At 51.1% G+C, this 572,057-nt stretch overlaps 8 protein-coding genes across 14 annotated transcripts in view; 4 read left to right on the top strand and 4 right to left on the bottom strand.

Moving 5' to 3' along the window:
• The first annotated feature begins 40,635 nt into the window (after window positions 1-40,635).
• RPP25L (ribonuclease P/MRP subunit p25 like) lies at window positions 40,636-44,080 on the top strand. Of its 3 annotated transcripts, none has more exons than XM_075932802.2 (2): window positions 40,636-40,794; window positions 42,283-44,080. In XM_075932802.2, exon 2 carries the CDS (start codon window positions 42,292-42,294, stop codon window positions 42,847-42,849), a length of 558 nt encoding a protein of 185 aa, XP_075788917.1. In that variant the 5' UTR covers window positions 40,636-40,794; window positions 42,283-42,291; the 3' UTR covers window positions 42,850-44,080. The 3 variants fall into 3 exon arrangements, with proteins under 3 accessions (XP_075788917.1, XP_075788918.1, XP_006123037.2); XM_075932803.2 differs by lacking the exon at window positions 40,636-40,794 and adding an exon at window positions 41,330-41,857; XM_006122975.5 differs by lacking the exon at window positions 40,636-40,794 and adding an exon at window positions 42,176-42,197.
• Window positions 44,081-73,193: 29,113 nt separating this feature from the next.
• On the top strand, window positions 73,194-82,352 carry ENHO (energy homeostasis associated). The gene is made up of 2 exons (XM_089779474.1): window positions 73,194-73,673; window positions 80,624-82,352. The coding sequence occupies exon 2, from the start codon at window positions 81,280-81,282 to the stop codon at window positions 81,457-81,459; it is 180 nt and encodes a 59-aa protein (XP_089635600.1). The 5' UTR covers window positions 73,194-73,673; window positions 80,624-81,279; the 3' UTR covers window positions 81,460-82,352.
• An 11,160-nt stretch (window positions 82,353-93,512) lies between these two features.
• On the bottom strand, window positions 93,513-311,454 carry DNAI1 (dynein axonemal intermediate chain 1). The gene is made up of 20 exons (XM_075932798.2): window positions 311,303-311,454; window positions 289,848-289,922; window positions 286,218-286,316; window positions 283,413-283,493; window positions 280,305-280,431; window positions 278,493-278,572; window positions 275,941-276,066; window positions 273,039-273,098; window positions 269,934-270,068; window positions 262,353-262,437; window positions 257,490-257,607; window positions 255,171-255,214; window positions 222,285-222,532; window positions 197,930-198,019; window positions 192,838-192,925; window positions 189,078-189,157; window positions 181,147-181,295; window positions 180,345-180,444; window positions 153,523-153,708; window positions 93,513-93,778 (listed from the first exon to the last, which is right to left on the bottom strand). The coding sequence occupies exons 1-20, from the start codon at window positions 311,333-311,335 to the stop codon at window positions 93,674-93,676; spliced, it is 2,109 nt and encodes a 702-aa protein (XP_075788913.2). The 5' UTR covers window positions 311,336-311,454; the 3' UTR covers window positions 93,513-93,673.
• Window positions 311,455-311,567: 113 nt separating this feature from the next.
• FAM219A (family with sequence similarity 219 member A) lies at window positions 311,568-462,586 on the top strand. 4 transcript variants are annotated; one of them, XR_012905012.2, is made up of 7 exons: window positions 311,569-311,827; window positions 403,970-404,069; window positions 442,904-443,006; window positions 451,987-452,067; window positions 452,473-452,527; window positions 455,906-456,136; window positions 461,598-462,586. XR_012905012.2 is itself a non-coding variant. In XM_075932801.2 (6 exons), the coding sequence occupies exons 1-6, from the start codon at window positions 311,768-311,770 to the stop codon at window positions 456,062-456,064; spliced, it is 525 nt and encodes a 174-aa protein (XP_075788916.2). In that variant the 5' UTR covers window positions 311,568-311,767; the 3' UTR covers window positions 456,065-462,586. The 4 variants fall into 4 exon arrangements, 3 of the variants coding, with proteins under 3 accessions (XP_075788916.2, XP_075788915.2, XP_075788914.2); XM_075932801.2 differs by having other exon boundaries at window positions 311,568-311,794; window positions 455,906-462,586; XM_075932800.2 differs by having other exon boundaries at window positions 311,568-311,827; window positions 455,909-462,586.
• Window positions 462,587-497,436: 34,850 nt separating this feature from the next.
• LOC142829779 (N-acetyltransferase 8-like) lies at window positions 497,437-498,563 on the bottom strand. The gene has a single exon (XM_075931196.2). The coding sequence runs from the start codon at window positions 498,229-498,231 to the stop codon at window positions 497,542-497,544; it is 690 nt and encodes a 229-aa protein (XP_075787311.2). The 5' UTR covers window positions 498,232-498,563; the 3' UTR covers window positions 497,437-497,541.
• A 28,870-nt stretch (window positions 498,564-527,433) lies between these two features.
• On the bottom strand, window positions 527,434-529,185 carry LOC142829778 (N-acetyltransferase 8-like). Its single transcript, XM_075931195.2, has 2 exons — window positions 529,023-529,185; window positions 527,434-528,757 (listed from the first exon to the last, which is right to left on the bottom strand). Exon 2 carries the CDS (start codon window positions 528,746-528,748, stop codon window positions 528,059-528,061), a length of 690 nt encoding a protein of 229 aa, XP_075787310.2. The 5' UTR covers window positions 528,749-528,757; window positions 529,023-529,185; the 3' UTR covers window positions 527,434-528,058.
• Window positions 529,186-541,607: 12,422 nt separating this feature from the next.
• LOC142830021 (N-acetyltransferase 8-like) lies at window positions 541,608-542,297 on the bottom strand. Its single transcript, XM_075932861.2, has one exon. It carries the CDS (start codon window positions 542,295-542,297, stop codon window positions 541,608-541,610), a length of 690 nt encoding a protein of 229 aa, XP_075788976.1.
• A 13,828-nt stretch (window positions 542,298-556,125) lies between these two features.
• Window positions 556,126-572,057, top strand: part of SPMIP6 (sperm microtubule inner protein 6) — a 22,884-nt gene continuing 6,952 nt past the window's right edge. The window contains exons 1-4 of one of the 2 annotated variants that reach the window (XM_075932796.2): window positions 556,126-556,484; window positions 564,573-564,720; window positions 569,607-569,719; window positions 571,616-571,691. In XM_075932796.2, coding sequence (XP_075788911.1) covers window positions 556,350-556,484; window positions 564,573-564,720; window positions 569,607-569,719; window positions 571,616-571,691 — 472 coding nt within the window. In that variant the 5' untranslated portion in view covers window positions 556,126-556,349. The remainder of the gene's footprint in view (window positions 556,485-564,572; window positions 564,721-569,606; window positions 569,720-571,615; window positions 571,692-572,057) is intronic. The other variant, XM_075932797.2, reaches the window with a different exon arrangement.

Here is a 572,057-nt window from a genome sequence, read left to right as displayed (position 1 = left end):
AGGTGGAAGGAGTGTGAAGCGGGTAGGATCCCAGAGATGTCCCCCCAGTGTGCTTGTGAGGGTATGTCTACACTACCCCCCTAGTTCAAACTAGGGGGGTAGTGTAGACATACCCTGACATAGTGGGGGTACTTGCTGGGCTGTGGTGACCTCTGCTGTCTGGAGCAAGACCCAGCAGAAAAAACCTTATTATGCAAAGGTGACTCCATACCGGTTGAACCAGCCAACCCTCCATGGGGAGAAACAAAGGGAGGTGGAATGCTGCCCTGGATGGGGGCAGGGCTTGGAGAGGGGGAGTTGGTTCCTGACTGGAAAGCAGGGGAGAAGGAGCTGGGGAGGGGGCTGGGATTCCCCTATCTCAAGGGGGGCACTGAGGCCTCTTAGCTCCCAGTTCCTGTAACTAGATTACATCTGTGCTGTGCTGTATCGTGGAGAAGCAATAAACCACCTGTATTCTACCAGCTGGTGGAGTCTGTTCGTGCCATTACGGGGGTGCAGGATTCGGGGGACCCCAACACGCCATCACAGTGCTTTCCAGTCCGCTGAGCCCACTTACCTGCCTTCTGCGCCTCCCCACCACTCTGTTCCACTGGGCCAGAAGCTTTCGTTGTCTCCCCCAGCAAAGACACAGAGTTGGGGTAGCAGCCCCCCAGCAGAGTAACACAGAAGCTGAACCCACTCCGCTCTGGGAGGGCTAGTTACAGGAGCATGGCCCCAATATGACCAAACCCCCAGATAAACCCGTCTTGCTCTGTGTAAACTGATTATACTGAGCAATGAAAGAGAGATATGCACACTGGTTGCGCCGTCTCCCCACCAAGGTAGCAATTATTTATGCTGGGTTTGGTCATAAACAAAGGTGATTATTAAGTATAAAAAGTAGGATTTTAAGTGACTGCAAGTGAAAACAACAGACCAAGTTAGTTACTAAATGCCAATAAAACCAAACCCACCAGCTAAGCCTCATACACTACGAGAAGCTGTTCCAAACCACATTTCTCACCCTAGTTCTTATCTCAGATGCTATTCTTCACAAGCCAGAGCTGAGCTTTTTCTCTGACCTAGGCCCAACAATGTTCCACCACCTCTCTCATTGCAGTTCTTTCTTCCTCCTCCCCTGGTGTTCTTGTGTATCCTCATAGGGTGGGGAGGCAGTTTCAAAAGCTGCTGAAGACAATTGTTGGTTGCTTCCTTCCCTTGTATAGAATTTTCCCAGGGTGGGAACCCATTCTCCTTTTCCCACCCCCTGGATGAGTGCAAAATTCAAGATGGAGTCCAACACCAGGCGGCATGGTCACAAGTCTTTGTAGGCCCAACCACAGCTTGGGCTTAAAAACAAAAACCATTCACAGATCCTTGTCCTGAGCACTGGGCCATTAAGTTCCTTAAGTATGACTAATGGCTTACATTTCTAACGTTGAATGCCAGAATGATACATGCACACAAATAGAATATACACATTCAGGGGATTACATGTTCTGTTTACTTGCCCTATTTTGCATACAGCACATTTGAGTTACGCATATTCAAAATCTTATTTCCGTAAAAATAAGGGAGCGAAGCATCACAGAGTGGAGCCGTTGTCCCAAGCTCAAACCTCTGTGGTGGGTGTTTTTAAATGTCTCTCTGCTGCGTGCTGGTGCATTTCCTCTTGTCCTGCTGGGAAAGGCCTGGCCCATGGGAATGTTGGCCAGGGAGTGCCTGAGAATGAGACTGGCTCCCTGAGCTAAGGGACAGGACAGAGGGCATTCAAATGCCTTCCTCTAGCCATTGTATTGGCAGCACAATGGATGGCAACAGATTTCATGCTTGGCTCAGCGAACCCCTAATCTCTGTCCCCCTCCATGCGCCTCTCCAGCCTATTTCTTCTCCAGCCTATTTAAAAACATTTGCGGAAAATCATGCCAGTCTAGACATAGCCATAGGGTATGTCCACGAGGTGTAACAGTTAACTCGAACTAAGGACTTAGTTTGCGTTAACGTTTGACTGCCGCGTGTAGCTGCGGGCAGTTAGTTCGGACTAAGGGGATTTAAAAATGATGCCCGGACGGGAAGATGCAAATAAAGCCCGGGATATTTAAATCCTGGGCTTCATTTGCAACTTTGAATGCCTACATTAGCCTCCCTAGTTCGAACTAGGGGGCTAGTGTAGACAGACCCATAGACTCATAGAACACTAGGACTGGAAGGGACCTTGAGAGGACATCGAGTCCAGTCCCCTGCCCTCATGGCAGGACCAAATACTGTCTAGACCATCCCTGATAGACATTTATCTAACCCACTCTTAAATATCTCCAGAGATGGGGATTCCACAACCTCCCTGGGCAATTTATTCCAGTGTTTGACCACCCTGACAGTCAGGAACTTTTTCCTAATGTCCAACCTAAACCTCCGTTGCTGCGGTTTAAGCCCATTGCTCCTTGTTCTATCCTCAGAGGCCAGGAAGAACAAGTTTTCTCCCTCCTCCTTGTAACACCCTTATAGATACTTGAAAACCGCTCTCGTGTCCTCTCTCAGTCTTCTCTTTTCCAAACTAAACAAGCCCAGTTCTTTCAGTCTTCACTCCTAGCTCATGTTCTCTAGACCTTTCATCATTCTTGTTGCTCTTCTCTGGACCTTCTCCAATTTCTCCACATCTTTCTTGAAATGTGGAGCCCAGAACTGGACACAAGACTCCAGCTGAGGCCGAATTAGCACAGAGTAGAGCGGAAGAATGACTCCTCGTGTCCGGCTCACAACACTCCAGTGAATGCCTGGGTTTGTGTGTCTCTAGACTGACAGTGTCAGCCCTTACCTGACTCTGCCCCTTTGGGACTGGCTGGAGAGCCATGGCATGGAGTGAGCCACCAGCATGATGGCTAGGACTAGAACACTGACCTTGAGATGGCTCCCGAGTCCTTTCCAGTCTGACCAGGATGGTAGGTTCCTTTGGATGAGTCTTTCCCGGCCTGGCCCATCCTGCTCCCAGCAAGTAGGCGCTGTGGCGATGCTATTCGGTATTTGGGCAGCACCTTCCGGCTGGGGAGAGCAAAGCACTCTGCAAGCACAGGAGTGGTGGTGGTTCATGGCCAGTCCCATGTCGGTGCCTCATTGCGCCGCTGGGAGGTCTGCAGACAGAGCCTGTGGGGCAAGCGGAGAGACTGGAGGACACGGAGTTTAGTCCTGCGCTCATCAAAGGCAACTGCAAAACTCCCCCGGGGTAGGAGCATGCCCAGGAAGTTCAGGAGCCCTGGCCAAAGGCACAGAGGGGGTCAGAGGATCGTAAAGCAGCCCGAGTCCAACGAGAAATGAGACACCCTGGATTGCCGAGGGAGGGGGCTTGACAACCAACTCCCCGGGGCTGTGGGGAATGCCCCCTCTCTCCGGCTGCTCTCCAGGGCCCTCGCCGGAAGAGATGCCTCCGTCAAACCTGTGTAACCCCCAAGGAGATGACTTGGATTCCTGGGGCTCTGTCGGCTGGCAGCGCAGGGAGAGGCTGGCACACTGTCCCTGGTAGGGAGGGGGAGCCCAGGCAAACTCGGAGTCCGCCTGGCAACCCATAGGGAGTGAGATGCCCCTTCCGAGGAGTTCAGGAGAGGGGAGAAGCCATTTTTGGGGCGTGCGTCTGGAGCCAGCCAGGGCAAGGGCAGGGCTGGCTGTGTGGGGGGCAGGTTCGCCCCAGGCCTGCATGCAGGGTGCCCCCGGAGAACTGGCCTCTGGGGACCCAAAAGCAAGATCCCTCTGCTGGGCTTTTCCTTTCTCCTCTCCTGAGTCCCAGTTTGTGGAGTTTGCTGGGAAACTTCCCCAGCCAGGCTGAGCTAGCCCTCCAGCTCCCTCGGTGAGACCAGTCACCGCATGGGCAGCTCTGCTCTGTGGCTAGTTCAGGGCTGCTGCCGGCTGGGTGGGTGTCTGGGCGCTGGGCTAGGAGGCGACGGTTTGGATTTTAGTACAGCGCTGTAATCTGCCCCTTGAGCCTGCACCCCTTTGTGGGGAGGGGAGATCCTGGGACGGAAGCCGCCTGATCCCTGCCTGAAGAGGATCCCTGCCAGCCGAGACCAGCCCTCTGCAGTGACTGAGGAGTCCAGAGTCATCTCTGAACCAGACGATCAGGCATGGAGTTTGTGAGTGCACCATCTTCTAGCTGGTCAGTCAGGGAATTTGTTTTGGGGACCCCCTACTCCCTGAACTGTGTCCTCAAGCCAGGGAGTAAGGCTTTGGGAATTTCACTGCATATTAAACCTGTGGAGGGATTTACCACCTTCTCCCGTTTGAGAGACGTTTGGGCTGTACTGAACCCCGTCAGCCACCCTGCGGAACCACGGCAGAGACGAATTTTGGGGTCCTCGCTCATCAAGGGCCCCAACAAAGTACATGTACCCACAGGACACTAATCTTACATTTGCTACATCAATTCACGTGACTGGGACAAATTACAGGAATTAGCCACGTGGGCACCGGGGAACTTAAAAATAGGCTACGTCTACACTGGCATGATTTTCCAGAAATGCTTTTAACGGAAAAGTTTTCCGTTAAAAGCATTTTCGGAAAAGCACGTCTAGATTGGCACGGACGCTTTTCCGGAAAAGCACTTTTTGCAGAAAAGCATCTGTGGCCAATCTAGACGCGCTTTTCCGCAAAAAGGCCCCAATCGCCATTTTCGCGATCAGGGCTTTTTGCGGAAAACAGAACTATGCTGTCTACACTGACCCTTTTGGGCAAAAGTCTTTCGGAAAAAGACTTTTGCCTGAACGAGAGCAGCATAGTTTTTCCAGAAAAGCACTGATGATTTTACATGAGATCGTCAGTGCTTTTCCGGAAATTCAAGCGGCCAGTGTAGACAGCTGGCAAGTTTTTCCGGAAAATCAGATGATTTTCCAGAAAAACTTGCCAGTGTAGACACAGCCATAGTGTTTTGCTCTGTGATGTTCTATTTGTCTCCTGTTTAATAGAATTATTGCGTTGAACCTATTGAATGTGTTTGTGTTATTTCTTGGAAGTCTCCAGCTATCTGGCAAGTACGTGGGGATTACCCTGTGGTTGGAATTTTCCTCCCAGGCTGCCCCGGTGGGGAATTTTCCTCCCACTGACCTGGCAGGAAGGAGTGAGGGGGGCAAAGGCACCCCCCAATAAATTCATAGGGAAAAATAAAGAGGATACACCCTGCTGAGTGGGTGGCAGGATCCAGAAGAACCCAGGCCTGTCCATCAAAACCTGTAAGCAGATTGGCATTAAAGGAGGTAACCGGGTGGAGAGGGGACGCTCCACACAAGTCCGAGCGGGGGGGACTGGAAAAGTGGAATTCCCTGGCCCATGTCACTGAGGTCAGGTGAGATCAGTGGTTCTCAACTCATGGCCTGTGGGCCTCTTGCAGCCCAATCGGCACGCCCCTGCGGCCCAGGGGACCGCCCCAGAGCCATACAGCCAGGGTGGGATGCGGCCCTCACTGGTGAATTGGTGGAGAATCACCAGGCTAGAGAATCTAATGGTCCCGTCTGGCCTTACACTCCATGAATCGATGAACCCGATCTCCTGCCCTGTCCGGTAACCACGAGGCGGTGCTTCCCCCTGGCTCTACGGCGGCACGCTTCTCTTCTCAGCTTCCCTGCCGGCCGGCGAACGGGGCAGCCCTCCGCAAACGCAGGCACCTGTTCCGCCACGGAACCATGCGCTCCTTGGAGCCAGGTCTTAGGAAGGCAGACTGTTCTCAAGCCGCCACGGCACGGCTGGCGCTGAGCGGCGTGTGGAGCTGACGGCACCTAATGAGCAATTAACTGGTTTTTTTTAATCCCTTTTAAGAAGAAGAGGAGCATTAATTTGGCTTCTGCCGCTCTGTTTATCTAATAGCATCTCTGATTGATTAGTGTCTTTATAACCTAGTTCTGCTGTCTGGGCTGCACCGGGAGACGGGCTGATTGATGGCCAGGAGACAGCCCGAGGCCGGCTAATGCAGCTGTGTGGGCTCAGAAGCGGAGTAATTGGCTCTCTGGTACTGGCTTAGGCATGAAATGAAATGCCTCCCGGAAGTCTGGCCTCCTTGTGTTGTTGTTTGTTTGCACAGCTCCCAGGGACGGTTAAGTGCCCTGCTAATTGCTGGGAGACGGCAGAGGACTCATTAAGCCCCACAAAGACGGAGCAGGAAGGCGCAAGCCGAATTCTGACTCATGCTAGCCGCACAGCGGCGGAAACAGGGAACGTGGCAAAAATGGCTTCTCACGGCACGTGGCGCTATCCGAAAACCGCCAGCTCCCGAGGGAAACCGCCCCTCCGACAGACTGCACAGGGTCTCCTCTCCGCCCTTTGGACCACTGACCTTATTTAGTTCTAGTTTATTTTGTCTTACAGGAGCACGTGGGGCAGACAGGAACTAGCGTGCTCAAAGTGGCAGCTAGTCCATGCCCATCTGATGCTCTGGGCACAGTCATGGGCAGCCAGCCTGTCCCATCCAACGTGCAGCTGTAGCTACTCTACTAAGTTTAATGCGCCAGAGCGAGGGCCGGTGTGTCTACACGACCGGACGCTGTCCCTTCCGTGCCCATGTTGACGTACCCACACAACGCGATACGCTGCTGCGCCCCTACGAGCCTGCAGACAAGACAAAGGGGGAGGAAGCGTTATTTCCCCTTTATACCCACGGGGATACGAGGCCCCGACAGCTGCCATGACTTGCCGCAGACCGAGCAAGGCAGGTACGCCCGATCCCCTGAATCTCCGTCCAGACGACTTCATCTGAGCTCACTGAGCTCCACCACACTCTGACCGCATCCGCCCATGAAGGATTTTGAAATCTGTCTCGAGAGCGACTTGGAAACCTTTGAAACCCTCCAAGTGGGAACATTCTGGGCCACACATTGCGTTGCGTTGCGTTGCGTTGCGGGACGGGGGAGGCGATCGAAACGGTTTGTTCCAACTGCACATGAGCAAATGCTACGTTGCGTTCGAGCAGAACGTTCGTCTCTCCATGAAACGTCGTCTCCAAAGCCTCCGCTCTAAACAGGGGCGTTCCAAATGTGGCGGGGGACGAGACGTTCCCGCGCTGTTAGCACGTTTGTGGCCATTTGGTGCCATGTCCGCCAGCCCAGCATGATTCGGGAGGCAGCTCATTCGCTGATGGAAAATGGCTTCCCAACCAGCGCTGGGGACCAGCATCTTCTGTGACAACAGAGCATTTTGTTCCAGGGCCTCTGCCCAGGACAGGACTGGTAGGTTCTAGTAAGTGCTACACATGAGAGCCGCTTCCGCATGGCACAAACCATCCTACACCTGGTTCGAACTGGTCCCGTGTTGACAGACTCTTGTTGGCTTCCTACCTGTTGGGGCGGTGAAACACTGGAATAAATTGCCAAGGGGCGTGATGGAATCCCCATCGCTGGAGATACTGAAGAGCAGGTTGGACAGACACCTGTCAGGGATGGTCTAGACCAGTGGTCCCCAGTGCGGTGCCGGCGGGCGCCATGGCGGCTGCCAGAACATTTATATGTGCCCGCCCAAACATCTGGGCTGGCCCCGCCCCTGGCACACGGCACATACGTAGTGCCAGTCCCGGGCGCGTGGCACATGGGTGGCTCCTACCCTGGGCACGTGGCACATGTTCAGTGCCAGCCCCAGGCGCATGGCGCATGTGTGGCCCCACCCCCGGATGCCCAGTGCGTGAGCGGCCCCGCCCCTGGGTGCCCGGCAGCCGTGAAAGGTTGGGGACCACTGGTCTAGACGGTGCCTGGTCCTGCCATGAGGGCAGGGGACTGGACTCGATGACCGCGCGAGTCCCTTCCAGTCCTAGTGCTCTCGGATTCTGTGACTCGGCAGGAACGCCGAGGCCCACTGCGGTCTGAAGAGCATCTTCCCACTTCTCCTTCGAGCGGGTCCCTCCGCAGGCAGGGTCTGTAGACTCCAAGAGCAGAAGGGATCGTTCGTGTGCTGATTACCCCAGGCCAGAGAACCTCCCCGAGTCACGCCGGGATCAACCCCCCCCCACGTCTGTTCGAGCTGCAACAGACCGTTATAACGGGGATGTCCAGGTTTGATTCACAGCCTCCAAGTGACGAGGAATCCGCCCCATCCTTGGGCGAGGTCTTCCAGCAGCGCATCCCTCTCCCTCTTAGAAACGTGTTCCTCATTTCCCCTCTGCAGTGTTCCGACTTCCACTTCCCCCTGCTGGTCCTCGCTCTGCCTTCGTGCCCTCTAGGGTCAGGTTTCCCCTTGTTCACCCGTGCACACGGACGCTGGGCGAGCTGGGCCCAGCCACGCACGTGCAGTTCGAGGAGCAAGGTGCATGCCACCCTCAGGGCTGGGGAGTAGCCCCCTGCACCCTGCAGGTGCACAGGGTCAGCTGTGGGTCAGCTCGGTCTCACACGGTGGTCCCCCGTGCACCAGCCGCGGAGCCGAATGACGGGACGGCAGCCTGTCGAGGGGCAGAGGGGAAGCCAGGGACTTACCTGCAGCCCTCTTGTATTTGCCTCCTCTTGGCAAGGAGGGAGCACGCAAAGCTACAGTGCCTCCCTGCGAGCCCCGGGCTGGGGAGAAGGGGCCAGTTGGCGGATGTGACAGCTGACCCTGCTCCGAGAGCGGAAGCAGCCTTTGGGGGGGGTCTCCGCTCACAAACAGCCCGCTGCAGTGGAGTTTTATAAACAGAGCCCCGGTTCACTCCCCCCCTCCGCCCCCCGCCCTCCCTGACCTTAAAGACCTGCTAGTCCAGCCCGGCTGAGCTGTTTGGGGGAACAATAACGACGTTTCATAACAACCAAAGGGCCCAGGCTAGGGCTGGACGAGCGTAACCCTTCTAACGGTTCACCCAGAAGTAGGAGCTTAGCGGTTTCACGCCGATTCCCAGCCCTGCTCCCAGGGAACCGGGCCACCCCGTATCAGACACCACAGCACGTGGCAGCAGCCAGCCCCCGGGAGTGGGGCCTGGAGCAGGGCCAGGGCCAGGAGCCAGTACGCACCAGGAGCTGTCTTATACGCTGGCTCCTGAGGAGCCGGCTTCTGCCCCACACTGTGGGCTCTGGATCAGCGTGGAGCAACAGCCGGCTCCCTGGGAATGGAGCCAGCAGACGGGAGCTGGTATGTGATGGGAGCCGGCTTAAAAGTGGCTTCCAAGGTGCACCGGCTCCCAGTGAGCTGGCTGCCACCCCGCGCTGTTGGCTCTGTACCGGAGTTTGCAGCCGGGGGTGGCAGCTGGCTCCCCGGGAGCAGAGCTGGGTGCAAGGGTGTTGGTAGAGCTGTAGGGGAGCCCAGGCCTGGAACAGCTACGGGGGCTGTGGGGCTGGGCTCAGGGGTGTTGGTAGAGTGGGTAGGGGGCAGGCCTGGAACGGTTAGGGGGGCAGTGGGGCTGGGCATGGGGGAGTTGGCAGAGCTGGGGGGCAGGCCTGGAACAGCTACGGGGGCTGTGGGGCTGGGCGCGGGGTTGTTGGAAGAGCTGGGGGGCAGGCCTGGAACAGCTAGGGGGGCTGTGGGGCTGGGCGCGGGGTTGTTGGAAGAGCTGGGGGGCAGGCCTGGAACAGCTAGGGGGGCTGTAGGGCTGGGCATGGGGGTGTTGGCAGAGTGGGCGGGGGGCAGGCCTGGAGCAACTATGGGGGTTGTGGGGCTGGGCACGGGAGTGTTGGCAGAGCTGGAGGGCAGGCCTGGAACGGCTAGGGGGGCTGTAGGGCTGGGTATGGGGGTGTTAGCAGAGTAGGCGGGGAGCAGGCCTGGAACAGCTGTGGGGCTGGGTACGGGGGTGTTGGCAGAGCTGGGGGGCAGGCTTGGAACAGCTACGGGAGCTACGGGGCTGGGTGCAGGAGTGTTGGCAAAGCTGGGGGGCAGGCCTGGAACAGCTACGGGGGCTGTGGGGCTGGGTGCGGGGGTGTTGGCAGAGCTGGGGGGCAGGCCTGGAACAACTACGGGGGCTGTGGGGCTAGGCGCGGGAGTGTTGGCAGAGCTGGGGGGCAGGCCTGGAACAGCTACGGGGCTGTGGGGCTGGGTGCGGGGGTGTTGGCAGAGCTGGGGGGCAGGCCTGGAACAACTACGGGGGCTGTGGGGCTAGGCGCGGGAGTGTTGGCAGAGCTGGGGGGCAGGCCTGGAACAGCTACGGGGGCTGTGGGGCTGGGCACCGGAGTGTTGGCAGAGTGGGCGGGGGGCAGGCCTGCAGCAGCTGTGGGGCTAGGCGCTGGGGTGTCGGCAGATCTCTCTGTGGGGAGCCCAGGCCTGGCAGAGACGGGGGCTCTCGGTGCCCTGCCGAGAGCTGCCAGGCGCGGTCCGTAGCCGGCTCCCGGAGAGCCCCTGTCAGCCTGCGCCGCCCGGCTCCCTTTGCCCACAGGCAGCCTCCACCCCCGGCTCCGAGGTCTCCTCCGCAAGCCCGGCCGGGCCCCAGCTGCTCCCTGCGCCGCGCCGGGACGCCGGGACGGGATGTTGTTTTGATCCGAGCAGACTTTCTGCAGCTGCAGGTTGACAAACCCAACCCGAGCGCGTTTCGCCCCCGTCCCTTCCCCCCTCCCCCCCTCCGGCTCCCTGGGCGCTCCCCCTCACTCATAAAAAATTAAAACTCTTGATATCATCTCGCATAAATGTGCCTTTCTGGCCTCGTCAGTCACCAGACACGTCCCACAATCTGCGCAGCTGGAGGAGCGCGCCGAGGACCACGATGACTTCATCCTGCCTCCCACCGAACGGGGTTACCCAGAGTGCTCTGGGGGAGCAATGGGGGGGGGGAGAAGACCCGCAGCCATGCACACTGATCCCGTCCAAGCGAGGCCGCTTTCTCTGGCCACGTTGCCTGGGGAGCCCGCCCCGGCTGTTTGGCCGGAGAGCGACCCTGGCCCCCGTGCGCCGGCCTGGTGCAGAAGCTGGCCTGGAAGAGCGGAGGGCCGACGCGCACGGGGCATGGGGGGCCGTCCCCGCGGGCGCCCGCACGTCAGCTGGCCTAGGCAGCGGCACGGCAGAGGTTTACGAGGGCTGACCCTGTGCGCCGAGTGCCTGAGGGAGGGTAAATCCCTCCCCGGCTAGGAGTGCAGGTGCGCGAGGCCGCCGGAGGGGGATAGCCACAGATGCAAGGGAGGATCCGGGGGGAAGGAGGGAGCAGGACCTCGGCACCGAGCCACGTGTTGCGATACACGCAGCCTTCCGCTCGAAGGGAACGGCGCCTCCCGCTGGCACCGGCAGCCAGGCGAGAGCCGTGGGGGCCACAAAGCACCGGCCACGCCAAGCGCAGCTGCTAGAGGCCGTGACCTGGGACAGCACCAGACCGCTGCGGAATGGCAGCCCACGGCCAGGCAGAGGGAACACAGCACGTGGCTTTCTCGGGGTCTCGTTGTACCTGGCCGCTGGCCAGAGGGGCCCCCGCCTTGACTGGAAGGGGCCCCCACAAGCTGCCTTTCCAAAGACCACGCCAGGTCCTGCTGCCACAGCCCCCCCTCTGCCAGTCAATCGCCAGGACTTGGTGCCGGTTTCCTCCCCGGCCCCGTGCTGCACCCGCTCAGCTGCGCTGCCCCACAGCACACGGCTCGGCACGGGGGACAGGGTCACGGCCTTGCTGGAAGGCGCAGCCAGCAGGAGTGTGGAGACGGGCGTATCCCGTTCCCGTGGGCTCCTCCGAGAGCCGGCCCACCTGACAACATCCCAGAATGCACCTGGTGTGGCGGAGGAAGCCCCACGCTGAAGAGAAGGGATTGTCTCACGATCACCAGAGCCGCCATGAGACCTCCTCCAGGCAGCCTCCGGCCCTGCGGAGAGGCCCCGTCAGCACTCGGCTGGGCACAGGGCGCCGGCACGGGGTCAGCGTTCGGTGATGAGCGTGGCGTGGGTCTGGAGCTCCTCCAGCGCCATGATGGGACCCAGAGAGCCGGCTCCCTCGTGTGCCACAGAAGGCTCAGAGGGGTCTCACAAGCGCCCAAGAGCACAGCTCTGGCTATGTGCCGAAAACTCCCCCGGCAACCAGCACCCACTGTCAGAGGATGCTCCTGCGGTCAAGAGCTCAGGGAGAGCCAAATAAGGACTAGACCTCTGCGCAGGAGAAGTATCTCGGAGGCGCTGGTCCCCTGCTGTGCTCTAGGCCACTAGAGTCTTCACTAGAGTATTCACGGACTCCCGGGACCGGAAGGGACCTCCAGGGTCCAGTCCCTCACGGCAGGACCAAGTGTAACCCACCCACCTGCTGGGTGTGCGTCACTGTATCATGGCGTGGCTCTGAGACTACCTAGAGACGGGAGGCGTTTGCTCCACAGCCTTAGCGGAGAGCCAGTCGGCTTTTCGCTCACGCGGTCGAGGTTCGTGCCCGAACCTCCAGGGGTTTGGTTCCGCCTATTGGCGTTTCACAAGCACCATCCCTGACAGGTGTCTGTCCAGCCTGCTCCGAAAAATCTCCCGATGGAGATTCCACAGCCTCCCCCGGCAATTCACTCCAGTGCTCAAACGCCCCGAAAGGAAATTTTTCCTAACGTCCAACTTAAACCTCCCTTGCTGCAGTTTCAGCCCGTTAATACTTCTTCTATCATGGAGAACCATTTGTCTCCCTCCTCCTCGGAGCACCCTTTTACGTAGGCTTCTGGAGATGAGTTCTGCAGACACCAGCCTGCAAGGAGCTCCCTTGGTTTTTAGCTAGAAAGGAGCCAGGGCGGCAATGTGAGGCTCAGCCGCTTCAGGCCCAGAGCCAACTACTCATTAACAGCATGAGGAAGCTGGTCCCCCTAAGGATGGTGAGCTGCAGTTGCATTGTGGTGCACCCTGCACCTTCTCACCCACCCCTACCGGAGACAGGACTCTGGTCTCGCTGTCCCTGTGGACCGGTGATTCCTGGAGAGGGGGAGGCATGTTTTCCCAAAGGCCATGGGACGTGGTGAGCCGAAGCGGGACGTGCGGTGCAGAGCAGAGGCTGAGGAGCTGTGGGCTGGGAAGCTGGTTCTTGCAGAGCTCGGGTCAGAAGGGAGGCAGCGGGACCCACGCAGAGGGACCAGGTGCCTTCTGAGCTGCGGAACATAGCGGTGCTGGCAGCTCAGACTGACCGACTGGAGGGTGCGTGAAGGTCTGCCCAGCCCTCGTCGCCCGGGCTCTCAGGTGAGAGAATGAGGCGGTTTTCTACTGGGCCGGGGGTCCATGGCTGCACTCGGGAGCCGGTCGGGGAGAATCGGGCCTTTGATCTTTGAGTTCCACACGGAAAGCACATCGCCGGCGGCAGAAATCGGAGGGGGATACATTCCTGGCATGGAGTGGCCCGACCCCAACCTGACCCATAGCCCTTTGAAGCTGGAGAGAGGTTTGGATCAAGCCCCACATGCATTTCTTGCCCCTTTGCTTGGGGGCTTTGCCGAGAGGCGAGGATGCTGGGAAACATTCCCTGGGGCTGGCCCCCAAATATCTGAGCAGCGGCGCGTTGCTCGCCCAAATGGGAAATGCGAACACATCAGCGGCCTCCTCCCGGAGCGTCATGGGTGAGATCTGAACACCCGGCTTCTGCACCCCAGCACGGCTCTCCGCACCCTCAGTTAACCGAGGGGCTCGACTCGCTAGTGACACGCAGGGGCGCTGATCCTGTCGGGCCCAGCCCCGCTTGCAAATGTGTCCCAGACAAAGTGCAAATGGTCACGTGTAACATTCCAGACTCCCCCTGTACCCGTCAGGCCTGGGAGCCATCTGTTCCCGGGCGAGACAGGATACTTATGCAACTCATCAGCACAGCGCGCACTTGGAATTTCAGCCCTGGACGAGTCATGCCGGAGCCATTCATAACTTATTCAGACCAGACGAGGGGGGGAAGTCCCAATTCGTTCCACATTGCAGGCACCTGCAAAGAATGTTGCGCTCGGCTCGCAAGGGGGGGAAACGAGGCAGAAGTGATAAATAAATGATGGATTACACAGTGTGTGCTCATCCCAACGCGCTTCCACAGGACGGATCTGGCAGCCAGCGGAAGGGAGGAACCATTCAGCAAGAACCGTGCCCGGGTCCTTGGGGCTGAAGGTGGCGCCACGGGGGAGCAGGCAGGCGATGCCGAGGTAGAACAAGACAAAGGTTCCGATGGTTGGCCAGGTGCACTGTCCTTTGGTTAAACCAGTCCGCGATGTAGGTGATTCCTGGATGAGTCTGAAGTCTCTCATCACAGCATCCCTAACACTTTCGACAACCTCGCAGAGGCCAGGACACCCCTTCCTGTTCAGGTGGAGGACGTCCGCCCTCCATTAATCATGCCTTTATCGCTTCCCAGCTGGACAACAGCAGTGCAGTACACCCGGGCATGAAGCCATCTGCCTGTAGGAAACTCCAACTAGAACCGGTTACAGCCGTGCATCTCCCTGGCAACATGGGTTACCATGAGCACATCACACCTGCTTTGTACCCTGGCTTCCTGTCGAATAATGAGTGACGTTGAAGGCCTTGGCTCTGATTATCCAGGAGATAGGGATGTTCCATTTTGGTTAATTAACTAATCGAATAGTCGATGGGATTTCCAGCGACTATTCGATCAGTCGATAAGGGCACCTCTGCCTTTGAACTGTAGCAAGAGCGCTGCCGGGATCTTGTATATTTCAAAAGGAAACCCTGCAGGGATCACGGGAGTCCCCGATGGCCCCATGCTCCCTGCAGCACTGAAATCTACATTTCACAAGCAGAATCGCAGCAGAAGCGGCGCCAGCAGAGACTGCTTCCGTTCCTGTTCGCACTGTTTCCTGCTGTGCCTCTACCTCTCCTGCCCCCTGTGGAGACGGTGCTGGGGGAACCGGTTGTTAAGCCGGCTACCCCCAGCACTGGCTCCTGCTGCCCCCCTTGCTGCCTCTGATAAGAGGCAGCAAGGGGGGGAAGCAACTAGACGCATCACTAGTTGACTAGTCGCTTACCTAGGGTACGTCTACACTACAGAGTTAGTTTGAACTAACTTAGTTCGAATTAGTTAATTCGAACTAAGCTAATTCGAACTAACGCATCTAGAACTAAAAACTAGTTTGAATTAGCATTTTGCTAATTCGAACTAGCATGTCCCCATTAAGTGGACCCTGAACCGGGCTTAAGGATGGCCGGAAGCAGTGCCGGCAGGGCATCAGAGGAGGACTTAGAGCGTGGAGATGGTGTCTCAGGCTAGCCGAGGGCTGTGCTTAAAGGGTCCTGACCCCCACCCCGGACGGACAGTTCTCAGGGGTGCCCCGCTTGAAAACCAGTCCTGGCTTGGAGTGCCCGGAGTGCCCACACTGGGCACATCACACCACTCGGCCATCAGCCCGGCTGCACTTGCCGCAGGCTGCCATCTGGGGAGAGGGGACAATCGGGGGGCTGCAGGAGAGCTTCCACCCCCAGAAGCCCGCAGAGCCAGCCCAGTCCTCCCCATCGGGGGCTCGTGCCCCATTCCTCCCTCACCTCCTTCCACTTACCCTTCCCTAGCCCCTCTTCTTGATGTACAAAATAAAGATAACGTTTCTTCCAACATTGACTCTGTCTTTATTGAACAAAACTGGGGGAGACTGGGAAAAGGAGGTGGGAGGGGGAAGAGAAAGGCTGGGAGAGGGGAAGGCAACTACAATGATCAGGGGTTGGGAACAGGTCCCAGATGAAGAGAGGCTACAGAGACCGGGACTGTTCAGCTTAGAAAAGAGGAGATGGAGCAGGGACAGGATAGAGGTCTCTAAAAGCAGGGGTTGGGTGGAGAGGGTGCATTGAGAAAAGTTCTTCCTGAGTTCCCATAAAGAAGGACTAGAGGACACCAAAGGAAAGGAATGGGTAGCAGGCTTGAAACTAGTAAGAGAAAGTTGTTGTTCTTGACAAAGCAAATAGTTAACCTGTGGAACTCCTTGCTGCAGGAGGCTGTGAAGGCTACAACTAGAACAGAGTTTAAAGGGAAGTGAGATCAAGTCATGGAGGCTGGGTCCATGGAGTAGTCTTAGCCAGGGGGTAGGAGTGGTGTCCCTGCCCAAAGTTTGTGGAAGGCTGGAGAGGGATGGCACGAGACAAATGGCTTGGTCACTGTCTTTGGTCCATCCCCTCCAGGGTCCCTAGGGTTTGCCGCTGTCGGCAGACAGGCTACTGGGCTAGATGGACCTTTGATCTGATCCAGGACGGCCATTGTAAGCTCAGGGCTCAGGGTCGGGGGTCTCAGTGGACCCCCTTGATTTTCATGCACACCTGCTCCTGGGTGGCCAGGCTGGCAGCTCTCCTGTGCCTAGTGCGGAGATCGTGGACGAGGTCCACGATGTCTGCACTAGCCCAGGAAGGTGCCCGCCTCTTGCGGTCCCGGGCAAGCTCCCGGGAGCCGCCAGCCTGGTCCCTGGAAGAGGGGGAGGCCTGGGGGACATTGGGTGGGTGGCTCTGTGCCGTGCCAGGTGCAGGGTCTGCTGGCTGGGTGCTGGCAGGCTTGCACCTGGCACGGGCACCGTAGCCAGCCCGTGCCCCTTTAAGGGCTCCGGAGCCGGGAGGGGGGCAGTAGAGTTTCCCTGGTGTTGGCCAGAGTGGCCACCAGGGAAACCTGGGGAGGGCTAGCCTCCCACTAGTTCAAATTAAGGGGCTGCACACCCCTTAATTTGAACTAGTAAGTTCGAACTAGGCTTAATCCTCGTAAAATGAGGTTTTCCTAGTTTGAACTAAGCGCTCCGCTAGTTCGATTCAAATTCGAACTAGCGGAGCGCGAGTGTAGCGCCTATGAATGTTAGTTCGAACTAACGTCTGTTAGTTCGAACTAACATTGTAGTGTAGACATACCCCTAGATACCTAGGGACCCGGATCCTGCATCGCTCGGTGTCTTTTAATCTTGGGTGTCTTTCGAAAAGAGACAAAGAGAAGTGGTGGGCTTGATGCAGAAATTACTTGGTGACGTTCTGTGGCTTGTGCCCTAGAAGAGGGCAAACGAGATGACCACAGTGGCCAGGATCGTTAAAACAATGCTGAACGCTCCGGGCTCTCGGGGGCTGCGGAACGAATTCTGCAGGGACCCTCCCGAAGCTGCCCACTTCTCTTCCAGCTGCACGGCACCTGCCTCCCAGGAGCCATCAGTAATAAACACAGAGGATCGATGCATTACAAATAACATTTGAAAACCAAAACTCTCCTCTCGCTGTCCTCGGGGGGGAACAGGGGAGAGAGAACCGCAGGGGCGAGATGTGAGTTACGTTGCTTAGCACACAACTGGAAGGTGCACAGATACTGCCGTGAGGAAGCGGGGGTAAGACCTAGAGTCACCTAGACACTACGGTGCTGGGTCCCCCAGTTCATCGCTGGGGTGAGTTTCCATGCAGCCCAGTGCTATGCTAATCTCCCCTAAGCCTTCCAGGCTGACAGCTGTGGTTGCGGGTTGGATTCTCTGCCCGCACTGGGGTGAATTTCCTTTGTCATTTGAATGCTCCTGATTTTGTAGAGTCTGAGAGCCCAGCAATGTACAGCTCTGACCACGATCCTTGGCCGCTTGATGTCTCAGCAGGCCCACTATCGGCAGACTCGGCCCCCCAGCTCAAACACCGAGGCTACGTCCGCACGACGAGTTTTCTCGGCAAACAATATGCTAATGAGAGACTCATTTGCATGAGTCGCAATCTCATTTGCATATTTTCTGCCGGTCCGTTTGTGCGCTAGGGGTTTTTGCACAAAAACAAGCAGCGTGGATGTTTTCTTCGGGCGCAATTCTGCACGAGCCTGATGCCCCCGAAAAGGAGGTGTACCGATCTTGCCGAAAAAGGGGGGGGGTTGCGCAAAAAGAAAACGTCCACGCTGCTTGTTTTTGCGCAAAAACCCCTAGCGCACAAATGGATCAGCAGAAATTATGCAAATGAGACTGCAACTCATGCAAATGAGTTCCTCACTAGCATATTTGTTTGCCAAGAAAACTCATGGTGTAGATGTAGCCAGAGAGACCCAGGTTGTCCTCATAGAGTCCTTCACAGCCACCAGTTCCTGGTGCAGGTGGTGGAGAATTAATTTCGCATTCAGCTCAGAGGGGGAGCCACGATAGACTCTGTAAAACCAGCGAGTCCTGGGGCACCGAAGAGATGTCTGTGGGCACAAGCTTTGGTGGGTCAAAGCCACTTTGTCGGATTTCACAGCGGGAGGACACGTGCACACGTGCACAGCTGCGCGTGCGAGGGTCGGTGAGTGCGCCCTCATGTCCATGCAGGTCAGGGGGTCTGGGGGGGGCATGAGCCTGGGGGTTCTGATGAGGAGGAATGAGGACAATCTTGCGGAGAGGGCACCTGTCCTAGACCGCGCTCTCTTTCCGGTGAAAAGCAAAAGCCCGAGAGACAGAGAGCTCTGGAGCTGCCTCATTGAATGCCACATCCCAGCGGCCGCTGTGCCTCCTTCCTATCTGTCCTCCCCCGCCCCCCCGCCCGCCCCCGGACCAGTTGCGGAGGAGCTGCCTTGCTGGGGTCTCTCAGCAGCAGCCAGCCTTTGACTGAGCAGCTAAATCATCTTTAAACCTCTTTTTCTCTTGTCCTTTGGGGGAAGGGATTTCTCTCCCCACCTGCTCTCAGAGTGACCTCCAGCGGCCAGCGTGGGGGGATCCGATGGAGCCCCACCCCATCACATGCCCAGTTCATTACTGCGGGGGAGGCACCGTTCATACGTATGGCCTCTCCAGCCCAGACAACTCATGGTAGCACCGGGAACGCAATGGTAGAGTCCTGGCTAGAGAGGCAAAGGCAACTTCTAAACTTTCTTCTCGAGCTGACGTAGCTGGGCCGGGCCGCGCGGTGAATGCAGCGGTAATGAATCGTAAGTAATAATGGGATTTCGGGGTGCCCTTTAAACAGGGCACCGCAAGCCCAGGCCGGAGGTAAGGGCACGCGGTGAAGTGGAATCCACCCTTGCAGAAAGCTCCCCGGCGTCCGAGCGATCGCCTCCCCTAGACAGCCGGCCCCCGGCTTTGCTCTAAAATGCCGCCTTGGCGCGGCCTGGGGGATGCAGCCTGTCTGGCCCACGGGGGGAACTCCAGCTCGGAAACCGCAGGGCTGCGGCCCACTGAACATGACAACCAAGCACAATATCTGAGGAGAACGCGCCTACCGCCTGCCAAGCGCGTTCAGCTCAAGTCCTACAGCAAGGGGCTAGAGAACCCTAGAGCACTAGCACGGGTAGGGACCTCGAGAGATCGTAAAATCCAGTCCCCGGCCCTCCAGGCAGGCCCAAGCACCGTCCAGGCCATCCCTGAGGGAAGGTGCCCTGGGAAAAGGCTTGTCTGGGACTTGCACCCAGGCCCTCTTGCGCCCAAAGCGAGGACCATGCTCCTAGCCCCAGAAGCCACGCCTGACACAGGCACCCCGAGACAGACAGGCAAGGCTGGCTGGCCAGAATGGGGCCGACGTGGCCTGTGGAATCATCCTGACTCTACAGCTGAAGGCAGAGGGGTGCAGAGCCCCGGAGCCCACTCACTTCGGCTGTCTTGGTTTTAGGGTGCTGGACGGGGTCGTCCGGGTGTCTCCAAGTGGGCACCCCGAAACCGCAGCCTCCAAATACACTAGGGCATGTGAGGCAACGGGGTGGTCAGCTGTCTGAAGCCTCCTGGATCCCAATTCAGGGCACCCTAGGGAGCCAAGCGCCGCCGTCCTACGCAGACAGCCCTGCCTCCCTGCGCTTGCTGCACTCGCATCTTCAGAGTGCAGGCACCAGGCGCCCAGGTGCAGGCAGCTGCTGTTACAGTCACTCCCGCCCTCGTCGGCTTTGCAGCACGGAGAGAAACACACGATCTGGAGGTGTTGCTACCCCCAGCGCTTGTAGATGCAAATTTTCCCCTGGCTCCCTTCGCTGGGGTCAGCACCGCTCAACAATAGCCCTAGTTAGGACATAAAAATGGCCAGACAGGGTCAGACCAACGGTCCATCCAGCCCAGCGTCCTGTCTGCCGACACTGGCCAACACCAGGTGCCCCACAGGGAGTGAACCAAGCTGGTAATGATCAAGCGATCTCTCTCCTGCCATCCATCTCCACCCTCTGACAAACAGAGGCTGGGGACACCATTCCTTACCCAGCCTGGCTAATAGCCATTAATGGACTTAACCTCCATGAATTTATCTAGTTCTCTTTTAAACCCTGTTATAGTCCTGGCCTTCGCAACCTCCTCAGGCAAGGAGTTCCACAGGTTAACTGTGCGCTGTGTGAAGAAGAACTTCCTTTTATTTGTTTTAAACCTGCTGCCCATTCATTTCATTGGGTGGCCCCTAGTTCTTATATTATGGGAACAAGTAAATAACTTTTCCTTATTCCCTTTCTCCACACCACTCATGGTTTTATAGACCTCCATCATATCCCCCTTAGTCTCCTCTTTTCCAAGCTGAAAAGTCCCAGTCTCTTTAATGTCTCCTCATACAGGACCCGTTCCAAACCCCTCGTCATTTTTGTTGCCCTTTTCTGAACCTTTTCGCAAGCCAAGAGATCTTTTTTGAGATGAGGAGACCACATCTGGACGCAGTATTCAAGGAGTGGGCGCCCCTGGACTTATATAAGGGCAATAAGTTATTCTCCATCCTATTCTCCATCCCTTTTTTAATGACTCCTAACATCCTGTTTGCTTTAGCTTTTCCACTGTCACGGTGGCTCCGGTAATGACACAGCCGATGGATAAAGCGGCACCCTGGGATGGATAAATGATAAGAGCCGGCGTGACCTGCCAGCGCATGGACGGCAGCTGCTCTCTTGAAGCCAGATGGGCTCGCGGCTCTGGCCAGCCCGAGGTTGTCTTGGGTCCTGCTCAGCCCCGGGTGGAGCGGCCGCCCAAGTGCACTGGGTGTTCCAGCGGCTGCGCTGACCCCGGGTTTATTCCAGGGCTCCTCTGGGAAGGGTGAGCCACAGCTGGGGCATTGCCTGCTGGCCACGTGACAACACATCGCCTGCCTGGGAGAGCCAGGGCTGGTCCCTGCTCCTCTTGAGGACGTCAGTGACCGGCACCTCAGGCCTGGCTAGGATCTGAGCAGAAAGCCCCCAGCCAGGACTCTGGGATGCTGGGAGGTTTGGTGCAACATGCTGCTGTTGCTGTTTCATTTCCTGCAGAACCTCCTCCAGGAAATCCGCTGCTTTCCCATCACCCCTCCCACTCGGCCCTTTTGTGTTTGAGTCGAGGAAATGGTTTTGGGCCTCACCTTTCAAATACCTTGATTCCCTGCAACCGAGGAGTCTAATCCAGCAGAAGCCTCACCTGAGACAGGTAGATCTGGCTGCATGCGACGTCCACTCCGCATCGGAGCCTCCCACACGACACCAGCCTGCTGCACGGATGCTAAAGACCCCTTGCGACTCATAACAAAGCAGGTGACTGCCCGGCTGTCCCAAGCCAAAACTTTGTCCTCCTAAGGTTATACTGGTTGGTTAGTTCCTGCCACCCCAGAGGCAGCTGCATTTCAGAGAGAACCGGAACGATATGTTTCTGGATCCTTCATTGGGGTCAATCAGCATGACTCCTGAAAGCTCTCCCCATCGACGGTAGCCGAGGGGCATCGGCACTGGACTTGGAGTGATCAGAACCACCAGAGTGTTGCATTAACATTGTCGTCTGCGTGGTGTTTATCTTTGCCTGCCAGAATCCTATCCTAGCCTCGCCTTCCTTCCTCCCTCCCGCCCTCCCCATCACGGTAGCACCCCAGTGCCCGAAAGCAAGTTAACAGCCAATCTAAACCCCGACTTTCCTCCTAGCAGGTGGGAGAGGCAAGGAACACACCGTTCCACCCAGCCAATGCACCAGCTAGTAATGCAGGACCAAGGCGATGCAGGTATTCAGGTGCTGCTAGTACAAGCCAGGAGCAAATTATTACTTCCTTGGAACTGGGCAGGAAGGGAAGAGAGGTGATTCCTTCCCTAGAGCCACCCTGCCCTCCACGGCCGCTTTGCGTGACTTCGTAGCTTGCCGGACACGGATCTGCTCTTGGCTCTCCACAGCGCGTGACGGGTGGCCTCCGTCCCATGGCATCTGTTTCTGCGCTGGGGTTGGCCAGCTGGGAATGTGGCGCTTGGCCCCGCTCACTTCCTCGTGTCTCGCCATGAGTAACAGGCGCGTCAGCGGCCTCAGCAGCACAGTCTGGGTGTTAATCCCCCCTCGGGGATTCTGTCGAGGCTGACAAACGGCCGGCGCGCCACCCCCACATTTCACGGTGTCTCCAGAGAGCTCCCTGACAGAACGACAGCCCTGTAACATACAGCCGGCGGCAGGCCGCTCCGGGTGTAATCGATAGGTACCTGTTTCCGAGCCCTGCGCCTCCGCACAGAGGAACCCTGTTTATGAGCATCGGGTCTGACGCTCCAGCTCGTGCCAGCCCGCTGCTGGGGATGTTTGGCCTGCCCAGCTCCGCTAGTGCCCCTCACTCTGAACCCCGCGCCGCTCCGCATAGCCCTGTCACTGCCACACCCCGCCCCGCCTTGCTGATGCCAATGCAGCCCCCCAGCGCCCCCAGTCCTGGGCTCCCCACACACGGCTCAGGAGAGATTTCTGCCCCCACGACGCTCCCAGGCGTTCTGCTGCCCGACGCCGGAGAGGTCTGTGCTGTGACACAGGGAGGTGATTTTTATCCCCCCTGCCCGCGAGGAACCTGCTGCCGCTCTCTCCTGGTTTGCTACCAGCCCCAGGCACGGGGACTATGGAGAACGCCTGCCCTCGTGGGGCCTCTCCCTCAGCCCAGACACCGCCTCTGCTTCCTGCCCTGCCTCCATTTGCTCCCTCAAGGACACACGTTCTGTGGCGGGATCGCCCCCAGGGCCTGCCATATCCCAGGTAACCCCATTGCCCCGGGGTGTCCTGTTGGGGATCCCCTTGCCCCACTGTCCTGGGTCATGCCCCACCCACCGCGTCCCATCACCACCCCACGGCCAGCGTGCGGAGCAGCTCCAGGCCAGCCCTGACTCCCTGCCGCCCCTCGGATAAATCATCTTCATCAACATACAGCGAGAGGGAATTTCCCCCGGCCCTGCTGTCGGATTGATCCCTGCACACCCCTGTCCACACCCACGTCCACCCAGGGGGCGCTGTTGCTCGGGCAGAAGACGGCAGTCTATGGCTATGTCTACACTGGCGGGTTCTCGCGCCAGAAATATGCAAATGAGGCTAAGCGTAGAATATCGCCGCCCCTCATTTGCATACCTAATGAGCCGCCATTTTGCGGAAGAGGCGCTTGCACCAGAAGGAGCTGTCGACACTGCCCCTTCTTCCGCAAGAAAAACCCTCTTGCGCAACGCCGCTACGCTGATTATTTTCAGGAATAACGGCGTTGCGCAGGAGGGGTTTTCTTGCGCGAGAAGGGGCAGTGTAGACAGCTCCTCCTGGCGCAAGAGCCTCTTCTGCAAAAATGGCAGCTTATTCGTTATGCAAATGAGGCTCGGCGATATTCCACGCTTAGCCTCATTTGCATATTTCTGGCACAAGAACCTGCCAGTGTAGACATAGCCTGAGTGCGTCTACACTGCACGTTCAGTCCTACGCTCAGATTCAGGTTTAAACCCAACCGCCCACCCCTTCTGTCCACACACAAACCAGCGTGCCTCAGGCTCGCAAGCACTCAGGACCGAGACCTAGGACTCTGCAAGGAGGGGCTGGCCCCCAACCCAAGTCCCACTGGGTATGTCTACACTGCCACCCTCGTTCGAACTAGTCTTGGTCCAAGCCTTGTCCTTTTGCAGTGTGGATGCGGGGCGAGCAGCAGATTTGAATCAGAAGGTCTGGACAGAGCCGTGCAGGCCCATCAGCCTGGCTGTGAGACCCGGAGCCAGCGGTTGTAAACCCAGGCGTGCTGCAGTGCAGGTCTGGAAACGCCGAATCCACAAGCCGGGGTCCCTCCGACCCGGTTTACCATGCAGTGCAGACACGTCGCAGGCGGCTAATTTTGCTCCCTTCGCCACCAGTGTAAACCCTGAGAAAAACGGCAGCTGGAAACGGCAGCGGATTTGCTGAGCGGCTGGAGGTGTCACACCTGGGCACTGAACCGACTGTCTCTGGGGCCAGGCCTTTGAGCTGCAACAGACCCAGCTCAGGTCCCGGCCTGTAACATAGCGACAAGCGTGTATTTGGCAGGCAAACTCTTCAGAGCACTCTGTGCAACACGGACCTAGCAGGTTGAGAGAGCGAGCTCGATTCACCCAGAGTATTACTGTAAGGCCTGCACCTCAAGGCAGGAGAACCTGTCTCTTGTCAGCCCCTTGGCAATCCCCGAAACGCACGTGTGATCGCTAATCCCAGCTCCTTCCTCCTAGTTTCCTCTGTCCCATCCTACAGCGCGACAGGTCCGCAGCAGCTGGGGCAGTGATGTGTTTCCTTGTGACAGAGTCTCATACCCAGGGGAGCAATACAAATCTTGGGGCTGGTAGCAGTGCCTCATTTTTAGCGGGGAAGCACGTTATTTTAGGGTGTCTAGCCACCTCCCCAGTGGCAGTAATTTATGGGGTGAGAGCTTGGCTTGGCTGGGCCAGGAGATTTGCAGCATTTACATGGGATTACTTCTAGGAGGAGGTTTATAAATTGCGGTGAGAAATCCCTGGAATCTAGTGCTCTCCGGGGAGGCTGCTCCAGGAGCGTATTTCACCTCGCCGCACACTGGCGTGCAAACGGCTAAACAGAAAGCGCCCGTCCTGCTGAGACTAACTCGCCAGGAATCCCACAAATTGGAACGTGCTAAGTTGTGAAGTGTCTGGAAATTGTAACGCCCTGAGCCCGGGTTTCACCCCAAGAGACCGTCCATGCTGGGCGGGCGGCTGTGACCATTGCTTTTTTCACCTCCCGCCACATTTAACGCTGCTTGTGGGGCAGGATGGGCCCCAAAGGCCCAAATAACTAACCATTTGATCAGACACGATGCCAGGGAGCAGCTTGCTCACACCGGCCTCGCCATTGCATCCAACCGGGTTACTCATAGGAGTAACTGCTTGTTAGAGTGGGGGATATGAGAGGAGACTGAGGGGGGATATGACAGAGGTCTATAAAATCAGGAGTGTTGTCGCGAGGGCGGATAAAGAAAAGTTATTCGTTAGTTCCCATAATAGAAGAACTAGAGGACACCAAATGAAATTAATGGGGAGCAGGTTTAGAACTAATTAAAGAAAGTTCTTCTTCACACAGCGTGTTGTCAACCTGTGGAACTCCTTGCCAGAGGAGGCTGTGAAGGCTAGGACTATAACAGAGTTTAAAGAGAAGCTAGATAATTTCATGGAGATTAGGTCCATAAAAGGCTATTAGCCAGGGGATAAAATGGTGTCCTTGGCCTCTGTTTGTCAGAGGCTGGAGAGGGATGGCAGGAGACAAATCGCTTGATCATTGTCTTCAGTCCACCCTCTTTGGGGCACCTGGTGCTGGCCACTGTTGGCAGACAAGCTACTGGGCTAGATGGACTTTGGTATGACCCAGTATGGCCATTCTTATGAGTGAGATATTCACAGGTTGGGCCAATGCCTTTTCACGGGCTAGGTCCTCACTACAGGCGCACTTACATTTCACCCATGTGCTGCAGCTCGTGTAGATAAACTTGATCTAGCTTTCATGTAGCTAAGGAGGTTACCAGCAGGGACACAGGCATCACTGCAAACCGTATACGCCAGCCCCAAGCCCTGGCTAATTACTCACACAGCTGCCTGGTGAGCCCTATCCACTGGGGGATACATAGGACCACAAAGGAGAAAACAGGAGTCGGAGTGAGCTCAAAGGTTAAGAATCCGGGAGAGAGGGACCACAGAGGGGCGGACGTTGCCTGAGGACAGGTCTCTTGGCCAGCATCAGGAGAAGGTCCCGGGACTTGGAGAGAGGCGTGTGTGATGGGTTAAAATCACAGAAGTCCCTTTGGGGTTGTCCCCCAGGGTGCTGATCATGCCACTGACACCTGCCTTCCTGCCCTCTGGGGCTCCCCGCCACCCTGTCCTGCTGGGCCAGATCTTCTGGTCTCCCCCAGACAAGGCACAGAGTTGGGGTTACCGCCCGCCTGTAGAGCAACACAAACACTGAACCAGTTCAGATCTGGGACGACTCTGTTCAAAGAGCTCGGCCCCCAGGAACACAAACCCCAAATAAACGCGTCCTACCCTATGTAAAAGTTTTGCACAGAGAAAGCTTATAAGGTCCACCCGCTTTACCAAAGAAAGAGAGAGATGCACAGTGGCTGTCTCTCCCCTCCCCTCGCCCGTATCAATTATTTACTCTGGGCTTAATAATAAATGTAAGTGTTTGTATTAAGTATAAACAGCAGAATTGAAGTGGTTGCAAGTGAAAACAGTCAGATCGAAGTAAGTTACTAATTTAAAACGAACAAAAACCACATAGTTAGTTGTACGTTCAGAAACTTGTTACATGCAAATTCTGATCTAAACAGATGTTCTTATCTCAGCTCAAAAACTTAGGAGTCAAAGTTGATCTCTTCTCTGACCCTGGATCTACAGCTTCTTCAAAGTTCTGTGTAATGGGCTTAGGGTGGGCCAGGCAGTTTTAAAGGCCAGCTGAAGACATAGGACGGGTGGCTTCTCATTGCTTCAATAGACTTTCCCACAGGGCGGGTACCCCTTGTTCAGCACTCCCCTGCCCATGGAAAAATACCAGGTTCAAGATTCCAGTCCCAGGTGGCATGGTCCCAGGTCTTTCTCGGATCAAGTGCAGGACAAATGCGGCTATTTACAAGCGGCTGGTTTGAATACTGAATCGTTAAGCACCGGAGGGATCACTAATGGCCCTCATTAGCACCTCTGGCCCTAGAAACATAGCCACGCTTGGTATTTGTAACTGCACGATCGAGAGTGATACATGCACAGAAATAGGATCTAACTATTCAGCAGATGGTAACTGTAAAATTGCCATGTCGCATGGCCTGTTTCACATAAAGCATCTTTGAGTTACGCAGCTTCCCAAGTGCCTGATTCTCCCCAGAGCGTTTACAAGGGCTTGTGCCTTAGGAGCTGGACTAGCCGACCGGACAGGCCCGGCCCATCCCCACGTTCTAGGAAGCTGGCGTCTCTTCTGCTTCGGTTCCTGTCTTTCTATCTGCTTCAGGGGAGGCTTTTCCTCCTGCCCTATGGCGATTCCCACCTCTGTCCCGGCCCTTCTTTCCTCTGTCTTCTTCTGAGCTGACCTGGCCTCCCTTGCTCCTCCACAGATGCTGCCCCCGTGTGCCTGCTCCCCTGAGTTCCTAGCACAGGTCACTCCGAGCTTAGCTGCACTCCGCTACCAAGAGCGTCTTTCAAAGCCAGTCTCCCCGGGGTATGTCTACGCTGCATGGCGACCCAGGTCTGTGACCCCCTGACTTGTGGCCAGAGTCAGGACGACTGCCCTGAGCCCTGTGCTTTGGGGGCCCCCATGGTGACAAAATCGTGAGGAAGGGGGCGGGGAGGGGAGGTTGGTGAGTGGGATGGGGAAGGAGCAGAAGTTGGGTGGAGAGCCAGGAGGGTAGGCGCACGGCAAAGAAGAGAGCAACGGGCAGGCGGATGGAGGGTGCCGGTGAGCAACGGGCAGGCGGATGGAGGGTGCCGGTGAGCAACCGGCAGGCGGATGGAGGGTGCCGGTGAGCAACCGGCAGGCGGATGGAGGGTGCCGGTGAGCAACCGGCAGGCGGATGGAGGGTGCCGGTGAGCAACGGGCAGGCGGATGGAGGGTGCCGGTGAGCAACCGGCAGGCGGATGTGGGGTGCCGGTGAGCAACGGGCAGGCGGATGGAGGGTGCCGGTGAGCAACGGGCAGGCGGATGGAGGGTGCCGGTGAGCAACCGGCAGGCGGATGTGGGGTGCCGGTGAGCAACCGGCAGGCGGATGTGGGGTGCCGGTGAGCAACCGGCAGGCGGATGGAGGGTGTCAGGTGGACGGCAAAGAGACTAGCAAGGAGGCTGATTTGCCCCAGAGCCACACCCCGCACAGCTCTAGGGTTGGCCTTACTTGTGTGGCTTTGATATTTCCCAGCCTGCACTGGAGCTCCATGCTTCACTGGAAACCTGAATTCAGAGTTACCGGTCCCAGGTCTCTGAGCCATGGGTCCGGCCCACACGGTACTGGGCAGACTTGGCTTGGGTCTGCGTCCACGCTGCCAAATGACAGGCCTAGCACCCCGATCTCAGCTGGGACTCAGGCTCTGACCCACACACCCTGCCCTGCGTGCACGAGGGGCTCCTGAACCCTGGGGAGGAGAGAACGGCTGGGAGGGGCGGTGCGGGGGAGAGAGGTGCAGGAAGGCAGCTGCTGCTGATCTGAGCTGGAAGCAGAGCAGGGAGCCAGGAGGCTCCGTGGGGCCGGTTCCTCCCGTTCGGCTCAGGTCCGGATTCGCAGCCTGTCGCTGGGGGAAGCAGGCTAACTCCGCCAGGCATTGGTGCAAATCCACACAGGGCGCCGGTGCTGCAGGGTCAGTTCAAACAGGGCAGCAGACAGTGGAGGAAGGCTTCACTGAAATCCTCCAGAGACTTTCCACTGACCTCAGGGTGCTGCGGATCCAGCCCACCGGCCGGAAGAAACATTCAGCTCGGTCATTTTCTTGCATTCAGTGTAACCTTCCCATGCCAGGCAGCTGGGGGCCAGGATCCGCTGGAACTGACCACCAGGAACCAAGTCCTTGCAATATCATCCCCCTCCACACACCTTCTCCTAGGGGCGGCAGCAGTGTCGCAGTGCCCCCTGGTGGCGGCATGGCAGAACTGCCGTTGTTAATCCGAATTGGCCTGGAGATCTTGTCTACACTGGCCTTGTGCAGCGTGAACGACGCGGTGCAGTTAAAGTGGTGCGGCCCCGCCGAGTGTGGATGCACTTGTACGCAGGCACAGGAGTGCCCCTTGGGATAGCTTATTGCTATACGGGGAAGAGAAATAAACCAGACCGATAGAAGGCACTTTTCTAGAAGGACTGTAGATGGTTCTTCGTTCATTGGCCTAATGAGGTAAAGTTGAGCAGCAGGGATGAGCCAGTGGTGAAATAAGACACCTGGCCACAGGTATAACTGTATTCACCTCAGGGGCTGTGCTAGCACAGCTCTAGGGATGAGCCAATCACAGCCCTATACACCAGAACATGCATGACATGCAGACCCAACTCAGCTGAGTGCCTCTTCATGGACTTCAACAGAAAGGCACCAGAAGAGCTGAATTTTGGCCACAGACCCACTGACGTCAGAGACGGAGCTGTAGCCACCGGCTGTCTCATGTCCTACAAGCTCTGTGAGGTAAGGAGTGGCTTTTCATGACATGTGTATGTAGCACAGCACCCCCCAAAACATACACACATGTGGCTACGTCTAGACTGGCATGATTTTCCGCAAATGCTTTTAACGGAAAAGTTTTCCATTAAAAGCATTTGTGGAAAAGAGCGTCTAGATTGGCACGGACGCTTTTCCACAAAAAAAGCCCCGATCGCCATTTTTGCGATTGGGGCTTTTCTGCGCAAAACAAATCTGAGCTGTCTACACTGGCCCTGTTGTGCAAAAGCTTTGCGCCAAAGGACTTTTGCCCGAACGGGAGCAGCATAGTATTTCCGCAAGAAGCACTGATTTCAGACAGTAGGAAGTCAGTGCTCTTGCGGAAATTCAAGCGGACAGTGTAGACAGCTGGCAAGTTTTTCCGCAAAAGCAGCTGCTTTTGCGGAAAAACTTGCCAGTCTAGACACAGCCACAGAGTTAAAGAAAAACACAGTGCTCCAGACTGAAAAGGCCTAAAAATCCACCCAGTCGTTCTGCCCGGGGCTAATGCAGGATGTTCCGACAGGATACTCTCCACTGGGTTTGTCCCACCTCATTTTACAACTCCAGAGCCATGGAGGCCCCACACCACCCTTGGGAGACAAGTCAACAGGCTACGCCTTACCCCCATGGCTGTCTGTTAGCCTGAGATAGAATTTGGGGCATGATTTTTGACACTCTGACCCCCTCAAAACCACGGGGTCTTGCTTCTGCACAGCCAGCCAGCTTTGCTGGTGTAATAGATAAGGAACTGAGGTAACGTGTTACTGGCTTTGGTGGGAGCGTGCCCTGCAGGTATACTTGGGCCTGCTGTGGGGGTGCAGGGACAGGGATACGGGTGACGGGAAAGCTGCTTTCCTGTCTTCTGCTTTCTGTCTGCCGGACAAGAACCAGGGAAAGGGTGACAGGAAAGCCCTTAACCCAGTGTTTCTTAAACTGTGTTTCAGGGCACAACGGTGAGCCGCGAGGCGGTCGGAGGTGTGCCGCGGAGAACAACCGAGTTAAAAATGGCCATCCTTAAAGAGACAGGCAACTTCCCTCCCCCCCCCCCAATAACTTTCCTCATGACTCTATTTTTCTTTTTTCTCAATAACTTTCCCCTGGCCTCTTTCTTTTTTTTTTTTCTCTCAACAAAAAGTCCTTCGTGTTCCTCATGAAAAAAAAAATTGTTTAGTGCTCCTCCATCTTAAACAGTTTAAGAAACACTGCCCTAACCAATGCCAGGAAGATGGAGCTACATAACTGGCAGAAGTTGACTCAATGAGGGAAAGGCGGGGCGGGAAAGACGTGCTGCATAGAAGATCAAACAAGGGTGTGAGAAAGGCATGGATCAGACAAACTGCCTGGACTTAAAGGGCCAGGACAACGTGTCAGCAGGTGAGACCTGTGCCATGTATTGCGCAGGAAGAAGACCCATAGAAGCCAAGAGCACTAAAAAGTTTTACTGAAAACTGAAAAAGTCGGGGGGAAGGTGAGGGGGAAGAGGCTGGGGGGCAGCAGGTTTTGAAAACTGAAATGTTCACACTGAAATCAAAACACTTCCCCTCGGATGTTTTTTTCCGTGAAAAAAAATTGTTACTGGATGTTTAGATTCTGGAGTCTGGGAATCACTGGGCGTCTGGGTCTCCTTTGAGGATGAATGCTGGGCAGTTCACCTGCCCCCTGTGGGGGGAGAGGGGTCGGTGCTAACACTGTGAAAGCTGGTGTGGCATTTGCTCTGATAACGGTTTTGTCCCGGGCCTTACCACGCACACCAGCCGTGTGCTGTCAGAGTCAGCCCTGAGCTTTCCGATGGAGGTGGACAACGATGAATCGGGTAGGGCTTGCAATGGGCGAGTGTTTTGTGGCCGCTGTTGGCTTTTTAACCTACACCTCGCTCTGTGCTGATGTTGGAGAAGGCAGGTCATAGAAACGCCCTTTGCACGGGGCGTTCAAGATGGGAATGTTTGTGATAGTCTTTAGTTGCTGGGGGCGATCGTTCCATAGCTCCAACTAGGGTCTTGATAAGGGACTTCTCATTAAGACGTGAAACGTGCTCCTGATCTGTCGCTGAGCCCGGGAGCAAAGAGAGAGATGGCGCTGTGCTAGGCAGCAACCTGCCACCATCAGGGATGGGTATCTGCACCACACAGGCACCGAGGATCCAATCCCCGGCAAAATATAGCCCTACCGTTGAGAGATGTTACTTATCTCTGAAACACACCTAATGGATCTTTCGGTTTTTGTATGTTTGCAGCACTTGTCGTGTTTGCCTGCTAATGTCTTGTTGTACTGAAATAGAGACATAGCCATACAGTGTCCGTCTGCTATGTATACTGGACAAACTTCTCAGACACTTTGACAAAGAATCAATGCCCACAAAACAGATATCAGACAGTTTCACAAAGAAAAAACAGTTTATTGCCATTTCAACCAGAACGGGCATTGTCTCAACAACCTGATTACCTGCATCCTGCTTCAAAGAGATTTTAACACAAGATTTCAAAGAGAAGCCTCTGAACTGTCATTCATGCTTAAATTTGACACTTTACGAATGGGCCTTAACAAAGATACTAATTATCTTACCCATTACAAAGATATCAAAGGGGTAGCCGTGTTAGTCTGAATCTGCAAAAACGTCGAGGAGTCCTGTGGCACCTTATAGACTAACCGAAGTGTTGGAGCATAAGCTTTCGTGGGCAAAGACCCACTTCATCAGATGCATGTAGTGGAAATTTCCAGAGGCAGGTATAAATATGCAGGCCAGAATCAGGCTGGAGATGACGAGGTGGATCCAATCAAGGAGGATGAGGCCCACTTCTAGTAGCTGATGTGGAGGTGTGAATTCCAAGAGAGGAGAAGCTGCTTTTGTAGTTAGCAAGCCATTCACAGTCTTTGTTTAATCCTGAGTTGATTGTGTCAAACTTGAAGATGAACTGTAGCTCAGCAGTTTCTCTTTGAAGCCTGGTCCTGAAGTTTTTTTGCTGCAGGATGGCTACCTTTAGATCTGCAATTGTGTGTCCAGGGAGATTGAAGTTACAAAGATAGCTTCCCCAATTATCACCCCTAATATCATTATCTCATAGACACTAACCTCCCTCCCTCACCTCACCTCTGTTCTAAAATCTGATTTGTCTATTTTAGATGTGATCACTTTTTTTATTGTATCCCTTTGGTATATGTGGTCATGCAAATTTCCTTCCACAATTTGATCTGAGGAAGTGGGTCTGGCCCACGAAAGCTCATCACCTAATAAACCATCTTGTTAGTCTTTAAAGTGCTGCATAGTCCTGTCTTTTGTTGAACTGAGTGCTGCTGTGCCTAAAGAACCCGCATGCACAGACCTCTGGGCTGCCCACGAGAGGGAGCTGCACGACTGGAAGACAGCAGTTTCCCGTGTAAAAGTGTAGCGCCTGACAACCCAACTCATCCCTTTCCACCTCCATGAGAGTCACTGCTCAGTCAGCCTGTGAGACTGAGCAGAGTCCCAGCCTAGGAAAGGAATCACTGTCCTTCACGGAGAGCTTAGTCGTCTGACAGCCCAGGATGGCCGTCAAATGTCTATTCCTAGAACAAAATCATTGGTGTTCCAAAAGCTACAGGGAGGCTGGGCCTGACTGTGCTAAAAATACACCCAGTTCCGAAATAAAATCAAGTACAAGAAGAGGGGGAATGATGTAATGAGACTTTCAAAAGGCCTTTGACAAAAATCACTCACAACAGACTCCTAAAGAAACGCACTAATTAGCGGTGAGCCAACAAGCAAAGGATTGTCATGGATTCCAAACAGGCTAAGAGGAAGAAATCAAGCTTCTGAAGTAGGACTGATGTTCAGCTTATGAATGTCCTGGGGAAAAAAGTAAACCTTGTGGTGGCAACATTTTACAGACAATATAAAATGATTTTGGGTAGCCAAGACCACAGAAGACTGGGAAGCACTAACCAAGTCAGACGGACAACACAATGGCAGATGAAAGTTTAGGTGGACAAATGCAAAGTAATAAATGGGAAGTTCTTCTTCACAAAGCAAATAGTCATCCTGTGGAACTCCTTGCTGCAGGAGGCTGTGAAGGCTAGAACTAGAACAGAGTTTAAAGAGAAGTGAGATAAAGTCATGGAGGTTGGGTCCATGGAGTGCTATTAGCCAGGGGGTAGAAATGGTGTCCCTAGCCTCTGTTCGTGGAAGGCTGGAGATGGATGGCACGAGACAAATGGCTTGGTCGTTGTCTTCGGTCCATCCCCTCCAGGGTACCTAGTGTTGGCCGCTGTCAGCAGACAGGCTACTGGGCTAGATGGACCTTTGGTCTGACCCAGTACGGCCGTTCTAAGCTCAGGGTCGGGGATCTCACTGGACCACCTTGATTTTCATGCAAACCTGCTCCTGGGTGGCCAGGCTGGCAGCTATCCTGTCCTAGACAGCCACTTTCCTGTGCCTAGTGAGGAGGTTGTGGATGAGGTCCACGATGTCTGCACTAGACCAGGCGGGCTCCCACCTCTTGCGGCCCTGGGCAGGCTCCTGGGAGCCGCCAGCCTGGTCCCGGGAAGAGGCGGAGGGCTGGGTGGCAGCAGGTGGCTGGCTCGAGCCGTGCCAGGTGCAGGGTCTGCTGGCTGGGTGCTGGCAGGCTTGCACCTGGCACGGGCACCATAGCCAGCCCGTGCCCCTTTAAGGGCTCCGGGGCCGGGAGGGGGGCAGAAGAGTTTCCCTGGTGGTGCCTAGAGTGGCCACCAGGGAAAGCTGGGGAGGGCTAGCCTCCCACTAGTTCGAATTAAGTGGCTACACAGCCCTTAATTCGAGCTACTTAATTCGAACTAGGCGTTAGTCCTCGTGGAATGATGTTTATCTAGTTCGAATTAAGCGCTCCGCTAGTTCCAATTAAGTTCGAACTAGGGGTTTGCGTGTGTAGCGCCTATCAAAGTTAATTCGAACTAACGTCTGTTAGTTTCATGGGGTATGTCTACACTACAAAGTTAATTCGAACTATCTCCTCTGGATTTGTTCCAGAAGAGCACCCGTTTGCACTAGCTCTGGAACTAGCCCACGATCTCTCTCTTGCAGCACCCTTTGGAGTAAGCGCTATTATGCCCAGTTTACAGATGAAGACACTCTATGGAATGAATCGGTATCACCTCATTGGTCTAGAAGGGGGTGGGCAAGTTTGTCGGCCTATGGGCCATATCAAGAGATGGAAATTGCATGGAATGTTCTTGACATTGGGGTTGGGTGCAGGAGGGAGGGTGCGCTTCCTCTAGTTCAGTGGTCCCCAACCTGTGGTGGTGGCCGGGCGCCAGGGGGCGTGGCAGTTCGCCCGCTGGGCACCAGGGGGCGGGGACGGGGGCGGGGCCCCCCCATAGCCGCGCGCCCCCCCATAGCCGCGCGCCCCCCCCCCATAGCTGCGCCCGGGGCCGGCGCCCCCCCGTCCTCCACGTGCCCGGGGCTGGCGCCCCCTCCCCCCCAAGCACCGTGTGCTGGCGCCCCCCTCTCCTCCAAGCGCCGCGCGCCCAGGGCCGGCGCCCCCTCCCCCCCAAGCTCCGTGCGCCCGGGGCCGGCGCCCCCCCTCCTCCAAGCGGCTGGAGCCGGGGCCGGCGCCCCCCGCCCCAAGCGCCACGCGCCCGGGGCCAGGCTCTAGTTGGAGATGCACGCTCTGGGGTGGGGCCAGAGATGAGAGCTTTGTGGTGTAGGAGGGTGCACTGGGCTGAGACTGAGTTTGAAAGGCAGGAGGGGGATCAGAGCTTGGGCCGGGAATTGGGGCAGCTCCCATTGGCTGCAATTCCCAGCCATTGGGCACTAAGGGGATAACGCGTGAGGAAGGGGCACAGAGCCCTCTAGCTGCCCCTACACATAAAAGCCAGAGGTGGGACATGCTGCTGTTTCTGGGAACCACAGCATATGCAAGCTCCACCCCCCTCCCCAGCGGGACCTTGAGGGCCAGATTAAAACAGCTGACAGGCCGGATGCAGCTCCCGGGCTGTAATTTGCCCACTCCTGGTTTAGAATTTCCAAGACACAGCGAAGCAGTTGAGTAAAGCTAATAAAAAACCCATCAAGGTAATGTGCGTGAAGCAGGCCGATGGAGCTGTGCTGCAATTAAGTGGCGTGAAATCAGCATTTCGCACAGCACACTGAAGTCCGGGTCTCTCAAAATAATAATGACTCAGTAATGTGGTGCTCAAATCCTAATGTTGAGATGATTCAAGTTATACGTTTGCCCCTAATCATCCCATCATTTGTACAGTTAATTCAGTCTCTGAGCTGTCTACAAACTGAGCTCCCCATAGTCCATCATTGCCACTATTTCACTGTAAGACTCCATTACTCGTAGAAACTAAGATTTCATTACTCTGTGTTTGCTTTGGTAATCAGCAGTTTCAGTGGCAGTTAAGTCTTTAAATAATATATTTCACTGAGATAGTCATAGGTCCTAGAAGCCCTGCAGTAACGTCAGCTCAGACTAAGAGCATGTTACATCTCACTAGCTAAGCAGTTTCACACTGAGCCCAGATCTACATTTAATAATTAATCAACTTAGCTATGATGGTCAGGGTTGAAAGAAATGTGGCACCCTGTGCTGTGTGGTTAGGTAACTACAGCTAACTTGATGTGAAGAGGTCTTCCATCAGCCTGGCAGCTGCCTCTCCAGAACGCAGATTAACTACAGCAGTGGTGTGACGTAGTGGGGGTACCTGGCTGGTTTCTATGCTGCTGGCTCTGGGGTAACCCCCACTGGCTGCCGTGGGTACCACGACCCAGCAGAACAGGATGAGTCACTATGCAAAGGGACCTCTCAACCGGTATGGCCAGACATCCCCCATGGAGAAGAACAAAGGAAGGTGGATGCTGCCCTGGCTGGGGGGCAGGGCTGGAAGAGGGTGGGTTAGTTGCTGTCTGGGAGCATGGAGGAGACAGCCTAGGGAAAGGGGCTGGAGTTTAGGGGCCCAGTCTCCCCCATCTCAAGGGGGCCTGAGGCATCCTAGCCCAGCTCTGTGACCAGATTCCATCTGTGCTGTGCTGTATCCTGGAGGAGCAATAAACTTCCTCTATTCCACCGGCTGGTGCAGTCTGTTTGTGCCATTTCGGGGTGCAGGAGACGGGGGACCCCCAACGCGCCGTCCCACTAGTGGTTACCAACTTTTTCGAGCATACGGACCCCGTTTCAATCTATTAAAATTTCACAGCCCCCCCCCTCTCCCGAGGGGGGGGGGGAAATTGGGATCCTTATTTTTAAACTTTCCACGGACCCCCTACAGTACCACTGCAGACCACAAAGGGTCCACGGACCTCAGGTTGAGAACCACTGAACTACAACAATAGGAAAGTATGAAGTGTCTACTACAGCCACAGGGCTGTAGCTGTGCCGGTGTAAGAGCTGTAGCGGAGATGGTCTCTACGTCAGTACTTAGTTTTGATACATCCAAAGTTGCTGAAGTAGGTGATGATTGAGTAGTTGGTGCTTTTCTTTCTCCATTAGAACAGAACGAATGTACCAGGGTCAAGATCTTGGGCCGTGTGGTGGATGAAAGTGCCTTCTTTCAAATCAAATGTAAAACCAAAAGGTCCTAAACACTTGTCTTCTCTGAAGATATTTTGCTCTGAGTGGGATAGATAAACTCTAATATCCTGGCCAGATTCACACTGGGGGACATGTCACTATTATCATTTACTGTTTGCATTGCGATACCCACAGCCCCACACTGAGTTTAGGGCCCCATTGTGCTGGGCATATCCACACACACATAGCTAGAAGCAGTCCCTACCCTAAGATCTAAATAGATCAGACAAAAGATGAGAAAGGGGGAAACTTAGGCACAGGACGATAAACTGACTTCTCCAAAAATCATGCTGCAAGATGGTGGCAGAGACAGGTATAAAACCCAAATCTCACAGCTCCCCAGCCACTGTCGTCTCCAGCCTGTTGTCTGTTCCCTGGACTGACTCTCCGTTTTTCAGTAGACTCAACGGTCACTTCCTGTCCTAGAGGGCCAGGCAGCAGCCCTAGGAGCCGTTTCACAGCTGGGCCCAGCTCACCCCAGCGGACTTGGAAGTCAGGCTGCTATTTCCTGAAAGGAGCAGCATTCCCATTTGTATGTGTCTGTCCCAGCCCCGGGCCAGCCTATAAGCAGCCTTGCTCTGTGTGGTCACAATCTGTTCTCATGGCAACCTTTGGCGGTACACCTGCCTATATTCCGCCCAAAGTGACATCACAATCAGTTATCATGGTAACCATTGACATCACACCTGCAAATAGCCTTGCCCAGTGATGTCACATCATGTTGTCATGGTAACCTCCGGTGAAGGAGACCCTTGCAGAATTCCAAAGGAATTTCAACGACTTCCACCCCACCCTTAACCGTAGCCTGGACCAGTCCACACAAGAGATCCGCTTGACACTACAGTACAATTCAATGATGGCCACTTTTCCGCCACCTTGTACCGCTACTGACAATTACACTTACCTACATGCCTCTAGCTTCCATTCCAGACACATTGCCCAATCAACTGTTTACAGCCAGACCCTGAGATACAACCGGATTTGCTCCAGTCCCACAGAGACACACACCTTGTTCTACAGGATCTCTGTCAGGCATTCTTAAAACTTAAATACCCACCCAGAAAAGTGAAAAAACAGATTGACAGAGCCAGATGAGTACGCAGGCATCAACTTCTTCAAGAGAGGCCCAACAAAGAAAACAACAGTACACCACTGATCATCATCTACTGCCCCCGACTTAACCCCCTCCAGTGCATCATTAACAATCTACAACCTATCTTGGAAAATGACCCCTCACAGGAGACAGGCCAATCCTTGCTTACAGACAACCCCTGAAGCTCAAACAAATTCTTTCCAGCCACCATGCAGCACCCCTCCATCATACTCACCCAGGAATGCATCCTTGCAATCAACTCCGCTGCCAACTCTGTCCACGCAACTACACAAGTGACACTATCAGAGGCCCAACCACATCTGCTGCCACATCAGAGACTCACACAATGGCACATCCACCAATGTGACCTATGCCAGTGTTTCTCAATGAGTGGTACGAGTACCCTTGGGGTACTCCATAGAACCATAAAACTGGAAGAGACCTCAGAAGGTCATCAAATCCAGCCCCCTGTGTGATTGACCAGGTCGTGTCTGGGCACAGCTGAGGGCGTCTGCTCAGACTGAATTGCTCAAATCCGGGGCTCCTTACAGCCCCCAGACTGGTGACCTCTCCACACAGGCCACAAACCAGTCCCACAGAGCGCTTCAGCAGCCTGCCTGAAGCCTCACAAGCAAAACCCCTCCGACACCCCAGCAATATCCGTGCCCCAGATGGCCCCGGGCCTATACACAGGTGGGGGGTCCTAGCACCTACCCCGAACAAGTTCTGTCCGGTTCCAAGAAACCAGCCACAGATCCCTGGTCAATTTACCCTCTGGATCTTACCCACAAATCACGCTGGGCCAATCCTTTAGAATCTATATCTAAAGGTTTATCATCGCAAGAAAGAAAAGCATGAGAGTAAGGTTGTTAAAGAATAGTACGTTACATGCACCGAATCTCCCAGTCCTCGATGCAGGCTCTAGCAGAGATGTTACAGCTGCTGGTTTAAAAGTTCTTGTTGCACATCCTAGCATCAGGATGGGTTCACAGGTCTTCCGGGCTCTTTGATCCCTGCACTGCTGCCTCTGGGATGAAGTGCCGAGCTGAGAACAAAATGGAGTCCCCCACATGGCCTCTTTATACCTCCTTCCTGACCTCTTCTTGGCTGAAGCCGGTCACCTGGCCCTCAGCCTCTCTCTCCTGGCAGCTCTTAGGTCTCCGCCCTCATGCTTTAGGTGTGTCCTTGGCCCATTGAGTGCCATTGTCCCATAGGGCCTCGATAATTAGCATGTCCATAGGCCAGGCTCTGTCCAATGCTCAACCACATTCAGAGAAATATTCAGCTTCCACACAGATTCTTACCTATACACATAGACACTATACACTCACATAAATAGCGTACACAGGATTAGCAAACAGTAAGCTCCCATTCAACACCCCACATGGCCCCCTTTTATATCATTTTTGGGGCCAGCACCCCCACCTATGGGTGCAGCCATGATCTGGCTGCTTCCCTCAAATTCCAGTAACGTGACACCCTGCTCTAGGCAGGACCAATTCCAACTAAATCAACCTGGCCAGGGCTTTGTCAATACCTAGGGATGGAGACTCCACTACTTCCCTAGGTAACCCATTCCAGTGCTTCACCACCCTTCTAGTAAAATAGTTTTTCCTAATATCCAAGCTGGACCTCTCCCACCACAACTTGAGACCATTGCTCCTTGTTTTGCCATCTGTCACTACTGAGAACAGCCTCTCTCCATCCTCTTTGGAACCTCCCTTCAGGAAGTTGAAGGCTGCTATCAAATCCCCCCTCACTCTTCGCTTCTGCAGACTAAACAGACCCAAGTCCCTCAGCCTCTCCTCATAAGTCATATGCTCCAGCCCCCTAATCATTTTGGTTGCCCTCCACTGGACCCTCTCCAATGTGTCCACATCCTTTTTGTAGTGGGGGGTCCAGAACTGGACACAATATTCCAGATGTGGCCTCACCAAAGCCGAATAAAGGGGAATAATGACATCTCTGGATCTGCTGGCAATGCTCCTCTTAATGCAACCTAATATGCCATTAGCCTTCTTGGCTACAAGGTCACACTGTTGACTCATCTCCAGCTTCTCATCCACTGTAACCCCCAGGTCCTTTTCTGCAGAACTACTACTTAACTGGTTGGTCCCCAGCCCCAGAATGCTTGGGATTCTTCCGTCCCAAGTGCAGGACTCTGCACTTGTCCTTGTTGAACCTCATCAGATTTCTTGTGGCCCAATCCTCCAATTTGTCTAAGTCACTCTGGACCCTATCTCTGCCCTTAAGCGTATCTACCTCTCCCCCCAGCTTAGTGTCATCGCAAACTTGCTGAGGGTGCAATCCATCCAATCTACTCGAGAGAAGTTAGGGGGAGCTACATCAACACAACTGAAAAGTGGAGAAGACTGAATTTTTGTTTTAAGTTTTACAGCGTTTTATTATTTTTGTATTACTGTTTACACCCAAAAATGTCATCGCCCACCCAGCTACAAATAAGTTGTTCAAACAAATGCGTTGCAATAGTAGAAAGAACTGTTGTGTGTCTGGAAACTACAGGTCCCGGGGTCCGTATAGATCTGTTCTTTGTTTTTAAAAAAGGGGCACTTTGTAAAAAGGAAGTTGAGACGCAGGGATCTCTGCCACCAAGGGCCAGGCGTGCCCCTTGGCCGTGGATAATGGGCGCCCGGGCAGGCCCTAGGGCAGGAGACGAACCGGCACAGAGCAGGCCTGGCACCCGCTCGCGGATCTGGGCTCTCACAGAGCCGGGCCAGCTGGAGCGGGTCGCTGCAGAGCCTGGTCCCGTTCACAAGCCGAACCCCGGGCACCCCGCTGACGTCACAAGCCACGCTCGGCACGGACACGCCCACTGACTCGAGCCGCGCCGCCCCCTTCCCGTTCCGCGCGTGGCTTTTTCACACGCCCACCCTCCGCCGCGCCGAGTGACGTCGGAGCACGTCGTCATGGCAGCCGCTGATGTCACGGGGAGGGGGGGGGGCGAGCCTGGGCCCCGTGACCCTCGCGCGCCACCGGCTGTGAGGGCGACCGACGCAGGGCGCGAGCTGCTCACGTGACTCCCAAGAGCGCCGCAGCCGTTACGGGCCCGGCGCCGCGCGCCCCCGTGACGTCACCCCCCGCGCGACGGGGAGCCGCCATCTTGGCGGCGGGGCTGGCGGCGCGTGCGGCGGCCGGGAAGGGTGAGCGCGGGGCGGGCGGCCACTTCCCCCCCCCCCGTAACCCCTCCAGGTCCGGCCCCCCCACGCTCCTCCCGTCACCCCCCCCCCGCGCCTCCGAGCGGGCAGCCCCGCCCCCCGCATCCAGCCAGGCCCCCCATTGGCGAGACCCGTAAACACCCAGCCCGACCCCCCCCCCGGGACCTTCCCACCGCCCTGGGGCCGCCCCCCCCCCGCGGCCCCCCAGGCCCCTGCCGCGCTGGGCCGAGGTTGCTCTTCCCTGCCCCCCCGGCCCGTCCCCCCCCGCCCCCACCCGCCGAGCAGAATCCCCCCCCCCCCGTCCCCCCCCGCCCCCACCCGCCGAGCAGAATCCCCCCCCCCCCGTCCCCCCCCGCCCCCACCCGCCGAGCAGAATCCCCCCCATCAGCGTCCCTCCCTGCCCCCACCCGGCATGTAGCCCTCGGATCCCGTCATCCCCCTTCCCCCCTTTCAGACACTGACCCCACATCTGTCCACCCAGCCCCCCCCCCCGTATCTTTCCCAACTCCTCTTGTTCCAATGAGGCAACGTCCCGTTGACTTAAAAAATAACAGTCCTTCCTTTCCTGCTACTAACAGCTCCTGAGCTCGTTCAGCTCCTGCATTTCATCAGTGATGCTATTTGTTTAGCTTTGCCATGTCTCTCCATTTGGGGCTGCAAAACTAGATCAGTTACTTTCAGATTCTGACTCCCATGTGCCATCCACACACAAGCAGTGCTTGGATTGAAGATAATATACGAAATAGTTTTAATCCAAGCCAACCTGCTATTTATTACTGAATTTTTTAAACTACTAAATTGCTCTTTGTAATGTTTTCTCTTCTTTCTCCTTTGTCTTTTCTAACTCCAAAATGTCAAACTCCAGTATCTAGTAGCAGCTTAGATGGGAGAATTTCATTTAATTGGGCAAATGACATTTCTAAGTGGAGTTACATAAAGTGGAGGTCTTGGGTGTGTTTGGGCCTAAAACTCAGTATGTATTTTTCTGTAGCATGTAGCTAGAGGTGCCTAAAACTGTCACGATCCTTTTCAGGCAAATCTAAGCAACGTGAGTAAGAGGCTCTGTGTGTGTGCATGTAAGTGTGCACAGCTGGACTTCAGCTGGGAGGAAGGGGCTTTGCCCCTTGGGACTGGGAGAGTCTTGGAAGACAAAAGGGCTTGACGCCTTTATCCTTACAAGTGTGAGGCTCAGAGCTTCAGCCCTACGGGGTAGCTTCTGATAGTATTCAGTGCATCAAGCAGTCCTGACAGCTTGTGGCCACTTGAGTTTAGAACCACTGCTATGGAATCTAGCACAGTGAGGGCCCAGTCCACAACTGGGTCGCCTGAGTGCTATGGTAACACAAATTAATAATAAAGTGGATTCTACTCAACTTTTTATCAGTCAGGTAATATAGCCTGTGAAATTAAATACCGTGCCTTTGTGAATAATAATTAGAAGCATGCATTGATACTGGTTCTTCTCATTTACAGTGGTGCATAATGGAGAACTATAAGAAATCCAAGATTGTGGAGAAGCCCTTTCCCATTCCGTTCACCAACCTGCCTTCAGATATTATCGAGATGAAGGTGAAGGATGGCAGCAAAATCAGAAATCTTATGGGTTATGCCATCGGCAAGATGGAGTCGGACTCGGTTAGGCAGATCCTCTTCACTGGCTCTGGCAAAGCTGTCAGCAAGACTATCACTTGTGTGGAAATCATGAAGCGAAGGCTCAAGGAACTTCACCAAATCACCAAAGTGCTCTTCAAACAGACTGAAGAGATCTGGGAGCCCATTGTCCCTGAGGCAGGTCTAGATGCCTTGACAGTGAAGAGAAATATTCCTGCCATTTGTGTCCTGCTGAGCAAAGATGCACTAGATCCCCAGGAGCCTGGCTATCAGGCCCCAGGCTCTTTTGATGCCTTCTGGATCGAAACACTCAAAGCTGAGTCTCAAGCACAAACTAAAAGAAAGCAGGGTGGAGGAAGGGGGGCTGGCCACACAGGAAAGCATCCAAGATCTATTGGAGGACGTGGCGAATTGTACAAAAAGCCTTGAGACGGAGACGTATCCAAAGCCATTTTTAATGGCATCAGGAGTAAAAAAACAAGCCTGCTCAACTGTTGCCACCAAATAGTGACTGAACTCCTTGGCAGAGGAGAGCTGAAACCTAGCACAAGTGGGAGAGGGAAAAGGGGCATGTGGAAACAGGGCCATAGCGTGGCAAATACATTCCTCTCATAACAAGTCTGGAGTCTGTCTTGACAAGTCGTCTTGCTGAAGACCTGCATGGTGATTACTCTGCTGCGTGTGGCTTAATAGTGAAAGAAAGTAGCCCAGAATTGCCCAAACTCTGCTTAATGAAGAATAGGGAATTTGCCAGGAGTCCTGAGGCCAAAACAAATGTGCATTAAATGGAGCTGATTTCAGCTGCCCTGGATGCTACTTGGAAGATGGAACTGGGCCATGCATCTGTGTTAGAGATGAAAGGGTGGAAGGCTATGGGATAGAACTCTGAGTTGAGGATGTTTTTGGCTTTCCCAATTGCAATGGCATTTTATTAGACTGGACCTCCTAACAGAGCCTTTAGGCTCTGTTTCCCTTTTTTGGCTATGTTCTGCTGATCCCTGGATCTCAGCTCTGGCAGTGACTGAATGGGGAACGTTGGGCACCACAGGGATTTTGTGCGGATATACTAATTGGTAGAAATCACACTGACAGAGCTCTGTGTAAGTGTTCGGCACAGTTGTTCATAGTGAATGCTAACACTAAAACTGTGTTCCTTCTGCTACTCCTTTATGATTCATACAGCAGAATTTAAAATAAAGATCCCTCTTGAGTTTTACATCAGAAATTTTGTCTCTGTCCTTTCCTCTTTTTGCCGAAGCCATTAGTAACATTTAGAGGACTGAACTTGAGGCATCGCTCTAGGCAGAAACCTGAGCATGTTCAGCTGTGACTGAGAAGGAACAGATTAATATGTTGAACTTTTTTCTTATGGAGGAATTGTAAAAATACCTCAACGGGTTGTTTTCTCTTTACTAATCTTTTTTAAAACCTCTGAGAGGATTAACATTTGTGTAATCTACACTAATTGTGGGGCAGCTTTTTTAGATAAGTGTTGTTATAGCGGTTTAAAGAGTTTTTAAAATAGCTCTGAAGCTTCAACACTTGACTGAATGAAGCAGAGAAAATAACTTTGCTTCCCTTTTTCATGATGTTTCATTGCACGAGTATTTGTTTCAGTTAAATACGGGTCAGGAAAGAGACTCCACAGTTGTAATTGAAAGATTGAGTTACTTGCAAGTACAAATCTTATAAATTGCTTTCTGGATGATAGCCATACTTTCCATTCTTGTTCAATCATCTGCAAGAGACACTAACAGACAGGCTCCCTTCGGAGCTTGCTACAGCCACTCTTTACTTAAAAACAACAACACTACTGAGTGTAGGTCAATTGAAGACAAATGAGCTTTTGTAAAAGCAAAGATTTACCAACAGGATTGGAGGGACTCATGAGTGAGTCTCATGTCACATCACATGAGACGCTTTCACATTCAAGGACAAGGTTTTTTTTTTTAAGCTTCATGCTCACCAGTGCACAAGGTTGATTCAGACGCCTCTAAAGTTGAGCATATAAATGTCTTTTCCATCATATCACAAGTCATGTTTCACAATACAAGTTGCATTCGCAGTCTCACAAACTCTTTGCACAGCTTATTTTCATTCTCATGCATGACTCACTTGAGCTCTCATCTCTAATAAATGTAAATATTGCCTTGAAACCCCATGAACACGTTTTTTGTGAGGATTTAAATAGTCCCCTACCAGTGTTGTGTTCTGGTACTACGGTATGACAGACAGAATGGATGTGACTCTTCTGTATTTCTTGTCCAAGCTGATTGAAGTTAAATATAGTGTCAATTGTGAAAAATGAACCAGATTTATGAAACTTTCACTTTAAAACAATTAGGATGGTTGATACTGCAGGGAAGGAGATTGTTTTTTGTCGTGTATGGTTTTTAACTGGACTGTTTCACTTTAACGGGTGAAAATTAGGTTTTCACAAATTGCTCACTTTCAGAGGCTTATTGTTGCCTCTCCTGTCCTCCACTACCATGAATAGTTCAATTACATTTTAAATTTACAAAAGCGGCGAGGAATCCTGTGGAACCTTATAGACTAACTGAAGTGTAGAAGCATAAGCTTTTGTGGGCAAAGACCCACTTTGTCAGATGCATGTAGTGGAAATTTCCAGAGGCAGGTATAAATATGCAGGCCAGAATCAGGCTAGAGATGACAAGGTGGATCCAATCAAGGAGGATGAGGCCCACTTCTAGTAGCTGATCTGGAGGTGTGAATTCCAAGAGAGGAGAAGCTACTTTTGAAGTTAGCAAGCCATTCACAGTCTTTGTTTAATCCTGAGTTGATTGAGTCAAACTTGAAGATGAACTGTAGCTCAGCAGTTTCTCTTTGAAGCCTGAAGTTTTTTTGCTGCAGGGTGGCTACCTTTAGATCTGCAATTGTGTGTCCAGGGAGACTGAAGTGTTCCCCTACAGGTTTTTGTATGTTGCCATTCCTAATATCTGAATTGTGTCCATTTATTCTTTTACGTAGGGACTGTCCAGTTTGGCCGATGTATATAGCAGAGGGGCATAATTGGCACATGATGGCATATATTACGTTAGTAGATGAGCAGGATAATGAACCACTGATGGTATGGCTGATCTGGTTAGGTCCTGTGATGGTGTTGCTGGTGTATATATGTGGGCAGAGTTGGCACCGAGGTTTGTTGCATAGATTGGTTCCTGAATTAGAGTTACTATGGTGCGGTGTGTAGTTGCTGGTGAGAATATGCTTCAGGTTGGCGGGTTATCTGTGGGAGAGGACTATAAATTTATTGTAAATTTATAAGGCAAATGTGCAAAGATGGGTCAGCATGATGTGCCTCTTGAAATATGACCGGGAGATGCTAGCTATATCCCTTGACTCAGGTTCTGGTAGCCTGAAGTTCAGCTGATTTTATTAAGGTCTGACCAGTCTGAACTTAAACATATTCAATCGTACGTGCTTTGTTTAAGGATCGTTGTGTGATTAGAAATTATAACAGGAATTAAAGTTACATGAAGCCCGTAATGCAGATTGAGAATTTATCCATGTGATTATGCGATGAGTAACATTTGTTTCTGTGAGAAACTCATGTGACTTGGAAGCTGCTTTTTCAAACACCGTAAAAGGGGAAAAAAACCATCACTGTCCATGAAGTGTCTGTATATCTTCAAGACAGAAGGATACAAATTGAGGCCCTAGTTCAGCAAGGAACTTAGCATGTACCTAACTAGCTGCATGAATAGCCCCACTGGCTTTCCATGTGACTGGTACCATGCTCTAGGCCCCAATTCAACAAGGTACTTAAACAGGAAGAAAACTGGCAGACAAAAAATGTAAATAACAGACACTTTATTCTGGTTGAAATGCAACCAGGCGTCTGCTGGGCGGAGATCGTTGGAAGATTTCATTTGAATTGAGCTAATGCCGTTTCAGAAGATGCAGGCTAGTCCTACCTCTGGACACAGGTCCTGTCTTCCTTAAATCTAAGGAGAAGCTTGTTTTTGTTAATTAGCAGATTGGAGCTGAGTAACAACTGCCAAAGAAGCAAGCACAAGGGACAGATCCAGTGGCGTATGTCTGCTGTACATAGCGCCGGAGGGCTCAAATTACTTTCATTTTCTACTAAAATGCTCTCTTGAAAGAAAGCCAGATACAAAAGTGGCATGTGTAATCCTCTTTGTAGTGTCCCACTTCGCATGGCCTGCCTCTTAATCAAAGCTGCAATGTGGGTTTTATTTTATAAGTAGGTGTTTAAGTTTGAAAATTACCAGATCAAATGACTATATCAATCCAGCCTTTGTGAGTGTTTTCGAGGCTCCACTTGTATTCTCAATGAGGAATTTTGTGTCTTCCTACATCACATAAGCTCTGGGGTGGCGCCAGAACCCAGAGATGGAATTCCTTTGAATTAGTGCTGTTACGAAGCTTTCTGGGGGAAGCCGAGGTTGTCTCTAACTTTCCAGCACTTACACATATTGGTAAACCTGCTATTAACACAGCAGGAAGCCATAAGAACCCCACAAATGTAGCCTCAGAATTGTGGAGCAGCTGCAGGCCCTGCGACCTCATGGCAGAATCAGAGCAGTGAATGTGGCTTCTTCCTGCTGGGAGGATGGAATAGGTTGGCGTGGTCGCTCCGTAATTGCTGCTCTGATTTTTCTTTTTTTCTGCCACACAGGTGAGAGTGTGATTTCAGTTCTGCAGTTTCCTCTCTCCATTGTCTGGCAGGGGCTGAGACAGCTGATGCCTCGGCGAGAGAGGAGAGGGGATGTGTCATCCTTGTCCACATTAGACACAGATAGACATGGTTTGGATTCAAGGTTCTGCCGGTTGATGGCACACTGTGCATGTCAAAACGGGCTCTCAAACTCCTAGAGCAGGCCCAATTTCATAGGCTGCTTTCTCGCTTGCTACCCTCTAACATGGCAACTACAACAGTTGCTTTCATGGGCAATGAAGAAAGGAAGCTATTCAATGGATTTTTAGCTCTTAGTGCCGGGAACAAGGAGCGGAGTCAGTCACTCTTCTGGGACCAGCCAGCTCTCTGCTGACCACAGTTTAAAAACGATTCTAATTAGTATTTGTATTGTGATCAGAGCCTAGCAGCTCGTCACAAACCAGCACCCTGTTGCACTAGGTTCGGCACAAAAAGGCAGGGGTCAGGAGGGAAGGGTTCCGATTTATGATAAGCCTCTTGGGGCACATCTACACTGATGCTGGGAGTGAGCATCCCAAGCTGGGCAGGGCCCCACCTAGTGCTCTGAAAACAGCTGTGTAGACGTGTTCCAACCTGAAGCACAGGTTCGGAAGCTTGCCGTAGAGCCTGAGCTACAATGTCAAAGCAACATCTATGCAGCTAGTTTTAGAGGACTAGTCTGAGTCTGAACCAGAGCTGGGGGACCCCTTGACACACACAAAGTCTGGTTCATAAAGCAGCCAGAAATCTCTCCATCCTGTGCTGATGAGCCTGCAGCTTCCTGCCCTAGGATCCTGGGCTAGGGATGGGAAAGATTCACTGGTAAGCATCTCCCTTAATGGGTGATACGTTCCGGGTAACCAGTGGGGGCTACAGCAGCTCCCTGTCCACCATCGGCAGGGGACCTGGTCTGCGCTGTGCGTCCAGAACAGCCGCTGTCCGTGGTGCTCTCAGGGGGCTGCAGGCAGGCTGATCTAACCTGGCTGCAGTGGGGGAAGGGTGCCCCCATTGGTTAACCAATTAAACTTCCCATTTAACCAGTTAACCAATTAAAGGGAATTTTACATCCCTCGCCTGGCCCCTGAACAATCTGTTGGGTGAGACGTTCGCTCTGGTGTTAGCCTGGCAGGTAGGCCACTCTCCGTGTGCTCTGCATTCTTCTACTATACCTATGTAGCGAGAAGAGTGTTTCTAAGAACTACTCCTGTCCCTCTGACAGATCAGTCCAGGGACACAAACTGTTTAGGATGCTGCTAAGTCTCTCGAGCGATGCATCCCTTGCAGCCACGGGGGCGCTACCGCCAGGTACTATGGCTTGGGGCTACCTCGCTCAGCCCAACCTCGGATGCGTCGCTGTTCGGTGCCTAGCCTGCTTTTGGCTTTTAGGCCTGTCAAAGTCAGACAGGACTCACAGATTTGTCAGACCGCTCTGTTTATTTGCAAAGCTCTGCAAATTTCACCCAGAAAATGTGAGCCCCATACAAGGTTCAAACCCCTTGATTTATACAGTCAAAAGAAAGCCAAGTTAACAGGATTAAAAGAGGGGCAAAACTTCACATGATTAGTGTGAGACTAGTCAAGTATCTTCATTTCAACATCAAGCACACAGCAATCTCCTGTCCATATCTCCCTGGTTATCTCAATTGTTTTCTGCCTAACACCTAATGTTCCTTTTCCTGTTAACTCTGGCTAGCACTCTGGAATCTGCATACCTACAAACAACATTAACATACTTTTCTTCTTCCTGTTCAGAGACAAACAGTATTCCTTCAACTTATTCAATTATTACAGCATAATTCATCTTTCTCTTACAGTGTAATTCTTTCTACTTTCACAGGCCTGACGTCTTCTCGCCCAAGTGCTGCCACTAATCCCTTGCCGTGAGAGCAGCCTGTGCTTCCAGCCAGGCGTCTTCCTTTCGTTTGGATTTCAAAAGTTCCCTTTGCAGCTCCCCCTTTCCCTCCCCTGATGCTTTCTGCTGTTTGCCGTCCTTCCTCGCAGGGGCACCCTGCTCCTTCCTAAAGGAGTCACAAAGGCCCCCTCGAGCAGAGAGCCTCGCCCCAGAAAACAAGGGAAAGGAAGACGGTTTGTCTTGTAATTAGCGGGATGAGCATCTGAGGCAGGGGGTTTCCCGCTTTTCAACCAAAATCTCTGAAATCCCTAGATGCCAAGGGTGGTTTTGCTGTCAGGCCTTGTGCACAATTTTAATTGGGTCGTTCCAGCCTTGAGATAAGTGGCCCTACTGAGCTCGGTTCTGGGGCAGTGCAGGGGTTAATGAACCCTGAAGATGAAGAGGAGAGTGAAGGCAGAGGTGCCATTTTGGGGGGGCTGGGCAGGACTGCAACCCCCCCCCCCCGAATTTTGTACCAGGGTTTATGCACCCTAGCCGCAGACAGAGCTCTTACCTGCAACAGCCTGAGTGTGACTGTGATGAACTGGGAAGCTGGGAGCACGCAGCCTCCGCCATGGGGAGTTTGTTTCTAAACAGCAGCAGGGTGATTAAGGTACCAAAAGGCTCGTCATTCAAGTAAACGACTTTAAAAACGTCAACAACAACAAACAGTCTTGCAGCACCTTAAAGATGTACAACGCTTGTAGATGGTGTCCTGGGCACTCATTCATGGATCTCAAAATCACTGTATTGCTTCAGGCCAATACCAGGCGCCAAATACACAGGGAAGCCTTAGAGCAGGGGTCTCCAACCTTTTTAAGCACAAGATCGCTTTTTGAATTGAAGTGCAATCGAAGATCTATCTCACACCCAAATACTCTGGCCCCGCCTCCTTTGTGCCCCCCCCCCATCCTCCCTCACTTTCACCAGGCTGGGGCTGAGGGTTGGGGTGCAAACTGGTCTTGGATTAAGGGATCTGGAGTGTGAGAGGGGCTCTGAGCTTGGGGCAGGCAGTTGGGGTGCAGGAGGGATTCTAGGTGCAGGCTTGGGGAAGGTGTTGGGCTGCAGAGGTGCTCGGAGCTAGGGCAGGGGCTTAGGGTGCAGGAGGGGGTTCATGACTGGGTAGGGTTTCGGGATGTGGGCTCTAGCTGGGCCCTGCTACCCTCAGGTGGCTCCTATGTGGTGGTGCAGTGGGGCTAAGGCAGGGTCACCTCTGTCCTGGCCCTGCACCACTCCCCAAAGCAGCCAGCAAACTCTCTCCATCCCAAGCCCTGTTGTGTCCCCTCTCTGCTCTGTGGAGATGGGATAGATGCCCAGCAAGCCGGAGGCTCCTGAGGGGACCGCTCCCAGGCAGAGGGCAGGAGATGTGCAGCAGTGCGGGTAGAGACAGATGAAGTGCCAGCACTTGATAGCCCGTTGGCCAAGCCAGTCAGGATCACCTGGCAGAGGCTCCAAGATCTACCAGTCGATCCCGACCGACTGGTTGGTGACCCCTGCCTTAGAACTTAACTTCCTTTACAGGTTTGATTCCTATCACAAAGGTAGGAATAAAACATTGGCTGGATGGCCCGCTACACTTCACATCCTAATGGCTGAAAAACCAAACCATGGGTACTTACGAACAATTTGCAACTTCTCTATCAGCTTCATGTAGCACGGAGACTCTAATTGACCATCCCCCCCCTTTTTTTCCCTTCTCCTCCCCTATTTATTTTGAAACTGCACCTTTGATAACTCCAGTCATCTGAAGAAGTGGGCTGTGCCCACAAAAGCTCATTACACCATCTACAAGTTTTGTTAGTCTAGAAATGGTGTCCCTGGCCTCTGTTTGTCAGAGGCTGGAGAGGGATGGCAGGAGACAAATCACTTGATCATTGTCTTCGGTCCACCCCCTCCAGGGCACCTGGTGCTGGCCACTGTCGGCAAACAGGCTACTGGGCTAGATGGACCTTTGGTCTGACCCAGTACGGCCGTTCTTATGTAGTCTATAAAGTGCTACCAGACCATTTGTTGTTTTTTAAGTTTTTCCAGTTACAGACTAACTCGGCTACCTCTCTGAAGCTTGTAAACTAAGTTTTCAGGCACTCCAGTCAAAAGTTAGGAAACAAGGAGTAAGAATAAATGGTGAGAAGGAGAGAAGTAAATAGTGATATCCCTCTAAGCTTTTACACATCAATCTGCGGAATAAATGTATTTGTGTGCACTGATGCATGTTTGAATGTGCACCAGCAGTAGAAACAAAAAAATACCTCTAGCTTTGGGTGCTCTGCTAACCATCTGGGCAGCATTTCAATCTCTCCTGCGTGGCCGCACAAGCAGAGTTTACAGGAAACCCTGCCGGGGGGTTGGTACTGGGAGCAGGGCTGTTCAACACATTCATAAATGATCTAGAAAAAAGAGCAAACAGTGAGCTGGCAAATTTGCAGGTGATTCAAAATGTATCCAAGATAGTTAAGTCCAAAGCAGACTGCAAAGAGTTACAAAGGGATTGCACAAAACTCAGTTACTGGGCAACACAGTGACAAATTCAATACTGATAAATGCAGAGTACTGTAGTTGGCAAAATATAATCCCCAAAATGCATACAAAATGTTGGGGTTTAATTTAGCTGAACCCATCAATAAAGAGATCTTGGAGACACTGTGGATAGTTGTCTAAAAATATCTGTCCCATGTCTAGTGACAACCCAAATAAACCTAATATTGAGACTTATTGGGAAAAGGATCGATAATAAGACAGGAAATAGCATATTGCCTCTTTATAAATCCATGGTATGCCCACTTATTGACTACTGTATGCAGATTTGATCACCTTATCTCAAAAAAAGATGGATTGGATTTGGAAAAGGTACAGCGAAGGGCAATAGAAATAATTAGGAGTGCCAAACACATTCCATATGAGGAGAGAGTGAAAAGACAGGGACTTTTCAGCTTGGAAAAGAGATGGTTAAGGGGGAGATATAACAGAGGTTTATAAAATCATGAACGGTGTGGAGAAATTGAATCAGGAACTATTTAATTACACTTTCAAATAACACGAGAACTAGGAGTCATTCAATTAAATGAATAGGCAGCAGATTTAAAACAAAAAAGAATTTCTTCACAGTCAACCTGTGGAACTCCTTGCCAGAGGATGTTGTGAAGGCCAGGACTATAACAGGGTTCACAAAGGAACTAGATACATCCACGGAGACTATGTCCTTCAGTGGCGATTAGCCAGTGTGAGCAGAGATCCAGCACCATGTTCTGCACATGCCTCACGGATGAATCATTCAATGATCACCTGTTGAGTTTATTCCCTCTGAAGCAGCTGGCATTGGCCACTGTCAGACATCAGGATACCGGGCTAGACCTTTGGTCTGACACAGCCTGGCCGTTCTAATGTTCTTACTTAGAACCTAGATGCATCTTCCCCCTGCTGTGACCCACTAGCCCCCACGCCCCTCCCAGAGCTGAGCCAGAGCCCACGAGTTCTAACGAGATCTCTCTCTGCAGCGTTAGTAGCAAAGGAAGAGTATATATTATACTTTTACCCCTAACAGTGTCCCTTAAGTGACTTCCCACAGGCTGTCAGCACATGTTCGTATCAGGGCTGAGTGGGTCTAATATTCGTCTTTCTCTTATACAGGAATTCGACAGAGGGCTCCTGCCAGTGAGCTGCTAAATTATCTGCCAGAAAGCTCGTTTTCCAGTGCCTACAGAGCCCCTGGAATCCCAGTTAAAGCCCCCCCCCCATCTGAAATGGAGCCCCTGGGGGTTTGCGTCTTGCCCAATTCAAGGACAACGTTGTTTTGGAAGCTGCGCTCTGTGGTCCCGATACTAAAATGATAAGACCATGTAATAGGCATGGCCCTTCCCTATTCGCCTGTCGGCAAGACTTGTCTCCTCTGCCCCTTGCCTGCATTTCCCATGGCCGTCCTCAAGCCCCCTTCCATCAGCAATACCTCTCTCCCCCTTCAACTCCATGTGCAAGGCCCCTCCTGGCAGGACACCTGTCGGACAAGCTTGCCAAGCAGTTGGGTCTCTGTGACGGCGCGTTGGGGTTTTCCTGTCTCCTGCACCCCCGTAGTGGCACGAACAGACTCCACCAGCCAGTAGAACAGAGGGAGTTTATTGCTTCTCCAGGATACAGCCCAGCACAGATGGAATCTGGTTACAGGGCAGGCCTAGGATGCCTCAACCCCCCTTGAGATGGGGAAGCCTGGGCCCCTAAATCCCAGCCTGTTGCCTAGGCTGCTTCCTCCATGATACCAGACAGAAACTAATTCCCTCGCTTCCAGCCCTGCCCCCAGCCAGGGCGCCACTCCCCTTCTTCCCATTGTTCCGCTCCCTGGGAGATAACTGGTCGGACAGGTTCGAAGCCCCCTTGCATAATGACTCATCCCCTGCCCTGCTGGGCCGTGCTGCAGCCAGCAGAGGTCACTCACAACCCACTGCCCAGCATAGCCACCAGCAAGGTACCCCCCACTACGACACAGACTCCCCGTCAGTCTAGCCCAGTACCCTGTCCTTCCAGCGCGGCCAATGCCCAATGCTTCCAAGGGACCGAACAGCCATGGAGAGCCCCATCCCGTGCTCACTCCCAGCAAGCAGAGGCTAGGGGCGCACACATCCTGGGGCTACAACCCCGACCCCCTTGGCGAAAAGACCTAGTCAATTGTTTGCAGAGCATGTTTGTAACCCACCACTCCATGGTCTAAAACCTGGCCACTCGGTGGTTGTAATCCTCCCCAGTCATACAATCCTAGAGCACTAGAACAGGCAGGGACCTCGAGTCATCGAGTCCAGTCCCCTGACCTCACGGCAGGACCCAGCACCATCTAGATCAGGGCTACCCAACTTTGGAAGCCCCAGGGGCCACAACGATACTCTGAGCACATGCCGAGGGCGGCGACTTAAGTGTGGTCTATGCAACAGAGGGGTCGCCGTGTTAGTCTGAATCTGCAAAAGCGGCGAGGAGTCCGGTGGCACCTTAGAGACTAACTGAAGTGTAGGAGCATAAGCTTGCGTGGGCAAAGACCCACTTCGTCAGATGCATGTAGTGGAAATTTCCACTACATGCATCTGACGAAGTGGGTCTTTGCCCACGCAAGCTTATGCTCCTACACTTCAGTTAGTCTCTAAGGTGCCACCGGACTCCTCGTCGCTTATGTACATGCAAATATATGCAAATAGCTTCTTTCACACTGACGGGCATGAATACAAAGATGAAGGCAGGACTACACAACACGCAGGCCTCATTTACGTCAGTTGTGCTGATATTAATAAAATGCAATAGTTACCTGATTTCCACCCTATGCCAGCACTTTTAACGAGCAATGCCAGTCCAGGAATTTAACTACTGACATGCAGATCAACCCAAACTGCACCTCAGGCTGCAAACAAACGGGCCGTGTGTTGAGTAGCCCTGGTCTACATCATCCCTGACAGGTGTCTGTCCAACCTGCTCCTAAATATCTCCAGTGATGGAGGTTCCACAACCGCCCTAGGCAATTTATTCCAGTGTCCACCTTGCATTTGGGGGCAGGACTGTCTTCCTGTGTATTTGTACCATGCCTGTTTCAATAAGCGGCACTTCTGCCAGCTGTCCCAGTGCAAGTCCCAGGCAGCATGGGCCAGTCGCGGGTCCGTGAATTAGGGAACCCGAGGTCTGTCCCTGGCTCTGTCACTGCGCCGCTTTTAGGAGATCAACTTCTGCGAGGGAGGGAGACAAGGTTTCCCCTCTCTGCCCATGTTCAAAATATAGGCCAGGGCCATGTGTGCTTCTTGTCTTGATACTGAGGGATGCCAAAGCAGAATCCCTACTTCTTCCATCCAGAAGGAAGAAGAAGAAAGTCGGAAGTGGCTGGCCGCCTGGCTAACCGGGCCTTACTCGTACTCCCATTGGAAGTCATGTCAAAATCCCCATTGGGCCCTGAGGTCGGATCCCGTAGGCTGGGTGCACGGGCTGGGGAGGTACGGCTGGGATGGTCAAAATGCTCCCGTTGGCCTAGCTCGGCTCCTGAAGTCACTGGTAATGAATTGCCCTATAACTGGCCTCAGTGGGAGCCGAGCTAGGCCTGGGGTGAGTGGTTTTGAAAACCCCCTTCGCCCGCAGTCTCAGCATCCTGTCCTGCAACGGGTGGGACTGGGCCGCCAGGATCCCAAGGCTGTGCCCAGCTCCGGCCACGCGAACTCGGCTCGTGCGTCTAGCCCCTTCCGCATGGTGCGGAGGCGCCCAGGCCTGGCCCTTCCGAGGCAGCATCCGGAACTCGCCAGACAAAGCTCCCTCTCCACCCAGCAGTCCCCTTCTCCTCTCAGGCTCCCTGGTCGGTGTCTGGGTGAGAAGCCAGCCCACTGGCAGCAACACCGTTAAATAGCATCGCACCGCATCCACCAGCTCTGCCCAGACACAGCAGCCACCAGAGGGCCCACGGCGCCCGATTTTTACACTCAATGCTCGGCCTTCTTCTCCGGCAGCCCTGCTGGGGGGGGGGTTACTTCTGCACTCGGGCTCCTGAACGCAGGAAAGAAGCCAGCTGCGGCGGGCGAGAGGGACAGACCGCCCTAGCCAAACGCAGGCTGCAGCGAACGCTGCCAAAGGACAATGCAGCCCGTGTACCCTGGAAGCTGAGCACTTGGGCAGGCGCCCAGGAGGGATGTAAATGCCGCCCAGCTGATTAGCAGAGTGCCCACAGCCAGAAGCATGTGTTTTCTATTGATGGTGCACAGCCACACATGCCTTGGTGCACAGAACAAAAACTATTCCACACATGGATGGAAAACATGAGAGGGAACATTCAAAGCAGCATTTGCATTTGCCCTGATTCACCTTTTGGGAGGGGTCCCGTCCTTCCTACGCTGCCCATAGAGGCTCTGACAGCCGCCCTAGCTAAGAAGGGGTAGGACTGACCCTCCTTTACAAAGTGCTTTGCAAGTTCTCTTGGGCCTCGGACCATTTCAAATCAACCCCCTTTTGTGCCCATCTCGGCTCCCAGGTTTTACCCCTTTGGGCTCTGAAGGCGCCAGAAACGGTTGGTTTTCTGGACAGGGCGCTAAGAAAACAAGATGAAACTAACCTGTCCCTATGAGAAGGATTCAGCAGGCAGATTAAAACACCCCGCTTTTCACCTCTCTGCTATTGTCTTCCTATCCCAGACTTGAGGGCTGTACATTTCTCAGGATCTCGTCTTCCCCCATTACTTGTGTCTTCTACGGTCTGGATCACCCCAGACCACCGGGCCTCTGGCTGCTTAGGCGTCTGCTCCGATGTAGATAGCTAATCACAGCGAGTGGTCCTGTGGCACCTTAGAAATGAACACAAACACATAGACTCATGAGCTTTCGTGGGAACAACCCACCTCACCAGATGAGCTGCGGGGGGAGTCATAAGAACATAAGAACGGCCGTACAGGGTCAGATCAAAGGTCCATCTAGCCCAGTATCCTGTCTGCCGACAGTGGCCAGCACCAGGTGCCCCAGAGGGGATGGACCGAAGACAATGATCAGCGATTTGTCTCCTGCCATCCATCTCCAGCCTCTGGCAAACGGAGGCCAGGGATACCATTTTATCCCCTGGCTAATAGCCGTTTATGGACCTAACCTCCATGAAATTATCTAGCTTCTCTTTAAACTCTATTATAGTCCTAGCCTTCACAGCCTCCTCTGGCAAGGAGTTCCACAGGTTGACTACACGCCGTGTGAAGAAGAACTTTCTTTTATTAGTTTTAAACCTGCTACCCATTAAAATGTATTAATGTGTAAAATGTTGGTGTTAAATGTGTAGCAGGCTGGTTTTATAATGGGACATCCCGTTAATGTCAGGTTTCTACGTGCTACCCAAGATCCTTACACCCAGAAATCCCAGACATCTCATCCCCTCACGTATCACAGCTGCCAGCACTCCTACCTACCTTGGAGACACTGCTGAGTTCCTGAGGGAACCACAGAGCATCAGTGATCTTCCGGAAAACACCATCCTGGCCACCGTGGCGAAAGAAGCTCTTTACACCAACTTTCCACACGAGGATGGACGACAGGCTGTCAGGACCACTCTCCCCGACAACGCCACAGCTCAGCGGGAATTTCTTCCTTTCTCCTGTCTTTTTCAGTTAAAAATTCTGGGTTCTTGCTTTTTGTTTGTTTTTCCCACTCCAGCTCATCTGAGGAAGTGGGTTTTACCCACGAAAGCTCATGATTTTCTCTATTTTCATTTATCTCTAAGATGCCACGGACCACTCATTGGTTTTAAAGTTACAGACTCACGTGCTGACCCCTCTCCGACGTTATAGCTCGGGGTGGCCAACCCGCGGATCGTGAGCTCTTCAAAGAAAAAACTGCGGCTCCCACAGCTCTTAAAGGGGCAGCGTGAGGTTTTTTTTTTTTTTTTTGCGCTCAACAACTTTTTCCCCTCGGATCTTTGTGCTGTATCCACCACTGTTTTGGCTCTTTGTCTGTAACGGGTTGGCCAGCCCCGTTATAGCTAATCACTGTTGATTTGCACTAACGGACAACCCCTCCCCCACCCGCAAAGGGCCAGAGACAGACTCTGTCGGTTCGGAGCGCAGATGCTTGAAAAAGCCTCTGCAAAACCCCACGAAGCCTTGCCTGGGCGATGCATCTCTGCAAGTGCTGGCATTTGCAATAACACTGCTGCTGCCGCTTAGGCGGGAAGCACCTTTGCAGGCTCCCTGGAGCCGCCTCCTGATGGCCTGGGCTGCCCAGATTCAGAGCCAATGCTCTATGGGACAAGTGCCTGAACCCTAATATTGTTATACCGGAGGGTGTGGATGGATCCCTTTGCCATAACCGGGCAATCACAGACCTTGCTAAGCATGTGGTAGCTGTTTTTCATTCAGCCTAATCAAGGGAGCAATTAACTGCCCCTTTGTCTAGTGATTGCTGACCCCCTAGAAGCTACTGCCCAAATCATGGATAAGGCTGGAGTAGAAAGCAAAGGGTGGGGCAGGTCTGAGCACTGACTGGATTGCAGCTGAGTGTGTCAGCGACAGAAAAACCAGGCGACAGCCAGAGAACTGTGCTAGGGTGACCCTGAAAAGAAACCCGGAGAGAGCTCGTCTTGGGCAGCCCGCTGGCTGGAAGCACGGCTGGATTTCTCAATACGGCCTGTTGCTGTTTGTTCCTTCTCTGTCCAGGGAACCAGACTATTCCCAGGAAGCAAACTGGGCTGCAGTAAAGAACTCCCAAGCTCACCCATCAGTTTCTCCTAGCTGCACCAGCGTGGCCAGGCCTTGAACGTGGGGTAGGCTAGCTGCTTGGGTCAGACGGGCCGGCAAGAACAAGTGGTTTTGAAGAGGACGTGGCCTTTAAGCACCGTAACAGCGTGGGCTGTGTCATGGCCCTCGGAAATTATTGTGATCCTACCCCAGGGGAGCCATGGCAGCAGGGAGAGAAGGGATCTAGGAGGACAACCACCAGTAGGATTCCCACTGATCCACTCACTTGATTCGCCAGTCGTGGTCGGTCATAACCATGAGGGCTGGCCAGCAGCCTGGGGACTGAGGGGTTAGCTATGTCCCTGCACCTAGCCAGGTGGCGGTCAGCCAATAGAAATACAGGCAGGGATGTCAAACAGAGGGATTTCTGGGTTTTCCCTCCTTTGTCTCTGAGCCAGTTTGCTCTCTAGATCAGTTTCCCAACGTATGGGTCGGGACCCAAATATGGGTCGCCATTAGATTTCAAAAGGGTAACCAAGTGTCTCCCCTGATGGCTCTGCCCACCCCTCCTCCCCCTGTTTTTGAATTGCCTTGAGTCACCACGTCTTCCTGAATTGTCCAAACGGGTCCCCATCTGGAAAAGTTTGGGAACTGCTGGTCTAGATACTGAGACAGACAGACAACATGTCTCGCCCCAAGAAAAAGACGCTTCCTAATGTGTAAGTAGGGTAAAGTTTAGAGAACTCCGTCAGGTTTTATTGTTTTCTGGTTTGGGACTTTGGAGCTGATGTCTGTGCCGTTAGAAATGGGTTTTTCTCTCTTTCGTAACCAAGTTTTGGCCCATGGTGGAATCCTCCATGAGCATATTAATTGGTGGCTATTACCATCTAGCCATTCCTACTAGGCTAGTAACTGGGGTATTGTTTTGATAATAAAAGTTTCTTTTTTATTTAACCTGGTATTGGTTAATTGGTGTGTCCTGGTTTTACTGTAGGGCCGAGGTTTCCCTGGTTTTTCTTGTAATACTTGGGTGGTGGCAGCATTTTTCTTACTTCCCAAAGTCCAGGTATTAGGATTTGGGGGGAAGTTTTTGTACCAAAGCCTGCAGAGATCGCATTTTGGGGTGTTTTTGCAGCCCCCCCCTTCTGCATTCTTCACAGAGGGGGGAACAGCCTGGGCATGGTCCGTGGCCAGAGCTCCTCTGGATGGTTTGTCTGGCAGCCGGAGAGCAGCCCTCTCTGCAGTGCAGGGCCCTGCGGGACTGGAGCGCTGAGCTGCAGGGCTGTAATGCCGCTGTGTCCTTCGGGCAAAGGCAGGGCCGGGTCTGAGCGCCGGGCGGATGCTCCCCCGCCAAAGCCACGACTCGCAGATCGATTTCCATTAAGGGCAAGAAATGTTCCTGCTTCTTGCTAAAAATACCCCAGGAGCTGCTGACTTGAGAGGCAACAGCATCTTCTCCGGTAACTGGCTGGCGCCGGGGTTCACTGAGTCATTGTGCGCACCGCGCTGCTCAGCTGCATGGGGGGGGGGGGTGGCCTTCCTGACCCATCCCAGTGTCTGTGCCAAGGATCATCGTCTCTACGTCATACAACCCCAGGGCCGGCAGAGCCCGCAGGAGTCAGCGAGTCCAGCCCCCTGCCCAAAGCAGGACCAACCCCAACTCAATCAGCCCAGCCAGGGCTTGGTCAAGCCGAGACTTCAACACCTCTAGGGATGGAGATTCCACCCCCTCCCTCGGGAACCCAGCCCAGCGCTTCCCCACCCGCCTAGGGAAATAGTTTTTCCTAATATTCAACCTAGACCTTCCCCACTGAAACTTGAGCCCATTGCTCCTCGTTCTGCCATCGAGACCAGCCTCTCTCCAGCCTCTTTGGAACCCACCTCCAGATAGTTGCAGGCTGCTCTCAAATCCCCCCTCACTCTTCTCTTCTGCAGACTAAACAAGCCCAAATCCTTCCGCCTCTCCTCGTCGGTCGTGAGCTCCAGCCCCCGAATCACGTGAGTTGCTACCTCTGGACTCTCAGCCAGAGATCGGTTCATGCGCTGGGGCTTTAGAGGTGGCTGCTCCGGCCGATCCAGCAGCGTGGCTGAGACTCACAGGTGCTTGGAGGCTGCGAGGACACCAGGCAAGAGGAGTCACAAGGAGGAGGGGAAATTGTTCTCCTTGGCCTCTGAGGACAGGACAAGAAGCAATGGGCTTAAACTGCAGCAAGGGGGGTTTAGGTTGGACATTAGGAAAAAGTTCCTAACTGTCAGGGTGGTCAAACACTGGAATAAATTGCCCAGGGAGGCTGTGGAATCCCCATCTCTGGAGATATTGAAGAGCAGGTTGCACAGACGCCTGTCATGGATGGTTTAGCCGGCGCCTGTGCAATGTAGCGGGCGAGCATTCACTCTCGTCGTCACTATTCACTTGGTTTGCTTGGTTGTGTGTGTGTGAGATTCTACTGTCCTGTAGTAACTCTGTGTGTGTGCGTGCCTCAGTTTCCCTGGGCACTATCCGGACGAGGAGGAGAAGGCTGGGCGGGACTCGCTGTGGCAGAATGTTCAGTTTGTCAAGTCCTGAGGAGCAGGTGACAGCAGATAACTCCTTGTGCAGGAATCTGAACCAAGGAGGGAGAGGGGTTGTCTAGAGGGCTGGGCCCAGGTGCGAGAGTTAGTTTCTTCAGCGGGCTTGGGTGGGGGGGCTGAGCAGGGGCTCAGAGCCCTGGCTTTTGGGTCCCCCAGTCCCAAAGATGGATTGTGCTGACGGCTCCTGGTTCCTGTAGGAACAAGCCAGTGCTGCGCTGTGTCCTGGGAACCCATAAACCTTCCGTTCTACACTCTGGCGACGGGGGGTGCAGGCCCCGGGGACCCCCCCCCAACTTCCGAGACAGCTGGGTCCTGTTCTGCTGCTCTGGACTCGTCTCTGTTCCCGTGGCGTTCCTCGTCTTCAGACACGGCCGGCCCTCTGTCGCTCCCCCGCCAAGCCCCGTGCCCGTAGCCCCGTCCATCCCTCTGTGATCACTCCGTCCATCCAGCCCCGTACGCTGTGGGGCTGGCACTGAGGCGCATGTGCCGGATGTCAAGGGCGTGGACTGAAAGCGCTCTGTGCAAAAACCTGACGGCCAGGGCATGTCTCTAGGCCCGCCTTGCTCACACGGGCAGCTTGGCGTTTAGGTCACAGGTCCTGGGCCGGGCCTCTCGGCCGTCCCGCCAAGGAGACGCGGGAGGGGAAAGTGAGGCGCAGGCAAGGGAGAATGCAGTCTGTGCAGCAGTGTCTAAAAAAGCCTGAACTCCCGACCACCGGGGTTGGAGCGCTGCCCGAGTAGCGGCAGGCGACTTTCCTGCCTCATCTGGCGAGCGCCCGGGCGTGCGGCGCGAGCAGCCAGCCCCAATCAATGACACCGGAGTGGCAGGCAGATTGGGCTAAAAATAGCTCCTCTCTCGTTAGCAGATGGGGGGGACCATTCCCCGGGGAGGGTGCAGCGCGCTGTGCCACTAGCAGGGAGGCCCGGCAAGATGGAGGAGGGAAGGAGATAGTCTGGGCAGCGCCAAGGGGCACAGCCTGGGCGGGAGGGGATGAAATTGAGCAGCAGGCGCGTCCTCAGGAAAGCCTCCTTAAGGTGTGTGAGAATAAACTTCTCTCCGTGGGGAGGATGGGGTAGGCTCTGGGCTGGGACATGGGGGGAATCTTGAACTCAGCTCCCATTGGCTCCGTGGGCTAGTTGCAGCATCACCGCGTGCCTCAGTTTCCCCCATACAAGGGGGAATAAATCACTTTTCCTCTGTCCTGTGCTTTCAGGATGTATCATAGCTGGATAGCTGGGGACTCGGCTGGGCAGGACACCCCGGGGGGGTGGGCTTGGCCCTTCCAAACAGCTTGAGCCAACCCCCCGGCACACTGACCTCAGAGGTCCCTCCCTGCTGCTCCCTCTCCCTGCAGTCACCGCTCTCTGCTGCGCCGGGAGGGGGCCAGGCTGGAATCTGGGGCAGGCCGAGGAGGGGCCTGTGACTTGTGTGCCTCCATACTACCCCCAGAGAAACACCCCTCCTGCCTCTTGGGTACTTCCCTGGGCCACACGACTCCCTGCTTCAGGAGTGAGGATCCAGGTTCACACCCCGCCCCGGCCGGGCTTAGGAAGTGCGCTCCGGGGCTCTTTGTCCAACAGGAACATGAACCGCCCCGCGTTCAAGACCAAGGTGAATTTTAACCCCAACCCGCCCAGAGTGATCCCGCGGGCCAGTGGCTGGTCTCCGAGGCGCAGCGGCCGGGGCTGGAGCCGAATACGTACGTTTAGACGAACGTGGCTGGAGGCGGCCAGCCCCTTGCGCACAACGAATGGCCTTTCTCCTCTAACGCGCTGGATCCCGAGGGGACGGACAAAAGGACCCGTCGGCACGCAGCCCCTCGGCTAATGAATATTTCTGTCCTGCCTCTGAATCGCCCTAAGCACAGGGGCTCCCAAGACAACGGCTCGGCTTTTGCCTTCCTAGCTGGGGTGCCGAGGTTCTCCAGGAGATGAATGCAGGCTGCAGCTCACAAGCATTCACTAGTGTCTACCCGTGAAACACCTCTAATCCCGATGGGCACCGGACAGGTCCCAGCGAGCTTCACCAGGGTTCAGCGGAGACACGGGGACTCTGGCAGGAGCTGGCACCGGCTCTGCCAGCATCACAGGCACGTCCCCTTTCTGTGCCTCAGTTTCCTTGCTCAGTAGCGTGGGGGTAGCGATGCCTCCCTGCCTGGCTAGAGGGCTCTCAGCAAACCAGGGTTTAGGGGCTAGCGGAAGAGCAGCTCTCTCCGACGCAAGGCGGTCAGGGAAGCAGGAGCAGCACCGGCTCCGAGGGCGTAGCGAGGGGCAGCGTGTGCATGTCTCCCTGGCCTTGCTAACGAGGGCAGGCAGCAGGAGCAGGGATTAGCCTCCCAGCGGGGCAGAGCGTTGGCATGACGGCGACCAGGCAGCTGTGGCGGCGGAGAGGCTGTGAATGCAGCCAACACGGTCGCTTCCAAATGGCTGCCGGCGTGCCCAGATACACAGCCCCCCCCCCCCAGGAACCCTTAGCCCATACACAGACACCCCCCCCCCCAGGAACCCTTAGCCCATACACAGACACCCCCCCCCCCCCAGGAACCCTTAGCCCATGCACAGACACCCCCCCCCCCCAGGAACCCTTAGCCCATACACAGACACCCCCCCCCCCCAGGAACCCTTAGCCCATACACAGACACCCCCCCCCCCAGGAACCCTTAGCCCATGCACAGACACCCCCCCCCCCCAGGAACCCTTAGCCCATACACAGACACCCCCCCCCCAGGAACCCTTAGCCCATGCACAGACACCCCCCCCCGGAACCCTTAGCCCATGCACAGACACCCCCCAGGAACCCTTAGCCCATGCACAGACACCCCCCCCCGGAACCCTTAGCCCATGCACAGACACCCCCCCCCGGAACCCTTAGCCCATGCACAGACACCCCCCCCCCAGGAACCCTTAGCCCATACACAGACACCCCCCCCCCCAGGAACCCTTAGCCCATGCACAGACACCCCCCCCCCCAGGAACCCTTAGCCCATACACAGACACCCCCCCCCCCAGGAACCCTTAGCCCATGCACAGACACCCCCCCCCAGGAACCCTTAGCCCATGCACAGACACCCCCCCCCCAGGAACCCTTAGCCCATGCACAGACACCCCCCCCCAGGAACCCTTAGCCCATGCACAGACACCCCCCCCCAGGAACCCTTAGCCCATACACAGACACCCCCCCCCAGGAACCCTTAGCCCATGCACAGACACCCCCCCCCCAGGAACCCTTAGCCCATGCACAGACACCCCCCCCCCAGGAACCCTTAGCCCATGCACAGACACCCCCCGCAGGAACCCTTAGCCCATGCACAGACACCCCCCCCAGGAACCCTTAGCCCATACACAGACACCCCCCCCCCAGGAACCCTTAGCCCATGCACAGACACCCCCCAGGAACCCTTAGCCCATGCACAGACACCCCCCCCCCAGGAACCCTTAGCCCATGCACAGACACCCCCCCCCAGGAACCCTTAGCCCATGCACAGACACCCCCCCAGGAACCCTTAGCCCATGCACAGACACCCCCTCCCCCAGGAACCCTTAGCCCATACACAGACACCCCCCCCCAGGAACCCTTAGCCCATGCACAGGCACACCCCCTCCCCAGGAACCCTTAGCCCATGCACAGACACCCCCCGCAGGAACCCTTAGCCCATGCACAGACACCCCCCCCCCCCCAGGAACCCTTAGCCCATGCACAGACACACCCCCTCCCCCACACACACCCTCATGCCCAAGCATGCATGTACACACACACACACACACACCCTCATGCCCAAGCATGCACACACACACACACACACACACACCCCCTCATGCCCAAGCATGCACACACACACACACACACCCCCTCATGCCCAAGCATGCACACACACACACACACACACCCCCTCATGCCCAAGCATGCACACACACACACACACACCCCCTCATGCCCAAGCATGCACACACACACACACACACACACCCCCTCATGCCCAAGCATGCACACACACCCCCTCATGCCCAAGCATGCACACACACACACACACACCCTCATGCCATGCACACACACACACACACACCCTCATGCCATGCACACACACACACACACACACACAAACACACCCTCATGCCCAAGCATGCACACACACACACACACCCTAATGCCATGCACACACACACACCCTCATGCCCAAGCATGCGCGCGCACACACACACACCCTCATGCCATGCACACACACACACAAACACACCCTCATGCCCAAGCATGCACACACACACACACACACCCTCATGCCATGCACACACACACCCCCCTCATGCCCAAGCATGCGCGCACACACACACCCTCATGCCATGCACACACACACATACACACCCCCTCATGCCCAAGCATGCATGCACGCACACACACACACCCCCTCATGCCCAAGTATGCACGCACACCCCCCCATGCCATGCACACCTGCCCACCCACCCTACACCCTTAGCCCAAGTGTGCACACACACACCCGCAGACCTTTAGCCCAAGTACCTTTAGCTCCCCCACATCCTTAGCCTGCGTGCGCTCACACACACACACACACACACACACACACACAGCCTTAATTCTAGTCCAAGCACGCACACACCCACACCCCACAGAGGCTGAGCCCAAGCACACACAACACAGACCCTTAGCCCCTGCGCATTCACACACACACCATGGACACGTTGTGCAAACACACACATTCATCTTATGCCTGACGGGCCAGGCCCTCCCCCAGACTCTGGTGTGCGAGGGGAATGTGGTTCTTGCTTCTCACTTGTGTGCAGCCCCCAACTGATTTTTCTATGGCTCAGTGACACCTTCCCCCCCCCCCCCCAAGCCTCCCAGAGGCAGAGGCTCATGTGCTAAGCCCCAGAGATCCCAGGTTTGGTTCTGTCCGTTGGTGCTACACAGACCCCCCCCCCCCCCCCCCGTTTGGGACCACAAACAGGCCTCACTTCTCCTCTGAAGGAGCGTGGCTTGGCAGGCCCCTACCAGAGCCCTGAGCCAGCCTTGAAGTGGGGCAGGTTTCCCTCCCATGCCAGTGCAGTCCAGGGCCCAGAGATCTCTCTGCCCACCTGCCCCCCCTTCCCTCTGCAGTAGGTGGGCATGTGGACCAGTGCAAGGGCTGGGGGAAGCCCAAAGCCCCAGCTGTCAGACCAGCCCAGGTACCCTCACGGGGCACAGGAGAACACAGACTGTTCCCAACCGCAGACAGGCTCAGCCACCGGCCTTGCTGCACAGAGCCTCTCGGCCCCACGCCCTTAGCCAGGGTCAGCAGGGGCTGGCGGCTTCTTTTAGTCCTGACGGGATGGCGCAGGAGCCTCTGCCCTCGGCCACTAGCCACGTGAGGCTGTTTGGCCAGCAGAGGGTGGCTACGCGGCTCCCAGAGCTGTTTACACTTCCAGAATAACATGGCTAGTTCGTGTTACGGGACACTTACCGCCACGGCGCCTCCTGCTGGCAGCCTTGGGGATTAGCTCTTCACCAGGGGGCCCCCTGCTGGCAGCCTTGGGGATTAGCTCTTCACCAGGGCGCCCCCTGCTGGCAGCCTTGGGGATTAGCTCTTCACCAGGGCGCCCCCTGCTGGCAGCCTTGGGGATTAGCTCTTCACCAGGGCGCCCCCTGCTGGCAGCCTTGGGGATTAGCTCTTCACCAGGGCGCCCCCTGCTGGCAGCCTTGGGGATTAGCTCTTCACCAGGGCGCCCCCTGCTGGCAGCCTTGGGGATTAGCTCTTCACCAGGGCGCCCCCTGCTGGCAGCCTTGGGGATTAGCTCTTCACCAGGGCGCCCCCTGCTGGCAGCCTTGGGGATTAGCTCTTCACCAGGGCGCCCCCTGCTGGCAGCCTTGGGGATTAGCTCTTCACCAGGGCGCCCCCTGCTGGCAGCCTTGGGGATTAGCTCTTCACCAGGGCGCCCCCTGCTGGCTGGTGTCTCTCCATGTCCACACTCCTTGATTCAATTCCAGGCCCACGTCGCTCCCAGACTGCAGCACCCGTCCCTCTGGCCAAGCCCACTCCCATGCCTCTCAGCCCCCTTCCAGGGGGAGGGGTTATCAGTCTCTACACTCTGGGGTCCTCCCCTCCCAGGGAACCCCAATTCCCCTCTGCCCACCTTGTCTCCAGCCAGTCCTCATCTAGCCCCTGCCTCAGGGGCAAACTGCATCTGACATGGCCACTCAGCACAGGCAAGGGGGGTGGACCTGCCCCCCAGGCCTGCCCTGGCTGCCCCCCATGTACCCTCAGGCCTTTCCTCAGCCCTGCTCTGTCTCTAGAAGCCTCCAGCTTCCCTGGCAGCTAGGTCCCTCCTGCTCCCCAGCTCCAGCAAGCCTCAGCTAGTCCCCCCCAGCCCTTATTTATACAGCCCCCAGCTGGGCCATAATTGGCCATATCTGCCTCAGCTGTGGGCTTTGCTCTCTCTCCCCCAGGGCTGGGTTTTTACCCTTAAAGGGCCGGTGTGGGGCAGAGCCCCTGTCACGGTTCGCTATAGAACTGCCTCAGAACTGGGACCCCTGGGTCTAGCCAGCGCCTTGTATTTATTATTTACCCCAGCAGAATCAGCAAACGCCGGCTGCCGGCTAGTGAGGCAGGCTGATTCCCGGCGCATGTCTCCCCTGCTCCCGTCACCCCGGCCCGATTTCTTACGCCCATCCTCAGCACGAGCATTAGCTCCACTCTGTGCAGGGCCCACATCCCCTGCGGTTTGGAAATCTGCGTGCTGGTTTCCAGAGGACAGGGCTAGCAAATGCATTTCCCCCACTGGCCTTTCTGCAAGACGCCGGATACCCCGGCCCAATTCCAGCATGGCTGCTGTTCCAGGCGTTGGACTAGAACGCCTGAGTTGCACTCCCAGCCATGCCACTGACTTGCTGGCTGCCCTTGCCCATGACACTTGACCTTGCCATGGTTTGGTTTCCTCACTGGCGCCAAAGTGGGCTCACTGCCCTTTCTAAAGTGTGCTGAGACCAGGGAGCTGAAGGCACAGAGTGCTGGGAGTGCATGCTATTGGTCGCCCTGTTGCTTATCAAAATCCTTCAGAGAAAGCTCGGCCGCTCCCCAAAATCTGATCTCCGGGGCAGCTGTTGCGCCACATCCTGCAGAAATGGGCTTTGATGGGTGTGCAGGGGGGAGAGGTTCAGGACCCCGGACAGCGTTTCACAGAGCAGGGAATGGAGTCCCTGGCCAGCGCTCTAACCATTGCACCATCCTTCCTGTCTGGCCCATCGCAGCTTTGCCTGCCATCTTGCAAAGCAGAAAGGAGAGCAGAATCAGGCCCCGAGTCTTTCAAATGCTCGGGCCGCGAGGGTTCTTTGCATGACACGAAGGGCTTGGAGATCAGGGTCGCATGTTGCCAGGTGCTGCACTGTGACCACAATCTGGGCCCTACTGCACGGAGCATCTGTACCAACACCAACCAGGAGACAGCCCTCCCCCAGAGAGTGGGGCATGATGAGTGGAAGACAGGAAGGATTATTACCCTCCTCCGACAGCTCGGGAGGGAGGTCCCAGAGAAGATAAGTGACTTGCACAAGGTCACCCGGGAAGCCTGTGGCAGAGCCAAGAATGGAACCCTCCTTAGTCCCAGGCCTGTCCTTCTCTGCAAACCCAGCAGGAAGCCACCCGATGCCCCATGTCATGCCAGGAAGCTCAGGGCTGCAGCCTGAGCCAGCCACAGACAGCCAGAGGTCCCATGGTGAGTAGTTCATGGATCTGCCTCACCAGAGCTTTGGGAATTCCCCTCTAGACTCTTCACCCGCTCTAATCCGCCTGCATCTCTGATCTCAGTCGAAGGGTTTTTCCGGCTGGAATTACTGGCTGCCCAGTTGATACCAGTGGGGATTTTTGAGACACTCAGGATAGAGAGCCACCTGGAAGAGGGTGCTTTGGAATTTACGGTTGATCTTGTGCATTCCAGGGTCTCCGAGGGGGAGCCATGTTCATCTGTAACTAAAGAAACTTAAAAAACACCAGGGCTATGTCTAGACTGGCATGATTTTCCACAAATGCTTTTAACGGAAAAGTTTTCCGTTAAATGCTTTTGCGGAAAAGAGCGTTTAGACTGGCACAGACGTTTTTCCGCAAAAGTACTTTTTGTGGAAAAGCATCCGTGGCCAATCTAGATGAACTTTTCCGCAAAAAAGCCCCAATCGCCATTTTCACGATCGGGGCTTTTTTGCGCAAAACAATTCTGAGCTGTCTACACTGGCCCTTTTGTGCAAAAGCAGAAATTCAAGTGGCCAGTGTAGACAGCTGGTAAGTTTTTCCGCAAAAGCAGCTTCTTTTGCGGAAAAACTTGCCAGTCTAGACACAGCCCAGTGGTTCTGTAGCGCCTTAGGGACTGACAAACCGTATCCTGAGCCTTCGTGGGCACAAGCCACTTCCAAAATATGAAGCTGAAAAAGAGGGGAGAAGGGGAGGACAAAGTCCTTTCTTTCTTTCTTTCTTTCTTTCTTTCTTTCTTTCTTTCTTTCTTTCTTCATGGACACTTTAACTGACAGGGATTTTTCTTTCTCTCTCTCTTTGGGGTTAGGCAGCCCTGGTTCTCTCCCCACCCCCCACCCCGGCTGTCCCCAGCCCTGGCCTGCCCCCTCGCCCCCAGGCCACCAGGCTGAGGTTGGTCCAGCCATGGCTTTCCCTGCTCCTGAGGGTGGGCTAGCCCCAGTTCTCCTCCTGCCTCAGGTGCTGGGCAGGGCCAAGACTACGCCAACCCCGGCTCTGCCCCCTCCCATCCTGGCCACACCAGCCCTGGCTCTCCCTCTTCCCCTCCAGCTGCTAGGGAGGACAGAGGCCATGCCAGCCCCGACTCTCTCCTCCAGCCACCATCAGGGTCCAGGCTGAGGCCTCAGCAGGCTCCACGCTCTCTCCCCAGCTGCCGTGGGGCAGGGGGATGAGGCCGCAGCGTGGCAGCCCTGGCTCTCCACCGAGCACTGGTGAATAGCATTTCCAGATGGCATCAACAAAAATACCGGACACACTCGACATTCCATCACAATCGATATTCCATCACACTCGACATTCCATCACAATCGATATTCCATCACACTCGACATTCCGTCACACTCGACATTCCATCACAATTGATATTCCATCACAATCGATATTCCATCACACTCGACATTCCGTCACACTCGACATTCCGTCACAATCGATATTCCATCACACTCGACATTTTAGCCATAGGGGTTTCTTGCACAAGAAACCCCTGTTCCTGTCCACACTGCCCTCTTGCGCAAGAGCTCCTCATGGGGAGAGGAATAACCCGTGCGCAAGAAGCCCTCTCTTCTGATGCTTTACTGTCAATTTTCTTGTGCAAGAACTTGTGTGCCGTGTAGCTGCTCCACAAGTGTTTGCTCAAGAATGGCTGTTCTTGTGCAAGAAGCCTGCAGTGCAGATGTAGTCTAGGAGTCGGGCTTACGCAGCCCGGAATGTAACACAGCTCCTATTGAAGGAACACCCAAGTGGAAAGAAAGCAGCACATCACAGCAAAGATGTAGGAAACAATCATCAGAATCCTTCATATTATAATAGCTCCAGGGGGTAGCCGAGTTAGTCTGTACGGGATAAACCTAACACACAACAAATGGTCTGGCAGCACTTTATAGATGAACAACACATGTAGATGAGATCATGAGTTTTTGTGGGCACAGCCCACCCATATTATAATAGGTTCACCATGCGGTCACCATGCACCGCGGCCCTGCGGCAGCCACACGCAGCCTGGCTCCAACTCCGGCAGCCACCATCTGCGGAGTCTACCCATTGCAAAGTACTAGACACAGTTCACTTGTGGCCGGTCAGGTTCTGCCAACCTTGAGAACCGCAGCAGCCACGGAAACCCTTCCTGTCCCCTTTTATTACTGGTGTTGTGTAGCTGCTCAGCATAGGTCATTAAAAAACCAGCCTATTGTTCAAACGTTGCAGTATGTGTGGGGGGGGGAAGAGGGGGATGACTTTTTACCTTATCTGGAACTGAGGGCACGACACAGGACGTTGGTACTTGGGGTCAGCCTTAGTAATTAGGGTGTGCGGGTGAAAGTTCCGACTTGACAGCCCTTTTTAATTCTTGGTGCCTGGGAAGGGCTGTTTTATATCCCTTCTGCCATAATATTGAAATATATATGGGCACCCATCCGACCAAGTGCACGTGACCTCTATATTGGTGCACAGGACAAAACTCCCCCTGCTCATGGATGGAAAATCTGAGCGGGAACCCTGGAAGGTGCTGCTGATAGGAACCAGCGAAAACCCCCCAGCTGGGCTATGAATTCTACACTTCGTTTTCACCAGCCATTTGCCAAGTGTAAATGCCTCAGGCACTGTAACAGTCAAACCTCGGCGCGAGACACTGCCCTGGGGCGCGCGGTCTAGGGGTGTGCAATCTCAGTTAACCAGTTAAACGTTAACTTTAACCGATTCACTGATTAAACAGGGATGCTGGGGGCACTCCAGCCCGGCTGCTTCTGGCACAAGAGCCACTGCCACTTCTAGGAGCCATTGCTGCTTCCAAGGCCACTTCCACAGGGCTGCTGGCTCCCAGCCCCATGGGGGGGCCCAACGGGGCTGGAGCAGCCCTCCGCCTGTGGCTGGCCATGGGCAGGGGGCTGCTCTCCAGGTACCGGTTACCCATTAACATCCCTACTCTGTCTGTCTTGCCATCCAGGCAAGCTTGCCTGGGTGACCCCTTCCCCCAAGGTCCACAGCACTATTCAGGGGACTCCCGGTCCCAAAGGACCCGTCACTTAAGGTGCGTCTACACTGCACCGTAACTCGAAATAAGAGTCTCAATCTGAGCTATGCAAATTGCATCTCTTATTTCGTTGCTATTTCCAAACAGCTGATTTCATCATTCGCTGCGGTCTACACAGCGCCAAATTTGGAAATAACCCGCTATTCCGAAACTTCCCTTACTCCTCATGGAATGAGGTTTACAGGGACGTCGGAATAGTGAGCCTGAAGTAACGGGCTTGCTGGGAAGACGCGGGACAGCTAATTCGGGATACTCCGGTCTCCCGAAATAGCGTGGCAGTGTAGACGTAGCCTTAGGGTTGAAGCCAATCCCGTAATGAACTAGCTAAAGAGCTGTGAGCTAGGAAAAGGAAATAAGGAAGTTATTTACAAGGGTAAAGCCAGAAACCATGTGCACCGCCGAGTTCCGATCTTGCATTTCTAAAAGCAAACCTTACAAGTCCTTTGGGGCCAACCCTGGCTCCCCTTGAATCCCTGCCCCACACAGTTCAAGCAGCAACCAGAAACAGCTTCTTCTTGTCAGTGCTTTTTGTTCCCTTCCTCCTGCTGTGAGTTGCAAACTCAGCTGATGGGAGAGGTCATTTGCAGCTGTAGGGCGGGGAGACAGAGGAGACGCAATCCACACAGCTGTCATTGGGCCTTCTTACACTTTGTTGGAGACCAATTTCACAGTAGTTAATGCTTCTCTGCTGTCTGGCTATTGTGGAGGCCTGAAATATCACCTTATAAGACGGGCTATGGAGGTGACCAGTCAAATGAATGCAGGCAGCAACTCACACGCATTCAATGGAGTCTGAACACTACACACATCTTTATACTCCCAATACTTATTTTAACAAAACCAACACCTCAGTGTGCCCATCCCAGCGGGGTGCTTGCCAGGGGTCAGTCCCAGCTGGGGGTCTGTGAAGAGCTGGTCCCAGCTGGGGGTCTGTGAAGAGTGGGGGGTTTGTCAGGGGTCAGTGGAGACAGGAGGACTTCGGCATGAGCAGCCCGGCCTGCCAGTGCCAGACATTCCTGATCACATGTAAGTGTGCGTGAAGGGTGCGTGCTGTCTGCTCTTCCCCAGGGTAGAGAGGGGAGTTTCCTTTCTACCCCCCTCCTTGCTCAGTGCTAAATTCACGCAGAATTGAAAAGAAACACACAAACATCCTGGCCCCAAACGGCCAGCCAGACAGCTGGGCCTCAGTGCAAGGCCTCTGGCACGAGGGTCTCACGCAGGAACAGGGGGAAGGGGTGTGAGTGTGTGTGAGAGAGAGGGGTGTGTGTGTGTGAGGTGTTGTGTGTGTGTGTGTGTGTGAGGGGGTGTTGGGTGTGTGTGTGAGGGGGTGTTGGGTGTGTGTGTGAGAGAGAGGGGGTGTTGTGTGTGTGTGTGTGAGGGGGTGTTCTGTGTGTGTGTGGGGGGGGTCCCGCGAGTCAGCCAGGGGAGAAGTCTGCTGTTCTGCTCTTGACCCGGGGTTGCGGGGCGGGGCAGGTAGAAGCGGGGCCGGGACACAGCCCAGGGCAGTGAGGCCTAGTGAGCGCAGCAGGGGATGAAGGGGGGGGGGGCAGGGCTCCGCATCCCCGGGGACCCTTCGGGACTGGCCCCGGGCCACGCTGCCCCAGCTGATGTGGGAGAGGGCGGGGCCGGCCTGTTGCCCGGCCAATGAGGAGGCGGGTGGGCGCCAGGCGGCCAATGGGAGGGGAGGACGGCAGAGGCGTGGCCGGGAAGCCCCGCCCCGGCTCAGACAGCTGGCAGGAGGGAGGGGTTGTTTGTGGCGCTCCGCGGAGTCTCCCCCCCCCGCCCTGCAGCAGCGCCTGCGTGGGGGGGCCCCGCGCGCGCCGGAGCGCAGTGGGCGGGGGGGGTCCGGCTGCAGGTGCCCCCCGCGCTCTGTGCGCGCGTGGCCGTGACACGCGTGGGGCCGCCCGCAGACACGCCCGGGGGGGCAGGAGCCGGGCGCTGCCCCCCCCGCCGGGGAAAGTTGCGGGAGTGAAATCTCGCGTGGGGGCGGGGGGCGCTGCGGGCCGAGGAGCGGGAGGCGGGGCCGGGCTGGGGGTGCCCCGGCCATGGGGGCTGCCGCTCGATCGCCGCCTCCCCTGCTCCCTCCCCCGCCGCCGCTCCGGAGCCGCCGCCTCCCGCGGGGCTCTGCTCCGGGACTCGCAGCTGGGCACTGAGCCGCTGCTGCCTGCGCACCGGGCTCCCGCAGCAACTTCCGCGCCGAGCCAGGTAATGCACCGACCCCCCGGCTGGAGCAGCCAAGCTCTGTGCGCCGGCCGGCACCCCCCGCCTCCTTGAATGCACACGCGCCCCCCTTTGCATGCACAGACACCCCAGCACCCCTTCCTGTGCACAGCACCCCCTTTGCATGCACAGATACCCCAGCACCCCTTCCTGTGCACAGCACCCCCGTTTGTATGCACAGACACCCCAGCACCCTTCCTGTGCACAGCACCCCCTTTGCATGCACAGACACCCCAGCACCCCTCCCTGTGCACAGCACCCCTTTGCATGCACAGACACCCCAGCACCCCTTCCTGTGCACAGCACCCCTTTGCATGCACAGACACCCCAGCACCCCTTCCTGTGCACAGCACCCCTCTTTGCATGCACAGACACCCCAGCACCCCTTCCTGTGCACAGCACCCCCGTTTGCATGCACAGACACCCCAGCACCCCTTCCTTTGCACAGCACCCCTTTGCATGCACAGACACCCCAGCACCCCTTCCTGTGCACAGCACCCCTCTTTGCATGCAGACACCCCAGCACCCCTTCCTGTGCACAGCACCCCCGTTTGTATGCACAGACACAGCCACCCCTTCCCTGTGCACAGCACCCCCCTTTGCATGCGCAGACACCCCAGCACCCTTCCCTGTGCACAGCACCCCCCTTTGCATGCACAGACACCCCAGCACCCCTTCCTGTGCACAGCACCCCCTTTGCATGCGCAAAGACACCCCAGCACCCCTTCCCTGTGCACAGCACCCCCTTTGCATGCACAGACACCCCAGCACCCCTTCCCTGTGCACAGCACCCCCGTTTGTATGCACAGACATACCAGCACCCTTTCCCTGTGCACAGCACCCCTGTTTGCATGCAGACACCCCAGCACCCCTTCCTGTGCACAGCACCCCCGTTTGTATGCACAGACACAGCCACCCATTCCCTGTGCACAGCACCCCTCTTTGCATGCACACAGACACAGCAGTACCCCTTCCTGTGCACTCGGGTTGCAGTTTGCCTGCACACAGAGACACCCTCGTTCTGAATGCAGGCACGGGCACCCTTTGCATGCCCACAATCCCCCCCCCCCCCCCCCCGTTTGCATACATCCCACTCCTTGGATGCAGCCCCCCCCCCTCCAAAAAACGCCGCCTCAATTTCCAGACATGCTGCCTTAGATTTTGACAGAGGCTCGGGGAAAGCGCCTGGCCGGCTCCCGCCGCCCCTGGTGCAGCGTTTACCCCGCGGCTTGTTTGGGGGCTGCAGGATGGAACCTCTCAAAGTTTCCTCCTTGCAAAGTTGCATAAGGGACCGTGGGGGAGGGGGCGGCTTTGGTTTCCCTGCTGCTCTGGGCTGAGCCTCCCCCGGCCCGGGCGTGCGGGGACCGATGTGCTTGTTTTGCCCTGTGCAGAGTTGGTTGTCTGTGCCTTTGCACTGGCGCTTCCACCTCCCCCCTGTGCAGAGGCACAGCTGGCCGAACCCCTGGGCTGCATGGGCCCTATGGGGACGGGGACTGGCGTTGTCGAGGGGCTTCTAGCAGGCCAGGTGCTGCTGCCGTTGGTGCTGGAAATGCGGCCCCGCTGCAGTGCGTGCGGCCAAGGGGGAGGCAGAGGAGACGGCAGCAGAGGGATGTTTGACACGCGCCACCGACAGGCAGCGGGGGGAGAACCGAAGGGCCAGGCCCGCCCCCATCCCCAGTCGAAAAGCAGCCCCATGCCCATCTTCCCACAGGGCCTGGCCATATCGTTGGCACGGTCTGTGTCCCTGCACGACGGGACGTGTCACGAGGGAGCAGGCTGGCGAGTCGGGTGCCCTGCCCGTGCCGGTGCCCAGCACGTGATGGTTCAGAGGAAGGCGACGCTCCCACCCACGATGGTGCCCTACCCACCACTGGGGTGGGTGTGAGCGGCGGGCGGGCGGGGTGTGAGTGTGCACAAATCTCCGGCTGAGCCCTGTCGCTGGTGCAGTTTCCCTCTGCGAGGACTCGGGGCTGGAGTTGCTTTCCGGAGTGGCCGCCCCACAACTGGCCTCGGAGGCTCTCGTAGCATCAGTGCATCTGTTGTGCCCCCGACCCCTTTCCTGTGTTCTGAGCGGGGCCTGCCTGCCCCCCGTTATGGGACGGTGCCGTGACTCCCTCCCCACTGTGTTGCGGTCCTTTGGGGAGTGAGGAAATGCCCCCTTCTGTCCCTTCCCCAGCGCCTTCCTTCCAGGCCGGGCGCTTTCAGGGCGAGCTTGCTGGTGTGCGATTTGGGGTGAGAAAGCACAGTGGGAAGTCCTGAAAGTAGTGTGATGGGGGCCCAGAGCGGGACCGCCGTGGGGCCCCGCCCTGATGGCATCTCACACCCATGGTTTGGCCTGCACCTTTCCGAGGCGGTTGAGAATGACACGTTTGGGGCGCTGCCGCAGGCTCTGAAACCCCAGGGGATCCCGTGTCTGCCAGGTGTTCGGGCACAGTGGGACAAGGGGGGGTTCGGGCACAGTGGGACAAGGCAGGGGGGTGTTCGGACACAGTGGGACAAGGCAGAAAGTGGCTGAAGGCCTCACCCAGGCCACTCTGTGTCACCGTGGCAGAGAAAAGGTGCCATCGATTTCTCCCATTACGTGTCCTGCCGGGTACTAGTAATTCATTTCTGTCTCAGAGCAAATGCCCATGCAGAAGGCTTGATACATACAGGGCAGGGGCCCAGCCCTTCTCAGCTGGACTGGGCACCAAACGCTGTCCCATTCTAGGACACTTTCACGATAAAAAAAAAAAAAGTCCCCAAATTGACGAGAAGGCAACAAAAATGCCGAGGGGAGTGTAAAGGCTGCCATAGGAGAGAGCAGTAAATCTGGGACATTCCAGCTTGGGAAACAGACTCAAAGGGAGGCTCAGAGAGATCTCTACAGTCGTGCCTGGAGTAGTGGAAGTAAACAAGGACGTTTTACTTACTCCTCCTTTGGTAGCAGGGTTAAAATAAGCAAAGGGAAGTGGGTTTCACACCACGCACAGACCGCCTGTGGAACCTCTGAGAAAACACGAGCGATGAGGGACGACTGAAAGAACTGGGCTTGTGTAGTGTGGAAAGGGGACCTGAGAGTGTTTTCAAGTATCTACAAGGGTGTTACAGGGAGAAGGGAGACAAATGGATCTCCTTGACCTCTGAGGACAGGACGAGGAGCAATGGGCTGAAATTGCAGCAGGGGAGGTTTAGGTTGGACATTAGGAAAAACTCCCTATTGGTCGGGGCGGTGAAACACTGGAATAAATAGAGTCCGTGGAATCTCCATCACTGGAGATATTTAAGAGCAGGTTGGACACACACCTGGCAGGGATCTAGACAGTGCTGGGTCCTGCCATGAGGGCAGGGGACTGGACTTGATGCGTCTCGAGGTCCCTTCCAGTTCTAGGGTTCTATGAACCTCCTTGCCAAGGGTCCGAAAGGCCAAGGCCATAAGGTTAAAAAAAGAGCTAGAGATTCATGGAGGTTAGGTCCGTCAATGGCTCTTAGCCAGGCTGGGCGGGGATGGTGTCCCTGGCGTCTGTTTGTCAGCGGCTGGGAATGGGCGACAGGAGAGGGGTCCCTTGGGGGTTCCCGTACTGTTCACTCCCTCTGGGGTATCTGGTACCGGTCACTGGCCTGGATGGGCCTTTGGTCTGACCCCGTCTGGCCGTTCTTATGTAATCTCAGACGTTTTCACAAGCGTTTTTTCCCCAAATACAGTCACCTGACAGGTTGGGCTTTGACGTAGCCTTGTTAAAAACCCTTTGAAAAGCACGAACTAACCCTTCACACCAAAAAGTCATTTCAGACCGAGAGAGGAAACGTCCTGTTGAGTTTCTGAACGTGGGCAGTCCCTGACCCCTCTAAGGCTCCGGCCTTAGGCCCACTTTTAGCCGTGTTTTTGAAGAGCAGAAGACCATGAAGACCAGTTTCTGCTGTTCGTTCCGGCGAGAGCTGCTGAAAAACAGAGCCAACTCGTCGAGTGTGGGGAGGCATTTGCTCCCCCGGCATTGCCACCCTGGGCTGGGCACGAGCAAACAGAAAGTGGAATTGCTACCTGGTAAAACAAGAAGACTCGGTGGGGCTCGTTCCGTTCTCCCGTCGGTGAGAGGCGGAAAATCAGAGCACACGCATAAAGCCCCCCGGAGCTTCGCTAGCCGCAACTGGGAGGGGTATTTCTGCTTTAGAAGTGGAGTGGCTGGCCGTGTCCCTTTAAGAATGCAACGCCACACTTGGCGGGAGGGCCTGCCGGATTCACACACCCGGGAGAGGAGAAATTGTGTCGGGGGTTCGGATGAGGGAGAGGAGCTCGCGGGCCCCTCCCAGCTGGGCGCCGTGGGAAGGACTGCGTGGCCGAAGCACCGCGCCCATCTGCAGATCCAGAGTTTGTTTGGCTGCCCCCAGGGCGCAGCGCTGGCTTGCGAGAGGAGGGAGATGGGGGGGAGGGGACGGTCCCGTGCCCTGCAGGGGCAGAGAGAGACCGTCTGGACTCCTTTGTGGAGGGAGCCGGGGGGATCCAGCCACGGGGGAGGAGCTGTGTCCTGCCGCCTGGGGATGGGGCTCTGCTTACATAAGGAGGCTGGCAGCGGGTTACTGCCGGGCGAATGGCTGGGGCGAGGAGGGAGGCAGCTCCAAGAAGCTTCCTCATTATGCCTGCAACTTAGAGACAGGGGAGCAGAGTTGGGCCCTAGCCCAGTGCAACAGGGTGCTGGCCGGAGGGGGGGGGGGGGCGTTTGTGCCACCAGCCCGGTCCTGTGCCCCTCCCCCTGCTCTGGCCAGGACAGCCGCGCTCCTGCCCAGGTGGGGGTGTTCCCTGATGTGTCCGGTGGCTGTTTCCCCTCCTGGCTCCAGGTTGGGGGCAGGGAGCGCGGCGGGCGGCCTGGGCTCGGCCATGTGCAGCAGGAATTCCAGGCCTCCGCCTCCCTGCCCCCTGGGTGTTTGTGTGTCGCCATGAGACCCCCCCACGAAGAGCTGCCCCCCAGGCGGCGGCCCCGTCCCCAGGCCCGAAGGGCTGTTGGAATCCAGCCTGCCTCTCCCCGGGGCGCTGCCCCGTCCAGGCACCGAATCTTGGCACTTCCCAGGAGGCGCTGGGCCCGGCAGGGCTCGGCTGTGCAGCTGGGGAAGGAACAGAGGCCGGCTTGTGGAGCGCTGGGCAGAGCTCCCTTGGCGGCATGAAAAGGCTCCGTTGATGAACGGCAGCAGCGCCCCGAGGAGGCTTCCTGGGCGATGGCGGCGAACTCGCAAACGTTCCCCCTTCTGGCTCTGTGCAGTGGCTCTGGCGGAAGCTCGTGACTCTCGGGTGACTTGCTCCGGCCGGCGCTGGGAACGGAGAAACGCCGGACGGGCCGTGGCGCCCTGCGGATTGGAGCCCGGGCACAGGGGCGTAGGCACTGCCAGCCTGGCGCGGGTCCGTGGCGCAGCTCACGGCCTGCACAGGAAGTTGGGAGACCCCCTGTGACGTAGTTGGGGTACCTGGCTGGTTTCTATGCTGCTGGCTCTGGGGTAACCCCCACTGGCTGTCGTGGGGACCACGACCCAGCAAAACAGGATGAGTCACTATGCAAACCAGTGACCAGCCACCCCCCATGGAGAGGAACAAAGGAAGGTGAATGCTGCCCTGGCTGGGGGGCAGGGCTGGAAGTTAGTTAGTTGGTTGGTGGCTGTCTGTGAGGATGGATGAGACAGCCTAGGGAGAGGAGCTGGAGTTTAGGGGCCCAGTCTCCCCCCAACTCAAGGGGGCCTGAGGCATCCTAGCCCAGCTGTGACCAGACTACATCTGTGCTGTGCTGTATCCTGGAGAGGCAATAAACTTCCTCTATTCCACCGGCTGGTGCAGTCTGTTTGTGCCATTTCGGGGTGCAGGAGACGGGGGACCCCAACGTGCCGTCACACCCCCACAGTGGCCTGTCGTGGTCAGTTCCACCCTCGGTTTCAGGTGGTTCTGTTGGAAATGTCGCGGTGCTGTAACCCTGGGGGTCCTGACCCAAAAGCCGGGGCGGGGCAGGGGGCAAAGCTGTTGCAGAGGGGCCATGGGGTTGTCACTCCTACTTCTGCAGTGATGCCTTCAGAGCTGGGTCCCGCGCTCTCCCGCCAGCGTCCCTCCCCCCTTAGGCTCCTGCTGGGCAGCCCGGGTCCGCTTCTGCCTCGACCCGGAGGGCTGCCTAGGGCCAGCTGTGGTGCCGGGTTCTACAGGGACTCTCCATGTGAGCTCAAAGAATCCATCAGCAGCTTGCCAGGGTGGCTCTCTGCCCCGCTTCCGGCCGCAGGGGCAATCTCCGAAGGGCCAGGGAGGGCAGAGCGTGGGGAGCAGATGGGACGCGTGCCAGTGGGGACAGGCTCGCTACAGGGCCCCGTGCCGGGAATGCGCCTTTCTCCCCATTCTGTGGGCGTACGGCCCTGCCCCGTGGCTCAGCCCTGTGTTGGGCCGGCCACATCTGGGGAGAGGACTTTATCCTGTTTGGCACCATCCCTCTGTCCTCCTGCCCAGCCCCCACGTCCATCGCACGCCCCTCTCCTCACGGAGACACTAATCCACCTGCCTCGGAGTCACTACAATTGTGTTAGCCCCCCACTGCAGCCCCTGGCTCCCGCAGGCCGGGCCAGCTCCCCAGAGAGCGCAGACGCTACTCGCCCAGTCGGAGAGGGGAGAGCTGGAAAGAGCCATGAGTCGGACGCTGGAGCCAGCGGGTGGCTCCGGCCAATGAGTCCTGTTCACCTGAGCCAGGTGTGCGCCAGGGCTGTGCAGCTCCCAGCAGGAGGCTGTGGTGCCGGGTGCTGGCTCCACGGGGCTCGGTCTGCAGGGAGCTGTATTGACTCGCCAGCGCATACCATCCAGTTAACCAAGCACCCTCCCGGTGGTGGCAGGCCTCAGTCCTGCCCTGTTCGTCCTCTGGCAGGGCTGGAGGGGACCTCAGCGGCAGGAGGAGCCGTCTTCCCTCGCTCAGTTCATGACTCTTTCCTTGTCTTTCCAGGCGCATCAGGACACGACTCCCTCTGGCCACACAGCTGAGACCGAGCCTGTCCTTCCGCACGGGAAGCGGCCCCGGAGCTCCAGCAGCAGAGGCCTGAGCTCCCCGGCTGCTACGCTTCCTGATCTGGGCTGCTTTCCACTCCCATCTCTCGGGGACTCTGGCGCAACCCAACCCAAGAGTTAGCAGAGATCCCACTGCTGCCACCACCTGCGGCCCCAGTGCAAGCCGATAGCCAGGAGAGGGGAGTGCTGTGTTACCCGTCATGGTGAAGGAGAGGGTGGCCAGGACCTAAAGCAGCCCCCCCGCGGAGAAGAGCGAGCGAGAGGCAACGCCTTCCTCATCCCCACCAGCACATGAAAGCTCCTCCCCAGGCGCGGACCCCTTGTTAACCGTGGGAATGAGCGCTACGGGGACTTGGGGCAGAAACTGCCTGGGGCTCCCAGCCGCCTGAAGCTGGGATTTCAAGCCCCCTTCTAGACTCAGCTGTTCAACTCCTCCTCTGCGAATGCCTTTGGGGGGGGCACAGCCGTCTCCGTCGTTGGGCCGGGGGTCCCTCCCAGGGCAGGCAGAGGCCCCGGAGTCGATGGGCGCACGGGAGGCCTGCCTTTCCCCGGGGCGTGAGCGGCCTCTCCCTTGACTGCCCCCGGGCCACAGCCATGGGCTCAGAGCTGTCCACCGGCGCAGTGGTCGCCATTTCCTTTAACTGTGTCATCGCCTTGCTGATCCTCATCCTCTTCCTGATCCTGTGCAAGGCCTGCAGGACGCCCTCCTGCCCCCGGAGGAGCCCGGATGCGGACGAGACGAAGAACGAGGAGAAGTACCTGCTGCAGCCCTGAGCCTCCGTGGGCAGGACCGCGGGGGGGCTGAGGGCTTGGCGGAAGGAGCCATGGCTCGTCCTCTCCCCTGCTCGCCCTGCCGTGGACCTGACAGGAATTGGAGCAGCCCGGAGGGGCCGGTGTCGGGTCCCTCTCAGCAGCCAGCCCGTGGAGAAGAGAGGGGCCGGGGCTGCCCTCGTGAGGGGCGCGGGGCAGTGACCCGAGAGGAAGCAGCGTGGGGCTCGGAAGGGAGCATGGGAGGCAGGCCGGGCCTTTCCCCGAAAGCTGCAGGATCGCTGCCTCAGGGCAGGCTGGCCTGGGCTCTGTCCTTGGGGCCGGCTAAGCCCCATGTGGGGGGCTCCTAAGGCTGCTCAAAGGGCCCCTTGTTGGGGTTCTTCCAGTCCCCTCCGTTCCACTGCCTGGGTTGCAAACCGCCATCTGAAGGGCGGGGCCTCCGTGGCAGGACGTGTCTTCTAGGCCGTGGGGAGAGCTGCCGCGACTCTGGGAGGGGAGGGCCTTTTCCTCGGCGGCGCGGGGCTGTGGGCAGAGGCAGCCTGGGTCTCACGGGCACGGGGGCCGGGCCACGCAGCTGTAGTGCTGCCCATCCCCGAGCCCGTCTCCGCCCACGGAGCCGGCCACGCCGCGCCCAGCCGCAGCAGCGTTGTCTTCTCCAGCCCGACCGGCCCGCGCTGGCTGCCAAGCCCCAGCCGTCTCACCAGTCCCCGGCCCTGCGGCAAAGGTGGGCCGTGTCTGTTCTCAGCCGCTCCCTCGGGCCGGGCAGGCCAGGCAGGAGGGGGGAAGTCGGAAGGAGAAGCGGGGAGGCAGTCGGGAGGGGGGGAAGCTGAGAGCAGAAGGTGGGAGGCAGTTGGGGGAGAAGCCAGAAGGAGAAGGGAGGAAGTCGAGAGGAGAAGGGGGGGTCGGTTTGGGGGGTAGAAGCCGGGAGGAGAAGGGGAGGCAGTCGCGGGGGGTAGAAGCCGGGAGGAGAAGGGGAGAGGCAGTGTTGGGGGGTAGAAGCCGGGAGGAGAAGGGGAGAGGCAGTCTTGGGGGGTGGAAGCCGGGAGGAGAAGGGGAGAGGCAGTCTTGGGGGTAGAAGCCGGGAGGAGAAGGGGAGAGGCAGTCTTGGGGGTAGAAGCCGGGAGGAGAAGGGGAGAGGCAGTCTTGGGGGGTAGAAGTTGGGAGGAGAAGGGGAGAGGCAGTCTTGGGGGGTGGAAGCCGGGAGGAGAAGGGGAGGCAGTCTTGGGGGGTGGAAGCCGGGAGGAGAAGGGGAGAGGCAGTCTTGGGGGGTAGAAGTTGGGAGGAGAAGGGGAGAGGCAGTCTTGGGGGGTGGAAGCCGGGAGGAGAAGGGGAGAGGCAGTCTTGGGGGGTAGAAGTTGGGAGGAGAAGGGGAGAGGCAGTGTTGGGGGGTGGAAGCCGGGAGGAGAAGGGGAGGCAGTCTTGGGGGGTGGAAGCCGGGAGGAGAAGGGGAGAGGCAGTCTTGGGGGGTAGAAGTTGGGAGGAGAAGGGGAGAGGCAGTCTTGGGGGGTGGAAGCTGGGAGGAGAAGGGGAGAGGCAGTCTTGGGGGGTAGAAGCCGGGAGGAGAAGGGGAGGCAGTCTTGGGGGGTAGAAGCCGGGAGGAGAAGGGGAGGCAGTCTTGGGGGGTGGAAGCCGGGAGGAGAAGGGGAGGCAGTGTTGGGGGGTAGAAGCCGGGAGGAGAAGGGGAGAGGCAGTCTTGGGGGGTGGAAGCCGGGAGGAGAAGGGGAGAGGCAGTCTTGGGGGGTGGAAGCCGGGAGGAGAAGGGGAGAGGCAGTCTTGGGGGGTAGAAGCCGGGAGGAGAAGGGGAGAGGCAGTCTTGGGGGGTAGAAGCCGGGAGGAGAAGGGGAGAGGCAGTCTTGGGGGGTGGAAGCCGGGAGGAGAAGGGGAGAGGCAGTCTTGGGGGGTGGAAGCCGGGAGGAGAAGGGGAGAGGCAGTCTTGGGGGGTAGAAGCCGGGAGGAGAAGGGGAGAGGCAGTCTTGGGGGGTGGAAGCCGGGAGGAGAAGGGGAGAGGCAGTCTTGGGGGGTGGAAGCCGGGAGGAGAAGGGGAGAGGCAGTCTTGGGGGGTGGAAGCCGGGAGGAGAAGGGGAGAGGCAGTCTTGGGGGGTAGAAGCCGGGAGGAGAAGGGGAGAGGCAGTCTTGGGGGGTGGAAGCCGGGAGGAGAAGGGGAGAGGCAGTCTTGGGGGGGGGAAGCCGGGAGGAGAAGGGGAGAGGCAGTCTTGGGGGGTAGAAGCCGGGAGGAGAAGGGGAGGCAGTCTTGGGGGGTGGAAGCTGGGAGGAGAAGGGGAGGCAGTCGCGGGGGGGGGGGGGGCGGGGAGCCAGGAACAGGAGGGGAAGCAGCCACATTCCCACCTACCAATGCACTGGTGTCTCTGCCCTGGGGCAGGGGGCGAGGCCGGGCCGGCTCAGCCCAGGCTGCAGGGGCTGTGTGGTCGGCCACAGGCAGTGAGGGTCCTGCCCAGAGGTAGCCGGAAGCCCTAGAGGTGCCTCTGCCCCGTGTGACAGGTCCAGCCTGGCGGCTTGTGGAGCTGGGAGCAGGGCCTGTGGCTGGCTGGGCGCTGCGGCTGTCCGTGACCAGTGAGGTGCGCTCTGCTCCTTTATTCCCTGGCTGGGCCGGTCTGCCCCCTCTCGGGGGTGCACCCGGCCCCGCTGGCTCATTGCCAGTAGCCCCTGCTCAGAACAGGCCTGCGCTCGGGGCGGGTAGCCCCACAGCACTGGGTGTCTGGATGGCTGCAGCCCCTGAACAGCTGGGCTCCTGCGGGTTCCTGCTGGCGGTCAGGCCAAGGGCTGGCACATCCCGCACGTGGCCTGGCAGCCCACTCAGGACTCTGCAGCTGCACTACGGTGCCCTTGTGGTGGGAGGGGCCTGCACTGTGCAGCTGGACTGTGGTGACCTCACAGTGGGAGGGGCCTGCACTGTGCAGCTGGACTGTGGTGACCTCACAGTGGGAGGGGCCAGCACTGTGCAGCTGCACTGCGGTGACCTCACAGTGGGAGGGGCCAGCACTGTGCAGCTGGACTGTGGTGACCTAGCAGTGGGAGGGGCCTGCACTGTGCAGCTGGACTGTGGTGACCTAGCAGTGGGAGGGGCCTGCACTGTGCAGCTGCACTGCAGTGACCTTGCAGTGGGAGGGGCTGGCACTGTGCAGCTGCACTGCGGTGACCTTGCAGTGGGAGGGGCTGGCACTGTGCAGCTGCTCTGCGGTGACCTCGCAGTGGGAGGGGCCGGCACTGTGCAGCTGCTCTGCGGTGACCTCGCAGTGGGAGGGGCTGGCACTGTGCAGCTGCTCTGCGGTGACCTCGCAGTGGGAGGGGCCAGCACTGTGCAGCTGCACTGCGGTGACCTCACAGTGGGAGGGGCCAGCACTGTGCAGCTTGACTGTGGTGACCTAGCAGTGGGAGGGGCCCGCACTGTGCAGCTGGACTGTGGTGACCTAGCAGTGGGAGGGGCCTGCACTGTGCAGCTGCACTGCGGTGACCTTGCAGTGGGAGGGGCTGGCACTGTGCAGCTGCACTGCGGTGACCTTGCAGTGGGAGGGGCCGGCACTGTGCAGCTGCACTGCAGGCGTGTCTGCGCTGGATCAGCCGGCACCTTGTCCCCGGCACGCTCAGCACCTGGGCTGCACACAGCTGGCGTGCGGGCCGCGGGTTAACCCAGCAGATCCCTGGGGCCCAGCCAGCTCGCTCCGTGCCAGCCAGGGGCGCGGGCTCTGCTCCGTCCCGGGGTGGGCAGAGGCACCGAGCAGTCGCTGCAGCTCCTGGGCCAGCGGAGCCCCGAGAGCTCTGGGGGAAGACACAGACCATGCTCCCAACCCCAGGCAATTCAGGCAGCAGCGGGGACCCCTGCTGTGCACTGGCACCTGGCCACCTGCCAAGTGCAGGCCATTGCCCCAAGTGGGGCAGCGCTCACCGGCCGGGGCAGCCCCTGGATCCCGCCTGCCCTGCCCACCTGAGCACTGTGCACCCAGCCTCGTTAACGGCCAAGCAATAGGTAGAGGCTCAGCAGAGCAGGGGCTGTGGTGCAGCCATCGCCCACCCGGCTGGTGCAATAAGCGAGGGCGTGGGTTATATGCCCAACACAGCCAGGTGTCCAGCAGGGACCCCCGGGGCTGGCTCTGTACCCCTCACCCGGGGGGCACTGGGGCTTTCGCTTGCCCCGAGGCAGCGCGACTCTCTCTCCTTTTGCCTTCTCACGGCGATGCCGCGCCGGCGGGCGGAACCTCCCTTTGCGGTTGTGTTTTTACGAGACTAATAAACCTCTGATAGGAAACAGGAGGAGGCTTCGTGTGCTGCTTTGAGTCGAGCGGGGGGAACCGGGCGTAAGCTTTCCTGGGGGCCGTGGGGGCGTGCGCCAGGCAGAGGGACCAGGGAGAGGCAGCATTACCTAGTGGTGAGAGCATTGGGCTTTTGGAAGCAGGAGGCTATGCATGTTGTGTGGCTCACTCCTTATACTGACAGGGGCCAGCCTCCTGGAGCCACGTGACTCTTGTTACTGCAGTGAAGGAGAAAGGCCCCTGAGAGCCTGCTCATCTTCCCCCCCCAGGAGGGCAGGCTCCCCTGGAGCTGTAAGGCAGACCATGGTGGGTGTTGGGTGGCTCACCACTGCCCTACAGCTGGCTCCTGCCGAGCAGGCCAGGGCTTGAGAGCGAGGCAAGCAAGGATCGGTCCCTTTAATCTTTTCCATTCACATGTGGATTATTTTCCCATCTATGTGTGGAATAAATGTTATGTGCACCAAAGAGTGTGCGGACGGGCACCGCGCGTAGAAATGCAAACCTAGCTGTGGGCGCTCTGCTCATCAGTCATCGGACTCTCCTGAGCGGCTGCACAAGTGCACGGCCTACAGGGAGCAGGACTGTGGGGTCCAGTGGGGTTGGATACATGCCTGAGTGCAGCGAGAGCGACGTGGAGGGCCAGATCTGCTCTGGGCTGAGAGCTGGAGCGGGCAGAGCTCAGGCAACTATCAGCAGCCTGAGGGTGAGTAATCAGGCGGGCTAAGTCCTGGAGTCAGCCAAGGCTGAGCAAGTCATGGCTTTGGGAAAGGCTTTGCCCGCGCCCCTGGCCTGGGGTCAAGCTGAGTCCTGCCTAAGCACAGTGCTGGTGGCAGCCGGCGTCTTGGGGAGCAGCAGCTCGGCCGGGTGGGCGGACAGACAGCTGCTGCGCCGTTCGGGGGGCAAGAAGCGAGAGCCTACTGCGGACAACAGTGGGGGGAGGGGGCACGCAACCGGGGGTGTGAGCATGTGGCTGACAGGAGTGCAGGGCCCCATCGCACATGGGGCTGGCCTGAGTACAGGGGCCCGGCCTGCGCCTGACATGAATTCATGAGCTGACAGGAGTGACTGGACCCGATATGGGTCTCCCATGAGTATACTGAGCTGACAGAAGTACACGGGGCTGACGTGGGACTGACAAGAGGACGTGGGGCTGACAGGAGTATGTGGAGTTGATGGGGGACGGACAGGCGTGCGTGGGGCTGAGGGGGGACGGACAGGCGTGTGTGGGGCTGAGGGGGGACGGACAGGCGTGCGTGGGGCTGAGGGGGGACGGACAGGCGTGTGTGGGGCTGAGGAGGGACGGACAGGCGTGCGTGGGGCTGAGGGGGGACGGACAGGCGTGCGTGGGGCTGAGGGGGGACGGACAGGCGTGCATGGGACTAACGGGGGGCGGACAGGCGTGCGTGGGGCTGAGGAGGGACGGACAGGCGTGCATGGGACTAACGGGGGGCCGACAGGCGTGCGTGGGGCTGAGGGGGGATGGACAGGCGTGCATGGGGCTGACGGGGGACGGACAGGCGTGCGTGGGGCTGAGGGGGGACGGACAGGCGTGCGTGGGGCTGACGGGGGACGGACAGGCGTGCGTGGGGCTGAGGGGGGATGGACAGGCGTGCGTGGGGCTGAGGGGGGACGGACAGGCGTGCGTGGGGCTGAGGGGGGACGGACAGGCGTGCGTGGGGCTGAGGGGGGACGGACAGGCGTGCGTGGGGCTGATGGGGGACGGACAGGCGTACGTGGGGTTGAGGGGGGACGGACAGGCGTACGTGGGGCTGACGGGACGGACAGGCGTGCGTGGGGCTGAGGGGGGACGGACAGGCGTGCGTGGGGCTGAGGAGGGACGGACAGGCGTGCGTGGGGCTGACGGGGGACGGACAGGCGTGCGTGGGGCTGACGGGGGACGGACAGGCGTGCATGGGGCTGAGGGGGGATGGACAGGCATGCGTGGGGCTGAGGGGGGACGGACAGGCGTGCGTGGGGCTGAGGGGGGACGGACAGGTGTGTGTGGGGCTGACGGGGGATGGACAGGCGTGCGTGGGGCTGAGGGGGGACGGACAGGCGTGCGTGGGGCTGAGGGGGGACGGACAGGCGTGCGTGGGGCTGACGGGGGACGGACAGGCGTGCGTGGGGCTGAGGGGGGACGGACAGGCGTGCGTGGGGCTGATGGGGGACGGACAGGCGTACGTGGGGTTGAGGGGGGACGGACAGGCGTACGTGGGGCTGACGGGACGGACAGGCGTGCGTGGGGCTGAGGGGGGACGGACAGGCGTGCGTGGGGCTGACGGGGGACGGACAGGCGTGCGTGGGGCTGACGGGGGACGGACAGGCGTGCATGGGGCTGAGGGGGGATGGACAGGCATGCGTGGGGCTGAGGGGGGACGGACAGGCGTGCGTGGGGCTGAGGGGGGACGGACAGGCGTGCGTGGGGCTGAGGGGGGACGGACAGGCGTGCGTGGGGCTGAGGAGGGACGGACAGGCGTGCGTGGGGCTGAGGGGGGACGGACAGGCGTGCGTGGGGCTGAGGGGGGACGGACAGGCGTGCATGGGACTAACGGGGGCGGACAGGCGTGCGTGGGGCTGAGGAGGGACGGACAGGCGTGCATGGGACTAACGGGGGCCGACAGGCGTGCGTGGGGCTGAGGGGGGATGGACAGGCGTGCATGGGGCTGACGGGGGACGGACAGGCGTGCGTGGGGCTGAGGGGGGACGGACAGGCGTGCGTGGGGCTGAGGGGGGATGGACAGGCGTGCGTGGGGCTGAGGGGGGACGGACAGGCGTGCGTGGGGCTGAGGGGGGACGGACAGGTGTGTGTGGGGCTGACGGGGGACGGACAGGCGTGCGTGGGGCTGAGGGGGGACGGACAGGCGTGCGTGGGGCTGATGGGGGACGGACAGGCGTACGTGGGGTTGAGGGGGGACGGACAGGCGTACGTGGGGCTGACGGGACGGACAGGCGTGCGTGGGGCTGAGGGGGGACGGACAGGCGTGCGTGGGGCTGAGGAGGGACGGACAGGCGTGCGTGGGGCTGACGGGGGACGGACAGGCGTGCGTGGGGCTGACGGGGGACGGACAGGCGTGCATGGGGCTGAGGGGGGATGGACAGGCATGCGTGGGGCTGAGGGGGGACGGACAGGCGTGCGTGGGGCTGAGGGGGGACGGACAGGTGTGTGTGGGGCTGACGGGGGACGGACAGGCGTGCGTGGGGCTGAGGGGGGACGGACAGGCGTGCGTGGGGCTGACGGGGGACGGACAGGCGTGCGTGGGGCTGAGGGGGGACGGACAGGCGTGCGTGGGGCTGAGGGGGGACGGACAGGCGTGCGTGGGGCTGAGGGGGGACGGACAGGCGTGCGTGGGGCTGAGGGGGGACGGACAGGCGTGCGTGGGGCTGACGGGGGACGGACAGGCGTGCATGGGGCCCGACCCAGCACTAACACGCCATCCTGGAGGAAAACTGTTCTGGATCTCAGGAGAAGCTGCCTAACCGCCGGCCATGTTCTCGTCAGGCTGGGGATTTGAAGGTAGCCGGCTGGCTCCATCTCCGGGTGACCGGGGAGCGTCCAGCAGGCTAGCCGATGAGCTAGCGCCCATGCTCTGAGAGCCGCTCACGCGCTACAGCCGGACTAGACAGCACCTAGTACCGCTCTCACTAAACGAGCCAGCCGGGCGCTCAGCCCATGCTAGGGGCGGGGCGGGGCGGGGAGGGAAGTCTGGGGCCCGACTTTAATTCTCAGTCACGTTTGTTGGCACAAAACCCCAGTAGACCCCTTCCTGGCCGACATTCAGCAAACAACCCGCCTCCCAGGAGCTCTTCAGCCCCAGCGCCCGCAGGCCCCGGCGATCACCGCGGCAGCACGGCCCCAGCCTGGTCTCTCCGCTAGTTAACATGCAGACAGGACTACGCGGCTTCCCGTGCTCGCTCAACCAAAGCGGTGCATAATCCCGCTGCCGCCAAGGCGCGGAGCAGCCAAACGGCTCTGCGAGTGACCGCCCGTCCCAGCCTCTACGTCGTTGCTCAACAGCTGCCACAAAACCCTGCCCCCCGCAAAGCCTTGCGAGCAAACGAAACCGCCCCGGATGCCAGCCGTCATCCAACTGGGTCAAGCCAAGAGGAAATCAACACCAGGTATGTGCTGGCCTGCTCCGGCGCCCTGCCCAGAATGCTCACGCCAACGCGTACAAGGGCGAGCCTCTCTAGTCCGGCACCTTTGGGACCTGAGCGGTGCTGAACCAGAGAATTTGCCAGACCACGGGAGGTCAGTAGTGTCTAGCTGCATTACCAACACGTCCCCTGCTTCCTGGGCTCTTAGAAGACATTTGGGGTCAGCATCGAGAGCCAGGACTGAGGCCTGCAAACAAACTTTATGGGAGGGGGGGAAACTTGGCCACACTCACGCTACGTGGGCATCTGGCGATTTGAAACCGTGCCGGACCACGGATGTTGCCGGAGCAGAGCGTGCCGGACTAGGGAGGTTCGCCCACGGGGCAGTGCTGGTTTGCACAAGGCGGGAAGAGGGGAGCCATGTTGCCGTTGAAATCCCCTCCAACAGAAAGGCTCTTCCCTCACGTCGGGCCCTGGCAGCTGCGAGGGAGGGGCTGGCCCAGGGCACGGCTTGGAAGGGCCCTGTGTCGGGCAGGGCTCTCCGGAGGGCTGGGAGGGATGACAAGGCCAGGCATTACTCAGCCCTCGCCCAGACGTACTATTAAGCTGTGCTAAATAAAGCCCCGGTGACTCAGCGCCGGTGGGTGGAGTGACATGAATGCCGGCTGGCGGGCGCCGCCCTCTCTAGCCAGGGGTTGTGATGGGCAGGCGAGGACGGAAGCGCGGCGCCCACGCGGGTTCAATGTGCTGCCGGGTGTGTGAGCGGCCGAGGATCCGCGGGGATCCCAGGGACCGGGGGAGGCAACAGCTGGGGCTGCCGGCAGGGCCCTGTGCTCCTGTGGCCGGGGCTTGCCTTGCTCCGTGCCTCGCCAGTCGGCCTCGTCAGGTTACCCCCACCCTGCAGGTCTCTGGGCCCCTGGTGCCTCTGCCCAGCCCTGGCGGCGTTTCTCTGGGGGCAAGCGTCGCTCCCCTGTGGCGGGGGTAACGGCGGAGCGGCAGCCCTCCACAGCCGCTTGGGACTGGGACACTCAGCTCCTCTTCTGCCCAGCCCTGGCGGCGTTTCTCTGGGGGCAAGCGTCGCTCCCCTGTGGCGGGGGTAACGGCGGAGCGGCAGCCCCCCACAGCCGCTTGGGACTGGGACACTCAGCTCCTCTGCACGACCTGTCAGGCACCGAGGGCCTGGTCGGGGCAAGAGAGTCTCCCTAAAAGTGTGTGTGTGTGTGGGGTGTGAAGCCCCCCCTCTGTGGCCCCCCCACCCTCCTCTTCTCCCCCAGCCGAGATGGAAACTGGAGCATGGCCAGGGAGCCATGGCCCTTCACCTGGCCTGCCCCCTCCCCATCTCCTGGGCCCCCCGCCAGGGCAGGTGGAGGGTTTGCAGCTCCCCAGCTGCTCTGACCCGGCCCAGGCTCCGGGTTCTGGTCTGGCCAGGGGCAGGCCCTCGGGGGGAAGAGGAGGGTCGGGGTCCAGCCCCAGAACAGAAGTGGATGGGCAGGCCCCTTGCCCCCATGTTCCAGCATCCCTGCAGAGGTATTTTGGTTCCTAATTCCCCTTGACCTCCCTGGAAGTGGGAGCCCAAATACCTTTGACCAGTGGGGGGTGGTGGCTTTCACAGGACAGTGGCTGCCGGGGGAGGCACGAGGGAGGGGCGCCAAGCAGTCCAGCGAGTCGCCTCACCTGGCCTGGAAGCCCCGGAGCTGCTAGATGGGGCACCCCACAGGGCGAGGGGCTGTGCCTAAGTCCCTGTCTCTTGGCCCCTTTCCCTCGCAGCACCGAGCCCGACTGCAGGTATTAACCATCAGATCTGCCCTGGTCGCTGGCCTCTTCGGGGCAGCTGTCCCAGACCCTGTGCTTTGAGGGGGGCAGCCTGGGAGGTCCCGGGGGGGGCCTGGCCCCGCACTCACCACAGCGGCGGGAGCTGCAGGAAGTGGAGTGACCCAGCCCCAGGCGGCTCCGCTCTGCCCTCTCCCAGCCAGGTCGCTGGTGCCACCGTGGCAACGTCCCAGCCGGCTCTGCTCCCACGGGCGACGCAGACGGGAGCCGGGCTTGGAGCAGGCGTGGGGCAGGTTGCTCCACTTCCCGTCGCCACGGTGGGTGGGGGGGAGGAGGGGGAACTGAACTCCTGCTGCCACTGCCAGGCCCTCCCTGGTAACCCCCAGGTTGTCGTTTGGGGGAGGGGCTTAGGGAAGGGGTGCAGTGGGGGTGAGGGGCAGGGGAGGGCTGCAGAGGGGACAGAGCGAGGCCAAGGGCGGAGTGGGGGGGTGTTGCCCTAGGCCCTGCCCCTCCCCAAGGACCACCTTGTTAACAATCCCGCCAGACGTTTCAGTTCAGCCAGAGCGAGGAGAAACAGGGTCAAGCCAAGAAACAAAGCGAAGCCCCTACCTGGGTCCGGACAGCCCCACGCCCTCTGTGCTCAGCGCCTTGCAGGCAGAGGCAGCCGGGGGATCTTACGGCTAGAAGGGGTTTGGCTAACGCCTCCTCCGGAAAGGTGGCGGGGTGACATTGAAAGACCCCAAGCGATGGAGAAGCCAGGCTGCCTTGGGGGCGCGTCCCACGCGGGTTCAAAATCTTCCCCGTCTTCCTCCTCTAACGCTGCCGGCTTCGCTCTGAGCCGCCGGCTCTGGTTCGAAGGCGCGCTGCCCGTGGGAGCGTCTCCCCAGGAAGGGCCTCGCACGTCCGGAGCAAGTCGCCTCGTGGTCGCCTTTCTATGCCCCACAGGCTGAGCTCAGCCCCGCGGCGTCTGTACCCGCCCTCGAATCGTTCCTGGGGCTGGCGCCGGGCTCGACTCGTACCCTCCGCACCACAGGCCGTGTCTGCTCCTCGGCCACTTGCCAGGGAAAGAGATGGGCCCCGAGCTGTAGCCTTCCCCTTCCCAGGATGCTCAGCACGTAGAGAAACTCGGCTCTACGTCGGTTCCCGACTGGCAGCCCAGGGCGCTGCTCCACGAGGGCACAAGTGCAGGCACACTGCGATTTGTTCCTTCTTTTCCCAGCCCCGGGACGGCCCGGCCCCTTCAGTTCACCTGTGGAAGCGCCAGTGTAGCGAGGGAGCAGGAGCTCTGCCTCGCAGAGACGGAGGATTCTGGGCGTTCCCCAGTGTGGACTCACCCTCGGGTATTTCCGGTTCTTCCACCAGCAGGAGCTGTGATGCCCTGAGGCTGCCCAGGGGCTCCTCCCCGCCCCTGAAGAGCCAGCCCATCCCGTCCGCCGGTCGGCCCGCACGCCGGGAGGACGGTGCAGCCAGCTCCCTGTGAGCACCGGGGCGGAGGTAGACTCTGGCTGTGCAGCCAGCACCTCCCTCCCAGGAATACCCAGCTGAGAAGGGCAGGGTAGCTCCCGCCCCGCCCTTAGACACCCGGGGACAACGACCCTCCTTCCCACCCCACACGAGGCTGAGGAGGCCCGTTCCCAAGCCGTGATCAATGAACCAGGTGGAGGTGGAAGGAATGGGGAGAGGGCAGGGGCCCCTTGCTCCCAGCCCCACTTCCCTGACCGGAGACGGGCGCCATCACCCGCCGGCTCTGGGCCAGCGCAGGTGGAAGGTCCATGTAGGGGCGGAGAAGGTGGGTGCAGCGCTCAGTGCGGGGCCCGCAGGCTCTTAGGGGTGTCACGGTTCTGGCTGTGTGATACGCCGAGGGTGGTTACCTCCCCCCAGGGCACAGAGCCCGCCCGGCCCGAGTGACGGCTCTGCAAACTGGCGCCCTTTCAACGCGTTTATTTGGACGCAGGCGCCAGGCGTTGCTGCTGCGGCTGAGCAGGAGGCTGGGAGGGATGCGCCCCGCATGGCACACAGAGGAGCGCCTGTCTGCCGCGCTGGGCACCTCCCGGGCGAGGGGACGCGGGCCGGGCTGCCTTCCCCTCTCACTTCTCAGGCTTGTCGGCCGGTTCCCTCACCAGATTGAGCAGCTTGTCCAGCTTCGCGATCTCCACCTCCGGGCCCTTCTGAATCTCTTGGCCTTTCTTTTCCTAGAGAGAAAGCAGCAAGGCACCGCAGTTAGTGGAAGGGTTCCCACCGGCTCGCCCGGCGCAGGGGGCCGGCAGAGAGGGAGCAGAACTCCTTGGCCTCACCGAGCCGGGAGCTGATCCCAGACGGGGACCCCGGGAAGTCTGTTGAGACTCCTTCATCCCCCACATCAAGCCCAAACCGGCCTGGGAAAGGTGGAGCCTGGAGGGTGAGGGCCGGCTGCTGAAGCAGGGTCTGTGCAGTAGAGTCGATTAGGCCCAGGACAGGCAATCCGCTCCTGCGGCCCTGCCACCAAATCCGTCTCCCTGGCTGCCCACGGTGAGCCCGGGCACTGCTGCGTCCACACAGCACAGCTCTCTCTGGGACCGCTACCATAGAGACGGCGGGCGCGGCCGGCAGATACAACCATGCAAGGGTTGGCTAGTGTGGCACATTCCACTCCCGTGGCTCCAACCCGCCGTCCAAAACTACACCCCGGCCACGTGCACTGGGACTGGCTTCCCCTCTGGGTGGTGCCGCTCAGCCAGGCACCAAACAACAGTGTAGGGAAGGAAGGGCAAAAAGTCGCCTGGAAATGGCAACAGGGAGGCTGGGGGAAGGAGAACGTTGGTCAACAGAGTGTGCTTGGCTGGGCTCGGGTCCCACCCCCACGGCCAGTCCTCTGAGGCGGCCATACAGATCCTTTGTTTCCTTCACCCATTCCCGCCTGCGGGCCCGCCCTCCTTCCCCACCACCTACCCTGCTTCCCAGTCCCCGTCCTCGTTCAAACCCACACGGCACGAGAGATCACACGCACTGATTAATGACTGTCAGACTGCAACGCACGGCCCTACCAGGTGAGCTTCTTAGCCCCTGGTCTTAACCCCGCTCCGCCCCCGTGGATGTGTATTGGCCTCCGCAGCTCTAACATCGACATCACAATCTCTGCCGTTTGCGTGATTCCCAGCAAGCTGTGGGATTTTCAGCAAGTTGTTGGGATGCTGCAGCTCATCTGAGAGACGCCACCCTCCCCCCACGGCGCCCTGACATCAGGCCGGGGTGTTGTTCACAGCCAAGGTCCCAAAACAACTTCCCGGGACTGGGATTTCATTGGAGCGCTCCCTCCCAGGTACCAACGGCTTCCCCCTAACACTGCAGCCTTCAGCGGGGGGGTGAGCAAGGTGGGGGCTGGCTCTTCACAACAAAACTTGGCTCTGAGTTGGGGCAGGCGTCTTTGGACCTCCTGTCTCCACAGCGTTCGTTCGTTTCACCAACCAGCTGGCCCAGCACGAATCAACAAAACCCAGGCAGCAGGGTGCTGGCCCAAGGGGTTTTGGCGCCCTAGGCGAACTTTAATGCCTTCCCACATTCAATATAGAGAAAAAAATGAGAAGTTGAGAATGAAATTTGACCTTTGTTTACTTAGGATTCAAAAGGAGCAACGTAAAAATAACCAACATCTGTCTTGATTTTTTTTCACTTTTCATTAACTCTCACACAATTACACTGTGGAGGGTAAAGCGCTCAGGAGCTGGCACGTTAAAGTTGTAACCGTTTTGAGTTGTGCTCAGTGTTTCTTGTCACCGCTCTAAGCAGCTGCATTTCATGTTGCAGCTGTCTTCCTTCTCATGGGACTGTTTCTGGGGAAGTAGGGTTGCTAGATGGTTTCAACAAGAATACCGGACACACTTGACATTACATCACAGTTAGAAAATACTGGGCATCTGTATTTTCTCATTTCTATTTTCTCAATTTGTTTTCCGAACAGAAAACTCAAATACTAGACTGTCCAGTTCAAAACTGGACACCTGGCAACCCAAGGGGAAGTGAAGAAAACCTTTATTCCTGACACTGAAGGGAGTCGCTTTTTGAGCTGTAACCCTTTGGCCTGGGGCCATCGATCGTGGCTCGTGACACGGCAGAACAGCTGTGGTGGGTTGTTGACTGGCCTTCACTCCACTCCACTGTACATCTGGCCAGCGCTGAGCTACTGAGCATGACTGAAGTGCTGAACCCGCCACCGGCAGCACACACGGCAGCTGCTCTTTGGAAGCTACGCCATGAGCGAGGTTCCCGCTAAGCTGCGTGGCAGCACGGCCCTACAGCTGCTGAATGAGCCCTGCCCAGGGGCTCAGGGCTCGGCCTGGCTGGAGGAGGGACACTGCTGAGGGCAGAGCAGCGAGTCTCTCCCAGCCCGTAGAAAGGGGACATGTCCCTGCCTGGCTGCTCTGTCCTCAGCAGGGAGCTGCTGCTGTCGTGGAGGGAGAAATGCCCCTGCCCCAGCCAGGCAGCAACATGTGTGGCACCCTGAGCCCTGGCTGGGTGGGGCTCTTTAAGCAGCTGTGGGGCCGTGCTGCCACGCAGCTTAGCAGGGACCTCGGCTGTCATCATCCTCGTCCTTCACGCCCACTGGCGTATAGGGCAGCAACAAAGGTCCTCCGCTTCTGTCTGTCTCCGGCCAGCCTCTCAACAGTGCCCCAAGAGTGATTCATGCTCTTCATTTCTACTTCAACGCTCCGGCGCCATGTCGTCTTGGGTCGTCTTAATCTTGGCGCTCAGGACTTCCATCTTCATGTCAATAGCTTCATTTCGGCTTTCTCCGCTGGCAGTCATATAAGTCACTGTCAGTGACTCTGGAGGGCCGTCACACACAGTGGAGAAGGAATTCTTCGTTGCTGTTTCCGTAACAAAAGCTTTTTCTAGGTCAGGGTTGTTAGCCCTGAGCCAAACCCCCAATCCTGAAGGACCGGTGAGCATGCTTAGTCTGGCTCCTCTCCCCTTGACCTTTCCGGCTTGGTTGAACCTACCAGGAGCACTAAGCTCCTGCCAGCATTTCTCCTGGGGTCATAAGATCATGCAAGCTGCCCCGCCCCGACAAGGCGCATGCACAAGGGGCAGGACCTTTGCCGTGACACATTTTAACTGTGTGTACATCCACAGACACGCTCCACAATGTGAAGTCAATAACTCGACTTCCGCTGTGGCGATGACGCACTGTTTGACGCGATTTGATCCTTTCGTTTGTAAGGGTGTGTCTAGACTACATGCCTCCGTCGACGGAGGCATGTAGATTAGACAGATCGGCAGAGGGAAATGAAGCCGCGATTAAAATAATCGCGGCTTCATTTAAATTTAAATGGCTGCCCTGCTCTGCCGATCAGCTGTTTGTCGGCAGATCGGGGTAGTCTGGACGCGCCGCGTCGACAAAGAAGCCTTTCTTGATCGGCACAGGTATGCCTCGTGAAACCAGGTTTACCTGTGCCGATCAAGAAAGGCTTCTTTGTCGGCGCATCGCGTCCAGACTACCCCGATCTGCCGACAAACAGCTGATCGGCAGAGCGGGGCAGCCATTTAAATTTAAATGAAGCCGCGATTATTTTAATCGTGGCTTCATTTCCCTCTGCCGATCTGTCTAATCTACATGCCTCCGTCGACGGAGGCATGTAGTTTAGACATACCCTAAGTGACACCATATTAATATCTTTTTAATTACAGGAAAAATCCACATCCGTCTAATGTGGTGTCCCACAAAACCTGGTGCCCTAGGCGACCTCCTAGTTCACCTACATTGTTGGTCTGGTCCTGCCGGGCGCTTTCTGCTATGCCCAGCTCTGAGGACAGTGGCGGTAGCACCCGCGCTGGCTCATGCAGTCTACGTTGAGAAGGCGCCCCGGTGCTAGCACTAGGGCCGTCGCAGTCTGCTCGATCTTAGACACCATTCCACTGAGGGAGGAGCGGGAGCCAGCCCTCTGATTAAAAATAAAAGGCTCAGACAGAGCCCTTGGCAAGTTCAAAGGAAGGGAACATCAGTGTGCAGAAAAGGGGGCAATTTCATTTAAAAACGGCTCTATTTATCTGCACGTCACATGCTGCCGAGAGCATGGCCCAGGCAGGGAAAGGCCATGTGACCATTCTAGTGCAGGCCTCTTCCCTAATCCTGCCGCCCCATTGGACGTCACAGATTCCAGCTGACTCACGGAGCACATTCACTCCCCGGCCTGGATTACACACTGTCAGGAGTAATTCCCTGGAACGGCAATTGAATGGGTGCCGGGGATGTAATTTTAGCAAATGAGCAGATGCCTCTATCGCTTCCCCGCTTTTGACAAAACGATAAACGTTGGGCGAGGGAGGGTGGCGGAGCGGGAGAGATGGCTCAGCAGTAAATGTCAAACTCTATTATCTCTGTTTTGCGTGCGAAGAATGAATATATTCTCCAGCAGGCAGGCTTGGTTCGTATCAATGGGATTTTCTGTGATTACTGCTAGATTAGACTCCAAAGATTTCTGCACGCTGCCTCAGGATTAAGTGTCAGTGCCGGCGTGCGCTGAAAGGAGACTAACCCAGAGAGTACAGGAGAAATACCAGCCGAGCCTCCCGGCCAGGTTGCCTGCATTGTTTGCACTGGTGCTGTCAGTGTGGCTATAGAATCACAGAACATTGGAACTGGAGGGGACCTCGAGAGGTCGAGTCCAGTCCCCTGCCCTTGCGGCAGGACCAAGCTCTGTCCACATTATCCCGGATCGATGTCTGTCCAACCTGCTCTTCAATATCTCCAGTGATGGAGATTCCACAACCTCCCTGGGCAATTTATTCCAGTGTTTAACCACCCTGACAGTTGGGAAGTTTTTCCTAAAGTCCAATCTAAACTCCCCTTGCTGCAGTTTAAGCCCATTGCTTCTTGTCCTGTCCTCAGAGGCCAGGAGAACAATTTTTCTCCCTCCTCGTAACACACTTTTAGATGCTAGGATTTGGTCTATAACAGGGCAGGGCAAAATATGGCCCGGGGGCCAAAGCCGGCCCTCCTAACGCTTTGATCTGGCCTGCGGACCATTGATATCCTGCTGCCCACATTTCCAGGTCGTGGCTCAGGCGACAGGATCCTATTTAACTGGCTCACGGCTGCGGCACTAACGGGCAAGGCTATGAACCTTTGAAACAGTCGTAGCAGCAGGGTCAGGAGTCACAAATCCTTTACTGTGTTTTCAATTCAAAGCCCCCTGCCCCAGACAACACTAGGGGGAAGCTAATCCCCAGTCCTTCCCCTTCCATACCAGGCCCCACCCCTTCCAGGGTCACAGACTAAAATTCATTAAGTGGCCCCCCTGTGAAAATTATTGCCCACTCCTGGTCTGTACCAATCTGTCTCCATCTCAACAGCCAGGCACATCCTCATGAGATGCAGATATCCAGGTACTTCTCATCTGAGGCAGACAATACCTGCGCCCAGCTAGGCCCCGGTGCAGAAGGACAAGCAGCTGGCTGGCCACCCGCAGGCTCAAACTCACCACGAGTTGTGGGACTGAGAGGAAGAGGTTGAAGAAGCCACAATGGCCCCTACAGCTACCAAGACCCCTAACCCCTCTTTGCTACCCATAGAGATCACACCCTTGTAACGGTAAATCTAGACACAGGTTGTGGCCTGCTCAAGGTGGCAGAGAAAACGCAGCTGGTGAAGAACACGCCGGCCAGGCAGAGCAGGCAGGTGTGAAAGCAATACTCCATGGAGCTGGGAACAAGCTGTTCTTGGGGAAAAGAACGGAATAGGCCCTCAGTTGTGGGGCATATGCATGCCACCTACGGCCCTGGGTCAAGGCTGTGGCTGACCACCTGAGTCAGGTGACCCAGGATAACATGACAAGAAGGAGATGCTCCCAAACGCACAGAGCGGTCACTGCGCCAGCGTGTCCATCGCTCCTACATGCACAGACTGGTCACCATGCCGACGCGTCCATCGCTCCCAAACGCACAGACTGGTCACTGCGCCGGCGCATTCATCACTCCCAAACCACAGACCAGTCACCACTCTGGCACGTCCATCGATCCCAAACCACAGACCGGTCACCGCGCCGACGTCTCCATTGCTCCCAAATGCAGAGACCGGTCACCGCACCAGCGCATCCACCACTCCCAAACCACAGCCCAGTCACCAATCCGGCATGTCCATCGATCCCAAACCACAGACCGGTCACCGTGCCGATGCGTCCATCACTGCCGAACACAATGGTCAGTCCAGCTCTCCGCAGCCACTCGAGTAAGCCTGGGGCCGAGCCACTCGAGTCAGCATGGCCGAAGTGACGGCTCTCCAGTATCTCGGAGGGAATGAAACCCACTGGTCTTCTTGGAGGCTGGAAAGTCAGAACATCCCATCATTTGTCCTTCCGAATGTGCTCCTCTGTGACAGCCGGCTGATCCCCAGGGCGGTGGCACTCTGCTGTAGTTAATAAATAGCAGCTGTTCCTTCCCTGCCGGGGAACGGCCATGCAGGGGGATGCAAGCCAGCTGGCTGGGCAGCGTGGGGAAGGCAGAAGGGCAGCGGCTGGCAGGAGAGCATACTTAGGGGAGCAGGGACACGGAGCCGAACAAGATGAGATGGGACCATGAAATGAAGAGCAAACGGACACAGCATAATGCAGTGCAGAAGAGAAGAGCGAGGGGGGATTTGAGAGCAGCCTTCAACTACCCAAAGGGGGGTTCCAAAGAGGCTGGAGAGAGGCTGGTCTCAGAGGGGGCAGGTGACAGAACGAGGAGCAATGGGCTCAAGTTGCAGTGGGGGAGTCTAGGTTGGAGATTAGGACAAACTATTTCCCTAGGCGGGTGGGGAAGCGCTGGGCTGGGTTCCCTAGGGAGGGGGTGGAATCTCCGTCCCTAGCGGTTTTTAAGTCTCAGTTTGACAGAGCCCTGGCTGGGACGCTTGAGTTGGGGTTGGTCCTGCTTAGGGCAGGGAGCTGGACTTGATGACTCCTGAGGTCTCTGCCCGCCCTGGGATTCTCGGATTCAATCAGCTTCCTCCCAACGGACCCAGCAAGCGCGGTTCTATGCCGACAAGAGCACTTCTGCCGCCAGCGGGGGAAAGCCGTGCTGGCCAGGGGAAGTGCATTCTGGGCAAGGGCCACATCTTCCGTTTGGGGAGGCCAGGGTCCTCCAGACATCCTGAGCGGTACCAGTGGGACGGGAGGCTGAGTGAGAGAACTGGGCCCCCACAGTAGGTGAGAGAAAGGCCTGCACAGAGCGATTGTGCGTAGCAGCGAGGCAGAGGGCCAAGGGGTGAGCCTAGCTGGTGTCAGACACACAATAGTGGCTGGGGAGCATGGATGACGGGTGAAGGCCCAGCTGGGAGATGCTCAGCGCCTCTCACAAGCTGACCCTGTGCAAACAGGTTGACTCTGCCCCGAGTCAGAGGCATATCGCTAAAGCGTCGTCCCCAATCATGTCAGGGTGTCAGGTTGGACAGGGCTGTCAGACGGGGCTCTAAGGTGCCCCAATCACGCTTACACGGACAAGGCTGTCAGACGGGGCTCTAAGGTGCCCCAATCACGCCTACACGGACAAGGCTGTCAGACGGGGCTCTAAGGTGCCCCAATCACGCTTACACGGACAAGGCTGTCAGACGGGGCTCTAAGGTGCCCCAATCACGCTTACACGGACAAGGCTGTCAGACGGGGCTCTAAGGTGCCCCAATCACGCTTACACGGACAAGGCTGTCAGACGGGGCTCTAAGGTGCCCCAATCACGCTTACACGGACAAGGCTGTCAGACGGGGCTCTAAGGTGCCCCAATCATGCCTACACGGACAAGGCTGTCAGATGGGGCTCTAAGGTGCCCCAATCACGCTTACACGGACAAGGCTGTCAGATGGGGCTCTAAGGTGCCCCAATCACGCTTACACGGACAAGGCTGTCAGACGGGGCTCTAAGGTGCCCCAATCACGCTTACACGGACAAGGCTGTCAGATGGGGCTCTAAGGTGCCCCAATCACGCTTACACGGACAAGGCTGTCAGACGGGGCTCTAAGGTGCCCCAATCACGCTTACACGGACAAGGCTGTCAGACGGGGCTCTAAGGTGCCCCAATCACGCTTACACGGACAAGGCTGTCAGACGGGGCTCTAAGGTGCCCCAATCACGCTTACACGGACAAGGCTGTCAGATGGGGCTCTAAGGTGCCCCAATCACGCTTACACGGACAAGGCTGTCAGACGGGGCTCTAAGGTGCCCCAATCACGCTTACACGGACAAGGCTGTCAGACGGGGCTCTAAGGTGCCCCAATCACGCTTACACGGACAAGGCTGTCAGACGGGGCTCTAAGGTGCCCCAATCATGCCTACACGGACAAGGCTGTCAGATGGGGCTCTAAGGTGCCCCAATCACGCTTACACGGACAAGGCTGTCAGATGGGGCTCTAAGGTGCCCCAATCACGCTTACACGGACAAGGCTGTCAGACGGGGCTCTAAGGTGCCCCAATCACGCTTACACGGACAAGGCTGTCAGATGGGGCTCTAAGGTGCCCCAATCACGCTTACACGGACAAGGCTGTCAGACGGGGCTCTAAGGTGCCCCAATCACGCTTACACGGACAAGGCTGTCAGACGGGGCTCTAAGGTGCCCCAATCACGCTTACACGGACAAGGCTGTCAGACGGGGCTCTAAGGTGCCCCAATCACGCTTACACGGACAAGGCTGTCAGACGGGGCTCTAAGGTGCCCCAATCATGCCTACACGGACAAGGCTGTCAGATGGGGCTCTAAGGTGCCCCAATCACGCTTACACGGACAAGGCTGTCAGATGGGGCTCTAAGGTGCCCCAATCACGCTTACACGGACAAGGCTGTCAGACGGGGCTCTAAGGTGCCCCAATCACGCTTACACGGACAAGGCTGTCAGACGGGGCTCTAAGGTGCCCCAATCACGCTTACACGGACAAGGCTGTCAGACGGGGCTCTAAGGTGCCCCAATCATGCCTACACGGACAAGGCTGTCAGATGGGGCTCTAAGGTGCCCCAATCACGCTTACACGGACAAGGCTGTCAGATGGGGCTCTAAGGTGCCCCAATCACGCTTACACGGACAAGGCTGTCAGACGGGGCTCTAAGGTGCCCCAATCACGCTTACACGGACAAGGCTGTCAGACGGGGCTCTAAGGTGCCCCAATCACGCTTACACGGACAAGGCTGTCAGACGGGGCTCTAAGGTGCCCCAATCACGCTTACACGGACAAGGCTGTCAGACGGGGCTCTAAGGTGCCCCAATCACGCTTACACGGACAAGGCTGTCAGACGGGGCTCTAAGGTGCCCCAATCACGCTTACACGGACAAGGCTGTCAGACGGGGCTCTAAGGTGCCCCAATCACGCTTACATGGATAAGGCTGTCAGATGGGGTTCTAACAAGCCATGCAACCACAGCGCATGCTTCAGAGTGAGATGTCCTTCTTTCCTTGCACCATGCGAGAGAACCCACAGTCCACTCCACTGGTGCCTGGCAGCCTAGATTTCCCCAGAGGGCACGATGCTGACACAGCTAGGCCACGTGGTCGGTGTGGACAGAGTTGTGCTGGGAAAGGTGGCTGAGTGGCTGTGCAGATGTACTGAGCAGGTCAGAGCCTGGTTACCTACATGGGTCTCACTGTACGGAAGTAAGTCCTAAGGCAAGTCTCAACCCCTGCCCGCCTAGTAAAGCATCTAACAGCTAGAGGGTGGGAGAGTGCCCCAGTGGAAACCAGAAGGCAGAAAAATAATCGCATCTTAGCGAGAGTCTTGAAAAACATGGATGGTTGCAACGGACTGTTACCTGTGGAGAAGGCTGATTTTTCACTAGTGAAAACAGACTTTGCTTTTCCAAGGTGACCAATAAGTGAACTTTGCAGGTCTATGTCAGAGGGAAAATCCTTCTCTGGCAGGGACTCACACCCACTGTAGACCCCTCTCGTCTGCTCTTTCATCCCCATAGCGAGCGAATGGGGTATCCCAGAATGAGGCTTGTCCCAGGAGCTTACTGGGACAGTAATAGAGCCAGCTCTTCCTCTCCGGAGTAGAGTGATGCCGTGGCCAAAAAGGCTAGTGTGATGTGGGGATGCTCCAACAGGGACATCTCCAGTAGGGGCAGAGAGTGTCTGCACCTCTCTATCTGGCACTGGTGCGACCTTTGCTGGAACCTTGGGCCCAGGGAAGAAGGATGTAGTTAAACTGGAGAGGGTTCAGAGAAGAGCCGCCGGGATGATTAAGGGCGAGCAGCCAGGCCTACGGGAAGAGCCTCGAGGAGCAGTCTATTTAGATGCACAAAGAGAAGTTTAAGGGGGGTTCGTCACACTCGAGAAGAGCCTAACAAACAGCCACGGGCTCTTCTGGCCAGCAGAGGGAGGTCTAACAGGATCCACTGGCTGGAAGGCGAAGCTGGACAAATTCAGCCTGGAAAGAAGGTGCATCTTTTACAGTGAGAGTCATTCCATATCACAGAGGCTCCCAACCTTTTCTGAGCCTACAGACCCCTGTTCAATCTATTACCATTTCACGGACTCCCCTGGGGGAGAAAAGAAAAAGAAAAGTGGGCCCGAGCCTGACTTTTAAACTTTCCGCGGACCCCCTGCAGTGCCGTTGCGGACCACCAGGGGTCTGTGGCCCCCAGGTTGGGAACCACTGAGATATCAGAAAACAGTCAGGGTTGAGGTGACTTCTCTCTCACTGACAATATGTAAATCAAGAGTGGATGGTTTGCTAAAGGATCTGCCCCAGGAATTGTTTTGGGAACGTTCTCTGGCCTGTGCCGGGGTCAGATTAGACATTCACAGTAGAACCTTCTGGCTTGGGTGTCTATGAATCTAGCGGTGACATTTCCACAGCGCCTACGTGAGTAGAAACCCAGGGCCACTGAAACTCAGTGGACCTGGAACGTGGGATGTGGTCTCCCTAAGTCCGTTAGGTACTTTTGAAAATGTAACTCTACGTAAAGTAAGCGCATTTCCTCGCTTCTGCAATTCAATGCAATGCAATGGGTGCTTAGGCAACACACGCTTATCTCCAGGTTATGCAAGTGGATTCCTTGCAGGAGCTGGAAAATTTCATCTCCATGCAGGTGGTGGCTCAGATGCTGTCAGATCGGATGCAATTCAAATGCGGTGCATTTTTCTTTATGTAGATGCTTCTATTTCTTTCCCAGTGGCACTATGCTGTTTATGAGTAGGTGAGTGAAGTAAAGAAAATAATTAAAAGCTCTTTCGATTTTGCTCCTGTGTGGTCTGAGGAGCAACCATAACGAAGTTAGCGAATGTGGGGAAGCTACAGCAGAGAAATCTCACAGATCTAATTCTCTCTGGGCCAGCCAAAGTGCTTTCTCATTACAGCGGCAGAATGTGCTATCTACATGGGCAGAGGTGAATGGCGCTAGCTGTTACTTTCCGGATTAGTGCTGTGGTAGTACATGCTGGCAAGAAATGGATTGTTTAACAAGAAGATAGGGAGTGGAACTACCCTTAAATATTCAAGTAATAAAGCACCATCACTGACGCTGTGTAAAATGGTTCTCACTTTCATGACCAGACTCCTCCTAGTAGAATATGCCCGGTAAAGTGAGCCATGTACCAATTTAGCACCATCCAGGGCCACTGTGTGCTTGTGCAGTGGCATAATACTCGTTATGTTCATCCCCAGGCAGCTTTCAAGTGAGCCAAACCCGGGGTGCGGGCATATGAGTGGTGAGCTGGGTAGCTGAGCATGTCAATCGCCAGAACCCCAGAAGTTACACAACGAAGTAACGAAAAGGGAAGCAATGGAGAACCTTGCCCGGAGACATCAAAGGGAGAAGGAGAAGGAAAATCCCACCAAAATACTTTCAGAACAGGGGAACAGTCAGGAATCAAATGGCACAAGATGGTGCAAACTACCAGAGAGGGGAAGCCGCCACGACGCCAGTTGCAGTGAAAGGCCCTATCCGCGACTGTGCCCAAGCAGATCTTGGGGCCACATTTGGGGATTTTGGGGCCACTCACTCAAGACCCCTTGCACTGGATTTTCAGAGAGGCTGAGCACTCAATGCACCCACCCACTTTAATGGCTCAGCACCTCTGAAAATCAGGCCCTGGGAGTCTCAAGCAGAACACAGGAATTTCGAGCCCCCGGGCTTGCAGTGAGTTTGGGTGTGGGGCAGTGTCCTCTGTAAGCTGAGCGCTTGGGCAGCCTCCCAGGAGAGATTCAAATTTTGCACAGCTGATTAGCAGCATGCCCACAGCCAGCTGCAGGTGTTTCTCCTGGTGGTGCACATCTGAACATGTCTTGGCGCACAACACAAAATTTATTCTGCACATGAATGGAAAAAATTGGAGGGAGCATTGGTGTGGGACAGCATCCTTCTTCCGCTCTACACTCACTAGTACAGCCCAGGGGTTTGGGGCCCTTTGGCTGCCCCCAGCCTCCTTTAGCTACATAAACATGGAGCTACATGCACATGCTGTAGGTGGAGCCTCTGCCTGGCTCGGCCCTGTGAGGTGCAGGGCACAAACATCTGAGTGCAGTTAGTTAAGCAGGGGCCAGGGTTTCCTGCCGAGGTGTCCTCACAGGTCTCTGGCTCCGCTGATGATGAGAACCAGAAGGCTGCTTGCGTGTGTGCTCAGTGATGTGAGCCACGTCGACTTGTGCACGTAGTCTCCACAGCAGCCCCTAGAGAGCCCCTAAAGAGCACAAACCCGATAAGGATCGAAAGTGCTAAGCTGTCTACACTGGCCGCTTGAATTTCCACGAGAACATTGACTTCCTACTGTCTGAAATCAGTGCTTCTTGCGGAAATGCTATGCTGCTCCCGTTTGGGCAAAAGTCCTTTTGCGCAAAAGGGCCAGTGTAGACAGCTCAGATTTGTTTTGTGCAAAAAAAGCCCCGATGGTGAAAATGGCGATCGGGGCTTTTTTCGCGCAAAAGCGCGTCTAGATTGGCACGGCCGCTTTTTCGCAAAAAGTGCTTTTGCAGAAAAGCGTCCGTGCCAATATAGACGCTCTTTTCCGCAAATGCTTTTAACGGAAAACTTTTCCGTTAAAAGCATTTGCGGAAAATCATGCCAGTCTAGACGTAGCCAATGAGAGTGTGTCTAGACTACATGCCTCTGTCGATGGAGGCATGTAGATTAGACAGATAGGCACAGGGAAATGAAGCTGCGATTTAAATAATCGCGGCTTCATTTAAATTTACATGGCTGCCACGCTGAGGCGACAAACAGCTGATGTCGGCTCGGCGCGCTAGTCTGGACGCTCCGCGCTGACCTGAAAGCCTTTTATCGATCTCCCCGTTATGCCTCGTAGTATGAGGTTTACAAGGATGTCGATAAAAGGCTTTCATGTCGGCAGGGGAACGTCCAGACTAGCACGCTGAGCCGACAAACAGCTGATCAGCTGTTAGTCGGTTCAGCGCGGCAGCCATGTAAATTTAAATGAAGCCGGGATTATTTAAATCGTGGCTTCATTTCCCTTTGCCAAAAAAACAAATCTACATGGCTCCGTCGATGGAGCCATGTAGTTTAGACGTACCCTGAGTGTTTTGCACTCTCAGCCCTGTTTTGTGCCAAGATCTGTGGGCAGGGGCCTGCCTCTTGCTCACAGCTTAGCTTTGCTTGATGTTAGCCATGATTTTCCCATTGCTAGCTAGGTCTCAGGTCTCTAACCAGGCCTGTGCTACACCGGCTGATGTTTTAGGCCTTCATCCTCCTACACTTCGTAGCCTGACGGTGCCCTGTCCGGTGCAGTGCTCTGCTGCAGGGTGGCTATGAAGAGGATGGTGTGGGTGCATGGGGATGAGGCAGGAGAGCCCTGATCAGAAAATGTGACATTTCAAATGAAAGCTCCTCTTTGCCTGATCCCTGATCCACCAGGCTCACCTCAGAAAAACAGCTGCTCTGCAGGAGGCCGGCGGAGCTCAGTGCAGCTCTGGTAGCTGTGAATCCAGCAGACGGGCCCCGGAGCTGCTGGGAATACAGAGCCTGGGGTCGCGGCCAGGCAGGTTGGGGTGTCCTGGGCAGCTCAGGAAAACTCAGCAACACGAGTCGTGAATGGACTTTGTAAGAGCTTTGGAGCAGCTGGCGGAGAGCCACTCTGCCTGCTCCCCTAATAGCCGCCTCGTGGCAATCTGCTGCTTTCTGGATTCTCTGGGGGGGGGGGGGAGGGCTGACAGGAAGTGGAAGAAGAAATGAGTCTCATCTATAAAATGGGAGAAGCAGCTTAATACCCTTTTAATCTCCTGCTTTGACAAAAATCAATTCTCCTCTAATTGAGATCTCCTTGTCCCAGGGCTCTGCGGCATGGGAGGGATTAGATATGACGGGTGACAGTTTCTTTCTCCCTAGGGCAAAGCAATGGAAAAGGGGTCCGAGAAGGATGTTTACCATGAAGGTGGCGTGCTACTCAATCCAAGGGTGGACTCAGAAGACCTGCCCAGCCAAATCCTGGTTCCAGTGAAGCCCATGGGAGTTTGGACAGCCTGCTCCTCTTCTGAATATGTTCAGCGTCACAGGGCAGAGGATTATCTGTGTGTGTGTGTGCACACCCATGTAACACACTCACGTCTGCATGCGGGCATATGCCCCCCTCCCAGGAGTGAAGTGGCAGTGAAGTGCTCAGAATGAAGCTGGCGGCAGAGTCTACAAGGAGCTCAGAAGTACAGGCAGAAAAGCAGAGCCGCACGAATACAAAGGTTATCACATTCATTCACTCCACAGAATCACAAGCCTTTTGAAGCTTTTCTTCAAAAGATGAAAGAAAATCATGGATGATGTGGTTACTGGATTGTAGCTATGCACAGGAGAGTATCTGTCATTCTCTCACGTATGAACCTTTTCCTGTGTGTTAGGAATTCAGGATTTTTTCCACACTCAGCAAATCCATCAATCTGCGAATGAAAGAAGCCCTGTTTGAAACACCAAGTTTGAAAACACTTGGCATTGGAAAGAATCACATTGTACGATTCTTTCAGTGCTTCGTCCAGATTCAAACTACGCTCTGGAGAGATGTAGGGGCAACTTGTATTTACTGATGGAATTAATGTTTTGTTTTTGCCTTGTCCCATCTGTAAGGTTTAGCGGCTCTTGCTCTTCATCTCCAAGCATTCTTGTCAAGTTCATCTTCCAGGTGGAACCAAACTTTTTCATGCCTTCCGTCAGCATCTCAAACCGCCTTTTTCCAGGCCTTCCTTGTGGTCTTTGGTACAGCTACACTGCAACACTATTTCGAAATAACTAGCGCTAGTCTGAAATAACTTAGGCTGTGTCCACAGAGCAGGCAGTTACTTCGAACTAGTGTCAAAATACTTTAAGCTGGAGGACTTCTTACTCCTACTCCTGTAACCTTCATTGTACGCAGAGTAAGAGAAGTTGGCTCTATTTTGAAAAGTGCTGTGTAAACACTCCCTATTTCGAAAGAAGCTACGCAATTGACATAGCTCAATTTGCGTTGCTTATTTCGAGTTAAGTCCTGCTGTGTAGATGCACCCTTGTCACATGACTACTAACTTTTGTATCTTCCGGCCAACATAATCCACAAAACATCATCATACCTGACTCTGCGTCCTCAGCCGACATTCCCTCAGCTTTTCCATGGTACAGACTACCTGCACCGTGGCTCATCCTGTCTCACTGTGTAGCTTATCAGCTCTCATCTTAACCAGCGGCCACCCGAGCTTTTGGCAGTGCAAAGTAGTTGTTCTCTCTCTCTTGCTGGCTAGGACTCCTGCTCATTCGGCACGGTTGGCCTAATTAGGATCTCATACACTTAGCTCTTTCATTTACTTAGCACATTCTTACTGCAGGGAAATCCGCCAACTCCTTCCATCTACAAGGGCTGTTCATGCAGTTGGACGGCATTCATTAGAACCATCCAAGGGGTTTTGTTGGGTGGCAACCTAATTCACTTGACTGAAGAACGCTGCATGGAGCCCCACTCGACAGCATGACTAGCCTCGGGTGTGATGGGAAAACCAGTGATGGTTATTGTCCAAGACACCATCAGCACCATCAACTCAGAGTCAGACTTGATCCAGACTTGCATAGGAATGGAATGGTTTCTCTAGTCCAGCTGCAGCTCAGTCTGAAGTAGATCCATAATATCATAGAATCCTAGGGCTGACAGAGACCTCACGAGTCACTGAGTCCAGCCCCCGCCCAAAGCAGGACCAATCCCAACTAAATCAACCCAGCCAGGGCTTTGTCAAGCCAAGACTTAAAAACCTCTAGGGATGGAGATTCCACCCCCTCTCTAGGGAACCCAGCCCAGCACTTCCCCATCCGCCTAGGGAAATAGTTTTTCCTAATATCCAACCTAGACCTGCCCCACTGCAACTTGAGCCCATTGCTCCTCGTTCTGTCATCTGCCACCACTGAGAACAGCCTCTCTCCGGCTTCTTTGGAACCTCCCTTCCAGGAAGTTGAAGGCTGCTCTCAAATCCCCCCTCATTCTTCTCCTCTGCAGACTATATGTATAGCTGGAAATGCCTAGAAGAGAACTCCAAGGTTACTTTTTCCTCACTGGCAGCAGCAATAGCAACTCTTTCGTTCAGCAGAGCAAAACTGGAAGAGTGTGAAAAGGAAACACTGGGCCACTGACTCCCCTGGCCATGGTCACAGATGTGCCTGGTGAGACGACCTCTGGGGATGAGTGTGGTTGGAGAAATGGCCTAGGGAGGGGCCACCATACAATGGGGACAAGGGCAAGAGGCCCTACAAGTGGCTACCATATAGGGCCCTGGGCCAGAACCAGGCAAGTGCATAGGGCCGGGTTCCCCACAGCCCTTCCCCAGCTGGGGGGACTAGACCTTTGGACTATTGGAGGGGTTGTCCTCCAAACCAGTGACTGGCCGACGATGAAAATGGCTCACAGAGCGGGGTACCCTCGGCTCTGAGGCAGTGGTAGGGCCACCGCGAGCCTCCAAGGCGCACAAAAACCTGCCAGGAAGCGCAGGATCCAGGGGGCACAGACCAAGCTCCGCCACAGCTGAGACGCTCCAATTTATTTCAAATCACCCGACTGTATTTACAATTTGTTCTCCTCGCTGCGTTTTCTCACGCACCACCACAACGCACCGTAATAAGGCAACCACGAATGAGTTACTCTGAACGAGAGCCTGCAATTTAATGCCGAAGAACCGGAGGGGATGCAAGCGCTGAAAATGAAAACTACAGTTTCCTTATCAGGAGCACTCATTACCCAGGAAGAAATCTTTGCTTCCCCTCCACATGCACGCTGAACAGCGGCGCTTACTCCCCGCCTGCAAATGCAACGAGGCCGCGGCATGTTGGTCTGTAGCCCCTGAGCGCGTAACACCCGCGTTCTCTATTTCAGGGGCTGGATCAGCTCCACACCACTCCATCAGACTGAACTGCATTCGGCCTTTGAGAGGGCGGGACGTCTCCCAGCGAAGCGGAGCCATTTGTGATTTCCTTGAATGCCAGAGCAATCATTCAGCTCTTCTGAGTTCGGTGAATGAACCACTATTTCCTCATCACCAACATCAGCAGAGCAAGCGCCTCTGCCCCCTCCGCCTGCTTTCTCCTGGCTTTAATAACGGGCTTCGCTACCTTGCGGCGCCAGCTGCCGACTTTGTTTGTGACCCGGCGGGTGGCACCCTCTGCGCCCACACCGCTCCCTGAGCCTTTGAATGGGCTGCTGTGGGAGGCCGGAGAGCGACGGCCTTCACGCCTGGCAGACAAAGGGAGCAGCTGGCTTTGGGGATGCCGATCGGTTTTTGGAGTCAGGAACTGTGCTGGAAATCAGGGCTACCCGTTGTAGAGCGCACAACAGGACAGCGGCGCTTGACACGCCTGACTCGTGTGTGTCTGTGCCAGGGCAAGAGACCGGAGTGATCACCGCTGGGTGAAATTGCTGAGGTTTAGTGCCCAAGCATCTGAAGAGACACCCTAGTCCTGCAGCTTTCCAACAACGCTCACAGTGGCATAAACTCATCCAAGAGGCATTTCCACTAGCGTCTTGCACCAGCCGTGTCCCGGACAGGAGGTGGATACGCAGGGTTGCTGCAGCCGTGTGGGCCCCAGGTTATTGGAGCGACAAGAGAGGTGACAGCTGAAGTTGGTCCAATAAAAGATACTGCCTCCCGCTTTTGTCTAGGAACAGGGCTGAGCGTACATGGGAAGAACAGACACAAGGTATTATTGTAGGGTTGCCAACCCTCTGGGAGTGGCATGGAGTCTCCCGGAATCTGCATCAAGCTCCTGCTGAAAGCAAGGCTGGAGATTTTAATAGAAAATAAGAATATGTCACATTGGGGAATTTTTTCCCCCCAGAATAGCTTCAGTCAGCGTCACAAGAACTAGCCAGCAACCTGGGGACTAAGGGGTTAATTACACCTAGCCAGGTGGAGTGGCCAATAGCAATGTAGGTAGGACTTTCAAACTGGGACAAAGGAATTTGGGTTTTTCCCTCCTTTGTCTCTGTGCGAGTTCCTCTGCAGCTATAGAGAGACACAAACATGTCTCTCTCTCTCTCTCTCTCTCTCTCTCTCTCTCCAAGAAACAATTCTTCACTTTCTGTAAGTAGGGTAAAGTTTAGATAAATCTGTTAGGTTTTCTTGTTTTATGGATTGGGTATGGGATCTGATGTCTGTGCACTTTTTAAAAGATCTTTTGGCTTTTCTTTGTAACTAAGTTCTAGGCCCACGGAGTTTCTCCAGGAGTATATTTTGTTACCTTTCTATCTAGTCATTATGCTTGCAACAGGAATATTGTTGTAATAATAAAAGTTCTTTCTGATTTCTTTTTTTAACCTGGCATTGGATAATTGTGTGCCCTCATTTTTACTTTAGGGGTGAGATTTCCCAAATGATCTTTCCCCTGATTTCGTTATTAATATTTGGGTGGTGGCAGCGGAAGTTTTATTCCCAAAATCTAGGGTTTTAAGATTTTGGGGGAGGTTTTATACCAAAGCCTGGTAGATAAGGTTTTGGGGTACACTTGCTGGCCCCCACTTCTGCATTTATTATGCCAGAGTGGGGAAGGAGCCATGACAGTTGGCAACCGTCTTCTGTTGCGATATTTGGGCCTAAAAATTTACCCTCACAATGAGTTCAGCTATTCACAGTGAGTGGCAGCTTATCAAGTGTCTCAGTAATCGATAGTAACAAACCAAAAATCACAGTCGGACTGAATGAGTCCCGACAGAAAAAGGCCTCCTGCTACAATTCAAGGCCTGGGTTTACAGCATGCCTGGTAAACCGGGGCGTGTGGTAGTCGAGGTGGGGGGAGGCGCTGCCTTCTCAAACTGCAAGGCATGGCCCCGCCCACACTCCGCCCCCAGAACACCTGCTGCAGATGTTCTGGGGGCGGAGTGTTGCCACCCTCAGTGCCTGCCTTCCCTGTGCTTCTGGCTGGGGAGGCCGCACCCGTCTGCCCTCCTCCCTCACCTGCTGCTCCAGGCAGGTGGGAGATGTGCCGCACGCCCACCTTCCTCCCTCGCTGATCCAGGGAGGCTGGGGGGTGCACGTGTATTCGCCCCCTCCCATCTCTTGCGCTGCCCCAGCTCCTCCCAGTGGGGGTAGGGCCTCAGCAGAGGGGGTGGGGTTGTAAGTGGGGCTGAGGGCCTTCTCCCCCCAGCCCCACCTGCACCAACCACCCATGTTGGTAAATGAGACCAGAGTCCAAAACCTTGTGTCGGTTTTCCCCAGAGTTCAGAGAGGGATCCAGCAAAATTGAGGTGTCAGAAATCAGATCTAACTGGTGGAGAAAATAGTGGGGGATGGGCCATTGTACCCACATGTCCCTGTTGGGGTCATTTCAAGAAGAAAGACTTTGGGGAGGGGGAGAAACTAACAGAGGGGGAACCGAATCCCCAGACGCTGGCTGAATAAACAACAGGAGGGGAAGGGGTGAACTTTGCCATCCTGCCTGGCAGCCCCACCGTTCTTCCGGGGTCCTAAGCATTCTTCATCCTAATGCTGAGATACGTCCTGACCAAGCTTCAGAGAGGGATCCAGCTGACACTGTCACCTCTTCCGGCTCTGGCTATATCCCCTCCACCAGGTGGGATGCAAGATACGGTTTCCCCTTCACGCGTCCTTCTCCTTCCCTGCCGTCTTCTCTTTCCGGTCTCCTTTACCCTCCTGTCGGTGAGCCTGTGGCTGAAGCCAGGCTGCTAGAGAGACGCCCTGAGCAGCCCACCGCTGGCACGAGTTTGCCAGGTCTCCGAGCGGCTCGTCCGACCACACGCTGGCCAGTGGAGAATGCGAGTGAACAGCCGCACCAATGATGGAAGCAGCATCTGCTCTCCGCTGCTCTCGTCTGTTGCCCGGCTGGTGCGTTTGTCTTGTTCTGTCCTCTAGGGCAGTGGTTTTCAAGCGATGGGTCGCACAACGCCAGGCACTGGTGCGAAGGCAGCTTCCTGCCTGTCTGGCCCTGCGGACCACGCTTGCCTTGGAAGCAGCCGGCAGCAGGTGGGTGGGCACGGGACTCCGTGCGCTGACCTCGGCCTGAGCACTCGCTCCATGCTCCCATTGGCCAATTCCCAGCCAATGGGAGTGCACAGCTGCTTGTGAACTTCCGCCTGGGAGCCGGACCTGCTGCTGGCCGCTTCCAGGGCGCAGCATGGTCCGCGGTAGCAGGAGAGGCAGGATGTTGCCTTAGCACCCCCACTGCGCTGCTAACCAGGAGGCGCTGGAGGTAAGCCCATGCCCAACCCTGAGCACCAACCCCCTGCCCCAGCCCTGAGCCCCCCCAAACCCGGAGCCCCCTCCTGTACCCCTCCCTCCTGGCCCCCCACGCCTGCACTCCAGTCAAGAGATGTAATTATGCTGGGTCGCAAGCATCAGCCATTTTCTTCAACTGGTCATGAGAAAAAAAGTTTGAAAACTGCTGGCCTAGGAACCTGGGGTCGGACTGTGAGCAGCAGCAACAAGGTCTGCCCCAGCCCATCTCCCCGGCCCTCTTCCCCCGTCCCCAGACAGTCACTGCCATTTTGGGCACCATCTCAGAAACTGTCCAACAAGGAGGGGGGGATTCGCCTTCTAAAAGCTCTCCAGCTACAAGGCAGAGAGCCACGGACGCTGCTAAAACGAAAGCCCGACTCGCTACCAGACACTTCCAATGCGATCCCAGTTTTTCCTTTCTCTTACGGCTCTCTGGCAAAGCTTTCAGAGGCTGTTGAAAGTTGTGCTGGCTGGGGCACGAAGCAGCCTGAGGTCTCTGTCCACCAAACCCTGATCCCGTTTGACTCTGGTTAATGTTGCACAGTTTTAGGGCCCTGGCGACACTTCCAGTCCTTCGGGTCCGTGTGTTCCATCTGCATTAACACAGCTGAGCTCATCAGACAGGGTGTTAATATTGATTTTCTTTTACCAGCGTCCTTAGCAGTGTGATGTGCTTGAAGCTGAAGGCAGGGAGAAGAGTGCAAAGAGAAGCACTGGGGAAGGGAGCAGGAGTAATACTGGCTCTGCACAGGCTCAGATTCGGCCACCTTTGCTCGCGCTGACTTCGGTGGAATTACTCTCCGTGGAGTATTACTCAGTGGGGAAAAGAGTAACAGAATCTGGTCCATAGTAACATGACCACAGGCTTTCTACATGAAACCTCACACTGGAATAGGGAGGGGGGCAAGTACTCACTTGAACACCCGCTCAGACTCCCCCCCCCCCAAAGGGACCAGGGCACAGAGAGCAGCTGTTCCATGGCCCCGAGCACAGCCCTGCCCGGAGGGAGCGTGTGTGGAGACCAGTAGAGTCATACAGCCAAGCTGCTTCTCTGCCCCCAAATCCTCTGAAGGAAGGTCTGTCATTTACTACATTTTGCTCCCTTCCGTGCTGTGCAGCAGAAGGCAATGTGCATCCCCCCCCCCAAGTGCTCTGCCGATTGCTGTACAAACGATTCACCAGCAAGCCTTCAGCCATCACTGAAATGCGACCACTTCTGGGGCAAAGCCCAGCAGTTGTTGCAACAGCGCATGGCTGTGCTGTGTCCAGTTCAAACTACAGTGGCACCTTTGCAGGCAGAATGTAATGAACCAAGTTCCAACGTGGCCTGAAGAGCAGGGCTGACACCCCGGCTCTAGCGAGAAGTGCCTTGGGGACCTATAAGGGGCACAAAGAATCAGAGTCCAGCACTGACATTCTCTTCGGTTCTGGGCAGCGCAGGTCAGATCCCCGGGCTTCACTTGGGCTACGTCTACACTGCGAGTTTTCTTGGCAAAAAATATGCTAATGAGGGACTCATTTGCATGAGTGACAATCTCATTTGCATATTTTCTGCCGATCCGTTTGTGCGCTGGGGTTTTTGCACAAAAACAAGCAGCGTGGATGTTTTCTTTCTGCGCAAAAACCCCTTTTCCCACAAGATCAGTACACCTCCTTTTTTGGGGCATAAGGATCTTGTGGGAAAAGGGGTTTTTGTGCAAAAAGAAAACGTCCACACTGCTTGTTTTTGTGCAAAAACCCCAGCGCACAAACGGATCGGCAGAAAATATGCAAATGAGATTGCCACTCATGCAAATGAGTCCATCATTAGCATATTTTTTGCCAAGAAAACATGTAGTGCAGACGTAGCCATGGTGTTTCCCACAAACCCAGCACTCAAGAGAAGCTTAGCCAAACCCACCTCATCCAGCTGTCATCTGGCAGACGCAAACTGGTCCCCAAGCTTCAGGAACATTAGTGTACGTGGAACCACCACCACCAGGCACATTCAAACCAGAGCCCTCTGGAGCTTAGTGCAGGAGCATCTACAGTTTGAGCTATGAAGCCAGCTGGCGCTAGCGTAGGCTGTCGAGCTCCCTTGTTCTTATCTCTCACTGTAGGTGGTCTAAGTGCCACTCCATGGGACAGCGACCCGCACTAGGGGAGTGGGTTACAGATGCAGGGTGAGACGGGGTCTCGAGGAGGGGAGTTTGACACGGTTGGGAGAGTCAGAGGGTCAAAAACTGCTGGAGACGCAGCTAGAAGGCGGCGTCTTTATCCTTAAACCTGTAGCCTGGCACCAAGTCCCTCTCCACACCAGCCCACAAACCGAAATGTAATCAACAGGAGCTTTGTTTCCCTGGCTCGGTGCTTTTCTCGCTGTTGTCGTTGCTCCCTGCAAACAGTGAAATGCCAAGTGAGCGAGCTCTCTTGCAACACCAAGACAAGGGCGCTTTGTGGCTGCCCCTCCTCCCCATTGCTGAAACAACCCTAACCCGCCTGATGCAAGCTCTGGCTTAAGGGAGGGTAGGCGTGTTTTAAAGCATTAAGGGCCTGATCCAACTTGCACTAAAGTCAATGGAAAGATGCGCGGCGATGTGGTTGGGTGTTGGATTCTTAAACTACGAAACTGTTATTCATTTCAGTCCTGGGCAAAGGGCCAGACTGATCTCCAGGAGGGGGAAAGGCAAATAGACCCCCCTCCTCTCCATTCTGCAGGGGGTGGGGACACACACACACAACAGGTTTTCCAAGTTGGGCACCCAAAGTTAGGCACTTAGATCTATACTGAGGCACCTAACTAAGTGGGCTGACTTCCAGACACGCTGAATGCTCACTGCTCCTATTGGCTTCAAAGCACAAGTCAGGACCTCTGGCTATCGGCCCACTAGTTTAGGTGCCTAAATATAGATTTAAGTACCCAGTTTGAAAATTGTGAGCAAAGTGTCTAGACCAAGGGCACCGGTAAAGTAAGTGGCAGAGTCGGGGACTCAGGCGTGCTGACGCAGTGCTCAGATCACTAGGCTGTGCCTCTCTCTTTTTTCAGATCAGACGCTACAGCGAAAGGTGCAAGCCTAAAACTCTAACTCAGAGTGATGCCATTTTACCTCGCTGATCATTTCTCATCGGTGTCAATGACAGACGAGCTACAGCGAGCACTAACGACGTTCAACGTGCTCCCCAGAAATAGCGATAAACTAGCCTCAAGACGTTCAATCCATCAAATATGGACTCTTCCCGGGATGAGTGTTAGAATAAAGGAACGTGCATGATCCTGCCACCCTCTGCCGGGGCTGATGGGGCTGGCAAGCAGCTTGATGGGCACGTTGCCCTACAGGACAGATGTGCTGGCAATACCAGTCTTTGGGCTGCTCACCCAGAGTGGGCTGCCATTCCTGCAACCCCACTGAATGCCAGCCCAGGACGGCACCAGCAATAAGGGCTGAAACGCCCTCCAGAGCCAGCTGTACCCTGCAAACCCCTCCCCTCTCTCCTCCCCTCTCTCTCGCTTTACACCCAGATAAAAGACCAAATCTATTGGGGAAGTTCAGGGTAAAACTCAAGATGTTGTAATTGTCCCCAAGCCCACTGGCCTTGTGCTCAAACAGCCACACGACCGAAGGCTGCATCGGAACGCCGGACGGAACTCGGCGCTTAAAACGGGCCAGCGAGATTCCAGAGACAAGGGGCAAACTGCGGCTGTAAGGACAGAGGCCCGGACTGCAGGGGGCCTGGCCAAGCCGTGGTTGGGGCAGGATCCAAGGGCAATAGTGCTGGCTGGGGGAGCAGCTATATGCCAGCACGATGCAGGAGCCAGCCAGGGCCCGGGTGTAAATCAGAGCAGCCAAAAAGCTGCTTACAGTACTACCTGGCTGCCTCCGTCCCCAAGAGTCATTCCAGCATCCAACATCAGGGAGGGCCTCTCTACTCTCCAGCCGCATCCTCTCTGGTGTGCTCTGGCTGCACACTGGTCACACGGTCCACCTCTGCCGGGGGAATTCCTGGTAGCTGGTGAAGCTGTGCAGCCCACACACTGGCTGGGCGTGGGACATTGGCCCACTAGTGGCACTGAGACCACTTATAGCAAGAATAATGAGCCTGCTCTATGGCCTTAGCTACCAGCCAGCTGGCTTTTAGCGCATGCACTGAGCTCCAGAGGTCCCAGGTTCAATTCCTCCCACAGATGACCTGGGTTTGTTGGCTTTACTGTCACTTTGTGAGGACATAGCGGGCAAAGCAGTCTTCTACTGTAGGGTGGTGGTAGCTGCCGTAAGTGTGTCTTTGATCGGTAGGCCATCAAAACCCTCACTGAAGCTGACAGGCATGCTAGCTACGTTTCATTCCAGTGTAAGGGAGGGAGCAATTAAATTCCCCTTTGTTTAGCGAGAGCCGAACCAATAGAAGCCACAGCCCAAGGTATCAGACTGGCCTGACCGAGAACTAACTAGGGAGAATAGGAAGAGTGAATATTCTTTGTAAACAAACACTAAAGAAATACCTGACTCAGATCATTAATTTCACCTCTTAATGGAAACAGCCCAGCAGGGCCCCAAATATTGGCTAACCACTTGGGTCAAGGGGCAAAAGTACTAGAGCGGACTGAAGAAGTGGACCCAATGCTCAGAGAAATTCCTCTTTGGTTGGCTAGAAGTCCCAGAAAACTTCAGCAAGAAATGGCACCTGACAAGTCTTTGTATTGTATCCAGCCGGAAAATGTTCGCAAATTTCAAACTCTTACGAGATGCAGGAGCGTGCAGGTTTGATAGGAAGTTTCTGCAGACGAAGTTGAGACACCGTGCCTTTGAAAAGTGGATTTACACTTTGCATGCTAACTAAGCAGTTCAGCTGGGACCCAGTCATTTTTAAGACAATCCCGTCTTAGTTTGTTGATCTGCCTCCATTGCAGATCTCTGTTCTAAGCGCCTTGACATCCGGTTTAGAAATGAATTATTAATTGCTGCGTGCATATAATTGAATTTTTCATTTGAACAGAAGCAGCTGAGAGTATGTGGCTAATAATCAATCTCCCCGGTAATGATGTGTGTTTGAGGAAGCAATCGGGCATTAGGAACTTAAAAAGGCCCATCCAACCCCACTGTAGGAAACCGAGCAGACATACTCTCATTAAGCGTCTGGAGTGACAACAGAAAGCGGCGATGACACATCTGAGGCCGGCTTTGCTGTACTGTTCTCGCTTAGCTTTGAATCGCTGACCAGACTGTTGTACCTGAATTAATTCTCCGTGTTTACTGCTGTCCCTCTGTTGTACTGAAACATAATTACTTTAGTGCCAAAGACCAGTTAAATCCATCTGCGTGACTGGCTCTTAAAATTAATGGAGCTTCTTTTCAATAGAGTATTTCAAAATAAAGACTGGCTGCAAAGAAAGCAGTGTGGGATTCATTACGCTTCTAAAGGCCAGAGCTTTCCCACGATAATCTCTTCATCTCGGTGCCCCACCATTTCCGCCCCTGGAACTAGCAGAAACCAGCAACACTTTATTTCAGTTCCAACAAGACAGAGGGCACACTAAATGGAGCAGATATCAGATAATTAGCTAACTGTTAGATTCATGTACAAGAGAGCAGCTATTAGCAGAGGTTAACAAAAGCTGGTGCATGTACATAATAAAAGCCAGACCAAAGGAACATTAGTGGTGCAGAGCAAAGCACTCCCAAATCAGGACAGAGTTAAGGTGGAGATGGCACCCTTAACTCTGCCCCTTGGTGTATAATTACATTGAACTATCTCTGCACCTCACACATCTTGATGCATGTACCTCGCAGCTCTCTGAGAGGTTGGGATGTGGCATTATCTCTATGGTGCTGATGGGGAACTGTGGCCCTCAGAGATTAAGCAACTTGCCCAAGATCACACATGAAATCGCTTGTGACATAGCATGCGGCTGTGTGCAGTGAATGAGGAGAGGGCACTGGCGCAGCAACCAACCTCACCCATGACTAACTTCCCACTGGTGTAGTGAATGAGACAGGGTGCTCTGGAACCCAGACAGTATCATTCGCAACCTGGAGAAATGGTCTGAAGTAAACAAGATGAAATTCTATACAGACAAATGCAAAGTGCTCCACTTAGGAAGGACCAATCCGTTTCACACATAGGCTACGTCTACACTGGCATGATTTTCCGGAAATGCTTAAAACAGAACAGTTTTCTGTTATAAGTATTTCCGGAAAAAGAGCGTCTACATTGGCAGGATGCTTTTCCGGAAAAGCCCTTTTTCCGGAAAAGCGTCCATGCCAATGTAGACGCGCTTTTCCGGAAAAAAGCCCCGATCGTCATTTTCGCGATCAGGGCTTTTTTGCAGAAAACACTACTGTGCTGTCTACACTGGCCCTTTTCCGGAACAGTTTTCCGGAAAAAGGACTTTTGCTTGAGCGGGAGCAGCATAGTTTTTCCGGAAAAGCAGCTGATTTCTTACAGTAGAACGTCAGTGCTTTTCTGGAAATTCAAGGGGCCAGTGTAGACAGCTCGCAGCTTATTCCGGAAAAGCGTCTGCTTTCTGGAATAAGTGGCCCAGTGTAGACACAGCCATACAGAATAGGAAGCGACTGCCTAGGAAGGAGTCCTGCAGAAACCGATATAGGGTCACAGTGGACCAAAAGTTAACAGTGTGACACTTGCAAAAAAAAAGCAAAGACGATTCTGAGCTGCATTAACAGGAGTGTTGGGAGCAAGACACAAGAAGTCATTGTTCCACTCTACTCTGTGCTGATTAGGCCTCAATTGGAATAGTGTGTCCAGTTCTGAGCACCACATTTCAAGAAAGATGTGGAGAAATTGGAGAAGGTCAAGAGAAGAGCAGTAAAAATGATGAAAAGTCTAGAAAACATGAGCTCTGAGGGAAGACTGAAAGAATTGGGCATGTTTAGTTTAGAAAAGAGAAGACTGAGAGAGGATATGGTACCAGTTTTTAAGTATCTAAAAGGGTGTTACAAGGAAGAGGGAGAAAAATTGTTCTCGTTGGCCTCTGATGACAGGACAAGAAGCAATGGGCTTCAACTACAGCAAGGGAGGTTTAGGTTGGACATTAGGAAAAACTTCCTACCTGTCAGGGTGGTTAAACACTGGAATAAATTGCCTGGGGAGGTTGTGGAATCTCCATCACTGGAGATAATTAAGAGCAGGTTCGATAGGGATGGTCTAGACAGTGCTGGGTCCTGCCGTGAGGGCAGGGGACTGGACTTAATGACCTTTTGAGGTTCCTTCCAGTTCTAGTGTTCTCTGATTCTACAAAACTTAACTTTCATTTTCCGCTGTGACTTGACCGACCATGGTGCTTCTGTGTGTTTTATCCGTAGCTCCTGCTGTTGCGGCCATGAGGGGTCCCCCCTGCACACCCACAGAATACCTGAGCCAGATTAAGATGAGAAAGAAGAGAACTTAGTGTGACATGTTCAGGGAAACCCTAGCCAGTCTGCATCAGACCATGAATAGAGGGTCTGGAGGATGAATATTGCAGACTATATAGACGTAAAGAGCGGACAGGAGAAAGGTGCAAGAAAAGGAGAGGGAGCTGCACCAGAATGTAATGTGGTTTCTCCAGAAGCAAACACAGTTGCTACAGACTCTCGCCATCCTAGAGGTTCAACAAACCCCGACTCGCCTCCCTTTGCAGTCTATGGAGACCCCACCTACCTACCCAGTCTCAACATTTCATGTGGCAAAGGGGGATCCCATCTCTATTAGGGATGTGAACAGGTAACTGGTTAACCAATTACATGGTCAGCATCACCTGGTAAGGTGATGCTTACTGGTAACCGGTTAACTGGCAGCCCCATGGGGCAGGGAAGTGGGAGCCCTGCGGGTCTAGGTGTCAGGAGCCACATGGAGCTGGGAGTCGGCAGCCCTGTGGGGCCAGGAACTCAGAGCCCTGTGGAGCAGGCAGCCCTGTGGGGCTAGGAGCTGGGAGCCCTGCGGGCTGCCATTGGGATCCCACTGAATTGGTTAACCAGTTAAATGAAATATTTAACTGGTTGTAGGGTAAATTGAGGCAGTCCATGGTATCTTGCTGAGAACTGACAAACTCCAACCTGAAAGTATTAGGCCAGCTTGGGAAGTAAAACAGTTCAACAGTTACTGTGACCCTGTTACGGCAACCACATTCCAACCACATTCCAAAAGGGCCTCACTTTGATAAGGCCAGTACCAAACAACCAAACAACCGCGCAAGATTGTTTTTCATTGTCTGCTTTGTTTTTAGAAAATAAGCTTGGATCCCAAAGATCGCGCCAACGCAATGCCACCCCCACAGGAGATGCATTATATTTCCGGCCGACAAAATGACCATCAACATGTCTTTGTTTACGTTGGCTTATTTAGCTTGTTAGGAATAACAACCTGGATTAGTGATAACATGTTGAATTGGCAATGGGCGGAGATACTGTGTAACTGTCGTAAACCATTGCCTTATGTCCATATCTCACTTCCGCTGCTAGACCTATCAAATCACTTCTCCTCCGTCCTTCTGCTACCTATATAATCTAATGTATGTTTTGGTTAAGTTAGTGTTCACCGGGTTAACCCCTGATGAGTACTCCACCAGCTGTGTGAACCAATAAATCCTCTGCTTGTTTTCACCTGCACCCAGTGTGTCCAAGAAATTATTCCCTACACTGGTTAACTGATTAAAAGGGATTTTACATTCCTAATTCCTGCCTTTACCACTCCCCCTCATAGGACATTAAGGACAACCAGAGCGTCACGTACACTGACGTGTGAGAGTCTATCTGCCGTCTGTGGAGTTAAAATGGACAAGAATGTTCCTTTCCTTTCTGTAATCTCTGCTCCACACATTTATTACATTTTTAATATATTCACTTTGAACTTGAACATAATTTGTAAGTGGTTTTGTTACTCAATAAAAGTGTTGTTTGGAAAATCATTTTTCTTTATTAGCTCCCATCATACGTTGTAGGTCCCCTGGCAGCAGCGAAAGCATTCATTTGCTATTGCACACTCTGCCGCAACTTGTGGGATCAGAGACAAACACAGCATAATCATCATAAATGTACAACACTAATAGGTGCATCACCAGTGCAGTATTCTTGTTTATACAGTCCCGGCATTCCTAACAAGCTGAGGAACTTCAGGACCAGGGATAGCGCACAATACACCACAACACAGCAGTGTTTCCTGGGCTTTATAGCTCTGCGTGGAGCCCTTCTGATAACACTTGTGTCTGCCTGCTCAAACGCAGCAAACAGCAGCTCCACCTGCTCCTTGGCAGCAATATTTCCCCCGTCTGCTTCACAGATATTACTCAGGACACAGCAGGCAGCTCTAACCATTGGGATATTGTTCTCACTGAGATCCTGTTTTGTGAGTGAACAATGCCAGCCCCCTTTTAACCCACTAAAAACACATCGCCAGCGGTAACCCGCCAGCCAGGAAAGAAGTCCCTGCTAGTAGCCTTCTGAGCAGCTAACTCTCCCTGACCAGCCATTAGTGATGTTGGGGGAGCATCCCCCGTGATCCACGAACACCTACATACCCATTGAAACACAGCCCAGTGTGCTGATATGGTCTGTGGCAAATTGCTCCACCTCAGGTCAGGAACCATATTGCCACAAATCCATCCACTACAGCACACACATTGCCAAGAGCCACCATCCTGCATAGCAGATGATTAGTGACCCTACACCCTTGCATGACAGTGGTTCCCAGAGTGGATTTTCCCACTCTAAGACAATTTTCCACTGATTGGTAGCTGTCGTCACTGAGACGGAAAGGATTAAGCAACTAGGAAGCCAAATGCAACCTTTAAAGACATATTAGGAAAGTATGTAAATTGTAATTAGGCTATTCCTTATAAATGGCTAACACAGAAGTGGGTTTTACCCACAAAAGCCCATGACCTAATAAATCTGTTAGTCTCCAAGGTGCTTAAGAACATAAGATCGGCCAGACTGAGTCAGACCAAAGGTCCATCTAACCCAGTGTCCTGTCGGCCGACAGTGGCCAATGCCAGGTGCACCAGAGGGAGGGAACAGAACAGAGAATCATCACATGATCCCTCTCCTGTCATCCATTTCCAGACAAACAGAGGCTAGCGACACCATTCCTACCCATCCTGGCTAATAGCCATTGATGGACCTAACCTCCATGAATCTACCTATCTCTGTTTGAACCCTGTTAAAGTCCTGGTCTTCACCACATCCTCTGGCAAGGAGTTCCACAGGTTGATTGTGTGCTGAGTGAAGAAACAGAACTCCTCATTGTTTTTACAGTTACAGACTAACACAGTGACCCCTCTGAAACTTTACAGCCATGTTGAATAGACTAGCGCTCCGAAATGCAAACCCATATTGTTAGAGAATTAGAACTAATACTAATGGTGTGTGTTTACTCATCTCTTGTTAGATGTTAACCGTGTAAACAAACAGTGCCTGCCTGGGACTATAGCTATTGATTCAGAGATCAAAAGGGAATATTAACATTTAGATTAAACACTTGGGTAGAATAATGTAGTTGTCTACTTTTCTCTTTGAAGTTTGAACTGTTTATGAACTGCCTAAGGGTAATCACCTTATGCTGATGAATGCAACTAGTTACCTGTGGACACATAGGAAATAGGTAATTCTACTTCAAAGCCACTATTATTCACCTAAGGAATCCCTGATACCCACGAGGTTGTCTGTTGCCAAGAGGCCCTGTCTACACTGGCATGTTTTGTTACCAAAAACTTCCTTCTGTTGACAAAACTGTGAGAGCATACACCATGAGTGGCTGGTGAAGCTTCCACTTGGGGAGGCAGTATCTTCCCACCCCAGGATCCACCCCTTCCCAGCTAAAGCCCCACGCCCTAATTACTATCTCCCACCTTTCTTTCTTGTGCATCCCTGTGTGTGCCTGCTCACTGTGTGCTTGTCCCCTTCCAGTCAAATCCCTGAACCCAAGCAAATTATTTTTGAAAAAACCCTTCACTTTTCTGTAATTTCTTTCTCAACAACATGGATCATGTTTTATATATCATGTGCCAGACATGTAGAAGGTACCTTACTAACAGCACTAAATTTTGGAATAAGAAATGTCAATCACAGGTTTATTAGATACCCTCATAGCTGGCATGCAGGCAACTTCCAAACACCTCTCATTGATCCTGGGGAACACAGAATGGCCAGCACCAGTTAAAGCTCATTGAGAAATCTGGTATCAGGCTGCACCCTGAGCAGGCATTTGCCTCCTGACAGGAAGAAGATGACTAGAATCAGACTGCAAAAGTTGCCACCTCATTTTCACTTCTTCACACAAACAAGTGAGGGCTGCCTGTGTTGGTTATTTCCCTCAGACAATGAACAGGAATTGCCAAGGAACATGCCAATAAAATCCAGGCAGGTTGCTGCTTTAACTCATTCAGCTCCCCCTGCTCTGCCCATCACAGAATCTGAACAAGTAAAAATAAATAAATACATAAATTGCCCCGACTCGGGCCACTGCTGACCTGTGGGAAAGCTCTGGAGGGTGGAGGGAGATCCGTTCCTCCTGGCCATTTATTGTTCTGCCCAGTCCCACTTAGCAGGCCAGCGCAGGGTATCTGCTGCCACCAATGATCCAGCCCTCCTTGCAGCACACACGCTGCATAAGGCTGGCCGGCCTACCTGCATCTTTGACCAGCCCTTTGAAAAGTGGTGATGGGGGAGGCCAGGTTAGCCCTTCTCTCACCAACCCTACCTCTTCTGGCAAACTGCATCGCACAATGGGAGGAGGAGCCATCCCATAAAGTCCCACACTGAAATTCTCCTGTGACCCAGGAGCAGTGGCTACGGCCGGAATAATGCAGAAAGATTTTGAAACTGTAAAAAACACTTTGCAAAACTGCACTTCTCAGCACTTTCCATCTGATGACATCAAAACACTGAACTAAAACCAATGAATTTACATAGACTCCTGTGAGACAAGGAAGTATTATTATTCTCCCTTTTTTTCGGATGGAGAAACCAAGGCATGGGATAATTAAGTTCCTTATTTAGTGTTTTTTTAAAATCAGTGGAAAAATTCCCCTTGAGACCAAGCCTTAAATGACAGATCCAATGTCATACTGGAAGTCTGGGATAGGAAGGCCGTTAAGAAAACCCCAGATCCTCACATTCCTAGCAGAGGGGAGCACAGGCCCCTGGCTGCACTGAGGCGGGGATATCACCCTGAAACCCCCACCTCCCCCAGTACAGGAACTCCACAGTGAGGCTGCACCTGACCCTCATACAGTGTAAGGGCTGGCCCTGCCCCTCTGTGCTAGCCGTACCAGATGTGGCTGGGCAGGCTCAGCCCAGCATGAGCCAAGTGTGGAGAGGGATCCGGGTGTGGGGCAGTCTGGGTGCGGGTGGCTCAGTGGGAAATCTGGATGCACAGGGGCTTGGTGAGGGGTTCTGGTGTAGGGGCAATGGGTCTCAGTGAACGAGTCTACAGCTCACCGTCTCTATGGTGAAACCAGCCTACGAACTTTACGCAGATCTGTAGGGATCTTGATCTTTTAACCATTACTCTTCTCTCTTTTCTTTTTAAAGACATTTTAATTTTGTTAATAATAATTGGCTGTAGGCGTGTATTTGGGTAAGCTCAGAGACATTCGTTAACCTAATGGGCAATATGTCCAATCCTCTGGGATTGGTACAACTTTCTATATGATGAACAAAATTTTCAATAATCCTCATCATATTGAACCTGGCTGTCTGGATGGGAATCCAAGGTGGGATTGTTTTAAGAGAACAGAATTTTGGGTTTCTGGGTAACCAGTCAAGTATTGTAGACGTTGTTTATTGCTGGCCTGGTGGATATATGTATTAGAATAATCACCAGTTGAGGGAGGATCATTTGCCCAGTTTTTTGCCCTGATTGAGCAATCTCAGCATGGAATTCTGGGCACGGTAGCAACCCGGCATCGCAAGCTGTCACCACTTGCTTTTCTGCCAGGGCAACTGTTCTTTCGGAGTCCTGGTGCCGAAGGACTGAGGCACGCACAGCGCAGAGACCCAGGAATGTGGCCTTGCAGCCACTGCCGTCATCCCAAGCCTGCATTACAATGCGATCCCAACCTTAAGTGCTTGTTTTTTGGGCCCAGAAGTGGCACTCCATGTTCTGCAGCTGCTCCATGAATACCACCACTGGCTCGTCACTGGTTCTCAGTCTGTCCCTCAGAAGTCTGCCCTCCAGGAAATCATTCTGTTCACTCAGGCTCTTCAAATATCGGAGGACTGTGCATCTTGTGTTTGTAGTTCTCACGATGACAACAGTACAGAGCTGTGTAGACTCCATGCTTTGCTCAGAGATGGTGGACAGAGGCAAGTTGCATGCGGGTTCATGGGATTTTTCAAGATTGGCATCAAAGTTATAGAATAGCAATTCCGTTATGAGGATGAAAAAAACAACATGATGGGAACTTGACCCCAGTGCCAGTCGCCCTTGCTGTGTGCTGAGCTTGTGTTTGTCTGTTTGGTTTGTTTGTTTGAAGGAGCTTCTAAAAGGTTTGAAATCTAGAAGCCTCTGTTAATTGGCTGAGCCTGTCAGGGGGAGGGGCTACCAAGGCTTGATAAGCCTGTGAGTCAGCGACCAGGGAGCCTGCAAACAGGAGCAGTTAACAGAGAGTTTGGAGAGGGTCAAATAGTCTAGTAGCACCTTAAAGACTAACAAAACATGTAGATGATATCTTGAGCTTTCGTGGGCACAACCCACTTCTTCAGATGTCAGGAGTATAGGAAGTCCAGATCCAAGAATAAATAAGGGAAGGGGGGGGGGGGGAGAAGGAAAAAAATGGAGGGGAGGAAGAAAAAAGAGACAGTGAGTAGATAAACTTTGGAGGGTTAGCCTAGTTAGTCTGTAACAGGAAAGACTTAAAAAACAACAAATAGTCTAGTAGCACGTTAAAGACTAAATAGTTACAAGAGGCTGATACGAACCATTAGTTTGCACTTGGAAAGGAAGATAACCAGCACCACATTCTGCACAGACATCAAGTACCATTAGCATCTTCATTGGTTGGTGTATCCACAGTTCATGTTGGCCTTCATGCCTACAGCATGGCTTTGGAAGCCCAGGTTGAGTTGCATGACCAGTGTTACCTTTAATCCTTTTCAAGGGCATTGTATTCCAGGATACTAGATGGGGAACTGTAAGTGTGACCTGTTCTTTGCCCCCAGATAACCTTGCCATTGGCTGTTTGAAAGTGATGTTGTTCAAACAAGATTTGTCTCACTGAGACATCCTGGTCAGCCCGTATATCTGACCTGTCCTCTTCATTATTTATCCTCCACACTACCAAGTTTTGCATCATCTGCACATTTGACCAGGAAGGGTTTTGTATTGTCTTCTAGAAGTGACTAGCCGTGGGCTCACCTAGGCTCGGTCTCTGGAGGACTCCACTAGAACCACCGAGGTTGGGCGACGATTCCCCATCTCCCCCTCCAATCCAGGTGCTGCTCAGCTCAAGTACCCCCAAGCCCCGCCAAGGTGCAGGAGCTCTGGGCTGCAGTGCTTTACTCAGCAGCATTTCTCCTGGAACACGCCGGTTTAGTTGGGAAAGCATTAGTCAGCCCTGCCTTTTGGTCCCAGTTCTCCAGTAGGAGCTGTAAGAACTCTGCTGCCTGGTCTTTCATTCCACGAGGCTGAATTACAAACCCTCTCCTGCTGGATGGTCTCGCATCTGCCTGCACCACCCAAAAGGAGACAGGGCTGTTCCTGGCGCAGCGCGTTTCTATAAAACCCCTCCAACGGGCTGAGGGTTTTGGGCGTGTGCCAGGGGGAGGCTAAGCACCTTACCCCTCTTTTCCAAAGGCGTTTCCGGTCATTCTGGCTGGGGTGCCCAGCTTTAGGCACTTAGGCTATGTCTACACTGCACATCAGTTTCAAAATAAGCTATTCCGCAATAGTTATTCCAAAATAGCTTATTTCAAAATAGCATGTCTACACTGCAGGGAAGCCTCAAAATGAGTCTGAGGCCGGCTTCCCTAATGTAGCTGTGCTACCTCGATTTAGCACTGGAGAGGAGTGGCCCTGGGGAGGGGCTATTTTGAAACAGCAACAGTGGAGCGTCTACACACACCTTATCTCAAAATAGCTATTTTGGAACAGGCGTTATTCCTCGTAGAATGAGGTTTACAGATTTTGGAATAAGTCGCCCGTTATTGCAAAACTATTTCGAAATAATGGAATGGCTGTGGAGATGCTCGCATTGTTATTCCGGAATAGCGGCCGTTATTCCGAAATAACTTTGCTGTGTAGACACACCTCTAGGCAACAATGCTCCAAGTTAGGCCAGAAATTAGGTCCTGAAAGCCAGATTCAGGCAACTAAATGTGGCCAGATTTTCAGAGGCATTGGGCAACCACATCTGCCACTGAAGATCCCCGTGGCTCTAAGCTCTAAAATACTTCCCCCCCCTTCCCTGCTCCTTGGCCTTTCCACAGCTAAACATAGACCAGCCTATGGCTTGCTCTAAATTATGCCAATTAGGGCAACCCCCAGGGATCATTCTACCTTCTGGCCTCCTCGCTCAGCCCTCTCTCACCCCTAGCCCACCCCAAAAGGACCCATGCAGGTGGGAAGTGGGTGGCATACAGCTGGCTGCACCTGGGAATTGCCCCTCCGTAGGAGACTCTCTGGCTGCACTATTAGGGCAGTTTCTCTGTTCTTAGCCAGTGCCGCACAAGAGGAATGGAACCAGGGGCCAAGATCTGCCAAGGACGTCAACGGGGGTCGAGGGAGCGTAGCCACTCCCAGGGCAGCTCCAGTGTATGTGGAGCAAGCTGGGTGCAAGGCCGTGGGGGTAACAGTCACTGAGCTAAGACACAGTGGGGAGCTACACAAGAGCCTTTTGGAGCAGCCAGTCACGCCGAGGCGAAGGCTAACTTACTGAAGAAACACCCCCTCCCCCAGGCACAGCAAGTTACAGCTCTGTAAAGTGCCTGTGTAAACATGCTCCCAGCACTGGGAGCCATGCTCTCACTAGAACCACCCCGTCCATAGGACAGTTTGGGGGAACTGCCCCGGATCCTGTGCTTTGAGGGGCCCCATGGTGGCTACCTCAGCTGTCCTATGCCATATTGATGCTAGCAAGGGAGCCCAGGGTGGCCTGGGGGATGACTTGGGGAGCATAGCATGGGGCAGCAGCTGGGCTTGGGCCCCTGTTTTCATTGGGGCAGCAGGAGCCAGGGGAAGGGAGTAACACAGCAGCCTGCTCAGCCATCTCCCCTCTGGGTTGCGTCAGTTCCCCGTGGCGGCAGGAAGCGTTGTGTCCCGCCCCAGCCTACTCCCCTGAGCTGCGCTTCCATTTAAAAAGCATAGCCAAAGCCTGAGAGAATCACCGAGGGTGCCTCCAGGAAGCGGCTCGTACTGCCGAGAGGCACTGATCCAGCAGGCTGCTCTAGATCTCCAGCCTCGGCGGAAAGCACCATTCACAGTCCCACCGCTCCGCTGCTCTTGAGGGCTTTTTTCCCTGGATAAAAATAATCCTTTTGCGTCAGTCCCATCCCTGTGATCAGCAAGAGATTTTATTCATCTGTGATTCCTTCTCGCGTCTCATTTAAACAATCCCCCATTGAGCCCGTCAAATTAATTTGAGCAGAAGACATGTATTTGGACAGCCTGCCAGCACAGGTGTCTAACTGGCTTTTCTTTTTTCCTTTTAGAGGAGGCTGGTCTCCCTCTGTCTCTCTCGTACACACACAGACACCCCCCCAAAGTGTGTAAAATCACAGTATGAAATGCCTGGGACAGACAGACAGACACCTGTTAGGGATGGTCTAGGTTCACAGGTGCTGACTTTTCGCTGTCTCCAGGGGATGTTTTCCCACATGCTGCCCCAGACCTCTCCCCCCCCATTCCACCCTTCCTCTAATCGCCCCCTGCTCTGCCTCTTCTTGCCTGTGTTCAATCCCTTCCCTGCAGCTCTGTCCCTGCCCCGCCTCTTCCTGTCTCCATCCCAGCCCCTCCCCCAAGCATACCCCACCTTCCCTCTAGCTCTTCCTCCCCCTGCTCCTACCCTTCCTTCCTGTTCTTGCACAGCTGTTCGGCGGCGGGTGGGTTGTGCCGATCAGAGGGGCCCGCTGAACATCTGTGGAGGCTGGTGGGTGCGGAGTTTTGGGTACCCAGAGCCGGCACCTATTTCTAGGCTTATCTGGTCCTACCTCAGTGCAGGGAATGGACCAGATGATGTCACAAGGCCCTGCCCAGGCCATTTCTATGAATCTAAAGTTGCTGGGAGCCAGGGGTGTCTGTACATTTAGGTGACTACAGGATACCGAAAATATACAAGGAGAGTCTGGAACAACTGTGCTCTGTGGATACCTGCCGGGGAGGTGCAGACAGACACACCGCTACCAGGAAAGGGGGTTTCAAACTGTATCTCCATAAGCCAGGCTGGTCCCTTGCCCTCCAGAGAGCCCCCAGCAGAGAAGGCTGCTGTGATCTCTTGTATGGGCTAAGCAGGAGGCCAAGGGTGCCAATTCCAGGCATCCATCTTTGGCTGTTCTAGCCCCCTCGCAGCAAGCCCTGCCAACTTTGGGGAGGTCTTTCTCCTGCCTGTAGCCACCGCCTCTCCCCTAGAGCAGGAGCCCCTGCCAGGAGCTCCCTCTACCCCCAACGAGATCTGCACCAGCAGAGGCCTAGCCAGACTCGGGAGTGAATCTAGCCCAGAGAAAGCGAGGTGTGCAGAGGGATCAGGTGCGCACGAGTTCCAGGCATGGAAACGCAGAGACGCCGGAAGAGGTGCCGGCTGCCCTGCAGAAATAACTTTGCGCTCTGCCCTCACTCTGGGAATCACTGCAGCTTGCTCTCCACTTAGCGAAGAACAACACAAATGTGACATTGAAGGTCCTTGCAAATTAAAAGACCAACCAATCGTTTATCTTCCTTGCCCGAGCAATTTCTCTGGAGAAGGCGCCTCCGGCATACAGACTAATCGCCACCTGACCAGAATTAGTTACATTTTTCTAGCTGAGGCATGTAAACAATGGAAAATGAGGCCAAATCCTGCCCACAGGTGGAAATAGCCTGTAAGACAGACCCCACGGGCAGACTACCGTGGTTTATGGTGCATGCCAGCCTCTGCAGTAGTGAGGCCCATGCTGCATTCAAGCTAAATAGGAGTCAGTGGAACACTGTTTCAAAAAAGCAAACCTAATTCTGGGCTGCGTTAACAGGAGTGTTGTGAGCAAGACATGAGAAGTCATTCTTCCGCTCTGCTCTGCGCTGGTTAGACTTCAACTGGAGTATTGTGTCCAGTTCTCCGCACCACATTTCAGGAAAGATGTGGAGAAATTGGAGAGGGTCCAGGGAAGGGCAACAAGAATGATAAAAGGTCTAGAAAACGTGACCTAGGAGGGAAGTCTGAAAGAATTGGGCTTGTTTAGTTTGGAAAAGAGAAGACTGAGAGGGACATGATAGCAGTTTTCAAGTACTTAAAAGGGTGTTACAAGGAGGACGGAGAAAAATTGTTCTTCTTGGCCTCTGAGGATAGGACAAGAAGCAAGGGGCTTAAACTGCAGCAAAGGAGGTTTAGGTTGGACATTGGGAAAAACTTCCTACTAGTCAGGGTGGTTAAACACTGTAATAAATTGCCTAGGGACGACGTGGAATCTCCATCACTGGAGATATTTAAGAGCAGGTTAGACAGACATCAATCAGGGATGATCTAGACAGTGCTTGGTCCTGCCATGAGGGTAGGGGACTGGACTTGATGACCTCTCAAGATCCTTTCCAGTTCTAGTGTTCTAGGATTCTGTAATGCAGGGAGAGAGCTCTCTAAAACCCACGGGCCTTGGGAGCTTTGGTACATTGGATTCCCTTTGTGATATCCTTCCTATGTAGGGCCAGATATTGCAGGCACCGATCACCCTCAAGTGATGGAGAAGTCACACAGAAGTGAGGGAGCCTAGAACCTCATAGCACTATTGCGTTCATTGGGAAGGGCAAGAGCTCTGGCTTTGGGAAAGTCAGGCTATGTCTTCAGGAACCTAAAAGTGGCCTTCAAAAGGGACTGCTCCTGACAGACAGGGAAGTGCCATGGAGAGGAGTGTTAATGTAGCCGAAACAACATCTGAGCACTCTCAGTCCTTCATTAACCACATCTCAAAAGGAAAACCAGCAGCAGATAATCCCGCCGGGCTGTGACAGGCAGACCAGCAGCGACAGACAGACCAGCAGCACACAATCCCGCCGGGCTGTGACAGGCAGACCAGCAGTGACAGACAGACCAGCAGCACACAATCCCGCCGGGCTGTGACAGGCAGACCAGCAGTGACAGACAGACCAGCAGCACACAATCCCGCCAGGCTGTGACAGGCAGACCAGCAGTGACAGACAGACCAGCAGCACACAATCCCGCCGGGCTGTGACAGGCAGACCAGCAGTGACAGACAGACCAGCAGCACACAATCCCGCCGGGCTGTGACAGGCAGACCAGCAGTGACAGACAGACCAGCAGCACACAATCCCGCCAGGCTGTGACAGGCAGACCAGCAGTGACAGACAGACCAGCAGCACACAATCCCGCCAGGCTGTGACAGGCAGACCAGCAGTGACAGACAGACCAGCAGCACACAATCCCGCCGGGCTGTGACAGACAGATCAGCAGTGACAGACAGACCAGCAGCAGACAATCCCGCCAGGCTGTGGCAGACAGACCAGCAGCACACAATCCTGCCGGGTTGTGGCAGACTGACCAGCAGCAGACAATCCCGCCAGGCTGTGACAGACAGACCAGCAGCACACAATCCCGCTGGGCTGTGACAGACAGACCAGCAGCACACAATCCCGCCGGGCTGTGGCAGACAGACCAGCAGCACACAGTCCCGCCGGGCTGTGACAGACAGACCACCAGCGACAGACAGACCAGCAGCAGACAATACCACCAGGCAGTGGCAGACAGACCAGCAGTACACAATCCTGCCAGGCTGTGACATACAGACCAGCAGCACACAATCCTGCCGGGCTGTGACAGACAGACCAGCAGCACACAATCCCGCCAGGCTGTGACAGACAGACCAGCAGCACACAATCCTGCTGGGCTGTTGTGACGTAGTGGGGGTACCTGGCTGGTTTCTATGCTGCTGGCTCTGGGGGAACCCCCACTGGCTGCTGTGGGTACCACGACCCAGCAAAACAGGATGAGTCACTATGCAAACCAGTGGCCAGACACCCCCCATGGAGAGGAACAAAGGAAGGTGGAATGCTGCCTTGGCTGGGGGGCAGGGCTGGAAGTTAGGGAGTTGGTTGCTGGCTGTCGGAGGGCATGGATGAGACAGCCTAGGGAAAGGAGCTGGAGTTTAGGGGCCCAGTCTCCCCCATCTCAAGGGGGCCTGAGGCATCCTAGCCCAGTTCCTGTGACCAGATTACATCCGTGCTGCGCTGTGCTGGAGGAGCAATAAACCACCCTCAATTCCACTGGCTGGTGCAGTCTGTTTGTGCCATTTCGGGGTGCAGGAGACGGGGAACCCCCAACGTGCCGTCACACTGGTGTCAGGGGTGGGATGCACTGCACCCCGTGGATGGAGCTCCCAGCGGTGAGCGACAAGGCGCTGTAGAAGCAAGAGCCCTGGAGCCAGGCGTGCTGGAGACAGAGCGAAGCGGTTCCTGGGAATCGTGGGGCGCTGCAGCACTAGACTGGTGAGTCTGCACCGAGGGGCCCAGCGGGCAGAGGGCCTACGCCCGACTCTTGAAGGCAGAGCTGGTGGGGCTGTGCAGAGAGAGGGGCTTGCCTGTGCGGAAAGCAACCAAGGCCCAGCTGATTGCCCAGCTGGAAGAGAATGACCAGCCACGGGGCCAGGATCTTGTCCCCAGGGGAAGCAGCCAGACCCCCCCTGAGAGTGTGTCAGGCTCAGAGAGGGGGAGGAGCGCTGGAACCCACCGGAGAGATGAGACAGCGTCTCCCGGGAGGCCTGCAAGCCGTAGCCCATCTAGGGCAGGGGCCAGCCCAGCGGAGCTGCGGCGGCTGGAGATCCAGCTGCGGATCAGGGAATTGGAAGTAGAGGACCGAGAGAAGGAGCGCCAAGATCGAGAGAAGCAGCGACAGCATGAGCTGGCCATGGCAGAGCGGAGAACCGGCGGGGCACCGGCTGCGCCAAGTGCGGATGGGCCCCAAGGTCCCAGGGCTGCCAGCCACTTGGAGAGGCTCGTGGTGGCCCAATTGAAGGACATGGGTGACATAGACGGGTTCCTCAGCTCCTTTGAGAGGGCCTGTGGACTGCAACGGGTTCCCCCAGCTGACTGGCTGCAGGAGCTCATCCCCGCACTGAGCCAGGAGGCGGCCGGAGTGCTCAGTCAGCTGGAGGACCTACAGCCAGGGGATTACAACCGAGTCAAGGAGGCCCTGCTGCACAAGTTCGGGCTGACCCCCGAGATATACAGGAAGAAGTTCCGGGGGGTACAGAAAGGGCCACGGGAGACCTATGTGGACCTGGCCTCCCGCCTGGCGCAATACTGCCGCAAGTGGGTGTCTGGAGTTGGAGCCCAGACCGCAGAGGAGCTGCTCAAGCTGGTCATGATGGAGCAGTTCTATGAAGCGTGCCCACCCAAACTGAGGCTGTGGCTCAAGGACCGGAGACCAGAGAACCCCCAGGAGGCCGGGAGACTGGCGGATGAGTTCACGGAGAGCCGGTCCGGGTGTGAACGGGAGTCCCGGAGAGAAAGGGAACCGCGCAGAGACCGGATCTCGGCTGAGCGACGGAGGGAGTCAACTACGGGGCGAGACCAAGGAACAGGTCGTCTGCGCCCCAGAGAACCAGCCAGGGCCTGGACAGAGACAGCCCAAAGCCTAACTTGCCATCGCTGTGGGCAAAAAGGCCACAAGAGGGCTCAGTGCACCAGGTCCCAGGACCGGGGACTGTCCAGGGTTAACTGGCTGGGGCGGGAGGAAGGGCAGGCTGCCCCAGAGGCAGGGGCTGGCAGGCAAACCTCAGCTCAGAGAGAGGGGAAGGATGCTCAGTGCACCTCCCCTGGGAGGTCTGATTCTCAGGAGGCGGATTCCTCCGTGTACCGGGTGGGGGCAGGACGGCCCCTGCGGAGCGAGTGCCTCATACCCCTGGAGGTGGATGGTAGGAAGGTGACGGGCTTCTGGGACACGGGGGCGGAGGTGACTCTGGCCCGATCTGACATAGTGGCCCAGGAGCGGATACTACCCCACGCGCAGCTGACCCTGAAGGGCATAGACGGGTCCCCGTTTAAGGTGCCTGTAGCCAGGGTGCATCTGAAATGGGGGGCGAAGGAAGGCCTCAAGGAAGTGGGGGTGCACCCGCACTTGCCCACCGAGGTGCTGATGGGGAATGACCTAGAGGAGTGGCCCCATGAATCCCAGCGGGCACTAGTCACTACCCGGAGCCAGAGCCAGCGGGGGGCTGACAACGTGGGTCCAGGGAAGGACTCCTGGCAGCGTCCTCAGGGTCCCATCCCAGTGGACACGGGGTCCAGCCAGGCTGGGACTCCGGACCCAGGCAAAGGTGGGGAACAGGTCCCGATCCCTGCCTCAGCAGCTGAATTCCAGGCTGAGGTGCAGGCAGACCCCTCCTTGCAGAGGCTGAGGGACCAGGCTGGCCTCCGTGCAGCTCAGCCCCGGGGGAGAGGTGGCCAGGAGAGATTCCTGCGGGAGCGTGGGCTCCTGTTCCGTGAGTGGCTCCCCCCCAGGAAGGCGAGGGCATGGGGTGTCCAGCGGCAGCTGGTCGTCCCCCGAAAGTATCGCCTCAAGCTGCTGTATTTGGCCCACGATGTCCCCGTTGGGGGCCACCGGGGGATCCGGAGCACCCGGCTGAAGCTGCTCCAGCACTTCTATTGGCCGGGAATCTTTACAGCCGTGCAGCGGTACTGCCGGTCCTGCGACTCCTGCCAGAGGGGCGGGAAGGCCCAAGACAGGAGGAACACGGCTTGGGGGTCTCTACCCCAGATAGACCCTCTGGGCTTGCTGAGAGAGTTATGGGAGGGGAAGTCCTCCCTGGATGGAGCTTCGGGGGTGGAAGCCGCCCTGGCTGTCCAGAGAAGGCTCGCTGGGCTCATGGCCCCAGCCCGAGAGACCCTGGCCAGAGATCAAGGCCAGCGGAAGGGTGGGTGTGACCCCCGAGGACAGGCCTGCGTCAGTCGCCCTGGAGCGGGGCGGCGAGTGGACAGAGGGAAGCCAGCTCATGTGGGGCCTCGCCACGGCCGGCCCGAGTCAAGGGGAGCACCCATGTCCCCAGGGCGGGTTCCCACGCAGAGGACCCGAACTTCCCTAGGTCACGAGCGGAGTGACCCTGCTCAGTTCGCTCTCGGAGGGGGGAGAACTGTGACGTAGTGGGGGTACCTGGCTGGTTTCTATGCTGCTGGCTCTGGGGGAACCCCCACTGGCTGCTGTGGGTACCACGACCCAGCAAAACAGGATGAGTCACTATGCAAACCAGTGGCCAGACACCCCCCATGGAGAGGAACAAAGGAAGGTGGAATGCTGCCTTGGCTGGGGGGCAGGGCTGGAAGTTAGGGAGTTGGTTGCTGGCTGTCGGAGGGCATGGATGAGACAGCCTAGGGAAAGGAGCTGGAGTTTAGGGGCCCAGTCTCCCCCATCTCAAGGGGGCCTGAGGCATCCTAGCCCAGTTCCTGTGACCAGATTACATCCGTGCTGCGCTGTGCTGGAGGAGCAATAAACCACCCTCAATTCCACTGGCTGGTGCAGTCTGTTTGTGCCATTTCGGGGTGCAGGAGACGGGGAACCCCCAACGTGCCGTCACAGCTGTGACAGACAGACCAGCAGCACACAATCCTGCCGGGCTGTGACAGACAGACCAGCAGCACACAATCCTGCCGGGCTGTGACAGACAGACCAGCAGCACACAATCCTGCCGGGCTGTGACAGACAGACCAGCAACACACAATCCTGCCGGGCTGTGACAGACAGACCAGCAACACACAATCCTGCCGGGCTGTGACAGACAGACCAGCAACACACAATCCTGCCGGGCTGTGACAGACAGACCAGCAACACACAATCCTGCCGGGCTGTGACAGACAGACCAGCAGCACACAATCCCGCCAGGCTGTGACAGACAAACCAGCAGCACACAATCCTGCCGGGCTGTGGCAGACAGACCAGCAGCACACAATCCCGCCAGGCTGTGACAGACAGACCAGCAGCACACAATCCTGCCGGGCTGTGGCAGACAGACGAGCAGCACACAATCCTGCCGGGCTGTGACAGACAGACCAGCAACACACAATCCTGCCGGGCTGTGACAGACAGACCAGCAGCACACAATCCTGCCGGGCTGTGACAGACAGACCAGCAGCATACAATCCCGCCAGGCTGTGACAGACAGACCAGCAGCACACAATCCTGCCGGGCTGTGACAGACAGACCAGCAGCACACAATCCCGCCAGGCTGTGACAGACAGACCAGCAGCACACAATCCTGCCGGGCTGTGACAGACAGACCAGCAGCACACAATCCCGCCAGGCTGTGACAGACAGACCAGCAGCACACAATCCTGCCGGGCTGTGGCAGACAGACCAGCAGCACACAATCCTGCCGGGCTACAACAACCCCAGCCATTTCCACTTGGATAGAAGCCTACACCTGTGTGCTCTGGGCGTATTTGTGTGAGCTCTGCCACTGTCTTTCCACTTCCATTCTTCTTGCTACTATCATTGACCCAGGGGCCCTCTGTGCTGACTTTTCAATGTGCAGTCCAAGCACTCCGCCGCGAGGGACAATTGAAAGCTGGCCAGGCTTACCTGGCAGAAAGCTTAACTGGCAGAGAAGAATAGTACTTCCAGGAAATCAATGATATAATGGAATTAAATCGACCTCCGTGACGATTTGCTCAACTTTCGCACGATAGGTAGTAAGCAGTGACAGACAAACGCAGAGGGGCGGATAATGGCCACAACCGAATGAAAACGTTCAGGATGAGAGAAGCATGGTTCTTTGCAAGGGAGGAGTTCCAGATTGTTGCAGGAGGGGAAATTGAGGCACACAGCAGTGGAATGATTGGCCCAAGGTCACTCAGTGACAATCTCCTGAGTCCCAAGCCGGTTCTCTACTCACTAGTCCACACTGTCCCCCCATAACCATTCTGCTAGGTTTTGGAATGAAAGCAGCCTCCCTGCTCAATGCATTAAGATGCAGGGATGAAGGGAAACAGGGTCTGGGCTGCAACGTCGTTCTCCCCCAGGTCAGTGCCAGCCAAGAGTCACTGCTCTGGGGCTACGCAGAATGAACGGGGTGGTCCCAGTGCAGTCTCCTGCAGATGTGACCACTGTCACTAGCCGGCATGCGCCAGTTTCCGCCTCTGGAGCAGGCTTGGCACACACTGGCATGGTGGGGGGTTTTGACGTCAGTGAGACATCACCATAAAGTATCTGCAGCATGGCAAGCTCTCCGAAAGAAGCTGTCAGCTGAAAAACATGTTTTTCCACAGACAGGAAATCCACCCCATCAATCAAGTCCATTTGGAGCCACTGCGCAGCCTCCCTCAAATCCATACTCCCCCCCAAGGGAGGCTTAACTCATGCATCCTGCACTCTAATGCAGCCCATCCTGGGTAGCGCAGGAGAGCGGGATCCGTGCACACGCCCAATGGTACAAGCACCCTGTCCTGGGAACCCCCCACCCCCTAAATGGAGACGTCAATTTCATTTTTGCTGGAGGAGAAAGATGCAAATGCCCTGGTGAGTTAAAATCCACAGTCCCTCTCCTGGCTGCTCCAGATGCCCTGCAGTCTTTGTTCAAGGGCATAACGACTTAAAAGTTCTCCCCCTTGCACAGGGTGTAGCCCAATGTACATTTTGCAGGCTTTCCCCCGCTGCTGGTCATTGCTCAAAAGTCCTTGCATTTTTCTGGGCAGAGTTTCCGTCATATGGATCAGAATGACTCCACAGAGGGCAGCGATTCTGAAGAGGGAAATCAAAAGATGGGAAGAGAAAAGTATCCTGTATTATTTCCCCCTTTTGAAAGGGCAACCTGTACCCATCTCTCCAGCGCTGACTCACTTCCTGCTGAGTGCCCGGAGAAAGGAAAGCGACTCAGGCTTTTGTAAGCCAGATAGCTCTGAGATCTGGCTCAAATAGATCTGAAGAAATAACGCGTTTGGAGAAATCCAGCAGGACCTCTCACTGTTTCATATTCCGCTTGTATGCGGCCAGGCTTTAAGGACACAGATGAACGGGAAGGGGGCGGGGCAGAGTGTGAAAAGAGGCTGTATGTACAGTTCTAATGTCTTCAGACAAACAGAGACGGGCCGTTCCAGAGACCAAACTACAAGTGGTTTGTGGGTACTTCCCTGGATCAGTTCACCCAGGGCTCCTGAAAAGGGCCACGGATGCCAAACATGGGTCAAAGGGTGCGTACTCAGGCTACCCACAAGGCACTGCTCCGGATGGCTCTGCACAGAGCACCTCATACAGCACCAGCCAGGAGGTCCGTGGTGCTGCAGGACTGGTTACACCTGCCAATTGCTTTCCCAGATCATGCTGTGAGTCCAGGAGAAAGACGTGGAGAAGAATCAGACGCTGGCCCCAGTGAAGTCAAGGGGAGTTTGGCCATTTACTCGAGGGGGATCAAGCTTTCACCCAGATCTCCAATCAACACATCCTGATGCCCCCCTTCTGCTCTCGGTTCTGTCACTGAGAAACCACTGACGACTGCGGAAGTGGTCTGGATTTGTACCAATATATATGACAGCAGTGATCAGTAATGGAGTTTTTGTTCATATAAACAAACTCAGAAACCTTTTCCTCCCCAGCCCTCTTCTCCAAATTCCCCAAGCTCCTTGCAAGCATCGATTGCATTTCAAGGTGAAACGAGGCTGTACTTCCTAAATCTCTGATTCAAAGACAAGGAGGAAGTTAATAACTCCAATTCAGCCCTGAGAGAACTCTATTGACTCCAGCGGGCACTGAAGGAACTCGGTCTCCTGAGCAGCTCACATCCTGCTTTGTAGGAATTTAGACGCATATGCTTATAATCCAGGGCAAACAGAACCTTTCCCTGCTCAAACCACCAGAGTTGCAGTTTCATAAATGAATGCACTTTGCCCACACCACTGGGAATCTACTTCAGCTGAAAATAACCCACAAATACAGTGGATGCGGTTTTCTGCTGAGTGACGCAAAAAAGGTCGGTCAACGAAACTGACATTAGACAAGTAAAATAAAGTTTGAAGTGATGTGAGGCCAAAGGAGAAGAAAAGCAAAGAGGAAGATTGTTTTCTACCCCTACAGGTGTGGATATTGCCCACGGCACCAACACACAGGCCTGCTTCTCCTCTGACCTCTGCTGGTGCAGATCAGGGGAATGTCCCTCCAGTAATCGGGCCTTCTCTCTCTGTTTCTGGCATGCATTAAGAGGTTTGGCCTTTCTACTGCATGAAATATCCGTGCTCTGCCAGTGTTCCCTGAAAGCTGAGAGCTTGGGCAGCCACCCAGAAGAGATTTAAATGCTACCCAGCTGATTAGCAGAGCACCCACAGCTGCCCACAGCCAGGAGCAAGTGTTTCTATTAGTGGTGCACCTCCACACTTGCCTCAGTACACATACAATTTATTCCACACACAAATGGAAAAAGTTAGAGGGAACATTGGTCTCTGCTGGAGTCTGTCCCACAGTGGACATCTGATCTAGGAACTCCTCTGGAAACCTTCTAGGGCTGTTCTTAGCCCCTCACCTTCCATTTGTTTTAGAACATTCAGTGGGAGCTCAGATAGGGAGTGGGGAGGTAACGGAGGGTTTCCATGTGAGTGCCCACTGTGTGTGTGCAGGAGGGGTGCCCAGGTGGGAGTGGAGGCGTATGGAGCCCTGGGGGAGAAGTAGGGGAGGTAGTTTTGCTTGGGTCAGTATTTACCATTTGCTCCAATACATCTTGATCCTTCTTTCCACCAAAGCGACAGGCTACTTATGACCGAATGGCTCTTCTTACCAAAAAGGTTGATGGAGAGGTGTGATGTTCCTTAGACACGGACAAGCTGTACCCAACCGGGACCTGCATGCTACTGCTAATGCCGTCTGCTCATGCTAGAATTAGCAGAGGCAGAAAACCAAGACTTGGCCTTCCTCACTTACGTTGTGCTGCACCAGTAGAGAACGAAATGCTCAGGTGCAGGCCCCAGATCCTAACAGTCAGCCGGGGAAACCAGATCGGCCCTATGTTACTGAGACATAGGGTCACAACAATGGCTACAGACAGAGGTACCACCAAGGTGAAAGGACGGTAACAAAGCGGAATCCTCTGGCAGCCTTGCGACAGCTTTTCGAATATATCCAGGCTCTTACAGATGAGCCTGCTGTGCAGAGCATGCTCAGCTTTGCGGGGAGGAGACAGAAACAAGCTTTGGACACCTCCTTCATCCTCAAGGAAGGCCCCAAGAGCACTGCTGGAACTAGCATTTTCACAGCCTTCTCTGAGGGGTCTCCCGTGGGTCACCGAGGAAGAAGTTAGCCCGGAGGAGTTTGGAAGAGACCTTACAGCTGCAAGGCTCCAGCGTAGCCTGGTCCTTACGCAGCCGATCACTGGGTTCCAGAATACGGTGGCTGCCATCTGTGACTTGTCAGTTACAGCTCTGTCCTGAAATATACAGATCTCAGGACCACGCAGGGGGTCAGTTCAGAGAAATACCTAAAAGCCCAGAGGATGATTCAGGCCACCTGAACCTCTTGGAATCTAGTGGGAAATTTTTGGCATTTGTTCGTTCCCAGCCAGGTGGAGTGCCAGATCGCTCTGCCTTTGGGACTTACAAGTGCCCCATTGCCACTGTGTCTGAGCACCTCACAGCCTGACAAGTATTTATCCTCACACCAGCCCTGTGAGGTAGGGCTGTTTCATTATCCCCATTTCATGGGCAGGGAATAGAGGTACAGAGAGACTAAGGGTATGTCTACACCACCCCGCTAGTTCGAACTAGCGGGGGTAATGTAGTCATCCGCAGTTGCAAATGAAGCCCGGGATTTGAATTTCCCGGGCTTCATTTGCATGAAGCCGGCCAGCGCCATTTTTAAATGCTGGCTAGTTCGAACCCCGTGCCGCGCGGCTACACGCGGCATGGAGTAGCTAGTTCGGATTAGGCTTCTAATCCGAACTAGCTGTACGCCTCGTGGAATGAGGACTTATCTATGGCTCTTTCTGGGCTCAGGGCCTTGTCCTTTCTGTTACAAGCCCCTAAAACATTATACCATCCTTTTTCTCTAAAAGAAGAGATACAACAAAAATTTTAAAAATCATGGGGGAGGGCTAGACATGGAAGTCAGCCAGACATTTTCAAACCTCCAAGTATTGAGTTCAGGCTTTAGATCAGTTTATAGCTGATCCAAACCAATTTGTGTCACTACTTATTATAGGCCTGGGCATCTTCTGGAAAAGACAATGCATGACTGAACAAATACATGACATTTGAAAGGAACATGATGTACCTCTGGCCTCTACTGCTGGAATTCATCCAGCCAACTGCTCTCGTGTTCTGTGCATTTGGGTCACCGAGCAATTAGTCGGTGCTGAGGAGACATAAAACTCAGCTCAGCCATGGCCAGACTAGAGGGAAATTACTGTAGGGAGCTCTTGCTACAAAGCAGAGCCCGGTAAAACGAGCAGAGACAGGCCAGGAGCAATCCAGAAAAAACAACTTGAGTGAAACATACCAGAGGAAAACAATGAGAGAGAAACATAGGTTGAGCCAGTTTACACAAACGCACTTTCACCCAGTTCTGCACTGGCTGCCAAACAGAGATCCTACAATGCTGGAGCTTCTAGCTAATGTATCCCCCTTCCTTTGGTGAGTGCAGGAAGCCCGGAAAATGAGATTGTATCTGGGGAACAGAGCGGAGATTTTCTTGCTGCTCTTAGCCACTTCCCAAATTCCTCATGTGACTGAAGAAAGGGGAAGAGCATAGAGACAATCTATTGGTTCATAACTGGCAGATAATACACTCAGCTCTGACGACCCTAGGTCGCTGCAGCGCTGATGTGCATCGAGGATCAGGGGACTGAATCTGCAAATTGAGTAATTGCAGCTGCAGATCAGCATGGGCTCTCTACTACACACGCTGCGTGGGCAGCTTTTCCCTACGGCTCTGTCTGATCTGTGCTGAGGAACCCAAAGGGCCCACCAAGCATTTCTCTCCGGCCTGCCCAGCTGATTAGTGCAGTGGGCGTACATACAACTGGGGACATGTGTTCAGCTGCGCCTCCCCCGCCTTGATCCATCCTGCAGCCCAGCTGCTCCCAGGATTCTCCTGACAGCTGTGCAAAGCCGGGGGGTGGGGGGAGAATGCTAAAGTCAGGGTGTCCCCCTGCCCTGTACCCCATCTCTGCAGACCTGAGGGGGGGGACAACAGAGCAGGACAGCTTTCCCTATCTTAAAGAGACAGTGCATGGCTTTTCTCAGAAACATACCCAGCAGCAACTAGCACACAGGCGCTCTGTCACTGTCACACACACCTAGTCTGTGCCACACTGTCTGTGACACTCACAGTCACTGCTGCACACACTCTCCCAGTGTCTGTGCCTCAATGTGTGTCACAAAGTCTGTCTCACACACACACAGTGTCTCTCTTGTGCCCTTGCACACCCTTTTCCCTCTCTCTTTCGCCCCCAGCCCTACCCCTTCCACCCAGGCGGGCAGGAGCTGGCTGTACCATGTACCAAAATCCAGGAAGTGGTCCCTCTGCAAAAATTATTGCCTGCCCCGCATTAGCCAGCTGGTTTCTGTCTCTTCCTCTGGAGGGAGGAATGACTCTTTGTAGGTTACAGTCTAAAACATTCTGAAGCTGGGGACGGCTGTCCTCCAGGAGACCTCGAAGCGAGACATATTAGCAAGGGAGCTGCCCTCTCTTCTCTCTCATCCCTCAGGGCCTGGCCCAGAGAATGCAATTTCTGGAGAGGTCAGCAAACGCACTTGGCTGATAATGATTTTCCTTTCTTGCTTTCTGCTTGCTTTCATTTGACAACTTTCCTTCCGCTTCTTTTCTTTTCTCCAATTTGTCAGAAGTGACAGACAAAGGGCTATTTTATGTATTTTATAAACACCTACACTCTTGCGCTTATGGTAACAAAATACTTTAATTTCTTCATCCAATAGGTAGGAAAAGAAGTCAGAAATGTTCACTAATTAAATAGCCCGACTGAAATCAGATTCCTCTCAGCACTTCTCCTAAGCAAAACCAACCTCTCTGAGCCCTGGTCTACATTAGGACTTGATTTCAAAATAACACCCTCACGGTTGAATTTATAAGTGGAGCATCTGCACAACCAAGCCCGTTATACTGAAATAATGGGCCGCTTACTTCAAAATCTATACTCCTGCTTTTCTCGAGGAATAATGCTCATTTTGAAATACTTATTTTGAAAGAACTGTCATGTAGATGCGCTGGTGCTGCTATTTCAAAATAATTACTCCCCAGAGTAATTCAGACTAATTACTCCCCAGTGCGTCCTGGGGCTCTAAATCGGAGGTAGCACATCCACATTAACGGAGCCTGTCTCCGACTAATTTCAAGCTTCCCCGTTGTGCAGACATGATTAGGGTTCCAGTAGTATTTGTTAAGCCAGGAGTTATTAAATGGAATTTACTAATTTTGAAATAATTTACTAGTGTGGACATGGCCTGATTCAGATTAAGGTTATTATGTCCCTGTTGGTCTTCTCTTTTCTAGACAAAAACAAACCCAATTCTTCCTGTCTTCCCTTATAGATCATGTTTTCTAAACCTTCAATCCTTTTTGTTGCTTCTTTGGATTTTTTGTAATTTCTCCACATCTTTCCTGAAATGTGGCGCCCAGAACTGGACACAGTACTCAAGTTGAGGACTAATCAGCACCGAATAGAGCAGAAGAATGACTCCTCGTGTCTTGCTTACTACAACCCTGCCAATATATCCCAGAATCATGTTTGGGTTTTTTGCAACAGTGTCACGCTGCTGGACTCATGTTTAGCTTGTGGTCCTTGATCCCTTTCTGCAGGGCTCTTTCCTGGACAGTCGCTTCCCATTCTGTGTGTGTGAAACGGATTGTTCCTTCCTAAGTGGAGCACTTTGCATTTGTCCTTATTAAACTTCATCCTGTTGACCTCAGACCATTTCTCCAGTTTGTCCAGATGAGTTTGAATTCTGACCCTGTCCCCCAAAGCACTCGCAACCCCTCCCAGCTTGGCATCATCTGCAAACCAAATAATCGTCCTCTCTATGCCGATTCTAAATAGCTAATGAAGCTATTGAACAGAACCAGACCCAGAATATAAACCCTGCCGAACCTCGCTCATTGTGCCCCTCCCGCATGACTGTGAGCCACTGATAACCACTTGCTGGGAATGGCTCTGAACGCCATGAGCCCAGGGGAGGGATACTTTGTGTGTTGCCCGTCCTACAAACAGGCAGCTCTCATTGGCTGGAAATGGGCCAATGGAAGCTGCAAGATTGTGCTGCGGGGGAGAGGGAGCAGTGTCCAAAGCCTCTTCCCCCCTCCCCTAGCTTGTTCAGAGAGTGGCTCTAAGGAGTGTGCAGGGGCCCGGCAGGCAGGGAGCCTGGCAGAGGCAGATTAGGTTGCTTGGCGGGCCGCGTCCGACCCACGGGTCGTATTTTGCCCTACGTGTTCCATCCCATACCCACTATAAGCAAGTTTGCTCCTTGGCCAGCACTACTCACTGTGGGTTGCACTGGTGGCCTACTGGTTGGTTATCCTTTCCCAAAGGCAAGGAGCGCACAGCTCCTGTCAGGCGGCAGCACAGGTTAAGAGAAGAGATGCAGCGAATAACAGTCGAATCATAAAAGTGTAGGACTGGAAGAGACCTCGAGAGGCCATCTAGTCTTGCTCACTGCATTCAAGGCAGGACTAAGTCATAATGAAACCATCCCTGACAGGTGTCTGTCCAACCTGCTCTTAACTATCTCCAGTGATGGAGATTCCACAACCTCCCTGGGCAATTTATTCCAGTGCTTAACACCCTGACCGTTAGCAAATTTTTCCTAATGTCCAACCTAAACCTCCCTTACTGCAATTTAAGCCCATTGCTCTAATGAGAACAATTTTTCATCCTCCTCTATGTAACGATCTTTTATGGACCTGAAAGCTATTATCACATCTCCCCGCCCCTCAGTCTGCTCTTCTTCAGAATAAACAAACCCATTCTTTTTCTTTCTTCCTAGGCCATCTTTTCTATAACTTTATTCTTTTTTTGTTTGTTTTTGCTCTCTGGACTTTGGCCAATTTGTCCACATTCTTCCTGAAATGTGGTGCCCAGAACTGGACACATACTCCAGGTAAGGCTTAATCAGTGCAGAGTGGAAGAATTATTTTTTGTCTTGCATACAACACTCCTGCTAATATGGGATTTACGCTGTTGACTTGTAGTTAGCTTGTGACCCACTATGACCACCCCCAAAACTGCTTCATGCAGTATGGCTTTCTAGACAGTCATTTCCTGTTTGGAAGGTGTGCAGTGTGCAGTACTTTGCACTGATCCTTAGTTTGTCCAGATCATTTTGAATTTTAATCCTGTCCTCCAAATCACTTGCAACCCCTCCCCACTTGGAACTGTCCACAAACTTTAAGCGCACTCTCTATGCAATAATCTAAATAATTGATGAAGATACAGAATAGAACTAGTCCCGGAACCAATCCTTGCAGGATCCCACATGATGTGCCCTTCCAGCCTGACAATGATCCATTAATAACTGCTCTCTGGGCATGGTTTTCCAGACAATAATGCACCCACCGTGTAGTAGCTCCATCTTGGTTGTATTTCCCTATTTTGTTTATGAAAGAGTCATGCAAGACAGTATTAAAAGCTGTACTAAAGTCAAGATACATCACAGATACTGCCTCCCTCTACCATGGCAAAGAAAACTATTTGGTTGGCTTAACATGATTTGTTCTTGACAAATCCACGTTGACTTTTACTTATCACCTTAACTCCTGGGTGTTTGCAAACCAATTGTGTGATTATTTGCTGCATTATCTTTCCAACCAACTGCTCTGTAATTCCCCTGGCTGGCTTTATACTCCTTTTGCAGATGGGCAGTTCATTTGCCCTCTTCCATTCCTCTGGAATCTCTCCTGTCTTCTGAGAGTTTTCAAAGACACTTGCTAATAACTGAGCTATCTCCTCAGTCAGCTCTGAGTATGCTAGGATGAATTTCATCAGACCCAACCAACCTGAAGATATCTAACTTATCTAAGTCATTTTAAACTTGTTCTTTCCCTAGATTAGTTTTTGATTCAACCTCATTTTCACTGCTGTTTGCTACATTAGATGTTCAATTGCTACTAACCTTTCTGGTGGAAATAGAAACAAAAAAGGCATTTAGAACTTCTGCCATTTCCACATTTTCAGTTACTGCCTTTCCCCTCTGAGTAAAGAGTCTATGCTGTCCTTCTGCTTCCTCTTGTTTCTAATGTATCTGTAGAGTGTTTTCTTGTTACGTTTATGTCTCCAGTTAATTTAGTATCATTTTATGCCTTGGTTCTACTACATTCTTGTGGGTTTCTTTTAAAAAAATATTCGTCCCTTGTCACTTGACTTAGTTTCCTCTTTTTGTTGGGCTCTTTTTGGAGTTCCAGATGACTGAAGATTTCCTGGTTAAGCCAGAATGGTCTCTATGGGAGAGATGCAGTGTGCACATCTTTGGGGACAGCCTGCACTGAATGCAAAATGGCCACCTGCCCCTGAGGACATGGCAGTCCTTAGCAAATTATGATGCAGCACACTGAAAATAAATGGATCAGACTAATAGTGCTGAGCCATCTGGACACGTCCTACTGAGAAAATGGTAATCCTTATCATTTCATCGTTCTGCAGAATGGACTGGACAAGTATATCCTGCTATAGATAGCTCAAAAATCCTGTGTGAAGAATATAATCTTTATTACTTTCAAAACATAAAATGTATCGCTTATAGGACTACATTTGCATTTCTATCCAGCTTTATTGGTTTCATCCCTATTCTGTTCTACAGTGATTTTCCACTTGTGAAATATGTTCCAGTGCCTCTCAGTACAGACGCTGGGTAAACTGGCTTAGTGATTTTTCTAGCACACTGGATACCAGGGCCATGAAGTTCTTCGTACATCATGGCAGGCTGATACTCTACATTTACACCACACGGGTAAATTAAATGCTTCATGTCAGAGAAGCCTGGGCAACATTTTCAATTACACCTAAGTGATTTAGGAACCTACATATGCCTAAAGCTCCTACGCCACTTGGACATTTTTGAAAATTGTACCCCGGGTCTCATGAAGGTCATTTTTGAAATGGGGTTTAAGAGCTTTTGAAAATTCAATCCTATGGCTGATTTGTTCTGCAAAGTGCTAATAAACAGAGCTGCACTCACGTTACTGCAAGCCAAATACGGAGCAATAAATAAAACTTCTGAAACGTGAAGGAAGCGGCACACCTCTCCTGCATGCTCGTGTACAGACAGAGACTGTGAATAGGCAACATGAGCTCGAGTGAAGCCAGGATACCCAAGGAGCCAATTTCAGAGCTGGGAGTGAAACCCAGGAGTCCTGACTCCCTGTCAGCTGCTCTAGCTTTGATGATTAGACAAAGTAGATGAAATGCAATGGAGTTGGGCTGAATTTAGCTCAGTGTCTCCATCCTGTATGTCCAATTATACTACACAGCTGAAAAACCTCCCAAAATATGGAAGCCCTGCCTAGGGATCAGAGAGCAAGGGGCCTGTTTTTAGGGAAACGAAGAGGTTTTGGGATATGTGTGGCTATTATGAGTTATCTGTAAAAAGAACTGGGTAGAGGGCCAGTCATGCCTACAAGGTGTAAACATCCCAGCTGTGTAGAAACCAAAAAGATCACAGACCTGAAAGGGACCTCGAGAGGCTGTCTAGTCCAGTCCCCTGCCCTCATGGCAGGAATACACCTGCGGGAATTGTGCATGTGCAGAATTCATGGCCCCAGTCAAGGCACCATTCTGGGAGGGTAGAAGAGGTGGCTATAGCCGCACATGCTGGGACACTGCTTGCTCTTCTTCCCCGTCCCCTCACAATCAGGAACAGAGGGTGGGGGGGGGGGGAATACACAACATGCGCCACTTACTCCTCTGCCCTCTCCCCTACCAGGGCCAGCTGATGCATGCTTACATACCTAGGACTGTGGGTCTATACAACTGCACGGCAGATGTTTGGGGTCGGGCTGGAATCCAGGTTCAGAGACCTTGCAAGGGGGGAGGGTCTCAGGGCCCAGGCTCTAGACCAAACCAGACATCTACACTGCAGTTTGATAGGCCCGCCACTGGAGCCCCGTCAATCAAATCAGCTGACCTGGGCCAGCTACAGCTGGTCTCACCAAGCAGGGAAGATGCACCCTGGGAGTTCTCATGCCCTGCCATAGAAAGCAGGAGGCAGGGCAATATTTCAATTGTATGGTAGAGTTACCATCTACTCCGGGATTTTCCTCATTTTAATCGGAGTGGCCCAAGAGGGGCTTGCATGGTTCCTAAAACCACTCACAGGGTCTCTGGAGGTCATCAGATTGCAGCACGACAGCCTTTTGTGCAATGTGACAATGTAACCATCATGATGCTGTCATGGCCAAGTGCGTCCTTCGCGAGGCTGCATGAGGCACAAGCTGTTTGCTAGATCTGCAGTGGCCAATGAGTGTCACTAGTCATTAGGGATTTCATGATTCTAAATTAAGAGCTGGCTTTAGACAGAGGACTTGAACCAGTCAGCTGTTGTACTAGCTTATAAATCCTGCCAGATAAACCGCTTTCCTCTTCAGATTTGGAGAAGCATTTCATTCTGTGTTAAACATCCCTTCAAATAGAACAGGGTGAGTAAAGCGGAAGACAGATAACTTAATAACGTCACATCTCATAAAAAGCAGCCCATTGCTCATGTCCTATCTTAGAGTGCCTGAAAAATGGTGCCTGCTACTCCTTAGTCAACAGTAACCGGCCATGCTGTCAGAGATCTTATTAATTTATGCTGCCCTTGCAAATGACACACGCTCTGCTTTTGTCCACGCGGATCCAGTGGAGTTTCACAATAAGTTTGGAGACGCTGCCAGTACTAGAAACAATTGTTTACAAAGGAGAAACGAACAAATCAGCAAAGGAGGAGCCGGGGGTGGAAAACTTGCTGAGAGCCAGACATTCTTAAAGATATTTAGATGCCTACCTTCTGGGGAAAGTAGTGGCAATTACCTTTGAGAATTTTATGTTCGAGGGTCATGATTTCTCTCTCTCTCTGGTAGCATCACAAATATTAGACACGCAGACCCCAGCAGGACTGTGACTTGGCTATTTTTCTTTATGTCATGTTAGTATAGGAAGAGAGTCTCATCTAATTTACACCTGTGTCAGCCTAGCATAAGTCCAGTAAAGTCAATCAAATTCATTTATGCTGATGAGATCAGACTGTCTTGAGTACAGCCAGTGCTTTCTTTGTGACGGTACACACTGGTAGAGCGTACTGTCACCATTTTTTGGGAGCACTCGCTTTTCTCGAGCAAAACCCCCAGCAGGCCCTGGGAGTACTCGCGCCGTGCCGGATGGAAGCCCGCTCAGGACATGCGGCAATTAAAGGGCCCCGACTTCCAAGTGGTTTTTTTTTTTTGGTTCAACAAGTTTTCCCTAGACTCCCACCCCTTTTTTTTTGCTCAGCAACCCTAGTGTTGGCACCTTTTTTGTTTACCAAAAAAGCACTGAGTACAACTAGTTAGTCAAATATGTACAGTCCTTTGGGACCAATAGAAAAGAAAGGGGTTTTATAAATGCAACATCGCCAGCATTAGATAAGATTGCTTTCTTGGGTCTGTTTTGCAAAACCTGAGACTATGGGAGAAAAAAACCTCCATTAAAGAGACCAAAGCATTCAAGTGTTGTAGGGGCTTGGCTGAGAAGGAATTTGCTGTATAAGGCAGACCAGGCCCTGGCTGGCTGAGCTACAAACCTGAAGCCCTGGAATTCATTCTAGTAAGAGTTGGCAGCATTTGCCTGCTGCACCCTGCACTATTAGCCGGCATTGATCCTGTGGGGAAAGGGTTACGTGGGTTTTACGGACTCATGGAACGGGTTCTTTGCTGCCTCCTCTGGATAGAAGTGAGGAGGAATGGCTCTCTGGAGAGAGAGGACATCGGGTTTGAGCTGAGCAATCCTCAGAGAGGATCCCTGAGAGCAACCGAGACTAGGCAGGATTTTCTTTTGTCTCCCTCTGAGTTTTTGTGAATAAAACCAAAACCTCAGGAAAGGGCTTGGTTCTGACCTAGGGCAGGTGTATGTGGCCTGTGTTTGGAACAGAGCAAGGAAATCTCATGCTCACATGAGATTATTGCCTTGTAGGCATCTTTCTAACTTCCACCAAAGGGATTTGAGCTCTTCCTCGTGCAGTGAAACCTTGTCTCCACTGGCATGTTTGGTCACCAAACCCTGCCTTTTGGTGGCGAAACAGGGAGCGTGTTTACACTGCAACTTTTGTTGGGGGAGAAAAAACCAGTCTTGGTGACAAAACATGTCCATCCCCATGAGAGACTTTGGTCTTTTCCTCTCCATTTCTTGTTGACAAAGAGCCAGTGTGAACTCTGCTGCTTGTTTTGTCAAGAGAATCAGCTTCAGACAGTATCCCACAATGCCTGCCGTGAAGGCTGTGCTCAGTGTTTTGTGATCTCTGCTGCCCTGTCGGCCTGTGCCCCTCCCTTTCAGCGCTCCGGGAAGTGTCTGACAGCTGAGTGAGCTGCGCCATTTGGGGAACAAACCAAGAACAAATCATTGGAGTGCTCTTGTTTTGCTGCTGCAGGGGGAGGGCTGGAGAGGCCGCCGTGACATTCCCCAGCACAGAGAGCTCCCAGAGCTATGCGGGAATCCCAAGAAACGCAGGGATCAGCTCGGCCTTCCCACCACACTGCACTATGGGATGTTTACCCACAATGCTTTGCTCTATCTGTCCACAGGGGAGCCAGCCATGTGCCATGAAATGTCGACAATGGGAGGCAGAAAAACCGGTGTGACCGGTTTTCACTTTTGACAGCTTTTGCATGTCAGCAGCACTTTTGTTGCCAAACCCTCCCAGTGTAGCCATAACAGAGAGCAGGGACTCGATTCCCTGACCATCACTAGTGAATACAGACTCCTTCACATGTATCTAGCATCTTCCATCCATACACTCCAGGTGTTCTGCAAAGGCTCTATAACACTATTCTCATTTTACATAGGGGCAAGTTGAGGTGCAGAGAGAGAAAATGAGCTGCATAAGGCCAGCAATGTAGGGGGAAAGTCACACGTGGGTAATCTAAGGTAGCCTAACCGCCATACTCTACCGCTGAGAAGCCAGTAATCTCCGTTTATCAGATTCCACTCCTGCCTACACTCCTGCTCTTGGGCCAGAGCCCAGGTCTCACTACACGGCGATGTGGTGCTTGGCATTTGGAGGAAATAGCTGCTTGCTTACCTTAGGCATCTTACGGAGGTTGGGCGAGAGTTTCAGGCAGGTGACGTGGCCTCGGTCGTCGCCGATAATGATGATGGGATAGACGGGGTTAAACTGGACATGGGTGATTTTATTTTTCTTCTTGGCCACCACAGGCTGGCTGCAGATAGCTTCATATTTATTAATGCTCAGATCGAAGACGTGGGCCTGGGGAACAAAGGCAGCAAACACAAAGGGGATTAGCCAAATGAGAACAGCCTGGTGCCACACAGCAATGCACAGAGACTCACAGAAAGGCAAAGGGTCTACACCCTGCTGGTCCAAGGGCAGGGTGGCTCCCTACAGGTCACTTAGAACAGGGCCAGGCTCAGGGTGTAGGGGCTCTGACCACCATCTCTGGCAGACAGCCCACAGTCTAGATGGACGTTAGCGTGAAGGCCTGATTCTGGCTCCCAAAGGGGCCGGGGAGCTTCCATGGCGAAAACGCCAATTGACTTGAACAGGAGCAGGCCTGGACCTTTGGTAGCCAGCCTCACAGGCCTTTAATCCCCACCTCAGAGATCTGAAGTAACAAGGCAATCAGAGTCTAACACCCGCTCAGTATACAGAGCACAGCACAAGACCTGGAATGTTTTCCAATACGCTGATTATCCTTCACTGCCGCGCTGTCAAATATTTAGGGCCTTACTAACACAATAGAAAGAGATGAAACACTGATTAATAGGAAAATTGTGAGTACAAGCACAGGACAGTAATGCATATTGAATTGGAATAAAGCAGGTACGGCACAAGAAACTGAAACACACAATAGAAACGTGTTTAAGCTCAACCCCCCTAGTGGGACTCTGCTGCTTTAGACATGGCCAGACCTGCACCCTTCTTGTGCACTGGTTGCACTGTGGCAGGGCCGAGGTCCCACTGGGCTTGGTCACGCTGGGACTTCAACACCTCTAGGGATGGAGATTCCACCCCTCCCCAGGGAACCCAGCCCAGCGCTTTTTCCTAATGTCCAACCTACACCTCCCCCACTGCAGCTTGAGCCCATTGCTCCTTGTTCTGCCACCTGTTACCACTGAGACCAGCCTATCTCCTTCCCCTTTGAATCCCCCTGCAGGGAGTTGCAGGCTGCTCTCAAATCCCCCCTTGCTCTTCTCTTCTGCAGACTAAACAAGCCCAAATCCCTCAGTCTCTCCTCGTAGGTCATGTGTTCCAGCCCCCGAATATTTTTTGTTGCCCTCTGCTGGACTTTCCAATGCGTTCACATCCTTTCTGTCATGGGGGGCCCAGAATGTTACACAATACTCCAGATGTGGCCTCCCCAGCACTGAATAAAGGGGAATCATCACTTTGAGATGGCCTGTTCTGCTAGCGGGATGAATCGTACCACGAAGGCACGGGCTGTGTCGGGGGGTCTGCTAGCGGGATGGATCGTACCACGAAGGCACGGGCTATGTCGGGGGTTCTGCTAGCGGGATGGATCGTACCATGAAGGCACAGACTGTGCCGGGGGTTGAGCGGAGCCACAGTGCTGCAGGGACAGTACCACTGTGTGTGAGCAAACCCACTGCCACTCCTCTAGCTCTCTCCTCAGCAGCTGGCCAGCTGCTGGATAGGATGTGGGGGGGATCTCCTCTTCCTTCCCTGACTGCTAGCAGGAAACAGTCCATTTTCAGGTGGGCACAGGGATGACAAAGGTGCCTGACACCTACATGTAGTGAGCAAGGGATGAAGAAGGCAGCTTGGACTCTCCCCTCAGAGGTGCCCCTGTACAAAGACTAGGTGAACTCTGCCAGAAAAGGAGGAAGAGAACCCAGGAAAAGCTAGATCCTAGACCGGGCGTGGCCAACCCATTCTGGGCAAAGAGGAAAGATAGCAGTGGATCCAGTGCAAAGAGCCAGGGCAAAGTTGTCGAGCAAAAAGAAAAAAAAAAGAACTGCCCCTTCTGCCCCTTTAAAAGGAGCCTCTGGTCGCGTTTGGTCAAGAAAAAAAAAAACCTCTACAAAAAAAGGCTCTGCTCCTTTAAGAAAATGCATTTAAACGCGTTTTGAGGCTTTTTGGCTGCCATCTTTATTTCTGCAGCTTTCATGGCCACGCCGGACAGCTCCCCTGCCCAGGTCAGCACAGGGATGAGAGAAGGCACGGGGGTGTTTTTTGACCCATGGGGTGGGGCTTCGTGGCCACTCTCGGGGAGGGGAGGGGGAAGAGCTGCATGTGGCTCGCAAGCCTCGGGTTGGCCATGGCTGTCCTAGACCTAACTCACACAAAGACTCCCATTGGCTGCAGTAGGATGTAGCCTGAGCAAGGAGAAAAAGCCTTGAGATGGGCTGGAAACGTCTGACGTTATCGGGTTGTGATGCGTGTTCACTGCGGGGAGCACGGCAAGAAAATGCACATTTCGCAATGACGCCATTGGGAACAACAGCCATCTCTCCGTGGTGTTAACTCAACAGTATCCTCCAATAACTCTAATTAACTCCCATCCTCACTACCGTTTGTGGAGGCTAATACAATGTGACATTCCTGTGAGAGAAATGAATGGCCTCGCCCTACGCAAGGTCCTTGGCTGGCACTCACTCCACAGAAACTCAGCCAGTGCTTTTTTTGGTTTTTTGCCTTAAGCAAAATATGAAACTGAATATTTGATGCTATTAAACACGGGGGGGTAGAGGGGCAAACTGTGATCAAACTATAGAAGTAGCATGTGCTAGCAACATGATCCATATATTGTTTCAACATTGTGTTATGTTCATAAGCGGAATATGAACCTAAGCATTAAGTTGCCTAAAGTTAGACTGCGGTAGACTATAATTATTCCGAATGGTCTGGAAAGCTTTGTACTAGCTTGCAGTATGTGTTTATCATCACAAGCTAAATATGAATCAACAGTGAGACACTGTTATGAAAAAAGCAACCAACATTCTGGGATGCGTTAGCAGGAATGTTGTGGGGGCACATCTCTGTTTGCGGGAAGATGGATGCTGCGACGGTTGATTTAGCAGGTCTAGCATGGACCCACTAAATCGAATGCTGAGGGCACTCCCATCGGCACCAGTACTGCTTGTTGTCACAAGGAGTATGAGAAGTCAATGGGAACGTTTCTTCCATCAACATCCCTCTGTGAAGATGGCTCCAAAACTCGACTTAAGGTACGTTGACTCCAGCTACATTATTTATGTAGCTGGAATTGTGTACCTTCAGCTGACCTTCAGCTGTAGTGTAGATCTGGCCTTGGGTCTGACTCTTACCCCAATGACACAAGCTGGAGGCTAAGGGACCCAAGAATCAGAATCCATGGAAAATGCTTGCTGTATAAGAAGCAGTCGATGAATCTAGATCCACGGGGGCAAGAAGGAACCAACAATGACTTTTATTTCCAATGGCAGTATTTTGCATCAGCTACTTTCATGGGGCTGCTGAGGCATGCCATTCACATGGCGCTCGGGGGGCCAGTTAGAGCGAGGACAGAGCCATCTGTTGGATGCTGTGTCAGAGCACATGACAATTTATACACACAAATTATTCTGGGTCATGTAGTTCAGTTGTTTTCAGCCTCTAAAAGTATTTGAATGGGGGTGCGGACCCCTCTTTGGAAATCTTATGCATTGAGTCCCCCCAGCGTCCACAGATCACAGGCGGAAAACCACCGGTGGAGCCATTTCAAAATGCCAACCACTTCCATGCCAGGATCCTGGGAACCTGTCCATGCCACCTGGCAGAGGGTTCACCATACTGGAACAAACACTGGCCCTGACACACTGGTGGCATCATATTGATCTTCAAGGTGCCCTGTAAGGTGGCACATGTGAACTGGTGACAGACTGGTGCTGAAAATCATTGTGTACAAAAAGAGTTACAGGCGTGGGCTAGAAATATGTTCTTATGAGCCCGGCCTGCCCTGACAAAGCAATGTGTATTTGTGGAAGGATGTGTGTGTGGGAGGGAGAGAGGAACGAGAACTGACCCATGCAGTTCCCTTTGCAGTCACCTTTCCCCTTTTTAAATCTGATGAGTGGAGCTTTTAGCTGGGTGTTTACTGAATAGAGGAACAAGAACGGGAAAGAAAAAACCTCATCTGCCCAGCTTAGCTGCAGGCAGGAGACAAGAGAGAGAGAAGACCATGTAACCATCATGCTGGGGGATGCAATCTTCACCCCGGGACCTTCCTGGCTCTTCAGACCCAGACAGTGGAGTTTGAGTAACAGAAGGGGAGTCAAATGACCTTTGAACTAGGGGCAGCACCTATTGAGCCTATGAAAGCCAGATCTTTGTGGCCTGAAAGGTTTGGAAAAATATTGTAACTCGCTGAAGTTAAGTTTTAGTCACTAAACAGTATTTGGCTTGTAACCGTACTTGTCTTCCGCTGGTATTTATTATAGCTTATGTCAATCAACTCTTCCTTGTTTTATTACAAAAGCTTCTCAGTGCTGCATATTCAACTGGTGGGTCAGTCCTCCACTGCCCGAACGGTAGGGCCCATGTTCTCTCTTTCTGGAGCAGCAAACTTAAGAACTTCTCTGCATGAGAGGGACTGGACACTGCAGGGAGACATCTCTGGGGAACTCAGGAATTGGGGTTCACTGACTGTTGCTTGCAAGGCCAGGCTGAGGGTGATGGAGTTCTGAAGCGTTTGCTGGCAAGGCAGACAAGCGCTGTGTCAGGCACTGACATATAACACAGCGGCAGCAAATCTCTCCTTTGCTGAGGCAGAGAGGGATTACACAGGGACTCGTCATTCTGGGTGCTCCATGCAGGGTGTCACAAATGTTCAAGCAAAATGCCTGGGACACACACTGAAGAATGTTGGAAACGGGGTGAGGGACAAATGTAATCAAGGTTATGAACTTTCCTCCTATAAAGGCCAACTTCTGTGAGCTCCAAACACAGGGCTCGTGTTCATTTCTCAGTGAGGCCGTGGAAACAAAAGAGCTATTTCAGTTCTGCTAGAAATGTCAATCACACATGCAGCTGGTTGTCATTCTGCCATGGGGGGCTTGGAGGGGGGGGGGGGAGAAGGAATTTTTATTAAACGAGATTATTTTGAAGAGTATCAGCACAGAACTTCCCAAGCATTCCCAGGGCAACCGGTCCTTGCCACCGGTCCTTGCAAAACACAAAGCCAGCTGGTACAAATCAGTGCAGCTCCACAAGTTGATAGAGTTACAAAAGGTACACCGCCTGCACACATGACCCCGTGGCTTAGGCAGATCCCGCTACCCGAGGAATTTAAGCATCTGACCCTGCAACCCTTGTTTATACAACCCTAGTGCCATTGATTGCTTCAGCAGTTCTGTCTGCATATTGACGAGGGTTACAGGAATAGGCTACAAATGTATTTCAGGATCATACATTAACTCCGCATTAGCGCTTAGCTATTCTCTCTAACACAAAGACAGCTCCCCCGCATCAGACTAGTTGTCAGTTTGTTTCTCAAATATGGCGCCTTAGCCTATCGTTCTCTCCTACGCCTGAAACCTAAAACCCTAGGCTCCTTCTGCTCTCACACTGGTGTAAATCATGAGTAACTCTGCCCGACTTCCACAGTCACCTAGATGCGTGTGACCAGACTCTGGCCTTCTATCTCCATCGACCCACAATGGTTGAAATGGTTTGTTCTGCTGTGAAAATCTTTGGTTCAAATGAGTATCTCGGGGTGGCCAAGGCATACCCCAAACCGTCAATAGTCATACTCCTCCATAAAACAGAGCAGCCAGCTGCCATACCTAGGGATCATGTCCCTAGGAATGGTCCCTGGCCTCTGTTTGTCAGAGGTTGGAAATGGGCGACAGCGGAGGGATCACGTGAGGATTCCCTGTTCTGTTCACTCCCTCTGGGGCACCTGGTACTGGCCACTGTGGGCAGACAGGACACTGGGCTAGAGGGACCTTTGGTCTGACCCAGTACGGCCGATCTTATGTTCTTATGCAGTGTGATGTAGTGCGGGTACCTTGCTGGTTGCTAGGCTTGGGCTGTGGGTGACCCCCACTGGATGCTGCCTGTACCACGGCCCAGCAGAGTAGCTGATGGGACAGGGAGGTGACCTGTTCGACCGGTTACCTCCCAGGGAGAGGAACAAAGGAAGGGGGAATGCTGCCCCTGGCTGGGGAGCAGGGCTGGAAGGGACGGTTAGTTAGTGTCTGTCTGGGATCATGGAGGAGACAGCCTAAGGAAGGGGCTGGAATTTAGGGGCCCCATCTCCCCCATCTCAAGGGGGGCTGAGGCATCCTAGGCCTGCCCTGGAACCGGATGACATCTGTGCTGTGCTGTATTCTGGAGAAGCAATAAACTCCCTCTGTTCTACTGGCTGGTGAAGTCTGTTTGTGCCACTACAGGGGTGCAGGAGACGGGAAAACCCCAACGCGTGGTCACACTGACTGCCCAACCGACATCTTGTTGAATGTATTCTCAACAGCCTGCTCTCCTCTGGTGAAGGGCAGAGTGACTGCAAATTAGATACGGTGTTTGAACTCATGACAAGTTGCCAGCAGGGCCCTTCACTGGCAATGTTTGGCTGCTACAAAGAAACCCGTAACAAAGATACATGCTGATTTCTCTTTGCCAGCAACGATAAAACTGCATCCAGTGGCTTACACACATTGCTCAAGTACACACTGCGGTATCCTTAAGCACACGGAATGCGCTGAGTCAAACTGTGACTGTCCGGATGACAGATACAGGAATGTCATTGTCATTTAGGCTACGTCTACACTGGCCCCTTTTCCGGAAGGGGCATGTAAATTTCATGAGTCGTCGTAGGGAAATCCGCGGGGGATTTAAATATCCCCCGCGGCATTTAAATAAAAATGTCCGCCGCTTTTTTCCGGCTTTTAAAAAAGCCGGAAAAGAGCGTCTAGACTGGCCCCGATCCTCCGGAAAAAGCACCCTTTTCCGGAGGCTCTTATTCCTACTTCGAAGGGCGCTTTTTCCGGAGGATCGGGGCCAGTCTAGACGCTCTTTTCCGGCTTTTTTAAAAGCCGGAAAAAAGCGGCGGACATTTTTATTTAAATGCCGCGGGGGATATTTAAATCCCCCGCGGATTTCCCTACGACGACTCATGAAATTTACATGCCCCTTCCGGAAAAGGGGCCAGTGTAGACGTAGCCTGTCTGTATAAATGGATACCCACTTAGTGCCCGGTGAGGGATGTCAAAGGCTACAGTCCATCAATGAGGGGATAGAAGCTACCAGGCATTGTGTGAGACAGCTGTTGCTGTGTTGTTTTGTTTGGTGTAAGATTTCATTCTGTGCATCAGCACTGCTCTTCATGACTACACTTGCCATCACAGAATGAGCTACCCTTCCTGTGATCTAGGATTTAGGAGCCTAATTTGAGATACCCAAGATACTGGGCAGTCATGAAGGTAACGGAGGCTAATGCAATCAAAGAAAAGCAGCTAAAACAGCCGTGCAAACTGTACCACAGGGTAGGCCTAGGGAGTCCAGTGAACTCCCCCCCGCCCCAGATTAAATCCCAGCTGTTCAGTCCAGCAGCTCAGCATGGTGTTTTGGTTTCTGATCTGGTGTCCGATATCAATAACCATCATTGGGCAACCACCACACATGGCTGAACTTTCAGACTGGCTGATGCCTACGACCTCTCTCCCGCGTGGTACTGACGGCAGAAATACTGGGGTCACCAAACCTCACTGGGATCCCATAGCCCAGGCATGTCCAAAGTCCGGCCCGCGGGCCAATTGCGACCCGTGTTCCGGTTTAATACGGCCCCACAGGTAATTTGGCAATATCTATCTTTTATGGCCCCCAACGAATCCATATGTATTGAGATGAATACATTGTAAAATCTCAGTTAATGTCAGTTGGTCTAAATCAGTTATAAATATATTTGGACACAACATGTATACTTGGTGTTATGATCCTGTTCATATTTCTTTAACTTAAAAGTTGACAGACAACCTTTATTACCAATAATATGTAATGTACTTTACAATGTTCCTGACATATATCTCAGCTTCCTGGATTTTTTTTTTCATCTGGCCTTCAGATATGAAAGGCAGAGTGATTTAACACCTGTTTAGATTTGTCATCCATGTGACGAAATGAAAAGTATGCCGTTTGCAATAAACTTTGCATAAAATAGTTAATTTGCATTTAATTTTAATGGTTCAAAGAATGTCAGGCAAAATGGTCGGCCCTCACGCATGTTCACTTCATCAAACCTGGCCCTCTTTGAAAAAAGTTTGGACACCCCTGCCATAGCCCTTACCGACGCTGCAAATTGCTTGTGTACAACGTGCTCTTATTTAAATGACCTGCCGATTAACTAGACCACCTTCCTGCTTGGAGGGAGCGGTAGCCTCCTTGCTTCATACTGTGTTACAAATAAAGGCTGCGTACAGCTGTGCTGCACCACAGATGCGGGAGAACAATTCACACGAACAAGCTGCTTCATGTCAAGAGTGGAGAAGTGCTGAACTCGGACTCCTCCTTGTCCACAGGCACCAACGCTGGGTTCGTGCAGGAGTTACCCAAACTCCTGCCACCCTCCAAACCCAGCTCAGATGTCTCAGGGCAGCTCTGCTCCATAAAGCCACTGGACAAATGGCGGGGTGGTGTCCCAGGAGGGGTGTTAATAACTGCTGGGCCAACATGCTCCAGGCTTAAGAGAGTTGATTCCCACGGCTGGCCGGCCCTGCTGACTCACCCTGGCATCTGGGAGTCCAGGCTGGTTCATGCCTTCTCCACTATCATCATGGGCGATAAAGAATCTGTCACATGTAGCCCCTACTGGCACTCACTTCCTTCCATATCCATCCCCAGTGCCTGCTGCGTAATCCTATTGCTTTTGCTAGAGCTGCAGGCGTGTAGCCCCTTGGAGCGAAGTGAACAATTCTGCGACTGACGCTCAAGACATGACAGACACCAGGGCTGTGTCTAGACTGGCAAGTTTTTCTGCAGCTGCTTTTGCGGAAAAACTTGCCAGCTGTCTACACTGGCCGCTTGAATTTCCGCAAGAACATTGACTTCCTACTGTCTGAAATCAGTGCTTCTTGCGGAAATGCTATGCTGCTCCCGTTCGGGCAAAAGCCCTTTTCCAGAACTGCTTTTGCGCAAAAGGGCCAGTGTAGACAGCTGAGATTTGTTTTGCGCAAAAAAGCCCCGATTGCGAAAATGGCGATCAGGGCTTTCTTGCGGAAAAGCGCGTCTAGATTGGCACAGACGCTTTTCCACAAAAAGTGCTTTTGCTGAAAAGCATCCGTGCCAATCTAGACGCTCTTTTCCGCAAATGCTTTTAACGGAAAACTTTTCTGTTAAAAGCATTCGCGGAAAATCGTGCCAGTCTAGACGTAGCCCAGGTCACCCTCTCGGAGGCAGGCTGGTTCTGCAGGGCTCCCAGGAAGAAGGAACAGTAATTGTTGTCACTCCAGCCAGTAGATCAGACTCTGCTATGTCCAGGAAGCAGAACGGCTAAGTAAGGAGATTCTGGTTTTGCTCCATCACTGCCTCGAACTGAGCCGTGGAGAACACGGGAACTGAGACGCAGTCTGTTCTCAAGCTGGCCACAGAACAAGTTCACACAGTCACTCAGCCCAGTGAGAGACCTGGATCTAGTAGATAGCTGTAAGAGGAGATTATTTCAGAGATGATTTCATGTGCAGGAGCACAAATAGCTGGACGAGGGGAGAAAATCACCAGGACGGCCCTGTGAAAGAGCTTAATGGAAGGGAAGACAGGCAGATCTGAAAACCAGCAAGGGCCCTGGTTAATCAGGTGCAGCAGAGACAGGGCTGCTAGAAATCAATTGAGAGCCAGGTGAGCTGACTTCAGGATGCCATGGGACCTCTTTAAAACCCTTCCCTGTGGGGGAGAGCAGGTGAGTGGAAGAGAAGTCCGGGGCTACGTCTAGACTGCAGGCTTCTTTCAGAAGAACCTTTTTTCGGAAGAGATCTTCTGAAAAAACTTCTTCTGAGAGAGAGCGTCCACACACAAAAGCGCACTGAAAAAGCCATCTGCTTTTTCGAAAGAGAGCGTCCACGCTGAATGGACGCTATCTCGCATGTCAGCTGTGATTACTACGGATGGAGTGGCGATCAGAGCTTTTTCCTCTTCTTGCGAAAGAACTCCCTCTTCCCCGTCCACACATGCCTCCTTCCGAAAGAGCTCGTTCTCAAAAAGGCTTCTTCCTCATAGAAAGAGGATTATCAACGCCAGGAAAACCCCTCTGTTCTTTCCATTTTCTTGCGGAAGAACGTGATTGCAGTGTGGACTTTCCTCAAGTTTTGTTGGGAAAACGGCCGTTTTTCCGACAAAACTCTGTAGTGTAGACGTACCCTGGAGGAGGTAGAGGGAAGTGAGAGCTGGCAAGGAAGGGGACAGAGAAGCTGAAAAACAGAGCGTCAGTGCTGGCAGAATAGACGGGGAGAGCAAGGGGCTCTGACAGGGAGTGTTTGGGCTCCCTACCCCAGTGGCCTGAGAGCCCAGCTGGTTATTCAGCCCAGGATGGCCAGGGCGTCTGCCCCAATACCTGTTTAGCCAAGGGGCAGAACCCCAAAATGTTGGGAAGGGCAAGTGAGACAGACCAGGGGTCTGGGATACAGGAGTGGGTCTGACCCTGCCACAGGCCCCCTTTAGTTATCTTTTCCAAGCTGAAAAGTCCCAGGCTTTTTTCATCTCTCTGTTCCTTACACCTAATCATATTTGCTGCTCTTCTTGGCACCTTTTCCAAGTCAAATGTCTCTTCAGCAATCCCACACTTCCTCTCTTCTATACTGAGGCTCTTCTGCTCCATTTTCAGCCCTCTGCTGGGAGTGGCTGGCACGTTCTTCCACATCACAAGGTGCAACTGAAGAGTGAGCTCACGTTCTTTACGAGGGGGAAGGCCATGCTTTGAAAAGGTGGCCGCCTTTCCCCAGGCCCGCCCATCACAGAGCAATGAGGCCAAAGTTTGCTCCCACTCGTGGGCATCCCTATGGGCATGAGACAGCAGGGTACCACTGAGAAAAGGGCTTGGCCCGTCCTCTGTGATACAGGCAGCGTCTTCTCTTCGCAAGCGCAGCTCGCAGGAAAGCTGGTTTTCTGCCGGACGTGAGACCCTACGCTCCCGAGCCGTGGTTTACGCACTACTTGTGCTGCCGGATCAGCTCAGTCAGAGGCAAGGCTAAGAGGGGATAAGCTATAGGAGCAAAGCAGGTCTCCGGTAGCTTGGCAACAAAGACAATCGATACAGAAATAAAAGGTGAAGACTGATTTAATACCACGCTGCCCTTTATGTCTTGACATATCTCTTACTGCCCGGCTTCCAGCAGCCTCGGGAGGGATTTTGTTAAATCCCCTCCATGGAATGCAAACACGGACAAATCCAAGGAGGGTTCCAAATCCACAAGCGGCTGACCAGAGAGGCAATGCGTTTAGCAACTGGCTGTGCCCAGAGCCCTAGACACAGTCTGACTTCAGCTGGCAAGCGGCAGATCAACGCAGCAGCCCTTGTGCGGAGCAATTGGGGGAACTGCAGCTGGCAGCCTGGTTACAAGCAGGCTGGTTGTGTTATTGTTGCCAGTGCTGGGCTGGGCACTTTTTATATGCTCCACTAGTGAGACTTGACTAGTCTGCCAAGAGAACGTTGTCAGGTTACAAAGAAGTGGGCTGGATCTTCAGAGACCAGGCCAGCCCCTCTGCGAAGTGCAGAGGGGCCAGAAGAGGATTGCTAGGGATTCTCCTATAAAGCCGATGAACCCTGGTTGTCGCAGGAGGGACTGAACCTGCACCCTTACGTCCAAACTACATGGCTCCGTCAACAGAGCCGTGTAGATGAGTGTACTCGAAAAAGGGAAATGAAGTGGTGATTTAAATAATCGCCGCTTCATTTACATCAAAATGGCCGCCACGCTGTGCCAATCAGCTGTTTGGTGGCACAGCATGGTAGTCTGGATGCTCTGTGGTCAACAAGGGAAGCCCTTGTCGACCGCCCCGGTAAACCTCAATCCACGAGGCATAACAGGGCGGTCGACAAGGGCCCACGTCCGACCACGTTGATTCTTACAGGTTATTTGTAAATCAGTTTGTGATGTTTGCCACGTGTGTTGGAGTAAGATCCACTGCCATTAAGGGTAAGTTCCTATTTTTCACACATCTCTTCCATACGAGATTCCTGCTTGCCTTACACTTCAGTACTAAACTGAATTCATTGCCTTTCTGCCTACAGAGGATGTGGAAGGGAACTTGATTTCTTATCTAAAGTAGTGAGCAATATACACGCTGTCCCTGCCTATTGATTAAGGACACAATGTTGTCCCATTAGACCATCAGAGGGGATCTGCAATGAAACAAGGATTCAGAGAAGTGAGACGGCAGGTTTATATAGTTTTTGGAGATGCCAAATCGGGTCCAAGCCCCTCTCCCCCGCCAATGGATAGTGGGTATAAGAGGCAAGGGGAGGCACTGCCTTCCCTGGGTCTTAATGCTCAACCTTTTCCCATCTCTATGCGGACAGTCCCTGCAGACTCCCCCAGCAGCTGTTGCATCCTTGTGAGTCTTCCCCCAGAGGAAGTGGGTCTGACGAAGTGGGTCTTTGCCCACAAAAGCTTATGCTCCAACACTTCAGTTAGTCTCTAAGGTGCCACCGGACTCCTCGCCGCTTTTGCAGATTCAGACTAACACAGCTACCCCTCTGATACTTTCCTCCAGAGTGGATCTATTGACGGAAAAGCAAAAAGCCGTCCAGCTCGCCAGCCCTATTAGTGTCACATTGAACCTGGGAAAGCGCCAGCAAGTGGTAATGAAGCCAGTTAACAGGCAGCTGCCGATCCCGAGACTGCCTCTTTTCTGAACTTACTGACAAAAGCAGCTGTGCATTGCTTGACTCAGGGTGAGCAGATGTCCCGTTCTGAAAGGGACAGTGCTGTATGGAAGCCCCCGGCAGGAATCCCAGCTTTTTCTTAAAAATGGGCAAATTATCCTGCATTCTTTGCCTCTCCCCTGCCATCAGTCCTGGTGGGTCGCACTGCTGGCCACAGCAGACCCTCGGGCAGGAGCTTAGCGCCTCTTCACACACCGCCCCGGCCTTCGATCCTGCTCCCAGGCAGTGTGGGGCTGTCCCGCTGTGTCCCGTGGGTGGGCACTCTCCCCGGGGCCACTTCTCCCGCTGGATTGGCTGAAGCCACTGCAGTCAGGTTCCCTGAGCCCTGGTGCACAAGGCAGCCTTAGGGATTAACCCCTTCCTGCCCACGCTGTAGCCAGAGGACAAGAGGTGGTTGGGTGATGTCCGTGGCTGGCAGTGGCTGAGAAGTGTTAGCTGCCTTTCTATGGGCAGGAAGGGACAAGCTGCTTCTAGCCACACCGGGAAGCGAGGCATAGGAGAGGAGGGAAGAGATGATTTACATAAGAACAGCCAGACTGGGTCAGACCAAAGGCCCATCCAGCCCAGTATCCTGTCTGCCCACAGTGACCCACGCCAGGTGCCCCAGAGGGAGGGATCACAACAGGTAATCCTCACGTGATTCCTCCCCTGTCACCCATTTGCAGACAAACAGAGGCCAGGGACACTGTTCCTACCCAGCCTGGCTAACAGCCATTGATGGACCTAACCTTCATGGAGGTATCTAACTCTTTGTTGAACCCTTCTTAAAGTCCTGGCTTTCACCACATCCTCAGGCAAGGAGTTCCACAGGTTGACTGTGTGTTGTGTGAAGAAAAACTTCCTTTGGCTTGTTTTAAACCTGCTGCCTATTCATTTATTTTGGTGACCCCTAGTTCTTGTGTTATAGGAACAAGTAAATCACTTTTCCTTGTTCACTTTCTCCATGCCAGTGATGATTTTCTAGACCTCTGTCCTGTCCCCACTGAGTCTTCTCTTTTCTAAGCTGAAATTCCCAGAGATTCATTAATCTCTCCTCATATGGCAGCCATATCATGCCCCTGATCATTTTTGTTGCCATTTTCTGAACTTTTTCCAATTCCAAGGGATCTTTTTTTGAAATGAGGCGACCACATCTGTACGCAGTATTCAAGATGTGGGCATACCATGGTTTTATACAGAGGCAATAAGATATTCTCTGTCTAATTCTCTACCCATTTTGTAATGGATCCGACCATTCTGTTTGCTTTTTTGACCGCCGCTGTACGCGGAGTGGATGTTTTCAGAGAACTCTCCACAGTGACTCCAAGATCTCTCTTGAGTGGTAACAGCGAAATTAGTTCCCATCATTTATATAGATAGTTGCAAAGATACAGGCCAAATCATCCATACCCACCCCCAGTCCTTGTGGCTGGCAGCAGCCCCCGTCCCTTCCTCCTGCACAGCACTGAAAGACTGCTGCTGGCCATGCTGTGGTGTGAACCCTCCCAGACATCCAGGGAGCGACCCTGTGATCGTGCGTGCTACCACATGTTGCCTTGAGAAGACGCAGTGCCAGGTCCCAGGAGAGGCAGGTCTGTCTGGGGGCCCAGTCAGGCATGGAGGTAGAGAGCACTGGCCAGGGAGGGTTGGGTCAGGTCAGTTGGCCACCCCCATGCCCATGTGAGACAGGTGGACGGGATTGTGTGTGTGGTCACCTCTCACCACGCAACTCTTGAAGATCAGAAGGTAAATGAAAAGTCTCCAGCTCCTCAGTGTTTCTTTCGAACAGGAGCTCGCCCAACATGATGTTAATTTCAACAGTTGTACAGCATCGTTCTGATTGATTGCCATTGAACTCACTTGAATACACGTAATTTTCCCAATTCAGCCGAGGGAAATACAGTCATCCTAACGGCAACTGTTTAAAAATTGCTTTAAATATTTCATTGCTTTGTTGCTGAAGATTATAATAATCACAGCTCTAAAAAATTCCTTGCATAGATTTTTAGATGCAACAAGCTTTAGTCTGAAATGCCTGGCTCTCCCGACACACAGGTTTTAAAATAAATTCTTCAAAAGAGCACCCTTGGGTAAAACACACAGATTAACTGTAATTACTATCCTACAAAAACTTGCTTCCAAAGTCTTCCTCTCCTTTCTGGCCATGCCAGCTGTAATTCTTCTCCTGTCGGCCCTCTGTTGAAGAGATCCCTTAAGGCAGGGATGGAGCCTTTATTGAGTCGGGGGCCACTGACCCAGAGAAAAAAGGAGAAAAGCCCCCCACCTGGGAAACAGGAAGAAAAGGCACTCCCTCAAGCGTCAGTCCCACTGGGAGCATCAGAGCTTACCAGGGGCTGAATTAACTCTTCTGGGAGCCTGGGGCTAGTATCTTCTATGGGGTCACCATAGGTGCTGGGGTGGGGCTCAAAATGAGGGGTTCCAGGCGTGGGAGAGGGCTGCTGGGGAGCAGGCTGGGGGGAGGGTGCAGGGTCTGGGGAGGAGGGAAGGTGCAGGAGCTGGCTGGGGAGAAGGATGCAGGGGACTGGCCATGATTCCCAGGCAACAGGAGCGGCAGGAGGGGGTGTCTGTAGGAAGTGCTTCCCGGTAGCATGCAGAGCCGAGCAGAGCTGCTTCCTCCTGCTCCCAGGCAGAGCCTGCGGGCAGAATGCGGCCTGCAGCTTGCTTTGATTGAATCCAGCCCATGGCCATAGGTCCCCCGCCCTTGCCTTAAAGCAGTGTTTCTTAAGCTTTTTAAGACCGAGGAACACCAAACAATTTTTTTTTATGAGGAACACCAGGGATTTTTTTTGTCGATCAAAAAAAAAAAAAAAAAAAAAGGTCGAGGGGGAGAGTTATTGAGTTAAAAAAAAAGTCACCTGGCCCTTTAAGGGCGGTCATTTTGAATTTTGTTGTTCTCCGCGGCACACCGCCTTAAAGAGATAACATCCCTTTTCTTCCAGATAGCTGGACAAATGAGTTTCCGTTCCTTTACTTCTATGTAATGAACTAGTTTTAAGTGACCCATCCATCAAATTCAGTAGCTCAGTAAGATATAAAATCATTTGTTTTGCCTAAAACCTTTGGAAACCTATTTTAACAAACAGATGGTGAAATTCACTATTTTTAGGGAGCTGACACACAATAAATGAGTGGTCCCCTTTTCGAAGAGCTCTGTTGTGAACACCCTAAACTGATCTGATTAATGTAAAATAATGATGCTGTGACAGGACATGATTGATTGCTTTAGGAAGGCTTAAAGGAACATTTCAAATACGAAATCACCCTAAAAATACTGAACCCGAGAGGAGCTGTGTCATGTATTCTATCATATTTAATGTGTTCAGCTGACTTGCCCTGACTACAAAGTTTTTGCCACTAAATCTCTGACAAACTTCAGGGTGTATCAGAAAACCTGTGAGTGACATATTTTTATTCCCAAATTTAGTGCTTTTAATTAGGTACCTTCTGCGTGTCCTGTCTTCCCAATCTGGCAGGCAGTGAGAAACATGCTCCATTTTCTTTAGAAAGAAATTGTAGAAAAGTGGTTTTTTTCCAAATGCCGTTTGCTACATTTGGGTTCAGGGTTTGGCTGGAAGGGCCGAGCAGAGAGGGGGAGGGAAGAGAAGAGGGAGACAGGGGAGTGGGAGGGGAGGCCTGGGGCAGAGCAGGGGTGGAGTATGGGTGGGGCCACAAGCAGGGGAGCGTGTCTCCCCAAGCAGCAGTTTCACTCACCCCTTATGCCACCGCCTCATGTGGCTACGGCTCTAGGGGGGGAGTTCTGGTGCAGGAGGGAGTTGAGGTGCGGGCTCAGGGCGGGAGCTCATGTGCAGGAGGGAAAAAGGGGTCAGGCTCTGGTAAGAAGTTTGGGTATGGGAGGGGTGAGGGGCCAGGCTCTGGGAGGGAGTCTGTGTGTGGGACAGTGCAGAGTGTGGGTACGGGCTATGGGCGGGGGCAGGAGGTTGGGGTGCAGGTGCAGGCTCGGGGAAGGAGTCTGGGTGTGGGACGGTGCAGAGTGTGGGTACGGGCTATGGGCGGGGGCAGGAGGTTGGGGTGCAGGTGCAGGCTCTGGGAGGGAGTTTGGGTGTGGGATGGTGCAGAGTGTGGGTACGGGCTATGGGCGGGGGCAGGAGGTTCGGGTGCAGGCTCTGGGAAGGAGTCTGGGTGTGGGACGGTGCAGAGTGTGGGTACGGGCTATGGTCGGGGCAGGAGGTTCGGGTGCAGGCTCTGGGAAGGAGTCTGGGTGTGGGACGGTGCAGAGTGTGGGTACGGGCTATGGGCGGGGGCAGGAGGTTGGGGTGCAGGTGCAGGCTCTGGGAGGGAGTCTGGGTGTGGGATGGTGCAGAATGTGGGTACGGGCTATGGGCGGGGGCAGGAGGTTGGGGTGCAGGTACAGGCTCTGGGAAGGAGTCTGGGTGTGGGACGGTGCAGAGTGTGGGTACGGGCTATGGGCGGGGCAGGAGGTTGGGGTGCAGGTGCAGGCTCTGGGAAGGAGTCTGGGTGTGGGACGGTGCAGAGTGTGGGTACGGGCTATGGGCGGGGGCAGGAGGTTGGGGTGCAGGTGCAGGCTCTGGGAAGGAGTCTGGGTGTGGGACGGTGCAGAGTGTGGGTACGGGCTATGGGCGGGGCAGGAGGTTGGGGTGCAGGTACAGGCTCTGGGAGGGAGTCTGGGTGTGGGACGGTGCAGAGTGTGGGTACGGGCTATGGGCGGGGGCAGGAGGTTGGGGTGCAGGTGCAGGCTCTGGGAGGGAGTCTGGGTGTGGGACGGTGCAGAGTGTGGGTACGGGCTATGGGCGGGGGCAGGAGGTTGGGGTGCAGGTGCAGGCTCTGGGAAGGAGTCTGGGTGTGGGACGGTGCAGAGTGTGGGTACGGGCTATGGTCGGGGCAGGAGGTTGGGGTGCAGGTACAGGCTCTGGGAGGGAGTCTGGGTATGGGACGGTGCAGAGTGTGGGTACGGGCTATGGTCGGGGCAGGAGGTTGGGGTGCAGGTACAGGCTCTGGGAGGGAGTCTGGGTGTGGGACGGTGCAGAGTGTGGGTACGGGCTATGGGCGGGGGCAGGAGGTTGGGGTGCAGGTGCAGGCTCTGGGAGGGAGTCTGGGTGTGGGACGGTGCAGAGTGTGGGTACGGGCTATGGGCGGGGGCAGGAGGTTGGGGTGCAGGTGCAGGCTCTGGGAAGGAGTCTGGGTGTGGGACGGTGCAGAGTGTGGGTACGGGCTATGGTCGGGGCAGGAGGTTCGGGTACAGGCTCTGGGAAGGAGTCTGGGTGTGGGACGGTGCAGAGTGTGGGTACGGGCTATGGGCGGGGCAGGAGGTTGGGGTGCAGGTGCAGGCTCTGGGAAGGAGTCTGGGTGTGGGACGGTGCAGAGTGTGGGTACGGGCTATGGGCGGGGGCAGGAGGTTGGGGTGCAGGCTCTGGGAAGGAGTCTGGGTGTGGGACGGTGCAGAGTGTGGGTACGGGCTATGGGCGGGGGCCGGAGGTTGGGGTGCAGGTGCAGGCTCTGGGAGGGAGTTTGGGTGTGGGATTGTGCAGAGTGTGGGTACGGGCTATGGGCGGGGGCAGGAGGTTGGGGTGCAGGTACAGGCTCTGGGAAGGAGTCTGGGTGTGGGACGGTGCAGAGTGTGGGTACGGGCTATGGGCGGGGGCAGGAGGTTGGGGTGCAGGTGCAGGCTCTGGGAAGGAGTCTGGGTGTGGGATGGTGCAGAGTGTGGGTACGGGCTATGGGCGGGGCAGGAGGTTGGGGTGCAGGTACAGGCTCTGGGAAGGAGTCTGGGTGTGGGACGGTGCAGAGTGTGGGTACGGGCTATGGGCGGGGGCAGGAGGTTGGGGTGCAGGTGCAGGCTCTGGGAAGGAGTCTGGGTGTGGGACGGTGCAGAGTGTGGGTACGGGCTATGGGCGGGGGCAGGAGGTTGGGGTGCAGGTACAGGCTCTGGGAAGGAGTCTGGGTGTGGGACGGTGCAGAGTGTGGGTACGGGCTATGGGCGGGGGCAGGAGGTTGGGGTGCAGGTACAGGCTCTGGGAAGGAGTCTGGGTGTGGGACGGTGCAGAGTGTGGGTACGGGCTATGGGCGGGGGCAGGAGGTTGGGGTGCAGGTGCAGGCTCTGGGAAGGAGTCTGGGTGTGGGACGGTGCAGAGTGTGGGTACGGGCTATGGGCGGGGGCAGGAGGTTGGGGTGCAGGTGCAGGCTCTGGGAAGGAGTCTGGGTGTGGGACGGTGCAGAGTGTGGGTACGGGCTATGGTCGGGGCAGGAGGTTGGGGTGCAGGTACAGGCTCTGGGAGGGAGTCTGGGTGTGGGACGGTGCAGAGTGTGGGTACGGGCTATGGGCGGGGGCAGGAGGTTGGGGTGCAGGTGCAGGCTCTGGGAGGGAGTCTGGGTGTGGGACGGTGCAGAGTGTGGGTACGGGCTATGGGCGGGGGCAGGAGGTTGGGGTGCAGGTGCAGGCTCTGGGAAGGAGTCTGAGTGTGGGACGGTGCAGAGTGTGGGTACGGGCTATGGGCGGGGGCAGGAGGTTGGGGTGCAGGTACAGGCTCTGGGAGGGAGTCTGGGTGTGGGACGGTGCAGAGTGTGGGTACGGGCTATGGGCGGGGGCAGGAGGTTGGGGTGCAGGTACAGGCTCTGGGAAGGAGTCTGGGTGTGGGACGGTGCAGAGTGTGGGTACGGGCTATGGGCGGGGGCAGGAGGTTGGGGTGCAGGTGCAGGCTCTGGGAAGGAGTCTGAGTGTGGGACGGTGCAGAGTGTGGGTACGGGCTATGGGCGGGGGCAGGAGGTTGGGGTGCAGGTGCAGGCTCTGGGAAGGAGTCTGGGTGTGGGACGGTGCAGAGTGTGGGTACGGGCTATGGGCGGGGCAGGAGGTTGGGGTGCAGGTGCAGGCTCTGGGAAGGAGTCTGGGTGTGGGATGGTGCAGAGTGTGGGTACGGGCTATGGGCGGGGCAGCAGGTTTGGGTGCAGGAGGGGGTACAGGCTCTGGGAAGGAGTCTGGGAGTAGGGTGTGAGCTCTGGGCTGGGGCAGGGGGTAAGGAGGCAGCATTTACCTCAGACAGATCCTGAAAGAGTTTATCTCAGGCAGCTCCTGGCACACTCCTCAGGCAGCAGCTCCTAGGCAGGCAAGCCAGGGGTGGGGGTCTCTGTGTGCTGTAGCCCACAGGCACCATCCCCACTGGCCACACTTTCCAGCCAATGGGAGTTGCCGAGTCAGTGCATGGGGCAGGGGCATGCATGGACGTGCTAGCCGCTCTGGGAGTGGCATGAAGCAAGGGTGGGCGGGAAGCTGCCTCAGCCTCACTGTACTGCCCGTGGGGGTGGTGGGGCCCTCGGGCCCTTTTAAATACCCAGTAGTGGCAGGTGGGCAGGGAGACACCCTGGGGGAAGCACAGGGATGGCAGGCAGGGCCAGGGTAGAGAGAGACAGCGCTGAACATGGCTGGGCCCCAGGACCCTGAATATTCCTGGAGCAGGAGCACCATGGGTCTGTATAACTCCAACTCCTCAGCCCTGAAGGGAAGGAAAAGGGAAAGACTCTTCTGCTTAAACTCTAAATACAGGACAAGAAGCAACGGGCTTAAATTGCAGCAAGGGCAGCTTAGACGGGACAGTAGGAAAAACTTCACCAAACTAAACAAACCCAATTTCTCAGCCTTCCCTCACAGGCCACGTTTTCTAGATCTTTCATCATGTTTGTTGCTCTCCTCTGGACTTTCTCTGTTTGTCCACATCTTTCCTGAAACAGGGCCCCAAGAACTGGACACAGTCCTCCAGCTGAGGCCATATCAGCCCGGAGCAGACTGGAAGAATGACTTAAGTCTTGCTTATAACATATCGGCTAAGAAGCCCCAGAATGATGTTTGCTTTTTTCACAACAGCATTCCACCATTTACTGCTATTTAGCTTGTGATTCACTATGACCCCAGATTCCTTTAAGCACTACTCCTTCCTCGGCAGTCACTTCCCATTCCGTAGGCGGGAAATGGATTGTGGAGCACTTGGCATTTGTCCTTACTGAATTTCGTCCTATTGACCTCAGATCATTTCTCCAATTTGTCCAGATCATTTTGAATTTTGACTCTATCTTCCGAAGCTCCTGCAACCCCTCCCAGCTTGGTATCACCTGCTAACTCAGTGTTTCTTAAACTTTTTAAGTCCGAGGAATAATGTTTTTTATGAGGAACACCAAGGATTTTTTTTTGAGCAAAAAAAAAAAGGGGGGGAGGAGTGGGGGGTGGCGGGAGAAGTTATTGATATTGCCCTTTAAGAGCAACCATTTTGAACTCTCTTGTTCTCCGCGGCACAGCTCCGACTGCCTTGCAGCACACCAGTGTGCCATGGAACACAGTTTAAGAAACACTGTGCTAACTCAATCATCACGCTCTCTATGTCAACATTGAAATTGCTGATGAAGATATTGAACAGAACTAGACCCCACTTGTTATGTCCATCCTAGCATGGGAACCACAATTTTCCAGCCAATTATGCACCCACCTTCTAGCAGCTCCGCCTAGGTTGTATTTTCTTAGTTCGTTTATGAAAAGGGCATGGGAGGTTGTATCAAAAGCCATACTAAAACCAAGATCAACCACAGACAGCGCTTCCATCAGTCTACAAGGCTGGTTACCCTGGCAAAGAAAGCTGTCAGGTTGGTTTGACATGATTTGCCTTGACAAATCCATGCAGGCTCTTACCTATCACCTTATTACTTCCTAGGTGTCTACAAACTGACTGCTTAATTATTGGCTCCATTATCCTTCCATTACTGTCCTCAAGCCTGACTGGATGGAGTGACTGAGGCGAGTGTGATGGGTGAGCAGGTGAGGGCACCCACGGTGGTGGGCATCAAAGAAAAAGCACGAACGCTGAACACACAACCAATGGGGCATCAAGAGGTTTCTGCTGCAGCAGGGTACAAGATCAGAGCTGTAGGATAAAGAGGGGCAGCACAGAGCTTGGAACTTGGCATGGAGGGCGAGGGGGAAGGGGAGTCAACCAATGGGTTCAAAATACAGGATGTGTGAGGGGAGGAGAATTTCTGGCAGCAGGATTTTGCTTTTCTAGTGCGAACCCGCAGCCCCGAGCGGGAAGATGCGTGCGAGTCCTGTACAAACCAGGCCAGAGAACTCCCCGGCGTAAAGACTCAGAGCACAGAGCACCCAGCCTGCAAGGTCTTGTTCTCCCACTCCCATATCCTACTGCCGCAGCAGAGAGGAGCAGGCTCGTTAGCTTTCAGAATCACTCCCACTGGGATACTTGCATGAGCAGCAGTTGCAGGATGACGAGGGGTCCTGTGGCACCTTGAAGACGGACAGATTTATTAGGACATCAACTTTTGTGGGGCAAAAACCCACTTTACCAGATGCATCTGAGAAAGGGGGTTTTACCCATGAACGCTTACACCCTAATAAATCTGTCAGTCTTAAAGGGGCCAAAGGACTCTGTTGTTTTTGCAGATACAGATTAACACGGTGACCCCTCTGAGACAAGTTGAAGGATCGGACTGAACGCCCAGTAAGTGTTTGCAAAGCTAGAATGCCTCTGAGGACCTTTTCTGATAAACCTTTCATACTTTTAATCACAGACACCAGTGTTTGCCTCTGATTAATCTTAAGTGGGCAACAGCCGCCTTACAACGGTTTCCAAAATAAATACACGTGCCAGCTAACGCCAAGCCTTCATCCCCATACCCAGAAAAGGATGGGCACCACGAAGGATTATAAACCCCCCCTATCAGCATCGCAGGGAACACTGCGCTCGCGGTAAGACACATGAGGAACCTGATCTTTGAGATTTGTTATACAAAATAATTGTTCAGTAAAGTATGTTTACAAAGGCAGAAAAGGGCAAATTCGCTTGTAAAGTGTCAGGAAGTATGCGTTGATTTTCAGCACCTTGTGTCGTTTAAAATAGCTCAGATCTTGAAAGGTCAATACCGTAAGTAATGGGGAAAGGTGCCTCAGGGAGCTCCAATGTGAGAAGTGTTCTTTGCAAAGCATCGGGAGTAGGATGCCATTGGACTTGAGGGCATCAAAATGTACAGGAGGTAGGTGTAATAGCGCTGTGCCTTCGCTGCAGTAGCGGCAGGAATATCTAGGCCACAAAAATGAGAGCAAATATCTTTGCACTTAATGAACTCTACATTGCTTCGCTTGTTCCAAGACTCAGGTTTTAGATTGGTGGGGTTTGTTTATTTATATTTTTAATGAGATTTCTCCACTGCTTTTCAGTGCCACAGGGGAACTGTTCCATCTTCGCTTTCTTAGCTTGGAGACTATCTAGAGTGCAGGGGCTGCTAACGGTCTCAGCTCTGAAAGGCCACGTCATTATTTTCCATTTAGTTTCCTTTCTTATGTTAAATTGTGAGAGTGACAAGTGCATCTTACTCTTCGTTTGCAATTAAACTTTCAGGAAGGTTGGAAGAGCTCTCTAGACGGTTTTTGGCAATATGTTTCCATCTGCTCTGCTACCATTGGAATTCTCAGATACTGAAATTCTGAGTTTCTTCCAGCTTGACTCTACAGGCGTTCCTTGCTTGTGTAGACTTAGGGTTAGTGGTTTTCTGCAGCAGATTTTGGCTAATTAAAAGTCAAAATGGGATTTTAACATGTTTTTCCTTGAACTATATCAAAAGCAGGCCACCTGCTGAGCCGTGTGCCCTAGTGCTCAGCTCCCCGTGAAAGGGGGAGATGAACCTGATGAGCCCTCCACAAACAATTCTCCAAAATAGGAAGTTTCAGGAATCTTTTTTAAAACAAAAAATGTTCAATTTGCTTGCAGCAAAACCCCAGATCCAGACTGCTGAATGCCCAAACCCAGAGAAAGTTGACCACTGTCCGTGCAATGATCCACGTCAAACCTCCAAACCCAGACTCTCCTGAACTCCATTGTCTTCTAAACTGCAATCCAGAACCACATTCATACCATAAGTACCTGTCTCATCCAAACTAGGGGCATTTCTAGTCCAATAACCAGAATCGTAGAGCACTAGCACTGGCAGGGACCTCGAGAGTCATTAAGTCCCATCCCGTCCTCACGTCAGGACCAAGCACCGTCTAGATCATCCCTGACAGGTGTCTGTCCAACCTGCTCTGAAATATCTCCAGAGATGGGGATTCCACAGCCTCCCTGGGCAATTTATTCCAGTGTTTGACCACCCTGACAGGCAGGAAGTTTTTCCTGATGTCCAACCTAAACCTCCCTTGCTGCAGTTTAAGCCCATTGCTTCTTGTCCTGTCCTCAGAGGTTAAGGAGAACTATTTTCCCCCTCCTCCTTGTAATCCTGAGTGGAGCATGTAACAGCGAGGCTGTGTCCTAGAGAGCTGAATGCGCTGCCTGCAGCACAGTCTGAGGGAAAGGATTGGCTGCTGGGGTCTCTGGGAAGGGGAGGGGTTGGGGGTGGAAGAGCAAGTCAGGCTTAGGGGCACCAGTTTAATAATCCCACTAGAGTACTATAAATCCTAAGGACGGCCCTGCTGGGGAGAGCACGAGCGAGACGCTGACATGAGCCGAGATCTGGCCTTGCGCTCTCTTCCCATTAGAACACGCCCCTCAGCATCCTGCTGTCACTCCTCTCCAGGAGCAACCTGAGGTCGACGTCGGCAGCTAGCGCCCCAGGCGGAAGGCACGATCGGCGCCCCTGCCTGCACGGCCATCAATGTCCGTGATGTAATCACCACACGCCCCGGCGCCCTAGGCAACCGCCTCGTCTGCCTAGGCTCACGGGCTGCCTCTGCTCATCTCGTCTCCCCCTGAGATGCCTGCATCCTGGCGCGACAGGGCCCGGGACCAAGTGGCCATGCTTTGTGCTCCGGGGACCAGCAGCACGTTGCATTTGTGCCGGCAGCCAGGCGGAACTAGGTGCCCAGACTGGAATGTGGCCAGGCCTGGGGGGCTCACGCTGCCCTTGGGGAACATGTGACAGGACCGTGGGTAACGGCATCGTTTCCGTCTGGGGCTTTCTTTGGCAGCGGCTTGCGTAGGGATTCTATGTGACATTGCCTGGCTTGGGAGGTGTGCTGAGTTATCCGCTGCACCGGTGCATCAGTGCAAAGGGCCCTTCTGCTATTATTTAAAGGATAAATTGCAACAAAACCCCTGAAAACTCTGACTTGACGAATTACAGCTGGGAAACCCTAGAGCCAAGTTCTCTGCTGGTGCAACTGGATGGAGCCCAACTGATTTTCTGTGGCAGTGACCCAGCGGAGGAGCAGAGCGCTGGGGTCTCAAGCTGATATCGAAGCACTAATGAATGATGCTTGAGAGCTGCAGGCAGCCTGCCAGGACTGACTTCACAGTCGGAGGTGCTAGATGGGTGGTTAGGGACAAAAACGTGGTTCCCATCAACTCCACATTAGGGTCAGTCTAAGCACTTTGCTGCACATCGTTCTTCTTGGCGCATGATGTGAGAAATACCGATTTCCTGCCATTTCATTAGAGCAAAGCCTCCTTGGCCAGCTCTGGGCACATTACTATCATTGATTTGTTATTATATTTACTGTGCTGCTTCCCTGTGTCCTGGAAACAGAGCCATAGTGATCTGATGCAAACTGTATGAGGTTTTCCCATCTGTAGAATGGGCACAAGAGCATCTACCACAGGAGCGTTGTGAGCAGGGCCGCCCCGGTGGGGTGTGGGGCCTGGGACAATCCCCGCCCAAGTGCCCCAGGTGCAGGGCCCAGGGCAACTCACCCCTCTGCAGGCCCCGCCCTCAGCCCCACTCTACCTCTTCCCCAAGTCCCACCCCTGCTCTGCTCCTTCTCTGCCCACTTGGCCCCTCCCCTGAGCAATGCAGGCTGGGAGTTATTGGGGTGCGGCATCAGCAGGGGTCTCCCCCACTCACCATGCAGGCGGAGGGAGCCAGAGCGGCCCGGGAGCCTGCTCCGCCCCGCCCCGCCGTACTGCCCTTTCCTGGCCCGTTGCACCTCACTTCTCAGTAGCAGGGGCCAGGCCGCTCTGCTTCCCCCGCCATGGAGAAGCCAAACACAGTGGCTGGAGGGCAGCATGGCAGGGCAGAGCAGGCTACCCGGCCGCTCTGGCTCCCACTGCCCCGCTGCTGCCCTGCCAGGTCCCCATAACCCTCTAGTACTTCCCCGTCAAAGGACAGTTAGGGCGGCCACCGCAGGGGCCCAAAAGCGCAGAGCCTGGGGCAGCCTCCCTGATGCATCCTATGGACTCAGGCTGTGAGGGTAAGGAGCCAGCTTCCAATCTAGTGGAAGTAGGTGCCGCTCTCACAGGGGCCTCTGGGCTAACTTCAGTGGGAGCTGACGTGGGTGTGAGGTGGGTAGATCGGTCAGGCCGAGGCGGCAAGAGGCAACGGGCTTGGACCAACGTGGTGTCCGGCGGGGGTAGGAGAAAGCAGGGGAAGTAGCGAGGAGAAAGCAGCCTGGCCCCCCTCCCTGGTTTACATGATCGCCCGCGTGCCAAGTGCTACACACATCCCTAGGCTTCAATGGGAGCGGCGACGGCTTTTGCCAAGGGCTGGGCGTGGGCCCCCACGACGTACAACCCCTGCGCATCCTCCCCAGTCACTGAGCGCCCAGAAGAGAGGGCCGGAAATGGCCCGGGACGGAGAGCGTACGCCCCTTGTCCGCAGCAGTGGCTAGACGCTGCATGCAGGCCGTGTTGCTCCCCACGAGCCTGGCAAAGCCGCGTCGAGTTAGGCAGCTGATCCCTCATGTCCCCCAAGGGGCCTTTGTCTTCAGCCTGTGCAAAGCCCTGGGCTGCCTGTTACCGCTTGCTGGCCTGGGCATCGGGGTGCGCCGGCTGTGGAAATGCAGGAAGTGTTGCTGCCCTTAGCGTCTACGGCCCAGTGCTGTGGGGTCTGGGCTGAGACGGGAAGGAGGGATGAAGGCTGCACAGGCTCAAGTGTTTGTTGCTCCTCTCCCTGGACAGAGCCCCCTCGTCCCTGACTGACACGCAGGGATTCCTACCCCTTTCAGCTCCCTCCCGAATGAAGCAGCCCAGCGGCCGGGAGTTGCTGTCAGATGTGCGCTGTGCTGCCACTTCTCTGTCCAGGCCCTTGGATTCCTCGGTCCCCTCCCTGTGCCAATAAACGGTCCCGTCCAGCCTCTTACCTTCCCGTCCGTGGTGACGGCAGCAAAGACCGTGGAGGAGTACGGGGCCCAGGCAACGTCCCCCACTGCAGAATTCAGGTCAAAGATGAACATTGGGGTCCTGGAAAGCAAGGCCCCGGGTGAAGATCCCGTTCAGTTCCACGCCACCCCGGGAGAAGACATTCCACATGGAGCGCTCTGGGGCTGTAGCCCGGGTAGCTTGTGCCGCTCCGAGCGGCTGAGCCCTCCTCCCTGTTGTCCTGGATCGTCCCCCCAGGAGTTCCCAGGGGCCAGTGTCTCCTCTGCTGCCGAGAAGCTGGGTCAGGGGATATGGGGTCTGAGAGGATAAGGGAGCTCAGCCTGGCTGAATGGGGTGCAGACAGCGCCCAGCCTTCTCTTCCTGCAGAGAGCTGGCTAATCTCGCTCGGGCTGCCTCATGGCTCGGTGGGACCCAGCTGGGATAGGAGAGCCAGGCTGCGGAGGGGGAGTGGATCTCTCAGGCAGCCGGGTCCAATGCCATGTGGGGCTTTGAACCACCCAGGTAGCCACTCAAAACCGCAGTGCCCTGTTTGGACCTGCATGGCCGGGCCCAGCAAGGGGGCTGGTAGCTCTGCTCAAGTTTTTCGAGACGCACTTACGCCAGAGGCAGCACTTCACGGCTCATTCCTGAAGGAGCTGCTGCTCCCGGCAAGCAATAAACCCACCTAACGGTGAAACCGGAACCGGAGAACTTAGCAGCTGAAGCCTGCTGCCCGCGGGCTGCTTGTATCCCAAGCGCCTAAACCGCTCTCCAGCTGCAAGGGTAGGCCACCGCCAGACTTACTTTATGGTGTGGTCCCAGATCTTGACAGTCCAGTCGGAGCTGCAGGAAATGAAGATTTTCATGTGGTAGGGATTCCAGTTCACTGCGTCAACCGCCATGTGGTGAGCATCAAAGATGTCCAGAAACTGGCTGCAGTAGGTCTTTGAACACTGCAAAGGAAGCAGGGATGGGCGAGACGCATCAGACAAGCCCCAGAACCCCCTGGCTTGCCTGGAAGGGGGGTTCTCCACCCTGGAGATGCCTCCCAACTGATTCTTTGGGGAGCAGGAGTGGCGGCCTTTTCGACGGGATCGAAGCTTCCACATAAAACATGAGGCTTCTCTCCTTTGGTGTGAGACACCCGGCCCTTCTGAGTGCACCCATTTCCCGCTCTCCGCTGCGATCCCAGCCCTGTCGGGGAAGCAGGGCTCCACAGGAACATGCCGGGAATTTTAAAAGGTGCTTTAAGCAGCCACCCCTTTTAGCTCAGACTTGACATTTCTGCTTGGCTGGAGACACTGCGACCCCCTCTGGGGGGGAGCGAGAGCGGGGTCATAACCAACCAACCTCGGTTTGTTCAGCAACAGGCGCCAAGGCGTCACTGTGCACATGGGGGAGATGGGCCCGTGTGGCCGAGGCACTGGGTTTGTGAGTAGTTCCGGATGAGAATAAAGCCGGTGGCTGGTCTTCTGATTTGTAAACACCCAAGTCTAACCAGCCTGCCGTTAATCAGCACTCAGACCCGCCAGTGTCCCGCTTGGGGACATTCCCGGGGGACAGCCAGACACTTGGTATCCACTTTGCTTCTACTGACAAGCACAGAAACCCCTTCCTGCCCCACCGATGTACATTTATGCAGAGCGTGGCAGCCCCCAGATGTAGTTAAGGTCAGGAAGCGAGACATTCATCCTTTATGAAACCAGAGGCTCATGCCCCGGATTGGAAGTCTGAAGAGCCAGTTTTAGCCCCTGCTCTGCTGTGTACTCCGTGGGCGGTCTGGGGAGGGGGGTATTTGGACCACCTAACCCTCAATATTGAAACATGGGTGCCTGTCCTGGGCCACTGACAGGCATCGGGAGTCAGCACCTCTAGATCAGCTGCGTTCATTTGTGGCCAAAGCATGGATTAGAGTGTAACTTGACAACCGCAAGTTTGAAGATGTCGTCCCTAAGCCAACAGCAACGACCAGGAACAGTCGCCCGGCCCGTCTCGCAGTGGACTGTGAGGCGAGATGGGTTCTGGTTTGTAACATGCTACGAAGTGCTAGCCGGTATTGCCAGGCTTTCACCGCCGGGGCTGTCTGCACATCGCGAGAGACGGAAGGTGTCCCTAGGTCTACCGTGGCTACACAAGATGGCTCTCCCTGGGTGGGAGTCAGCAGCAGTGGTGGACTTTAGCTTTCAGTAACTACTGAGGTAGACACTGGTTTAAAGGCCCAAAGAGATGAGGGCCATTAAGAAAAAGAATCACGTAAGCCAAAGCACGTCCTTCGCAAGTAGCCCTTCCCCAGAGCTGGCCAATCTTGTCTGTATGAAACAAAACCCACTGCAAGAGACTACCGTGCTGGCTGGTCCCTGCCCACCGGATTTCCCACGGCAGAGCTGCATGTCTGGACATTACCCCAAAGCCTGGCTCCCAGCACGGGCACCAGCAGCCTGAGAATCCGCAGAGTCGAGCACGGTTTTCATGCGACGTGGGGATCTATTGTACAATCCCGACACGTGGCCAAACTAGAGCCTGGGAAAATGAGAGGGAAAGCCAAGCAGGTCCCCCTCACTGAGCACAGACACGGCAGGGCCGGGGGAAGCCAGCGTAGGGAGATTTGTGTGGGGTGACCTGGCTGTTTATTCACGGCAGCAGCCGTGATGCTTCCTGGTTCCTGGGCTGTAAGTGCCACAGCTCCGGGGGAGCAGTTACCAGTGACTGGCAGCCGCAAAGAGCAGAGGTTCCTAGGCCGAACCTACGCTAGAAAAGAGTCGGTTTATGCATGTCGCTCAGAGGCGAGAGAAACCCACCCCCGGGCGGTGGAGTGAGGCCGGCCTCTCCCCCGGTGCGGGCAGAAGAAGTGGGAGAACCCTCTTGTCTGCATGTGTAAAACACTGGCCTGGATCTGCAACACGTGTGCACGTTTTGAAGGCTCAATTTAGGATCCCAGGTTTGCAAATGTAGCCCAGCACACTGCTTGTGAGACTCCTAATGCACTTCACTAGCACCCCAAGAGCTAAGTGTGATCGGCGTAGAACAGGACACTTGCTCGAGCTTTACGGGAATTTAATTCTTGCACTCAGAGACTCCAGTGAATTCAAACCACCAGGCTTAACCCAGCATCTTACAAAGACACGTTCACTGTCTGGGATCTCAGACTTCTCTGTGCTTGCAGGGCTTGCACACATCAGAAAAGAGACAGGATTATTATTAACTATTCTTGTTGCAGTAGCGCTGAAGGCTCTGCCCAGACTGAGTTCCCTGGACACACAAACCCAAGCCTCCAGTCCCAGAGAGACCGTCCTGAGCTCGGAAGGAGGGTCTTCACTGGCTTCCCTCGGGTTATCTGACCTTTGCTAACATGAAGGTGTCCAAATGCTCTGTCCATGAGCTGCTATTTCTGCATGCTGTTATATTGCTGGAATTGGCTTTCACGGTGCATGGTGCATCCATGTGCGTTAGGCTTTATAACACTCAACCATAAGGTGGAATTTGAGTTTGGCTGGTTTTTGTAAGAGACTCTGCTGTAAAGAGACAAACAAGACCCGGGTAATTTGAGAGGTGAGGGAAGCTACTTTATTCAACTTCCGTAACAAATTATTGACTTGAACCACCCTTAGTGCCTCAGAATTTTAATCAACACAACTCTTGACCAGGTTGTCTGTCTCCCGTGGAAAATTAATATTCAGGGAAATATTTTTAGAGAGTCTGTCTAGACAGAAGTTGACACAGTTTGGCTCAAAGGAACAACATAGCTCAGATGCGAAAGGAAAAACGACTGAAGAAAGGACGGTCTCAGTAAAGCTTCGGCCTCTAAGTATGCACCTGCTGCGTTCAGAATCTCCTGTTTCCCTCTGAGTTGGGTTGCTGGAAGGAGCCATGCTTGCCACATGCTTGTCAGGCTCCTTCTGCTCCTTGTAAACATGCCGTCCGGGACCCTGGAGTGCACAGCAGAGATGGAGCCGCTCGCTCCCTGTGTTCGGCTGGCCGCTCTGCCAGGCTGGCTCTAGCAAGCTCTGCCTCCACTGCTTCCTGCCCCAGCAGTGGAAGGCGGAAGAATCCGTTCTCCTTCCCTCCCCAAAACCCATCTCCACTCTCTTTCCTGCTTGAATACATGCCTGGCTGAAGCTAAGTGGGAAAACCCTCTTCAACCGACAGGCAAACCAGAAGGGGCCGGGCAGAATCCCACCTGACTCTAGCAGAAAATTAGTCTCTCCCTTCCTGCTCTGGTGTGGGGCTCTGACCCAGCTGTTTCTATCTGACCCGCATTACTGTCCCTGCAGGTTTTGCTCTTAGCTAAGACAACAGGCGCATAGAGCTAGGAGACGGGAAAGCCCCATTCCCCTAGCCAGGGTAGGAAACCCAGTCTGACTGTACTGTCTCCTGTACTCCAACCCCTTAGCCCTAGCCCCACCCCAGAACCCACACCCCTAGCCAGAGCCCTCATCCTCCCCTCCCACCCCTCAAATCCCGTAGCCACCCCCACTACAGATCACCCATGTGCAGAATGAATGTTGTTCTGTGCACCAATATGGAGGCAATGTGTTGCACATCATCTCCCTATTGGTGCACATAACACAATTCATGTCACACATGGCTATAAAAACGCTGATCACTGGCTTCCAAATTTCACCCAGCAACCCCTGTATTCAGCCCAAGAACCTGTGTTGGAATAAAGCCTCTCTTCCGTGGATTTTTGTTCTCATGGTAAATCACTCTGGGTACATCTAGACGACATTCATCTGTCGAAAGGAGATGTGCAAATTGGGAGCTAATTTGCATATCTTCTTCCAATCATGTTATCGGAAGAGGTTTTTTCCGAAAGTGAAAGCAGTTTAGATGGGGGGGTTTTAAAAAAAACAGCCCCGTTTTTGAAAGAAACCTGTACACCTCATTTTTTAAGGTTCTTTCGAAAAAGTGGGGTTCTTTTGAACCCCCCCATTTAAACTGCTTTCATTTTTGGAAAAACTTCTTCCGATAACACGATCAGGAGAAGATATGGAAATTAGCTCCAAATTTGCACATCTTCTTTTGACAGATGAATGCAGTCTAGATGTACCATCTCATTGGTAAAAAGGTGTGCCTCGTTTCTAATTTGAAAACAACATCCCATTCTCTGTCTGAAACTGTCACCCGCTAAAGTTACAAAAAACTTGTAAGCTGTCTGGAACGGAAAGATGTCGGCAAACATCCCCCTCACGCGTCTATTCACTGAGGCTGCTTATTACACGTTTCAGAATCAAACATGACTGAAAAATGTGAAATGTGACCGTTTTGGAGATGAAGAAGAGGATGCTTGGACCTAAGCTGCAGAGTCTGTTTAGTCTTCCAGAAAGCTGTCCCAGATTTGTTTAGCAAGTTTTTCTCCTATTGAGGTGATGATGGATGTGTTGTGAGGAAGTCACTGGTATTATTAAGTTGTGATGGAAAAACAAAGACTCAGTTAATGCCAGTGCAGGGTTACTGGAACAAGACAGCCGGCAATAGGGTTACAAGACATGGCTGTGGAACACAGAGAAGGAAAAGGAACGTACAGCTTCCACGAAACATGTTAGCCTGACACAGAACTCGTCAATTTCCCTTGTGCAAGCTGATAGTTACGAGTGTCTGTAAAATCCTGTTCAGTTTCTGTCATTTGTTTACAGACACGTTTTGTATCAAGGTAATATGAGAAACAGTTTTTTTGAAGGAGGCTTATAACGTGGAATAAAATGTACAGTTCAAACAGGAAACTATCTTGACAGTGTCAGGCCGATTAGGATTGAGAAAATTCAGATCTCCTTAGAAACCAGCGGCAAAAAATCAAAAAGATTCCAAGTTGTTGCTGCTATTTATTATGCCAGATCCTGAGGTGCTAACTTAGCTTTTGTTTAGTCCTTTCTTGGGCAAAGTCTTCCAGAAAGAACTAAGTAGAATCAAAGCAAAGACTTAGGTTGGATCTCGCTCTTTTTCTAACGTTTTCTAACTACGTCACTGCAGTTTCCCTTGGCACACACTTTGGCTGAGTGCTACTTTTGTCCAAAGACCCGATCTCACAATTCATGTCTTTTTAAAATGCTTGCTCTGAACTCGCAGGATTTGTGTAACTGCAACTTTTCTTTCAATATACAGATCTGAACTAGTCATAAAACAGTGATATGCAAAGAGGCTGATTGCCATTATATGGTCATATTAATGCAGAAACGTTTTTTTTTTCTCTGTGTAAAAAGGGCACTAGCTAGATCAGTGTGTAATTAAGATAATGATTTCTTGGCTTCAGAAATGCTATTAACCACACTATTTTCTGAAATTCACTGTAATTGTTCTGCAGCTAAAAATTAGCATATTATCCTGCTGCTTGTTAGGAGATTTTAACCCATTGGAAACACGAAAGCTTTTGGAAACTCGCTTTTTAAAACAATTTAACAAATAATTTATAGGAGTTAACTCTTGATTCCTGCTTTTCTTGAATATTTGAAGTTAGACCCTTCTCTTTAACTAACACTGCGGTGGAAAGAGAATGACGTCCCATGAATCCTTGCCAACATTTCTGAGCGTTTTGAAAGAAGGAACTGCCCAGATAAGCTGGAATTAGTGGGCTGCTATGTCCCCCTCTGCCCAAAGGCTGGGTCTGTGCTCTGGTAGAGATTAGCACTGTACGACCGAGATCTCCAAACCCAGCCTGGAAGCACAGATTCCAAGTGCTTTGTTAGATCAAGGCCTTTGCCACCACATCATCACAGGGAGGATGGGATCGATGTCCCCATTTTACCATGGGGGATAGCTCAGTGGCCTGAGCATTGGCCTACTCCACCCAGCGTTCTGAGTTCAATCCTTGAAGGGGCCATTTAGGGCTCTGGGGCAAATCTGCCAGGGACGGTGCTTAATTCTGCCGGGAGGGCAGCGGACTGGACTCCGAGGTCCCTTCCTGTTCCACAAGATAGGTATATCTCCAAGACAGAAACAGGAGGGCCGAGATCCACAAAGTCCCAGCTTTAGGCTCTGCTGAGACCCACAAGCTCCCTCCCCGGTCCTCGGCCTGCAGTCAGCACTTAAATGTTTTCAGCAATAATGGATCTCAAGACTCTGAACAAGCCCTCTGCTTCCCCACTCTAGAGCCTGGTCTAGACCAGACCAGGAAGGCCAGCTTACGGTACACAACTCCACCTACATCTAGTGCCCAACTGGAGTCGGCTTGCTTTAAGCCGAGCCTTGGCGGCGTCCACACTGCGGGAGGCTGAGGGGAGCAAACGCTACTGTTGGCTTCCCTTACTCCTCGCAGAAGGATGCGCGCTGGACACCAGTGGGAGCTGCCCTCGGCGTTCGATTTACAGGTGTGTACTAGACCCACTAAATCAGACACCAGAACATTGACCCCTGGAGTGTCAATCTTCTGGTAAGTCTAGACATGCCCTAGGTGTTCAGACGCTTATAGCTGCACTAAGCTCTAGAGCTAATCACGGACCTGGTGAGGCTACGCATTCACCTGCCCCGTTTGCATGGCAGTCGTGCTCCCAGTGGAACAACTTCAACAGAGGAGTGAGGGAGACCACTTCTCAATATCCTACAGCTCAGCAGATGAGGAGTCTCTGCTGAAGGCAGTGGGCTGTAAAGGAGCTGGCCACAGACATAGTTGTGGTCTGGGCAACTCTGCCCTACCAGCCGGATATTAGCTAAGGTCCTCACCCAAACCGAGGGCTCTGCGACTATTATTTTAATATCCTCCCTCCCCACCCTGAAAGCCAGCCTGAGGGAACTCTGCATGTAATGGAAGGGTTGCAAGGACAGACTTCCCTCTCCAGCTATCAGATGACACTATTTGCATTTACAAGACTCTCTTTACAAGAGAGGGCTGGAAAGTTCTACGATTAAAAAAAAAAAAGAAGATGATTAAATTAGCCCTGCCATTTCCCCAGAGTCATGTGGGCTCAGAGGAAGGGCTGCAGTGCTCTTCAGTTCTCTCACACCAGTATGAAAGCACATGGGCCACTCAAGTGACCAATGTCCAATGTTCCTAAAGGGTTAAACAAAGCCCTGGCTGGGATGATTGAGTTGGGGTTGGCCCTGCCTTGGGCAGGGGGCTGGACTCGATGACTCCTGAGGTCTCTGCCCGCTCTAGGATTCTATGATTCTATATTCCAGTAACCCACCAGAGCTTCCCCTGGGCACTGGAGTGCACTCACAGAGATCTGACAGAAGGACGGAAGCTGCATTTTATTGCATATTCCGGGGAAATGAGGGTATGTCTACACTACCCCGCTAGTTCGAACTAGCGGGGTAATGTAGGCATACCGCAATTGCAAATGAAGCCCGGGATTTGAATTTCCCGGGCTTCATTTGCATAAGCGGGGCGCCACCATTTTTAAATCCCCGCTCGTTCGAACCCCGTGCCGCGCGGCTACACGCGGCACGAACTAGGTAGTTCGAACGAGGCTTCCTAGTTTGAACTACCGTTACTCCTTGTGGAATGAGGAGTAATGGTAGTTCAGAATAGGAAGCCTAGTTCGAACTACCTAGTTCGTGCCGTGTGTAGCCGCGCGGCACGGGGTTCGAACGAGCGGGGATTTAAAAATGGTGGCGCCCCGCTTATGCAAATGAAGCCCGGGAAATTCAAATCCCGGGCTTCATTTGCAATTGCGGTATGCCTACATTACCCTCCTATTTCGAAATAGCGGGGTAGTGTAGACATACCCTGACTGAGAAGACAACCCTATGAAATAGATGGTTGTGATGAGAAGTAAAATAGGCTTTCCTGATATGGATTTTACCTTGTAGATTTTCCCTTCTTCGGTGCCAACGAGGAATAAATAATCTATCTTCTTGTGAAAATCAAAGGAAGTTCCACAACCTATTTGAAGAGAAGGAGAGCTGTCAATCAGAAAGACGGCCATGACTTCAAGGATGAGTCTCTTGATTAATGCACAAATTCCATCAGTAAAGGTTTTGAAAAATTAATTTTTCATATTGCACTAAATCAGTGCTTTTTTTGTTTTTAAAAAAAAGTGCCGGTACTCCAGGGAAAAAAAAAGCTGGTGTGAGGCCGGCATTGCCCTTTTAAGAGATACATCCCCAAAACCCAGTTGCCTAATATGAGGCTCTTATACAGACACAGAAAGAATATCCTCATGTTCTACCGTGCCCCGCAGCACCCTGTGACATAGTGGGGGTACCTGGCTGGTTTCTATGCTGCTGGCTCTGGGGTAACCCCCCCCTGGCTGCCGTGGGTACCACGACCCAGCAAAACAGGATGAGTCACTCACTATGCAAAGGGATCTCTCAACCAGTATGGCCAGACACCCCCCATGGAGAGGAACAAAGGAAGGTGGAATGCTGCCCTGGCTGGGGGGCAGGGCTGGAAGAGGGTTAGTGAGTGGCTGTCTGGGAGCATGGAGGAGACAGCCTAGGGAAAGGGGCTGGAGTTTAGGGGCCCAGTCTCCCCCATCTCAAGGGGGACTGAGGCATCCTAGCCCAGCTCTGTGACCAGATTACATCTGTGCTGTGCTGTACCCTGGAGAGGCAATAAACTTCCTCTATTCCACCGGCTGGTGCAGTCTGTTTGTGCCATTTCGGGGTGCAGGAGACGGGGGACCCCAACGCGCCGTCACACACCCCAAGAGGACATTCTATTCAGACTGCAACAATGCTAACTGTACAACATCCATCACGCAGAACCGAAACCAGAGAGGTCTCTCTTCAAACACTCCCGCTGAGAAGGAGGAAGGGTAGGCACAAACCTTACATCAGAAATGCCTTCGTAGTTCATCGCACAGGTAACAGTTTCTACGGTTGGCTGCGCTACCATAAATGCACAAGTTTACTCTGGCATATTTCTACAGGTCAATGACTAGGACTCTCACTCTTTTTCTTTGGGGTCAAACTCCAGCCAAACAATCCAAATCCTTTTAGTGAGTCTCTCACACAATGGCTGCGTCTAGACTGGCATGATTTTGTGGAAATGCTTTTAACAGAAAAGTTTTTCCATTAAAAGCATTTCCGCAAAATCGTGTCTAGATTGGCACGGGTGCCTTTGCGCAAAAAATGCTTTTGCGCAAAAGCATCCGTGGCCAGGCTAGACGCGATTTTGTGCAAGAAAGCCCCGATTGCCATTTGTCAGCGGTCTACACTGGCCGCTTGAATTTGCGCAAGAACACTGACGCACTTTCCTTTCCTTGCCCTCTACTGCGTTCCCACAAGAACATCTCATCAAATCGTCCAGGTCTCAGTTCTTATCTCAGGACTCTCCACGGGATGGGTGCTGGGTCCCGAAATGACAAGTTCACTTGTGGAACTTCTGCTGCTGTCGCCAGCTCAACCACAGAACAAGAGAACTGTCTAGCTCACAGGTAACACCGGGGTGTGTGAGAAACATGGTTCAAAGGCTGGTTCGAGGCAGTGGGATTCATTTCTGAAAGAATTTAGAACCAAAATCTCAGCACTTTCTGGACCCAATAAAGAACCCACCAGGATCTTTGCTTTTCCGTAAGAAAGCACAGTGTATTCGTTTCATACAGGAGTACGGAACTTTCTTTTTCGGTCAGGGGTCACGCACACAAATAAAAAGCAAAAAAGCAAAACAAAACAATAAAACCTCCTGCTCCCAAGTGAGAAGCAATCCTTATTCCCACTCATCTCTGGGCCTGCCCCATTCCGGCCAGTGGGAATAGTTGTGGCTTGTGGCTCCCGGCCTGTGACGTGGAGACTTGCACTGGGCTGGATCAAATTAAGCAGGATCAGACTGACACCAGCACTGTAGATCCTTGTTAAATCTGTCTCCCCTCCCCGCTCTTTTCCCCCGCTGCATCAGTTCCCAGTCTCAGGGTATGTCTAGACTACAGGTTTTTTTTTTAAAAAGTGGCCTTTTTTCAAAAAAACTTCCCCTGCGTCTAGACTGCTGCCATGTTCTTTTGAAAGTAAATCGAAAGAACATGGCAGTTTTTTTGACCGTTAAAAACCTCGTTTTACGAGAAAGAACGCCTTTTTCCAAAAGCGCTCTTTTGAAAAAAGGCGCTATGTAATGCAAACTGTGCTTTTTCGAAAGAGAGTATGCTTGGTCCTGCCGTGAGGGAAGGGGACTGGATTTGATGACCTCTCGTGGTCCCGTCTGGTTCTAATGTCCTATGATTCTATGGGTCCCTGTTCTGTTCACTCCCTCTGGGGCACCTGGCATTGGCCGCTGGTCAATGGACCTTTGGTCTGACCCAGTCTGGCCACTCCTGTGTTCTCTCTCATTGTGACAGAGGCTAAGAACTGGTCGTTATTAGGGATGTTACCTTTCTATTAATCAGCTGTAAGGGGTGGGGTGGGGTGGGGCGCTCGCTCTCCCAACTCGCCTCTGCCTTTTAAATGTAGGAAGAGCCGCCTATATTTCGAAGGCAGAAGCGCAGTGTCCCCAGGGTGGGTGGGGACTCAAGTTGTCCCCACTTGCCCCATGTTCTGAGTCCTGTGCTTCTGCCTTTGAAATGTAGCCCCGGGACTCTTGCTGTATTTTGAAGGCAGAGGAGTGGCAGTTGGGACCTCACCACTCGATTACCCGATAAGCATATGCCTATCGGGTAGTCAAGTAGTCGCTTAGATCCTTATTAGTTTTCATTTCTTGTAGCTACTTGAGGTGAAGCCGAGGTGAGAGGGAGATGAAATGTCTGAGCCAGACTAACTACCTGTAGATAGAAAGGACCTGTGCTTTGGCTGCAATTGGCAAGGTGACTGGGGCACCTGCAGGCATACCAGGCCACACCAGCTTTAATCTATATAGTTCACATACCAGAGCACTGAAGTCTCCACAACACGGACTTCAGTTTGGGCTGCACAAGCCTGCCTAGGGCCCGGGGTAAGTATTCGGGCAGCTAGTCGGAAGGAATTCAGATACAAAATTGCAAAACCACTAACTCTAGTTTGTAACCTCTCCCTGAAACCTGCCTCAGCACCAGATGAGTGGAGGGTAACTAATGTAACGCCGATTTCTAAAAAGGGCCAAAGAGGCAATCCTGGCAATTACAGGCTAACGAGCCTGACGTCAGTACCTGGCAAAGGGGTGTAAGTATAATAACGAAGAAACAAGGAGGAGTTCTGTGGCACCTTAGAGACTCACAGATTTATTGGGGCATGTGCTTTCCTGAGTAAAACCCACTTCATCAGATGAGCTGGGGTGGAGTTTACAGAGGCAGGGGTATATATAAGAACAATGAAAGAAAGACAAAATACCTCCAACCCCAACGAGCGGGTTTCGTTTTGTTGGCACGAGAGCACTTCTGCCGCCAACGAAGCACTCACGTGCACTTGCCGCAGCAAAACCTTGTTATTCACGCAGGAGGGCGGGATTAAGCACCCGGGAACGACAAAAGTTTCGTTAAGAAAGTGCAAGCGTGAACATACCCTTGGATCAGCGAACAGCCAAGGGGGGGACCTTTCTTTAAGCAGCTCTCTGCTCCTTGCCTCCCCAGGGAGAGCTCTCTATTTTAGTTCCTAGGGATGAGTGATTAGTGGTTTGGTGTCACTAATTATCAGGAGGGCGAGAACTTGGGCTCATACCAATTGTTTGCAGCTGCAGTCCCTCTGGCCCCTCCATCGTTGTTCCCTCTACTGACAGCTTGATGACATCTGAATGAACCAGCTCATTCTGCAGGCAGAGGAGACTTCAGATTACTGGGAGTCTTTGCAGGGACAATACAGAGACTGTCATTGTTTGGAAATGGCACATTTTCTTGAAGAATTTTAAAAAGCTGAACATAAACGCATTTGTCATTTAGTGCCAGCAGTTGGCAGCTTGCTCCAGTGATGTTTTAGTTACTATGAGCTTTTCTTCCCTTCCGCAGAAAACAGCCATTAACACTCACGGACTGTAACAGAATCTCATCACAGCTTGTCACCCCAGTGCATATACCCAGGGAGGGTACCCCCTGTACCCCCAAGAAAAAAAGAGGGGCCCTCAGTATGAACAAAAGGTTTAGGAAATGAAGGCCTTCATCAATTTAGCCATTAAAGTCTGGATCAGTTTCTCCACCAGTAACTTGATAATAATAAACTAATATTTGCAGTAGAACCTCAGAGTTATGAACACTGTGGGAATGGACGCCGAACCACACTTCAGCGTTGTTTTTTCAACAGTTTACAAATGAACAGTGACTTAACACAACTTTGAAACTTTACTAAGCAGAGGGAAATAATGTTTTCCCTTTATTTTCGTAGCAATTTACATTTAACACAGTACAGCACTGATTTCCTTTCCCTTTCACTTTCCCTTTTTCTCTTTTTCTTTTTCTTTTCTGGCAGCCTGCTTGCCCCCTTCCAGTTCCAGATGAGTGTGACTGATCAGTTTGTAACTCTGGTGTTAATAATTCTGAGGTTCTATTGTACTTGGCAAGATCAGCTTCTGCTTTGTGTAATGGAGAGTCACGGAGAGACTTTCCCCACCAACTCTCACACCAGTGTAACGGAGAGGGCCCATGTTTGGTATAATACCATATTCATACTGTGATTATCAAAGCCTGCGAATTAGCACCTGAACATGCTGCTTAATATTCACTTAGGCTACGTTTAGACTGCATCCCTCTGTCGACAGAGGGATGCAAATCAAGCACGTTGAAATTGCTAACGAAGCAGGGATTTAAATATCCTGTACTTCATTAACGTAAACATCGCTGCTGCTTTTTTTCGCAACAGAGCTAGACGCAGATCTGTGGAAAATAAACCCTTTTTCGACCGATCATGTATTCCTCAAAAAATGAGGTTTATAGGATCTGTCAAAAAAGGGTTTATTTTCGACAGATGTGAATCTAGACTGCCGTTTTTCAAAAAAGCTCCATTTCGAAAAAAAAGCGACAGCCATGTTAATGCTAATAGAGTGTGGGACATTCAAATCCCTGCTTCGTTAGCAATTTCAACATGCCTAATCTACATCTCTCTGTCGACAGAGAGGTGTACTCCAGACACAGCCTTAGAGAATCAAGTGTCAGAAACACACAGGTAAGTGTTTCCCCCGCAGAGACAAATGCCTCATACAATATTGTTCATACTGTTGTAGCATCTAGGAGCCCTCATCATAGGCACTAAAGAAACACAGAACATGAAGACAATCCCTGTTCTACAGACCTGCCAATCTGGGCATAAGAGAAGAGGCAACACATGATACAGACAGACAGATGGGGGGAAGACAAGGAAATAAAAAACAATAATGAAACAATGAGAGTGCGCAGCAATCTGGTCGAGTCTATTCAGGAATTAGGATATTTCTGCGTAGTGGGAGCTTGTGATGAATGCACTGGGGTAGGAGTGGGGGCGGTAAAAAGAACAAGGAACCAAAGATTAAATTAGTGAGCACCGTGGCCTTAGGATTGGAGGTTTTAGTGCAATGTTCAAATTTCCATTGGGGCACCCTGAGAGCCACGAATGCCTCCTGGCCTTGCACCTGTTCTGGAGGAGGAAGCAGCTGGGTCCGGTGAGGGAAAAGGTCTCTGTGTAGGTTTCAAAAGCCATACATGCAAGGCTGGGTAGTAAGCTCCTTCCAGGCAGCGACACGGTTCTGCAGAGGCCGTTTTCAGCAGCAGGAGTTCCTTAGCAAGTATTTTGAAGTCTAGCTCTGCAGAGGTGAGTTTTAATACTGGTTTGGGTCCAAGTCGTTTGGAGAGGACAGCCCCTGTCACCACACTGGAGGTATCAGAGTCTACACTGAAGGCTTGCATGACATCTGGGTAAGCCAATATGGGTGCAATAGAGCAGGCAAGTTTCAGCTGATTTAAGGCATGCTGGGGCACTGGGAGACCAATGGAATTGGGTGTTTTTTGCAAAGGAAACCAGCGAGGGGCTCCGTTTGTTTCGAAAAACTGGCATAAATCCTGGATAAAAATTGGCGTGCCTGAGGAAGCATTCCAGATGGCATAGAGAGTGGGAAACTGGCCAGTCTTGGACAGCTTAGAGCATGCATGGGTCCATCTGGATCCCTTCGGGAGATAAAATGAAGCCAAAGAACTCCATGGAGGCCCGACTGAAAGCATGTCCTTGAGCTCGACATAAAATCCAGGCTGCCGGAAGCATTCCAGTGCCATTTGGATGTGAGCGGCAGACTGTTTCGCAGTCAGAGCAAACCAATATGTCATGTAGGCAAATTACTACCCACTAGCCCAGTATGTCTCAGAACACACCATTTATAAAATGGCGCCAGGAGGCTGAGGCATTGGTCAGCCTGACAGGCATTACCAGACAGTCATGGGTTTGGTAGGTGATCAAAGAACACTGGGCAAAGCTTGGAGGAAGACCTCCCAGTTCAACAGTGCCGGGCAGCCGCACGCCGAGAAGGGGACAATCCAGTCTAACGCTTCCCTGGCCAGCAGGCTAATAACCAGACTCACCTTCTACAATCAGTTGTGTAGAACTGAAGGTGGCACCCTGAACTGGAGGCAACACTGGTTTATAGAAGCCCACGGTTGCTGTTAATTAGCACCACACTTTTCTGGCAGCTGCATCATGTGACAGGGTTGAGTGAGCTACGTCTGGAGTGTGGCTTTTCCAGCATGCAACTCTCCGACTTGCTCTTGCAAGGTCAGCTGGATGGCCTAGGTCTGCAGCATGGTGGTCCGCCTGAAAGCAGACGGGCCTCTCAAGTGTGGCTAAAGGGTCAGCCAGGCCCATTATGCCACGAACAGCTCCAGGCTCACTCCTCTGGCCTACATGGTCCATGCAAACTCTCATGACCAGGATGTGGACAGTCTGACATAATGGTTGGAGCAGGAGTCTGGAGACAGTTTGGGTCACACAGTGGAAGATCAGAGTCCAGGCCAGACTGAGGGTCAGGTGTCAGGCAGGGTCAGGTTACAAAGAGATCAGAGTAACACAATAGGAGCATGCAGCACAAGGGAAGCGAGGGAAACGTAGTTACATGGACAACTCCTGTTCCTGTGCTTGCTTTAAATAGAAGCAGGGAACCAATCTGAGTTCTATCAATCAGACACCAGGACTGGAGTCGAGCTCCTAGTCTGGTGGTTATTAGCTGGCCAGGGAATGGCAGTTTGGAACTTACTGGCTCCAACGCACCCTGTAGATTGGGGTTTGAGACCTGTGATCCATGGCAATATATTCCGGGGGCGCTGTGTAGCATAAGTCATTCAGAAATTCCACAGAGAAAAGAGACTGCTAAGACTCGCTGTCCCATGTGCTTGCAGGAATACCCAACAATTACAGCAAGAGGATTTAATAATCTTTGCGCCCGTCACAAGCAGGAGTGAAGTAAGCCTCAAATGCGTCCCTTAAAGGAGGAAAACACCTTTAGCCCCATTTTACAAACAAGGCTCGGAGCAGCTGAGTAATTTGGCCCAATGGCACATAGTAAATCTGTGTCCAAGCTGGGAACTGAATGTGGAGCCCCGACTCCTAGTCCTGGACCTTAATCCAACTACATCAGCCAATAAGTTCTTTGCTGTCATTCCCACAGCTACTGATGTGGCAGGAGATGAGGCGGCCTACCCCAGTGACACCCACTGATCTCACTGCAGACCTTCTGCATGACATTTCAGGACAAAGCACTGCCACCTGGTAGCTCAGTATTCCAGAGACAGGCTCGGGTTTTGGGGAACACCCTTATGAATCACCTGCTCTATTTCAAACTGACAGTGATATCACTGTGCCCAACCCCATCAATATGAGAGAGATGAGGCAGATAAATGCTCCAAAATGGAATTCTCCTGGTGTCCTACCTACTGCCTCTCAGGGTGGTCAATTACCTACACCGACGGGGGAACAAAGGCGTTTGCTTCCCTGAGAATATAGCTCTAGAGCTTTAAGCTTTTATGTATCGTCAGGTTCTTTGGTTCACTGTGAAATAAAAGACCGTGTAATCCTCAAGCAAGGTGCCATTATGTATTGTGTGCCAACGAGAAGAGAAGGGATAGTGAGGTTTCGGGACAACCTGCCAAACCGCTTTTCCTCAGCTGTGCCATCAAGAGAAGAAGCTAGTTGAGTTGCTGACCGGGTTGAACCTTCTCTCTTGCTTCCTGGATTCTGCAAATCTGAACTCTTTAGTTGATCATTTCCTAGAAAGTTTTTGGAGTGAAGGGAAAATGGAAAGAGGCACATTCCACAGTCAGCTCTCTGATGAACAGTGGGTGTTCTCAGTGCACAAAGGATCACTATGGACTTCAGCAGCTTCCAAGCAACCTGGTGGAAGACAGTCTCTGTCCTGAGAGCCCATTGATCTACATGCAGGGCCAAGAGTTTGGGGCGCAGACAGGCTGGGCTGTCCCTGTTCACCCCAAGGAGTTTAACACTAAAACCCAACCACAAGTTAAAGTTTCACATGGAACTACTGCGCTGTTTATCATTAACAGCTTCTTTTCATGCCTAAGGCTCATTATAACATTGTTGTTTGCAGTGTCGATGCAGCTGTGCTGGTCCCAGGACAGGAAAAAGACAAGTTGGAGGAGGTAATATCTTTCCTTGGACCGACTTCTGTTGGTGAGAGACAAGTTTTTGGTCTACTCAGAGCTATTCTTCAGGTCTGGGTCTTCCCAACAGAAGATCTAACCTCAGCAGCTTGTCTCTCTCATTATTGTAAGTAATAATACATCACGCGCACTGCTGAACTCTACACATAATTTAGCAAGGGAGAAAATATCCCAACGTTAACATTTACCTTAACTAAAGTCCACGATACAATCCGCCCATCGGAAGAGATGGAGAAGAAATTCAAATTATTGTCCAGGTCATCCTTCTGCCACTTGACCTAAAAGAGCCCAAACACATCGCGCATGGTTGGCATGGGTGACAGTGACAATACACTTGGTCAGACAGAGGTTTCAAAGCAATGACTCTCCTTTCAGCTGCAGCACTTTGCATTGAGCATTAGCCCCACTGGCATCCCCTCCGCAGATGTCTGTGGGCTGGAGCCATTAAAGGGAGCCCTATTCGCATTCCCCTGGTTTTCCTAGACACTTTTATGAGCAGCCAACATCATATAGAATTTCAACCTTCTTATCAGCCTCTGTCCCTCACTGTCACTCTGGGGCTGGCTCTTCCCAGCTGTGATAGCAGAGGAAGGTCTGAGTTCCCCAAGATCTTTTCAGCATTTCAGATCCACAGGAGGTTCTCCCACAGACTGAACCCCTTGGCCACGCTCATCTTCTGCAGAGTGTTGCATCCCTCACCCCCTCCTGCAACCCAATGTCCGGCCTCGCACATCCACCCTGAAACGCTGTCCAATCTCAGACCCCTTCATGCACCCTAACTCCCTCCCCGGTGCTACACCTCCACTCCTAACCACCTGCCCAAGGTCTAAGCCCCCTCCCACACCTCAACACCCTGCCCTAAGCCCTGAGCCTGCTCCCTCACTCCAAACCCCTCAGCCCCTCTCCAGCACCCCCTTCTGCACACTGAACTTCTCATTTTGGGCCCCACCTTGGAGCCTAGGAGAAGACTTGCTCCTCTGCACATATATCTAGGGTATGTGGCCCACGGGTCCATGACTGATTTTTCCTGTGGGTCACTGGCCCCCATAGAAAAAACAGTTCCCCACCCATGAGCTAGAGGGAAATTCACCCGTCAAAAAGTAAATTCTTTCTACTGCTGCAGAAGAGCAGTAAATTCTTTGTACTGCTCCTCATTTATCTGCCTCATGAGGAGATTTGCCTTTTGAATGTGGCTGCTCCGTGAGTGAGATCAGAGCAAGGATAAATGTTTCGAGATTTATTGCAGACATTTCACAGAGACCAAAAGCACCAAGATTGATCCAATTTTCTGATCCTGAAATCCAATAAGAGCGAAGAGTAAAGGATGACCTGTCACAACATCTGCCCACTTACAGCTTTGTGGGCATTTATCAGCGCAGCACGGGTACAACAACTTACAAAGACCTAAGAGCTCCATGGCGTGTTTGTCTCTGTCCGCATCCCACCGGAGATCTATTTCCCAAAACATCGGGCATCAAAAATTAATGTGATTATCGCAGAGCACACCAAATACTTCCTCGTGGCAATCTATTTAAGTGGCTTCTATTTCCAAAAAAGAAGCTGTAGTCTCAATATTGTAATTATGGGTACTTGAGTTTTGGGTATTGCTCCCTTGGGGGGGGGGTGGGAGGGAATGTTGATCCTATAAAAAAAAGTGGTTTGTATTATGAAGCTCTATAGACATGAAACTAAGCAAGAGACTCAAGGACGAGAAATTAAGCCTCTACTGAAAAAGTCTCTTCCCTCCAACACAGTGTTCTGAGGAACTAGAAATGAGAGTTGAAGAAATCCATTGGAGCGTATTTTGATGTGCGCCCTATATAGCCATGAGATGGGACTGGAAACTCAGCAGCATATGGCTTATAATTTCCTTGGACCAGAAGGGCTATCGTATGAGCAGCAGCTATTACGGGGCACAGGCAGTACGTGCCAGCACTGCTCTGTGCTCTCTTGTGGAAACGGAATCGCACAATATGATATACCCAAAAATAAAAGTGCTAATTGCAGTGGAGTCACTTCTCTGCAATGGTATGTACCAACGGCGCTGTTCTGCAAGGCATACAAATTGCTCAGAGCATCCATTTCGCATCCCTCTACTTCGCACAGCACCATTGATGGTGATGGCTGTCAGGGTTGGCTTCTCCCTTAGACCCATTCATTGATGCTAACAAAGATCCATTGTCAAGGCTGTTACAGGAAGCGTGACTGAGAGTACGTTCTACCTGCTCTCTGGCACCCTCTTCATAATCATCCACTCTGATTTAATGAGGCTGATGTCACACTCCCATTTCTGTATCCCATATGGCATGAAAAGTTTATGCCCTAATACCCTAATAAAGCTGGTAAGTTTCAAAATGCCACCAGACTCCTTGTTGGTTTTGCTCTCTATAATGGTTGTCTCTCCTCTGTGAACTGCTAAGCTGTTCTCTGAAATAGTGAGGGGGTGGCAAGGGAAGCTAGTTGCTGACAGCCTTGAAAAATCAGTTGTCTAAAGTTGAGCACCCAGGAGCGGCGGTACCCCACATTGATGCCTGCTTTTGAAAACAGAACCTATAATTTAACCTATCATCATATAGCAAGCTCTTTTTCACTTGCCACTCCATAGGGATAATTTCTCCCCTTATCTCATGTACATCTTCTTCAACCCAGCTTCTCTGGGAAAACAGATAAGCCTCTAAGGCCAAATAACTCAGATAGAAGCAGGAGAAGCAAAATCCTAAATCAAGAACTTCTTAACAGAAAATACCTGCCACTAAATGACTGCTGTTTAAACAAGGGGGCTATTAGCTCAAGGGCCTCTGTGAAAGATCAAACTAGGAGAGAAATGGTTTCCAAGGTAGCCAAGATGAAAAACTTTTAGGATTTATAGATGCAAAACACTTTAATTTTAGTTGGAAGAAAAGTGCAGACCACAGAAGCCATGTGCTCCTTATAAGAAATACTTCTGACAACTTTTCTACATGGAGCTGCTCAGAAAAGTTATCCTGAATTAACTTTTTAAGTTGATTCATTAAACCACATTGAGGCACTTTACTTCTGAAAAGGAACACCCGCCTAGACTGGTTATTCACAGCGTTAGTGAATTCAGTGGGTGTCCCTGTGTAGACAAGCTGATCTAGACTGAAAAGTCAGGTCAACCCCGCTATGCTGGCTTCAAGTTGTTAAGCCACCCAAACTCCCAGTTTAGACAAAGCTAGTTCACTGGAAGATTTCTTCCATCGATCTAACGGCTGCCTCCCCGGAGGTGGATTAACCGCAGTCACAGGCGAACCCCCATGGCGCAGCCACAGGGCTGCTGTTGTGTTTTAAGAGTAGACATGGCCTCAGCCACTTTACGCACTAGCTGAAGTTTCAGTCGCCAGGTGTAATGCTTGTCATTTGCACACTGTGCATAGTTCAGTGTGGGGCCGACCTGCAGATCAATTTTCTTCCGTGGTTCCAACCTGTAACCCCTTGCCCCATGATTAATAATATCTCACCTTACTTGGTGTTTGTACATTTTAAATACTATTGGGCCAAAGCATGCATATCGAGGGCCCAATTCTGTCCCCTGAAGAGCACCAGCACTTTCCACTGAAGCTAGCCAGAATTTCAGAAAGCAGCGTTTGGCACTTAGCTCTTTTAATATCCATTCATAAATCAATCCCTCCAACACTTTCACTGGTTTTGACAGGGGGAAGTGGTGTTACTGCTCCCTGAATCCCATAAGTATTTGCCAATTTAATTTGCAGCCTTCATGATACTCAAACAGAATTGCCTCTGCGTTCCCTCTTTTACCCTGGGTTTGTTGGATCTGAGATTAACTTCCTTTCATTAGCTGCATCCATGCTGGGTGTGTCACTGCAATCATTTTAGTAGCACTCAAGGTGTCTTAGTATGTGCTGAGAAGTTAATTCCTTATGTGAGCATGTGATAACGATCCAGTACTTTGACAGCATGGCGGGCAAAGGTTTGCTTAAGACATAGGGAAAGAACAATAACCACAGCTGAGGTGTTTGCAGAATTCTTTGCTACCAAATTTAAAAGAAAATTTGTCTCCAAAGATAAAAATCACTTACAATTTCACCTATGGTAGCACTTAGAAGCCCTCATTATGGATCAGCCCCTATCTTTGCCAGGTACCGTAAAACCACATATATTTAGTACACGTCAATAACCGATTACACAAATAATAAAAAGGGAAACTATACAAGTATTGTTAAAGTAGCACATAACAACCACCTCTGGTTTGGGGCAGAGAGATGAAATGAAGAAATTTGTACTGTGACCTCTCCAAATCCTTCACCCTTTAAAATGATTTTGGGGTTCATGTTTGTAACTTTTACCCTTACTTTAAAAATTGGTTCAAACTCACGGGTTTAGTTAAATGAAGTTTTTACCAGACCTATAACTGGAAACAGCTCAATAACTGTTAATGTTGTTGTTGTTTTCAACACGGTCAGAGCATGAAAACTTGAGAGTGAAATTGCCTAAAATCTGACTGCAAACAAAACTAATAGTGAACAGCAGCTCAAAGTAATGAAAAGTGTAAAGTAAACATATGGAATAAATGCACAAGAGTCAATGAGATTCAACATTACTGATTAAAATATAGCTTGAGATATACGCTGATATAGATAATGAGATGGGATAACAGTAAAATAAAATATATAAATCTCCATCTCACCAGTATAAAGATCCATCTTTAGCAAGTCACTTCCCTTCTAAGACAATTATTCTCTAATCTATTACAAGGATACTATCAGCTACCTCTGGAGAAGCTGCTGCTTACTACTTTTGAAGACTGCATACCAGACCAAAATGGACCACTTGTCTAATTGGGGATGTAAATTCCTATCATCCTGACAGTGCCCCTTCATAAGAAATGGTAAGCAAGTTTAGAATTTGTTCAATTTAAGGATTTTTGCCACTAGTTTCATTTTCCCTGGTAGGAAAGTTTTTCCTAATGTCCAACCTAAACCTCCCTTGCTGCAGTTTAAGCTCATTGCTGCTTGTCCTGTCCTCAGAGGTGAAGGAGAACAATTTTTCTCCCTTCTACATGTAACACCCTTTCAAATATTTGAAAACTGCTATTGTGTCCCCCTCTCAGTCTTCTCTTTTCTAAACTAAACAAGTCCTATTCCCTCAGTCTTCCCTCAGAACTCCTGTTTTCTAGACCTTTCATCATTTTTGTTGCTCTTCTCTGGATCTCCTCCAGTTTCTCAAGATCTTTCTTGAAATGCGGTGCCCAGAACTGGACACAATCCTCCAATTGGGGCCTACTCAGTGCAGAGTCGAGCGGAACAATGACTGCTCGTGTCTTGCTCACAACACTCCTGTTAACGCAGCCCAGAATCATGTTTGCAGTCTGACTTCACTCCTTTACAGGTAGTCATCGTGACACTTCCCTTCCACAGTTCTGCCAACACCCCCCCATCTCTGAGAACATCTATTAGAACAGACACGAAACCCTCTCATGGAGCCCTGCAATCATGCCGCACTGCATGGCGTGGCTCTTGACCTGCTAGGGCCCGAAGTGCGGGGCATAATGCAGACTGCTACACTCTGAGAGTATGTCTACACTACAGAGTTAGTTCAAACTAACTTTCATAGGCGCTACACAAGCGCTCCATTAGTTCAAATTTAATTCGAACTAGCGGAGCACTTAGTTCGAACTAGGAAAACCTCATTTTACGAGGATTAAGCCTAGTTCGAACTAGCTAGTTCGAATTAAGGGCTGTGTAGTCCCTTAATTCGAACTAGTGGGAGGCTAGCCCTCCCCAGCTTTCCCTGGTGGCCACTCTGGCCAACACCAGGGACACTCGTCTGCCCCCCTCCCGGCCCCGGACCCTTTAAAGGGGCACGGGCTGGCTACGGTGCCCGTGCCAGGTGCAAGCCTGCCAGCACCCAGCCAGCAGACCCTGCACCTGGCACTGATCAAGCCACCCACCCGATGCCCCCCAGCCCTCCCCCTCTTCCCGGGACCAGGCTGGCGGCTCCCGGGAGCTTGCCCGGGACCGCAAGAGGCGGGCACCTTCCTGGGCTAGTGCAGACATCGTGGACCTCGTCCACGATCTCCGCATTAAGCACAGGAAAGCGGCCGTCTAGGGCAGGAGAGCTGCCAGCCTGGCCACCCAGGAGCAGGTGTGCATGAAAATCAAGGGGGTCCACTGAGACCCCCGACCCTGAGCCCTGAGCTTACAATGGCCATACTGGGTCAGACCAAAGGTCCATCTAGCCCAGTAGCCTGTCTGCCGACAGCGTCCAACCCTAGGGACCCTGGAGGGGATGGACCGAAGACAGTGACCAAGCCATTTGTTTCGTACCATCCATCTCCAGCCTTCCACAAACCTTGGGCAGGGACACCACTCCTACCCCCTGGCTAATACCACTCCATGGACCCAACCTCCATGACTTGATCTCAATTCCCTTTAAACTCTGTTCTAGTTCTAGCCTTCACAGCCTCCTGCAGCAAGGAGTTCCACAGGTTGACTCTTTGCTTTCTGAAGAACAACTTTCTGTTACTAGTTTGAAGCCTGCTACCCATTCCTTTCCTTTGGTGTCCTCTAGTCCTTCTTTATGGGAACTAATGAAGAACTTTTCTGTATGCACCCTCTCCACCCCACTCATGCTTTTAGAGACCTCTATCCTGTCCCCCCTCCGTCTCCTCTTTTCTAAGCTGAAAAGTCCCAGTCTCTTTAGCCTCTCTTCATATGGGACCTGTTCCCAACCCCTGATCATTTTAGTTGCCCTCCCCTCTCCCAGCCTCTCTCTTCCCCTCTCCCACCTTCTTTTCCCAGTCTCCCCCAGTTTTGTTCAATAAAGACAGATTCCATTTTGGAAGACACGTTATCTTTATTTTGTACATCAAGAAGAGGGGCTAGGGAAGGGTAAGTGGAAGGAGGTGAGGGAGGAATGGGGTACGAGCTCCCGATGGGGAGGACTGGGCTGGCTCTGCGGGCTTCTGGGGGTGGAAGCTCTCCTGCAGCCCCCCAATTCCCCCCTCTCCCCAGATGGCAGCCTGCGGCAAGCGCAGCAAGACTGATGGCCGAGTGGTGTGATGTGCCCAGTGTGGGTACTCCGGGAACTCCAAGCCAGGACTGCTTTGCAAGCGGGGCACCCCTGAGAACTGTCCGTCCGGGGTGGGGGTCGGGACCCTTTAAGCGCAGCCCTCGGCTAGCCTGAGACAGCATCTCCACGCTCTAAGTTCTCCTCTGATGCCCTGCCGGCACTGCTTCCGGCCATCCTTAAGCCCGGTTCAGGGTCCACTTAATGTGGACATGCTAGTTCGAATTAGCAAAACGCTAATTCGAACTAGTTTTTTAGTCTGGATCCGTTAGTTCGAATTAGCTTAGTTCGAATTAGCTTAGTTCGAATTAACGTTGTAGTGTAGACATACCCTGAGGAGATTTAAAATGCTGGAGGATTCCTTTCGACCATACCAGTAACTGTTCTCTAGCTTCCTGTGTCTTTATTTCTGACGTAAATAATTGTCAGCAATAGAAGTCAGGGAGCCCCACACTGAGGTTAACTTTGGGCCTCAAACGAGGGATGAGCCTCTCAAAATGACATTTGAGAGATATGTTACACAGGACGGTTGGGGGAAAGACAAAGCCTATGATGAGACCAGATATCTGGTTTGGACTCAAGACCTAAGCAAGGACTTTACAATGTTGTGATCGTTTCTTAAAGATTTCTAATCCCATAGCCTTAGGTCACATTACCTCATTAGGTCTCAGAGAGGTGGCTGGGGTCAGATCATTACTCAAGAGTATTGTGGAGGTAGAAAAGCTATCAGGGCCTGGTACATGCATTACTAACAAAAGCAGACAAACCACAGTGGCCAATGTTGCCACAGTCAGGTATTGGCCATGAAACCTCTGCAAATAAAATTGATTTGAAGTTGTTCTCAAGTGTTCTGTAATGGAAATCTAATATTGTCAGGCTACCTCATTCTTTGTTCCCACCTTTGGCCCTCAGAAAATAGTTTCCTAGCTTCAGAAATGAATGTTCTATCCAATTTAAAATTTGTGTTTCACCCGGCACGAATCGCCTCATATCATGTTTAACCACATTGTGACTGCTTTGTTCACTCACTGGACTAGACTTCAATAGACTTCTTTGTACAGTAAATAGGTCTTATGACTCTGAATGGAGGCTGATGGAGCGATGCATATATAAGTAATTAATCTGATTTATGTAAAAACGCCAAAAATATATGCAATAGAAAAATATTCCTACAGTGAAAATCTAGATATCCTTTTAAATGCAAATGTTCCAGCTATGACATTAATGCGCAGATGAGGGAACAGATTGGTAGAGCAGTATTCTCGGATGTGCTGCCTTCGTTTACCGAAGCATACCCTGATGGGTTACACTAAAATTATGAGACATGCCAGAATGCATTTATAAAGTAAACATTCCCCACCTTAGAAACCACTGAATAGATACTGTCTCCTGTGAATGCCTCTTCCCCTGTGTGAATCAGTAATATGTAAATGTCCCTTTATGCTTTAGGGAGAAAAAGCTTCAGACTCCAGGATGTACTTATCTCTCCCCTCTGCTTCTTGATGAATGTATGGCTAATCAAAGGTGCCATTACTTCCCAGTCAACTTGTGCTTCCTTCATCTGTCTGGCAGGTGTAATATATCCTTTTAGGAGCAAACTTGTGGAACTTCTTGCCAGAGGATGTTGAGAAGACTAGAACTTTAATAGGGTTTGAAAAAGACCTTGATAAATTCATGGAGGTTAGGTCCATCAATGGCTATTAGCCAGGGTGGGTAGGAATGGTGTCCCTGCCTCTGTTTGTCAGAGGCTGGGAATGGGCGACAGGGGAGGGATCACTTGATGATTCCCTGTACTGTTCCCTCCCTCTGGGGCACCTGGCATTGGCCACTATCGGCAGACAGGACACTGGGCTAGATGGACCTTTGGTCTGACCCAGTATGGACATTCCTATGTTGAAAGGTCCAAAGCTATCTATGTTAGGAACCCACACAAATATCCTGTCCCTAACAGTTGTCCTTTGCGTCTATGGCTTTCCATCCCAGACAAAGGCGGCCAGGATGGCTCGTGGATTTGGCCTGGGGACATGAGAGCACCTGGCCTCTGGAGAGAGTTCAGAGTTGATGCAGGGGGACACCCAGCTACATGGGGTTGCCAATTTCCAATTTTTCAGAACTGGACACTACGGGCCCCTCCACCACTTGTCGCCCCGCTTCCTCCATCACTCCCCACCCCATGACTCGCCTGCTGCCTGCAGAGCTGGGCTGGGAGGAGCTGATAAAGATCCCATCTGCCCAGCGGGGGCACAGAGGAGCAGAGGGTGAGGGATAATCCCCAGAGCAAGGGGCTGTGGGGAGCGGGGGCCCTGGGAGGCTGAGAAACCCCACCAGGGCATCCTGGGCAGCAAGCTGGGCTGCTGGTCCCGCTTTTCAAACGCTGAGTTCTGGCAGGATCCATGCCCTGGGTGGCACTGGTCTCTATATCACTGCCGGAGCTGGGAGCCAGTTCCTCAGATTAAGCTTTTCTCCATCAGCTGGCCTCTTCCAGGAGCAGCGGCTCTTCCGGCCCCCCCAGCGGTGCAGGCCGGTTACTATGGTAACCGGATTTTTGGTGCCCAGTCAGCAGTACTGACTGGACGCTGCACAGGTCCCCTTTCGACCGGATGCCTGGCAGCCCTAAGGCGCAGCGGTGGAGGGCAAAACTGGATGACTCCGTGGAATTCGGCAGGGTGAAATCAGAACCCTCTGCCGGCTCAGGGCAGCGCAGTCTGTACACAATTTGGAGGACACAGCAAGGCCGTGGCTTCAGCCCTTCCCTTTCAATTTCTTTGGTTTGGAGGATTTATAGTCTAGTCAGCTGTAAGGCCAGGCGCTAGGACGAATGACGCTCAAAAGGAGGCTGGGAGCAAAGCAGGGAGCCAGGCGGGAGAGATTTTCAGCATGCTTTGATAGCCTGAGGTACCAGCACCACGGCATGGAGCAGGGGCTGAGACTGAAGAGGGACCGCTGGCTTCCAGAGAGGGGAGATCTGTCAGCAGCTCTCTTTGGGGGCTGGGAGTGGAGTGCTTTATCCTTGCACATAAGCAGCCAGTGTTTTGTCCTTTCTCGAGCTCAGCTAGTGATAGATGGCAGCCCCTAGCATGGACACGTCTATGCCGCCTCTGGCTTCAGTCACCTCAGGCAGCAAAGAATGTTCTGCTACAAGCCTCCCGACTGTTTGCTTCTCAAGAGAACTCGGCTATGCCATCTTCGCCGTGGCGGGTCACTGAGATTGCTCCAGTGGGTTATTTTGAGGACCCAGCGTAGAGGAAATGCCACTGGCTCAGTTAGCCTGAGGAGAACACTCCTTCAACGAACCTTCCCCCTCAGCGGGGGCACCGGTGTCTTCTTCGTTGACTGCGTCATCCAGAGTCACAAGGCCTTAGCCGCCTCGCTCCTTCACAGGAGAAATTCCATTAAAACCAGTGTAGTGGTCCTCACTCAGGGTCTGGTGCGGGAGCATGGCCCCGGGCTGGCCTGAGAAGCCCTAGGCGAGCCTTCCAGCCTACCCCAGGTCCAGGCTGACCTGAACAGCCCCAGCTAGCTGACTCCAGCCCCAGCTGCACCGGCCAGCCTATCCAGCCCCAGATGGCTGACCCCAGCTGCCAGCTGACCCCAGCCTCAGCCAGTCCAGAGAATGGGAAATGCCGAATGCTTTCCCTCCCACCCACCCTTCCAGGAGAAGAAATCTTTGTACATGGGCCATGGAGCAGCTGGGGAGCTAGTATCTGCTACTCAGTGTCGCAGGCTCACCAGCGATCTCTTTGGACTTCAGGGAGGTTACTGAGGAAGCCGGGAAGGTGAATCGCCGATGCTGCCACCTCAGCTGCCATGGCCTCTGCATAGCGCTTAGTAATAAGCAACACCCAACAACCTGGCATCCCATGGCAGCAATGCTCCAGTGTGCCCTCTCTGCCCGAGAACACAGCTTCCGACCAGTGACACCGAGACGGACACGCGGGAGGTGGCTCCAAGGTGTTCTTGAGAGAGTGATGTTCACCCCTCTGCAAACTGAAAGCTCAGAGCCCTGGCAGTCCTTACGCCTGTGAAACTTGGATTTATCTAAGGGAAACAGCGGCACAGTTATCCACAGAGCAAGATACGGCAGACTCCACTCTCTGGTTGTTTTCTTGGATGCTCTGGTTTGTGAGTGCACATGTACACAACAGAGTTTTACAATGGGTAGTGTGAGAATAAATCTTAAGCAACTACAACTCTGCCGGACGCTTCTCTTTGGTTATTGGGCAGGAATAGGCTTCTAGGCCCTAAATAAAGATGCATCAGGCAAACTGCTTGTGTCTGCATCTGAGGCCAAAGCAGAGAGAGTTGGAAGGATCTTGCGTGCACTGTTGCTCGTAGGAGTAGTTAGAACACACATTGTGTTATAAAGAAATGATGATGCATGATTAAAAGTTTGTACTAAAGGAAGCTTTGTCTTGAAAATAGATAGATGTCTTTTGTATAGGCAAGTGTATCCCTGTTCCACGGGACAACTACGTAGTTCCTGGGGAGGGGGCATGAATAAGTGTGGAATGTGACTGTTTGGTAAGATAAAAACCTGAAGCCTTCGTCAAGATGGTCAAAGAAGCCAGAAGACTCAGGGGTGCCAAGGTAACATCAACTGGGCCCAATACAAGACAAATCAGCGCAAGTCATATAGACAGCCTTGGAGTTAAGAGCAAGCACCTCTTTCAGATAAACACTAGGAAGGAGACACCAACATACCAATGCCAGAGGACACCAGATAAACAGATGCTAAAACAGAACTGATGGGGTCAGGGATTGATTAAGGACTGACACAGCAAAATGTATAGACCTGAATGGGAGAAAAGTCCTGTAAAAGATGGAGCGTCTTGCATGAATCTCCGGGTCTCATCTAATCAAGATCGGGGCATCAGTCTGGACCAAGAGACGCCCCCGCTTCTCTCCTTGCACTTAGCTTGCCTGGCCAGTGAGTTAGTGTGAGCAACAGACTGGTAACTTGAAGCAAAAGCAAGACAGGGTTTGGGTGGGTGGGTGGGTATGTGTGAACATGCATATAACAAAATAATGTTACATTGTCAATAAATGTGGCGTTTTGCCTTATCCCCCTAAAAAGATCCTGTACAATTCTTTCAAGCATAACACACGGTATATTACTAGGAGCCTATTTGTGTATCCCCTGCTAGCACACAGCACTGACTATTGCACTGCCTTGGGTTTATTAGTAGCCACAGAGCAGGAACTGCAAGGACACCAGAAACTGGAGTCTCACTTCTTTGTCCTCATCAGTGGTTGGGGCACCCTAGACATTATAGGCAGCTGACAGGCTGTGGGACAGAGGCCAGCACTGCTCTTATGTATCTGCCCACTTGCAATTCCCGGTTCACACTCCCCATTCCGACACTGCTCCGTTGGACAGGCCAAAGATGAAGTTGCACCCCGTGTGCGTAGGGACTGCAAAGGGTGTAGAGCAGGAAGGCTTGCACCACATCCTGGGGCTGGCTGGTGCTACGGAAATCAGAGGTGGGGGCTGTAATGTGTTTGACAGAAAGCCCCCACCATGGCCGCCCCCCTCCAGCCAGCGTGGCTCCCCCTGTTCTCTTCCTGTGTCTAGAAAGCAGGGCACACGCCCAGCTTAGGGGTTAGCACTTAGGAGTTTTGGCGCTGACAGTTTTGTCAGTGCTAGAAAAGCGCAGTAAGAAAAGCGCTGGTTTGAGCTCACACTGGTTTCTGCAGGCGTCAGAGCATGTGTCCATAGGCAGCACTTGCTTTGCTGAGGAGAAGAGTGCACTGGGGTAGCTATCCCATGATGCACTGCTCCGGGACTCAGAGCTAATCATTACTGTGGCAGGGGTGTATGAGAGTGTGGGAGAGAGAGAGAGACAGATGCCAGAAGCAACCAGTCTTGAGGCAAGAGTGGGGAGACCTGACCTGATCCCCCACCGACCTCCCTGACTCAGCACAGCACCTCCTGTCTGCCTGCCTCTGTTTGCATTGTGGGAGGCAGCAGGAGCATAACGATCTGTTGTGTGTCCTACAGTGAAGCTAAATGGGGGGGGCGGTTCATACCTGCAGGCAGGGCCACTGAGTTTCAAAGGGTGGCCCCTCCTGCTCTGCATTGTGGGACAGCTCCACAGGGCAATCAGACGGGTAAAAGCAATCCAGGGTCTTCACCGGCACATCAGTGCAAAAGCATCGGTGCAAAAAGCAAAAAGCCTCTTGCTGGGGTGGTTTAATGTTGGCGCTGAAACTCTGCCGTGGATTCCCAGTGAGGACACCACCGTGGTTTTTGCCCAGAGACTTGACTTTTTGCACTACAACAGGCAAGTATAGACATGACCTTGTTTTTAATTCACACACATGCTGTCTGGGTAAAGTTCCAACTTGACACAGTTCCTGCAAAAACTTGCACTTAGCTTTATTCCCCTCAGAATTCTTCTGTCCCTGCCTCAACTTCCCTCTCTCAGAGAAGCAATCAAACCTTTTTACACCCTGGTTGGTGCTATTAAGAGTCACCTCGTCTAACTACCGGCCTGGCTCAGGAGAATCACTATTCCAGCTCCTAGAATCTGACTCTCTGCATGCACTTCCTACATTTTAGCTAGAAGCAGTCCTAAATTCAGGATTGCAAATATCCTTCCTTTTAATCAAACTGGCACATTTCCTCAGCATTGTTTTGGGTCCTAACTCAACTGTGCACTTTCCCCTCGCTCCCTGATGAAGGGGAACACCCAGCAAAATCCCTGTATGTGTCTGGGAGGGGAAGCTTCAGTCCTCCCCCACCCCATAGGCATCTGGGGGGATGGGAGCACCAGGCAGGGGGTTATACCCCACCTAGCACCATTCATGTGCCTGGTGACTTTGTCTCTTTTCTGTATGGTTTTAGGAGAAGCAATCCCATTCCAGACACATCCCATTGTCCTGGCACAACCAAACCCTGACCTTGCTTTAAGTTATGATAAGTTATGTCAAATTTGGAGGTCCTAGTTCTTACCGGTTAGGAGATCTTGAACAGACAGACAGACAGACAGAAAGACAAACCAACTCTCCCAAATATTTAATAGATGAATAAGTTGCCCCTTCCCCATCAACTTAAACTGTTAGGCTGAGATTTCTCAGCATCTCAATCCCTGGAGGGGCTTTGAAAATGTGAGTCTTGAGAAATAAGGTAACTCCAACTACTAAGTGAAGAGGAAAAGCACACATCTAGAACATGGACCTTAAAAATGAAAGCCAAGCCTGAAAAAGGCACAATCTGATAATTTTCTGTACTTTAGTTCTTAAGTAACAGAATGGAGAGGGAGATAACAGAGCACAAAACACAAATCAATTGATCTAGCAGCAGCCAGCCCAGAAGGAGGACAGAAAGCCCAGCATTTGTATGCTAGTGCAGAGGGGGGAAAAACCATCCAAGCAAAACTCCTTTTTCAGATAAATGTTACATGATGTTCCAGGGAGAGTTTTGGCACTTTGCAAGAGAATTCAGACTGACAGACTTTGTATCCAAGGTGTGGTTTAAAAATAAGCTACTGTACCAAGTACAGAAACTAAATCTCTAGGAGCTATGGCCTCACACTGCCTTGATGAAATACAACATCGGAGCTGAAAGATCAGAGATTCTGTTCATTAACTTCAAAGACATTTAGGAGAAAAATACTGGCACTTTCCTGCATTTAACCTTACAATGAAAAGGGTCCCAAAAGTGCCGTAAGAGAACATTTTGAAATGAAATTGCTGCAAAGATTTTCTCTAGAGGCTCTGTCTATTCATGGGCAGTGTTTGCTGTCATCTTGGGTTGGCTAGGAGACTTCAGCCCAGCTTGGTGAAGAATGACCTCATACTCCTTTGCCTGCTGGGCTACAACAAAGCGACACCTGGGCATGAAGCCTTCCATGCTTAGCGAACTCCAGCTACTTCTCCTCAGCAAGTCAGGCTCCTGCTGTGACTAGGGATGTATGTGAGTAGTCAAGTAGTCGACTACTCAGCTACTCACATTCCCCCACCTTTGCTGCCTCTATCAGAGGCAGCGGGGGAGGGGGAGAGGGACGGAGGAGACGGCCATGAAACAGCCTCTGCCCGTGGCAGGCCCAGGCCCAGACCCAGGCCCAGGCAGAGGCTGCTCCGCATCCCACTGGCTGTGGGCTGGCCACAAACACAGGGCTGCTCCGCAAACACAGGCTGCTCTGGCAGCAGCCCCTTTCTGCAGGGGGTTTCTGCTCCCCACAGACAGTAGCTGCTGGACCCGGTGTGAGCCAGGACTGAGCAAGCCTGGCTTAGTCCCGGCTCGTGCTGGGTTCAGGAGCTAACCCCGCTGCAGCTCTGCAGTGTAAATGTAATAAGAGTTGCGTGGGCAGGCAGCCCGACTCCTACTACATTTAAACTGCAGAGCCACAGCAGGGGTAGCTCCCGGAGGCTTCCGCCCTTATTGACTAATCGAGTAGTTGATAGAAAGTCTATCGACTACACAATTAGCTATTTACTTGCTTCCTAACATCCCTCGTTGTGACGGATTCGATCACAGAGATCCCATTGGGGCTGTCATCCGGTGTGCTGATCATACCACGGAGACCACATCCCTGCCCTCTGAGATGCCCTGCCACTCTGCCCTGCTGGGCCAGAAGCTGTGTCTCCCCCAGCAAAGGCACAGAGTTGGGGTTACTGCTCCCCAACAGAGTAACACAGACACTGAACCAGCTCAGCTCTGGCAGGGTTCAGTTAGAGGGACTTGTCAGCACCCGAGAGCACAGCCCTCAAAATAAACCCATCTTACTCTGCATAACATTTTACACAGAGAAAGCTCATACAGATGTTTACTCTCTTTATCAAAGAACAATAGATATGCACAGCTCTGGCTTCCCCTCTTCCCCCAACCAGGTAACAATTATTTACATTGGCCTTGATAATAAACAAAAGTATTTTTTTTAAAATGAGAAGTTGGTACCTCAAAGGCTAACATTTATTTGGGCATAAGCCTTCAGGGGCAAAAACCACTTTGTCAGATGCACAGCCATGAAAGCATATGCCCAAATAAATCGTTTTTACCCACAAAAGCTTATGATCCAATAAATCTGTTAGTCTCTAAGATGTCACAGGACTCCTTGTTTCTGCAGATACAGACAAATATGGGTACCCCTCTGAAAAGTGTTTCTTAAGTATAAAAAGTAGGATTTAAGTAACTAAGTGAAAACAGACCGAGCAAAGTAAGTTACTATGCTAAAATCAACAAAACACGCCAAGTAAGCCTAATATAATAAGAGAGACTGTTAAAAATATATTCCTCAGCCCCCTGCTTATTCCTGATAAATTCCTTCAAGTCAGAGCTGATCTTCTCTTTGGCCTGCATCTAAAAGCTTCTTGAGTATTCTCTTGGAATGGGAATGCAATTTTAAAAAGTCATCTGAAGATGATCATTTATTGCTTTCCTTCCCTTAAATAAGATTTCCCCAGGGTGGGAATACTTTGTTTAACTCTCCCCAACCCAATGGAAAAATACCAGATTCAAGATGGATTCCGGCATGATCATGTGTCTTGGTAGGACCAACCACAGTTTGGGCTTACAGGAAAAAGAAAACCATTCACAGATTGTTGTCTTGAGCACTGGGCCATTAAGCCCCTAAGTATCACTAATGGCTCTCACTAGAAATTCTAGATTAGATTTAAACTTCATATTTCTAATTTCACATGCAAGAATGTTACATGTGCACAAATAGAATACACATATGCCAGGGGTTATAGGCTCTTGAATGATGGGTTACTTGATCTGTTTTGCATAAAGCATATTCAAATTAAGCATATTCATAATAAAAATATATTTCCATAAAAAAATAAAGCTAAATGTCACAGCTGTGAACATATCAAACCTGTCATGTGCTCCCGACACAAGCTTCCCATAGAATAACAAGTCAGGTTATTACTCTCTGTCCTTATATTCAGAATGTTCCATGTCCTAGGCCCAGGATATTTAAAAGGTAGACCAACGTTCTGGAATGATCAATAACTTCACTCCTCTGGTCCAGTGGAACTCTCTGAAACAAAGCCCCTCCATGTGGGAGAATGAACTTTCTCAGGGGCTGGTCTGACGCTGCTTTTCAAACATAAACAGACTAACACGGCTAACCCTCCGAGCCTAATCTGTTCTTTTTGCTTATCTTATTCTGATTTATGTTGATTCCCTCTGGCTAAAGAGTCCTGGCCGCCTGCTGGCTCGGCCCTGTCATCCCACCAGTTTATAGCCACCTACTTCTGCCAGCTTTAAAGAGCACCCAGAAAGTCCTGTGTGTTTTACCTGCACCTGACAGCTTTACTGATGTCAGATCTCTGATGGGCTTCTCTCCATACTACTGCTAAGGTCTGGGCCTCTTTGCAAACCCACTAACTTAGCTTTTGGGGTTAGCTTTCCCAGCCTTCTTATCTTTCCTTCTTTTTTCCCACCAAAGTCTGCATTAGCCTAAAAGGAGCAAACCGCAGTTGCTTCAGTTCCTGTCTCAAATAGAAACCAGCCACAGAGGCCATTAATCTGACTGTGGGATTTAATGTGACAGATTTAGAAGGAAATTGCCGGTCATCGGAAAGGTAACAGTTACTTGATGCGGCAGCGGGTTATTGATGAAGCGGGTTATCCTACTCTTAAGCACAGCGAATACCGTCTGCATCAAAGAAGGCTGTTATTGTGCAGCTGTGCTCTGTGGGAGGCAGGGGGAAAGGAAAGGAGAACAATGGCACATGCTGATTGTCATCGTATTTTGTAACTGAACCAATTCATTGGCATCAGTGAAATAAGAGTGAGCATCTTTTTAAGCAGGTCTGGAAATGGCTTGGTAAGACACTAGAGTCACTATAGAATCAAGCATGAGCCTAGACACAACATAGAAATTAGAGATGCAAAATCCCTTTAGGTCTCAAGATCTTTGTTTTGGGCCAAAGTGCCTACCTCAAAGGGGCTTAAGCACCTGCTGCTTGTTGATTTCAAAGAGAGCTGGCATCTAAATACCATTGAAGATCTGAACGTCTCTATAGTCATCTCAGATGTGGTTTATTTCAGAGCCCTAAAGGGTGGGGCTTCCACAATTCCTATGGAGAGGCTATTGCACAAGCTCCTACAAGTCAAGGTTAGGCCATTTCCCTAGATACACTGCCCATTTTTGCAGATTTCATGTGGTTAAGACATCAAGGAGTTCAAGTTTGCCTTGTCCTTTCCCTCCTAAGTATTAGTATCTAGTTTAAACTAAGGCTGCCAATTAATTGCACTTAGCTCATGAGAGTCACTCAAGAAAGTAATTGCAATTTTAAAAAATGTGATTAATTGCACTGTTAAACAATAGAATGCCAATTGAAATGTCTTAAATATTTTGTAGGGTTTTTTACATTTTCAAATCTATGTACACTGATCTCTTTATATTATTATTTTGTTACAAATATTTGCTCTGTAAATATTACAAACAAAATAATATTTTTCAAATCACATCATACAAGTACTGTAGTAAAATCTCTTTATTAAGAGTGCAATCTCTTTTTTAAAAAAATCTAAACTTATATTACATAACTGCACTCAAAACCAAAGTGTAAACTTTAGAGCCTAGAAGTGTTTAATTGCACTATTAAAAAAAATAATTTGCATGATTAATCATGATATCTAACAATAATATAATACCATTTATTTAAGTATTTTGGATGTTTTCTACATTTTTAAATATAGCAAAACTTAAATATAGAATTATGTACAAAAATAACTGCCCTCAAAAACAAAACAATGTAAAACTTTAGCGCCTTCAAGTCCACTTAGTCCTACATTTTATTCAGCCAATCTCTAAGACAAACAAGTTTGTTTACATTTGTAGGAGATACGGTTGCCTGCTTCTTATTTACATCACCTGAAAGTGAGAACAGGCCTTTTCATGGCACTGTTGTAGCCAGCATCGCAAGGTATTTACATGCCAGAAGCATTAAAGATTGATGTCCCCCTTTATGCTTTAGCCAGCATTCCAGAGGACAATGTAAACAAGAAGCAGGTAGCATTGTCTCCTACAAATTGTAACCAAACTGGTTTGTATGAGAGATTGGCAGGGATGGGAGAGTGACAAAACACACACTTTCTACTCATGACAAAATATTCAAGCCAACATCTTTTTAAAAAAAGCCAGGGCCAAAGCAAAAATGGCCGAAGTCTGAAACTTGAGTAGGAGTGAGAATCCTTGCCAAAGAGAACATCTTCTTGGTGGGATGTGATGGATCAGAGGGATACTGCCCTTCTCTACACATCCCAGCCTTCCAGTTAATGAAATTGCCTGTAAAAGGTTCAATCCAGAAATAGTGGGTATCCAGGAAGTGATGATAGGGAGCCAGAAGAGCCAATGGAAAGAGAGTGAGAGATCTGAATTGAAAAACAGGCTCTGCCTGCTTTAGTTCTTTTGTGTGAGTAACTCTGTTGTCCAGCAATAGGCGTGTCTCAGAAAATAACCTAACCTTTGGAACAACAGAGATGTAACTAAAACAGGGAATGTTAGATGAGGTTGCTTTTTTATTTACTGGTTTGAGAACTCTGTGCTGAACATAGCTATCTAACTCTTCAGCTGAATCCCAAGGAAGAAATTCTCTGTATTTTGAATCTGCCTTATGTCAGTTGCTCTGTAACACCTAGCTACCAAGTATGCTTTGCCAAATATATCTCCTTTGTTTTGTTAACAAACTCACCTTTTTAAGACTCTGTTCTGATTCCTGCATTCTAGAAAGCAGGCCATTCTGTGAGCCTGTGCCTGAGACCAAAGGTCAGCTATGAAGAAATTACAGTTTGTTTTCAAGCTCTCTACTAAGGAAGGGGTAAAGGGCTTCAGGTTACCCCACAGGAAGAAATTCCCAAGAGAGTCTTCTTGGACTCTCAAGGGTATTTGAATTTGGGTGGAGGCAGTGTGCCATCCAAGGTCAGGGAATCTGTGACCTTGGGGAGTTTAAGCAAAAGCTTTTAATGGTAGGATATTTTAAGGTCTCTTGTGAGCCTCCACCTTCTGCACCCAAAGTGCCAGAGTGGGGAACAGCGTTGACATGGTGGTAGTGGTGGGAAAATTTTGAACCATGAGCACAGATCTCGGGATTTTAAAAGGACACTCTGCTCCCCCTCCCCCTTCTGGCTATTTGGAAGTCTTGGGACTTTTAATACTTTTGATGCCTGGCTGGGGGAAGAAAGGGAGGAGGGGAGCACACAGAAGGTGCAACCTGCAAAGCCAGAGAGTCCAAACTGAACAGTTTATTTTGGTTTATTTTTTCTAGCTTTCAGGGCAACTCGATAGCTAGGCTAGGCGAGGGCAGGAAAGCAGCTCAGTGCATGCACTTGCGGTCAAGCAGAGTAGCCCTTGAGCAACCAACCTTCCCAAAGTGGCACACCAAGAGGGAAATAAACCCAGAGATCCACCTTCAGGCAGTACCTGATTGTCTATTCAAATCTCTCACTCTCTTCCATCGGCTTTCCTGGCTCCCTGCCAACACTTCCTGGATCCCCACTGTTTCTGGATTTGACCCTTTTCAGGCAATTAATTAACCGAACGGCTAGGACAGTACAGAAGGTCAGTATCCCTCCCCGGGGAGGCTGCTCAGAGAGCATCTGCAGACAGGGTTAGATCAGCCTATTGAACCTACAACACAGATTTTGCCTTTAGGGATCAGATTGTGGCACTTAACCACTGGCTTGAGTGCAGGGGCATGCATACTCCTTTGCGAACTCAGGCAAGGAGTCGCCCCCTGGTACTAGCCCTGAGCTGGGTACATACAAAGTATTGACCTTTTGGATCATTATTTGCACTGAACTGAGTTTTTTCCCTCCTAATCCTGCTCCAAAGTGTGTTTTCTTTTTAGGTGTCAGCCCTCAAGTCCCACTCCTCCATACTATGTTGAGGCCCAAATTAACACTGATAAAGGTGAGTAATTAATGTTTTTCTCCCTCCCTCATCCTACCATTCACCTCAAGGTCTAACTAACATGAATTACTATTCTCAAAGATAGACAATCTTCTTCTTTCTCTTTTTAACGAGCAGACTATATGCAATATTTGCCTTGTGTCTCAGGACAGAAGTTGCCACAACATTGCAAAGTTAAAACAAAGAGTCTGGTGGCACCTTAAAAGACTAACAATTGTATTATGGCATAAGCGCTCGTGAGCTGCAACTCACTTCTTCAGATGTATGAAGGGAAAGAAAAAGAGCCAGCTAGTCGGAGTACAGAGATGGGAGTGTTACAACAGAGCTAATTCAATCTGGGTGGATGTAGATAAGAAGGTGAGCATACCTAAAGTGGAAAATTACTTATGGTAGCGAGCAAGCCATTTCCAATCTCTATTCAGACCCATTCTGATGGTGTTAAATTTGCATGTGAATTCCAGCTCAGCAGTTTCACACTGCAACCTGGTTGTGAAGTTTTTTGCTTGAGGATGGCAACTGTGTCCAAGGATATTAAAATGCTTTCCTACTGATTTTTTTATGTTACCATGCGTGGTATCTGATTTGTGTCCATTTACTCTGTAGCATAAACAATCCACTTTGTCCAATGTACATGGCAAAGGGGCATTACAAAGTTAAAATCACGGGTAGGAAACTATAAGAGCTAATATTCCACCAGCTACACGAATGTAGCTGCACTGCATAGACATTCCGTATGTGTATAGGTGTATGTGTTTTCAGTTCCTCTTTATGGGGTTAAATCCATGTACCAATGTGGTTTTGGCCTTTGTGACTGACTGTATAACCTGAACACTGCAATGCCATTAACCAGAACTTTTGCATTTAGGTTGGAATAGAATGCAACACATGGAAGAGACTTTCTGAATACGTAAGAAGCTTTTACTGTACACTCTAGAAACCGGGGAGCTGATGATAAGCAAGCAAGACTGTATTCTCCCATTTTAAGCTATTAAGCTAGAAAATTCCAGCCATAGCTTTTTGTATTTAATAGTGTATTGTGCTAACACTGGCTTTGTTTTATGACAATCCTTGTGATTCCTGTGATCACACTAATTCCCTGAAGACAAAGTGATAAAAATGAGAGAACTGTCAGACTTCCTATTCTACACCAAAGCCGTTCGCTTCTCACTTTTCCCCTCTAGCTAAAATACATGCTTTGTTCCGAAAAGAAAGCCAGTCAGCTCAGACCAGAGGCTCGGAACAACGCATCTTAAATTTTTGGCAACAATTTCCATTTCCCTTCTAATGCTTATTTCAAAATCCATGGGCCAAATTCTGCAGTCTCTGCCAAGAGCAATGCCTCTAAGGACTGGAGGGATATGGGCCAGAGAAGTGGTACCCATCCTAGCAGTCCAATGAAGACACCAGTACTCCTGCACCTCACAAGGAGTAAGGGAAGCAGAGAGGAGCATTTGCTCCTGTTTACCTCCCGCTGTGTGAATGGCAATGTAAGGTACATCGACTCCAGCTATGTAATTAACGTAGCTGAAGTTGCATATCTTAGATCAACTGTCCACTCCAGTGTAGACCAGGCCTTAGTCTTAAACTACAAAACTCATGTTGTAACACAGTTATTCCTCTGACCAAAGCAGGCAGTGGAGACCCAGGTACTTTTCTCCTTGCCTCTTCTCCATTGCTCCGGGGCCCACCATGGGAGCCAGCTTGCTTCCTTTAGCTCTCCTCCATCTGCGCTCTCAGCCCTTGCTAGGCAGTCTTCCTCAGACCCTGTCAATCATTCTGAGAGGTGCATTATTTTACTTTGGCTCAGTTGCTGTCTCTGTAACCAGGGAGTTCCGACAGCAGCTGGAAGGAGATAGTGATGGGGAATGTTCTGTCAGTGTGATGTAGTGCCAAGGATCAATGGCAAAGGGCCTCACATAAACCTGTCCAACAATCACTAAACACATTTGCTACAGGAACGTATTATGTGAGTTTAAAATTCCAAACCTGTCTGAAGCATTAACTGACATAATACACAAAGTCTCTCTTGCTGTACGGGAAACCCCCACTCTCTGGGAACACCCTGCAATTGGATCCCTTACTTCCTAGACTTTACTCAATGGAAGCCATCACAACGTGGAACCATTACTTTGGGTTAAGTTCTGTCTGGTACATGCCAGAAAACTCAGAGGCAGCAGATGCTAGCACAGGCTCAATTGCACCCACCTTGGCCCCAAGAAAACATCACCATTCGCGCAGACCCTTTGCTGTGGAGGGTTGTTATGAGACAATGCCTCAAGGAAGCGGGCATGGTGTTTGTCGTTATAACTGCCGCCGCAAAAACCTTCTTGTTCAGCCCCAATAGCTCATATTGCTAGTCTCAGGCCTTGTGTACACTACCAAGTTTTGTCAACAAAAACCTTATGTTGATGCCCTAAGTCAGTAAAACGAAAATGGCCAGAGGGCATTCACGCTTGCTCCCTCTGTTGACAGATCATGTTCGCATTGGGGCACCATCATTGACCATGCAAGCAGTGCACTATGTGCATGTATCCCACAGTGCAGTGCTGTGGGAAGGCCGAGTTGATCCCTGCACTTTGTGGGATTCCCTCCGAGTTCTCCCACAGCTTCCTCAGCTACTGGGAGTAGCACCATGAATAGCTCTGTGAGCTCTCTATGATGAGGAATGGCAAAGCAGCACCATCCGTCTCTCCAGCCCTCCCCCTGTAGCAGCAGCCTGCCTGCCGCTGTGTTCCTAGGAGGGCAGAACAGGAGCATTCCAATGCTTTGCTTTTCGTTTGTCCCCCAAACAGAGCAGCTCACTCAACTGTCACATACTTCCCGGAGCTTTGAAAGGGGGGGGGGGGCACGCATGCCTGCAGGGCAGCGGAGATCACAAAACTCTGAGCAGAGCCATCAGGGTAGGCATTGTAGGGTACTGGAGGAAGCCAGTTCTCTCAACAAAACAAACAGCAGAGTCCACACTGGCTCTATGTCAAGGGAGGGGGAAAGAAAACACTTTTGTATGGGTGGAAGTTTTTTGGCACTGAAACTGAGCCTTTTTCCCTACAAAGGTCACATTGCAACGTGCACGCTCTTGCCGTTTTGTTGCCCAGAGCTGCCTTTTGATGACAAAACTTGGTTGTGTGGACAAGGCCTCAAGGAGACTCAATTGCACAGGGGCTGTCACTGGGCTGGTCTTCCCAGAATACAACTGTCACACACTTGATTAATCACTCTGTACGCCTCGCCCACTTCCTGGTGCCTGCTAGACCCTGATCCTCTGTCATTACCTTTGGGAGATACATAAATGTACATGCAGGAAGTCAGAGTGACACTGGTAATATACAAAGGATATGGGCTACTCCCAGTAAAGAAGTTGGTCACTAATCTCAAATAAAGTGCAAGAAAAATAACTATTTAATCAATGTTGCGGTGATATAACTAGTGCCTGTTCTGGCTCATTATTTCATCCAATTCCTACGGACTTCAGTATATTACAGTAGGATCGATTAGGCTGCCCGAAAGTTACCCATCAGTAGCTAGTATTTCACCCTGCATCCCGGACTCACCACTGTGCTGTCTGAACTCAACCTAACTCAAGATCGCGGTCAATAAGAGGTAAAGAACGACTCCCCGCCGAGGCACCCACCTGCCACACGGGGTCTGTGTGCTTCCCGGACATGGCAGAGCTCTTGTAGCTTGGCTGCAAGGGCAACTTCTTCAGGTTGTAGATGGCTACGTTGCCATCGTAGAAGCCCACAGCAAGAAGATAGGGGTGGTCGTTGTGGATGTCAAGGCACATGATGCCACTCTCGCTGCTGGAGATGTATTCCGGGAAGGAGGGGTTCTTCAAAGTGTACAGAAGGAGCATACCCCGGCTCTGCTTCATGAAGTCATCTAGAGAAAGGCAGAGTCACACCATGATGGAAGGAAGGAGGCATGTGCTCACAAAGTCCTTACTCACTGATCTACACGGTACAGTGGCAATCACCCTAGAAATAAACGGAGAACCAGGACAGCACTGGGCTAGATCTCATAAAGACATTTTAAGGGGAGCTGCCTTTCTTATGGAGGGGTCCTCAGCTCTGGAGGCACTTCCCCCTTTGGTTCTCCAGAACCTGGAGTTGGTGGTGATGGAATCTCCATTGCGTGGTCTGATGTTAACTCTGCTCGCTTGAAATGTCTATTTCCTCTTCTTTATTAGTTTTAAGCCTTTTCTTTGTTCCCCACCCCCACCTTCGCCTTAGCACTGGTTGTCTCCTGCAGTTTTCAGTTCTTTGAGAGGCGAGGCTGAGGGAGTAGAGCTTATTTGAGAGCAGCCTGCAACTCCCTGCAGGGGGGTTCCAAAGAGGCTGGAGAGAGGCTGTTCTCAGGGGTGGCAGGTGGCAGAACAAGGAGCAATGGGCTCAAGTTGCAGTGGGGGAGGTCAGGTTGGATATTAGGAAAAACTATTTCCCTAGGCGGGTGGGGAAGTGCTGGGACGGGTTCCCTAGGGAGGGGGTGGAATCTCCATCCCTAGAGGTTTTTAAGGCCCAGCTTGAGAGAGCCCTGGCTGGGATGATTGAGTTGGGTTGGTCCTGCTTTGGGCAGAGGGTTGGACTCGATGGCTCCTGAGGTCTCTTCCCATCCTAGGGTTCTATGAGTCTATGCTAAAAGGCCTGTGTTTGCTCAGGTTTCTTCTTAGAGGAAGGCCAGAGTCTCTGAGGGAATGAGTCTGAGCTATCTGACAGTCGTTCAATGTGTATGGATTGTATTTCCCTTGCAGAGCTCAAGGTGGATGTACTCTAATCTCTATATAAAAGAGGAACTAAATCATCTCCTTTATTCCCTGCATGGGAAAACATTTAATAACCCATCTATCGCACATAGCACCTAACACATTTAAGTACAAATGTAACGGACAAGTTACTGTTGCTTTATTTCCTATTTGTTTCTAACTTGACAGCTTTGTTTTGTAAGTGCAACTTCTCTTGCATCTAAAACTACTGCTTCCCTTGTCCCTTCCTACCTAGCTTCTCCTTTCCATTGTGTGGCCTGATGCAAACTCTTCCTGCTTGAAATGTCTATTTCCTTTTCTTTATTCGTTGTTGGCCTTTTCTTTGTTCCCTCCCCACCTCCACCTCAGTCCTCTTTGTTTCCTGTCGTTCTTAGTTCTCCGACCATTTAAGGGAAATTTTCCTGTGCTCAATGGGAGTAGAAAAGATTGTTGCTACATATAAATGTAACCCTTCCGCTGGGTAGGCCCAGCAGCAACCAGGGCCGGGTTCAATATCTAGGGGTCCATTTCTCACAGAACCGGCTCGAGCCCCCACCCAGTAGCCTGGGAAATTCACACACCCCTGGGCGCCTCTGAGAGGCAATGCTCCCCCACTCGCAAGCACAGAATCTGAGTGTCGAAAAGAAACATTTAATAAAAGAGAGAGAGAAGTCACATGGCATTATCTTGGGAAAATACCACAAACAGAATTCGTAGCCCCCTCCCCCATGAGTAACTGTTCCAGCACAAAAAGGACTGAGCAATGTCTTTTGCCTCTTAGGCTCCCCAGTCCAACAAGGTAAAGGTTCTGTTCACTTACCCAAACTTTCTCCGTACCGCACCTCAAATGCCCCACTTACAGCTCTGTCCAGTCAGTGCAGACCCTGACACATGATCCTGATGACTCTACTCCTTGAGCCTGAGGCTATGCCACCTTTGTGCTGCTCCTACCGGCTACCCGCTGGTTGCTCCCACCAGCCACTCTGCTGGCCACCTGCCACCACTCCTACCGGCCGCCTGCTGGTCATTCCTGCCAGCTGCTCCACTGGCTGCAATGGGTTTGGCTCCCAGCCAAACCAGTGATTTCAGCTCTTTAGCCACCACCTACGCTGGCCAAAGATTGCAGCTTCCACTGAACTAGCAAAAAGACGCCTCATGAAGTCTGCTTTAGGTTTGTCCTTAAAATCAGGCGGAAGGGACAGGTTGAGCTAGTCTTACAGCTCACACCGGGCAGGCAGGAAGCAGGCTGACTCAAGCCCTCAAGCCCTTTCCCCCGCAACTCAGTTCACTCAACTCTGGCAGGGAGGAGACTTGTTCCTCTGAGACCTCTTACAGTGATGGTGTCTCTCCTGCAAGCACTGGTGTCATATTTTACAGTTCCTACATTTAGGGGTAGCATGATTTGTGACCCCCACAACAGCCTCAAATTAGTTACAATACATCACATTCCATTCCAGCACTGATCCTCCATCAGCCCTGTCTGAATTGGATTTACATAGCCACACCTCGGATTCCTTCCTCCTCCTGGCATGAACTGTATTTACATATCAACAGTTAACAGTTAATTATCTTGCAGAGCTAAACAATTGGAGTGAGCACACCCACCCCCAGGGCAGTTCTCTCCTTTTAGCTGGCTGATAGCAAGCAGTATTTCAGCCCAGCTTACGTAAGTTTAATCAGGTCCCCCACATTTAAGAAAGGATGAATTCAAACTGGAACAGATGCAACTACTGTTTAAAACTAATACAAGAAAGTCCTTTTTCACACAGAGCATAGTCAACCTGTGGAACTCCTTGCCAGAGGAGTCTGTAAAGGCTAGGACTATAACAGAGTTCAAAGAGAAGCTAGATAATTTCATGGAGGTTAGGTCCATAAAAGGCTATAAGCCAGGGGATATAAAGGGTGTCCCTGGCCTCTGTTTGTCAGAGGCTGGAGAGGGATGGCGCGAGACAAATCACTTGATCATTGTCTTCGGTCCACCCCTTCTGGGGCACCTGGTACTGGCCACTGTCGGCAGACAGGATACTGGGCTAGATGGACCTTTGGTCTGACCCAGTATGACCATTCTTATGTTCTTATGTAACTAAGAGCCACTAGAATAATCTGCAAAAGTGAGGAGGAGTCCCATGGCACCTTATAGATTAACAGATTTATTGGAGCACATAAGCTTTCGTGGGCAAAGACCCACTTCGTCAGATGCGTGTAGTGGAAATTCCAGGGGAGAAAAGAGTTCCAATCAAGAGTAAGGCTGGAGATAACGAGGTCAATTCAGTCAGGGAGGATGAGGCCCACTTCTAACACCTGATGTGGAGGTGCGAACACCAAGAGAAGAGAAACTGCTTTTGTAGTTGGCTAGCCATTCACAGTCTTTGTTTAATCCTAAACTGATGGTGTCAAATTTGCAGATGAACCGTAGTTCAGCAGTTTCTCTTTGAAGTCTGTTCTTGAAGTTTTTTTGTTGCAGGATGGCTACCTTTAAATCTGCTACTGTGTGTTCAGGGAGACTGAAGTGTTCGCCTCCAGGTTTTTGTATATGACCATTCCTGATATATGATTTGTGTCCGTTTATTCCCCAGAATAATCTGGGGAATGGAAAAATCTACTTTATGAGAAGAGATATATGGTGTTTGGCTTGTTTACCCTAACAAAACAAGGGCTGAGGGGAGGTACAATTACATTCTACTGACACATTAGAATAGGGATGTCAATGAGTAGTCGACTGTACAATTAACTGACTACTCGCATTTCCCCTCCCCCCCGCTGCCTCTGACACAGAGGCAGCAATCAGGGAAGCAGGAGCTGGTGCTGGGGGAGCTGGCTTAAAAGCCAGTTCCCCCCAGCACTGGCTCTGCAGTGCCACCTACTCCCTCTCCCCCACGCTGCTGCCTCTAGCAGGGGCGAGAAGAGAGGAGGAGAGGCAGCCATAAAGCAGCTTCAGTCCCCTGTGGGCCCAAGCTCCCCTTGGACAGAGGCTGCTTCGAAGCAGCCTCCCCCACCCCCTCAGCCTCAGAGGAATAACAGGTGGCTTTTGGAAGATGGCCACAAAGGAAATGATTTCTGAATTTCACCGCAGTTAAATCAACTTGAAGAGGTGAAGACTTATGAAAATTATGAATGGGAGTAAGTCACAAAAACCTGAATTTCAAAGATATAATCACATCGGGGAAGCTAATGTTAAGAAAAAGTAGAGTGAAGAGAACATGCAACAACTGGCGCAAATGGATGGTAACTAAATGTGGTAACGACTCAGATCACATCCCACTCTTCAATAGCACAACAAACTTGCATTCAAAAGTCTTTTAAGGCGTACTATCGCTGAAGGCTGAGAGACGACAGAAGAAGGCTAAACTGCGATAGCTACTATACAATCCTTAACAATTGAAAAAGAGAACCCTGATTTCCTATTAAATATTCCAGAATGTCAGGAACAGGGCATATCCGAGACACTGAAGCCTGATATAAAGCCATTTTATGGATTTTCCAAGTGGAAGGCTTGTAGAATTTCACTGCAAAGCAGTAAACCACCTAGGCATATCTAAAGTTCTGAGCAGTGAAGTTCCCAGGATTTAGGTCACCAGATGAAGCAACTCTGGGACTAACTTAAAATGTCTCTTCCTTTTTGAGACAGACGGTCTGGAGACACTTGCAATAAGAAATGGTTATTTTGATAAGTCTGAATGCCATGTCTGATGGATCCAAGCCAACGTTATTAGAAACAGACGGGTTATTCCATGCCTTGCTTTCAGTACAACATGAGGCAACAACAGAAAAGGAGGAAGGCATGTATAGAGCCCTGGGTGGGCACAAAATCTGTATCCTTCCTCATCCACATCTGTATCTGCAAAAATGAGCTGTGGATAGGATATCGGCATCTACATCTGCCGATGCGGATACTCATGGACATACAGTGGATATCCACAGATTTGCAGGGTTCTAAGCATGCAGAAGACCCAGCTCCCAGGAAGAAAGGATGTGTCTGATGGGAACCCTTAATGCTGGCCTGCACTCATGCCACATGTCTGACCTTTAGCATAGACAGAACCAGTGTATTTGTGAATGGCACCACTTGGAAAGAGAAGATCCTCTTCAGTACATTTCAGAGACCATTCATACCAGTTTCAACCGTGAAAGTTAAGAGTCTGAAAAAAATAACTGGACAGCAACCCTTGTTCTTATGTCTTAATTATACCACAGTCAGAATAGACCCAGAGCTCATCCTCTGGAACAAGTTAGAGTGGTACTACACTACTTCCGTTTGTGCGGTGGCCTTCATTACAAGCCACTCAGAAATGATGGGGGTGGAAGTCACAAGTCCCTACTTAGAAAACCAAAGGGGTAGTGAGAGCCATTGAGCCATTTAAGAGACTGGCTAGATGGAAAAGAAGCGTGAGCAGTGTCTGAGTAATGTTTGTCTTATTTCACCTTTAAAGAGTCTGTCTAAACCCAAAGTTCTCATGTGAAACCGGAACATTACAACCAGAACTAGCTTTCAGAAACTGCTGTTGCTGTCCAACATTTATCTGTGCAGGCATTTCGAAAATGACAAGGGGAGATAATATCTTTATTGGACCAATTTCTGTTGGTGAGAGAGACACCAGCTTACACAGAGCTCTGTCAAGTCTGGGAAATGTTCTCAGAGACCCGAAGAAGTGCTCTGGGTAAGCTCGAAAGCTTGTCTGTCTCACCAACAGATGTTAGTCCAATAAAAGAAGCACTCTGTCTTTCTAATAGCCTGGGACCAACACTACTACAGTAACGCTGCATCCAACAGAGGGGTTTCTAATACATTCATTGTATTGCATAAAAGTGTCCTGACAAGTGCTAAGAGTTCTCATGAGAATCTAAGTGTGTCAAAAAATGAGACGTAAATCTACACCTCTAGAGTCACACACCTGTATAGAATTCAAGCAAGCAGTCAAAGCTCACCTTGATTTCTTGAGAAACATCCTATGTGCATACCAATGAGCTCAATGCAGTTTGATCTTTCACGGACAAGTTGGGTGAGAATCTTTGGACCAACTCCTATTGGTAGAAGGCAAACTTTTGAGCTTCATGGAGCTCTTCTTCTGAGTTTATCTTTCCCAGACCTGAAGAAAAGCGCTGTGGAGTTTGAAAGCTTGTCTCTCTCATAAGAATGGCCATAGTGGACAGAGTATTCCCATGCCAATCTCACGAGAGGTAAAATTACCTTCACACTCCAACTCTTTGTTCATACATCCAACTAGCCCGTTTGCTCTTTTTGTCACAGCATCGCACTGGGAGCTCATGTTCCGATACTTGTCCACAATGATTCCTTTGTTCTTTTCGGAGTCATTGCTTTCTAGGGTACAGACCTTGCCTCCTCGTTCCTAGATGGATTTACATTTGGTGGAATTAACACTCATTTTGTTTGCCAAGCGATGCTAATCACTCTGTATGACCAGCTGGCATCCTTATTTACTGCTCTGACAATTCTGTGTCATCTGCAAATTTTATAAGCAGTGATTGTAAACGTACTGCGAACTCACTGAGACAAATATTGAATAGTGTTGGGTCTAGTACCAATTCTGGTGGAACACTGCTAGAAACTCCCTTCTTTGAAGGCAACTCTTTGCTGTTGACTACTTACTGAAATCTGCCCGTTTGGAAAGTGTTTCAAAATTACATCCCCGACTAGGATGGAATTCAGAAGGCATGAATACTTCCCAGGGTCAGAAAATGCTCATGCATTCTAGGCAATCCAGTGCAGCACTGCAAGAGCTGTAAATTCTGATGCATCAAATTATCTGCTGTGGACAAATTCTGGCTTGTTTAATATGCTAATTGAGGTGTTTGAATATCATTATTTAATACTCCCCCTGGCTTTAGTTACTGGTACTTCCCATCAGATGAATGTTACAGTCCGTGCCTCTGGTTAGAAAGAAAAGAACTTGTAGTTCTGAAGCATGAGGGGGAAGACAGAAATTTGTTAACGCTTCGAACATGTCAAAAGAGAAAAAACTGACAGCTAACATGGCGGGATGGAATTTATGCACCTTTGAGCAGTGCCGTAGACCTAATAGCTGTGCCATGGGCTCTGCCATGCATCAGAGGCCACTTACCTAAATAATGTGGATCAATATATAACACCTCCTTTTAGGGAAACAAGCTGTCAAGGAGCCATGAATCACTCTCTAAATGTTGGCTGGCAAATGAAGATGGGAGACACCGAGATGGGATGGGTGCTCGAGATGGGAGGGTCACAAGAAGATAAGAACAGAGGGCAAAAGGGACACAAAAGTACATTCCTGAAAACAGTGCCTGGCTTGTTCTGGAGTTGCACTCCCAGGGCATGCAAATGAGATCTGCACTTAATTAGGAATCAAGGCTGAAAACCAGAAAGGGAGAAAGAATACTTTACAGCAGGGGTCTCAAACTCCTGGCCTGCCGGCCATACCCAGCCAGAAGAGTTGCACAATCTGGCCTAGGAGTCCCAGGGGCCGGAGGGGAGGCCTTGTCTGTTCCTGTGCCCCAAGCCCTGCAGCTTCCTACCACTGCCTCCCCTTCTCCCCCTCATGGTACCCCATCCCCCAAGGGACTGGCCTCAGGGCTTACTGGGGGTTGGAGCTGGCGCGGAGTGGTAGCAGCGGTCGGGTCCCCTTGCATTCTCTGCGGTAGCAGAAGCTACAGGGAAGCAGAGCATGGGCACCCACCAAGTGACCTCTTCTTCCTTTTGGCTACTGCTGCTGCTGGAAAGATGGGTGCCTGCCTGCTGCTGCCCCCCTCCACGCCTCAAAGCTGCGCCCTTGGGGGGGCGGGGTGCTATGGGGAGGGGAGAGGGCAGAACAGCGGTGGGATGGGGAAGGGCTTGAGGAACAGGAACGGACAGGCCCTCCCCCCTCAGCCTGCCGGGACTCCCAGGACACACTGCACAAGAGTTACAATATGGCTGTCCTGGGAGGCGGGAGGACCCTGTTCAAATCCTTTCGCTCCTTCAGCACAGGGGAGCAATTGAACCCGGCTCTCCCACAACGCACTAACCACTGGGCTAGTGGTTATAAGAGCAGCAGTGCTCTCACCTGCTCACCTGGAGAAGAGCAGGGCTCAGCCTACGCTCCTCCGGCTGGCATCACCCACCGGCAGGCTTAGGCGGTTCCCACCCTTGCACATTGGCTGTTGTGGACCATGACACTCAGCACTGCAACGCCCAATTACCTTCATGGAGCCCACCTTGGCCCTCTATGAAATAGTCACCATAACACCCCACAGGTGTGTCCGGTGATTAGTGAGAAAGCGTGGCAGGGCTTTATCCTTACTCATTCCTGAGTACTGACACGACAGAACATGAGGAGAGGGAGCAGCGAGGAGTCCTGTGGCACCTTATAGACTAACCGAAGTGTTGGAGCATAAGCTTTCGTGGGCAAAGACCCAGAGGTGCCCCAGGACTCCTCGCCACTTTTGCAGATTCAGACTAACACGGCTACCCCTCTGATGGAGAGAGAGGCAGTCCCTGCCCTATAAAAGCTACAGGGAAGAAAGCAGGGGGAGGTGAGTCTACAAGTGGTGTGATCAGGCCTGAGATATTGGCAGAGTGAGGGCACCTGGCTACAGCAATTCAAATCTAGGATGAGGATGGAAAAGGATTTTGACCAAAGAAACAGAACGTAAGAGCAGCCATACTAGGTCAGACCAAAGGTCCATCTAGCCCAGTATCCTGCCCTCCCACAGTAGCCAATGCCAAGTGCCCCAGAGGAAATGAACAGAATAGGTAACCATCAAGTGATCCCTCTCCTGTCATCTATTCCTACCCATCCTGGCTAACAGCCACTAATGGACCTAGCCTCCATAACTCCACAGGCTTATCTAGTGCTTTTTTACACTCTGTTAAAGTCTTGACCTTCACATCATCCTCTGGCAAGGAGTTCCACAGGTTGACTATGTATTGTGAGAAGAAAAACTTCCTTTTGTTTGTTTTAAACCTGCTGCCTATTAATTTCATTTAGTGACCCCTAGTTCTTGTGGTATGGGAACAAGTAAATAACTTTTCCTTATTCACTTTCTCCACACAAATCATGATTATATAGACCTCTATCATATCCCTCCTTAGACTCCACTTTTCTAAGATGAAAAGTCTTTTTAATCGCCTCATATGGCAGGCATTCCAAACCCCTAATCATTTTTGTTGCCCTTTTCTGAACCTTTTCCCGTGCCAAGAGATCTTTTTTGAGAATAGGCGACCACATCTGTACGCAGTACTCAAAATGTGGGCGCATCATGGATTTATATAGAGGCAATAAGATATTTTCTGTTTTATTCTCTAGCCCTTTTTTAATGGTTCGTAACATTCGATATGCCTTTTTGACTGCACCTGTGCATTAACTGGATGATTGAATGCTCTGACTATTGAGCTAGGGGATATGTTCCAGTGCCTGGTCCATGGTAGATAAAAGCTTAACCAATTATTGAGTAAAAAAGCACAAGAATGACTCTGGTTTATTGCTTTGGGCCCCTGCCTGGGAAGTGGAAGATCCTGAACCTAGTCCCCCTCCTCCAGTCACTCTTTGGTTATTTACCTGCACTGAAACAATTTCAACAGGAGAGACTGGGGATGCCTGGTTATTTATAGGGAATAAAGGACCAAATATATTCATTTAACCCAGTCACTCTTCAACATTAAAGTGTTAAATAAGGTTCAGAGCCTGGCATACAGAAACCTCAGCTTATTTCATACCATACTATTGATTTTTAAAAACTTGTTAGTAAAGATAAAGAGAAGAAGGAAAAACAGTAAAAGCTTTTGAAATGCAAAGTATTAAGTCAGGCTTTCATTTTAACAGCATCCCTTGCTCCCTTTAGCTGGAGAGTCCTAGAAGAAAAGGCCACATTGTCTGACACCTCTTAGATGGTCTCAAAGACGGTAACAACTGTTCTTTTTTGAGAAAGAGGAGAAGTGGCTTGAGATGAGCCAGAGCTAAGTCAAGTCATTTGAGAAGGAAAAGCCTGATCAATTGACAGTCTGTTTGATGGCATTAAAGATGGTGCTGTCACCCTCAGTTGTAAAAACATCGAGGAGTCCTCTGGCACCTTAGGGCGCATCTACAGTGCATCCATAGCTCGAAATAGCTTATTTAATAACTTGGCACTATCTACACAGTGCCAAATTTCAAAATAACCCGCTATTCCGAAACGTCCCTTACTCAGAGGTGTGTGTCCCGGCCTGTGGGTGTCTGTGAGTGCAGCACCTGGCAGAGGCATATCACTTCACCCAGCATCACAGGGTGAGAGGGATGCCTCAGGTTGGTGGGACAGAGGATTCAGAGGTCCCACAGTCCAGGCTGCGCCCCCGGTGCCCTGTCACACTCCCCCTCTGGCAGCGAAGAGGAAATTGAACCTGAATCTCCCACATCCCAGGTCTGTGCTCTCCCCCCGAGTGCCGACCACCAGGCACTCCTCAAGCTGCTGGATGCTGACTAGGGCCCAATGCAGCTAGCACACGCTGAGCGTGCCTGCCCCAGCACGTCTCCACATGCCGCTCTTCCCCTGGTCCACGAATCACTCTGGGACTTAGACGTCTGACGTCTAGAGGGGCACTGCTTGTGCATGGTCAGAGGCACCGAGGGCACTTCTACCCTGGACCCCTCAGCTGCCCAGTGAGATTAGGCACCTACAGATTTCAGGGGGAGCACTGTGGAACACTGTGACTTCCACCCAAGGGCCCATCTAGGCAGCCCCTGGAAGTGAGCCTCCAGCCTGAGCTGGCAGACGTGGGGCCGCAAGGTGCGCATCCGCCTTGTGGAGGGTGTTTTGACGTTGCCCACCCCTCCCCAGGTTTCAGAGCCCCCCGCCACAGCTTGCAAGCACCGGCCACACAGCAAGCTTGAGCCCAGTAGCCAGGGACTCTCGACCCCTGGCACGAGGCTCGCTGCAGCAGGCTGCACTGACACACCCTGGATCTGGGGAGTAGGCATCTCAGTACTTACACTAGGCCCCTTCCCCAGGAGCTCAGGTAATTTGTTCTTAGTCAAGGGCAGAGCACCAATGGCATTGGATGCTGCTTTGTGCAAAGCCCTGGTCTGTGCAGCCTCGTCAGCAGTGCCTTACAGCCAGTCAACAAAGGGCAGAGTCCATAAACAGAGCGCAAAGGAGAGATTCCCAGGGAGCTCAGGGCTTCCATCTCCAGCTTGTGGCCTTGTCCTCCGAGTGCTCTGGCGTGGCTCAGAGACGGCCTGAGGCTGGCTTGCCTGGCAGAGTCGTGACTCCCTGGGAGTCCCAGCCACTCTGCCCCCGCCCTTCCTTGCTTTCTACTGAGTCTATGACACCCGCTGCCATACTCCTCAGACATTTGTGCCACTGCACTCTCTTATCTGGCTACATCCTTAAAAACATAGCAGAGTGTAATGGGGCTAGGCCCTAAAGCCATAGAGAAGTCCTCCAGGAGGCTACAGAGGCCCTGCAGTAACCGGCCAATCAGGGGTCAGGGAGGACTACAAAAGGCACTGCAGAAGCAGCGGCAGCTCAGTTGCAGCCCAGACCTGAAGGGAGAAGGTTAAGGGGTATGGCTGGCAGAACCAGGGACAGCTCAGAGTGGGGAGCTGTTCAGGACGCTGTCTCCAGGAGGGGGAGCCCTGCAGGCACCACTCTCCTACCAAGTGTGGAAGCCGACAGAGACGGGACTCAGAGGGTATGTCTAGACTACACACCTCTGGCGACAGAGGCATGTAGATTAGGCTATCCGGCATAGGAAAATGAAGCGGCAATTTATATAATCGTCGCTTCATTTAAATGTAAATGGCTGCCACGCTGTGCCGATCAGCTGTTTGTCGGCTCAGTGCGCTAGTCTGGACATTCCACGGTCGACATCAAAGGCGTTTGTCGACCTCCCCGGTAAACCTCATCCCACGAGTGAAAGAGTGTGACTCGGCCGCAGGGCTGAGTAGCCACAAGACTTTTAGAAGACTGAAACGGTGCAGAAATCTGCACTCGGCCGAAAGGGGGTGCTCGCAGGAGGTGAACGCCGACCCCATTACATGGAGCATTTTCAAGGTTACCCCGCTTTCCCTATTCTGAACCCCTCCTACCACAGTCTGTCACCTTAAAGCACTTCAATTCTTCATAAAGAGCCTTTCCATAGCCACCATTTCTCACAGCTTAGCCCCAGCAGGGCTAGTTTTGCTGTGTGCCTGCAGGGAAGGTTTTTAACCCCTTTCTGCCCACGTTTTGCAGAGCCCCTCACACAGAGGCAGGGCTGTCTTGCTCTCAAGCCTCTCACGCAAGTACTAACTGACTAAGTTCGGTTGCACCAAGTACAAAAACCTAGCTAGGTCAATCCAAGCATCAGAAACACGCCCGTGTAACTTGTGAGGAAGCCAGCTGGAGCGCGGTAACAGTTCACAGAAATACACCCTCAAGTAATATTGGACCCAAATTAAGGCCCATTTTGCACTATCAAAGTTAGACTTTTTCCACTGATGAGTGCCACATCTAGCCCTTCTCCCGGGCCCCCAACTCTCACAGCATTACGGCTAGACAGTCTACCACTGCACAACCAGCTTTTGATTTTCCTCCCTCCCTGCCCCCTGCCCATATTAAAAATATCCTAAATAACCCTCTTAGGGTATGTCTACACTACCACCCTAGTTCGAACTAGGGTGGTAATGTAGGCAACCGGAGTTGCAAATGAAGCCCGGGATTTGAATTTCCCGGGCTTCATTTGCATAAAGCCGGGTGCCGCCATTTTTAAATGTCCGCTAGTGCGGACTCCATGCCGCACGGCTACACGCGGCACGAACTAGGTAGTTCGAACTAGGCTTCCTAATCTGAACTACCGTTACTCCTTGTGATTGGGCTGTGAAACGAGGAGTAACGGTAGTTTGGATTAGGAAGCCTAGTCCGAACTACCTAGTCCGTGCCGCGTGTAGCCACATGGCACGGAGTCCGCACTAGCGGACATTTAAAAATGGCGGCGCCCGGCTTTATGCAAATGAAGCCCGGGAAATTCAAATCCCGGGCTTCATTTGCAACTCCAGTTGCCTACATTACCACCCTAGTTCGAACTAGGGTGGTAGTGTAGACATACCCTTATTGACCTCCCAGGCCAGGTGAGGACTCAATATTTGCCGAGCACTTCAGAGAAATGAAGGATTAGACAAATGCTAGCTATTATTATTTCACAGCCCAAACCAGTAACTAGGCACAATGAGATGAATTAAAACTGAACTCTTGTTCCTGCCTCCCTGTATTTTACTCACTTTAAATTAGTATTTAATACCTGCTGCACTTGTGGGTTTATTTCTTCAGCCATTTGTGCTCAGAATGTGGCACATTTGCTTTGCACGCTTGGCTGACTAAATATTTAACAGTGCCATCAAGTGGCCAAGTGTTTGTTAGCACCAGACTGTTTTCTAGCATGCACGCTGCATTCTAAGGCTACATCTACACTGGCCCCTCTTCCGTAAGGGGCATGTAAATTTCAAGAGTCGTCGTAGGGAAATCCGCGGGGGATTTAAATATCCCCCGCGGCATTTAAATAAAAATGGCCGCCGCTTTTTTCCGGCTTTTAAAAAAGCCGGAAAAGAGCGTCTAGACTGGCCCCGATCCTCCGGAAAAAGCGCCCTTTTCCGGAGGGTCTTATTCTTACTTTGAAGTAAGAATAAGACCCTCCGGAAAAGGGCGCTTTTTCCGGAGGATCGGGGCCAGTCTAGACGCTCTTTTCCGGCTTTTTTAAAAGCCGGAAAAAAGCGGCGGCCATTTTTATTTAAATGCCGCGGGGGATATTTAAATCCCCCGCGGATTTCCCTACGACGACTCTTGAAATTTACATGCCCCTTACGGAAGAGGGGCCAGTGTAGACGTAGCCTAACAGTCCAGACACCAGTTTGGTGGAGGTGGGTACTGCATAGCTACAAACGTGCCTCTTTTGGAGAGCCATATCTGCATGCTATTCTTGCACATCAATCTGTTCTGCCTACATGTGAAGATTTCGGATGTATTCGAGGAACTCAGACCGAGCAGTGAGCTGATGCGCTCCAAAGCTCAAGAATCTGCACTGTTTGTACTTTGACTTTGTGGCCTTTTGAAGGCAGATGATGCCTCATGACACAGCACTTCTAGAGGGAGGCGGGGGAGAAGGGAGAGTAGAGTTTGTGTATGTGTGTGGCAGGGTGAGCTAGGCCCAAAGACCCCTTGCTGGAGACCTAAGTAGCCTGCCACAGCCATTCCAAGAAAGGGCAGTAGAGAAGTCCTCTGGGCAGCCTAGAGTGGCCGCAGAGGAAGCAACCAATCAGGGCCCAGGAAATCCATATAAAAGGAGCTGGAAATCCAGAGACAGTCTAGTCCTTGTTGGAGACAGAGGGCGCTCCTGGCTGACTAAAGGATACTGCAGCACCACGGACAGATCAGGACTGGTGGGGACTAGGGCAGCGAAGAAGTGCTCCTAGCTGGCTACTGGGCTTCAACTTAGATAAGCCCTGAGGTAAATGTGAAGATTTGGTAAAGGGTGGGGAACTGCCTTAGGAAACGGAAGCAGTATAGTTAAAGGGGCATGGCGGTGCATGGCTGATATTCGTAGGACTCAGAGTAGCAGGTAGGCCCATGTTCTCCCCCTCCCCAGGCCCACTGGCTTACCAGATGTACACCAATAAACCCCTAGAAGGAGATCTGAACTGTTAGTAGCCTGGCGCCAGAAGAGTCCAAGAGGGTGAAACCCTCCAGGGAGGAAGGCCTGGGGATACGACCCAATAGCAGGACTGTTTAAAGAGCACAGACACGAGCGCCCCTTCTGATCATGAGAGGCAGGTGCCATGCTGTTTCAATGTGTTTGGTGGGATTTTTTTCAAAGAATCAAAAAACTTTGACCAAAATGAAAATCTCCTGGAAAAAAATCATTTGGATCAAGGATCCGAGGCTTGGAATTACTTTGTCAAAACTGCAGAAGCTTCCAGAAGCCGGCATCCTAAATAAGGGGAAAAGATTCCTGGGAAAGGGTTGCAGACCAAGGTGGATGAGCAAACCTCGCAAACAGGCGACTAAGAGCAAGCAGAATTCCTACAAGGAATGGAAGATGGGAGGGATCAACCAGGAAAGCTACCACTCAGAGAACAGAAAATGGAAGGCTAAAGGCTAAAGTGGGAGCTACCAAAAGCCAAGCAGAGTTGGCCCTTGAAAAGGGAGTTAAAACCAACAGGAAGAGGTTCTGCAGCCATATAAATAAGAAGAAACAAGGAAGAAAGTGGAAGTATGGGGTGAAAGTTAAAGACTGACTAGGCCTGGCCCAACACCTAACCAAATATTTGCCTCCGTTTTTAACGAAGCTAATGAAGCCGGCAGCATAGGACTGCATCCCGTTTCTCCCCAGGGGGCGCCTCTGCTGACGGTTCTCTCACAGGCACAGACTTGGAATGCAGAGCAAGAGCCTCGTGTAGCAGCGGAGACAAAGACAAGGGATGCAACCGGTGCTTGGGTGGGTCCTGAACAGCCATCCGCAGCCATCCTCCAGCAGCGGAGTTACAATCCAATGTCTCACTCCCAGGAGACACACCGGGATAGTGACTCAGCAATGCCCACAGACATGCCTGGACTTGGGTTCTCTGAGCACATACACACTAGGCCCAGCATGGGGCCAGTTTCTCCTCCCTCCACCTATGCACAAGCAACAAGGACACTCAGGGGACTGAAGACTCCAGCAGAGAAGTCTGGCCCAGGTTTCTAGGGTGAAACCTGTGACCTGTGAACTGCAACTTCCAGTGGATAAGAAACTCCTTATGTGGTTGTTGCTCAGCCTAATCGGGTTGAGACTTTCCACTGCAGCCTCACATGCTAGGTCTGTTCGGGACCACACTGATTTTTTGGCCTTTCACTTATAGCCACTTAAAATCTATATTTTGTAGTCAATAAACTGGGCCTGCTGTTTATCTTTACCAGTGAGTTTGCCTGAAGTGTCTGGTAAATCAGCTTGGGTTTACAAACGCTGGTGTAAATCCACTTTCCATTGATGAAGTGGTAACCAATTAATACAATTCCTCTGCTCCTCTTGAGCGGTGCAAGACAGTATATCCCTTGGGTACAATGCTGGGAGCTGAGGGGGGTTTGGCTGGTGTGTCTGAGTGATTCATGCGTGGCTCTGGCAGTATTCATGCAATCTAGCCGACTGCAGGGCTCCACGTTCAGTTGTGCCGAGTGATCACAGTGTTGAGGTGGGGGGTTTGCTGCTTGTCACTAGCAGAGCATTGTGAGGGACACCCCTGGCTGGAGCGGTCCCATGGTCCCAGTACCCTGGGGATCCTGTCAGAAGTAGCACCATATGAATTGAAGAAGATGGGGCTTGCCAGCTGACCTCTTCATCACAGTGCCATGTTACTGTCACAGTAGAGTCTCTCCCGCCTCCTGAGTCCTCCTGAGAGTAACTGAGCTCCAGTGTACAACTACACGCAGCTTTATTTTGGGAGAGACAGTCGTCCCATTCCCCTTCCCCTTCCCTCTCTAAAAGAAATTCTCTGATGAGTGAGATGACAAACTAACTCGTAGTGCTTGTTTTTGCAGGGCTGTAGCCATGTTGGTCCCAGGAGATGAGACACAAGGCAGGTGAGGTAATCTCTCTTGTTCGACCAACTACTGTTGATGGAAGGAACAAGCTTGCAAGCCACATGGAGCATGAAAGCAATGTCTGCACTTCCATATCGCACCTCCGCTGCACAGGTCGCCCCAAACTTCGCAGTTATTAACTAAGCCTCACAACTCCCCCAGCTGGTAGCCAGGGATTATCCCGGCTTTAGAGAAGAGAGAGTAGAAGTGCAGTTTCTGGGAGTTGCTCAAAGGCACACAGTAAGCTAGTGACAGCCACGAAATGCCTGAGTAACCCTTCCTAGACCACGCTGTAATGGAGTGGTGTGACTTGGGGGGGTTAGAAATAGCCATTTTCATAATATTTTCCCATAATCAAGGGGCTGGGGGCTTTGGCAGCTGTTGGATTTTGTTCTGCCTTTGTCTGCTAAGATGAAGAGCCCTCTGATGGGGTGGACTGGCCCCACACGGGAGTGGAAGGGGTTAAAGCATCACTCTTAGCAGCAGAAACCCCCTTCCTCCCGACCCGGCTGAGCATGCTCCAACTGCTGCTGCAGCCTAGCTCAGTCTGAGCTGGCCACCAAGGGCTATGGGCACACTGCCAGCTCCAGTCGAGGAGCAGCCAGGGTCCCAGGTCCCAGGAGCAGGAGACGCCGAGCCTCAGGCAGATTGGCAGTTGCTGCCTGGGGAGCCCAGAGACTCTGAAGACACCCCGACTACAACTGCCGGAGTCATGGTAGGGACTAGCTGGTGTCCTGGCAGCAGTCAGCTTATTTGGGGCAAATTCTCTGCCGACTTACTGGGGGACCCACTCCTCACTGCCAGGGCCCTGGGCTGGGACCCCGTGGAGCAGGGAGGGCCTGTGTCTCCCTACCTGGCCACGCCCTTTGGGGGACACCCTCCTGAACTGCCTCCTACTCATTCTGGCCAGAGGGCTAGGCTTCCTTGGCCAAGGGAGCCTTATTAACTTTAGCCATGGGCCTATCCCACTCTACAACTAGCCCCACCACAAGCCCCCCCATGCCAGGTATCCAGAGATATCTACCGACAGTGATCACATTGCCTTTATTATAAGCTGGGCTAGACTGAGCTGATCAGGGTCACAGGAAGCCAGGGTTCCCAGGCCTTCAATCATTCTCCTGGCTCTTCTCTGAACGCTCCATCAGTCTTCTCAAAGTGTACACACCAGGGCTGGGCACAATGGCCCAGTAGTGGGCTCGCCGGGGCACCACACAAATGCAGGATCTCCTCCCTTCTCCTGCCCAAGGGACGGCTGTGAGTCAACACATCACCTACCTCATAACGGAGGCCCTTAAAAAGCACCTTGCAAGCCCGTCTTCCCCTAATGGTCTGACCCTCCGAATACGCTAGAATCAGGGGACTAGCATGGCAGGAGCAGCAACTCACAAGTGCCTGTAAATAGTTCTTAACTAAGAGCTGGCCTACCAGACCAGTCCTTTAAGGGACTGCCACCACAACCAGAGCATTTAGATTGGATACTGTGACGGCGCGTTGGGGGTCCCTCGTCTCCTGCACCCCGAAATGGCACAAACAGACTGCACCAGCCGGTGGAATAGAGGAAGTTTATTGCCTCTCCAGGATACAGTACAGCACAGATGTAATCTGGTCACAGAGCTGGGCTAGGATGCCTCAGGCCCCCTTGAGATGGGGGAGACTGGGCCCCTAAACTCCAGCCCCTTTCCCTAGGCTGTTTCCTCCATGCTCCCAGCCAGCAACTAACTAACTCTCTTCCAGCCCTGCCCCCCAGCCAGGGCAGCATTCCACCTTTCTTTGTTCCTCTCCATGGGGGGGTGTCTGGTTCAACAGGTTTGGCATCACCTTTGCATAGTGAGGTTTTCCCTGCTGGGTCTTGCTCCAGACAGCAGAGGTCACCACCGCCCAGCAAGTACCCCCACTACGTCACAGATACCAGCAGCGAAAGAGGGTCAGGTTTCCTCTTCTCCCCAGGGGAGGGGGAGTGACAGGCCAAATCTCCCAAGGGGAGCCATAGCCAAAGGGAGGAGATGGGCCTGGAAAAGCAGAGCTCCATGTTGAACAGCCATGAGTCCCAGAAGTGATGGAGCCAGAAGGACACCGGCTGAGTTCCACTGGCTCTCCCTTCCGGAGCCTCCCTCACATCCACCCCTCTGCAGAATCCAGCGCAAAGGTCACTCTGGAAGAGGAGGTGCCGCAAAGGCCAAGAGCATGGAGCACTACGGACTCTGCCACAAACTTCATGTCTCTCCGTGAGCAGGACACCTCGTCTCTCCACGCCTCCATTCCCCACCATGAAGTGGGGACAACAGAACTTCCCCACTTGAAGGGCATGATGGGGAGCTGGATTACACATGGTGACACACTCTGCTGCTCCAGCAATTGAGTTCAGAGACGTACCTCAGACAGATACACGCCATGCATTACGCAACCACAAGCCAACTCTGAAGAGCCCTCCTAGCCAGTGCACTAAACCTGGACAACTCTAGCATCAGGTTAGTTTGCAAACAAATATTTGCTTGGTTGGGAGATTGAGGTGTGGCTGTACCGGCTGCACATTCCCCAGTTACTTCTCCCCCTTAACTCTGGCTTGACCTTCAAATGCAGGGAATAAACTAAAACGAATCTATGTTTACCTAAGAATACAAGAACAGCCAGACTGGGTCAGACCAAAGGCCCATCTAGTCCAGTGTCCGGTCTGCCAACAGTGGCCAATGCCAGGTGGCCCAGAGGGAGGGAACACAACATCCTCATGTGATCTCTCCTGTCGCCCATTTCCAGCCAAACAGAGGCTAGGCACACCATTCCCGTTTATTCTGAAGTGTCCGCGTATTCGTTTCTGTATATTTATTTTCATTGTCAAAGAAGCAGACAGAGGGGGCAGACGGTGCTAGCAATGAACCTTGGCTCATTGACCCAGGCCAGGGAGCTGGGAAGAGGGCCTGAAGACGAGAGGTCACTCGGCACTCTGGAGGAGGGAGAGGTGAAGCAATGCGATAGTGATCTAATTCTGTGCACAGTCTGAATCGGCTTCTCTCGCACCCGGCGCCGTGAGGCAAACGCACGCAGCCACTCAGCAAAGGAAAGCAACAGGCTACGGAACCTGGCAGATGTTTCGTTTTCCTCTTGGGGCTTTCCCATCGGCCCTTCCCCCACAAACCAGCTAATCAGCACACTCTGGCAAGGAAAACAAACAGCTTTCTTCTGGGAGCCTCCTCCCGATGCCAGCGCGCCAAATATCCGGGTAGAAGCGTGAGTAGTGTTGGCATAGAGTCCCGTGGGAATTAACCCAGCGTTGCTCCCATCCGCATAGCTAGAGCACACAGAGGGTAGAGTTAGCGTGTAAGAGGTGTCGGCTCACGGGAGGGCTGAACAGGCAGAAAGGGCCAGTTAACCCGGGGACCAGCTGGAGGAGAGGAAGGGCTGCTAAGCTCCGAATGGCGAGGAGGCCCGGTTGAGCTGGGATACAGCAAGGAAGTGGGAAGCAAGAGAGGTCTGCAGGAAGGAGCACTGCTCTGTCCCCCGAGAGAGGAGGGAAGTGGACAGAGATAAAGCAGGCAAAACACCCTGGGATCCTGCCAGAGAAAACAGACTCTGGCAAGAACCCAAGAGAGGGTGAAGTAGCCGCAGGTAACAGATGAGGCAGGGCTGGGGGTGGTACCAGAACACCCATGCCAGGGGAGTTGCTGGCATGAGGCCACCGGGTGCTGTAGCTCTGGAGAGCCCTGTGGCTCAGAAGTCTCTGACAGACCCCCCTGCCCCAGGTAGCATAGGATGGGGAGGGACAGTATGGGGTGGTGGGGAGAAGTCACATGGGGAGGTCACATGCCCCCCTTTATGTCCCTCCCATTAGTTGCCTCTCAAACATCAAGAAGCAGATTGTAATTGTGTGTGGGCGGGGGGGGCTGCACCACAATTAGGCAGCCCTGAGGCCAGCGAGCCAGTCAGTTAGCGCAGGTCAGCTGCAGGTGTCTAACTGCAATGTAGACAGACTCAGTGTCCTAGGGATGTAAATGAGCCTGATCGAAAGTGCAAATGAAGCACGGATTTAAATATCCCGTGCTTCATTTGCATAGCATTTGCATATTCAAGTCCAATCGCTGTTTCGAAAAAGGGTATTTGAAAGTGAAACTGCAGTCGAGACGCAGTTCTTTAAAAATAAAAACCCCTTGCGTCTAGACAAACCCATAGAGCCCACGTAACACCTGCAGAATGGACACGTCTCTACTGCTGCGCCATCTCCCACTGCAAACAGGGAAGCTGGGTCTCATCTCTAGCAGGGGCGTGTAAATCAAACCTAACCCTGGGCTTCAGTCTGATAACACGTGGCCAGCAGAATCCGGCCCAATACCTGCCATTGTCTGGACTGTGTATGCAACGATTCGAATGCAACGTGCGCAGACACACAGCAGCCATAATCACGTGTGCGCTACAGGTAGTTGTCAGTGCCTAATTATCAGTTGTTTCACGTTATCCTCAAAATTGCTCCACAAGTGTTCACATGCTGCAGGTCATTTATTTATTTTTCACTTAAGCTGGAAATAACAGTCCTGCCCCCATTCGCTCCCAACAACAAATATTTGGGGAAGAAGAGAAGAAACATCACATTTAGCAGCTGAATGCCACCCAGAAGGGATTGGCACAGTCGGGTTTTAGCCTCCTTAAGAAACAGGGCTTCAGACAGGCAAAGCGAGAGTCTGGTAAGTCCAGAGGCCACTACAAAGCCTGCTCTCCAGATTACCTCAGACTGTCTAGCGGCAGTATAACCCGCGCGTCCAGTGGCAGGCAAATCAGCAAAACTCCGGCGCTGACTTACAGCCTGAGCATGCAGACGGGGAGTCCATGAATGCCATGTGTAAGAAACGATAAGAACGGGGTTCAAAGAAGAAAAGGAAATTGCAATTCTGAGCACACGCTGTGCTGAGTGGAAGAGTCAGAGCGCTGCTAGAGGAGCTGTGCAGCATGCCGCCTCCTGGAAGGAGCTAAGCTCCCTAAGATGTGAAGCACAGAGGCAAAGAGCCCAGGGGGACTCGGGACTTGGCTTGACAAAATGTTCAAACTTGCAAATCTTTCCTTCCCGAAACTGAGCTCACTGCTTCTCGAGGGAATTGTAATGCAGGCCGAACCCAGGAAACTTTGTTTAAACAAAGGAAGTCAGTAAGAGGCAGCTAGAACGTGACCAGCCACAAGCAGCAGCAGCTAGCATGCGCGTTCCAGACAGCGTAGCTGTGGGCTCTGTGCTATGGCTCTAGGAAACACCTCCCCTTACGGTACCGAGGAACTTGAAAGCAAAGAAGGAAGAGTTTGGAATCTAGGACGGGCCAAACTGGACCAGACTCTTGGTCCATCTAGTTCAGGGGCAGCACCAATGGCTTCTGAGCAAGGTACAAGGGCAGCTCCTGTGACAATGGGACAAGTCTTGCAGTCGTATGGTGGCTCTCACTCCATCTGGAGTTTTTCTTAAAACCCCGCTTCTGTAGTCATGTTGAGAGAATCTTGGCTTCCAGATATTTAAAAAAAAAGTAACTTTCCAGCCCTGTGAGGAAAGGCTTGAAAACGGGAAGCAATTGTGACCAAAAAGCTCAGAAGACAAATACAAATCAGTCAAATCCTAGAATTAAAACCCTCCTGCGTCTGGGAGCCTGCCTTGTGAATTTCAGCCCTTTGCACCAGCAACACTGTTCAATCTGCCCCAGGGAAAGGTTCCTCCTAGCCCCCAGCAGCCAGAAGTTGCCATATGCCCTGAAACTTGATTATTCCTTCCAATACTCTCTTAGCAGTGACTACTCCAGGTGCATATTCTTGTCCTTCACACAAAGGGGTTAGGCATGAATACGAGCTCACACATTTTTGCAGTGGCCACAAATCAAACATTAATACAGGATACTCTCAGGTAGATTTCAGCTCAGCACAACCACCTTAATTCTGACCCAGGATTGGCTGTAAAATCTGCATACAGTAATTCCTCGTTTAACACGTGCCCGCTTAACACGTTTTCGCGATAGCACGATTTTTTTTTTAGGGAACATTTTTCAAACAACACGACCCGTCCCCGCAATAACACGATTTCCCTTACCGGCTGGCCGGTCGCCGGCAGCTGCAGAGGGCTTCCCCTGCCTCCCTGCAAAGCAGCAGAGGTTCGCCGCTCACCGCGCCGTTCCCCGGCGACCCCTTCTGGCTGGATGCCTCGTGTCCAGCAAGGAGGGGTCACTGGGGAATAGTGCGGCGAGCGGCAAACCTCCGCCGCTTTGCAAGGAGGCAGGGCAAGTCCCGCACAGCTGCTGGCGACCGGACAGCTGGGGAAAGGGAAACCCAGCCGTCGGCTGCAAGCCCCCTCCCCTGTCCTTCCCTTCCCTTCTCCAGAGCAAAACAGCTCCCCTCCCTGCTATAACCCAGGCCCCTTTCTCCCCCAACCTTATGTCCTGGTCCCAGCTGCTAACAAGTGCAGGCTGGAGCAGCGAGCGCACATGGGCTTGAAATGCAACCCCCACCTTTTCCATTATTTTCAATGGAAAAATTGACCCCACATAACACATTTTCACTTAGCACGATCATTTTCTGAAACGTATCTACCGTGTTAAATGAGGAATTACTGCACTTTCCTTTAAGGGACGTGGTAAGAAGGAAAACACTGTCAGTTAATGTGTTTGTCAATCAGCATGAGTTATGTTTTGGTAAAGTGCATGTCACTGCTGTTTCCTGAGCAGAATAGTGTTGATTCTGTTTCACAGAAGGAACGCAGAACCGTACTGATTTCCAGCAGAGTTTGTGGGCTTGCCTTTGAGAGTAATCCCTATGTGCAACGGAGGTGCCGGTCACAGAAGAAGCAACTCGTAGAAGGTACAGAAACTTAGACCCCATGTTTTATCTCACACATGCCTATAGGTTGTTTTCATGCCATACCCCCACCCTAGAACGTCCAAAGAACTGTCACCCGTTCATACCGATTTATGCGGATATGTTGATATGTAACTTGCACTACCTAGGTGCTTATATAGCACCCATCACCTTAATACTGATCCATGACTGAGACCCAAGTCTCTGAGGTCCATAGCAATGCCTTGGTCATTGGTCATGGTGTCTTCTATGTTAGCACCAATGTTTATATCATCTCAGAATGTAGCACCTGACCCCAAGCCATTTGAGTCAAAGGAAATCCTCCCATTTCTTTCATGGGGTTTTGGATCAGGCCTTTAGCACTTTATGTTTTGCGGTATATTTTCCCCCAATCAAATCAGAGGCCAGGTAGATGATGTATACTCAGGGTAGCAGTATGAATGACTCTCTCAATGACTTAATCACCTGCATTCTGCTACAAAGACCTTTTACATCTGCACTTGCAAGAGAATCCTCTGAACTGTCATTCATGTTAAAATTCGACACTCTCCGGGAAGGAATGAACAAATACGCAAACTATCTTACCCATTACCAAGATAGCTTCCCCAATTATCACCTCTAATACCATTAGCTCACAGACGTCCCACTCTCCCCACCTCTAATATCATCATTCACAGACACTTACCTTCCTTCCTCTCCCCCCCACTGCCTCCCCCTCCTGTTCTGAAATGTGATTTGTCCTTTTCATATGTGTTCATTTTTTTAATTGTATCCTTTGGTATATATGGTTGTGACTATTTTCTTCCACTATTTGATCTGAGGAAGTGGGTCTGGCCCACGAAAGCTCATCATCTAATAAACCATCTTGTTAGTCTTTAAAGTGCTACATTGTCCTGCATTTTGCTTTAGCAGTATGAAGTTATTGCTACCACAGAGAATGATAAAACACAAACAAACTGATTGGAACAGCAAGTTTTTGAGTGCTAATATATTTGGCCTGAAAGATATCAAATTTCATTTCAAACTGGTCCCAGGTATCATGTCTCTGAGCCACACAGCAATGGACTCATTAAGAATTCCTGCAGCACACTCCATAATCTCTGGATTGAAATACAAATGCTTTCCATAGCAAAAAGACAGCCCTTTCTTTCCAGGGAATTATTGCAACCAAATGGTTGGGTTAAAAAACAGAGTCACATTGCAAGTCATTCCTGCAGTTTCAAAGATGGGGACTGAAATGAAAGATGCAAATCACTTGCTCACATCTCAGCATGCAGCAGTTATCAGAGAGGAAACCCATAGCAGAATTCAAGACAGATGACTTTGGTACAAGGATCAAGTGACTTCTGAGAACAAACTCCCCCACCATAGCCACAATTCTATAGCAAAGAGAAATGAACCACAATTCTAGGGAAATCCAACCTAGATGGGGCTACCATAAAGGTGGGTGCATAACTCTTTGGAAAACAATTCCCAGAGAGCAGCTGTCAGTGGTTCACAGTCAGGCTGGAAGGGCATAAAAAGTGGGGTTCTTCAAGAGTCTGTTTTGGGGCCGGTTCTGTTCAATAACTTCATCAACGATTTAGATGATGGCAGAGACAGTACGCTTAGTAAGTGTGCAGAAAACACTGTCAGTTAATGTGTTTGTCAATCAGCATGAGTTATGTTTTGGTAAAGTGCATGTCACTGCTGTTTCCTGAGCAGAATAGTGTCGATTCTGTTTCACAGAATTCCAAGCTGGGAGGGGTTGCAACTGCTTTGGAGGGTAGGGTGATAATTCAAAATGATCTGGACAAACTGGAGAAATGGTCTCAGGTAAACAGGATGAAGTTTAATAAGTGGAGCACTTTGCATTTGTCCTTAGGAAGGACCAATCCGTTTCACACACAGAATGGGAAGCGACTGTCTAGGAAGAAGTCCTGCAGGATCTAGGGGTCAGAGTGGACGACAAGCTAAATAGGAGCTAACAGTGTGACACTGTTGCAAAAAAAGCAAACCTGATTCTGGGCTGCATTAACAGGGGTGTTGTGAGCAAGACACGAGAAGTCATTCTTCCGCTCGACTCTGCACTGATTAAACCTCAGCTGGAGGATTGTGTCCAGTTCCGTGTGCTAGAAGAGACCACTGTGATGATGCAGTCTGAGCTTCTCTATACCACAAACCATACGATTTCCCTGCATTCAGTCCTGTTTCAATTGCTGTGGTTATACAATACTGTATTGTTTAGAAAAACATTTCATCTCGATTTAAGAAATGCCAGTGATGCACCATCACAACCCTTGGTGAGCTGCTGCAACGGTTAACTGCCTCCTTGTCCCACAACTTGATCTTGTGTTACCTTTGTCTGTTAGACTGTAACCGTTAGGGGCACTGGCCCCATCAGAGTGGGAAGTAAGTAGGCGTGATATTTGATTTCTGAAAAGCTTTCACGCAGTCCCACATGACTGTCGCACATGCAAACTAGGGAATTAACTGTATGCTGGGTGCAGTTTAAAGATTGTACTCAAAGGTAATTATCAATGGTTTGCTGTCAAACTGGGAGCGTGAATCTAGTGGGTCCGGGGGGGAGGAAGGGAGGGTCGGGTCTATTCTAGGTTCAGTACTATTATTTTCATTATTGCTTATATAATGGAGACAACATGGAATCTCCATCACTGGAGATATTTAAGAGCAGTTTGGGTAGACATCTGACAGGGATGATCTAGAATGGTGCTAGGTTCTGTTGTGAGGGCAGGGGACTGGACTTGATGACCTCTTGAGATCCTTTCCAGTTCTAGAGTCCTATGAGTCAATGATGTCTAACTCTAAGGGTAATTAAGATGCTTTCAAGGAAGGCTGTGGAATCCCCATCATTGAGGTTCTTTAGAACAAGTTAGACAAAACATCTCTCATGGATGGTCTGGAGATACTTGATCCTGCTTCAGCACAGGTGACCTCTCAAGGTCTCTTTCAGCCCTACGTTTCTATTATTGTAGTAATGTCTGTTTCTCCTGCGCATACATAGACACTGTGATCAAGTCATCCATTAACCTTCCCTTTAACATACTGACTAGATTCAGCCCCAGGAGTCTAGTATTAAAAGGGATGTTTTTTAATCCTGTGTTCATTCTTGTGGCTCTCCCCTGAATGCTCTCCAGGTACCAGCATTCTTCTTGAGGTCTGAGCACCAGAACTGGATGCAGGATTCCAGCAGCAGTCGCACCAGTGCCACATAGAGGGGTAATATGATCTTTCTGCTCCTACTCAGCATTGCAAGTACCAGAAGCACCTCCTTTGCCACGGGTCGCTCTGGGAGCTTGTGCCTTCTGACTGCTACATCCTTTTACAGAAGCACTGCTCCCCTTCCTATAAGCACAGCCTACAAACTCTGTTCCTGGGTGTAGACATTTACACTTGCCCCAAGCCAGATGCATGCTGCTTGCTTAGGCCCAGCTTACCAAACAGCCTGGACACTCTGTCTCACTGATCTGTCCTCTGGGTCTGGGTCTGGGTCTGCCTTCGAAGGCCAGAGCCAATGGAACACTCCATTGCAGCACCACGAATGCCCCTCCATGTCAACTTCCCCTGCACCTGCCCAGAGACTCTAGGGATGCAAAATCCCAGTTAATTCAGTTAGCCAGTTATAAACCTTCGATGTAATTGGTTAACTGATTAAGTGGGATCCCTGCCCCCCCCCCACAAGCTTGCGGCTGCTGGCTGTTACTGCCAGCTGCTGTCTCCCCCACACGATGGAGGGGTGGCAACAGAAGCCAACATTCCCAAGTGCAGGGGGGAGGCTTCTGCTCCAACTCCCCTCCCCCATATGGGAGGACCTATGTGGGAGGACCGGCAGCCCCAGGCATGGGGGGTCAGCTTCTGCACCCAGCCCCCCTGTTCACATCCCTAATCACTTCTGCCTGGTTCTGGTAAGCCAGCATTATTGAAACCAACACGAGACCAGGGAAGTCTCTACGTTTTGTACCAATTTCACTTTTGCTTATGGGGTAGATTTTTTAATCACTTTAGGTAAACTGACAGATGCATAGATGCAGTCACGAGTGTATGGAGAGACACTATCGCACGGACGCAGTCACAAGCGTATGGAGAGACACTATCGCACAGACGCAGTCACGAGCGTATGGAGAGACACTATCGCACAGACGCAGTCACGAGCGTATGGAGAGACACTATCGCACGGACGCAGTCACGAGCGTATGGAGAGACACTATCGCACAGACGCAGTCACGAGCGTATGGAGAGACACTATCGCACAGACGCAGTCACGAGCGTATGGAGAGACACTATCGCACAGACGCAGTCACGAGCGTATGGAGAGACACTATCGCACGGACGCAGTCACGAGCGTATGGAGAGACACTATCGCACGGACGCAGTCACAAGCGTATGGAGAGACACTATCGCACGGACGCAGTCACGAGCGTATGGAGAGACACTATCGCACAGACGCAGTCACGAGCGTATGGAGAGACACTATCGCACGGACGCAGTCACGAGCGTATGGAGAGACACTATCGCACAGACGCAGTCACGAGCGTATGGAGAGACACTATCGCACAGACGCAGTCACGAGCGTATGGAGAGACACTATCGCACAGACGCAGTCAGGAGCGTATGGAGAGACACTGTCGCACGGACGCAGTCAGGAGCGTATGGAGAGACACTGTCGCACGGACGCAGTCAGGAGCCTATGGAGAGACACTATCGCACAGACGCAGTCACGAGCGTATGGAGAGACACTATCGCACAGACGCAGTCAGGAGCGTATGGAGAGACACTGTCGCACGGACGCAGTCAGGAGCGTATGGAGAGACACTGTCGCACGGACGCAGTCAGGAGCCTATGGAGAGACACTGTCGCACGGACGCAGTCAGGAGCCTATGGAGAGACACTGTAGCACAGACGCAGTCAGGAGCCTATGGAGAGACACTGTCGCACGGACGCAGTCAGGAGCCTATGGAGAGACACTGTCGCACGGACGCAGTCAGGAGCGTATGGAGAGACACTGTCGCACGGACGCAGTCAGGAGCGTATGGAGAGACACTATCGCACAGACGCAGTCACGAGCGTATGGAGAGACACTATCGCACGGACGCAGTCACGAGCGTATGGAGAGACACTATCGCACAGACGCAGTCACGAGCGTATGGAGAGACACTATCGCACAGACGCAGTCACGAGCGTATGGAGAGACACTATCGCACAGACGCAGTCAGGAGCGTATGGAGAGACACTGTCGCACGGACGCAGTCACGAGCATATGGAGAGACACTATAGCAGCGCAAGCCCTCCATGTTGGTTCAGCATTACCCCAGCTGGGATTCCACAGCTTGAAATATACTGGTTTCAAATCCATAGATTTAAAGCAGTTCAAAACTAGTTTGTAGACAATCTCCCAGGCAACCCCTCTGGGTAAATCTGCCCAGCCTGGTGTGCAGAAAACCCTTGAGAGAGAAGCTTTTGGGAGAACAGCACCACCGTTCTCTGCTTTCCTCTCCTGCTGGCAGGCTTACGCTGGAAGTCATCTCTGAATGCTGCCTAGCCGCCGCTGCCTGCAGGGTGTGAATCCAGGGGATGCTGAGCTCTAAGGTGCGTGTGTCAGAGGAGTTCCGACAGGGAGGTGGAAAGCAAGCCCCGTACACAAAACCCGCTCCAAGGACTCTACATGGCAGTGATGACAGTCTAACCAGTCCCAGACACGACCCAGACAAAAAGCCCTGTCTTGCTTTTCTAGACAAAAGGCATTACCCTGGATTGTCAGTCATGACAATACTAGTAATGTGCCTATTTAAGCTGAACAGGTTTCCCTGTTCAGAGGATCTGGCCGCAGGCCTGCAAACCACACATGTGAGCAACCACACATGTTAACAACTGCAAACCACACGTTAGCAACTCGGAAACATGTTAGCTAACCACATATGTTAGCAACTCGGAAACATCATTACTCCTGCAACGAGGAGTAATGGTAGTTCGAATTAGGAGTTTTAATTCAAACTACCTAGCCCGTGCCGCGTGTAGCTGCAGGCAGGGAGTTAGAACTACCAGGTATTTAAAAGTGGCGGCGCCCGGGAACATGCAAATGAAGCCCGGGATATTTAATCCCAGGATTCATTTGCAAGTTCGAATGACTACATTAGCCACCCTAGTTCGAACTAGGGTGGCAGTGTAGACATACCCTAAGAGACAGTCCCTGCCCCAAAGTGCTTACAATCCAAATAGGCAAGGCAGACAAAGGAACTATTATCACCCTCCAATTTACAGCAGATGGGGAAGCCAAGGCACAGAGAGGTTAAGAGATTTGACTAAGGTAACACAGGACATGTGTGGCAGAGCCAGAACCTGAACCCACATCTTCTGAGTCCTGGTACAAGGGCATCAATCACAAGACCAGGTTCCTTCTGCCCTGCTGACGCTAGCAGCATTGCAAGCCTAGAAGTGAAGCTATTGACCTATTACCTGAAGCATGGCCTTTGTTTAAAAGTGAAGGGTCCCATTTGCTATGGGGTGGTTTCATTGCTAGGAGATGAGGAACCCCCAGCAGAAATGGCCCCAGCCTCTCCCACACTCAGATCTTATTGCCCAAGTTGTCACTGGTGGTCTATGTGGACAAGTAGTTTGAACTAGGGTGGCTAGTGTAGACAAACCCTTACTGTGTACACACACAGCACCAATGGGGCCCTGAGGTGTTAGCTTAATACAGGCAGTCCCCGGGTTACATGGATCCGACTTACATCAGATCCCTACTTACAAACGGGGTGAGGCAACCCCGCACTAGCTGCTTCCCCCCAGCAGACCAGAGAGACGTGGAGTGGCTTTTCTCAGCAGACACCTCAGCTTGAGAATAAAGGACTGAGGGAAGTGAGGTGTGGGAGAATAAAACTGAGCTCTGGAGAAATGTTTGGCTAGAGTTTCCCCTACAATATGTGCCAGTTCCGACTTACATATAAATTCAACTTAAGAACAAACCTACAGTCCCTATCTTGTACGTAACCCGGGGACTGCCTGTACAATAAAATGAGCCTGGATGTAAGTGCAGGTGGAATTGTGCCATGTGGAGCAATTGAATAGTCTAAGCGGATAGCTGATTATCAGTCTTTTCCTGTTTGTGTCTCTCTCCAAGCTACTCAATGGGGTAGTGCGGAAGGAGGGGTTGTGACAGCCCTGGGGGTTGGGTGTGTGCCTTGGCAGCTGCCCCTGCACTCCTCTGAGCAGAGGCACCATGATTCTGACCGGCGTTTGCGCTAGCAGTGTCAGATGAGCAGTCTCTTTAGCCACTCCTACCCACCCACCCTTCCGCAATGTCTGGTCCCCATCTGGCTTTTAACATGTGAGCTGGCACTTGCTGAATGAAAGATCTTATCGGGTCTGTTTGGGCTTCTGTGCAAAACAACAGCAAGAGGAACGTTTCCATGGCTTTTACAGACTGAATTTATTTTTAAAGGAAAAATATTCCCCTGCAGGCTTGGCAGCTCCTCGCTAGCACAGGAGAAACAGAACATGAAATGTACTTGCATTGGCGAAACTGACCGGCCTGTTTACATTGTCAGGGCTAGGCGAAGTACAGGATTAAAAACTAACAGCAGAAGTACAAAGTAAATCAGACTGTCAAATTCTTTCCATTATATTAATCCAATGCAGTGGTAATAGGGCAAGGGAGCCTTAAACTGCATATATGATTTTTATCTAACTTGCGTCTTTCCATCTGAAACAAACCTGTCTCATCCATCACAATGGATTCCATCTTCATCACCCCCACGTGACACCGTCACAGTACAGATACCCGTTAAAGAGTACAAGGATGTATTTAGCAAACAAAGTGGCAGGCAGCCACCGATGTGGTGTTCGCAGCTAAGTCACTGCACCTGTGAAGTCGGTTTTCTTTGCCAAAAGCAGCCATTATTAGCCCCACCATCTGTAATTTCCAGAGAGTGTTTACCTTCAGCAGCAGCTGCTGCGTTTAGCTAGTTAGTTTGTTTCCAAAACTGCATGGAGAACCCTGAATGTCCTACTGTGCATTGAAAACATACAAACAAACACACACACATAAAAATAGTGAGAAAGGAGAGAAAAAGCATCCAGGTAAGGGAGACCAGAGGGATCCTTTGGCTGCTCCAGCAGCAGACAAAGTGAGTCAGATCATCCCACCCATAGTGCCAGCGTGAAGGGTTCCATGATGCAAACTGCCCTCTTCCTGCAGCAAGGACGTGGGCTTTGTCACCCCATGGTGTTGTGCTCCTTGTCCCAGCCCTCTGCAGGATCCGAGATCAGTGGGTAGGGAAAGAGCAGAGCCTGGCCACCCACACACTCCCATCCCCCAGCTCTGTGGAAAAACAAAAGCCAACAGTTCGGGACTGCCCTGGATTTTCCAATTTCCCCTCCTGAGCAGGGCACCAGCCTCAAGAGAAAGGCCTGCGCAGGAGGCTGTGGCAACATGACTACATTGAAATCACTCTGCAAGGGCAACTAGCAGAGCTTCAGCGCCAGCCCCTGGGGAGGTTCTGGGCTAGAAGGCTGTCCATTCTGCAGTAGAGGAGCGATCTTCCCAGAATCGTGAGTCGCGGCAGCTCACAGATCCATGCCCCACAGAATGATCCCAGACACACTAGTGCAGGGTGCGAGAGCGGATCCTGGCCTGTGCAAATTCCACCGCAGGACAAAGGAGCTGTTAGCTCTGGTAAGGATTCAAATTAAGGCTAGAGGATGCTTATATAGAGATGCTTCTATGGCATCCTCCCCCAGCCCAGACGTTAGAGGAAGAGGCAGAGTACAAGTCAATAGAATTTCAAAGTGCAGCTGAGAGGGAGTAGTTCCTTTTTCAATGACAAAGAGTTATCATGAGGGAGAAAAACCTAATCATCATGCAAGGCTGCCCATGCAGCTAGTGGTTTTATTCAAAGATAACAGCCTGGCACCCTCAGGGAACTGGTTAGAGGGCAACACTTGTTGACTATGGCTTTGCTTTAAGCTGCTACCCTATTGTAGACAGCTAGAGCACTCAGCCATTTCAATGAAAACAGATTTCTATTTAGATTCCGATATTCTCTTATGGTGTTTGCAACACGGAAGTTGCTGTCTGATGCTGTCTGTGCTAGTGTAGGAAAACCAGTTAGTTAGTGACACTGAAAAGTCTGCTACCACAAAAGAGAAACTGACCAGTCGGCTTTTGTTTTACAAACTGAGTGAAATGCAAATAATAAAAGCAGCAATAGCAAGAATATGTTTGATTTTTTTAAATTACATATGCATGATCTAAAGTGATGCTAATAATACAAGGATGAGAAAATGCAGGCCAACATTCCAGATTCCTAACTATTGTGATGGTGTCTGCCATCGTGGTAAACACATCTATAGCAGTGCAATATTTTTAAGCTATATGCTATCATTTAACCCAAAATGCCCCTTTTAGACTGCTAAATGATTTAATTTGTAACTTACAAGAGCCATGTCCCACTACAAACAGATCCTTGTACTTTGGATTCCTGTAACAAGAGAGTAAACGTAAGAGAGTATTAATGATCTCACTCCACAGGCGTGCATGGGTTTCACAGGATAAAGCTACGTGGCCTGCCCAAAAGAACATACAGTCCAGGGCTTGATCCTGCAAACATTACCTGTGTGACTGAAGCTTCGCATATGGCTATTGTTCACAGGCTCAAACCCTATGGCTACGTCTACATTGGCAAGATTTTGCGCAAATACTTTTAACGCAAGAGTTTTTGCGTTAAAGTATTTGCACAAGAGAGCGACTACACTGGCATGTGCCTTTGCGCAAGAGATGTGCTTTTGCGCAAAAGCATCTGTTACAGTGTAGTCACTCTCTTGTGCAAGAAAGCTCCGATGGCCATTTTAGCTATCGGGCTTTCTTGTGCAAGAAATTCATGTTGCCTGTCTACACTGGCCTCTTGCGCAAGAACAGTTGCGCAAGAGGGCTTATTCCTGAGCAGAAGCATCATAGTTCTTGCGCAAGAAGCACTGATTTCTTACATTAGAAGGTCAGCGTTCTTGCGCAAGAACTCCCCGCCAGTATCGCCAGCTTTTGCGCAAAATCTTGCCAATGTAGACACAGCCTATGTGTGGACTCACACAACAGGAGAGGACGGCAACACATGGAGAGGATAAGGAGGGGCTGTGCCAAAGATGACAACAATCAGATTCTAGTCTCTAGAGCTTCCCACCTGGTAACTCCCTGCTTTTGATACACTAGTACTCGTATATCTCCCTGCTTCTGTGATTTCCATGCCATGCATGTGACGAAGTGAGTTTTACTCTGTAAAGCTGATGCCCAGATAAATCGTGCCACAGGACACCTGGTTGTTTTTGCAGATACAGACTAACACCACGACCCCTCAGACTAATTTTGATCAGTAAGCGCTGCAGGAGGGCAGGCAGGGCAGCGTTGATTCTCCAGAGCTCCCAGGCAGAGGGAGCTGCAGGGAGACATCTCAGCTGAGAGGGCTGCAAAAGTCTAGGAAGCCTTACAGGGAGGGCTATATAGGTGAAGCCCTTGTAAAGGATTCTAAAGACTTTTAGGCACAGAGGGAGGCTCTGTGGATGCTGATGCCTGTTGAGCATTAAAAAGATGAACTAGGCCTGGGCGAGAGAAGCTGAGTACTACTGTATGTTAGTAAATGAGATCCCAGAAAAGGAAAGTTAATCTGAACATATCGGTGGTGATGTTTTGGAGCGAGAAGGAAGAAGGTAAACTGAGGCAGCAACAGCTTCCCAATGCTAGGTTGGGTAAGGCCCTCTATGAAGCACACCTAGAACCATGCCCGATACAATTAGTTACTTGTGGAAAGAATCCCTATTCAGGATGGTGCTTGAAACCCACGCTTAATGTAGAGCATGCGCTGAAAAGTGCTGTCCTGGAACAGAGCCAGCGGGAAGATTTACACTGCAATTAGGCACCCCCTTACCCATGCTTGGGGAGGTCAGGCCAAGGGGTGTTTAATTGCAGGGTGGATGTTCAGGATGGCTCTGCAGCCTGAGCTCTGGGACCTTTCCACCTCCCCGTTCCTAGAGTCTGGCCTGAAGCCCTGAACATCCTGAAGAGCCTGAATGTCTGTTGAGTATCCCTTTACCTCAAGTCTCAGGAGCCCACGCCAGCTGGCATGGGACAGCTGCTGGTTTTTAACTACAGTGTAGGCCTGCCCCAAGTGTCTTACTTATCCTTTTGCATGTGCAGTTACCTGACTGCAACATGGAATTCTACTCGCACTTCGTCCTGCTCGGGGGGTTTTCTGTGCACAGACCAGAGCCTCTGCTTTCCAAAAACAGACCCATTAAGTCATACAGCCCTTTCCTCCCTCCCCCCAGCCAGTGCAGGACTGACCCCTCCTATATGGTCTCCAGAGATCAGCCCATCTGGCGGGAGGGTCTCAGAGGAAGGACCCTTGTTCTGTTTCTTTAACCTTTTTGCCTGGGTGCACCACATTCAGCCAGCTGTGCTCCTCTTCCCATGGAGTCCAAGCAGGTGTCTGACCATTCAGCATCACAGCAGACGCTGTCTGGCCGAGGCCCCAGCGTGGTTTGCCATGCCCAGGAATAGCAGCGGGGTTGAATTATTTCCAGCCAAGGTCCCCTGGAAAGCACCCGAATGTTTTTAAATGAGAAGTCGGGCTTCCTGCCACGGTCACGGAGCGGGACTGCCGAGTTCTGCATTTCCCGGGGACACAGGCTCACGAGGCTGCAGGTGCCACCGCGCCATTCTTGCCCAAGGATTTGAGAGCTCAGATCTGCAAGCAAAGAGCTCACCAGCAGATGGCAGTAACTGCCAGCCTCTTGGCTTTGTCGTACTGAAACTTCCACAGTGGAAGGAGCGTCCCCTCCTGGTCTCTGTATTCATCCGCAGGGTCCTCGAAATACTTGAAGTCTGCAAAGGGAGGAGAGGAGAGGAAGGTCAGCGCGTGGCACAGAGCCTAGACCAGCGCCTGCAGGGGGTCATCACGGCACTCCTCTCCCTTCGAGCTGAAGGGCAGGTGCCGTCCCAGATCTCCGAGCTTGTGCCCAAGGCACGTCTCCCGCCCGTGATTCAGCATTTAGCCCAGCAGAGCCTGGGTCCCGGGTGGGATAGAGGCGCGGTACGCGCACAGAGCAAGAGACTGGCCCAGCCTAATCACCACAGATCGGGGCAAGGTTGCCAGGTACCTGGCTTCCGACAGGAGCGTCCCCGCTGACCTGGCTGCTAAAAGTCCAGCTGGCAGCGCACCGAGGCTAAGGCAGGCTCCCTTGCAGTTGGGGTTGGTCCTGCCTTGGGCAGGGGTCTGGACTCAAAGTCCTCCTGAGGTCTCTGCCCGCCCTGGGATTCCAGGATTCCCTGCCTGTCCTGGCACTGCACAGCTCCTGGATGTGGCCCTCAGGCGAGCAGCTCCCCTGGCTGGGAACCGGGGCCAACGGGAGCTGCAGGCACAGGCAGCCTGCAGAGCCCTCGGCCTCTCTCCATAGGAGCCAGAAATGCTGCCTGCTTCTGGGAGCAACCTGAGGTAAGTGCCACCTGGCCAGGGCCTGCACCCAACCTCCTGCCCCAGGTCAGAACCCCTCCCACAGCCTAACTCCGTCCCAGAGCCCCCACCCCGGAGCTTCCTCCTGCACCCCAACTCCCTCCCACAGCCCAACCATAGCCCTGAACCTCCTCCTACACCCTAACTCTCTCCTACAGCCCACAGCCCAACCCCAGCCCTGAGCCTCCTCCTACACCCCAACTCCCTCCCACAGCCCAACCCCGGCCCTGAGCCTCCTCCTACACCCCAACTCCCTCCCACAGCCCAACCCCGGCCCTGAGCCTCCTCCTACACCCCAACTCCCTCCCACAGCCCAACCCCGGCCCTGAGCCTCCTCTTACACCCTAAGTGTATGTCTACACTACCACCCCAGTTCGAACTAGGATGGTTAATGTAGGCAACCGGAGTTGCAAATGAAGCCCGGGATTTGAATTTCCTGGGCTTCATTTGCATAAAGCCGGGCGCTGCCATTTTTAAATGTCCGCTAGTGCGGACTCCGTGCCGCGCGGCTACACACGGCACGGACTAGGTAGTTCAGACTAGGCTTCCTAATCCGAACTACTGTTACTCCTCGTTTCACAGCCCAACCATGAGGAGTAACGGTAGTTTGGACTAGGAAACCTAGTCCAAACTACCTAGTCCGTGCCGTGTGTAGCCGCGCGGCACGGAGTCCGCACTAGCAGACATTTAAAAATGGCGGCACCCGGCTTTATGCAAATGAAGCCCGGGAAATTCAAATCCCAGGCTTCATTTGCAACTCCGGTTGCCTACATTACCACCCTAGTTCGAAGTAGGGTGGTAGTGCAGACACACCCTAACTCCCTCCCACAGCCCAATGCCAGCCCTGAGCCTCGTCTTACACCCTAACTCCCTCCCACAGCTCACCCTGAGCCTCCAACCCTCTGCCTCAACCCTGAGCCTCCTCCTCTGCAGCCCCACCCCAGGGCACATTCCCCCCACCCTCCCCGAGCCCTCATCCCCTCCCACACTCCAACCTCTGTCCCAGCCTGATGAAATTAAGTGTTGGGCAGAGGGAGAGCACATGACCGAGGGAGGGGGTGGCGCCTCGGAGAAGGGGTGGGGCGGGCTGGAGCAAAGGTGCGGAGATTTGCGTGGTTAGAAAGTTGGCCACGCTGATAATGCATGGGAAGCGACATGGGAAGGTCACACAGCAGGTCAGTGGCAGAGCTGGGACTAGAGCCAGGTCTCCTACATGGCAAGTGCAGTGGCTCCGGCACTGGGCCACATTTGCTCGTTTTCTTTTGGAAACTGCAGAGCCGTAGGGGACCTCCCTGGGGGTTTGGAGACACAGACTAATGTGTTGCTGTTTCTGGCAGTGGCAGCCCTGCACAGACAGTAAATAAGGCACACACCCCCAGGAAGCAAGGTGCTAAGAACACAGACAGTGAGAGAGAAACATGGATTCTAAGGAAAGGGAGAACCACCACCAAGTGAGGTGAGCAGGTGCAGAGGGGCCATGTCCTCCTCAGGCAAGTTCTAGAGAACATGACCTATGAGGGAAGGCTGAAGGAATTGGGTTTGGTTAGTTTAGAAAAGAGAAGATTGAGGGGGGACATGAGAGCCGTTTGCAGGTATCTAAAAGGGTGTCATAAGGAGGAGGGAGAAAACTTGTTCATCTTGGCCTCTGAGGATAGAACTAGAAGCAATGGGCTTAAACTGCAGCAAGGGAGGTTCAACAAGGACAAGTGCAGAGTCCTGCCCTGGGCCGGAAGAATCCCAAGCATTGTTACAGGCTGGGGACAGACTGACTAAGTAGCAGTTCTGCAGAAAAGGACCTGGGGGTTGCAGTGGATAAGAAGCTGGAGATGAGTCGACAGGGCGCCCTTGTAGCCAAGAAGGCTAATGGCATATTAGGCTGCATTAGGAGGAGCATTGCCAGCAGATCTAGAGAAGTGATTATTCCCCTTTATTCGGCACTGGTGAGGCCACATCTGGAGTATTGTGTCCAGTTCTGGGCCCCCCACTACAAAAAGGATGTGGACGCATTGCAGAGGGTCCAGCAGAGGCAACCAAAATGATTAGGGGGCTGGAGCATATGACTTATGAGGAGAGGCTGAGGGACTTGGGTCTGTTTAGTCTGCAGAAGCGAAGAGTGAGGGGGGATTTGAGAGCAGCCTTCAACTTCCTGAAGGGAGGTTCCAAAGAGGTTGGAGAGAGGCTGTTCTCAGTGGGGGCAGGTGGCAGAACAAGGAGCAATGGGCTCAAGTTGCGGTGGGAGAGGTCCAGGTTGGATATTAGGAAAAACTATTTCACTAGGAGGGTAGTGAAGCACTGGGATGGGTTCCCTAGGGAAGTAGTGGAGTCTCCATCCCTAGAGGTGTTTAAGTCTCGGCTTGACAAAGCCCTGGCCGGGTTGATTTAGCTGGAATTGGTCCAGCCAAGAGCAAGGGACTGGACTTGATGACCTTCTGAGGTCTCTTCCAGCTCTATGATTCTATGATTAGGAAAAAGTTCCTAACTGTCAGGGTGGTGAAACACTGGAGTAAATTGCCCAGGGAGGTTGTGGAATCCCCATCTCTGGAGATATTTAAGAGGAGGTTAGATAAATGTCTCTCAGGGATGGTCTAGACAGTATTGGGTCCTGCCATGGGGGCAGGGGACTGGACTCGATGACTCTCGAGGTCCCTTCCAATCCTAGTATTCTATGATTCTATGATTGATTCTATTAACACAACCCCACATCCGCCAACACCGCTGTCCCGGGTGTCAGGAATGACTTTAGTGGGAAGAGAGAGGGGCTCCATTAGAAGGGACAAGATAGATGGAATCTGTCCCGGGATATCTGTGCCCTGTTGTAAGCAGGCCTACCGGATGGGCTCGCACAGCTGTTTGTACAGGCAGCTCAGACTGTGCCATGAAAGGAAATGGCAGATCTCCTGGAACCAAGATCACATTTAACTCCCCTAGAAAATGCCTCCCCAGATTCCCATTGTAACTTTCTTCGGGTGATGGGGATAGAACAGCTGCATGTTGCAATGTTTTACTTGAGGAACGAACACACGATGAACCTTGGCACTACGGAGGTGCTTTCGCTCGGAGGACCCTGGCCTTTTACAGACTCACTAATTAATCTGTCCTCACAGTATCCATGGGAGGCAGAGAAATATGACCAGCCTCACTTTCCTGACGGGGAATCGAGCCGGTGGACGGATAAGTGATCTGCCCGAGGTCACCTAATCATTCACTGGCAGAGCTTAACATAGGCCCCAGGAGTCCTGACTCCAGTCTCCCTGCCATAACCATTAGGCATTAGAATTAAAGGCTGTCGCCCTCCCTCGGGGACTCTGCCAGTGAGGGGAAGCTTTGAATCCACCTCAGGGCTCCAAAGCCGAGGCTGCGTGGGGTACATATGGAATCAGTGATTTCTCCATGTGTCGTGGCCATACACTTTCCCAGCCAGCGCTATATTTTGGGGATTGTATTGGCCGGCTGTGCCCACGCCAGTGGAAGCAACGAGGGGTGTCTGATGCTGCCGTCACTTGCCTCAATTGCTGGGAGGCCTGTACCTGCTTTCTGTTGGCTGAAGGGGTCTAACCCTGGGCTGAATCTAGCCTGTAGATTTTAGAAGCGACCAAAAGGGTGTTGGCAACTTTGGGGCCACTTCAAGTGGTCCCTTCAGGCAAAGGACAGGCTGCCGGAAGTGGCCTCTCACACAGACGCCTCCGTTGCAGGGACTGCGAGAGTTGGAAGTAACATTTCATGGACTATTGCACTTTACCATGGTGACCCTGGACAGGGTCAGTATGGTACAGCCAGTCTGGAGCACAACCGGGACTCTCCTCAGTGACATTTCTCCCCACTGCTCTTCCTCGCCGTGCCGGGCGAGCTTTCCAGAGGAGTCCTTGCAGCAGGTGTGGCCACAGAGCTCAAAACACCTGAGTAGCCTCTGACTTCTCTGAGGGGTGATCCAGGGCTTGAGCCACGGAATGGCCAGTTGTCACTGATTCGGGCTGGACTTTCTAATGGAGCCAGAGGGCCAGGCATGCGAACCCCACAGACGAGAACCCGCAGCCTGCCTTCTCAAAGGAGCTCTCACCACTCTGGCCACAATGTCCAGCCTGGGTGCGAATGGAAGTCTCCGGGGAGGGCGCCGTACCTTGCGCAATGTCATCAAAGGTATTCTGATTGACCATCCGCTCCACTATTTTAGCTGCCTTGGTCACCTTGGTTACGTCATCGCCCTGCCAAACAGGAAAACATTTTACAAGCAACGTGTTGAAAGAAAGGGAAATTACTTCCTGTGCAGCGCTTCCCTGGAAAAGGAGCTTCAGGGTCTCTCGGGGATAAGCATAGCCCAACGGGTTTAAAAGCCTTTCAATAAATCTCTAGGAATTCAACTTTTAAGTTGTATGCAGATCAACAGCAGCACACAGCATATAGCTAATGGAGTCGGTCACGGGGGGAGGAGGAAGGGGGAGGATTTTCAAAGACATGGGACAGCTAGGTGCCTTGAATGTCCATAAGAATAAAGCTCTTATTGTCTTACAACTGTCTTAGCACAGTGGAAAATTCCATTCTGCAGACGACATGCTACAGGGACACCAGAACATGGAGGGTGATGAACATGTAATGGGGTAGGGGCAGGATCTGAGGGGGAAGAGCAAGATAGGAGTAGGTCTTGGGGAGAGGAATGGTGCAAGGGTGGAGCTTGGGAAGACAGGACAGCACAAGGGCAAGGCCTAGAGGGAGAAGGGGAGGTATGAGGGTGGAGTCTTGGGAGAAATGGACAGTGTGGGGGCTCCAAGGGAAGGGGCTGTGCAGGAGCAGGGGCTCTGGGGGAAGGACTACTGTAGGCCCAAGGCCTCAGGGGGAAGAAATGGTGCCAGGGGTGATAAACTCCAAGCCCCCAGTCACCCAAGCCCTGGGTCCGCCTCCCCTCAAAATGAACAGTTCCTGGACAACCCTGAACACAGGATCTTTCGGCATGTACCTTAGCGATAACAATTGTGCTCTGTCCTAGAGCCTGGCAGAGGAATAGTTAGAAATTTCACAGTATGCATATTGATACGTTCGCAACTTCTTAGAAAGTGCATGGCAGGGGGGTGGCGATGGATAACCAACCACTGCCTTTCTCTAAAATGTGCCTTATCCATTGGAATCAAATGGGCGTTAACACAAATGTAAAAGAGCTGAATAAAAATCACTTCCCCCACAATTCTCGATTCCTGCAATGCCTTCTTTTCTCTGATTATCCAGTCACCACCGCGTCCATCGACTCTAGAGATTCTCCCGAGCAATTCCCTGCTTTTGCTAGCTATGGTTCCACTCCACCAGCATTGGCAATGTTGGGAACCCAAGTTTAGACCTGTCGCTGGCTCTCACCAGCACCTTGCGCTGAACAAGGCTCCTGGACATGGTGGCTAAAATGCTGAAGATATGAAGGGAGCAATTCAACAAATTTGTATGCCACAGGCATATGAAGAACAAAAGATAGGCCATATTGGATCTTCATTGTCCGCCGAGTCAGCTACATTGCCTTCAACAGAGACTAGCAGTCACTGCTTCTCCCTGCCCCTTGTCAGTAAGTACTGCTGTACCCGCAGAGGGAGCAATACCCTGCTGATCCCCACAGAGATCAGTGGGAACATCACCATGTTCTTTTCACTCTTAAGCTTCCCAGCTTCATGTCTGAGATGGCCCCATGAAGTGAAGATCAGCAGAGGACACTTAACTCCATTGTACCAAAACGGCCAGAGAGTTACACTCTCAAGGTATGTCTAGAGACTACATGGCTCCGTCGACGGAGCCATGTAAACTAGTTTCCCCCGCATAGGCAAAGAAGCGGGGATTTAAATAATCCCCACTTCATTAAAATAAACATGGCCACTGCGCTGTGCCGATGATCAGCTGATCTGGTACAGCACGGCAGTTTAGATGCGGATCTGTCGGCTGGGGACGTCTTTGCCGACCGATCCCTTATGCCTCGTGAAACGAGGTTTACAGGACACCCTAAACAAGCAAAGTGCTAAAGACGGCCTGTGAGGTGACTAGATTCTGATGTGAACATGCAAAACATTGTTGCCACCGCAGTTAAATGTTGCACCAAATCTTGTGCAAAGTGGGCCAAGTGAGATGTCTATGGAAAGCGGATGATTCGCTGATTCTGGTGATGCTGCTCCTGGGCATGTCTTGTGTTTGTATTTGAAGTCATGAAAAGTGGCTCTGTACTTGTATTTCAAACGTTTGCTTATCGGAGATTATCAACGGGCTTGGCCAACCTTGGTGAATGGGTAGCTAGTCAAGTGAATAGCCCAGGGGTGGGCAAGAGACTGCCAGCCCGCCAAGCCACTGCATCCAGCCCACGGCTGCCTCACATCGATCCATGGTTTACAAACCAACTGTTCTCTGTTCCAGATGGCTGGGGATGGAGGAGGCAGATTTCTCATGCTGTTCCTGCCCCCCAGCAAAATTTCTTAGCTCCCATTGGCCAATCTCTCAGTTTCTGACCAATAGGAGCTGAGAAATTTGCTGGGAGCAGGGGAAGTGTAGGAAGCCTTCTCCCTCCTTCCTCCTCCTCCCTCCCCCCCTCCTGCCCCTTCCCCGCATGCTCGGAATGGAGCCATGTGGAGCAGTGAGCAGCCTGCAGCAGACAGTCTGCCTCAGGCTCCTGCTGGTAAGCACCTCCCAGCCAGAGCCTGCCCCTGGCACCCCCACCCTCCCCCTCCCCAACCTTCTCCCCCCCTCCACAGACCCATACCCCCTCCCAGATCTGGCACCCGCGAGGGCAGGGGGCAGGACTTGATGACCTCTTGAGGTCCCTTCCAGTTGTAATGTTCTAGGATTCTATGATCTGCCCCAGATCACAATCCCCTCCTAACCTAGGTCACAGCCCAAAACCCTGCATCCCAGTCGCATGCCCTAGGTCACAACCGCCTCCTTCACCCAAACTCCCAGACCCCATCTCCCTCTTGCAGCCCAATCCTTTACCCCAAGCTCCCTTCTGCACCCAACCTCTATCCCAGACCCCGGAATGCCTCCACTGATATCCTGGAAGAGTGCGGCCCTCGACCACTTTCCAAAATCTTGGAGTGGCGCCCCCATCAAAAATGACTGCCCACCCCAGGAATAGCAGCACTTCACTGACCACGCACCTCAAGTGCTGCCAGTCCATAGCTGAGGACTTTGCTGTGAATGGTCAGCGCAGGAAGCAAGCCATGGCTGCTAGCTAAAAAGGACTGGGCCATGCACAGACAGATGACTTGCTCCCATTTTGGGAGGTACTTTCACACAAGGAGAACAATGACTTTCCCTCCACATGGGCAAAGGTATAAAGAGGACCCGGGGGCTTCCTCCGCCTTGGTCGTCATTCCTGTCTTCACTCCAGCTCATCTCATCGGAAGCATCTTCACTATCAATTGAGTCTGAAAGGACTGGTGACCTAACAAAAGATGCAAGGGTGGTCGGTGCTACTAGGGTTGGGGGAGGCAGGCCTCCAGCCCCACCTATAGCCCCATCCCTCTGCTGAGGTCCTGCCCCCCCCCCCCCACGGGGAGGGGAAAAGAAGGGAGGAGGTGAGCACATGCGCCTCAGCCTCCTCTGAGCCTCCCCATCCCGGAGCACCAGGGAGGCCCTCCCCGGCCCTTGAGCACAGGGGAGGGAGGAGCCGCACGGCTCCAGCTTCCCTGTCCCAGAGCACAGGGAGGGTGGGTGCTGGGGGCAGTAACACCCTCCCCAGAAGGCCTGCTGTAGGTGTTCTGGGGGCGGAGTGTGGGAGGGGCCATGCCTGGCGGTTTGGGAAGGTAAAACCTCCCCCCGCCTCGGCTACCAGATGCCCATGAAAGGATGTATTCCAGAAACTATTAAGACAGCAGTTTGTTCCCTCTCGGCTACAAGCCTGCCCCAGGAACTTTGCATCAGTGTGTGTCCTCGGATTCCTTTAAACACCACTACTTTCTTTCTTTTCTTAATCAACCCTTCGAGTTTAGATTCCAAAGGACTGGCACAGAGTTCTCGGAGCCATACATTGACCTGGGAATGTGACTGGGCCTTTGGGATAGGGGAGCTGTTCATCGGATTTGATGAGACTGATTTTCGTAACCTCTCTAAGGTGTGGTACTGGCTGTGGGCCAGGAGAAGCAGGAATGTCTCAGGGGATTGTGCGTGGGTGACTTCTTGCTGGCCAGTGTGGTAGACAGAAGTGCCCTTTTTTGGTTTGGTGCCTTATAGAAGAGGACCCCCAGTGTTGGGCTGGAAGTAGCCCTGTCTTTAAGCAATTCACCCTGATTTGCCCCTCTCAGCAGTGTCCCCAGAACCCTGTTATATTACACAGCCACAAAGGTAAATCATTTCAGAGGATGGAGTGTCCAGGACCTGTTCATTGTCCCTATTATCTGTTCACATTGTGTCCTTCGTCACGTCATGATCACGGGACAGCTACTGCCGCTGGGCTGGATAATGGATTCATTTTAAACAGCAGGGCTGAGAATAGTGAGTGATTCACAAACCAGGCGGCTGGGTTGAGTTTTCAGCTGAACTATTTGCTAACATTCAGGATTTACCAACATTTTCACACACACCCAGAGGTCATCCAGGTGCTTCCAGATTACAGCTATGCCCCCGTTAATTACGATGAACTGAAATCAACACTTTTAGGCACAAAAATATTCCCAAATCCTCTTGTTATTTGATTTTGACTGTTTGACAAGCTCTGCTTCTGAGGAGGCTGAAAAAGCCCCATTCAGGATGGTACAATATTATACTTTCCACCCCAAACTCAGCTTAGGAGACATTGACAAAGCCCTGGCTGGGTTGATTTAGTTGGGATTGGTCCTGCCTTGGGCAAGGGGCTGGACTTGATGACCTCCTGAGGTCTCTTCCAGCTCTAGGATTCTATGACCTTGCAGACTCTCCCCTCCGTGGGCTCACTCATGGAGTACGGTACTGTTCACCAGGGGAGAACAAAGGATTCTAGTCCTGAATTAATGGAGTTGATCATTCAGTTTGTACAGCACCAGCCTTAGCAGATCAGGAAATTCTCTATGCCGTACTTTACACCCAGGAATGTGACTCAGTGACCCCTCCTGGCTCTGAACAGTCAGAACAGGCTGACAGTTTTGCAGGAAGCAGCATTTCCTGTCACTTGCTCAGAACATGTTGCTCTTTTTGTTTCCCCGGAGTCACTGCTGGAAAGAACTACTAGTGAAAAGGAAAAAGCCAACGGGATCTTCAAAACGTCAATGTAAAGCTTCCTGCTGTAGTCAGTGAAGCATGCTGCAGTGTGGTACAATGTAGCTTCACTTCTAGTTTAATGATCTACTTCTGGCAATCCCATACTCCCAAGTAGATAACGAAAGTGCAAGCAGTCCTAGCTCAAGCTAAAAAACTCATGGATTTCAGTGGGACAGCGCATGCCCACAAGCACGGCAGAACCAGTCCCTTACACAGTACATCATATCAGACAGGCGTGCGTCTAAACCAACAGCCCAATCCAAGCTTTCTGCACGAGCAACTCCTATTGTCGTCAACAGGGCTTGACAGAAAAACAGCTCGCCAACCCATACTGCGCATGCGCACGCTGCAAATGAACGGGGCGCGCGGCTGAAATCTACTCGCCCATTGTATTGTTTGTCATCACTCTTTGGGCCTGCAGGATTGGTGTATCTGTGTTTGTTTAAAGCGCCATCAACAATGCCATATCAGCAATAAATAACACTAATGATACCTTTGAAATCTCACGCATGTCAGATCTAGTTTACTGGTGGCCCCAAAAAGGATGTACTGACAGTTCTCGCACTAGGGATGGAATTGTGTAGTCAATTAGCCAATAAGCAAAAGCTTATTGGTTAATGCTATAGACTACATACATTTCCTCCCCCAACCCTGCCAGTACATTTTTTAGCAGGCTGGCCGGCAGCCCGGCTCATTCCTGGCTTGTGACAGCTCCAGGGCCTACCCCCACTGTGGCTCTGCATTTAAAGTGTATTAGGAGCCAGGTAGGCAGGCAGCCCAGCTCAGTTCTGGCTTGTGCTGGGTCCAGGAGCTCAGACCCCACCCCCCTAGATAAGGGCTGCTGCCCCCCTGCGCTGCTGCCTCTTTATCAGAGGCACTAACGCAGGACGACAGGCAGCTAGTCTGCGAGGGGAGCTGGTTTTTAAACTGTGTAGACAGCGCCTGATTACAAGATAAGCTATTTCAAAATAACCTTGAAGGACCTTCTGCTCTCCCCAGGGTTGCTTGAGCTGGATCTCTGTTGTTATATCAGTGACGGGCTGGCTGGCAGGGCCTTCTCTGTGAGGACTCTGGGATTCTGGCATTTACTCCCCAAGGTCCAAACAGCCCAAGCATGGCCACTCCCTGGGATTATGCAAAATACGTCTGTCTGATCAGGTTTTGGAGAGGGCTGAGTTTATGCTTCCCCTAATGATAAAGGAGTCAGACGGACCCTTTGTAGGTAGCTGCCTGGCTGAGCTCCTGTTGGAACAATCATTCTGCAGCTGCTGAGCAGTGTGGGGAGGCTGACCTAAGTCTCTGTGTGGAAGTCAGACCTAGCAAACCACTCCTTGGGGAGGCGGATTACCTATGACAACAGAAAAATCCCTCCCATTGGTGTAGGTAGTGTCTACACTGGAATGCTACCGTGGCAGTAGACAAGCCCTCGGCTAGGTATCTCTTTAAAGGTAGAATTACAGAAGAAATAATGGAGCTCAAGTTCAATATCGCAGTCATGATCTGGGCTGCCTCAGCTGTCAGTCAGGTTTGAAAATGTAGGTGTATACTTTTAACAATACAACAAATATTCGATTGAAATACCCCACGATGTTACGTAACTTTAATGGACAACAGGTAGCATTTTCAAAAGCCGAAGTGACTTGCATCCTGAATTCCACTGACTTTCCTTTGTGAAAATTTCACCCCAAAACCTTTTACATGTTTTTGTAAATCTCAACCAATATTTCTACTGATTCCATCCTCTTCTTGCATACTTGCAGTGTCAAACAACTTACACAATGATGGATCTGCACAGTAACACAGAGGCACAAACCTCGCTCGCAGGACAGAATTTCATAAGAACATAAGAATGGCCGTACTGGGTCAGACCGAAGGTCCATCTAGCCCAGTAGCCTGTCTGCCCACAGTGGCCAGCACCAGGTGCCCCAGAGAGGGTGGACCAAAGACAATGATCAGGTGATTTGTCTCCTGCCATCCTTCTCCAGCCTCTGACAAACAGAGGCCAGGGACACCATTTCTATCCCCTGGCTAATAGCCTTTTATGGACCTAACCTCCATGAAATTATCTAGCTTCTCTTTAAACTCTGTTATAGTCGTAGCCTTCACAGCCTCCTCTGGCAGGGAGTTCCACAGGTTGACTATGCGCTGTGTGAAGAAGAACTTTCTTTTATTAGTTTAAAACCTACTACCCATTAATTTCATTTGGTGTCCTCTAGTTCTTCTATTATGGTAACTAATAAATAACTTTTTTTTATTCACATCAGGGATCTGGTTCTGCATTGTTTAGACTCCCGTAAAGAGTGCAACAACTTGAAAATGGAAACTTCACACTGTGCATCATCAAAACCAATTCCTGAATTTCTCATGGCATCACTATTTGCTCTCAGGGATGGGACCAACCACCTGGCAAGTCTGAGCGGCTAACATTCAGCCAGGCTAGAGATATAAATGCACTCGTGATCGACCACCAGCTCTGTCCAGAATCATGATTTACACATATGGCATGTACCTGAGATTCGAGAGAGGTTAACTTTCTTCCCCTTGGCTTCTCGTCTTTCTTTGCAGCCGTGGCTTTTGGCTTCTCTTTCTCCTTCGACTTTTCCAGTTTCTGAAGCTCCCCCACATAGGCATCATAGATCTCCCACTGAGAGAGACAGACGGAGAGTCAGAACTTCTTGTCTAATCCAAGAGGAGACTTCACTGCACTCCAGCAAACAGACATGGACCAGTATATGCCAGACATCACCCCATTCACAAAGCTACCAGTGTCTTTGCACCAGAAACACTCCCACTTCAATCCGTTTGAAGTCAAGGGTTATTTTGCCTGAATACAGATTGCAGGATTGAGCCCTGAGATTTTTAAAGCCCCAGGATTTCCTCTGTCATCCTAGCTTGGATCAGAATTTAATAGATCAAACAAGCTGCTTCTGAGGTAATTTCTAAAATTGCACTAAAAAAATTCAATTGCAGCTGCTTAGCAACCTGTAACTTGGAGTCTGACCTTGCAGTCAATAACCAAGCGAAACATGCAAATGGCTTCACACCATCCATCATGCTGCTCCACAAGCATGGAAGGTCTTCTCCAAATGCATGGAGGAGGACCTTTTTCATTATTCATGGAGTACTGTATGGAAGATATGTGTCACTTTGGCAAGATTCCTGCTCTGAGATGCTTGCAATGTAATTCAGACGGACCAAATGGATAGCTGGATTATAAATCAAACACAAAATGGAGAAGACAGCATTGGCATGAATGTGTATTAGTCAGGGACTGGAAGAAAGAGAGGGAGGTTGTGGGGGAAGGGGAAGAAGCTGGAGGATATTCTAAATCTTTGGGGCTTGTATAGAAAGTGGCGCGCAGGCAAGAGCAGGAGAGAGGTAAGAAAGGAACAGTTCGAGAGAGGAGCAAGGAGAGGAAGAAAGAAGAACGGAGAAAGCGAGCAGTTCAAATCCATTTCATTTCACAAGAGGTTAAAACAAACTAAACAGAAACTTTTCTCCCTAGTTTTCTGCATCTTAATCTAAAATCTCAGCTGCAGTTTGATTCATTTGACAGTCCTGTTCTCTCAATCTCCCAAGCAGTCACATTGTCAGAAAATGGTCAGAAGAGAACTCCTCCGGCCTGTACCAGACAAGTACTTTGCGCATCACGCCAATGATACACTTGGCTCTCCCATTATGGGAGAATCTGGGACAGTGCTGTTCAGTGTAAAAAAGGGGCATGTTCCCATCCCCATACCACATTGCTACAACAGAGGTTTGCTTCAGTTAATGTGGTTAAATTAATACTTTGTCCTGTGCACGATTGTGTCTCCAGAACAATGGTCATATTAGCACCAACTGGGCCAGATGCCAGATATCATTAGCAATCACAAAAAGCCATTCCGCGTCTATGAAACAATCAGTAGCCGTGGCTGGATTCCATGCCCAGATAGCACTGCTGTATTTCTGAGGTAAAAAGTGTTAGCTAAATAATCATTTGTGTCCACAATACTTTTTAGAGAGACAGAGAAAATACAACAAATTGTGGGCAGATCAACAGCTGATATAAACTGGAATCCCCCCTCCTGCCCCATCATCTACAGTGGAGCTGGGCCAATTTACACCAACTAGCCCTCCCTGGGTTTTTTAACTACATTTCTTACTGCATTGGCCATCAGATATTACCACAAAAAAGTTGCTTCTTCTCCTAGATGGTTTAGAGCAGGGGTGTCCAAACTTTTTTCAAAGAGGGCCAGATTTGATGAAGTGAACATGCGTGAGGGCCGACCATTTTGCCTGACATTCTTTGAACCATTAAAATTAAATGCAAATTAACTATTTTATGCAAAGTTTATTGCAAACGGCATACTTTTCATTTCGTCACATGGATGACAAATCTAAACAGGTGTTAAATCACTCTGCCTTTCATATCTGAAGGCCAGATGACAAAAAAAGGAAGCTGAAATATATGTCAGGAACATTGTAAAGTACATTACATATTATTGGTAATAAAGGTTGTCTGTCAACTTTTAAGTTCAAAAAATATGAACAGGAACATAACACCAAGTATACATGTTGTGTCCAAATATATTTATAACTGATTTAGACCAACTGACATTAACTGAGATTTTAAAATGTATTCATCTCAATACATATGGATTCGTTGGGGGCCTTAAAAGATAGATATTGCCAAATTACCTGGGGGGCCGTATTAAACCGGAGCACGGGCCGCAATTGGCCCGCGGGCTGGACTTTGGACATGCCTGGTTTAGAGAATAGATGGGAAATACCCACAATCCTTCACTTTGAAAATGTGCATAACTCCATGGAAAACTCCCCAGAAAAGGAAGCAAATCTTTGGTGGTTCCCCTTGCATACACTAGATGTTCCTTTAAGACATAGAGGGCAGGAGATTGGCCAAGCTGGCTGATAGTTAATAAATGGGATGATAATTGTTGGCTATAGAACTTCTGAGACATGCTCTCAGGGATAACAGATCTTCTGAGGAGTAATGCAGCGGCAAAGAGCCTTGGTTAACAGTGCCACTTCTTTTTTCTTGCCACTTTCCGATTTGGTATCAGCAATTTCTACAGCCTTCTTCCAAAACGCAGAACCATGCAGCTGGCTGGCTGTTGTGCAAATTGGTCTCTTTAAGGTCTGCTGATGTCTAGGCCATGTACCAGGTCTTTGGCCCAAAATCACTGCATGCACCATCCTCAGAATGCAGCTCTCCGGTCTCTGCTAGACACAGCCAAACCAATATAGCCTAACCTCTCTCAATCGGTCTTCAGTTGGGGGCAACCTACATTAGACCCCCTCATAACCTCCTTTTGTTTCCTATTACAGTGCCACATCAGGTACATAAATAACCCTATTCTTTTAGGTCCCGGTTCCAGATCTGGGCTCACCACCATAGTATCTGAGTGCCTTCCACTTTTAGAAACACATACAGGATTACTTGCAGTGACATGTTTTCCCTTCCAGTCCCTTATCCCGCTCCCTTAAAGATTCAGTAAAAATGTGCAAGAAGGAAAAGGGATTAGGTGGGTGAGGTGCTATCTTTTATTGGATCAACGGGGTATCCTGGGACTGACACATCTCCATTGCATACAACAAAAGGGAAAGGATTTACCTGGTTAACAGTGGCAGAAAAGGTTGCTCTAGGTGGAGGCTCCATTTGACATGCTCTTTCCTGAAAAATAATGGAAATGAATGAGAATCTACCTCAGTGAAAACCCCCGTCTCCTCTAGCAGAAGCATCGTCCCATCGAAGAGTCAAGCTGTGGAAGCAGCCTAGAATTTTTCTATTTGCCAACCACGGGGAGTGATCATGATGTTGCACCTATCCTCTAAATAGAACCCAAAGTGCTGTATAAATGTTACTAACTGAGGATTCCAGCCATAAAGAGAGGGCAGGTAGAACATGGATTTTCCATTCTGTGGGAGAGTCCAAGATTTTGAATTTGGTTTGTCCCAAATTGGAGCAAAAAATCCAAATTGTGTAATTTTTCACAAAATTAAATAGTCTGCAATTATTCGTTTTGACCGAATCAGAACATTTGGTTGAGGTCAAAGCATTCATGTCAACTCTATCATTTTGGCTATTATATTTCATAGAAGTTGAAATGTTTCAACCTTTATATTTTTATATTATAAATGATAAAATGGAAAGTCAAAACAAAATGTTGTAATAATTCTGCCATCAAACATTACAGTGAAATTGGTACATGCAACATTTCAAAGTCATCAAATTGACATTTTCTGGAAGAAAACTGTTCGGTTGCAAAATGTTTAAGGAACTATAGGTACCTATCATAGGGAATGCTGCACATCTTTACCAGTAACAGTACACAGTGGTTTAAGAGCCAGATGCTGCTTTTAAATACACCCAAGCAAATACTATTATCATCAGTGGGAACGCCACATACATAGCTGACGACTGCATTTGGCAAAAAGTAAAGAGATCTGTGTTCATGTAAAATTCCAGGGGCATTTTAAAAACATAAGAATGGCCAGACTGGGTGAGACCAAAAATCCAGCCAGCCCAGTATCCTGTCTGCCCACAGTGGCCAATGCCAGGTGCCCCAGAGAGAATGAATAGAGCAGGTGATCATCAAGTGATCCTCTCCTGTCACTCATTTCCAGCCTCTGACAAACAGAGGCCAGGGACACCATTCCCACCCATCCTGGCTAATAGCCATTGATGGACCTAACCTCCATTGATGTATCTGGCTCTTTTGTGAACCCTGTTCAACTCCTGGCCTTCACAACATCCTCTGGCAAGGAGTTCCACAGGTTGACTATGTGCTGCATGGAGAAATACTTCCTTTTGTTTTTTTAAACGTGCTACCTATTCATTTCATTTGGTGACCCCTGGTTTTTATATTATGGGAATATAGTTCAGAAGAACACAATTACTCAAGCGAGGCAAGACACGAGAGTTAACACCCCTCTTTTTTTACAGGATGTCATCCGATCTTCAGTAACTACAAGTGGTCAGGAATGTGGGTTGACGTTGTTTTTGAAAGGCAGCCTGTCCAGCATCGAAGAACCTCATAGCACTGTCCTAGAGCATCAGGATGTCAGTTCTGACTCCAAGGTAAGCGCATGACCCAACCATCCGCACGAATTCCTATAGCACCTTGATTCTCCTCCTTGGCTAGGCCAGGCTGGTAGAACAATGAGATCTAAGGAAACACACCCTAGCTGGAAAGGAAAGGCTGCGGCAACTCCTGCTCTCTGAAAAAGTGACGGATATCAGGGCTGTGGGACAGCAGGGAAAGGGAGGGACATTTCTCCCTGCCACAAGTACACTGGACCCTGAGGAAGGTTGGGTTTGACCTCCTCGCTGGCTCAAGCACCACATGCACAGTACCTAAGGCAGCTTCTGCGGGTACGTCTATGCTCAAGCTGGAGATGCTGGCTCGGGTAGATGGATCCCTGCTAGCCATGACTGAGCTAGTGTGCGAATAAGAGAAGTGCAGCTGCAACAGCAAAGGTGGTAGGATGGGCTAACCCCCCTGAGCACAAGCCAGCTACTAGTCCATCCTGCCTACCCCACCATGGCTACACTTCTACTTTGGTGTGCCAGCAGTCAAAGGTAGCATGCATACGGCATCCTGAGCGGGATCTCCCTGCATGCAGAGGGGCCAGCAGCAGGGCAAGCCAGCTGGGAGGCCATAGCTAGTGGTACCGTTCATGGGGTGGGCCCAGAAATAACCTTCCCTGGTTCAGCAAAATCCCTCATCCGGGACCGGTCAGGTCCTACGGGTGCTGGATCAAGGATGCCCAACTGGTGTCATTCTTAAATAGCTCCCATTAGCAAAGTATCTGAGCACCTCACCATCTTCAGATGCCCCAACACACCAGGGAGGAGGGAAGTGCTTTGTTACCCCAGTTTATTGATGGGAAATCAAGGCACAAGGTATGAAGTCTGGGGAACTTAACCCAGGTCCCCCACATCCTAGGCTAGTGCCAATACCACTGAACCACCCTTCCTTTTCCGGATGTAGGGAAACCAGCACAGAAATGTTACCCTGAACATGTGTAAGAGGCTGAAACGTCACCACCCAGACTTGCAACGGCCCCATGAACCACCTGACAGCACATGAGCGAATCCCTCTGCTGAACATCACTCTGTGTCACCATCTTCCCCGTCCCAAATGTTGCACGTACGAGTCCGACCATAAACATTCGGATTTCTTCTAGGGATGTAAGCGACTGGTCGACTATTCAATAAGCATATGTAAGTGGATAGACGACTAGTGACTCAACTAGTCGCTCCCCTGCTTGCTGCCTCTATCAGAGAGAGGCAGCAAAGGGGTGTGTCAGCAGGAGCTGGTGCTTGGGGGAGCCAATTTAAAAGCTGTTTCCCCCCAGTACCAACTCCACAGAGGGCAGGGGAGGCAGAGGCGTAGTGGGGACTAGGCACGAGCAGGGGACGGCAGGCATACGGGCACACCAGGTGTACGGGCACGCTGGACGCCAGTCACAAAGGAAGGGCTTGGGCGCCGTGGGAAGCCACAGCCGCATACCCGCATGGGGTTGTTGAACGTCTGCGAAGCCCGCTCACAAAAGTTGAACTGGTTAGTGAGCTTCTGTTCCCGCAGCTGCGGGGGAGCAGGCTCTTCCCCTTCCGCTGCTTCCTCTGCTGCGGCGGCCTAGAGAAGAATAAACCAAGCTTAGCGGAGAACTGCAGTGGCTCAGAAAGCTTTTTCATCAGCTTCACAAGGCCTATCCCTTGGGCTCCTGATGCTTTGCAGAGGGAACCTGCTGATGGGCATGTAGGGCCACCGCCGGTGAGATGGGCCTCAGATTTGGAATCACCTTCCACCACACCCTAAGCATGGAGAGCCAAGTTACAAGAAGGGGAGTGTGTAGCTGTTATCACCACTAACTCATCTGGAAAAGCCACACACCTCTCCTATCTACGCCAAGGGCATCCTGGATTTGCCAGATCTGGGGTGGACTACTGCAATGTTCTCCTACTTCCCACCCCTCTGAAACCGAGCTAGAGGTTTTAGCAGTTGCCGGAAGTTACTACTCGCCTGCTCCTTTGAATAGAACAGAGTCAGTTTCATCCTCTCCTTGTGATCTGTGCTGGCTATCAGACGCCCAAAGGCCTAGTTCAAAGGCCTTTGATCTCGTATATTTAGCTCTTTATTATCCTGGCTTCCTAGTACTTTGGTAATTGCCTCTTCCCACCAAGGCAGTTAACATCACCTGAAATTAATCTGCTCTTGGTTCCTAGGTTGAATACAGGAAAGGAGCGAGCTTCGCACTGCACTGTCCCTTCCTCACTGGCTGCCTCTAGGTCAGGCCACCAGTCTCAAAGCATGTCTACGCTCGGAAACAATAACTCCCAAAATAACTATTTCGAAATAGCACGTCCACACTACAGGGAAGCCTCAACGTTAGTCCCAGGATGGCTCCCCTAATGTGGACGCCCCACCTCTGCTTAGAGCCCAGGGAACACTGGGGAGCAATGACTTTGACTGACTCTGGGGAGTCGTTATTCTGATATAGCAGCAGTGGAGCATCCACACAACCACTATTTTGAAATAACTATTTCAGAATCAGTGTGATTCCTCATGGGAAGCAGGAGTGATTATTTCAAAGTTAGCAGCCCCTTATCATATATATAGTAGCCCAATGTCTGTGAGTCTGTAACGCTGTAGCATTACACGAGTTGCATTACATGCTGTAGCGTTACAGACTCACCTCTGGGGGGCGCTCTTGCCTCCCACCGTGGCGCTCGACTGAGTTCTGCGCTGCTCAGCTGGGCTGCCGTGGGGGAGCGCAAACGGACGCTTACTCTGCTTGCTCCCCTGCGGTGGCCCGGCTGAGTGGCGCAGAACACAGCCAAGTGCCACAGCGGGAGGGGAAGAGGGCGGGGCGCTGACGTACGTGGCCAGCGGGCGGGGTCCGGCCGAATGAGAGGCAGGAGGGGAAGGAGAAGAGACAGGGAGAGTGAGAGGCAGGAGGGGGAGAAGAGAAACAGAGATGGAGAGAGAGGCAGGAGGTGGAGGAGAGGAGAGAGAGAGACAGACAGACAGACATGGAGGAGAGTCCCGAAAAATCCCGTTGTATGATGGGTTATTGGCTAGTTTTGAAATAACAGGCTTGGTCGTGTGGATGCTCCGCTTGTTATTTTGAAATAAGGGGAGTTTAGACCAAGGCTCAGTTATTTCCGCTGGCTCGTGTTTGATTCTTTCACGCCTTCACTTTATTTTGCTGCTGTTGGAGTTTCTGTTCCTCTCATGAAGCTGGGTAATGGTTTGCTTGGCTGTGGCGGGGGGTGGCCTGTATTTTAAATGGCTGTCAGGACTGTACATAGCTTTATTGGAATTAATTTGCATCATTTGTCATGGCACTGCACTTGACGATGCATGGCAACAGGCACCTTACACGTGGATGAAACCACAGTGCTGTAGTAGCAGAGAGCAACGGCCTCCAAGCTTTGCTCAGCTCTGGTTCACATCGGCAACTGGCTAGTAACCCAGGGGCCACGTGTCATGTGTGGGAAATGGAGCGGATTACAGCCACCGCCCCTCCTGACCACAGAAATGATGTCCACAGAGAAATGTCCCAGCAAACCATGCTTCATCAGGGTGGAGCGTCTGGCTCAAGATAACACACAATATGCTGGCATCTTTCATCTCCATGGCCCGGCCCACCTGCAGAGGGATGGGACAATTGCCCCAAGGCCCAGAGATTCTAAGAGGCCCAGGGCTCCCAGCCAGCTGTGGCCGAAGCCCTGGCCTCCATTGAATTGCCACCCAAGTGCTACTCCATGCACTCTGGTCAACTCTAAGAGCTGGGGGGAGGGGTGCAATGCTCCAGATGGCACTGAGGGCCAGCTGCTTTGGCCCCACCCCTTTTGCCTGAGGGCCCACCCCTTTCAGGAGTGCAGAGGGCATCACCTCCATGTTAAAGATAGGGAGACTGCAGGCAACCTTGCAGAACATACATGGGTCACATCTGGATAAAATAGGCAAGCATGGAGTGAGACTGCTCGTGCCAGCTGAGCTCAGACTCTAGTATTTAAAATCCTACTGAGAGCTTGCAGGTGGTTGTGAAGCATTACCGGCATATCTTCTTTGCTGCCTTCTTCCTGGAGCTCTGTCTCTTCAGCTTCTATCACGGTGGACTGAACGGGAGCCAGTTCTGAAAACAACCCAGATATGTTAATCATCTCTAGCTAACAGACACTTTCCGTCTTCCACCACACCAGTGCAAAGCGACTACATCCTTCTCTCTCCAAAATGCTTTACAAACTCTAGCTGAGTAGCAAGCACAGAGCCCTGCCGGCCACGTACATCACTATTACTGTCCCCACTTCATGAGGGCTGAGCTAACGAGGCAAGTCACCTTCTTCAAAGCCAGAGAGAGAGAAAGAGAGAGAGTGTCAGGGTCATTGCTAAAAGAGGCTGCAGCAGATCCAAGTCTGGCTGAATCCAGATCACATGCCACTCAGCTCTGATTTGGGCTGCACCCTTCTTCAGGAAACAGTTGCATCCTGGCTTTGTCTCCCCTACAAAACTGGCCACGTTCAAACATGGCCGTGACGAATGCCTGTGGCCAGACGATGTTAGCGTGGTCACATGCGGACAGGAACAAAATGTAACAATGATGTGAGAGAAGCATGCCTTAGGCGAAGTACCCAGCACCACCATCTAACCTCTCACTGGTATGAAGACCATGGTTTCTAGACACCCACAGCCCAGTCGGACATGTGCCGATATCTGCTACGGGGATGCACATACACGGCACTGTCAATTCCACTGCCCTCTATGTTTACTCTAAATCAGTGTTTCTTAAACTTTTTAAGACCGAGGAACCCCAAACAATATTTTTTTTTATGAAGAACACCAAGGATTTCTTGTTGAGAAAAAAAAAAGGGGGTCGGTGGGGTGAGAGGGGGAGATATTCAGCAAAAAAAAAAAAAGTTGCCTGTCCCTTTAAGAGCGGCCATTTTGAACTCTGTGGTTCTCTGAGACACACTGGCGTGCCACAGAACACAGTTTTAAGAAACACTGCTCTAAATCCTGGTACAGATTTCAACACTGGTGCAAAGAAAAGAGCAGAAAGCCGAGAGAGCCACAGGTAACTAAGACTCTCAGGGGCTCGCAAGATGGCACCTTCAGGCCTGCCAGCTGCCATGTTAGAAAACACACATCCATGACCCGTTCTGGCCTTTCAGTTAATTCTGGCTATCGGCAGTCCTCTGTTCCATGGAGCAAATAATAATAGGAAGCAGCTGGAGCATTGGAGAGTCTTCCTCAAAGATTGAACTGTCCATCATGGAACACGAAGGCAGACCTACTTGCTGGCACACTTCTGAAGACTCTGAATCGTACTATCACTCCGACTCTGTGCATAAGATTTTCTAAGTAATCTAAGGGATCAGACATGTATCTCCTATTTATTTTAATGGAAGAGCACTTAAACCTTCTGCAGTGCTTTGGGAATCTTAGATCCTTGTACTAGTGCACACCTGGGTTCAGGGACACTGACTGCAGACTGTCAGAAGTAGCAAATACACAGTTTGTGGTTTATGAAGTCTCTCTCCACAATTAAGACTGCTAGCCAGAGTAAGTGTCGCTCCATTGCCTGGCCTCAGATCTCAGCGTGCTCCCTCTCTAATAGGAGGGAAGGGATAGCTCAGTGGTTTGAGCATTAACCTGCTAAACCCAAAGTTGTGAGTTCAATCTTTGTGCAGGCCATTTAAGGATTTGGGGCAAAAATTCATCAGGGATGGTACTTGGTCCTGCTGTGAAGGCAGGGGACTGGACTAGATGGCCTTTCAAGGTCCCTTCCAGTTCTAGGAGATAATTTATTCTATTAATATAATGGAGATTGCCTAACCCAGGGCTTTCTGAATATGTCATAAACATACCTGCTTCCAAGAGTGCTCTGGCACTCTGCCGTCTGCCTTCATCCGAGTCTCTGAGTAACAGGTTCCCATCTAAGGAGAAGTGAATGGCCAGCTGGTCCACGTAGCTTATTGGCCTGTATGCTCGTTCCTACAGAGGACGAAGACAAAAAAAAATCTCATCTGGACCGATGAAGGATTTGATCAGGAACAATCTTTGCCTGTAGGAGTCAAAGCACATCCGGTTGTACACTGATAAATGGGTGCGCTGGTTACTCACTCTCGTTTTCGCTGCAGAGTCCAAGCCAAGAGGAATTCCGTAACTGGTGTTCTTTGAGATGTGTTTTCCCCTAGCAGCCCCCGTAGGGGAGTGCCTCCAGCAACATTATTCCCCCCCCCCCACACACACACGGCACCACTCTGGTATAAAAGGTGCCGCACTCCCCCCACCTCAGTATCTTCTTGCCACAAACTCTGACAATCGGGAAGCGGGGAAACAGGAGGGTTGGGTGCACCCTGCCCTGAGAGAAGCCAGTGGGAGGGGCACGTGGCCACCACCACCATGGGCCAGTCCCAGGGAGAAGCTGGTGGCCATACCCACCCCCTGGTGCTGAGCCCCCAACCCCTCCCCAAGCCCCAACCTCACCCCCTGCCCTGAGCCTCTCGTTACTCCCTGCTCTGACTCCTGCACACACACACCCAGCCCTTGCCCTGAGCCCCTCCCCAACCCATAACCCTGTGGAAACCATTTCATATTTAGCTAGAAGCCATTCTGTATAACAAAAGCCATTTCAGTTTCTTGTGTCTGCATGTATACTAGAGGGAGTGAACTGACCTTCAGTGATGTAAGAAAACGCCAGAAGGATGGGCTGTTGGAATGTGTTGTTGAACTATTTTAAGCTGAAGCCCTTACTCCCTAAAACCTGTTTCTTTGCTGATAATAATTCCTCTTTGAAGTTCGCTTTGATTTCTTGCCCTGACGTCAGACTTGTTTGGTTAAGTGTATAAAATACTAGGACTGATTGTGTTGAACAGCCTTACTGGGCCCGGCTCTGCTGGGGTCACGTTTGGCTCACTCTTGCCTTATTGATCAATAAAGATGTTTGTTAAACGCCAAAACAGAGGGGAGCGTTTGCTTCAACAACCCTGACTCCTGCACCCCACACACCTCCAGTTTCCTGCCCTGAAAGACCCAAGCAACTCCGGGTTAGTCTTCTAGTATGTAGATATAGAGAGAGAAAGAGAATGACATAAGTGAACAGAATTGTGGGACGAGCTTAATACATGTCACTTAGGAAGACTGTTCATATTTAATATTGTATATACCATGGCAATACTAGACACGCCATACCTATGACTGTCAGATGTGTGTGTAACATAGATGTTGCTGTGTCTGCACTCCTATTGTTACCTAGGCTAGCTAGATTAAAGCTAGCCTGGACATGCCTGCTCAGGTGACAATCACACTTCATAGCACAACCCTTAAGACTCCAACCCTACAGGGCCCTGGAGATCAATAGCAACACATTCAGTGGCACTCAAAAGCAAGAAGCAGCCATTGCAGTCAAGTGCTAATGTAATAACGCTCCTTAAAGCAAACACTGTTTTAATTGGCACGAACTGGACTCAGCTTCGAGGGATGTCTCAGAGCCTGACATCAAGCCCACTGTAGCCATTGAGAAGGTCTTGCAGGAACAGGTAACTCATCCCCTGGGTCACATTCTTCTCTCTTGCACCACAGCCATGACTGGCGTCAAACCATGTGAATGGAATGGAGGGGAAGATGTGGCCCCATATCTGCTCCCAAGGGGCTCAATTCTCCTTTTGCGAGTTACATCTCTTTTCTGAGAAGGAGTAAAACCATGGCCAGATTATCCTTGGCCTTGTGCGAGTGCATAGGAATGAGACCAGGGAACAAAGTGCCTTTCCAAGCCTTGGAACTCCCCACTCACAGGCGATGGACAATCCAAGGACAGTAGCTGGGGCACTGCAGACACTGCTCCCCGGGTATCCCAAGGGGTGCAAGCCACCCCAAAAAAGGAGGGGAGGAGGCATGGCCATGACTCCATCCTCCCCTTACTGAACCCGCAGAGCTACCTGAACATGCGGAGGAAGTAGCTGGCTTCACAAGGCACGCGCCTCAAGTACTGGAGAGCCGAGGGAGAAATTGGACTTCCTAAGGCTACATCTAGACTACATGCCTCTGTCGCCAGAGGCGTGTAGATTAGGCTACCAGGCATAGGAAAATGAAGCGGCGATTTAAATAATCGCCGCTTCATTTAAATGTACATGGCTGCTGCGCTGAGCTGATCAGCTGTTTGTCGGCTCAGCGCGGTAGTCTGGACGCGTGGGTGTCGACATCAAAGGTATTTGTCGACCACCCAGGTATGCCTCCTGGAATGAGGTTTACCTGGGTGGTCGACAAATGCCTTTGATGTCGACACCTGCGCGTCCAGACTACCGCGCTGAGCTGACAAACAGCTGATCGGCTCAGCGCGGCAGCCATGTAAATTTAAATGAAGCGGCGATTATTTAAATCGCCGCTTCATTTTCCTATGTCTGGTAGCCTAATCTACACGCCTCTGGCGACAGAGGCATGTAGTCTAGACGTAGCCTAAGACACGATCTTCCTGAAGCTTCCCTGGTGGTCTCTGCAGCCCCTTCTACGCCGACTGGGGACTTGTGTCCTCACTTTGGCCCTGAACTGGCACTGTTTGAGCAAACGCACTTCTGAACTCTCATATACTTTGTGAGTCTGGACAACGCTATGCAGATACTGAATTATAAATGCCCAACTGACAATGTAAAGAATCCTCTCTCTCCACTGATTACTCCTGAATGGAATAATTTATCAACTGAGATTAGCTGCACTAATTACATTCACTTTCAGAACTTGTCAAGTACCTGCTGCCTCTTGTTTCTGCAGTCAATTATGTTCATGTTTATAGACTTTTATCCTCTGCAAAAGCCCTTGAGGAACCACTAGTAGTATCTGGTAAATAAAGTAAATCCACCCTAAAATACAATGTGCCTTGTTATAAATGAAGCTAAGCACAAATCAACACATGACGAAAAATCTTAGCCAGGAGGGCTTCCACCAGAACCCAGATTTACAGATCACTCAGCACGTACCTTAAAGCTGTATCGGACGATGTTCTGTGGAGCATGTGGATTATTGGCTGTCAGGATTCGTGTGACCTCCTCTTTTAATTCCTTCGGAATGGAAAAATAGAGCCATAAAGACATGCCTGCTTTTAAAGAACCACCAATGGCATGGACTATAAAACGATCTCCGGGTTCCTTATGCTCATTTCCATTGTGTTCAAACTGCAATGGACATCCCAGCAAAAGCTTTTGCTTCCAGGAGAACCAAGGGCTCTGGCAAAGTTAGTTCAGAATGTGCCAAATTAGGGCCTCATGTGGCAACTATTACTGGGTATAATTCTTATTGTCATGGGTAGCTCCATCAGCTTCAGAAGGATTACTTAGAGCACGTCTACAGTTCGAACTGGAGGGGTCTGTGGCAGCTGGAGGAGACAAACCCTGTAGCTCTGATCAAGCCTGCATGCTAATAACAGATCGTAGCTGTGGCAGCACAAGCGGTGGGATGTCCAAATACAAGTCACCGCATAAGTATTCAAGATGTGGGTGTCCCAGGGTTTTATACAGAGGCAATAAGATATTTTCTGTCTTATTCCCTATCCCTTTTTTAATGACTCCTAACATTCTATTTGCTTTTTTGACTGGAGCTGCACACTGAGTGGATGTTTTCAGAGAACTATCCACAATGACGCCAAGATCTCTCTCTTGAGTAGTTGTAGCCGAATTAGTTCCCATCATATTGTACATATAGTTGTTATTATGTTTTCCAATGTGCGTTACTTTACATTTATCAACATTACATTTCATTTGCCATTTTGTTGCCCAATCACTTAGTTTGGTGAGATCTTTGTGAACCTCTTCACAGTCTGCTTTGGTCTTAACTATCTTTAGCAGTCTGGTATCACCTGCAAATTTTGCCACCTCACTGTTTACCCCTTTCTCTAGATCATTTATAAATAAGTTGAATAGGATGGGTCCCAAGACAGATCCTTAGGGGACCCCACTAGTTACCTCTCTCCATTCTGAAAACTTACCATTTATTGCTACCCTTTGTTTCCTGTCTTTTAACAAGTTACCAATCCACGACAGGACCTTCCCTCTGATCCCATGACAACTTACTTTACTTAAGAGCCTTTAGTGAGGGACCTTGTCAAAGGCTTTCTGGAAATCTAAGTACACTATATCCACTGGATCCCCCTTGTCCACGTTTGTTGACCCCCTTCAAAGAACTCTAGCAGATTACTGAGGCAGGATTTCCCTTTACAGAAACCATCTTGACTTTCCCCCAACAAATTATATTCATCCACGTGTCTGACAATTTTATTCGTCACTATACTTTACTATAGCCTAGCATCTTGGATGTATCCATACTCAGGGCAGCTGGCCCCTCCTGCTGTCTATGCCACCATCACTTGCTAACTTGATCAATGCTAGTGGATATATGTCTCCTCAAACTGGAAATTATCTCTCCATCTCCTCCTCAGGCTGCATCACTTTTATATGGCCCACCCATTGCAGTGGGATCCCCTTTGAGCATAGAAACTGGAGGCAGGTGAGGACAGGGATATCCCTGGCTCTGGGATTCCCCTGGAGCAAAGCTTCCAAGGAGGAAGTCCAGAGTGCTAGGACCCTCAATACAAAATACTCCAGAATCCTGCTTGTCCCTGGGGTGCTCAGGGTTTGTTGGTGGGCCATATGGGATGTTCCATAAGAGGAAACCCTGTTTCATCACTTCAGTGGAAGAGCGACGAGGAGTCCTGTGGCACCTAATAGACTAACTGAAGTGTAGGAGCATAAGCTTTCGTGGGCAAAGACCCACTTCGTCAGATGCATGTAGTGGAAATTTCCAGAGGCAGGTATAAATATGCAGGCCAGGATCAGGCTGGAGATGACAAGGTGGATCCAATCAAGGAGGATGAGGCCCACTTCTAGCAGCTAATCTGGAGGTGTGAATTCCAAGAGAGCAGAAGCTGCTTTTGTAGTTAGCGAGCCATTCACAGTCTTATGTAAAGGTCATTGAGTCCAGCCCCCCGCCCTCAAGGCAGGACCAAGCTCCGTCTACACCATCCCTGACAGATGTCTATCTAACCTGTTCTTAAATATCTCCAGAGAGGGAGATTCCACCACCTCCCTTGGCAATTTATTCCAATATTTGACCACCCTGACAGTTAGGAATCTAAACCTCCCCTGCTGCACTTTAAGCCCATTACTCCTTGTCCTGTCCTCAGAAACCAAGAGGAACACATTTTCTCCTTCCTCCTTGTGACACCCTTTTAGATATTTGAAAACCGCTCTCATGTCCCCCCTTAATCTTCTTTTTTCCAAACTAAACAAGCCCAGTTCATGAAGCCTGGCTTCATAGGTCATGTTCTCTAAGCCTTTAATCATTCTTGTCACTCTTCTCTGTACCCTTTCCAATTTCTCCACATCTTTCTTGAAATGTGGCGCCCAGAACTGGACACAGTACTCCAGCTGAGGCCTAACTAGTGCAGAGTAGAGCGGCAGAATGACTTCACGAGTTTTGCTTACAACACACCTGTTGATACAACCTAGAATCATATTTGCTTTTTTTGCAGCAGCATCACACTGTTGACTCATATTCAACTTGTGGTCCACTATGACCCCTAGATCCCTTTCCGCCATGCTCCTTCCTAGACAGTCGCTTCCCATCTTGTATGTATGGAACTGATTGTTCCTTCCTAAGTGGAGCCCTTTGCATTTCTCTTTATTAAACCTCATCCTGTTTACCTCTGACCATTTCTCTAACTTTCTAAGGTCATTTTGAATTATGTCCCTATCCTCCAAAGAAGTCGCAACCCCACCCAGTTTACTCACAGCTTCAGTCAACTCCAATTGGTCTGGGGGTTTGATGAGAGTTTTTGCTGATGTCCATTCATCTGCCCCCTCTCCCACTTCAGTGGCGGCATCTTCATCCTAGCAGGGGAGCAACAAACCTATTAATGCCCTGAGGTGGGGACAGCTCTGTTGGTTCCAAACGCATTATTTTGCCAGTTCTAGAGGTTTCAGGGAAGGGAAGCAGGGAAGCAGCTGGCTCCAGCTTGACCTGTCTGAACAAAGCTTCGGCCAGGCTTAGCTAACACCGATCTTGTGGGTCTCGAAGGTGAGAGCTGCCCATGAATGAACCAGCAAGGTACTCTGCATTTCTCAGGATCAGACCTTGCATTACTGTCAAAGGTGCTTGTCATGTCAGAAGATCATTTATTTCCCTTCTCACAACAAGGGCAATCTTTTTTTTTCATTTAATCTTCATCATTTAAAAGAGGACTCTAGTTCTCTTGGTCATATGACACCCAACCTCTAAAAGAGCCATCATGTAGAACATATTACACTGACGCTCTAGAATGGAGCTCTCGGGACAAATATTTTGGTGGCCACTCGCAAGCTTTTTCCTAAAATACTTAATCAGCTTCAGGAAAACCAAATAAACATACACATACACATAGAATCATAGAGCACTAGAATGGGCAGGGACCTCAAGAAGGCATCAAGTCCAGTCCCCTGCCCTCACGGCAGGACCAAGCACCATCTGGATCATCCTTGACAGGTGTCTGTCCAACCTGCTCTTAAATATCTCCAGTGATGGAGATTCCACAACCTCCCCAGGCAATTTATTCCAGTGTTTACCCACCCTGACAGTTAGGAAGTTTTTCCTAATGCCCAACCTAAACCCCCTTTGCTGCAATGTAAGCCCATTGCTTCTTGTCCTAATCATTGTCCACATCACATGACCAAATCATTGTAATGTCTTGCTTGCTACTAAGCGTGGTGCAAAAAGTGATATTAACAAACACAAGTATCACTTTTTGCAGCAGCCCTACTCAGCCTTGCCAAACTTGGGGATCAATTAAACTCCAGATGGAGGGTCAGGGGAGGCAGCAGGCACCAGGAGAGATGGAGGTGAAGGGCAAGGTGAGGCAGTGGGACACTGGAGCCTGAAGCCCTGCAGCCAGAGCTTAAGCCTAAAATCTGAACCCCACCAGCCTTGGGAAGGAAGCAAACTGACTGGCTGCCTGGCCCTGCAGAGTTGTGACCTAGAGGGGAGCAGGTGGTACCTCCAGGTGGTACCTCCAGGAGCAACAGGGAGTGGGAGGGTTGCTAGATACCCCTCTTTTCCCATCAGAGCCCAGGAGTCTGTGGCCACCAGAAAAGTCCTTGGTGGCTGCATTTAAGAGACTTTTCGTAGATCCAGTCTGCTCTGTGGCTCAGGAAAGGACCATTTGTTATTTCTAAAGTCGAGTTACATCAGCTACACCTAGAAATGATTTCATATATACAGATTTAGGGAGTGTATCTTAGGCAGAGCAATGGGAGCTGTTTTCTTGTAAAGCTCAGCAGGTGTTGTCCCACAATGCAAGCAAACCTCCTATCTGCATGGCTGGAGTGCAGAGATGCTTGCGTTGGGGTGTGGTGTCATTACACTACCTCAGTAATAGAAAAGTGATTGCTGTGGGGATTCATGTAAATTCCTGTTCATTACCGCTACATTTGCAGTGTACCAAGTCACTGGTTAAAGAGCTAAACAGCTTGGGGCAAATTTTCTCTCTTAAATTAGAATGCGTAATTAGTTTAATTTAAAATAAATCAATCTTTCTTTTTCATACAGTTGTCTCAGCTATGTTAAACTGTCTCTCTTAGTCCAGAGGTACACAACCTGTGGACTTGAAGCCATGTCCAGAGTCTGAACTTCTCATGCCTGCCAGGTTTCGGGCACAGGGGCTGTAATAATGATCCAATGAACATTGCCTGCCAGATAAGGCAGCAAGAGCAGCGTGCAGCAGTCTTTGGGATCCTGTCCCATCCCTCAGAACAGCCAAAAAGATTCTTAGTGAGGAGGGAGAAAGGGAAGACCCCTCCAGCTCTGTTTGACACTGCGGCCCAAAATACAATCGCAGGGGGGAGGGATAGCTCAGTGGTTTGAGCATTGGCCTGCTAAACCCTGGGGCTATGTCTAGACTGCAAGCCTCTTTCGAAAGAGAGCGTCTAGACTGCACGTTGAACTTTCGAAAAAGCGGCTTGCTTTTTCGAAAGAAAGCATCCAGTGAGTCTGGATGCTCTCTTTCGAAGAAGCCCTATTTACATTGAAGAACGCTTTCTTTCGAAAGACGAACTTTCGAAAGAAGGCGTTCTTCCTCGTGAAATGAGGTTTACCGCCATCGAAAGAAAAACCGCGTTCTTTCGAAATAATTTCGAAAGAACGCGGCTTGAGTCTGGACGCAGGGGAAGTTTTTTTCGGAAAAAGGCTACTTTTCCCGAAAAAACCCCTGAGTCTGGACACAGCCTGGGTTGTGAGCTCAATCCTTGAGGAGGTCATTTGGGGCAAAAATCTGTCAGGGATGGTACTTCATCCTGCTGTAAAGGCAGGGGACTGGACTTGATGCCCTCTCAAGGTCCCTTTCAGTCCTAGGAGATAGGCAAAATCCTGAAGATGCAGTGTTAGGTGGTTTCTACTGCCCCCTATGAGACTGTTATTTGTACAACACCGTAAGAATACAAAGCACTGTACAGGTTGAACCTCTCTAGTCCGATAGCCTTGGGACCTGATGGCTGCTGAACCACAGGAGGTCAATATCGTCTAGCAGCATCACCAACACTTCCGTAGCCTGGTGGGCTCTTACAAGACATTTAGGAGTCAATTAGAGCTAAATAACAGCACAGAACACTGAGAGCCAGGACTGATTGCTGTAAACAAACTTGAGTGGACCATGGGAAGTCACATCCATGATAAATGGACATAGAAACACAGAATTCTAGGGCGGGAAGAGACCTTAGGAGGTCATCAAGTCCAGCCTCCTCCCTAAAGCAGGACCAAGCTTAACTTAGACATCTGGCTAACTAAAATCAGGCCGGACGGACTATGGACATTGCCGGACCAGAGAGCTCTGGACTAGAGAGATTCAACCTGTACAATATGCCAAGCCAAGCAATGACTGAAAAGGGATCCTGGCATGAAAAGGGATCCTGGCAGCTCCAGTCAGCACCACTCACAGAGCCATTAAAAGACCTATCAGTGGTACAGCAGCATTAAGGCAGGCTCCTTGTTAGCCCTGGCTTCACCCATCTCTCTAACTTTTGTGGTTCTCTGTTTAACCATAAGAAATTGAGCTATGCTTTCAGCTTGCTACCTGGACAGGCACCTTGCCCACAATCCTTGTCTAGGGTTGGTTTCTATGTTGGAAGTTACATCATAAAACTCTTTGTAATGTTTTAATTTTTGTGACCTACCTTAAATGTACTTTAGTTTTAATTTCCATGTCATACTCGAATTTACTGATGTAATTCCCTTCTTAGAGAGTCTAGAGCAGCCCTATATTGCTAAATCATTTTAAATTTCTCCAGTTACATCTACTTGGCCATTATTGAAATGTAATCTACTTTGCTTTCATGGATGCAGACAAATGCTGTCACTCAGAAAGTTTGGGATTGGTGACAAGTTGTGACTCTTACCCGTTTTTTCGAGATGGTTTTGGAAATCCTGGAGTGTACTGACTTTACTCCTGATCCTATAGTTCCACCTTGGCTCTAAAACAAACATACACAAAATGTTAAACCTGTGAAGATGTTTATACTCACTTTCCTGGTATAACCAAAGCAAAAAGAAGAACTGAGAAGAGCCTGACAAGCTTTGTTAAAATGAAAACAACTATTATTTCTACAGCATCTTTATCCGAGGATCTCAGGACACTGCACAAACTGAGTCAAAAGTCTGGATATGAATCATTTCACACACACTCCACTGAAAAGAGCCACCTCTATAACAAAGCAGCAATTTAATAGCATGCAGCAACTCTATGTGACAGTTCAAGACAGAAATTGAACAACTGCGTATAAAATTGAAATCAAAGGGGAACTATAAGCCTGGAAAATGTAACTATGAAATTTAGTCAGGACATGGATGCTGTTATTCCTGTTCTTGCAAAAACTATGTCATGGGATCCACAATAGGCAAATGTATTGAATGTATTTGAATTTTTTAAACACATTGAACGTATCTAGGGAACAGAACATACCCTGCTTGGACAGAAGATGGCTATGATGACTGTAATATGACTTTCTTATCTCTTATATCTATAGATCTATATTTCCATAGCTTGATAAGCCTCAAGAACAGGAATTCTGCACGCAAATCATTTTAATGATGACATGTGGCAGCACAGAATACACTAGACCAATATTTTCTCCTGAAATATTCCATGTTGTTCACCCTAGCCACAAGATAAGCCATGAAATGTTATCAACACTAACGAGGTCTTTAGGAAGTTTATTCTGGAAAATTCCATCTCAGAATTGATAGCATGTGGACCGATCCGTGCGTTCCTTTTGGTTGGAAAAGGATGATGGTGACCCAAAGTCCCACTGGCTGTTCACTTCTCTGCAACAATTCTTATCAGGCCAGACAAACTCACTACACTGAACACATGACTGTCATGTTATGTGAGTGATAAAATGAAAGCTAGGGACATCCTGGTCATTAATGTCATTGTGAAGTGTAGGTATTAACAACAAATGAGGAATTGTGGATACTCCTTGCTATTATGCTTAAAAAGTCTGTAACCCAACAAAGGGAGACCCAGGTTTTCTTCCAGACAAGAGGGAGGATAGTTATCTCCCTGTCTCTAATGTCAATTGAGCGTTGTGACTTCAGAGGCAATGGGCAAGTTCATTTTCATCCCGGGTAAACAGGGTGGACAGATTAGCATGAGTATGTGATATCAACATGGGAAGATACTGGAGTCTGATTCCCAGGAATTAATCCCGATTCTTGGGACAAGGACACTAACCTCCTAGGAATACCTGGAACAATAAAAAGACGCGTTGGTTTTCTATCACAATGGGGGCAAATAGGTTGGTGTTCTTTGTATCTTTGAACAGGGGATCTCTTGCCATGTGGATGGGTGATGTTGAAAGGCTGCTTTCAGTTAGAAACTCAGCTTAGTGAAGGACTGTAGCCTGGTAAGTTTTAGTCACGTAAAAGTGGATTGTACTTTGGTTTGCATTGGAACCATTTCTGTCTCTATTATTCTTGCTTAGTAACACTTAGATCACTGGTTTTCAAACTATGGGTCATGACCCAGGAGGGGGAGGGTGGGATGTCGGGCGCTGGGTCTCCTTGAACTGGTGGAATCAGGAGGAACCCGTGAGTCTGGAAAACAAAATGGAGTGGCTGGGAGTTGTCATTCAGTTTAGCACCAGCAGTTTAATGCTAAGGCAGAGGGGGAACCCTTGATTTACAGTTCTGGACACCTCAAGAAAGCGTCCCGGGCATTTATGCCCTTGTTCAGTCAGTAACAACTCAACAACTTTAAACATAATCATATTCCAGTACATTTAATGTTAAACCATAACATTGCACTGAGCAACATAATTTGCTTTTAACTTTAAATTACGGGGATAATGTTCTTTTAAAAGTCCCAGAGTACCATTGCTGACTTGCTTTTTAGCACACCTGCCAAACGTTGATAGGTTTCAAAAGAACTTTGCAAGTGTCTTCAGAAAACTCAACATACTAACAACATAATTGAATACATAATAATAATAGTATTATCATGCTCTTACATGACACTTTTCACCTGACAATCCCATAGCATTTTACAAAATATTAACTGGGCCTCACCAGACCCAGTGAGATAGGAATTATCATTCTCCACTTCACATATGGAAAGAACATAGAAAGAGTAAGAGATTTCCCAAAGGTCACACAATGAAGTCAGTAGCAGAGCAGAACAACGGCCCCCAGGAATCCTGGCTCCCAGGTCTTTATTCAACCATTAGACCATACTACTCTTACACACTGTTTCAATCCAGTAGCAGTTGCTGATGTAGCCATTCTATTTTAAAAGGAACATGCTGAACATTAATTTAATGTGATTTAAGCAACAAAATTTAAAACAGATTTCCAGAGCACAATTTAATTTAGACCCAATTCAAAAATCAAACGACTAACTTTAAACAGGAAACAAAGGCTACTTACCATTTCCCCTGTAAATGAGTCTATAAATGCATTTATCTGGTAGTAAAGACATCGACAAGGCAATATGAAGATAATTGGTTTTGGCAGTTGGATGTATTTCAATTAACACAACATAAAGAGCAATCAGTGAACAAAAAATCTGTAACTATATTAAAAGCAAAAAACAACACTGAAGGAAAGCAAGGATCTGACTTCACCCGAAGCAAAAAGAAACTGGTGCACTGTGCCCTGCCTGGTCCTTCCCCACCACGATTCCCGAGGCAATGGAGGGAATGCAGGGCAGTGGGGTGATCCTACGTGTCACTTGGGGGAATTAAGGATGATGTAGCAGCACTAACTCCCTTTGAAAGTCAAGCCTTTTGCTAACTGCACTATGCATATGTCAACCTTCCCTTTGTAAAAAAACACCAGCAGTAGCCTTTTTGTGTTATTCTCCCAGTCTCACCTCCAAGCCTTTTTCTGTGCGATTCCCTACACTTGGAATTCTCTTCCTCTTGTAGCCTGCAATGCTTAGAGTTCCCTTCCCTTGCGTGTGTCCTTGAGCTCCAGGAAATATATAAACTCTCCCAACAAGGAACCCGATTCTGACAGCTCCTTACTCTGGAGCTGTTCCATTGTAGCCTATTTGTGGTACTGTTGTGACCGAGTAGTGATGCAAAGGGTTAAATGGGTGATACTTATCGGATAAGTGGTTCACTAGCAACCTGGCTGGGCTGGAGCAGCCTCCCACCCGCAGGATCCTGATTACCGGATCGTTTAACCGGTTAACTTTTTAAATGGGATTTTACATCTTTGTGACCAAGGGTGTTGAAATTTGAGCCACAAAACTTTTGAGAAAAAATAAAACCCCAAAACCAAAAGTGAGGAAGAAGGGTGGAAAACATAACTCTCCCAACACTTTGCCTCCTGTTGAATTCTCTCTGCCTCGTTCCTTGGAACTCACCAGACGGGCCTTCCCCAGCTTCGTCCGAATCCTGGGTGACATGATCCTGAGGGGGGGGGTATCAGCTTCAGGGGCAGAATGACTTCCTGGCTGGTGGGCATCGTGTCCACTCTGGCCTGGTCTTCCTCCTCCTCCTTCTGCACCTCTGTAAGGACTTTTCTATTATAATGGACTCCATTTTGTTTCAACAAACTCCATCTTGGATTGTGCTCTGGGCACTGAAGCAAATAAGACCGGCTTCAACCTGTTTTTCCCGCCAAAGCTGAAAAACACCTCAGAGGTGCACTACACTGCACACGGAACAGGACAGTTTTGCGCTCAGCCCCCTTGCTGCTTTTCCCGCCTAAGAAACTTTAAAAGAACTGTCACCTGAGGGGTCCAGGCTCTTCCTGCTCCTCCTTTTGCCGCTGCTCTTCCGTCACCCTTCCTCCGGCCCTTGGTGCGTCACGGCTTCTTAGTCATCCTGCATCCACTCTTCACAGTGAAGGCTTGAAGGCGAGACCTACCATCAGGCTGCAGGATAGAAGCTGCGCGAGGGATAGGAATCTCTGAGCTACTGTGGGCGCCTCCCTCCACAGCCCCTACTGAAGGGTGGGGATTTGTGACTAGGGGACATCTTAGGTTCCTTTGCCTCGTTCTGGAATCCTAGTCCTTGTGGTGAAAGCCCTTTGGAATCTCAGGGCTCCGTGATTAACTCGAGCCGGAATAACATCTCCGTGGGATCACCTAGTGTTGCTCCCGAACGGCAGGTCTCCTGCTGAACTGTAGAAGGTCCTAGGCTTGCTTCTTCCCCCTCTATCCGTCAAAGTGGAGTGCCATCTTCCATCTAAGCCATACACCTGTAAAGTATTTTAACTACTTACCTGATTGTAATTGGGGAATCCTTTGCTATCTTCTTTTCTCTTCCAGTTTGAGAGTGTGGGGTTGGTTCATAACCGGTTGTACTGGGGTTGATGTCAGTGTCATACGCTGTGTATTGTTTCAAATTCTTTAATAGATTGGTTAAATGTACATTCGAGTTGCATTGTTATTTCGGCCCAATTAATCCACTGGTGATAGATACGGCTGTCGGGGGACCTGTACTTCTGGGTCAGGAACAAAAATCATAAGATCAGATCCTGGTTTTAACCTTAAGTGTTATCGTTACTGAGTTCCTGGTAACACCTCCTCCTCCTCATCTACTGGCCCGCCCTCTGGGAGGCTGGTGATGGGCAGCTCCAGGCCAGAGTCCATGACATGGGCGGGGGAAGAAGGGGCGGATTCCACCCCCAGGGTGCAGTGCAGCTGTTCATAACAGAGGCATGACTGGGGTGCTGCTCCGGAGCGGGAACTCCATTCCCTGGCCTTTATGTAGGCTTACTTGAGTTCTTATTTTCATGCTCACCTGCTCCTGGGTGTGCATGTGACCCTTTTAGCCCAGGCTGGCGGCCATCTGGCCATACACATCAGCATTCCTGCGCCTGGTGTGGAGATCCTGGAGGCTAGCCTCCTCTCCCCAGACCTCAATGAGATCCAGGATCTCCACAGACCAGGAAGGGACCCTCTTCCACCCCTGGGTAGGGGCTTGGGAGCTGGCTGCCAGCTCAGTTGCAGTCGTGGAGGGCTCGGTGGGGTCGCTCATGGCGGCAGTAATGGGCGTTGCTCTGTGACACAGGGCTGCCAGGGCCCTCCTTCTGCCACGAGCAGGTTCCCTTCTACCTGCACCTTTATACCTATGAGAAGCTGTGAGAAGCCCTGGAGGCCAATTAATTAGAAATAACCTCAGCTGTGCTGTCCACATGCCCCATTTCAAAATAACTAATTCAGAATAAGCGTTATTCCTCGTGGAATGAGGGTTTATTACTCCGAAATAAGAAACCTGCTATTTCGAAATGATTTTGAAATAATGGGCTTACTGTGTAGACACTCACCTTGTTATTTCGGAATAATGCTGCAGTGCAGACGTGCCCTCAGATAGTATCGAAATGTCTATCCCAGTACATGTTTCCCTGACAAAGGAAGGCTAGGGACACTGTTCTTACTCATTCTGGTTAATAAGTATTGATGGACCTAACCTCTTTGAATTCTTCGAGTTGTTTTTTGACCCCTGTTAAAGTCCTGGTCTTCACAACATCCTCTGGCAAGGAGTTCCACAAGTTGACTATGCGCAGAGAGAAGAAAAAATTCCTTTTGTTTGTTTTAAACCTGCTATCTATTAATTTATTTTGGTGACCCCACCCAGTTCCTATGTTCCAGGAACAAGTACATAACTTTTCCTTATTCACTTTCTCCATACCAGTCATGATTTTATAGACCTCTATCATATGCCCCTTAATCTCCTCTTTTCTAAGCTGAAAAGTCCCAGCCTTTTTAATCTCTCTTCATATGGGACCCGTTCCAAACCCCTCATCATTTTTGTTCCCCTTTTTTTAACCTTTTCCAATGCCAAGATATCTTTTTTGAGATGAAGCAACTACATCTATACGCAGTATTAAGATGTGGGCGTACCATGGATATATAGAGAGGCAATAAGATATTCTCTGTCTTATTCTCTATCCCCGTTTTAGTGATGCCCAACATTTCTTGTTTTCTTTTTTGAATGGCGCTGCACACTGAGTGGATGTTTTCAAAGAACTATCCACAATGACTCCAGTGTAGTGAACTTTCCTGTATTAGCCTTCAGGGAATAGGGACAGACTTAGACTCTGATCTTCTGAAGACATACCCACTAAGTCCATTCACATTTCTAAGGGTATGTCTACACTATGAAATAACACTACAACCAGTTATTTTGACATAATGTCGAAATAATGGCAAGCTGGAGGACTTCTTACTCTGACTTCTGTAACCTTCATTTTATGAGGAGTAAGGGACGTTGGAGGAAGAATCCTCTACCTCAGATTTCCTGCTGTGTAGACAGTGCCAAAAGCTGAAATAAGCTATTTCAACTTAAGCTATGCAATTGACTTAGCTGAATTTGCATAGTTTATTTTGGCTTTAACCCTGCTGTGTAGATGTACCCTTTGGCTATGTCTACACTGGCCAGTCTTTCATAAGAACATATGCAAATGAGGCGTGGCGATGAATATTGCCGTGCCTCATTTGCATACTTAATGAGCCGCCATTTTTGCGCAATGGGCTGTTGCGCAAGAAGGAGCAATCTACACTGCTCCTTCTTGAGCAAAAACCCTCTCTTGCACAAGAGCCATTCTGCCGCTTATTTTCAGGAAGAACGGCTCTTGTGCAAGAGGGGGCTTTTGCACAAGAAGGCGCAGTGTAGGCAAAAGCCCCTTGTGCAAAATGGCGGCTCATTATTAAGTATGCAGATGAGGCACAGCGATATTCATCACCATGCCTCATTTGCATATGTTCTTGCGCAAGACTGGGTAATGTAGACGTAGCCAATGTCTTTGCAAGACAGGGGGCAAATGGAGCGACAGGACTTTTCCATATCTAAGTTCTAGGATAGTTGGTTATTTTTACTCGTGTTACAGAAGCACAAAACAGCCCACCTGAAATCAGGCCTCATTGTGCTAGGTGCAGTATACACAGAGCTAGACAGCCTCTGAATCTATGTTCTTACAATGTAAGTGGTCAGGACCGATGAACAACAGGAGGTGGAAAAACACTGAAAAGTGAATCTCACTGAGGAATAAAACATCATTTTTAATACCCCCAAAATAGACACCGACTTTTGTTTTGTCCAGTGGGTGCTTTTCAAGAGGTATGCGGGGGGGAGGGGGGCTCTGCCTGTTTTATGAGGAGACTGTTTTCAGCACATTTGTATACTTCTTTCATATTTTAGTGACTGACTATTTGTCTGTGATTGGCTTCTTTACTATCTGAATAATGATTAAGTTGTTATGAATGACATAATTACGTTATCATGGATTATAGTATATTATAATCATTGCAATCACCTGCAAGCTATGTTCATTAACATCCCAGTTTAAAGACATTACATTTCACTTTAGCTTTCTGGACAAAACCGTCAGCAGACTTATTTACATCTTGTTCCCTGGCATGGTCTTGCTCCGGATGAGGGACCTAAGGCCAGGGGGCCAGAGGCAACCTCCAGCTTGTCTGAATCCAGCTCCCAAGGCTTGGGGCTACCCACCCAAGCATTGGGGAGCCCGCGCTGGTGTTCCAACCCTCTGCCCACCATTCTGCCACAGGGCTGAAGCACACAAAATCTACTAGCCTGGGCACCGCTAGGCTCTGGTGTGTGAGGGGAATGTGGGGTCTTTCTCCTCAGTCAGGGGCCGTGTCAGTGAGGGTTTCTGTGGGTTTGGGGTTTTTTGCTTCTCACTTGTGTGTGGCCTCTGACTGATTTTCTGTGAATCAGCAACCCCTGACCCAAAAAAGTTTCCCCATCCTTGGTCTCGATGCCGGTTAAGGACAGTTACATGACTAAACTGCGTCTCTCCCATTGATGACCAGAGATCATTTTTAAGTCTTCTGAAGCTGGTGAATGGGCGCTCTGCAGTTCCAGCTGTTACAGACATAGTGAAGTGCAGTATTTTGGAAGCACAGATTTCTTTCATGATTGGTAACAGCTAAGTTAGACCTCATTGTGCTGTATGTATAGTCACTGGCGGTTGGTGCAGCTGGGGCTGGGGGAAGCAGGCCCTCAGCCCCAGCTACAGCCACATCCCCTCTGTAGAGGCCCTGGCTCCCATGTGGAGGGGAGGAGGCGGGGCAGCATGCCGAGCACTCCCCATCCTCCATGGACCGCCAGAGAGGAGCAGAGAAGTGGGGCTGCATGCAAAGGGAGCAGGCATGTAGCGCAGCTCCTGGAGTGCCGGGGAGGGGAAGAGAGGTGAGGGGAGCGGGCGTGCGGTGCAGCTCCTGGAGTGCCAGGGAGGGGAAGAGAGGTGAGGGGAGCGGGCGTGCGGTGCAGCTCCTGGAGTGCCAGGGAGGGGAAGAGAGGTGAGGGGAGCGCGCGTACAGTGCAGCTCCCGGAGCACAGGGAGGGGAAGAGAGGTGAGGGGAGCGGGCGTGCAGTGCAGCTCCTGGAGCACCGGGGAGGGGAAGAGAGGTGAGGGGAGCGGGCGTACAGTGCAGCTCCCGGAGCACCGGGGAGGGGAAGAGAGGTGAGGGGAGTGGGAGTACAGCGCAGCTCCCGGAGCACCGGGGAGGGGAAGAGAGGTGAGGGGAGCGGGCGTGCGGTGCAGCTCCTGGAGTGCCAGGGAGGGGAAGAGAGGTGAGGGGAGCGGGCGTGCGGTGCAGCTCCTGGAGTGCCAGGGAGGGGAAGAGAGGTGAGGGGAGCGCGCGTACAGTGCAGCTCCCGGAGCACAGGGAGGGGAAGAGAGGTGAGGGGAGCGGGCGTGCAGTGCAGCTCCTGGAGCACCGGGGAGGGGAAGAGAGGTGAGGGGAGCGGGCGTACAGTGCAGCTCCCGGAGCACCGGGGAGGGGAAGAGAGGTGAGGGGAGTGGGAGTACAGCGCAGCTCCCGGAGCACCGGGGAGGGGAAGAGAGGTGAGGGGAGCGGGCGTACAGTGCAGCTCCCGGAGCACAGGGAGGGGAAGAGAGGTGAGGGGAGCGGGCGTACAGTGCAGCTCCCGGAGCACTGGGGAGGGGAAGAGAGGTGAGGGGAGCGGGCGTACAGTGCAGCTCCCGGAGCACAGGGAGGGGAAGAGAGGTGAGGGGAGCGGGCGTACAGTGCAGCTCCCGGAGCACCGGGGTGGGGAAGAGAGGTGAGGGGAGTGGGAGTACAGCGCAGCTCCCGGAGCACCGGGGAGGGGAAGAGAGGTGAGGGGAGCGGGCGTGCAGCACAGTTCCCAGAGCACAGGGAGGGGAAGAGAGGTGAGGGGAGCGGGAGTACAGCGCAGCTCCCAGAGCACCGGGGAGGGGAAGAGAGGTGAGGGGAGCGGGCGTACAGTGCAGCTCCCGGAGCACAGGGAGGGGAAGAGAGGTGAGGGGAGCGGGCGTGCAGTGCAGCTCCCGGAGCACAGGGAGGGGAAGAGAGGTGAGGGGAGCGGACATACAGCGCAGCTCCCGGAGCACCGGGGAGGGGAAGAGAGGTGAGGGGAGCGGGCGTGCAGCACAGTTCCCAGAGCACAGGGAGGGGAAGAGAGGTGAGGGGAGCGGGAGTACAGCGCAGCTCCCAGAGCACCGGGGAGGGGAAGAGAGGTGAGGGGAGCGGGCGTACAGTGCAGCTCCCGGAGCACCGGGGTGGGGAAGAGAGGTGAGGGGAGTGGGAGTACAGCGCAGCTCCCGGAGCACCGGGGAGGGGAAGAGAGGTGAGGGGAGCGGGCGTGCGGTGCAGCTCCTGGAGTGCCAGGGAGGGGAAGAGAGGTGAGGGGAGCGGGCGTGCGGTGCAGCTCCTGGAGTGCCAGGGAGGGGAAGAGAGGTGAGGGGAGCGCGCGTACAGTGCAGCTCCCGGAGCACAGGGAGGGGAAGAGAGGTGAGGGGAGCGGGCGTGCAGTGCAGCTCCTGGAGCACCGGGGAGGGGAAGAGAGGTGAGGGGAGCGGGCGTACAGTGCAGCTCCCGGAGCACCGGGGAGGGGAAGAGAGGTGAGGGGAGTGGGAGTACAGCGCAGCTCCCGGAGCACCGGGGAGGGGAAGAGAGGTGAGGGGAGCGGGCGTGCGGTGCAGCTCCTGGAGTGCCAGGGAGGGGAAGAGAGGTGAGGGGAGCGGGCGTGCGGTGCAGCTCCTGGAGTGCCAGGGAGGGGAAGAGAGGTGAGGGGAGCGCGCGTACAGTGCAGCTCCCGGAGCACAGGGAGGGGAAGAGAGGTGAGGGGAGCGGGCGTGCAGTGCAGCTCCTGGAGCACCGGGGAGGGGAAGAGAGGTGAGGGGAGCGGGCGTACAGTGCAGCTCCCGGAGCACCGGGGAGGGGAAGAGAGGTGAGGGGAGTGGGAGTACAGCGCAGCTCCCGGAGCACCGGGGAGGGGAAGAGAGGTGAGGGGAGCGGGCGTACAGTGCAGCTCCCGGAGCACAGGGAGGGGAAGAGAGGTGAGGGGAGCGGGCGTACAGTGCAGCTCCCGGAGCACTGGGGAGGGGAAGAGAGGTGAGGGGAGCGGGCGTACAGTGCAGCTCCCGGAGCACAGGGAGGGGAAGAGAGGTGAGGGGAGCGGGCGTACAGTGCAGCTCCCGGAGCACCGGGGTGGGGAAGAGAGGTGAGGGGAGTGGGAGTACAGCGCAGCTCCCGGAGCACCGGGGAGGGGAAGAGAGGTGAGGGGAGCGGGCGTGCAGCACAGTTCCCAGAGCACAGGGAGGGGAAGAGAGGTGAGGGGAGCGGGAGTACAGCGCAGCTCCCAGAGCACCGGGGAGGGGAAGAGAGGTGAGGGGAGCGGGCGTACAGTGCAGCTCCCGGAGCACAGGGAGGGGAAGAGAGGTGAGGGGAGCGGGCGTACAGTGCAGCTCCCGGAGCACCGGGGAGGGGAAGAGAGGTGAGGGGAGCGGGCGTACAGTGCAGCTCCCGGAGCACCGGGGAGGGGAAGAGAGGTGAGGGGAGCGGGCGTACAGCGCAGCTCCCGGAGCACCGGGGAGGGGAAGAGAGGTGAGGGGAGCGGGCGTACAGTGCAGCTCCCGGAGCACTGGGGAGGGGAAGAGAGGTGAGGGGAGCGGGCGTACAGTGCAGCTCCCGGAGCACTGGGGAGGGGAAGAGAGGTGAGGGGAGCGGGCGTACAGTGCAGCTCCCGGAGCACAGGGAGGGGAAGACAGGTGAGGGGAGTGGGAGTACAGTGCAGCTCCCGGAGCACTGGGGAGGGGAAGAGAGGTGAGGGGAGCGGGCGTACAGTGCAGCTCCCGGAGCACAGGGAGGGGAAGAGAGGTGAGGGGAGCGGGCGTACAGTGCAGCTCCCGGAGCACCGGGGTGGGGAAGAGAGGTGAGGGGAGCGGGCGTGCAGTGCAGCTCCCGGAGCACAGGGAGGGGAAGAGAGGTGAGGGGAGCGGACATACAGCGCAGCTCCCGGAGCACCGGGGAGGGGAAGAGAGGTGAGGGGAGCGGGCGTGCAGCACAGTTCCCAGAGCACAGGGAGGGGAAGAGAGGTGAGGGGAGCGGGAGTACAGCGCAGCTCCCAGAGCACCGGGGAGGGGAAGAGAGGTGAGGGGAGCGGGCGTACAGTGCAGCTCCCGGAGCACAGGGAGGGGAAGAGAGGTGAGGGGAGCGGGCGTACAGTGCAGCTCCCGGAGCACTGGGGAGGGGAAGAGAGGTGAGGGGAGCGGGCGTACAGTGCAGCTCCCGGAGCACAGGGAGGGGAAGAGAGGTGAGGGGAGCGGGCGTACAGTGCAGCTCCCGGAGCACCGGGGTGGGGAAGAGAGGTGAGGGGAGTGGGAGTACAGCGCAGCTCCCGGAGCACCGGGGAGGGGAAGAGAGGTGAGGGGAGCGGGCGTGCAGCACAGTTCCCAGAGCACAGGGAGGGGAAGAGAGGTGAGGGGAGCGGGAGTACAGCGCAGCTCCCAGAGCACCGGGGAGGGGAAGAGAGGTGAGGGGAGCGGGCGTACAGTGCAGCTCCCGGAGCACAGGGAGGGGAAGAGAGGTGAGGGGAGCGGGCGTACAGTGCAGCTCCCGGAGCACTGGGGAGGGGAAGAGAGGTGAGGGGAGCGGGCGTACAGTGCAGCTCCCGGAGCACAGGGAGGGGAAGAGAGGTGAGGGGAGCGGGCGTACAGTGCAGCTCCCGGAGCACTGGGGAGGGGAAGAGAGGTGAGGGGAGCGGGCGTACAGTGCAGCTCCCGGAGCACAGGGAGGGGAAGAGAGGTGAGGGGAGCGGGCGTACAGTGCAGCTCCCGGAGCACCGGGGTGGGGAAGAGAGGTGAGGGGAGCGGGCGTGCAGTGCAGCTCCCGGAGCACAGGGAGGGGAAGAGAGGTGAGGGGAGCGGGCGTACAGTGCAGCTCCCGGAGCACCGGGGTGGGGAAGAGAGGTGAGGGGAGTGGGCGTGCAGCACAGTTCCCAGAGCACAGGGAGGGGAAGAGAGGTGAGGGGAGCGGGAGTACAGCGCAGCTCCCAGAGCACCGGGGAGGGGAGGAGAGGTGAGGGGAGCGGGCGTACAGTGCAGCTCCCAGAGCACCGGGGAGGGGAAGAGAGGTGAGGGGAGCGGGCGTGCAGCGCAGCTCCTGGAGCACCGGGGAGGGGAAGAGAGGTGAGGGGAGCGGGCGTACAGTGCAGCTCCCGGAGCACAGGGAGGGGAAGAGAGGTGAGGGGAGCGGGCGTGCAGCACAGTTCCCAGAGCACAGGGAGGGGAAGAGAGGTGAGGGGAGCGGGAGTACAGCGCAGCTCCCAGAGCACCGGGGAGGGGAAGAGAGGTGAGGGGAGCGGGCATGCCGCGCAGCTCCTGGAGCGCTGGGGAGGGGAAGAGAGGTGAGGGGAGCGGGCGTGCGGTGCAGCTTCCGGAGCACCGGGGAGGGGAAGAGAGGTGAGGGGAGCGGGCATGCAGCGCAGCTCCTGGAGCGCTGGGGAGGGGAAGAGAGGTGATAGAGGCATCAGCATGGAGGGGGAGGAGGGTGGATGAGGCAGCTCCGTGTGAGCAAATATGTGTGGGGAGCTGGCTTGAAAGCCAGTTCTCCATGCTCATCGGCTCCCACCTGTCCCCCCAACTCCCAAGAGAGACGCGCAGGGGATGCAGACAGGCGGCTCCATGAGAGCTGATATATGTGGGGAGCTGGCTTGAAAACTGGCTTCCCATGTGTATTGGCTCCTGTTCCCCCCCTTGCTATCTCTGATACAAAGACCTCTGATAAGCCTAAACTTATCGATTAATCGTGCACTCGACTACACATTGATTTCCCTAGTGGAGGACCCCCAGTCTTGGACTGTAGACAGTCTGGTTTCTATGCAATTCCGCCTGAATTGGGTCAGTCAGTAGTGTCTCCTCCCCCCAGCACCTATTGTCACAACCAGCTGTTGATCCTTTACAATTTAGCAATCCAAATGTACCTGCTAAAGTTGCTTTATCTTCCAGAGCACAGACACTATCTATCATTCCTGCTTTCCCTGGAGCAGCGCACAAAGGTTAGCATGTAGCCTGATAGAACAGATGAACCAAGTCACTAGCAGCTTCCGGCAAAGAGTCAGTTAAAGCGACCTGAGGCTGCCATTTCAGCAAAGCCATCTAGTAATTTCCTGTTAGCATCTTACTCTTGTTTTGAATGTCAGCAGCCTCCATAGTGAAGGGCTGCGTGATACAATGAGCACGATAATCCTACGTGGAAATAAAGCAAAGGGAAGCAAGGTCACTTTTGGGTTTCTCTGCAGCAGACGTCAATTTACACACAACAGGGATTCTAGTTTAACAGCTATTTACCAAGAAGGTTTTTTTTAATCTGCTTTTTGAAAAACACCAACCAAAGTGTTCATTGTACATGGCAGGAATGGCTTCGTGCACCTTTCAGGCCAGCAGGCTCTTCTGCAGGGAACAAAAAGAAACATGTTCGAGTGTCGCTTGTGTTTTATGAACAATCCCTCTTGGTTTCTCATTGACAACTTACTTGGGTAGGAAAAAAAACAACATGTATGCATCAACAAGCACAAGCCTGTGCCTTGAGGGTAATGGGAAACCTCTTGCTGTCCAAACTCGTAAGCCTCGCCTACAATGGGGAAAAAAAACCGTTGCTGACACAGGTTGGTGATCAACTGGTTCTGAATACAGTTTAGCCCTAAATGTGGACAAAGAAAAACTGTGTTCAGTACCAGTTAAGAAATTGGTTAAATCCTGCTTCTATTCCAGGCCAGTTTATCAGTGTGCATATTTGTCAGCAATGGGTGCATTTCATAGTTAAGGCAAAGCAATAGAATGCAAGAGCCATAAGACTCAGAGGTTTCTGGATCTGGCAGAGGTTACACCAGAGTGCTTGTTAACATCCTATCAAGGAGACAAGTTAAAGGTTTTCAAGTTGGCAGGGCCTGATTAAATGGATCCTAGAATAATCGAATTGCTGATTGAGGAGGTATCTGAGCTAGATGAAACAAAATACAGGACTATGTAGCACTTTAAAGACTAACAAGATGGTTTATTAGATGATGAGCTTTCGTGGGCCAGACCCACTTCCTCAGATCAAATAATGGAAGAAAGTAGTCACAACCATATATACCAAAGGATACAATTTAAAAAAAATGAACACACATGAAAAGGACAAATCACATTACAGAACAGAAGAGGGATGTGGGGGGGGGGGGGGGAAGGAGGTGAATGCCAGTGAGTTAATGATATTAGATGTGGGGAAGGGGAAATGTCTGTGAGTTAATAGTATTAGAGGTGATAATTGGGGAAGCTATCTTTGTAATGTGTAAGATAGCTGGGGTCTTTGTCACTAATACCAACCCTGGTATTTTCCCTTGCAACAAACCCCGCTGCCAGCTTTGTCCACATATTCACTCTGCTGACACCATTATTGGGCCTAACCAAGTGAGTTACAAGATCAAATATACATATTCCTGCGCCTCCAGAAATATAATCTATGCTATCATGTGCCGAAAGTGTCCGTCTGCTATGTACATTGGACAAACGTCTCAGACCCTTCGCCAAAGAATCAATGCCCACAAAACAGACATTAGACAGGATCACAAAGAAAAAACAGTTGCTTGTCATTTCAACCAGAAAGGACACAGTCTCAATGACCTGCTAACCTGCATCCTACTTCAGAAGACATTCAAATCTGCACTTGAAAGGGAATCCTCTGAACTGGCATTCATGCTAAAATTCGACACTCTCCGCACGGGACTTAACAAAGACCCCAGCTATCTTACACATTACAAAGATAGCTTCCCCAATTATCACCTCTAATACTATTAACTCACAGACATTTCCCCTTCCCCACCTCTAATATCATTAACTCACTGGCATTCACCTTCCTTCCCCCCCCCCCACATCCCCCTTCTGTTCTGTAATGTGATTTGTCCTTTTCATATGTGTTCATTTTTTTTAATTGTATCCTTTGGTATATATGGTTGTGACTATTTTCTTCCATTATTTGATCTGAGGAAGTGGGTCTGGCCCACGAAAGCTCATCATCTAATAAACCATCTTGTTAGTCTTTAAAGTGCTACATAGTCCTGTATTTTGTTTCAGCTACACCAGACTAACACGGCTACATCTCTATCACTGAGCTAGATGAGTTATCTTCAAAAAGTCACGGCATGTGGGATACTATAGGATTGGAAAAGTGCAAATACAGTGTCCATCTCAGAGGCGAAAGTAACTTAAATTTCTTACAGGTACTGTCATATTGCAATACCTCCCCTGCTTGGGGAGTTCAGGCAGGGGAGTCAGTGTGTGTGTGAGTGTGTAGCTCGGAGCTGGGAGCACAGCCACTATGTGAGAGAAGCAGTAGATGTGATATATCTTAACTTTGATACGACTTTTGATACGGTCTTGTGTGACCTTCTCATAGACAAACCATGAAAATACAATGCAGATGGAGCTACTATGAGGTATCATAGAATCATAGAATCATAGAATAATAGGACTGGAAGGGACCTCGAGAGGTCATCGAGTCCAGCCCCCCGCCCTCAAGGCAGGACCAAGCTCCGTCTACACCATCCCTAGGTGCATAACTGGTTGGAATGTTAGATAGCGTGTAACTGAATAGTTGTGTAACCGCATGAAATTTTAGCAGTTGCATGACGATTTGATATTCCCTGGTGCAAGGCCGGCAGCCAGCAGCCAGCACGCTTCCAGCCCTGCTCCTGGGGAGCCCTCTACCATCCCACATTGCTGCTTCTGTATCAGGCAGCCGCATGAGATGGCAAGTAGGAGCCAATCCATGAGTGGAGCCAGTTTAAAACCTGGCTTCTCAAGCAGGCCAGCTCCACCTGCTGCCCTGCACTGCTGTCTCTGATACAGAGGGAGCAGCACCGGGTGGCAGCAGCCCCTGTCCAGAGCCAGCTTTTAAGAGAGGCAGCAAGGGAGGGAATGCATATAGTCGACAAGATTAACTGATAAGCCCAGGCTTATTGGTTAATTATGTAATCGTCTACACATTGACATCCCTAGAGTGCACACGATACCACACTAGGAGGGGTTACAAGTGCTTTGAGGATACAATTAAAATTCAAAATGGTGTGGACAAAAATGGAGAAATTGCCTGAAGTAAAAGGATGAAATTCAATAAGGGCAAATACAAAGTGCTCCATTTAACAAGGAACAAAAAGAAGAAACTGATTGACAAAGCCAGTGAACACACAGAAGTCACGTATTACAGGACAGTCCGAACAAAGACAGCAACAGTATGCCACTAACCATCACCTACAGCCCCCAGTTAAAAGCTCTGCTACACATCTTTGAGGGTATGTCTAGACTACATGGCTCCGTTGACGGAGCCATGTAGATTAGACAGGACGGCAAAGGGATATGAAGCTGTGATTTAAATAATCACTGCTTCATTTAAATCAAAATGTCCACCGCACTGTGCCAATAAGCTGATTGTCGGCACAGTGCGGCAGTCTAGACGGGGATCTGCCGACCCCAGAACCCTTCGTCGGCAGATCCTGGCCATTTTGATTTAAATGCAGCGGTGATTATTTAAATTGCAGCTTCATTTCCCTTTTTCGTATAAACTAATCTACATGGTTCCGTCGACGGAGCCATGTACTTTAGACGTTCCCTGAGTGTCTACAACCTATCCTAGATGATGATCCCTCGTTCTCACCAACTTCGGGAGACAGGCCAGTCCTTGATTACAGACAGCCCTCTGACCTGAGACAAATCCTCACCACCAACATCACACACCACAACAGAAACACTAACACTAACCCAGGAACCAATCCCTGCCAGCTCGGTCCACACATCTACCCTAGCGACACTATCACAGAACCTAACCACATCAGTGATACATCAAAAGCTCATTCACCTGCATAGCTACTAATATATATATATATATATATATATATATATATATATATATATACACACATACATTAGATCAACTTCAGTTGGTGAGAGACAAGCATTTGGACCAAAGTTGGTCCAGTAAAAGATATTACTTCATCCACCTTGTCTCTCTACATTTCTGAATACTAGCAGTTATGTTGCACAGGTAAGAGCTAAAATCTTGGCTATGGAATACGAATTGTGACTTAAGGATTTCTTGTTACAGTTCTCTACCAGCTGAGGCGAGGACAAGTAAAACTTTTATTCCACACTTGAGAGAATGAGTATGCGTGACATTGTTTTTACTAATCAAATTCGGGGTGTTCTGGGTGACAAGGAGTCAGCTTTGCAAAGGACAAGAGCATCCAGTGTGTGTCACTCGAAAAGAAATATTAACTCCTCTCACTACCTTAAATTACACCTTTAATACCTGCTTCTTAGAGCAGCTGATTCTGGAGCTTGCAAGAGGAGAGACAGTTCTTAATTTTCTCCTAAGTGGAGTGCAGGATCTGGTCCAAGAGATGAATAGAGTTGGAATGCTTGGAAATAGTAGCCATAATATAATTAAATTTAACATGCCTGTGATGGGAAAAACACCATAGCAGCCCAGTACTGTAGCATTTAATTTCAGAAAGGGAAGCTACACAAAAATGAGGAAGTTAATTATACAGACATTAAAAGGCACAGCAACAAAAGTAAAATCCCTGCAAGCTGCATGGAAACTTTTCAAAGACACCGTAATAGAGGTCCAACTTAAATGAATACCCCCAAATTAAAAAACACAGTGAGTGAGCCAAAAAAGTACCACTGCGGCTTAACAGCCAAGTAAAAGAAGCAGTGAGAGATAAAAAGACATCTTTTAAAAAGTGGAAGTCAAATCCTAGTGAGGAAAATAGAAAGGAGCATAAACTCTGACAGATTAAGTGTGAAAATAGAACAAGAAAAGCCAAAGGGGAATTTGAAGAACAGCTAGCCCAAAACTCAAAAAGTAACAGCAAATATTTTAAAGTAGTGGCCCCGTTGGTTGTTTAGCATGCATCAGAAACAGGAAGCCTGCTAAACAATCAGTGGGGTCACTGGGCAATCAAGATGTTAAAGGAGCACTCAAGGACAATGAGGTCTTTGCAGAATAAATACCGGCAGTCCCCGGGTTACGTACAAGATAGGGACTGTAGATTTGTTCTTAAGTTGAATCTGTATGTAAGTCGGAACTGGCGTTCAGATTCAGCCGCTGCTGAAACTGATCAGTTTCAACAGTGGCTGAATCTGGACGCCAGTTCTGACTTACATACAGATTCAACTTAAGAACCCCAGGCATCCCCAAGTCAGCTGCTGCTGAAACTGATCAGCGGCTGATTCCAGGAAGCCCGGGGCAGGGGCTTCCTGTAGTCAGCCACTGGTCATTTTCAGCAGCTGCTGACTTGGGGACACCTGGGGTAGAGCAGCTGGGGTGCTGCTGGGTTGGTCCAGTGGCGCCCAGAGCGGCGCTACGGGACCAACCGGCAGCGCCCCAGCTGCTGTACCACAGGCGTCCGGAGCAAAGCCGCAGAGCACAGGGTCAGCGGGACAGCCCAGACGCGCCGTGGCTATCCTGCTGCCCTCGGGCTCTGCGGCTTTGCTCTGCTCTGCTCTGCTCCCCGTCCCCCTGGTCTGCAGACCGGGGAGCAGAGCAGAGCAGAGCAGAGCAGAGCAGAGCAGAGCAGAGCCGCGGAACACGCGGGCAGCGGACAGCCCAGACGCGTCTGGGCTGTCCGCTGCCCGCGTGTTCCGCTGCTTTGCTTCCTCTCCCTGGTCTGCTGGAGACCAGGGAGAGGAAGGGCCCCGTTCGTAACTGCGGATCCGACATAAGTCGGATCCGCGTAACTCGGGGACTGCCTGTAAATGATTTTTTGCATCAGTCTACATGGCCATTGTTATGATCTTCAGCTGGTTTTAAAGTTAAACCTCACAGCTCGAGGAGGAGCAGAATGACTTAATCTCTCAATAATCTCTAAGTGAGATGCAAAAGCTGAGCAACTTGCAGTATTGCAAAACCTGGGTTGACTGTGTTGCTGCTATTATTCTTCTAGCTCCGTTTATAAAGTTCTCGTGTCCTTGTTCAGACATATTTAACCCAATAAATATGTAACTTTCCTGTTTAGCAAATCTCAGAAGTTAGTTGCTGAAAGTCTGAGATGAAACCAAAGTTTATTTTTTGAAACAAACAACACTTACTAAACCTAGTATTATCATGTCAATAAAAATGATTTGGCCAATGGTGCACTGTAAGGCTGTAACTATGCAGCACTGTAATGGCACAGTAATATGGTGATTGCAGTGTTGCTACAGCTATGTGAGTCCCAGGATACAGACACAAGGTAAGGGATGGAGGCCATATCTTTTATTGGACCAACAAGATGGTAGAAAAGACAAGTGTTTCCAAGCCTAGAGAAGAGCTCTACAAAACAGCAGTAGCGATGCCAGCATGAAATCAATGTTCCTTCTATTTTTTTGTTTCCATGTGCAGAATGAATTATGTTATGTGCACCAATATGGAGATGTGACACACATTACCTCTACGTTGGTGCACATAACAAAATTCATTCTCCACGTGGACAACCTGTGGCAGGGTGTGTCTGAGTGCTTCAGAGTATGGGAGGGGACTTAGAAGAGGAGCTGGCAGGGTGTGTGGAGTCTGGGGTGGGGCTGTTTAGCAGTGGTGGGGAGCAGGTAGCTCCATGCTGCCCCACACTCACCTAGAGGCACCACCCCCTGCAGTCCCATTGGCTACAATTCCTGGCCAATGGGAGCTGTGGGGACTCAGCTTCCTGGAGCTCATCGGTAAAGAGGCTCCACTGGCAGTGGAGGGAAAAGGCAGTGCATGGAGCTGCCTCCCCCAACCACCAGAAGGTTTGGCCCAGAAAACAGGTGTTCTATAGCTACAGCGCTAACAAAGCACCCCCTTAGCTCAGAATCCTGGGCTGCAGCCCCAAAAGCCCTTTTCTTAATCTGGCATGCTGATGGGGCCAGTGGCATGCACTCCCCCAGGCCCCGCAGGGAGCTACTGCAGCCAGGGGGAAAAAAAGACTCTCCTGAGGCCATGGCAGCTTTGCGTGTGGCAGCCCTGAGCCCCTGTGAAAGACTTTTAGGCAGCTGAGCAGCTTGGAGGGAACTTTGCAGGAGATGCTCTGCAGTGTGTATGCGGTATAACTGACGTCACACCCCTGAGCGACGTGAGTTATACTGACATAACAGGTAGCGTAGACATAGTGGGTGTGTCTAGACTACAGGGTTTTTTTGAAAAAACTTCCCCTGCATCTAGACTGCTGCCACCTTCTTTTGAAAGTAAATCGAAAGAACCCGGCAGTTTTTTCAACCACGGGAAACCTCATTTTACGAGGAAGAATGCCTTTTTTCCAAAGTGCGCTTTCAAAAAAAGGCATCCAAACTGCCTGGGTGCTCTCTTTTGAAAAAGCGGCTTGTTTTTTCGAAAGTACTGGCTGAAGCCTAGACACTCTTTTTCGAAAGAGGCTTGCAGTCTAGGGCTTTGTCTAGACTGGCAAGTTTTTCCGCAAAATCATCTTCTTTTGTGAAAAAACTTGCCAGCTGTCTACACTGGCCGCTTGAATTTCCAGAAAAGCACTGACGATCTCATGTAAGATTGTCAGTGTTTTTCCGGAAATACTATGCTGCTCCCGTTCGGGCAAAAGTCTTTTTCCGAAAGACTTTTGCGCAAAAGGGCCAGTGTAGACAGCACAGTAGTGTTTTTCGCAAAAAAGCTCCGACCGCGAAAATGGCGATCGGGGCTTTTTTGCGGAAAAGCGCGTCTAGATTGGCCACGAACGCTTTTCCACAAAAAGTGCTTTGGCGGAAAAGCGTCCTGCCAATGTAGACGCGCTTTTCTGAAAATGCTTTTAACGGAAAACTTTTCCGTTAAAAGCATTTCCGGAAAATCGTGCCAGTGTAGACGCAGCCGAGATGTAGTAGCCAGTGTGGCCTCCTGACAAGCAAGCGAAGCGGCTGTAGCCCGGAGACTGGGAGGTGAGGAGAAAGGATGCCCTGCCTCCAGGCAGTGATGTGACCACGTGTCAGGGAGCTGGGGCTGAGCCGTGACGCCATGGCACGAAGCGGTGGTGCGTGGGTGACGTCACGGGCCGGTGACGTCATACTGCGGCGTTGAGGTGATGTCATTCTGTCACCCCCCCTGTGGACGGGCCCATACCTGATGGCGCTTGACGGGCAGCTTAGGCGGCATGGCGGCAGCAGCACCCCGGCCCCCAAGTCTCCGCCTCCTCGCTCCCTTCTCCAGGCGCAACCAGCCGCCGGAAGTTGACGTTGGTATCTATGGCCACGGGCCGGAAGTCCCTCTCTGCCCCACCCTCCCCTACGGGCTGAGAATGGTACGCCCCGCCCTGCCGGAAGGGGAGCGTCCCACGGGGGCGGGGCGTTCTTCCCACCCGCCTCGGGAATGGTTCATCCCGCCCTCCTCTTGCCGCACGGCCCGCCGGCCGGGCCGCCTCTCATGAATAATGCATGAGGGGGGCGGGGCGGCGGCCGGACCCGGAAGCGGAGCGGCTGAGTCACCCGGCTGGGATGAGGCAGCAGCGGCGGCGGCGGCAGCAGCATCGCGCGCGTCCCTGCGACACTGAGGCGCCCGGCGCGAGCCGCCCGGGCCGCCCCCGCCACCATGATGGAGGAGATTGACCGGTTCCAGGTGCCCACCGTGCGCGCCGAGATGCAGCCGCTGGTGAGGGGCGGCCCCCCCGGCGCGGGGGGAGGGGGCTCGGCGCGGGGGGGGCCCATCCCGCCCCCCCAGGGCCTGGCACTCGGCGGGGAAAGGGGGCGCGGCTGCCCCCCCGCGGGGGGCACGGGGATGGGGGGGCTCCCTCAGCTGCACCGCCTGGGGGGGGCACGGGAATGGGGGGGCTCCCTCAGCTGCACCGCCTGGGGGGGGCACGGGGGGGGGGCTCCCTGCAGCTCGGGGGGGGCACGGAGATGGGGGGGCTCCCTCAGCTGCACCGCCTCGGGGGGGGGGAGGGGGGGCAGCCTCGGGGGGGGGGGGGGATGGGGAGGGGGCCCCGGGGGGGGCACGGAGATGGGGGGGCTCCCTCAGCTGGGGGGGGGCACGGAGATGGGGGGGCTCCCTCAGCTGCACCGGGGGGGCAGCTGGGGGGCCCCAGCCTGGGGGGGGCACGGGGATGGGGGGCACCCCCCAGCTGCACCGCCTGGGGGGGCACGGGGATGGGGGGCTCCCTCAGCTGCACCGCCTGGGGGGGCACGGGGATGGGGGGGCTCCCTCAGCTGCACCGCCTGGGGGGGGCACGGGGATGGGGGGGCTCCCTCAGCTGCACCGCCTGGGGGGGGCACGGGGATGGGGGGGCTCCCTCAGCTGCACCGCCTGGGGGGGGCACGGGGATGGGGGGGCTCCCCCCAGCTGCACCGCCTGGGGGGGGCACGGGGATGGGGGGGCTCCCTCAGCTGCACCGCCTGGGGGGGCACGGGGATGGGGGGGCTCCCTCAGCTGCACCGCCTGGGGGGGGCACGGGGATGGGGGGGCTCCCTCAGCTGCACCGCCTGGGGGGGGCACGGGGATGGGGGGGCTCCCTCAGCTGCACCGCCTGGGGGGGGCACGGGGATGGGGGGGCTCCCTCAGCTGCACCGCCTGGGGGGGGCACGGGGATGGGGGGGCTCCCTCAGCTGCACCGCCTCGGGGGGGGGGATGGGGGGCCTCCCTCAGCTGCACCGCCTCGGGGGGGGCACGGGGATGGGGGGGCTCCCTCAGCTGCACCGCCTGGGGGGGGCACGGGGATGGGGGGGCTCCCCCTCAGCTGCACCGCCTGGGGGGGCACGGGGATGGGGGGGCTCCCCCTCAGCTGCACCGCCTGGGGGGGCACGGGGATGGGGGGCTCCCTCAGCTGCACCGCCTGGGGGGGCACGGGGATGGGGGGCCTCCCTCAGCTGCACTGGGAACGGGGGGGGGCCTCCCTCAGCTGCACCGCCTGGGGGGGCACGGGGATGGGGGGGCTCCCTCAGCTGCACCGCCTGGGGTGGCACGGGGATGGGGGGCCTCCCTCAGCTGCACCGCCTGGGGGGGGCACGGGGATGGGGGGCCTCCCTCAGCTGCACCGCCTGGGGGGGCACGGGGATGGGGGGCCTCCCTCAGCTGCACCGCCTGGGGGGGGCACGGGGATGGGGGGCCTCCCTCAGCTGCACCGCCTCGGGGGGGGGGCACGGAGATGGGGGGGCTCCCTCAGCTGCACCGCCTGGGGGGGGCACGGGGATGGGGGGCCTCCCTCAGCTGCACCGCCTGGGGGGGCCAGGGCCGCTCCCCGCTGGCCGATGATGTCATCCTTTGTAAGCGAGCCGGGGGGGCACCGCTCTGCCGGGGGGGTGCGTATTCCCCCCCCCCCCCCCATCTCCGCCAGGCTGCGGCGTGACCGGGGCGGGGGCCGCGCATCGCTCCGGGGCCGGTACCCGGCAGCGGCCGCCGATGCGTCAGCAGCGGAGCCGGACGAGCCGCGGGTCCCCTGCCAGCGGGACGCCCAGCCGCTCCCGTCCCCGTGGGCGCATCCCAGGGCGGCGCCCGGCAGCAGCTGTCTGTCCCCCCGGGCTGGGGCTGGCGCTCCAAGCCTGACTTCTGGGTGGAGCTCGCTGTGTGCTCTTGCCTGTTTACCCAGTGTGGGGGGGGGGAGGTATTTCTGAATCAGAGCACTTTAAGGAGCCCTAACTTGTTTATTATCACCATAGATTTTTTTCTCAGACTCGTGACTTAGTTTATATATATTTGTTATGGGATAAGGATTATTTTCTTCTAAGAGCTTAGGTGTGGTTTTTTTAAATGGACTTTTCACACGCTTGAACGTTTTCTTTGCATTTACCAGCACTGGGTGCATTGTACAGCAGTTGCTGTGTCATCCCTGGAATCAGAAATCCTGGTTACTGTTGTATGTCTTCTCTTGTCCTCCTCCATTCAAGATATTCTTATGGTATTCTGAAACTAATGCTGTGTATGGGGATAAACACTTCTCTACTATTTGGCATATTGGGGCAAAGGAACAATTATGTTTAGCAGTATCTCCTTCCTTTTTATTTGGCTCAGCTGTAGATGCATCTAGAATAAATCCTTTAGGATTTAGAATGATTAAATCAGTTTAAAATCACTTTTTTAATGCCCGTTAAGGTGATGAGGATTTTGTGCTCTGATAGCATTTTCTCTGTTCTGTTTTGTCACTTTCTTCAGTCAGCTGGTCCCCCTGATACTTTTGTAGATCTTCAATATCTCAACAGGGAGAGAAATACGCCTAGAAGCAGAAATCTGAGCTTGTAAAACTGCAAAACTTGCCCATGGAACTTTGGGAAGGCCTGAATGAGAGTAGATGTCTTCAAACTTTCATGGCATTGGCCACATCTTACTAGATAGATGGCCTTGGGCTATATTTTCCTTTGGAATCAGTTATATGCTCCAACTTCCTTCCCAGTGTGATCCTATAATGTCCCCGTGTCAGCTACAGCAATTGAATCTGTTAAAAAGCAAAAATAAAGAACTTACTTTATTTTAGCTGTCTTTTGATGTGATCATCAAGCTGGAAAAAGTATTGGCATATTAACCCATTGTTTGACTGATTAACCCATTGTTTGGTCCATGGTCCCTTTTGGAAACCTTTAGAGTAATGATGTTGGAGACTGGCAGGAATGCATCTTACACAGGATATTTGTATACAGCACAATTGATTCTATGAAGGTGTAATGTAAATTATGCTCCATACTAAATTTAATAACTGTTGGTTTAAGCAATGGTTTGCCTGAAATTCAGGTACTGTACAAAGATACATCTGTCAATAAACCCCTTTGTTTGCATAAAGTGTGTTTTTACTCTTCGCATTATTTTTCTATAGTGACTGGAAGTGGGAAAAGACACCTTTTTAACTGCAAAATTTAAGTATCTATATAAAAAAAAGACTGCTGAAATGTTGGCTCTAGCACAGCGAGGCACTGGAGAGTTTCTGTAGTCAGAGAAATACATGCTGCCGTGGTTTGGTGTTTGTTTAAATGTGTCAAATAATATTTCCTAGTGGCTTTGACTTTCCAAAATGGAAGGTGACAGGGATAGGTGTCTGGCTTGTGGTGACAGTTCCTGCTCTCTCATCAAACCATCCCAAACCTGCCTTTCATTTTATGAGGCCATCATACAGCCTCATGCTGCATTGTTTTGATAAGCAAGGCTCATTTGTTAGCCTTGCTTTCCAGCTGCACAGCGCAAAGTACTTGAACGTGTTTGCCCAGTTTTCTCTGCAGCTGGAAAGACACATTCTCTCAGACATGAGCACTCTGTCTTCTCTCACTTGTGCCTGCCTCGTGTTTACAATGTGTTCATTTTCTGTGCTTAGGGGTGCTTTCTGTGTGTTGTGGGTGAGCCCCGGAGACTTCTAAGGATCCAGCAATAAATTTCACATTGGTTTTAAAGTGGAGGCTTGCTAACCAAGCCTTAAGGGTTATTTCGAAAGAAGGGTTTGTTCTCAAAATAACCACATCTACCCAGCGTTTTTTGTCAAAATAGGGTATTTTGAAATAGTGGCTGGACGTGATTATGCAAATGAAGCTCAGGAAATTCAAATCTGCGCTTCGTTTACAATTTCGCTCGGCTGCATTTGCATTCCTCTCTCGAAAGAGGAATGCTGTGTAGACATACCCCAACAGACTCACTCCGAATTCTGGTTTCCACTGGACCAGTATGCAAATGCTATCTGTGGTATCCAATTCCATGAGGCCCCAGTTTGAAATGTTTGAGAAGAGGTGTAAATAACTTACTTTAAAAAAATACAAGTCTCCTAAACAGTAGTTGGTGGTGGACGTACTGGCAGATTCATTTTAGCTAAACTAACAAGGCGGTTCATTTGTGCTCCCATCAGCTTGTGCATAGTGAAATTAACACATTTGTAAAAGCTATTGTCAGTACCAGAGAGACGGTCTAAAACTGTTCACTGGAAGGGGGTGGGGATAGGTGGGAGCATGGTTCTGAACACACAAGCTGGGTGAAAGGGTTCAAGACAGATGACACACAGTAGCTAGGAGTCCCTGTAGTGATGGGGAGCGGGTAAAGGAGAGCTCATTGTTCCCTTTTTGCACCTGGCTATGAGGCCAAGAGCTTGGCAGGTTTCAGAAAGGGACTGGACCCTTATATGAACATTAAGACTATCTAGAATAATCGTAATTGCACATTTTGGCAGAAATGTGAAAACATACTTCAGGGTTCAAGCCAACCTCTAATTGTTAGAGGCCAAGAGGAGGTCTAGTGTTTGGGGCAGATGATGCCACATCTGCCTACTACCGTGTTTGTGCATCTTCCTCGGAAGCAGCTGCTATTGGCCACTGTCAGAAAAAGGATCATGGACCACCTGGGAGGTCTGCTCCAGTATGGAACTGTTCCTAGGCTGGGGATGGCTTAATATCTTTTGCACATCCCAGCTAGTGATTGAGAGAGCGCCACAGATCCTGGTGGGGATCCCAGCAGCAGACTGGGTTTCTCCCCAGGGCGTTACACATTTGAATCAATCTCTGACCAATACATGCAATTAGTTTTGTGATTCTTGGGTGATGTGCCTCTTGCTCAAAAAGAGAGACAAGGTGGGTGAAATAATCTCTTTTGATTTGCTGGTGGGGGAGAGACGCTTTCAAGCTACACAGAGCTCTTCTGAGATGAGTGAAAGAGAGTCCCTCATCCGGCTGCTCTTTCACTATCCTGGGACTGACATGGCTACACGTTCAGAAAGAATCAGTTTCATGGCAGTAAGAGGCGCTGGCCTACCTAGCCGCCCAGGAGATCGAATTGTTCTGTCGAATCACAGAAACCTGTTCATGTGGGATTGGTCCTGCTTTGGGCAAGGGGCTGGACTTGACCTCCTGAGGTATCTTCCAGCCCTAGGATTCTATGTGGCAGCATTGCAAACTTCTACGCGCCACCTGATAATGTACCAGCCCTAATCTCTGGGCCAGAGTCAGGTCTGCCTAGCCTATATCACCTGTCTTCTCTGATGAAACTGATAGAAAGAGAAACACCTCTAGTGGCTCTGTCACGACATCTGTTCAGTAGGACTGCACTAAGCCTGCCAGCTTACGTGACCTGAAGCTCACAAATCACTGTTTGGTAATATCTTTGTCTGGGGGCATACCCTGAACCAAATCCAGACTGATAAAAAGCACCACTTCTTTGTTCCTTGTCTGCCTACTTCCATCCCTAGAGAAATATAAAAATGGGTGTTGGAAACAACTCACTCTGAAGGCCTATCTCTTGGAAGAGTTTTCCTTCCTCTTCTCAGGAAACCAGGATGTGAGAGTGGGGATTAAATCAGAGTAAAGAAAATAATGTTTTATAGTGGGAATACTTCCCCTATACGATCTAGTCTTTCACATTTTTGCAGGCTGTTCTATGGAAATAGGTGGATTGCCTCCTGGTTGGTGGTTGCGGTATTAAAGGAGAAAATGAAATAGCAGGGGATGGGTTGTGATCCAGACTCCACTGCTGTATAACCCTATACAAACCTATGCACTGACTAATATAATTATACACTTATGACCGCACCAAACTCCTGGGATGTTTCCCTTTATTGATCTGGTAGATAATTGCTTCCCAGGCTTTCTAAATTGGATGGTAGGAGGGCTGGCAAGTCAGGAAAAAGCTTTCTAAGTAGGAAGTGATCAATTCTGAAAGGCCTGGTTTTGTGCACATTAAAATATTTTCTGACACAGTATTGACCCTGGTTCTTAGATATGTTTATGGCCATGGAGCATTGCTCGCATCCTGAAAGCTTTTCAGAACCTTCAAGTCAGACATTTTAGTGGAAACAATTGACTCTTAAGTCCTGCATCAAGGGCAAGTATTTTCGCCAAAGGTCTTAATCTTTGAGGCATGCCACTTTCCAGAAGAGAAAATGAAGGCACAGACATTGAATCATTTGCTTAAGTTCATATGGTCAGTTGGAGAGCTGAGAACAGAACACTACCTTCCTGACTTCTAGCTCCGCCTGGAAGGCCGCACTTCCTCTCTTGAAACAAGGAAGGTTGAAACCGACTCCTTGTCTCTTACCCTCAAGCAATTCACAAGGTCCCCTTTCCGAGCCCAGACTACATTGCCCTTGGTTTGCAAGTACTATTCAAGCTCTTTGTGCAAACCTTGAATGTGAGAATAAATCTGTCCCTTCCTCCTATTGCATGTGCTCTTTTCTTCCCCTCCCCCAAATTAAAAATGAAAGCGAAAAATTTGAAGCAGAAATCTAATGAGCCAAGCCAAAAATCCACTGGATGTAAACTGCATTCTGGATCAGGTGGCTAACCTATCAAGTGGGGGAATCCTGCCTCTGTCCATGACTGAGACCTGATGTGAGCCTTGAGAATTGTGAGTGTAGGAGGGCTGTTTTCCTTGCTGGTCCCTCTTGAAATCCATTACAAAAGTTTCTCTGTACTGTGGAGTTCTTCTCAAACGTGCTGATCTCTGGACCTCCTTTGAGAAGACGGTTACAGCATACTTCCAGCTCTCAGACTGAACCCTACAACAGCTGCCACGGTTCTGCCTAAAAACAAACTCACCTTAGTGTGACCTGTATTGCCCTGCGGCTCCAGTCGGCTGTAAAATCAGGAGCGGGAGGCGTTGCATCTAGAAGCTTTCAGAAAAATATGGCTGGTCTTAGAAAGTTGTCTGAAGCCTTCTCGATCAGCGCACACTGCAAAGCAGCAGTTGATTCTGAAGTTTAATTATCACCTGTCTGTCAGACACTAGAGTACCCTGGCTCTTGCCTCCTGACTCCCTGGCTTGACAATAGCTGGAGCTGTAACTGCTGAGCAGAGATTGAGGAGCTGACATATCCTTTTGTTTCCCTAACGCTTCCATTTACACTGACAGTTTAAAAAAAAAAATCTAGATCTAATGCCGGGTTGGTTCTAATTATTGAACCTATAGCTGAAGACCCAAACTAGTTCAGCCTTGGGCTGCATTGGCCACTTGCCAGGAGGTCAGGAACTACATGCATCTAATTTAATATGAAATCAGCTGCAGCAGCGTGTGTCTGCTGGGATCAGGGTGGGATATTGCCTGCTGGGATCTGGAGTCACTTTGACCAGTTGCTCCTCCATAAGGTCAGTTGTGGGGCTTTGTTGTAGAAGAGCAGAATGTGGCCTGCAGGCTGTAGCCTGGCTGGTCTCATTGAGAATCCCAGAGCGAATCCCCATTGAGAGTGCCATGCAGCTGGGATCCTAGAGAATCCTCCTTTCCTCTGTTCAGCGTGGATGAGTGCCATGTTCATCCTTCAGACTCTCCTGACCTTGTCTGCAAATGGGCATGCATAACCCAAGAACTGCAGCATACTCTTGCACACCAAGGAGAAGAACTAAGGTTAGAATTCAAGTGGGGAGCCGTTACAATGGGGAAGAGCCTGAGAAAGGAAGGTAGCTCCATGGCCAGTAGCTCTATTAAGTTTGAGCAGATACTCAAGATGGGATTGCGGCAGCATTCTCAGACTTGTGAAACGAAGACCCAAGGAAAAGTCAAGATGGGCCCTAATATTCTACCAGCCTGTTCCCCTTCAAGAGTTGCTGTTCCCGTAGCTCTGCTCTCCAAGAATATCTAGCAGTCTCTTCAGACTGTCCTACGTACAGGGTAACTTACTGTTAGTCTTGATACCATGAAACAGTCCTGCTCATGTTGGAGGCTGGGCGAGAGGAGAAGACTTCTGATCACTAGGCTTATAAACACTCCCATTGGACTTCTTGTGAAATTGGGGATTTGTTCTGATAATCCTAAGAAAACTTCCTTTTAATGTTGTGCTTTGGAGGCTTTTGGCCTTTACTCCAGAGGTAGCTGCACTTCATTTGCCAGAAGCTGGGAATGAGTGATGGGGATGGATCAATAGATATTTACCTGTACTGTTCATTCCCTCTGGGGCACCTGGCATTGGCCACTATTGGAAGACAGGATACTGGGCTAGACGGACCATTGTACTAACCCACTATTACTGTTATGCTACAACTGTCGTTTATGATCTTTTTTTGTGGACAAAGCACTATGAAGATTCAGATTTTTAAATGGTTCTCCCCAGAGTCTTGTTACCGCAACTGAACTTGGTAATATGCCTTCTCCACTCTGATGCCTCACAGCTGACAGAAACAGTCTGTTCCCAGTTCAAACCTCTGCAGAACACTTACTTCTCTGATTACTCCAGCGTCTCCAGTCTAAGTCTGTCATTGTCTACAGTCCTGTTCAGGTTTCTTTCCTGGGAGGTTACATTTCATTTAGAATCTAGCAATGTGTCTCAATACTTCAGTCTATCCCTTCCAATGAGGGATCTCATTCATCAGTTCTGAATGTTATCTATCAAATTGCCCATTCGCCTAGCTTTGGTTAGGTCCCGCTGAAGTTTGTTCCTCCATTTTTCGTGATCTTTACTAACCAATGTAACTTCTTCATCTACAGACTGACACCCTACTTCTGTAAACACTTTTCCAGATCATTGACATGCAGTTGATATACAGGCAGTCCCCGGGTTACATGGATCCGACTTACATCGGATCCCTACTTACAAACGGGGTGAGGCAACCCCGCACTAGCTGCTTCCCCCCAGCAGACCAAGGAGATGCGAAGCTAGCGCCCCCCCCCTCCCCCCCCAGCAGACCAGGGAGACGCGGAGCGGCTTTTCTCAGCAGACACCTAAACTTGAGAATAAAGGACTGAGGGAAGTGAGGTGTGGGAGAATAAAACTGAGCTCTGGAGAAATGTTTGGCTAGAGTTTCCCCTACAATATGTACCAGTTCCGACTTACATACAAATTCAACTTAAGAACAAACCTACAGTCCCTATCTTGTACGTAACCCGGGGACTGCCTGTATTTAAAACAACAAATGGTCTGGTAGCACTGTATAGACTAACAAACATGTAGATCAGGCACGTCAAACTGGCATTTGGGGGGCCGCATGCGGCCTGATCAAAATTTTTTGTAGCCTGCCAGAAGACTTTTATAAGAATGGATTGCGGCCCGCTAGCCGTGTGGAGCACATGGCCGAGTGCCTGATCACAGCTGGCCAGGACGCTCTGCGCTGCAGCAACTGCCCATGGCCAGCCGGGCTGTTCTGTGCTGGGCACTCCAGCAGGAGCTCACAGCTAGCTGCTGTGCTCACACCACACCGGCACCTCAGGCAGCAACATTGCCTATGGGACCCAGGTATTAGGCTGGGGGAGGAGGGGGGCTGGGAGTGCCTGGCTTTGGGGGAGGGGGAGGCATTAGGTTGGGGGGGCTGGCTCTGGGAGAGCAAAAGGGGTTATTTTGTTAGTTTTGGTTTTTATTTATGTATTCCCAAATAAAATCACCAAATGTATATTAATTTTATATCACTAAATGTCATTTTTTTGCAATTGCATGAATAATTATATCATTATACAAAATCTCAAATTTAAAAAGTATTTGAAATTTTCACAGAAGCCTGTTCTATTTGATTAATCATGGTCTATGCTTGTTTTTATTGCCACAAAACAAGTAATGTATCATACAAAATGTAAAAGGACCTTAAATTTTAATTTAAATAAAAAGTATGTAAAATTAATTTAAAAATTATTTAATATGAGCAAATAGTCCTACACATCAAATTATTGTAATATTATAAAATATACCTAAAACATAATCTCTATTAATAACTACGACTTTCCATCAAAGTACATTTTCTTTGGTGGCCCTAGGGTTGCCAGGTGACCAAATTTTTTCTGTTTTGGTCAAACCATCTGGGACCCCTAGGTAGCCCTGTGGCCCTGAAAGCTATCCGTTTTCGTTTGTGCGGCCCTCAGTAGGTTTCGTGTTTGACATGCCTGATGTAGATGATGATATGAGCTTTTGTGGGCACAGCCCACTTCTTCAGATGATATATTGTTTCTAGTACAGAACCCTGGTGTGCCCTGTTAACATCTTGTCAGGTTGAACACTGACCAATTATTCCTGCTCTATCCCTTGACAGTGCTTTATCTTGCCCTAGGATTACTGTTTCTAATTCTAACAACTTTTTTTTAAAATCCAAATAGGCTGTCAACCAGTTCTCTTCTGTTCGCTGTTTTGTTGGCATGCTTTACAATTCCAGTAGATTAGAGAGGTGTCTTCTGCTATGGAAACCGTACTATCTGTAGCCATGATGTATTAAGAGAGTGTTCAATAAAAAAGCGAATAACAGAGTGTTTTTTATAAAACAGTTGACATTAAAATTATTTGCTTATATGACTATGAAGTGACAAATGCAAAAAGCCATCAGTTTCCTGCCTTGTGATTTCTTGGGTCAGCCCAGTGCTCCTTTTATGTCATACATATAACTTTTTGTTGTTGTTCCTCTGATGGAATAGCTGGTTTTAGTGAGACTTCAAAAAAAAATCAACTATACTTCAGAATTCTTGGCTGTCTGTCACCCAGTCTTGGGGAATTGTTGCTCTTGAAAATCCTATGGTCTTGAAGTCAATGGGCTCTTGATCAAGTCCTATTTTATCTTTGCCATTTATATCTGGGGGAGAGGGAGGAGTTGAATTCTGCATCCCTGTGGGAAAATGCTTTTCTTCTGGTCTGTTCGGATATGGCCAGCAGCCATTTGAAACTTGTGTGATTGATGGATCTCACTACTATTAATGGGGTTCTCAAGAGCAGCCATGAAACTGGCTAGTCTTCAGAAAGTCCTTTGCACTACAGGAATGATACTTGAGTACTGTGTGCAGATGTGGTTGCCGTATCTCAAAGATCTCTTGGCATTGCACAAAGTCCAGAAAAGGGCAACTGAAATGATCAGGGGTGTGCAATGACTGCCATGTGAGGATAAATTAATAAGACTGGGACTTTTCAGCTTGGGAAAGGGACGACTAAGTGGGAAGATGGTAGCGGTCTATAAAATCGTGACTGATGTCGGGAAAGTGAATAAAGAAGAGTTACTTACTCCTTCCCCTAACACCGGAATTAGTGATCCCCAAACAAAATTAATAGGTAGCAGGTTTAAAAGAAACAAATAAATCTTTCTTCATAGTCAATCTGTGGAACTCCTTGCCAGAGGATGTTGTGAAGGCCAAGATTATAACTGGGTTCAAAAAAGAATAAGAGAAATTCATGGAGGATAAGTCCATCAATGGCTCTTAGCCAGGATGGGCAGGAATGGTGTCCAGGAATGGAGATATCACAACCTCCCTAGGCAATTTATTCCAGTGCTTATCTACTCTGATAGTTTTTCCTAATGTTCAGTCTAAACCGCCCTTGCGGCAATTTAAGCCCATTGATTCTTGTCCTATTCTCAGAGATTAAGGAGAACAATTTTTTTTTCACCATCATCCTTCTAAAAACCTTTTATGTACTTGAAACCTGTTATCATGGCACCACTTAGTCATCTTTTTTTCTCCAGACTGAACAAGCCTAATTTTTTCAGTCTTCCCTTAAAGGTCATGTTTTTTAGACCTTTCATCATATGTGTTGCTTTTCTCTGGACTGTCTCCACATCTTCCCTGAAATGTGGCTTCCAGAACAGAATACAGTATGCCTGTTGAGGCCTAATTAGCTGGGGTGGGGGTGGGTTGAATTAAATTCGCATTCAGAGTTGGCTTTCAGTTTTTTAAATAGTTGGGCAGGGGTTGTGCATAGTCTCCCCAGACTTGCATCTTCCTTGCTTCGGAAACCAGTTTAAGCTACCCCCTCTTTAATTCTAATTAATACCTTGACGATTAGAGCCGTTTTAGGTTGTGAACAGGAAACGACCTTGTTACTCTTACTCACTTAGCAGGTGAGAGGCTGAAGATATGCAGGAAAATCTATATTAACCTTATTTGAGGGAACTGCATGGGGGACGGAGAGCTAAAAATTGGTACCTTGTCATTTTCTGCCACATACTTTCTGACCTTCATTTGAGAGGCAATGTTTTCTGAATTTTGAGACTTAAATATGCAATGTGTAAAGTGATTAGCACAATATAGATATCAGATTTGCTAAAAATTCAGTTTTGGGTGGTGAAAGGATTAAACACGCAGGGTGGGCAGGGGTGCTGTGTGCTAACCCGGTCTCGCTTCTGTGTTCTTTATATAATTGCTCGCCGCTTCATACCCAAGGTCCATGGGGGACCCATTCTGTATTGTGTGACCAGCCTCTTACAGTGACATCACTAATATTAATTTAGCAACCTGCAAACCTCTTGACAGTGCCTGTTGTCCCCCAGTTCTGTGCTTGGCCAGTTACAGAGAATCTGTGCACAATGAACTAAGATAGTTGGAACTGCCTTGAATAAGCCAGTTTGTGTTTTTCCTCTGACGTTCCCAAAAGAAGTCTAAGGTTGCTTGACCAATTACATCAAGTGAACTTACAAGCGCACGCTGCATGCACGCTTCTATGGCTTTCTTTTTCTCTAACATCCTTGTGCTTTAAGCTGTGGCCCAGAGATGTGTAAAACAGTCTTCACCATCTGTCACCACCGCCTTTTTACTTGTCAATTTTCTTAACAGGCAGAACAAAAGACCAGGATGGCAGTGCTTCCTAAATTCTCCATCTTCTCTTGACACCTGTTGTCAGTTTAGCTTCCCAAACAGTATCTTCAGGGCACCAGCCCTCGTTTGGCTTTGCAAGTTAGCACTTGTTCTCCAACCCCACTTTGAAGCATTCTCCATGAAATCCAGTCTCTGTCGCTGGCTGTTCAGTGATACCCAGAGGAACTGTGCATACACCAGTTTCTTTCATTCAGCTGAGGGTTAGCTCCTGGACCACTGTAAGCCAACTCAATGCTTGACGTGCACACGCACCGAGGTAGATGAGGGAATAGGTGTGATTTTTGTCTGGCTAAACCTATTTGTCAGTCCTGCCTTGGGTGCAGACTTTGACACACATTTTCCATATGTAGATAAAACTTCTTAAATAGCATCCGCACACAATCCACATAATGATGATCAGATTCAGTGCAAATTAAGATTTTATTAGCATCTCACATGATTCTCTCTGGACATATGCTATGAAAGCAGTGGTTTAGGTGTAGTGAGGGGAAAGGCCGCAGATCAGGGTAAAGAACACATCAGCAATCTTCTCACCAATCTGAATAAAGTCAATTCAGAAGGGCCTGATGCTGTTCACCCGAGGGTGCTAAAGGAATCATCTGAGGAAATCTCAGAGCCTTTAACAGTAATGTGTGTGGACTCTTAGATGACAGGAAAGAGCCCTTCTCCAGTTTTCCAGCATAACATCTTTATAAAGGAAGAGCTGGGGAAATATAGACTAGTCAGCCTGACTTCGATATCTGAGAAGCTATTAAAGCAATATGTGAAACATTCAGTTTGGGAATACCTGGCGGATGAAGGAGTGATTACTAGCAGTCAGCATGGATTTATTAAGAACAGATCTGGCCAGGCCAGTTTGATTTTTCTTTGACAGGGTAATTGGTTTGGATGGGGGGGATGCAGTAGGCATAAAATTCTCGGAATTAAGCAAGGCTTTTGCCTCAGTACCACATGACGTTCTGGAGAAATGCAGGCTTTGGGAACAACCATTAGCGGCTACATAGGTGATTAATAGTTACTTTGTTTGCAGTTGTTTAATGGAACAGTGTCAGATTGGAGGGTAGTCTCAGGTGGGGTTTTCACAGGGGGTCTGTTCTGGGTCTGGTGTTTGTCTGACCTCTTTATTACTTGGTGCAGGTGTAGAGAGCACACTGATCAAATTTGCAGGTGATACAGCCTGTCCTTTGGGGGAATCTTGATAAAGTGGAGAACTGGGATCTAGGGAATTAAAACCGAATACCGAACTGGGAATAACTGGCTTGGCAGCAGCACGGCTGAGAAGGATCTGGGAGTTGTGGTGGATCCCAACATCACCGTGAGTCAGAAAAGCAGAGCTGTTGCAAAAAAAGCAAATGCCATTTTCGGGAGTATTATGAGAGGCCAGGAGGTAATAGTACTGCTCTGCTCAGCACTGGCTAGGCCTTAGCTGGAGTACTGTGTGCACTTTTAGTCCCTGATGTGTAGAAGGGATGCTGGTAAGGATTGAGAGGCAAGTGACGAAGATGATCAGAGTGGTGGAGTGCAAGCCACATGAGCACAGGGCTGAAGGAACTGGGTATGATTTCTTTCGAAAAGTGGGAATTAAGGGAGGACATGATAGTGGTCTTCAAACACTGAAGTCTGGCATAAAAAAGATGGGAGAAATTGCCCTCTGTCTGGCAGGATGGAGGAAATGGGCTAAAACTACAGCATAGCAGATTTAGATTAAATCTCAGAATGAACGTCTAAGATGTCAGATGTCCTATCTGGACAATGGAACAGGTGCCTAGGGAGGTTGTGGAAGCGCCTTCACTGGAGGTTTTCAAAAGGGGGTTGGGGCCATCTGTCTTGGAGGTTTAGACACAATGAATTCTGCATCTTGCAGGGGGTTAGACGAGATCAGTGGTGAGCAACCCACAGCCTGAAGGCCACATGCAGCCCCTCGGGGTTCTAGGTGAGGCCTGCAGCACATTTTATCATTGCCCACACGCAAGGTTTCCTAATTCTGCTGGTGTGTGTCTGTCATTTTTTTCCTACCATTATTACTAACGTGACGCTCACGTGAAACAAGGACATGTGAAGGGAGGTGTGTACTAACTGCACGCAACACCGACTGAGAGAGCCATGTGTGGCCTCTGCACCCAGTCAAAACGCTGCTGCGGCGCAGTCCGCACACCCCACGCGTTCTTGCTAGGCAAGCACCATTAGCAAAACGGCCGTATCCCGGGAGACCGTTGTGGTTACGATAGCCTGGTGGCCCACTGAGATGGAGGGCCACTCCTGGGGCTCCCTCACTAGGCTGGGTTGCCCATCGCTGTGCTTAGAGGTTCCTTGTCGTCCCTTCTAACCCTGTGACTCTGTAAGTTACTGTTTTATAGACCAGTCACTCCTTTTCCAGTTGGCAGCATGGTGTTCTTAGGTGGCATGTGCTCATTCGATCCTGGCTCGTTTCTTTGTACGGTCCAGCAGAGAACGTTATCATTGTTTTCCACCCCAGGTCAGCGTAAGCTCCTGGAATGTCCTGCATTGCTTTGTCATGGTGAGAGCAGGTAGATTGATGACTGGCTGCATCGCTGAGCTTGCTCCAGGCTTTGGAAAAGCCTGAGGGACAGGACGGGGTTGCTTTGCTGTTGGCTTCTCCTCGTCCTTGTTTCCTAAGAAATTGAGCACTTCTTTCCTGTCAGGCAGCGGCTTGTGAATTAGGTCTCTCCCATCCCAAGTGTATCCTATGACTGTCAGGAGGGGGCTTGCCTTCTCCTGTGTCTGCAGGACTCTGAAGGCCGTGTTAGAGCAGTGCTCATTCTTGGACACGCCTGCGGTGCATGCTAATTTTCTCCAAGTGAAAAACTGAGATTCCTTGTGTGCTGTTTAATTTCCCCCCTCTGCAGCTGAATGAAAGGAGCTGGGTCACCACAGGAGCATTGGTATTTGGTGAAATGTCATAACGTCCTCTTGTCTGCACTTGAGTTTGCCTGGAGAGCTGTCCCAGCAAACCTGTTAGTGGAAATGCAGCTGCTTTTGCCAGTGTAGCGTAACCAGTTCCAGCATGGAACTACCAGAACAGGAAGAGGATTTTTTTGCTCAGACTTCAGCTTCAGTGCAGGTGTACCTCGTCTGATAGACACCACCAGTAATTCCCTGTGATGTGAGTGGCTTTTGCATACATATGAACTCCCCTTGCAGGTTATTTTCAATGGGGTCGCTTGCAGAGAAATCAGGCAGCCGTGGATGAGACCATCCTACTGGGCCAGGGGTAGGCAATTATTTTTGAAAGGGGGCCACTTCAGAAATTTTTAAGCTACCCCAGAAGTGCCAGGGCCCCGGGAGGAAAGGGCAGGGCCAGGAGACTTCCTGTTTTTTTTTCCCCCCACCCCCATTGGCCTGGGGTGGGAGATCAGGAGAAGTCTTCCCCCGCCCCCAGAGAGAAATGCCAGCAGTTTTTAAACTAGGCATACTACAGGAGAAGACCTACATGCTCCTCCTGCCCTCAGGTCAATTAGGGCCTGGAGGCAGGGGAGCATGCCAAGTCTCCTCACCCGCGCAAGAGTGTGCAGTGGCTAGAGAGGCACACTGGCTGTTTTAAAACAGCCGGCTTGTGTCTCTGGCCGCTGCATGCCCCTGGCAGGGCGGGGACAGGGTGCAAGAAACTTCGCATGCTACTCCAAGCTGGCAGCCTGAAGCAGTGAACCCTTTCTGAGATGTTATTTCCTTGCTATTGGGGGTTGTCTGGCTTTCCACTGGTTGTGCAGATGTAACCCACAGACCTATTACTGAGCAATGCAAGTGGTACCTAGACCGCAGCAACAGATAAGATCAAGAGATCTCTACAGCATGGGCTGGGAGCCAGCTGGATTTTAGCTCTGAGGGTAGAGGCTCCTATACTTAGCTCCAGAAGTCCCAGGTTCAAATCCACCCAGTGGCAGTTACAGACAGTGTTGAATTTGTTCTTAGCATGTGAGGAAATTGATTTCAACTGAAATGCAATGAATCCTTTTTATTTGTCAAGCCTTGAAAGGCTGCATTGCTTTCATTATGCCAGCACAGTTATACTGTTCTCCTTGGGCCGTTACTGGGAAAGCTGTTCTTTTCTTCAATTCAGTTGATTATTCACTGGTAAAGGGAGGCAGAGGAATATTTAGTGAGGTGTGATGGGACCCATGCTTGCAATTTCATGGGGCTGGAACGTGATCACCCCCCAGTTCTGCTCCAGCCACAGCTTTGTTCTCAGCCTTGGCCCTTGGGTTCCCAGGTGTCCGGTATTCACGGCTCTTGTCCGGTAAAAAATATTCAGAGAATACCGGACACCTGAGAGATCCGGTATTCTCTGAATTTTTCCCCAGCCAGGAGGCGAAAATGCCAGGCAGCTGGCAACCCTACAAACACTCAGCGCCTGGCCTCCCCCGAGCCCTCCCAGCCCCCAATGCCTCCAGCCCACCAACCCCAGCCCCTGTGCTTACCTGGTTCCCCAAGGCTGCTGGCACAAAATAGCTGCCGGCCCAAAGACCTAGGCCCTGTGTCTTAGTGCTCAACTGCTCCCCTGTTCCTATCCCTGCCCTCACTCTTAAAGGGGACATGCTGTTTTAATGCTGTTTTATTTGGCTTAAGTCCTTGGAGTGTGGTGTATTGTGTGGTTTGTTTGGTTTTTTTTTTTTTTTGCACTCAACAGTTTTGGTCTTCTGTCCCTTTTTTTCCCCCTTCAACAGAATTTTTTCCCGGTAGGTTTTTTTTTGGGGGGGGGGGGTGGAGTTTCAATATTTTTGTTTCAACCATCTGGCAACCCTACTTGGCCCCCAAGCATGGTCCAGTTGTGGGGTCTGGCTCTGGCCTTAGCCCTGCCCCCAGCTGTGGCCCCACCTTAGCCCCCCTTATCCGTATCTGCTTCCTTCCCCTCCACCTGCATTTCAATTCCCTGATTAAAAATCTGTTCCCCTGTCAATTCAGGTTTTAGTTCCATGACAGCTGATGTCATCCTTATTGTTTCTCCGATTGTCCTTTTTGGCCAGGGTTGTCTTAGTAAAGCAAGATCTGAACTATTAGTGCAGTGCAAGGAGGAAAAAGTAAGGCAAAAACACCTTGGGCTGCCTTTATCTAGCAAGGCCTCAAGCCCAGTTGTTAATATAACCCTGAGCTTTCATTCTCCAGTCTTGAAAAATGGAATTTTCGGAGCTGGTGTTTAGAAAGTTCATGCATCCCTTTTGCCTAAGTGCGCCTCTGTGGCTCCTGGCTGATCCTTTGCAGACATCTTGGTAGTTCAGCAGTAATGGGAAAGGGAATATGGGACAGGGACAGACAGACAGACAAGTGGGATTCAGTAAAAGTATTTAATGCTTGCTCAGGTGTGGCAAGTGTTTCTGTAAGTCTGTTTTGTCAGAGCAAGGTGAAGTCTGCCTACTATTTTTCCTGCATGCTTGTACTTAGTGTCTCCTTACTTGGATCTCTGCTTTGTCGAAACCCACTTGGAAATGGTTGAAACTTCATCTGACACAGAGCTGTTGAGTGACAAAGCAAGATCAGTGTGTGCTAACTCCACGTCATGGCAATTTTCTCTTTCTCTACAGGGGTATCACTGTGGAGTGTAGTTCCCAATATGCAAATGACTGACTTTGACATGCAGAATGGGGCCAACTGGAACAAGATGAGCTGACGCCTGCTGGCGCTACACTCTCAGAATCATAGAACACTAGAAAAGGGACCTTGAGAGATCAAGTCCAGTCCCCTGACTTTGCAGCAGGACCAAGCACTGTCTAGATCATCCCTGATCGATGTCTGTGTAACCTGCTCTTAAATATCTCCAGTGATGGAGATTCCACAACCTCCCCAGGCAATTTATTTCAGTGTTTCACCACCCTGACAGGTAGGAAGTTTTTCCTATTGTCCAACCTAAATCCCCTTTGCTGCAATCTAAGCCCATTGCTTCTTGTCCCATCATCAGAGGCCAAGGAGAACGGTTTTTCTCCCTTCTCCTTGTAACACCCTTTTAGAAACTTGAAAACCGTTACCTTGTCTCCTCTCAATCTTCTCTTTTCTAAGCTAAACAAGCCCAATTCTTTCAGACTTGCCTCTTAAGTCATGTTTTCTAGACTTTTGGTCATCTTTTGCTTTTCTCTGGACCTTCTCCAATTTCTCCACATATTTCTTGAAATGCGGTGCCCTGAACTGGACACAATACTCCAATTTAGGCCTAATCAGTGAATGGCAGAGAGGAAGAATGACTTCTCGTGTCTTGCTCACCACACTCCTGTTAATGCAGCCCAGAATCCTGTTTGCTGTTTTTGCATCAGTGTCAGACCATTGACTCATGTTTAACTTGTGGGCCACTCTGACCCCTACATCCTTTTTTGCAGTACTCCTTCCTAGACAATCACTTCCTACTCTGTGTGTGAGAAACAGATTGTTCCTTCCTAAGTGGAGTACTTTGCATTTGTCCTTATTAACAGGGCTTGATGAACTGCGGCGAAAGCCGCTCGCCAGCCCCGCACTGCTCATGTGCAAGATGTGCCATGGGCGAGTAGATAGATTGTCGAGCCCTGCTTATTAAACTTAATCCGGTTTACCTCAGACCGTTTCTCCAGTTTGTCCAGATCATTTTGAATTATAATTCTATCCTCCAAAGCACTTGTAACCCCTCCCAGCTTGGTTTCATCTGCAAACTTAATAATAGTACTCTCTATTCCATCATCTAAATCAGGGCTACTCAATCGGCCCACAGGTGGGAGCCAAAACAAAAAAGTAGGTAATATAATGGTTTTCTGTTGATATGCGTTTTAGTAGTTAAATTCCTGGACTGTCATTGTTCATTAAAGTGCTGTTATATGGGTAGAAGGTGGATAAATATTGCGTTTTCTTAATATCAGCAGAACTGACTTAAATGGGGCTTATGTGTTGTGTAGTCTTGCCTTAATTTTTGTATTCATGCCAGTCAATATGAAAGAAGATATTTGCATATATTTGCATATATTTGCATGCACATGCAACCATACTTAAGTTGCAGCTTTTGGCATGTGTTGTATCGTTGTGGCCCCTGGGGCTTCCAAAGTTGACTAGCCCTGATCTAAATCATTGATGAAGTTATTGAACAGAACCAGTCCCAAAACAGATCCCTGTGGAACCCCACTTGTTATACCCTTCCAGCATGATTATGAACTACCCTCTGAGAACGATTATGCACTCACCTTGTAGCCCCATCTAAGTTGTATTTGTATTGATAAGAAGGTCATGCGAGACGCTATCAAATACTTTATTAAAATCTAGGTATACCATGTCTACCGCTTCTCCCTTATTCACAAGGCTTGTTATCCTATCAAAGAAAGCTATCAGACTGTTTTGACATGATTTGTTCTTTGCAAATCCATGCTGGCTGTTCCCTATCACCTTATTATCTACCAGATGTTTGCAGATGGATTCCTTAATTACTTGCTCCATTATCTTCCCTGGCACAGAAATTAAACTGATTGGTCTGTAGTTTCCTGAGTTGTTCTTATTTCCCTTTTTATAGATGGGCACTAGATTTGCCCTTTTCCAGTCTTCTGGAATCTTTCCCGACTTCCATTTCAAAGATGATAGCTAAAGGCTCAGATACATCCTCCATTAGCTCCTTGAGTATTCTAGGATGCATTTCTTGATGACTTGCAGACATCTAACTTTTTTAGAAATATTTAACTTGTTCTTTTCCTAGTTTAACTTCTAAACTTACCCCATTTCCACCAGCATTCACTATGCTAGGCATCCTATTAGGCATCTGTGCTTCTATAGGTGGCGTGGCAGATAATCATGGTTTTCAAAAGACCTGTATCTGGGTGTGTCTATTCTGCCTCTGCAGCCAGATGAAGACTTAGATGAACTGTCAGAAGGTACTCGCAAAGTGAAAAAACCTGGAAGAGCCACACACTGGAAAAAGGATATTCTTCTGGGCCATTGAAAGAGGAGGTTTAGTTGATCTCATAACAGTGCTGCGCAATGAAAGAACCGTCAGACGGGTGAACTGAGGAGTTTCTAGTCAAAGAATAAGTCATCACAGTGAGGTGATCGGGGTGCTGGAAGAAGGGAGACCAGGATCGCAGAGCCCCATCACTTTCGGGAGCTTTCACCATATCTGGTGGCAATCCTTCTTAGGACAGGAGGGCTGTTAGAACACGAAGGAGCTTGGCCAATAACTTGAGCTGGGAGATTTTCCGGGCAAAGAGTGTGTGACTGAAAAGGGGTGAAAGACTCAGGAAGGACGTTGAGTGCGGAGAGTCTTCAAGGTGAGGATGGTGAACGTGAGTTTAAAGCAGGTAGAGGACAGTAAAAATAGGGTAGGAGCAGAGAGACATGATCAGCAAGGCTGGAAAGGAATAAAGGAATGCAATTCTTGCAATACTGTGTACATGAGGTTTGACTCTTGGATACACCCCTGACTTGTTACCACTGGTTTCGTCAATATGGTTGGAGTATTTCTTCAGGGACTCGGTCAACGTACTCTCCAGAGACCCCTGTGTTCACATACAGTATCACAGGCTGTGTTGCCAATAAGTGCGAAGTACGGGGGGATTAATGTTTTTGAATCTGCAGTACACTGACGGGTATATGGATCTCCTCGAGAGGCATCAAAGTCCTAAGCTCCCCGTTCAGTCTTGTTGCAGAGCTTTGAAAGGGGACCCTCAACTGCCAACACTGTGTCCTGGGCACTTTGTTGTTTAAACACCTGCCAAGTGAAATGAACACGGACCGTTAGTATTGAAGTCTTGCTTGGAGTCTGGCCAACTTTGGGCATAAGTTCTGATTGCTGCTTAGCCCCCAGAGTCTTTCCTTTCAAAAATATTTTGAATGCACATTCAGATAGCTCAGTGCAGGCGGGGGGGAAAGCAAGGATGCCGTCTTTCTTGCTTAAAAAGCTTAGCTTTGTAAAATACTCTGAGACCTATGCAGGAGAAGTGTGGGCTAAGTGTAAAATATTGTGTGTTTTCTGTTGCTGCAGTGGGGTGTGCAGAGGCTGAGGTTTCGCTCGGAGGTCCCTAGAGATGGATTTAAATCTGACTTCATTTGAAAATATTGTGGCCTTGTTATGACTCTGCCTGGAGTGTAACAGTGCCTGTGCAATTAAAATACAGCTGCAGATTTATGTATCTTGGTCTCGTCCCTTGTCAGATCTCTCTCGCTAAGCAGCGGGTGGAATTGGGCCAAGATACCACCGGGGAAAACCCAGTTGCTGCAGTTTAAAATTCAGAGTGACACCCCTCATTTTGCACTGGTACTGAACTAATCCCTGGTTCTGAGATGGGAGGTGCCATCTCGTGGATGTGACGTTCATGGAATCATCGACGTGTGGGGCTGGAGGGGCCCTTGAGAAGTCAAGTTCAGCCCTCGAAGCTGTGGCGAGAGCACATAACCCAGACCGTTCCCGAAATTGTTCTTAAAAACTTGCCATAATGGGGCTCCACATCCACCCTTGGAAGCAAGTTCCAGGCTTATCCACCTTCAGTCAGCAGGTTGTGCCTAGCAGCTAACCTAAATCCCCCTTGCTGCAGATTAAGCCAATTACTACTTGTCCTACCTTCAGTGTACATGGAGAACAGTTGCTCACTACCCTGCATATTACAGCCCTTAGCACATTGGAAGCCTTGTAACCAGGTTCTTCCATCCATCATCTTGTCTCAGGGCCAAACATGTCCAGTTTTTTTAACCTTTCCTCATAGGTCAGGTTTTCGTCATCTTTGATCATGCTTGTTGCTCTCTCCAGTTGATCCACGTCTTTTCTTAGGAGTGGTACCCAGATTTGCACACAGTACTCCAGTCTGTGCTGAGCAGAGAGAGGCTGTTATCTCTTGGGTCTCTTACAGCACTCCTGTTAATACTAGGAATGTTCGCTATCGGGTAGTAGAATAGTCGTGTAACCGCATGAAATCTTAGTGGTTACACGACTATTCGATGGTCCCTGGGGACGGGGCCAGCAACCAGTGTACTCCTGGCCACTCTGCCGGGGAGTCCTCTGCCACTTTCTGCTGCTGCCTCTCTCTCAGGCAGCAGCACAGGGTGATGGGGGAGCGGGTCTGCAACCACCATTCCCCACCCGCCCCCGGTGGATCTGGGTGGCTGCTGTTGCGGGATGCGGAGCAGACTCTGTCCACGGGGAGTTCTGATCCCCTGCAGACAGGGTCTGCCACCGCGAAGCAGCCTGTGTCTGCAAGGAGCTTGGACCCCCCATGGACAGGGGCGGCTGCTGCTGTAAAACAGCTGGCCCAGGTTCGTCACAGACAGAGGCTGCTCTGCGGGTTACAGAGCAGCCTCGATCCACGGGGAGCTCAGGCCTGCCATGGACAGAGGCTGCTTTGCGGCAACATCCCCTGCTCCTCCCCCATTGCTGTCTCCAATAGAGGCAGCAGTATGCGGGTGGGGGGAAGGGGGGAGACTGTGCTTGGGGAACAGCTCTTAAGCTGGCTCCCCCCAGCACTGACTCCTGCTCCCACCTACCCCTTGCTGCTTCCGTATCAGAGGCAGCAAGGGAGGAGGGTGTGTATAGTCGACAAGATTAACTGATGAGACTAGGCTTATAGGTTAATCGTATAGTTGACTACACATTGATGTCCCTAGTTAATATGTTCCAGAATCACATTAGCCATTTTTGCAACATCATATTGTTGACTCTTTTTCAATTTGTGGTCCACTACAACCCTTCAATCGTTTTCAGCAGCACAACCACCAAGACCAGGGGTCAGCAACCTTTCAGAAGTGTCGTGCCAAGATTTAACTTATTTCTATTTACGGATCCGCGTGCCAAGGGGAGGAGAGGGCAGACTGGGTACGGTGACCATATTTTCTGAGCCAGCTGCAGCTAGGAAGAACAGTTCAGTTTAAATTATTAAAAGCATTTTCACTTTCTCATGTTGATCAAACTTCATTTTAAATAAAGCAAAATATTACTTTATGTCCAACACAAAAGATTTCAATGTTTTCGTTCTTTGTCGGGGTGAGGAACCTCTTCTGGGTCGGATCACTGACCCACAGAAAAATCGGGAGGGGACCACACAAGTGAGAAGCAAAAAATCTCCTCCCAAAACCCCCAGTCCTCACTGATGTGGCCCCAACCTGAGCCACCTCACTCCTCTGCTGCTCCAACCTCACAGGGTGAGGGGAAGGGACAGGGAGGATTAAGATTCAGGTTTTCCAATAGGCCAGATGTACTTTTTTGGAGTTCCAGAGTTAGTGGATTTTATGGACACGCCCCCTCCCTCCTTAGGCTCTGGGATAGGGACAAAAATAAGGGGTTTGGTGTGCGAGACTGCTGCCAGCGGGTGGGGTAGGGATGGGGTGCAGGATCTGGTAGGGAGGTGGGGTGCAGAAGGGGGAGAGGTTGCTAGGTCTGGGTGAGAGATGGGGTGCAGAACCAGGCTGGGAGTTAAGATGTTTGGCCAGGTGGAGGGAGCAGGAGCAAGGGAGGGAGTTGGAGCAAGCTGGGGGGGTGGAGTCTTGGTGGGGGGAAGGGAGTGAATGAGGAGGATTGGGATGTGGGGGTCTGGGCATGAGTGGGGGATGCTCACCTGGCTTTTTCCCCACTGCAAGGGGGCACAGCCTTGAGCATCACTGTGCTGCTGTTCTCCCAGCAGGGTGGGGAGAGGGAGGGAACTCAGCCCCACACGCACACGCGCGCACACACACACACACACAGCGAGGAGCCTGTGCAGCCGCAAGGCTGCAGCACCAACTCTGGCTTCCCCCTCGGAGGGCATGCGGGGGGTGGGTGAAGAAAACCCCAACCTTCCCTGCCAGACCCAGCTCACGGCAGAGCGCGACAGAGTGAGTTGCTCCACACGCTGCTGCTTGCCCGGGGAGTGGGGGGGGGGAAGCGACACCGCATGGAGTGCACCTGCTGAACCTGAGTGCATCCCACCCTGCAGCGCCCAGCTGGGCTCCACGCAGCCCTTCCCGGGGCTGAAGCAGCAGCTCCATGGCACTGAGGTCTGGGAGTGGTTCCCACCGGGTTTTGCCTTGGACCCAGTCCCCCCCACACACACACACACATACCACGCACTCCAGCAGCAATGGTAGTGGCCGCAGTGGCTGCCTGGAGATGGAGGAGGAGGCACTGCCAGACCGGGGCCCCGCATGGCAGAGGCGGTCCCATTGTGGAGAGAAGGGGCCATGCGGTGGTGGAGCAGCCTCAGTGGATGGTCGGGTTTTGCTGGGCCTCAAAACATGCTCTGGACTCTGGAAACCGTGTGCTGCTGGAAGATGTCCCAGCTGTCCACCGGCAAAGCACCGGAGTGCCTGCGTTCTCTGCGGGGAGCGGGGAGGGAGGCTAGCGGGAGCCTGTCCCAGCCGGGGCAAGGGGAATGGCAATGCGCAGGTTCTGGTGTTCCCCACATACCTGTGGGTTGCCGACCTCTGACCTAGACATTATTCCTCCTTTGTAGCTGTGCATTTGGGATTTTTTCCCTTCCTACGTGATGTACTTTGCACTTGTCTTTTATTAAATTGGATCTTGTTGAATTCAGCTCCCTTCTTCAATTTCTCAAGGTCACCTTGCACCTTCAGATCTCCTCCAGAGCGTTTGTAACCCCTCTCGGCTGGTATCATCTGCAGGCTTTCATAAGCGTGCCCTCCATTGCACTATTCAAGACCTGAATGCACATATGGAATAGAACGGGACCATACTGTGTAGGTGGCACATCTGTAAGGTTCAGAGAAGGGCAGCTAAAATGGTTAGGGGTTTGGAATGGATCCCATGTGAGGAGGGATTAAAGAGACTGGGACTTTTCAGCTTGGAAAAGAGGAGACTAAAAGGGATATGATAGAGGTCTATAAATTCCTGAGTGGTGTGGAGAAAGTGAATAAGGAAAAGTTATTTACTTGTTCCCACAATATAAGAACTAGGGGTCACCCAATGAAACTAATGGGCAGCAGGTTTAAAACACGAGGAAGTTCTTCTTCACACAGCGCACAGTCAACCTGTGGAACTCCTTGCCTGAGGAGGTTGGGAAGGCCAGGACTATAACAGGGTTTAAAAGAGAACTAGATAAATTCATGGAGGTTAAGTCCATAAATGGCCATTAGCCAGTATGGGTAAGGAATGGTGTCCCCAGTCTCTGTCAGAGGGTGGAGATGGATGGCTGGAGAGAGTTCGCTTGATCATTACCTGTTCGATTCACTCCCTCTGGGCCACCTGGCATTGGCCACTGTCGGCCGACAGGACACTGGGCTGGTTGGACCTTTGGTCTGACCCAGTGTGGCCGTTATGTCCCGGCACGTCTGAATGGGTTTATTACCGCAGCAAGGTTCTGCTTGCTTGTCATCCTATTTGGAGTCCTTGGACTTGCCCTCCCTTGCACCTGCCAGGAGCCGTTTTAGTCATTCTCCTTCCTGACAGGGCTCCACTAGGTTGAAACCACTCGGATGAGGTAGAGGGGTCATGGCTGAAGGATGCTGGTCGCTCTCTTGCTCTGTGTTCAGGGGAGAACAAGAGACCAGGACAAAAAGTCAAGCGTGAGTCTTCTGTGCTCATGAGGACTGCAGCTGATGGGGTCGAGGGGCACTCCTCCAGGGTGTGGCGTCCTTGAGGTCATGCTGCGCTCTCGCTACTTGGTGAGGAATGGTAGGGATCTTTAGACAGGCCTGCTGACTGCAGGATGGAGTGGGGAGGAGTCGGGGGCAATTGCCCCGAGCGCCAATTCCACAGCTCCCATTGGCTGGAAACTTCTGCCGTTAGTAGTCATGGGGACAGTGCCTGCAAGCAGCAGTGCCTGGCACACCTCTTCTTCCCCCTCCCCCCCCGATAGGTGTGCCACTTGCTTTTCAGAGTCAGCGGAGATAAGCACCAGCTCCCTGACCACCTCTTGCACCCTGCCCAGAGCTGACCCCCGTGGGCAGTCGGTGAAGGCAGGGCTGGGGGAGGCAAGTCCCCAGCCCCACCCCTTCTGCCAACACCCCACCACAAGAGGAAGGGCTGCGTGCTGCGCACACCTCTGCCCCCCATGGGGAGGGGAGATGGGTGGGCACACGCAGCCTGAGCCGTCCCAGAGCACGGGGAGGGCAGGCGCTGGGGGCAGCAACTTTCCGCCCCCGGGATGCCTACAGCAGGTGTTCTGGGGGTGGAGTGTGGGCAGGGCCAGCCTGGTGATTTGGGAAGGCTGTGCCTCCCCCTGTGTAGCATGCAGGCCGCCCATGCTGACCCCTCACCCCCTCCCATGTCCCAGAGTGGTGCAGAATGAGGGAGTGTGGGGGGGCACAGGCTTTGGAACAGAGGCAGGGGTCTTTGGATTTGTGCGCTTCGACAGTTGGCAGTCCTACCAGACGATCATGTGGAAGCCCTGGCCATGCTGGAAGAGTTTGCCCAGCAGGCAGCTCACTGGGCACCAGACGGCGCAGGCGCAGCACCGCCCGAGTGTCAAGCGGACCGCATCCAGAGGACCCATTGACTGTCCTGCTCTAGGGCCCGGAATTGCTGTCCGCAGGGCTGTCCTGAGATGAAAGCTACCAGGATTAGCTGCCCGCATCAGACAATTTTATGCTTGTGCTCCTTTGAGTTGCAGTTCGCACTGGTTTTGACTTCTGTCTTGCTAGTAAAATCTTTCTTCTGTTCATCATTTGAGGGGCTAGTCCAGTAGTTAGGGCGCTGACCTGAGTGATGCTGCTTCCATTTTCCTGCTCACCCACAAATAGCGTGTGATCTTTGGCCTGCCATTCTGTGACTCTGTTCTTCCGTTCCTCACAGATGTGTCATGTTCTTATCCTTGCCAGACACTCCCAGGCGTACTAAAAAATAAATGATCATGCAAACAGATTCTGCTAAAATGGAAACAACTTAATCCCCAAATCAACCAGCCTTCTCAAGAGCTCTTTAGCGAGAAACAGGCTCATTATAGCCGCATACCTAGCGCGGCGGGGAAGACGAACTGAGGTGTTGGCTGGGAAATAGGAGTAGTTTCCCAAAAGCAAATGCAGATTCCGACTTTAAGAATTTCCAGTGAAGCAGCTAACAAGGCTTCTGTCTGGTCTCCAGAGAAGCTGCCTTTTGAAGTCCGTGTCCCCCGCAGATGTCTCTGGCAGAAGGTTTTGATGTAGCTGACCGTGCACGTACTGCGGCATCAGCAATTCTCATTAACGGATTGTTACCAGAGGAGAGTTGCCAATGCACTTGCCTACCCTCTGACCCTCCTCTGCGAAAGCCAGCCGATCAGAGATGTAAATGGGCAAATACAGTTTGGTTTGGACGTTTGGTTCTAAAGCGTTCCCCTCGCTTTCTCGGTGCCAGTTGCTTAACAACTGGCATGGCCTGTTTTCCTACGCAAATGGAGGCTATCCGGAGGCCAGAAGGGTGCTGAAGGGATGCAACTGGCAGTGTTGAGAATTGGATATTTACATCCCAGAAACTCCTCTGCATTAAAGGGATCGGTGCCGTGGAGTACATGCCATTGCACACTGCTGGCTTCTAGGCATGCCATTGAGAGAGTGGGCCGGGGACCCTTTTAGCAGAATGGGCATGTATTAACTGCTGACTTGTGAGGGTGCAGCGACAGTGCAAGGAGAAACCTGCAGCACCAAGGCTCGGAGGAGGATAGAAGGGTGAATTGACTCAGGTTGAGAGGCTAAAAATAGCAGTAAAGATATTGAGGCTGAAGTTTTTTCTTTGCAATGTAGACGTACCCCAACAGGCTTGGGGGAGCTGCTCCACCTTCGGGTTCAGGGGGTGGACTACCCCTTATCTGGAAGCTGTGTTGTTCCATGTCCTAGGAAAAACAGGTGTGAGCTGGTTGCTGCAAGCCTCTCTCCCCTCTGCAAAAACGTTGTCTTTGGCTGCAGTGAAAATCTGCCCCTAGTCATTTACCCACCAAAGAGTGGGGTATATGTCTGTGGTTCATGTCTCAAATAGCTGGGGAGGAGCTCTTAAATAGTGTTGTTCCCTTCCTGTTAGTCATGGAGGTCTGGTTCTGTCTCCTAGTAGCCTGGAGATGCCGACCATCCTAAAGGCTCCGTGGATTGTACTGTTTGAAGAAAGAAGGGATGCACATGTGTGTTCTGCTTCTCTGTGCCTGGGAACTTGAGTAAGATCCAGGGATGATATGTACCGCTCCATCAAGTAAATTATTCCGTTTTAATGAAGCAACCAGGAAAATGCTCCCATCCCTCCCTTCTCGGGGAGGATGTTGGGGATCCCGTAGTAGTTGACTGTTGTGCATATGGAAGAGCGGTACAGGTAGCTGCTGCAACTGCTTTGCCGAGAGGAGTTAGACAGGCTGTTTTTTGAAGGACTAGTCGGGTTTTTTGGAAGGCTCATTGTAGTGTGTAAGGGGGAATTGCTTTGAGAACCGTAAGCAGCTTCGCCTCTGAGCAGCACCACTGACCGTCTCTTTAAACCGTCTGTAGTAACCTGGTCTGGTTTTTAAGAACACCTTGTGAGCAGATTCTTGCACTTAAATGTCAGGCCTGTGTCGACCAAGCCTTTCTGTGATTGGAGCCGCGCTGTTATTAATATTGATTAAAATTGCACTTGCAATTAAGCAGAGCCAGCCTGTGGTGCGCTCATGTTGCCATAGGCAACCAGCATTGCAAGTTCACAGAATGCTCCTTAGATTTATAGTTAATGTTTTCCAGTGCTTTTCTGCTAGAAACAAGGTTTCTTCCCATGGATGAAAAGAGCTTTGACAGCCCTGTAAATAGGCAGCAACGCTAACCAGATTAAGAGTTCCGGCGTTTTTAGTTTCAATTGATTGTTTTTTATTTTGATACGATGATTTTGTGTTTCGGGCGTGGAAAATGTTTCTTGATTAGTCAGGCTTATTTTACTTCACTTCCTAGGCTGCTCAGAGCACCACACATCCGAGCACTGAATGCCTTGGCAACATGTCATGTTTTTCAGGGTGAATTTTGTGTATCCTATACTAGATGGCTGACCTCTCTAGGGTAGTCTCAGTCTCCTTCCTTGGGGAAAAACCAACAAACCGGCTCAGGCAGAAATGAAACTAAATGAGCAGACTTTTCTTCTTTTGACTCCTAGTAAAAGTAGGTCTCCCTTGAGTGGTGAAGACTCCCAAGTCACCTAAGCCAAGAAAAAGTTAATCCTGCTCTGGCTACATAAACTAATGTTTGTAAATAACTTACGATACCAACAAGTGTTTGTGCTTGAGGATCACTCTGGGGGCTGGTACTATGATGAGATTTTTGTCTTTAAATTTCCCATTGCTTACGAATTAGCTAGCAGTCCTCTTGGAAACATCACAACCTACCTATTTGATTTCTTGGGAAAGTTTTTTGTTTGTTTGTTTTAATGTGGTATCCAAATGCACTTGGATTTAAATAATCACCATCTATTGCAGGGGTGACAATCCTTTTTAAAGGGGGAGCCACTTCACAAATTTCTGAAGTGGCTCTGGACCACCCCGGAAGGGGCGGGGCCTCGTGCAGAAGGGGCGGGGCCAGGATACTTCTCATGCTCCCCTGCCCACAGACCCTGATTTGCTTGGATGTGGGGGAGCACATGAAGTCTTTGCCCCATGCCCTTAGAGAGCATTGCCAGCTGTTTTGAGCAGCTGTCAGTTCCCTCTGGTGCTGTGTGCCCCTGGTGGGGGGGAGGAGACTTTGCGTGCTCCCCTGCCCTCAGGCCAATCAGGGCATGGGGGCGGGGGGAGGGGGAACATGCAAAGTTTTGAGCCTCATGGCCCTCCCGGCTAGAGAGAACCGCCAGCTCTTTTAAAACAACTGGTGGTTCCCTCTGGTACCACACACCCCTGGCAGGGGAGGAGACTTGGCGCGCTCCCCCGTCCCCAAGTCTCAATTGGCCTGGGGGCAGGGGAGCAGCCCGTGGAGGCTTTCCTGTCCACCCCTGATCTATTCAGTCCCTTTCTGCAGCATGGAATTTCGAGACCAGGTGTAAACAGGCAAGCAGTAAAGCCTTAGTAGGTTTCAAAACCGGATTAGATTTGTGAGAGGACAGGAACACCCACCCATCTGTTAGACAGAATTTAAAAGTTATTTCTACAAAGGATATGCTGCTTCAGGGAATGATTCAGCCACTCACTCCTACTTACAACTGTCTGACGGGGTTAGTAAGCAACTTTCCCTAAGGGCAAGCTATTATAATTGAACTAATGGGTTTAAACTCTTTTCCATTGAATCATCTACTTTGTCCACTCTTGGCTAGCCCATTAAGGGAATAATCATCTTCATCTTCATCCCATCAGTGCATTACGCTTTCTTCGCCATGGGGAATAGTCCCTTGGGGAGTGGGGCTGGTCAGGGGGAGATGAATTGGATGACTTAATGCAGGTAGGTCTCTTATGAATGAATTCACATCAATGCCAGTAGGTTTGGATGCAACGTTCCAAAAATACCTCAGCTCCTAGACACGTACCTGTGCTAATAGAATTTGGTGGTTCCCAGAGGGCACTTTCAGTAGGTAATTGGCGTTTGGAATCTTTGTTCTTCCTAGAGACATCAAGAAAACGTCTTGTCTTCAGCACTCAGCGGTCTTCTAGTCTGTCAGGGCTGCTCCCAGGCTCACCTGAACTCCGTTTCCAGGCAACGTCTAGAGGCCACATGACTCTTGCATAGAATGTGTTGAATCTTCACTAGCTACACAAGGCAGTGTACGATCTGCTCCAAAATGTGAGTCAGGCTAGCATCTTTGGGGAAGCTCCCTGTAATCTCACACCTGCGACACTCCCCCACCTCCTCTGCTCTCCGACCTTGCTCAAGTGGCCTCTGACTGGAAAATGTACTTCAAGAAGCAGGCTTGATGGATTTACAGGCAGGTTTATTTAAAAAAAAAAAACTATCAAGGGAACTAGGGAAAGAGGTTATTTGTAGGGAGCTGCGCAGGGATTCGTATCTTTTATCGTTTTTGGGCCCCAGTCCCAAATTGCCTTTGACACTTCAAGCCAAGTGTCCCTTGATGTAAAAGCCGCTACTGCTTTAGTAACAGCTGAGGTGCAGTCGGGCGTTTTCATCTCTGGATTCTGTCTGCTCCTTGTTTTAGCTACACCGTGGGTCCGGAGACCAAAGCTGTGCAGCAGGCAACGAATGGCTTGCATTGCAAATAGATTTCCCTTCCTTTTATAAAGGAAACATAATAGCTGTAATCTGAGCCTGCAGCCCTCCAATAGAACTGGCATGGCGCTGCAAGTAACCACGACCTCTCTGCGATTAGGGTCTTACACCGAACAGCAAACCCATAGATTCCAAGGCCAGAAGGAATCCCTGAAGTCATTTGTTCTGCCCTCCTGTGTAACACCCGTCTGAGAACTTCCCTGGAGTGGTTCCCATTAGGGAAGTAAAATCCCCTTTAATTGGTTAACCGGTCAAACGTAGTGTTAACTGGTTAAAGGGGAGGTGGTGAGGGGCCACCTGTCCGGGCTACAGCAGCCCTCCCCCCACCACAGGAAGTTTGCTCCAGCCGCGCTGGAGTGCCCCTGTCCACGGTGGGCCCCACCGGGCTGAAACAGCCCCCTGCATGCGGTTGTCATGAGGGTGTCAGTCCAGTCCCCACCGGTTAACAGGAACCCGTAAGCACCACCCATAAAGGGTGATGCTAACCAGTTAATCTTTCACATCCCTAATTCCTGCTGGGAACTAGAGCATGTGTCGCTGTCAGCCGTGGCCCAAACCCATGACAGTGCCTGTGGCAGACTGAGAAACAGGGCAGAGACCTCAAACGTGGCGGCACAGTCTACGGTTCGATTTTACCAACCCAGTAACAAGTGTGCGCTTCTGGGTGGGTATACCAGTCTTCCTGTGGTGTCCTAGATCATTCCCTTCATCTCCAGTTCATCTCGCCACCCAGGCAACTTGGACTTTGTGGCAAAAGGTCACTTGCACCAAACATCACAGAATAGTCTGGTTGCTTCTAGTCTCAAGAGATCAGTGATTTACACGACCCTAGATCTTACCACAGCGGCAACACTTGTAGCTAGTCCTGTAATCAGCTATTTTAAAACTTATTAACTAGGAAAAAGAAATGAGTTACGGGAAACCCCTGCCTTATGACGGCCCGAGTTGCGACCCCCCCCTGCACTTACAACCATTTTTGTAAATGTGGAAAGGGCCGAAAACCCCCGACATACATCCTCGGCCTTCATTTACAACAGCACACAGCGCCTATCGTAAATGCGGGTTCGAGTTACGACACCCCCGACTTGTAACACTTCCCTAGGAACCGATCGTGTCAAAAGTTGGGGACCTCCTGTATTTGCAGTTTAAAGGAAGGAAACATAGATGCACAAAGGACCGTTCCTAAGAATGGCAGAAATGTGGCAATCTGTCAATTGACAGTTTCTTTCAGAGTGGATCGAGGGGTAGTGCCTGGGGTTTCTGCCGTAGTTCAATGTCTCTGGCCCTGTGAGTGTTCAAACAGTAAAGAGTTGAAAATTTTTCATGTCAGCTCTTCCCCTTGTCTCTCCCGGTCCTCCTCCCTCATTCAGAGTGAGGGGAGGAGGCCTTCTCCAGGGGCGGATGGCGAAATTCACAAAGCTTTCATCTTCTAATGACCCACTTGATTTTTTAGTAGCCCTCCTGGATGGGCAGGGAAGTGATTCCCATACCTGAGTTTGCAAGTTGAGAACAAACATTTTGAACATTCTAGAGCAAAACGTGCACATTCCCTTACGGCACTGAATACTGCCATTACAAGTGTGATCAGTGCCTGCAGCCATTTACAGGCATTTCAGAGTCTCAGCGCTAAGCACATTCTTATAAGACCAATACCTATTTTGAACAAAACCGGTGAGCTGGTTTGATTTCCAGCTAGAAGTTTGGCAGTTCTTAGCTAATGCACCCGGCCTTGGCAAGAGCAAGGTACTTGATTTACCAGCATCATAAAATGTCTTTTTGAAAGTCATCCGATCCTGACTTACAGATTGTCAGTGATGGAGAATCCACCCACCCTTTGGAACTGTGCTCCAGCAATGTCCCAAATGAGTCTACACTACCTGGGGTTAGTAGCGATGGCTGTACTGATGTTGAGGGGTGCACCCTTCTTGGCTACAAGGGCTCCCTGTCTACTCTCATCCGGCTTCTCATCCACTATAATCCCCAGGTCTTTTTCTGCCAAACTGCTGCTTAGCCATTCGGTCCCCAGCCTATTAACCCCCCCACCCCATCCTCCCACTAGCCTAAAATGCACTAAGCTGAAAGAACGCATAGGGAGCTATGGTCCCTGCCCTGAAAAGACCTTCATATTGCCTGCCTGTTCACTGCTTTCACTATCTGTTGGCCTCATAACAAGTACTCCATAAAGATGGGGATCTATATCACTTTCTGCAGCCCCTAAAAGACCCATAGCCCAGGGATGGGCAGTAATTTTTGTTGGGGGAGGTTGGCACTCCAAGATTTTGGAAAGTGGTTGAGACACGCACTCTTCAACGATATTAATGGAAGAGATGCTGGGCCTGGGATGGAGGCTTTGTACAAAGGGGAGCTTGGGGTAAGGGACTGGGGTGCAGGAGGGAGACTGGAATCTGGGAGGCAGTTGTGACCTAGGTCAGGGGCCTGGAGTGCAGGATTTTGGGATGTGATCTAGGGCAGGAGGGGATTGTGATCTGTGGCAGGAGATTGGGGTGCCAGATCTGGTAGCAGGTATGGGTGCAAGAGGGGAACAGAGGGTTTGGATATGTTGAGTGGGTGGGTACAGGGTTAGGGCTGGGAGGGGCTGGGGTGCCAGGGACAGGCTTTGGCCGGGAGACTTACCAGCCTGCAGCCAAACTGGCCTGCCTACCTGCAGAGCTAAGGCTTGCAGAGCTTAAAAAGTTTCCCTCCCAGCCAGCCTGCCTGCCCGGCCATGTGCTCCAGTGAATAACTGAGCCAAGGAGAGGGGGCGTGTTTCTTCTTGACTGCCTGTTATTCAAACAAGCAGCTCCCATTGCTGATTTCTGGCCAGAAACCAGCCAATGGGATTATGCTGGGGTTTGGGGGCACTTCCTAAAGTTTGGGGGAGGGATAGCTCAGTGGTTTGAGCAGTGGCCTGCTAAACCCAGCGTTGTGAGTTCAATCCTTGAGGGGGACATTTAGGGATCTGGGGCAAATCTGTCAGGGATGGTACTTGGTCCTGCCAGTGAAGGCAGGGGCCTGGACTTGATGACCTCGCAAGGTCCCTTCCAGTTCTGTGAGACGTATATCTCCATATTATCTCCCCCCCCCCCACTCCCCTCCAGTTTTGAAACAAAATGGAGCCCAGCAGCTGCACGTCTGCACGGCACTTGGGGCCTCAGGGCAAGCAAGGGATCCTGCTTGGGGCTTCCCACTGCCTCCACGGGCCAGATCTGGTGGCTTGGCATCTGGATTTTGCCCAGGCCCGTATTAGCCCAACATTTCTGAAGGTTGATTAGAAGGAAGCAGTTAGGTTAAAAAATTCCTCTCTGGATCATCTCTAATCTCCATATCAAATATGAACAATGTTTATTTTAAGACATGTTTCTAAAACTGGCACTCCTGGCACAACTCCGCGTTTGAGAAACATGCCGCCGTGCGGTAAAGTCAGTATTGGGGACAGGATCAGGGTGTCAGTTGAGCCCAAACTCCAGCTGTTTCTGGGCGGTTATGAGTAACCACACAGGCTACAGCCAGCTCATATGCTAGCTTCAAGTTCACTTTCTGATCAGTGTCCCTGGTTCTGATCGTTAAGTACCTCGGTGGTTTAGAAACAGGTTACCTGAGATTATCTTTCCATTCTCAAACTCTCTAGAATACTGTGATCTGCAGAGACACTGGGCTTGTTTAAAGAGGAAGGGTTTTACATTACCTTGTGTTTTGGAGCACAGTGCCTTGTGTCCACACAACACTTTTTTTTAATTACCTGGCCATTCTGAAAAGAGGATTTAATCCGTTTCAGGATTAGTTAGGCCCAGGAAAAAAGTTTGGATGAATCTGAATAGTGAAATAAATCTTCTGCCTTTACCAGTCACAGAATTATAGAAGATAAGGGTTGAAAGACCTCAGGATGACAGTCCAATCCCTTACTCAAAGCAGGGCCAGACCCAACTAAACCATCCCAGAGAAGGCATTGTCCAGCCGGGACTTAAAACTCTAAACCACTGCTCCCTAGGGAACCCATTGTAGTGCTTCACCACTCTCCCAGTGAGAGATTTTCCTAATATCCAAGCTAGACCTCCCCCACTGCAACTTGAGACCATTGCTCCTTGTTCTGCCACCACTGAGAACAGCCTCTCTCCAGCCTCTTTGGAACCCCCCTACAGGGAGTTGCAGGCTGCTTTCAAATCCCCCCTCGCTCTTCTGCAAACTAAAACCCAAATCCCTCAGCCTCCCCTTGCAAGTCAAGTGCTCCAGCTCCCTCATCACTTTGGGTGCCCTCTGCTGGGGGCCCAAAACTGGACACTATACTCCAGATGTGATCTCACCAGTACTGAATAAAGGGGAATAATCGCTTCTCTAGATTGCTGGCAGCGCTCGTACTAATGCACCTCAATATGCCGTTAGCCTTCTTGGCTACAAGGGCGCCCTGTTGACACTCTCCAGCTTCTCAGCCACTGGAATCCCCAGGCCCTTTGCTGCCAAACTGCTGCTTAGCCAGTCGGTTCCCAGCCTGTAACGGCGCTTGGGATTCTTCCATTTTAAGTGCAGGACTCTGCATTTGTCCTTGTTGAACCTCATCAGATTTATTTTGTCCCTGTCTTCCAATTTGTCTAAGTGCCTCTGGACTCTATCCCTACCTTCCAGCATGTCTACCTCTCCCCCCAGCTTCGTGTCATGTGCAATGTGCGGAAGGTGCAATCCATCTGCTGTTGGATACGGGTGCAGTCCTTCCATTATTGTCCTGCACTGTGGTTCTTTACGGAAGGATGGACTCGAATGCCCTCTACTGCTCTGGGGTCATATTGAACTGATGTTCCCTGCCTGTTTAAAAACTGACGCCATCAGAGGGAGCCCATTGGCAGTTAGACATCCCTGGGGCTGCATACCCTTCTCAACTCTACAGCAGCCACGCCTCGTACCTCTATGCAGAGAAATGGGTTTCCTCCATCTAGAGAGAGGAGACGGTTGGGTCCTGCCTTAGCAGCAGCCCACAGAATGCCAGGCTGTGAGCCTGTATTGAGGCAAATGACAGGGTATCTACAAGGACGAGTTCCTGGGGCATACCGAAGGAAAGGCCCTTTGCCAGAATATTAAAGCAAAGCCTGGAGGACATCAACAGGACCTTCTAGCTAGTTCCTAGCACCTGCCCCATCTATCACAAGAGTGTCACAAAGGGTGTCACAAGGAAGAAGGAGAAAAATTGTTCTCCTTGGCCTCTGAGGATAGAACAAGAGGCAATGGACTTAAATTGCAGCAAAGGAGGTTTAGGTTGGATATTAGGAAAAACTTCCCAACTGTCAGGGTAGCTAAACACTGGAATAAATTGCCTGGGGAAGTTGTGGAATCTCCATTACTAGAGATAGATGTCTCCCCAACCTGCTCTTAAGTACCAGGGATGGTCTAGATGGTGCTTGGTCCTGCTGTGAAGGCAGGGGATGGGACTCGATGACCTCTCGAGGTCCCTCCAGTTCTAGTGGTCTATGATTCTATGATCACAAGCAGAAGTGGAGTATTGAGACTGAGCATGGCCAAACCCTGTTTTGTGGACTGCACTGAAGAGACCACAGAGCCAAACCAGGGTTCCTGATCAGATGTCCCCAGAAAGCTAAGACCTCCTTCCCGTGTAAAAGTCTGAGAGCAAGGTGGTTCCCAAAACCAGGCAAATGAGACTTACCAAAAGATATCTGCTCTGCTACAGCCAACTCGTAGAAGATTTCCTTAAAACCTTTTGGTATGGCTACCCAATGGTCACTGCCATTTTGGGCCGATGAGAACCAGGAAACTTTCAGAGCAGGCTCAGCTGTTTTAGTCCTCCCACACCTATCCTGTTCAAAATGGTGCCTGCACTATTCCGCCTAAGCTCTTGGACAGCAGTTTTAGTGAAACTTTCATGTTCCACAGCCATCGTCCATCCTGGCACCCAGCTCCTTTTCCTGTTCCGCTTAAGTCGCTCTCCCTCCCAGCTTGACTGCAAGCCGTGAAGAATGTGAACTACCCCATGCTTGTGTCTCTGAAAGAGTCAGTCCTCTCTCTCTCCTTGTCCTCCGCTTCTCTCCTTTTCCCGCCCTGTTCGAGGCTGGTGGGGGTGCAGGGGCTGGAAACCAAACCTCTTGGAAAGCTGGCGTGTTTTGTTGGGATAGACACAATATACAGAATACTTTGTGTCACAGTTTGAGCAATGCCCTGTGCTTTTTGCTACTGTCACCCATGGTAAGGTATATCCCCCAGCGTGTGACACTTACAAAGGCATAGGTTATAGGGCACATGGCTAGTTCTACTCACACGTGGCACTGTTCACCCTCTGTGTGCAGTAGTCTGTTAATTTTGCAGTGCACTTTGTCCTGTCCTGCACTGTAAAGCAATGCAGCCATCTAGGGACTGTGTATAGGTACCATTGTCCCTCCAGTCCTGTAGCTGCTTGGGGCAGTGGTTCTCAACCGGCCGCTTGTGGCCCATCAGCGCAGAGCTGTGACCCATGTGACATCTTGCGGGTCATAAAGGTAGTTTTGAATGCAGCCCACCGTGCTAAATAGGTTGTGAACCACTGATTTTTGGAGTCGGGGGGCGGGAGGGGGGGGGTCAAGCATCCTAGTGAACCTTGGCACTGCTTATCTTGCTGGTTTGCCCATTGGCTCTGAGAACAAGGCCCTTCCCTGCCTGTTGATATGCCCCTGGGTAACCTGTGGCTTTCTAAAGTAAGAACAGCCTATGAAAGTGCATGTGTAGTCACTAACCAAACCCCGGCTGCCCACCATCGACCCCGAGTCACACAGGGACCCAGTGCAAAGGGAGACTTCTATCTCCATGCTCACCCCAGACTGGGAGGAGGCTGTGGGAATGGATGTCTCAAATCGAGGAGGAAAAGGAACACGTTAGTATTTGTTGCCCCGAGGCAGGAATTAGTACCGTCGTTGGTTCTGTATCTCAGCTCTGCCCCGGATGTGCTATTGCCCCTCCGGACAGAATTGTTACCAACCTCCAGATGCCTGACAGCTCTGACTGGGAGGTCTCTGAACACTGGGACCCCAGCTACAAGTGACGGATGAGTCTCTTGCCATTCTACACCATCGCTCCTGGGCAAATTCCATATTTAAGCACTGAGCACAACGGCTCAAACATGCGCATTAAGCACTGTGTCGTGTGTGCCAGATCAGCACTATTATATCCCATAAACGTCGCACTGTTTTATGTCCTGGTTTATGTCTCATTGCTTTAAAGCTTGCACTGTGTGCAATAAAAGTTTTATTTTTTTGCACTATTCGATGTTCGGTAAAAGCTGTTATTCACCAAAAGATTCAATAGTGTTATAAAATTAAACATTTATTATATAATGAAATGCCCGTTCATAAAATCTTTGCCCAAAGCATAACAGGTCCATGTCATAAAGCCCTTCCGGACTAAGGAAACCCTTATGTAATGTGCAATAAAATGTCCTTTCTGTATTTGAGCTCCTAGACTCAGAACCAAAGCACAAGAAAGCCTGAGCCGATGGCCAGGATTGCTTGGTGCAGTTTGCAAAGGCAGCCTCTCTGGCTGCTCAAAACCTTCCAAAATTGTCTGCACTGGGCTCCACCTGCTGCCCAGGGGGGTAGCTCTTTCCCTTGCTCTCTGACGTGGTGCCAAATGCATCAAGTAGTTTCCGCACAAGGCGGATATGCCTCAACAGCCTGCAGCTGGGTCCTTGGGCTTCTCTATTTCCTTTTCAGCCTTCCTAATGCCCACTCCCCTGTCCTGGCACAGCTCCTCAGGGTCAACGTAAAGAGTCCTTCTCTTTTCCAAGTGGCAGTAAAAAGGCTTCAGAAGCTAAGCTGTGTTTTGTGGATCCTTGCAGCCCACCCTGTGTTAATCTCCCACAGGGCTTGATTAGGCCATGGAGACCTGTCTCCTAGAGCTGGAAGGGCTCTTGAGAGGTCATCAAGTCCAGTCCCCTGCCCTCATGGCAGGACCAAGTATCATTCCTGACAGATTTGCCCCAGACCTCTAAATGGCCCACTCAAGGATTGAGCTCACAACCCTGGGTTTAGTAGGCCAATACTTAAACCACTGAGCTGCCCCCTGAGGTAATACCCTCATATGTAACTGGAAGTCTGCAACATTTTTTTTATTACTGTTAATGTATATGAAAAGGAGAGAGATTCCAGGTTCATTCTGCAGGACTAGTCGTCATAAACATTCTTGGGAAAATCAGATCACGTTTTGATCGGATTCATTTTGTGGATTTCAGTGACATTTTTGGAGCAAGTTTTCGATCTAGAAGCACACTTGAACTCTGTGTGGCACCCAGGTACTGGAGTGAATACCATGGCTTGATTATAAATACCTTAGATGAATTGGAGGATGTACTTCTGTGGCTAATCAAGCCAGTTGGCTGAAAAACACTTGCATTAATGCTGCCCATACTGGCAATAAAAACATTCAGAAATCTAGGCTGCCAAAATCTTGGAGGGAGCATGACAGCTACATAATGGAAATAAAAGAAGGCTGAGCCAAGGAAACATCTAATCTTTTCAGATTGAGGGATGCACTCAAAAGTTCAATATGTGTCACCTCTCCTAAAAGAAATGATTCACCTTTCTCGCTGAATGTTAGCCACGTGTAACTTGCAAGACAGCTGTAGGATTGAAGGTACAATATCCATCACTCAGCTTTTTTTTTGAGGAAAATCAGAAAGGTTTATTTTAGTGAATAGCTCTTAACAGTCTGCCCAGACATTAAAGATCTAGAAAACGTGAGCTATAAGGGAAGTCGGAAAGAATTGGGTTTGTTTAGTTTGGAGAAGAGAAGACTGAGAGGGGACATCATAGTAGCTTTCAAGTACCTAAAAGAATTTTATAAGGAGTAGGGAGAAAAATTGTTCTCCTTAATCTCTGATGATAGTAGGACACGAGCAATGGGCTTAAATTGCAGCAAAGGAGGTTTAGGTTGGACATTCGGAAAAGCTTCCTACCTTTTAGGGTGATTAAGCACTGGAATAAATTGCCTAGGGGGGTTCTGGAATCTCCCTCACTGGAAATATTTTGGCCTTGGAGAGGGTTCAGAAAAGGGCAACTAAAATGATTAGGGGTTTGGAACGGGTCCCATATGAAGAGAGGTTAAAGCGACTGGGACTTCTCAGTTTAGAAAAGAGGAGACTGAGGGGGGATATGATAGAGGTCTATAAAATCATGAGTGGTGTGGAGAGGGCGGATAAAGAAAAGTTATTTATTAGTTCCCATAATAGAAGAACTAGAGGACACCAAATAAAATTAATAGGTAGCAGGTTTAAAAGAAAGTTCTTCTTCACACAGCGTGTAGTCAACCTGTGGAACTCCTTGCCAGAGGAGGCTGTGAAGGCTAGGACTATAACAGAGTTTAAAGAGAAGCTAGATAATTTCATGGAGGTTAGGTCCATAAAAGGCTATTAGCCAGGGGATAGAAATGGTGTCCCTGGCCTCTGTTTGTCAGAGGCTGGAGAAAGATGGCAGGAGACAAATCCGCTTGATCATTGTCTTCGGTCCATCCCCTCTGGGGCACCTGGTGCTGGCTACTGTCGGCAGACAGGCTACTGGGCTAGATGGACCTTTGGTCTGACCCAGTACGGCTGTTCTTATGTTCTTATGAGATATTTAAGAGCAGGTTGGATAGGCGTCTGTCAGGAACGATCTAGATCAGGGGTACCCAACACACAGCTCACGGCTGCATGCGGCCCTTGGCCTGTTTGTGGTGTGGTTTGGGTTTACATGGGGCTCAACACGTGGCCTGCGGGTGGGAGGCAAACCAAAAAAGTAGTCAATATGATGATCTTCTGTTGATCTGCGTTTTAGTAGTTAAATTCCTGAACTGTTGTTGCTTATTAAAAGTACTGTCTTATGGGTGGATATCGGGTAGATATCACATTTTATTAATATCCGCGGAACTGCCTTATAGAATCATAGAATCATAGAATAATAGGACTGGAAGGGACCTCGAGAGGTCATCGAGTCCAGCCCCCCGCCCTCAAGGCAGGATCAAGCTCCGTCTACACCATCCCTGACAGATGTCTATCTAACCTGTTCTTAAATATCTCCAGAGAGGGAGATTCCACCACCTCCCTTGGCAATTTATTCCAATATTTGACCACCCTGACAGTTAGGAATTTTTTCCTAATGTCCAATCTAAACCTCCCCTGCTGCACTTTAAGCCCATTACTCCTTGTAATGGGACCTGTGTGTTGTGTGGTCTTGCCTTAATCTTTGTGTTCATGCGTGACCGTGTGAAAGAAGCTATTTGCATATATTTGCATGCCTATGCAACCACATTTAAGTTGCGACCCTCGGCTTGTGCTGTGAATATCATTGTGGTCCCCAGGGCTTCCAAAGTTGAGTAGCCCTGATCTAGATGGAACTCGGTCCTGCTGTGAGGACACGGGACTGGACTCGACGACCTCTCGAGGCCTCTTCCAGTTCTAGTGCTCTGTGATCCTATGGTATCAGACACAGTGAATTACTGTTGGGCAAATGTGCGAAAAGAGCCTCTTGCTCAGACAGCAGTCCCTCTTAAAATTATGCCCAGATCCTCAACTCTGGTTTTGGCTTTTGGAAAATAAAATGCAAATGTCCATGCTTCATGTACATCACTGCTGTGGGGTGGGGCTGGAGAGCAGGGAGGCAGGATGCAGCTGCTCTGGGGAGGGAGGACAATCCCAGCTCGCTCCCACCGCAGCAGCTTGGGGCTAGGTGAGAAGCGCCTCTCCATGGCCACAGCAGCTCCACCGGGCTCCCCAGCCATAGTGAGGAATGCAGCAACCTGTGCACTTCCCCTCACTCCTTGACAAAGAGAAACAGCCGGCAATGCTCTCTCCATCCTCCCTAAAGTGCACCTGGGAGGCTCAGGTCTCTTTTACCTACCTGGTGACTGTCTCATTTCTCTATGGTTTTAGGAGAAGCAATCCCATTCCAGGTACGTCCCATTGTCCTGGCCCAAGCAGATCCTGACTTGCTTTAAGGATAAGAGGAAGCTATACACCGAATTTGGTCCTAGCTCTTCGCTTGTAGGGGGAGTTCTTGAACAGACAGCTACCCAGACAAAGACTCTCAAATATATAGCAGATCAAGGGTTTTTTGTCCCTTTTTGGGCCTTTTTGCCTTTCGTCTCCACCTCTAGTCTTCAACAGCTGTGACCCTGTCTTTTTCCATTCAGCTATGCAGTCCCCTGTCCTGACTGATCATGGCTTCCTTCATGGCAAAGATGCAGAAGAGTTTCTGCAAAATGAGATCTGTTGCAATGGCGAGCAGATTTTTGGCAGCTGGAATCTTGGCAGTTCTCCCGCTCCCGCTCCCATCTCCGTTGACCAGAGACACTGACATGGGAGAAGATCCCCCTTTCCCTAAGGCCTTATTCACAGCAGAAAACTGCGTGGGCGTCTCTGGCCCTTTAAAATGGCATTCGATAGCCCTCGCCTCGTCGTAGACACTAGACAAGGTAGGACTGCTCTTCAGTGCCATCCTGCTCCATCTTCATTAGCGATATTCAGTGTGGTGCTGCTTCTGTTTCCATGCCTAAACTGAAATCAACCTGATTTCCTGCTTGCAGAGCTGATACTCCAGGCCACTGCCTGGTGACTTGTAAAATGCCCGGTGTGAGGATAGCCATTGCTTTGTTTGCTTGTGGAAGTGCGTTCACTGCGACCTCTGTTCAGTTCTATCAGCCCTGCAACGAGGAGCAGAAAGACAGCCCAACAGCGTGACCACAGCTCGTTCATCCTGCCAGGCTTGTGTAACCATTTTTAATATGCGTTCCCAGCCCAGGTAGTCTCGCTGCAAGCACCTTCTCATCTCGTGGGTAACAGAAATCCCAGGTGTTTTCTCCACTGGAAATCTGCAGCAAAGGCAGCTGCTAGCCCTTGAAGTGGAGAAGGGGGAGGGCGTTGAAGGAGATGGTAATGAGGCAGAATCGACATGGTTACTGAGCCCGGCACACAAGGCTTACTCAGTTACATAACAATTGGCTTCAGTGCTGTGGGAGCCAGATTCCTTCCGCCGCTTCTGCAAGGAAAGCCAATCAGTGGCCCGCATCCGGCCATCCAGGCAGCCTGGTCTCTCTCACTAGTCCAGCCAGAGCCTTGGAGGCCTGTTTCACAACTACCATTACGCTGCTGCTCTAGGGAAAGCCAAGCTAACTGCTAATTGCTTGTTTCTCTCCACCTAGGGAGGCGGTGTGGCAATTAATGTGGCTTTCTGCCAGTGCTTTAGAGTTTGGAGTTATTCTAATGTTACGCTGACATGAAACTCACACTAAACTGATTTGGGGCAAATGCTGTGAATATCCTTGCTCTCCCTAGGGCTGGCCTTATATCCACTCCATTCAGCTCTAGGGATGTAAAATCCCTTTTCATCAGTGAGCCAGTTAAACATGATGTTTAACCAGTTATCCCATTAAAGGGGAGATGGGTGGGCTGGAGACAGGGCTGCTTCAGGAGGCCAGAGCAGCCCCTGCCTGCGAAGGGGCTGGAGCAGCCCCCATCCACGGTGTACGGGGAGCTGCTCCAGCCCCCACCGGTTAACCTTAACTGATTAACTGGTTAACCTTTCACATCCTGTTCAGAATACTGTCTGGAAGTGAGGATCACTCAGGACTAATGCAGTTGGCTAACTTTTCTCGCAAACTCTGTTCTCCACCTATGGTTAGAGCTCCTCCTGGTCTAGCCCTGTGAAGAGGAAACCTTCATCTCCCAAGAGGCAGAGCACTAGAGCCCAAGGTGCTGGGTAAAGTCTATTTAGTAAGGAACTTGGGGTCATCACATGAAATTAATAGGTAGCAGGTTTAAAACAAACGAAAGGAAGTTTTTCTTCATGCAGCACGTATTCAACCTGTGGAACTCCTTGCCAGAGGATGTTGTGAAGACCAGAACTTTAACAGGGTTCAAAATAGAGCTAGATAAGTTCATAGAGGATAGCTGTTAGCCAGGATGGGCAGGAATGGTGTCCTTAGCCTCTGTGTGTCTGGGGCTGGAATGGATGACAGGGGAGGGATCATTGGATGATTTCCTGTTCTGTTCCCTACCCTGGGGTACCTGGCATTGGCCACTGTGGGCAGACAGGACACTGAGCTAGATGACCTTTTGGTCTGACCCAGTCTGGCCGTTCTTGTGTTACATTTTTCAAACCATGTCCAATCTACCAGGCACCTGCTCTCCAAAGGTCAGTACACAGATTGTACATAGGCAACATGTATGTGAGAAACCCAATCCCCTGTCTGCTGCTGGGAAGGAGAAAGTGCTGGGATTCCTACAAGGGGTTGTCCCTTTATCATGCTTATGCCCTTCAGCCAGCCAGCGGCTAAAACTTAGGTGACAGATTTGGAGCTCTTAACCTACATCATTGCTGGAGAGAAGGATTTATTTCTTCCAAGCCATTCCCCTATGGGTGCTACAAAGGAAAGGTCCTAGGTAGAATACCAAGCTCCCAGTCTGGTTTGGGTCCTCTTCTCTAGTGCCCGACAGTTGCTGATCAGACTGCCCCAAAAGCAGCAGAGTGAAACTGATCAGATTCTTTTTGGTTCTGCAGCTAGCTGCAGTGTTCTGAATAGGAACATTGAAAGGGAACCGGTGCAATTCATTTTACTGTAGCTGTGGGCAGGCAGCATTGCACTAGTTCACATTCGGAGGGCTTTTACTGTGATGGTAAGAGGAAAGGGCTTCTTTATCTTTTACATGAAAGCTGGGACATTGGAGGAAACAATTGGCGTCCATCCCTTCTCTCGCTGTGAAAAACGTCCTCACCAGTGATGCGTCAGTAAACTTCTAGTTTTAGTCTCGTGTTCAGAAAAGGCGTGAGGGTATTGAATATCAATACCTCCTGGGATCTTAGAGACTGTGGTAAAGGGTCCTTAAGTATGTTTTGTGATGTGGCAGGCTGTCCACAAGCAAGTGGACCAAGACTCACCAGGTCATTTTCCATAAGCTTATGTGAGTGACTAATAATATGGTCTGCAATTCAAACCGGTGACCCGAAGGTGAAAGAATATAATCTCTTACCAAGTGCCTGGGCCATCCAGGCTCAAGGGTTTTTTTTTTTTTTTTTTTTTTTTTAAACAACAAACACCTGGGGTTTGACAGGTCTGCCAAATGAATACAATTAATTTTGAGTCTTTGCCGCTGCATTTTGTTGGTGAGCTGCTGTCTTTGTAAGGGAGTCAGGCTCCTTCAGGCACTGTTTTAGACAGCAGAACCTTTGGTATGGTACAGATCACTCTGACACAAAACAGCTTTTTAAAAACCTCACTATTAAATAGGTACAATGACGACACATTTCACCTTCTGTAGGGTTAGACTCTTCCTACTGAAGCTTGACATTGTAAGATCATTGTTATCCAAAAAGCGAATTCACAAAAGGAAAATAAGTCAAGTGGGAAATGGGCCATGCATATTTTAGGGTCTGATCAGTTTCCAGTAGAGCGTTTGCGTGTTGCAGGTCTTATGTAGACATCCTAACCAATGCTAATGAGCTTTTTGTCAAAGAGTTTTAACACATAATTAGCTCCCTCCCTCCCAGCTAGCTAACTCTACACCAAAAGATGTTTCTGGGAGAAATTGCTGAAGGAAAAATGCTAGCCTTAGTATGAACGAGGGTGCAGGTCTCAGTACTGTTGCAGACCTTTTCGGGTGTGGAATCTGCACAGCTCTTCTGCCATGGTTGAAACTCACAGCAAGCATTCAGTTGGCTTTTGTTGACACGGCCAAACAGCACATTAGGCAAGCCCAAGGCAGCAATAATGTATTGTTCTGAACCCAAAAGGGGAAGTAAATCAAGGACCCGAGTGGGCGGACAAGCTGTGAGAGCCGTCAGAGGCAGATCACTCACATGAGGCTCACCTTTTTCCTGCTGGGGTGGACAAAGGATGAAATTTCTGATGCAATCCAGAAAACGGACAGGTTGTATTGACCGATTTCTAGTCTTGCATTTAATCTCCGTATGATCCGGTTCCTTTCTTAGTCTCCATAATGAGCAGAGTGGGATTTTATTTTCAGCAATCACGGAGCTAACACTGTCCTAGTGAACTTCATTTTGCCCAGTTGAATTTCTCTTCTAACTTCCTGTGCTTCGTGTCTTAAATGGCTGCAGTGCGTTGTGTGCTAGTTATACAGACATAAGATTTCCCTGTCACTGAGAGGCAGCCACCTCCCATAGGCGTGATCTCTCCTCACTGTAAAGCACGTCGCCATGAAAGGAACTGCATAAAGGCAAGATTACGGTGACTACTTTCATTTGAGTGAGGAAGGCCTTTCCTCCCAGCATATGGTACAATTCAGCCACACATCACTGCAGCTCTCAAGCGGGAATCAAAGGTGACCAGCAGGTTTATTCTCATAGAATCTACATCCAGTTATATTTTTGAACCAGTGACTTGGAAATACAGTGCCTCTCCCTGTTCTAGTGATCAGCTGTTGGGGGGAGGGGAGGACACCTATACGCCTGAATTCAGGTTGTGGTAGGTTAAAATCATGAGCCTGGTTATCCAGGCAGTTGCAGGAACCCCTGTTGAGTTCAGTGGGAGCTGCATGACTGTAACTAATATAGCGACTGGACTCCATTTTTATTAGTTTCATCTCCACTGGTAAAAGGGTCTGGGCAAAGTTCTGTGAGTGACCGTCTTGCTGCACTGCCTGTGCAGAAATGTCCACAAATGCACATTAAGGATGAGAACTCTTGCTTTCCTTTCTGACTCCCCTCCCTCCAGATAGGGCCCTCGGGGTCACGTTAGCAACTATCCCATATGGTAGTAATGGCTGTTGGAAAGCCATTGCACTGGTGTAATGTGCACTGAAGTGGACAGCCATGCAAGGAAGTGATGTAAAGGATGAGGACTGTGTGTTAACCAGGCTGTGTTAGAAAAGGACACAGGGCTGACAGTGGATGAGACGCTAGATGAGTCAACAGGGCGCCCTGGTAGCCAAGAAGGCTAATGGCATATTGGGGTGCCTTAGGAGGAGCATTGCCAGCAGATCTAGAGAAGTGATTATTCCCCTTTATTCGGCTCTGGTGAGGCCACATCTGGAGTGTTGTCCAGTTCTGGGCCCCCCACTATAGAAAGGATGTGGATGTATTAGAGAGGTCCAGCAGAGGGCAACCAAAATGATTCAGGGGCTGGAGCACATGACCTATGAGGAGAGGCTGAGGGATTTGGATTTGTTTAGTCTGCAGATGAGCAGAGTGAGGGGCGATTTGAGAGCAGCCATCAACTCCCTGAAGGGAGGTTCCAAAGAGGATGGAGGCTACGTCTAGACTGCAAGCCTCTTTCAAAAGAGCGTCTAGACTACAACCAGTATTTTCGAAAAAGCAAGCCGCTTTTTTGAAAGAGAGCACCCAGGCAGTCTGGATACTCTCTTTCGAAAAAGGACCGTTTGCATTACATAGCGCCTTTTTTCAAAAGAGCACTTTAGAAAAAAGGTGTTCTTCCTCATAAGACGAAGTTTTCCGCGGTCAGAAAACTGCATTCTTTTGATTTACTTTCGAAAGAACACGGCAGCAGTCTAGATGCAGGGGAAGTTTTTTTTGAAAGGCCATTTTTTTTCGAAAAAACCCTTTAGTCTAGATACACCCGGAGAGAGGCTGTTCTCAGTAGTGACGGATGGCAGAACAAGGAGCAATGGGCTCACATTACAGTCAGGGAGGTCTAGGTTGGATATTAGGAAAAACTATTTCACTAGGAGGGTAGTGAGGCCCTGGAATGGGTTATCTAGGGAGGGGATGGAATCTCCAACCTTAGATTTTTAAGTCCGGGCTTGACCAAGCCCTGGCTGGGATGATTTAGTTGGGATTGGTCCTGCTTTGGGCAGGGGGCTGGACTCAGTGACCTCCTGAGGTCTCTTCCAACCCTTTGATTGTATTAAAAGCAAATCTATTTCTGCTTATTAATCTGGGTTAGAATTTCATCCTCGGTGGGAATAATGCAAAAGTCGCTTACTCCCCTGCTGTAAACAAAGAGTAATCAGCTGACTCTAAAACTGGTTTATTACTAGCTTTTCATTTTCACTGACCTGCCATTCTTTTCCTCTGTCCCGGTTGTGGAAACCCTAATAAAGATGCTATAGGCTCAAAACAGAAAGATCACACTGACAGTTCACTTCCTCCAAAAACGACCTTCGTTGTCTGTGCCTGCCGATCTCATGGTTGCACAGTTGATGCCAACCACAGTGGGTGGGGCACATCTTTTAAAATTATTCTTGAAAACTCTTTGCAAGACAAGGTAGTGACCTTGTCATAAATTACTTCCAGGGAATGGTTTGAGCATTACAGGGACTCCTCTCTGGCTGCCGGCTGCCAGCATAACCTTTGTTATCTGCAGCCATTGAATATTAGCACTTTAATAGTTTTATCTTCTAATAAGATGCACTTCCAGCCTTGGATAAATTCAGTGTGAACTTGAAATACTCTACTTAAGATGGACCGAAACATGATTTCTTGCTTCAGCACCATGGCCAGAGCAAGGAATGGAAAATACCTTGGGGACAGATGAAGGGTGTGCTGCTAACACCTCATAAAACCAGTCATGGAGGAGAGGAAGTCAATAACTAACCTACTAAAAGGAACAATGTTCGCAGTTATCCAAAAATGCATGAGACTAACGCCAGCGTTCGTTAATTTACAGTAGAACCATTAAAGTTATCCCTTGCCAAGCACTATTGCAGATATGTCCTATTCGTAGTTTGAGGAAAAGCGTAATAAGCAATGGATGTGTGCAATTGCTATTGGTAAAAGCTAACTTTTTAATATGGCGACCATTCTACTTGAAATAAATGTTTTTGCAGAACAGACCGCTGTGATCATGATCCCTTTGCTCACTCTTAAAACCTGTACTTGATTTTGTGCAAAGTATGTTAGCAAGGTATTGTAAGAAAACTCATAACATGCAGATCATTATTGTCCTGGCAAAATGTGCATAGCAACACTGCATGTAGTTATAAGTTTCTACTGTATGCCGTTATGAAGACACATTCTAAATGTGGGAAAATGGCCACAACCAGTTCATCAGAGACAAAAGGCAAACTGACGCCTCAGCCAAGTGTCATCAAAATCCAGGGGGCTATGATCTAGTTAAATTGCCATTCCGTGGCAAGAAAAAGGGTGTGAGTGAGAAATTTACATCTTGGCACCCAACAGCTAGAGGTTTCCACTGCCACAGATGGGCTGTCTTCTGAATCTTAGCTGGAGGTGATTTTTTTTTTTTTCAAAAGAAAAAGAGCTATAAGAAAGAAGAGTCTCCCTGAAATATCCCTCCCTTTATCTTTACTCATGGCCTCAACAACCAAAGGAAAGGAAAATTAACACTAACTGGGGGGAAAGAACCTGGCTGCAAGGATTCTAGCCAATAAGACTGAGATCATGTGATGAGAAACTCTTTGATTTGAATTCACTTACCTTCTTAAGTTAGATATATGTTGGCATTTTATCTGTTTATTTCTTTGTCATTCTGACTTTTATGCCTCCCCGCTTACAAACACTTAGGCTGTGTCTACATTGGCAAGATTTTGTGCAAAAGCACTTGTTTTGCGCAAAATCTTGCCGCCTGTCCACACTGGCAGCGAATATTTGTGCAAGAATGCTGACTTTGTAACGTACAAAATCAGTGGTTCTTGCGCAAATACTCTGACACTCCCGCTCAGGGATAAGCCCTCTTACGCAAGAGGGCCAGTGTAGACAGCCAAGTTAATTTCTTGCGCAAGAAAGCCCAATGGCTAAAATGGCCATCGGAGCTTTCTTACGCAAGAGAGCGTCTACACTGGCACAGATGCTTTTGCGCAAAAGCAAATCTTTTGCGCAAAGGCACATGCCAGTATAGACGCTCTCTTGCGCAAATACTTTAAACGGAAAAGTTTTTCCGTTTAAAGTATTTGCGCAAAATCATGCCAGTGTAGACTCAGCCCCAAGATTTATCATTCTGTGCTTAATAAACTTGTTATCCTAGTGTGTTTAGACTGAGGTGTTTGGGGAACTGGAGTTGGTGCATATTGTTTTCTGATAACAAAACAACAGACTTATTTGAGCTTGGATGGTCCAGGAGGGTGCCGGGCAGGGTTAGATGCATTTTGAGGCGGGGAAGTCTGACACGGGGGTCCGCTGGTGTGGCCCATGGTGTGATTCGTGGGTGGCTGGGAGTAATGCACTCTAATGCATCTGATGAAGTGAGTTTTACCCATGAATGCTTATGCCCTAAAAAAATCTGTTAGTCTTTCAAGTGCCACCGGCCTCCTCTTTTTTGCAGATACAGGCTAACACGGCAACCCCTCGGAGACTGACGGCTAGCTAGTCAGTTACGCAGTGTTCCTTAGGACACATTCTGAACTGTATCTAAACCCTGGGAAAAGATCTCTGAAATTCTGTACTGTAGATCCTTGCTATTGAACTGCACATCTTAGGCGGTGTGGGTGTGTGAAGCAGTGCACAGTTTCCAGCCTTTTTTAAATAGTTGGAGCCAGCCACAGATGTTTCTGAAAGATTGTGTAGACAACAGCCTGTTCTAGAATAGAGAATAGCTTCAGTCACTCAGGGTGTACTAGAGCAGTGTTTCTCAACCTTCTTTTATAAAGTACCCCTTTAAAAAAATAAGTACCCCCAGTATCTACAGTTTACAGGGGGGTTTTTTTCTACCATTGCAACACATTTGTTTAAACAACTTAATTGTAGCCAGATGAGCAATGGCATTTTGGGGTGTAAAAAGTACAAAAATAATAAAGCACTGTAAAACTTTAAAACAAAAATTCAGTTTTCTCCAAATTTCAGTTGTTGATGTACCCTCCAGACTTCTCTCGAGTACCCGTAAGGGTACTCGTACCACTGATTGAGAAACACTACTAGAGGAAGCTTCAGGGGTTAGCTGAGTTAGTCTGTACAGGATAAACTTAAAAAACAACAAATAGTCTTTAGAGTGCTACCAGACTAACAAAACATGTAGATGGTATCATGAGCTTTCGTGGAACAAGTGGGCTGTGCCCATGAAAGCTCATGATACCATCTACATGTTTTGTTAGTCTTTAGAGTGCTACCAGACTATTCGTTGTATTTCTAGTTTATACTGTACTAGAGGGTCTGTTGTGTTGAGCTGGAGAGGGATGCTGTTGCTTACACTGACTTACTCCTTTGCGGGAAGAGCCTCTCTTTTCTCCAATCCTACCCCTTTCTGCGTCCTGACTGGTAGGAGAATTCATGGCATTTCCCGTGGAGTTGCCCTACTTTCATCTGAGTTTAAAGGTAAACTGAGAATTTCATGTATCACCTCTCCTAACAGTTTGTCAGACATCCCTGCTCAACTGGTTCCAAGAAGCTACTGAATTTTATAATCCTGTTTCCATAAATTGTTGCTATTTTTGTCTCGAATCACAACGTCAAGGACTTTCCTTGCTTCCTCTCACAAACATTCATATTTCAGGTTTCAGAATTAAGATTGCTGACTTCAGTGCCTAGGGTGTTTAAACGGACTTTTTGGCTGGGAGATCTAAGAGACCAATATATTTTTTAAATGGATTAAATTAGGTTTACATCTAGTATGTTCCTTTGTAGGGAGATGTACGTGTGTCAGTATTTAGCTCTAAAAGAAGAAACTTAATCTTAGCTGTTCCGTTCTTTTATAGTCCTTAATTTTGCTTTGACTGTGATAACGGTTCTGAAATGGGCAGCAGCTGCTGCTGCAGCAGCTAGACCTGCGGCGGCTCAGTCGGGCCATCTTGTACTTTCATGAGTGTAAATCTAAAATATCCCCATTCAAATCATGGCATTTCTCCAGATTTCCTCTGGTGCGACTGCTCAGTCTATGGTCTTTGATTGTGTATTAAGCATTAAGCTTCTGTGCACTGAGCGCAGGTAATGAACCAGCTATCAGTGGCATGCGTTTTTTCTGTTAAGAAAGAATATCCAAACAGCAGGCAAAAAAAATCCAGAAAACCTTTGCTATAGGATCTCTGACTTTTTGGGTGGATCTGGCTTAGGGATTTTGAAAAGCCGTTAATTAGGTAACTGTGTAGCCGTTACGAATCTTAGCGGTTACGCAGTGCAGGCTCTGCAGCATACAGCTTATACTCCAGAGTCCACAGTGCAGTTGGCTCCCCAGGAGTGGGGCCACCAGCCAGGGCATGCTAGGAGCTGGCTGCTGGCCCCACTCCTGGGGAGCCGGCTGTACTGTGGGCTCTGCAGTATAAGCTCTGTCCTGGGGACCTGGCTGTACTGTGAGACAGCAGCTCCCCAGGAGCCGGTGCATGCCAGAAGCTGGCTTTTAAGCCAGCTCCTGGTTGCACCACCTACTGCCTCCCGGCCCCACTCCCGGGGAGCCGGCTGCCACCTTGTGATGCTGCCTCAGATACAGAGGCAGCAGCCAGCTCTCTGAGGGCTGGTGCACACTGGGAATCAGCTTTTAAGCCAGCTCCCGCTCCTGTCTCCCAGCCACACTCCTAGGGAGCCAGTTGCTGCCCTGCTAATGCTATTAGTTGTCAGCCTTAGGTTCATTTTTTAGAAGATTTATGAGTTGGCTTTTACTGCAACTTGCAGTGTGGCCTTGAGAAGGTGTTATCTAACTATACAGCTTGGGGTCCTGGTAATGAGACAAAAACTGTGCTAGTTTGTGTGGCCAGATTTTTTTAATAACAGGATATTGCTGTTGTCTGCCTCTTAAGGGGGTTATGGGAATAGTTGTAGCAAACTTGTGAACTGTGCAAACAAGGCGCCCAAAGTTGGCAGATGACAAACCAAAGCATCCTGAAAGGCTTGTTCTGCTAGAGGCAGTCAGAAAAACACTCAGTCTAAAACGAAGCCTGAAACAGTCAGAACTCCAGGCATGACTTGTCTTTCCATTTTATCCTCCCACTTATTCCTCTCCCTTTATCCTGAAATAACCAAGCAGATAGGGCCCTTTCACTCAAACCCTTCTCTTCCTTTGCTCCCCCCGGATTCAGAATACTCTAGAAGTGAAGATGTGTGTCACTCAGGTGACTGCTAAAGGGATCCAAAACCTTTCCTAAGCTGCCAGTTCAGACTCAGCCTAGACTAAGAACCACTAACTTTCATGTGGATCAATTTCCAGAGGACAAGAGCCCATGTTTTGTTAAAAAAAACAAACAAAACAAAACAACCCACAGCCAATCCTAAAACAGTTTGGGTATGTCTAGACTACCTGGCTCCGTCAACGAAGCCATGTAGATGAGGTTTCTAGACATAGGGAAATGAAGCAGCGATTTAAATAATTGCCACTTCATTTACATCAAAATGGCTGCCGTGCTGTGCGATCAGCTGTTTGGCGGCACAGCGCGGTAGTCTGGACGCTCCGCGGTTGACAAGGGAAACCCTTGTCGACCTCCTCATTATGCCTCGTGGAATAAGGCTTCCCTTGTCAACTGCAGAGCATCCAGACTACCACGCTGTGCCGCCAAACAGCTGATCGGCACAGTGCAGCGGCCATTTTGATGTAAATGAAGCGGCGATTATTTAAATCGCCGCTTCATTTCCCTTTTTCGAGTACACTTATCTACGTGGCTCCATCGACGGAGCCATGTAGGTTAGACATACTCCTAGTTTATTCATTGGTCCCAAAGAGACACAACACTCCCTTAGGGTATGTCTACACTACAAAGTTAGTTCGAACTAACGGACGTTAGTTCGAACTAACTTTGCTAGGCGCTACACTAGCGCTCCGCTAGTTCGAATTTGAATCGAACTAGCGGAGCGCTTAGTTCGAACTAGGTAAACCTCATTTTACGAGGATTAAGCCTAGTTCGAACTAGCTAGTTCGAATTAAGGGGTGTGTAGTCCCTTAATTCAAACTAGTGGGAGGCTAGCCCTCCCCAGGTTTCCCTGGTGGCCACTCTGGCCAACACCAGGGAAACTCTATGCCCCCCTCCCGGCCCCGGACCCCTTAAAGGGGCACAGGCTGGCTACGGTGCCCGTGCCAGGTGCAAGCCTGCCAGCACCCAGCCAGCAGACCCTGCACCTGGCACGGCACAGAGCCACCCACCCGATGTCCCCCAGCCCACCCTCTCTTCCCGGGACCAGGCTGGCGGCTCCCGGGAGCTTGCCCTGGACCGCAAGAGGCGGGCACCTTCCTGGGCTAGTGCGGACATCGTGGACCTTGTCCACGATCTCCGCACTAGGCACAGGAAAGTGGCCGACTAAGGCTGGAGAGCTGCCAGCCTGGCCACCCAGGAGCAGGTGTGCATGAAAATCAAGGGGGTCCACTGAGACCCCCGACCCTGAGCCCTGAGCTTAGAATGGCCGTCCTGGGTCAGACCAAAGGTCCATCTAGCCCAGTAGCCTGTCTGCTGACAGCGGCCAACCCTAGGGACCCTGGAGGGGATGGACCGAAGACAGTGACCAAGCCATTTGTCTCGTGCCATCCCTCTCCAGCCTTCCACAAACTTTGGGCAGGGACACCACTCCTACCCCCTGGCTAAGACCACTCCATGGACCCAACCTCCATGACTTGATCTCACTTCCCTTTAAACTCTGTTCTAGTTGTAGCCTTCACAGCCTCCTGCAGCAAGGAGTTCCACAGGTTAACTATTTGCTTTGTCAACAACAACAACTTTCTCTTACTAGTTTCAAGCCTGCTACCCATTCCTTTCCTTTGGTGTCCTCTAGTCCTTCTTGATGGGAACTCAGGAAGAACTTTTCTCAATGCACCCTCTCCACCCAACCCCTGCTTTTAGAGACCTCTATCCTGTCCCCCCTCCGTCTCCTCTTTTCTAAGCTGAACAGTCCCAGTCTCTGTAGCCTTTCTTCATCTGGGACCTGTTCCCAACCCCTGATCATGTTAGTTGCCCTCCCTTCTCCCAGCCTTTCTCTTCCCCTCTCCCACCTCCTTTTCCCAGTCTCCCCCCAGTTTTGTTCAATAAAGACAGTCAATGTTGGAAGAAACGTTATCTTTATTTTGTACATCAATAAGAAGGGGGGCTAGGGAAGGGTAAGTGGAAGGAGGTGAGGGAGGAATGGGGTACGAGCCCCCGATGGGGAGGACTGGGCTGGCTCTGCGGGCTTCTGGGGGTGGAAGCTCTCCTGCAGCCCCCCAATTGCCCCCTCTCCCCAGATGGCAGCCTGCGGCAAGTGCAGCCGGGCTGATGGCCGAGTGGTGTGATGTGCCCAGTGTGGGTACTCCGGGCACTCCAAGCCAGAACTTGTTTGCAAGCGGGGCACCCCTTAGAACTGTGTGTCCGGGGTGGGGGTCGGGACCCTTTAAGCACAGCCCTCGGCTAGCCTGAGACAGCATCTCCACGCTCTAAGTCCTCCTCTGATGCCCTGCCCGCACTGCTTCCGGCCATCCTTAAGCCCTGTTCAGAGTCCACTCAATGTGGACTTGCTAGTTCGAATTAGCAAAACGCTAATTCGAACTAGTTTTTAGTTCTAGACGCGTTAGTTCGAATTAGCTTAGTTCGAATTAACTAATTCGAACTAAGTTAGTTCGAACTAGCGCTGTAGTGTAGACGTACCCTTAGAGAGAGAATTCAGGAACACCGGCAGGAAAGCAGGGAAAACGGGATGGCTCTTGGCAACTTTAATGGTCAGAAGAATCCTGTCTGATTGTGGATTTTGAAGGACTGAGGAACAGGCGAGGGCCAGTCTGTGCCTCTCCCATTGCTGTCGTGGGGTTGCTGAGCTGTTGCATATGCCTTTTACCCTGAAACCTGCTCCTCGAACCCCATCTTCCTGGGAAGAAGGTCCAATTTCCATTTTCTTTGTGGGGAAACTCAGGCTGATTTCTAGGGTCACCTAGTGATCCAGTGCTAGCTGGGAATAGAACCCAGTTCACTCTTCAGTCCCCTGATCTAAAAATCCTGCCTGAATAGAACACCCACTTTATGAATGGGCATAGTCTCCTGGGTCGAGGCGTCCTCAAAACCCCACCTTTCTGGTTCATCTTTTCCTGTTCTTTATTGTTGCTGTGCGTTGGCTGCAGTCTGTCATTTATCATCGCTGGGTTTTTTACAAGCCGCACTGAAAGTGATCATGGGAAACTTACAAACCCGTTAAAGAAAGGCCAGTGAACAACAAGAGTTCCTAATTAGAAAATTCAGGCTGCCTTCCTAAGCTAGATGCATCTTTATTATGACTTGACCAATCTGAGAATGTGCTTGCTAGTTAACTTTCCCAATACAATAAATAGGTCAACTGTGAACCAGACCTTTCCAGTGGAAAATTACACTGTTAGCCTGGGGCCATGGCCTTCATCACACAGTTCCTTGCCTGATAGTGTCCATCCTGCACAGCTCGTAATGTGTTGCTAAGCCCTTTAAACCGAGAGAAGTTTAGGGCTTTTTTAACGTCTTGATTATATCTTCCTACAAGGCTTTAAGTTAAGCAGTCTAGTTCAAAAGGGCAATAGTAATTTATCTCTGTCTTACCAAGGTGCATTAAGCAATGCTTCTAAAAAGGGTTTCCATTAATTAGTTTGGGTCAGGACTTTGTCACCAGCTGGGTAAAAGAAATGCAGATTTCTGTGCACAGAGAATGTGACAGTTGCCATTTGGAGTGTCTTTTGTTTTCTGTTGGGTTGCTTCTAAGTTCTTGAATCTCAGTATTCCTGCCTAATTGAAGGCAAATTGTTGATGGTCTTGCTGTATAACTATATTTAATCCTAGAGATCTCAAACTGCTGTACAACATTTACTGAGTGTAGCAACTGAAGTGTGTGGTGCTGCTTTTAGCCCCCATGGAAGTGTTAGCAGTCTTTGGGGTGGAACATAGTGGCTGTTTAATGGTGCACAGCACTGTCCCAAATTAGCACAGGAAATAGAGTGGAGTACCTAGTTGGAACTACAGAGAGAGGTTTGGAGACTCAGTAATCACCCAAGCTGGTAGGACGTGGAAGTGAACATCTCTACTCAGGAAATGCCAAGGAATCACAAGTGGGCAGAACCCTGACAGCACTAAAAAGATTATATCCTCCTTCAGAGTGCCTTGTCCTGACTGGATCGGTACTGGTAGAAAAGCTGCCACCTCCTAAATCATTAACACACTTCTTGTGTCGTTAGGATGTGCCTGGAGGTCTCCCATTCAAGTTCTGATCCAGACTCACCCTGTTGAGTTGGAGATTTGACTAGATCGCAGGTTCTGCCAATAAACATGGAGATAGACTGAAACAGGAGTGAGTGCCTTTATTAATCCAAGTTCCAGCTCTTCTCAAGAAGTGGCTTTTGCCCACAAAAGCTCATGGGATGGGATGGGATATGTGGGGATGGTTGAATGGATAGATAGATAGATAGTCTCTAAGGGTGTGTCTAAACTACATGGCTCCATCGACGGAGCCATGTAGATGAAGCTGATTGGCAGAGGGAAATGAAGCCGCGATTTAAATAATTGCGGCTTCATTTAAATTTAAATGGCTGCCGCGCTCTGCCGACCAGCTGATGATCAGCTGTTTGTCGGCAGATCGAGGCAGTCTGGACGCGCCGCGGTCGACAAGGAAGCCTTTGTCAACCGGTGCAGGTAAACCCTAAGATGCCACAGGGCTGAGAGGAAACGTAATAGCAGGTTTGAAGTAGGGAGAAAAATTGTTCCCCTTGGCTTCTGAGGATAGGACAAGAAGCAACGGGCTTAAATTGCAGCAAGGGAGGTTTAGGTTGGACATTAGGAAAAAATTCCTGCCTGTCCGGGTGATTAAACACTAACCTGATTTGCCTGGGGGGTTGTGGAATCTCCCTCACTGAAGATATTTAAGAGCAGGTTAGAGAGACACTTTCAACTTTAGAAGCCCCGGGTGCCACAATGATACTCTCAGCACATGCCGAGGGCGGCAACTTAAGTGTGATTGCATAGACATGCAAATAACTTTTCACACTGACGGGCATGAATACAAAGATTAAGGAAAGACTACATAACACAAAGGCCCCATTTAAGTCAGGTCTGCTGATATTAATAAAATGCAGTAGTTACCCCATTTCCACCCATATGACATCACTTTTAATGAGCAATGACAGTCCAGGAATTGAACTACTAAAACTCATATCAACAGAAAACCATTATATTGACTCCTTTTCTGTTTTGGCACCCACCTGCAGGCCGCATGTTAAGCCCCATGTAAACCCAGACCGCACTGCGGGCTGCATCTGGCCCACATGTTGAGTAGCCCTGATCTAGATGGTGCTTGGTCCTGCCATGAGGGCAGGGGACTGGACTTGATGGCCTCTTGAGGTCCCTTCCAGTTCTAGTGTTCTAGGATTCTATGACTATTGTTTGTTCTGGGGTCAGCTAAGGAGGATCAAGAGCTCAGAAGAGACTCTACTTACCCAATCAAGGAAAGTAGGGAAGGAGGTTTTCTTTGCTTTCAGCACCCCACCCCCTGCTTCTCCTTACTCGAATCTCGGTTTTCAGCCAGTATTTAGTAATGCTGTGTTAAACTTGGAATGAATCCTCTTGAAAGCATGGTCTTCTGTGAGGAGGGGTCAATAGCTTCTTATAATTTTTGTGCAAATTGTTCAGAAATTCAATAAGTGATGCACTAAATGAAATGACTTACATTAATAAAGGCACGAGACAGAATGGCCACATTTTGAGTTACTAGTCTCTATCTTCCTAATGTTCCAAGAAAGGAGCAGAAAGGACACGGGCGGTATCTTTCTCTCTGCATTTTTCTTTTAGTTTAGAAACAGTATCTTAAAGATTCTCTCCTGGGACAAATGTTATTGCTTTAGATGAGTTATTTTTGGACAAGGTTTTGTTTTGATCTTTTGGAGAACATCTGTGGAATTGTGAGAATCTTTTCACAGATGGCTCCCTCGCCAAGTGGAATACAAGTAGTCACCTTGTTTGGCAGCTTTAAATCTGGCTTCCTTCCTTCCTGCAGTTCGATAGGAAATCATTGGTCATTGCAGTTTTCATTAATGTTTTATTGTAATGTTGCCTTGGCAATTTTCAGGTTTAAGACTAAGAAGCCATCTCTGTTCTAATCCCCTGTCCCGAGAATAGAAAATGAAGGCTTGAAATGTTTTGATCTCAGCCCTGAAGCAGTGAGTTCTGTAAAAGAAATTTGGATGTAAAAAAAAAAAAAATTCTTCCAGCTATGATCCCGTTTCCTGGCGAGGGTGGTGTGCTTGTACGACTGAAAGAGTCTTGCTTTAGGACTTGAAAGGTGTCCACTGTTGTGAATGAGGAAAACTTTGTTTTGAACTCTCAAAAACACAGCCATCTTGGTTTTGTAATGTGTAGAAAATAAAATAGCTTGCTCAATCCACTTCACTTCCTTGGTTTCCGAAACAGAGATCAGTCTTGACACTAGTATTTGGCAATATACATAGGCGGAGCTCCTTATCTGCACCAGCATCTATTCCTTTTAACAGCCCTGGGACTCTGAGTACTGCTGAAAATCCTTGAATTTTTCACCTGTTAGTGATAATGACTGTCACACGAAATGCTTTCATAAAAAAATTCAAGGTAGCTAAGTTCTTCAACTCCTCCCATCACCATGGTATCGGAGATTCCTCAATGGTGTAGCAAACTCAGAGAACGTTGGATATGCCCATGTGCCTTCTGGAATGGATAAATCCAGAGTAGCAGCTAGGGGAAATTGAAGAGATAATGTCTTGATACTTAAGATAAGAGTCATGATCTAAATTTAAGTTAAGCAGGTATGGGCTTGCCTGTTGTTCGGAAGGAGAGCCACCTGAAATTACCTGCTGCTTGTTCTGTACCTTTTACTGAAATCTCCATTTATCACTTGACCAAGAAAACTTCAGTAAAAGTGACTCAATAAGAAGCACTATTCCTTGGGAGTTAGGCAAAATGGATTCTCCTTGATCGCTTCTACTGCATACAGACATTGGATGAGGAACAGCTGTTGCTGAAAAAGATGGTTGGCGCTGGAGACAATTTGGAGCTCAGGATCTCTAAATTATGTTTACCGCCTCAGCATCGCTGTGGTATGGGTGCTGTGGTGAGCAATGTGTGGCATTTCTAGGATACTTCACCACATTCCCCTCTATTGTACACTTGAATTTTGGATTTTAGAAGAGCCCTATACAGTAACACTAATGGGTATATGATGATTACCAGGGCTCGACAAATAATACAGTCTACTCGCCTGTGGCAAGTAGATTGCAACCCGAAAGAGCCGGGTTCGGGCAATCTGTGCATGCGCAGAACGAGCTGCGCATGCGCTGATCTCCGGACAGCGTGGCTGGCGAGCGGGGCTCGCTGCGGTTCGGCGAACCCTGATGATTACTGAAATACTTACACAAACTGGCAAGGGACATCTACATTCTGTGACTTGTTCCATCTGAAAATCAGGTTGGTCCATTACCCAGAAATGCAGATTGCATACACCAGGGGTGGGGAACCTTTTTGGGGTCAGGCTCCACTGACCCACAGAAGAATCAGTCGGGGGGCTGCACACCAGAGCCATGGTGAGGCCCAGGCTAGTATATTTTGTGTACTCCAGCCCCGTGGAGGAATGGTGGGGAGGCTGGGGCACCGGCACAGGCTCCCCAATGCTCGGGGAGAGCCCCGAGCCTCGAGGGCCGGATTCAGGCAAACCAGGGGCCACATCAGGCCTTAGCTTACCCACCCCTGGCATACACTGTCCCTTTGAGAGAGGGTCATTCTCCGTACTTCAGTGCAATCATGGCAGACATACAGGCAGCAGGCTAAGCTACCTGCACAATTCCTTTGAGGTGAAAAGGCTGAGCTGAGAACACACTGTCTTAAGCTACAGTTCAGTCCTCCGGCTGTTTTTGAAAACTAAGAAGTGATTACAAATTGCCTCAGTCAGGTTCCATTATAGCGGTCTGAGAATTTATTCCTAAGAAGCCCTGGGAGCAATTGTAGTAGATGGGGCTAAAAACTGTGCTGTGTGTGCACTTTAATATCCGTTTCTGCTGCAAGAACTTTACTTGGCGTAAGAGGATAACAACTTCATAATCTGCTGTCGGAAGCAACTGATTTTTCTTCTGAAAAGAAAGTAGCCCAAAGCTTCCTGATCACTCTGGAATGATGGAGGGAGGGCGGGAGGGGGCGTGTGCGGGAGACCTTGAGGTTTGCTTGCCAATGAGCCTAGAGTCCTGTAAATCCACAGTTTTATATCCATGGCTGTCTCCATCCAGAGATGTGGATGCAGAAAGCCGCAGCTCATTTTTGCAGACCTGGATGCAGATATACATTTTGTATCCATGCAGAGCTGTAAGCGAGGCATTTCATTCCATTTCATATGCTTTTCTTGCAGTCTCCACTTCTGTCGTGAGGGCAGAAAGACAGGAGATCCAGAGAACTTTTATCCTGATATTTTTCAGCATGTAATGTTTACCTCGTTGGCTGTGAGCACTTGATGAAATACCAGCTGGAATCAAATTGTTTGTATCTGCGGGTGAAAGCATGCCCAGGCCCTTAGAACTTTTGGCAGGCTTTTGGTGTAACTTTTTATGACTCTGCATAACTTCATGGGATGATCGACTTTTTTACCTTGGTTACTTGGAGTTTTCCTTTAAATGACCTCCAGAAAGTGATTTTAAAAATTTTTTTCAGTACAATCATTGCCAGAGGTGAAGACAATTAATTTGTGATATGTAAGCAAAGCCGTGAAAACCAAACGGAAAATCCGCAACTTGACCAAGCTTAGTAAACTGTAGAGATGGTGATAACGCAAGCAAGGGATGTAACGTTGGAATGAATTCTTATCTTGATGGGTGAACCCAGGGCCATCCTTAGGCATGAGAACATAATAGCCATATTGGGTCAGACCAGCGGTCCATCCAGCCCAGTATCCTGTCTGCCAACAGTGGCCAATACCAGCTGCCCCAGAGGGAAGGAACACTACAGGTAATCCTCACGTGATCCCTCCCCTGTCTCCCTCTTCCCAAGAAATAGAGGCTGGGGACACCATTCCTACCCGTCCTGGCTAATGGCCATTGATGCACCTAACCTCCATGAATCTGTCTACACTGCATTCCTCTTTCAAGAATGAAGACATTCGAAATTGCAAATGAAGCCGGGATTTAAATATCCCACGCTTCATTTGCATAATCACGTTGTGGCGCTATTTCAAAATGGCGCTATTTCGAAATAACAGAAGCTGTTAAGATGCAGTTATTTCGAGAGAAAACCCTTCTCTTAAAATACCCTTACAATGAGGTTTACCAATTATTTTGAGAGAAGGGTGTTCTCCCAAAATAACCGCATCTACACTGTTTTATATTTTGAAATAGCTCCATACCACAATTATACAAATGAAGCGCAGGATATTTAAATCCCAGCTTCATTTGCAATTTCAACTGTCTTCATTTGCATCCCTCTCTCGAAAGAGGGTGCAAGTATAGACATACCCTAGCTCTTTTTTGAACCCTGTTAAAGTCCTGGCCTTCATAACATCCTCTGGCAAGGAGTTCCACAGGTTGACTGTGTGTTGTGAAGAAAAACGTCCTTTTGTTTCTTTTAAACTTCTTCTTCTTGCTTCTTAAACCCCTAGTTCTTACATTGTGGGAATAAGTACATAACATTTCCTTATTCACTTTTTCCACTCCAGTCATGATTTTGTAGACCTCTGTCATGTCCCCCCTTAGTCTCCCCTTTTCGAGGCTGAAAAATCCAAGTCTTTTTAATCTTTCTTCATATAGAACCTGTTCCAAACCCCTAATAATCTTTGTTGGCCTTTTCTGAACCTTTTCCAGTGCCAATGTACCTTTTTTGAGATGAGGTGATCACATGTGTACACAGTATTCAAGATGTGAGTGTACCATGGCTTTATATAGAAGCAATGCAATATTTTCTGTCTTATTCTCTATCCCTTTTTTAATGACTTCTAACATTCTGTTTGCTTTTTTGACTGCCGCTGCACACCGAGTGGATGTTTTCCACAATGACTCCAAGATTTCTCTCTTGAGTGGTTGTAGCCAAGTTAATCCCCATCATATTGTGTGTCTAGTTGGGATTATTTTTTCCAATGTGCATACATTTATCAACATTACATTTCATTTGTCATTTTGTTGCCCAATCACTTCAATTGGCAAGATCTTTTTGAAGCTCTTCACAATCTGCTTTGATCTTAACTATCTTGAGGAGTTTGGTCTCATCTGCAAATTTTGCCACCTCATTGTTTACCCCTTTTTCTAAATAATTTATGAATAAGTTGAATAGGATGGGTCCCAGGACAGACCCTCGGGGGACCCTGCTAGTTACCTCTCACCACTCTGAAAACTTACCATTTATTGCTACCCTTTGTTTCCTGTCTTCTAACCAATTACCAATCCATGAAAGGACCTTCCCTCTTATCTCATGATAACTTACTTTACTTAAGAGTCTTTGGTGAGGGGCCCTGTGAAAGGCTTTCTGGAAACCTAAGTATACTAAATCCACTGGATCCCCTTTGTCCACATTTTTGTTGACTCTCCCCTCCCCCCCCCCCAAAGAATTCTAGCAGATTAGTAAGGCATGATTTCCCTGTACAGAAACCATCTTGACTTTCCCCCAACAAATTTTCATCCATCTATGTGTCTGACAATTTTATTCTTTACTATGGTTTCAACTAATTTGCCCAGTACTAACGTTAGACTTACTGGTCTGTAATTGCCAGGATCACCTCTAGAGCCCTTTTTAAATATTGGCGTCATGTTAGCTATCTTCCAGTCATTAGGTACGGAAGCTGATTTAAAGGATAGGTTACAAAGCACAGTTAATATTTCTGCAATTTCCCATTTGAGTTCTTCCAGGACTCTTGGGTGAATGCGATCCAGTCCCGGTGACTTGTTACTGTTAAGTTTATCAATGTGTTCCTAAACCTCCTCTAATGACACCTCAATCTGGGACAATTCCTCAGATTTGTCACCTAAAAAGAATGGCTCAAGTTTGGGAATCTCCCCAATATCCTCAGTCGTGAAGACCGAAGCAAAGAGTTCATTTAGCTTCTCTGCAATGCCTTTATCAGTTAGACATACACAGAATACACAGCTGCATAGGGCACCACTACATTTGGGGCTCCACTGTGCCCTACATTGCATATGCCTAGTACCGGCCCCTACTCTGCCTGCCTGTCAATTCTTTTGGCCCAGCCCTGTCAGCCCAGCCCTCCCAGTCCCCTGCTCCACCTCCTGGCCCACGGCTCTGGCATGGTGTTCCGCTCCTCATTCTGCCTGTCCCACTGCCAGCTTCTGTGCCCTATTCCTACTCTCCAAGGCTCCTGCCCCCATGGCTCTGAGCGCAGTGCCCCTCCCCGCAGAGCGGGGGCGGGAGGGTGGAAACAGGTGCTCAGGTTACATAGGGTACCGGAATTCATAAGGATGGCTCCGGGTGAACCATGCAAGGATTAATTTTAATGGGCTAACAAACATGGCCAATGTAACAGTGAAAATCAGAGGGCTGGGAAGAGGAAGAAGCACTGAGCGGATGAGGCGGAGTGGAAGGGAGGGTGAATGTGAAGGAGGCATAATTAGAAAAGCGCAGGGGAATGTAACTTCATAATAAAATAGCTGCACCTATCTTACAGGGGAAGGATTACAATTTATCTTGAAAATATTATCTGATGACACATCATGGGCCAGGCATTTGCAGCCTTTTCCTTTCTCTGGTTTAGAGGTCACTGCTACCCTGTCTTACACTTGTGCACGTTTTGAGTAACGAAGGTAGATTTGCAGGCAATAGAATGTGTTGGAAAATATGGCCTAGGCTGAATGTAGATGAGCCTTTTTAGAAGTTAATTTCATCGAAGTCGTCAGTTTCATCCTAATCGTTGTGTTCTCTCTTTGGGCTGCAGTAGCGAGAGCAAAGATTGATGAGCCTGCTTTAATGCAGCTCTCACACACAGATTAGGTAGTGGTTAGAAAGACGCTATATCATTCAAGATTTAAGGAGCACTTTGTGAAAGTGCCTTCAATTAATAACTAATGGCAAGCTTTCTTCAGTGGTGGGTCCGGCAATCTGCTGCAGCCAGATAACGACAGTGATCATCCTCGTCCACAGACGCAAATATATTTATTTATTTATTTATGGTGACTTCCAGATATGGGAGCAGGTAACATTCCTAATTAGTGTCTGCCTAACAGCAAGTGCCCGTGTTCCGCTTAAATCGGTTGTTACTCTAAGATTTTTCCTTTGCTGCACATGCAACAGCCCTTGGATTAGTAAGCAATGCTGCTTGTGTCCTGTTCAAGGTGACACTAATATGCAAAGTAAACAGCACCTTTCTTTCCTACGCCTGTTGACTTGCTACCAGCAGAAGCCTTGGGAAGCTTGTTCAACACCCAAGTGACATCAGAAGCTAAGACTGGGACAATTCCAGCCCATGCCCTTAGCACTGGCACTACCATTGACAGATAAATTTTTCTCCCTTCCCTTCTTTTTCTGTTATAAATTGTGATTGTTCCCTCTCTTCTCTCCACTCTGCTCATCGGAGGAAGCAGGTTGTGCCCACGAAAGCTCATGAGAGTCTCGCTGTATATTTGTTAGTCTCTAAGGTGCTCCAGGACCACTCGTTGTTTTAAAAGTTACAGACTAACACAACGACCCCTCTGAGACCAGAATGTAAACAACTAGTCAACTATCTGATAAGCATAAGCTTATCAGAGAGGAAGCAAGGTGTGGGGAGCAGGAGCGGGTGCTGGCAAGAGATGGCTTAAACGCTGGTTCCCCACCCCCCAGCACCATCTCTGCAGGGACGTGGGAGGCTCACCCTGCTGCCTCCCTGCTCTTTTTGAAATGTACAAGATCCGCGGGTGGCTCTTGTATGTTTCCAAGGGGGAGGCGCAACAGGATAGCGCCCCCCCGTATTTGACTAATCGAGTAGTGGATGGAAATTCCATTGGCTATTCAGTAGTTGACAAATCAAAATTTAACATCTCTACTGGAAAGCTTGTTTAGCTAAATACCTGGGATCCACTGATATGTCAAAAGACTTATGAGCTGGAAGTGTTTCTGGGGCCACCTGCAGTGTTAGTTAATGGCTGTAAGAAGAGAGAAGTAAGAGTAGGGCTCATGGGGCTGGTCTTTGAGGAGCTAGGTCCTCATTTACTTTGGTGGTGGTGATTTTGGCTGTGTCCGCACTGGGAAGGTTTGGTGACAAAAGTGCTGTCGACAGGCAAAAGTGAAAGCTGGCCAAACCAGTTTTTCTGCCTCCCGTTGTTGACATTTCATGGCCACCTTAATAGCACCCTGTCGACAGAGCAAAGCATTGTGGGTAAGCATCCCACAGTGCAGTGTGGTGGGAAGGCCGGGCTGCTCCCTGAGCTGCTTGGGATTCCCTCTGAGTTCTCCCACAGACTCCTCAGCTGCTGGGAGCAGCAGCATGAGTAGCTCTGGGAGCTCTCCGTCCTGAGGAAAGTGTCAGCAGTGCAGCCGTCTCTCCAGTCCTCCCTCCGTAGCCGCCATCTGCCTGTCGCTTGTTCCTAGCAGGGCAGGACAGGAGCACACCAATGATTTGCTCTTTGTTTGTTCCCCAAACGGAGCAGCTCACTCAGCTGTCAGACACTTGAAAGGGGAGGGGCGCATGGTTGCAGAGCAGTAGAGATTACAAAACACTGAGCAGAGCCATCAGGGCAGGAATTGTGGGAAACTGGAGGAAGCCAGTTCTCTCAACAACACAAAGAGCAGAGTCCACACTGGTTCTCTGTTGACAATAAAGGGAGGGGGGAAGACAAGTCTCTCACAGGGCTGAAAGTTTTTGGTCGCCAAAACTAGGGGTTTTTCCCCCCAACAAAAGTCACACTGTAGTGTAAACGCTCTCACTGTTTTGTCACTAAAAGGCCGTTTTTGGCAGCAAAACATGCCAGTGCGGACAAAGCCTTGGGTGAAATATCTCCAGCATAGCAGACTGTATATATTTCCTAAGCCGTCTTCATTAAATGCAAAAGGCTCCCATCGCAATGGACATATTGTGTGTACTTTCCTCATAATGATATTTCCACAGAGTATTTTAAATTGCGAGATTATAAGATGTAATATACTTTTTGCTGGCTGCTTTTCCTTACTTGGTTAGCCCTGGCAATGTGCCCAGTGCTGGAAAAGATAGGTGACTGTGAAGATGGACCCTACCTTCAAGAAGAGAGAGCAAGAAGCAGAGGAAAGTGCCTTTTAAGTAGTGTGTATGCCTAACACTTGCATTTTGTGGGCACCTCACAAAAGTGAGGGCTTTGGGATGGATTAGAAACAACTTAAAGAAGGGGACATTTGACATCCATCACGTATCTGTGGCATTAGGGAGCAGGGGTAGCTGGAACTTCACCAGAACTCCTGCACCGAGGCTGTGGGTCATAAAGATCAGGGAGCTAGTCCCCGGGAAAGCTATTCAGCAAATAGCACGAGGGATTCACAAGCCAGCTACCCAGAGGAAGGCTTTGCTAGAAAAGGAAGAAGGGATTAGAAGGAGCAAGACAGTATGCTTAGCCCAGTCCGTAAAATGCCCCAGGAACCATTATCTGATGCTTTTGATTTGCAGGAAGGGATTATTTTTCCATAGTGTCATGTACATAACATAAGAACGGCCGTACTGGGTCCGACCAAAGGTCCATCTAGCCCAGTAGCCTGTCTGCCGACAGTGGCCGGCACCAGCTGCCCCAGAGGGGATGGACCGAAGACAATGATCGAGCGATTTGTCTCCTGCCATCTCTCTCTAGCCTCTGACAAACAGAGGCTAGGGACACCGTTTCTATCCCCTGGCTAATAGCCTTTTATGGACCTAACCTCCATGAAATTATCTAGCTTCTCTTTAAACTCTGTTATAGTCCTCTGGCAAGGAGTTCCACAGGTTGACTACGCACTGTGTAAGATTTGGATAAGAATGATTAGAGGCATGGAAAAATGCTTGGAGGGTAGAGGGAAGTGTGATGGTTTCACTTGGAGAGGAAACGAATAAGAAGCCACGGTAAAAGTATGCTAAAGAACTGATGAGAGAGAAAGTTGACCAGGAACTTGTGTGTGCTCTGATTCCTAATACATGAAAATAGAGGCACTCAATGAATTTGAAAGGTCACAAATCCCAAAAGGATTAAAAGAAAATCATTATGATACTCAGTTAACCTTTTGCGCTCATTGGCACAAGGTGTCATTGATGCTCAAATCTTAGCAGAACTCAGGCCAGGTCTGCACTGCGGGGGTAGGAGGGAAGGTCGTCTTAAGTTACCCAACTCCAGCTACATAAATAACATAGCTGGAGTCAATGTACCTTAAGCTGAGCTTGGCAACATCTCCACCGTGAGAGATCAACAGGAGAAATGCTCCCTACTCTGGAGTACCAGCATCGGGGGGCCCCCTCAGCGTTTGAATTAGTGGGTCTTTACTAGACCTGCTAAATCAAACCCTGAAAGATCGATTGCCAGAGTATCTATCCTCCAGTGAGTGGAGATGTGGCCTCAGCATGGTGAAGGGGTAATTGAGAAACTGGCTCCTTGCTGCCAGTTCTGGCCCCACCATGACCAGGAGCAGCCAATACAGGGAAAGTTTCACATTGCTCCTTTAGCCCTAGAACAGAGCGTTCTCTGGGAGTGATGCATCTTCACTCTCAGGAGCTAGGACCTCGCAGAGTGAGGTGAATGCTCTGTGAGGACTTAATCTTTGGAGATTTTATCTTTCAGGATCTAGTATGTCTCTACTGAGCATGGGCAAGCTCTGTTTTTTTTAAAGGCATATGTCTTGGCCAAATTTGTGCCGATTTTCAGGGGGATGGCAAAAGGCCCATTCCTGACACACAGCCCACCCACCCGCCAAATTTTCAAGCTCGTGCTCCAAAGCACGGGAGCATGAGAACTTCTCAAAGCTCCCCAGAATCATTACACTAGAAATGTTTGTTCTCTAGACTCATTCTTGGAAACTTTTCTGCTGAAAATCTTGCCCAAAAAATTCTGCCTGAGGGTAGATAGGTGGCATGAAAAATTCAAGCCCATACAGTTAGTCCGGCAGGGTTATAATAAGTGGGGAAAAAACCTCTTATAATGGGGAAAACAGCTTCACCTGTTAAGGTTATCTGCCTCCCGTAGGGTGACTGTGATCTGGGTTCCTACTCAATATAATGCCTTATTGGAACTGCAAGGAAAACAAATGCCGGGTACGCCCCCAATGGTTTGTGCTTTCATTGTAGAAGAGGCAGCAGCGTAGAATTCCCTTTGCAGACTGAATATCAAGAGTTAGCAAGGTAATTACCTAGCATCCTAGTGCATCCACTCTACCCAGGGATGGCAAATTGTTATAATTGCCCATTTCTGTCCCATTCAAATAAAACCCGCCTTCCTCTCCAACAAAGGAGCTCTGATGGGAGGGAGTGTCTGTCTTTCTTGGTCCCCCTCCTTTCCAGACGCATATAGTATTTCTTTAGCTTGTTGATATTCTTCTGCATTTCCATAGAGACGGTCTGGGCACAGATTATCTGATTTAGGCTGATAAAGCAGATGCATTTTCAGAATTGCTGATGAAGCTATTTGGCTTCATGTCATTGAAGCACTTGATGCATAGTTGAATAGGTAGGTTCAGCCAATCTTGATTTGAGGTGAATTAGCTACGACAGTGTCTGACTTCGTTGGAGGAACAAAAAGGGAAAGAAATACCTTTGTGCACAGACGTTCCTTCGAAAAGGCGGTGAGCCGCTGGTGGGGTGCTAAGCGGTATCTAATTGCCGGAGGCAGACTGATGTTCAGAGATGTATAGATTCTACGGCAAGAAGGGACCACTGTGATCATCTAATCCAACCGTTTTTTTAAACAATGGGTCGTGACCCAGGACTGGTTAGTGGAATATCAGGCGCTGGGTCTCATGGCTGGAGGGGGATCAGCTGACCAGTGGGAGCGCTATGGCAGCTTCCGGTCTGACCTGGACCGCACTGCGCCCCAGAAGTGGCCAGCAGCAGGCTCAGCTCCTAGATTGGGGAGGGGCAGAAGAGCGCACAGGGGCACTGCCCCTGCCCTGAGTACTAGCTCCATACTCCCATTGGCTGGGAACCTGCTGCTGACTGTTTCTGGGGTGCAGCATGGTCTGCAGTGCCAGGAGAGGCAGGAGGCTCCCTTAGCCCCCCTGCTACACCACTGACTGGGAGCTGCTTGAGGTAAAACCCTCCTGCCCCCTAACCTCCCCCTGCCCAAGCCAGAGCTGCATCCTACAGCCCAAAGCTCTCCTCCTCAGCCCCACCCCAGAACCCCCACGCCAGTCAAACTGTGTTGGGTCAAGGGCACCAACACTTTTCTTTAGCTGGGTCATGAGGAAAAAAGTTTGAAAACTGCTGGTCTAGTCTGACCCCCTGTAGAAGACAGGCCGCGGAACTCCCCAGAATAATCCCTAGAGCAGATATTTTAGAAGAACATCCAGTCTTGATTTTAACCGTGTCAATGAGAGAGACTCTACCACAGCCATGGTGAGCGATTTCAATGGTTGTTTTCTCTCATGAGTAAACATTTACACTGTCTTTGCAATTGGCATTTGTCTAGCTTCAACGTCCACCCATTGGCTCATGTCCTACCTTTCTCTGCTAGATTGACGAGCCCATGACTAAATATTTGTCCCCAGGTAGAGGCTTCCAGACTGTAATTGTCATCCCTAACCTTCTCTCTGCTAAGCTAAATAGACTAAGCTCCTGGAATCTCTCATTAGAATCCATGCTTTCTGAGCCTTTAAACATGCTTATGGTGGGTCTCCAGTTTCAGCCCCATTGAACTGTTGACATCAGAGCTGGACAGAGTATTCCAGCTGCAGTCCCACTAACACCAAATACAGAGGTAAAATATCCTCTGTCCTTCTCCTTGGGATTCCCCTGTTAATGCATCCCAGGATTGCAATAGCCCTTTGGCTGCAATGTTGCATGGGAGCTTCTGATCAGCTGATTATCCACCTTCCTCCTTCCTCTTTTTTCTGATCATTGCACCCCAAGATAATATCCTGTAGGTGCGAGGCTAATTCTTTAATCCTGGATGTCTACGATGACCTTTAGCTGCATTAAAATACACGTTGTTTGCCCGGGTCCCCTTTACCACTTGATCCAGATGGCTCTGAATTAGTGATCTGTCCTCTTTGTTATTTACCACTTCCCCAATTTGTGTGTCACCTACCAACTTGTTCTACTGTTTTCAGGTTTGCTTCCAGATCATTAATAAAAATGTTAAGTAGTATAGAGCCAAGAGCCAATCCCTGCAGGACCCCAAAAGAAAAAGTCGTTTGATAATTGTTCCCTGCTTCTAATTATGTATGGAGACCTGTCAGTTAGCCAGCTTTTAATCAATATAATATATGCCCTGAGTCCTAGATATCCAACTCCTTTCTTCCTTGAACGTGAGATATGTGATCTAGTAGATGGTGCTGCTGCCTTCTCACATGCTGGTCATTTTAAAAATTCCCATTTCTTGATCACTTCTCTGAGAGAGTCATAAGACCAAGTCATGTAAAACAGAGACGCTATAGTGCATGCACACACTTTGAGTAAAACTGTAATTGGACCATTTACAACTTCTACTACAGTATTTAGAGCATCTTCTGCCTTCTGGGTTTGCTACCACATGTTGTGACAGAAAACTATGCTAAAATATCTCCAAACGCTCTTGGGGGATGCTGAGGAGTGTGCTCATTATTCAGAGGGAAAATAATTCAAATTGAATATGGTAAAATGTTGCCCAAATTGAGGAAGGGGGGGACAGTTCACAGCTATGCTAAGAGCGTGTAGAGAGAGACTCCTGCTGCCGATTCCCTGGCTGAAAAGGGGACCTCCTCCCAAGTGTCTTAATTTTGCATTTTGAGGTGAGTGCAGGAGGGAGCCTCCAACTCTTAGATTTTTTAACAAGTGATTCTTAAGTTGTGTTATAAAATGAGTTGTTTCCCTTGAAGTCAGTTGATACATCTCCCTGCCAACTTCCCTGAGTAGTCCCATAATGAGGACATTTCAGATACTCGTGTACCGGGGGAGAAGCAAGCCAAAGTGTGGTGTATCCAAGGAGTATCTGTGTCATGCTGCATGTTAATGAGTCGCACGCAGATTGGGCCAGGAAAGAGGAAGCACTAGGGTTACACGTGAGAACTTAGGCTCCTTTAAATGAATTATGCCATCAGAATGGCTCGCAAATGGCTCAGAGTGTTCTGGAGCTGGAATGCTGTGTGAACTCTATCTGTAGCATCCACCACTCCTTCACGTTGGGGGGTGCCTTGCTCCACAGCTGACTACAGGGCTATTTCTAGCCCAGGCTTGGCTTATAAGAAACCTGTTCTTATAAATATGGAAATCTGATGCTTGGCCTCTCCAGCTCTTGGGTCTAGATGTAAAGGTTTCTGCAAAAGAGGGAAAAGCCGGAAATTCTCTGCCCCGTGGCTTTGTCTTGCTGGGGGCAAGAAACCATTAACCTGACGACCCAATGGACATAGTGTCCTCCAGAAAGCCTTTGACGAGGTCCCTCACCAAAGGCTTGTAAGCAAAGTAAATGGTCATGGAGTAAGAGGTAAGGGCCTGTTCTGGATTTGTAACAGGCTAAAAAATGGGAACAAAGAGTCCAGTTTTCACATTGGATAGAGGTAAATAGTTGGGTCTCCCAGAGATTTATACTGGGACCAATGCTGTTCAACTTATTCAGAAATGATCTGGAGACGGGTAAACCCTGAGGGGTCAGATTACAGGTGATATGAGATTACTCAAAATAGGTAAGCCCAAAGTTGACAGTGAAGACTTGTAATGGAATCTCACAAAACCGAGTGACTGGGCAACAAAACGGTAGATGACATTCAGCGTTGATCAATGCAAAGTAATGCACGTTGTGGGGGAACCATCATTCAAATTATATGTTCAAAACAATGGGATCTAAATTAGCTATTACCATCCAAGAAAGAAATATTGGAGTCCTTGTGGATAGCTCTCTGAAAATATCCACTTAGGGTATGTCTAGACTACATGGCTCCATCAACGGAATCATGTAGATGAGCTTACTAGACATGGGAAAATGAAGTGGCAATTTAAATAATTGCCGCTTCAGTTACATCAAAATGGCCGCCGCGCTGTGCCGATCAGCTGTTTGGCAGCACAGCGGGAAAGTCTGGTCGACAAGGGAAGCCTTTGTCGACCACTCCGTTATGCCTCGTGTTATAATACCGTCGTAAATACATCATCTTTCCCCACCTTCCTTACTGTGTGCAGTTCTTGTCTCCCCACCTTGACAGATATATTGCAATTGGGAGGAGCGGGAGGGGCGGGGGACAGAAAAGTGTAATAAAACTTCCATACAAAGAGAAAGTTAAAGGACTGGGGTTGTTTATCTTAGAAAAGAGATGACTAAGGAGGGGTACGACCAAAGTCTATGACATCATGAACGTTGTGGAGAAAGTGAATAAGGAAGGTCTGTTTACTCCTTCATGGAACGAATAGGTGGCAGGTTTCAAACAAAGTATTTCTTCACACACTTATCGCTGGGGATGTTGTGAAGGCCAAAACTAGAACTAGATCCAAAAAAGTAGTAAAGCACATCGAGGACAGATCCATTAATGGCTTTTAGGCAGGATGGTCAGGGATGCAACCCACACAACAGGGGGTGCGTCACTAAATAATTGCCCTGTTCTGTGCATTCCCTTGGAGCATCTGGCACTGGCCCCGTCAGAAGACGGAACTCTGGGGTTATATGGACTATTAGGGTACGTCTAGACTACATGCCTCTGGCGACAGAGGCATGTAGATTAGGCTACCCGACACAGTAAAATGAAACGGCGATTTAAATAATCACGGCTTCATTTAAATTTACATGGCTGCCGCGCTGAGCCGACAAACAGCTGATCAGCTGTTTGTCGGCTCAGCGCGATAGTCTGGACGCGCGGGTGTCGACATCAAAGGTATTTGTCGACCACCTAGGTATGCCTCATCCCAGGAGTCATGCATGGGCTTTTCTAAACTCTTGTGACCTTATCCGTGGGTTTATATTCCCAAAATGTTTGTATTATCTTCCAAGTGCGAGAGGGCAGCAGGTGTTATAATAGACATCGTCTGTGTGATGTAGGCGAGGCTTCATATCATAAGGAGGTTGTTACGGGAAGGACTCATCACAACGGCGCCTCCTGCCGGTAGCCTTGGGAATTAGCTCGGCTCACTGGACACCTCCCTCTGGCTGGTGTCTCCCTGTGTCCTCACTTCCCTCTCCAGTCCAGATGCATCTTGCGCTGAGGTGGGGGCCAAAAGAGAGCTTGAGTTTTGGAAACCACAGTTCACTGCAGATCTCTCAATGCTAGCACAGCAGGAGGTTCCTGCTTGCTGGGAATAAAGGAAAGTGAAGGGTTTAGGTAGGGCATAAGAAGTGCAGAATAGAGGATAATTGGTGGAGTAGGAGTGAGCAGGAGGAACAATTAAAATAGCTTTTTAAAAAGATGCGTGTGGGTGGATTAACAAAGCCAATGGAGCAGACTAGGTGGAAGAAGCAAGACCTAATTGATCTGCCAAGGAATGTGGGTTCAAATGACAGAAAAGCAGCTGGCCTTCCTTTTTAGCTGGTCATGATTTGCTAACTGTAAATTAATGCTCAGCTCCAGAGCCGACCAGGAATATTTGTGACATTGACACGCTGGTGGGGTTATCAGCCCATTGAAAGTGATGCATGTGGAGCTATCCATGCTTCTTCCTGTCATTTTCCTTATTTCTCCAGGTGAGGAGGACATGGGAAGGGAAGGTTTTGTCATACTGGATCAGATCAGTGGTCCTTCCAAAGCAGTTATCCTACCTCCAGGAGACTAGCGAGAGCCTATTTTAATGCAAAATGAGCCTTTTACTGTTGTTTGCAGTGTGCTGTGGTGTGGTGAATCAGAATGCATCATTTCTGCAAGGTATAAAACAGTTGAAACTGTTCTGGACAGTCCTCCATACCTTCAGTGTTCCCTTCAGCCAGCTTGACTGAATCCTGATTCCTTCTTCTGGCTAGTTTCAGACCAGCTGCCTACCGCACACTAATAGAGGGAAGGTATGCTGGGCTGGGGTATGTCTACATTACAGAATTTTGTCGTGAAAATGGCAGTTTTTCTGACAAAACTTGAACGGCCACACTGCAATTGTGTTCTTCCGTATGAAAATTGAAAGAACAGAGGGTTTTTTCTGCCATTGGTAATGCTCATTCTACGAGGAAGAAACCGTTTTGCGAAATAGCTCTTCCGCAAAAAGGCGTGTGTGGACAGGGAAGAGGGAGTTCTTTTGGAAGCAGAGGAAAAAGCACAGGTGCCTTGGTGGCCACTCTGTCCATAGCAATCACAGCTTACGTGCGAGAGAGAGTCCATTCAGTGTGGACACTATCTGTCGAAAAAGCGCATCTCTTTTTTGATGCACTTTGGCAGTGGGGACATTCTCTTTCGGAAGAAGTCTTTTCAGAAGAGAAGTTCCGAAAAAAGCTTTTTCCCTAAGAAACCTGCAGTCTAAACGTAGCCTGGGTGAACAGTGTCCTCTTCCCTGAAGCAAAATGCAGGACTATGTAGCACCTTAAAGACTAACAAGATGGTTTATTAGGTGATGAGCTTTCGTGGGCCAGACCCATTTCCTCAGATCAAATAGTGGAAGAAAATAGTCACAGCCATATATACCAAAGGATACAATTAAAAAGAATTAAAAATTTTTAATTGTATCCTTTGGTATATATGGTTGTGACTATTTTCTTCCACTATTTGATCTGAGGAAGTGGGTCTGGCCCACGAAAGCTCATCACCTAATAAACCATCTTGTTAGTCTTTAAAGTGCTACATAGTCCTGCATTTTGCTTCAGCTACACCAGACTAACACAGCTACATTTCTATTACTCTTCCCTGAGTAAACAGGCAAGCCTAGTGCAGCAAAATCAGGCAGGCACGTGGGGCCAGTTAAGAGTTTGCCAGAAGCAGCAGGCTAATGAAGGCATCTGCAGCCCATTAAGGCCTGCTGGAGCTTGATTATAAAGCCTCCCTTCCGGGTGGGCATTTTAACCCAAGATCTGAGGGTGAGAAGGTGCATTGCATGTGAGCTGAGGACTACGAGCAAGGCAGGGTGCTGTGAAGGAGCAGGACAAACTTGCTTGGTTGCCAGAGGAAAGGTACTGGGAGGGATTGTTAGGGGAAGTGGCCCAGGGATGAAGCTGCCAGACTGGGAGTAATAGAAAGCCCCTCTGTTGCCACTGTCTTAGGGTCCTTGGGCCGGAACCTGGAGTAATGGGTAGGCCCAGGTTCCCCCCACACCACTACAGAGTCTGTCCCTGAGGAGGGAGGGACCAAGACTACAGAAGGGCTTTCCCTCAAAACTGTGGACTAGCCTGTGACGGGTGTGGCTCAGTCGGCCGTGGCCCTTCTGTGACTCTCACCTGTATAAAAAGAAGAGGCTGTGTGGAGCGACCTAGCGAGCCACTGAGACCCACACTGACTGCCAGCCGCTCGGGACCCCCTGGGCACACCAGAGCTTGGCCCCACTCCTGCAAAGCTACAGCAATCTGGTTTTGTGGGGGGAGTTCCGCGGGGGAAGGCTGGGAACGTCGTCCACGGAGCCACTCCAGAGCAGATAGCGTAGCCTTCACCTCACTGGGCTCAATGAGCAGAGGATGGATTCAGCAATGAAACGTGCCCTGCCTTTCCCCAGCCTGTCCACATAGGGCCTCCCGAGATGGGAGCTTCCAGTTCTTGTCCACTGCACTCCAGACCCCCTCACCATTTTCACTGAAGGAAGGGGCAGTATTTGGGGTTTTGTAAGAGTTTTGTACATGGCGACTCACCCCCTCTCTCCCCAAGGCCTAGGAGCCAAACTACTATTCACCATTTAAAGGTTGTTCTATTCTATCTTATGGTTGCTGTCGTCTTCACCTCATCCCTCCCACGTTCAATGATTCCAAAAATCTCTCCTCCCCGTCTCCCCCCTGGTTACATCTCTCACTAACTGCATGGCTGCTGCAAACTTACAGGGCACATGAATGCTTGGTCGCGTTGGACTTAGTTCACGCAAAGCTGAGCATGCGAAGGGTCAAGTAACTTTTAACAGGAAATATTTAGAGTGCCTGATTGTTTGAGCTCTGTTCCTGCCTCTGGCACTCATTGGTTGCGACCTTGCGACTGGCATTTAGCTTGCCTCCGCATCATTGTTTAACTGTTTTTAGAGTATCTTTGCTCATGGGGGGTGTCGAGATTTAAAGAACAGTTGTAAAATTATGGCATGGAAAGATGCTGTGACGTGTCAGATCTTAGCGATACAATAGAACCTCAGAGTTATGAACAACAGCTGTACGAACTGACCAGTCTACTGCATGCCTCATTTGGAACCATATGTACACGATTAGGCAGAAACACAGCTGAAAAAGGAAAGGGGAGCAGCGGAGCAAATTCAGTAATTTCGTATGCTTCTGAATTACCGTGTTAAACGTAAACTGCCAAAAGAAAGGGAAAGCAGCGTTCCTATTCTGCATAGTAAAGGTCCAAATCTGTATTAAGTGACTGTTCGTAAACATTTGAAAGCATCATAATGTTTTTGTTCAACAGTAGGAACAGTCTCCATTCCCCAGCTGTGCATAACTCTCTGGTTCTACTGTATTGTTATTACAGGTGTTAGGAATGCCATGTCAGGCTTTACCGCCTGAAAAACGAGTGTGCTTGATGTCAGGCGAAGGGATTTTCCTGCAGAATTAAAGAAGTGGAAAAGACACGTGTGGTGCTCCAGCTGATACCAGTTAAAATAAGAAAAAGCGCCATAGCTGAGGTTTCCTGCAAACTGGTTTCAGTGTAGGGATGTAAGCAACTACTCGACTATCCGATAAGCAGAAGCGTATTGGATAGTCACTCCCCCAGCCTCCTTGCTGCCTCTATCAGAGGCAGCAACGGGGGGGAGTGGGAGCTGGCTTAAAAGCCGCCCCCCCCAGCACCATCTCTGCAAGGGGTAGGAGGGTTAGTGGGGGCTGGAGGTAGTGAGAACCTGCCAGCTTTTAATACATTTAAAAGGCTGGTGCACAGTGGGAGGTGGGGGAACCTGGCACGAGCCGGGAATCAGCTGTCTCAGCTCACACAGGGTCTCCCCGCTGTGCTTCAGTCTTTTAAAGGTATTAAGACCCTGCTGGCTCTTAATACATGTAAAAGGCAGAGCCTCAGCGAGGTTAGTCCCGGTGCCAGGAACAAACCCCACTGTGGCTCCCCTGCTTATCAACTAGTTGATGGAAAATCCATAACTAGTCAATTGGGATGTTAAACTTCATTTAATCAACTTATTTCAGTGTTGGGTTTTAAATAGTTGATTGCCCAGCAGCACCTGTCAAAGGCCTGCAGGGAGCATTCTGTGGCACTCCTCTCGTTGGCAGTCTGGATGACCCTAAGCCATGCAAAGTGCGCAGAGATGCAGCCTTTATAGATGCCGGTACTAATAGTAATAAGGGTTGTACTTGTGTACAGGAAAAGAACCCCAAGGGTGAATGTAGTTAAATATACTCTATCAAAGTCCAGAAGAGATGGGTTTCTCTGAAGGGAACCTGGCAGGAATTGTGCAATTGCTTCCGTTTTTTTCGTTTCTTTGTCCGTCACCCATTTTCCAAAACTACTGGATATGCACAAGTCAAACTCTCTTGATCCGGTACATTTAAGTTACATCATGCATTGTATTTTCTTAAGTAATTCTCCCCTATTTTACTAACCTCCTTGGACTAGGAAAATGGGGAAGTTGGAAGCGGTCATCCACTTTTCACCGTTCACTTTTTTACTTGTGCATTTTGCTTGGTTTGGACGATGGAAAAAAATGAATCTGATTTCACTGTCTGGGTCTTCACGCACTCGCCGTCTTTGCAATCTGAACGTTGCAGCAAGACCACTGCCGTCTGAGTACAATATGCTCTGTAAAGGGACAAACCATTTTGTTACTGATGTTCTTTGAAACAAAGCAAAAAGCGTATCTGCCTGGGATTGAAGCTACACCATACAGCAGGGTCTCATCTTACAGCAATATTGTTGATTCCTTTAATGTACCATTCCATTTTTGTTCAGCTGATTTGGTGAGACATAAGGCCTGGATCGTGTCTTGGCTTTTCATCCTCCAAAGAGCTGACTTCAAATATTAATTGGCTTATTATAAATAGAGACCAAACTCAGACTCTGTAGTGGATATCCTAGGCCTAATTCGTTAGTTAAATGAGATCTCTTCAAGGCATGCCCAGTGCTGGAGCTGAGGTTCATTGGCAGATCTGTGTGTAGGAGCCTAGGGAGCTGGTGGGCAGCCAGCAAACAGCTGCTGTTTGTTGCGTTTTTGTTAAAATGTGGCTTGTCACTACAGGCCAGGTTGTATTTCTGTACATCGGTGGCTGTCACCAAACCGCTGCTTATTGCTCCTGAGGTAAGGAGCAAGCGGTAAATGCTGTGATGGCTTTTGAGTGTCTCGTCTCTCGCAGGGCATGTGTGTTAGTGAAATGTATGGGTGACAGTTCCTTGAGAACTCCTCTGCTCCCAGCTCAGGCTCCTTGTGCTGTCTGCCTAGGTTGATGTCCCAGAAGGGTAGGCAAAGTGCACCTTAAAGAGAAAAGCCTTTCCCTTCCACAACAGGAGGGGCCACTGAACTGGGGATCAATGGATCAAGAGGGGGGAGGGAAAGGGGAGTAGGAGTCAGGTCACAGGTCTCCTCCGGATTCGAGAGTGAACTTGTGTTCTGATGCTTGAATAGGCAAGACTTTAAGCCAAGATCCCGTCTACCCATCTCTGAGCCCATCCAGGTGAGAGTTAAGCACCAGTGGCGCTCACAGGAAATTATATGTAGGGCTTGAAAAACATGACTCTTCCAGGGTCAGCTGGAGTTCGGCTTGGTGATCAGCGCTAGGTACCATTGGCCCTTTCTGAAGAGGGGCAAAGAGGAACCAGTGGCTGGAGTCATCACAGGACCTCCCCAAGTTGTGGCTGGTTTCGCAGCCTGGGAGCCGGAACGGAACTGGGGTACATGAGGAGGAGCTGGGTACCAGGGGACCGTCGGGGGGAGGAGCAGGGATGAAGCCCTGCGAAGAGAGATGGCCCAGCATGAACAGGTGAACTGGGGAGTTAAAGGCCCATTCAGTGGGGACAGTGTGGTTTTTAGACGGGAGTCAAGATGTACTGGTGACAACTAACCATGCATAGAGGGGGGAAGAGGCATTGCAGCATGCCTGCCTTTGCCTGAACTGACCAGCTTAGCCCTAAGGCGGGATAGGCAATAGTTTATGAAGGGGGGGCATGCCAAGCCTTTGGTAAGTGGTCCAGGGCTGCACTTTTCTACGGAAGGAGTGTGCAGTCTGGGACAGAGGTTGGGTGCAGAAGGGAGTTTGGGGAAGGGAGTTGGGGTGCAGCATGGGGGAGGGCATTCAGGGACTGGGAGGGAGTTGTTACCTGAGGCAGGGGGGTGAAGAGAGTTGGGGGGGTGACCTTGGGCAGGGAGTTGGGGGGGAAGGGGGGTGAGGTCCCAGTTGCAAGCTACGTCCGGGAGGTGCTTACCTAGGCAGCTCCTGGCCAGCAGCCCAGCAGGACTCTCAAGCAGGCTTCCTGCCTGCCGCAGCCCCAGGCCGCTCAAAGCAGCTGGCTGCTCCATGTGCCTCTCTGTGTCTTCCTGCCTCCCTCCGCGCTCCCAGCACTAAGGCATCGCCCACTTGATATTTATACAAAAGAATTTGAAACCTGCCAGGCGGAGAAGCTCTGAAAGCTGAAATCCTTTTCTTTACCCCCTGATGGGCCTTTGCAGTTCACACATCCTTGCCACTGCCCTGCCAACATCTCCCCGGCTCAGCAGGATCATACCGAGTGAGGAGGGAATCGCGGTTCTCTTCCAACCAACGTGACGCTTTCTTACTATAAGATGACAGGTTACAGGAACTGCTGACCTGGTCTGGATTTCATTTGATTAGAGGTGGAAGGCTTGTCTCATTACCTGTCTCATTCTGTTCCATGTTCCATTCTGTTTAATAACTACAGCTGCTCCCTTCCCTTACCTAGACAGCCATCTACCAGCCGTGAGAAAAAAACCACTCTGTAAAACCCAAACCTGTTCTGTTCGTATGAGCATAACCACTCCCCTCCTGCCTGGCCAGGAAGTATTTGCTTGTGATTCCTTAGAGCAGGGGTTTTCTAAGGGGTTCCCTTAGAGCAGCTGCGACACAATCCCCCTGTAAGTTGCTCGTGGGGGGGAAATCTCGCTCCCCTGGGGTACAGAGCCCCCAGAAGGGTCCGAGGCTGGAGGTCGAAGCAATGAGGCAGGAGAGAAACCTAGAAGGAAAACTTTATTATGCATGCATGCAGGCAGGCTGACCACTACCAGAGTTAGCAGCCAGCCTTGAGAGACAGTTTCAGGGATTCTTTTATACAGTATGTTCAGACAGTAGTTGTTGATTGTTTTCTTTAACATATCAAAGTCTCAGCAGAAGTACTCTGAGATATTTCTGTTCACACCAGGAGTGCTAGAAATAAGTTTTACAGAACAAAGGCACATGAGAGAGTTTACATGACAAATTGTGATAGACTAGGAGTCTTCATGCACTTGAGATAGGCATTGTAAGGGTCTTGATTAGAGTTAATTTGATTTCTCTCTGTTACAGGGAGAGAGGCCTGGAAAACTTTTAACCCTTACAGCAGTTTTCTTTTAGAGAGTTTTGATTTCCTGCACAGTCCCCCCTTAGACACAATTGGAGTTATTTGATTTTTCTCCCACACTCGCGACCCCCCCCAATAGCAGTGGAGACAACATGAAGAGCTGGGGCAAAGTTGTTGAGCAAAAAAAAGCAGTGCTGCGCTGGGGGGAAATAGGTGCTGGTACATCCGTCCCAAGGCACGATCCCCCCCCCCTTTTTGGGGGGGTTAACAGCTCTTCATGCTGTCTCCATGCAGGCTTGTGGCTGTGAGGGTGCAGGAGTTTGGGCTGGGGTGCATGAGGTGCTCAGGGCAGGGAGGCTGGAAGTATGATGGGCTCAGGACACAGATTTGCAGTGTGTGGATGGTGCAGAAATCTGGGGATGTGGGGATGCAGGAGTTTGGGGATGTGAGAGGCTCAGGACGGGGGGTTCCAGTGTATGAGAGGCTCAGGTTTGGGGTGAGGGGTGCAGGAGTGTTATGATGCTGAGACCAGATGGGGGCTTGTTGGCCAGCATTCATTTTTAAATAAAATATTCTGTCAAACACACCATGTTCCAGCGTTGTCTTTATTTCTGAGAGGGGCGGGGAACCTGTTTTGAGTCAGGTCACTAACCCACAGAAAAGTCAGTTGGGGCCTCACAAGTAAGATGCAAAAACACAACCGCTCCAAAACCCCCCCAAGCCTCACTAATGTGGCCCCAACTGTGCCGGTGGGGGCAGGGTGCTCGTGGTGGGGTCTGGCCAGGAGGAGGGGACAGACAGCTGGGGCCGGTACCTGGGGATCCTGGGTCTCAGGGAGTGCACTAACTGCTCTTCTCCTCCCCTCCCCCAGGCACCCACTCCTGCTCCAACCCAATCCTCCTCCCCTTCCCCAGAGCCAGGTGCACACACCTCTAACCCATTTCCCCCCCCTCCCCAAGCCAGGCACCACCCGACCCCCCCCCCCATACCAATCCCCCTTTCCCCCCACTCTAACCTAATTCTCGGGTTCCGGAGCCACTGCTGCTGCTACAGCCGCGCGTCTCCCTCAGGCGCTGGGGCGCCTGCGCGCTGAGCAGCCGACGCGTTGAGCGGTCGGTGCGCTGAGTGGCTGGCACACTGTGCGCCCCTCCTCCTCTTCCCCAGAGCTAGACCCCTCCCCTCCCCACTATAACCCAATCCCCCTCTCCCACTACCCTTATGCCCAGGTCCCGGAACCGCCGCTGGCGCTTCCACCACACCCACTGCCGCTGCCTGCGCTTAGCAGCCGGCTGCTAGCACGTGCAGGCTGAGACGCTGTGTGCAACCCGGCCTGCTCATGCAGGACGTGACGTAGTGCGCTGGGGGCACTCACGCAGTTTTTTTCTTCACGAGCTGCATGCGGCAGCCACCCTTAGTGTATGGCCTTTGGACACTTGCTAGTGGACATGAGTGAGTTGCCTACAGTTTGAGAAGCTTTTTGAAGCTAAAGCTTGGAGCATGAATTCTTGAACCTTTTTCCTGGCCTTGAACCTATGATATTTTCGAAGGACGAGTTGGCTGGTGGTTTTGTTGTCACACATGTACTAGGTGCTTCACAGAAAACTGACACAGTTCTTGTCTTTGTCCCAAAAGTATTTACAATCTAAATGGCAGACTTGACATGTGTCAGGGCTGTTCCCCACTATGGCACTTCATGTGGGGGCCTGCAAGAGATCATAGGATACCTTGTCTCTATAGGTGTATACATAAAAACTCCCTCGCTTTGGGAACTAGGCTGCCACCATCCAAGTTAAGAAAAAAAAAATCTCTTGGACCTGGGAAGAAATGACATGGGAAATTCTTCCAGAGGGATACCCCAAGCTCTTTTACCACAAGAAAGCTAGAAAAAACCAACGGTGATCTCTGATAGCTCACCTCTCAGTCTTAGGCATGTGTACATGGCCCTCCTGTTACCAACCAAGACACAAGAATCAACTCGTAGCCTTAAAAAAGGTGATTTTTATTAACAAAACACCAAGATACACTTGGTTGTTAGGTGTTACAGAGCTGCTGAGTAAAGAGCAGATTAAAACACAGAGAATTGTATCCCTGGGATTCAGCTTAATTACGGTGTATGGGGAGAGGGAGAGACGGATTTAGCACAAGGGAGTTTAAACAAACAACGAAACAGACAATAACTGATCATGTCTAACTAAACATTTCCTGTCACTTACATCTGTATCTTTAAAGTCTAGTCTATTTCTAGGCACAGGTATTTCTTTTCCGGGCATGGGTATCCGTGTGGTTCATCTTTTTTCCCCCAGCCCCTGGTTTTAACTCCCTAAAAGAAAGAGAAGCAGCAAGCAGATTCCCAGTCAAATCAAAGCTCAACATTTTCTTCCCATTGGTTCTCTGGGCTCCCTGCCAACATTTCCTGGCTACCTGGGTTTAGTTATTGAACACTGGGATGCTTAAATAGGAAGAGCGCTCCTTCCATCCATCCCAACAAAAAAGGAAAGAAGTAACCTGCATCAGGAAGGGACGTTATTCATTTAGACAAATGTACATTTTTTTGGGAGGGGACAGTGTTCTTCCAGTGCAGACTCCATTTTTTATACGTTTGACATGGAGAGGCACATTATGAGAAGCACTATACATAGGTGTGAACACACCAGAGTCTCTGCCCCAAAGAGCTTTCAGCATAGTGCTGCAGAAGAACAATGAGTTATCCCGTGGCACCTTAGAGACTAACCAACATACATACAATTATGAGCTTTCGTGGGCAAAACCCACTTCCTCCGATAAATTGGGGTGGAAATAACAGAAACTAAGAGTTCTCAAAAGATCGATATAACAGCAGAAGTACCTGTCAACTGTAGGATAGTGAGGCTAATTAAGTAGGCTGGATCTGTCCCATTCAAAATTTTTGATGTGGAATTGCAGATGCTAATGGCAGGAGAAATTGCCTTTTTAATGTGCCAACCACTTAATGTCTTTGTTTAGACCCAGGGTGTAACAGCATCAGATCTGGAGATCATAGAACTGGGAGAGACCTCAGAAGGTCAAGTCCAGCCCCCTGCTCTAGGCAGGACCAATTCCAACTAAATCAACCCGGCCAGGGCTTTGTCAAGCTGAGACTTAAACACCTCTAGGGATGGAGACTCCACTACTTCCCTAGGGTAACCCATTCCAGTGCTTCACCACCCTCCTAGTGAAACAGTTTTTCCTAATATCCAACCTGGACCTCTCCCACCACAACTTGAGCCCATTGCTCCTTCTTCTGCCACCTGCCACCACTGAGAACAGCCTCTCGCCAGCCTCTTTGGAACCTCCCTTCAGGAAGTTGAAGGCTGCTATCAAATCCCCCCCACTCTTCGCTTCTGCAGACTAAACAGACCGAAGTCCCTCAGCCTCTCCTCATAAGTCATATGCTCCAGCCCCCTAATCATTTTGGTTGCCCTCTGCTGGACCCTCTCCAATGCGTCCACATCCTTTTTGTAGTGGGGGGCCCAGAACTGGACACAATACTCCAGATGTGGCCTCACCAAAGGGGAATAATGACATCTCTGGATCTGCTGGCAATGCACCTCTTAATTCAACCTAATATGCCATTAGCCTTCTTGGCTACAAGGGCACACTGTTGACTCATATCCAGCTTCTCATCCACCGTAACCCGCAGGTCCTTTTCTGCAGAACTACTACTTAACCGGTTGGTCCCCAGCTTGTAACTATGCTTGGGATTCTTCCGTCCCAAGATAAAACTCCCAGTTCTGCAGACGCATGGTTTTTAGGAGTTATTTGAAAGGTGGGTGTTTGGGAAGGGCATTCTAAGCATATGAAGCCAAAAGCACAGATGTTCGAGGGGGGGGGGTGTATTTTTTAGCTCACAAGAACCTGGTACAACACAGTCGACATCACAGAAACACTTTTGTCCATTAAAAGCGGAGCTGGCATAAGCGGGCACCCTGTGTATGGGATCCACCGTGGTGTTGGTTTTTTTCTTTGCTGTTCTGTCCATTTTTTTCATTCTAAACAGAACCAGGGGCGGATACCGTTGGCTGAATTTTCAGACTCGGTGTTTGCTTTCCGAGCTAAGCAAAATGTCTTCACCTCTGTGTGTGTGAGAGAGAGAGAGAGTGAGAGAGAGGTGTATAACCCCATGGGAACAGCCTTGGGAAGCAAAGAGGCTCTCTCTGTTCCCAATCGCTCATGGAGACCAAGGTGAAATCGCGAACAATGTGCTGGCAGAAGATCGTGCTTGTATTCTGGCACTTAACTCGCAGCACTTCTCACTTGTGCACAGGAGAGCAAGCACATTGAGCTATTTTTAGGGGGAAACGATCGGTGTGACATTAATAAGCAACTGGGTCACAGTGAATCAGCCGCTGATTAGCATCTCAGAACTGCTGAGTAAAGTAATGGGTAAAGCTTTGCATATTATTCCTTTTGTATCATTTGGGGTTGGGTGGGGAGAGCTCTCCCCGTCTTCTCATCAAAATGAAAAATTCCCAAGTGTTCAAAACATTTACCAGTGGGAACGGCATGATGAAATGTTTACATTTTCAGCTGTCTTAAATAGGACGGCTACCTAGGCTTGCAGAGCATGAGAAGGCAGGGCCAGAGGCTGCAGCTAAATATAGGAGGAAGTGAAATCATACACAAGTGAGCAGCATTTGAAGTGGACAGCGCGAAAAGGTTGGGAAGGGCCTTTAAAGCGAGCTGCCTCTCTCTCGACGGTGTCGGGGGTGGAGGGCAGCAGAGACCGTCAGGCCTGCGGGATGTCCTGGTCAGAGGAGAGCACGTTACGAGGGATCCAACTAGCATATTAATTCACATGGCACAGTTCTGTGTACCATATACAAGATTGCACAATTTGTGAGGTTCATCGGTTCTTTTCTCCACCTCCCTGCTAAGCGTTCTAGCGCAGTGGTCACCAGCCAGGAGACTGGGATCTACTGGTAGATCTTGGAGCCTCTGACAGGGGACCCTGACTGGTTTGGCTGGGAAGCTATTCCAGCCCCTCCACCCACTGTCATGCTGTTCCTGTCCTCTGCCTTAGAGCTGCTCCCCTAGGAGCCTCCTGCTTGCTGTGTAGGAGGGAGAAGAGGAGGGTGCTGATGTCAGGGTGTCCCTCCTCCCCGGTACCCCATCTTCATACAGAGAAGGAGGGAGCGTGGCAATGCAAATCTCTGTTTTACACACACACACACACACACACACACAGTGTGTGTAACCACCATCAGGGAGATTTGAACCTGGAACCCTCTGGAGCTTAGTATAGGAGCCTCTAAGCTAAAAGCAAGCTGGCTCCCCGCCCATGCTGTAGAGGTCTCTTTGTCTTGTCTGTTGCTGTGGTCTAGGTACCACTGCATGGGACAGTGAACCACTCTACGTGTGTGGGTTACACGTGTCTCTGTCATTCTCACAAACACACATGGTCCTTCATGCTCCTCTCCCAACCCAGCACACATTGGGGCGGAGGGGAGGTTGTTGGCTCTTTCACTGCTTGCAAAGTGGGTTGGTTTTGGGTTTTGACTGTTCTGTGCATTTCATAATTTCCATCTCTCTTGCACTTAAATGTCATTCTTTGAGGAGTGAGTTCTAAAATGCTGAACCTGTCGTGGCTGGAGTCATTGTCCCCGTGGTAATTGCTGCTCCTGGAGGTGGCTGGCATGTCCCTGCAGCCCCTGAGAGAGGCAGAGCAGGGGGTCTCCACATGCTGTCCTGGCCTGCAGACACCACTCCTGCAGCTCCCATTGATGGGTAATGGGGAACTGTGACCAGTAGAAGCTGTGGGCTCAGTGACTGTAGATGAGGGGCAGCACATGGCACCATGGAGCCATTGCTGCACATGCCAGCCGCTTTCAGGAGCGGTGCACGGCCAGGGCAGGAGTAAGCCTGCCTGAACCCCACTGCTCCCCCACCCAGAAACAGTCTCATTTAAACGGTGCCCAGCCAGAGCCTGTTTTCTGAACCGCTGTCCCAGCCCTGAAACCCCTCCTGAATCCAACCTCCTGCCCCAGATGTGAGTCCCCCTGCACCCAAACTCCTTCCCAGAGCTTGCATCCTGAACCCCCTCCTGGACCCCAATCCCCCACCCCAGGCTAAGCCCGGAGCCCCTCCCACACTCCAAACCCCTTGGCCCAAGACCAGAGCCTGCACCCCAACCCCCTACCCACGCCTGGTGAGAGTGAATGAGGTTTGGGGAGGAAGGGGGATGGAGTGAGCAAGCTGAGGCCTCAGAGAAGGGTTGGAGCAGGGGCGGGGCCTCAGAAGGGGCGGGAAGGAAGCCGGGCAAGTATATTTGTATTTGAGGTCGATCTTTCATTGCACTTAATTGAAAAAGTGATCTTGTGGTTAAAAAGGTTGGAGACCACTCTTCTAGATTGGCCACCGTAAGAGGCAGAATGTCCCATTAAATGGACCATCGGTCTGATCTGACATGGCAGAGCTTGCATTCTTAGCTACGCTGGTTAAATACTGAGGAGGGAGAACCGTGCGCATTCCTTACCAACCTGAAAAAATGTCTCATTGTCCCTTCTTTATTTGCTCTTGGTGAATGGTCGAGCAATGGTTACTCACACACACGCTTGCAAAAACAAAATTTTAACCAGAAATGGCCCATTTTGGAAGGTCAGGACGATGCTGAACTTGGCAAAAAGGTAAGGTTTCTGCTCCCCCACTGCTAGAGAAGCAAACAAACGAACCCAGCAAGAATATGACCCCGCAATTAGGACATTGCAGTTGTGTGCACACACAATTATGTTGTAAGAGTGTGGTACGAGACTTCAAATTAAATTCTGCTGCCAAGCAACAATTCTTGCAATAGCGTGACTTCTTACACCCCAGGAAAGAAGAAGGAGGTTTAGCATTTCTAAAATTCCCTAAGACGACCCCTCAAAGATGTCAACCCCCTTCAGTGGCTTCAAGTTTTCCTTCTGACTAGAAGTATTGTGCTTATCCCAATCAGCACACCGAAATAGTCGCCCGATAGTCAGTTACGCATGCATGATGTAGCTGCAATTTCAAAATCAGAACACAGAATGCTTGCCTCAATCTAGAGAATTCTGTAAAAAAAAAAAATAATAATAATAATAATCATAAAGTCCATTACACTAGCAAATGTATGTGGTGGTATTTCAAAGTGCTTACAGGTGTTTCAAGGAGCAACGAATGGGCTAATTAATCAAGTCAGTGCTTCTATGGCGTGTGTGGAGTAATCTGCTCAAAATGCGCGCTAGCAGGGCATTCCATTTTGTGTACAGACAGTTCCAACGGAAATAGCAGGAGGATTCCTTCCCGCTTTTGGTATGGTTTGTTGCTATTCTGTCGTGTGCCTGGCTGCACAGTGGGTATAAAATGATCCTGCAAATGCTAAAATCCTTCTGCTCTGGCAAGCCACGGAGCCCCTATCTCCTGTTTTGACGCCATTTTCCTTCAGTTTTAAGTCTGGAGCTAAGCAGGCTGGATATGTGCCGTCAAGCTCATGATGTAGCCAAGAGCGACCCTGGGATGAGTTGATGAAAGCCTATTCTCATTCCCGTCTGCTGGGGACCTACTAACCTTAAAATGGAGTCGTTTTCAGTCGAAGCCTGAGCTTGTCCCAGTCGAGAACTGACTGACTTGTGTGGCCCACCCAGTCACTAATTCCTAGTGTTAGCTCCACCAGGGGGAGGCCCCGATGCACACTTCAGTGGCAAACTGGTGGCTCCTGGTTGCACAAGGGGAATTCTTGCTCCATCAATGTATTACTTTCTACCTGAGGGTCAGGTGCTGCTTTTATTGTACCGTTCCCCCTCTTGCATAGGTTTTGGGGCCACTCTGTAGGGATGTAAAAAATATATAAACATAGTAACCATGTAATCGATTAAAAAATTAGATCCGTTACACAGTTAATTGTGGGGTTCATCCACATTTTTTGAGGTTTACAGGATATTTCGAAAAAGCCTTCCCTTTTCGAGAGAACCGCGTCTAGACTGAGGTTTTACTTTCGAAATAGCGCTTTTTCAAAAGAGTGCCATGACGCCATTATACAAACGAAGTGCGGGAAATTCAAATCCTGGCTTCATTTGCAATTTCGAAGTGCCTAATTTACATCGCTCTGTCGAAAGAGGGATGTAGTCTAGATGTACCTGGAGATACTGAGTTGTGAAAAAATGTTTATAATGTATGTGTTCTAGTCAATGACTTGTCTCAATCTGCAGTGTAACATGACCAACTGTAATTGGGTAGGTGAATTTTAAAGGCCAGTTTTTTTATAGAGTTCTCCAGATAGTCTCTCTTTTACTAGAGCTTGTAAAACAGGCCCCGAGAAGTGAAGGTTATTGAAGATTTGATGTCTCTCTTCATCAGAGTAGCACTTTCAGTCTTTGTGGCATTCCTAAAAGCCACTTGTACAGTATTTTGAAATCCAGGGGACTGTACGCATAAAATGCTACTACTAGTGGAAAGCAATGACTGCTGAGGAAACACAAAGAAGGAATGTCTTGGTGAAATGTTGCCAACTTAAATTTGCTAAAACGTCGCAGTTCTGTTAAGACTGAGCCTGAATGTTCTGACATGCGTGTTTTTAATGAGTAACTCTATTCAGAAGGCGTAACGTACTCTGTGCACAGATGGGTGTGTGTTCAGCTCAGTGCTCTTGGCATTATGGAAAGGAATTGTTCACGAAAGGATCTTCTCTTTCTAGCAGAGTATAGGGGCCCCTTTCTGTAGGGTATTTGTGCGTTTTGTGGGGGCGGAAGGCAGGGGGAACGGGTAAAGGAAAACCTAGTCTTGCAAATTTCAAGACATGAAGAGTCTGAAAATAGCTCTCTTACCTGAAATGGCCTATTCCAGTATTTTGGATCCCTGGAATATTTGGATTTCATATTAGATACGTGCTTTTTCCATGTAGTTCTGTCTGTTGTAAATCTCAATTTGCCTACCTCTTCAGCTTAGTGTCTAGCTCCTAGATGGGAAGAAATGCATCTTTTTTTGAAAACCAGTTTTTGAAAACCAGTTTTTGCATGAATGGATGGTAGAACTTTTGTTAGCAATGGGATTGTGCAAATTAGCCACCTGTGCATTAATGGGCTTGGTGAAAGCCTGTACCATACACCGCCACCTGGGTTTTCTGATCATGGCCGTAGCAGATGAGACATCTGGATTTTCTAAGAGAATTTCAGTGCCTGCTGTAAGGTGCTACAGACACCTACTCCATTATCTGCAAAATGGGTACAGCACAGACAATAAAGGATCCTTCTCTCTCTCTCTCTCGCACGCGCACACACACACACACACACACACACACACACACACACACACACACACACACACACACATATATATATCATGCAGTTTGACCTCCGTGTCCTGTTGATCCTGGCCGTCCCTGAGGGGTACTACTGGAGTACTAGTCACGAAGAGGGACATGCCAGCTAGGAATTTGACAGAAACTAGAATGGCATTTCATACAGGCTACCAAACAGCCATCCCATGGCAATGGCTCTGGGTTACTACCAACCTGGGCTGGATTTGAAGTGTTGACAGAAAAACTCTTATTATATTTACAGTACCCTGGATTAGGGATATAAAAACCACCTACAATAACTAACTGGTTAAACTGTTTAACCAGTTAACTACCAGACGCGTGCAATGAGGGGCTTTTTCAGTCCCGAGGGCAGTGTGGGGCTGCTCCCATCCCAGACTCACCACAGGGGCTGCCCTGGCTCTGGGGTGTGGGGGAGGGAGAGGAAGTAGGTTAACCAGTTACCTTGTAAGCAGGCTAATAGTTAACCTCTTGCATCCCTATCTTGGATGATCCATCATCTGAGCCTGTTGAAAACTGATTTTATTTTTTTTTCGGATATTTCCCTAAACATATTAAATGGCTTCCCCTGCTCTGTCGAGTCTGTGTTAGGATTTAAGTGATTTAAAACACAAAGCTGCGCTCCCTCTCCTACCAAGCGTAGGTGCTGGTGGACTCAACCAGCAGCAAATTAGAGCAATGACTGCTTCTCTATGTTTGCTAAACCATGTCTGATTGTTGTTGGTTTTTTTTTTTTAAACAGGATCCAACAGCTGCATCTATCTCAGACAGAGACTGCGATACAAGGGAGGGAGAGACCGTAGCCATGAACTATAAACCATCCCCACTTCAGGTGAAACTAGGTGAGTCTCTGCATGGTGAATTTTTTAAAAACACAAGCTTGCCAAAGGAGTGCAGCTTGCCACAGGCATGCAGGCTATGACACATGAGTCCCAGTTATCACACCGGAGCTCTCCAGTCAGCTGCCACAGCTTGTGGAACAGTTGACAGATCTGACTGTGCGGCAGATAACTTGTTGCACGGGAAGACCCTCTCTTCTATTACTTCACTGGGGCTTGTAAAATGTAGGCTGAAGGAGACCCTCTTGTGAAGACCTCCCAGAAAGGATGGGGTCACTTTTTGTCTCTGAAGAAGGGCATCAAGGTAAGAGAAATGTAGAAGTTGTCAGGGTGAAATGCAGCGGCTGTCCTGAGCTAAGCGGAGACTTTCGATCTTCAAAATTCACTGGAGATCCCACTCCGCCTCCTTTCCTTCAGCAGGTCCCTTCTTCTGCCTTCCTAGTATGGGAGCCAGCTCCATCCTTGCAGCAGCCTGTGTTGGCTGTCTGGCTGCTCCCAGGGTGGGTAGGACTTGAACCCACCACCTTGCGCTCCCCAGGTGAGTGCTCTATTTGCTCTAACGACCATATAAGTCTTGCGTAATTGCTTCTCAAACACAACTCTTAAGTGAGTGCCCTATGCCTGTGTAGGTAAGCAAGTATCTGGTGGGCTCGTTCCTATATGCAAATGAATGCACCGCCTCAGCTTTGTTCAAGACAGCCACTGGATTTCATCCCCAGTGACTTTTAAGCATAGCATTTTATCTGCACTAAATGCGTATCTCCCCTTCATCCAACTCTTCAGAGTCAGAAAGTGACACCACCTTTCCTGGTAGGGCAAGAAGGAGGGACTTTCCCAACGTAAATGTAAATGTTTGAGACCATCCGACGCCTACTTGCTTAGTGAAGCAGGCGCATTAGAGGCGCTATTTGAGAGAGAACTGTGAGGAGAACTCCCACCAGAGTTTGGATAGAAATATGGCCTGTCATGCATCTGTCAAACACCCACGTTTAGACTCCAAGCTTTGTGTATGGGTGTGCCAAGAATGTGAGGAGTGTTAATGCACGTGGGGCAGAATGGGACTGGCTTGATTTCTTGAACCATTGGAGCTGTTTGTTAATCCTTGTCAACTGCGACTACTTTCATTGTTCACTTAAAAACCGCCAGACTTACAAGGTACGCTCACAGTTGGCCGTGGCTAACCTTTTTGTTTCTACCCTCGTTCCCTTACCTCTTCTCTTGTGTCTCCTTCATTTTCTGCCTGGTGTGGATCTTGATCTCCTCAGGGCAGGGACTGTCTTTAAATTCTGTTCCATGCTCTGTCAAAAGTTATGGCACAATATAAATATTCCAGAGTTTTTTTTGCATACCTATTGCAATGGGAAACAGAGGCCAGGTGTCAGGGCTCCTCCCCTCTCTGGCACTCCGAGTGCAGAAAGTGGGGGCCAGCAAAAGACCTGGAATACCCAGGCTCGGCTTACAAAAAGAACGAAACTCTCCAGCGTCACAGATGCTCTGGCTCTGGAAGATAGGCTGCCATCATCAAGTGATTTTAAAGAGCCTTTTGAAAACAGAATGGAACACTTGAATTCCCAAGCTCCCCTGCCACAAGAGAGCTTAAAAAAAGGAAGCAAAACCACAGAAAACAAAGTGTATCTCTGATAGCTGACCTCTCAGGCTAGGCACGCACACACACGGACCTTCCTGTTACCTTCCAGGACCTAAAGAATCAACTCATCGCCTTAAAAAAGGCGATCTTATTAAAAAAGAACAGCTCAAAACGCAAAGAACCGTAGCTCTTTGGGCAGTAGTTTGAATATGGTGACGGGGGGAGGGAAGGCATAGAGTCACACAGAGAAGTTTAACCAAACAACCAAAACAATGAAAAATACCCTGATTGTGACTAAATACACATTTTCCCTTATTTATTCACGATCCCTCCATGCCCCGAATTCCTTGGAGGCCTGGTAGTCCTCCTGCTTAAACTCACTCACAAAGGCTATGTCTAGACTGCAGGCTTCTTTCGAAAGAGGCTCTTTCGAAAGCATCTTTCGAAAGAGCCTCTTTCGAAAGAGAGCGTCTAGACTGCACGGAGAAATTTCGAAAAAGCGGCTTGCTTTTTCGAAAGAAAGCATCCAGTGAGTCTGGATGCTCTCTTTTGAAGAAGCCCTATTTACATTGAAGAACGCCTTCTTTCGAAAGAGGAACTTTCGAAGTTAGTCACTGAGGGCTGCCCATCACTCCTCCTATCCAGCATGCCAGAACTCCAGGCCTATTGCAGATGTGCCAAGAGGATACTGGCAATAACTGTTTTTAACACAGGCAATTGTTCCAGTATCAAACTCAGCCCTTTGATCTGATACTAAACCATTTTTTCTCCCTCATGGAAAAACCACATCAGTATTCTAGGACTCTTGGGTCAAATGAGCTTATTGAAAATACCAACTCCACATGAACACCGCTTTTCCCTTCCAGAGCCAGAATGCTGCTTTGGTGGTATGCCACATCCTAGGAGTGGAAGTGAATTGGAAATCATTGATCTGTCTAGCTTCGGATGGCGTCCGTATTTGGAAGAGCTTTCCATTCTATCTTGTGGCAGCCCCGGGGTAGCTGGAATGTAGGTGTTCATGAACAGGTGTTATACATAGAACCTCATGATTGCCCTGAAGTTTTTGATGATTCCTGTATGGCTGGGATTGGCTTGAACACACAGGTGCAGTAAAACGTTAAGTTTTTTTCTCCAGTAAAAATATCGTGGGACCATATTTTTAAAAAACACACAAGTGGGTGGTTGCTAGTTCCATGAACATAGTATCTCCTGGTTCCGACGATAAACCCTAGGCATTTACTTATGATATATTACTGTGACTCAATGAAATGAATGCCTTGTTAATCACTTCATTCTTCTATGTTTGCTCGATATGTATTCTGATTCTCCTACTATTTGTATCACGGTGTCAGACTGTAAATTCATCAGAGCAGGGACTTTGCCTCTTATTTGTTGATAACGGGCTGTTCTTCAGCATGGCTTTGAATGTCTGTGAACGTAAGCATTCGTGTGGGGTTCCCAGCTCATCCTCACCAGAAAGTGTAACAAATGGAGCTGGTACCTCAAGCTTAGGCAAGCAGGGGCTGTGTTAAGATGAAAAAGGAGAACAAAATAGTACCCAAATGTAAATCTCAGAGTTTGGTATCCACTGGAAAGCTAATTCCCCATGTGAATTCCACAATCTTCTGCATTGTTTTTATGATGCTTAGGCTGCCTGTTTGACTACTTGACACTTCTAATTCTTTTTCAGTGATGAAATTTTTAGCAGTCTTAGGTTTGTCCTACCAATGTTTCAGACAAAATGGTGTAAATAGTGGCCCATGAGTGTAGAATGTGTAAACGGAGCTAATTATTTGAGTTCCGAGATGGAACTGTATATAGGTAGGTGAGAAATCGCAGGAGTCTTGCTGACTCCAGCATGTGCTGACTTCCTTCGCCCACTTGGTAGTTTTGATTTGGAGCACGCAATAGGCTTTAGACATTTTTCTTTCGCCTACTCTGAACCCCACCACAACGAAGCGAACGTGGGGCACAATTTGATGCATGGCTAGGAATTGTCATCACTGCTAGGGTCTGGATGGCAATGATCACAGTTTCAGGGTAACTGCAGTCCTACCCCTTGTCTCCATGCTCCACTGCAGGACTGTTCTGAAGTCTTCGTTTAGCACCTGTGTCCACTCTGCCTCACGGCCAACCTGGGCTTTGCTGTATCTCCAAAGGCCATGACCAGAGTATCATAGAATCAGAGGGGTGGAAGAGACCTCAGGAGTCCTCAAGTCCGATCCTTTGCTAAAAGTAGGACCAACGCCAACTAAATCATTCCAGCCCGGGCTTTGTCAAGCCGGGACTTAAAAACCTCTAGGGACGGAGATTCCACCCCGTCCCTAGGGAACCCATCCCAGGGCTTCCCCACCCTCCTAGGGAAATAGTTTTTCCTAATATCCAACCTAGACCTTCCCCACTGCAACTTGAGCCCATTGCTCCTTGTTCTGCCACCTGCCACGACTGAGAACAGCCTCTCTCCATCTTCTTTGGACCCCCCTTCAGGTAGTTGCAGGCCTCTATCAAATTCCCCCCCTCACTCTTCTCTTCTGCAGACTAAATAAGCCCAAATCCATCAGCCTCTCCTCGAAAGTCATGTGCTCCAGCACCCTAGTCATTTTTGTTGCCTTCCACTAGACTCTTATAATGTATCTGCCTCTTTTCTATAGTGGGGGGCACAGAATTGGATGCAATATTCCAGATATGGTCTCACCAGAGCCGAATAAAAGGGAATAATCACTTCTCTAGATCTGCTGGCGTTGCTCTTCCTAATGCACACTAATGTGCCGTTAGCCTTCTTGGCTACAAGGGTGCCCTGTTGGCTCTCATCCAACTTCTCATCCACTGGAATCCCCAGGTTCTTTTCTGCCGAACTGCTGCTTAGCCCGTCGGTCCTTGGCCGATAGCTGAGCTGTAGCAGTATTTCCAGTCGTTGCCTGCTACTCCACAGTTCTTGCTCAGTGAGCACCTTCATTCTTAAGATAAAAGTGTTGCAGAGAGAACTTACAAAGGCACCGCTACAAGTTCCTGTGCTCCTGGAGAAAGCTTCTCAGAGGCCACCTATTGGTCTTGTACGTCCCTAATAGGCTGAAATCTTTTCAATCCTTTCCGCAAGGGTTGGGCTCCCTCGAGCGAAAGGTGCTGTCCAGTTGCTGAGTCAGAGAAGTCCTGACTCTGGTAATAAAAAGCTGGGATTAGACAAAGTCCTTTCCTCATCAGCTGCTCTCGCAAAAATCCAGTTTGAGCCAGCATTTGTGAGCTTCCCCCAGGGGGACGCCCGAGCAACCCTGCCTATAGGGCGCGCTGGCCTGCCGCAGCCCCTGCCTTGGGGGGGGTCCGCTCCAGCCCAACAGTGGACAAGGGGGTCGCTCCAGCCGTATTGGAGCAGCCCTCCCGCCCTGCCTCCCTTTAATTGGTTAACCGATTAAACAATATGTTTAACCAGTTAATTGATTAAACAGGATTTAACATCCCTCCTCTGCATCAAGTTTAGAGGGCAGTCTAAGGGAGACGTGGCTGGTCTAATCAATAAAGTCCGTTTTCCCACTTCGCTCAGCGCGTGACCTTTTCCCTTTAGACTCTTGGGTGCAGGGAGCTGACTTCCGAGGTGACCCTAATGTCAGGTGGTCAGCTGGACTGCAGAGCCATGTGCTCAAGGCTGCAGTCTTGAGCCGGTGAACGTGTGCGCTTGGATTTTTCTTGCAAGCCGGCCGGGTAGAAGTGACATGAATTGCAGCAGCCCCAGATAAATGATCAACTGGTGTCTTTGCGATTGGTTTCCCTCTGAGCCGAGAGCTCACGCTGACATTTCTCTTCATTCCAAACCATCCAGTGGCAGATGCCAGAGAGCCCCATGAGGAGAAGCAAGTGTCGCAAAGTAGCCTTTGATCGGCGCTACAGTCGTTCAATTTTTATCCTCTCCTAGCGCATTCAGAAATGGTCGCTGTACGAGTACTAGCAACAGCAGAGCTGTTTCACCGATTAATTGGGTACTAGCACCTTCCTACTGGCAATGGCATGGCAGGAGATTTCTTTTTTGTCGCTGAGAGATATTATATGGTTTACTCTTGGAGCACCAGAGCTCCTATTAGGGAGGAATTCTCCTCTCCTGGAGCCTGGGGGGGCATGAATGCCCCAGATTCCATAACTGCCTTTCTGATGGCCCCAACTCACTTTTCCTGGCCCCAAACCCAGCAGCACCTTGGGCAGGTGAGAGAGATTGAACGGCTTTGGGGTGGGTGAGGATTGGGATTTGAAGGAGAGATGTGGGGGAGCGGAGCTATCCTCTGACAAGCTACCGCTGGGGTTCTGTATTAACCGTAGTAAACCTTATTAGATCTCTAAGGACTTTGCTCTCCTCCCACTTTCCCCTCTGTCAATTCTAATGCTCCTGTGATGTTGACAGGGACTAGATAGATTCCTGCTAGAGGCTGTCGCTGCTGCTGCTTAATCTGCCGGAGGGCTCACTGTGGAGTAGCAAAGGGGATACACACCCCGAGCCTGCTGAGCAAGCTGCAGCCGTCATGCATAGCGAGTGTGAGGGGGACAAGCCATCAAATTGGAGTTTTACGTGTCCATGTAAAACAATGGCCTGTTGGCGACTGGCTCAACTTCTGTCTCTTGCAAATTGTTCATTTTTTGTTCCTGCCACTCAGTTGTTTTGTGCGCAAGAGTCCTAAGATTTTAGTCTGTACCAGCACAGGTTGAATCTCTCTGGTCCAGCACCCTCAGACCTGAGCCAGAGAATTTGCCAGACCACGGGAGGTCAGTATTGTCTAGCAGTATTACCAGCACTTCCCCTGCTTACTGGGCTCTTAGAGGACATTGAGGGGTTAATTAGAGCTAAATAACACAGAATCCTGAGCGCCAGGACTGGGGGCTGTAAACAAACTTTACGGGGCTGCAGGACACTTGGCCACATCCACGATAAGCGGACATCCAGCTAACTCAAATCATGCCAGACCACGGACGTTGCTGGACTCAAGAGGTTCAACCTGTAGGGAGGAACTCAGACTTCTGGTTTTCGTAGAGTCTGTCTGCTTTTATGGGTTTCCGCGTAGACGTTAATTAGGTTGTTTGTCGACTTCAAAATGCAAAAAACACTTCGTGTTTGTGCCAAAACATCGAGGAGGCCTGGAGCACCATAAAGACTCACAGATTTATTCGTGTGTAAGCTTTTGTGGGCTTATGTTCCAATACCTGTGTTAGCCTTTAAGGCAGTGGTCCCCAACCATTTAAGGTTGCCGGGCGCCAGGGGGCGTGGCTGTTCACCTGCCGGGCGCCAGGGGGCGGGGACACTTGCGTGCCCGGGGGTGGCCCCCCCCCATAGCCGTGCGCCTGGGGGTGGCCCCCCCCATAGCCGTGCGCCCGGGGGCACCCCCCCCATAGCCACGCGCCTGGGGCCGGTGCCCCCCCCCGCAAGCGCCGCGCGCCCGGGGCCGGCGTTCACCGTGCGCCATGTGCCCAGGGCCAGGTCAGCCCGCGGGCACCGTGTTGGGGACCACGGCTTTAAGGAACCTCAGGACTCCTTGTTTCTTTTGTAGATACAGACTACTCCCACAACCCCTCTGAGACTTTATTTGCGCTGTCTATCATATTAGCATCTCTTAGCCAACAGGCAGGATGCCTGTACGCCACAAGCAACTCTCCACAGTAAACATCCCTGAGAGCACGTCGTTCTGCTGCTGATCTAAGCCTAGCAGTCCGATGCAGAATTCCCATCTCAAAGCTGATGCCGTGTGATGTACCCCCTGATGTGGTAGCTTAGATAGCTGGCTTTAAGGCTGGGTTTAGATTCCAGGCTCTGGCTTGATGGCGAGCAGAGTTAATTGAGGAACGAATCCAGTGGGGGAAAGAGGGCAGGCTGATGCACACGCCCTGCTAATGTCTCCGACTGCCTTCCTCTGGAATGACATTGATTCATGACAGAGATTGCATTGCTCTGCTGCTGGGAAGGAAAGGCACAGGGAACACTAATCAATGTCAGCTGCGAACAGCGGGGACTTCAACCTTCAAGACAGCAAAATCTGTATTCCTGGTCCGATCCTCTGCCCCCACGGAGGGCAGCCTTCCTTACTCTCTCCAGAGTGGTCCCGAAATGCTGATTTTTCTTTTTCGGCAGCCAGTTTAATTTTCCTTTCTGAAGGAAATGCAATGGGGGGGAGGGCAGTATTGGTTTTTAAAACAGCTTCACGTGGCGCATACGATAGCGTAACCCATGGCTGACAGCATTCAAGGACATAGCGCTTTATGCACGGGGTCAGACATAATGACAGAGGACAGGTGTCCGAATTTTGCTCGGCTGTGGGTTGCCGTGGCAGCTCGCCACAAGCTTAAGAGCGGCAGCTAAATTATGTAAAATAGGGCCAACGGCAGCAGCCCTTCTTTGCAATAAAGAATCTGCAAGGTTCCTGCCTGACCATTCCCTGCTCAGATCAATAAGAAGAGTTGCATGCTGGGATATGTAGTTTGTAGCAGACATATCTGCATATTAACTGTGAGTCCAACTTCTTTTATGGAGCTGAACGTGTCCTACAACTCTGAAACAAAAGACAGGACTCTGTAGCACTTTAGAGACTAACAAGATGGTTTATTGGGTGATGAGCTTTCGTGGGCCAGACCCACTTCCTCAGATCAAATAGTGGAAGAAAATTATCACAACCACATGTATCCTTTAGTATAATTTTAAAAAATGAACACATATGAAAAGGACAAATCAAATTTCAGAACAGAAGAGAGATGGGCGGGGGGTAAGGTATGTGTTCATTTTTTTTTAATTGTATCCTTTGGTATATTTGGTTGTGACCATTTTCTTCCACTACAGGCAGTCCCTGGGTTACGTACAAGATAGAGACTGTAGGTTTGTTCTTAAGTTGAATTTGTATGTAAGTCGGAACTGGTACACATTGTAGGGGAAACTCTAGCCAAACATTTCTCCAGAGCTCAGTTTTATTCTCCCACACCTCACTTCCCTCAGTCCTTTATTCTCAAGCTGAGGTGTCTGCTGAGAAAAGCCGCTCCGCGTCTCCCTGGTCTGCTGGGGGGGGGGTGCTAGCTTCGTGTCTCCTGGTCTGCTGGGGGGCGGGGGGGCCCAGCAGACCAGGGAGACGCGGAGCGGCTTTTCTTGCCGCGGAGGACGCAGACGGTGGGACCGCAGCCGTCTCGGCGGTCTGCTGGGGGGGGGGGCGCAGCTAATGCGGGGTTGCCTCACCCCGTTTGTAAGTAGGGATCCGATGTAAGTCGGATCGATGTAAGTCGGATCCATGTAACCCGGGGACTGCCTGTATTTGATCTGAGGAAGTGGGTCTGGCCCACGAAAGCTCATCACCTAATAAACCATCTTGTTAGTCTCTAAAGTGCTACAGAGTCCTGTTTTTTGTTTCAGCTACACCAGACTAACACGGCTACATTTCTATCACTATCCTACAACCCTGTTGTTCTTTGTCCTGTTTCCTTGGTGTCTCTTTCCTGGCTATTTATGCAGAAGAACTCCATGATCTAAATGCTTCATCCGAATAATAGAATAATAAGCAAAGGTTGTAAATGGCTGAACAAATCAATACTATTAGTGTGTCTGTTTGCCCGTACCCTCAAATACCGGGTTATTCCCAATTGTTCTTCAGAGACAAGGCGACTCATGCTAATTAGGCAGAGCAGCTGTTGTTTTTGGGAACAAGCTCTATGGATGGATTCGAAAAGCACTTTTAAAAGAGAAGTTGCCCCTCTTCCACTAACTCCAGCTCTCTTGATCAAACTGCAAATCTCCGTAGCCATAACCGGTTGCATGGTGACCTCACGTGACATCATTACTTTAAGTGCGCAAAGCTATTTTCTTCCCCCGGGAGTTCCCATTTCCGTTCCAATTGTGGCTGTGCGGCGTGGTGGGGGAATGAGTAATGTGGAAGCAGGCGCACCGCTATTGATTGTCTTCATGATGATAAAAGTGCAGCCTACCACTTGGCAGCCTCCTGGGGATGAGAGGAATTTATTTAAACATTATTTCATGTGTTATTGCTCCTTCCCTTTGTAACAAATTGTGCATGCAATTTATTGTAGCATCCTTCTGGCAAAGTATCTGTAGACCCTGTGAGGGTGGGGGAGAATCTAAAGCTTTATAGCTTTAGGAACAGTAGTTCTCATGCAGGCAGAAGTGGGATATGATGGTAAAAAGAGGCCACTTCAGAATTTAGCAGTGATGCAAGAATTCTTGCACGTTAGTTGGAGTTATGGGAATGGAAGGAAGCCATAAAAGGGAGCAAAGGGGAGACAAGTGGAGTTCAGTGTCAGTGAGTGAACAGTAGGGTTGTAAAGTGAGATTGGAAGAGTAGAGTGACTCCCTGGAGTTGTGGAGGGTCCCGAGGCCGGCTGGGCTGGAGGAACAGGGTGGGCAGGTGAGGGTGAGGGGTAGCTTAATGAAAAGGAAGGAAGAAAGTCACCAAAGTGGATGAAAAGATTGGTAAGGAACTAGTGAAGAGAAGGATGGTGATCTTCTGAATTATTTATATAACACTCAAATGTGCTAGGCACAGGAGAAGACAGACTCATAAAATCACCTTTTTACATGAGTGTTCTTAGAAATTAATCAGATGCCAAATAGATATTTTTACCTTAGGAAGTTAAATGGAGGGTCCATGCTTAAAGCAGAAGACTGGAAGGAGCTCTGATAAGTGCAAAGTGTAATTAAAAGCGCAGTCAAGGAGGAAACTTTCCGCATCTCTGTGGAAAACTAAACACCGCAGGCCACGTTACAAAAGCAGTGAGCAGGTACACCAGTTAAACAAGAGGGTGGGTAATGTGGTATATTTTGTCCTCATTACTCCCCCCCCCCCCCCCAATATAGTAAATATAATGTTGCTGAAATATCCTGGAGAAACCTGTCCACAAAAGAGGCTTCCCACCAGAACACCTCAGCAGTGACTTTGAGAGGGGCAGCTCTAGCTGGGTGGAAGGGAGACTTTAATTCATTCAATCCATGGTGCCGCCGCTAAGGCTGCCACCATAAAGAAGGAAATTAACACCAATTGTTCTGGCTTCTGTGGCCTGAACTCCCTTGGAAGCAGGATCCTCCAACTCATTTTGCATAGCCCACTACGCCAGGGATCCTCACTGCAGCGATCGATCCACCGGCCATTGATTTATCGTGCCCGCTTAGATGCGATAAATCAATCTGTCGATGCTGGTGCTCCACTAGGATGAGAAGAAGAAAGCAGCTCTCACCAACCTTACCACACAAACATGATGCCATAGTATGTACATTGACTTCAGCTACACTATGGCTACGTCTACACTGGCAGCTTCTTGTGCAAAAACTCTTCCAGAAAAGAGCGTCTACACTGGCATGTGCTTTTGCGCGAGAGATGTGCTTTTGCGCAAGAGCATCCATGCCAGTGCAGACACTGTCTTGCACAAGAAAACTCTGATGGCCATTTTAACCATAGGGCTTTCTTGCACAAGAAATTCATGTTGCCTGTCTACACTGGCCTCTTCTGGAAGAGCTCTTGCACAAGAGGGCTTATTCCTGAGCAGGAGCATCATAGTTCTTGCGCAAGAAGCCCTGATTTTATACATTAGAATGTCAGTTTACTTGCGCAAGTACACACGGCCAGTGTAGACAGGCAGCAAGTTTTTGCGCAAGAGTGGCCGCTTTGGCGCAAGATCGTGCCAGTGTAGACACAGCCTATTTGTGTAGCTGAAGCCCCTTAAGACTAAATCCATGGCAGGGGTTAGTGTAGACAAGGCCTCATCCTGAATTACCCAGATGTTACTCTTTCTCTGTGGTAAACTTGGTGTTCTGTTTAGGTAGCTGAGCTGCTTGGTACCACTCAAGAGAGGCAAGTTGAACTCTGTGCATCTAACCATAAACTGGCACCAGAACAGTCCACAGCATCTGCAGCCCATCATTCTGTGCAAACATTTTCTGCATTTGATTCATGAGACTTACATTTCGTCTCTCTGATCGGATTTGGACTCTCCTTTTTCCTTCTCTATGCCATATGTTCAATTATTAGCAGCTTGCAGCCTCTCATGGCTTTTACTGGTGCCAAAATGCTGGGCCAGCAGATAAGAGTTGCATTGAGTAGGAATAATATGCACTTGTCAGAGAAAGGAGATTGCTATTCTTTGCTCTTCACTACCGTTCCTAAGCAAAGATGATTCTGTTGGTACGTAGAAACCTTCGTGTCTACCCTCTGAAACTGTAGAGGATTCTGTGTGCTTCGGCTGAAAATGAAGGTGGTGAGAGATAAGCCAGTTGCCATGACTCAAGGTCACAGTGGCACTAACCTTTTCATGCTGCGGACCACTTCGTAATTATTTCTTTGCACCAGAAGATTTACCTGGTGTTACTCGGGTTCTTGTTTTATTTTTCTTCATTTCAGTCAGTGCTCTGGAGTGCAGCTGAGGATGAGGGGTTCAGGGCGTAGGCTGCCCTGGGGAAGAGAAGACAACCCCAACCCCCTCTCACCATAGCCGCTTGGGGCCAGAGGAGAAGTGTCTGTTCATGTCTGCTGCATGGAGGCCCCTTTGCCTGCCCCTGGTCTAGCAGCATTACCAACACTTCCACTGCTTACTGGGCGGTTAGAGGACATTGAGGGGTAAATTAGAGCTAAATAACAGCACAGAACACTGAGAGCCAGGACTGATGGATGTAAACGAACTTTATGGGGCCGCGGGAAACATGGCCTCACCCATGATAAGTGGGCATCTGACTGACTAAAATCATTCCGGATTACAGATGTTGCCAGAACAGAGTTCTGGTTTACAGAAGCTCAACCTGTACTAAAGCTTTCTCCTCTACTCTGCCCATGTATTTCATTCCTATCTTCAGATCCCTTTATTGGCTCCTTCCCACTTTTCCCAAGAGTAAATGTATTCATCCTTTGCTTTAAGACTGCACAGCTCGACAGCTGCCTGCATCACAGCCCAGATTTTCCACCTACTGTCGCTCCTAGCTCCGTATTCAGCCCAGTTCTTTTTATATAATATTTGTCCCCCGTCTTATTCTTAACTCCGTGCCTTTTTTTTCATGTTGCTTTCTACTCAGAAAACAGCCTGAATCAATAGAGATTAAGCGTTTCTGGGCAGGAAATTGTCTAAACTATCTGCCTTGTAAAACAGCCCTGTCCAAAGCGCTACGTAAATAAACCCTCTGGAATCTTCTGGAACGTGCTTATTGCATATCTAAAAACCCTCCTTTGTTGCCTGTTCCTTTGTTTACTTCGTAGCTTGCCCTTTCCTGTTCTAAGTGTAAAATAGTTGCTGCTTTCACTATATGTATGTCCTACAGGAGTCTCACCCATAGCATTGGACCATCTTGTTAGTCTTTAAAGTGCTACATTGTCCTGCATTTTGCTTCAACTACCCCAGACTAACACGGCTACATCTCTATCACTATTCCCATAGCATTGGTTTTGCTCACCTGTATGAAATGGGCAGAGTTAAGTAAGCTAGTGTTGAGGTCTTGTGAAGGAATAATACAGTTCTCCTTGGCTAGTTCAGCCATCTGAAACTCCGAGTAAAAAGTTCTTCCTGCCATGAATAAACTGTGAGTTGTATTTGAAAACCGGCTTTAATTGCATCAGGCATCTTATAGCTTCCTGCTGGATGGCAGACACTCCAGCCTAATCTCCCCTCACTTCAGCGCCGGAGTTGAAACGAGGAAAGGCTGACTTGAAAATTAGGTGGTTTTCATTCCAGTCAATAGATACTGGCTTGGAATTATGACATGTGAGAAGCCTAAATGTACAAACAGTTGCACACAGCGGATCTGAGACATGACGATGTCTAACATATTGAATGACCCCCAAGGTAAGAATACATCTGGTACTGGTTGCTTGAATTCATATTCCCATGCCCATTCCAACTGCACTGGGGTAGCACATGGATGTTGGAATGTTTCGCCAACTATCAAAAAGTAACATGGGCTAGTTTTAATTTCATTGTCCGTGCTGCATGAGGTGCAAAAGGTAGGAACCAAAAGGGGTTTTCTGCTTGATGCTCATCCCTATAGAGAGACAGTGAAGAGTAAAATAAAACTTTAAAAATCCTTTCGCTGTAATCTTTGCTACTGCTAATAACATATAACATGGTTTCTAAAAATATGAATGCTTTTTGTCTTGGAATGTCTCTTTTTAATTAAAATGTTAGTTTAAAACCCTGAAGTCCTCAGTAAGATTGTTGTGGCAGAATTAAAGCAGGAGAGACACTACCGTACTTTTCTTGGTTTTGACACTGGCTTTTTGTGGTTCCAAATCCCATAACTAGCAGTGCTGTGTAAGAGAAAAGTGCTTCTCTACTCCAAGTCAGCCAGTTCAAAGAATGCACTTGGTGTGCATAAGTCCAAACATAGCCATAATGTCCAGGAGCATTCAAATACAGCCTTCAAGCAATTACATTTTCTGTCTGAGAAGTGAGGTAATGGAAGACATTTTCTGTCTGAGAAGTGAGATGGGAAAATCAGGACAGGATCCATTTGTGGGCTAACGCTGTACTTCTTACTTGTGCAGAAATATTTGTTGATGCACCTATTACCTTTGCAGAAAGACTGTGACAGGTAAAGTGAAAGCAGAGAGTGGAAATAAGTAGAGAAAGGTAACACTTCCTCTGCTAAGAGACAGCAGACTGCACTGTTCTGTAGGTCTTGTGATTCATGTTCCAAAAGCTCTCGTGCAACCAAAATAAGGGTACGTCTAGACTACCGGGTTTTGTCGACAGAAGTTTTGTCGACAGTATCTGTCGACAAAAAGCATCCAGACACATTGAGTTCTGTCGACAAAGCAAGCTGCTTTGTCGACAGAACCCTGTAGTCTAGACGCAACCCTACAGGCAATAACACCTTCTGTCGACAGAACTCTGTCGACAGAAGATGTTATGCCTCGTAAAATGAGGTATACAAGCGTCGACAAAACTGCTGAGTTCTGTCGACGTTATGTCGACAGAACTCAGTGGTAGTGTAAACGCTGGTATAGTTTTGTCGACAAAAGTCCACTTTTGTCGACAAAACTCAGTAGTCTAGACACACCCTAAGTCTTGGCATCTCATCTCTTTGTTTTAAATAATTTGACTACTATTCTCGATCTTGAAACAAAATTTCCTTTTCTTAGGGTTTTTTTCTCCAGAATTGAGATGTTCATAACTGGGTTTGGATCCAATTAATCTGCAGTTTGAGGAGGAAATATGATTGCTTTCTCTTCTGATTCTCTAAGGGTCAACAATATCTGACAAAATTAATTTGCCCCGCAACCCTCTCCTGTTACTTCTGGGATGGGTTTACAAAATCAAGTGGCTGAAAATCCTTTTCCTCTGGTAGCCATTCATTTGAAAGGAGAGAGATCGCCAAGAACATCTCCAGCCTGATCCTGGCCTGCATATTTATTCCTGCCTCTGGAAATTTCCACTACATGCATCTGACGAAGTGGGTCTTTGCCCACAAAAGCTTATGATCCTACGCTTCAGTTAGTCTATAAGGTGCCACAGGACTCCTCGTCATTTTTGCAGATTCAGACTAACACGGCTACCCCTCAGATACTTGACAACCTAGAATCATATTTGCTTTTTTTGCAACAGCATCACACTGTTGACTCATATTTAACTTGTGGTCCACTATGACCCCTAGATCACTTTCCGCCATGCTCCTTCCTAGACAGTCGCTTCCCATCTTGTATGTATGGAACTGATTGTTCCTTCCTAAGTGGAGCACTTTGCATTTCTCTTTATTAAAGCTCATCCTGTTTACCTCTGACCATTTCTCTAACTTGCTAAGGTCATTTTGAATTATGTCCCTATCCTCCAAAGAAGTTGCAACCCCACCCAGTTTGGTATCATCTGCAAACTTAATAAGCGTACTCTCTATCCCAATATCTACATCATTGATGTATTGATATTGAACAGTACGGGTCCCAAAACAGACCCTTGCGGAACTCCACTTGTTATCCCTTTCCAGCAGGATTTAGCACCGTTAACAACAACTCTGACTACGGTTATCCAGCCAATTATGCACCCACCTTATCGTGGCCCTATCTAAGTTATATTTGCCTAGTTTATCAATAAGAATATCATGCGAGACCGTATCAAATGCCTTACTAAAGTCTAGGTATATGACATCCACCGCTTCTCCCTTATCCACAAGGCTCGTTATCCTATCAAAGAAAGCTATCAGATTAGTTTGGCATGACTTGTTCTTCACAAACCCATGCTGGCTATTCCCTATCACTTGATTACCTTCCAAGGGTTTGCATATGATTTCCTTAATTACCTGCTCCATTATCTTCCCTGGGACAGACGTTAAACTGACCGGTCTGTAGTTTCCTGGGTTGTTCTTATTCCCCTTTTTATAGATGGGCACAATATTTGCCCTTTTCCAGTCTTCTGGAATCTCTCGTCTGCCATGATTTTTCAAAGATCATAGCTAAAGGCTCAGATACCTCCTCTATCAGCTCCTTGAGTATCCTGGGATGCATTTCATCAGGACCTGGTGACTTGCTGACATCTAACTTTCCTAAGTGATTTTTAACTTGTTCTTTGTGTATCCTATCTTCTAAACTTACCCTCTCTCTGCTTGTATTCACTACGTTAGGCACACCTCCAGACTTCTCGGTGAAGACCGAAACAAAGAAGTCATTGAGCATCTCTGCCATTTCCAAGTTTCCTGTTACTGCTTCTCCCTCCTCACTAAGCAGTGGGCCTACCCTGTCCTTGGTCTTCCTCTTGCTTTTAATGTATTTATAAAAGGTCTTCTTGTTTTCCTTTATGCCTGTAGCTAGTTTGATCTCATTTTGTGCCTTTGCCTTTCTAATCTTGCCCCTGCATTCCCGTGTTGCTTGCCTATATTCATCCTTTGTTAGTTGTCCTAGTTTCCATTTTTTATAGGACTCCTTTTTTATTTTGAGATCGTGCAAGATCTCCTTGTTAAGCCAAGCTGGTCTTTTGCCATATTTTCTATCTTTCCTACACAGTGGAATTGTTTGCTTTTGGGCCCTTAACAACGTCCCTTTGAAATACTTCCAACTCTCCTCAGTTGTTTTTCCCTTCAGTCTTGCTTCCCATGGGACCTTACCTACAAGTTCTCTGAGCTTATCAAAATCTGCCTTCCTGAAATCCATTACCTCAGTTGTGCTGGTCTCCCTTCTACCTTTCCTCTGGCCCTCATTGCCAGAGGCCTGGTGTTCTCTCCACCTCACAGTAGGTGTGGGTCCCTGCAAGCTGCATCGTGAAAGGTGACGATGCGGCACAACGCCCTATTGTTGAGGTTCCATGAATAGAAGCAGCTCTGAGTTGAAATATTAGGGCTACAATGGCGCTGAATTGGCAACACTACACAGTTGGGGAACTTTGACCTTTATCTGCATTATTCCTGCTTCTAGCCCTAGCGAGCGATTTTTTTTTTTTTTTAAACCAAAAGGATCATTATCCTCATGCAGTCTTACCTGCATATCACAGTCTGTAGAACTTCCCCCGGTAACTCCTGGATCTGGCCCAATAACTTGTGGCTGAAGGACAGCACCCCTTCTTTAGAAAGACAGCCAATCTTGATTCAAATGTAGACAAGGCCTCATCCTGAATTACCCTGCTGATAGAGACTGTGGGGGAGGGCAGGCAGCACCCCAAAGACGGTGCCGCGAGGAACCAGTTTTTAAGCCAGCTCCTCCCAGCACCCGCTCCTGTTCTCCCACTTGCTGCCTCTCATAGAGCAAGCTGGGGGGGAGGGGAACATCACGAGTCCCTGCTCACCCAGTGCTCCCTGTGGCACTTCGGCTTTTGCAGTGCCCAAGGGCCCCCATGGGGGCTTTATTTGTATTGCGGTAGCACCTAGATGCCCGAAGAGAGAACTGAGACCCATCATTCTAGGTTTGTATGTGTGTGTGTTTCTACTATATAGTTGAGAAAGTGTAAGTGTCTGTCCATCCTTCTGTCTCTCTGTTCAAGAACACCTCCTAAACGGTAAGAGCCAGGCCTATCCATTTGGTGTACGGCTTCCTCCTATCAGAACTTAGAGCACAGGTGAGGAACTTTTTATGGGTCGGGGGCTGCTGATCCACAGAAAAATCAGTTGGGGGTCGCACACATGAGGGGAAAAAAACCCTCACTGACAGAGGAGAAAGACACTCCTTACATTCCCCTCACATACTAGAGCCTAGCAAGGCCCAGACCAGTGGATTTTGCATACTCCAGCTTGTCAGGGTGGGGAGGAGGGCTGGGGAGTGCCAGCGCAGGATCCCCATTGCTGGGGGAAACCCTGAGCCTCGGGCCAGATCCAGACAAACTAGGAAACTACATCTGGCTCCCAGAACTGAGGTTTTCCCCGCCTGACTTAAAGCAAGCTCAGGGTTTGGTTGTGCCAGGACAATGGGATGTGCCTGAAATCCAATTGGTTTCTCATCAAACAGAAAGGCAGGGCTCTGATAGCAGGGACAGTTATACTCCAGAATGACCACAGGGGGGCAGCAAGCAACCGGCGCCCTGCCCTGCTTTCTGCATTCATTTTACGTATGATAGATAGATATGGGAAGGGTTCACGCCGACTGCAGCACACACTGGTCATTTCATCCCCCGTTGACCCCAGCCTGTTTCTCTTCCCTTGACTTGCATTTCTTGCAGATAGGCGCAGTTAATGCAGACTGTTTTGCCTTCCAGATAGTTAGCCCTTAATCCTTCTGCTGGGCCGTGGCCCCGCAGCTTCCAGTGTGCAGTAGAAACGCTGGAGCAGCGCCTACCACACTCTGTCCTGCCGGCTATCAGAGTGCTAAAACCCAGCCTGTAAAATGGCCAGAATTCTTGGCTCCAGCCTAACGAATGAGTGAACAGCTTCTGCAAGTCTAATGGCTCGGGAGAAAAATGAGAGAGCTCCGTTAAATCCCTTTTGGAATTGGCTTTTTTTCGCCAGGTTAACTGGGGTGATTAATTAAAAGGCAGCCAGCGTGAAGTGAAATTGAACATCTTAACTTCCCCACACGCCAATCTATTGATTGCTTTCCTTGATGCACATTGGAAGGATTCTTATTTTCCTGCTGAAATACAAGCTCAGCTCTGCACCGTGACTTTAGTTAGTTTTCGGATTTCATTTTCTTTCTATAATGGATATTTGAAAGAGTTCCATTATGTCATAGAATACAGGCAGCTGCCTCCTATGTGCCCCCCACATGGACTGAAGTCACACTACAGGTAGTCTGGCATCGGCTTGGTCAAAAGTAACCCTTTGGGGAAGACTAAGGAATAATCTAAATTGGACTGTAAGTAAAACTCGCAATACTGAAACAAACATTATCTGTAATTCCACACAGCTCAAGGTGTGTCTTCCTCCCGCCAGGCCTTCTGGCCCAGAGAGCTTTACAGTCCTCCCCTTGCTTGCAGGTACGTCTGTGCTGCAATTATAAACCTTCTGGTGGCTGATGCCAGCCAGCTGGGCTCTCACGCTGCAGAATTGCATCTGGGCTTGCTGGGCTAGAACCCAGACTCCAGGGAATGAAACCCCATAGTCCTGACTCCTAGTTCCCTGCCCTAACCATTAGGTACACTTTTACAACAATGGAGGCTTAATTCTATCATTCCACTTTCCTCTGTATCTTAATCCTGTTACTGATCAGATTTAACTTAACAGAGAGCAGTATCTCCTTCACACGTACAATCCCCCATTCCTTCTTTAAGTGGTATAAATCCACACACTATTGAAAGCTAAATTTAGCTTTTGGATGCACACCCCATTAACTTCAGCGCTGTCCTGTGTGTTCCCCAGAGGACAGAATTTGTTCCTTTTAAAGATGTTTGCTTGCTTGCTTGCTTTAACTACCTGCCAATGTCCTAAAATTCTCAGGAATCTAGTGATGTCCAGAGGCATTCTATTTTCCTGCCCAAAGATGGGCCGGTCACAAACTGTTACACAGGAACCTGGGCAAGGGAGGCAAACCCAAGAGAGTGCAGCTGTCGCTAATAAATCAGCTCGCTGAGAAACGCAGGCTTAAGAAAGCTGGTACATTTGACCAGTGCTTCCTTCGGGCAAGGAGATCTCTTGGCAGGCCCTGGGACTGGTTCTCGTAGCCGCCTGAAAGTTGGTGGAGAAGTCTCTGAGGTTGGTGGAGAGGGGTTGTAATTTCACTTGCTAAAGCACAGATTGGAATACATCTTAGTCTGAACCTGGAACTTACTCTGCTGTATTTGATTCATGCAGATTATGAAAGATAAAGTGAGAGAAAGGAGGAAGTGACGAAGGTGGGTGAGAGAACAGTCATGTACGTGGCCAAGCCCTAGGATGGAGAGAGAAGGGTTCATTGCAAACTACATTTTGTCCTGTGTAATTTGTGGGTTTGCTCCTGCGTTAGTTGTTCTATAAAGTCGCTGGGTGGGACAGGAAGGATGGATTTTAAACCAAAATAAGTTACAGTTTATCTTAACTTCCCTGGACGGTGAGCGAGCCAACAGGTAAAAGCTTTGAGAAGCATTGTTTGGGTCCTGTGTTTCGGAACTGAGGGCAGGGGGTGCTCCACTTTCTCAGTGCTCCATCTGAGGTGTTGCAGTTCTCCGAGAGAAAGTTTAACCCTGATGGATAGCAAATGTCTTAGAGCTTTGTTACGGGCGCCAGTGTGGAGGTGATTGCAGCACAAAGGTGATGCGCAACGCATCGCCTTCATATCGGTGCATAGAACAATTCAGGTGATGGGAGTGGGACCACGGGGTTTGTAGTTTGGGAGGGGGCTGAGGTCTGGGGCACAGGATAGGGGTGCAGGAGTGGGAGGGTCTGGCTGGGGGTGCAGGCTCTTGGGTGGAGCCAGAGATGAGGGGCTTACGGCTGAGACAAAGGGTTGCAGTGTGAGAGCTCTGGCTCTCCGGGATGGATCTGGATTCGGGAGAGGTTTAGGGCGAAGGAGGGTGCTACTGGGAGGAGAGCGGACCCCCCCAACTCTCACTCCTCACAGCAGCACATGGGCTGAGAGGAAACGGCACCTTTTCCAGCCCTGGCAGCTTCAGGGCTGGGCTGCCCTGGCCTTGGCAGGTTGGAGAGCAGCCGAGGTGGCGGCTGGGGTGAGGTGGCCCTAACCTGGCTGCTGCAGGTCCCTGGCCTGCGTGGCTTCCTTGAGCACCTACGCGGCACTAAATAGGCATCTGCACGTCTTGCAGGGAACTTGGGCCTGGAGCCCAGAGGAGCAAAACCACCTTTCTGTGGGAGTTCTGGAAGAACAGCATTCTGAGATCTCTTTCCTAGAGAACAAGGTTATGAAGTAGTTCTCCAACTTCTCCAAAACAAACGCAAGTTTCCAGACTTGCTAGGCCCTCTTTGCAGAGCAGTGGGGCTTCCTAGTCTTTGACCTCACAAACCAAAGCATCCTAGGAAACTAGCAGAGCCCAGCATTTGGGAGCCTAAAATAAACAAACTAGATTTACTCTGCTTTGGGAGCCGGCTTTGACCTGTTTCTTCTTGGCTGTGTCTAGACTGGCCAGTTTTTCCGAAAAAACTTGCCAGCTGTCTACACTGGCCACTTGAATTTCCGCAAAAGAACTGATGATCTCATGTAAGATTGTCAGTGTTCTTGCGGAAATACTATGCTGCTCCCATTCGGGCAAAAGTCCTTTTGCACAAAAGGGCCAGTGTAGACAGCTCAGATTTGTTTTGCGCAAAAAAGCCCCGATTGCGAAAATGGCGATTGGGGCTTTTTTGCGGAAAAGCGCGTCTAGATTGGCACGGAGGCTTTTCCGCAAAAAGTGCTTTTCCGGAAAAGCGTCCGTGCCAATCTAGACGCTGTTTTCCGAAAATGCTTTTAACGGAAAACTTTTCCGTTAAAAGCATTTCCGGAAAATCATGCCAGTCTAGACACAGCCCTTGAGTCCTAACCCTAGCATGGAAGGGAAGCTCCCCCCCTACCAAAATGATTAGGGGGCTGGAGCATATGACCTACAAGGAGAGGCTGAGGGAGTTGGGTCTGTTTAGTCTGCAGAAGCGAAGAGTGAGGGGGGATTTGAGAGCAGCCTTCAACTCCCTGCAGGGGGGTTCCAAAGAAGATGGAGAGAGGCTGTTCTCAGTGGTGGCAGGTGGCAGAACAAGGAGCAATGGGCTCAAGCTGTGGTGGGAGAGGTCCAGGTTGGATATTAGGAAAAACTATTTCCCTAGGAGGGTGGTGAAGCACTGGAATGGGTTCCCTAGGGAAGTAGTGGAATCTCCATCCCTAGAGGTGTTTAGGTCTCGGCTTGACAAAGCCCTGGCTGGGTTGATTTAGTTGGGATTGGTCCTGCCTAGGGCAGGGGGCTGGACTTGACCTTCTGAGGTCTCTTCCAGCTCTATGGTTCTATGATTCTAAGGGAGGGGGGGCTGCCCTGTTTGGGACGGGATGCATGGGGCAGGAAAGGCCCCAGCTGACCCTTGCTTTTTATCCCCAGTTCTCCCCAGTGCAACAGTCCTTGCTTTGGCTGCTCATGGCGGGAGTCATATACAGCTTTCACTCAGCTCCTCAGCCAAACAGCGACAACCCAGCCCGAGGACTAGACAGGGCAGCCAGGGGTGAGCACTAAACACTGATGGTGTCGGACCTACCAAATTGCACAGGAGTGTGTGTTAGCGTATCCGGGAAAGCGAGAGACCTCTCATGTTTGCTATTCCAGGGACTCGGTCCATCCATGTAAACCACCGTTTACAGTGGAGATGTTCATTATGACTGGAATGCTGCTCTTGCCCAGATGACCTGGCCGCAGCACACGGCATCTTTTATGAGCGTTGGACTTTGAAAGCATTCGTCCTGCTCAATGAATGAATCAGCACAAAGGAGCAGGGTGCACGCTGCTTCAAAGCACTGCTATGTTTGGGGAAGGGGCTGCGAAGCATTGGGTGGGGGAGAGGGGTTCTTCCAGTTTGGTGATTCTCCTCTGCGATTTGTCTTCATTCGCCACTGAAAAGCCTTTTTCCAGACTGCTGATGCTGCAAATGCCCAGTGGGATCTGAAAATCCAAGCTGTCCCTCTGAGGGGTTCTGCATGTAGAACACCACTGACAGCTTTTCCAATGCGGTGGAAGAACAGAATCGTTCTCCCATGGGAATAGTGGCTGCTGCCAGGCTAACAGGACTGAAATCTGGCTCCTGTCTGTGCAGTGAGCCGCTGTGACTTGAGGGGGCATGGAGAGCGGGGACGTGGAACAGAGGAAGGTCAGCTTGAGGTGTTTTTCTGAGAATACAAGGCGTATTGGAGCCCCTGCTCACGGCATTAGACCTGTACATTTTGCATCAGGCTATTAAAAACAAAATTGTGATTCTCTCCCAAATAAATGTTTAATGAAGTCAGAGCCCCAAAATCCATCTCCCTCATGCAGAAATCTTGCACCAGATAGGAAGGAACTGAGGCCTCCAATCATTGGGCTTTCCTTGCCCTTTCACTGCGGCATGGAGAGAAGTAAACGGGTTAGTTATTCCCTGAAGCCCAGGACTGCCCTTCTTTTCACCTCACAACCGCAGCTGCTACCAGCCACGCCGGGCTGCTGAAAGAGCAGAGCCTTTTCCTCCACCCTCCTGGCGCTCAAATGTTCCCACTCTTGAGTTCTCTGGGCTGGCACTGCTAAGGGAAACGCTCTTTGCTCCAGGCAGACTGTGTGAAGACTGTTTCCATGTGAGGCTTGACATAAGTAGAGCTGTCTGTGTTGTACTGAGTGGGGAGGTGTGCGGGGGGGAGAGCTGATTCCTGAGAGCGAAGCCGGGGAAATGTCCATGCTCTGTCACCCTCCCGGCTTTTGCCTGAACGTATACCTAGTGGAAACTGGGGCTTCTGCTCCCCTCTCTCCCAGAAAGAGCTCAGCCTCTCAGTTGAGAGAGACCGTCCAAAGTGGCTTCATTGCGAAGAGGGCTCCCCGAGGGTTTTACCTTCTCTCTCCTCGCCCAGGTACACAGGAGGTTGTTAAAGGAAAGTGACGATGTTAAATGAGGCAAATCTCAACATTCTTAGGCCTGCCGGTTATTGGTTAGTCATGGGAAATTCATGCCTTAAATGCAAAGTAACTTGTGAGCTGCCAGAAACTAACATTTTTTTCAAAAAATTAACGGTTTCTGACAAAAAAAAGAAGCTGTTCTTTATTCCAGCAGCTACCATCTCGTGTTCTTTTTTTCCTCAGAGTATCTTCTTGGCTTGAAGCTACAGGTTAACCCTCTAAAATCTGGGACTCTATGGTCCAGCAAGTTCTATGGTCCAGCAAGCCCGTGGATATTGGTGGACCAGAGAGCCCCAGCTGGCTAGGTTCCGGGGCTGAGCCGGTGGTGGGGAGCGCAGCTCCGGCGATAGCGAGGTTGGCATGGTGGGGAGCACAGCCCCGCTCGAGAGCACATCTCTGCCCCAGACAAAGGCAGTTGGCCCGGCACTTGGGAGTGCACTAACTGGCGGGGGCCGAGAGCACAGCCTCAGCCAGGCGGGCTGAAAACAATGGGGCTGGCGCACAGGAGCGCAGCCCCACCTGGGCTAGCACAGTGGGAAGTGGAGCCCCAGCCCAGCCAGCGGCAGTGGGGCCAGAGGGCAGGAGAACTACTGGACTGGTGCCCCCCTGTGGTGAGGAGCGGAGCCCTGGCAAGGCTGGGAGCAGCGGGACCGATGGCGGGGAGCAGAGCTGAAGGGGGAGCTTGACTTCCCCTTGTCCAGCAAACGCCGTGGTTTGGGACCACTCCAGTCCCCAGGGTGCCGGACCGGGGAGGTCCCGCCTGGACCAGTTCTTGCTCCATGCTTTTCTTCTGTAACCTACAAAAGCGACGAGGAGTCCTGTAGCACCTTCTAGACTAACTGAAGTGTTGGAGCATAAGCTTTCGTGGGCAAAGACCCACTTCGTCAGATGCATGTAGTGGAAATATCCAATCAAGGAGGATGAGGCCCACTTCTAGTAGCTGATCTGGAGGTCAGAAGTGAGCTGAGTTACTAGAAGTGGGCCTCATCCTCCTTGATTGGATCCACCTCGTCATCTCCAGCCTGATCCTGGCCTGCATATTTATACCTGCCTCTGGAAATTTCCACTACATGCATCTGACGAAGTGGGTCTTTGCCCACGAAAGCTTATGCTTCTACACTTCAGTTAGTCTCTAAGGTGCCACAGGACTCCTCGCCGCTTTTGCAGATTCAGACTAACACGGCGACCCCTCTGATTCTGTAACCTATGCTCTGCAACCTTGAGTTCTTCTCCGTCTGCCTCTGTGCCTTTGCTGCCTGCTGTACTCTCACTTGTGTTCTTCGCTGGCTGTTCCACTCCCATTTCAGGCCCCTCCTTCCTCCATCTTACACCCGTCCGTATTTCCACACGGCCCTTTGTCTGGAATAGCCTTCCTGCCATGAGTGCGGTTGGAAATTTTCCATCACAAACGTTAACTGAAAATTGGGCTTTGACAAATAACTTTTTTTGCAAAATGGAAAATTATCATCAAAAAGCTCAAGCAAATTGTGTATCTTATCTCGATCTTATTTTGTCATTTGCCGCTGTCTACACATTATCATGTGCCAGCAATGCCCCTCTGCTATATACATCGGCCAAACTGGACAGTCCCTACGCAAAAGAATAAATGGACACAAATCAGGTATTAGGAATGGCAACATACAAAAACCTCTAGGAGAACACTTCAATCTTTCTGGACCCATAATTGCAGATTTAAAGGTAGCCATCCTGCAGCAAAAAAACTTCAAGACCAGACTCAGAGAGAAACTGCTGAGCTGCAGTTCATCTACAAATTTGACACCTTCAGCTCAGGATTAAATGAAGACTCTGAATGGCTAGCCAATTACAAAAGCAGTTTCTCCTCTCTTGGTGTTCACACCTCCAGATCAGCTGCTAGAAGTGGGCCTCATCCTCCCTGATTGAATTTACCTCGTTATCTCTAGCCTGATTCTGGCCTGCATATTTATACCTGCCTCGGAATTTCCACTACATGCATCTGACGAAGTGGATCTTTGCCCACAAAAGCTTATGCTCCAATAAATCGGTTAATCTATAAGGTGCTACAGGACTCTGTCACTCTGGGGTGACATATTCACACCCCAGTACCCTAACCTGTAGTGTAAACAGGTCGGTGGACGGGAGAAATTTCTCATTGACCTAGATCCGGCTGCTCTGTGAGCTGAGTTGCCAACAGCGATGGGAAACCCCCTTCCATCGCTGTAAGAATCATTTCCACCAGGGCAGTACAGCAGCACCCACAGACCATAGTGCTGGAGCAGTATCTGGAGTGGGGGTGCTGAGGTGCACCCCCCCTTAACCTTCTCTGCACCCCTCCTCATCCCCTAGAGCGAGGACCGAGAGCAGGGCCATGGCTCCAGGAAGGGGGGGATGCAGATGGGGTAAGGCAGCGAAGGCTGGGGCTATAGCTAGGGACTGGTGCTGAGCCCCGGGTGTAGGACTGGCTGCCAGGACCCTGGGGCTAGTGGCCCCGTAGGATCCTGGGCCCCCAGTGGAGCCCCTGGGCACATCTCATCAGGACCCCACCAGGGCCGCCAGCCGAGTGGTATTAATAGCTGGGAAGTTGGGTGCTAAGCCTGAGGGTGCTGCTCACACCTATGTCCTGCCCCTAGGCCCACAGCCATGGCTGTCGTGCTGGCTCTCTGGCCAGTGGGGTTATCTGTTGTGTTTAGACATAAATAACGGCTGCTGCCCCTTGGGACATCAGTGACCCATGGCGTGACCTTGCGGAGTCCCAGCCGCAGCCTGAGGGGGATGCTCCAGCAGCCCGCTCCACACAGAGTAGCCCAGTTCCTCGTCTTTCGCGGCTCTTCGGTTGCCGGAGCCCGCACCAGGCGACGGAATCAGGAATTCCGAGGAGGGTTTGAAACGCGTGTGGTAAGAGGATCAAAAGCGCCTCCCACCTTTCACGTCAGAATTACACCTTTCAAAGAGCAATCGTTACCGTTACGAGTACCGTTTTCTACACACTGCTCAAACCCGTTCTCCAGTGAGCAAATCCGTTCTGCGCGGTGCAGCAGATCATCCCGATTTCACCCAGCTGCCCCCATCTTGCCCCTCTATGATCCAGCAAGGGCTCTCACTGTAGGATCCCTACTCCTCGGCCATCACCGCTCCTGGGTAGAGCCCCAGGTCTCTTCACTCCTATGCAGCGCTTTTCCAGGCTGCACAGTTCCCTGCCTCCCTTGTGTTCCTCACAGGGCAGCTGGCTTTGCTTTCTCCTCAGAGGCTGCGAACAGGGTCGCTGCGAACAGTTACGTTCCTACACGGCAAGCCCGTTTATTCTGCAAGAGGAAACAGGGCAGAGACCCACCTCCCCCCCAGCCCCGGCAGGCGTCACGCCTTCAAACCTTACCTCTGGGCAACACGTTCCTAAGCGCCTCAGATCAGCACTGTGCGGATTGACCCGTGTCTCTATACCGCGTAGGGCGTTGCTTCTGACCTTCAGACACAGGTGGTTCTTCCCTCGGGATGTAGCTTCCAAAGCTTGGGTTATTTAATGACTGAGGTAGGGTGTTGGCATTCACCTCCCCTCGATATGTCCCAGGACTACCCTGCATGTCCGCCGCATGGCAAAGAGGGTCCCTTGGTCATCCAGACCCACCATACGACAGTGCGAAGGACTCCCAGGTGAACCTAGTAACGTTTTGTAAGGGTAATGCGGGAAACTCCTGTATCTGTCACAGCTCCCTGCAGCTCGGAGCCAGAAGCTCACCTGGCAGTCGCTGCAGCCCTGCGTCCTCGGGCGTCCCACCAGTTTGGTTCTGCCTCCCCAGCAGCAAGTGGATAACTCCCCCCCTACCCCCCCAGCTGCAGTTTTTCTAAGGACTTTTCTTTCACCTGTCTGACTAACCACCGGGTTCCCTGCCTCAGCGTGCGGCGAGCCTGTCTGAGCCCAGTCCAAGAAGAGCCGCACCCTCCTGCCCTGCAAGGACGGCGGCGTGAAGGGTAGCCGGACCTGTACCACACGACTCACCCACCCTGTCATCATGAGGAGAGTGATGCTACAAGAGCAGGGTGCTGGTCAAGAGCCACAGCAATAGTCACAAGCCAACCCCCTTCCTTCCCATCTGCATCCCCTCGGGCCACGGACGGTGGGTGTTGGACAGAGCACAGCTACTAACTCCCGACAGTTCAGCAAAGGGGCTTTGGCCGATACCCGTGCTGAAGTGCCTGGCTCGTAAGAGCTAGAGACTAAAAGAGCCAGCCATCGGTCTTCTGGGATTTCCTTCTCCAGCCCCACTCCACTCCGTAAGTCTCCCCGAGAGGAGATAATAAGCGATGCGTCTGCTAGAGTGAGAATGCTGATCGCTTGTAACGTCGCCGGCCCAGTCCCTAACTCCAGCTTTGCCCTCCCTCCGAAGGACCTAGGGTTGAACTCGCAAAGAGGAAGGAGATGAAGTCGTGCCATGGAGTCGCACTTCCTTTCACAGCTTACGGCACGGGGGGGAGACATGATCACACTGCTCCCCTTCCTGGGGTGCAGCGTGGGGCATAAACCCAGATGAGACTCCAGCCTAGTATACGCTTAAAACGTAGTTCGGCTCAGGGGTGTGCCAAGTCCACCATGGGCTTGCTGTGATGCAAATGTGTAAAGCTACAAATCGATTCCTGCCACCAAGGGCACGGAGGGGGGGGAGGGAATAAGGGGCAGTTTTGAAGCCTTCCACTGCCCACACGCCAGGCAGAGTAACCGTGGAGTGTGCTCCCAGTTCAGGGCTTTGACTGATCTCTGTTTCATGGTTGTGTTTCTCCTACGCTTACATTGAATTCTTTGAGTAGGGAGGTCTAAAATGCCTCACCTGTCCTGGCTGGAGTCATCCTCCCTGTAAAAGTACACCAAGGTGTTTTGTTTCTATGGGTGGTGCACATCCCACGCATTACTTCGCTGTTGGTGCACACCACAACATTCAGTCCGCACCTGGGTGGAAAAAATTAGGGGGAACGTTGCTCGCGCTCCCTCTGAATTTTGTCATCGATTGTCACATCCCAAGCCCTGTGCTCACCGTCCGAAGCGCTGGAGGCTTGCAAGCCATGTTCTGATAAACATCCCCCTTTGTCCTCGTCTTTCTCCTGCCTCTCTGCCTGAGCTGCTCCGTTGGTGTGACTGGAGAGCCCCCGGAGGCCGCATTTGTGGCTGCTAGTGGAACAATGGGCCGAGGTACCCCAGCGAGTGCATTCACTGCCCTGAAACCACAAGTTATGAGCCCAACATTCTCACCTCCCTCAGGATTCATAGGGCAGCATGGCAGCCCCAGCCATAGTGAGCACGGCCCAGGGCGATGGGGATGAGTTGGGATGAAAAGCGGGATAGCACTCGGGCATCAGTACAAGCAGCTAGAACAGCTGAACCGAATACTGGCACCGAGCTCCATGGTTTGGTGACTAGCGGATCCCCCCGCTGGTGAGGGTAAGGAAGGCAGAAAGGGAGCAGCTCCTGTACGCAGCTCCTGCAGCCTGGGGTTCAATGCTGCTAGTCTGTGTGCGGCGGTGGTGCCTGCGGAAGTAACTGCTGCATGGGGCCGGCAGGTGTCTGACCACGGTAGAAGAAATAAGTCTGTCCTCCCCAGGCAATTGCAGATTACCTCCAGGAAAGTTGCCTCCCCATCTCTGTGGGGGAGAGCTGTGCAGGGGCGTGAGAAGCAGATACAATACCCGAGGGAGATACGGTTGCTGTTTCGTTACCGCGTTTACCCCAATTATAAAAATAGTACAAGAGCGCATGTGTCCTTTGCTATTGGATCAAACTAAAGTACTTTCCCAGTTCCTGCCTGGCATTGGGTTCCCCCGTGCTGGGCTGCTCAGAGTGATTTGCCTGCTCAGGGTCAAAACCTGGTCCTCGATTGCTACACCACTGGATCCCCAGCTTGCCTGTCCCTCATACATCTCCTCGTCGTCTTCGTCCCGCACTTGCGAGGAGGAGACTGGACTAGATGATGTAGTGAGGGCCCTTCCAGTCCTGTCCTTCTGTGTGCTAACCTCAGCTGTCCGTGTGAGTTGCCATGACCTCGTGAAGTCTCTCTTGACCTCTGCTCTCCCGCCTGGTCACCATCAGCGTTCCCTCTAACATTTTCTGTCCTTGGGCGGGTTACATTTTCTTTGGGGCAGGTTGAAATTTCTTATGTGCACCACCAATTCTGCTGTGTGTGTGTGTGTGTGTGTGTGTGTGTGTGTGTGTGTGTGTGTGTGCGCGCGCCACAAATACCAACAAAAGACACACACATAATTTTAAGCAGTTCATATGTGTGGAAGAAAATATATTAAAACAAGGGATATTTAACAACGAGCAGTGCTTATGATATTTAATATGAAATCTAATAAAATGAACACTGCCCTTGGAGTACATGTATCAGCCTTTCTAACCGTTCAAGCTCGCACTTGCTACTTCTGACTCATAAGAGCCAGAACTCTAGCAACTAGCAAAGATCTGGTCTTAAGCAATACATGTATTAATTAGTAACAGATTTATTTTTAAATCATTAAGTTCAGAGTTTCAGACACCTGCAACACTCCCAAAACATTCTGGTAAATGAATCTTTCTTATCTTAAGCCATTAACAGCTCTGCAAACTGTTTGAAATGCGATCGTGCAAATGTCCAAGCACATTTCCCTTGCAGCCTGCTCCTACCCCTTCAACCCAGTCAGACTGAGGACTGCAGTCAGTCTCCCTAACAAACTGCCCCCTGTCTCCACCTCACTGCACAGACGCCCGCACCCATCCACCCTCTCTTCCCCCACACCTTCCCAGGAGGCCTGAGAGTGCTGAATTTCTGCCTCTCTTCTCCTGCAGTGGGACACTCTAAAACTCTCCTCCCCTCCCCTCTGACAAGTCATCAGCCAATTAATTACTTACTGACTCACTCACTCACTCACTCACTCCCCACCCTCCCAGTCACTAATTGTCTCCTTATCTCCCTTTTTACCTGGGAGCTTCTCAGTTCAAGCAGGCAGCTAGCTCCCTTTAGCTCTCTGGTTCTCAACTGGTGGGCCATGGTGACTTTTTCCGTGGTCCACAGGAACGTTGTCCAAAGTCACACAGCGTGAGCAGGCACCAAAAATCTGTTAGTAAGAAATAAATTTCAAACCGTAATGTTTGTTGTCCGCTCTTTTTTATCGTGTCTCAAAAACGAAATTTTTTTGTTGGCCTGGTGGTCTGTGGACTGAAACGAGTTGAGAACCACTGCGTTAGCTGCTTGCTCAGTGAGAGTCCCAATCAGCGGTGCTCCCTGCCTACGTGGGAGTTTTGAACTTCTGAGCACATCTCAGAAAACTGCTGCCCGAGTGCACAGGTGCAGCTTACAGGGAACCTTGGTCACCGGGCCCCAAATATCTGGCTGTTCTGCTCTCCATCCCGGTGTATTGCCACATCACCCACTGCTAGGGTTGCCGGTGCAAATACCGGACTGTCCGGTAGACAAATTCAGACAATACTGGACATGTGCAATTTGCAATGTCCAGTATCTTCTGAATTTCCGGCTGGGCGCCGGACTGAACCCTGGCAGGGGCGGAGGAGCGACCAGGAAGCGGGGTACGATTGTCGCGTGCAGAAGCTGGGTGGGGTGGGGACTGGGACCCCCACCCCCGACCCCCACCCGGTTTCTGCTCGCAACTAAAGGGAGTGCCTGCCGGAGGCGCGGCCCCCTGGACTCTGGCTGCAGCCAGTGGCTGCACCCCTCCCCCCTGCTAGGTCTGCTTCCCACCCCCCCACCCCCCAGACCCTGCCCCCTCCTGGCCAACGCTGCAGTGTAGCCCTTGACCCGCCCCCCCTCCCGCTCTGCTTCCAAGCCCCCCCCTCCTCCTGGCTCCCTCCGGACACCCCCCCTCACCCTCTCCCAGCTCTGCTTCCTGCCCCGCCCCCTCCCGGCCAGCCCCACCCCCTCCTGTTCGGTCCCTCCCCCTGCTCAAGTGTGTCCATTTTTTTGGTGGGGTCTACCTGGTAACCCTGCCCACTGCTGCCACTTCCACCACTGCCTGTGGCGACAGATCATGCAGCAACAAGACGGAGAACAGCCTTAAGGCAAGGTTCACCAAGAGTCCAACCCTGTACCACACTGTGACTCCATTAAGCTAGGTCCTGTGAGACAGTAACCCTTGGGCAATGAAGTCCCCCCAAAACAGTGGTCCCCAACACGGTGCCCGCGGGCACCATGGCGCCCACGGGGGCATTTGTGTGCGCCCACCAAATGCTCAGGCTGGCCCCGCCCCGGGCGCGTGGCACATGCACAGTACCAGAGCCGGCCCTGGGTGCATGGTGCTCAGGGAGCGCCGGCTCCGGGAGCGCAGCGAATTGACTGACTGCGCCCCGGGTGCGCGGCTATGGGGGGCGCTGACCCTGGGAGCCCAGCAAAGTGGCATCCCCGCCCCCGGGCACGCAGCTATGGGGGGGAGGTGCCAGCTTTGGGCGCGCGGCTATGGGGGTTGCTGGCCCTGGGCGCATGGCTCTGCAGGATGCTGGCCCCAGGCTTGCTGCAAATGGGCGGCCACATGGCGCATAGGGTTCCTGGCCCCAGGCATGTGATTCATGGGGGTGTGGTGTATGCGCGGCCCCGCCCCCGGGTGCGCGAGTGTCCCCGCCCTCTGGTGGCCGGCAGGAGAACAGCCACGCCCCTTGGCGCCCGGTAGCGTCAGATGGTTGGGGACCACTGCCCCAAAACTAAGGAATGAATCTGAGAATCATAAACTTATTAAATAGCCGAGTGGGGCACCGATTCTGTTTGTCAAAGTTACTGACAATGAAAACCGTTCTCGTGAACCAATCAAACTGGTAAAGGACTTAGTTGTGCATAAAGGCTTTATATGCTGAGTGGCCACTGTTCCCACGGACCTGCAATTCAGGCTGCTCAGCAGAATAGCAGCACCATCTCCCCCAGGTACTGCACATCCTGCCTTCCTGCCAAAGAGTCACCGGACAAAGACCATCCATCTTAGGAAAGGCTGTTCTGGTCGCTTGGTTCCAGCTAGCTGCACCCTAAAACTAAGCAACCCTCTTTGCCTTGCTCAGGAAACAAACAGAAGGTGTTAAAGCCTCAGGCAATCCATTCCCAGTTGTTAGTTGTCAGAAGATTAAAAAGTGAAGAACGTTGATTCAGCAGGAACGCACACTAATTGCTTCTAGTTGGATTACTCCAGTTTAACACTATAAACACTCAGAGCTGTGGATTTTTTTGTCCTTTTGATGTCAGAAGCACAAATACAGGTTGAACCTCTCTGATAGCAGCCCAAAGCCTGTTCCTGGGTATCCCAGCTGTCCCCACTCCCACGGGATGAAACAGCAGTAAAGGATAAGGAAATGGAGCTGACCTTTTCTGGAGCAAGGACCAGTGAGTGCAGGTGTATGAGTGGGCACCTATTGCTCTGTTCTCACAATTCTGTATAGCTTCTTAGGTCAGAAAAGCAAAGATGCTTTATCCAAAAAATACCCAGCCGACCCATCTTGCCAGGTTACGTAAACCTCATTTCTCTGAAGCTGATTGTCTGAAACAATGGCAGGGAGGCAACATGAGCATGACCGTGTGTCAGGAAATACTAGTTTGGATCATCTGTGCAGGCCGTTATGTTAGGAGACTCCATGTCATGATGGGCAGCGCATGGCGAACACCCAGATCGCTAAAAATATTCTTAACACTAAAACCCCATTGAACATACCTGAATCTTTGACGCTCCTGAGGGCACTTCAGGATCTTGTAGTACCTCAGTGTCATTTTTATTGACATCCATTTTCACTGTCGATAGAGAGGGTGTTGGAAATTGGGCTGAATCGGTGATGACCTTAGGACCCACACACCCACCCCCGGAAGGTGCTTTTTAGGCTAAATCCCTGAGATCCGCTTGCTTACTTGTCTTCCGTTGTCTTTCCCCATCCCTCATCCTGTGAACCAGTGCAGGATTGGTCCCTGTGGCAGAGCACAATCTCTCACTAGGGTCAGTATTGTAGGACGTGGAGGAAATAAGGTTTGGTAGGCCTGGACTGATGTCCACCCTGCTGAAACGCTGCCTGCTTCGCCTGCTGTTTGCAAACGACAGTTCTGTAGAAGACAGCCCTATTTTAAGCAGAATGCTGAGCACACCCGGGCCGCTGATGGGTGGGGTGGCGAGGGCCCAGGTGATGTAAAAGGGCCCAGGGCCTCACCGCAACACAGCAGGGTTAAGACAGGTTCCCTGCCTGCTCTCGCTCCGTGCTGCTCCCAGAAGCGACCAGCTCCGTCCCTGAGGCTCCTGGGGGAGGACGGTGGGGGAGCTCTCCATGTGCTGCCCCCACCCCGAGCAATGACTCCACAGCTCCCACTGGCCAAGAACTGCAGCCAGTGGGGGCAGTGCCTGCAGACAGTGGAGAGAGGATGTCCTCCCTCCCCCCACGCTCCCTGCCTGGGAGCCGCTACCAGAGAGGTGTGCCAGTCAGGATCTGCCTGATGTAAGTGCTGCCCCCCACACTCTTCCCACCCCCAAACTCCCTTCCAGAGCCTGCACCGCACCCCGCCCCCAAACTCCCTCCCATTGCCTGCACCCCACCCCGCCCCCAAACTCCCTCTCATTGCCTGCGCCCCACCCCGCCCCCAAACTCCCTCCCATTGCCTGTGCCTCGCCCCCAAACTCTCTCCCATTGCCTGTGCCTCGCCCCCAAACTCCCTCCCATTGCCTGCACCCCACCCCGCCCCCAAACTCCCTCTCATTGCCTGCACCGCACCCCGCCCCCAAACTCCCTCCCATTGCCTGTGCCTCGCCCCCAAACTCTCTCCCATTGCCTGTGCCTCGCCCCCAAACTCCCTCCCATTGCCTGCACCCCACCCCGCCCCCAAACTCCCTCTCATTGCCTGCGCCCCACCCCCAAACTCCCTCCCATTGCCTGCACCCCACCCCGCCCCCAAACTCCCTCCCATTGCCTGCACCCCACCCCGCCCCCAAACTCCCTCTCATTGCCTGCACCCCACCCCCCACCCAAACTCTCTTCCAGTGCCATCATCCTGCACCCAAGCCCTTTACCCCAGCCTGGTGAAAGTAAGTGAGGAAGGGGTGGGACAGAGGAGTGGCCACAGGGAAGAGGCAGGTCAGGGGTCATGTCAAGGTTCTCTGGGTTTGCCCAGTTAGCCAGCTGACAACCCTACCAGATGGGCATATGGAAACCCGGGCCATGCTGGCAGCTCCCTGGGCACCAGCCAGCGTAGGCTCAGCACCACCCCAATGTCAGAGACCTCGGCCGCGTGGGCATGGCTTAGGCCTGCAGTGAGCATTCTGCCCGGGGGCCCGGAATTGCTGTCGGCAGCCCGAAGCAAACTGAACAAAGGCACACGCAGCTGGTTTAATTATCGAGCACAAGAAAGCGCCAACATTCGTTAGTCCCGTGTTTCCATTTTAAAGAGCAGGAGCACTTTGAAATTGGGTTTGTGGGGTTTTAAGAGACTGAAATAAATCACAGGAATAGCTCTGAAGATTCTTTTTGAACTCCAGCTTTATACATTAGAATTTTCCACTGTTCATCTTCATATGCTGCATGTATTTATCCTCTTCTTTAATACAAGGACAAGGGAACATTCAACAGCATTGAAAGGTAACTTTCAAAATGACAGAAGAAAATACTCTTATAGTCACTGTGCAGTTAATCTGTGGAACTCATTGCCATAGTATTCACTAGAGGCAGTGAGCTTAGTTGGGTGCAATAAAGTAGATATTTGTGTGGGATAATGAGAACATCCAGTTATACTAGTAAGGTTTTTTTTTAAGGGACATACATTCTCCATCTAATTGATGAGAATTAGGTAGAAACTTGCCCTATGGGCAGGTTATTTTATAATTCAGTGTTTTTCAGCCGGTGGTACAAGTATCCTTACAGGTATTTGAGAGAAGTCTGGGGTCAACACAACTGAAATTTGGAGAAAACTGAATTTTTGTTTTAAGTTTTACAGCGCTTTATTATTTTTATACTTTTTACATCCTAAAATTCCATCGCCCGACTGGCTACGATTCAGTTTGTTTAAAAAAAATTGTGTGTCTATGAAAACTGTAGGGGTACTTTATAAAAAAAATTGAGAAACACTGCTATAATTGTCTACTGTGGGATTTCTTGCACTTCCCTCAGAAACATCTGGAGGAGCTGGCCAGTGGTAAGCATTTGCGGGCAGGTACTTGTGCAAGTGTTCAGCCCGTGGTATGATAGGGTATGATCTTGAATGAGACCTGTGTGTGTTGTTGTAATATAGGTAAAGCTCACTGTCAGACACAGCCCTGGATTAGGTGGAACAGAGCTTTGATTAGGTCTGACAGCTCCCATTTTTATGCTTCTTTATGCTAAGGAAATCAGTTCAACCTCATGTAAAGTTAATTTTACCTATCTGCGAGCTTCGGGGTTGGTTGTCTTCTCCTCAGCAAAGTGCTTGTGGGCTTCTTGGAGCAAGAAGTGAGACCTTCACAGTGAGAGGTGGGGAGTTTGTGCTGAATGTCTCCCTTTCCCCATGTGGTTTGCATTATTTGTATTTCTTTGGATGGCAGCTGTGCCCACAGGCCTGGGCCATGCAGTACCAGGCATGGGGCAAAGAGCTCTCTGGGATGCTTTCAAACCTTGCAACCTAAACTTAAGGTGACCCAACAGATGGGTAAGACATGGACAGCAGGGGTGGGAGAACCCAGTATCACAGCGGCGCTCCTGGGCAGCGCGGGAAGCAGTGGTCCCAGGCCTGCATGAGCTGGCTAATCAGTGTCAAGTAGGATGTAAAATCTCATCTAATTGGTTAGCAGGTTAAATGTATTGTTTACCCAGTTAACCGATTAAAGAGGGGTCCTCCCCTCCCCTCTCTCAGACAGGGGCTGCTCCAGTCCGGCTATAGCTGCCTCTGTCTGCAGCCGTCCCCCCGGAGGGCTGGAACACTGGGTCCTTCTGGGTCACTGATCCACCTGCCAAAACGAACCAAAACTGCTGCTTGCAGCCACTCGAGTGGAACCGAGGGGAGGTGTGCATAGCACCATAAATATTAAAGACGGGCGCATCAAAATCCAACTGGGGAGTCCCCAGCAGAATGTCCCACGGAGTTAATTGGCACAACAGGCTGCTTCTCACCCTCTCGGCCTCCGCTTGCCCAGTCTGCTTTTCTGCAGAAGTCCCCGGGCATGTATGGCTGTGAGATTGAGCAAAGCTGGGCTCTCTTCCCAGCGGAATGGACGTGTTCGTAGGGCAGCTCTCTGATCTTCCAGAGGCCCTCTTTGGAAACGGGTCCCTAAACCCGACTGCTGGAAATGTTTACAACAGGGGTCCCCAACGCGGTGTCCACGGGTGCCATGGCGCCCACTGGGGCATTTATGTGCACCCGCCAAATGAGCTGAGCCAGCCCCACCCCTGGGCACGTGGCATATGTGCAGTGGCGGCCCCGGGCACATGGCGCATGGGCAGCCGCTGCCCCTGGGCACATGGTACGTGAGCAGCCCCGCCCCTGGGCGCTCGGCAGCCCCAAAAGGTTGGGGACCGCTGGACAGTGACTTGCAATTTCCACAAGAAGGTGAGGACAGCTGAGTGGAGTGGAAGCTAACTAGCTGCATGAGCACTTTTACCCTAAGTCACTAAATAGGAAGAGAAGGCACCATAAAGGAGACATCGTCTCCATCCAACCCCTAAACTTGCCTGGAAGAACAGCACTGTCATTCCCTGTTTGCTGCATGGAGCTCGGTGCCTCCTATGCTCTATACAACTTCTGTGAGCTGCCCGGGGCGGGCACTGTCTGTATGTTTGTGTGCACAACCCAAGGCCCCTGTTATGTTACAGAGAGGCAGTGCTCCTGCCATAACGCCCATTGTATCTCCCTGTGTCCATTTAACCTGAAATAGACCAGAGCTCTGAGGAGGAAAGGACCCATCCATGTTCAAGTGGCAGCATCATGAAAAACTGATTTGAAATCCTGACTCCTGTCCCACATCTGCCTCCCTCCAGCTCATGCCGGTGAGATTTCTGGGCCCAATCCTGTTCCTACAGATGTCAATGGAGTTTACTCACCATTGACATCAGGGAGGTAAGAATCTGTATATGTTCTGAGCTCTCGTTCCTTACACAGAGCCTATCCGCTGATAGCCCCTTCCAACACAAGCTCCTGTTACTAAAAGCCGAGCTCTTCCTGGGAGCTGGCTTTTTCCTCTACCATTATCTTCATTGTCATTTCTATATTTCTCCCATTGCTTGGGGTACCCACCTGTTGCCTTTTGTCTACTATTAGATGGCTCAGTTGCTTGGGCTGAGATCATGTCTTATAGAATGGGCCTACATCCCCCAATATGATGGGGTCCTATCCTTATTGGAGTCTCTGGTCACTACTGCCATGGAAATAATACTTAGAGAGTCTTAAGGACCTAGCGTTCTGTGTCTCTTTGCAGAGGGTGGGTGGTGATGATGGAAGACTCCGTTTGTGGAGCTGGATTCTAATTCTAGCTCTGCAGGGGCTTATCTGGACTACACGGAACAGGCAAGAGAGGATATGCAAATTCCCCAGGAATTGAGGTTTACGCGGCTTTTCGACAAGGGGGGGTTGCCGAAAAAGTCGTGTCTACTCTACTTTCACTTTCAAAAGCTCTGCTTTCCAAAGTGCGATCTGAAGAAGATATGCAAATTCCCTGGGAATTTGCATATCCTCTTTCGACTGTTCCGCGTAGTCTAGATAAGCCCCAGGTGAGCAGTTTGCTAGGGAGGGGTCTTAGTCTCTCCTGAAATAAAGCTGATTTTGATCCCCACGTATAAGTCCAAAAAAATCCCTCCGACTGGCACGTTGCCAGGGTCCGGCCATCTCCTCGATGACTTGAACCCGTTCTGAAAATTGAGCAAACTAAAGGACAGTCTGAAAATCCTGCAGAATGCTCCAAGGGCAACAGTTCGGTAATGACCTAGAGACAAGAGGGACAAGGACCAAAAGAACAATGAGCTTCAGAGTGTGCGTGTGTGGCGGGGGGTGTTAACGCAGCGCTAGGGACAGGCAAAAGCCGCCTAGAACTGAAAGGAGCGCGGAAGGTGATACTACGACAGGCTGTGGACGCTATTAGATTGTGGAATTGTCTCCCGGGGAAATGGTCAAAAACTAGACTGGCCCAAGCACTAACATGTACTCTCTGCATTGTCTTGTGTTGGTGACACTGCCATTTTCAGCTCTCCACTGAGTCAAAGCTCCATAGACTAGCTGCCCCTGGCCTGCCCCAGCTCTGGAGTAAGCATGAGGTATCTTACAGAGCAGGTTGGAAGAGGGACAGAGTTTGCACCTTCCTTGAGCTGTCCCTGCCTTGGAGATCAAGATCTTCGCGCCCTCTGGCTTTTAATCTTTGCCACTCTTTCCACTGGCAGGGCCAGAGGCTGCATGATAGCCAAACAAATAACATCCCTGACTTTGCTTTCCTCTTTGTGTTCCTTCTACAGAGAAGCAGCGGGAGCTAGCTCGGAAGGGGTCGCTGAAGAATGGCACCATGGGAAGCCCAGTTAATCAGCAGCCCAAGAAGAACAACGTGATGGCCCGAACAAGGTAGAGGTTCCCGTCATGTCCATGTGTCCCCACCTCCTTCCCTTGGGGCTTCGCCCCGCAGTGTGGACAGCTCTCTCAAGGTCTGGCAGGCCGCAGTTAGAGAGACGTCGAGGCAGAGTCAAGGAGCAGCCAGGAGAGCAGCAGGGCTGCCTTGGCAGTCTGGCTGATTTTTATGGAGAGCTGGGCTAAGGGTACGTCTAGACTACAAGCCTCTTTCGAAAGAGAGCATCTAGACTACAGCCAGTACGTTTGAAAAAGCGAGCCGTTTTTGAAAGAGAGCACCCAGGCAGTCTTCATGCTGTCTTTCGAAAAAGCACAGTTCATGTTCAGTAACGCCTTTTTTCAAAAGAGCACTTTTGAAAAGCGTTCTTCCGCGTAAAACGAGGTTTTTCGCGATCGAAAAACCTGCCGCGTCCTTTCGATTTACTTTCGAAAGAACGCAGCGGCAGTCTAGACACGGGACATTTTTTTTAAAAAAAGGCCACTTTTTTCGAAAAATCCTGTAGTCTAGACACACTGTAAGCCTGAGGTTCAGTCGGATCGATTGTGCCCAGTCATCCAAAACACCGTGTAACCCTGGCAATAGGAGATTGCACAGGACTGCCTCAGATAACACCCCACTGGGTGAGGGCTTGTCTCTGATGTGGCTGGTTTGAGCCCTGTCATTTTCCTGCTCTTTTTGTATTCAAGGGCTTTCAGATACAGGTGGGCTGAACAGGGGGTGCTGGAGCTAGTATGTGGGTGGGATGCCGAGCTTCCTCCCCACTCCGAGCTGGGGTCGCTCTGGTACGTCTGCTCCTCGCCACAGCTGAGGGCGGCTACAGAGCCCCAGGCCGAAGCCAGGAGCAGGACCCCGAGTAGCAGCGGAGCTGGTGGGACTTCGGGGGGAGGCGAAGCCAGCGGGACCTTGGAGGGGCCTCCTTGATGCTGGGAGCCAGGGTTGGTGGATCCAATGGCAGGTCGGCAGCAGGGCCAGCCCCTGCCACACCCCTACTGCCCACACCGGTGTGGCTTAACAACGGTCTGCAAATGGCCCGTCGGGATGCGTTTTCCCCATATATTTCCTCCGGGCTCTAAATAGCATCACTACATTTCTCAGAGCTGCTCATGCGCACAGATAACTGACAATATTTACATGGGCGACCGGTGTGCGAGGCAGGGGGAGGCGTTGCCTCCCCAAGCCGCCAGCTTGGCCCCGCCCACACTCTGCCCCCAGAACGCCTACTGTAGGCGTTCGCGGGGTGGAGTGTTGCTGCCCCTAGCACCCTCCCTCCCTGTGCTCCTGGATGGGGAGGCTGAGGGCTGCACACCGTCCTCCCCTCCCCGTGCTCCAGGGCTGGGGAGACTCAGGCCACGCACCACCCACCTTCCCCGTGATGGGAAGCGTGGCCCGAGCAGAAAGCCTGGGGGAAAAGTTAACCAGAGTTGTGTCGACAGTATACACCCTTCGTCAGAGTATCCTGATATTCCCCAGGTCAAGGCTGGATATCGGGAAAAACTGCTCCTTCGAAATATTAAACTGTGAATTAGCTTCTCAAGGGATGTGAGGGAAGCCCTGTTACTCGCCAAATTAAAAAAAAATTGAACTATGAAGCACTGGAGTCAGGATTTGAGCTTTTTGGTTTCTGTTATTTCCACTCCAATTCATCTGATGAAGTGAGTTTTATCCACGAAAGCTCATGATTCTATATACTTTGGTTAGTCTCTAAGGGTACGTCAACACTGTGGGCTAAAGTCAAATTAAGATACGTAACTTCAGCTATGTTAATTGTGTAAATATTTCAAAATTATTTCAAAATAACAGGCTTGTTGTGTAGACGCACGCGCTGTTATTTTGAAATAAGGGGAGTTATTTCAAAATAACACTGCAGTGTAGACATGCCCTAAAATACCACAGGACTCCTCGTTTTTAAAGTTACAAACTAACACGGCGGCCCCTCTGAGATTTTTTCGCCGATGAAATCGTTCACGTGGCTTATGTTCACTAAAAATTACATGATGGTGTCTGTCATGATCTTACTGCAGCTGTTTATCTGTATCCCATTTCTAACAATTCCTTCACTCTGTGCTGGGAACTTGCTTCAGTCTCAGTGGAGGGAAAACACTGAAAAAGATTCTGCTGCTCTCTACTGACTGATGTAATTGTTCCCCCTTTATCAAGTCTTCTGTACTGGACCGAGTCATTTGTTTCTCTTTTGCTTTATCCACATGATCGTTTTTCACCTTTCTGGGTTTCTTATTCTTATGTTATAAACACTCCAGCTCCTCTCAGCACCCTGCCTCAGCCCTTCTTCATGAGTGACAGGATAATTGAGTCTTGCCAGGCCTTTGCCTCTTGAGTACGATTGTTAAGTTTGCGGATGATACCAAACGGGGAGGGGCTGCAAGTCCTTTGGAGGACAGGGTCAAAATTCAAAATGATCTGGACAAACCGGAGAAATGGTCTGAGGTAAATAGGATGAAGTTTAATAAGGACAAATGCAAAGTACTTGACTTAGGAAGGAACAATCAATTTCACACACACAGAATGGGAAGTGACGGTCTAGGAAGGAGTCCTGCAGAAAGGGATCTAAGGGTCATAGTGGGCCACAAGTTAAACATGAGTCATTGGTGTGACACCGTTGCAAAAAAAAGCAAACAGGATTCTAGGATGCATGAACAGGAATGTGGTGAGCAAGACACAAAAAGTCATTCTTCTTCTACTCTGTGCTGATTAAGCCTCAGTTGGAGGATTGTGTCCAGTTCAGGGAGCCACATTTCAAGAAAGATGTGGAAAAATTGGAGAAGGTCCAGAGAAGAGCAACAAAAATGATTAAAAGTCTAGAAAACATGAGCTAGGAGGAAAGACTGAAAGAACTGGATTTGTTTAGTTTAGAAAAGAGAAGACTGAGAGGGGACGTGAGAGCAGTTTTCAAGTATCTAAAAGAGTGTTACAAGGAGGAGGGAGAAAAATTGTTCTCCTTGGCCTCTGAGGACAGGACAGAAGCAATGGGCTTCAATTGCAGAAAGGGAGGTTGAGGTTGGGCATTAGGAAAAACGTCCTAACTGTCAACGTGGTGAAACACTGGAATAAGTTGCCTGGGGAGGTTGTGGAATCTCCATCTCTGGAGATATTTAAGAGCAGGTTAGTCAGACACCCGTCAGGGATGATCTAGATGGTGCTTGGTCCTGCCATGAGGGCAGGGGACTGGACTCGATGACCCCTCGAGGTCCCTTCCAGTTTTAGGATTCTGAGATTCAATTAGACTCTCTAGCACTTTGGTTCTCAGCTGGTGGTCCATAGTGACTTTTTCAGTGGTCCACAGGAACATTGTCCGAAGTCACACAGCGTGAGCAGGCACCAAAAATCTGTTAGTAAGAAATAAATTTCAAACCAAAATGTTCATTGTCTGCTCTTTTTTATCATGTCTCAAAAAGGAGGTGGTCCACGAAAATTGGTTGATTGGCCTGGTGGACCGTGGACTGAAATGAGTTGAGAAGCACTGCTCAAGTGGATCATAAGATCAGCTACTGTCCCTAAGCATCATTGCTGCTTCTACTTTCAATGGCTGGGGTTTTTCCAGGAGTAGAAAGGCCCCTATATGCTATGAAAACAGGACGTAAATTCTTTGGCAGGGCCAGGGTCCCTTGTTTTCTGCAGCTCACTGGTGCGGCAGATTGGAAATTCTGCAGCAACTTTCAAGTCGGTTTTTTTTAATGCGGGTTCTGAATGAATTCACTAAGAAGATGAATAATACAATCAGTGAGGGAGTCCACAGGCATCCTTTGATAGCAACTTGAATGTATTTTACTCTTCTCTGCCTTTGTCAGTCTGCAGTGCACTGTAGGTGTTTGGATTCCCGATGCTTTGTAAAAAATTGCCAGGAGGGAAGCTGAAAGGTTTGCAGATGGGCTTTTTTGCACTGGTGAAATTAACCATCATTTTTAGTTTCAAATTAACTGTGCCCCGCTCCACTCTTGAAAGCCAGACATTTCAGGAACATTGAACTAATCTGGGGCCCCATCCTTCAGCTGCATCATGAGAAAATACTGAGGTCAGCTCTGCACTAAAAGGGAACATCAAATCAAGATACGCAACATCAAATCAAGATTACGTAGCTGGAGCCGACCTACCTTGTAGGTTCCTCCACCAGCCCCATAACAGAAGCAGGAGTACTGGATGCTGACAGAGACACCCTCTGGGTTCGATTTAGCGAGTCTTCACTAGACTTACTAAATCAAACTCCAGATCAATCTTCCATTTACTGAAGAGATGGCCCTAGTGTTACCACTGAAAAGAAGGGAGACAGCTCATATCTCCATTACTCTTTCTGTCCTCTGCATTCATCGCTATTACTCCATTGTTTTAATTTGGTTTGTGTTTTTTAAGGTTTTCTCTTCGCTTGCATGGCTAGAAATGTTGCATTTTTTAAATGAAGGCCAAGATTCTGCAGTTCAGTTATGCAGAAGAGAAGTCGTTTATGTGCAGCGTGCATTAGGTCCCCATGAAAATTAACCAGTTTCCTTTCCAGCCAGATCCTGAATCTATATTGTGTTGTTTAAATCTCATACTGATTAACAATATTAACTTGTATTCAATCTTCACATAATCCCAAAAGCCTAATGTAAAACATTCTAGTCCATTGGGGTTCTTACACGATCTCCGTGGCATCTATGAAAGTGTAATGCTGAAAAACCGGAAAAATCCCTGTGAAAAGAAGCAGTGTCTAGCTGTCTCCTTATTCCAGTTCCATCTTTATGCCCTTTGTTCTTCCCTCAACATATCAAGCAGCCGTCAGACCCCTCTGTCCTTCAGACTGCTCCTTAAAACCCATGTTCCCCCCAGGCATACCTAGTGCGCATCTTGCTAAACTGCTGGCCAACACTGGGTTTGGTCTAAATTGAATTATGAATTCTTCTTCACACAGCGTGTAGTCAACCTGTGGAACTCCTTGCCAGAGGAGGCTGTGAAGGCTAGGACTATAATAGAATTTAAAGAGAAGCTAGATAATTTCCTGGAGGTTAGGTCCAAAAAAGGCTATTAGCTAGGGGATAAAATGGTGTCCTTGGCCTCTGTTTGTCAGAGGCTGGAGAGAGATGGCAGAAGACAAATCGCTTGATTGTGTCTTCGGTCCACCCTCTCTGGGGCAGCTGGTGCTGGCCACTGTCGGCAGACAGGATACTGGGCTAGATGGACCTTTGATCTGACCCAGTACGGCCGTTCTTATGTTCTTATGTCCAGGCATGGGTTGTCCTATTTCGTGTCTTGCACCGCTTTGTATCTGTTCATAGCACGATGTAAATAATGTGTATAAAATTACAGCCTGTAAACATGGAACCCTGCTGTGATAGACTGAGTATTTTTAAATCTGCTTTAAACAACTAAAAATAACCGAGGCTTCTGTCCAGGAGAGAATCCCTCTTCAGGAAGAGTTCTTAAACAGTTGCTTAAATCACAGTCATCAATGTGACTAAGGCTATGTCTACACTGTAATATAAGGCCAGGGTTCAAATTCAGGCTCAAGCCTTAGCCCTCTTCTGACTACATACAGATCCTGCTAACTCAGAGCTCAGACTTAGGGTCCCGGGACCCCTTGGGACCAGCCTGAGTCAAGTCAGGACCCACAGTTCGAGCCCTTTTGCTTTGCAGTGTAGACTCATGCTCCCAGAAGTGTTCCCCAGTCTCAGGAGCTGGCTTCCTTTCTCCTCTGGACAGTCAAGTTTTCCCAAACTGGACCACAAACAAAGGGTTAGAGCAGGGGTGGGCAAGATTCGGCCCAGGGGCCCGATCCAGCCCACCAAGCCATTTGATCCTGCCCACGGCCCTCCCTGCTGCGCCGCTGTCCCCGGGCCAGTCGAGACCAAGAGGTGGGGGAGCATGCGAAGACTCCTTCCCCCACCAGCGGCATGCGGCACCAGAAGGGACTGCCAGCTGTTCAAAACAGCTGGCGGTTCCCTCTGGGCACTGCGTGCCCCTGGCAGGGCGGGGCGGAGAGACCTCTCGTGCTCCCTCACCCCTGCAGGAGGGCGCTAAGTCTCCTCCCGCCACCCCTCTCGCACATGGTGCCTGGAGGGAATCGCCCCTTCCGCCCGAGGTCCCGCCCTTCTGCCTAAGGCTCCGCCCCTTGCGGCTGGTCCACAACCTCTACCAACATTGGTGAAATGGCCCCCCTACAAACATTATTGCCCACCCCTAGGTTAGAGAGTAGGGATGTGAAAGGTTAACCGATTAACCAGTAAGCGTCACCCTGAACGAGTGATGCTTATCGGTTCTGTTTAACTAGTGGGGGCTGCTCTCACCCCTTAGAATCATAGAACCATAGAGCTGGAAGAGACCTCAGAAGGTCATCAAGTCCAGCCCCCTGCTCTAGGCAGGACCAATCCCAATTAAATCAACCCAGCCAGGACTTAAACACCTCTAGGGATGGAGACTCCACTACTTCCCTAGGGAACCCATCCCAGCGCTTCACCACCCGCCTGAAATAGTTTTTCCTAATATCCAACCTGGACCTCTCCCACCACAACTTGAGCCCATTGCTCCTTGTTCTGCCACCTGTCACTACTGAGAACACCGCAGACAGGGGCGCTCGGGCCCAGCCAAAGCAGCCCCTGTCCACGGCAGGCTGTTCCCACTGGGCTGGAGCGGCCCCTATCATGGGAGGTCAGCATTGTCTAGCAGCATTACCAGCACTTGCTGGGCTCTTAAAAGACATTGAGGGGTAAATTAGAGCTAAATAACAGCACAGACCACTGAGAGCCAGGACTGGAGGCTGTAAACAAACTTTATGGGGCTGCAGGAAACTTGGCCACACCCACGATACATGGGCATCCGGCTCACTCAAATCATGCTGGACCATGGATGTTCCAAGACCTGAGAGTGCCGGATTAGAGAGGTTCAACTGGTTAACTAATTAAATGGGATTTTACATCCCTATTAGAGAGGCCATATTTTGGGAGGGGGCTTGGAAGTCTGGGATATGGATGGTTAGACTTGGGCCCAGTTGAAATGCTGGGGCCCCAGGTTGGTCCCAGGGTTCAACAGTTCCTAAGAGGTTTCCAAACAAATCGCCCTAGATTAACAAACCCAAGGTCTGCTAACTCAGGTTCTGCATTCACTGGGCTTCCATGGCAGTATAAACATACCTTTACGCATGTGCTTCAAGTTTAGCACGTGTCCCCTTCATACCCCTGTATCAGGGCATGAAATGGCTAGTGGTTTCCAAAGGGCACTGTAAACATCTGGATCTGGGGGAGGCCACGCTGACTTGCTGCAGGCACCTTTATGCAATGCAGAATCATAGAATACTAGGACTGGAAGGGACCTCGAGAGGTCATCGAGTCCAGTCCCCTGCCCTCATGGCAGGACCAAATACTGTCTAGACCATCCCTGAGAGACATTTATCTAACCTGCTCTTAAATATCTCCAGAGATGGGGATTCCACAACCTCCCCAGGCAATTTATTCCAGTGTTTGACCACCCTGACAGTTAGGAACTTTTTCCTAATGTCCAACCTAAACCTCCCCTACTGCAGTTTAAGCCCCTTGCTTCTTGTTCTAAAGATTCCTGTCCGAGGAAGATTGTCCTGGGACAGGAATGCTCAGACTCTAAGAGCTGAAGAACACTTTGTCATCACATAATGGGCGACAGGCAGGTCTGTGAGTGTCCTGGTGTAAGGTCCAGATGTGGCATCAATATGATGCCATCATCGTCACACTGTGTTGCCATGCACTGAAGCAGTCTCATGACACTGAATCTTTGCTCTTTTTTCTTCTCCATCCCTTCTGGGCTGCTGGGACGGCCACGGGCCAGTCTTCCTCCCCCCAACTCCTCTGCTGTGCTGTTCATTCCTACATTGAAAAGGATGGCTGGGAAACTGATCACAGCAGATCCCAAACCTGGGTCTGTTTGCTCAGTACTTTCAGCTCTGGCAGATGCATGTTGGACAGAGACTGGATCCCTTGCAAGCATCATGTGAGATCCTGAAGACATATGCGCCACTTGAGCCGTGGTCTAAAGAGAAAGTCATAATCTTGAAATGAGTTCCCAGTGACAGCTTTCTGGACCATCTCTCACCTCGCTAAATCTAGCCCCCCGCTTTCTGAATTTTAGCGTAAGAAGTCTCAAACCGCTGGCAGAGTGAGAGTGGAGAATGGCATAGCAAATCTCTTGGGATTTAGCTAAGGATTAAGCTCCATAAGGCCAAAGATTCACCCATTTTGAATTCAAGGCCGTGTCTACACTCACTAGAAGATCGGTGCTGTGGGGATTGATCCCCCAGGGGTTGATTTAACGGGTCTAGTAAAGACATACTAAATCAACTGCTGATCACAGTCTTGTCGACTCCGGTACTCCACCAGATTGAGAAGTGTAAGGGGAGCCAACGGGAGAGTTTCTCCCATCAACCCCCCATTGTGGAGATGCTGCAGTAGCTTGAGCTAAGGTACGTGAACGTCAGCTATGGTTTTCAGGTACTTGGAGTTGCACACCTTAATTTAACATTGCCCTCTAGTATAGACCTAGCCTTAGAGGTACTCATGGCGCCTGCCTTCTGATGTCTCCTCATTACATTTGCTTATTGGCTAATGTGATCACTTTACTGCTCCCAAAAAGCATTCCTACATTACAAGTCATTCTAGTGCAACGCGTCCACCAGACTGAAACACTAGAAAGTAACAGCTGTGTCCAGCGAGGGAGGAGTGTACTTCTAAGAGATGGCTAGCTCGTTCATCCCATTAAAACCGGCCTGACAGCTAACCAGAGACAAAACTTGGTTCCATTTAATTGTAAAGCGTAGATGACTGGCACATCAGTTAATTTTTTCTACCGCGCTCAGCCTAAGCAACTTCATGAAAGGGACAGGGTTGTTCAACGAAAGTGACGTTCTGCAGAATGAGAGAGAGCGGTCTCTCTGATAACCAGGCGATATTATGACTTGGTCTGGGGTGTTAAATGGTTCTGAAATGAATTTTGTGCTTAATGGAAAAAATTTACTTCTTGCAGGCTGGTTGTTCCCAATAAAGGCTATTCCTCATTAGATCAGAGCCCAGATGAAAAGCCACTGGTCGCCCTGGATACGGACAGGTATGACAAGTGTTAATTAACAGTAAGATTGTATATCAGTATCTGGCATTGTTTCTTGCAAGGGGTGTAGTCTTGAAATTCTGGAGTCCTGATCTCCCAGGCTCCTGCTTCCACCACTTGTTCTAGTTCTTCTACCAACTTGTGACCTTGGGTAAGTCTCTTAATCCACCTGTCTCCATACATGTGAAATGGGTATGCAGATATTCATGTTCAGGCTTTTATAAAACTGGGGCAGGCGGAGGGCTTTGAGATCTGTTGATGAAAGTTGCCCCATGCATATATAAACTTCCCCGTGCGTGGAGTCGAGATCACAGCATGGACAAAAGATAGAGAGGCAGGATGCTAAAGAGAGAACAAGTCTCTTTAACTGTTTCCTTCTCCTTGCTGTATCTTGTCTCCCCTCAGCGATGATGACTTTGACATGTCCAGATATTCCTCCTCGGGATATTCTTCAGCTGAGGTGAGTTACAGTCTCTTCTGCCTGCCTTGCCCTAAATGTTACTCATCAAAGCAAGTAATTCCTAAATAGAGCTGGGTAAAGAATTTAGCCTCAACACTTGTGGGTGGGGAAAGAATCTTGGAATAAACATGGCAGGTGCTTCTCCCCTAACTGAGCTAACAGAATCTCCACGTATCCACTTGAGAGAGGCCGGAATTCCCCCTGGCATGTTTTCACTGGCGATCTTAATATAACGCTGACAGGAGTTTAATGCGTGAGCTAAAAGCCAGCTGGCTCACAGCTAAGGCCAAAGAGCACACTCATTCTCTCTCTCTCTCTCTAAGTGGTCTCAGTACCACTACATGGGACAGTGACCCATGCCCAGTAGGTGTGTGGGTTACACCACCAGAAGTTTTATCCCGTAGTGGTCAAAAATTGCTTTCCACGTTGGCAGCCCTCCAGTGTATGGCGCCCTGGCACAAGAGACACAAACGTGCGAGATTGGAGGCCAGGGCAGCCGTGGGAGCCATCCACCTGACATGTGCGCCTGTAGGAAGTCCACAGGATGCGACCGTCGAGTTTGCTCACAGCCGTCTCCGCATGTGGAATGTCGACACGTGCTTGAGTACCGGGGTCACTCCAGGCTCTGTGATCCGGCCACACAACCAGGGCAAGCGGGAGTCTCAGGAGGAGCTTGTAGATAAGCTCTTTCTGGCTTTTCCTTTGGGAGAAAAACGAGAGTTCAGCCGTGCTGGTTCTTCAGCATCATCTCCTAAGTGCTTTTCAACCATCTAGAGTGAATCAGCTCGTCAGCCACTGGTTCCTTACTTTGCGTACCCAAAGGATCAAATTAGGCTAGTGGGCACTGGGCCACAGGAGACTGCTCCTCCTTCAGTCCCTCCTTTTGGCAAACCACAATCAACCCTTCAAGAGACAGCTGAGAGCCAGAGTCAGGTGAAGAAGTCTGGACTGGATCTGGGGCCTCTTCAGTTATGCCATCAGGTCTGGGCAGCCAAGCAAGGTCAGGCCAGATCAGTCGACACTGCACAGTGACTTTGGAATAAGCTATTCCGAATTAGTTATTCCAAAATACCTCATTTTGAAATAGTAGGTCTACACTGCAGGGAAGCCTCAAAATGAGTCCAAGGCCGGCTTCCCTAATGTAGACGTGCTATCTCGATTTAGAGCCCCAGGAGGAATAACTTAGAATGGCCCTGGTGAGGGGCTATTTCAAAATAACAGCAGTGGAGCGTCTACACATGCCTTACCTCGAAATAGCTATTTTGGAAGAGGCATTATTCCTCGTAGAATGAGGTTTACAGCAGCCAGAATAAGCCGTCCATTATTGCAAAATTATTTCAAAATACGGAATTGCTCTGTAGACGCTTGCATAGTTTTTTCTGAATAACAGCCATTATTCTGAAATAACTTTGCCATGTAGACACACCCTAAGTGAACTAGAGACCTCAGAGGAACACCTAGGAACACATGGTAATGGGGATGAAAAAAAAGCCTTTTCTGAAAGATCCCTTATTCCTCTTAAAAAAAGGAATAAGGGATCTTTCGGAAAAGGCTTTATTTTCCGAAAGATCCCCGTCTAGACTGGCACTTTTTTCCGGCAAAGCCCCGAGCCGGAAAAAAGCGGCAGCCATGTTTATGCAAATGAAGTGGGGGGATTTAAATTCCTGCTTCATTTGCAATTGTGATGTGTCTAATCTGCATCCCTTTTACGGAAAAGGGATGCAGTCTAGACACAGCCCAGCTGTTGTGGAATCCTGTGGACGCTCTTGGCTTGGGATCAGTGTATCCACATTGGGAGCTGTTTCGATCACCATTGTTAAAGAAGAGCAGTAGCCCCGCCACGGCTGCACGTAGGAAAGACTGCAATAACCCCGTGTAGAGTGCATGTCACTATTGGTGAAATGCTCCGGGATCCTTTGGGGTGAAAGGTGCAGTATCAATATTGGCTCCTTATTGCTGCATAAAACACTCCAACAAACTTTGGCACTTGTGAGGCTGTACCTGCCATGTTTGCACGTTGGCTTCAGGGAGTTCTCTCTGGGTTCTCACTTAGAATGATAGAATCGCAGGGCTGGCGGAGACCTCAGGATTCATCGAATCCAGCCCCCTGCCCAAAGCAGGACCCCCCCAACTCAGTCATCCCAGCCAGGGCTCTATCAAGCCTGGACTTAGATACCTCTAGGGATGGAGATTCCACCCCTCCCTAGGGAACCCGTCCCAGTGCTTTACCACCCGCCTAGGGAAATAGTTTTTCCTAATATCCCACCTAGACCTCCCCACTATAACTTGAGACCTTGTTCTGCCATCTGCCACCACTGAGAACAGCCTCTCTCCAACCTCTTTGGAACCCCGCTTCAGGTAGTTGATGAGCTCTGAGTGATAGCCCCCATCCGCCTTTTTAAAGAAAGAAACTTGTTAAAAGCCGGATTAGGAGGAAATCTCCCTCCGAAACTCATACTGGAACGGGTACCTTTTAGAATTAAATTCCGCACTAATGAACAAGAGAGAGCAACCGTCTTGCAACCAAGTGGACCAGAATTGCATTTGGTAGAATTCTTTCCACTGACAACCATCCCCTTCCTCCAAGAAGAATAACTGCAGTGGCATCATGCAGCCTCAGTTGGCAGCTCTCTCATTGTATAGAACTGCCCCGGTGGGGCAGTTTGCCGTGCAGCCAGCCCTGTGCATTTGAAGCTTGAAGCCCAGAAGCTCTTAAAGAAATGCATGAGATCCTAGAGACAGACTCTGCCGCTGTCCAGGCTGCTGCAGCTCCTCTAGTTTCTTTAGCAATCTTCCTTGATTAAAGCTCATATCTAGGCCAGCCGGGAATTGCACGTCCCGCTCCAGGGTAGGGAGTATCTGGTGAGCAGTGTTCCCTGTAAGCCAAGTGCTTGGGATTCAAATGCCGCCTAGCTGATTAGCAGAGCACTCACAGCTGGCAGTGTGTGTGTTTCTACTGGTGGTGCACATTCACACAGGCCATGGTGCATGTAACAAAATTTATTCCACGCATGGATAAAAACCCACTGAGAGGGTACTTTGGCTGGTGAGTCAGGGAAAGCGAGAGGCTTTCAGCTGTAGAAATGGGGTCTGGTATGGTAGCTCTTGGCAGCTGGAAAAGAAGTCTGCTTTGGCCCAGGGGTAGTGGGCGATGGGCATTTGGAAGCGTTCCTGGCCTTTTATTTGGGTTGAGAGGAAATTGAAAGGGTGTGGTACCGGGGGATGCAGCGGGGACTCTGGTGGGATAGTTTCACTGCTGGGATGTTTAGCAGCTGGTAATGAAAGACACACATGTCCCATGTTTGGGAAACCTGTTCTGCCCTCTTTGGGGGCAGGAAAAAGCCTCAAGCATTTGACTGTTTGTTTCTTTGTCTGCAGCAGATCAACCAAGACTTGAACATCCAGCTGCTAAAGGATGGCTATCGGTTAGATGAGATCCCAGACGATGAAGACCTCGACCTAATCCCCCCTAAATCCGTCAACCCCACCTGCATGTGCTGCCAAGCCACCTCCTCCACCGCCTGCCACATCCAGTAATGAGGACAGCAAGCTGTGATCAGTGCTTTCCACTATAACTGTAAAACTTAACAGCCATTGCTTCCTCCTATGGTAGGACGTGCACCTCTTTGTGTTCATGGAGCCAGGAGAACCCAAAACTCCATTTTATGGTTGGTTGATGAGTTGTTTGAAGCTGTGGGTAACAGACAGAAGTGCTCAAAATGCAGGGTTGGAGCCTGAGAAATTAGCTGTTCTGAGTCCCGTGATCCCTCAGTCTCTGCAGACTCTAGGTCTGGTGTGTAACGTGTATGTACTGGATTGAAACGGAGCCAATGTGGCTGCAGTTAATCCTACCCGTCCTACCTAATCCAACTGCAAGCTCAACTCCGAGATGCGAGGTCTTTCTAACCGAGGGGAAGGTCAGTTTTTAACTCACTCCCTGAAACGGATGAGTTTGTGGCAACCAGAATTGTACCAGATCGGAACAGAGTGCAGTATTCTAGATTATGGAAATGCTGCTGGCAAGAATTAATCCATTACATGCAAACAGAGCATGTGGGTGGCATTTCTTTCTGGGTACTACCAAACTTTACTTGGACTGTCACGTCACAATCTGATGTAACCTACTGTGATCTCCATATCAAATTAGCACCAAATAGATAAAATTCTCTCCACAATCCATCCTGAATTCAGTTTATTCCCTGTAGTAAACATACCATATCCATGAATTCAACCTAGCATATTTATTGGGATTTGCTTCCAACAATTAGGGAGATTTTTGGGGCCTGACCGCTGGCAAAAATCATAATCCTTATCCATTCAAGGAAAATATAGAGAGAGACCTAAGACTAATCTTAATGATGTAGGTTTAGGGCTTGTCTTCGCTACATGGTGTATCGACTCAGCAATCGATTGATCATGTCTGCTTAGTACATCGACTTCAGCTATGCTGTTCGTGTAGCTGAGGTTGAGTATCTTAGATCGGCAGGGGGCATAGTGCAGATTAGGTCTTAAGGTCAGTACCAGAAAAGCACGTTGAAGAAAGCCCATGGTTCTTACAGTGCACACAGGTTCACGGTATCTTGTCTTTGAGTCTCTTCGTGCCTCCAGAAGAGATGTACCAGTTCTCTGTGGCTGCGCATTTACGGTTGCCTTGTGTTAGCAGGCTAGGCAACTGGTCCACAACAAGAGGACAGAGCAGCTGCCCTGCGTGAGAAACATGAGAAGAGTATTGGTGCCCTATTTGGAGACAGCCTCAGCTTGGGTTAGGGTTGTGCCGGTAGTGATGGGACAAGGCCATGCGTGTTCAGGAAACATGCCTCTAAGATCAGTTGATTTACGACATCGCCAGTTCAGGTTCGTTCTTAATGCAAGGGAATTTCCAGAATTACAAACCATATGGTCTCCTCTTAGTATTTTGTCTAAGATTTTGGAGCAAAAAGGGTCCAAGAGGCCGGTGAATGTAGGGTCTGCGCTGCTCATGCCATCAAACTAAATTCCTTGACATGAAACATGCCTATGTATTCTTCTGCTTTTTCAGGCGGGACAATGAGTACCAGCCTCACTTTTAGTGCTTGCTCCAGGTATTTGCGATGAAAATATGTGAGGAAAACCAAACCATTTTTTCAGTCTAAACTTCTTCTGGGAATTCCTTCATAATGCCACAAACAGGCGTAAATGTCACTTCTTCAGAGTAAAAAATCCTTGTGTAAAAGTTAGATGCAGTCAACTGAATCTTTAAAAGGACACTGTCAGCTGTTTTTAATTGTTTTAATCACTTTTACGCTGTATATAGCAAGATGCAGTGTTACCTAGTGGTCAGAGCACGGGCTCCAGAGTGCCAGCCTCACCACTCACTTTTGTGGCCTTGCGCAAGTCATTCAAATTGTGTTTTCCCCATCTGTAAAATGGCAAAATACTTACCTGCCTCACGAAGCATTGTGAGCATTAACTGCAGTTATTTATAAGTGCTCTCTGTCCTTTTGCAAATCCTCCGAGACTTTTGGAAAATGAATATTCCTCTATTGATCTTGTTCCTTTTAATCAATGGGCAGTTTTCCCATACGTTTCTAGAGAAGCACAAATCGTCAAGGCCTCCATTTGTTCTTCACTCCCATTGCATGCCCACGTCACCTGTGTGGCCAGCAGAAATGGCGCTCCACTTTGGAGTAGCTACTCAGAAGAGGAGCGCTCAGACAATGGTCCATGCAGAGTCAAGGTGGCTTTTGATGTGGGGGAGTAACGAATGGACAATACGGTCACATCTTTTTTTAAAGAATCAAATTATGCACTAAAATGATACGACAGTGTCCCTTTAAAACTGTCAGTGCAGATTTTCAGACTGCTGACTAATACTTTAGAGACTGGGTCAACTTAGTGTAGTCTTTATATGAGCACCAACGTCTTCATCGTTTCCATCCTCTGGATCAGCTTTCATAGCATCAGGCAGAGCTGTTCAGCCGCCTCACTGGGGGCATTACCTGGAAGGGGCCAAGTGCCCCAGAGCACTGCACCTAATCTGCATACCACTCCCAGCATGCAAAGCCCCTGTTCTTGTCCCCTGTGGGTCCTTGTATGCCGCTCAAGAGGGAGCACTGCATGCTGGGATTAATAGTCATCATTAGGGTTGCCAGGTGACCGGTAGTGACCTGGACAGTCTGGTATTTTCGCCTCCTGTCCGGTAAAAAAAATTCAGAAAATACCGGACACCTAAAATGTCTGGTATTTTCTGATTTTTTTTCCCCTGCCAGGAGGTGAAAATACCAAACACCTGGCAACCCTACCCACACTCAGCCCCCGAATCCCTCCCAGGGCCTCTAAGCCCCCCGGACTCCCCGCTTACCTGGTTCCGCAGAGAAGCTGTCTTCTGGCTTGATCAGGAAAACAAGATGGCCACTGGCAAAAAGCTTCAAATGCTCTTCTTAAAGGGGCCATGTTGTTTTATTTTTAATTTTTTTTGGTTAACTCTCAGGGTCCTTTTTTTTTTTTGCTCAACAATTTTGGTCTCCCCCTTTTTTTTCCCTGGTGTTTTTTTTTTTTTTTGGAGGGGGGCAGGGGTGTTCGGTATTTTTAGTTAAACCATCTGGCAACCCTTGTCGTCAGGGGCTGCCCGCCATATTAAAGACCTCACCTGCTGACAGCATGACTGTTGCCCTAAATTAGCAGGAACAAAGGCTTTTCTTTCTGTGGATTTACATTTGTTCAGCCTCTCGCCCCAAATGCATTATGAATACCCCACCCCAGCCAGGCACACGTACCTCCTTTTGGGTTGTGAAATCAGCCCCTGCTTCCAGTCTAACCTTTGAGGATCTGGGTGAGGGAGCTGCTCAGGGTTTGGGGGAGGAGCAGCAGGAGGTAAAGACCATGTTTGAATGTGAACTACACTACAAATACTTTCCTGGTATCTCCAAACCATGCCCCAATGTGAGCGCTCCCCATAGACCCAAGAGAACCATGCGGGGTTGTTCCGCTGCCCGTCCGCAGAGAGGTTTGGTTGCACAAACAGCTTCGCATGATCAGTACAGATCCATAAAATGGAAACTTTTGGCTTCTCCTCACTCTGTGCTTTGTGTCCATGTACTTCACCAGGGGGGTGAACTAGACGGGGTAGAGAAACGCCGTTATCAATCAATGTCGGGTTGGAATCAGGAAGGCTGAAGGCCTTGAGGAAATGCACAGGTGGCTGCTAGAGAAAGTTGGCCAATAACCCTGCTCCACTACTGCTTCTTATGCAGAATGTGAACGTGTGTCTTTTAATGGATGCTGGCGGGAGACTGAGGGGGAGGGGTGTTAATCTGGTTAGTTAAATCCGGCTCTCCTGGCATGGCCTCATGCCACGCTTCGGTTCAGGGGATGTTGTCTTTTGCCTCGTGCCACTCAACGGGCATTCAGCTGGGCCGGCAGCTAGTGGCCATGTACCTGGAGGTCCTCTGGCCCCGGGTCTCAGCCCCAGAAGTCAAGGGAAGAAAAGAGAGATGGTCCCTTAGTTTCCATTTCAGCAGGAGGATACCCGTTATAAAACCGCCAAAGCCAGCTGGTCCAGATTGAGTTCTCGTATCAGCAGACAGCTTGCAGGAGAGCCCTTGGCCCCAGATCCCAGCTCTCACGTCACGGTGTCCATAGTCACTAAACCACATGGAGCTCTCAAGAAGAGTCTGACTTTATCAAAAGTCCCATCTTCCCGCCCACATTACAACTCCCCCATCACCTGAAATTATTGCCTGGATGCTGCTTCCCTAATAATTTGGAAAACTTGGCCACTTGATACCTCTAAAACTAGAGCACCCCTGCTTGGTGCAAAGTAGGGATCTTAATTTTAGTTGTTCTACAATAATGGAATTGAATCAGATCCCTTCCTGTTTATCTGGGGTTAACTGCCACATTGGCTCTAGTATGTGAGGCCTCAGCGTACAGATATGGCTCTCTGGGATGAAAATTGCCCCCTTTCCAAAGACTGACACCATAAATAGGGAATCTCTACATTTCTGCCATGCTGGGATGGGCGAGTGACAGTCTCTGGGTGTGTCTAGACTACACCTCTCTATCGACAAAGAGATGTAGATTAGGCACGTCGAAATTACCAATGAAGCCGGGATTTTAATATTTTGTGCTTCATTAGCATAAACATGGCCACTGTTTTTTTTCTAAACGGAGTTTTTTGGGAAAAAAACCCGACAGTCTAGACACGGATCTGTCGAAACTAAAGCCTTTTTCAACAGATTCTGTAAACCTCATTTTTGGAGGAATACAGGGTCTGTTGAAAAAGGGTTTATTTTCGACAGATCCGCATCTAGACTGCCTTTTTTTCCTTTTTTTTTTTAAACTCCGTTTCGAAAAAAAGTGGTGGCCATGTTTATGCTAATGAAGCGCGAGATATTTAAATCCCGGCTTCATTAGCAATTTTGATGTGCTTGATTTGCATCCCTCTGTCAACAGAAGGGTGCAGTCTAGGCGTAGCCTCAGTGTGGTGTGTTGCTCCCACTGGAGGATTAGCTACTCAACAAACCCGCTGTGAAGTTCTGTCTACCCCTAGTATCTGTGAGACTCCTCAACTGATCCGGGCAGGTTGGGACCGAGTTCTCTTGCATGAGCATCACGTGTTGCAATGTAGTGTCCAAAATGGGATGATTCTGGTTCATTCTAGTCTGTCTCTTCTTCCACGTAGAGACCACCAAAAGGGATTATGTAGAAAAGGTCAATAGATGCGCTGTGCAGTCACCTGCTCCAAGGACCTCCGTGTCTGGTTTCCCTGCACACCAGGGTCTCGGAGCAACGTAGAGCTGTAGATCCAAGCAGCACTGAAACTCTGAAGAAGGGGTGTGGCACTTAGCATCTGTAAAAAGGTGGGGAGATCTTTTGGAGTCAGGAGGGAGGGGAAGGCCGTCCAGTTGAGCTGGAGAGGAGAGGGGGAAACTTAGCCGGTGACAAACTGCTGTCATCTCGTAAGGACCGTGGCTCACCAACTTCTCACCCACTGCACTAACTTAGCAGACTGGAAAACGGAGCGGAGGGGTCTCCCCGGACCACTAGCCAGCAGGTCTGCGTCAGTCCTGATGCCCTTTTCATGTTGCAGGTACATATGCAGAGGTCCAAGGAAGGAAGGAAGCTTGATGCCAGCTAACGAGGCTACTGGCCGTAGGCTTGTCTGATGAGATGTTTTCCAACGAGGAAGCCAATCCTCAAAGGAGGGAGAACCCACTGAGTCCTTCTCTGATGTCTGTGGTTTGCCACGATTCTTATCCAGCTTGTGTTTTAGAGGTAGTCTCCTCCAGCGAGGCACTTCCCGAAATCTCTTCTCTGCCCTGATTGCCAGGGTATTTATAGTGTGGGCCCATGGCTCTGCCCTGCTGTTGGCTGTCTTGTCTATGTCTGCCTACAGCCGAGTACGTGGCTGGGGGCCGGGAGGGAGGGTTAGCAATGAAACAACGTCCCCACTGGCTGGATTTGGCAGAGTAGCCCTAGGCTAGCCGGACTGCTTCTCTCCAGCCTCTCGGTCTGCTCTGCCCTCTCCCAGAGGGGCTGTTGGTTTGTTTTCAGCTGCGTCCCGGCTTGCACCTGTGCAGCTCAGCGGCTCCCCAGAATCCTTGTGTCGAGGGGGCGACGGTCCCCGTTCTCAGGCCCCTTTGCACCCAGAGTCTGGGAGGCTTGATAAACGCTCTGCCTGCCTGGGCCTGACCGAGCAGAAACAGGGAAGAGGCTTTTGGAAGAGGAAATGCCTCAGAAGAGCAGGGGATGCTGCCAAGCGCTTTCTTGGCCCAGGGCCAAGTTGTCCGCCTAATCTGCTTGAGTAGTTGTTACAAGGAGCAAACGTTGCTTGTGCTTGTGCACCTAGAAACCAACCTGAAAGCCAGCTGGGGCTGAAAGCTGCAAACGGCAGAAATCGGCAAATAATCTTAATCATCAGAGGGATGTCCTGCTTCGAACACAAGCCTACCCTCTGCTGCCCATGTGCTGCAACCTGGCCTTTGCCCGGGGCTGCATTTGCCGTTGCCTGGGGCTGCGGCTTGCTTTGGAGGAAGGCGCTAGAGATGACGGGATGAATAAAATGCAAAACAAATCCCATTGAAAGCGGCCGGGTTTCTTTTTAAAAAACCCATCCACGCAGAGCAGCTGGGCGGCTTTCCCTTACCGGCTGCAGCAGCTTCTGAGGCTGCAGTGTGCCCCAAAGGCCTCAGGGGGCAGGTGGATAGAGAGATCAAACTACCCTGGGGAGAGCATTTGGCAGGAGTGCCTCACGCTGGCGCTCACACAGCCGGCTGCCCTGGCCTTGGCCGCCGCTGCCTGCCTGGTGTGGAATGCATGAGCGTGTCCGAGAGCCCAGTGGCGCTGTCCCTCCATAGGCTCAAGGCACTGCAGGGCCGAGAGACAGCAAACGGAGGAATTGACAGGCGGTGGAAAGGAACAGCAGGTTGGAGCGGGAGGGAGTAGCTTGCGGGGCGGTTTTTCTGCGCCCGTGGCGACTGACGGCGTAAATTAAAACTTGCCTCCTTCTCTGGGCTGTCAGGCTCTCTCGTCGCGCTTCTGCCAAGCCTGTGCCGGGTGTGGCTGCTGTGCCGGAGAAGTCAGTTGGCCGTGACGCCGGCGGTTTGTTCTACTCAGCACTTGTGGGCTGCTGCCGGGTGGCGAGCGCTTTAATCAAAGTGAACTTTCCTTGCTCTGACCCGGACTTCCCCTCAGAGCCGACATCACGACTCAGGAGTGTTGTTTTCTTTCCCCTGGCCCTGTATAAACAGAACGGGGTATGTAGATGGCCAGGCAGGCCCGGAGGGGTGAGGGCATTGGTTAAATTGTGACACAGAAGCCTAGTGGAGGGGAGTAACTGGAAAGGTCCGTCGGGCGGGGGGGGGGGTATGAGTGCGTGTCACGAGCTCACACCGTGCTGAGTCCACGACTCCCGTCCAAGTCCGTCAGTGGCTGGTGCTCAGGATTAGTCACTTTCTGTGGGGTGTGCCCCTCGTGGAAGGCAGGAGGGCAAAGTGCAGCGAGGGGCAGCCTAGGCGAGTGAGTGGGGCGCATGAGGGCCCCCCCTTCATCTCAGTGGGCCGCAAGGTTGTCGTAACCAAGACAGACTCCCGGGACTGGGCAACCTGCACGGACAAAAGCCATCAGAATCCAGCCACCCGGCGCATGGCCAACAGGAAACAAAATGTCTCCTGGGCCCCGCGTAGACTCCCGAAGAGCCATGGGCTGCGCACCCGTGGTGTAGTGGCACTGTGGGAGAGCCACGCAGAAGCACCGCCTCTTTGTCAATTTCACTCAGTGGTTTCCTGTGGCGGGGGGTTTGCCTCAGACTTCGAACTGCATCTCATCAGACAAGCCTGCCTCCGTTACCCGAGGCGTGGGTGTGAGCCTGGCAGGGCCACGCTCCTGGCCAGACACACCCAGAGCCAGAAGAGCAGGTGCCTTAGCCGAAAAGTGACTTCGCATCCCAGCGACACGCTAACAGGGGAGCATCTCAGCTGCGCAGGGTGCGGGCTTCCCTTCTTTTCGGTGAGGCTCCATGCGGGCAGCGGGTGGAAGCTGGCACCTGACCCTCAAGTGTTGGCCCATTTCTTCGTGTTGTGCAAGAGAAGGTGCAAAAAATCTAAAGCCAGGACTCTCTGGGGTGACCCTAACAGCCTCCAGTCCTAAATGTTCCCCAAATCACCTGCCCTGTAGTGTCCTTTGCATCCGGGTGACAATCGGTTGGGGTCCCAAAATTATGAACTACTGTGTTACCCCTCTGAAGAGTCTGGCTATCACTAAGCGGTGTGCCAGCAAACACTTCCAGACTCTGCCAATTCAAACCTGGCCTTGCTGGGAACAGCCATGCACCCGAGTTCCCTAGAGACGTTCCCCTGCATTGTCCAGCTCTCTCGTTGGATGCCTACTGATGGTATTAAGTTCTTTGCTCTTTTAAAGAGACAACGGACTGCAGCCCATCAGTGTAACTCTTCTTTCAATCACAGCACTCCATCGGATTCTAGCTGAAGTAAAACACATTTTATGAAGCCAAAAGTCATAGGGATCCGTGTTACAAGCCAACAAAAGGCAAAATACACTTCTGGGACTAAAACGTAACTTCCTCAAGTTACAGATCTCAGCTGCTTTGGCCAAACGACCCCCCATTCTGTGATTTCAGGCACTCTGGCCCTTTAATCCCTCAAATGGTGGCAACCGGAAAGACTTTTTGCTTCCTCCTCCTCCTGGCCCTGCTGTAAGGTGGAACAGCTCCATGCTGTTCTTCCCTTCCAGTTGACTTCTCATCCCCAGGCTGATTCCGATGTAAACAGGCCGCCTAGTGTTTGGATTCTGTAAGACTTAATTTGCATTGGGGATAGGCAGATATTTTCCCTCCTGTTTGGGAGAAACCCTGTCTCTCTCCCTGTGTGTGGTCGCAGACGTTAAAGGGTAACGGCAGTGAGTGTCCACAGTTCCTCACGTAGTGCTAATGAATACATTTCACGGTGAGGTTAGGCACCAGTGTGCCACGAGCCTTGGTGAAAGACCTCGCTTGCTACACTTTTATAATACACATGGGACACTTTCAAGCAATCAGAGCCACATTTCTCTGGAGCAGGCGTGGCTCAGGCATTGCTTGCACATACATGGTAAGAACACGCCTGTAGCATGTCTGTAAAGTCCTTGATGGATTTATTGCGCATACTCCAATAGGCCTCTGTGTCCGTGTCTCCCCTCTGAACCCATCTCGGGGGTATCTCAGAGTCTGCGCTGTCAGTAGGACAGTAGTACCCAAACTGTCCAACTCCGCATGTCCTTGGCAGCTGGCTGGAACGCCAAAGGCCTGCCAGCCGATTGGGATTCCGCGAAGCAGATTGCTACGGCCTGTACAGGCTGCTAATACCAGCAGGAATCCAGCGTTGGGCTGGAATATCGCTCATGGGAACACCTGGGATGTCCCGGGGGCTGCCCTGCTGTACCGAAGGGAAGGCACCTGGGACACAGTGTAGAACATTAGCACTTCAGGGCTGCAGGCTGCATTTTGGCTGCTCCGTGTGGCCACCTTGCCCTCACTGTGGGTCACAGCCTTCCCCGGCAGCCGCAGGAGGCAGTTCCTCCCAGGAGCTCCCAGCCTGCGGCGGCTAGCGACGGGTCCAATTCCATCTTTTCCCCTGGTGCGTTCGTGAAAGATGGCTGTGCCTGAGGAACCAGTGCGTCTTGCTGCCGGTCCCTTGGTCGTGATGCGGCCATTTCCATAGTAACAAATTACGATCTAAGCAGTAGAATTACATCGAGGCAGGGAGAGGCACAGAGCCGCCTTCATTGGCTGTCTCAAACACGTAACCGGGAACCATCGCCACAGGCGCCAGGAAAACAACCCCCCCTTCTCCCGGGCAATGCGGCGCAGCGACCGTTCCCATTCCCTTTAGAGAGGCTTGGTCTCAGAGTTGCATTTTCTTCCCCGCTTATTCATTTGATTCTGCTCTTTGCTGACACAGCGTTGTTCTGACAAGAATTCCTGCGCTCCATCCTGGTGAGCTGCGTCTCTCTGCCTGAGTGTCGATTCCAGCCCATGTGCATTTTGGGCTTTTCTTATCCCCCACCTCGTAGCTGTCTCTGCTCAGCTTGTGGCAAATCACGTGTATTGCAAAGTTCTCACGCGTCATGGCTCAGGTGCCTGGACGCCTATTCCCTTGGGGGCTTGGCCAACTCCGGCAGTTGGCCATCAAGGCAAAGCCTAGTGAGCATTAGGCCAGAGGCAGAGCCTGCAAACAAACTTGAGTGGCAGGAACAAGCTTTGATTTCCTCCCAGCAAACTCGGTCCCCTTGGGCTGTCTCCTGTGGCGAACCAAAAATCAGCCTCTCTCGCCCACGCAGTAAGGCAGAGCCACCGCTGGCTTTAGAGAAGCCATGTTGACTTCCCCATCTAGAAGAGGAGCTGAGCATTCACACAGACCTTGCTGGGGTCTCTGCAGCCACTAGGCCCGGCAGTCAGAGCTCACGCTCCGCGTGAGACGGGTCCAAGCTTCACAGGACTAAGCCGGATCCGCATTCCTCAGTGTGCAGGGGGATTTGGATCCAGCGCTTGCCATGGGCACCTCCCTGCTTCTCTCTCATAACAAGAAATTCTCGCTGTCTAATTGCACCCTGGATTACGGTGTCATCCTTCAGGCTAAGGTTTTTTTCTGCAGGGGAGATGTTTCCTCCTTGTTTCTCGCTTTCCGCCCAGCCCCAAAGGCTGTGCCATGAGAACACCCTCTGGGCAGAAGAGCTGTGCCTCTCTTCCTTCCAGGCTGTAAATCCGAGACACCGCTAGAGCAATCCCGGGAGCTTCCTCTAGTGGGCGCTGCCGCTCATGAGCCAAGTCCCAAGTATAGGTTCCAGGCAGGCGTGCACAAACATCTGCAGAAGGTTAAAGGATCAAACTGCAGCGTGTTACTTTTCTGCAGCATGGCAGCCGTCAGCTCTCAAACGCGGATCAAAATGGACACCTTAAAGGGACAAAAAGCCTTTCAACTTCGAGGGTGTTGACAAGCAAATGGGAGGGGGGTTGCTTGCTTTTAAGCAATCCCGGAGACAGGTCTGCACAGAGCACAGGATCCAATGCCCTTTGGAGTCAGAGGCCGATTGACCGGAGATCTCCACTCCCAGAGTCAGACCCACCTCTCACTGTAGTACTCAGGGTGTTCGCGTGGCTTCATGGGTCCTGCGTGGGAGATGCATGGTGAATCGTCAGCCAGTTAGCCACTTGCTAGGTCATATCCCATCTTGATGTGCCCCGCACGGAAAGCAAACTTCCTGGCACAATAGTAGTTTTATGGTTAGAAGGATTCCATGAAATCTCTTACGTTGCTCTAGAGGAGAGGTGGAAAGGTTTCTTGCACATTTTAACCATTTTTACTCCTTCCGCGGGGGTGACTGAGAACACAAGAATATAACAACATGAGCCTTCGGTTTATCAAAGAAGGGAACAAACTGCCACTTTAATAGCATCTCCTTGCATGCGATGTCGTTCTGTGTGCTAACACGCTCCTTGCAAAACTCCTTGTACATACTGTAGATGAGTCGCCTTGTGCTCTGCATAGGGGCGGGAGCAGGAGATACACTGCTGGCCGCCTTGTCAAACAGCTTCAGCTTCCCCAAACCAGAGACTCAGAGGAGGAACCGGGTGGGCGGGGAGAAAACAGCAGCAGTAGTAAAAGTATAACTCGTTGTAACCGGTAAACGTTGGTATCCGTGTCCAGTGGTTAGCTCTAGAATTGCAAGCCTGGTTACATTGCACACACCCTGCAGTCACACCTTTTTCCAGAGTTGCCGTAATTGTTTTCTTCCTGTGAACTAGTGAGGAACGACATAGGCTGTTGTATCAAAATGACTCTCAGACCAGTTCTGCTCCCTTCCCCCACCCAAATCCAAGATAGCGAGGAATTGTTGACCATCACTAGTTTTGGTTTATTCGTTGTGGTTTTTTCTCCCCTCTATTTTTAAGCTTCTTTATCTGAACACACATAGTCCATCTTCTTCAAGTACTTTAAAGGGATGGTGTAGGAGTCTCTTGCCATCTTCTAGAAGGCTCACCGGCACCTTGCAGACACGTGCCGTACTAGAAATGTATTTGGTCCATGTAGGTGAAATCTGGCTACAGTTAACGAGGCTCCACGCATAGGAGCTGGCAGAAGATGGCTACTGCCCCTTTTTATTATGAGGAGGGAGAAGGGAATTTTTTTGCACTAAGATTATTTGTTAACCGCATAATGGCCAACTTGCAGGGTTCATTAAAACCCAGGATGGATCTGCCATGGCAGAGTTCTACCCATGCAGGGATAGAGGCCAAATGCCAAGGCTGTATCTGTACAGTGAGTCACAGAGGTTGTAGGGATTTTTGTTCCTTCTGTGGGATTAAACTGGCCTCTGCTATCAGGAGTGGGATATTGATCTGTCATTGAGGAGTATGGAAGCACAGGAGACCTGAACTCTGGTGTCCAGACCCAGCTTAAAGGGTCTTTTCATCTCTTGTGCTCTGCATTCAAAACCAAGCCAAAGCATTTCCAAGGTATCAATTCACTGCATGAGGTCCGAGGCGGTGGAGAGCAGGAGGTGTTTGTGGGTCACTGCACTTGAGAACTTTTGGGGATCCGTTAAATGGAATTTCCTTCTCGGGGTGAGAACTCCCGACCTCTCTGTCGGTCTCAGTCCGAGAGATGAATTTCCCTCCCCCACTGGCTCTCAGGTGTACTGAGGTGGAGCTGAAACTGCCAAATACAAAATCGCGTTAAGGATAGGGTTCGGCCTAACCAATCATTTAATTAGGAAGAAGAGATGATTTTCATAGCTTGGCCTTGCTCCACGTTAAGAAACTGCGCGTCATTTGGCACAGCAAGGCATATTAATGCCACACTTCACTTGGCCATTTGGTTTCTTTTTGGTTTGGGTTTCTTTCCACTCTGGAAGTGTCAGCCTGTATCTTCTAACAACTGGGTTTTAATTTTCCTTTCCTGGTCAGAACATGTAGCACTCTGTTGTACTTCCACTCCCGTCTGTGTAGAGTATTGCCTTAAACAGATCGGCCGTGTTGTGTTTTGGGGTTTTTTTACTGTCCGTTTTATGCATTAATTTATTTTCAAAGGTGTTTTTTGGAAAACATGAACCGTGTATAATATTTTTTTAACATTTCCATTGCAGTATTTATCATTGTTCCTGGTTGTGTGTAGTGTAACAAAATTAACGATATTAAAACGCATACATATGAAACTTGCGTGCTTCTTTGGAAATAATAGTGCTGGTTCTTGGAGAGACGGAGGGGCTTTCTATTGCAACAGCAGTCAGGACAAGCATGTTTCTTTCAAACAACACTAGCGTCCCTGGGGTGCCCACCACCATTAGCAATGGCTGGCACCTGGTTTTGGTGATGCTGAGAATCCAGAATTCCTACAGAAGTCTGAGGCCTCTATGGAAAAATCAGACCCCAAAAGCTGTAGTCAGAGCATTCTTTGGAGTGCAGGGTTTCCAAGGGGGGATGTGACCAATGGGACTAGATCTCTAGCAATGGAGATGCTCGCTCATAAATTCTGGTGGGGTCCAGACTCTGGATTCAGAAGGAACTTCCCCCAGGGGTATATTGGCAGGGACTTCAGAATTGTCACTTTCTTCTGCAGCACTGTCACAGGGCAGGCCTCACCGCCACAGCGCCTCTTCTGGTAACGCTGGGAATTAGCTCTGAGTCCGCAGGGCGCCTCCCTCCGGTGGGTGTCTCCCCCAGTCCTTGCTCCATGCTCCAGTTCCGGACCCGCGTCGCTCCCTAGCCACGGCGTCCTCTGCAGGACACTCCTCCGGCCGTGCCCCCTCCAGCGGGGTCTCATCCCCCTTCCAGAGGTGATCGGTCTTTCATGCAGCGCTGCTACCGTGGCCAAGTGCAGCCTGAATCTAGCCCCTCCCTTCAGGAACCAGCCACAGTCCTTCCAAGCCACACGACCATGGCGGCTAGACATGCTGCAAGGAGGAAGGGGGAAGCACCCAGGCCCGCCCACTCCTCTAGGTCCCAACCCAAGGACCCTCTGGCAGCTGCCTTGTCCTGCCCTCCTTACTCCCCTCTCCTACCGCTCATTCCCTGGGCCACTTCCCCTGGGACTCTTCGCACCCTCCTGATCCTTGTGACAAGGCCACAGCCTGGCCAGGATCAGGCGGGAGCCTCCCCTTCTATCCCCCCACCTCGAGCCTGCCCAGTAATGCTCCCCTGAAGGTGCTTCTCTGGGAACCCAGTCCTGCACTTTCCCTGGCCAGGGCCTGACTGACTCTTTCTGCTGGGCCGCTCCTTATATGCAGAGCTGCCCCAGCAAGCCACACCCTGATTGGCTACTAAAAAAGCCTCTCCCTCATTGGCCAGGGCTCTGCGCAGGCTCCCTCCAGCCTGCATTAACCCCTTCCAGCCAGTGTGGGGCAGTCGCCCCACTGCAAGCACCTGGTGAGAATCCATGGTTGGGATGCAGTGGGTCTATCTCACAGGGTCAGTTTCCCACATGGTAGAGGGCTTTGGGGATGTCAGTGCTTCCCATGTTCTCTAGAGAACATGACCTAGGAGGGAAGGCTGAAAGAATTAGTTTAGAAAAGAGAAGATTGTGGGGGGACATGATAGCAGTTTTCAGGTATCTAAAAGGGTGTCACAAAGAGGAGGGAGAAAACTTGTTCATCTTGGCCTCTGAGGATAGAACAAGAAGCAATGGGCTTAAACTGCAGCAAGGGAGGTTTAGGTTGGACATCAGGAAAAAGTTCCTAACTGTCAGGGTGGTGACACACTGGAATAAATTGCCTGGGGAGGTTGTGGAATCCCCATCTCTGGAGATATTTAAGAGCAGGTTAGATAAATGTCTCTCAGGGATGGTCTAGACAGTATTGGGTCCTGCCATGAGGGCAGGGGACTGGACTCGATGACCGCTCGAGGTCCCTTCCAGTCCTAGTATTCTATGATTCTATGATTCACAGGCTGCCTCTCTGGAGAAGGAAATCCACTGTGTAGGGTTGCCAGATGGCTTAACCAAAAATACCGAACACACACCCCCGCCCAAAAAAAAACCACCCCACCAGGGAAAAAATTGTGTTGAGAAAAAAAAAGGGGGGAGGGACCAAAGTTGTTGAGCAAAAAAAAAGGACCCCGAGAGTTGTTAAGCAAAAAACGTAAAAAAAAAAAATTTAAAAACCCAGTGTGGCCCCTTTAAGAAAGGCGTTTGAGGCTAACAGGCTGCCATCTTGTCTCCCTGCTCCGGGCCAGACAGCTCCCCTACGGAACCAGGGAAGCACCCGAGATTTTCGCCTCCTGGCCTGGAAGAATACCAGACAATACCGGACATTTTAGATGTATTTTTACCAGACAGGAGGCGAAAATACCGGACTGTCCAGGTCAATACTGGACACCTGGCAACCCTACCACCATGTCGCTTTCTTTCCCTAGGATGCATCCCTCAGCTTACCTGGATCCAGTCCCTGAGGCTCAGCCCCCACCCCCAGCATTGGGGAGCCCGCGGTAGAGCTCCAGGCCTCCTGCTGCCCCCTGGGGGCTGGAGCGTACAAATCTACTAGGCTGGGTCCCCTAGGCTCTAGGGTGAGAGGGGAATGTGGGGAGTCTCTCCTCAGTCAGGGCCGAAGTGAGGGGTTTTTCCCACGTCTCACTTGTGTGCGGCCTCCGACTGATTTTTTGTGGGTCAGTGACCCCCTGACTCAAAAATGTCCCATCTCCCCTCCCCTCCCCCAACCCTGGGCAGACACAGGTTGTACGTTGTGGCGTTTAGCAAGACGTTTGGCCCAGCGGGGGAAGTCACTGCTCACTTACCTCCCCGGCAGGCTACATTTGCCGAGCCACCGTCTTCTGGCACACTTCAGGCAAAACACACGGCCTCTCCCTAGAAAGGAGAGGGAGATGCGGTTCCTTAGCATGACGGCACGTCGGGGTGCCCCCCGAGCCTGCACCCCCGAAGCAGCCAGAACAGTCTCCACCAGCCAGCAGACTAGAGAGGGGTTTATTGATTTTCCAGAAGACAGCCCAGCATAGATGTGAGGTGGCAATAGGCAGGGGGCTAGGGTGCCCCAGACCCCTTTAGGCAGGATGCCTGAGGCCCTAGTCTCCAAGCTCCCTCCCTAGGCAGTCTCCATCATGTTTCCAGCCCCAGACTAACTCTTCCTCACCCCACGTACTTCCTTTGTTCCAACCTCCTTCCCTCTCCCCAGTCAGAACCGGTCGGGGCAGCGTCCGGCCCCCCTGCTGGGCCGTGCTCACAGACAGGGCCAGTGGGGGACAGCCCAAACCTAGCGACCAGCAAGACCCCTCACTACATCACACTTAGTCCCAGTTCTGGTTCGAAACAGGGACGGGATTCGTTCTCTTCGCTTCACGCCCCAAATTGGCCCCCACGACCAGCACAAAAAAAAAAAAACTAGAGCAACTCTGCTCTTCTCTGCAGCGTTGCCGTAGGCAGGTTGGTCCCAGGACGTAAGAGACGAGGTAGGTAGGGTGATATCCTCCACTGAAGAGGCTTCCTGACCCACCTTGTCTTCCTAAACACCGTAATCCAGCTGAATACACGCCCAGCGCCTGCTCTTCCAAGGGCAAACCCAGCTAACCCCTCAGCATCTGCAAGCGGCGCGTTGTTGGTGCGACCTCCAACAACGTCTCACTCTGCATCACGGAGGTCGTTAATGTGTGACTAGCTAACCAGTGGTCCTCGTGGTGAGTGTCCTTCACGGGGGCGGTGCAAAGACCCGGGTTTGGATCTAAACCTAGGGTAGAATTTTCAAAGTTTCCCAGTCCCACTTTCCCAAGGGACTTAGACACGAAAAAGCCAATGGGATTTAGGCACTCCTGCAAATGCTACTCCCTGTCTCTTTCTCGAGCAGCAGGAAATGGGAATATTATGGCAGCGCTCTGGGGCCAGCGTTAAGGTGGGGCTGGGAGGTTATCCTGAGTAAACTAGGCTGTTTCCCTCGCCAAGGTAATATTGAACCACACCGCCATTGGGATGAGAAACCCAAACTCATTTTACATCCCAGCAAACTAACAATTAACTGTCCTGATGGCCGTAGCAAATGATCTGGCCTCGCAAAGTGACGGCCCTGCTGTTTGGAAGGGCGCTAAATGGCCCGGCCGTTCCTGTCCAGCTGCGGCCTTGAAACGGCCTCAACAGCCCTTTCCCCAGTGATTGTGTGACTGTTTCGCAGAAAGCACCAGCGGAATGAGCACCGACTGTGACCCTCTTCTCAGCACTCCGTCGAAGCCAAGGACTGAAAACCCAGAGACTGACCCTCATCCTTAGGGCCGGCCTGTCTAGGTCAGGGAAAGAGCACAGGTTGGAGAAGCTGATGGTGCAACTTCCTGTACCGTGCGTGTCCTGCCGTGTCTCACATGGAGGACTTCAGGCTGGAGGGTTGTTTTTCCAGTACCTTTCACAGGTACTCACCTCATTTAGGATGAAATTCAGCTCAAGGGCTCGTTAAAATGCCATCCGTTTGCATTAGCGAGCTCACGTCAGTCGCCATGGATTTATTTGTCTGAAACCTGAGTGGAAGTCTCGAGGAGGCTGAAAAGGAGTCGATAATTATTGCATTTCCCTCCCCCTTTCCTCTTGCTTGGATTGCTTGGTACAGACGTTTTGCTTCCGCTCAGTGACGGATGGTTTAGCAGCCAACAGTGATAAATGGATCTGGGCCCGGCACCGGGTCGGGCCAGGCGAATGTCCAGTAATACTGTATCGATAACATTGACTCTGGCTTTCGTTCCAGCCTCTGAGGTAAAACCCAGAGGGGATGATTCGGCTTTAAAGTGAAATCTGCTCTGCCTAAAATTTGCACTTTGGGGAAAAGTCAGTCTAAGCTTCACAATTTGAGTGAAGTTAGTAACGTAACTCCAGTCAGCACAGGGCTACTTACCAGGGGGCCCACCCTAGCCCGGGAGAAACTCTCCCTTCAGCTCCTCTTACTCATCTCATTCTGGTGGTCAGTTGTGGCTGGGGTTGCCAGGGTCCGGTTTTTGCCCGGACAGTTTGGTATTTTGGCCTTCTGTCCGGTTAAAAAAAACCCAGAGAATACCAGACGTAAAATGTCGAGTATTTTCTGTTTTCCTCGGACAGCTGGCCAGCGGCATCTGCAAGGGTGGGGGGAGTGAGGAGCACGGTACTTTAAAGGCACAGTGGCCTTTTTTTTTCCTGAAAAAGATGGCCAGCATCATCTGTCAGGGCAGGGGGAGTGAGGAGCGTGGAAATTTAAAGGTGCAACGACCTCTTTTTTTTTTCTCAATTTTTCCCTGCCAGTTCGGGATTTTTTGTGAAGGTATCTGGCCACCCTGGTCGTGGCAACATCGATCCTGGCTGTCGAGGAGACGAGCCCTAAGCCACATTCCTTCCCACGGCCCTCCTCTTCATCACCTGCTAGTGTGGACTCTGGAATCTCTATTAACGTTAAACACACCGTTTGGCACTGCAGGTCAGCTAGACATGAGGCCTACCGGGGCCTGTCATGAGCAGAGAGATGATCCCTCAGCACCGGTTGAACACAGGGCCGGCCGCCCCAAAGAGCAGCAGCTCCAGCTGTAGCTAAGGAAGTGACTCTGGAGTTTCCATTTGTCGGCTGCTGGCTGTAGTTCCTGGTGCCAGCCATTAGAGGGAGACAGGTTGGCACCCAGTAGGCCAGTGAGTTATGGGACTTCCTAGGGAAACCGACACGGGGCTCCCAGTCCTGGGCTTGACAGGACATTTAACAAGCCAACTAATAAGTGGGAGGAAGAGAGGTGTGTGGCCGCTGCTTCCCGCAGCTCCCATTGGCTAGCAAGGGTGATCTGCAGCCAATGGGAGCAGCGAGTGGCTATGGCTGTGGACACTGGTAAACGAACCCTCTGGCGGCCCACCAGCTGTTCACCTTGACAAACTGCATGTGGCCACAAGCTGGAGGTTCCCCAACTTTGGCTGAGAAGCATAGAACCCTAAAACTGGCAGGGACCTCGAGAGGGCATCACGTCCAGTCCCCTGCCCTCCCGGCAGGACCAAGCACCCCTAGACCCATGGGCTACATCTACACTGGCCCCTTCTTTGGAAGGGGCATGCTAATTTTGAAAGTGGGAATAGGGAAATCCGCGGGGGATTTAAATAAACATGGCCGCCGCTTTTCTTCCGGCTTTGGGAAAAGCCGGAAAAAAGTGTCTAGACTGGCCCGATCCTCCAGAATAAAGCCCTATTCCGGAGGATCTCTTATTCCTACTTTTCAAAGTAGCCACACATTCAAAGTAGGAATAAGAGATCCTCCGGAATAGGGCTTTATTCCGGAGGATCGGGCCAGTCTAGACGCTTTTTTCCGGCTTTTCCCAAAGCCGGAAAAAAAGCGGCGGCCATGTTTATTTAAATCCCGCGGGGGATATTTAAATCCCCCGCAGATTTCCCTATTCCCACTTTCAAAATTAGCATGCCCCTTCCGAAGAAGGGGCCAGTGTAGATGTAGCCATGGAGTCCAGCACTCTGGCCGTTAGTCATGTGGCTGTTTGGCTGGCTGAGTGTGGCTATTTGACCCGTTGAGTGTGGCTAGTTCACTATAGCAGCTACTAACGTGGCTTCTGTTTCAGAACCGGTTGGATCTAGACCATCCCTGACAGATGTTTGTCTGCCCTGCTCTGAAAAATCTCCAAGGATGGAGATTCCAAAACCTCAAAGCTCCTATCGCAGCCAGTGGAAGTTAAGAGAGTTCCCAGCACCTTCTACCTCCCCCCAAACCTCAAGTTCCCCTAAATAAAAAGTCCACTGAGGACTCCTTTGAGGCCTCTCTATTTTCCCTGGGAGTTGGTCAGATGCTAAGATGATGGGCAGCAATGCAAACCCGGAGGGCATGTCTACCCTAGGAAATTATTTTGAAATAAGTGGTTTTGAAATACCTCCTGAAATAAGAATTTTGAAAAAAGTGTCATTCCCCACGGCAAGCAGGACTTGCCATTTCCAGATAACGAGCTGGGTGGTGTGGACACTCTGCTTGTCATTACAACGTAAGAGGAGTTCTTTTGAAATAACTCCCTAGTGTAGACCAGGGCTGAGAGCGCTAAACCTCCCGCTGCGGGGGCTGGCCCTGCCGATTTGTGGTGTGCTGCACACGGGGGTACAGGATAACCCTCAGAGCTTCCGAATTCCCCCTTTAACACAGTGGCCCGGTGCATAGCTCATTGCTAAAGGCACTGGCCTCATCCCCCTCCTCTCTCTCTCGGTCCGTCAGACGGGGAGCCCTGCCCCGCTGCCTGGGGAGGCCTCTCCGTCGACGAGAGCAGCAGCCCACGCGGGAACGCCGCCCCCATGGATGTGTGCGCAGGCGGAGGGTTTGACGGGCCTGATCAATGCTCCGACACCGCGACAAAGGAGAGAGGCCCAGCTGGACCACAGGCGCGGCAGCCAGACAGGAACGCACGGCGATCAGCGCCGACCTCCCTTCGCTGTTAATTCCTGCCACGCTGCTCCCCTACTTTCGTCTGCACTGCTCCCTGGCCACGGAGGAACCTTCTGGGCTCAGTTTGCTGCCTTTCCTCGTGCACGTGGTTCCTAAGTCCCAGCTGCTGCCAGGCCCATCAGGAGTGAGTCAGCAGGTAACGTGTTCACGTAATGCCCCATATCATCAAATTTCCAGAAGTGCTGTCGCACCGGCAGACCCGGGCTTTCTGGAGTTGAATGCAGGGCGTGTTACAGTATGAGCTAAAAGTCCCCGCGCTCTTAGCCAATGGTGCAGCTGATCCTCAGTCTCTAGCTTGACGTGGGCGATCACTTTTCCCGGGGCTACTCGAGGAATTGGGGGAAGTCATTGGGGACTGGTTCCACGGTCCTGGAGGGGGCGGAGCCCCAGGTGGAAGAGGCGGGGCTGGGAGCTGGAGAATGTCTATATGAGTGAGAGATTGTGTGTGGGATGTGACACAGATGGTGTGTATGGCCCAGCAGCTGAGAGAGTGTGGGGACCAGCGTGTGTGTGTCTGTGGACAGTGACTCCGTGTGTGTGTGTGTGCGTGTGTGTGTGTGTGCGTGTGAGGCACAGAGACAGGCTGTGGCGGGAGGGAGGTGCACAGAGACTGGGTGTGTGACTGGTGTGGGTGTGTAACACAATGTGTGTGAGAGAGAGATGGCTGCTAGAGAAATCTTAGGAACAGGGCACGGCCTGTGGGAGAAGTATTCATCTCGGGCCCCATTCATACCTCAGACTGGAGCTGCTCTCTGCAGAGGTGGGGTACAGGGGCAGGGGGACACCCCAGCTTCAGCACTCCCCTCCCCTGTACTCTCCCTTCCCCCACCCCACCCAGCTAGCAGGAGGGTCCTAGAAGCTGCAGGATGGAGCAGCAAGGTGGGAGGGATGCCATGCCGGCTGTAAGTATGTTCCCTCTGCTAATCAGCTGCAGGGTGGATAGAAACCTGGGTCGGGATGGGTTTTGCCCAGCCCTGCTCTAGCTGCCACTAGAGGGACCAGAGCAAGCAGGACTGGGTCCGATAGCCACTCCAGGTCTCCCCGGACATTCTGCCTTTTAGAGAACATAAGAACGGCCGCACTGGGTCAGACCAAAGGTCCATCTAGCCCAGTATCCTGTCTGCTGACAGTGGCCAGCACCAGGTGCCCCAGAGAGGGTGGACCGAAGACAATGATCAAGCGATTTGTCTCCTGCCATCCCTCTCCAGCCTCTGACAAACAGAGGCCAGGGACATCATTTCTATCCCCTGGCTAATAGCCTTTTATGGACCTAACCTCCATGAAATTATCTAGCTTCTCTTTAAACTCTGTTATAGTCCTAGCCTTCACAGCCTCCTCTGGCAAGGAGTTCCACAGGTTGACTACGCACTGTGTGAAGAAGAACTTTCTTTTATTAGTTTTAAACCTGCTACCCATTAACTTCATTTTGGTGTCCTCTAGTTCTTCTATTATAGGAACTAATAAATAACTTTTATTTATTCACCCTCTCCACACCACTCATGATTTTATAGACCTCTATCACATCCCCCCTCCGTCTCTTTTCTAAACTGAAAAGCCCCAGTCACCTTAACCTCTCTTCATATGGGACCCGTTCCAAACCCCGAATCATTTTAGTTGCCCTTTTCTGAACCCTTTCCAAGGCCAAAGTATCTTTTCTGAGGTGAGGAGACCACATCTGTACACAGTATTCAAGATGTGGGCGTTCCATAGTTTTATACAGGGGCAGTAAGATGTTCTGGGTCTTATTTTCTATCCCTTTCCTAACAATTCCTAGCATCCTATTTGCCTTTTTGACCGCCGCTGCACTCTGTGTGGAAGTTTTCAGAGAACTACCCACGATAACTCCAAGATCTCTTTCCTGATTTGTCGTAGCCAGATTAGCCCCCATCATGCTGTATAGGGCACACTCTTTGAGGCAGGGATGGTCTTATTTCTTGCATCCTTGCGCAGTGCTCAGCACCATCCCGGTGTTTAACTAGCCACCATGACTCTGGATCAAAGGTGAACGGGCGCAAACGGGAGATGCAGTGACTCTGCTTTCTCTGTGGGGAAGGCTGCCTCAGAGCCCCGCCCTCTTCTTTAAGTGGGAGGGACTTGGCTGGAGGACCTTGCTAAGACAGTTGGAGGATCCTGAATGGGGCAACAAAATGGTGAGGAGCTTGGAAGGGGTGTCACATGAAGAGAGATTAAAAAGACAGGGACTTTTCAGCATAAAAAAGAGAAGACTAAGGGGGGATAGGATAGAGGTCTGTAAAATCATGACTGGTGGGGGAAAAGTGAATAAGATATTTACTTGTTCCCATAACACAAGAACTAGGGGTCACCATATGAAATGAATAGGTAGCTGGTTTAAAACAAACAAAAGAAAGTATTTTTTTCATACAACACAACGTCAACCTGTGGAACTCCTCGCCAGAGGATGTTGTGAAAGCCAGGATTTTAATAGGGTTCAAAAAAGAGCTAAATAAATGCATGGAGGTTAGGTCCATCAATGGTTATTAGCCAGCAAGTGCAGGGAGGATGTCCCTGGCCTCTGTTTGTCAGACACTGGGAATGGACAACAGGAGAGGGATCACTTGATGATTCCCTGTTTTCTTTACTCCCTCTGGGGCACCTGGCATTGGCTGCTGTCGGCAGACAGGACACTGGGCTAGATGGACCTTTGGTCTGATCCAACATGGCCGTACTTATGATGCCCCATCAGGCAGTGGGCAGAGCCATGCCAACCTGTGGGAGGATGGAAAATGCCGAATCGAAGATGGCCAGCTCCTAGACATCTTCCATGTTGGGTGCACAGTGAAATAACCGGTGATGTTATCCCAGGAAGAGCTACCTTCCCCAACGTGCAGGCAATGCCGGGGAACCGCAGCTTAGATGAACTGGTTCTGTCCTGTGAGCCAATGAAGAAGTGTAACCAGGTTTGTATTGTGGAAAAAGAATCCTAGAGACAGGACGCGGCCCCACCTCTCAGCAAAGTGACTTCTTTGCCATTGTGCTCGGATTAACGTGGCCAGAAGGCAGAAGAACAAACAGAGACAAGGGGACACCCTGCTCCTACGGGCAAGGGAAAGGCCCAATTCAGCCTTTGCCTGAGCAATCACAACTCCTCTCGTAGCCAATGGGAGTGAAGATATTGATGTCGTACCCGAAGGTCTCAGCCAATGTGGGGCCCATAGGAGTGCTGGAACCTGTGTAGGAATGCCCGGCTCCTCCTATTCCCCCCAAGGTCCCGTCCCCTGTCCAGGCTGGAAGCCCTTCTGCCATGCGGACATGAAGGAAAATGTAACTGTGCAGCCACGTCAGGTGCCTGTTCCCCGCCCAAGCCGTACTCCTAAGGGTAGAGAGACGATCGCTCATGTGGGAAATCGATACAAACTGAATTAACGAACCTCTTCCATCTGCCGGTTTCCTTGCTGAGTGTGTCAGGATCTTATTAACCCTGAAAGCTGCTCCCCTGGGGCCCGTGCTCGGTACATCCAGTGCGGACTGAGACACGCTCTGTGTCGGAGCAGCAGAGATGCTCTCCCTGTCCTGCAGTGCCTGGCCGGCTGTGAACCCCTTCTCCAGCCTTTGGAGATCTCAGCTGAGCAGGAGGAGCAGGACCAGGCACAGGACTGGGGAAGGCCATGGCCTCCCGGATAGCAGTGCAAATAGCAGTGCGCTGCAGGACAAACTCGTCCACTCTGCCTCTGCCTGCATCCTTTGGTTAAATGTGTCCTGCATCCCTTGCAGGACCGAGATGTGCTGGCGCACCAGGTCCACATACGTGCGCCAGTGCCGACGGGTTCCCTGCAGCCGTCTGGGTGGTGGGGCAGGTGTGGCGCTCCCCTGCTGGTCAGCTGGTCCGGCTGTGGAGGACAAGAGGGAAAAGCCGTCAGTCGTGCATGCTCACGCTTTCCCTGAGAGGGCCTGCCCTCCTTCTCAGGAGTCAGTGCCTGTCCGAGGGTCAGGGGATGCTCGTGTGCGTCTCAGGAAGGCATGGTGTGGCCTGGCCAGCAGCCACGGCCTCCCTGCTGCCCAGAAGGTGCGCAGGCCCCCATCCTGCCCTCGCACGCACCCCATGGCCGAGCAGCACAGACAAGTGTTGGGCCACGGTTGGGGTTGCTGAGAGGCCTGAAGCGGTGTGGCAATCCCAGCGTCCCCCGCCCATGCCTGCACCTGGCATCACTGCCTGCAGGAGCAGGTGGTGCCGCGCAGCCGTGCAGAGGTAAGGCAACCCTCCCTGAGGTTGGCCATGTGTGTGCTCCCCCCCCAGGCTGTGATCAGCGTGACATGTCACAGCACTGCGCCATCCACTTTGCTCCCGCCTGCCCTGCCCTGTGCGTGTTGGACCCTCACGGCACTCCCCTGATGTTCTCTCCCCGGTGTCCGAAGATGTCTGGGACATCTTCCCCATGACACCCACGTGCTTCCAGAGAAATTGGAGCTGGCATGCAGTACTGGGATTCCTACTCCCTCCCCCCCCAACCCAATCCCCCTCTCCACCCTTCCCCCAGAGCCCAAGCCTCCCCCGCTCTAACCCAATCTCCCTCCCCCCCCCAACCATATGCCCGGGTCCCGGAGCCAGGCCACTGCCACCACTGCTACAGCCACGTGCGTCTCCCTCCTGGCACTGGGGCACGTGCGCTGAGCGGCCAGCTTTGAGCATGTGCTGGCCGGGACGCCATGCACACCTCCCCCCACACCCAATCCCCCTCCCTTCGTCTAGAGCCAGGCATCTCCCCACTGCCCCTGCTCTAACCCAGTTCCTCTCCCCCCCTTCTAACCTAATGCCCAGGTCCCAGAACCGGAGCCACGGCCGCATCTGGAGCCGGAACCGCCGCCACCGCCACCTGCATTCAGCAGTTGGCTGCTAGCACATGCAGGCTGGATGCTGAGTGCACTCGGAGCCGTGAGCAGAACGGCGCGGGCCTTGAGCACGCATGCAGCTCAGAGCGGCCCGGCCATGAGACCAGCTGATCTGAGCAGTTCTAGGTTTGTCCCGGTTCCGTCAGGAGCCACAATCTTTTTCTTGCAGCTCGTGAGCCCCTGATTGGCCACCACTGCCCTACAGGTTTTTGTATATTACCATTCCTGATGTCTGATTTGTGTCCGTTGATTCTTTTATGGAGGGACTGTCCAATTGCACGGATGTATATGGCAGAGGGGCACATCTTGGCGTAGATGACATTGGTAGATGTGCAGGTGAGTGAACCCGTGATGGTGTGGCTGATGTGGTTAGGTCCTGTGATGGTATCACTGGTGTAGATATGCGGGCAGAGTTGGCACCGAGGTTCATTGCAGGGATTGGTTCCTGAGTTAGAATTACTGTGGTGAGGTGCATTTGCCATTCTTTAAAACCTTTAAACTAAAAACAGAACTTCCTGATTTAAATAAAAGCCCTCTCAATAACCGAAGTAGCTGTAGGAGAAAATGTAGGCAGAAGCCCAGCAGCAGAGTGGTGGCGATCCTGTTTAGTGCACTCAATGTAGCATGTATGATTACCTGCCCTACGGACGGGTGGCGTAGGTGTGCATTCGGTGCAAGGAGCTCCTGGCCATCAGAGACGGCGTACGTGCTTTGGAGGCCAGGGCGGCTGTACTGGAGGAGCTGAGGGAGGCCAAGAGGTACGTAGATGAGGCTTTCTGGGACATTGTACAACTGTCCCACCACCGGTCAGACAGCCCCTAGAGGATGAAAGGCTCAGGGAAGGAGAACAGTCAACTGGAGCAGAGGGAAATGATCCCATAGTTAGGACTCTCCTTCCAGAGGATGTTGGGGGATCCTCTCGCACTGAGGTTACATCCCCAGGGGAGGGAAGTCCAGTCGTTTGGAAAAGGCAGGTGTTAGTAATGGGGCATTCGATCATTAGAAACATAGATAGCTGGGTTTGTGATGAGCGGGAGAACCGTATGGCGACTTGCCTGCCTGGTGCGAAGGTTGTGGATCTCTCGAGACATCTAGATAGACTTCTGTGTCGTGCTGGGGAGGAGCCGGTGGTCGTGGTACATGTAGGTACCAATGACCTAGGGAAGGGTAGGAGAGAGATACTGGAGGTCAAATTCGGGCTGCTAGCAAGGAGATTGAAATCCAAGACCTCTATGGTAGCATTCTCTGAAATGCTTCCAGTTCTACGTGCAGGGTCAGGTAGGCAGGCAGAGCTTCAGCGTCTCAATGCGTGGATGAGACGATGGTGCAGAGGGGTTTTGTTTATAAGAACCTGGGGAAACTTTTGGGATAGGGGGAGCCTATAAAGGAAGGATGGGCTCCACCTAAACCAAAATGAAACCAGATACTCCTGGTACTTAACATTAAAAAGGTTGTAGAGCAGTTTTTAAACTAAGGCCTGGGGGAAAGCTAACAGGTGCAGAGGAGCTCATGGATTAGACAGAGACATCTCGTAGGGGAGGTTCTATTAGTAGAGATGCTCTATGTTCTAGTCAGGAGGAGAGGATGGAAGTACGGGTGAGACACAAATGAGTAGTACAAATGAGAGACAACCAAATGAAAAGAGTGTAACACATTAGGAAATGGCAGACAGATAAACAGTCACAAATTATTAACGTGCTTATACACAAATGCTAGAAGTCTAAATAGTAAAATGGCTGAACTAGAGTGCCAAGTTTGAAAGGAGGACATTGATGGAATGAGGACAATCAATGGGACACAGTCATATCAGGGTACAAAATATATCGGAAGGACAGAGCAGGTCGTGCTGGTAGGGGAGTGGCATTATACCTGAAAGAAAATGTAGAATCAAATGAAGTAAAAAAATCTTAAATGAGCCAAAATGGTCCATAGAATCTCTATGGATAGTAATTCCAGGCTCCATTAATAAGAATATAGCAGTAGGGATACATTATCGACCACCTGATCAGGACAGTGATAGTGACTATGAAATGCTCAGGGAGTTTACAGAGCTATCAAATTGAAGAACTCAATAATAATGGGGGATTTCAACTATCCCCTTATTGCCTGGGTACACATCACTTCAGGACTGGATGAAGAAATACAATTTCTTGATACCTTAAATGACTGCTTCTTAGAGCAACTGATTCTGGAACTGATAAGGGGAGAGGCTATTCTTGATTTAATCCTAAATGGAGCCCAGGATCTGGTTCAAGAAGTAAATATAACTGCACCGCTTGGAAATAGTGACCACAATGTAATAAAATGTAACATCGCTGTGGTGGGAAAAACACCTCAGCAGCCTGACACTGTGGCATTTAATTTCAGAAAGGGGAACTACACAAAACTGAGGAAGTTAGTTAGGCAGAAATGAAAAGGTACAGTGACAAAAGTAAAGTCTCTGCAACCTCCATGGAAACTTTTCAAAGACACCGTAATAGACGTCCAGCCTAAATGTATGCCTCACATTTAAAAACACAGTAAGAGAATCAAGTAAGTGCCACCATGGCTTAACAACCAGGTAAAAGAAGCAGTGACAGATAAAAAGAATATTGGGGAGATTCCCAAACCTGAGCCATTCTTTTTAGGAGACAAATCTGAGGACTTGTCCCAGATTGAGGTATCATTAGAGGAGGTTTTGGAACAAAGTGATAAACTTAACAATAACAACTCAAATACGAAATTGCAGAACTATTAACTGTGCGTTGTAACCTACCCTTCAAATCAGCTTCCATACGTAATGACTGGAAGATAACTACTATCATGTCAATACTTCAAAAGAGATCTAGAGGTGATCCTGGCAATTACAGACATGTAAGTCTGACGTCCATAGCGGGAAAATTAGTTGAAACTATACTAAAAATAAAATGTCAGACACATGGATGAACACAATTTGTTGGGGGAAAGTCAAGATGGTTTCTGTAAAGGGAAATCATGCCTTACTAATCTGATAGAGTTCTTCGAGGGGGTCAACAAATATGTGGACAAGTGGGATCAAGTGTATATAGTGTACTTTGACTTCCAGAAAGCCTTTGACAAGGTCCCTCACCAAAGGCTCTTAAGTTGTCATGGGATAAGAGGGAGGGTCATTTTGTGGATTAGTAACTGGTTAAAAGGCAGGAAACAAAGGGTAGAAATAAATGGTAAGTCTTCAGAATGGAGAGAGGTAATTGGTGTGTTCCTCCTATGATCTGCCTGGGGCCCATCCTATTCAATGTATTTATAAATAATCTAGAGAAAGGGGTAAACAGTGAGGTGGCAAAATGTGCAGATGATACCAAACTGTTCAAGATAGGTAAGACCAAAGCAGACTGTGAAGAGCTTCAAAAAGATCTCGCCAAATGAAGTGATTGGACAACAAAATGCCAAATGAAGTTTTATGTTGATAAATGTAAAGTAATGCACATTGGAAAATGGGGTCCCATCTATAGATACAATGAAATGGGAACAAATATGGCTACAGCTATTCAAGAGAGAGATCTTAGAGTCATTGTGGATAGTTCTCTGAAAACATCCACTCAGTGTGCAGCAGCAGTCAAAAAAAGCAAACAGAATGTTAGGATTCATTAGAAAAGGGATAGAGAATAAGAATATCTTATTGCCTCTATATAAAACCATGGGATGTTCATATCTTGAAAACTGTGTCCACTTTTTTTACAAAAGAGAAAACGCTCTGTTTCAGAAGCCCTTGTATTCCTTGTTCTACGAGGAAGAAGTGGGATTCCGAAACACGGTTTTTTTCTGACATTTCGGACAGTCTAAAACGGGCCAAATGTCAAAAAAGCTTCTTCTGATAAAAGAATCAGAAAAATGTACGCAAAATGCAAAGAGCATGTTGCATACCTTTTTCCAACAAAAACATGTAGTCTAGCTCTACCTTGCAGGGGGATGTGATAGAGGGCTATAAAATTATGACAGGTATGGAAAAAGTGAATGAGGAAAAGTTATTTACTTATTCCAACAACAGAAGAACTAGGGGGTCACTAAATGAAATGAATAGGCAGCAGGTTTAAAACAAACAAAAGGAAGTGTTTCTTCACACAGCGCATAGTCAACCTGTGGAACTCCTTGCCAGAGGATGTGGTGAAGGCTAGAACTTTAACAGGGTTAGATAGATTCACAGAGGTTAGATCCATCAATGGCCATTATCCAGGATGAACAGGAATGGTATCCCTAGCCTCTGTTTCTCTGGAAGGGGAAGAAAGGGGAGGGATCACATGAGGATTACCTGTTGGGATCCCTCCCTCTGGGGCATCTGGTATTGGCCACTGTGGACAGACAGGACACTGGGCTAGATGGACTTTTTGGTCTGACCCAATTTGGCCTTTCTTATATTCTGTTTTCCTTTGGGGGGGGGGGGGTCCAAGACAGTAGCCAGTCACCCCTTCTAGGACAGTAGCCAATCCGCAACCACAACCAACATTCCTTAAGTGTCCCCTCCCCCCTGCAAAATTGATTGCTCAACCCCTCTGCTAGATGGTGTCACAGAGCCAGATGAATAAATTCATCAGCATGAAGATGAAATCTCTGCCACAGAAGATCCAGATTTCCCACGCACCACACCCTGCTTTGTACACTGTGTTGCATATCTTCATGACTGAAACAACCAACCGAACAATGGAGGTGCTCGATGTTCTTATCACTTCTTGTAACTACTTGAACCATCTACTCACTCCCTTCTTTTTTTCTCCCTTTGCTCCTTCCTGCCCCTCCCTTATTTATTCTTGGAACAGGACTTCTAATACTCCAGGCATCTGAAGAAGTGGGCTGTGCCCATGAGAGCACATGACGCCATCTAAACGTTTTGTTAGTCTTTAAGGTACTGCTAGTCTATTCGTGGGTTTTTAAGATTTTCCTGTTAGAAAATCTTAGAGACTAACTCGGTTCCCTCTCTGAAGCTCTTGAATAAGCCACCACCTCCTGGCAGCAGGGAGCAAGAGGGAGGGGAGACTGCCATCTGATTTGTGTGTGATAGGAGATGCAGGTCCTGCCTTCACCACCCAGTCCAGAGCCCTAACTGCAGCTGAGCTGTCGGCTGCTGGGTGAGCAGGGATCTGTATCCAAAACACTCTGACCTTTCATGGCTGGGCCAGCGTGGGCCCGTACCGCAGCCCGCTGACCCTCTGCCAGACCAGGGTCGGCTACCCCTGCGCCGGTTCCATTCCCCCCCGACCCCGAGATGTACCTGGCTCCTGGGCAGGTCCTCTGGGCAGTGAGTGTTGGAGTGCACCGGCCACATGTGCAGACTCACCAAGCAGTCCTCCGGCAGTTGGTCCAGGCCAGTCGTCAGCGCCCCCCGGCTCTGGTTCCTCACTGGGTTGGGCTGGGAAGGCTTCTGGCTCCCTTGCTGGTGAGGCTCTGACTAGGCTTGCAGACCGGCCTTTAACGTCCCTGGCGCTGCCTCTGCCCCCCTGGCTCTCTCCCAGGTGAGCCCCCTGGGGGATTGTCTCCTTGACCCCATTCTACCCTCGAGTCCCCCTCCCTGTCCCGATCCCCCTGTCATCCCCATTCAACCTCTCGGTCCCGATCCCACCCTTCTTTATGAGCCTCTTTCCAGCCCCGAGTCCACTCCCTTTCCTGACCCCTCTCTCTCCACCATCCTCATCCCCACCTCTGTTCTGACCTATTGTCCAGCCCTGATCCTACCCCCCTCCTGCTCCCACTGCGATACCTGCTCCCCCTCCACCGTCCCCCCACATTGCACTGTTATTGCCACCCCCACGGGGTCCGTCACGCTCCCGCCAGCTGTGGGTGGCCCTCAGGGGGTGGTATTCGTGTCCCCCATTCCCGGTTCCCTAGGGGATGCCTTGTTCCCTCCGCCGCCCCCTCCCTCACTGGGGATGAGGATGAGCAGTGCAGTGCAATGGTTTCTGGCACTGCACCGGGGATTGGATCCCTGCCTGCCAGTTCGTTGCGGACACCTGCAGGGCCAAGGGTAATGTGCAGCTCGCCCTTCAGAGCTGGGGGGACTTTGACCGCGTTCTCGGGGCCACGAGGGCCCTGTTGCAGGAGGGAAGGGGGACCAAAAGGCAGGACATCACGGCCTACCACCAGACCCGCAAATTCCAGGACGCTCTTTTCATGGCTGATTCCCCACTCTGGCATGATGAATGTAGAAGTGGGGACCCGCGAAAGTACCCCAAAACCTTCTCTTTCCGGGCTTTGGTATAAAACTTCCCCCAAAATCCTAAACACCTAGATTTTGAGAATAAAAATCCGCTGCCACCATCAAGTGCTTTTGAACCCACAAACGGGGTGGACACTTGAAACCAACCCCAGGGCACCCTACACTCTGTTCCCCAAAGAGCTTGAAAAAGAAAAGAGAAAATGCAAACTGCAATCTGTGGCTGCTAACCCCTGGTCAGAGGCATGCGGATCCCACAGACAGATTTCCCAGGACACAGAACTAAACCGACACCAGGTTAATAAAAAAGAAAGAACTTTTATTCTCAGAACAATGGTCCTGTTACAAGCATAGCTGGATTGGCTAGATGGTAAGAGCCACCAAATAAAAAACTCATGGGGAATTTTCCCATGGAAACAAAACTTGGTTATAAAAGAGAGGAAAACCCATTTCTAAATGCACAGACATCAGAGTCCCATTCCCAAACCATAAAACAATAAAACCTATCAGATTTATCTAGACTTTGCACTACTCACAGATGGAGTCTTTTCTTGGAGAGGGACAAGACCCTCAGTATCTTGAGAGTCTGCTGCCCATGGACAAAGGAGGGAAAAACCAAAAATTCCTTTGTCTCAGTTTGAAATCCCTATCTGCATTTCTATTGGCTGACTGCTACCTGGCTAGGTACAGTTAAGCCCTTAGTCCCCAGGCTACCTGCCTATCCCTCATGGTCATGACAGCTCTCCTGGCTTTCAGGTCAGGGAACGGCCTGTTGCGGGACCTGCGGGGGGGGGGCCGACGATCACCCTGCCCATGAGAATCCACCCCAGCCCTCATCATGAGAGATACCAACATCTCCACCTTAAATGCCCAGGGCTGTAGGGCGGGTCTCTGCAGGAGCTGGGTGCTCACCTTCCTCCAGGACCGGAGATACTCGGTGGTTTTCCTGCAGGAGACCCACATGACTCCATCCGTCGAGGCTGGCTGGAGTGGGGGGGGACAGGGTGTACTACAGCCACCTCAGAGTTCAAGCGGCTGGGGCGGTCACCCTGTTCTACCCAGCCCTGAAGCCTGAGGTGCTGGGGGTCACCAAAGTCATCCCAGGTCACCTGCTGCAAGTCCGGGTCCTCATGGAGGGGCAGACATTGATCCTGGTCAACGTCTATGCCCCAAACATGGGCCCAGACTGGGTAACCTTTTATCAGCATATGGCCACCTTCCTCAGCACCCTGGAGGACCAGGACTATGCAGGACTCAAGAACTGACAGGTCACAGCAGGTGTCCTCAGGAAGAACATGGACCATCTCTCCCTGGTGGACATCTGGCATGACCACCGCCTGGACAACAGCAGCACCTTCACATTTGTCCAGGTGAGGGACAATCGGTCGAGCCGCTCCCAACTGGACCACATTTATCTATCTCGCTTCCATCTAGCACGAACCCACTCCTCCGGCGTTCGGCCAGCCCCACGCATGGAGCACCATTTGGTGGCCATGAAAGCCTCTCAGTGCGGAGAGGCTGGGTCCAGCCAATTGGATCTTTAACAATTGCCTACTGGAGGACTTAGACTTTGTGGTGTCCTTCCGGGAGTTTTGGCTGGCCTGGCGGGGGCAGTGGCCCGCCTTTCCCTCAGCTGGGCGATGGTGGGATGTGGGGAAGGTGTGCGCCAGGCTCGTCTGCCGCGACTACTCTCGGGGCACCAGCCGGCGGAGGGATGCGGCGATAGAGCAGCTGGAGCGGGAGGTTTTGAAGCCTGAGATGCACCTGGTATCTGACCCCAAGGATTCACCCCTCCACGAGGCGTACCGGGAAAAGCGAGAGGAACTCCAGGCCCTTGAGGACCACCGAGGTGCCTTCGTTCGATCCCACATCCGTCTCCTTTGGGAGATAGATCGCGGCTCCCACTTCTTCTATGCCCTGGAGAAAAGAGGGGGGCTAAAAAGCACGTCACCTGCCTTTTGGCAGAGGACGGTACCCCCCTCAAGGAGCTGGAGGAGATGCGTGGAAGGGCCAAAGCCTTCTATACCAGTTTGTTCTCCCCGGATCCAACCAAAGCCAACGCTTGCAGCGTGCTCTGGACTGAGCTACCAACTGTCAGCATGGGTGACTGAGACTAGCTACAGATGCCTCTCACTCTGGCCGAGTTCTCGGAAACCCTCTGTCTTATGCCCACCAACAAAACCTCGGGCATGGACGGGCTGACCGTGCAGTTTTACCGCGTATTCTGGGATATCCCCTGGAGGATGAAAGGTTCAGGGTAGGAGAATAGTCAACTAGAACAGAGGGAAATGATCCCATAGTTTGGACCCTCCTTAGAGAGGATGTTGGGGTATCCTCTAGCACTGCGGTTACATCTCTGGGGGAGGGAACTCCAGTTGTTAGGAAAAGGCAGGTGTTAGTAATTGGGGGATTTGATCACTAAAAACATAGATAGCTGGGTTTGTGATGAGCGGGAGAACCGTACGGCAACTTGCCTGCCTGGTGCGAAGGTGGCGGATCTCTCGAGACATCTAGATCAGTGGTCCCAAACACGGTGACTGCAGGCGCCATGGCATCCTCTGGGGCATTTATGTGTGCCCACTGAAACATCTGGGCTGGCCCCGCTCCTAGCGCACGGCACATGCGTGGTGCCAGCCCTGGACTCAGTGCGCATTGGCAGCTCCCATCCTGGGACGCATGGCGCACGCGTGTCCCCACCCCCGGAAGTGCGGTGCGTGAGAGGCCCCACTCCCGGACACCAGCACATGAGCAGCACCGCCCGTGGGCACCCGGCAGCCACGAAAGTTTGGGGACCACTGGTCTAGATAGTCTTCTGTGTAGTGCTGGGGAGAAGCCGGTGGTCGTGGTACATGTAGGTACCAATGACCTAGGGAAGGGTAGGACAGAGATACTGGAGGCCAAATTTAGGCTGCTATGAATGAGATTGAAATCCAAAATGGTAGCATTCTCTGAAATGCTTCCAGTTCCATGTCCATGGCCAGATAGGCAGGCAGAGTTTCAGAGTTTTAGTGTGGGGATAAGACGATGGTACAGAGAGGAGAGGTTTAGATTTATTAGGAACTGGGGAAACTTTTGGGATAGAGGGAGCCTATACAGGAAAGATGGGCTCAACCTAAACCAAAATGGAACCAGACTGCTGGCACTTAACGTTAATAAGGTCATAGGGCAGTTTTTAAACTGAGGCCTGGGGGAAACCCAATGGGTGCAGAGGAGCACATGGATCGGACAGAGACTTCTATTAGGGGAGGTTCTATTAATAGAGAAGCTTTATGTTCTAGTCAGGGGGAGTAAATGGAAGTACGGGTTGGATCATATGAGACACAATCAAATGAAAAAAAAAGTCTAACATCGGGAAATGGCAGAGAGATAAACAGTGAAAAACTATTAAAGTGCTTATACACAAATGCTAGAAGTCTAAATAGTAAAGAGGCAGAACTAGAGTGCCCAGTTTTAAAGGAGAACATTGATGGAATGAGGGCAATCAATGGGACACAGTCATACCAGGGTACAAAATATATCGGAAGGACAGAGCAGGTCATGCTGGTGGGGATGGGGCACTTTACATGAAAGAAAATGTAGAATCAAATGAAGTAAAAATCTGAAATGAGTCAAAACGTTCCAAAGAGTCTCTATGAACAATAATTCCATGCTGCAATAGTAAGAATATAGCAGTAGGGATATATTATCGACCATCTGATCAGAACAGTGATAGTGACTATGAAATGCTCAGGGAGATTAGAGAGGCTATCAAATTTTAAAACTCAATAATAGTGGGGGATTTCAACTATCCCCGTATTGATTGGGTACACGTCACCTCAGGACGGTGTGCAGAGATAAAATGTCTTGATACCTTATATGACTGTTTCTTGGAGCAGCTGGTTCTGGAACCCACAAGGGGAGAGGCTATTCTTGATTTACTCTTACGTGGAGCACTCGATCTGGTTCCAGAAGAAAATATAACTGCACCGCTTGGAAATAGTGACCATAATGTAATAAAATGTAACATCGCTGTGGTGGGAAAAACACCTCCACAGCCCAGCATTGTGGCATTTAATTTCAGGAAGGGGAACTACACAAAACCAAGGAAGTTAGTTAAACAGAAATGAAAAGGTACGGTGACAAAAGTAGAATCTCTGCAAGCTCCATGGAAATAGACGTCCAGCCTAAAGGTATACCCCAAATTAAAAAACACAGTAAGAGAACTAAAAAATGACACCGTGGCTTAACAACCAGATAGAAGAAGCAAGTGACAGATAAAAAGGTATCTTGTAAAAAGTGAAAGTCAAATCCTAGTGAGAAAAATAGAAAGGACCATAAACGTGGTCAAATTTAATGGAACAATATAATAAAAAAGCCAAAAAGGAGTTGGAAAAACAGCTAGCCAAATATGCAAAAAGTAATAGCAAAACATATTTTAAGTACATCAGAAGCAGGAAGCAGGCTAAACAATCAGCGGGGCCTTGGATGATCAAGATGCTGAAGGAGAACACAAAGATGATAACGTCATAGCGGAGAAGCTAAACAAATTCCTTGCGTTTATCTTCACTGCTGAAGATATTAGGATTCCCAAACCTGAGCCTTTTTTTTAGGTGACAAATCTGAGGAATTGTTCCAGATTGAGGCGTCATTAGAGGAGGTTTTAGAACACATTGATAAATTTCACAGTAACAAGTCACCGGGTCCAGATGGTATTCACCCAAGAGTTCTGAAGAACTCACATGGGAAATTGCAGAACTATTAACTGTGGATTGTAACCTAGCCTTTAAATCAGCTTCCATACCTAACGGCTGGAAGGTTGCTAATGTCATGCCAATATTAAAAAAGGGCTCTAGAGGTGATCTTGGCAATTACAGAATGATGTCCCTACCGGGCAAATTAGTTGAAACTATAGTAAGGGATGATGTTGTCAGACACGTGGATGAATAGAATTTGTTGGGGGAAAGTCAAGATGGTTTCTGTAAGGAAAAATCATGCTGTAGAAATCTGCTAGAGTTCTTTGAAGGGGTCAACAAATATGTGGAGAAGGAGGATCAAGTGGATATAGCATACTTAGATTCCCAGAAAGCCTATGACAAGGTCCCACAGCAATGGCTATTAAGTAAAGTAAGTTGTCATGGGATAAGAGGGAAGGTTCTTTTGCAGATTAGTAACTGGTTAAAAGACAGGAATGAAAAGGTAGAAATAAATGGTAACTTTTCAGAATGGAAAGAGGTAACTAGTGGGGTCCCCCTAAGGTCTGTCAATTTATTTATAAATGATCTAGAGAAAGGGGTAAATAGTGAGATGGCAAAATATGCAGGTGATGCCAAACGGTTCAAGATAGTTAAGACCAAAGCACACTGTGAATAGCTTTAAAAAGATCTCAGCAAACTAAGTGATTGGATAACAAAACGGCAAATGAAATTTTATGTTGGTATATGAAAAGTAATGCACATTGGAAAACAGAGTCCCATCTATAGATACAATACGATGGGGACAAAGTTGGCTACAGCTATTCAAGAGAGAGATCATGGAGTCACTGTGTTTAGTTCTCGGAAAACATCCACTCCGTGTGCAGCGGCAGTCAAAAAAGCAAGTAGAATGTGAGGAGTCATTAAAAAAGGGATTGAGAATAAGACAGAGAATATCTTATTGCCTCTGTATAATACCATGGTCGCCCTTGAATACTATGTACAGATGTGGTCGCAACATCTCAAAAAAGATATCTTGACATTGGAAAAAGTTCAGAAAACGGCAACAAAAATTGTGAAGAGTTTGGAATGGATCCCATAGGAAGAGAGATTTAAAAAAATTAGCCTTTTCAGCTTAGAAGAGAGGAGACTAGGGCTACAACTAACCTGTGGGGTGGGGGTGGGCAGTCCGGGGTACTGGAGATAGTCTGAAAAAACTCTGCCACGTCCAGCGAACGCGTTTGCTCTTCCTCATGACTTAACCAAGTAACCAACCAACCAACGGAGGTGCTTTTTCTTCTTATCAGCCGCTTGTAACTACTTGAACCATCTACTCACTCTCTCCTTTTTTTCTCCCCTGCTCCTTCATGCCCCTTCCCTTATTTATTCTTGGATCTAGACTTCTAATACTCCAGTCATCTGAAGAAGTGGATTGTGCCCATGAAAGCTCATGACGCCATCTACATGTTTTGTTAGTCTTTAAGGTGCTGCTGGACTATTCGTGTTTTTTTAAGTTTTTCCTGGGAGGGTATGTCTACACTACAGCACTATTTCGAAATAGTTAATTCGAATTAAGCTAATTTGAAAGAAGACATCTATACACAAAACCTATTTTGAAATAGCACATCCACACTGAATGGACCATGAACCGAAGTTAAGGCTGGCCAAAACCAGTGCTGCCAGAACAGCAGGTTAGGACGTAGTGTGTGGCACTAACTGAGCTCTGTGCTTAAAGGGACCCTACCCCCACCCCGGACAGACAGTTCTCAGGGTTCCCCGCTTGCTTGTCTGCCTCAATGAAGGACAGCAAAGCAGTCCTGTCTTGGAGTGCTCGGAGTGCCCGCACTCAGGACACCACAGCACTCGGCCACATGGAGCCAGAGCTGCCCCTGGGCACACTGGTGCATCTCGTGGGGTTGTTGCCATCAGCCTGGCTGCACTTGCTGCAGGCTCCCATCCGGGGGGTCCATCGAGGGGCTGTCAGGATCCAGGAGGCCCTGAGGGACAGCGTCCACCCCTCAGAGCCCTCAGAGCCTCCCCGGTCCTCCCCACCGGTGGCTCGTGCCCCATTCCTCCTTCACGTCCTTCCACTTACCCCTCTCTAGCCCCCCTTCCTGATGTCAAACAAACGACACGTATGTTCAAAAATAGAAACCGGGTTTATTGAACAATACTGGGGGGGGGGGGATGAACCTCTGGGGAGCCTGGGAAAAGGAGGCAGGAGAGGGGAAGAGAGAGAGTGGGAGAGGAGGGGGGGAAACCTGGGAGGGGGGAGCTGGAAGGGGGAAGCAACGGGAAAAGGGGGAGGGAAAGCTCAGGCTTGGGGGTCTCGCTGGACCAACTTGACTTTCATGCAAACCTGCTCCTGGGTTCACATGTGGCCTTTGGTGGCCAGGCTGGCAGCTATCCTGCCATAGACGGCCACGTTCCTCTGTCTAGTGTGGAGATCATGGACGTTGGGGGCATCCCCCCCAAACCTGAATAAGGTCCATGATCTCCACCCTGGATGGAGGAATGCGGCCGTCTATGGCAGGATAGCTGCCAGCCTGGCCACCAAAGGCCACGTGCGAACCCCTGTCAGGCTCCTGGGAGCTGGCAGACTGCTCCTGGGGAGCGGTGGAGGGCTGGCTGACAGGGACTTGCTGGCTCATGTTTGGGGCCACTGGGTCAGGGACCCACTGCTGGCTCTGAGCTGGCAGGCTTGGAGCTGGCACAGGCACTGTGGCCAGGGTCTACTGCTTTAATACCTCCAGGGCTGAGGAAGAGGAGAATAACGTTTCCTAGTTGTGCCCAGAGTGGCCACTAGGGCTCCCTGGGAAGGCTGGAGGCCCCCTGTTTTGAAATAAGTGTCTACACGGCATTTAATTTAATTCGAAATAGCTATTTCGAATTTGGCGTTACTCCTTGTAGAATGAGGTTTACCAAATTCGAATTTAATTCGAAATAGCGGTTTGCATGTATAAACGCTATTAAAGTACATTCGAAATAACGGCCGCTATTTCAAATTAACTTTGCAGTGTAGACATGCCCTTAGGATATGTCTACACTACCGCACTAATTCGAACTAACTTAATTCGATTTAGTAAATTCCAACTAAGCTAATTCGAATTAGTTTTTAGGTCTAGATGCACTAATTTGAATTAGTGTTTTGCTAATTCGAAATAGCGCGTCCACATTGAGTGGACCCTGAACCGGGGTTAAGGATGGCCGGAAGCAGTGCCGGCAGGGCATCAGGTTAGGACTTAGAGCGTGGAGCTGCTGTCTCAGGCTAGCTGAGGGCTGTGCTTAAAGGGACCCGACCCCCACCCCGGACAGACAGTTCTCAGGGTTCCCCACTCGCTTGTCTAACTCGATGAGGTTAGTCCTGGCAAAGCAGTCCTGGCTTGGAGTGCCCTGAATGCCCTCACTCGGCACATCACAGCACTCGGCCATCAGCCCGGCTGCACTTGCCGCAGGCTGCCATCCGGAGGGGTCAATCAGGGGGCTGTCAGGATCCAGGAGACACTGCAGGAGAGCTTCCACCCTGAGGAGCCCGCAGAGCCACCCCAGTCCTCCCCATCAGGGGCTCATGCCCCATTCCTCCCTCACCTCCTTCCACTTACCCCTCCCTAGCCCCCCTTCCTGATGTACAAAATAAAGGACACGTGTGTCCTAAAATAGAAACTCTCTTTATTTAACAAAACTGGGAGTGGAGGGGGGATTAACCTCTGGGGAGACTGGGAAAAGGAGGTGGGAGAGGGGAAGAGAGAGGGTGGGAGAGGGGAGGTGGAAACCTGGGAGGAGGGAGCTGGAACAGGGAAGCCAGGGGAAGAAGGAGGAGGGGAAGTATCATGAGTGGTGTGGAGAGGGTGAATAAAGAAAAGTTCTTCATTAGTTCCCATAATAGAAGGATTAGAGGACACCAAATGAAATGAATGGAGAGCAGGTTTAAAACTAATAAGTGAAAGTTCTTTACACAGCACATGGTCAACCTGTGGAACTCCTTGCTGCAGGAGGCTGTGAAGGCTAGAACTAGAACAGAGTTTAAAGAGAAGCGAGTTAAAGTCATGGAGGTTGGGTCAATGGAGTGCTATTAGCCAGAGGGCAGGAACGGTGTCCCTGGCCTCTGTGGAAGGCTGGAGAGGGATGGCACGAGACAAATCACTTGGTCATTGTCTTCAGTCCATCCCCTCTGGGGTACCTGGTGTTGGCTGCTGTCGGCAGACAGGCTACTGGGATAGATGGACCTTTCGTCTGACCCAGTACGGCCATTCTTATGTTCTAAGCTCAGGGCTGGGGGTCTCACTGGACCAACTTGATTTTCATGCAAACCTGCTCCATGTGGCCTTTGGTGGCCAGGCTGGCAGCTATCCTGCCCTAGATGGCCGCATTCCTGTGCCTAGTGCGGAGGTCGTGGACGTTGGAGGCCTCCCCCCAAACCTGGATGAGGTCCACGATCTCCGCACTAGACCAGGCGGGTGCCCACCTCTTGTTACCCCGGGCAGGCTCGTGGGAGCCACCAGCCTGGTCCTGGGAAGAGGCGGAGGTATGGGTGGCAGCGGGTGGCTAGCTCGTGCCGTGCCAGGTGCAGGGTCTGCTGGCTGGGTGCTGGCAGACTTGCACCTGGCATGGGCACTGTGGCCAGCCCGTGCCCCTTTAAGGGATCCGTAGCCTGGAGGGTGCAGAAAAGTTTCCCTGGTTTAGCCCAGAGTGGCCACCAGGGAAAGCTGGGGAGGGCTAGCCTCCAACTAGTTCAAATTAAGTGGCTACACACCCCTTAATTCGAACTACTTAATTCGAACTAGGCGTTAGTCCTCGTGGAATGAGGTTTACCTAGTTTGAATTAAGCGCTCCGCTAGTTCGAATTAAGTTCGAACTAGCAGTTTGTATGTGTAGCGCCTATGAAAATTAATTCGAACTAACGGCTGTTAGTTCGAATTAACTTTGTAGTTTAGACATATCCTTAGGGTATGTCTACACTGCCACCCTAGTTTGAACTAGAGAGGCTAATGTAGGCAATCAAAGTTGTAAATGAAGCCCGGGATTTAAATATCCCGGGCTTCATTTGCATCTTGCCGGGCGCCGCCATTTTTAAATCCCCCTTAGTGCGGACTCCGTGCCTGCGGCTACATGTGGCATGGAGTAGGAACGAGGTGTACCAGTAGTTCGAATTAGACAGCCTAATTCGAATTACCTACTCTGTGCCGCATGTAGCCACAGGCATGGAGTCTGCACTAACGGGGATTTAAAAATGGCGTCACCCAGCAGGATGCAAATGAAGCCCAGGATATTTAAATCCCGGGCTTCATTTGCAACTTCGAATGCCTACATTAGCCACTCTAGTTCGAACAAGGGTGGCAGTGTAAACATACCCTTAGAGACTAACTCGTTTCCCTCTCTGAAGCTCTTGAATAAGTGACGTTCTCGGGCATTCGCCCACCTGACTCCATATCAACTCAGCTGCTCCCAGCTGGGCTGTCATACCGGTAACAAAGAAAAACGTCCTCGAATATCTTTCCCACTAGCTCCTTGGGAGAGATGCGGTCGATCTCTCTAAACCCCAGGCTCCTGTACAGCCTCTTGCCCTCTGGATTCCAAATTCCCACAGTCAGGGTCACCCCCTTGTAGCCGCGCAGCTGGGCAAAGCGAAGGACTGTCCTGCACAGAGCTCTGGCAATGCCCCTCTTCCGATGGCTCCGTCTGACCGACAGCCGGGTCAAGCTCAGCGTGCGCTCTCCATCTCCAGAAGGGGCAGAGGGCTTGGCACCGACTGTGGCCACCACCTCCCCGTCAGACTCAGCCACCCAGAAATGGGAATCTTCCCCCTCCAGGTAGGTTTTCTGGATGTCCCGCAGGTCGTCCTCCAAACACAGCCGGATGAACTGACCATAGTAAGAGTCCAGCAGGCACCAGGCAGCAGCTAACAGGACAGGGGCAGCCAGCAGGGCGAGGAGCAGGGAGCCGGAGCTCAGGAACAGCGCGACGCTCACAGCGAGGAGGCCCAGGAGAGTGCGTGGGCGCGTCAGCACATGCCAGTAGCACTTGGGGATGTAATCGCGCATGCCGGTCACGAACAAACTCCTCACCACCTGCCGGTCGCTGTCACGGTAATCCCGAATGCAGTAACCAGCCATGGCTCTTGGCATGCTGCTGTCCTAAGGAAACCAACTGTTAATTGGGCTGCTCCTCTGACAGGCCTAATGTTCACGCCACTCCCTCCGCAAGCGCCCACCCCGCAGGACACAGGCAGCCAAACTCCCCCCCTGCAGACCCTGCTCACCTCGGCCGTCTGAAGAGGGGGGACAGTGGTTAGGCCTGGGTCAGATGTCTGTCCTGCTGCGCACCTCTGAGTCTCCTCCCAGTCCCAAGGTACCGGCAAGCCCTCTTTGTTTGGAGGCTCAGACTGTTGTTCCCCCCCCACCCCCGAGCACTGGGGACATGACTGGGGACTTAGTGTGTCATTCAGAGCCCGCCTTAGCCTTCCCTCCTGACAGATGACCAAGCAGGACTCCTGCAGGTCACTGATTTGTTCATCGTTCGTCAGTCCCCCTCGATTTTGGTGCTGCAAATTTCATGTACTACTGCTCGGGGTCAAGCCCTGGTTGGAAACACAAACTGGGAAGCCGGCGTCTGAAGGTTTCTGGCGTCATGTCTAGGGCATCGAGCATCGCAGCCTTTACTTGCCCATAATCTTTGGCTTTCTCGATGGGGAGCCTTTGGTACGCCGTCTGAGCCAGTCCAACCAAGTAGGGTGCTAAGAGCATGGCCCACTGCTCCCATAGCCAGCCCATCACCGTCAACTCACGCTCAAAAGACTCTAAGAACGCTTCAGTGTCATCGTCAGCTCCCATTTTGGAGAGGCGGACCGGGGCAGTGAGGCCTGGGGGATCCCCAGCCTCCTAAGGGCTGCCCACCAGGCCGGGACCAGAGGGAAGCCAGCTGCAGAAAGCCCTGCCTTTGCAGTTCCTGTTGTTGAGTGGCCATTTGTTGTAGCCGTTGCCCATCCGCTGCATTAGCTCCTCCTGCTGTTCATGCTGGACGCTCAGCTGATGGATCCACTGCTCGTGTTGGTTTTGCTGGCTCTCGGTTAGATGCTGAACAGTTTTTTCTATATCCATGGCTGCCCCCCGGCCAGGGCGGTGACGAGGCCCCTTCCGTCAGGGGTTGGACCGTGCCCACATTCTCCACCAAATGGTGCCCAGTGAGGTGCGCCCTAGGGGAAGAGGGGTGTCCCCCTCGGGGTCAGTGGGTGGCCACTGAAACCCACTACACACAGTCTCGGAGCGGGGCTGCCACACTAGCAGTTTCTGGCCCAGCCCCAGCGCAGTGCTGGGCGGGGCGGCCGTAATCGAGCTGGCAAACCAATTCACCACAAGTAAACACGAGCAGATCATCTATCTCCTTGTTCAGGAGGGGTTCCGGCACCCGGCCTGTGGCAGCAGGAAGCAAGAGGGAGGGGAGACTGCCATCTGATTTGTGGGTGGGTGGTAGGGGGGTAGAAGATGCAGGTCCTGCCTACACCACCCAGCTCGGGGCTTTAACAGCAGCTGAGCTGGCGGCTGCTGGGTTAGAAGGGATCTGTATCCAAAACACTCTGATCTTTCATTGCTGAGCCAGCGTGTGCCTGTATCGCAGCCCGCTGACCCTCTGCCAGACCAGGGTTGGCTACCCCTGCGCCGGTTCCATTCCCCCCCGACCCCGAGATGTATCTGGATCCTGGGCAGGTCCTCTGGGCAGTGAGGATTGGAGTGCACCGGCCAGGTGCGCAGACCCACCAAGCAGTCCTCCCGCAGCTGGCCTAGGCCAGTCGTCAGCGCCCCCCGGCTCTAGTTCCTCACTGGGTTGGGCTGGGAAGGATTCTGGCTCCCTTGCCAGCTGGGCTCCGAATGTGCTTGCAGACCGGCCTTATTTCCCTGGTCCTGCCCCCTGGCTTCCTCCCAGGTGATTCATTAGAGTCCCGGGCTGCCCATCACGGCTCTGGGAGGGGCATTTCCCCCTCCGGGTTTGTGGGTGGCCACCCAGATCCATTCCAGAGGAGGAAGGTGTGGCTGCTGCTTTCCTGGCTCTCCCCACCATGCTGCTCCTGTGCCAGCTGGAGCTCTCCTGGCCCAACCACCACCCGCCAGCTGAGGCTCCTGCTGGTTCTGCAGCTTCTTCCCGCTGGACACCGCTGCTGCTTCCTTCCACCAACTGCTGCTACCTGCAGGGGGTGGAGACGGCCGGCCTGCCCCCCACCCTCCGCTCCAGAGGGAGAGGAAAAGGACCCCAGCACCACCAACATCCACCATCTGGGGTCCCCTGCCTCGGTTGGCCGCAACCCGCCTGCTGCGGCAGCAACACCACCTGCTCCCCGTCGAGGAGCGGAAGAGGAGGAGAGGCCAGCACCACCCGGACCAGCTGGACGTGTGGAGGGGGCTTCCAAAGACTGAGCTTTTTCACCTGCTCTCCTGGGGTGGTGATGAGTTGAGTCACTAAAAGGGGGGGGCCGAGGGAGAGATGCGGAGCCCTACTCCCAGCCCCGCTGCCCCCCTTCCTGCTGCCACTACCCCCATTGGCCCCTCCACCACCGCTTAACACCTGGTGTGCCTATTGGAATCCGGGAGGTGGGCGGGCATTAGCCCGTTCACATCTAAAGGACTTCTCCACAGACTATGAGGAGGGTCCACTGAGCCCAGGAAATCAAGTAATTACTTGGGACAAATAAAAGGAAAACAGGGATGGGTATGAGGGTCAAAGGGCTGAAACGAGGGGACTGGATGAGGACACCGAGCAGAGAGCCCCAGACAGCACCCACTGCCCCCCGAACGTCTTGAGAGAGAGACAGCGGACGCCGCCCAGTGGAACTCTGCCCAGACACGTGAGCGGATGCAGGAACGGAAATAGTCCCCACAGTCGCAGGCCCCTCCCTCGGCCAGCCTCTGCTCCCTGGTCTTATAAATTACCATCTTGGCGATAGCCAGGAGGAGGTTGACCAGGAGGTCCCGCGACTTTGTGGCGCCTCGGATGGGATGTGTGTAAATTAACAGGTGAGGGGAGAAGTGCAGCCAGAACCACAACAAAAGGTTCTGGAGAAGCCGAAAAAGGGGCTGTAACCTGGCGCACCCAAGGTAAACGTGCACCAGGTTCTCCCTCTCACCACAGAAGGGGCACGTGTCGGGGGTGGGGGTGAACCGCACCAAATACACGCCCGTGCTCACAGCTCCGTGCAGAATTCTCCAGCCGATGTCCCCGGTGGGCCATGGAACCAAGGTCGAATAGAGGCTGGCCCACCGGGGCTCTCCACCCTCTATTAATGGTAGGAGGTCCCATCACTTGGTGTCTGGGTGGGACACGAGGGTGGGGAAGTGGAGTGTGTGAAGCATGAGCGTGTACAGGTGACTATTTGGAGCGGTTCGGAAGGGGATCGGCTGCAATGTGTGCAGCCGGCTCGAGTGACGAGGGGGAGGTTGTCGGGGAGGTACGCGGGGCTTAGGGCTGATGGATAGATCGGGTGGGCCGGGGATGAGGGACGGGCGGGGTGCACCCTCTCACCGGACCTTGTCGAGATAAACCCGAGTAGTGGGCGGCAAAGCGTCCTTCACCTCCAGAAGAACATGCCAGGGAGTACGTAGGGTGGAGAGCCCCATGCACTGGGCGAGCGCCCGAGGTTCCACCCAGTCTCCCCGGTCATAGTCCAGGAGGTCTCCGATCCTTCTGACTTCTGCCAGGACCAACCTCCGGTGCACCGAGGGGGACTCCACCGCCTGCACCCGTAGATGGGGGTTGTGTAGCAGGGGCTCCGCGAGGCGGTCTGCCCCCACAGTGGGTCCCAAGGACCTGGTCACCTCTAGCAGTTTCCAGGCCCGGAGGAGGTCCTGGTAGAAGGCCAGTAGCTCGGAGAAGTCTTGCAGAAGACCTCTCAAATAAAGGAGCTGCCGGTCATATCAGAGCCCTCAGAAGCGGCGAAGGAAGGCGTGCGCAAGCGTGCTCCACGCTGGACTACCTGCATCAAATAGAAGCCTCTGCAGGGCCCAGAGGTGGAGGATGTGAACCCGCATGTGCAAACACGTCAGGCCCTGCCCTCCCTCCTCCAGGGGGAGATGGAGAACCTCTGCAGAGACCCAATGCATTCCTGGCCAGAAGAACCGCAGCATTAGCTGCTGGATACGGGCCAGGAAATCCGGGGGCGGGACCAGGGTGTTGAGATAGTGCCAGAGCATGGACAGCACCAATTGGTTAAGTACTAGTACCCTCCCGTGCAGGGAGAGGCACCGGAGCAATCCCGTCCACCTCTGCAACCGCTCAACCACCTTGGCCTCTAAACCTTGCCAGTTTTCCGGCGGAGAGGGATGCGTGGCAGAAAGAAAAACGCCGAGATAGAGCAGCGGACCTGCACTCCACCTGATGGCCTGAAGCGCAGGTGGGAGGGGAGCCCACCTGCCACTCGGCCCCTACCACCAGGCCAGAGCTCTTGACCCAGTTGACCCGGGCGGAGGAGGCCGCCGAGTAGACGGCTTGGCAAGCCTCCACCTGCGCCAGGTCTCCCGGGTCCTGGACCATGAGGAGCACATCGTCGGCGTACGCCGACAGGACCAGCCTCATCTCCGGCTCATGGAGCACCAACCCTGTCAACCTATTGCGAAGGAGACGGAGAAAGGGCTCCATGACCAGAGCATACAGCTGGCCTGACAGTGGACAGCCTTGACGTACTCCCCGCCCGAAGCTGACCGGTGCGGTCAGGGTCCAGTTGAGCTTGACCAAGCACTCTGCGGAGGCATACAGCACCTGGAGAAACCCCACAAAATGGGGCCCAAAGCCGAAGGTCCGCAGGGTGCTCAGGAGGTACCCGTGGTCCATCCGGTCGAACGCCTTCTCCTGATCCACGGACAGGAGGACAAACGACAGACCATCCCTACACCTGAGCTCTAAGAGATCCCGGACCAGAAAAAGGTTGTCGAAGATGGTTCGGCCCGGGACGGTGTAGATCTGGTCTGGAGATTGAGATAGACCTGTGTTTGAGAGTGAGGTTTTTTTTTTTTTCCCTTCCCCCCTCCCCTTGATAGAGTTTGTGCTGTGATTGGTAGGGGCTGTGATTGGCAGGTGGAAACTGTTGGCTTCTAATTAAGTTTGAATTGTAGAAGCCTCTGCTGATTGGCTGAGCCTTGGTAGGGGGAGGGGCTTTATAAGGCAGTGGGCAAGCGACCAAGGAGCTTGTGAACAGGTGATTGCTAACAGGGAGTTTTGAGAGGGAGTTCTCCAGGTGAAGGAGAAGCAGATACAGGACTCTTGAGGGAAGTGTGTTTTGTTATTGGGGCTTTCTCAGTGTGTGCAGAGCTTGTGTTTGTTTGGTGTGTGGTGGTTTGTGGGTTTTTTTTTTCCCCTCCTCCCCCCCTGTTTGAGTGAGGCTTTAGAGGGAGAGTTCTCCAGGTAGAGGAGAAGTAGATACAGGAGTCTTGGGAGAAGTGTGTTTTGTTATTGGGGCTTTCTTGCTGTATGCTGAGCTTGTGTTTGTGAGTGAGGGTTGTGGGTGTTCTTGTTTGTTTGTTTGTTTGTTTATTTATTTATTTATTTTCCCCTGTGTTTGAGAGTGAGGTTTTTTTTTTTTTTTTTTTTTTTCCCCTTCCCTCCTCCCCTTGATAGAGTTTGTGCTGTGATTGGCAGGTGGAAACTGTTGGCTTCTAATTAAGTTTGAATTGTAGAAGCCTCTGCTGATTGGCTGAGCCTTGGTAGGGGGAGGGGCTTTATAAGGCAGTGGGCAAGCGACCAAGGAGCTTGCAAACAGGTGATTGCTAACAGGGAGTTTTGAGAGGGAGTTCTGAAGGGGAGAGGGAAGGGCGGGAGGTTCTCTTGTCTTTCTTTTTAAATCCCTTCTCCAGGACAGCAGCGATGGTTGATGATGCGTCTGCTGCTGTTGTTACCTGCACGGCGTGTGCCATGTTTGTCTTCCTCCCGGAAGAAAGAACGGATTTCATCTGCACCAAGTGCAAGCTGGTCGACATTTTGGAAGAAAAAATTAGAGGACTGGAGGCCCAAGTGTCGACCTTACGCTTGATCAGAGAGGATGAAGACTTCCTCGATAGAAGGCAGCAATTGATCCTTCAAGCACGGCAGGCAGAGGAGCCAGTGAGGGCAGTACGCGACCAAGAGGAGAACTGGCAGCATGTAACTTCTAGAAGGGGAAAAAGGCCAGCACGGGATTCCCCCGATGCTATAGAGGTAAGCAATCGCTTTCAAGCTCTCTCCACAGGCTCTGCAGTGCTGAATGCTCTGGAAGGGACCTCACAAGGTAGAAACCAGAAGGGAGCACCATCTACTGAAAGGCATGGGATGCGTAGTCCTAGGGATGGGGGTTCCACGGCCACCACCCCCAAAAGGAAACGACGGGTGGTGGTGGTCAGGGACTCCCTCCTAAGAGGGACTGAGCCATCCCTCTGCCGTCCGGACCTGGAATCTCGAGAGGTGTGCTGCTTACCGGGAGCTCGCATTCGGGATGTCACTGAGAGGCTTAGCAAGCTGATCAAACCTTCAGATCGCTACCCCTTCCTGCTTCTCCATGTAGGAACGAATGATACGGCCAAGAATGACCTTGAGCGGGTTGCTGCGGATTATGTAGCACTGGGAAGAAGGATCCAAGACTTTGGAGCGCAAGTGGTGTTCTCGTCCATCCTCCCTGTTGAAGGGAAAGGACTGGGCAGGGATCGTCGAATTGAGGACGTAAATGAGTGGTTGCGCAGGTGGTGTCGCAGAGAGGGCTTTGGTTTCTTCGACCATGGGACTCTGTTCCGGGCGGAAGGATTGTTAGGAAGAGATGGGATCCACCTAACGAAGAGAGGAAGGAGCATCTTCGCGGGCAGGCTTGCGAACCTAGTGAGGAGGGCTTTAAACTAGGTTCGTCGGGGGATGGTGACCAAAACCTTGAGGGGAGTGGGAAAGTCAGATACCGGGAAGAAATGCATAGAGCAAGGAGCAAGAAAGGAGGACCCCAGTTTCGAATGGAGAATAAAGGGCGATCAACTGGTTACCTGAAGTGTTTGTACACTAATGCGAGAAGCCTGGGCAACAAGCAGGAAGAACTGGAGGCCCTGGCCCAGGCCAAGAAATATGATTTAATTGGGATAACAGAGACTTGGTGGGATGACTCGCATGACTGGAGCGCTGTCATGGAAGGGTATAGATTGTTCAGGAAGAATAGGCAGGGGAGAAAAGGAGGAGGAGTTGCACTATATGTAAGAGCACTATGATTGCTCTGAACTCCAGTATAAAGAGGGAGAAAAACTTGTTGAAAGTCTATGGGTCAGGTTTAAAGGAGCAAACAGCAGTGATGTTGTGGTTGGTGTCTGCTACAGGCCACCGAACCAGGTGGATGAGGTAGATGAGGCTTTCTTCGAACAACTGAGCGAAGCTTCCAGATCGCAGGCCCTGGTTCTCATGGGGGACTTTAATCACCCTGACATCTGTTGGGAAACCAATACGGCAGTACACAGGCAATCCAGGAAGTTTTTGGAGAATGTTGGGGATAACTTCTTGGTACAAGTGCTGAAGGATCCGACCAGGGGCCGTGCACAGCTTGACCTTCTCCTCACAAACAGGGAGGAACTAATAGGGGACGTAGAGGTGGGTGACAACCTGGGGAGCAGTGATCATGAGATGGTAGATTTCAGGATCCTGACCAAAGGAAGAAAAGAGAGTAGTAAAATACACACCTTGGACTTCAAAAAAGCAGATTTTGACTCCCTCAGAGACCTGATGGGCAGAATCCCCTGGGATGTTAACATGAAGGGGAAAGGAGTCCAGGACAGCTGGCAGTATTTTAAAGAAGCCTTATTGAAGGCACAGAAAGAAACCATCCCGACACGTAGCAAGAGAGGCAAACCTGGTAGGAGACCGGATTGGCTTACAGGGGAAATCCTTGGTGTACTTAAGCACAAAAAGGAAGCTTACAGAAAGTGGAAACTTGGACAAATGACTAGGGAGGAGCTTAAATGTATAGTTCGAGAATGCCGGGGGGTTATCAGGAAGGCGAAAGCGCAAATGGAGTTGCGACTGGCTAAGGATGTGAAGGATAACAAGAAAGGTTTCTACAGGCATGTCAACAAAAAGAAGGTGATCAGAGAGGGTGTGCAGTCCCTAATGGATGAAGGAGGTAACCTAGTGACAGAGGATGTGGGGAAAGCTGAAGTACTCAATGCTTTCTTTGCTTCTGTATTCACGGACAAGGTCGGCTCCTGGACTCCTGTGCTAAGCGACGCAAGATGGGAAGAAGATGGACAGCCCTTGGTGGGTAAAGAACAGGTTAGGAACTATTTAGAAAAACTAAACGTACACAAATCCATGGGTCCAGACTTAATGCACCCAAGGGTACTGAAGGAGTTGGCAAATGTCATTGAGGAGCCTTTGGCCATTATCTTTGAAAAGTCGTGGAGATCGGGCGAAATCCCGGATGATTGGAAAAAGGCAAATGTAGTGCCCATCTTCAAAAAAGGGAAGAAGGACGATCCAGGGAACTATAGGCCGGTCAGTCTTACCTCGGTTCCTGGAAAAATCATGGAAGGGATCCTAAAGGAATCCATTTTGAGACACTTGAATGAGAGGAAAGTGATCAGGAATAGTCAGCATGGATTCACAAAGGGCAAGTCGTGCTTGACCAATCTGATTAGCTTCTATGATGAGGTAACTGGCTCAGTGGACATGGGAAAGTCAGTGGATGTTATATACCTTGACTTTAGCAAGGCTTTTGATACGGTCTCCCACAATATTCTTGCCAGCAAGTTAAGGGAATGTGGATTGGATAAATGGACGGTAAGATGGATAGAAAGCTGGCTAGAAGGCCGGGCCCAGCGGGTAGTGATCAACGGTTCGATGTCAGGATGGCGGTCGGTTTCTAGTGGAGTGCCCCAAGGTTCGGTTCTAGGACCGGTTTTGTTCAATATCTTTATTAATGACCTGGATGAGGGGATAGATTGCACCCTCAGCAAGTTTGCAGATGACACTAAGCTAGGGGGAGAGGTAGATACGCTTAAGGGCAGAGATAGGGTCCAGAGTGACTTAGACAAATTGGAGGATTGGGACACTAGAAATCTCACGAGATTCAACAAAGACAAGTGTAGAGTCCTGCACTTGGGACGGAATAATCCCAAGCATAGTTACAGGCTGGGGACCAACCAGTTAAGTAGTAGTTCTGCAGAAAAGGACCTGGGGGTTACAGTGGATGAGAAGCTAGATATGAGTCAACAGTGTGCCCTTGTAGCCAAGAAGGCTAATGGCATATTAGGATGCATTAAAAGGAGCATTGCCAGCAGATCCAGAGATGTCATTATTCCCCTTTATTCGGCTTTGGTGAGGCCACATCTGGAGTACTGTGTCCAGTTCTGGGCCCCCCACTACAAAAAGGATGCGGAAGCATTGGAGAGGGTCCAGCGGAGGGCAACCAAAATGATTAGGGGTCTGGAGCATATGACCTACGAGGAGAGGCTGAGGGACTTGGGTCTGTTTAGTCTGCAGAAGCGAAGAGTGAGGGGGGACTTGATAGCAGCCTTCAACTTCCTGAAGGGAGGTTCCAAAGAGGATGGAGAGAGGCTGTTCTCAGTAGTGACAGATGGCAGAACAAGGAGCAATGGTCTCAAGTTGTGGTGGGAGAGGTCCAGATTGGATATTAGGAAAAACTATTTTACTAGGAGGGTAGTGAAGCATTGGAATGGGTTACCTAGGGAAGTAGTGGAGTCTCCATCCCTAGAGGTGTTTAAGTCTCGGCTTGACAAAGCCCTGGCCGGGTTGATTTAGATGGGATTGGTCCTGCCTAGAGCGGAGGGCTGGACTTGACGACCTTCTGAGGTCTCTTCCAGTTCTGATTCTATGATAAGGGGATGGTTGGATGAAATAACATGATCTTGGTAACTAATTGACCATTCATTTCCAGTTGGAAATAGGTCAATGGAGGGATGATAGGAGTTGCTATAGGGAACTTTCTGGGTGTCTGGCTGGTGAGTCTTGCCCACATGCTCAGGGTTTAGCTGATCGCCATATTTGGGGTCAGGAAGGAATTTTCCTCCAGGGTAGATTGGCAGAGGCCCTGGAGGTTTTTCGCCTTCCTCTGTAGCATTGGGCACAGATCACAGCTGAAGGACTCTCTGCATGTTGGGGCCTTCAAAGTATTGGAAGGCTTCAATATCTGAGACATAGGTGAGAGGATTATTCTAAGAGGGGTGGGTGAGATTCTGTGGCCTGCACTGTGCAGGGGGTCAGACTAGATGATCATAATGGTCCCTTCTGACCTTAAAGTCTATGAGTCTATGAGTCTATGGGATGAACCACGTCCACCACCATGGACTTCAGCCTTAGGGAGATGGCTTTGGCGATGATTTTATAGTCCGTGCTGAGGAGCGAGATGGGACACCACTTCCTCAGATCGCGCAGGTCCCCCTTCTTGGGCAACAAGGCAATCACGGCTCGCCTGCACGATAAAGGGAGGACCCCACTCTTCAAGGACTCGGCCCAGACGCTAGTGAGGTCCGGGCCGAGGACGTCCCAGAACATGCGGTAGAATTCCACGGTCAGCCCATCCATGCCCGGGGATTTAATGGTGGGTATGAGACGGAGGGCTTCCGAGAACTCGGCCAGGGAGAGAGGCAGCTCTAGCCAGTCCCTGTCGCCCATGCTGACTGTCGGGAGTTTGTTCCAGAGAACCCTGCGGGCATCAGCGTCGGTCGGATCCGGGGAGAAGAGAGAGGTGTAGAAGGCACGAGCCCTCTCGCGCATCTCCACCGGATCCATGAGGGGGGTGCTGTCCTGTGCCAGAAGGCAGACGATGTGCCTTTTAGCTCCCCTCTTTTTCTCCAGGGTATAGAAGAAGCGGGAACCTCAATCCATCTCCCAAAGGAGATGGATACGAGAACGAACAAAGGCACCCCGGGATCGAAGGTCCTCAAGGGCCTGGAGTTCCTCCCGCTTCTCCTGGTATGCTCTGCAGAGGGGTGGATCCTCGGGGCCGGCAGCCAGCCTCCTCTCTAGCTCTAAAACCTCCCGTTCCAACTGCTCTATTGCCACATCCCTCCACCGGCTGGCCCCCCGGGTGTAGTCCTGGCAGGAAAGCTGCGTGCGCACCTTCCCTACATCCCACCACCGCCGTGCTGAGGGAAAGGCACACCGCCACCCACGCCAGGCCAGCCAGAACTCCCGGAAGGACGCTACAAAGCCCACGTCCTCCACCAGGCTGTTATTGAAATGACAGTGGGCCGGCCCCGGCCTCTCTGAAGAAAGAGAGGCCTTCATGGCCACTAAATGGTGGTCCGAGAACGGGGCCGGCCAAATGCTAGAGGAGTGGGCCCGGAAGAGATGATGATGAGACAGATAAATGCGGTCCAACTGGGAGTGGAAAGACGGATGACCCACCACCTGGACGTAGGTAGATACCGTTTCCTCGCCCAGGTGGAGGTCTCGCCAGATGTCCACCAGGGAATGATGGTCTATTATCTCCCTGAGGACGTCCGCGACAGCTGAGCACTGCTCGAGCCCCGTATGGTCCCGGTCCTTGAGGGTGCAATTGAAGTCCCCACCTAGGACCAGGCACTCGCGAGGATCCAGAGGACTGAGGAAGGCAGACACCTGCCAATAGAAGCCAAAGTCAGGAGATAGAGCAGGGGTGATACTGCAGGTTAAGAGCTTGAGGGAAGGGGAAAGAGGCAGAGAGAGACAGAAATCCTAGCTAATTAGGGGCAGCCGAGACAGGGCGGCTGCAAAATCAAGTAAGGCCCAGGTGAAACTAATTGGGGCTGCCTGGAGGCCTATTTAAGAACTCTCCCTATGAGTGAGGGGGAGGAGAGCCGAGGAGGAGTGTGGAGAGAATTGAGAAGGAGTTTGGAGAATGGAGGAGGAGTTGGGGGAGAGGAAGACACCGGAGGAGCCAAGAGAACAGCATCAACTTTGTTAAAGTCTACAGGGAGACAACAAATCTCAAACCAAGGTGAGTGAGTCATATACTGTGACTCCTAGATTGCGGGACAGTGGGCTGAACAGGGGTCAGGGGCCCAGGAGTGGGACTGACCCTGCCACACTGGACGTTCTCCTCGCCCCTCAACGGGGCGGCTGCTCTGCCCACATCTCCAGCTGGGACTGTTCTACGGGCTCTCCCCCCCCCCCCATTCCCTTGGACTTGGCCCTTCTCCCTCAGCTACATTGGGCTGGGGGGCCTCCCTCACCCTGTTCACCCTGCCCTATCCCCCACCACAGCAGTTTGTCTCCCTCCCTGCTGTCTGCCCCCTGTCCCCGTTAGCCAGTTTTCTTTTTCCCGCTCTCCCTGAGTTTGCTTGCCTGCCTCGCCCAGCCCCAGAGAGTTTGTTTATCTGCCCCGCCCCCACCCTGGTTAGCCTGCTGTGGTGTGTCCTGCCCTCCCAGAAACAGCTTTGCCCCCACCCCACCCTGCCTTCTGCTCACTCAGCACTATCCTTTTCCCCCAGCCTCCCGTTAGCCCTCTGCCACTGCCCTGTGCGACCTGGCCCCCTCCCTGATCGGTTGTGTCCCTCCCCTCCCCTTTTAGTTACTCCCATACACTGCACCCCCCCTTTAATGGCCCCATAGTTCCCCCTTGTTAGGCCCTAGAAAAAATAGGCCTAGTGCAGTTATGCTAAAGCAGATGTAACAAAGGTTTCTGGGTAGTCCCTGGACAGAACTGGAGATAGGTTCAAGCAGGGATGCACCCTACACGCTTGCTCAAGTTGGCAAAATGAGATAAGCAAGAAGCTGCATTTTTGTACCTGCTGTGATGAGGAACAGTTTGTTTTAAAAACTAATAAGAAGACTCCCTGTTTCTGCTCTCCCCGTTTGTTCTAAACTCCCTGTTTCTGTTCTCCTTTGGCCATAACGAACTGTCTCCTTATTGCCCAGTACCTGTCTTTTGGGCTGATAAGAAATTGCTGATGCATTATGAATTGCTTAAGGCCATGATGTATAGTTGGCCAGGTATGCATGGGTATTAGAGGTTTCTAACTAATAAAGGGGGGTTGGTTGCTTGGGCAAATAGTCTATGACGCGACGGAACTGTCTATATAAGCCTACCTGTTAATGAAATCGGGGCTGGTTCTCTTTGAAGACGGGCCGCTCTCTATTGTTGTGTGCACCATTCAATAAAGAGCTTGTGATTAAATCTTGCTGGTGTTGCCTGTCTCTTTGCGGTCAGACAACGAACAAAGGCCGTCCGGGTTCAAGTCCCCGACAAATTTGGCACCCCAGATGGGACGCGTCTGACTCTCCGGTGCAGAGGATCGGACTCCGAAGCAACGCAGCGCGCATCCTCCGGTTTTGAGGAGCCTTGCCAGGTGGCCTGATCCCTGCTCCGGCGATAAGGCGTGTCCTGTGAACCAGCTGAGGCCCGCAGAAATCCAGCAACATCACCTACCCGTTGTGTAGGATCTAGGACCTCAGGGTTAAAGTCCCTGGAGTGTTCGGGGTTAAAGTCCCTGGAGAGGTAAGCGAGCGCTCGGCATTGAGAAATTGGGTTAAGGATCCTTTGGCTGGTAAAGATGGGACAGGGCGGCAGTAAGTGCCCGGGGGACGCCCCGTTGACCCTGATCCTAAGGGATTGGAAAGACATTTATGGAACGGCCGGTCAAGCAAAATCTAAAATGAAGGATTTGTGTCAAACACAATGGCCTTCACTCACTGCTAATTTGTCCCCGGATAATGATTGGCCAGACTGCGGGATGTTTTCCGTAGAAAGAATGAATGCCCTAAAGGACATACTGGTCAATCTTAGACCCGGACAAATAAAATATTTATTTGTATGGTATAATTACAAACCAAAGGAATTTGAAAGGGCTCTGCAGGCTGTGTGTGTAGAAAAATCTGTTAAACTTCTCCCACCCTATGCCCCAGAGGTGGTAAAAAAAAAAAAAAAACATTCCATACCATTTTCTCTATCCATCTGCCAACCTGGGCTAATGTAAACCAATTGTTAAATACACTCCTCACGGAAAATGAGCATCAAAAGGTTAAAGAAAAGGCTGTAGCATATCACCAGAATCAAGCTTGGAGAGGTATGCCCACCGCTGAGCCTAACTAAGATCCAAATTCAGATGGGATGCAAGGGAAAAGTTTACCTGAAGTGGTTAGCATTGTGACGCGGGTGTACAATGAGAAAGAGAAGAGAGAGAAAAAAAGAAGGAATTAAGCGATTGTTGTTATATATGAAGGGAAACCTGCTTTAAAAATGACTCCTTGTTTCTTGCAGCCTCTTTTAATTATCTAGGCAAAGAAACAATAAAGTTTAAACATTTGGCTACAGACACTTTGTTAAACTTATTAAAGAAAAATAAGGAATTCTACTGAAACTTAATTGGTTAACTGCATAAAAAAATAAAATCTATACATTGTAAATTTGTAAAACCTGCACCCTAAGGGTTAAATGTGTCTTCCAAAAAAACTAATTATTGTTTTAAAGAAATCCAAGCCCAGAAACTTCACTGTTTTTCTGTTCAAAGCTAAGTTGATAGCACTTTTGGCTTGCTTTCAGATCCAAGGTTGTGTGTGTCTGCAAACTGCCTGTCTGTTCTAAAAAGGGGGAGCATGTCCCCCATAAGTAAGCCTGAAACATTGTATATAATTCTTTTCAGGAAAAAAAAACCTTTTTGCTTGCTGAAATATTAACTAGCAAGGGTCTTGTTCTAAAAAAAAGTTTCTGTGGCAGTAAATTATTTGAAGCTTCACACATTAAAGGAAAAAAAAAAAGCCTGGTCTGCAGTACAAGAAGGAAACTAAGGCATGTCATCTTTAACTTAATAATTAAACAATAAAGTAATTTACTCAAACCCTCTGAAGCTAGTGTGCAAAACAAAAGCATACCATTAGGTAACAGCAGGCTAATCAAAAATTAGCAAAAAACATTGGTAAAAAAAAAAAAAGTATTCTAAAATATAATGCACAACCCCAGTGTGGGTAAAAATGTTTTCTTTGTCTTTCAGATTATCAAAAAGCACTAATATTAGCTAAAAAGTAACTAAAGAAAAAAAAAACATGGTTCTGTGTCATGACATAGTAAGTTTGTGTTCTGTGTTCTATCCAAATTTGTCTTGTGTGTCCTAATTGTGATATATGTATTTAAAACATTGTTGTGTGTACAATATTGTTGTTTTAATAAAAGAATAATTTAAATCCCTTAAATAATTTTAACTTTGTGCTTTACACAGATGGTTTTTGCTTTTCTAATTCTAGTGGAGTTTTAGTATCAGACTATGCAGTTTGTACTGTCTGGAATGTAGAGGAATCTGCTCCTCTACCTGCTGTTTTTTCCCTTCTCTCCTATGATTACCAGCTCCTTTGCCATCTCTTTCGGAACTGGCCCTCCTGCAAGACCACGCCCCAGAATCGGGAAAGCAGAAGTGGAGACTGGCAGGGTGCACCTTGCGCCCAGACCACTACTGGTGCAGCTCTGATGGCCACATTGTTGCCCCAGTGGTCTTGCTACTTCACCTTGCCTCTGTGCTCCATGGATTGTTACACGTTGGCAAAGGTAAAACAAAATTGGTTTGCTCCCAAATTCTCCCAAGCAGCCAAAAATTATTGTCTGGCTTGCCCTGTCTGCCAAGCCCACAACGTGGGTAAACCTGTAAAGACAGTTCCGGCAACCAGACCTCTGCCTTTGGGACCATGTCTAAATTTACAAATAAACTTTATTCAATTGCCTAAATGTCAATCTTTTGAATATGTGTTGGTTATTGTTTGCTTGTTTTTAAGATGGGTAAAAGCTTATTCCCTGCAGGAAAGCAGATGCCATCACAGTGGCAAAAAAACTTCTAAATCATTACATCCCATCATAGGGAATACATTTTGTAATTTCCAGTGATAAAGGTACCCACTTTACTGAACAAATTGTTTAAAAACTGGCAAAGTACTACTCTATCAGACAAGCACCGCACTGCGCATGACACCTGAAGAGCGCAGGAGCAGGAAAGAAATGAAACGGAATTTTAAAGAACAAACTTGCAAAAATATGTAAGAACTCTGGCTTAACATGGGTAGAAGCACTCCCGATTGCCCTAACGAGCATGAAAGTGACTCCTAATCGGAAAACTGAACTCAGTCCACATGAAATTGCATGTGGCCGACCTATAAAATTGTTAAGCAGCCAAAAAATTAACCTGGCTGATGCAACACTTATTAAAGAAAGCATAGTCAAGTATTGTCAGGAACTTATAAGGTGTGTACAGTCTTATCATTCTCAGGTTAAGGACGCCTTCCAGGAGGTCCTGACTGTGCCGTGCCATAAACTACAACCAGAAGATTAGGTTTGCGTGAAGGTTCACCAGTGGAAGACTGCCCTGGAACCCAGGTGAAAGGGTCCCTACCAAGTCCTTCTGACCACCCATACTGCTGTAAAGTGTAAGGAATTGTCCGCCTGAATTCACGCCTCCCACCGCTAACCGGTTCCAGTGCCTACACAAGTTGGCCCCAACAAAGAGCACTGCAGACCTGGTACCAGAAACCCAGGTCCAGAAGTAGAAGGGGATCAGCGCAGGCCTAGTACTGGCAATCCAGGTCCAGAAGCAGACGACGTCGGACTTCAAAGGAGCCACGTACGTTCACCCCACCGCGAACCGGGTAAACCAAAAGCAAACAACATCTGTGCCTAGGGCAAATGAACTGCTACCCCTTTGGGCGACCTGAAGCTTCAACTTTAACTGAAGAAACCTTAGACTGGTGGTGTCCTTTCCCGGAAGGAAGGCCTCGTTTTCTAACCTGGGTTCTTATGTTTTTACTATTATTATTTGTTATCTTTCTCTTTTGGTGGTATGGAATATAAAGGCTGTAAAAACTAACAGCTCTAACACCTTTATTCATCTTGCACATGAGCTAAAAGCTCGAATGCCAAAATTACATAATACGTCATGTTGGGTGTGTTCCCTAGTCCCAGTGGATAGTCAAAGAAGTCTGCTTAAGGTTCCCATTTCCCTTTGTGCAATAAACATGACATGGACCCCATCTTAAAAGAATTCCTCAGAAAATCTAAACATTACTTGGAAAAAGACTAAGATTAAAAATAAAGAATTCCTAAATGTATGGAAAAAACCGGACATTAGTGCCTATTAAAAAGGTCATTTACTAATTCTGGTATGCTTGTCGGAATCAGTCAGTGCACTTAACATTTCTCACGTCGGGTCTGCTTATACTCTAACTGAAAATAAATACCAAATTATCAATGGTACAGCTGACTTTCTGATCCCTAGGTAAATAAAAGTAAATATATCGTCCTGCGTACCTTCCTTCACACACACCCATTATAACTGTTCCTCTCTAAATTGTACTCAGCGCTCTCCTGGACCTAGCAACAAGTCTCTCTGTTTATGCTTTTATCCAAATGGTCCAACCCTACCCATTGGACCGGTAGGATAAAGTCTGTGAAACCAACCCTTATTTAAAGTGTACTGAGTGTGCGATAACAAAGCATATTTGACCCTTCCTCCTTCATGAAGTAAATCCTTCTACTTGGCCTGGTTGAAGCCACCTGTTGTTTACCGCCCTCATCTCCCTACTGGAAAGATTAGGAATATGAGGAACGCTAAAACAGATGCTAAAAAATCTCGCCCTCTTACTTGGCGGGCTGTAAATAATTGGACAGGTGTTTGTGCAGCATTTCCCAATGCTTGTGGAGGGGCCTTTTATCGAATAGGAGAAGGAGTAATAAGGCTTCAAGAAATCTTGGAAATAATGGCTAATACCACTGCTGATGCTTTAACTGATCTGGCTACCGAGCAAAAAAAAATCCGGCAAATGGTTCTCCAGAATCGCTTAGCACTAGACATTCTACTGGCCTCTCAAGGAGGAACATGCGCCTTGATAGGACAAGAGTGTTGTGTGTATATTCCCGACGTTTATAACGCCACTTGGGAAAGAGCGCATCATCTTATGCAGGTAGCAAAAGATCATGGAGGAAAGAAAGGGGATTCTTGGTGGAGCGACCTGTTTAGCTGGTTTCCAAATGTTGGTGGTTGGCTCCATAACTTACTTCGTAGCGCTGTCATTGTTATTTGTGGTTTGGTAGTTCTCTATGTCCTAATTCGTTGTGAATGTTAGATAGGCACTAAGGTGTGTTCCACCAAGCAGTAAATTGTTACAATGTGTCCCAAGAGTCCCTTCACGGTACTCTAGGGACAAAGGGGGGACTGTTAGGCCCTAGAAAAAATAGGCCTAGTGCAGTTATGCTAAAGCAAATGTAACAAAGGTTTCTGGGTAGTCCCTGGACAGAACTGGAGATAAGTTCAAGCAGGGATGCACCCTACACGCTTGCTCAAGTTGGCAAAATAAGATAAGCAAAAAGCTGCATTTTTGTAACTGCTGTAATAAGGAACAGTTTGTTTTAAAAACTAATAAGAAAACTCCCTGTTTCTGCTCTCCCCATTTGTTCCAAACTCCCTGTTTCTGTTCTCCTTTGGCCATAACGAACTGTCTCCTTATTGCCCAGTACCTGTCTTTTGGGCTAATAAAAAATTGCTGATGCATTATAAATTGCTTAAGGCCATAATGTATGCATGGGTATGCATGGGTATTAAAGGTTTCTAACTAATAAAGGGGGGTTGGTTGCTTGGGCAAATAGTCTATAACGCAACGGAACTGTCTATATAAGCCTACCTGTTAATAAAATCGGGGCTGGTTCTCTTTGAAGACGGGCCGCTCTCTATTGTTGTGTGCACCATTCAATAAAGAGCTTGTGATTAAATCTTGCTGGTGTTGCCTGTCTCTTTGCGGTCAGACAACGAACAAAGGCCGTCCGGGTTCGAGTCCCCGACACCCTGTACCCCAGTGCATCCAGAAGAGCCAGCCTCCGCCCAGCACCCGCTACTGCATCCCCTGCCTCATCCTACTAGTGCCCTTATTCTCTGTCTCCAGCATTGCAAGGAGGAGCCGTTGCTTCCCCTGACTCCCCAGTCGCACACACACACCCCCTCATGTCCCCTCCTGAGGCAGGGCGGTCGCCTTCCCTCCCTGTTGGGGGCCCGACAGACAACATCCCTCCACCCAACGACGTAGCTGCAGACGTAGCTGCCCAGCCATCTGAGCCCAGCGTCAGTGCGGGACCCCTCCCTACTCCTGTTCCCCTAGCCCCCATTTGGGAGGTGCCACAGCCCGGTGGCCCCCTGGGGGATTGTTTCCTTGACCCCATTCTACCCTCGAGTCCCCCTCCCTGTCCCGATCCCCCTGTCATCCCCATTCAACCTCTCGGTCCCGATCCCACCCTTCTTTATGAGCCTCTTTCCAGCCCCGAGTCCACTCCCTTTCCTGACCCCTCTCCCTCCACCATCCTCATCCCCACCTCTGTTCTGACCTATTGTCCAGCCCTGATCCTACCCCCCTCCTGCTCCCACTGCGATACCTGCTCCCCCTCCACCGTCCCCCCACATCGCACTGTTATTGCCACCCCCACGGGGTCCGTCACGCTCCCGCCAGCTGTGGGTGGCCCTCAGGGGGTGGTATTCGTGTCCCCCATTCCCGGTTCCCTAGGGGATGCCTTGTTCCCTCCGCCGCCCCCTCCCTCACTGGGGATGAGGATGGGCTTCTGGCACTGCACTGAGGATTGGATCCCTGCCTGCCAGTTCCTCGTGGACACCCAAGGGTAATGTGCAGCTCGCCCTTGAGAGCTGGGGGGACTTTGACCACATTCTCGGGGCCACGAGGGCCCTGTTGCAGGAGCAAAGAGGGACCATGAGGGAGGACATCATGGCCTACTGCCAGACCCGCAAATTCCGGGATGCTCTTGTCATGGCTGATTCCCCACTCTGGCATGATGAATGCAGAAGTGGGGACCCACGAAAGTACCCCAAAACCTTCTCTTTCCGGGCTTTGGAATAAAACTTCCCCCCAAAATCCTAAAGACTTAGATTTTTGGGGATAAAAATCCGCTGCCACCATCAAGTGCTTTTGAACCCACAAACGGGGTGGACACTTGAAACCAACCCCAGGGCACCCTACACTCTGTTCCCCAAAGAGCTTGAAAAAGAAAAGAGAAAATGCAAACTTCAGTCTGTGGCTGCTAACCCCTGGTCAGAGGCATGCGGATCCCACAGACAGATTTCCCAGGACACAGAACTGAACTGACACCAGGTTAATAAAAAAGAAAGAACTTTTATTCTCAGAACAATCCTCCTGTTACAAGCATAGCTGGATTGGCTAGAATGGTAAGAGCTGACTGCTACCTGGCTAGGTACAGTTAACCTCTTATTCCCCAGGCGACTGCCCATCCCTCATGGTCATGACTCTTGAGGGAAGTGTGTGTTGTGTTTGGGGCTGAGCTTGTGTTTGTGAGTGAGTGAGGATTGGTGCGTGTTTTTGTTTTGTTTGTTTTTTTCCCCTGTGTTTGTGAGGCACTTTTTTTTTTCTTTCCACTTCCCCTTTGTCCTCCCCCTCCCCTTCATGGAGTGTGTGCTGTGATTGGCAGGTGGAAACTGTTGGCTTCTAATTAAAGTTTGAATTCTAGAAGCCTCTGCTGATTGGCTGAGCCTTGGTAGGGGGAGGGACTTTCAGGCACTCCAGGCTCTTTATAAGGCAGTGGGCAAGCGACCAAAGAGCTTGCGAACAGGTGAGTGCTAACAGGGAGTTTAGAGAGGGAGTTGGGAAGGGCGGGAGGTTCTCTTGCCTTTCTTTTTAAACCCCTTCTCCAAGACAGCAGTGATGGATGGTGATAGGTCTGCTGTTGTTACCTGCACAGCGTGTGCCATGTTTGTCTTCCTTCTGGAAGAACGAACGGATTTCATCTGCACGAAGTGCAAGCTGGTCGACATTTTGGAAGAAAAAGTTAGAGGACTGGAGGCCCAAGTGTCGACCCTGCACTTGATCAGAGAGGACGAAGACTTCCTCGATAGAAGGCAGCGTTTAATCCTTCAAGCACGGCAGGCAGAGGAGCCAGAGAGGGCAGTAAGTGACCAGGAAGAGAACTGGTAGCATGTAACTTCTAGGAGGGGGAAAAGGCCAGCATGGGAATCCCCCAATGCTATAGAGGTAAGTAATCGCTTTCAGGCTCTCTCCACAGGCTCTACAGTGCTGAATGCTTTGGAAGGGACCTCACAAGGAAGAAACCAGAAGGGAACACTATCTACTAGAAGGCATTGGATGCATAGTGCTAGGGATGGGGTTTCCATGGCCACCACCCACAAAAGGAAACGACGGGTAGTGGTGGTCGGGGATTCCCTCCTAAGAGGGACTGAGCCATCCATCTGCCGTCCAGACCTGGAATCTCGAGAGGCAGGGGTGGATATAGGGCAAGGCAAGCGGGGAAGTTGCCCCGGGCCCCACACTTCAAGAAGCCCCGTGCATGCGTCGTGGCACCACCGTGCATGAGCGTGGCGCCACTGCGCATGCACTGTGGCAAAGGGGGGCCCTGCGAAATTGTGTTGCCCTGGGCCCCACAAAATGGTCTTCTGCCCCTGTCGAGAGGTGTGCTGCTTACCGGGAGCTCGCATTCAGGATGTGACTGAGAGGCTTACCAAACCGATCAAATCTTCAGATCGCTACCCCTTCCTGCTTCTCCATGTGGGAACTAACAATATGGCCAAGAATGACCTTGAGCGGGTTACTGCGGATTATGTAGCGCTGGGAAGGAGGATCCAAGAATTTGGAGTGCAAGTGGTATTCTCCTCCATCCTCCTGTTGAAGGGAAAGGACTGGGCAGGGATCGTCGAATTGAGGACGTAAATGCGTGGTGGCGCAGATGGTGTCACAGAGAGGGCTTTGGTTTCTTCGACCATGGGACTCTGTTCCGGGCGCAAGGATTGTTAGGAAGAGATGGGATCCACCTAATGAAGAGAAGAAGGAGCATCTTCGCGGGCAGGCTTGCGAACCTAGTGAGGAGGGCTTTAAACTAGTTTCGTCGGGGGATGGTGACCAAAACCCTGAGGGGAGTGGGGAAGTCGGATACCGGGAAGAAATGCAGAGAGGAACGAGCAAGAAAGGAGGACCCCTGATTCGAATGGAGAATAAAGGGCGATCAACTGGTTACCTGAGGTGTTTGTACACTAATGCGAGAAGCCTGGGCAACAAGCAGGAAGAACTGGAGGCCCTGGCCCAATCCGAGAAATATGATTTAATTGGGATAACAGAGACTTGGTGGGATGACTCGCATGACTGGAGCGCTGTCATGGAAGGGTATAGACTGTTCAGGAACAACAGGCAGGGGAGAAAAGGAGGAGGAGTTGCACTATATGTAAGAGAGCACTACGATTGCTCTGAACTCCAGTATAAAGAGGGAGAAAAACCTGTTGAGTGTCTATGGGTTAAATTTAAAGGAGCAAACAACAGCAGTGATGTTGTGGTTGGTGTCTGCTACAGGCCACCTAATCAGGTGGATGAGGTAGATGAGGCTTACTTCAGACAACTGAGAGAAGCTTCCAGATCGCAGGCCCTGGTTCTCGTGGGGGAATTTAATCACCCTGACATCTGATGGGAAACCAATACGGCAGTACACAGGCAATCCAGGAAGTTTTTGGAGAATGTTGGGGATAACTTCTTGGTACAAGTGCTGAAGGATCCGACCACGGGCCGTGCGCAGCTTGACCTTCTGCTCACAAACAGGGAGGAACTAGTAGGGGAAGTAGAGGTGGGTGACAACCTGGGAAGCAGTGATCTTGAGATGGTAGATTTCAGGATCCTGACCAAAGGAAGAAAAGAGAGTAGTAAAATACACACCTTGGACTTCAAAAAAGCTGATTTTGACTCCCTCAGAGATCTGATGGGCAGAATCCCCTGGGATGTTAACATGAAGGGGAAAGGAGTCCAGGACAGCTGGCAGTATTTTAAAGAAGCCTTATTGAAGGCACAGAAAGAAACCATCCCGACGCGTAGCAAGAGGCAAACATGGTAAGAGACCGGATTGGCTTATAGGGGAAATCTTTGGTGAACTTAAGCACAAAAAGGAAGCTTACAAAGAGTGGAAACTTGGACAAATGACCAGGGAGGGGTTTAAATGTATAGCTCGAGAATGCCGGGGGGTTATCAGGAAGGTGAAAGCGCAATTGGAATTGCGACTGGCTAAGGATGTGAAGGGTAACAAGAAAGGTTTCTACAGGCATGTTAACAAGAAGAAGGTGATCAGAGAGGGTGTGCGGCCCCTACTGGATGAAGGAGGTAACCTAGTGTCAGATGATGTGGGGAAAGCTGAAGTACTCAATGCTTTCTTTGCCTCTGTATTCACGGACAAGGTGGGCTCCTGGACTTCTGCGCTAAGTGACGCAAGATGGGATGAAGATGGACAGCCCGTGGTGGGTAAAGAACAGGTTAGGAACTATTTAGAAAAGCTAAACGTACACAAATCTATGGGTCCGGACTTAATGCATCTGAGGATGCTGAGGGAGTTGGCAAATGTCATTGAGGAGCCTTTGGCCATTATCTTTGAAAAGTCATGGAGATAGGGAAAAATCACAGATAATTGGAAAAAGGCAAATGTAGTGCCCATCTTCAAAAAAGGGAAGAAGGACGATCCAGGGAACTATAGGCCGGTCAGTCTTACCTCGGTTCCTGGAAAAATCATGGAAGGGTTCCTTAAGGAATCCATTTTGAGGCACTTGAAAGAGAGGAAAGTAATTAGGAATAGTCAGCATGGATTCACAAAGGGCAAGTCATGCCTGACCAATCTGATTAGCTTCTATGATGAGATAACTGGCTCTATGGAAGTGGGAAAGTCAGTGGATGTGATATACCTTGACTTTACCAAGGCTTTTGATACGGTCTCCCACAATATTCTTGCCAGCAAGTTAAGGGAATGTGGATTGGATAAATGGACGGTAAGATGGATAGGAAGATGGCTAGAAGGCCAGGCCCAGCGGGTAGTGATCAACAGCTCGATGTCAGGATGGCAGTCGATTTCTAGTAGAGTGCCCCAAGGTTCAGTTCCGGGACCGGTTTTGTTTGACCAGCACAACTGAGGTAATGGATTTCAGGAAGGCAGATTTTGATAAGCTCAGAGAACTTGTAGGTAAGGTCCCATGGGAAGCAAGACTGAAGGGAAAAACAACTGAGGAGAGTTGGAAGTATTTCAAAGGGACGTTGTTAAGGGCCCAAAAGCAAATAATTCCGCTGTGTAGGAAAGACAGAAAATATGGCAAAAGACCAGCTTGGCTTAACAAGGAGATCTTGCATGATCTCAAAATAAAAAAGGAGTCCTATAAAAAATGGAAACTAGGACAAATAAGAAAGGATGAATATAGGCAAGCAACACGGGAATGCAGGGGCAAGATTAGAAAGGCAAAGGCACAAAATGAGATCAAACTAGCTACAGGCATAAAGGGAAACAAGAAGACCTTTTATAAATACATTAAAAGCAAGAGGAAGACCAAGGACAGGGTAGGCCCACTGCTCAGTGAGGAGGGAGAAGCAGTAACAGGAAACTTGGAAATGGCGGAGATGCTCAATGACTTCTTTGTTTCGGTCTTCACTGAGAAGTCTGGAGGTGTGCCTAACGTAGTGAATACAAGCAGAGAGAGGGTACCAGAGTCACCAGGTCCTGATGAAATGCATCCCAGGATACTCAAGGAGCTGATAGAGGAGGTATCTGAGCCTTTAGCTATGATCTTTGAAAAATCATGGAAGACAGGGGAGATTCCAGAAGACTGGAAAAGGGCAAATATTGTGCCCATCTATAAAAAGGGGAATAAGAACAACCCAGGAAACTACAGACCGGTCAGTTTAACGTCTGTCCCAGGGAAGATAATGGAGCAGGTAATTAAGGAAATCCTATGCAAACACTTGGAAGGTAATAAAGTGATAGGGAATAGCCAGCATGGGTTTGTGAAGAACAAGTCATGCCCAACTAATCTGATAGCTTTCTTTGATAGGATAACGAACCTTGTGGATAAGGGAGAAGCGGTGGATGTCATATACCTAGACTTTAGTAAGGCATTTGCTACGGTCTCGCATGATATTCTTATTGATAAACTAGGCAAATATAACTTAGATAGGGCCACGATAAGGTGGGTGCATAATTGGCTGGATAACCGTAGTCAGAGAGTTGTTGTTAATGGTTCTAAATCCTGCTGGAAAGGGATAACAAGTGGAGTTCCTCAAGGGTCTGTTTTGGGACCCGTACTGTTCAATATCTTCATCAATGATGTAGATATTGGGATAGAGAGTATGCTTATTAAGTTTGCAGATGATACCAAAGTGGGTGGGGTTGCAACTTCTTTGGAGGATAGGGACATAATTCAAAATGACCTTAGCAAGTTAGAGAAATGGTCAGAGGTAAACAGGATGAGCTTTAATAAAGAGAAATGCAAAGTGCTCCACTTAGGAAGGAACAATCAGTTCCATACATACAAGATGGGAAGCGACTGTCTAGGAAGGAGCATGGCGGAAAGGGATCTAGGGGTCATAGTGGACCACAAGTTGAATATGAGTCAACAGTGTGATGCTGTTGCAAAAAAAGCAAATATGATTCTAGGTTGTATCAACAGGTGTGTTATAAGCAAAACTCGTGAAGTCATTCTGCCGCTCTACTCTGCACTAGTTAGCCCTCAGCTGGAGTACTGTGTCCAGTTCTGGGCGCCACATTTCAAGAAAGATGTGGAGAAATTGGAAAGGGTACAGAGAAGAGCAACAAGAATGATTAAAGGTTTAGAGAACATGACCTATGAAGCCAGGCTTCATGAACTGGACTTGTTTAGTTTGGAAAAAAGAAAATTAAGGGGGGGACATGATAGCGGTTTTCAAATATCTAAAAGGGTGTCACAAGGAGGAAGGAGAAAATTTGTTCCTCTTGGTTTCTGAGGACAGGACAAGGAGTAATGGGCTTAAAGTGCAGCAAGGGAGGTTTAGATTGGACATTAGGAAAAAAATCCTAACTGTCAGGGTGGTCAAATATTGGAATAAATTGCCAAGGGAGGTGGTGGAATCTCCCTCTCTGGAGATATTTAAGAACAGGTTAGATAGACATCTGTCAGGGATGGTGTAGACAGAGCTTGGTCCTGCCTTGAGGGCGGGGGGCTGGACTCAATGACCTCTCGAGGTCCCTTCCAGTCCTATGATTCTAATATCTTTATTAATGACCTGGAGGAGGGGATGGATTGCACCCTCAGCAAGTTTGCGGATGACACTAAGCAAGGGGGAAAGGTAGATACGTTTGAGGGCAGAGATAGGGTCCAGAGTGACTTAGAGAAATTGGAGGATTGGGCCACAAGAAATCTGATGAGGTTCAACAAGGACAAGTGTAGAGATCTGCACCTGGGACAGAAGAATCCCAAGCATTGTTACAAGCTGGGGACCAACCAGTTAAGTAGAACTTCTGCAGAAAAGGACCTGGGGGTTACAGTGGATGAGAAGCTGGAGATGAGTCAACAGTGTGCCCACTGTTAGGCCACAGAAAATTGGGCCTAGGGCGGATAAGCTAAGACAGACGGAGAAGAGTCCAGCAAAGAGTTCTGGGTAGTCCCTGAACAAAATTTGAGACATGAGTTGAGCAAGGGCATGAGATAAGCGAACAGCTGCATTTTTGTACTTGCTGAGCTGAACTGCTTGCTTAAGAAATTGATAAGAAAACTCCCTGTCTCCTCATTGTCTGGTACTTGCTTTCTGTCTTAATAAGAAAGTTGCTAATGTATCGAGGCCACCTTGTATAGTTGGCAAGGTATGCACCCATGCTAGAAGTTTCTAACTAACAAAGGAGGGTAGGTTGCTTAAGTAAATAGTCTATGACGCGATGGAACTGTCTATATAACCCTACTTGCTATAGAAATCGGGGGCTGGTTCTTGGTAGAGACGGGCTGCTCTCTATTGTCGTGTGCACTCTTCAATAAAGAGCTTTGTGATTAGACCTTGCTGGTGTTGCCTGTCTCTTTGCGGTCAGACAACGAACTGAAGCCGTCTGGGTTCGAGTCCCCGACACCTTGTAGCCAAGAAGGCAAATGGCATATTAGGTTGCATTAAGAGGAGCATTGCCAGCAGATCCAAAGAGGTCATTATTCCCCTTTATTCGGCTCTGGTGAGGCCACATCTGGAGTGTTGTGTCCAGTTCTGGGCCCCCCACTACAAAAAGGATGTGGACACATTGGAGAGGGTCCAGCGGAGGGCAACCAAAATGAGGTGTTTACGTCTCGGCTTGACAAACCCCTAGCTGGGTTGATTTAGTTGGGATTGGTCCTGCCTAGAGCAGGGGGCTGGACTTGATGACCTCCAGAGGTCTCTTCCAGCTCTATGGTTCTATGATTCTATGACCGCTCTCTTGGCCTTTGGGTCAGGGAATGGCCTGTTGCAGGGCCTGCGGGGGGTGCCGATCACCCTGCCTGCGAGAATCCACCCCAGCCCTCATCATGAGAGATACCAACATCTCCACCTTAAATGCCCAGGGCTGTAGGGCGGGTCTCTGCAGGAGCAGGGTGCTCACCTTCCTCCAGGAGCAGGGATACTCAGTGGTTTTCCTGCAGGAGAACCACACGACGCCATCCATCGAGGCTGGCTGGCGGCTGGAATGGGGGGACGAGGTGTACTACAGCCACCTCGGAGCTCAGACAGCGGGGGCGGTCACCCTGTTGTCTCCTGCCCAGCGGCCTGAGGTGCTGGGGGTCGCCTGCTGCACGTTCGGGTCCACGTGGAGGGGCTGACGTTGAACCTGGTCAACGTCTATGCCTCAAACTCGGGCGTGGACTGGGTAACCTTTTATCGGCAGACGGCCACCTTCCTCAACACCCTGTATCCTGATGAGTGTTTGCTCCTGAGCAGGGATTTCAACACCGCCCTTGAAGACCGGGACCATGCAGCACTCAAGAACTGCCAGGGCACAGCAGGCGTCCTCAGGAAGATCTTGGACCATCACTCCCTGGTGCACATCTGGCGCGACCACCACCTAGACAACACCACCACCTTCACATTTGTCCGGGTGGGGAACGATCGGTCGAGCCACTCCCGGTTGAACTGCATTTATCCATCTCGCTTCCATCTACCACGAACCCACTCCTCCAGCGTTCGGCCAGTCCCACGCACGGAGCACCATTTGGTGGCCGTGAAAGCCTCTCAGTGCGGAGAGGCTGGGACCAGCCTATTGGCTCTTTAACAATTGCCTACTGGAGGACTTGGGCTTTGTGCCATCCTTCCAGGCTCCCTCTCGGGGGGTATGTCTACACTACAAAGTTAATTCGAACTAACGGACGTTAGTTCGAATTAACTTTGCTAGGCGCTACACTAGTGCTCCGCTAGTTCAAACTTAATTCGAACTAGCGGAGCGCTTAGTTCGAACTAGGTAAACCTCATTCTACGAGGACTAAGCCTAGTTCGAACTTACTAGTTCGAATTAAGGGGTGTGTAGCCCCTTAATTTGAACTAGTGGGAGGCTAGCCCTCCCCAGCTTGCCCTGGTGGCCACTCTGGCCAACACCAGGGAAACTCGTCTGCCCCCCTCCCGGCCCCGGACTCCTTAAAGGGGCACGGGCTAGCTACGGTGCCCGTGCCAGGTGCAAGCCTGCCAGCACCCAGCCAGAAGACCCTGCACCTGGCATGGCTCGAGCCAGCCACCCGATGCCCCCCAGCCCTCCCCCTCTTCCCAGGACTAGGCTGGCAGCTCCCGGGAGCTTGCCCAGGACCACAAGAGGCGTGCACCCGTCTGGTCCAGTGCAGACATCGTGGACCTTGTCCACAACCTCCGCACTAGGCACAGGAAAGTGGCCAGCTAGGGCAGGAGAGCTGCCAGCCTGGCCACCCAGGAGCAGGTGTGCATGAAAATCAAGGTGGTCCACTGAGACCCCCGACTCTGAGCCCTGAGCTTAGAATGGCCGTACTGGATCAGACCAAAGGTCCATCTAGTCCAGTAGCCTGTCTACCGACAGCGGCCAACCCTAGGGACCCTGGAGGGGATGGACCGAAGACAGTGACCAAGCCATTTGTCTTGTGCCATCCCTCTCCAGCCTTCCACAAACTTTGGGCAGGGACACCACTCCTACCCCCGGCTAATACCACTCCATGGACCCAACCTCCATCACTTGATCTCACTTCCCTTTAAACGCTGTTCTAGTTCTAGCCTTCACAGCCTCCTGCCGCAAGGAGTTCCACAGGTTGACTCTTTGCTTTGTGAAGAACAACTTTCTGTTACTAGTTTGAAGCCTGCTACTCATTCCTTTCCTTTGGTGTCCTCTAATCCTTCTATTATGGAAACTAATGAAGAACTTTTCTTTATGCACCCTCTCCACCCCACTCATGCTTTTATAGACCTCTATCCTATCCCCCCTCCGTCTCCTCTTTTCTAAGCTGAGAAGTCCTAGTCTCTTTAGCCTCTCTTCATATGGGACCTGTTCCAAACCTCTGATCATTTTAGTTGCCCTCCCCTCTCCCACCCTCTCTCTTCGCCTCTCCCACCTCCTTTTCCCAGTCTCCCCCAGTTTTGTTCAATAAAGACAGAGTCAATGTTGGAAGAAACGTTATCTTTATTTTGTACATCAATAAGAAGGGGGGCTAGGGAAGGGTAAGTGGAAGGAGGTGAGGGAGGAATGGGGTACGAGCCCCCGATGGGGAGGACTGGGCTGGCTCTGCGGGCTTCTGGGGGTGGAACCTCTCCTGCAGCCCCCCGATTACCCCCTCTCTCCAGATGGCAGCCTGCGGCAAGTGCAGCCGGTCTGATGGACGAGTGCTGTGATGTGCCCAGTGTGGGTACTCCGGGCAATCCAAGCCAAAACTGCTTTGCAAGCGGGGCACCCCTGAGAACTGTCTGTCCGGGGTGGGGGTCGGGTCCCTTTAAGCACAGCCCTCGGCTAGCCTGAGACAGCATCTCCACGCTCTAAGTCCTCATCTGATGCCCTGCCGGCACTGCTTCTGGCCATCCTTAACCCCGGTTCAGGGTCCACTCAATGTGGACATGCTAGTTTGAATTAGCAAAACACTAATTCGAACTAGTTTTTTAGTCTGGATCCGTTAGTTCGAATTAGCTTAGTTCGAATTAACTAATTCGAACTAAGTTAGTTTGAATTACCGCTGTAGTGTAGACATACCCTGAAGCTCTTGAATAAGTGACATTCTCGGGCATTTGCCCACCTGACTCCATATCGACTCAGCTGCTCCCAGCTGGGCTGTCATACCGGTAACAAAGAATAACGTCCTCGCATATTTTCCCCACTAGGTCCTTGGGAGAGATGCAGTCGATCTCTCTAAACCCCAGACTCCCGTACAGCCTCCGGCCCTCCCAATTCCAAATGCCACATCCAGAGTCACCCCCCTTGTAGCCACGCTGTTGGGCGAAGCGAAGGACTGTCCTGCACAGAGCTCTGGCAATGCCCCTCTTCCGATGGCTCCGTCTGACCGACAGCCGGGCCAGGCCCAGAGTGCGCTCGCCATCCCCAGAAGGGGCAGAGGGCTTGGCCCCGCCTGTGGCCACCACCTCCCCATCAGACTCAGCCACCCAGAAATGGGAATCTTCCCCCTCCAGGTAGGTTTTCTGGATGTCCTGCAGGTCGTCCTCCAAACACAGCCGGATGAACTGACCATAGTAAGAGTCCAGCAGGCACCAGGCGGCAGCTAAGAGGGCAGGGGCAGCCAGCAGGGCGAGGAGCAGGGAGCCGGAGCTCAGGAACAGCGCGACGCTCACAGCGAGGAGGCCCAGGAGAGTGCGTGGGTGCGTCAGCACATTCCAGTAGCACCTGGGGATGTAATCGCGCACGCCAGCCACGAACAAACTCCTCACCGCCTGCCGGTCGCTGTCACGGTAATCCCGAATGCAGTAACCCGCCGTGGCTCCTGGCATGCTGCTGTCCTAAGGAAACCAACTGTTAATTGGACTGCTCCTCTGACAGGCCTAATGTTCACGCCACAAGCACCCACCCGTGCAGGACGCAGGCAGCCAAACTCCCCCCCCTGCAGACCCTGCACACCTCAGCTGTCTGAAGAAGGGGGGACAGTGGTTGGGGTCCTCCATCTGGGTGGCCTGAGACCAGTGGGGCCCAACTCTCATGTAGGTGCCTCTGCTCTTGCCCCTGGGTAACAGCAGCGCATTCCCTCTCCTTCTCACAGTGACTTACTTGCCCCGTTCAGTTCCTCAGCTCCGTTGACGGCTCCGGCTGGTGCCCAGTGCTCCACGCTCACCAGGGTTCTCCTTCTGGCTCTGGGTCTCGCATCTCCTGCGTTTGTTGTCAAACCAAGACATTTTATACCTGCTGACCTTGCCCGCTTGTCAGGTCATTGGCTCAGCTTTTCCTTTGCCCCTGCCAAGGCTGGGCAGCCAAGCAAGCAGCGGCTCGGAGCGTTGGGCACATAGCCAGTTCCCAGGCTCAGCAGGGAACTGACCCGACCCCTCATCCCGGACAGACAGTTCTCAGGGTTCTCTGCTTGCTGGTCTACCTCGCTGAGGGACAGCAAAGCATTTGTGTCTCGGAGTGCTCTGCTTGCCCTCACTTGGGACACCACGGCACTCTGCAACATGGAACCAGACCTGCCCCCGGGGACTCTGCTGCATCTTGTGGACACGGTGCCGGCAGCCTAGCAGCACTGTCTGCAGGCTGCCATCCGGGAGCACCATCGAGGGGATGTCAGGATCCAGGGGGCCCTGCGGGAGAGCTTCCACCCTGAGGAGCACTAACAGTCTCTCCGGTCTGCCCCACTGGGGGCTTGTGCCCCATTCCTCCCTCTCATCCTTCCACTTACCCTTTCCTAGCCCCCCGCTTCCTGGTGTCAAATAAAATACACGTATTTTCAAAAATAGAAACTGTCTTTATTTAACACAGCTGGGGCGGGAGATGAACCTCTGGGGAGACTGGGAAAAGGAGGTGGGAAAGGGCAGAAGAGAGGGTGGGTGAGGGGAGGGGGAAAGCTGGGAGGAGGGAGCTGGAAGGGGGAAGCAAGGGGACGAATGGGGAGGGGAAGCTCTGAGCTCACGCTTGGGTTGCTTGCCGGGCCACATGTCTCCCAGCACGGCGGGTGCAGGAGCCTCGACATCCCCGTGGGGATGGGGAGGAGGGTGTGGAGGGTGAGGTGGGGGGTGTGGAGACTGAGAAGGAGGGTGTGGAGGTTGAGGAGGGAGAGGCGGGAGGGGGAGAAAGAGTGGGAGGAGGTGTTGGAGTTGCGGGGGCAGCAGGTGCAGGACTGGCACGGGGCAGCACGCTCTGCACCAGGGCCTGCAGATGGTGACAGATGGCACGACCCTGGGCAAGCAGCTCCCGCTGGATCTCCCGCTCTTCCTGCGCCTGCTGCTCCATGACGCGGGTCTGGTCTCGCAGGGCCGCCAGGTGCCGCTCATGGTACCCCTGCAGTGTTGCGGAGGTCCTGCGGAGCCCTCAGGTGCGGGAGAAGTGGTCAGTTCTCCCTGGGAACACAGTGGATGATGCCCAGCCCCCCTGCGAGGTGAGGGCGACCGTTCCCTGCACCGTCAGAGCTGATGTGCTTGCACAGAGGCCATGGTCGGCATATCCGGCTCTGCCCGGGAGTGGGAACTGCCCCCAGACCGCACCCATGCCCCTGAGCTGTGTATAGTGTGGACGGAGTGGAGGGGGAGCTGTCCCCTGCCACTGTGAAGAGGGGGCGTGTGAAGGGAGGGCATCCTGCTGTGTCCTGCCCCGAAATTGGGAGCGTGTCGGGTCTCTTCACACACGTGTGACTATCGGGCCATGGCCCCTGTGTGGCAGGCAGCTCGAGACACCTGCCCAGGGGTGGCACAGCACGTGTCCGCACGTGCACAGGTGGCTGCGTGATCTGTGGGAGGTATGGCCCGTGCGTGTGGTCCCTGGTCTCCCTCCCCGCCTCCCCGCCGGGTAGGGAACAGTGCTGGCACTTACCTGGCATGGCCTCCCAGGATGACCCTGTGGACTCCAGTGCCAGGTGGTGGTGTCCCCTCTGGTGCACCCGGATCAGGGCCCTCAGCTCCCAGCTCACTGTTCCCCAGGCTGGCGCGGACCGCCCCATCTCCCAGGATTCGGTCAAGGGCAGGGAATTAGGGGCAGGTGGCAGCCCCTGCTGCAGCACTGCCCCGGTGGCCCTGGCGTACACCTGACGCAGCTTCTTCACTTTGAGACGAACCTGCTCCTGGGTGCACCTGTGTCCCTTGCAGGCCATGGTGGCTGCTATGCGGCTGTAGACGGCCGCATTCCTCCTCCTAGTGTGGAGATCATGGACGTTGAGGGACTCCCCCCAAACCTCAAGGAGGTCCATGATCTCCGCACTAGTCCAGGCAGGCGCACGCCACCTACAGCCCCTGGCTGGCCCTTGGGTGCTGGGGGACAGGCCGGGGGAAGGCTGGCTGCCACTGTCTGCCATTGTGCGGCCACTGCGTGAGGGTCTGTGGCTGCTGGCAGGCCTGGCTCTGGCACGTGCTCAGTGGCCGGAAGCTACCCCTTTAAGGGCCCCGTGGCTGGGGGAGAGGAGAGGAGTTTTCCTGGTTGTGCCGAAAGTGGCCACCAGGGGGAACTGGGGAGGGCTGGATGCCCCCAATTCGAAATAAGTATCAACACAGCACTTAATTCGAAATAGCTATTTCGAAGTTGGCATTATTCCTCATAGAATGAGGTTTACCAAATTCAAAATAAGCACTCTGCTATTTCGAATTAAATTCGAAATAGCGGTTTCCATTTGTAGACACTATTGAAGTTAATTTGAAATAACTGCTGTTATTTCGAATTAACATTATAGTGTAGACATACCCTTAACTCTTGCAAACCAGCCTACACGGCCACCTCCTTTTATCCCAAACCAACATACGCAGTTTTGATCCACCACCGACGTCTTCCCAAACCCATCAGACTGTGAGAATCCAAGACTCCTTTGCTCTAGCCTGAGAGACTACAGCTCCCATGAGCCCTTGGGAAAAAGGAGGGAAACTCTGGCTCTCTTCCAGGCAGTGCAGGGAGAGAGCTGGGGGGCTCCAAATTGGAGGAAGGAGCCAGATCGCTGGTGTGGAGCCTTTTCCAGTCCAGGAGCCGCTGTTGGAAGCTAGAGCCGGCGGGGGCTGGGATCTAGCAGGCTGCTTCGGGTCCGTGGGTAATCGTCCTTGGAGGGAGAGACCCTCTTGTGCCTGGGGCTGAGAAGGGCCTGGCTAGAAGGTGCTGTGAGTAACTGTGGCTGTTTGGGAAAGAGCTGCCTGCACAGAAAACAGACTGGCTCTGGGTCCACAGAGAGGCCGAGTGATCTTCCAGGGAACCAGAGCTGCTGGCAGTTGGTGGGCCCTGCTCCAGTGGCAGAGGGATTTTGCAGGTGTTGCTGCCTGGACTCACACGCGAGCACTCAGCAGGGACCCAGGGCTGTCTCCACTCCGGCAGCAGACCTGCAAGCCACTAGCAGTGAGAGGGTGCTACTAGGGGGACTCCCCAGGGACCTGTGTAGGCATGGAAGGGTGCTGGGACCTGAGAGCACAGAGATGGGCTCCCAGAGAGCTAGGAGGGCACTGAGCAGGGCTGGGATCTGGGAGCACAGGGAGGGAACTAGCTGGGACAAGGCTAAGGCTGGTTGCTAACATCAGGACTGAAATGTGTGTACCAGTGTCCCAAAAGAGAAGTCGCAGGATGGAGGGACATTCTATGGTGGTCCGTCTCCAGGGGACGGTGTCCTGTCCTGTGATGCTGACAGACCCGGTACCACTGCAATGGGCATACAGGTTGTCATGAATAGGAGCTGCAAAGGAGAGTCTGACTTACCTGGAGAGTGAGGAAAGGGTTAAGCAACTCTGGAGATGTACCTGAGGGAGGGGACTTCGGGCATTCAGCCAATGAAATGCAGATAAGGAATTTAAAACTGAGAGTTTTTTTCTCTTCCTTTGTTTTGGATCAGAGCCGTTTTTCCCTAGCTAGCAGGAGAGACAGACTCCCCTTGGAACAGATTCCTTGAAATGTGTCAGTAGGCAAAAGTTTAGATAATCCGTCAGGTTTTATTGTTTTCTTGCAAATTATGTCTGAGCGGGCTAATTGTTTTTCTCTTTTGTAACTAAGGCTTACAGTCCAGGGATTCTCCCTGAGTCTATTTCACTCCATGGCTTTTAACATGCAGTCATTTACTATGCTTGAAACAGTAGTCTTGTTTTAATAATAAAAGTGTTTTCTTTTTGTTTTGGTTAACTAATATTGGTTGATTTTTGTGTTCTTAAGCCTTCCTGCTTAAGGGTGTGTCTAGACTACAGGGTTTTGTAGACAAAGGTGGACTTTTGTCGACAAAACTATACCTGAGTGTACACTGGTGCTGAGTTTTGTTGACAGAACGTCGACAGAACTCGGCAGTTTTGTCGACGGCTGTAAACCTCATTCTATGAGGAATAATGAGAGTTCTGTCAACAGAGGGCGTTATTGCATCTACTCTATCCTTTGTGTCTACACTGTCATGTTGACAAAGCGGCTTGCTTTGTCATCAGAACTGGATGTAGTCTAGACACTCTTTGTTGACAGAAGTTTTGTCGACAGTATCTGTTGACAAAACTTCTGTCGACAAAAGCCTGTAGTCTAGACATACCCTAAGTTACATGGGATGAGCAGAACCCCATTGTTCTCTGCAGATTATCTTTGTTTTCCCAACTCCAAGCAAAGTGGAGGTTGGGAAAGCGGGGAGAGCTTTGCCGCAGAGAGGAGATTCCCAATGATCTTGTCTGTGGAAAAGGTCTTATTTTAAATTTTGATTCATATTTGGTGGTGGGAGAAAACTGAATGTCTTTCTTTTTGGGTCTCAGGGAAATTGAGACAATTGAGACAATTGAGACAATTTGCCCTGGGAGTTACAGAGACAGAGACCTGCCTGTCAGCAAAGTGTCTTCTTTTCCATTACCCTCGGATTAACGTGGCCAGAAGGCAAAACAGACTTGCAAAGTTGTGCCAAGAAGAACAAAGAAATACAAGGGGACAACCTGCTCCTACGGGCAAGGGGAAGGCCCAATTTTCAGCCCTTGCCTGAGCAATCACAGCTCCTCTCGTAGCCAATGGGAGTGAAGATATTGATGTCATGCCCAAGGACCTCAGCCAATGTGGGGCCCATAGGAGTGCTGGAACCTGTGTAGAAATACCCGACTCCTCCTATTGCCCCCAAGGTTCTGTCCCCTGTCCAGGCTGGAAGCCCTTCTCCTGCCATGTGGACATGAAGGAAAATGTAACTGTGCAGCCACGCCAGGTGCCTGTTCCCCCCCAAAGCCTTACTCCTAAGGGTAGAGAGACAATCGCTCACATGCAAAATCGATACAATCTGAATTAACGAACATCTTCCATCTGCCGGTTTCCTTGCTGAGTGTGTCGGGAACTTATTAACCCCGAAAGCTGCTCCCCCGGGGCCCGTGCTCGGTACATCCAGTGCGGACTGAGACACGCTCTGTGTCAGAGCAGCACAGATGCTCTCCGTGTCCTGTAGTGCCTGGCCAACTGTGAACCCCTTCCCCAGCCTCTGAAGATTTCAGCTCAAGAATGCAAAGTTGCCCTTTGCGAACAGGGGCAACTCACAGGGAGTTTTGAAAGGGAGTTCTCCAGGTGAAGGAGGGGTGACTGCGGGACCCTTGAGTTCAGTGGCTGTCTGTAGTGTGTGTGTGGGGGGGGGGGTTTGGGGGGTTACTTGCTAGTTGCCTGAAAAACTGTGTGCTGAGCTTGTGTGTGTTTGTCTGTCTTGTTTGTTTAAATATCCCGCACTTCATTAACATGATCTCGCCGCCGTGCTAGTTCGAATCACAGGTGATTCGAACCAGGAAGTGCGCACCGGGACGCGTTAGTACGGTCTAAAGCCCTTAGTCCAAACTAACATTATTCCTCAAAAAATGAGTAACGTTAGTTCGGACTAAGGTCTTTAGTCAGAACTAACACATCCTGGCGTGCACTTCCTGGTTTGAATCAGCTGTGATTCAAACTAGCGCGCCGGCGAGATCATGTTAATGAAGCGCAGGATATAGTTTATTAAGAACTGGGGACACTTTTGGGATAGGGGGAGTGTGACGGGCTAGCCCCATCTCTCTTTCCGTGCACGGGCGGGCTAGCCGCCCGCACCGAGAATGGGTGTGATGGGCTAGCCCCGTCCCCCTTTCCGTGCACAGGCAGGCTGGCCGCCCACACTGAGAACGGGGAGCCAGGCAATCTCCATCAGTGCTGCTGCGCATGTGCTGAAAGCCAGCGGCTGCATTTAAACGTGGCACCAGCTCACCTGGTGGGGGGAGAGTGTCCACGCCATGGAGGGAAGAGCAGAGGATGCCGAAGCAAGGGCAGGGCAGCCCCGTCCCAAGGGGGGAAGAGAGGGGCTGCGGGAGAGGCTGGCAGCAGGGCAGAACCAGCCAGCGACTGAGACAGACCGGCTGGCTCTGAGGAAGAAGTCGGGCAGGCAACGGTGAGTGACGCCGACCCCGGGCCAGAATCAGAGAGCCGAGCACATAGAAGCCTGGGCAGCGGTGGTCTGGAGTCCGAGAGCCATAAGGGGGTTCACCCCCCCGGTACGTAGGAACCCTACACTGACCGGAAGGCCTAGAGTAAACCATCAGCAGGCAGGGTGGGACCCCTCCCTGAAATCAATGCGGGTTCGTCCCTGCCCCACAAGCCTTTGAGACTGGGGGGGGGGGGGGTTAACCCCTTGACAGAGAGCCTTGACAGGAAGGATGGGCTCCACCTAAACCAAAATGGAACCAGAGTGCTGGCACTTAACATTGAAAAGGTCGTAGAGCCATTTTTAAACTAAGGCCTGGGGGAAAGCCAACGGGTGCAGAGGAGCACCTGGATTGGTCAGAGACATCTCTTGGGGGAGGGTGTATTAATAGAGATGTTTTATATTCTAGACAGGAGGAGAGGATGCAAGTACAGGTCGGAACAAATGAGACACAATCAAATAAAAAAGAGTCTAACATGAGGAAATGGCAAACAGATAAATAGTGACAAATTATTAAAGTGCTTGTACACAAATGCTAGAAGTCTAAATAGTAAAGTGGCTGAACTAGAGTGCCCAGTTTTGATAGAATAGGCATCATGGAAACTTGGTGGAATGAGGACAATCAATGGGACATAGACATACCAGAGTACAAAAGTGATAGAAATGTAGCCGTGTTAGTCTGGGGTAGCTGAAGCAAAATGCAGGACAATGTAGCACTTTAAAGACTAACAAGATGGTTTATTAGATGATGAGCTTTCGTGGGCCAGACCCACTTCCTCAGATCAAATAGTGGAAGAAAATAGTCACAACCATATATACCAAAGGATACAATTAAAAAAAATGAACACATATGAAAAGGACAAATCACATTTCAGAACAGGAGGGGGATGCAGGGGGGGGGGGGAGGAAGGAAGGTAAGTGTCTGTGAATTGATGATATTAGAGGTGGGGAGAGTGGGATGTCTGTGAGCTAATGGTATTAGAGGTGATTATTGGGGAAGCTATCTTGGTAATGGGTAAGATAGCTTGAGTGTTTGTTCATTCCTTTTTGGAAGGTGTAGAATTTTAATATGAATGACAGTTCAGAGGATTCCCTTTCAAGTGCAGATGTAAAAGGTCTTCGTAGCAGAATGCAGGTGGTTAAGTCATTGAGAGAGTGTCCTTTCTGGTTAAAATGGCAAGAAACTGTTTTTTCTTTGTGATCTTGTCTGATATCTGTTTTGTGGGCATTAATCCTTTGGCGAAGTGTCTGAGATGTTTGTCCAATGTACATAGCAGACGGACACTATGTACCTAGAGTTAAGTCACGGACACTATGTCCGTCTGCTATCAAATTTTAAAACTCAATAATAGTGGGGGATTTCAACTATCCCCGTATTGATTGGGTACACGTCACCTCAGGACGGTGTGCAGAGATAAAATGTCTTGATACTTTAAATGACTGCTTCTTGGAGCAGCTGGTTCTGGAACCCACAAGGGGAGAGGCTATTCTTGATTTAGTTCTAAGTGGAGCACACTATCTGGTTCAAGAAGAAAATGTAACTCCACTGCTTAGAGATAGTGACCATAATGTAATAATGTATAATAAAATATAACATGCCTGTGGTGGGAAAAACTCCTCAACAACCCAACACTCTGGCATTTAATTTCAGGAAGGAGAACTACATAAAAATGAGGAAGTTAGTTAAATAGAAATGAAACGCTACAGTGACAAAAGTAAAATCTCTGCAAGCTCCATGGAAACTTTTCAAAGACACCATAATAGACGCCCAGCCTAAAGGTATGCCCCAAATTAAAAAACACAGTAAGAGAACTAAAAAATGACACTGTGGCTTAACAACCAGGTAAAATAAGCAAGTGACAGATAAAAAGATATCTTTTAAAAGGTGGAAGTCAAATCCTAGTGAGGAAAATAGAAAGGACCATAAACTTGGTCAAATTAAGTGCAACAATATAATAAAAAAGTAAAAAAGCAGTTTGAAGAACAGTTAGCCAAAAACGCAAAAAGTAACAGCAAAATGTTTTTAGGTACATCAGAAGCAGGAAGCCTGCTAAACATCTAGTGGGGCCACTGGACAATCGAGATGCTAAAGGAGCACTCAAAGATGATAAAGTCATAGCCGAGAAGCTACATTAATTCTTTCTTTTGTCTTCACAGCTGAAGATATTGGAGAGATTCCCAAACCCGAGCCATTTTTTTAGGTGACAAATCTGAGGAATTGCCCCAGATTGAGGTGTCATTAAAGGAGGTTTTGGAACAAATTGATAAACTTAACAGTAACAAGCCACCGGGACCAGATGGCATTCACCCAAGAGTTGTGCAAAAACTGCAATGGGAAATTGCAGAACTATTAACTGTGCTTTGTAACCTATCCTTTAAATCAGCGTCCATACCTAACAACTGGAAGATTGCTAACGTCAAGCCAATACTTAAAAATGGCTCTAGAGGTGATCCTGGCAATTCCAGATTGGTAAGTCTGACCTCTGTATCGGGCAAACTACACTAAAGAATAAAATTGTCAGACACATGGATGAATATAATTTGTTGGGGGAAAGTCAGGATGGTTTCTGTAAAGGGAAATCATGCTGTAGAAATCTGCTAGAGTTCTTTGAAGGGGTTAACAAATATGTGGACAAGGGGAATCAAGTGGATATAGTGCACTTAGATTTCCAGGAAGCCTTGGACAAGGTCCCTCACCAAAGGCTCTTAAGTAAAGTAAGTTGTCATGGGATAAGAGGGAAGGTCCTTTCGTGGATTAGTAGCTGGTTAAAAAACAGGAAACAAAGAGTAGGAATAAATGGTAAATTTTCAGAGTGGGGACAGTTAAGTAGTGGGGTCCCCCAAAGGTCTGTCCTAGGACCCACCCTATTCAATTTATTTATAAATGATCTAGAGAAAGGGGTAAACAGTGAGGTGGCAAAATTTGCAGGTGATACCAAACTGCTCAAGATAGTTAAGACCAAAGCAGACTGTGAGGAGCTTCAAAAAGATCTCGCCGAACTAAGGGTATGTCTACACTACAGCGCTAATTCGAACTTAGTTAATTCGAACTAAGCTAATTCGAACTAACGGATCCAGACTAAAAAACTAGTTCGAATTAGCGTTTTGCTAATTTGAACTAGCATGTCCACGTTAAGTGGACCCTGAACCAGGGTTAAGGATGGCCAGAAGCAGTGCCGGCAGGGCATCAGATGAGGACTTAGAGCGTGGAGATGCTGTCTCAGGCTAGCCGAGGGCTGTGCTTAAAGGGACCCGACCCCCACCCCGGACACACAGTTCTCAGGGGTGCCCCGCTTGCAAAGCAGTCCTGGCTTGGAGTGCCCGGAGTGCCCACACTGGGTACATCACAGCACTCGGCCATCAGACCGGCTGCACTTGCCGCAGGCTGCCATCTGGGGAGAGGGAGCAATTGGGGGGCTGCAGGAAAGCTTCCATCCCCAGAAGCCTGCAGAGCCAGCCCAGTCCTCCCCATCGGGGGCTCGTACCCCATTCCTCCCTCACCTCCTTCCACTTACCCTTCCCTAGCCCCCCTTCCTGATGTACAAAATAAAGAAAATATGTGGTCAAAAATAGAATCTCTCTTTATTGAACAAAACTCGGGGAGACTGGGAAAAGGAGGTGGGAGAGGCGAAGAGAGAGGGTGGGAGACGGGAGGGCAACTAAAATGATCAGAGGTTTGGAACAGACCTCGTCCACGATCTCCGCACTAGGCACAGGAAAGTGGCCGTCTAGGGCAGGAGAGCTGCCAGCCTGGCCACCCAGGAGCAGGTGTGCATGAAAATCAAGGGGGTCCACTGAGACCCCCGACACTGAGCCCTGAGCTTACAATGGCCGTCCTGGGTCAGACCAAAGGTCCATCTAGCCCAGTAGCCTGTCTGCCGACAGCGGCCAACCCTAGGGACCCTGGAGGGGATGGACCGAAGACAGTGACCAAGCCATTTGTCTCGTGCCATCCCTCTCCAGCCTTCCACAAACTTTGGGCAGGGACACCACTCCTACCCCCTGGCTAAGACCACTCCATGGACCCAACCTCCATCACTTTATCTCACTTCCCTTTCAACTCTGTTCTAGTTCTAGCCTTCACAGCCTCCTGGAGCAAGGAGTTCCACAGGTTGACTCTTTGCTTTCTGAAGAAGAACAACTTTCTCTTACTAGTTTGAAGCCTGCTACCCATTCCTTTCCTTTGGTGTCCTCTAGTCCTTCTTTATGGGAACTCAGGAAGAACTTTTCTGAATACACCCTCTCCACCCAACCCCTGCTTTTAGAGACCTCTATCCTTTCCCCCTCTGTCTCCTCTTTTCTAAGCTGAACAGTCCCAGTCTCTGTAGCCTTTCTTCATCTGGGACCTGTTCCCAACCCCTGATCATGTTAGTTGCCCTCCCTTCTCCCAGCCTTTCTCTTCCCCTCTCCCACCTCCTTTTCCCAGTCTCCCCCCAGTTTTGTTCAATAAAGACAGAGTCAATGTTGGAAGAAACGTTATCCTTATTTTGTACATCAATAAGAAGGGGGGCTAGGGAAGGGTAAGTGGAAGGAGGTGAGGGAGGAATGGGGTACGAGCCCCCGATGGGGAGGACTGGGCTGGCTCTGCGGGCTTCTGGGGGTGGAACCTCTCCTGCAGCCCCCCAATTACCCCCTCTCCCCAGATGGCAGCCTGCGGCAAGTGCAGCCGGGCTGATGGCCGAGTGGTGTGATGTGCCCAGTGTGGGTACTCCGGGCACTCCAAGCCAGAACTTCTTTGCAAGCGGGGCACCCCTGAGAACTGTCTGTCCGGGGTGGAGGTCGGGACCCTTTAAGCGCAGTCCTCGGCTAGCCTGAGACAGCATCTCCACACTCTAAGTCCTCCTCTGATGCCCTGCCGGCACTGCTTCCGGCCATCCTTAAGCCCTGTTCAGAGTCCACTCAATGTGGACTTGCTAGTTCGAATTAGCAAAACGCTAATTCGAACTAGTTTTTAGTTCTAGACGTGTTAGTTCGAATTAGCTTAGTTCGAATTAACTAATTCGAACTAAGTTAGTTCGAACTAGCGCTGTAGTGTAGACGTACCCTTAGTGATTAGGCAACAAAATGGCAAATTAAATGTGATGTTGATAAATGTAAAGTAATTCACATTGGAAAACATAATCCTATTGGGGATTACTGTGGGTGTGGGGAGTTGGCCGATGCACCCACAGATGCAAAGGCCTCGGATGTAAGATCAGGGAGGGCAAGATCCGGCCCGTGGGCCACACCCAGCCCACCAAGGCATTTGATCCGGTCCACAACTCAGCCTGCCGCTTCACCGCTCTCAGGCCAATCAAGTGCTGGAAGCGGGGGAGAACGCAAAGTCATTCCCCCTCCATCATCACATGCGGCACCCAGAGGGATCAGCCCCTTTCTGCCTAAGGTCCCACTTTTTGTGCCCGATGCCCGGCCCCTTCCTGGACAGTAGCCAGCTGGCAAACACAACCAACATTCATGAAGTGCCCCCCCCCACCCCTGCAAAATTGATTGCCCAACCCCTCTGCTAGATGCTGTCACAGAGCCAGATGAATAAATTCGTTGGCATGAAGATGAAATCTCCCCTGCAGAAAATCCAAATTTCCCACTCCCCGCACCGCCCCCTTTTCTAAGTGAATCTTGAATAAATAACAATTTTAAAAACAACAAATAGTCCAGCAGCACATTAAAGACTAACAAAACATGTAGATGGCGTCATGAGCTTTCATGGGCACAGCCCACTTCTTCAGATGACTGGAGTATTAGAAGTCCAGATTCAAGAATAAATAAGGGAAGTGGGGAAAGGAGGAGAGGAAAAAAAGGAGACAGTAGCAGATTGTTCAAGTAGTTACAAGAGGCTGACACCTCATTGTGTTGGGTGGTTGGTTAAGTCATGGGATGTGGAACACTGTAACCTGCCCAGGGACTCATTAATGAATCTCGAAACCGAGTTTTTTCAGGTCAATTTCACAAGCCAAACACACAGGGAAGGGTTAGAATTTATCTTCATTTACAAGTTTGATTCTTATCAGAATGGAATGAACAGGGACATCTCCTGGGTTGCACCCTTCCTTGCACATCCTCATGACATAACCAACCACTTCCCTTTCTTATTCTTGGATCTGGACTTCTAATACTCCAGTCATCTGAAGAAGTGGGCTGTGCCCATGAAAGCTCATGACGCCATCTACACGTTTTGTTAGTCTTTAAGGTGCTGCTGGACTATTCGTGTTTTTTTAAGTTTTTCCTGTTAGAGACTAACTCGTCTCCCTCTCTGAAGCTCGTGAATAAGTGACGTTCTCGGGCATTCGCCCACCTGACTCCATATCAACTCAGCTGCTCCCAGCTAGGCTGTCATACCGGTAACAAAGAAAAATGTCCTCAAATATCTTCCCCACTAGCTTCTTGGGAGAGATGCGGTCGATCTCTCTAAACCCCAGGCTCCTGTACAGCCTCTTGCCCTCCGGATTCCAAATTCCCACAGTCAGGGTCACCCCCTTGTAGCCGCGCTCCTGGGCGAAGCAAAGGACTGCCCTGCACAGAGCTCTGGCAATGCCCCTCTTCCGATGGCTCCGTCTGACCGACAGCCGGGCCAGGCCCAGAGTGCGCTCGCCATCCCCGGAAGGGGTAGAGGGTTTGGCACCGACTGTGGCCACCACCTCCCCGTCAGACTCAGCCACCCAGAAATGGGAATCTTCCCCCTCCAGGTAGGTTTTCTGGATGTCCTGCAGGTCGTCTTCCAAACACAGCTGGATGAACCGACCATAGTAAGAGTCCAGCAGGCGCCAGGCGGCAGCTAAGAGGGCAGGGGCAGCCAGCAGGGTGAGGAGCAGGGAGCCGGAGCTCAGGAACAGCGCGACGCTCACAGCGAGGAGGCCCAGGAGAGTGCGTGGGTGCGTCAGCACATGCCGGTAGCACTTGGGGATGTAATCGCGCACGCCAGCCATGAACAAACTCCTCACCGCCTGCCGGTCGCTGTCGTGGTAATCCCGAATGCAGTAACCCGCCGTGGCTCCTGGCATGCTGCTGTCCTAAGGAAACCAACTGTTAATTGGACTGCTTCTCCGACAGGCCTAATGTTCACGCCACTCCCTCCGCAAGCGCCCACCCCGCAGGACACAGGCAGCCAAACTCCCCCCCTGCAGACCCTACAAACCTCGGCCGTCTAAAGAAGGGGGGACAGTGGTTAGGGGGCCTCCATCTGGGTGGCCTGAGACCAGTGGGGCCCAACTCTCATGTAGGTGCCTCTTCTCTTGCCCCTGGGTAACAGCAGCGCATTCCCTCTCCTTCTCACAGTGACTTACTTGTTCCGTTCAGTTCCTCAGCTCCGTTGACGGCTCCGGCTGGTGCCCAGTCCTCCACGCTCACCAGGGTTCTCCTTCTGGCTCTGGGTCTCGCATCTCCTGCGTTTGTTGTCAAACCAAGACATTTTATACGTTCTGACCTTGCCCGCTTGTCAGGTCATTGGCTCAGCTTTTCCTTTGCCCCTGCCAAGTCTGGGCAGTCACACAAGCAGCGGCTCGGAGCGTTGGGCACATAGCCAGTTCCCGAGCTCAGCAGGGGTGGCAGCCGTCTGGCTGCTTTCTCCATTGGGCAATGGGTCACTAGGGCACCAGTCCTCACACAGGATGCTGCAAATCACTTAGGGCATGTCTACACTACAGCGCTATTTTGAATTAACTTATTTCGAAGTAGTTCATTCAAATTAAGCTAATTCGAAATAACGCATCTAGACACATAAACTAATTCAAATTAGCATTTTTCTAATTCGAAATAGCGCGTCCATATTGAGTGGAGCCTGAATCGAAGGGAAGGCTGGCCGGAACCAGTGCTGGCAGGGCATCAGGGTCGGACTTAGTGTGTGGGGCTGCTGCCTCAGGCTAGCCGAGGGCTGTGCTTAAAGGGACCCGAACTCCCATCTCAAACAGACAGTTCTCAGGTTTCTCTGCTTGCTGGTCTACCTCGCTGAGGGACAGCAAAGCATTTGTGTCTCGGAGTGCTCTGCTTGCCCTCACTCAGGGCACCCCAGCACTCTGCAACATGGAACCAGACCTGCCCCTGGGGACTCTGCTGCGTCTTGTGGACACGTTGCCGGCAGCCTGGCTGCACTGTCTGCAGGCTGCCATCCGGGAGCACCATCGAGGGGATGTCAGGATCCAGGGAGCCCTGTGGGAGAGCTTCCACCCTGAGGAGCGCTAACAGTTTCCCCGGTCTGCCCCACTGGGTGCTTGTGCCCCATTCCTCCCTCTCATCCTTCCACTTACCCTTCCCTAGCCCCCCCGTCACGTTGCTGGATCTTGAGGGAAGCAGCCAGATCACTGATGCACCCATAGGTGGGGGTGCTGGCCCCAAAAATGGTATAGAAGGGGGCCATCTGAGGTATTGAATAGAAGCTTATTATCTGATAAGCCTATGTAAGCTATTTATGTGGTTGTATGATGTCTGTGTGTGTAGTTAGGAATCTGTAGTCTGTGTGGATACTGAATATTTCTCTGCATGTGGTTGAGCATTGGGCAGAGCCTGGGCCTGTAGACATGCTAATTAGCGAGGCCCTGTGGGACAATGGCTCTCAATGGGCCAAGGACACACCTAAAGCAGGAGGGCGGACACCTAAGAGCGGCCAGCAGAGAGAGGCTGAGGACCAGGTGACCTGCTACATACAAGAAGAGGCCAGGAAGGAGGTATAAAGAGGCCATGTGGTTGATGCCATTTTGTTCTCAGCTCAGCACTTCATCCCAGAGGCAGCATTGCAGGGACCGAAGAGCCCGGAAGACCTGTGAACCCATCCTGATGCTAGGATGTGCAACAAGGACTTTTAAACCAGCAGCTGTAACATCTCTGCTAGAGCCTGCATCGAGGACTGGGAGATTCGGTGCATGTAACGTACTATTCTTTAACAACCTTACTCTCATGCTTTTCTTTCTTGTGATGATAAACCTTTAGATATAGATTCTAAAGGATTGGCCCAGCGTGATTTGTGGGTAAGGTCCAGAGGGTAAATTGACCAGGGATCTGTGGCTGGTTTCTTTGAACTGGACAGAACTTGTTCAGGGTAGGTGGGATTGGGTGCTAGGACCCTCCCACCTGTGTATAGGCCCGGGGCCATCTGGGGCACGGATATTGCTGGGGTGTCGGAGGGGTTTTGCTCGTGAGGCTTCAGGCAGGCAGCTGAAGCGCTCTGTGAGACTGGTTTGAGGCCTATTTGGAGAGGTCACCAGTCTGGGGGCTGTAAGGAGCCCCGGATTTGAGCAATTCGCCCTGAGCAGACCCCCTCAGTTGTGCCCGGATAAGGCCCGGTCCGTCATATCCCCCCCCCCCCGATGTCAAATAAAATACACGTATTTTAAAAAATAGAAACTGTCTTTATTTAACACAGCTGGGGCGGGGGATGAACCTCTCGGGAGACTGGGGAAAGGAGGCAGGAGAGGGCAGGAGAGAGGGTGGGTGAGGGGAGGGGGAAAACTGAGAGAAGGGAGCTGGAAGGGGGAAGCAAGAGGACGAAGGGGGAGGGGAAGCTCAGGGCTCACGGTTGGGGGGCTCACCGGGCCACATGTCTCCCAGCACAGTGGGTGCAGGGGCCTCAACATCCCTGGGGGGATGAGGGGAGGATTTGGGGGGGTGGGGAGGAGGGTGTGGAGGTTGAGGAGGGAGAGGCGGGAGGGGGAGAAAGAGTGGGAGGAGGAGTGGGAGATGGGGGGGCAGTAAGTGTAGGACTGGCACAGGGCAGCACGCTCTGCACCAGGGCCTGCAGATGGTGACAGATGGTACGACCCTGGGCAAGCAGCTCCCGCTGGAACTCCTGCTCTTCCTGCGCCTGCTGCTCCATGATGCGGGTCTGGTCTCGCAGGGCTGCCAGGTGCCGCTTGTGGTACCCCTGCAGTGTTGCGGTTTGTCCTGCGGAGCCCTCAGGTGCGGGAGCATGTCCCAGGTGGGGTGGTGCACCCTGCACAAGCAGCTGGTGCAGCTGTGGAGAAAGAAGAGGCTTGATCAGTTCTCCCTGGGGACACAGTGGATGATGCCCAGCCCCCCCACGAGATGAGGGCGACTGTGCCCTGCATTGTCAGAGCCAATGTGCTTGCACAGAGGCCATGGTCAGCATGTCCGGCTCTGCCCGGGAGTGGGAGCTGCCCCGAAACCACACCCATGCCCCTGTGCTGTGTATAGTGTGGATGGGGCGGAGGGGGAGATGGGGAGATGGGATCTGGGTGCACAGGGAGGGAACTAGCAGGTACAAGGATGAGGCTAGTTGCTAACATCAGGACTGAAATGTGTGTACCAGTGTCCCAAAAGAGAAATCTCAGGATAGAGGAACAGTCTATGGTGGCCCGTCTGCAGGGGACGGTGTCCTGTCCTGTGATGCTGACAGACCCGGTACCACTGCCATGAGCATACAGGTTGTCATGAATAGGAGCTGCAAAGAAGAGTCTGACTTACCTGGAGAGTGTGGAAAGGGCAGCACGCTCTGCACCAGGGCCTGCAGATGGTGACAGATGGTACGACCCTGGGCAAGCACCTGGGGGAGGGGACTTTGGGCATTCAGCCAATGAAATGCAGATAAGGAATTTCAACCGGAGAGATTTTTTTCTCTGCATTTGTTTTGGATCAGCTAGCAGGAGAGAGAGACTCCCCCAGGAACAGATTCCTTGAAATGTGCAAAAAGGGAAAAGTTTAGATAGTCCGTCAGGTTTTATTGTTTTCCTTCTTTGGGGGTTTGCAAATCATGTCTGAGCTGGCTAATTGTTTTTCTCTTTTGTAACTAAGGCATACAGTCCAGGGATTTCTCCTTGGGTGTGTCTAGATTACAGGGTTTTTTCGAAAAAAGTGGCCTTTTTTCGAAAAAATTTCCCCTGCATCTAGACTGCTGCCGCATTCTTTTGAAAGTAAATCAAAAGTACACAGCTATTTTTTCGTCCGCGGAAAACCTCATTTTATGAGGAAGAACGCCTTTTTTCCAAAGTGCTCTTTCGAAAAAAGGCTCTATGGAATGCAAACTGTGCTTTTTCAAGAGAGAGTATCCAGACTGCCTGGGTTCTCTCTTTTGAAAAAGTGGCTTGCTTTTTTGAAAGAAGTGGTTGCAAACTAGACTCTCTCTTTCGAAAAAGGCTTTTTCAAAAGATTGTTTCAAAAATGACTCTTTCAAAAGAGGTTTGTCATCTAGACGTAGCCCTTGTGTCTATTTCACTCCTTAGCTTTTAACACTCAGTCATTTACTATGCTTGCAACAGTAGTCTTGTTTTAATAATAAAAGTGGGGGTTTTTGTTTTGGTTAACTGGTATTAGTTGAGTTTTGTGTTCTTAAACCTTCCTGCCTAAATTACCGGGGAGGAACAGAACCCCATTGTTTTCCACGGATTATCTCTGTTTGTTTTCCCAACTCCAAGTAAAACAGAGCTTGGGGAACGGGGGAGAGCTTTGTCTCAGGGAGGAGATTCCCAGTGGTGTCGTCCCTGGAAAAGGGCTTATTTTAAATTTTGATTCATACTTGGTGGTGGCATAAAACCGATTGTCTTTCTCTTGGGGTCTCAGGGAAATTGAAACTGGACAAGTTTGTCTCTGGGAGTTACAGAGACAGGGTCTTACAGAGCTTATTCTGCTAGCCGGCCCCCATATCTACACTCAAAGTGCCAGGTTAAGGAATTGAGCCATGACATAGGTGTTCTGTGGCTGTAGCTCCAACGGGGCACAAGTACCGAGCGTAGTCAGCGATAAACCTGACCGAGCATCGTCGCCACCAAACCGCGCCAGTAGCTTTTCTTCACCAATGCCATTGAGGTTGGCTGCCTCAACACACTGCCCTGTCTGCTAGGGTGCTCGCAACATCGCCGCCTTCATGATGCTCCGCAGCAAGAACCCCAAGTCCATTTCCAGGCCTTTTCAAAAAGCGTTTCACTGCGGCCAACCTAGGAGCTCCTGTATGTGGAACCCAGATTAATGAATGTTCAGTGTTCCTGTTCCGTTCAAGAGAGCACGCACTGTGCACTCATTAGCACAACGATCATTTCTTGCACACAATGTGCACTGCTGACAGCACGCCAGCGGGTCAATAGCCGTTGGAATGTCATGGCCAACTTTTAAACAAAAGCAATTCGCCAGTAAACCCACAGGGGTGCCGTATGCAGCCTGTCTCCCTTGCCTTTCTCTTACACTCTTTCTAATGCACGGTTTCAGCTTCGCAGCCCCTACACTTCAGCACACGCAGCAGGACATGTTCCCCACTAAGTTCTCTCAGCGGTGGCTTCTCAGTGTGGATGGCCAGGCCCAGGGAGGGCAAGTACATCGCCTGCGCTGGTCAGAGTTTGTAAAACGGCAGCGTCTTCAAGCACATCAGCCGCCTTGACAGTGGACTGCTCTGCTCAGTTGCTGGCAACACAGAAATCTGTCGTCTGCCTACGAGCGGTGTAGGGATCAGGGCCAGGCCTCCTATCAAACACATCGCTTGGGTCTGCATTGGTGAGTGGTGGAGGCCGCAGCCAGGCTGGCTGTAACTCCAGTGTAGGTTGATCATATTGCCCAATGGGAAAATGGAGCACCAGGAGGGGCTAGCCTGAGGTATCACCTCCCCCACATGGGGCTAGTCTCAGGCGCTCACAAGAGGGCCACCTGCCCTTCCTCCATGAGGCTGGCGTAGCTATTTGCTCGAGTCCTGTGCTAGAAGAGAACGGCTGCTGCCAATCCCCCCTCTCACAATGCTCTGCACCCTGCTTGTTGTTGTTGTTGTTGACAAAAACGGGCATTTATCCCATTTGCTCTTGCCCACTCATCAAGCTGTACGTGAAGACCAGCCCTGTGTCCCCTCCCCCCTGCTTCTTTCTCCCCTCCCCCACAGAGACGCATGGTCAAATGCTGCAGAATACGTTGTGTGATGAGCTTCATTTTGTCACTTTTCTGTTGTAGGAAACTGTCCAAAAACGGGGCTTTCCAGGGCTGCCTCTTTGCTCCTGCTGTCGTGAGTCGTCTCTTGGCAATGGTCCCTCGTGCATGCTAACATGGGCGCTGCTCCACACCGCCCTCCATTAACGTGCACCCAGGAACCGTCGGTGTATGGCAGTGGGGTCTACACAGCCTCGATAATGCAGGGCTGGCTTTACCATGAGGCGGACTGAGGCGGCCACCTCAGGTGCCAGACTGGGGGAGGGGGCACTAGGACCCAGAGTGTAGAAAATTGTGTCTGCTGCTGGTCAGAGCAGTCCCATGAGAGTAGACCAGGAAGGCGGCAGAATTGAGACCTTTCAAAGTTTTGGCCCAAGCAAGAGGGTTTGGGGCGTCATTTGAGCTCCCCGCCTCAGGTGCCAAAATGTTGAGCCCTTTTGGGGGCCAGCACTGCGGGAGCTGGGTGCGCAGCGCCTGATGGCAGCTATAAGGGACACCGCGTTCCCCTTACAGCTGCCATCAGGTGCCCCCCATCGGTTGGTGCCCCGGCAGCTGCCCGGCTCGCCCATGCCTCACTCCGGCCCTGCCCTTCCTGCACTTTAGCAACCACCCGCCCTAGTCTGCATGACAGCTCCATGCAGACCAGCTGTTCATACTTATTACCAGTGCTCCTTGTAAGCTGGGCTCTTGGGTGGCCGCTGAGGAGAAAGTCAAATGCTGCCCAGCTGATTAACACAGCACAGACAGCTAGGTTTTGGGTTTCTAGTGGTGGTGCACATTCACACATGATTTGGTGCACACTGAAAAAATATTCCATCAGTGGAAAAAAATCTGCACATGGGTGGCAAAGATTAGAGGGAACATTGCACATAACCCTTTCCGGTGTTTTTACAATGTTTATTGGCTAGACGCTACTTGAATTTTTTTGCAGGGGGGGATGTTTATAGGTTAAAACCTAAAATTAAACTTGTTGGTATAATGCATGTGGGTTCCAATTCGCTTCCTCCTCTGACATAGAATCATAGAACACTAGAACTGGACGGGACCTTGAGAGATAATCAAGTCGAGTCCCCTGCCCTCATGGCAGGACCAAGCAGCAACTCCTCATGGAACGAGGTGTACCGGTAGTTCGAATTAGAGATCCTAATTCGAAATACCTACTCCATGCTGCGTGTAGCCGTGGGCATGGAGTTTGGACTAAGGGGGATTTAAAAATGGCGGCGCCCGGGAAGATGCAAATGAAGCCCGGGATATTTAAATCCCGGGCTTCATTTGCAACCCCAGTTGCCCTCATTTGTCTACCTAGCTCGAACTAACGAGCTCGCGTAGACATACCCCCTGACAGGTAGGAAATTTTTCCTAATGTCCAATATAAACCTCCCTTGCTGCAATTTAAGCCCATTGATTCTTGTCCTGTCATCAGAGGCCAAGGAGAACAATTGTCCCCCCTTCTTCCTGTGACACCCTTTTAGATACCACTATCAAATCCCCTCTCAGTCTTCTCTTTTCTAACTAAACAAGACCAGTTCTTTCAGTCTTCCCTTGTAACTCCTGTTTTCTAGATCTTTCATCATGTTTACTGCTCTTCTCTGGACCCTCTCCAATTTCTCCACATCTTTCTTGAAATGCAGTGCCCAGAACTGGACACAATATTCCAAATGAGGCCTAATCAGCACAGAGCAGAGCGAAAGAATGACTGCTCGTGTCTTGCTCGCACACCTGTTAATGAATCCCAGAATCATGTTTGCAACAGCGTCACACCGTTGACTCATGTTTAACTTGTGGTCCACTATAACCCCTAGATCCCTTTCTGCCGTACTCCTTCCTAGACAGTCACTTCCCATTCTCTGTGTGTGAAACTGATTGTTCCTTCTTAACTGGAGCCCTTTGCATTTGTCCTTATTCAACTTCATCCTGTTGACCTCAGACCATCTCTCCTGTTTGTCCAGATCATTTTGAATTATGACCCTATTATGACATGTCAAATCACCTCCCAGTCCAATGTACCAAGCTTGGGGTGGCCCAAGGTGGGTTGTGGCAGCTGGTGCCCCAGGTGGAACGTGCCATCGGCACCCCCACCTGCATGGCCCTCAATGACGTGACGTCATCATTGGGCGCCCCATTGAAGGCGGCGCCCTAGGCGATGGCCGAGTCGGCCTATACTCACCGGCCGCCCGTGACCAAGCTCCAATTCTTGCGCCCCCTTTTCCCCTATCCCAGAGTTTCCCAACCTACGGGTTGTGACCCAAATATGGGTCGCCAAGCGTCTCCCCAGGTGCATTCACATATTTGAAACGATCCCCTGCTGGGCGGCCCTGCAGCTGGCTTAGTCTTAAGGAGCCATTCACCTGAAGTGGCACTCAACTTAACTGCGACAAGGAGTCCTGTGGCACCTTACAGACTAACAGATGTATTGGAGCATAAGCTGTCGTGGGCAAAGACCCACTTCGTCAGATGCATGTTAAACCAATCAGTTGAATTGAATACCATTTCAGTGACTGTGTTTGGGAGCCGGGGGGGAGAGGCTGGGACTGCGCTGGAGGGGGGACTGGAGGGTGCCTGGCTCTGGGGTAGGAGAGAGGCTGTTTTTAGTAAATTTTGTGAGATCCCATTAATTTAAGTTCAAGTGAAACTGTTCCGTAAAATACTAAATTTTCCTTGTTTTTTTTGGATAATGGTTATGTTGCTAATATTTTTGTAACACCTGTGAGACTCCCAGGCCCAGCGTGTGTGATTCCCAGCCCCTCCAGCCCCCGAGTGTTACTCTCTGTGATTCCCAGCCCCGCCAGCCCTTGAGTGTTACTGTCTGTGATACTCAGCCCCGCCAGCCCCCGAGTGTTACTCTCTGTGATTCCCAGCCCCGCCAGCCCCTGAGTGTTACTGTCTGTGATACTCAGCCCCGCCAGCCCCCGAGTGTTACTCTCTGTGGGTATGTCTACACTACCCTCCTAATTACACTACCCTCTGAAAACTTCTACGCAGTGTGCAGCGGCAGTCAAAAAGGCAAATAGGATGCTAGGAATTATTAAGAAAGGGATAGAAAATAAGACCCAGAATATCTTACTGCCCCTGTATAAAACTATGGTACGCCCACATCTTGAATACTGTGTACAGATGTGGTCTCCTCACCTCAAAAAAGATATTTTGGCTTTGGAAAGGGTTCAGAAAAGGGCAACTAAAATGATTAGGGGTTTGGAACGGGTCCCATATGAGGAGAGGTTAAAGCGACTGGGACTTTTCAGTTTAGAAAAGAGGAGACTGAGGGGGGATATGATAGAGGTCTATAAAATCATGAGTGGTGTAGAGAGGGCTGATAAAGAAAAGTTATTTATTAGTTCCCATAATAGAAGAACTAGAGGACACCAAATGAAATTAATGGGTAGCAGGTTTAAAACTAATAAAAGAAAGTTCTTCTTCACACAGCGTGTAGTCAACCTATGGAACTCCTTGCCAGAGGAGGCTGTGAAGGCTAGGACTATAATAGAGTTTAAAGAGAAGCTGGATAAATTCATGGAGGTTAGGTCCATAAAAGGCTATTAGCCAGGGGATAAAATGGTGTCCTTGGCCTCTGTTTGTCAGAGGCTGGAGAGGGATGGCAGGAGACAAATCGCTTGATCATTGTCTTCGGTCCACCCTCTCTGGGGCACCTGGTGCTGGCCACTGTCGGCAGACAGGATACTGGGCTAGATGGACCTTTGGTCTGACCCAGTACGGCCGTTCTTATGTTCTTATGTTATGTTCTTATGTTCTTAATTCGAACTAGGAGGGTAATGTAGGCATACCGCACTTGCAAATGAAGCCCGGGATTTGAATTTCCCGGGCTTCATTTGCATAAGCCGGGCGCCGCCATTTTTAAATCCCGGCTGGTTCGAACCCCGTGCCGCGCGGCTACACGCGGCACGAACTAGGTAGTTCAAACTAGGCTTCCTAGTTCGAACTACCGTTACTCCTCGTGGAATGAGGAGTAATGGTAGTTCGAACTAGGAAGCCTAGTTCGAACTACCTAGTTCGTGCCGCGTGTAGCCGCGCGGCACGGGGTTCGAACCAGCCGGGATTTAAAAATGGCAGCACCCGGTTTATGCAAATGAAGCCCAGGAAATTCAAATCCCGGGCTTCATTTGCAATTGCGGTATGCCTACATTACCCTCCTATTTTGAAATAGGAGGGTAGTGTAGACATACCCTGTGATTCTCAGCCTCGCCAGCCCTTGAGTGTTACTCTCTGTGATACTCAGCCCCTCCAGCCCCCGAGTGTTACTCTCTGTGATTCTCAGCCCCGCCAGCCCTTGAGTGTTACCATAAATATGAAAACAGGAGGGGGCACAATTTTATATTCTTGCCGCAGGCGCAAAATTAGCTAGTGACGGCACTGCCTGTCCCTCCTCCCCGCCGTTTTTGAATTGCCTTGGGTCACCAAGTCTTCCTGAACTGTCAAAATGGGTCCCCACCTGGAAAAGGTTGGGAACTGCTGTCCTAGCCCCAGAAAAACTGACACACGCCACATTCCTTCTCCGCAAGGGGGGAGAAAATACTCAGTGTGCAGCGGCAGCCAAAAAAGCAAACGGAATGCTAGGAAAAAGGGATAGAGAATAAGACAGAGAATATCTTTTTGCCTCTAAATAAATCCATGGTGCACCCCCATCTTGAATACTGTATCAAAAAAGATATATCGGCACTGGAAAAGGTTCAGAAAAGGGCAACAAAAATGATGAGTGTTTTGGAACAGGTACTATATGAAGAGAGAGAAAAAAGACCAGGACTTTTCAACTTAGAAAAGAGGAGACTAAGTGGGGATATGAGAAAGGTCTATAAAATCATGACAGGTATGGAGAAAGTGAAAAAAGGAAAAGTTATGTAATTGTTCCCATAACATAAGAACTAGGGTCACCAAATGAAATGAATAGGTAGCTGGTTTAAAACAAACAAAAGGAAGTATTTTTCCCACAATGCAGTGTCAACCGGTGGAACTCCTTGCCAGAGGATGTTGTGAAGACTAGAACTTTAACAGGGTTCAAAAAAGAGCTAGTGTAGCTGCAGCCCCCCTAGACTCATGCTCTGGGAATGCGCCAAAAGTGTCCCACAACCCGACTCTTTCAGGCCTCTGGGGAGCCAGGTTTTCCAGCCCTGCACAGCAAATAAAGGGCTAGCGCAGCCGCATTTGGGCAAGATGCAAGGAAGTCTGCAAGGTGGGTGTTGGACTCAGGCTGGCATAATACAGTGCGGGTACTGAAGCCCCAGGGTTAAACAATTCCTAACCTGGGGTTACAGCTGAGTGAGGACATGACGCGAGCCAGGCTGTGCTAACTCACCTTCTATTAACCCTGGGCTTATATTGCACGGTGGCCAGACCCTACGGCACCGATCCTGCCACCTGCTCACATGGGTGCAGGCTCCACCCACCCAGAGAAATTCGCATAATCAGAGCCTCCGATTGCAAACGTCTTTGTGCAAGAGAGGTTTTCATTCATGTCGGGCGTGAGACCAAGCACATGGCCGGGGACGTCCTAGGGATGTTAAATATCGATTCATTGAATAATCGAGTAACCTCGTGACATTTGATCAGTTGGTCGACTTTTCTATAGTCCCCGAGGGCAGGGGTGGCAGGCACTGTATCAGAGGCAGCAGCGCAGGTGGGAGCTGGTCCGCGAGGGGAGCCAGTTTAAAAACCAGAGAAAGAGGCAGCAGCGTGGGGTGGCAGCAGCCCCGGTCTAGCAGGCGGTCTCAGCTCCTGGACCGAGCGCAAGCCAGAACTGAGCTGGGCTGCCTGCCTGCCCGGCTCCTAATACACTTTAAATGCAGAGCTGCAGCAGCGGTAGGTCCCGGACCCATCGCAAGCCAGGACTGAGTCAGCCTGCTGCAAAACGTACTGGCAGGGAGAGGGAAATGCCTGTCGTCTATAGGTTAATCATCAGAGGAGTAGCCACGTTAGTCTGGATCTGCAAAAGCGACAAGGAGTCCTGGGGTACCTTAGGGTATGTCTACACTACCCCGCTAATTCGAACTAGCAGGGTAATGTAGGCATACCGCAATTGCAAATGAAGCCCGGGATTTGAATTTCCCGGGCTTCATTTGCATAAGCCGGGCGCCGCCATTTTAAAATCCCGGCTGGTTCGAACCCCGTGCCACGCGGCTACACGCAGCACGAACTAGGTAGTTCGAACTAGGCTTCCTAGTTCGAACTACCGTTACTCCTCGTGGAATGCCTAGTTCGTGTCGCGTGTAGCCGCGCTGCACGGGGTTCGAACCAGCCGGGATTTAAAAATGGCGGCACCCGGCTTATGCAAATGAAGCCCGGGAAATTCAAATCCCGGGCTTCATTTGCAATTGCGGTATGCCTATATTACCCCACTAGTTCGAATTAGCGGGGTAGTGTAGACATACCCTTACAGACTAACAGATGTGTTAGAGCATAAGCTGTCGTGGGCAAAGACCCACTTCGTCAGATGCATGTAGTGGAAATTCCAGGGGCAGGTATAAATATGCAGGCATAAGAAAAGAGTGCCAATCAAGAGTGAGGCTGGAGATAACAAGGTCAATTCAGTCAAGGAGGATGAGGCCCACTTCTAGCAGCTGATGTGGAGGTGTGAACACCAAGAGAGAAGAAACTGCTTTTGTAGTTGACTAGCCATTCACAGTCTTTGTTTAATCCTAAACTGATGGTGTCATAAGAACATAAGAACGGCCGTACTGGGTCAGACCAAAGGTCCATCTAGCCCAGTAGCCTGTCTGCCCACAGTGGCCAGCACCAGATGCCCAGAGGGAGTGGATTGAAGACAATGATCAAGCAATTTGTCTCATGCCATCCGTCTCCAGCCTGACAAACAGAGGCTAGGGACACCATTCCTACCCCCTGGCTAATAGCCTTTTATGGACCTAACCTCCATGAATTTATCTAGCTTCTCTTTAAACTCTGTTACAGTTCTAGCCTTCACAGCCTCCTCTGGCAAGGAGTTCCACAGGTTAAATTTCCACAGTGTCAAATTTGCAGATGAACTGTAGCTCAGCAGTTTCTCTTTGAAGTCTGTTCTTGACGTTTTTTTGTTGCAGCATGGCTACCTTTAAATCTGCTACTGTGTGTCCAGGGATACTGAAGTGTTCTGCGGGTTTTTTGTGTATTGCTATTCCTGATATCTGATTTATGTCCGTTTATTCTTTCAGGTAGGGACTGTCCAGTTTGGCCGACGTATATAGCAGAGGGGCATTGCTGGCACACGATGGCGTAGATTACATTGGTAGATGTGCAGGTGAATGAACCCGTGATGGTATGGCTGATCTGGTTAGGTCCCGTGATGGTGTTGCTGGTGTAGATATGTGGGCAGAGTTGGCACCGAGGTTTGTTGCCCGGATTGGTTTCTGACACCATCAGTTTAGGATTAAACAAAGACTGTGAATGGCTAGCCAACTACAAAAGCAGTTTCTCCTCTCTTGGTGTTCACACCTCTACATCAGCTGCTAGAAGTGGGCCTCATCCTCCCTGACTGAATTGACCTTGTTATCTCCAGCCTCACTCTTGACTGGAACTCTTTTCTTATGCCTGTATATTTATACCTGCCCCTGGAATTTCCACTACATGCATCTGACGAAGTGGGTCTTTGCCTACAAAAGCTTATGCTCCGATAAATTATTAGTCTATAAGGTGCCACTGGACTCCTAGTCGCTTTTATAGGTTAATCAGTTGACCGACTCCACTTTCTCATCCCTAGTACGTACCGAAGAATGGGAGTCAGAGAGCTCTGCTCCCGCGAAGGGCAAGCGAGCCGAAGGCATTCAGCAAGGCCACGTCACTTGCACCAGAATGTGGCAGACCCCTGGGGGAAAGGGACCCACCCTAGGGCTGGGATTTTCTCGTGTGAATGGCAGCAGAGTGCGCTACACACAGGTTGGAGCCAGCACAAGGGCACTGACTCTGGAGGGGATGAATGTCCCGGCGCGTTTACTGTGACATCATCGGTGATGCAAGCGGGGCTGGTGAGTGGGGGAGGCTGTCACATTCAAGGAACACGCCAGGCTGGCACCCCAGCATGCAGAGCCCCTCTCCCCTCCCCAGCAGCCACAGACGTTCAAGGGGGCGGGGAATCCTAATCTAATGACGTTGAGGCACAAGAGCCTTTGGCCCATGACGTTGACCCCCCCAGGTGCCCCTGTGACCTGTGGAGCCGCTGAGCGCATTTGAAGAAGGATTCCCCCTCGCGGGCGTGTTTCAAGATGTTTCTCTTCGCCCGTAAAACCAAGACCCCCATCAGCACCTACACGGACTGCTACCGACCTCCCAATTCCATGCGAAAAACCTTCCAGGAGGCGCCGATGACCCTGTGGAAAGAGAACAAGTTTGTGACAGAGGTAAAGCTCCCCCCGTCGCAGGCAGCGTGCTCAGGGGAGCGCTGTCTGTAACACGCCAGAGCTCGGCGTCCGTGCGGCCCTGTCGCGCCTCAGCTTCCGAAGAGCTCCGCACGCCCCTCACATGCTGATTTCTCTGGCGTTTCGGGTGTCCTCATAAAACGAGGGCTGCCCTTGCCACCGAGTGCTTTGGCTGTGCGGGTGCGGTGGTATCAGTACCCCTAACGGTGCAGCTGGTGAGCAAGATGCAGGCTGCGGTGGTCCTAGATCATCCCTGATAGATGTTTGTCTAACTAGCTCTTAAATATCTCCAGTGAGGGAGATTCGGCAACCTCCCTGGGCAATTTATTCCAGTGCTTAACTACCCTGACCATTAGCAAATGTTTCCTAATGTCCGACCTAAACCTCCCTTGCTGCAGTTTAAGCCCATTGCTTCATGCCCCGTCCTCAGAGGCCAAGGAGACTGGGTTTTTTCCACAGACTTTTAACAACCTTTCAGGTATTTGAAAGCTCTTGTTATCATGTCCCCTCTCGGTCTTCTCTTTTCTAAACAAAACAAGCCCAATTCTTTCAATCTTCCCTCCTTGCTCATGTTTTCTAGGCCTTTAACCATTTTTGTTGCTCTTCTCTGGACCTTCTCCAATTTCTCCACATCTTTCCTGAAATGTGATGCCCAGAACTGGACACAGTCCTCCAACTGAGGCCTAATAGCACAGAGCAGAGAGGAAGAATGACTTCTCGTACCTTGCTCACAACACGCCTGTTAATGAATCCCAGAATCATGTTTGCTTTTTTTGCAACAGTGTCACATGGTTGACTCATGTTTAACTTGTCATCCACGCTGATCCCTAGATCCCTTTCTGCAGTACTCCTTCCGAGACAATCATTTCCCATTCTGTGTGTGAAACGGATTGTTCCTTCCTAAGTGGAGCATTTTGCATTTGTCCTTATTAAACTTCATCCTATTTACCTCAGTCCATTTCTCCAGTTTGTGCAGATCATTTTGAATTTTGACCCTATTTTCCAAAGCACTTGCAACCCTTCCCTGCTTGGCATCATCTGCAAACTTAATAATCTTACTCTGTATGCCAATATCTAAATCATTGATAATACAAGTCCCAAAACTGACCCCTGCAGAACCTTGCTTGTTATGCCCTTCCAGAATGACTGTGAACTGTTGATAGCTACCCTCTGGGTATGTCTAGACTACATGGCTCCATCGACGGAGCCCTGTAGATGAGTTTACTAGACATAGGAAAATGAAGCAGCAGTTTAAATAATTGCCGCTTCATTTACATCAAAATGGCTGCCGCGCTGTGCTGATCAGCTGTTTGGCGGCACAGCGCGGTAGTCTGGATGCTCCGTGGTCGATAAGGGAAGCCCTTGTCGACCACCCCGGTAAACCTCGTTCCACAAGGCATAATGGGGTGGCTTCCCTTGTCGACCGCGGAGCGTCCAGACTACTACACTGTGCCACCAAACAGCTGATCGGCACAGCGCGGCAGCCATTTTGAAGTAAATGAAACGGCGATTATTTAAATCGCCGCTTCATTTTCCTATGTCTAGAAACCTCATCTACACGGCTCTGTCAACGTCTCCCTCTGAGAACAGTTATCCAACAAGTTATACACCCACCTTATAGTAGCCCCATCTAGGTTGTATTTCCCAAATTTATTAATGAGAAGGCCATGCAAGATTATATCTAAAGCCTTACTGAAATCTAGATATACCATATCTCCTGCTTCCCCCTTATCCACACGCCTTGTTATTCTGCCACAGAGGACTAACAAGGTGGTTTGATACAGTCTGTTCTTGACAAATCCATGTTGATTATTTCTTACCACCTTATTATCTTCTAGATGATTGCAAATGGACTCCTTCATTATTTGCTCCTTATCTTTCCTGGCACAGAATTCAACCTGTCTATCATTCCCTGGGCTTTCCCTATTTCCCTTTAATAGATGGGCATTATATTTGCCCCTTTTCAGTCTTCTGGAATCTCTCCTGTCTTCCATGACTTTTCAAAGATGGTAGCTAAAGGCTCAGATATCTCCTCAGTCAGCTCCTTAAAGACCTAGTGACTTGAAGACATCTAATTTCTCTACGTAATTTTTTACTTGTTCTTTCCCTATTTTAGCTTCTGATCCTGCCCCGTTTTCTCTGCCATTCATTATGTTATGCAGTCAATCACCACCAACCTTCTTAGGCTAGGTCTACACTGCAATGTTAAATCGGAAAAAGAAACGCAATTTGTACGCAAATTGAGTATCGTTTTCTGATTTACTTTCAAAAGAGGCTTTTCCAAAATTTGGTGCATCTACATAGTGCCAAATTTTGGGGAAAAGTGCTCTTTCAACACATCCCTTATTCCTCATAGAACCAGGTTAACAGGAATGGTGAAAGAGCATGTCCACTTTTTCGAAAATGTTTTCAAAAAAGTGGACACGTTCCTTGGATGCGGTGTTCCTTTTCTGGGATACAGGAAAAGCAATGCAGTCTAGATGTAGCCTTAGTGAAAAACAAGGAAGTCATTAAGTACCTGTGCCATTTCCACATTTCCTGTTAATCAGTGCAGCTAATGTGTCTATGGCAGTTCTAATAGGAAGTCAGTATCATTCTGGCCATTTTAAGATGGGGAAACTGAGGCAATGAGCAGAGAAGTGATTTGACCAAGGTCCTCCAGAAGATCAGTGGCAGAGATGGAAACAGAACTCAGCTTTCCAACAGCCAAAGCTAGTCCCTGAGCCAGTTGGCCACGTCTTTATTTGTTTACCTTCCTCTGTGCAAGGGGGTGCTGCATGCCAGACCCAGATGCAAAGCTTTTGTTTACAACAGCCTGTACTAGACTCCAGTGTCCTTTAGATCAGCCAAAGTGTGAACCAGATGTTTCCCTTGCAAGTGATGCCCTCCTCTTCAATAGCTATTAGAAGCCAGGATTTCATTGGTCACTCTGAGAAGCACCTGGCTGTCGGTGCTATTATAGATCGATCCATCCCCTGCCTACTCCTAGCTTCTGGGGTGAGCTGGAGCATGAGTTTGTGTCCCTGAGCATTGTTAGATTGCACTGTCACAGCACATGCTGGTCCCTACAGTTCCCCCTTAGCTTTACCTGAATGAGGAGCCGACATTTGGGGGCACTTTGTAACCAACCCTGGTTACGGACACTCCAGAGGCAGATCGCAAGCTGGACTCTCCTGCCTTGCTGCTGAGGCTCTGTGCCTAGCCAAGCCACGATTGGCCTTTCGGAAGGTTCCCAGTTGTAGAGGCCTGCACAATCCAGCGCCGTGATGCTGTTGTCAGACGCCGTCTGAGTTGGATCTATGGATGAAAGCCCTGCAGCCCAGCCTCCGAGCAAATGTAGGATGAATTCATGCCAGCTGGTAACGTACAAAAGTTCCTTACGTTCAGCATGTTCGCCGCCGACAGGGCATAGGAGTCGCCAGACAGCTTCTGTCTCTACGCATGAACTTTCCACTGCCTCCCCCGATGCGTCTGTCCTTTGGCTGGGACACGGTACGGTACGGTACGGTACGCAACGCCCTCTGCTGTCGCAGAATGGTGAATGCCTCCATGAGAAACTGATTCAGAGCTGAGGCATAGAGAGAGAGCATCTTAAAATAGGGAGGCTAAACAATCAGCGCAACTCTTTTGGGGTATTGCAGGCCCAGCCCGCGCACTCAGTATGGGGCATATGACACACAGCCAAGCGGCACTGGCAGGATTTTGCCGTCGGCCGCATTGCCTATGACGCTAGCAGCTGAAGCACACGGCAAGGGGCAGCGCATGCTGCTGTATTCCAGGAGAGGCTAATTATTAACGATCTAATCCACTTCCCATTGCCCATAATCTAATCACTCATATTAGCGGAAGGCCTAGGACATGCCACGAACACAGCAAAGATGGCGACAGAGAGGCTGGCTCCAAAGCGCAGGCAGTAGTGGGCAGAAAGATCTGACAAGCCGTCTCCTTGGACAGACGCAGCGGTGGGGAGGAGAGAGGACCTGGGAGCAGGGGTCCAGGCCATATGGAGATTTATCAGCCTTCCAGGGGCTGGCGCTGGGCTCATTAGCTGGAGAAGGCTCTGGTCTGATTTCTACTGGCAACAATCCAGGCAGGGCATCATGCTGCAATTTTGGGGCGACCCTCCCCGCTGGGACCCGTCCCAGGCTGGCCCGAGGCCCTGCCCAGCTCAGAGGTTAGGTGCTGGGATGGGGTAACTGCTGGTGCTTGCATAGTGCCCGGAGAGTCTCCTCAGTGCAAGTGCCTGAATGTCAATCAGTCGGTTTGCACACTGGACACGCTGCGTTGCTCCCCAGCTGGCCAGTCATCTAGGAGGTGGCAGGGTGCAGACCTCTCCTGCCAGCTGGCTCCTTACATAAGGGGGCGCTGCACTGGCCCTTTAAGGGTGTGACGGCGCGTCTGTTCCGCCCTGGCCCTATCCAGGGTTAAACCCAGCCCAGAGAGAGGGCGGAGCCCACAGCTGAGGCAGACAGCCAATTAGGGCCAAGCTGGAGGCTATATAAAGAAGGGCTCCTAAAGGGATGGAGACAGACTCACTCTGGCTATGGAGCAGGAGGGACCTGGCTGCCAGGGAAGCTGGGGGCTTCCTGAGACAGAGCAGGGCTGGGAAGAGGCTGGCAGAGCTGGGGAGGGCCTGAAGCAAGGCCCGAGGGTACTAGGGCTGCCGAGAGGCAGGCAAAGGCAGCAGGTCCACACCCCCTTGCCTGTGCTGAGTGGCCATGTCAGATGCAGTTTGCCCCCGAGGCAGGGGCTAGATGAGGACTGGCCGTGGGTCCGAGGGGATTTGGGGGTTCCCTGGGAGGGGAGGACCCCAGAGTGCCGGGGCACTGACATTGGACAGTTCTAGGGGGAAAGGGCACCATGGGCAGGAAGGGACACGGAGCGGAACCAGCAGAAGACCGACTGGGACACCGACCAGCAGAGGGTTCTCTGAGGAGGGAGCACTGATTCCCCTAACTAGCAGCGGGAGGCGCCGTGGGGCTGGGTGCCGGCCCTGTGACCGGGGCCGAGGAGAAAGAGGTTCCCTCAGGAGGCTCTCCGATATCCTGGCGCCAGCCCCGGCTGGAGAGAGAGAAAGGCAGTGGGAGCCATTTTGACTAGGTGGCTAGGAAATCGCTGAAGGTGGCAGATGAGAAACGCCAGGGAATAGCACCAACTCTGTGGGTGCTCCGGGACTGGAGCATCCACGGGGGGGAACCACTAGGATGCTCAGCATCCCCCAGCCCTGCCGATCAGCTCCTCCCTCCTGCAGGTCATACAGCAAGGGCGGGGCACGCTTAGGGAAGGGGAACGGGTGCAACTTTGGGGAAGGGGTACAGTTGGGGTGAAGCCTGCCCCCCCGTAGATCAGCAAGTCGATGCCTCCACACCAGGGCGACATTCCGGCCCGTCCTTCCCCACCCAGTCCTGCAGGGATCCCGCCTTTCTATTTTAGCTACAATGCGGCTGAGCCAAGCGACTGTGACATCACCGGTGATGCGCGCAGGGCTGGTGACTGCGGGATACGGTCAGATTTGGGAGACAGACTTGTCGCTTGCTACGCTACGCCCAGGAGTCTTGCTCACGGTCTCGCCGTTCAGCGCAGCTCGTGGCAGCCTCCGGAAATTAACGTCAGGCCCAAGTCCTTCCTGGCTCTCAGGGACCGGCGGAGACTTCATTGAGACTGAAAGTGGAATCCCGTCCCCGGGTCCGTGCGAGAGATGTTCCTCTTTGCGCACAAAACGAAGACGCCCATCAGCACCTACACGGAATCTTACCGACAGCCTTGTACCGTCAAACAGTCTTACAAGGAGCAGCCCTTTATGTTGCTGGAAGACAACAAGTTTATTACCTCGGTAAATCTTCCAATTCGATGGCTCGGTTAGCAGGATGGCTCCTGATGGTCTGTGAGTGTGGCACCCGGGGCTTGGGCTGTGTTAGAGGACATGGGCCCAAGATTGGGGCGTGCCTTCTGGGGGACATGAGGGGATGTCCTGGGGGGGCAGAGGGACCCAGGCCAGCCCCCCCGGGAGCACCACTCAGCTCTGTGCCAGCCCTATCACCAGCCTAGGTCCCTTAATGCAGCCCAGCCGTAGCTCTGCACTGGGCACCGCTTCTGATCCTGGCCCTGGCATCACCCCTAGCCTCAGTCCTGGCCCCCACTGTGGCCCTGTCTGACAGTAAGAAGCGCAATCCATAAATCCTGGCTGAGAATCACGATTGTCTAGGATTTATTTTATGTTCTATTGAATCCAAGGTTGAGTCTCCCCACGGGGGCAGAATAGGGCCCCACTGCATCTGCTCCAGAAAGCATGCCCTGTAAATATCACCCGGCCAATCCGGTTCAAACCGCCGCGCCCGGGGCAGAGAGTTGCGTGTCTGTGCATGTTTTGAGTGGTTTATGGTTGAAGAAGTGGTTCAGAGAAGAGGTGAGGGTTAGGAGCAATTTGCATGCAACGAGGACTCTTTCTGCGCTCGCTGCAGTCTCTGGCTAATGGGGCTTTTTTGGGCACTTAAGGCGGAGGGTGTGGATGGGAATTTGGCCTGTTAAGCGGGTGACCTCCTTGTGCTCGCCGAACGCCTTCATCTTTCTGAGATCAACCTGCGTACTCTGGTCAGTGCTTTTATTCCTATTCATCTTTCCCCAGTGTGGAGAGGGTGTGTCTAGATTACAGGGTTTTGTCGACTAAAGTGGCCTTTTGTCAACAAAACTACACCTGCATCTACACTACCGCCGTGTTCTGTTGACAGTAAGTCGACAGAACGCCGCAGTTTTTGTCGACGGTGGTAAACCTCGTTTTACGAGGAAGAACGCCTTTTTTTCGGAAGTACTCTTTCGAAAAAAGGCGCTATTGCATGCAAACTGTGCTTTTTCGGAAGAGCGTCTACACTCTCTTTCGAAAAAGCGGCTTGCTTTTTCAACAGAACTGGTTGTAATCTAGACGCTCTTTTTTGACAGAGGCTGTGTCGACAGTATCTGTCAACAAAACCTCTGTCGAAAAAGGCGTGCAGTCTATACGTAGCCCCACTGTGCTGGGTGGTGTGCATTTAAACAATCCCTGCCCTTAACGAGCTCAATCAACGGGACAGGAGGGAAGGGAAATAGACATGATTTTAGTGGATTTGAACCCAGCTCTCGTTTAGTGTGGTGCCCTAGCCAGTAGGCAACCCTACCTTCTCTGAAGTGGCGACCTGTAGATAGCTCCAGGGATGGTGAAATGGCACCAGGTTTCATGGCGATGGGACAATATTTTGCTGCAGCATCGTGTGTTGCAGGATTCCAAAGCAGTATCTACCTGTAAGCATTAACCCGTAGCCTACCAGAGTAGCCCTAAAACATCCAGAAGAAACCCGAGCAATGGCTGAGTTCTAGTGAGCTTTTTAATCAGCCCTTTTACAGGCCCTGGCTCTGGTCTGTGTTGCTGTGCATATGTTAAATGAGTAAGCAGTCATGTGTGCTCAGACAGGACTGTTGGGAATCCATAAGTGAACGGAAGATGGGCTGTTTTCTGCCCATGTAAATATTACGACAGTTGCACGGTCTAGGGTCAGACTGGAAGCTAGGAATTTCTAAATGCTAACCCTGGCAGTACACCAATTCCTCCTTTTCAGCGTCAGATCCATCCCCTGCCTAAATAAAAGGGAACCTACCTCCGCAAAGCACTTTGATACCAAGAGATAAAAGAACCATGTTAGCAAGAGGTGATGCCATTCTATACTTTGAAGAAGAAGAGTATTAATATTTGCAAACTGAACTGCTAACAGGTGTACGGCACAGCTGCCTTCTACTGGCTGTATCCAGAACTGCTCCGCTGTGTGTCATAGGCCCTATATGGCTCACCACTGACTTTGATTTTCCTTATACTCAAGTGCAAGGGCTTTCAGAGAGTGAGCCTTTCGGCTCCAGCCCAGCGCTTGTAACATTCCGGGTGGCCGTGGTGATGCGCATATTAACAGCCGGGACATGCCTTGATGCCATGGACTCCCCCGTTCAATGCAGGCTTGCATTTAATTAGCTTCATCCCAACCAGCCCGGAATTTGCAAAGAGCAAACATTAATCTGATTTCATCCCCAATTCTCTGTTGTCTTTAGGGGTTAAAGATGCCCAGAGTAGAAAATCAAGTGAACCAAGCTCACCTGGAGAAGATGATTAAGCATGCGGTGCAGGAATACTCCTATAAGAACACGATAGAACCGACAGCCTACAGGCCGGAAAAGTACTGGGTAACCAGGCCGGAAGGTATTGCTGGATTATTTCAATCGCCTGCCCCCCAGCCCTGCTCTCTGTCCTTTTCTTCCGGCCGGTCTGTAGCCTGCTCCTGCCCAGTGACGGGGCTTGAAACGGGGGGGGGGGGGGTTCAGGGGGTCGCACACGGAGACTGCAGTACAAGCAAAGGCTGCTGGGAGCAGGCACAGTTCACATCCTCTCCGTCTCTCCTGCAAGAAACGCCACCCAGTCCTGTCCCACCCCCCGCACACACAGACCCCTCCTCCCCAGTAGCGATACGGATGGGAGAGCCGCTTGCTTGCTGCAGGGCTCAACATCCGTGTGGTTCTCTGTCCCGGGGGTGGTCAGTCGGGCCCCGCCCACAAACCACTCACCAGTCAGGCCGGGATGCACCCAGACTCCAGCTGCAGGGGTCGGGATAGTCCGAGCTGGCCATGAGAACAAAAGGGATTCCAGCATGCAGCCTGCCGCTTGTCTGTAAGTGCCTGCCCCTCCCCACAACACACGCCCATTGCACGGTGCTCTCCTCTCCTCCCCTCCCCCCATCTTCTGCCTCCACATTACTACCCACAGGAGATGAGTGTGGGGAAGGGTCCCTTGCTGGGGGAAGCCAGCAACCCAGCTGGCATGATGGGAAACCGGCCAGCTGAGCACCCCCGGTCTCTGTGAAGGGCCCTGAGCTGGCTCCCTTGCCGTGGCTCTCATCCCGGCTGGTCCTTTGCTCTGCGGCCAGGAGGGAAGGGAAAATGGCCGGGGGCGGTGGGTATGCTAGGCAAGGGGAGGCGTTGCCTTCCCAAACTGCCAGCCTGGCCCCGCCCCCAGAACACCTGATATAGGCACATTGGGGGACCTGTGCTCTGGGCCGGGGAGGCTGGAGCCACATGCCTGCCCCATGCTGGGGGGGGGGCAGCATGTTTTCCTGCTTCCCCATGAGGTGGGGGGGCAGGAAAGCAGCTTGGCTCCCATGGGGGGCAGGCCTTTGGCAGAAGGGGAGGCTGGGGAGGGATTGGGGGCTTACCTCCCCCCGCCCTAGCTTTGCCCACCGCCCATGAAAATAGGACTGGCTGTGGCCCACTCCTGCCAGCCACGGGGCAGCTGACATGGGACAGAGGCCTGCTCCCCTGACGTCTGCGGGTGCCGGGGGAAGCAGGAGCGGGCAGGGCGGCCGGCCCTGCCTTGGGAGGCTCCTCTTCGTGCTAGAGAGAGGCAAAGGGCTAGTGGGGAGGGAGGGTGATTTGAAAAGCCCGGCCGGGCCCCTCTCGCCCTCAGGGCAAGGCCAGGCGCACCCGGGCAGGGTCCCTCGCCCCTCCTGGCGCCCCCCAAGGGCTGCTCTGCAGCACAGGGCAGTTGGATGGTGCTGTTGTACCTAGGCCAAGAGTTCCCAGAACAGGAGCCCACTGTCAGGCCCCTAAATCCTTTATATTTTAGCGCCTGATTTTCCAAAGTGCTGGGGGCCAAGCGTGGGCGTAGCCACGAGTGGGCCTGAGTGGGCCATGGCTACAGCCATGAATCCAGGCTCACGTCGTATCCAGGCCCACCTCCCCCAGCTCTCCAGCCAGAAAGTAGGGCTAGGACGCCAGGGCTCACGCACTCTAACCCGGCGATCCAGCCGGGGAGTAGGGCCAGGGCTTACCTCACTCCACCCGGCGCCCGAGCCAGGGAGCGGGGCCGGAGCCTCAGGGCTTACCTCACTCCGCCCGGCGCCCGAGCCATGGAGCGGGGCTGGAGCCTCAGGCCTTACCTCACTCCGCCCGGCGCCCGAGCCAGGGAGCGGGGCCGGAGCCTCAGGGCTTACCTCACTCCGCCCGGTGCCTGAGCCAGGGAGCGGGGCCGGAGCCTCAGGGCTTACCTCACTCCGCCCAGTACCTGAGCCAGGGAGCGGAGCCGGAGCCTCAGGGCTTACCTCACTTCGCCCGGTGCCTGAGCCAGGGAGCGGAGCTGGAGCCTCAGGGCTTACCTCACTTCGCCCGGTGCCTGAGCCAGGGAGCGGGGCTGAAGCCTCAAGGCTTACCTCACTCCGCCCGGCGCCCGAGCCATGGAGCGGGGCCGGAGCCTCAGGGCTTACCTCACTCCGCCCAGTACCTGAGCCAGGGAGCGGAGCCGGAGCCTCAGGGCTTACCTCACTTCGCCCGGTGCCTGAGCCAGGGAGTGGGGCTGGAGCCTCAAGGCTTACCTCACTCCGCCCGGCGCCCGAGCCATGGAGCGGGGCCGGAGCCTCAGGGCTTACCTCACTTCGCCCGGTGCCTGAGCCAGGGAGCGGGGCTGAAGCCTCAAGGCTTACCTCACTCCGCCCAGTACCTGAGCCAGGGAGCGGAGCCGGAGCCTCAGGGCTTACCTCACTCCGTCTGGCACCGCCAGCTAGGAAGAGGGCCAGGGCAGTGGGGATTGCCCCGCATCCCTCCTGTCCCACTCCCCCCACTCCATTGTTGCCCACCCATCAAAGTTGGGGGCCCCTTCAGACTATGCCTCTGGCGCCCGGTGCTCCCACTGATGTCAGCTTCATGCCACTAACATCGGAGACTAAAGAAGAGCGTGAGAGGCTCGCTGCAAGCGCCTACTGTTGCAAATGCTGCCCTCGTTTCTCCATCCCTGCTCACCCCCGCACCACGGCACTTTCTGCTGTGGTGCCGGCAGCCGGCTGCGGCGTGGGAGGCCCACGTTGCCAAGGAGGGTGCAGAGCCAGTGCTACTGGCAAGTCCACGTCCGACCTGTCCCAGAGACACGACGGTTATTTCTCTCTCTGAGACTCAGACGTAACGGCAGCAGTCGCGGGCGCCCTGTTCCCATGGGGCCTTCCAGCCCCCATGTCCTTCGTCACTGTAACTAACTGCTGCGCAAACTCCACCCGGGGCTCACTTCACAGCAGCCGCCTCGGGTGAGGAACGCGGCTCCTGGGGAACAAGGTACGGGGATAGTAGACTATAGAGTAGGATGGAAAGTGAGGAGGAAGCCACTTGAAACTGAAGCGAGCGTTCAGGTGGGCAGAAGGCATTCCCTGCGATGTAATTCGGCCAGGACACTGGGGTTCGCATCCCTACAAACAGCGCCAGCAGGGCCATGAAGGGTTAGGGGGTCTTAGCTGTCAGTCGCATCCACAAGAGGGTACCTCCAGCATCCCAGAATCCCGTGCACCATGCTGTGGAACCGATGAATGTCTATGATTCTATGACCGGTGCCTCCAGCGTGCTGAGATTCCCCCGCGCACGATGGCCGGGCTGGAGCCCAGTTGCGTTGGACAGCAGGGCTGACACTGTGCATGGCAGGCTGTTTGCCTGAGGGTTTTTTAAACCCAGCCGCCACCCGGCAGCTTCAGCTAGCTACCTGGCACGGTTTGCTGGGGTCAAAAAGGTGATTCTGGGCTGCAAAAAGGAAGGGACCTTTGGAGGAGTGAATAGAGGCAGGGAGGTGACTTGGTCTCTGTTTGCAGCACTGGCAAGACTGTTCCTGGAACACGGGGTCCCACTCTGGTACCCACACAGTGAGACGGGTGTTGAGAACTCAGGCTACGTCTACACGGCAAGGTTTTTGCGCAAAAATGGGCTTTTTTGCATAAAAGCCTGTGAAGCATCCACACCTCAAATGCCCGTTTGGGCAAGTAGATCAGCAGTAAAATGGCAGAACGGAGGGCTTTTGCCGGTGTGGGTAACCCTCCTCCTACGATGCATCACTCCCTTTTGCGCGTCAGCTATTGCGCAAAAAGGCAAGTGTGGATGCTCCAGAAAGAAACCTCTATTGGAAGAAGCACAGGTGCTCTGATGACCATTCTGTGAGTGGCCACGAGCGCTTTCTTGTGCAAGAGCGTCCACGCAGCGTGGATGCGCTCTTGTGCAAAAGCACATCACTTTTGTGATGCGCTCTGAGGGGTGGGAGGTGCTCTTGCACAAGAAGCGTGCAGTGTAGATGTAGCCACAGATAAAATGCTGCAAAAAGCCACCAGTGTGATTCCAGGGTTGGCATGGGTGATTGGCACAGCTGGGGCGTGGAGGAGGCAGGCCCCCCAACCCTGCCCCCTCTGCAGAGGCCCCACCCTCCACTATGGGGAGGGGAAGAGACAGGAGGGGACAAGTGTGTGTCCCAGACTCCACAGTCCCCAGAGCACCACAGAGGGAGGAGGCCAAGCACAGAGGAGGGTGGGCACTGGGGGGCAGCACACGCCACCCCCAGAATCAGTAGGGATTCTAGGAGTGGAGAGGGGGCAGGGCTATGACTGGTGGTTTGGGAAGGCAGAACCTCCCCCTGCCTAGCCAACCTGCTGCCCATGTGGGTTGGAAATAAAAGAAGCCTTTGAGGGAGAGGTGCTCAGCTTACTGAAAAGAAGCTGGTGCTGTTGAGTTACTGCATCTACAGACCTGCCCCGGGAGGAAATGGATGGGCTTTTTAATGGAGATGGCCTCTCTCCCACAACTGGAAGGGACCTTCATGAAGTCCAGTCCCCTGCCTTCACAGCAGGACCAACTACCATCCCTGACAAATTTTTGCCCCAAATGGCTTCTGCAAGGATTGAACTCACAACCCTGGGTTTAGCAGGCCAATGCTCAGAACACTGAGCTATCCTTCCCCCCTTTCATCTTGTGGCATCCGGCAGAGCAAGCAGCAGCAGCTGGAAGTTCCAGCCAGACACACGCCCGTTAGAAATGGCAGACGTGGGTGGCGACTGGAACAAACTGCCGAGGGTGGCAGCGGGTTCTCCATCGCTTGACGCCTTCTGATGCAGACTGGGAGCTTTTCTGGAGGAGAGGCTCTACGGTCTGGGGTTCCCTCCAGGAGCAACTGGGGGGAATTCCCTGGCCCATGTACTAGAGGTCCGGGTAGATGGCTCGTTTCTCACCTTGATGTCTAAGACGCCGCTCTTTGTCCCTGGGAGGAAACGTTTTTCTGTCTGTTCATTTCCTTTTCAGAAAAGTACAATCCAGTTTTTGTCAGTGGAGACAAGTACGCAACATGGCGGACAGGCCCCTACAACAGCGCGGGGTGGAATAAATACACCACCTACCTCCCCAGACTTCCAAAGGTAAACCACGGGCCTCCAGCACACCCCTGCTTCTCTTCCCTAGGGAGGGGCTGGCGGACGGCGAGGGAAGGGCTAGGGAGGGGCTGGTGGACGGCGAGGGAAGAGGCTAGACTTTCAAAACTGCTTATGGCATCAGAAATGATGAGGGGTTTGGCACGGCTGCCATACGAAGAGAGATTAAAAAGACTGGGACTTTTCAGCTTAGAAAAGAGGAGACTAAGGGGGGATAGGATAGAGGTCTATACCATCAAAACAGGGGTGGAGAAAGTGAATAAGGAAAAGTTATTGACTTGTTCCCATAACACAAGAACGAGGGGTCACTAAATGAAATTAATAGGCAGCAGGTTTAAAACAAAAGGAAGGTTTTCTTCACTCAGCGCACAGTCAACCTGTGGAACTCCTTGCCAAAGGATGTGGTGAAGACCAGGACTTTAACAGGGTTCAAAAAAGAACTAGATAAATTCATGGAGGTTAGGTCCATCGAGACTTATTAGCCAGGATGGGTCAGGATGATGTTTCTAGGCTCTGTTTGTCAGAGGCTGGGAATGGGCGACAGGGGACGTATCACTTGATAATTCCCTAATCTGTTCCCTCCCTCTGTGGCATCTGACATTGTCCACTGCCGGCAGACAGGACACTGGGCTAGATGGACCTTTGGTCTGACCCAGTCTGGCCGATCTTATGTTCTTATGACATCTCAGCCCCTGTGCCGCCACCTGCCGCCAGAGAAGGCCTGTACAGCTGGCTCCTTCTCCCCGCTTTGCTTTGAAAATGTAACGCTCAATAACCCAGGTCAAAAGCCAGCATGACCCTTCTCTGAGCTTGCATAGCGCCTTCCCGCTGCTAAACTCCGCAAAACGGAGTCGGTCACGCCTCCCTCCACCCCCGCGTGGTAAGCAAGGGCTTGCCTTCATCTGGCTCTAGGCCACCTTCCGTGAGGTGCTGCTCCCACTACAAGATGGCTCCCCCCTCAGCAGGGAGAGCTGTGTTTCCAGACAGGGCTCAGCCCCGGCAAATACCAGGAGCTAGAGTCCTGGCTGCGTAGTTCTGTGCAATAGAACCAGAAGGAGACGCTGAAGGTGCCCCGGGTTCTGTGGAGACTGGAATGACACACATGTTGGCCCAGTTCCCAGTGGGCAAGTGTCCATGTCGGAAACGCCACCCGCTCACTAAGCAGCATAGAATCCGAGAATCCCAGGGCGGGAAGAGACCTCAGGAGTCACCGAGTCCAGCCCCCCGCCCAAAGCAGGACCAACCCCAACTCAATCATCCCAGCCAGGGCTTGGTCAAGCTGGGACTTAAACCCCTCTAGGGATGGAGATTCCAGCCCCTCCCTAGGGAACCCAGCCCAGCGCTTCCCACCCGCCTAGGGAAATCGTTTTTCCTAATCTCCAACCTGACCTCCCCCACTGCAACTGGAGCCCATTGCTCCTTGTTCTGCCACCTGCCCCCACTGAGAACAGCCTCTCTCCGGCCTCTTCAACCCCCTTCAGGGAGTTGCAGGCTGCTACCAAATCCCCCCTCACTCTGCTCTTCTGCAGACTAAACAAACCCAAATCCCTCAGCCTCTCCTCATAGGTCATGTGCTCCAGCTCCCTAATCATTTTGGTTGCCCTCCGCTGGACCCTCTCCAATGCATCCACATCCCAACTTGCTGAGGGAGCCACCCATCCCCTCCGCCAGGGCGTTAAGAAAGATGCTGAACCAAACCGGCCCCAGAACCGACCCTTGGGGCGACGAGGCTGGCGGGCTCAGCAAAGAGGCCCAGGACAGAAAGGAAGTTGCCTTCACATCCCAGGGCCAAGGGCAGGGCAGGGTGAGGGGAGCTCGAACTTTCCTGGCCCCTGCACGACGGGGAGGTTGCCGGCTGCTGGATTCTGCCACCTTTCCTTGCAGGAAGCCGGGATGGAGACCATCCTGCGCGGGATGCCCATGCAATACCCCCCGAAGCCTGACCGACTCAATAACTACGGTAATTACACTGGGTTCTCCGCTCGCCTGACCCGGGAGGGCCGGGATTCCAGGGAGCCAGGGGTCTGAGACCCTCTCTGGCTGGAGACAGGCGTCCCGCGGAGATTTCCTTGGGAGGTTTTTACATGCAGTCTTTCTGAGCCCTCCCGGCAAGCCCCGGGGTCCATTCCAGCGTAAGGCTCTGCCGTTGCTGCAGCGTGGGGCTGGGAAGGTGCTGCCCGGACTTGCCAGTTAACTGCCCTCCTCACCAGCCCCACACGGCAGGGCCCCCGAGGCGCCCAGAGTTTCCGAGGTGATGAAGCAGAGGCAAGGAGGACGTGGCGAACACCCTCGGCTAGGAGCTTATGGCACTGCTAAGGCTTTTCAT

Source organism: Pelodiscus sinensis, chromosome 6 (genome assembly GCF_052426305.1).
Source record: "Pelodiscus sinensis isolate ZL-2025 chromosome 6, ASM5242630v1, whole genome shotgun sequence".
NCBI classification, from domain to species: Eukaryota; Metazoa; Chordata; order Testudines; family Trionychidae; genus Pelodiscus; species Pelodiscus sinensis.
This window is presented reverse-complemented; position numbering and strand designations above follow the sequence as displayed.

Coding starts and splice junctions, on each gene's coding strand:
- RPP25L (XM_075932802.2), top strand. CDS start 42,292: ATGGAGAACTATAAGAAATCCAAGATTGTGGAGAAGCCCTTTCCCATT.
- ENHO (XM_089779474.1), top strand. CDS start 81,280: ATGGGCTCAGAGCTGTCCACCGGCGCAGTGGTCGCCATTTCCTTTAAC.
- DNAI1 (XM_075932798.2), bottom strand. CDS start 311,335: ATGCCGCCTAAGCTGCCCGTCAAGCGCCATCAG. Junction 276,067..278,492: donor GCAGCAAAGAAGATATGCCG/GTAATGCTTCAC, acceptor ATTCTTCTCTAG/GCCGCCGCAGCAGAGGAAGC. Junction 198,020..222,284: donor ACACAGACCCCGTGTGGCAG/GTGGGTGCCTCG, acceptor GGGCTCTTTTAG/GTCAAGTGGCAGAAGGATGA.
- FAM219A (XM_075932799.2), top strand. CDS start 311,768: ATGATGGAGGAGATTGACCGGTTCCAGGTGCCCACCGTGCGCGCCGAG. Junction 443,007..451,986: donor AACGTGATGGCCCGAACAAG/GTAGAGGTTCCC, acceptor TACTTCTTGCAG/GCTGGTTGTTCCCAATAAAG. Junction 452,528..455,905: donor CGGGATATTCTTCAGCTGAG/GTGAGTTACAGT, acceptor CTTTGTCTGCAG/CAGATCAACCAAGACTTGAA.
- LOC142829779 (XM_075931196.2), bottom strand. CDS start 498,231: ATGCCAAGAGCCATGGCTGGTTACTGCATTCGGGATTACCGTGACAGC.
- LOC142829778 (XM_075931195.2), bottom strand. CDS start 528,748: ATGCCAGGAGCCACGGCGGGTTACTGCATTCGGGATTACCGTGACAGC.
- LOC142830021 (XM_075932861.2), bottom strand. CDS start 542,297: ATGCCAGGAGCCACGGCGGGTTACTGCATTCGGGATTACCACGACAGC.